A 499,793-nucleotide genomic window follows, 5' to 3' on the forward strand; every position below is an offset into this window, starting at 1 on the left:
GCTTCTACAGGAGAAAAAAGAGACTAAAATAAATATTAATGGTGTGGCACAACACTTATAGTTGTTCCATGTCTAATGAATATGTAGCAGTTCTATTTTCTACTTAAACACAAAAATTGTCAGAATAGAATTAGTGTTATTTTTTTAAAAATGTGTTTATCTAGGAAATTAATTTCTCTAGGGAGTGCTATTAAAGGCTGTGCTGAGTGGAGAAACTTATTTGAGTGTGTTGGTGATCTGTTTGTAGAGTTGGGAACATTTTTATTGAATTGTGTGCCATGTCCCTGCACCAGTTTTGCCTGTTTTTCTTTGCTGTGCCAGAGATGTCAATTACTGGAAAGAGCACAGTCATACAATCCATGCTGCCGTTCAGCCATCCCTTTCCATCAGTGGAAATAGGGAGTGCACATCCCCACTTTGCTCCCCTGCCTTAACAAATCCAAACTGGTCCTTCAGAATTTTATGGAAGTGACCCAGAACGAAGCCATCTTGCCACAGAGCAAGCAGTGATTAGGATTTCAGGAGATGAAATTTTGTGGAAGCAGAGCATGCTTCATGGGGGCAAAGAGAGAAAACTCAGCAGGATTGCCTATCCCCTGAATCAACATTTTGAGCCTGAACACACCATGCCAGAGAGATTTTCCAAGGAAGTGCATCTTGTGGAAGAGCATCAGGAGTACAGGATCACAAGAGTAAAGCTCCCACCATTTCTCTGTGGGATTATCAGAGCAATTGGGTGAGCTCTCACTTCTCCTTTGCTAAAGGAGCTCACTGGTTCTGTTTGACTCTCACATTCCAAGGCCAGTTTTCAAGCTCTTTGGTCAGCTCTCGAAATTCCTGCAGTTTTCTGTGATTCTCTGCACACCAGATGTGATTCAGAGAGCATCTCTTGATACTCCATTTTTTAAATTTTCACCTGTTTAGTTTAGGGGAAAAAAAAAAAATGGAATGTCTGGCAGCATCTCCTCTGTTTCAGGCACAGCCTTTTTGCTTTGTGCCTGTTGTGCCAGGTAAACCTGGCAGTAGGAGAAGGCATCCCATGGATCTCTCCCTGTGTTTGAAAAATGCACCTTTCTGGAACATGTGCATGCTTGGGTGGTTTTTTTTCAGAGTTGGACAGCTTTCCCAAGCCCTTCTGCTCCTTGGTACCTTGGAATCATTTGTCTCTCACTGCAACAATGAGCTAGTTTCATAACTGGCCCGAGGCTATAAAGCAAAGTTACAGTCTAGGGATGCTGCTGACTGTGGACTGGAAGGGAATAAAAAAAATTGGCCAGGAGCAAGTAATTGTTGAGTGGCAGAAACACCTGAGAGACCTTGGTAAATCAAGAAAAATAGCTGGTGTCTGAAAACACTGGTGTGGTACAAGGCTGCAAAAAAATGGGATTCGGCTTTCCAAGGTATTTTTACAGCACTTGGCTTTGTTCTTTCTCAGCAATGTAACAGCACTCTCAGAAAAGTGGGATTATTGATATCTAGTCACACTGTTGCAGGTTTTGGGAAGCTCAGTTGATGCAGCATTTGTTCATTTTCTGGCAGTCTTTTCTGTGTATGTAAAATCCTTCAGTAAAAGGCAATAGGTCATCAGCAAAGATGAAATTCTAACTTAGTTCCCAGTGAATTCCAGGGCACTACCCAAGGAGCAGCTCTGGAGGAGTGAGGGGTCCTGTGGCTCCATTCTGTGGGGTCATTGCTCATGAAGGTTCAGGCATTTTAAGGGAATTTTATTCAGCTGGGAAGAAAAAGAAATCTTCAGCCTCCACATTAGTGTATTTTATCCTTCAGTGAGAAAAATGTCTTTGGGTGTTTGTTTGGAGGTAAGGTCAACCCAGCGACTCGTCTGTTATATATAACCCAAGGCACAGGCTTCATCTTCCATTCTGGAGATTTATTTGACCCAGAGAGACCAGTGAGGAGCTGCAGCCAAGGGAAGAAAACACTTTATTTCTCAAAACTGATGAAATACCAGATGTGTGCCCACAATGGAAGAAATTTTAGGCTACGGTTACCTGAATTCATTTGCATAAAGGAATAAGAAACTTTCTGTTATGTCAGCTTATTTCATTTCCTGGGAAGTTCTCTCATTATGGGGGATTACTTTAATTCTGCAATAATTATAATTTAACCCCACTGCTGTGTGCATCCCAGTGTATACTGCAGAGAGAGATCTGATTCTTGCCTCTAAAATCTGCTGTGTGTAGACTCCAGTGTAAGCTGAGGAACTTCAACCAAGCACAGCTGATGTTGTTATTTCAATGAGTATGAAAATCTTTAAAAAGAGAGTGAGTATTAAGAATGATTCAAAAGAGGAAAAAATATTTGTATTTTGAAATATTTTCTTTGACAAATAAACCTGTCAGTAATCTCAGGGTTAGCAGGGAACTTTTCCAAAGCAGGGGTTACTGTCTGTTTAGAGAGGAGGATTCTTAGACAAGCTGTTGAATATTCTGGTCAGTGGGTTCAGTGAGCTGCTGGGGCCTGACTGCCAGCTCAGGGGTTGCTCCTCACAGGCTCCTGCTAAGTCAACAGGATTTAATTTGAGCTTGTGTTTCTGTCATGCCAACTTGGTCAGTTTGTTGGCTGCTCTGTCAAAGTTACAGCCTGGTGCATCAAAGCTTGAAAGTTTCCACACAGCTGGCTGAGTCCAAGTGATCAGAATTAACTCTGTAGGAAAAATGCAACCTATGAAGGAGCACAAGATGGAGTGGGCATCAGGTATGCAGGGAAAAATGTGAGGAGGAGGAAATTTTTTGGGGTTTCTTTGCTTTACAACTCTATTTTATTAGAATTTATTTGGATTTGGTTTACTCAAACTTACATTAGTCTGTGCAGTCTGTTGAAGGCTAAAGGTAGAATGAAAAAAAGCTGCAAATTCACAGAAGTTCTCCAGGTCAGAACTGTTACTGCTAATTGCAGAACTGTCAGTGTCATAAGGTTGTGTCATGTAAAGGCATTTTTGAGTATTACTTAATATTTACCTGCTTGTCTTGCACATCTGGAAGTTCTTAATCTGCCCAGCTATGCTTCACAGAGGATGAGTCCAGGAAATGTGGGTATTAATATGCTTTAATTTCATAAGCAAATGGTAGACTCAGGACTGTTGACTCATGGTCACAAGGGTGACAAGCAGGGCTTTAAGGCAATTATTGAGGATTTTAGCTCACTTAGAGTGGGATCTAGCTTGTGAATGAGGCAGCATTAATGTGAAACATTAGAGTTGCTTCCCAGACAGTGTGTGTATCACAGCAGATGATGTTTTACCTCTCCATATGCTTCCCAGTTGAAGTAGGGAGCCAGACAAATCATGAGGAGAGGAAATAAACATCCATGTTTATGGGTGTGAACTCTTAACAGCAATTAAGATCAACACATCTCTTAGTCAGTCTGAGATTAGCAGTTACCTGGATCATGGCTTGTTCTACCAAACTGAAATTCTGCTTGCCATATCATTTAGGATTCATGTACATATGGTTACTGGAAATATAAACTGGTACCCTAGGGCAGGAAATACAAAAAATGTATGAAACTATTTTTAAAAAAATATTTTGGGGAGTAGCTTTATGTACCTTAAGGCCTCCAGCTTGGATGTGATAAAGTCAAATTTAATCAAAACAACATGTGCAACCTGCTGTGCTCCCCTCACCCCTTAACTAATGGCAGAATGTCTGCTTGTCCCTCCTTCTAATTAGATCAGTCTTAACCAGTTCAGCTCAAATATGTCTGTGTAATGCCCAAATATTTCCTCTGACTTTAGTGACATTATTCCAGATTTATACTTGTGTGATGTAGAGCAGAAATCTGCCCTGGAGAATGTGGAACCCCAAAGGCATTCACAAAAGCCATTTTTTAATAATAACAACACAAAAAGAAGATGTTACAGTTGAATGTCATTTGTCATTGTCTCCCATTTGCTTGTACCTAGTTGTAAAGGAGGAATGCAGGAAAGCTCTGCCATTAGCTGCTAGCTCAAAGCTGGCTCAAAAAGAAAGCCCGGTGCCCCCAGGAATCTCCTGTGAGCAGTGGGCTGATCTCTGCAGGTCGCTGTTGGGAGTCCCTTTAAATCAGCCTGTCCTTTGGCTTTGCCTCAGCCTGTTATCTGCAGTCCTGTCTAACTGGCAACTTTCAAACCTAATCGAGGATGTTATGTTCAAAGCACAGAGCTTTCTGAGAGGGGCTTTGCACTTCAACGAGTCATCTTCTGATGCAGTGAACAATGACCTCTGTCCTGTTTTGGGGAGAGATAAAGCTAACATGGAAGGTTCTGGCATTCTTTAAATGTCCCAGCTAAATATGCTTTTATATTTCTGAGGTCAAAAATGCAGATGGCATTTCAAAGTCTGAGTTTTACTATTTTCTTTATTCTCTAAGTAATTCCTTTTACTCAGCACTACTAAAGGAGTTCAGGCATAAGGGCTGTTCTTTTATAATGCCACATATTTGTATTGCACCTCTTACCTGGGGATATGAAAATAATTTGCAAATGTTAATTAAGGGTTCCACCTTAGTCAAGTGGTAAGGCACTGACAGATTTTCTCTGTGAAAATAATGAGTTAGGAGAGGGTTGGTGAGCATGCAGGGTCCTGTGTACCATCTCACTGACCTTGACCTCTCCTGACTGCCCTGTCTTTGCCCTTCCTTTACCTGCTGCTTTGTTCTGAAGTGGTTTATGGCAAAAATACCTTCCCAATGTGAGCAAAAAAAAGCCCCTCTTTCATTCTGGGCTTTAGGAACACCATAACATAAATGGGTTTATGCTCGTGGGCTGGGTGTGGTATCTGCTGGTGGATCCATGAGGAGGAGCAGCTCGTGGGCCAGCAAAGCTGTGCCTGAGCTTTGTGTCACGTTTGCTGTGCAAGGAGCATGGGTGCCATGGAGCTGTGCCTCCCCTCCCTCTGCTCCATCCCCAGGTGTCTGCACAGCCTCCTTTCTCCTTGGGAAGGTGAGCTGCAGGTCAGGCAGGGGCTGGGGACACCTGGAGCAGCTGGGCTGAGGTGCCTGAGCTCTGCAGCTGCAGAATCCAGGCAGAGCTTTGAGCAGCTGGCAGCGCCTGCAGTCCCACCTGTGTTTGTGTCCTGGTGGGATGCTGGGCTCTCTGTGCCTAATGAGCACTGAAAAATGGTCCACTTACACTGCTGGCTTTTCCAGCAGACTAAGGAAAACCTCATAATCAGCTCGTGATTAGCAGGTAGTAAATTCTGCTGAGCAGAGAGGAAGGGTAGCGAAGGACTGTGTTATTTAAAAAATCTGTCTTGTACCTGCATGAAACAGCTCTGCTGTGGCACCACTGCAGCCTGGGCTACCTTGGCAGAGGCTGTAGGGAGATTTCTGGGCTGGCAGCTTCCCAGGGTGGGAGCACACTGAGCAATTCCCAGCTCTGAAGAGGAAACAGGGATGAACTATCACCCAGCCCTTGCTTGTGCTGCCCTCACTACCCTGACAGAGCAGCTCATCCACAGCCTTGCAGTCACCTGCACTTTGGGAAATGTTGAGCTATAGGAGCTGTGATGCCCTGGAGCATCAGGCTCTGTGAGAAAATGTGAAGAAATTATGGAAATGTGCTGGTGATGAAGGGTAAACTTCAGAGTTGTTCCATCTGTAGCTGCAGATTCCACTCATCAGAATATGGACCAGAAACTTCATGGCTGGAAATTTGTTCTTTGGTCCTTATCATCCTCATGGGTGGTTCCTGATGGGATCTGCTCTGAGGACCCTGAGGGTCTTCTCCTGCCTTCTCCCTACCACAGACAGATTTAAAGCCTGGAATAAGTTTGTCCATTATCCTGGGGGAAAAGCCAAAATTTCTTTTAGATTCACTGCCAAGGTTGCAGGATTGTGTCTTCTGTTAGGAAGATTTAGACTCTGCAGATTTAGACTCTGCAGATTTAGACTCTGCCACCTGCAAGCAGAATTAAAAGGTCAGTCTAGCTTAGATCTCCTTCAGTTCACGTCCTAACCTGTGGCTCCCTTAGCCCTGTCAGATGCTGTTGGAAGGTTTAGTTTGGTTTTAGGCCGGTGCAGGAGGAAGGAGAGAGACTTCCAATAATGTAGGAACTGCAGAAAGTAAAACTTTGATTTTTCATATGCCCGTGGGCATGCTTGTGGTGTTGCGTCCAAGGGAGTTGAATCCCATGAAGTTCAGGTGACGAGTCTAGATTTTCTGGAAGATAAATTGCCTGGTTTTCATTTTATGCAATATTGGAATGCAGCTAGACTGAGGGGGTTTGCGCCTCTTCACAGATATTTGGACAGTGGAGATGCTGACCCCTGAATTGTAGCTAACATTACCATTACAGGAAAATCTCTTCTGTCAGTAACTACTCTCTGCTGGCCTAGTTTCCCCCCAGCAGCTGCACAGCATGGCACCAGCAGTGTAATTCAAGTCTAAATTTATGGAAGTCTGTTAAAGTGCAAGTTGCACTCTCATGCACTGCTTGTTCTCAAACATGTTAAAGCAGTTAGAAAATAAAGGAGTGGAGGGAAAGAAGGCACGGTAATGTAATAATAAGAGTGGAAAGCACATTTTCACATCTAGTCATCTAAGAAAGAACATGTTAAAGGATTCTGAGGGAACGCTGAAAGCTTGGGGCTGTGGTACATGGCTCAGAGATTTAGAGGGGAAATGTTCATCCGTGAAGACATTGCCTGCTTCTCTCTCTGAAGGGCTGGTGAGCCCAGCCACAGCAGCAAGAGATTGTCAGTTCTGTGTTCCTTCTGCATTCGAATTGTGCTTGAAACCATCAGTAACCTGGGGTGCAAAGACAATGAGGGGCTTCAAGTGGTGGAGAACAAAAAGCTTTCTGAATACTTTCGAAAATCCCAGACATTAGCATCACAATCCTTTTACTGTCTGTTCCCATGCACTAATTATAGCTAACCTGCTTTGGCAGTAGCTATTTGTGACCCTTTCAGGGTGAATTCTGTCTCAGGGATGCCCCCTCGCTCCTCCTTTCCCTCTCCCAGCAGTTTCCTGGTGACCTCTGTGGTGGCAGTGTTAGTTCCCTACCTCAGCATTTTCTTTTTATAATAGGTTAGAGCTCTCTGGTGTCTACTTCACCCCACTCTACTGTTTCTGCACACATTCTTTATGTTTCTTTTGTTCCTTTTTTTTCCTCTGTCCTTGATTGGCATTGTGGTTCGACTCTGTTTCTGAGATTTCTTTTGTTTTGTTTTGTTTTTGCTGTAGTAAGGGCCCAAACAGCTGGATTTCTCCTTTCCTCTATCCCTTAGTATTGTCTATTTTTCTTTACACCTTAATGAGCACCACACTCACTAGGTTTCCTGTACAGTGCAGGTTAATCAACAGGGATTCTCCAGCATTTTCTTGAATTATCCTGCCCTTAGCTGTATTATTTACTGTTTTTTTCTTTCTCTTCATTGTCAGCTCCAAAATAAGAAACTGGACTTCATTTGTGAAAAGCAATGCACAAATAGAGGGAGAGATTCTATGTCAAAGAAACTGAAACTTGGGAGGTGAAGGATGGGAGGAAAGATGGGGCCCAGAGTGGTGAGTGGTGCCCCAGAAATCTCCTTTTAACACCGTGTGCTGAATCACAGCACTCCCTTCCCTGAGGATTTAAAACTAAAGTAATAGGATGTGTGAGGGGGAAAATATATACAGCTCAACACATTTCAGGTGTTCCTGTTGCCCTAAAAATGCTGCTCCTTCTACACTCCTCCCATCCCTTGTGTCTCTTACCAGCTCTCTCCAGCATCTACCTCTTTCCAGTCTCACTTTCCCCTCTTTGAATCACTTTCTGAGGGTTTTATCTGTGCCTTTTCCCTCTCCGCAGCCTGGGGAAGGTGGGGGCAGCTTTCTTTAAGTGAAAGGAATGTCTGTGGGCATGTACCTTAACTCTGTGAGCAGCAGAGGAAATTGAATTGTCGTTTGCAAGGTTCCTGAGCTGAACTGATGCGAGGCACTTTGCCATGTAAGGGTGCTACAGAGAGCTGTACTCTTAAATTTTGAGTTAGAGATGTCAGCAGTGGTTACCAGGGAAACTTCTAAAATTACTCTGGCAGTGTCTCTGCTCAAATACTGTATCAGATCTTGGGGAAATGGCACCGAGTGAGCAGGCAGAGATACACTGGGAAAGTGTCACTGTGTAACACTCAACGATGCTTTACCTACAAATAAAATAAAAATTTAAAGCTTTGTGCTGGTGCAGGGTCTTCAGCTCTGCAGTCCTAAGCCAGGAAAATAGCGTGAATGAAGTAAAAAGCAGTGGTTTTCTTAAAATGTCAATCAGACAATAGATATCACAGGTTTGTAGTTAACCTCCATTTTGGGTTTTGTTTTCAACAATAAAAACCAGAATTGCTTCTAAAGATAATTCATAAAAATGGAGGAAGACACCCTGCACTCTGCCACCCCCCAAGGCCCCCAAACAAAGCAAGTGTAGATGGATTCATGCATATTTAAATACATGCTAATTAGAAAGAACATTTGGGATTTAAGCAACTGTCAGAAACCCATAAAAGGCAAAGTAACAATTGCAGGTTCTTCACCTGAACATTGTTAAACCTTCTCTGGCTGAGCTGGTCTGAGCCACAAGCTGATGGAGGCTGGGACAGTACTTTAATCATTCCCTGTTTTCCCTGTGCTGGTTCTCTCTTTTGATTGCTTGTTGGAGGATGGCCAAAGGTCATGGATTGGGTTTGATGGTCGTGGGTCTGACTTGACTCAGCTGGGCTCATGTAGGGACAAACATCTGTCCTTCCTGGAGCTGCCAGTTCCCTGCTCCTTGGAAGGATGGGCCTCTTTGCCTCTGCACCTCTGGGCCTCATGGGAACTCTTCTACAGCTGAGCCTCAGGTACTAGCAGTGTGTCCCACATACTGCATGACTAAGTTGGACATAATTTTATTTTTCTCTTCACCCATACAGGCCTCTGCTCAATGACAAGAAATATTTTAATCTGAAATAGATATTTGTGTACATAAGAAAATTTTGCTTTCAAAATACATTGCCTGGCCACATATGTTTATTATTTATAACAAATGTTGTTGGATCAGCCTCTTGATTCAAGACACTGGTGAAAAGTTACAGTTATATTTTAAAAGTTGTTAAAAATATCTCTTGTTGAGTGGTGCTGACTGCAGAGTGCTGATGCTTTAATGGGATGACTTTTGCCTCTTCCATGCAAGTGCTCCAGGAGCAGAACCCAGGCACATGAGGAATGTGCAGAGGGATGTGGTCCCTGTAGAGCCAGTGACAGGCAAATCCCACCTTCAGAGCTCAGGGATGCTGCTGGGAGGAGCTGATTGCTATGCTGAATCCAAACCAGAAAGAGTGCAAGTAATTAATCACCATATGATTAATCAAAAGCTCATCACGCTCTGGATGAAACAAAAAGAGCCTTAAGTAGCAAACCCTCCAGGGGCTGCAAGGAAGGTGTTGTAGCTGCTGCTGCTGGGTGTGGGTGGCTGCCCTGGCTCTCAGAGCTGGGTGGGAGTGGATGGTGCCAGGGACACCCTGGCATAAGAGAGAGATTTATTTTTGACACTTGGTGATAACTGAAGAAAATATTAATTCAAAAATATTAATAAAAGATCGAGCTCTGTTTTGATTTCATCTGCACAAAATTGTTTAGGCTGTGGTGTGACAGGATCTGCAGGCAGAGGATGCTCATGGCAGTGTAATCCTGCAGAGCTGGTGGGAGGGTGGCTCTGAAGGGGAGTGCTGAGGTACAGTGAAAGTGGGTGGTGGTTGGAGCCACCTCAGGAGTATATGTTGACCTCCTGATGCCATTTCTTTATGTTCCTTATTGTTTCACCAGGAATACATTTTTTATTCTTGATGTGAAAAGCTGGTGTCCTGAAAACTTCAGCATTTTGAGTCATGTCTGCGCTGAAGGGGTGTTACAGTCTTTTTTTTTTCCTTTCTGTAGCAGAAAGCCACTAATGATGCAGCCTGCCTTTCCTGCGGAGCAGAGCTGACACACAGCTCAGCAGTTCTGGGAAGCTGGGAACACTTAATGAGATGTGCAGCAGCCGGGCACAGCTCTCAGGCTGCCAGCCCGTGGGGAAGGGGCAGCCCTGAGCCCCTCGGGGCTGGCCTCTGCTCTGCTGCCTGGGAGTGGGCAGAGCTGCCCAGCCCTGCCCTGCCTGGCTCCTGACCCACCCCTGCCCACCGCGTCCTTCCTTAGCTGTGGGGCAGAGGCACTGCAGGGGAAATGTTCCTTTTCCTCTGAAAAGCAAAGCTGCGCTTTAAAAAGGAAAAAAAATATTTTCCCAGCTCCCCAGAAAACCCATGTAGGGATTTTTAGCATCACAGGCAGTTTGTTTCTTTTTTTCTCACTCATAAATTATGTTTTAGGTATAATTATTTGCAGTACTCTAGTGTCGACAATAACCACATAAGGCTATTTCATGAAAACTTAGAGCTTTTAATTCAAATCCTACAAAAGTTCTTTAATCTTCACAGAGATGTGGAGAAAAGCTGTAAAAAATGTGTGAGAGTATATAAGATATTCCTGTTTCTTTAGGGTAATGTTTAATGATCAGTCAGTGACTGAGTTTACATACATTAAATATTTATTTGTCTTCTGTAGAGCTGAATGGGGGAATGTGCTCACTTTCCTGGCAGATCACTAATTGGGTAAGTGTGGCTGCTCAGGGTGTTTCTGAAGCAGCAGCTCTAGCTGTGGTACTTGTCTCATTAAGGATTTCACTGTTTGTATTCCAGAAGTCACGAATTCTCCAGCTGGGGTTGAGACTTTGATAAATTGTCATTTCTTGTGTTTGAAATAGAACTTTATTGCCCCTGAGTAATAAAAATTGTCAGTTTGCATTTATATATATATATTTTTATATTTTTACAGCACAAGTTTCTATTCATTCTCAGTGTTTGCAAAAGCATGATTTTACTGAAATCAGTGGGTTTCTACTGGTTGATCTGACTGCAGAAACAAGGCCACCCACACGTGGGATGTGTGACATTTCTCACTGCTCCTCTATGTCTTCAATCTCAGATTTCTGGTGGGAGGCTTTCCTCAGACCTCTTGCTGTCCTCAGAGCAGGTCCATTCTTCTGGCAGGCACGAAGCAGCCTTGGCTTTTCCTGAGGAGAGCAGCACTCAGCAGGGGCTGGCAGCCAGGGGAATGAATCCATGAATCCATGAATCCTTCTGCCTCCTGCTGTGGAGGTTCTGATGCCAGCAGCCATCTCCAGCTCCTGTCTCACCTGTCCCTGCTGTGTTTCTGGGTTCTCCTCGTCGTGCTGGGTTAAATCTGGCCCCAGACAGAGCCTCCTCCACCATGAGGGCAGCAGCATCAGCAGTAAAGGCCCTGCTCAGTGTTTGTTGGGGAAAACAGACTGAGCTGTAGGAGCTGACCCTGCTGAAATTGTATTTTAGGCCATCCCATGCTCTCTCTGGGCTTTTTTCCCCCTCCCACAGGACAAGGATTCCCTTCCACGCTGCTTCCTTAGCACCCCTGAGCCCAGCTGTGATGCTGGCAGCTTCATTTGTTTTGCAGTCCTCTGCTTTCCACACTCTGTTTTGTTTTTTATTTTTTGTTTTTTTCACCAGGAGAGGCGTTCTCAGGAGCTCTGTGCTTTGTCAGAGCTGAGCTGTGCCATTTCAGCCCAGCAGGAAGGAGCTGCGCTTGCACAAGGTGTGCAGGGCAGGATCCTCCTGCTCAGGAGCATCCAGGCTCAGCGAGCCAGTCACACCTTTCTTCTTCTCAGGAGAGCAATTCTATCCACTGTTTACTTCATGTTCTGCCCCAGCTTCATTTTGGGAGCCTAAGAAATACTTTTAAGTCTTCTATCAGCTTTTGGGTGGAAAATAACATTAAATAGAGTATGGGTGCTTAATCTCCCACTTGTTTGCAAAAAAGCCCTGGGATACTGAAATACTGCACTCTTCAGAGAAGGATATTTATTCACTCTCTTTCATCCTTTAATTGGGCACCATTTGCTGCACTGAATGTTATTGCATAGCCTAAGTATCACTTTAAAAATGAAATTTATGTTGAGTCTTTAAAAGATTTTTCCCTAATGGAGTTTTAAATACAGACAACTGGCCACATGGCATGTGAAGGCTTTTTCTGTTGCTTGTTGTTGTAGTTTGGTTATTCTTGATTGTTTGCTTAGTTATGACTGGCTCTTTTTCTTGGCACATTAAAGGTATTTATACATGGAGTGCTCTAAGGAGGCCTCATAGCCAAAATATTTGACATTACAAAGGGTCAGAGCTAAAATTCTTAGAGCTCAGCTTTGAGTTGCATTAATGCAATCCACATCTGATCATTCTAAGGTCACATTGTGCAGGTTTATTTATCTCTTTGTAGCCTGGGAGCAGTCTAGTCTACTGCTTTTATATGGAAGAGAAAAAAAAAAGAATTCCACACAGTTTCTTTGGAACTTTCATCTTTAAAAAATATTTAATATTTATGCTGTCAAAATGAAAACTTCCTTAAGGTAATGACAACTGAAACAATTCAAAATACTCCTGGAAGGAGTGAGCTGTCAGCCTGGCAGTATTGCTTCCTGCCCATCCCCTGCTCCTCTCTTGACTTATCTGCCTTGGAGCTTTTAGCTCATATGAGTCTCTCTCCTGCCTGTAAGGCTGTATATAACTCTTTATGAAACAAATGTTATTTGTAGAGTGGTTTTGGTGGGTTTTTTTGCTCAAAAAATATAATTTATCTGAACCATTCCACTGTTACCGTGTCAGCTTTAAAAGCAAGATTTTTTTCCTTTAGAACCACATCCACTTAGATACACAGTAATGTATGTCCTTTCATTATTGTAATTATTTATGAGATATTACAGTGTAGGAGGCTCAAACCTCGAGAAAAACCTAATTGTGTTTTTTGCTTTAATTAGTTTGTTACATCATTTCAGTGTGGTAAGATACATAATAAGGGAAACCCAATCTCAGTGTATTCTATTCCAGAATAATCTACAGAATCAATAGTTTCTATAAAAAAGTTTAAAGCTAAAGTAGATATTCATGCATGTACTGTCATTAACAGATGTTTTTAATGCCTAAGTTATGAAATGGGTGTCACCTAAAGTAGTTTTTTTAGTAGAGACTAATATCAGTGAAGGCACCTGCAGAAAAGGTGTGAACTCTTCCTGCAGATTCTTTTTTTCTCTTCAGATATTATATATATTCTCTGAGCTTGAGCAGTTGATTTATTTAGGTTGAATCTGGTGATTTTATGCTGATTTATGCATCTACACTTAGTGTTAACTGATGTAATGGACAGATTTATTATTGCTTTACACAAATAGATAAATAGATACAGATGCATACAATAAAATGAACCACTAATGGATTGACACAATGTTTCATAGTGAAAAATTTTACAGAAAACTCTGAATGTCCTGAAACAGAATATTTAAGGGCAGAGATCAAAATTGTCCCTGGCTGTGCCAGGGTGTCCAGATGCCAACAGGGCCAGCTTCACAAAACAGCCCTGCAAACCAAGGTACAACGTGATCATTTTTACTGTTTGAATGAACCAGAGAAACTCTAGTTGGGCCTTGATTTCTGAGTGCTTTTATCCTGTTTTTACATTTTTTCCCTTCTTTTTTTTTCTTTTGAATTTCAAACCTTTATTTGATAATGCCCACCCTCAGTGTGTGCTACAGAAACTGTTGACAAGACAGTGGAGTGAGCACAAAATGCAGCTTGCAGTGTGTTTATGAATTCTGGGCAGTAAGTGATGTTTCAGCTCCTGCAGCAGCGCTGCCAGTGGGGAGAGGTAGAGAGGTGTCATCTATTTAAGAGTTTAGACAAATAGAGAAACAGAGGAGATCTGAGGCCAGACAGCTTGCCAGTCCTCTTCCCTTCATCATCCTGCCTGTCCCTCATCTCTAAAATTTCACATTGAAGGAAAAGCAAAGACTCAAGAGCCTTGATATGTTTCCCAGCAGAGCACTGTGCATTCAGACACGTGTTCACAGGGGTTCCTGACAGTTTTTTCAGCCACAGGTGGGTGGTTCCATGCAGAAGGCTGCAAAGCTGAGAGCAGAATGAGACCTTATTTCTCCAGTAAGGTAGGTGTACCCATTAACTCATGATAAAGAAAAAGAAAGAAAAGCTGAACTGATTCTACTCTGCAAAGAGAAAATTAAATATATCTTATAAAATCTCTGAATCCTGCTGCTTCTGGGAAACCTAATATTTTGCCCAGTTCTACCATCATAACCTGCAACCTAAAGCAGGTACATTTCCCAAACAGAGAGTTTTCCTTTCTTTTTCACAGAAATACTCACCACTTAGGCCTCTTGTTGTTTTGGGGAAAAAGTGTTATTCTGTGTGGCCTTTGTAGAAGGTAGTACTTAAAGTAGATGGAATCCAAGTTTCCCTCTTTTTGTTATTTTAATGTCTTGTCAGGAAATGTTAATGCTCCTGTGCCATTGCTTAATGGTTTTGCCTGTTTCTACAGAGGTCAGAAAGAACTACATTTCCTTCCATTTTTAGAACTTGCTTTTGTATCCCCTGTGTATTATCTCAAATTATTGCATGTAATTTTCATTCCTTTTTTGGCTTGTGTTCTTCCTGAAAGCAATGTTCTGTATTGCACGTTGCTCTGTAATCTTCTTAAGTCATCATTTCACTTGCACTGTAAATAGAAATCCATTTGTGTAATTAATGATTTTGTTATTATAGGAACATTTTTTTTTCTTTAATTTAATTTCTCTTGTGCATAGCTGTCAAACATGCTATCTTTAGCCCAGAGCTATCCAGCAGTGTGTTAAGGGGCCTGTTTCTTGCTGGAGAGAAAGCTGAGATTTTCAGGTAAGAAGCTGAAAACTCATTTTTGACCTCATGATTGTGAGAAAGACCCTTCTCAAAGTGGAAATCCAACAGCTGAGCAGCAGCATTTGCCCAAGTCAACATCTCTGAGGGAGCATGAACTTCCCAGTCCCACTATTCCAGTTCAGGAGCTCATCCCCAAATCTCATGTATAGACCAGTAATCCGTTCAGTCTCTTACAAGTGTAGGGAAGTGCTAAGATGCAAAGCTCATGAGTGAGGGGAAGAAGTGCAGAGAGAATCAGTGACTGGCTCATGAAAGAAAAAGAGAAGACGTGGAAGAGACTGCAGAAAAGCAAAAGGTAATAATAGCAGATTAAAAAAAAATATGCTCAGTGAAAGAACACAAGAGTGGAAAACTCATGCCCTCAGGATGTGCTCAAGAGTATCTCTGTATTCAGAGTTTTTGTGTTTGACTTTCACTCTCCATGTCAGTCTTCTCCTGACAAGAGTGGGTTTTGCTGCTGGCAAAGGAGCCTGAAGAGCAGCAGCTCTCATCATGGCACATGGACCTCTCTCATCCCAAACGTGGGATCTTTGTCTTTGGAAGAATAACCCGGCTGTGCTGCTTAATAAGAAGAAACATGCACAGTCTGCTTCAAGCTTTTTTGTGCTTTAGCAATATCTAAAGCAATGGAATATCCCTAAACTGAGGTGGGAAAAGATGAAAGTCATTCCAGCTTTACTCTAAAACTCTCCACTGATAGGCTTCCATTTCCAGCAAGATGGAAAAACTCTCCTTACTCCATTTTAAACAGAAAACTGGTTTCAGGAAAGGCAATTTTGAATTCTCTGCTTGCTGTCAAGAAAATATATCTGTGGTTTTCTCTTGTGTTGGTCCCAGAACTGATTGAAATGCATGCATTTGTCAGTGCATTGATATTTAATTTCTTTAGAGTCCCCATATCTGAATTTGATATTTTGTATTAAAAAGGAATTACCCCCAACCCTTCATTATTATGAAAAACCAGAAACTGAGATGTCAGACACTGAGGAAACCATATTCTTTTATGACCCTGTCTTGCCCTTTATAAAAGCCAGCTTAAGTTGGTTAGAAATGCCTGTGATTGCTCATCTTTTCTAGTCATTACTTCCTGCATACACATAGCAGAAGAAAAGTCTTGTGCCAAAGAAGATTAATGAAAATCTACATTACACTTCATTCAAAGCATCTGCCTGCTTTGGAAGTCATGCACTGGCACACATACTAATTAGAGCAGAACAAAATGTGCCTTTTTAAAATTCTTTTGGGGAAGAAATTGAAAACCAAGAAGCTATTTTCTTCCTAATTTTTTTAAATGGTCACACCAGCTGTGCACGTTGAATATCTCATATGCAATGTGCATTTTGTAACTGAGACTGCTGCAGGGGTTAAATTAATAATTCTGCTTTCTCAGAAAAAGCACAACATAACAATCATCCTTGAAGAGGGAGAAATCTGCTTTTCTACAAATGAAAAAGTCAAAATGATCACTAAAAATATATCTGCACCTTGAAAGAATGGCCTGATGCTCTGTGCACAGTGCTGTGTACTGGCTGCTGACTGAAGGGGAAAACAGATGGTGCATGGTGACTAATTTTTTCAGTGGGAATAAAGCACAGGTAATAGTATGCCTGTTAGCAGAGAGAGCTGTTGAGGAATTTCCTGGAAGTGTGGAATGAAGTGTGCAGCAATACTTGCTCATGCTGAAGAGATTTTCCTGCCTCGTGGCTGTGAAGGAACGGGCGAGGAGGAAAATCAATCCATGAGAAAGTGAAGTTGTTCTCCCAGGGCAGGTGTTGCACTGGGACAAACATTGTCCTTTTGTGTGCCTGTTGGCTCATGGTTTCCTCAGTGACAGGCTGAATCCAGCATGTCCAGCCTGTTCCTGGGCATGGCCTTGCCCTGAGCCCTGGAAAATCCCTTTGCTGTAGGGACCAGGAGCCAGGAGGAGCAGGTGAGTGGCTGCCATGGAGCATCACAGAGGGGAAGTCAGCAGAGTTCCTTGGAATTTAGAAGATCACTCAGTTGTGCTACCAGTTATGAGTCATCAAGGAAAGGATTTCATATGGTAGAGAACAAGGGGTGATTCTAGTTCAACATTCAGGAAAAGATTTCAGGATTGACTACTGAATGTATATATTAAAAAAAAAACAAAACAAAAAAGAGAGCAACCAACCACTACCACCAACAAAATCACAAAAAAACCCCATCAAACCCCCACCAAACCAACAAAAAGCCACATAAATGCACTTCCAGGTATCTACATCTAAGATGGAAGTGCTTGGAAGAAAGAAAACTTTACACATCTCCTCATCTAGTTTGCTACATGACAGAATAACATCCTTCAGTCTGTCAAGTTTTTGCCATCAAAAGGCTATGAAATTCAAAGAAATGTGTTCTTTATACATTATTCAGTGTAGCTTTCCAGTTGCATACTTTGTAAATAGTATTTTTAGGGGCTTTGAAATGATGGGAAGACAGGGGACAGCCAGTTTTCATTAGATTACCTTACAATTTTCAGCAGAATAGAAAATAATTTTTTAGTGCTATAGAAAATGGTATAGTGCATGAAGAACACAATCACCCATTTTTCCTACAGAAAAAGACCCTTCTGTCAGTGAAATGTAGTTCAAGTGAAAAATCAGAGTACATTAGCTATGTGGCTCCAATTTTGTATGTAAATTGCCTTCCCACACCATCTCAGTATTAGTGCTTTAGTGACAAGCAAAGAATGTAATTCTGTTTTGAGCTTTTTATCTGATGATAAGTCTCTGTTCTCACTGCTCCCTAACTTGTCACCACTGTGGTGAGATCAATTGCATCCTAAGTGCTTCAAGTCATAAGATATTTAGCATATATTCATTAAAATTCTGTATTTTCTCCATTAATATTTTTAAAGGAACTCCCTAAGGTTTTGGGTTCCCCTTGGTGTTAAAGCTAATTTTCAAGGACTTGTTTCAATAAATTGTTAAGAATATTTGCTTAACATTAATTTCTTTTGTCAAGAGGTGATCGTTGCTTTTCTTCAATTCTATTGAGCTTGAGTGCTCAAGGAGGCATCCAGCAGACAGTGTTACACTTCAGTACATTGGCCTGCAATATTTTTACACTGAAAAACTGGGATTGATTCCACCTCAGAAATGCATGACATAGATATATGTCTTCAGCTTAGAAAACCTGGGCCCAGAAAGTAAAAAACCTGAGAGCTTGGATTGTGCATCTTAGTGAAGTCAAGTCAGAGAAATGTTGATATTGATGGCCATGAAGGAATTGTGGGGAAGAGGAGTAAATGCCAGGGAATGTCAGAAAACATTGGAGGCAGAACAGATCAAGCACTGGCTCGAGTGCTGATCTGCAGCCCCAGGTACAGCCAGGGTGCAAATGAGACATTTTTTAATGATTAGAAGACTTTGGCTTTGCAAATAGATTTATAATGGCAATAGAAAGAGGAAAGTGCCTGGTCAGATGGTGGTGGATGGACACTGGGGGTGTTAGGGCATTTCTCCTGCAGGTGCAGGCAGCCAGGCTGAGACTCAGCTGCCCTGTTCAGTTCTCAGTCTGCAGGAGCTTTGCATCTCATGTAGCTGTCAAAATCAAAGCCTTGTGCTGGGGAGGCAGGTCCTGAATTTTGGCAATGTGGTATTTGCAGAGTTCAGGTTCTGTCACAAACTGTCTGCTGCCTTGTGGAATAAAGGGGGAAAGAAGGAGAAAAAAAAATTAATGACTGCCAACACAAGGATTTTAAAATGATGCTGAAATAATTTATAGCTTCCTGCATCATATCTTCATTTCCTCAGCTGCCATTTCCCTCCAATACAAATAAGCTATCCCAGTAACCCTGCTGGTAACCAGCACCATGGTGATATGTGATTGAAATATATTTAAATCTGAGAAACACCTGACTGACACATGTTCAGGTGTAAGTTCAGTGTTTCGTTTAATGGTGCTCAAGCTTTGAAAAAAAGAAGATGCTGTGAAGGGGAGGCTTGACAACAGCATCTTTGACTGCTGCATTGGCTGGGCTTGCAGGCACCCATTCTTTTAGGATGAAAAATCAGATTTTATAGTGCATGGAGACACTTTAAAGGCTCTTTAGGGTACAGTGTGGAATTAGTCTCCCCCTCTGTTCCCCCAAATGTTGTCATGTCATGAGACACAATGAAGTTAATGAATAAACAGTTACAGCATCAAAATGAAAACCAGTGCATGGTGCCAAGAGATGGAACAAGGCAGGAGCTTCTTGATCAGGGCCAGGCAGGAGGAGTGTGAACGTGAGCAGGGGCTGCTTTGTCACTGTGATCTGCTTATAATGGCAACGAGTGAAGAAATCCAGGGAATGGGCTGACATAGAGTCTTCCTTCAGAGCTGGAAAGCAACATCCTATCATAGAGGTACACCCTCAGAGAGAGTAGCAGGGCTTTGAACACTGATATTATCTTCTATATTAAACTCTCACACTGCAGTGGGGAAAGGGACACAACCAATACCACAAAATGCCTGATAGTAAGAGAGCAGCAAAAGCATTTAGCAGAACTTTGGCATGGACTGTAGATAATGCTAATAATGTGTATTAGGTTCTGCTCTTATCTCTGTCCTCCTTTTATTTTGATTATTATAAACACATTCCTAAAAGTCTTATCACTTCATTGTCTCTTACACTGGGTGTGTTATTAAGATGATCTCATACACTATTCTTCCTGATGTATTGAGATGGTTTGTTATACTGTTGTGTTCCAGTTCTGAGATGCTGGAGATATCAAAAAAATTATTTTCTTTTTAAAAGTTGAGGAGGTTTTCTGTTGTGTTTTTGTTGTTGTTGTTGTTGATTTATTTGTTTGTTTACTTCTCCCTTTCACTTCCTTGTGGTTCTGGGAATGGGAACAGGCAGTGCCAAGTCCTAGGTACTACTGGAAATATTTCTCAGTTAATGTTTTAACTTGCATATCAAAAAACCTTTGGGCAGCTGAGGCTTGGACCCTAAAGATTCCTTAGCATTGCCCAGGATGGGCCACACGCTCATTTTAGAACGCCCTGAAGCTGCTGCAACAGCTCAGAAACAAATGTGTTGGCTGAAACCTGCTCCAATGTGTCAGGAAAAGACAGACTGGAATTAGGCAGATCTGAAGAACTTAGGCCTGTAAACCTGCAGGAGGCTGCTTAGGATAACAAGTAAATCCAGATTTAAATATTTAAACTTCTAAGTATCAGAAAATGAATGCATAAATTTGAAGCCCTGTAAATCTGTTTGTCAGTCTGTGTGTAAGGTCAGGTCAGGTAGGTTGTACCATCTGATTTACTCTGCACTTTAGCTTCAGTGTTTTACTTCTGTCAAAATCAATTGCTGAACTTTTGTAAAGTGTTTCTTTACATCATTTACTGATGCAAATTCATATAAAATAGCTCTCCTTGCTAGAAAGGCAATGTGGGAGAACACCAAGGGTGCTCTCAGTTTCTGCATATTTAAAAATGCTTGAAGAAGTCTGTAGGATTTATTAAAAAGATATGGTTTTATCTGTGAAATAACAGAAATATGTCAGGTTTGCTTGCTTAGGAGAGGCTGGGAACATAACTGTGAAGCATTACCAGAGATGTGTCTCTGTGTCCCATATAGAAATTATATTAGGAGACAAGAAGCTCTGATGGAGCTCTTCCCTGGAAACACCAGGTTTGGATGAATCTCTGTATTTTCTGCTGTCCTTTCTTGCATGCTGTGGACTTAAATAAAAATGAGCTGATCTGGGTTTGGCTAAGAGCAGAAGAGTGGTCAGAAATATAATTCTACTTCAGAGATGGACAGCAGCTTTTGGCTTCAAGTTTGGCCTCAAATTCTCACATTTCTTAGTGTGTAATGTGGAATTGGGCAGTACAGGCCTAATTTATTATTTATTGGTTAGTTATTGGGGGTTTTTGTTTTGTTTTGTTCTTAATACTGGTCTTAATTCTACTGTAATGCTTAAAACAGAGAGAGAATTTGTTACCACATGTGCAATCAAATAAATGCAATGACTGGGAAAGCCTGGTCCCTTCTGATTTAATAAAATGATGCTATATCTGGAACAAGGTGAAATTACTTCCTATTTATCCACACTCCTGCTGAGACTAAAATTAACCTAAAGAGGTGCTTAATGGCACCCACTAAGCCATCATATTAATTAAACAGCTTTATAACATTTACTTTCCAGGAAAGCACCTTTTCTTTTATTCTCATGATTTCTTTTATTTGACACTGTAGAAATCATATATTCTAATAACTCTTATGTCACTAGTGATTTGCAGCATTTTTTTGGGAAATAGCTCCCACACTGTTCTTGGCTATATATATGTGTGTGTATATATATATTTTTTCATTAAAGTGGTGCTGGCAAAGCATCCCCTGCCATCACAGGCACTGACAGCTGAGGTGGCCTGGAAATGCCAGTTAATTTGGACATTAGAAATGTTATACTAAATTTTATCTCCTTTTTAGGGGTGTGGCAGGGATAGAGTGCAAGAGGTGAAAGGCTGGATGATGGAGGACATGACAAGGGTCTGCTCATGGTAATTCAAACCTGGAAAAAGCATCCAACTAAACACAGTGATAAAATATACTGGAGATGGCTGGTGGCATTTAATATTGATTCAGTGCTTATATTTTAGTTTCTTTCAGTGTGCCATTGGCGGAAGATTTCACAGATACCAAGGAGTGCAGTCTTCCTGGAGCCTGAGGGGCAGAGAGGCACCAGAGGAACAGGGAATAATAACCAGGTCTCCTGCTTCACAGCCCCATATTTACATTAACATTTCTCTTCTTCTTCTCTGGTGTGTCATAGTGACATTGGTGCTGCTCTAAATGCATGAGAAAAAATGAGAATTGTGACAGGAAGGTAAAGCTCAGCAGAGGATTGTACCAACATGGATAGGATGGATAAGGATCTGCACAGGTACAGAAACATTTTCAGGGATCTGGTTCCCCTTTTTTTTCCGTCAGAATTTAAATGGAACAGGCAAAACCTGGTTGTGTAAAGGTTTCAATTTACTTTCTCCCTTTTTCTATAGAGACTTGAAAATTGCTGTTTTTCCTCCTGGGTAAAGATGATATACATACTCATGTTTCCAGACTTTTTGTAGTAGAAATCCCTTTGTGTTTCCTTTGAGCCACTTCAGCAATGCTCATGGCTGTGGATGTGCCTTTCACGGAAGCCTGAGGGGAGCACACACCTTTTCCTTGCATGGCCACATATTTCCTTACTTTTTTCTTTTCCTGCTTTTCTTCTTACTAGTAAGCAAAAAGTAATTTCCTTTTTAAATTTTTTTTTGTTGTTGTTTACAACTGGCCCATTATTTATTATGCTCAGTTCTTAAATCCATCAGAATTTTATCTGAAAGTCTAATTTGCCTAAAGGCTGGACCTATACTTTTATTCCCTCATGCAGTGCAAAGGCAGTGTACTCTGTCAAAGAGTGTGGTTGGACTGGATTCAGGAAGATTCCAGGTCAGGCTCAGGTCCCCAGGGCTGGGCAGTGAGAAGGAGCTGGCTGTCCATCCACCCGGGCACATCTTCACAAAGAGCCAGTAAATGACTGCAGACTTTATTCAAACCAGTAATGCTCAGGTGCTTGCAGGTGCCAGCACAAGGAATCCCTTTCAGAAACAATGCTCTGCTTTCCTAGAGCTAGCACAACCATCTGTGTATTCTTGGAATTCCATCCCTGGAGCGTGGCTGAAGCCTTCTGCATAAAGGAAATAAGTCTGGTTTAGGAGAGGAACCAGAAGAAACAGCTATTACTGATAAGAAGTTATTGCAAGCAGAGCCTGGGATCCCATGCCAGTTAGCAGGCTGAATTATTGACCAGACTTTCATCAAAAGGACTTGGATCATTTTGAAAAGTGATGCAGGAACATGCACTCGAGCTGAGATATCTAATGATTTAAAGCTTTGTATTAAATAACTATTCAGCTGCAGTTACTGAGTCAGTCCAGCCCACCTTAAACCCCTTTTCCTAGCTTGGAGCATTGTAAACTTGGTGAAAAATACCACCTTCCTTTGTGTACATTAAAAAAAAAAATTATTAGCCTTTTAGAAATGATGAACAGTTGAATTCACAGTAATTGTCTGTTACATCATAACTTGCATTAACGGATTCCCACTGTGATACAAAAGCTGGAAGTATTTTTCCTTCAGCTGGTTAATGTATTCAGAGTCTTTTAACTATGGCTGGAAGTGATGAAAACATGTCATTTTTCTGACATGTATTCTCAACCAGGAACTCTTTACTTGTCTTTTGCAAGTACAATAGACTGTCTATAATAATATCTTAGCTCAAGCTGGGGTATTTTTGAAGCAGATGCTCATGTTAGTCATCAGCTCTTGCACATATTGATGTGCCTCAGATACACCAATATCTCACTGAAGGCAGTGGGGGTTTCACTGCACAGGTATATTCTGACATGAATTGGGGCTGCATTACCCATTCCCTTGTATCCAGGTCTGTGCCCAAGGCAGAATGTGAAATATTCACAGAGAATGGAGCAAAAGGAAATTGAAAATTTTATCTAAAGCATATTTTTGGTGGTAATCGTGGTAAATTTGGGAATGGCTTCCATATGAACTCTGCTGTGAAATTTGTTCTGGGGAATTTAGATATTTTTGCCTTTTTATTTTTTTCTTAATAGACAGAAACAACAATAGAAGGACTTATCAGATTTTGTGAAGGATTTCAAACCCTTACATTACAATTTTATAGCTGTTCATAGGTCAGCTGGAACACATATTTTAGAAATTATTACTTGTCTGGGCCACTGAGAAAGCCAAATATAAAGACAAGTAGCAACAGAGGAATGTATGTACAGTAGCATACAAAATGTTCAATGCACAGAAAAAAAACACTTTTGTAATACCATGTCTCCTTGCTTCAGGGTCTGGCAGCCCATACTTGTGCTCTGGTGGGCTGCCCCATCCTTTACAGATTCTGCTGGGTTCCAGCTGCCCTGTGACCCTGTGCTTCCAGCCCTGCCCAGCAGCACCTTCAGAGCTGAGCTCCTGGGCCACAGCAGCACAATCCTTCATCCAGACCTGAAGCACAGCACCTGTGAGCCCCTTTGAAATGCCTGGGTGGGTGAATTCTGACATGCTGTTGGTGAAATGCTGGGAATTGCCTTAAAAAAGAAAGGATATTGTTGAGGCAGAGACAACAGCTTTTGAAGCAATTTTCTGGCGCACACAGCTTCAGGTCAGTTTTGGTTATGGGTAGTCAAAGCTTAGCCTGTGTGTTTTCAATTATTTGCTGGAAATATTTCTGTGTATGACATCCGTGGAAGGGAATTAGTTTGGTTGCTGGATGGTAAGATTATTATTTCAGCTATTGTCACTTTATCCTTCTCCTGTGAGCACAGATTTACATATCTACAGAAAGAGCAGTGGAGAATTATGATTTCTAGAAACGTTTGCCTTCTAGCTGAAGCCACAGTGAAATGATTAAGTTCATCTTAAAATAGGGTTTTTCAGAAATAAGCTGACAGAATGGAGAGGGTTCACTACAGGGCTACGAAAATGATTCAAGGTTTGGAAAACCTGCCACGTATTTAGAGGCTTAATTAGCTCACTCTTCTTTAAAAGAAAATTACCATGTGATCTGATCAGCCTACAAATACTTACTTTGTCATTCCTAGTGACAGCTCCTTTCTCTTTCCCACAAAAGCATAACAATATCCAGCCAAACCACTCATTGCTTGAAAATAAGAATATTTCTAATTGGATAGATAAACAGATAACTGTCCAAAAGCAGAACGGATCCTTGAAATCTTTGATTCAAGACCATTGACTTCCTAGAAGGATGAACTTAGCTCCAACACAGCCTGATGAGGGCTAAAGGACACTCACCAGCAAGGACATCCAAAAGATCAGTCTGAAGGAGGAGGTGAGATGACAACAATTACTTCTGCCCTTGTAATCCATGACTGTGTGTGAGGGAGATGGATAGGTAGCAGAGAACAGAGCTTATTTGGAATAGACACTATTTTACAGCCTACTAAAGACGTCAAGGCCAAAGTGAATACCATAATAATGGCAATTAAGGTAGAGCTGGCTATCTTTCCAGGTTAGGCTTTCCAGTTAATCATGCAAAGGTCACTGCTAATGCCACTCAAGCACAGCAGACGGGTAAAGCCACTCTAAACCACCTCTGATTAAAATGAGTTGCAAATCTTATCTTTCTAGCTAGTCAATTAAAAAATGTGTTATTTTGGCAGCTGTACAGTTGTTCTCATTTTTTTTTAAGGAATGTCTGCTTTAGAATATAAGGCCCATTCCTACAGATCTAAAATATTTTACTGGAATTTCAGGCATAGGAACAGAATTTACTTGAAATTGTGTCAGTTAAAAATATGGTATTTCCAAGTTTGTTTAACTTTTCTTTCAGAAAAGTAAATAAATACTGAAGTGAGATAAATAGATACTGCCTGAGTAGGCAAGAAGACAGAGAGAAAAAATCTTGGAAGTCTGTTGCATCGAATGGGTAAATTGAATATGAAGTATAGCATAAAATGTGATTGTTTAAAAAGGAGGCCAATTACGTTTCTGTTTTGAAATACAAATCTTGCAGCCTTATTCACAGATTTGCTCTCTACTATTCCATGCAGCTTGCAAAATTCTTGATGAAAAGAAATAATTTTTTTTCATCCCTTGTGGAGAAGCTGTTTCTATTGAGATGCACAGGGAATGTTCTAATTATTAAACCTTTCCTCTCTCAGAGTGTGCTCCCATTGCATAATGTTCTGTCCCTCAATGGCCTTTTCCCTTCATGTTTTCTCCATAATTAGGAAGAAGGCTCTGTTGGAGCCTGTGCTGGCAGAGCAGGACCCGCGTTGTCAGGGCTGGAGCCTTTTGCAGAGGATGAGTCTCTGCTGTGCCTCCACAAGGAACTCACTGCCAATTATTTGCAGGGAAGAGCCACCTCACAGTAAACATCTCTCTCTTAATGGTGACAGACTTAGTCAGGAGAGTGAAATAATAAATCCAACAGAAGCAGGGAGCTGGCCGAATCATTGGAGGAGAAATCACTCCTGCCAGGTGCTAAGAACTTTGGTGACAACAAAGAAGTCTCCAAGCCCTGGAGTAAAAGTATTTTGCATTTTTAAAGCATTTCATGTCTTCAAGATGCAGAACAGATGTTTCTTAATTCTTCTAATGGTTCTGTGAAGCAGGTCAGCATTATCTCAGCTTTACAGATGGGCATGGAGTACAGAGGGGTTGAATGATTTGTCTTGGTCCAGGGTATGAATCACTGTCAGAACCAGGAATAGGACTCAGCAGCTCTTGGGAGTACATGCACATGCTGAAACCACTCAACCACACTGTACCCATCACAAGAAATGGAAATTAATTTTTAATATTCCTGTTTCTAAAGCGAGATTTTGGATTTCAGAAAAATTAAATATTTATTTCATTATGTATGACTTCATAAGCCTATAATTTATACCAGATAGATTTATTGGCTTTATTTCCCCATGATAATTAGATAGTCCTTGTCGATCTAATGGGTTTGTGATTTTTAGTGATGTCTCCATCTGCCCAAAGAAATAGCATTACTTGCCTCTTAGGTACTTAGGAACAGACTTAAATGATATGCACATAAAATCTTATGGAGCTACAATATTAAAATGAAGGGGTTTTCCTTCTCCTAAATGCAGGTTAAATAGACTAAATTAATTTGCAACTACTTCAGTTTTCTAAGCAAATTTAATCCTCTGATATTTATCAGGCTGGCATTATGGCAGTCTATGTACTTAAAATATTGAGTATTTAAACTGCTGATATGTTGCAGTGATACCAGAGTTTGCAAACATTAGTTTGCCTTTAGCAGTAAAAAAGCCCCACACAGTGCCTCTGGCTGGATGGTGATTCAGCCCTGTGTGCAGGACAGTGACTGACACTGGGAGACAGAACATTCTGGACTGAAACAACTGCAAAGGAGAGATTTTCCCTTAATCCCAGTAATGTCCTTTTTCTTCAGCATCTCCTGAATTACTCCACTGCTGTTACTGTATGTTACTGAAGCCTCTGCAGCCATGGTATTACCATCAACATGAAATCTAAAATTCTAGTCCTTTTGCCTGGCCAGCCTCAATTTTTTTTTATTTTTTATTTTTTATTTTTTTATTTTTTTAAAATCAAAATATCATTCCCCAGAGCCACAGGGCTCCTTTTCCCTGTGCAGAAATTAATCTCAATTTCTTGCCCAACAAGTCAAGGACTCCTGTTTCACAGGCCAGTCTTGAATCCTCAACATTTTTTTCCTGGGTGAAAACCAGATCAAACTACATCTTCTTTGTATAACTAGTATACAGGAAACTGAAAACTGTGGCGCTGAACATAAAAAACCTAAAGAGTATCCTGACCTTTTCCACAAATGAACATTACATTTTCAGCTAAAATGTAAAAATAGATCAAGCATTATCATATTTTTCATTCCTGCATTATTATGTTCATGATAAATTTGGGGAATCCTGCAGATGTATTCAGCCAGAAAGTCAAAAGCAGGACCTTGATGAGTATTTTTGAATAAATGTGTCCTTTAAAGGTTAAGTATGAAGGAGAGGATGTAACATTTTTGTTCAATTACACTAATGTTTTAAAGGCAGCATTACTGTCAAGCCAAATAACATCTTAAGAAAAGACAAGGATGGAGGGAGGCTGAAAGAGTGACCCAGAGGAATCTCTATACAAATGTAGGGAAAAAAGACAACAGCAGAAAAAGTGAATGGGCTAAATTGTGAATGGGTATATTGGTTGTGATCCTGCTTTTGCTTCTTCTCTCTCTTTCAGTCCCAAATTAGACTTCATCCATCTGGGTGCACATGCCTTGCTCGCCAAATTTCTGCTTAGCCTTGCAAGGATCAGAACTAATTACCCAAGCAAGAGATTCTCATCTGTTCCCTGCCTTGACCTCCTGTTGGTGCTCTGCTCCTCTCCAGACAGCCTGTGCACACACTAGAGCCAGAATTTGGCCAGCGTGCTGGCAAAGGGAGAAGAATTTAAAAGGGAGAAAAGAAATGCAGATGGCTGAGGAGCACCTGTCAAGGATTCCCAGGGTGCAGACAGATTAGTGATGCTATTTTGGTTGCAGTGGATGCAACAATCTCTTCCCCACAGCACTTGATGGGGACAAGTTTCTACTCCAGGGTGAGAGGTGAGAAAGGTGGCTCCCCTTTTCCTCCACCTGGCACATAGGGGAGACACCTTTAAAGCCAAAATGGAGAAACCAAGCTGTTTATGAGAGTCAGTATTTTCCCCATTTCACATTAATTTTCTCCTATAATATGTTAGGTATAATTTTTTCCTTTGTCTTGTACTCTGAATTAAGGGCTGTCCTACTGTGGCTGGTTTGACAGCCATATCTTTCTTGTTTATAATACAATTTGACTGACAATAAGTCAGGGAGCTGTGATTTGAACTCCTCATTGTGACTGGCCTGACAATAATCTCTTTCTCATTTATAACCATTTGATTGACAATAACTCAGGGGATTGGCAGCTGGTTAGGTTTTTTTTTCCTCCTGAATGTATATTTCTAGCTAAGACACGACATCTATTCCTAAATAGTTTGACAGATAATTTGTACAAAATTCTAGAAGGAAGAAAATTTCTCACCATTCTTATTAAAATAATATTGTTCTTTGGCTTTGTACCAAATTCACTTTTAAGATGATGGTTTTCCTTCTTTCTCCTGTGCCAGTTTTGTCTCTATTTTTCATCACCATTATTAAAGCATTATAAAATTGCAGTTTATATGTTTGTAACTGTTACATGTGTTCTTGATAATTTTTCTTCTTAACAAGTATGAGAAAAGCTATTACCTGCTTTGCCAAATCCATATAGATGTGCTCTAACTGGGAGGTTTGGGGAACTCTTTGCAGTAGTTCTGCTTGTGTATTGTTAAATGTAGTCAGTCACTTCCAGGATATTTTCTCTATTTTTATAGAGAAGGAATTCTGGCACTCAATGAGCTGTTGATAAGTAGCATCTCTAAAGAAATCCACTTTCTCTGACACTTGGCACAACTCTGCCTTCCACCAGTGAGTGTCAAAGCCAAAACCAGCAGAGTTTGTGGTGATGGAATAGCAAACAGTAGTTTGCAGTGACCTTCTTCAAAACTTGGCCAGGAATCAATGCCAAAGTGGCCCATGAAACATACCCTGGGCAGTGGAATAACAACCTGTCAGGCTGCCCAATGCATCCCTGCAATGTCCACAGGCAGAGGAAAGTGAGAGTATGGATGGAAAACAGAAATCCTGAAGAGCATTTTGATTTAGAAAACAAAAAGAAGCCCCAAACCCACAAACAGAGATCTCTTCTGCTGAGAAGTTTCAGTCTGACCATGAGGGGCTCTCAATTGGATATCCTTCATGAGTGCAGCACTGTGGAGTGGGTTGAAGGGCAAGGGAGAAGGGGTCATGGGCAGGAAATCAATAATGGTGCAATTCCCAGGGTGAGGCAGCAGATTCTGCAGCCACTTGTAAGTCCATTTTTCACATCAGTTCCAGTGTCCATGGTTATAAAGAGCATATTTTTGATACTCCTCTAGCCCAAGATGGATTTAATACAGCTACAGAGAAGGACTAGTTTATATTTTTTGCAGAGCACCCATGGATTTTTTAACTGGAGGGATATGATCTCTGCATAGTTTAAATGTCCCACTTTCACATGCAAATATTTTCTATAAAAATACTGGGGAGATTTTCTCTAGTCACTGAGTAAATATTCTGCTCAGAAATACTTTCAAAATTCTTCATAAGGAGTCCAGTCAGCTACATCATTTAAATATGCTTGAGGGACTGAAGACTGAACAAGGAAAAGCATAAATTGCACTTGAGCTACTGAAGAACAAAAAGTAGAACAGGTATGTTTGTGTCTGTGCTTGTTACTAAAGGATGAAAGTGTGAAGAAAAGCTTTAAATTGGTACTGGAAAAACATTCGATTTTAGAATTCCAATGCAAAAGTATTCAGTAGAACAAGAAGCCTAAAATGAGAGCTAAAGGCACTAGGCCACAGAATCGAAATGTAGAGTTTGTTCGGTGGAGAGAAAAATATTTATTTCTTGTTTTCTATTCCAAATAAATTTCTTTCTCATGCTGTAATCTCATGCTGCTGTTTATCTCAACTTGTGACTTTGCTTATTCCCTCTTCTCTTCTAAAAATCATGAAGCTGGTGGTGCATTTAATCACCTTCTTTCCTAGATGATGCCAAACAAGGGAGCATATTCCCATGAAACACTTGAGCTGGTGAACTCCCCCAGTTAAATACCACCATTTTAAACAGGGAAGATTAACACAATAAAAAAAATCAAAGGGAACAGAATTATATTTCAAAGCTACTCCAGGCTAACGTAGCACAACGCTGAGCTCTGTGCTCTCACAGAGAGCTGCTGGCCTCAGGCAGGCTAAATAAAACGTGTTTTACATCTGGATCAGAGTTAGAAAAATCTTCATACTGCTTGTTTTTTTTTCCTTGAATAAATGGTGAGGAATATAGCAGCCACTGGTGCTGTAGCATGGCTTTCATAAAGCAGAATAGCTCTGTTTTCTCACTCCACTTATGCCAGTATTTGGCTATCAGATAGGGATATTCTCTATAATCTTTTTAATTAGCTGCTGGGGGGCTGTTTGGGGCACATCAGGCCCAGCTGTGGGGTAGAAGCAGACACAGTTATTCACATTTCCAGATCCACTTAAAGTGATTCCTACTCCATGAGTAGGAGTTGAAACAGCTTTTTCTATGAGGTGGAAAACAGAGACATAGATGAACTCTGTCCTTTTTTCATTCTGGGGGTGCCCTAAGCTATGCTTCCAGTAGTAGTTAAATTTTTAATATTTTTTAATTATGGATCCTCCCATTAAAAAGTGGGAAAATGGACCATTTTGTCCTCCAGTGAACTATAATGGAAGACTGTAGTGTAGGAAAGAAAGATACAGGACCAAAATTGGAAGCTCGTAATTTTTGAAATATGAACTCTTTCCCAGGTGACTGTATGGAAATGGAAAAAGAAAGAAACAGCTGTGGTTAGACAGCAGAAGAACATGGAAACCAGCTTCCCTGTTCAGGGGGCTATTCCTAGGGAATACTGCTAAAAGCAAATATGCAAAGACATCAGAAAAATACACTGTATTTATTGTCTTCTTTGTAAGAAACTGCCAAACATCTTCCTCTGATTTATTACAATTATTAACATTTAGCCATTAAAGAGTATCACAGGTAAGAGTTATTCTTGTTTTTTATTCAACACTTCCAATTAGCATGTTCAAGTTACATGTTCATAGTTTTAAATGACAAAGAAATTCTTATTTGTGTGAAAACCTTTTCCCTCATCCTTGTGTTACCTCAAATACAGATTCTTGCCTGCCTGTATTTTATCTCATATAATGCAACCCAGATAGTACAATGCTTGGAAGATAGGTTTGTGGGTTTTTTTAAATTGGTCACTACAATTTTTTGTATTAGTATTTCACTTTTAAGGAGGAAAAGAATGCAGTTAGGCAGAAGAGGCAATTTTCACTCCTTCCACCACTACTGTTAAAACATACAGTACATGATTGAGAGAATTGACTTTCAGCTCTGATAGGTTATAAATAGAAGGCATTGTCATTGTCTAGCAGTTCTCCTGCAAAGGAGAGCTAACTGAGTAGATTAATAAAATATTGTCATTAAAAAACCATTTTCAGTTAAATTTTAAAATAGCTGATGAAATATTTCTCTAGCAGCCCTGTCAGCTCATGCTCCAAGTCATAACCTGTCCTGCTTGGTTTTTTGTGTTTGGTTGGTTTGGGATTTTTTGAGTAAAAAAAGCCTTATACCAAACCTAAAATACCTGAGCCTGGGGGGAGTGAGAGTGTCCTGGGCTCAGAGTTCTGGATTTATAGAATGCTTTGGGTTGGAAGGGACCTTTTAAGAGACCCCATCAGACTCCAGCTGTCCTGGGGTTCAGCTCAGATGTGGTGTGGGGACAGTCAGAGAGATGGGCTTGGGAGATGGTTTGTCCAAAGTGCCTCTGTTGTGGCTGCTGCACTGCCCTGCTGTGCTGAAAGAGGTGAGCAGAATGTGAAAACAGGCTGGGAGTTTGTTAATACCCTTAATGAAGTAATGCCTTTATTTTATGTAAAGTACAGTGTGTGCCATATAAGGTCTGGTATTTCAGGGACAGACAATTAAAAATCTAAGAGTAATTTACCACTCTAACATCAGCCAAAACATCTCTGTTTGGCTTTTAGTTCTTCTCCAGCTAAGGGATGACAGCAATGAAGATGAAAGCTTTCTTTATTTCTCTTTATGATCTCAGCAAAGTGCAGATTTGAGACACAGAAAAAGGTTGACCTTCATATTAACCTGAATTTCTTTTCCTGTTTCTTCTTGAACATATTTTATTCTCTTTATGCACAGTGGGGCTCTTTTTTCATGTGCTCTGCTGTTGAACAAAATGCCAAAAAGATGGAGTGTGCACTTTTACATCAAAGAAATGATGAGACCGTGAAAACTCATTTCCCTTGTGACTTCTTAAATTGCTACTAAGGAATTGAATGTGTCTGTTTGAAACAATGTGTCCCTTTAAATTCTGTTTTCTTATTTTTCTTAAAGCAGAAAACCATGGTTTCATTTAGATCATGATCCAAAGGCCACTGAAGTTAAGAAAAGGTTCTTAGTTACTGCAGTGAGTGGTAGATCAGATTTTTCAAGTGTTTCACCATGTAAAACCCAGAACAGACAGTTTTAAAAAGAATTGCTTATCTATAGGAGAAAAAATTGCCTGGTGTGTTTTGTTTATTCAGCTAGTTAAAAGTCTCACCTTCAGCTGGGCAAGAACTAAGTGAATTCCCTTCTTACTGCACAGAACGGATTTGACAAGGACAAGAAAGGTCAAGCTGTAGTTAAATTCAGAAAGACAAACCAGGGAAAATATTGATTTACTGCAGTTTTTCTCATACACAAAGGTGATGTGAGGTAGAAGCAAACACAATAACGAAATCCACAACATAAACTCTGTTGGAGGAAAACCTTTTCCAGTGCTACACTACAGTTCTGGATAATCCCTCACTGCTGGGATGAATGATTTGTCAGTGCTACAGTCCAGGAAGCTGCTAGAAATGCTCTTGATTGGACTGAAAGGCATTGTAAAGCAATTAAGTTCTGACTATTAATAAAGCTCCCACAGGATTCATTAATTTTTAAAAGTAGACAAAGACTGCATTTAGTAGCTGTAGAACTGTGGCTATACTGAAATATGGAAAAATGCTACACTGTGTCCATGCTGTTGTAAATATTCCTTATCAGGTTCCAGAAAAAGGTTGTGAATTTCTAATTTAGAAAAGCATTTAAGCATATGATGAAATTTCATTTTGACTGGATATAAATTAAACAAACAGCTAAGCCCTTTGCTTAATAAGGAGCAATTTCAATATCTGCTTATAGCCCAGATTCAGATTACATTAAAGTTTCCATTCCTCTGAATTTGAGCCATAATCCCCTGAATTGTCATGGTATTTTCTGGGTCTAGAATACATAAGATTTCACTTTCCTCCCAGACACAAAGCAGCCTTCTTAAAGATACCCATAGTGCATATCCATGTTGCTTTCCAAAGTTCCAGTCTTGTGCTCTCTTTAATTTACAGTTTATTTCTCACTCCCAAGACATGTAGTAATTTCAGTAGGTGATTTTATAGCTCCTCCAAACAGTGATTGCTTACTCTAGCAGTTCAAAAGCAATCCAGTTCTGGAGAAGATATAAACCTTCTCTGTGCAGGTCTCTACCTCTGGAAGCACTGAACCACTCACATCCTCCCTCTTCCCCTTTCTGTGCTCCTGTCACACTCACACCCCATTTCTGGTTGGTCAGACTCTATTTTATGCCTAAAAAGAGTCACTCTCTGCTATGATCCCATGCTGGGATAGCACATGGAAAAACATTGCTACCAGGAAAATATATTTAACTGTTTTCAAAATTCTGGAGCGAGCCAGCAGTCCGTATCAAAGCCTTTGCAAAGGCATCGAGCCAGTTTCTCAGATTCCATTGTTTATAATCTCGCTTGGGCTAATTCCCAACAACTTGGAAAATGTGTGACTGGTTTTGTATCTGAAACGAGTTTGTCCAGTGCCAAAGTGAGAATATGGGTATTTACAAAACAAGGCTATCTAGCATGACTGGCAGTCTGCAGGGCTGATTAACTGAGCGGTTCTAGCAATTGTGTTACTGAAGATATGGCAACTGTACTCTGAATTACATGGGGGCACTGATCTGGGTTGTGTTTTGTTGGGTTTATTTTGTTCTTTTTCCTGGTAAAATGACTGACTTCCTAAGCCAAGTGGTTGAGCCAGGTTTTGTTCCACATTACTGGTTCTGAATCTGTTAATGCAGCAGATGCAGGAATATGGGTTCAGAGAATCATGAAGAGATAAGTGGGCAAATTTGCTCAATGCTGCTGATTGCAGAGCTCCTTGTGCTAAGCATTTATTATCTGGTAGGTAGACAGAAAAAGCCTAAATGTACAGGTAATTTGTTAAAAAGCCTTTCTTGTAAACTGCACTGAAAGTGGATATTTTATACTATTACTTAAAAGTCAGAATATCATAACTTTGGTTTGAAATCCAAAGAAAGGTACCCATTTCCAACAGTGTTAGATACAGTAGCCTTGATTCCAGAGGATGGAAGGTCGGTTCTGGGAAGAAGAAGTAATTCAGTTTGGAAGGAAAAAAAGAAACCATCAGAATATCCAGTGCTCATTTTTAAACTAGTAGGTTGCATTTTAAATCCTGCCTTTGTACTTTTGTCATCAGGAGCAAGTACATATAAACTTTCAATATATATATATAACCTTTCAAGTATATGTATAACCTTTCAATCTAAGAAAATTTGACAGCCCTCACATGTTGAAAACCTGCTATGCCAATAGATGAACTCTCCAAACTTCCAGGAGTAATTTCATTACAGAGGTTCTTCTGATATGCTTTTTTTCTTTTAAAATAATGGTGGTTTCCACCTGGTGCAATGTTTGGCATTTTTTGTAATGTGCAATAACATAAACACTGCCATTGGGTTTGCTACCCACTTTTCATCATTACTAATTTTTTTTGGGTAAACTATTTCAGTAAATATGAGGTGAGGTTTTATTTTTTAAGCTAAAAAATTGCTTTAAAGAAGAGGAAAAAATATCAAATTCCTGCAGTGAGGCTGGTAAAAAATTGTTCTGCTATTTACAAAGTGCTCCGATGCCTTTTGATTAAAACCAAAAGTGAAAAATCCAACTCTAGCTTGAGAGCCTTAGAGACAAAATTCCTTCAATGAGACAGAGAATGAAAGGAGAGTCAGGCAGCACCTGTGAACTTCTGCAGAGTCTCAAAAATGTGCTGCTCTGGAAGAGCTGTTTCTAGCAGTGTGAGGGCATTTATCTGCAAACATTCCTTCCACCCAGCTACTTAACTTAGCTGTTGTCTTTTGCTTCCACTTGGTCTAGTGGAAAGTGTTCCAGGGGGCTGGAACTTTTGGGATGATTTTTAAGGTCCCTCCCTGCCCTAACTAGTTCATGACTTCCTTTGGGACCTTCAGGAACATTTACTGCTTCCATATCTACTTAGCCATGCAGCTGAGAACAAGACCAATCCTTACTCTGAGTATGTTCACTAAAAAAAAAAGAATTCTATAGAGTCACTATGTCCTGAATATCTCTACAAGAGGAGTATTTTCAAGAACTTTCCAAGATAACATCCTAAAAAATGCAACATCAGAAAGAACTGCAAGGCATTTGCATAGAAATGATCACAGTATTCCATGGTGGCCTGATTTTTGCCTGTGTTTTAGGATGTTTATGAAAATTCCAGGCCTGATTACTATATTCATTTCATGGAAATAGTAGAAATGTACTGAGTCAGTACATTAATCTCTTCATCCAGTCATAAGAAAATATTTATCTTGGTTATCCAGTGGTAAAAATTATATTGCTCAATTTCTTAATCTTTAGTGCATGTAATAACACTTTGCAAAATGCTTTCTGTCAAGGAAATTCCAGTCCATAGTAAAGGAGTGCACTTTGAAATAATGAAAAATGTCTTTTGGGGCTATTCACAAAAGAAATACTTAGTGTGTTGATGAATGTTAAACTCTAAATAATGTTAGTTATGTGCTAGGAAATTATGCACACATATAAAAAGGGAGCATGCTCAGCAGCTGAGGAAGAAGTTGTTATGACACTCAGGACGTGTTATAACTGGAAAAGAATCTTCACCTGGGTTGCATTTACATGTGAAGAAATTCGAAAAAAAAAGAAAAGAAAAGAAAAGGACAAAGGAAAAAGGAAAAAGAAAGGTTTAGTAATAATTTAATTTTGCCTTAGAATCAGTTCCCTTTCAGAACAAAGGAATAACTGTCAAAGTGGGTTTTGGAACAGAGTTGTGAGAGATGTTAGAGACCAGTCAGAGGTCTAGAAAATATGATCTCTGAAGAAAGACTGTGAACTGGGACTCTTTTAGATTAAAAAAGAGAAACCAGAGCTAGGTGACCTCCCTTCCAGCTTTATATTTCTATGGAAATAAAAGGATCTGAAGGAGGGTCACTGCATCCAAAGACATAATCCTATCTTTCAGGAAATAAAAATTGCTTCTGTACAAAAGCTGAACTGCCACCTAACCTGCAGGCTTACATGAAGAAATAAGGGGAAATTAGTGTCCTTTTACTCCCAGAAAAAAGCAGGAAAGCAACGTGCATGGGATGGCAAGATTTTTTTATATGCAGGAGAGGGGGTTTCGATTAAATTCTGGCTAGAATGATCTTGGATGTTTTGTTGTTTTGTTAGTATTTATTATAAATATTTAGCTACCAGACCAGATGATACTTGGAAGTTTGTAGTATTAAAACAATAAATAAAGAACTGGTTTTTAACAGTTGGTGATAGATGTTTTTACACATATCACCACAAAGAGCACCTGGCCACCTCAGCAGCTCCTGACAACCCAACTTTGAGCAAGACTGCTCATCAATTATACACATGAAGTACATTCCAATGGGACATATACTTTGCACTGGGATAATGAATGGTGTTTTCCTTTATGGAAATCATCTTTATAATGGGAGAGGATTCTTACAAAGCATCAGATGAAAGGCAGAGGAAAGGGAGCTTATTCAAACCTGGTATAAACAAATTGGGAAATTCTCTGTTCAGTGTTCTCCAAACAGTCTGTGATAACATTTGGGGTCCTTTTTTTTTTATCTTTTTTTTTTTTTTCTTTGCTTATAGATGCCTTTTCTTTTTGGGTGGCAGAGTGTTTTTTCCATACATGGTGTTGTGAGAGCAGGTAGGCAGAAGAGGGGAGGATGAGTAGAAGAAAGGATGCATTGCAAAGGCTGTTGTAGGTTTGGAAATTAAATGCAGATAAATGGAATTCTCTGACTTGCCCCTGTAGAAAACCAGTGGTAGAATTGAGCCTAGTACTTAAATCTCTTGTTTAGTGTTTATTCTCTGCCATAGTTTCTCAAAATCAATCCTGTCCATCTTCCTTGATTATATATATATGTTTAGGTTTCTACTGTGCTTTCCTTCTGCCAAGTGCAATGAACAGTTAACAGTATAGTTGTAAATAGATGTTTTTTCAGATTGTGTTTGCTTTTAGCTTATTCTTTTGAATCAAGCAGGAAGAGTGAATATGTGAAATTATTATTATTTTCAGTTTTTTAGATGAAGAAACATTTCTGGGAGATTCTAGCAATGTACTTCATCCTCTGGACAGTTGCTGCAAAGAGGTGTATAAATCTGAGACATTTGTTCTTGTAATTTTTTTCCATTTTATTCTTGAGATTCTGTCTGGTGGGAAGGAGTTGTTTTAAAAATTCATTATTATTTGATTGCAAGTTGGATGTCAGCCAACTAAATTTTTGAATTTGAAAGAAAATGCAGCATCAGCTTCTTTGGAACTATAATGGAATGAAACCCTCCAAGCACTCATTAAAAGGGTTTCTGATGTCTAGCAAAATTAGATGAGGTGTAAATCACTGAACTACCATATGTGGTTTGAGATGGAATATTTAATTTTGTAGAATCCAAACCCAAGGCTAAAGGGAAATTTAACTGCACCAGCATAATATTTTGATGATGGAAGAAGTAATAGCATTTTAGATGTTTTATATTTAAAGTTTAATTTGAAAAAATGTTTATTAAGGGAATCTCCATTGATATCCACATTGTTATCTGGCATATAGGCGAATGCTTGAGGAATAACACTAAAGTACAGTAATGACTTTTCTCCACTGAAGAGGTTCTGAAGGCTGTAAAATATTACTGGAAAATTTTGATTGTAGAAGCATGATCATCATAATTATTTCTTCCTTTAGCTTCCTCCTGGTAATTCTGTGCCCTTTGATGTAGCTCATATCAGGGTAAGTTAGCTATTGCTCCTCAGCCACTGAAGAATGGAACTGGTTCCTTTGTGGAGGCAGAAGGAATCAGGAGCTATGAAGCAGTTTTACCTTCAGTCTTCAAAGAAGACTTGTATTTAAGAAGACTTAAGACAATACTTTGCTTGTATTCAAAGTGCAGTTGAACAGTGACAGCTTTTTCCCTATAAGTATTATTATAAAATAATATAAACAACTATTTCTATTAATGTTCTTTGTCTTTCTAGTAATCCTTGTTGGGATTGGGGTTCATTATGCTAATGCCATGCAAATTTCAAAGAAAAAGTACCTGGCCTGAAGTCTTTGTAAACAGACAGAAGGAAAGGGATGTGGGTGTATCACCTGAATAAATAAATAAACAGAGGAATGGGTCTCACTTTGTTACACTTGAAGCAAGTTTGATTTTGATTCTCATGGCTTTATTTGAACCATGGTTTTGTAAGATTATATAGGGATTTTATAAGTTTTTGCATTAATTTAGGTTGTCAGGCTGTGACTCAGCACTTTTGAGAATAAAGGTTAGATGATGGTTTCTTAAATAATTTTTATTCTCTAAATGCCTTTATGAAAGCAGACAAGAATTTATTTCACACGTGGCAAAAGTGTAACTGCCCCAACATGAAAATGAGTTTAAACAGAAAACCACATTTGTTTTCTTGTTTATACTGCACATAAGAATGGAATAAGTCTATACAGAACTGTACTTCCTTGTGATGAAATGGATGAACAGACTTTGGTTCCTCAAAGAGAACTATTTGTTTGTCTCTTCAAGCCAGACAAGGTGACACTTAAAAATTATATTTTAGGAGGAATCACTTTGAGGGCAAGGGAGAAATCATGGGAGAAAACTGTCATTTGAGGAAATCTTGTGCATAGTTTCAAATTTATTAAGAATAAAGACATTCTTCAGAAAAGGAACAAGCTTTGAAAGATTCAGAATGTTCAGTTCTGTGCTGAGAATAAGGGAGATTTGGTTCCTTCACATTGTTCTCTGGAGTGGGGAAGTGGAGCAGTGGGAGTGTGTTGGGATCAAAGGATGGTTGGTAATTTATTTTGTGTCCTTTTCTACAGCTACTTTGATATCCAGTATAAGCCGAAATGAATAATGTTCATTTCTTGAGGAAAATATGGTGCATTTCAGAACCAGTGTTCAAATGAGCAATAATCCAGTCTGGCTTCCTTTGTGTTATCCAAAGCAGCAGCGTCTTCAGCTTCAGAGATAAGGGTAGGAAGACTGCTTAATTTCAAAGGTTTTCACTTTTATCTTAGTCTGGGAAATCTGAATACTTTAATGGGTTTAGGCTTTTAATTTAATTCCAGGTTGCTCATCATTTCACCTTTCAGCTGGTCTATAGAGATAATTCAATCATATTTCCCTTGACAAACCATCTGAATTACACTTATATTTCTCTGCAGATGTGAAAATCAGCTGCCATAATAGAGAGTGTGACAGACTGTTGCCTTCCCTCCCTCTTTCTCCCTAATTTAGGGATTGTTCTGTTCTTGCTTCATAATGCAGATGTCCTCTGACACAGGCATGTGAGAGACAGCCCTTGTATGAAACACAATGGGGTGGTTTTTGCACAGACACGATGTCAAAAGTTTTGGAAGTAAGTCTAGAGAGCAGTCATTAGGCAAAGAAAAGCACCAAGTTTCCAAAACAAGGACGTTCTTGAGGTTTGGAGATTGTAGGCTCTATTTTTGCCCAGATTCAAGTAATGTACTCATTTGTTTACATACTTTTCCCCTTCTGTAATTCTTTTTCAAAAAGTTTCCTAACTTTTTTCCAGAGCTACCCCATTTCTCTCTACCACGTAATCAGATCTGATGAAAATACATGGAGATGGAGGAGGACTCTCTGCTTTGATTCTTGATCCCAAATGGGTGATCAAGAAAGGAAAAAAGGAAAAATTGATTTCTTAAATGCATGTTTATACTGTAAGCCTTTACAAATTAACTTTGTACGTGAAGTGTCTTGTCTTGGAGGAACCAAGAAAAAAAGCTCCATCTTTTCCCAGGTTTGGCTGAATGCTTGCTAAACACAATGTCACATTTCCCTGCTCAGATGAGATCTGTCTTTTCAATGCTCATCTTTTTTTTGAGGTCACTAAACATGAAGAATTTTTTATCTCCCGCATGGATTTCATCACCTCTGTTTTTATGCTACCTCTGGAGGTGGAAGCAGCACCAGCTGCTCAGCAGTTACACGGGGCTTTGCTGGATTTAGAATTCCTCAGGTGTGAATTGCTACCACCATTCCACAGAGAGGTTTCTGCATTCTTTCCTTCAGGAAGCTGACTGTACTGCCAGCATTTTCTTCTAGTTAAGAGGCAAGGAGCCATCGAAGGCACATAAAACAGTTTTCCCTCGAGGCCCTGGCTGAAATTCCTGAGTTTATTCTCTTTAATTCTAGACCATACAAGCTTGTGAAAGCTCAGGATCTAAACCTACACTTTACATGATGTGCTGTTGTTCTGCAGGTACAATTTTCTGACATTCTTCAGAGAAATATGAGCATTAATTTTTGCCCAAAATACTCACAGGAATACCATCAGTTATTTATAAAATTGCCAATTGTTCTATATTTGGCAGGTGTTCATGCCCAACCTTGGACATCAAACAGCCTTTTTATTTGAGGCATTATTGGTATTTGCTGAAGACAGTCCCTTTCAGCAAGGGAAGTAACACCTGGATATTTCTACTTCATAAGTGCAGAGTGTGGAATAAGATGTGTATGTAGGTGAGGTAAGGTAAACAAAACAAAAAGTCCTAGAACTATTAAAAAAATGTATAAGTCTGCTACTATGTGTGTGTTGTGTGCACATTCATGTTCATATGTTTGCACATGTATGTTAACCTTCTAATATTAGGATGAAACTTTATAATATGCCTTAAATTATAGTGGTTTTTCAGCCAGTAAATTTTACAGACAAAGTTTATTACAAAAAATATCTGTCAGTGTAATTAGACATTTGAATTAATTAAATGAATGGAAAGCAACTCAGACCAAATTAGGATTGTTCTCACTTTATTTTTGGGTAAATGACAAAGCAATCTTCCCGTAGGCTAGAAAACTGAGGGAAAGGAGGAAAATTACAGAAGCACAAAATACAGATATTTATATTGCAGTGTAAAAGAGCATTGTGAAGTAAGAATATTTTGCATCAATTTTTTTTCCCCACAAGATTTTATTAAACCTTCCTTTTCTCAGGCTTTTTTTACAGCCTGAAGCTGTTTGTCTTCATGGCATAACAACACTGTTTGTAGTTAGAGGAATAACCCATCTGCAGTATTACTTTTCAGTGTGTGGCTCTCTTGATACTGCTGCACAGGTAATAACTTTCTTTTAGCAGTGATGAAGCCAGAGATATTCTCTGTGAGACACAGTCGAAAATCATATTTCATAATCTTGTTTTGAACATCATTTTAATATTTAATATGACCACGTGTGTCTCTGACAGATGTAAACTGTGATACATGGGATTCATTTCAGTGGGCCAGGTTCATGTCTCATCCTGTGATGGCACTGGGCAGTTAAATTCAATGTGACTGGCAAAGGCACCTGAGAAAATGAAACTCCACCATCTGTCTTTGCTTCAAGTTGTGAAATTGATTTTAGAGGAATTCAAGAGCTACGGATTGGTATGAGATGGAGAATTTGGAGAGGCAAATGGGTCAAAAACAATTGACAAGGCATTGTAATGTGGTATAATCCTTGTAGAAAACAGTTGAAGTTACGATTATTTCCAGCACAGATCTGTCCCATTTGAACTGAATATGAATATCATCATGCCACTTGTGGCTTATTCTGTGCTTCAGCATTTTTTCATTTTATTCTGGCTTGCTTGTGCTATTTCTTTATATTTGCCATTATATATGTGTATTTTTTCTATATTTTATGGTTTTCTTTGAGATTTTCAGATTGTTAAAGAATTCTTGATGCAATCATCTTAATTTTTGATGTACTTCTAATCTTTCTTCCACTTTAGGATAATTTGCTGTCCTGTCTTTATCTCTTGTATTCTTTTTTGTTCCTTATCACTGCTAGATACTTGTATTTCCCTGAGCTATTTGAAGTCCATTAGCCTTATTTTGTTAGTTGCAATTTAAAGGAAGAATGGAAGACTTATCATTTTTATTATCTTTTTCTCTTGAATTAACTCCCACTTTAAGATTCTCAACCACTTCCTCCTAAATAATTAGAATCAAATCTAAAATAGCTACTTTCTGTGTAATTTCCTCCACTTCACCAAATAAAAAAGCAGTCCCTAGCACATCTGAAGAGCTGAATAGACAACTATGTCCTGCCTTAATGTTTTTCAAAGAGAGCCTCTGATAGTTGTATTCTCATCCTACCGTGGAATGTATTCCCATTCCCATGAGGTCCTGAGCTTTAGGTCTTTCTAGTTTCTGCCCCTTGGATATCTCCAGTAGCTTCTATATTGAAAGAGCCTTCTGATCAGAAAAATCTTTGGTTCAAACCTGTCATTACGTGCACTTTGTCTCTCCCCTTTTTCAGTGGTGTTTGCCAGATATTTCTGTCAGTGTCTGGAGTGCATGTTCTTTGAGCAGCAGTGAGGGAGCTGGGGATGTCTAACCTGGAGAAAAGGAGGCTCAGGGATGAACTTGTCACTCTGTACATCTCCCTGGCAGGAACTGGAGCCAGGTGGGCGTTCAGCCTCTTCTCACAAACAACCAGTGACAGGACAAGAGGACAAAGTCTTAAGCTGCACCAGGTTGGACATTAGGAAGAATTTCATTATGTAAAAGCTGATTGGATTTTGGAATGGGCTGCCCAGAGGGATGGAGTCACCATCCCTGGTGATGTTTAAGGAATGAATGGACATGGCCATGGTGTGGTTCACAAGGTGGTGTTGGGTCATAGGTTGGACTTGATGATCTCAGAGGTTTTTCCACCTGAATTGATTCTGTGTTTCTGCTCGTGAATCTGTACTGCGGGTGTTTGATGGCTCACTCTGCATTCTCCCTTTCTTAGAACCTTTTCAGTTCTCTCATTCTCTCCTGCCCTCTTTGGCTTTGATCACACAGATTCTAAATCTGTAACCTGAAAAGAGCAGGGAGAAAAGCCTGCAGATTTTTTTCTCAGGCAAGAAAAAACTCTTTTAAAACTGGCCCAAAGCCTTGCTCATGAGGAACAACTTGCCCAGCTGGTGAGAAGGAGTTTCCCTCAGCAGTCAGTCCCAGAGAGAACCATCCTGCATGTCCACCTGTGCAGCCAGACCTGCCCAGGGCACATCCTGAGCCTTTATCCCTGGCTGAGGCCATGGATAAGGTCAGCAGCTCAACTCACAGCCTCTTCAGCCTCCCCCTGCAGCACCACAGTGCCCAGGTACACAAACAGGAGGTGCCACACTCACTTTGTGCTCCTCTGGGGCAATAAACCTTGTTACTTCAGGGAAATTACGTAATTCTTAATAATTATTATTTCTACTGTTATCTGAAGCTATGGAAATTAATGTCTTCAGCTAATTAAATAACTGCTTGTGTGCTTGACAAAGTGTTGTATTTATGCAAGGGAGTTATTTCTTCAATTACTGAAAATAGTTGCATTGAATGAATACAATATGCCACTTAGATTCTTGGCATATAATGTCTGTTCCAACATTAATACTGAGGGAAAATTTAATCTACTCAATTCTTTTATGACATCTAGAAGACAAGACAGGGATCAATGCATGCATAGCCTCTCATTTTTGCCAATTTTATGCAAATCAAATGGCAAAAAATGAGCATAATTTTGTTCCATTATTCCATTATGCCTAGTACAATTATTGTTTCACTATCCTTGTAGCAGACTATTTGATGTACTTGTTTTTCCACTTTTTGCAAGTATCACTTTCCAGAGTCTAATAGTACAACTATTCAAGTATTGACTGAAAAAAGAAAGAAGTAATTTTTTAAATACACAAAAGGAAAAAACAGGAAAATTAAGTAGGCTCCAAAAGTAGCAACTGGAAAGCAAAAGGTAATTTCAGAAAAAGCAAATAATTTCACTGCAGTATTAAAAAACATACTGTAAAATTAAGTATTAAAGTATTAGATTACCAATGTAGCCATTATTAAAAGTTTTTAATAATGGGGTTTTTTTAGAAGAAGAGTAAGAAATCTACATGAGATTATTTTGAAGTACAATCACTAGGACTAGGCAGCATCACTCTAAAGGAGATGAACTGTGATATTAAGATGAAAATTGCATTAATCAAAATACTGATTACACTGCTGATTTAAGTTACCCAACATTTTACTTTTTTTTCTTTTTTATTTTTTATTTCCAAAGAGATTAAATTTGTCAGCCTGACAACATGAACAGAGAAGTCACGCTTAAATAGCCTTGGAAGAAATTGGTGTAGGGCTTACAAAGCTCCCGGGTAAAGTATAATGTGATGAGTAAGAACCAGTAAGCCACCAATAATAAATGCATTCTTCCTAAGCCTTGCAAAGAAAAAATAGTGGAAAGGAGAAAATTGGAGCAGACAGTTTTTTTTTTTATTTTCAAAATCTTTTAGTAAGGCTTTTTTTTTTTTTAATGTAATTCAGCAAACTAGCCAGAAAAATGTGGAAACCTCTGCTAAATTCTGAAGGAAGGGTGTAAATCCCAGTAAGGTCAATGGAATTTAATTATCTTCTAATAATGTTTTCAGTATTTTGTTGAATCTATGAATAAAAAGAACAAATACAGAAATAAAGGCAACAGTGGTTTGAATCCCAAAGATCATGTCCTAATTTAGAAAAGAATGAGAGAAAATAACTCAAAGTAAATGCTTTCTCAGCTAGAAAAAGTCTAATAGCAGTGTCCCTTTGGGATCATTAAAGGGTATTGGATAAATTCAGTACACCTACTAATGATGTGTAAGAAAGGTTGAATTGTGAAATGGAGCTTTGCTGACAAGGAAAAAATGCCCTAGCTTAGTCAAGATTAACCAGGATTGTGAAAAACTCCAGAAGGAATAGTAGGGAAAATAAAAGGCAGCAGAATGAATGCAGAAAAAACCTCAGCAGAAGCGACATTTCAGTGGGAAATGTCACTGCAAGATACATCAAGGTTTCAGCATGGCATACAATTACACATCTATTCAGTAGGAGGACTTCTAAAAACTTTGTATTTTAAAAAATAAGAGATTCATACCCAGAGTCAAGATCAATGTCGGCAGATTGGTTCTGTCATAGATGGGAATGGTATCAGATTGTCTATTTAATTTTTTTGTGCAGAAAGAATGTAGAAAAGAATATAGAAAAATAGAAGATGATTTTATTCCCTGGCTTGGTAGATTTTTATCTGAAAGCAGAGAGGTGTTTCAAGTAGCAATGATGTCATTATCAGTGCTGATGGAACTTGGTGCTGTCTGGTCTCTGTTTTTCTGAAGCATCATTCATCTTTAAATGGACCTGAAGCCAAATTGTAATGTATCCTGTTATTCTTCACCCATGGTCTACAATTTAAAAATAAGAGTGCAAAAAATATCATTACTTCTTTTTCTTCATGAAAAAATTCTGCAGAGGAATAAACATTTCAATAGAAGTCTGGCTCTTTCTTTGTAGGATAGATTTTACACCTCAGCTCATGCATATGCATAAAAATACAGATCTGACTCTAAATTTTTTTTCTCCACATAAAAAATTGAAAAAAAATTGAAAAAAATAACATAAGCATTAATTTCCACCTCCGTTGTTTTGTAGGTGTTTCTGAGTTTGGTAAACTTTTTACAGCGCTTAGTCTTTATTGTATGGCAGTTTTCTTCTTGGAGATGATGGTAACAAATGTGACTACTGTAGCAAAATACACACATGGGTGTTAAGAAAGGTAAGATTTTCCTTTCAAGGTTTCACTTTAGAAGTGTGCCAGTGAATTTTCTGTGAATTTTATTTATTTCTAAGTTTAGAAAAAAATAACTAGGCAAGGGAAGGCTTATATTTCTTTCTAAATATTGAAAAAATGAGTGGGTGAAGGGAGGCTTATACTTTTAATCTTACAAAATTGATACCTCCCAAGAGCTGACTTACCAGATAAGACAATAGGAACAGAAAATTGTAACATGCATTATTCTGTTAGCACTGGAATCCGATAAGTAGGGACAAGTTTCTTTTACCTCAGGAAAGAGACTGATGGTTTCCATTATACCAGAATTTTTTTTCTTGGAGTGGCTCAGGTGGCTCAGTCTTTCTCAATGAAAAATTAGTGTGGGATTTATGAAAAAAAAAAAAAAAAGCCTTTTGCTGTCCTCTATACGAAGTGTTGGGTGTGTATTGGGAAAGCAAAGGGGAAGGCTGTGCTCAGGTTCCCTGTCAGGCTCACTAGGAACCCTGGACCCTGTGCACTGCTCTGATGTGTTAGGCTAGAGCAGCTCTTGAAGCTGTCAAATCACTCTGTGCAGCCATTTCCTCCTGCCCACACGCCTGTTTCACCAATGTGTCAGAAGGCCAAGGCAGGTCTATATATCCCTGTCCAGAAGCAGTGCAGAGCTGGGCCCTTTCCACTTAATGAGCCCAGTAATATCTGTCCCAAGGAGAAAGGAAAGGGCAGAGGAAGCATTTGTTTCTCTTAATATCCTTGCAAAGAGGTCGAGCCCAATGGTATTCTTTTTTCTCCCTCTGCTCTTCAGCCACTTACATTGTTCTCAACAGAACTGCAAAACCACCGGGCTGGATGCTGTAAATAGTACCGAGCATCCTTAAGTGAGGGGGATGTCTGCAGCAAGGCTTCATTGATCTCAGCCTGCAGGAGAGGGCCAGCAGGGCAGGGAGGGTGCCCCTGTGTGTGCATGGGGGAGGGAGGAGAGGATGGTCTCTGCTTTATTCCTGTCCTCAGAGTTTTGCAGATATTCTGAGCAGCTGGAGAAGTCTGTGTTTGGGGGATGTTTTGCTTTATCTGTTCCACTCTCTCACAACAGCAACCACAGAGACCTTTAAATATACAGTTTTACCTAATGAATGTAAATGTATCAGCATTTTTCTCCTTATATACAGGGGCTTAAATTTTGATAGTAATAGCCTAGAAGCTTTATACTTTATAATATATTTTATTATAATACTTTATTCTATTTATTTTGCTTTCCTACTACAATGGATATATTTTTGGAAGGCTTTGTTCACAAAACCTTCTACATCACTAGCTTGTAATCTCATTATATTTTTATTCAGTAACTTGCAACTTCTCATAACTTACTCAAATGCTTTTAAGTTCTAAATCTACCCAAGATGGTTCAGTACATTAGTTCTTTAAAAGTGTAAATGATTTCTGTGTCAAGAACTGAAAGGATGAAAGGTGTAAAATGTTACACTTGCAAGAAAAGTGGAACTTACAGATATGCATGTAAAGATGAAAGGATTGACAGATCTGACTTCTCTCAGCCAGATTTGTTAACTTCATCTGACACCAAAAAAATCCCATCAAATCAGCACAGAAGAGAACCAATATTGGCATTTGTACATCACTCCTTTCCTAGAGTTATGAAATTTCTACTGCATTGCTGTGGCATACAGCAGCCAAAAGGTTTGCTTTCCTTCATTTTCATAGCATGTTAGTTCTTAGCCAGAAATCAGTGGTGCAATGTTTCTTCCTTGATGCTCTAAATCTAGAAACCTTTCTAGTTGTGTTTAGATTTTTATTTATGATTTTTTATGCAGTAAAAGTACTATCCTGCTATTCTCTGCACCTCTTACAACCACAATAGTCCTTTTCTGTTTGGGTTGTTTTGTTTTGTTTTGATATTGGTTTTATTCTTTTGAATAAATCTCTTGCCTGGTAAAGGATTGTTGAGGTCTTAGCTTTGCTGTGAATGGCAATTTGAAAAGTTCTGAATGTTAAATTCAAACATTTTCAAAAACTTGGCTGATTTCTGTAGATCCGAAACAAAATCTTCCTTCAGTCTGAGGACAAAATGGCTCAGATGGCTTTAGAACTTTTTTGGTTGGTTTAAAGGAATTGATAAAGTGGAGAAGGAATGTATCTCTGTCATGGTAAGCAAAACTATTTCTTAAAGTGTTTCTGTATTAAAGAGTATTCTTGAACTGACTTTGTGTCTTGGACTGTGATCTCCTTTTAACTGCACTTCTGGTCCCATAATAGTATTGAACAGAGGACAGTTGTTCAGCAGCCGTAATCACATGTGATATTGTACAATTAGCAGACTGTTCACAAAGGCTTCAGCCTCGGCTTTTTATCATAAAATATAAAGCAGTAACACAATCTCCCTTTCCTCTCTTTGCATGAACTCACCAATTCATTACCAAACACATACAAAGAGATGACTAATAGCTAAGAAATGTGTTTGATGCAGGACAATGAAAGAATCTATCTCAGCTCTGGTAGGAAGACAATGCACTCCTGGACTGACAGCAACTTGTGGACCACCTCAAACCCTCTGGATTAAACCAGGAAAATCACTTTTCATCTCTGTTTTCCCCACACACTTGATGAAGATATTCCCCCCATCAAGACTGTAGACTCCTTAACGCACAGACTCTTTCTCTGTGATGTTCGTACTTTGCGTTTGACTTTGACATCCTGATCTTGGTTGGACTTTTTTTTTTTCACACAAAGCTCAAATGGATGCTGCTGGATGTTACTGTGTCCCTTACAGGAGTATGGATAGACTTTTGAAAGTCAGATGAAGGTTTAATGGTGTGCTTGGGAAAACAGGTTAAACCAAAACCCAAACAAATTCCTATGGGCTTCAAGGGTAAAAATCTGGGAGGGGTCGATTTGGATACGATTCCAGACTAATGGAGTCACTTTGTACCTATTTGGAGAGGGTCTAATTGAATGAAATTAAATACCCTGTCTTCATCTGCTTGGAACAGAGACACCACATCATAAATTCCCAATTTCAGTGTTATGAAAAAGTTTCCAAGGGTTTGACTGATGGTAAATTGAAAACAAGTTACAGTAGAGTTGAAAAAGGCTGTAGAAGGAACACTTTTTAAAAAAGAACATTTTAGGGAACTTTAACACAAGGATTACTTTTGTATTGCTCCGTTTACAAAGGCAGCAACTTTGTGACTGCTCATCATGCTGTAAGCAGGAGGCAACGTCTTGATTTGAACCTTAAATTTGGAGGATAGAGTTGAGAGGGAAGGTGTGTACCAATGTCTTTACAAACAATTCCATAGGTGAAGGTATGGGTGTCAACGTCTTTGGAATGGGGCTTAATACATCTAACTTTGGGCAGCAGGTTTGTTGCAGAGCCCAGCTAGTTTGGCTCCTGGAGCAGACAAGTGTTACAAGCCTGAGTTTCTGAACTTTGGGGTAGAATAACCAAAAGGTTCAAGGGGTGATGTGGGTTAGGGGGTTCGGGAAGGCTGTACCTTCCTGGTACCTCAGCCGATGGGGAAAGCAAAAGGGCAACATGCGGCCGGGAGTTTGGGACAAAAGGAGGCTGCGCCCTCCGAAACCTCCAGAGAGAAAACCTCTCTTCCTTTATTCGAATAAAGTTGCAGGACTCCTCTGTCTCCTTTATGGACACTGGCTTTTCGTAGCGTGATCTTCTGCACAGAGCAAACCTTAGGAAGGCGAGGTACTCAAAACAAGCTGTACCATCTCTCCTGCCACCAGCCGGGAGGAGCTCAGTGCAAACCGCCTCTGAACTTTGCAGGACCTGAGGCGAGCAGAGGAACCAAGGCAGCAGAGCGGGGAACATCGGAGCCTTCGGCCGCTCTGCCGGGGGAGCGGGGCCGCTCCCGCAAGGAGCACGGGACGGGACGGGGCGGGCTTGTCTCGGGGCTCCGGGCCGCGGGGCTGCACTCCCGGTGCCGCTCCATTCCCGGTGCCGCTCCAGCTCCCCCCGACTCCCGTTCTGGAAGCGTGGGCGGCAGAGGCAGCCGCGGGAGCCTCGGAGGGGCGGTCGCCCCGCCGGACCCCCCTCCCAGCGAGGGACGGATCCACGCGGGCCGAGGGGCGGGAGGCGGCTCCGAGCGGCGGTGACAATTAGCCTTTAAAAATGGCTGCTTGGAAGCTGTCAGCTGGGACGCGGAGGGGCTGCTAACCCTCCTCTCGCTGCCTCCCGCCTCCCTTCCCCGCAGGGCTAATAACGGAGCGGGGATAAGAGCTCTCCAGCCTTTCCCCGCCCCGCCGGAGCGCGATGCCGTAGCGGCTCCGGGCCCGGCCGCCCTCACTTCCCAGCTGGCTGCCTGGCGAGAGGACGGCGGCCCCCGCCTCCCGCGCTCCTCCTCGCCGCCGCTGCGTGTGTGCCGCGGGCACCGGGATACAAAGGAGAAGGGGGAGCCGCGGGATACATGGTCCAGGGTGGCGTGTGCGCGGCCGTGGGGGCATATCTGGCGAGGAGAAAGCACAAGGTCAAGAGGCAGCTCTCCTCCTCCATGGAAGAAGACGGGAGCGATGAGCCCTGAGGAGGACGACGAGGAGAAGGGGCGGATGGCTAAGGGCTGCCGCTGCCGGGCTTCCCCTCGGGAGTGACGGGGCGCGGAGGGCTGAAGGGGCCGGAGGAGGCAGCGCTGGGGCCGGGAGGGAGGAGAGGAAGGCGAGGAGGAAGCGGGGGGTTTGAATCTCCCTGGCTGGATTAACTCCCCTCAGGGGAAGCTGCCATCGCCGGCCGCGCCTCGGCCCGCGGCCCCCGCGGCCAAGATGGACCTGGGCAGCGCCGGCCGGAGAGCGGGAGCTGCCCCCGCGGGCCCCGGCGCCTGGAGACCTTTCCCCTCCGCCTGCTGCTGCTGCTTCGCCTCGCTCCTGGATGTGAACAGCTGGCTGCTCTTCTACGGCTTCCTCTACCTGGCCCTCTACGCCCAGGTGTCCCAGTCCAAGTCCTGCGACAAAATTTCCTGCTTCTCGGGTCATTGTGTCAACTCCACCTGCGTCTGCGACCAGGGCTGGGTGGGAGACCAGTGCCAACACTGCCAGGGCAGGTTCAAGTAAGCTTCTGCTTATTGTGATTTTCTTCTTCTCATCCCTACATCCTTTCCCTGTCACTTTCACTTGCCCCTTTTTGTTTTGTTTTGCTTGTGTCTGCTATGATATTGTTCGTGTGTGGAGGAAGTATGTGGCAGAAGTTATGGATAAAATAGCCTCCTCCAGGTCTTAAGAGCACAGGGCACAGCTCCGGCTGACTTATCGCTGAAAATAGGCTGCTCCACTTCATGGGAACTGAGAGACCGGAGAAATCGGCCTAAAGCTGTGTCGCTGCTGTCCCTTCTGGAAATGTCATGGAAATGACATGTGCACTTCATGGAGCTGCCCAGGGAGCAAGCATTAGTAGTGGATTTTAATTACTTTTTCCTTTTGAAAAGTGAAGGGTTTAGCTCCTTCCAGCCTTCCTTTCTTTCAGTTGTTTGAGCTAAGTGGGCATTAGTCAGTTTCATTCAGGACAACACAAGTGCAACTGAGTGAAATGTACATCCCTGGTGACAAGGTTTGCAGGAGAGAGTGGGAAATACGAAACAGTAACATATTTTTGCAAAGGAAGGAGTACTCAGTCGAGGTCTAACTACCTTCTCATTCTTAAAAGTCACTGTGATACCGAGTCATTGATCAGTGAGAAGGAAGCGTACCCTGACACTTGCTTTTCTATATGGAGTGGGAAAGAAGACTTAATTTATAGGGCTGTCACTTTCATCCCGCCCCCTTTGGTATCAGTGTAAAGACTGGCTGTGAAGAATACTGTTTGCTGTTATTTCGCTATATAATCTTGGACAGGGCATCTCATTTCATTCCCTGTAAAACACCCCTTGTAAGCAGGAACTCCATTTATTAAGTATGTTGACATACATTGCTGGAAAGCGTTCTAATATCTAGCTAACAGCAATACATTGGTGACACTGTGTCTTAGAGAAGTCAAGTTCTTTCTGTCTTTGGGAAACTACTTTTAATTTAATTTAATTGCTTTTATAGATTAAATATCAATAACTGTCTGTTTAAAAATTGTATTTAAATTCAGTTTTTCTCTCTGGAGTACTGAAATTAAGCTGTACAATTTACATCTCTTTTAAACATTTAATACTAGGCCACTCATTCCTAAATAAACAAAAGGTAGAGCTGGTAACTTGTTAGCCTGGGAAGTTAAAGAGTAGTTGAAGTTAGACATATTGGCTGAAGTGATGTACACAGTGCAGAGAAAGAGCCAATTTACTGATATTTGGTGGATATTGCAGCAGTAAGATTATAACCTAGCTATGAAACTAAGACGAGGCAAATATAATGCTTTTTAAATTTTTTTTAAAATTTTTTTTAAAATTTTTTTTTCCTATGACCCTGATAATAAGGTTTTAAAGTTGGCCATTTGTTGCATGTGTTTTGGATGTTTGGGGCTTGTCCTTCTGTGGAACAATGGGCTAATTTGGGAGAGTGATGAGAGGAGGCCCAGGTGAATCTTTTTTGTGTATGTGGATCTGCAGAGCTCTTCTTTCCTGGCTATAAAGAGATCACTTGTATCGTTTGTCTTGGTGCCACTCATAACAGTCCCTAACAGTGCCAGGACCAAAGCAAATGGTAATTTCTTCAATTTCCAAGCTTGTTGTGAGTATATTCTCTGAGTTGTGACTGGGCTGTTATGCCGTCCTTACAGGTATTATCTTGCTCATCTTTTCAAACATCTAGGTTTCTTTACCTTGGTTGTGTTTGTCAAGTGAGGAAGCACAGTTGGTTACATTTTCCCTTCTGGTAGAAAGTTAATAATCCATCCCCACCTAGAGGAAGTTCTGTCTGAATGTTGGAAGGGCTCCTCTTCTGAGCTGAGCTAACACAGTGTTTAATTGAAGTGCTGTTAGGGGTTTCGGTGAAATCGGAAGAGATTTCTCATTAACTCCTCTGTGTTTTTTCATGCTTAGCTTTAGCTGTGACAGTGACGTTTGCATTATGATTTTTCTCACGGGAGTAAGCTGTTGGAGAGCTATTTTTTACTGAGGACACTTTTCATAGCAGTGTCTTTGACAGCTCATCTTTAATCTTTATTCTTGGAAGCAAAGTATACTCTGCACTAAAAATAAGCATTCTAAGATTTAAAGCTTTTCAAGCCCTGGGAGTTGGGGATGGAGTGAAATATGTTAAACGTGTCTTACACTGCCGCAAGCAGCAGCTCGGAGCGGTTGTATTTTGAATCCTGAAAATTCAGATGGGTGTGGAATGTGTGATGAGCTCCGTGTGTTTCCACCTGAAGAGTTGGAAAAAGAGCATTACTCTGCCTGATGGCTGGGTGATTGAAGACCTTCCCCATCTCTGTGGCAACTGATGCTTTTCCCTATTGCCGCGGAACATTTGCGTTTTGTTTCCGTTTGGCTGCCAGGTACCCTATGTGCTTTTACCCTTAAGTAGCTACGGCTGGACTTTTGCAGCAGTGGTTTGTCAGGTTCTGTCGGGTGTACATCACTTCTGTCATTAAGGGTTATCCTGAAGATCGTCTCAGAATGGCAAAGACTGAAAAGTGTTAGAGCTGCCTGAACAGAGCCAGTTCGGAGGTTGTAGATACGATCTGTAGAAATGTTAATAGAACCTCGTGTATTACTCTAAACATTTACGGGGTTTCCACGTCGCAGCTGTTTGAAGTCCCTGCCTGTGTCCCTGTTACCCAAGATGTAAATTGAACTTTTAATGACCTAAATTGGACATGTGTAAAACCTGTCACTACAGTATTTGAAAAAAACCAGATTTTCAAGGGTAGGCTTAAAACACTTGAAAATAGAAGATTCTTTTTTTTTTTTTTTTCATGTAAGTGAGGTATGGTTGTTTTTGCTCTCTGGGAATGAGTGACTTGCAATAGCAAGTATTAGGAACATTGTGGTAAGAGGAGAAATGCTCTGCCTGAGGGTGTCTTGGGACCATTAATTCTTTGGTGAGAGAAGAGTAGTATTTTTGGCTTTGTTTTATTTCTCTTCTAAACTGAGAAACAGCAACAAGCAGAGAGACTCAAAAGTAATTGATCAATCTTTGTAAGCAGGTGTCAAAATTAATTGACAATACTATGGTAACCTTGCCTTTTCCCTGTAGGAGAACTACTGAGTAAGTAAACTGCTTTGCAAATGTTGCTCTGCACTGGATATAAGAAAGGTCGGTGGGTGGTAGGGGGAAATAGGCCAAGAGACTGTGGCACCATTTTGCCATTTTGTTTCTCTTATTTACCAAGTTTTGAATTTACTCTTGTTATTGTGAAGCCTGTGGTAAATCATGTAAAAATGCAGATGTTGCTATTACTACAGGGCATTCACAATCCTGTCAGTCACTATTCAGAAAGATTTGGGCCTTGTGTCTGCCTGGTGATAAATTATTTTACTCTCTGTCCAGAGTGGATATCTGAATGCAGATTTGACTTTCTGACTTACTTTCATCTTTCAGCCTTTTTTTCCCTTCCATGCCTTCACCTCTAGTGCAAAATAATGCAAAACCTCTTTTTAGCCAAAATAAAAAAGGGACATTTAGTTATAAAAAGAGAGGGAAAGGGAATTTTGCCAGGTGAAAGATAGGAAAGCCAGTGACTGAGCAGGTTCTGTTTTTGTAGCAGGGAGCTACAAACTGCACAGTTCCCAAGATGTGAACTAAACCACAAGCCTTAAAGGGCAGTGTACGGTTTTGATTTGCAAGGTTGATTTATTAAAGTGATGCTTTTAATGCTACATCTGCCATTCTTTCTTCCCCTCCTCTGTGCTTTTGAATTTGTTGGTCAGTTGCACTTTTCATGATGGTAGAGTTTGGGCAGAAGGGAGAGGGAAGGGCTGCCTAAATCAGTTATGTTACAAGACTCCAGGGAATTCAGGGACACAAATATTATGAATGGCCCAACTGCAGTGAAAACTGCTGTCACAGCTTCTGTGTAGTTAGATGTCAAAGTCAATAGGCTTGAGATGCAACAGTGCAGGGAAACAGGTTTCATTAGTTTTGCTACTCACAGAATGATTTCTTAGAAGAAAAAAAAAAATCTTCCAGGTTAGAGCAAAAAGTTTCCCTATTTTGAAAAAGGGCTCTGCTTTGCACTGGTTTGTGGAAGAGCATTTGAGAAAACTTTGTACATGGAATTTATCTTCCTCTAAAGTTTTGAGGACTAGAAATGCCTACTTTAATATGCTGCCTTTGAAAAATTAGGTTATGTCTTCAGAGGTTTGTGGTTATTTATTTGATAGCCATGAGTGTGATGTGTAATGAAGCAGAAGAGGACAGGTGAGAACCTTTGAGGACCTACACTTCAGTTAATCTGCTTTACCTAGTCCTAGATATGCAGTTGTTATGGAGAGAGGAAGAGCAAATGGATCTGTTTGATTATTAAACCTTGCCTCCAGATGTTCTTATTGTACTTCTAAATTACCTCCTGCATGCTCTCCTTAATTTCTAGAGCTCCTATAAAAGATTCTGCATTCTTCAAGGACAGAAAAATTTCTATGTACAAGTACATTCACAACTGAAACGTTTGAAGGGTATCAAATTTTGTTATTCCAGGCAAAATCCTTATTTCTCTGTAAAACTCTGAATTCTGCTGTCTGCAGAATGACTCATGCAAAGAAAGTGTCCTTAAATTGCAGATTGTAAATGAGTGATAATGTTGTGTAAGAAGAGATCTTAAGAAAAGAAGTTAGCTTTAGCTGCAGCCAGCTGAAGTTCAGAGTGCTGTGAAAGGGGCTGACTTTATCCTTCACGCTTCTCTTTGATTACATCTTGCTGGTTCTTATGTAAGCATTAATATTCCTGCTGAGAGTTGAAAAGTATCAACAGGAACAGATCTCTCCACCTCCCAGCCAGTTTTTTTTAAGCTAGCTCAGTTTCCCTAAGTTACTTCACTTACGTAAGGCTCCTGCTGATCCAAAGGAGTTGGCAGCATCAGCAGGTGTAGATAGGGGAAAAAATGGTTACTTTTAGAATTGGTGCAGACTTAGTTTTCTAGAAGTTAAATGTAAAACAACATCACCATTAAAGTGCAACTCCGGCTTCGCAGGGTGAAATCCCTGAGTCATGCTAGAAGTTGCAGCACTGCCTTTGTCATCAGAGTGGCCTGTATCTGATCCAAGAAATAATTACTCTTATTGACATCAGTGCAATTGAGTGTGAGATTTTGCACCTGCAAATTGCCTTTTTACAACTCAGGATGTGAATGATAATAAAATTAAACCTCTGGAAAAGTACCATTGATTATGATTTTAGTCTTATCAAATTGTGTTTATTTAAGTTATTTTAGTTATAGTGCTCTGAAAAACTATTTAAATGTGATTTATTCTCTCTGTATTAAAATTTAAAATACAATTATAGCTTATATTATAAAAATATTTTTGATTTCTAACAACAATTTTTTTTGTAAATCTTGTTTTGAATGTAGAAACATGAGCCATAAAATCATATTAAATGCCTCCTGAGCTAAGCAATCTGCACTGAAAAGTGCTTTTTGAACAGAAAGCAGTCTTTTTACAAACTTAAAACCTTAATTTTATTGTATTTTTTGACTGCTAATACTTGCTACATGAAATCTTTTAGATTGGATAAGACCATTAAAATCACAGCCACTGTCCTAACACTACCAATTTCATCAGTTACCATTTCAGTGGTTTTTAAGAGTTTTATAGAGAAGACCAAAAATGAGCTCTGATTACTTATTACCTCTTGGCCTTTGCAGGCTTTAGGGTAACTCTGAATTACTTCCTGTGTGAGATGGACACATGCTTTAGGAAGCATCTGTACATGTCTGAAAACACTTCCACTGACTCAAAGCCCCTTACAGACTTTCAAACTCTTTTCATTGGTTAGTTATCCTCACTGTGTTCCATAACTAGAAAAACAAATGCAGGAATTGCTGCTTTTGCAATTACTACTTTATTTTTTGTCTCTTTTAGTTGTGCTGTTTTCTCATGTTTTGAGTCAGGTCTTCATTGTAGAACCTTTAGTAGGAGAGGTCTGTGTTCCCTGTGCAGGTGGAGATATGGCCACCTTTTCCTCACTGAGAATGGAAAGTTCCTTGAGTTGTGTCAACATAAAACAAACTTTTCCCTCCTTGTCTGCTCTCTTGGTTTACAGCCTCTCCTATTTTATCAGTGTTCTTGAGCCATGAGTGCAGAACTGGATGCTTTTAAAATGGTCCTGCTGGTGGAATGCAGATGCAGAGTAGCTTCTCCCCTGCTGCCTGGGGTCCTGCTGTGCAGCTGCAGCCAGTGCTTCTCAGCTTAGCACTCTGCTTTTCTACCTCCAAATCCTCTTGGAGCTGCTGCATCCTCCCTTCCCAGGCCCTGCTTTTCTTAAACCAGTCTGTGAACTGGGCACATCCTCCCCTGCTTGGAGTGACAGGTAGCTGTGGGGCTACAAACACGTTTGGGATGGAGCTATGCCCTTTTAAAAACACTCCTCTTCCCCCAAAGCAGTAGATAATTAAATATGAATAGTGTGCCTTCCTCTGTGTAAATCTGCAGCCATCCACAGGAGTGAAACCAAATACAAGATAGGCAAGGGCTGGTTTGTTTGCAGGGCTCCTGGATTCTGAAGCCTGGTTTGTTTGCAGGCTAAGCAGTTTGTTACTTAGGCAAAGAAGTGTAGGAACAGATGGTTGATGACCCTGCCAGCCCTTCAGACAGCATCGAAGGCTGGTTGCCATTGCTAGGGGTGGGTAAAAAACTCAGTTATATTCAATGCATGCTTAAATCTATCCCTAAATAAAACATAAAGCTGTACAGGTTATGGCTCTTAATACTCTTAGTATTAAATTTACTCTTAGTACTTAATGCTCTTAGTTTTACATTTAATTTGGCAAATAAATTTAGTCTCGCACTGTGTTTCTTAGTTCCTTTAATCAAGGGGAGGGCATGATGATCATATTTTGGAAGGCATTACCATAGTTCATGTCATCTTTTTAAAATGAGTATAAGTAGTTTTTGAGAACTCAGTCTATCACACTGCACTAGAAATTGATTTAATTGTATCAAAATGTAGGCAGAAAAGGTAGGAGGTAAATATGAGATATTACAGGAATACCCTTGGGATATTCCTACACATCCTAACAAATGCTGGTGAGAAAAGACTTTATTTTGAAGCGTTACTGCATAGACAACAAAAATGCATTGGAAAACTCCTGCAGTACTGAAGAATAATTATCTGTCAGTGTCCATGAAATTTGTTATTATCTGTACAGTTTAAGCCTGGAAAACATGCTACAAAGTTCATGTAAGGAGAAATAAATGATGATGATGATACCTGAAAACATGAGCACTCCAGTGAATTGCAGCTGCTAACAGCAATAAAAGTAAACTATAAGCAAAGTAGATGTTTTAATGTGAGGTGAGTGAGCAGTGGGAATTTTCATACCAGTTTTATATGTTGTCTTCTAAATCTTAAAAAAAAAGTGGAGAAAGTGTTGCCTTGATTCAAGAGCTCTGTGAGGATCAAGACCTTACTGAGAAACCATGCAACTAAGCTCAACACAGTTTGTTACTTAGTGTTCATTCCCAAAGTGCAAGACCTTCATTTGACTTTGAAGTTTGCTCCAGAGAGAAAAACTGAATTTTTTTAGACCTGAAAAATAATTTAGCCATCAGCTATAGACTATTCCAGGGTAAACATTGTAAACTCTGTTAATGCAACAGCATTAAAAAAATTAATTCCATGAGACAATCACAAAATTTAAAGCTTATGATGCTCATCTGTAAGGAATGCATTCTAGGATCTGTTGAATCAGTATTTTTATATTTCTTGGCTAAGGATGGAAAATGCTCCGCTATCATCTCTGATGATAAAATATCTACTCTGTTCTTGCTAGTGGTATTTAAAAACAACCTAGCTGTAGAATATTTCCGAGTTTTAAGCAGCATATATCTGATAACCTTGAATTGGGCAGGGAATTTTGAATCCAGGGTATTCTAGGATTACCTGGCAACAAAACAAGTACTGAATTACTTAAAGATTGGATGCAGACACATAAAATGACAGACACTCAATGTCTACATTTTCTTATGGATTTCTTCCATAATTTATGTGCTTCAGTATTTCATCTGTAAAAAGGAAGTAACACTTCCTGTAAGCTTAAAGACTTGAGGTGACCCATGAGACACAGCTAATAAACTAGATAAAATTTTAGAGATTGCATTTGCGCCTGGAATGTGATAAATATTAGGGCATGAAGTATTGTTGTCCAAACTATGATGTGTATCTCAAACAGATGAGTAAAATCACTTCCTCATTAGGTCAGATGGAGCAAAACCTTGCAGTCTGTGTTATTCCAGAATAATAGTCTCATATTATAGACTCACTGGAAAAAATTGTACATTGTCTGTCATTGATAAGATGTGGTTTTAGAAGTAAGACCCCAAAGACCTAACCCTGGATTAAATATTACAAACAAAATATTGCAAAATGCTGCAGTACTTAGTGGGTATTTTGAAGAGTTACTGCTTTACTTGTAGGGTTAAAGTGTTCTATATTAGTCATTGCATTCCTATGCCAGTATCAAAGAATCGCACATTTGTAGGGTGATGGCATTGATCTTATTACAGAATTGTGAATCTGAATTCAGCTTTAAATGTAGATTTTTATTACAGACATGTACTTTTATGCATAGTTTTTTGTTTGTTCCAATGTGTTTGAGTTTTCAGCCACTTCTCTGTTATCTTGAAGGTTGATAACCTGCCTTCTATGAAAAAAATGGTTCATGTTGACTATGTCATGTAACTACTGGGATGCAGGAGCTGGGACTGTAGAACAAACAGCAGTGCCACTAAAGGACTAGACTTACCTCATGTCTGTTACCAGGTGTGGCAGTATAATGTGAGCAGCAGTGATTTTGGTCAAAATCCTGGGAGGAGATCTGGGGTTAGAATGTCTTTTAAATATTCTGGTGAGCTTTGCAGGAACTTTGTTCAAGGTGCAAGCAAACCACGGAGCACTGTGGAACCAGAAGACAAATGGGCTTCTTTCATTGCCACCCACAATCCTGGGACAAAGATAAATTAGTCAGGAAAGTATCTTTCTAATCATGCTGCAGTTTAAAGTACTTTTCTTCTTGTAATAGATAGAAGTGACTAAAATATGGTAAGCCTAATTTTCCTGTTAATTAATCTCAGTTTTAGAAACTCAAGAAGACCTGGATGCATTCTGACTTCTATAAAGGAATATTTTGATAATTTCAGCTCTATTAGTGAAACTGAAATGCTGATTAATCCAAATGATAATTTGCATAGGATAATTTGCACCCTTAATTTTTTTTTTTTTAATCTATAGAGCGAGACTGTGTTTATGTAAAGGTATGTATCTCTCACAAGGAAAACTCAAACACACAGAGCTCACAGTCATGTTTGTGTGTGCAAGCCCAGTTGGTGAAGATACTTTGGAGGACTCTTGCTAATCAAATGTTGATGTGCTATATTGGGGTGTCCCAAAGCAGGCATGGGGAGAGGGAAATGAGCTTCATGGGAAGCTTCCCAGAGCTGCTGTAATGAAGCTGAGTGCATTTGTGCTTCTCTCATTATCAGCAGATCTGTTTTGTTTGTCTCATGAGTCTTCTCCAATAGGTAACTGAAACCAAAACATTGGAGAGAAGGTGGAAGGTGATCCTGAGAAATGAAAAATACTGAACAAACAAATGGCTGCTTTTGAAAACATACAGATTTGCACTTGTGTGCACAGCTGTACTATCATATTAAGACAATTTTTTTTTAGAAAATATTTTTGCAGATGTTTTCTAAACCCTAATGGTGATATAAGTATTAAAACTAGAATATGTGTATTTAAAATCTATGGCCTGTTCCCCCTCACCACCCTGATTGTTTTAGTACTGTAGCACCTTGTCGGAGCAAGCATCTATTTTAAACTAAAAATGGCACAATTTTTCTGGAGGTTTAACTTCTGAAGTGCTTTTACTATTTTAGCTTTCACAGGGCTAAAAACCCCAATCTGTATTCAAGGAAGGACTTACCTCCACCCATCTGTATCATATTCTACCTGGATATCTTATTTAAGCACTGGGTAGCTGCTTGTCACAATGGCCTTGGGAGACAGACACTTATTTTTTTGAGTTGTTTTGCATGTAGCAAACCTCAAGTTGTGTCCTTGTCTAAGGTAAAATAACAGATAAGTGGCTGAATTGAAATGGAAGCTTGGGAATAAATAAAGTTTTCTGTAAGTCTGTATCAGTCCTCAGTTTAGGAAGACTGAACTGCCTTCAGTTTGTATGGGTTTTTTTCCCTGCAAATATACAATATAGTTTAAAGTTCTTTGTTTTCTCAGAGACTTCTACTGTGTAGCATAAGAGAGAATATGAAGTTTATTATTCATATATATATAATATATTTATTAGTCATAGTGGAGGAGTTGTGATGGTATTTTACACTGACTCTTTCAAACACATACTCTATGTCATTCAGTAAGTATATAGGGGGCCTCTGTTAATGCAGGTATAAATGCCAATACAGGTTAGAGGTTGATGGGTACTTAGAGAATTGATCTTGAAGAGGTGGGCCCAGGACATGAAAGATGGAATGAGTTTGTAGCTGATCTCTGGTTTTCATTTTTTAAAGAGGGTGGAGACAGGGAACAAGCAAGCCACAGCTTAATATATTAACTTACAAAATATGTTCATAAACAACAATGTTGCTGGATAATTTTATTTTCAATTTTATATACATTTTTGAAGTCTACTTACTGTATTTGAGCTTTGTAGGCATTTGGAAATCTGTTCTCTAACATAAAATTCTGAAGTGACAGACAGCTGAATGTATGCAGAATATTCCTTTCAAGTTAGATGTGGGTTTTCCAATTTAGACTGGCTGCATTTCTAAGTAGCAATTGGACTGAAAAGCAGAGCCAGTGCATGTTAGCTTGTCTTAGTATGATGAAAACTTGCAATGCTACACTGAAATGGAATTTGAGAACATTTTCCTTTGAGTTGCTGTGAGAGTTTTGAGCTCATGCTCAATAAAGATCTTAAAAAGCCCTACCTGTTATTAATAAAACCCACTGTGGCTGATCAGCTTTTTTTCACACATCACCTGTAGCTCTTCAGTCACTATTTTTTAATCATCCTGAAAAATGTGTCCTTTTATTTCCATCTGCTAATGAAAACCAAAGCAGATGAAGAACACACTTAACCTTAGTCCTCACTATTAAGTACAGAAATTGAGCTTTAGTCTGGTTTTCTGATGATCACTGGATCACACGATGTGTGATATTCTAGTTTATGTTGTAACTTCGCAATCTACAACTTTCCTCATTGTCTTTATGTAAGTCACTGGATGTGCATAAAAATTATTGTGCTTCAAGGCTGGGAGAATGACAAAAATAAATATGCAAATTTTGGTGAGTATGAGCATAGTCACACATGATCTTTAGTGGAAGAAATATTCTTTTTTGTTCTCATAATTATGCTGTTGCTGTTGCAGGCCTAGACTTCAGTGTATCACGTCTCTTATTCTGGGGCTACTTGAAAGCATACTTTTAAAAATGAAACAATGTTGTTTGATTTTGAAGAAAATTTTCAGGCATCCTCTGTTTAGAAATCTACAGTTTTTAAAGTAGCAGCAACTTTTTGAGGTTTTCATCTCTATTAAGACTTTTTTTTTTTTTTAACAGACCAGAAGTACTGAGGAGGCTGGCTGAGTTGATGTCATAAGACAGGATTTTATGCAAATTGCTATAAGATAGGACTTTATGCAAATTCAGGAAGTATATGTATTCTGGTCATGTAGTTTAAATGGTAGGATGCCTTTATTTTGTGTGTTTCTGCTTTTAAGAGTTACTTTGATCACTTGTTGAATTCTCTGTTCTTTGCATTTTATGTTGTCAGTAGGATGTACTTGCTTTATAGTTAAGGTTTGTCTAGTTCAAAAGATCTTGTCATTGCATCCACAGGAAAGTGGAAAATGCTGGGAAAAATCTGTATGGAAATGCCTGGGAGCCTGTAAACCATGGCTCTGAAGGGAATTATGACCCGAGGTTTAGCAGGTTTGTGTGTGGGGCTGCTGCAGTGCAGGAGAAGCTGCCTTTACTGGTCAACACACACAGGCTTTTTCTGTGTGTGCTCAACAGCATAAGCTGGTAATGTAGTTGAGGGCATCTCTGCACTTGATTTCAGTGGTAACTTGGGTTACAGGCTGCATAAATCTGACCTGCTTCTTGCTATGGACCTTAAAGATCATCTCGTTCCAACCCCACTGCCATGGGCAGAGATGCTTCCCACTGGGCCAGGTTACTCAGAGCTCCTTCCAGCCTGGTCTTGAACACTGGGATGGAGAGTCCACAACTTTTCGCTGTGCTTAGGACTATCAGAAGGATTTTTGTTTTCCCTAATGTTGAATTATATTTAGTCTCAATTTGCCTGTGTTGTTCTTCAGGGTTTTGTGTGCATGTCTGATTTTTGACTGAAATTATTCGCTCAAGCAGCAAAGAGAAAGTGGCATAGCTGTGTGTATGTGCATGATGTCTGCAGATCAGAAATACTGTGTGTTTGCTCATCTAATTAATCATGTTGAGGTTTTGGGAGGGAGAAATAGACTTGTTCAGAAAGTAATTTTCAGGATCTGTGTGGATAATGAGCTCGGTTCAGAGGCTCCATGTACTTGCTAAAGAATTTGCTTGAGGCAGGATTTGAAAGAAACACTCGCTAAGGAGGTCAGTCTATGCAAAGTAAGGAGTGGTGTGGAAACAGGTGAGATTTGACGATGTCCACCAAATAAGATTTGGGGCTTGTAATTGATCCAGGATGGGAAACATCATCTGGTTTTGTAGAGAGGTTAACTTTTATGAAGGCATACACCGGCATGGACTTAGCAGTAGTTGTAGGATAAAAAATTAATATAAATATTTTATTCATTACTAAATAATTAATAAGATAGTTAATAATAATATATAAAGAACTAAAATTACATTACATTTATATTTTCTCCATTAAATTAATATTTATAGTATAAGAAGGAATAATGAGTCTGTTCATAATTTTGCACTTGAAAGTAGACTGCAGGTCTGACTTTCAATTGCCATAATCATAAATTTTTGTATTTAATCTGTTCAGGATTTGTTATTATGAAGGTAAAATTCAGGAAGCTCATAGAATGAAATGGATAATCAGACTCTTAAAGATCATGTGTATATGACAAAAGTGCTTTCCTCCTGTATAGGTGGTGAAATGGTTGTTATCCTGCAGATTTTTAAATATATAATGTGTGTGGGTGTACATATATATTGCATTATGTTTTAAAATACTGAGTTATTTTGCCTATTGTGTTTGATTTAATTTTCTTTTAAAATTACAGCAAACTGAATTGAAAAAAAATTGCCAGTGAATAGAATGTCAGGATAGCAGGGAAGAATGACATTGATAATCAGAGTTTGTCATACTTGGTGCCATATGCTTTTGGAGTTTGTGTGGCTGGATACAATCAATGCTTTAGAGAGCTTTTTAAATGATGTAAATAAGTTGATGAAATAATCTTGTCACCTAATGAACTGTTGGGGACAGTATTTTATGTCCCGGTACTTTTAGAATCAAGCTGTTAAGGTGTTGTCTCATACTAACAATGTCTTTATATTGCAAACAGTTCTCCTCTGAATGAATTTAATTATGTTAGTATGGAAGTCAGTAATTATTTTCCCTTCTATCTGTTTTTAGTTTGGGGTGTGGTTTCAAATATTTTGCTTGAGTTACACACGTCCAAGGGAATGTTCTCTTAAAACATGTTTTATCCATGTGAAGAAAGCAAAATGCTAGCTTTTTTTCAAGTAGAATTCCCTATGTGCTCTTAAAATATTTTTGGCTTATCCTTGTCAGAGGATTCTTGAGAAAAACAAGAAGAGATGCTCTTATGAAATCTTACTGTGTTCGGATGCAGAAGAGAAATCAGAATCTTACTTAAAGTGCAATAGGCACTTTAAAAGCAAAACAATAACTGGACTTCAGTGTATGATTAATATTTTGGAATAGTTCAATTTTGAATTTATGTTAAACAGCACAGAGAAAAATATTCAGAATTTTTTTTTGCTGTAGAGTTATATGCTGAGAGGTAGGAGGAAAAATTGAGTAAGTGTGGGGGTGTTTTTGTACAACTAGTAAAAAATCTGGGTATTTGGTTCTGTAGCTATTTAAACCTATTTATGTTGCTTCATTGAACTAATGCAGCATCTTAATAATTAGCTTTCTGTTTCCAATAAAAAACTCTGGTGTCTGCAGTACTAAGTAGTGGTGTATTTGTCAGGAATGTCTGAAGTTATTGGTGTCATGGGAGATACTTATTCCTCAACTAATATTTTCTGTTATTGGTACTAGACATACTTGATGTTGTAGGAATCGAGTGACAGTCTTTTGTAAGTGTTCAAAAATGTTATCAAAGTGCATTTTTTTCTGATTTAGGACCATGTCTGAAGCAGACTTTTGTTACTTGTGTTGTGTTTATGAGCAGACTTTTGTTGCTTGTGTTTTGTTGTACGAGTAGAAAGGCCTTTTGTATTCAGTAATTTGGCAAATGCATCAGACCAACCAGTATCAACAGTTAAAGCATGAAATCAGGAAGCTTTTAATTATAAGTAGAGGGGCATTTCTGATTGAAATATGTGGTCACTGAACATCTTCCAAGGGTATCAAGTTTTATGTGTTGTGGTGAAAAACAACAGCAATGACAAATCAAACAAAACCAAAGCAGGTAAAAAAGTGATGCTTATAAAGACCAATAGGTTTGTTCAGCATTCCTTTTTCATATTAATTTATGCTTTGAATTCTGCTCTCTGTGTTGTGGAACTGCCATCTTGGGCAGAAGGAGCCACCCAAGGGTTCTCATTCTGTTTGGAAGAACTCCACTGAGGGAGGTTTCTCTGTCCAGCTCAAAGGTTGAGGAAGGTCTTCACAGGAGTCCTGTGGCTCTACAGCAGCCAGCCTTTCAGAGCGATGGGCTTTCCCCATCTGTGCCTCAGAAGAAGCTGTAGTTTATTTTACTCTGGCTCAAAAGCCCCAGGCATGGTTTTCATGTGCTGCTTGTGTTTTGTTCCCATACACAACTGTGTTGTTCTTTAAGCACTGCACAGACCAAGTTGCAATGGCTAACACTCACTTGTGAGTCTGCATTAAATTCTGTTGCAAAATAATGATCATCAAATTGATTTTTTTTAAAAGCTTTGGCGTGAGTATTTAGTGATTGTCCCTATTTAAAAGCTGCCCTGTGATAGGGAGTTTGAGAATTTAATTTCCTCTGAAAAATGCTCTAGAGCTTTTCTTACTGCCTTTGCAATAAATTATATGCTCCCTTTTCCTATATCTTTTTACTGCTCTATAAATCAGCAGAGAGGTTATGAATTTGTTTCATATTGCTGTGTTGCACATTTGTTGATGAAACAGCTTATTAGATCATAAATAGATGTAATTGCATAATCTAATGTGAGAGGGGAGGTGGATTGAAGAAGGGGAGGAACATAAATAGCACTAGAAATTAACAGATAGGAGAAGACAAAGTTTTGTTACTAAGCTATAAAAGCAATTGAGTGCTTATGAAATGCAGAACCAAATAGTTATTTGTTTTCATTTTAACCTGAATAATAATGGTAAATAACAATTTATATATCAGGAAAAATCTGTATAAATGGCAGAAGTCTTGGTAGCACCCTTCCTAGCATAGCTTAAAACTTCATTGATCTTTAAGGTTCATTTTCTGTCTCAACAACTGCAGTTTTGTGTTTTGAGCTGTGTCCTCCCTGGTGTTTGTATGGGCAGAAATAAAATGCTTTGCTTTGTTTATGATTTAGATTTCTATAAATCACTTGTGAATTTCACATAAGGACTCCTGTTCACCTCAGCTCTCTCCTGAATGGGCGGAAAAGAAACTCTGCAGTCACATTTGAGCTCTATTGTAATTTCAGTTCCTCTCAGTTTAGGAGACTGACAGTATTCTTTAGATTATTCTTTAGATTATTTCTAACCTCTAATCCTGGAGCTATGACTTGTGTGTATGTGCTGTATTTTTTTTTTTTAATGAATGGAGTTCTGTGGTATTCTGTGGAATGTGCTCACTCTGGATATAAGATTGCAGGTATGAGTCACCATATTACTGATGATGGTCTTTCACTACCAGTGCACATTTTTTTGAACAAAATGATATATTTAATTAATGGCTGAACTATTATTAGTAACATAAAATTAATTATTTAAATTATTAATAGGAAAAATAGGATTTGTAAAATATGTTTCTAATTTATAATGCTCCAGTTATCATCAAAGTTCTGGTAATTTCATTTTAATATTTTTTTCTTCCCTAGATGCATGTTGATGTTTTCTGAAACTGCTAAAACATTACAACCTTGAACAATGAGGTAGAGAGGTCTGGGCCTTATGGCGGAGGGAGCAGGGAGTTCTATTTAACAAAAAGAAAAACAAAATTGCCAACACTGAGGATCAACATTAAATACTAGAACTATGAAATATGAATGAATATAAATGTTTTATGTTTCTTTTATTATTTCTGTTATGATTCAGCATTCCAGGACTTTATTTGGCCTTGCATTAGAAATTGCAAATAGCAATTATTGTTGCATTTCTTGTGAGATAAATGAAAATTGAGTCCCCTGGTCTGTTAATTTATAGTTGTCATTTCTAGAGTATTACAATTTCCTGTTATCTAAATGTGAGTTTTTAAAGTTGATATGAGCATTTGCCTCAACTTCTGAATTTCTTAGTTTAACATGAAATTTCCTGATTATATTCCTGAAGTATTGTAATTTATTTATTTATTTTTTTTTTTCTTTTCAAGTGCTTTGATTTTTTTTCTAATGGCTTGCCTGCCTCTTCAACATTCTGGCAAATTGGGATTAATTAAGAAGGCGGGCAAGTTGGGATTAATTAAAGGCATGCTTATAAAGCAGCAGGGATTTGTATGAGTTAAAGGTGAAGTCTTGCATATAAAAGCAACATTTTTCTAAACAAGATAGACCTGTATATACGTGAATGTATGTATCTACTTTTGTATCTATGTATATAAAAGTATATATAAAAGTATGCTTGAAAATAGAATTATCCAGAGTCTGAAATTAGAGGCTCCATGCTGTTGGTTCTTTGACTTGAAGCAGCCACAGGATTACTGCAGTGTGGGACTGGTGCCTCTAATCACTGTGCAGCTGAATGACAGTGGGAATGAGGAGGAGGAAGAGTTTCATCTTCTTATGGGCTCATATTTTAATATAAAATCACTGCCAGAGCATTCCTGTGAGCTGTGCTCCCAGATTGCCCATCAGGATCTCTGAGGAGTTAGCTAGGTAGATTCATATGTCTGTGGAGATGTGACATCCAGCTTCATCCAAGCAATTACAGCCTTTTATGGATGCCTGGGAGTGAGGCTGCTGAGGAGCTCACGAGCTGCAGTGTGGAATAAAATTCAGGTTTGTGTGAAGAATAGCTACCTCAGGACTGGACAGCAAAGCTGAGCATTTTGATTTGCAATTTAGGCTTGAATACTGCTTTTACCCTACTTCAGTCTACAAGTTACCATCATCTTCATTCCCCTCCAGATTTCTGTCTGATGTTACCAGACAGAGGGATTGAAATTGCTGGCTGCTGACATCTCTGCAGAGGGTTCATCTCTCTCCTATTTTTCCCTTTTCTATTGAAACCCTTGAAGGATTACTACCCTAGTCCATGTACACTATTTGAGAGGCAGAGGCATCAGTTGTTGATCTAAGAACTGTGTGAGAACATTGTATTCTTCTTCTGTTTTTTTAATTATTGTGTTCAAAGAAATTCTTGGCTACCTGTATGTGGCAAATATATGATTCCCCATCATTATACTCAGAGACATATTCGTATGGGGGTTATTTTTATCTTTGAAAAAATAAATAAAGGACAAAACACCAGCACAAACTCCTGCAATCAACCTCTGGCAGAACAATTTGAAGCTTGAGCTGATATTTCTTAGAAGCATGCCCTTGTATACATGATTTAAAGAATATTTATTGAAGTCTTTTTGCCATACTCCCAAACTCTGTGGAGAGAAATGGCAGTATTATGTAATGAAAAATGCTATAAATGCATTCAAGCTCCTTGACTCTCACATTTGGGCATTGAAATGGGCTGCCCAGGGAGGTGGTGGCGTCCTGGTCCCTGGAGGTGTTTGAGGGTGTGGCCCTCAGTGCCACGGTCTGGTTGACACGGTGGTGTTTGTCACAGGTTGGACTGGATGATTTCAGAGGTGTTTTCCAGCCTCTTTGGCACTAACATTCTGTGATTTCTGACTGCCTGAATTTGGACTGTCACTCTGGATTTGTTCATGCAATTTCCTTTATACATTTTCGTGTGCACAGCCACTTAGCCAGAAGAGCTGCTTTCTCCCCATTTGCTTTTCTTTTTGTCCTCTTTTTATGTATAGAGTCGTATTTTTACCTCAGATTTCATTATGCTGGGATAAGCAATTGTCTTCTTGTTAGGCTCTTATTTTTCTAGTCATTCAAATAGCATTCTCTGTTCCAGTTTAATCTTTCCTCTTCTGTTTCCTGGATATGGCTTTGCCTGGCTCCTGTGCTGTGATACTGTTGCTGCCTGCTTGCTTCTGGAAATCCCACATCTGGATGACTGCCTGATCTCTGGAAATCCCATACTGTAGGATCATTTTTCTTTTTCTGGAAGTGTTCCATTGGTGGCATAGTCATTCTCTTGCTATTTTAATTATCTCCCTTTTCCAATGAACTAGTTAAAATTATTTCCCTCATTTCTAAGTTACATGACTTTCCAGACTAAATTACTAAATTTGCTCTGTTCTTAGCATAGCATTACCATCACCTAGTCCTCTGCATGGGATATAATAATCTCTAATAATACGAACAATTTCATGCCATCAATAAATTGCACTAGCACATTTGTGCCATCATTGTTAGGTGTATTTTTAAGGCCAGTTTTTGACTGCCTTCATTATCCAGTATTAATTCTCATAGAGGGTTAAATTTTTTTCTTCTGCACAACCTGTTGGTCCCATTTCTATCCAACTTGTTACTTCCATTATGAGTCTCATATTAAATTGGTTTCCAACTTTAATTGCACAGATTATTATCAAGCCTCTTATAATGGTAATTTTCTTTATAGTTGCTTTATCAAAGATAGTGTGCGATATTAATAAATTTATGATGCATTTTATTCTTCTTTCCCCTCACATCCATATTTTTAGATTAAACTATGAATATAGAATAATGAAAAGCTAGACTAATAGGTTCTATTAATTCTCTCCTTTTTTGCATTAAATTTAGGTACAATATTTGCTAGAATATGACAAATGCTGTAATTTAATAGATATAATAAAGTGCCTGCTGCTTAACTTGTAAGTTAATGTATTGGTTCTTTTGTTTCCTGGGGCTCTTGCGTAGAGATTCTTGTCTCTGTTCTGGTAGGACAATAAGTTCTTGGATTTGTTTTCCTACTAAAAATGTGATATTATCCAACTCAAGACACTTTGTTCCATGGGCTGTCTTGCTTTTGCAAGGTAATGCTTTACATCATCGTCTTGAGTCAAAATCACTGAAAATTTTCTTTGTTTTCTGCTATCTGCTGTTTCTGTTGCCTCATACTTCCTGATCTTTTGTTGGACAAGTTTGTAGCCATATAAATATGTACTCATACAAGCACATGATCTAACAAATTTCCTTAGCTGAGAACACTGTTTTAAAAAAATTGAACTGGAACTTGTTGCTCTAGTGCAATTAATGTTATACATTACAGCTCAGATGTTTTTGTGTTATGGTTGTTTGCCTTGTCATGTACATATTTCTTACGAAGCCAAAGTGGAATTAGAACAGGAGGTAATACTGACCAATTTATGGATTATAGTGACATTAACTCAGTTTGCTTTTTAAGATATAATTAGATATCAAGTCTAGAATTCTTGGTCATTTTAACCTCACTTGGAGGTTGGGCAGTATTTTAATTCTGACTTGAATTTCCACCTCAAAGTAACTTTCATACTTCAAGGTAAAGAGCAGAAGATTCATCCCCATTTCTTCATAAATTTCCACTATGTAGAAAATAAACTCAATTCTGCTGAATACTACTAGAATGCATGTTTCATATTCCCTATTTACTTTCTATCATTATCTTAATTATTAATTGCATAAATGAAAGTATGAAATCCTTCAGTTTATGTGAAACTGACTGTCACTCAGAGCACATTCTAACTGGCAATAACAATGAAACAATATCTACTTCTAGCAAGTTTACAATCCCATGGCAAATATTTTACACAGTAATTTGTAGAGATGAATTATTTCTGTGCTTGTCTAGTTATTAAAGGTAACAATTTAATCAGTGACTGATCTCCATCTTAAATTAGATCTGGAATGATAATGAGTATATACAGCTGCTTTGACTTTTGTATTATGTCCATATGGATTTTCAAATTGATACCAGTACATAATGCTTGTATAGAATAGTCTTCCATCCTCTCTGTTCTCTTTTCCCTTCAGTAAAAAAGTAGTCACTGATGAAAAATTTAAATGGAAATATCCAAGACTTGAGGATCATACATCTTGGCTTAGGATGTGCTAATTAGTAACTCTTGGTACTCAGAGGAGTTATTCAATTTGCCCAGTATGAAAAGTTTTGGTGCTCTTCTATGTTCCAGTAATGGTCTTATTGTTAAATACGTAACACACCTGGTACATCTGATTTAGCATCTCTGGTTGATAGGGTGTCAAAATAAGTGTTTTTCCTGTAATTGTATGGTGGAGGAAAGATTTATAATGAATTAGATGACTTTCAGCAAATCCCTCCCTGAACACAGTAGTGTTAATACAGGAGAAGGCATTAAATCCTGTATGTATCCAACAGAACTCTTAACAGGTACCTGATTTTCATTAACATACCTCTCTTGAAAATATATGAGTGAAACAAAAATAAACTTGCATAATCCTTCCATACCCCGGGCTTTTTGTATGATAAATTAAAAGGTTTTTCAAGTGAGGTTCTTCTGTGTTTAGTCACAAGTAATTTAAAAAACAAAACAAACCAATATGCTCTGTAACCCAAAGAAAATGGAAGTTTTAAAATCACTGCAACAGCTAAAATACAACCTGATCACTTTTTTGTTTTTCTCTTGGTTGCAATCTTTATTTCTTGTCAAAAGCAAAGAGATACAACATTACTGCAGAAAGAACCCTTCATCCACACTTGTAAGGAGAAATGAAATCAGCTTTAGAGAGTTTTTAGAATTTGATGTTGATGTATTTTGCATGCTTATTAATTGTGATGTTAAAATCACTGGGTTAGTAGTATTATATGGCTAATTATTTTGTTTTTGTGAGACTAAGTAATGTGTCACTTAGAGCTGTGCCTAGCAGGCAGCATTCTGGGTGATGATGATGATGATTCTTGTGTTTGGTTCCACAGCAATGTCACTATGAGTCCTAAGATGTCTGTCGTTCTGATAGCTCATTTTAAAAGGGACAGCCCCAAATAATACAGAGAAGACTAGTTTGTCTCCTTGTGAAAGCTGACTGCTTCTGCTGGGTACTTGAGCCAGGGAAGAGCTTTTCCTGGTAAGTGTGTAATAAGTACAGCCGCTGGGCATCCACAGGGAACCTGACATTTTGAGCCTTGACAACTTTTTTAATAGAACCCAATCTGAAAGCAACTGGATTAATGCTCATCAAATCTCTAGATCGAGTATCATGATGAATTTATTGAAGTATTATCAGGAATGTTCATCTTTTTCCTGAGATGAGAGGGCTGAGGTGACTGTACCACATTGTTTATTGAAGCAGAGTGATTTCCCTTTCTGGATCCTTTTGGGGCCCATTTGTCTGAATATATAATTTTTGTCTGGTTGGTTGGTTTTTTTTTGCTTGCAACATGCTTTCCCTACAGAATTCCCTCTTGGAAATACCAGTGTTGTGTAGTGAATACACAGTATCCTGGTTAAAAATTGCCATATTAGTTTGGGATCAACAGCACCTGCAAAGCTTTGCAGCCTGCAGGTGATCTATGACATAATCTGCTTGTCCCAGCCCCAGACAGGCAATACTTGAAGATTTCTGTAACCTCATTATATAGTTGAGTTAAATTTATAATTATTTTAGTCTTTAACATTTTTTAAGGAAGGCTTTAGTTTTGCGATGAGAAAAGCAAATGCGGACATATGGTTGTGTGAGTCAACAGGTACTAGATGCTGTATTTGGCACCTCTTTCCATGTTGATTCCTGCAGATTTTGGAGGTGGGAACTTGTTGGCCCTTGTGCAACAGTGTTGCAACTGGGACATTCAGTGTTGACCTAAATTATAGCAATCATCTTCCATAAGATGGACATTTTACTTAATCTGTCTTTGATGTTGCTCTTTGAAAATAAATCTTCAGAGTGGTTTTTTGTTTTGTTTTTCTGCCTTAACTGTTGTGGGGTTTCCTTGAATATTTTTTCTCTCTTGACTTTCATGGTACTGTTTTTTTTTTAAGCTTGGGACTCTCAACGACTTTAACTGCTCCTCCAGTGTCTAGCTGATCTATTTTCCTTACTAAGGAGTAGAAAAACCTTTGAAACAACTATTTATCTTTTTTAGCTTTCATTCTCAACTTGATTGCTTGTCTGCAAACTGTCTCTTGCTGCTGGTTTTAAAATAAATTCTTCTAGCACAGCCTGTTTTATTTCTTTAAATAATCTTCTTCGTTCACCTCCTGAGATAATAAAATATTTTTAAAATGCTCTGTGACCCTAAATGTCCAACAGTTCAATAGGGTATTTAGCATTTCTTGTAACTCTCTTAGATGCCATTAAGATGGAGTCTTCATATACTGTTTCCCCTGTAAATTAATCCAACTCTTGCACCTTTCAAGCTAAAAAATTATTTTTTAAATTTTCATATTAGTACACAGTTCAAGAGGCACAAATATGCATAGGAAATAATAGGCATAGGAAAAACTAGTCATTCATATGTAAGTGATATTCTTTGTAAAAAAAGCCTTCGAGAGGCATCCTTTGTGGTGAATGCTGAAGAGAGGGCTCCCTGATGAGTGATTACCATACCTCACCAACTGACTCAATTCACGTACAAGTTCTATTTTAAAATCAATGAGTGGAATACAACTCTCTTCAACCTTATTCATAAGAGACATAGCTGTGCCTTCTGGTCTGGTCTATCACCAGGGACTGCTTAAAACTGTTAAATTCTTTTGTATGCAGACATTTATGCAAGGTAACCTTAGACCTAACAATATGTAGCCATCCTATTTTCTGATAGAATAGCAGGTGGCTACTTAGAGCTTCCATATGACTTATTCATATGTCCCAGTATTTGCTTGTGTCAAGACATTAGAGGGGGTTCTTTCCTGTTTTGAAGCAGGTGGATGTCACTGACCTCATTTGGGATGTTGCCTCATCTAGAGTATGCAGCAAATGTATCAATCTTTTATGCAGTGTGATGCTGAGGAAATCCAGAAAAATTACTTGGAAAGCTTACCAAAAGGCATGTTTCCTCCCCTCCCCAGGCGTATATTGTCTGCTTGGAAGCTTTAATTCACTTCTGGAGATTGATGTTTTCTCTCTTAAATACCTTTGTTTGCAATTTAGCTACCCACTCAAGAGACAAGTCATTCAGCTTAATTTTCTCCAGTTTCCCCAGTTCTTACCTAAAGGATCCTTCTTCACTCTCCTGGCATGTGCAAAGTTAGTTTTGTGTTTACACCACTCTTCTCTAATGGGTGCTAAAAACACTAATGGGAAGAATATGTGGAACTACAGCTTAAAAGTGTTGAAAGCCTTCCAACAGGTTTCTAAGCTGGGCTGTGCCCTGTCTTGCCTGTAATACCCAGTCCTGTATCCCTGTTATATGCAACAGGCAGCTCTTGCAGATTTACACCAAAGCAACTTGGACAAGGACTGTGTCCATTTTTAGTCAAACTTTTAGATCCCTTCAAGTTTCTGTGATAGTAGAGGGTATGTATTGAAATTCAAGAAATATGAGTAAATACTTTCTTAAAGCTCACTTTTCAACTGAAAGCTTTTTAAAGCAGCCCTGTCAGTTTAAATTCCTTAAAAGTATCATATGTAAAATGATTTACATGTGCTGTATAATCCTATCTTTAGTAAATGGATTTGCAGCCTAAGAACTTCTGTGAATTGGAACCTCAGATCCTTAGGCTTATTCAAGAAAAAGCATTTTAAAATGTAAAGGGATTTAAAAAAAATTGTATTCCTAGTGATTTTGTAAGCAAAGATTTAGCTTATTTTCTAACTAAATGCAAAAGCTGACATTAGGCTGGCAATCCCCAGTCTCAGGCTTGAGGAAGCCATCTCAGTCTTGTATATTCAGATAAATTTAAGAGTTGGTGTTTAAAAAGTAGCTATTTTATTCAGATAGATATTTCAGGGTGGGAAGGTGAGACAGAATCACCCTGAACTAGAGTCACTGTTGGCCAGGAGATGGATCCTGGTGATTGTCACTCCAGATGTGACTCCAGGCTCCCCCAGCTGGTGAGCGCTCGTTGATGGGAGGGTGCAGTCTCTGCTGTGCTGGCCACCCACAGCTGGCCAGGTCATTGTGTTCACATTACAGTCATGCCTGGCTTCCATTCTGGACAGAAAACTCAAGGGAGAAGGGGCTCTGCTTCATTTTTGGTTAGCTGGGTGTAGAGATGGTGCAAAATAACCTCTGTACGAGATTGTGCCTTGTTCTGCCTCTGTGGCTGTTGGTGGTTCATACAGCCTCATCTGTATCTGGCACCTGTTTGGAGAGGGAATACATATGGTAAAGTATAAATGCAGGTGTGGGTTTTATGAACAGCTGACAAAAATGAGCCAATTCACAGATCAAAGTAAAACTCTTTCCACAAGCATGCAGTTTATGTATTTTATTAGGCTTAATTTGTATAATCATGGAATCTCAGATACCACATGTGTTGATGAACATGTTTTTCCCTTTCAATACTTCCCCTAAATGATTTATCAAAATAGCTATATTTATAAATCCTAAATCTTAAACCTTTTTCACTTAAAGCCATGACTGAAGCTTCCTAATTGTCTAGTTTGAAATGGTATAAAATATATAATTCTCTTCTCTTTGGAATTTCTGTAATTTTTTTTTTCAATTTGAGAGTATACATCCATAGAGATGTGTTTTAGGTTTTTTTTTTACAATTTTAAATAAAAGTTTATTTTGGGGATTATTCAACAAGCCCTTTGGCTTGTTTTAGGCTGATGATAACCCTCAGCTTCCTTAGTGAAAAGCAAGCCCTGTCAGAATTAGTTTGAATTTTGCTTTAACTGTACTAGGTTCCAGTTTAATCACCTACTAAGAGTCCTGGGCACAATGCTGTCCTCAGAGAGCTGAGGTCAGGAGTGATTGAAGTTCAGATTAATGATTTAAGAGCACCTTCTGGTGACTAATCAGAGGCAAAAAAAAAAAAAAAAGTTTGACTGTGGGATGAACATTTAGAGATGTACCTAGAAGTATGTCCTCAAAACAGCTTTGATTCATTTTACAGCTGAATATACCTGAATATTAGCCTTCCTGCTCTTGAAGCTTCCCCCCCTCCTCCCTCAGCTCTTAATCTCTTTTTAAGCATTGCTGAACAGATGCTTTTGCAGGATAAGATCTAACAAAAGAGTAGCACCAACCAGAAACTCTGTTAGAAACTGGGGTTCAGCTGTGGTCTTAGGTAATGCGGATTTTCACTTGCCCTTGTTTTGATTTCTACCATCTTTGATTCTGGCAAGACCTCGGTGTAGAAATAGTCACATGTTGAAAGAAGACTATTTATTTATTGCAACAGTGCTGAAAGGAAATTTGTTTCCTTTTCTGTGACTTGTTGGTATTAAGCTGTTAATATTGCAGGAATTTATTTTTTGAAAGCATTTTCTTTACAAGAGAAATTGTTTTTTGTATTGATAAGCATAAAATCAGTTTTGATTGATGGAAACTTTAGAACCATGCGTTATCTGAAATCATAGCACAAATGCCAAATTTAAAGTCCACAAAGTGAGAACTGAGTAAAAGTAATATTAAGACTTTTAATATTGTGAGAGGTTTCTTTTGATCTGGATTCTAAACCAGCTTTGAAATCCTTGATGAATAGTGCTTTCAGACCATGTCAATAACAGAGTCTTTTAAGGAATATTTGATGAGTTTTTTCCAATAAAGATTAAGAATTTATTGCAGTTTCTTGGTTTTCTAGGATTTAGGAGGAGAATTGCTTTTGGTAGTTTTCATATCTACTTACTTACTTTTACCTGTAGTAAAACTTTCTGAAAAGCAAAATCAAGCATACAAAACATTTAAAAATAAAAATTAAAACAAATCTTTGTTCACAATTAAAAACAAACAAATTAATATATTTATGATTGAATTATAGATGATATAGAAGGCTCTGCTTATGTCAGTGCATGCCTGTTATTTGGAATAGTGGACTGGAAAGGTACTCATGGAACTGTCCAGTAGAGCAGGTAAGGTCATGTAGGCAAGGAAAGTAAATTTTATTTTTAAACAGGATTAGTTTTAATTGGCATCCTTGCAATAGTAATCTTCCTTCAGCTGAGTAATATCCTTTCAGATGTCTGTCTCTTCTGTATATGAACCAGTGCACTCCTTTCTGAATTTGCTATGTTTTCCAGTTTTGTTTAAGCCTATCAATAAAGCAATAATTACTCTATATTTGTTGTATCTTTCAAAGGTCTTTTTGTAAGAATTCCACCATTGCCAGGAAATTAACCCTACATTGACTGATGGATAGCTTGTGGAGTGAGATGACTGAGCCATTTAGATTTCTGGTTTGATACATTCCAAAAAAACAACTAAATTATAATTGAGGCAGTGAAATGCTGACAGGAATACTCGATGGCATGTTTGTAAACTGGCATATTAAATAACAGAAGTATCTGTTTGAATGCTTCTTTATCTGTCTATAGCTGCCAAGAGCTGGGAAGGCTTGTCCACAGCATGGCCCATGGAAGGTGTACTGCTTGTGCTACTTTGGCACATGATCCATGGAATCTGAGAAGGGGCAGCACAAATCAACCCATCCTTGTCATTCTCCCTGACTGTGCAGCTGTGTTGGAACAATTCCTGCTCTAGTGCATTTGGCTACCTTAATCATCACTTTTTCTCTAAGCCTTAGGGTCACTGCTTTTTCCTGACCCTATTCCAGAGTGATTGGTTGCCTTGTTTCTTTTCCTCTACTTGTTTCTTCCAACAGCCTAATTTACTGACTTCAGAATTCAGTGTATGGCTTTGTTGAATCCTGCTGGCTTTTGAGCACTAAGCTGTGTACTGGTGGAATTTCTGTTTATACTGGCTTGGTGAAGCGTGGGTCCTTGCTTCCAATCCATTCTGTTTGTGTTGGACCTGAGATGGAATAGATCAGCAGCAACTTTGAGAACTTCCCCTAAGTAAAGTTAGATCATCAGCCTGTTATCCTGGGAGCAGTCAGAAGAATTCCTGCTCATCAGTGATGGTCCTACACTTCCTGCACTTCTCACTGACAGGGCAGGCTGGCTGTGTGTCCCACATGCTTTGCTCTGTCCCTGTTCAGGGTTCTGGGTTTGTAGGTGTGTGGAGCTGTTTACTCTGTTAAAGTGGGGCATTCCAGGCAATGTTCCCATTACCTGTATTCTCCTGGGGGGCAACAGTCCTGTGATAAATTTTTGTATGTTCTGTTTCCCCATTCTTATATTTTGCTAAAATTGAGAAAAGCTTTGTTTGCCATTTTAAACATGACATCAGTATTTCTTTCATTCTGGTTTTGTATTTAAATACAGAACAAATTACAGGCCAGAGATATCCTCCCACTGCCCCCCAGAAACCCCAAAACCAAAAATCCCACCTGTGCAAACAGAAACATCCCCAAAGCCCTCTACCAATATATGAAATGATTGATTCTGGGAAACTTGGAGCTGTCATAGTTAAAACTGAAAATATCATAGTCTCTCTTTCTTATACCTCTACATCCACTTCTAGAGAGAGTGTTGGAAGTTGCTAACAGTGTTGTGACATATCCATAAATTATAAAGTCAAGCATAAAATATGAGTGAAATGACACCTGCCACATGAGTAAAATGTATTCTGAAATGATGCTATTTTATGACTAGGTAAGAATCTTTCATATCCCCAAACAAAAATGCTTTGTAATACCCTAGAGACATGAATGCCATTATTCCATTTCTTTACAGCAAACAGAGGGATGTGCTTTATAGTGTAATGTCCTGATAATTACTAAAGCCAGAGAAGTTGGAAGTAAGTGATTATCTATATAATTATCTGAAAGAGAGTACTTGAAATCTACTCAGTAACCAGCCTTTTGAATTTATTAATCAATTAAGTTTTAAAATAACTATTGTCTCTTCTTATCTCAACATTTGTAGTGAGGTTGTGTTCAGGGACTGGGAACCTCTTATGAAGGTGTATGTGTGCTGATGGGAAAGGGAAGAGAGGAAGGAGTTGCTGGTTTGATTTTTTTTTTTAATATATCTATATAAATGGATTTTAAAAAGTCTTGAAAAGTCTTAGGATGGGATGCTAAGAGAAAATGATACTTTTTTTCCTTTGGAAAGTGCCTGTGTGTCAAATTTTACTGCATTTTTATATTTTCAAAACTAATATAGGTTTTGGGAGCTGGTGCTTGCAGCCTTCTGATATGAGATAGTTTTCTGCCATGGGAATTCTGTCCTTAACAGACATGAAATCTGATGGTTAGATGTCAATCACTCTAAATGATTGATAGGTAGAAATAGGTGCCTCTTGCTGAGCATAGAAACTTGATTTAAATAGTCAAGGAGAAATTTAGGAGTTGGTGACACACTGGATTTAGAGCATTTGCCTGTTACCTCAGGAAGCTTAAGTTAAAACCCCTGAACTAGGTCACAAGTGAAAATGAGATTTATGGTGATGTACAGTGAAAAATTGGCACAGTGCATTACCTTGTTGCCAAGTGCCTCAGCCTGCCTTGCCCATATGTTTTTTGCTCCACATTTTAAGGTACTGTAGCATGTTTGATTAATTGTAGAAGTCTTATAAAGTACGTATATATATGGCTCAGTATATAAATGTATACATACATATGTTTAAAGTTTATACACAAATGGATAAAAAAATCATAAATAACTTTATCCTTCACTCATGTTAATCCTGTGATTAGATCAAAACCTGTAGCCAATATTACTTTAATGTAGGCACTACTGAGATTGAATTCTATTTAAAGGTATGGGAAGTAGGTGGAACAAGAGACCCCCTTGGCTTAAGTGTGAGCTTCTGACTCTGCTGAAATGAGAACTGTACCAGAGATGGAAAAGCAGAGAAATACCTGGTGAGGACTACAAGGGCATTGCCAGGCTGTGTAGAGATGCAGTCAGGAAAGCAGAAGCTCAGCTTAAATTGAAAGTGACCAGAGGTAGTGAAAACTACAACAAAAACGTTCTTCAGGTATGGGAGCAGGCAGAAACAGAGCACAACATTGCCTGTTGTTAAACAGCAGATGTGAGTTAGTCACCAGCAATATGAAAAGACAGAGATTCTCAGCACTTGGTTCACATCTCTCTTTGCTGCCACTGTTGAGCCCCAGGCCGTGGGAAAAAAAATCCAGGTTAATGCAAACACAGATCCACTGTCAGTGAAGGAGTTGGTATGGAAACTATTACAGGAATTTGACCCCTATAAATCAATGGGCCCTGACAAAATCCACCTGAGGCTGAGCAGAAAGCTGTTTTGTGTTGTGAGAGTGCTCTGTCATCTCTGAGAAGTCATGGAAATTGGGGGATGTTCCAGAAGACTGGAGGAAAGCTCATGACAACCCCATCTACAAAGAGGGCTGAAAGGAGGGTCCAGGAAATTATAGACCCATCACTCTTACTTTTCTTTTTTGGGAAAATTATGAAATTAGTTCTCCTGAGGCTATTACAAGTCAGATGAAGAACATGAGTGGGAAGAGTTAGCAGAGATTCACCAAGGTCAGAATGCACTTGACACATCTGATTGCTTTCTACAACAAAGTAACCTTCTTGTTGATGTGGGCTGAGACATTGTCTGCCTCAATTTCTCCAAGGCTTTGGATATGGGTTCCCGCACCCTGCTGGTACAGAAGTGGATTTGTTGGGGTCTAGATAACAGATCTGTGCAGTGGGTGGGGAGCTGGCTGCCTGGTCATGTGTAAAGAGCTCCTGCCACAAGTGGGATAGTGAGATCTCCCTGGGGTCCATATTGGTCCAACAAGTGGTGACCTGGAAGATGGGATGATGTGTACCCTGACAGAGTATAGAGATGTTAACAGAATAATGCCAGAACATACACTTAACCACTTCTGGAAATGGAAGCTGCCTTGTGGGAAATAAAGCCTAGAAAATAAAAATCTCTTGCTGTTAAAGAAACCTAAAGTATAACGTACTTTTGTTTGTTTTCAACAAGAGGAACAACATAAGGATAATGTGTTACTCCAAGTGATCTTAAAGTAACACAATCTATAAAGATACAGAACTTTTCTAAATGAAATAATAACATTGTTAATGTGGTAGGAAAAAGTAAGTAATAACAATTCAGTCTGCTGGAGTGTGTTCTTTTCCTTTTTTTTTTTTTTTTTTAAAATTAATTTCTTCATTATCTTGGCAACATTTGGCCATAAAAATAAATCTTGGCTGAAGCGAACATTGTAAAATGTTAGAGCAGTGGGGTGTCTCCTTGCTTCCTGGCAGATTCTTTTCTAATTCCTATTTTCTTCTAATAGTAACTATGTGCGTACATGAGAAACCTTTGGGATTAATGTGAATCAAGACTGAATTGTCAGAACTTTGCATATTTCAAACCTTGTTTTTTTTTGAGAAAATGAGTAACCATGACAGAAAATAGAGTGCAAGAAGTTCAGCCAGTGGATTGGGTAGATGGTCTGCCTCTTACTCAAAACAGGAATTATTTTTATACAGCTTTTTGACCTTTGGGATTTTATATCTGGAGTATATTTGCAGCCATACTGAGATGAGATAGAGATATAGGATATTATATAATGTTTTGGTTTTGTATCAAATGCCAACTTGATTTTCTATCAATTTTTAATTTTAAGCATGATGCTAGGCCTCTTTATAGGCAGAATTTTGGATGTCATCTATGAACTAGCCTGAGCATTTGTAATAGAATATATGCTTGTCTCATATGATTTTGTCCAACCATGATATTAAAATAGGAAATATGAAATGTCTGTAGTATTCCAAATAAGAGACATGAAGCTACATTTCTTTCACTTCATTTCTTTTCACTAAGTTTTTTCCAGGTCAGTGGAGGATATTGTGCTATTTGCAGTATCTTTTAAAAGGCACTGATCTCTAAGTTGAGATGGAGGACCACTGCCACCTGGAAAATATTGGCAAGATTTGAACTGTTAATTGGTGTAGTGGTTCTGTAGAAAACTTGGAGTTTGCTATTGAACTCTGTAGATTGACTCAACTCCACTCAATTTTATAAGAAGTTTTCGTAAATATTATGTATAAATCCATCTGTGTAAAACTAAGTAGCATAAAAAATTTTGTTGTTAACTTGTGGATGGTTAGGGGTGACACAGTGCTTAGCAGTGGTGTATTTCTTTGCATGGATTCAAGGCAATCAGCATTTGGATTTTTTTTTAGATAGTTATGGCTTATATTCACATATTTTAAGAAATATATATGCATGTAATCTGAAGGAAAATCTGAAGACAAAAGTCAGGATGGCTTTTTCAAGGTCCATTCTATGCAGATATACTTTCATTAGAATTATTTTCTCCCTTTCTTAATCAAGCTTTTAAATGAAAATACTCCAATCATTTGTGCAGGTGCCTGTTATTCACCTTATCTCTTGGACCTGATACATCTGTAATTCTGTGAATCATTATTGTCAAAAAAACTTGAAATGGATAATTCTGACGTGCTATTACTGGAAACTAAAGGGGAGCATTTCTTTATGTGAAGGAAAAGTAGAAGGCTCTTTATTCATTAGTACTTTGGACTTAATATTTAGAACCATGAGGAGGAAGAAAACTGCTTTAGTGCCTCTAATTCACAGTGCTGGTATTTGGCAACTGCTTAGTTTTAACCAACACAAAAAATTGTGCCATGTTGTAAATACTTGAATGACTTGCATTATAGTATACAAAATTAATGCAACTGTCATGATGGAGACCATGGGTGCACGGGAGTTTTTATTTTTGCTAGTACTGCCTTTATGCTAGTGGTGTGCTGTGCTTTGTAAGGTGAATGAATAATGAATATGAATTTTCAGAAGCTGTTGTGTAGTTGAGTAGTAGAAAAAGGGCTGATATGAAAGATGCAGGAGTTTTTTTGAAGACCTTTATCACAAATATACACAAATAGATTTTTTTCTGTTGTTGTGGAGTTCATTGCTGTTTAAGTAGGGTTCCTCACTATGCAGTGTGACCAGAAGTTACTGTCTTTTAAGTAAAAGCTCATATCAGAGAAAGAAAACTAGGCTTTCCTACTGAGGAAGTGATTATAAATGACGTTTTCCATGCAGCAATTTCCAGCTGATGTGAGCTGCATTGATCCCATATAATAGAGCCTGATACGGGCAGAATTGGATTTGAATTTCTACACTTGAGCGGGTGTGATGAACCTCAGAAAGGTGAGCTACAGTAATGCCATTTAGTTCTTCCTGTGGAGGAAGTTGGCAGTCTTGAGAATTACTGGTTGTACACAAATCAGCATAAAAGCTGTTCTACTACTACTTGCATTCAGGAGAACTGGCCACTTTATGTATATTAAATAATTCTCTGGTTGCCCTGCTGGTCACACTACAGCTGGAGAAGTAGGTGCCATTTTGAGGTGCAGATGACATGGAAGAGTTCTAGAAGAAGGAAGTCTAGAAAATGATTCATGAGGATTGCTAGATTAAATTGCTTTATTCAGAGAAGAAAAGGCTGCAGGTAGATGATTGTAAAAGATGAACAGAAAGAGGAAGAATTTTTTTTATTTCCAGGTCTACATTCAGGAAATATGTGTAAGTAAGAAAAAAAGGCGAATTAGACATTTAGAAATACTTTATAATAATAAGTCATTACTAAAATAGATTGCCTAGGAAGAATGTAGACTTGTGTAGTTGAAATTATTAAAATCAGATTAGACAAATAACTGAAAAATATTTCATTATAATCTGAATTATTAAAATATAATAATATAGTTGGGATAGGTTTTAGGGCATGTTGTAACTGAAATGGCAATTTATGGGGTTTTTGGTAAAAAAAAAAGTCAAGTACCACTTTGTGAGGAGGTAGAAGAAAATTCTTGAGTAGTTAATGCAGTATTTTCACATTTTATTTTAAATGAGAATAAATATTACATTTACTATTATAATGCTACTTTTATTTTCTGCATCTAATTTTTTTTACCAGGTCTTTGTAAAACTGTGCCTACATTTCAAGTCACTTTGTGGATTCCCTCTGAGTCACATATTCAGATATTCTATTCTAAACAACCTGTCCTGGTCTGTGTTCTGTGAGTTTATATAATGTTGTGCAGCCTAACCAAGGCAACAGAATACATTTATGTAAGTGAAAATGCATTGCATAAGTAAGATGCCATATAAGTTTAGACTTCGAAAGCAACATCTACTCCTATGCAGAGTCCTTTGTTGTTCTGGGGACTATTGCAAAAGTGCACTATTGAACAGCAACCCTTTTCAGAAACAGAACACCTGCCGGAGTAAACCTTAAATTAATGTTTTGCACCAATCAGAGTTTATATCCCAGCTAATTGAGTTTTGGTTTGTGGTTTTTTTTTTCATATAAGTGTTAAACTTCTTGAAATACAGGTTATCTCCTCATGGGGAAAATTGTTTGTGTTCTAATCTTGATTTTACTTTTCTGGGATTTTTGGATGGTTTTGGAGCATGGTTTTGTTTAAAATAATGTAGAAAGATGGACTCAGGATGAACTGAATTATTCTCTAGGGTTTTCACTTTGCAACAGAAACTGCTACTTTGTCAATGAATAAACTGAAACCTCTTTAAGAGCAGGCCTGTGAGAAGTTGTGAGTGTCCTTTGTGTTTCTAAATATAACTTCTATTACTGTAAAGCAGTATGTAACAAGTAGAGGAGTGTGATTGGCATATGCAAATATTTCCTTAATGTATTGTATATTTTTTCCTCTTGATAAGTCATTGAAGAAAAATTAGAGCAACAGTATGTTCAGTATATCCTTTTTTCATATGTGAAAAAAATATAACCAGCAGCAAGTTATACAATAAATGTAAAAATGCAGGAAAATCAAATGCAAATTCTTTGAATTTTTGTTAGGTGCTAGTCAATGCTTTATGCCTGGAAAAGAAAAATCAGCCTTTGTGGGTTTTTCAGAACATACTGTTTTTCAGATATTCCTTTGAAAAAATACTGGAAAATCTTCTTAGTCTGTCATTCAATATTGTGGTATGAGAAATGGCCTCTTGATCACTTCTGCATTTCTTTCTCACTGATTCAGGCTTGTACTGTCAGGTGGTCTGAATTTTTTTCCACTTCTTTATTAATATATTCAGCTGATCTCAGATCTGTGCAGTCTCTTCCCCTGCTGTAAATGTAGGCATGAGGTCTCAACTAGAAAGTTTGCCAGTACTTCTATTTATGAAGAACTTGATCTTTTAACTTTGAAGCACGGTTATTGATTTTTATTTCTTTTTAATAAAACATATTTTCATAAAAGATGAAAAGGAGATGGAGCAAAATTTTTCAGCAATGGAGAGAAGACCTTTTGACTGACACACCAGTACTGATATTGAGATGGATCTGTGAAACGAAATATGCTCTATATTGTATATTCAGATAGATCTGAAGTAGGAATTGCAGAGTAATTCAACATTTCTTAAAATTATCAGTACAAATGTGACACTAAATGATATAGACATAAATTAGTTTTTTTCTAGCTATTTAATAGTGAATATTTGTAATTTTATGAATGTAGCTTATGCTTTGTTTCTCCTAAAGCACGAATATTATAAATCAGACCTCTCCATCTACCAGCAGTTTTGTGGATCTTCATGTTCTGCTGGTGACAGAAAATAGCCAATGACTTTTCTGGTTTAAATTAGTGTCCCTCTCTAAAAGATTTGCTGGTATTATTTTCTGCAGGAAGATGCAGGAGATGACAAGACTGCGTTTTTCACAGCTCTATAAATATTACAGCAGGAAGGGCCATTTTAATAACCTGCTCTGACGTCTTATGTATTGCAGGCGTAGATTTCATCTGACTGCTCCTTCACTTTGGACCAATAATTTCTGACTGAACTAGAATGTACTTTTTTCCTTGAAATGCATCAGTCTTGGTTTAAAGTCTCTGCAGTGGTAAATATTGCCGCTGTACATTATGTATTTGCCATTATTTTATAGCAGTGGTAATATTCCAGGTGAATGTGGATATCCCTTTGGTTGTCCTGTGTTGGCTTTAGCCCTTGCATTTCTGGTGTGTCTGTCTGCTAGGTGAAACCCTGTAGTGCCACATACTTCATGGAATTGCTGACTGCTGACTGATCACCCTGGTGAGTGACTGATCTGTCACTGGTGCTTCTGAAGGCTTTTAAATGTGCAGCACCCTGACATCTTTCTGTTGTTTGGTAGATCTGTTTTACAGTATTTTGAGATGGGAAATGTTCTCTTGGCATGCACCCTCTAATTCTTTATAGGCTTTGATTATAACCCTGCCAACTAGGAAAAAATATTGTTGAGAATACTATGAAAGCTGATGTGCAATTTCAAATGACAATGCACAGCATCAGCTGCTCCCCTGTGTGTTCTGTTTAGGAGGTTGGAGTCTGGATGTAATAAACCTGTGGTGCCTGGGCAGGCCACACAAATTGTTCTGGCTTCCTCTCACCACTGAGGCTTTCTCAGTGGTGAGCAAGGAGTGGGGTGCAATGCAGGCACCTCTGTGACTCATGAGTGCATAGTCAGGGTGACTCATCTGGATTGTGGTTATTTGACAGAATCACTGGTGGCCACAAAGGAAAACTGCTGATGAATACCTGGCTTCATATGAAAGAGAATATTGCCCTTGACTGGGCCTGGGGTTACCTGAAAGTGGTACTGCTTATCTTTGTGAGTTATGGGATTTGGTATTTGATAACACTTGGAAAAAAAAAAATACAGAAAAATTCTTGGTGTGACTCAAGAAACTTATAGTAATTTCCATCTGTCTTGCTATGTATTTATTTTAAATAGAACAAGCCTTATCTTACCATTTTCTACAAACATTCTTGCGAAGCAATGCTGTGCTCCTATTTATTTACTTTCTTTTCCAACAAAGTGAAATGGCTGTTTCAAAGGCTATCTGCTCTTCCAAAAGAAACTACTTATCAAAAAATGACCATCCTAGGAGACAAGGGAAATTATTTGTACTTTACTGGTACCAAAGGGCTGATCTAATAAAAACAACTCTTTTAAGTCACCTCCATTGCACTGTACAACTACTAAGAAGGCAATGGTCATGACTGCAAATGAGTACTTGTAGTATTCCATGCTTCTTCCAGAAAATATATGTTCTGTGGATTGCTACATAAGACTTTACTTCTGTATATAAATCATATGACAGATCTGAAAAGATTTTGATTGGAATATTATGTATTATTGCCTTTTATTTAAAAAAAGGACAAAAAACAGATGAAAGCTTTTCTTATTTAGTGATACTTATTCTTAATGATTTTCTTTCTACAATATAGTGAAAGAAATGAGTGTTTCTGAGGATGTTTTTTTATATTTGTTGTTATTTTTTATTAAAGAGTTGGCTGGTCTGTTTCCTCAGTGGAGTAGGCCACTGGAGATGTGTGTTAAGGCCTAAACATAATCATAAAGGATGCAGAAAACAGAATGGGTTAGTGAAGATACAATGTGCTGAAGATACCAGGCTCTTTCAGAAACCTTTTATGTTAATAGATTATTGAATTTCATCTCCTGTTTTATCACTGCATAGATTAATACAAAGTAATATATATGAATGGCTGAAAAAGGTTCTCTTTCTATATAAAAGGAATTTCTATATATGATGAATATTGGGCTGTTATCACTCAGAAAAAAGTTACAGCAGATATTTCTGTTTCAAATGTCGGAATGGTAGTTGTTAGAAGAGCAAATAAAATCTTAAATAGGAATAGAGAATAAAATGGAAATAATATTGCTACTGTAATAATAGGCTACTGTACAGATTCATGGTTCACTTGCATCTTGAGTACAATATGCTGATCTCTGTTGCATCTCAGCAGGCTCTAGGAGAATACAAAAAATTATTAAAGACAGTGAGCAAGGAATTTTCAGGTTGGAAAAAGGGCCGAGGAGGGAAAGAAGGGAAATAAAACACAGATCATTACATTTTGAGTGGTATAGAGCATGAACCCAGAGGCACAGCTGTGGACTGAAAGTGTCCCTGAGCTGCAAGTCATTGAAGGTGGTGTGATGCTGTGTGGAGAATCTGCAGGGATTTATTCCTTCTGGATAATCACTGGGGAGCACTGTGCAGAGACAGGGCACTGAGAAGGAATAACAGAGCAGCAGGCTGACAGATGTGCTTATTCAAATTTATATCTTAATTTGTCTTGATCTAGGAGAGTTTTCGTATGGCTGGTGTTTAATTTCAGAAGTAAGTTGTAATGCAATGGCAAAGCAAATAAGCAAAGCAAACCAAAATGCTCTTAAACAAACCCCCCTTAGATTGGCTTGGATCCATTTCGGGTAAAGAATAATTTCAATTATTTGCTATTGAACTAGAAAAAATACAAGTGAATGCCTGGGGGAAGGAAAAAAAAATCAATGATATTAGAACAATCAGAATTCAAGTTTTTATGAACAGAAATAGTGTGATGAGAAATATGAAGAGAGGCTTGACTGTTTTCCCCATCCCAATTTCCTTTTCATCAAGAAAGCTTCTATTGGCATGTCGATGATTCATGTTCTGTTTTCTCTGGTTTATTTCAGCCCTGTTTTTCCTCTTGTAGGTTAACAGAACCTTCTGGATATTTAACAGATGGACCTATAAATTACAAATATAAAACTAAATGCACATGGTTAATTGAAGGATAGTAAGTATCTATTTTCATAGCCTACATTTTCTAAATAGTTTGCTACTATGTGTTGTAGGGATCAAAAGAACTCCTGGCATAGAGACTGCATGAGGGTATAATAAGAACAGTTTGGTGATTTGTTACTTTGCTTATGTTTTGTTTAAATATTACACAGAATTTTAAGAAAAAGGTATTAGGATTTTCAGGATTGCTTAGAGTTGGCCAAATTCCATTCCCATTCAAATTGCTGGCAAAAATTAGGCTGACATTGATATTTGGCTGGTGCTGCAGGCCCTCAAAACCCTGTGATAAATTTGTTGTATATTTGAGTACTTTTACATAAGTTCCAAAAGTATTTACAGAATCCCTCTATTTAACTCATTACCTGGCTTATCTTATTTAACTCACATCAGTGATAAATCAGCAATGGCCTCATGTACAGAATGCTTATTCAATTATGTGTTCCTCAAAAGTTAGTGGTTCTATAAAGTATTTTCTTTGCATTCTACAGTTCCTCATGTACTTAGTTTTGAAACAGTTTTGTGCCTACAGTTTAGGTTCCTCATGCCTGTTGCTAATTTTCCAGTTTATGCAGCACAGAAACAGGCATGCCTGAAGAAATAACGAGACACATAAATTAGTATGGCTAAGAGTTAATGGCACAAATTGGTTACATTTCAGGAGGATTCCACCCCCCAGGATATGGGTTGGGATTTTGCTGACTCTAGTTCACAATTCTAGAATAAAATTAACTCCTTCTGTATTTCCATGTTGTCATAATCTCAGTTACCTTGGCTATCTGCTCTGCTGCTGCAGTTCAGAAATGATGTGTCTGATCTCACTTTGGTCTGCTTATATGCAGACAGTAATTTAAACAAAGCAGCAGCGAGTGTTTGCAAAATCATTTAAATGGGATCTTTATTATCTAGAAGACCAAGCTATAGCTGAATATGTGTCTGACCTAGCTAGGCTTCTCTTTTTGCTCAGGAATATTTGCACTGCACTGCACTAAAATGGAAACACACCTCAGCACCTCAGGCAAACTGTGCTTTGAAGCTGTTCCCCACTCCATTCCTCCTGCTCTCAGGGGACGGCAGAGTGGGAAGCTGGAGGAATCAATGTGCTGCACAGTCTGGGGAGGAGTAAAGCAACCAAATGTCCAAATGTCAGTACACAAGGAAGTCACATGTGTACAATACTATGTCTTAACAAATGAACAAAGAGCTCTCTCTAAAGGATCTGTCACAAAACCCCACATGTTTTCCAAACTGACAAATTGCACTCAAGCCTGTCAGTAGCAAGGAGAACTACAAGAAAATAATAATTATGTTTCATGGAATATATATATATATATATGCCTGGTAATTCTGTGATATGTGAAAATTCCCCTTTCAAAAAGTTACAGATTGATTTGGACCTCAGCAAAAATCTGGTGATATTTCCCACATGTTAGCAGAGGGGAGGAAGCAGACACTTTCACTAATGCTGGTTGCAAATTTGGATTTGTGTTTTAAGATTTTTATTTTCAATAATTAGTGTAATACTGGGAAGAGGATGTGTAGGTGATTTTATCTTGAAAGATTCTTTAAAGTTCATACTCTTGACATTGTAAAGTAAATTTAATGTATTGAGATATTTTAGTTGCTCTAAATTTGTGGTTCTGAACAATAAATAAAATCTGGTGAACTTATGCCTCTTATTAACTTTAGGGATCATTAGCTGTGGACTGAATATGTTATTTTAAAATTTTCTAAGATAAAGGGTAATATTTGCTTGCCCTGGCTTTTGTTATTTAATACTTTGAAATATTTAATTACTACTCAAAGTGTTTTAATGGAGTTATGTTGGCATGATCAGTTCTACTGTGAGCTCTTGATCTTATGATCGCGATAATTCTTTAAATGTGTTACATCAGTGTTCTTTTTTTTTCAGCCCAAATGCAATACTAAGATTAAGATTTAATCACTTTGCCACAGAATGTAGCTGGGACCATATGTATGTATATGATGGAGATTCAATATATGCACCTTTAATAGCTGTATTTAGGTGAGTATATTTACTAATCTTTCTGTCCATGTAGTCATGTACGACATTTTCAATTATTGGAGGAAAAAGCAGGATTAGAGGCTTTAATATGTTAACTAGATTGCTTTCTTATCTTAATATTATGGGAACATGTGTGTAAAGTTGTATTAGAATGCATTCCAAAATGTTACAATTTTGGTTATATAATCATAGCAGAAATCCATTATTTAGATACTTACTGCTTGCATTGAATGGAGTATTAATGCTTATACACAGGAACTTTCCTGGAAACCCCTGACTTACCTTGCAGATACATGGACAAGTGTTTTATACCTTGTATACCTTTTATTAAAAAAAAGTTTTAAAATTATGAGTCATCTTGTTTATATTTAACCAGCAGAATACCACACTCCCGTTTCCCCCTAAATATACCGAAGATTGGTTAAAAACATTTTTGTCCTTCTCTTTTCCAGTGGTTTAATAGTCCCTGAAGTGCGTGGAAATGAAACTGTTCCTGAAGTGGTTACTACATCTGGCTATGCATTGCTACACTTCTTTAGTGATGCTGCTTATAACCTCACAGGATTTAATATTTTCTATTCGTAAGTATTTTTGTCCTAAGTAATTACCTTTGTTTTTTTTCAATAGCCTAAGTGTCACACTCATTGCTAAGTGTCTAAAACAAGTGTCTAATAGTCTAAAACTATTACAGGCTGGGCTTGTAATAAGTTCTTAAGGAATGAGTTAGGGAAAAATCTCCTACAGACAGAGTATGGTTTTTTTGAGTGAAGTCACATGGCCATTCCCAGAGCATGTTTCTCCTGTGCCATATGGAACTAGAATGTATCCCCTCCAGTGTTTATCCAACACATCTAGTTGTCATATGGACTAGAAGGGAGATTATATCTGCTGTCATATAAATTCCCTTCTCTTGAACTGGAATAATCTGTTGCTTGATTTTTCTTGCTGAATATACTGTGGCTTTTGAAACCTTCCAAGCAGTTCCACTTGGAATTTTGTGCCAGACACAAAGATTTTATTCCATTTCTTTTCCTCTTGGGTACTTCCCCTCCTGTTTTCCATCTCAGTGTGCAGTCTGCCTTTGTAGATCTTACCTGCACTGTGAGTCTTTTAGTTTCTGTGATGGCAAAATCTAATCTGATATGACCATGATTGCTTTTGTCCAGCCTCCTTTTCTGTGTCAGCAGCTCCAAAGATGCATCCAGCAGACCAGAGCTTTTTCCTTTTTATATGTACCAGTTGTTTACAAATTCTGTCTCATTTGGGATGTGCATGTGAGACAGTGCAACATCTCTTTATATTGCTTGCCTTGGTTCAAGAGGGAATTGCTTGGTCCTGTTGGACCTGTTTCTTCATGGGACAGTTTTTCCATGATTGAAGATATGCCTGTTCCTTTCTCTCAATCCCTTCAGATTCTGAAATAGCAGTTATTGGGATGTGGTGGCCAGCACTGCATTTCTTATGTTGAAGTGCATGCAATATTTCTTTCATATTCTTTATTAGTTTAAAATGCCTATTTGTGTTTCTGACCATAGATTTGCTCTTGGCACAATACTTGGTACATTGTCTGTGGGAAGATTATTGCTGTAATTTGAAGCACATTGCCCACCTTTGGCTAGATAATAAATAGCTATTCAAAGTTTTGGAAACCTCACTATATATATTGCATTGGAAATAACAGCCTAGAACACTGGGTATTTTTAATTTTTGTCAGTTGACATCAGTAAAATGCAATCACCTGGCAGATTTTCTATTGTAATTAGTTACATTTTTCAGTTATCCCTGAAGCTTTTATTATGCTTTTTTATTTGTCTTGGGAGCAAATGGCAGTTAGACTTGGCATTCTTAAGAAATGAGTGTATGTGCATTCTTTCATTACTTGGTAATGTGGTGCATGCTGCATATCATTACCTAATTTTTTTTTTTTTTGTAGCTTTAAAATGAATGAAAAAACTTGTTGGTTTTTAATTCCATTACATATACAACTCATGAAATTCTATGTACTCTGTTCTTCTGTGTCTTTTATTGCAATGGATACTTTTAAAACATTTTTTTAGTGAGCCAACAGTTACATTTTTATGATAAAGAAGTATCTACAATTACTTTTTATGGCTGCATTAACTTTGCTTCTGTCACTGGTCTATTGCACTCTGCTTCCTTACTTTTTCACTTCATCTTGATGGACCACTTGTATTCCTTAATATTGGGGAAGATAGAAACACAAAATCTGTGACCAAAGTGCCATTTCAGTAGCAAACTGTAATTACTTCAGAACAGTCTGAGTAAATTTTCTGTTCCTTGGAGTCAGGCAACTTTCTTCCAGTTCTGCTGATGCAGTTTTTCTCATTTTGTTTGAATCCTTAATGAACCAGTTGGTGTGGGAGATGGTCTGCTTTCCAACTAATATCTCCTGATGGAAAAACTTTACTATTCACCTGCCTGTAGAGCACTCCCTGTGAGGTTGGGGGAGAGGTTCCTCACAGCTGTAGCATACAGCTGTTCATGCCATCAATGGTTTTAATGCCATGTGTTACCAGGTAAAACCCTCAGGAGATTTGGAATGATGGTCAGATGTGAAATTTTCTATTTTAGCAGTGCAACAGAATCAGCCCTTTGAGAAGTGAGTCTCCAGAAAACAAAAATGTGTCTCTGTGTCCTACCACAACTACATCTTTTCAAAGGCCAACCTTGAACAATTCTTTGCTAACTTTTAACAGCTCTTTTTTCATTCAGTTAGAGCTTCATTCAGTAAGGAAGACTGTGAACAGTATCCATCTCACATCTGCAGGGAGTGGTCTGTATTATCATCAGAGGATTGTAGTAACACTTTATTCTGAGTTTGCTGTGAGTCATCGAAAAGAATTTCAAATCCTGTTTGGATTTCATCAGGCCCATACTGCCTGAGTTCATGGAAACTCTTGGACCCACATATTCCATGTTTCCCTCGTTTCAAGGAATTGCCTGAACCACTTTGCTTCATTTTGCACTCCAGTTGCCTGTGATCTCAGTGTTTGGTAGGGTGTATCACAGAAATGCTAACTCCCAGAACAGTCACAGACTTCTTTCAGGCTCTCCTGGTTTTGCATCTTGGACTGCAGAGTTAAGGTGGCTCTTTTATTAATGATTCAAAGCATAAGGTGCTACCTGTAAGTAGTTTCAGGATATTAGCCATCTTGTATTTTTCCTAAATTGTTCTTCCCTCTTTTATTCTCCCCAGATGTTAGGCACACTGATTATAGTTTGAACCGAAGCTGCTCGGGAAAACCCTTCAACTGTATACCTGTGTGGAAAATTTAAGCTCAATTACTTCCAGTGTGGCTGTTTCTAGAGATAACAAGCATTTGAAGGGACTGAGTGCTTATACTGCAATACAGGACAAAAATAGGGGGTGATCTGTCCAACCAGGGCCTGTCCTTCTGCTTAATGCCAATATTTGTTACAGTGCAAGGTGTTTGTGATCCTGAATACATCAAAGACTTGGTATGTAAGATTGGATCAACACCCTTGAGCTCATTTGCCTGTAAAATCATCATTAAACTTGTGTTTTATCAGTAAATAGTAATTTTTCATGGTAAAACGTACTTTATCTGACAAATACTGCTGGAGTACTGTCAGATATCTTACATATTTATTTTTTTCAGAATTAACTCTTGCCCTAATAACTGCTCAGAACATGGCAAGTGCACAACCAGTTTGTCTGTACCAAGCCGGGTGTACTGTGAGTGTGACAAGTACTGGAAAGGAGAGGCCTGTGACATTCCCTATTGCAAAGCCAACTGTGGGAGTCCAGATCATGGCTACTGTGACCTGACAGGAGAGAAGCTCTGTGTCTGCAATGACAGCTGGCAAGGTAAGCTTTGCTTAGTTTAGTGCCTAGGTAATTTGATTTTCTCCCTGCCCTCCTTTTAATATCATATCATTGCATCATATTTCTAGTGTCTCCTGAAGTAAAGTCAGGATAAAAAAAGCCACTGTCTGCTTTTTGTTGGGTATAATTTGTAGCAGCCTCCCAATGAAAAAGGAAGGTGAACTGCTTTGTTACAATGGTGCAAGACTGTCTGTGGGCTAATGGATGTACTGTAAGCATGTGGTGCAGTTTTACTCCCAGTACCATAGATCATTGTTTCTCATTACAGATAAATTATTTAGGATCCTAAATGTTTAATTCACTTACTATAATTATGCTAGATGCTTGTGGATTTTTGTTTTTATTGTTTACCACTTCTGTTGCAAGTCTCAATTGGCTTATCTGGCTATGCTTAGAAATTGCCATTCTCTTAACAGAAATATTAAAATCCCTCCAGATTACTTAGCTGATGTTCCCTCTTCCCATGACTTCCTGCTTCTGCTCTGTTTTATTGCTGTTTCTTTTGGCATGTCAAAGGAAATGTCTTTTTAACTCCTATTAGCTGTCACACCTATTACTCCACAGTCATGAGATCTAATACATTTCACTTCTTAATAATTAATGAGTTGATCATTCAAAGGCAGTCTGGCACCCACAGAAAGGAAGTGGTTTAGCAATATGGTCATTGAATGGAAATAGTGTAGACTTGTTACTGAGTCCTTTAAAACCTTCCAGGACCATAGGGCACAAAAAGATCCTGAAAGCTTAATCTCTGTCCAGAAGTTCTGAGTAGAATTTGCAGCAAGACTATCACCCTTTTAGTTTTGCATGGATTCCTTGCAATGTCAAATTGCTGAGTACAAAAGAGGGAAATGTCACAAATCTTTGGAAATGCTTTTTAGGCTATACTTTCAGATATACTGATATGAACTTAGAAGTTTTAAGCATAAAATAAAATTAGAAATCTTACTACCACTGCTAGTACCTTCCTTTCACCTGCAATTTCTGTACATACTACCTTTTCACTCTTTCCTGCAGATCATATAAAGAGAATTTGCTTCATAATTTCTTGGATTTTCATTGAATCTACATAGATTTCAATTATTTTTTTTGAAAAATTCTGTCACAGATGAGCTGGCTTGGGTATATAATTATTTTTCCTTACTAACTTTCCTTAAGCTCTGGGAGATGACTTTCTTCTCTTGATTTATTTTTACCTGTATATTCTGTACTTTCTATACTGAATGCTATCTTCTGTGCAGATTATTAGCAATGATGGAATCATAAATTTTTCTCTTGCTGTCTGACAAGTTTTTCTTGTGTTTGGTAATTCAAACTATGTGGCTGAAGGGGAGAATCTCATGTTTCATTTTTTATTACTATTTCCTTTTTATCTTATTTTGAGTAACTTCAGTGCCCGTATTAAAAAAAAAATAATTGAAGTGCATTGATTTGAATGTATAATAATTAGAATCCCTGATTCAGAATATAAATCCCAGAATTTCCTATTCTATTGCATGGAGTTTCTTTTACAATGGTGACATCTTGTGGGTGTTGTTGAAGGAGCAGCTCTGAAGAACACTGCACATTTAAAACAAGGATTCTGAGAAAAGAGAATACTTTAGGGTATTCTTGGGATGGAAGTTCAGCCTCCCTGAAGGAGTATTTCCTTTGAGTTCTGTACCATATTACACTGTCCCATTCCTGGCTGATCTGCCTTTATATTATCTAACAGAATGTGTTGTTGCCTGCAGATAAAAGGCTGTGGATGCAATTCAGGGAGGAAAAAAAGCCTTAAAACTACTGACTTGCTCTTTCTTTGCTAGGCTCATATAAAAGAGAAATCCCTCTTCAGCTGAGGCCAAAGTGGTGGCTCTTGCACAATTTGACCTATTTAAGAATTTTATAGAAAGATGCTTCTGCTGAATATATTTTCACAGCCAGAAGATTCTATTTGATACCAGGAACACCATGTCTTGGATTGTTTTAAGCTGTAAAGGAGCAGAGAGATTTCCAAACAGTTAAAATCTTCTGTGACAGGTGAAAAAATTCAGGATGACTGGAAGGATAGCAAACAGTTCCACATTTTAAAGAGGATTAAGTGGACTGTCTTTAAAATTGCTTAAAAAATTGCTGACTCCTGGGTGTAAACAGAGGAAAAAAAATATTTCAAGGCTCTTGAAATTAAGAGAAACTTTGATACTTCGAACATTGAACATCAGCACTGTAAGCAAAAGAGGAATCTATTAGAGAGGAATGACAGGGTGTGTTTAAATTAGTCTTTAAGAGGATGAGTAGGATACCTTCAAAGCAAATTTGATCTTTCAAATTTATTGTGTTCTGGATTGCATTGTGAGATGGTTTGGAGCACACCAGCCCCAAACAGACATTCAGCCCTAATGCAAAGTTAAAACACCAATGAAATTTCTGGAACATGTATAGTTAGTTGGTTCTCCCTACAGAGCTGCTCCTAGCAGATAGAGATGTAGCAGAAGACCAGATTCTGAAATTAAACTAATTAACTTTGAAATACGTCCATTAGCAATTCAGGCAGCTTGAATTTTATAACATCTCTCTAGGGAAAAATGAGTCTTTCTGTAAGGACAAGAGTAAACAACAAAAGAATAAAAGGAGCTATGACTACTGCAGTGTAAGTCAGTGTGTTGCTTGCTTGGTGCTATGGCATTTATTCTAACAGCATCTTGAGTGTGGCCTGAACAACTCTGCCAAAGTCTGTCTAACTCAGGTTATCATGAAAGAACTCACTGGATTTGGGTTTGTTCCCACTTTTCAGCACCAGAAGGCTTTGATGTCACACTTCTCTTGTTTGGCCTGCCTTATTCCCCAACACTGAGGTTTAGCAAAGCTGTGCTTTTGTGGTGCTGAGTTACTGAAACTGATGGGGAAGGTTTGAGATGGGGACTCAGGCAGCAGCAGTTGAAATGCAGCACTGGGAAGAGCTTGTGCCAAATGCCTGGAGAGCTGAAATCTGAGATCTTGGCCCATTGGGCCTGGATGTTCTTGAACAGAAAGCAAACAAGTCTGTGCCTTCAGAGATGAGGTCCTGTGGTGTAACAGGACAGGTTTGCTTGGGACAGACCTGTTTTTGGAAGGAAAAAGAAAATAGAAGCAGGTTTCTTATAACTCTTCTGCCCTGTGATAATGCCCTCTTTGTCTCAGTTGTACTTGTCTTGTAATGGATGGTTATTTCATATGTACTGGAAATATTCTTCAGATTTATCTTCAGGCAGAATTTAACAATTTGGTAAGAGTCCTTGGAAGACTGTGCAGTTTGTAAACAAAATATAGCTATTGTAATTAGAAATTTAATGTCTGAAAATTCTGTGAGAAAAGTCAAGTGTCCTTATTGCAAGAGAAAGAACATGACAGGTAAATGAAGAGCTAGTTCCAGTTTTAAATACCTTTATGGTGTCATTTGACAATTAGTGGAAGCAAATTTAGCAGAATTTATTTGATTTGTTTCACTAAATGACTGCATTAATGGGGTTGGTAATGCTCTCTGTGTCTAATTAGGATGATATTTAGGAAGGGAGTCCCCTGCCATTTGTGAGTTTTAATGAAAAATGTAATCCATTTAGAATAAATCTATGAACTAAATATTTATTTAAAAGGCATACACTTAAATGTATTAAAATAGAACTTGATTAAAATAATGATCCCAAGCAATACTTTGTCCTGAATACAGGAAGTAGATAGTGCTGATCTCCCTGATAAGGTAAGAAACAAAATTTACTTTATTATCTGCAGCACCTTCATTTAAGATTAGGAAGTGATTAATGCAGCTCAAAACCTGTTAGCTTAATTTCAGCACTGTGTTGAGTTCTAGACCATAACTTGAGGAAAGAAATAATGAAACATATATTGTGATTAATAACAAAACAGTTGAAATCTGAATTTATCAGTGTAGTTCATACAAAGATAGTCTGAAAGAAAATTGACATGAAAATGCAATATATTTTATCTGAACCTCAGTGTTTGATGACAGGAAATCATTGAAAATGAAGAGTGCATACACAAGGAAACAGTAAGGGGAACTCAGCTGCTTCATCATGAAATGTGAGTGGCTGTGCTGAACACATCTGGAAAGGTATCAGTGCTCCTTGAGGCTGATCTTGGGACTGATAATGTTATAAAATTTTTGTAATCTGCCTGTAAGGCTGCTAATGAAGTCTGGTAATACAGAGGTGGAAGGTACTTTAAATATGAAGGAGAACCAGAATATCCTGCAAAAAAGTCTGCAAATAATGTGTAGGACTTAATTACTTCAGCATAAATAGTAAATTAATACATTTAGAGACTAAGAGCATTAAGAATTTGTTTTATAGTCTTGAATTGAAATGTAGAAAGTGACATGGGAAAAAACTTGCTTGTCTATTTCAACTAGAACATGAACTAATTAACATTATTACTTTTATATGCTCTGCAAACTCCAAAGTGCCAAGTGCACTGGTAGGATGATCACTCATAGAAGTTCCAGTTGAATATATGACAGCATTACTAGTATGCTTCATGTTTTGTTACTACAGTTTTATGAATACAAATAGAAACAGACTCAGAGGGAGAAGCATTAGGATGGACAGGGCTATGGAAGGCAGTAACAGAGCATAGTTTGTTTAAACAATTCAGTTAAGGCTGGGAGGGAAGAGTGTTACTCTTCATAAACATTTGTGGGGTGTATACACAGGCCAGGTCTTCTAAGTAGAGTGATAGCAGCACTGGTGGATGAAAAATTGGGATAAACTGGTCATCAATACCTCATTTGGGAATTGGGAGGAGGCTTTTGTCTTAGAGCTGTGAAGTTTTCTAGAAGTTGTTAGCAGAGATACTGGAGCTTGGTACCTTGCTGCCATTAAGATGGAGTCCCAGAATCTCTAATCCAATGCTACAGCTGGTCTGGAAGTCCCTGCTTCTTTTAGAGCCTGAGGAGCAAAACCTGGTTTTGTTTAAGATGACAAATCTTGTGTGATGTCTGCCAGGGACTCTACTTGTTCTCAGTCATGGAAGACTAGGAGGGCTTTCCCTGCTTCTAGTCGACAATGCAGTGACATCTGGCCTTGTCTTCTGTGCCAGCCTAGTTGATCTTGAGTGTGGGATCTGGAGCTGAGCAGTTAAAGCTGGAGCTGTACCCATCCCTGTCAGGCCCTTCAGCTCTTCTGGCTCCCCTGCTCAGACTGAGCCTGGGCATCCTCCATGGCCAGGTTGCCCTTGGGTGATCCATTCTTCCTGAGGAGACAAACAGGGCTGAGGAACAGCACCCAGGAGCTGCATCAGCTCGTGTGCATTAGGATTTCTGTGCCATTTCCCAATGAGCACAGCTTGCTGCCCTGCTGCTTTAGCTGGACACCTCACCAGGATCTCTCTCCCTGCTATTGAGTCTCATTTTCAACAAGGCTATTTGCAGGATACAGAAATACTTACATCCAGTATGGGTATTGCCGGGGCAGTGTAGCGATGTGTGGGTACACCTACTGTAAAATGCCTAGAAGGAATTACTAAGCCATTGTAACACACCTGGTCTGACTGTAGGACTGGTATCAACCACTGAGTTGTGGTGGTTGAAAAATTATAATAATGTAATAATTCTCAATTCAAATTATCAGACAAACAAAACCAGAATAAACAACAAATACTTTTAAAATTGCTTTGATTAGATTGCATGAAGAACACTGTGAAATTTATATTCAACACATCAACACTTTTGCTTTTTTCTTCTGTGCTCCCAAAGGAAAAGATTTGGTTTGAAGACAGTAGATGATGTTTAGTCATTTAGGTGGAAATTGATCTTATGACTTAAAATACTGCAACAGATTGTTACTTCAGCTTTTCATGAAACTCCTCAATAAATAGAAATTAGATTATTTCTTTTGTGTGGTGGGGATAAATCGCTTTTTTAAACCTATAGAGTTTTATCCTACCTTAGAGGATAACATAATTGACTTCCAGTTCAGGTTTATAAAGTTGTTTGCTGTTTTTAAAGCATTCCACCCCCCTGCCCCCCAGTGGATTGACTGACACATTAGGAAGATAAGAAAGAAACTCACTTTTAAATGAATGGAGAAAAATCATATTTGCATAAAACATAACAAACCATATTTTTCATTATCTTTGTTCTGCAGCTGTAGTGCTCTTTGTTGCACAGAAAGCACGTATTTAGCGAATGTAATGTTTCTGAAGAGAATATGTATTTTTGCTGAAATAATGGTGTATGCATTCAAGTAGGAAAATCTATAAATGATATTCATAAGTCCTACATTTACCTTGTTTTTATAAAGCAATAGCTATACAAAAGAATTTGCTTTTTAAATGATGTTTTGATAGAGGCCGATTCTATTCTATTTTTGCAACTATATATTCCATTTTTGTCCCGATTAACAGATAACATGGTCAGCCCTTGCCTATGTCACAGGGGTTGGAGCTAGATGATCCTTCAGGCTCCCTCCAGCCCGAGGCTTTCTGTGACTGTGGCACAGTGGCGTTTCTGCTGTTCCTCTCACCTTTCCTGTCGTTCAGGTCTGACGGAGCACTGAGGCTGGAAGAGGGCTCTCTGTGACGTTCTTCCATCACTCATCTGGCTAAGATTTTTGCATTCTTAACTGAGTATGCGGCCGTTTTCTTGCTTTCACTTTATTGCAGTCGGTGCCAGGTATCCGTCAGGATGTGCCGCAGGAATTCTGGCTCTGCTCGCCACTCGCCACCAGGGGTCCCTGCTGGCCGCGACATCCCGGAGCCCGGTGACAACCGGCAGAGATCCGGCTTCCCTCCTGACCTGCAGGCACCGTTTCCATCATTTTAAGCTCTTTCCTGATCGAAGAATACTTAATCAATTGTTTATTTTAAAGCCCTTTTATATTTAAATTGTTTCCTCCAGTGATTTACCAAAATCACGATTTTGCTGAGGTTACAACTCTATTATAGTATCAATTATTAATGCTTAATAATTATATAATAAGAAATAATATGCTGAATTGTTCATGCTGTCATTAGACCTCATTCAGATACCATTAATCTTTTCTGAGGAGAAGGTATAATGAACTATGGGAACTGAGTGTCTCCATTGTTTAGTGAATGGAAGGTAATTTGGATACAAGTGGACATCATTCTTCCATAGTATGCTAGGAAAAGTTGACACCTGGTTATGTACACCTTGGATGCCTGGTTGTTGTATATATTACAAGTTGCCCCTAAAAGAACAATAAACATTGTAAAACCATGATCTCCCTGTGCTCCCATTCCCTCAAGCAATGTTTTAAAATTATTGTAAACTTGCTGTACATTACTTATTTAGCCTACTTAGTAAACTTCAGCAGCTCTCTTCTAAAATTCTCTGTTCTGTCCTTGACACATGTGAATCTTTGCATCTGGAGCACCCTTGGCCAGGGGAATATCCTTGCCAGAGAGATCTGATAGTTTTTACATGAAGAGCTGTCTCCTCTTGTTTGCTTTGAACATGGCTTCTTCAAGCTGCATTTCATAAAACTCAGCTCTTTATATTCAGAAAGACTGTGAGCTCTTCGTTTTCACCCTCTCTTTGTCACTTATTTTATAAACATTTATAATTCACTTCCAAATTTTTTTTCCAAGTGAAAAAGTCAGTAGTTCAAAGAAATTCAGTGGTTTCTGTAATTGGAACATCCTTATTACTCTTCTGTAAAGAGTCTCCAGCATTAATCTCTTCTTTTTAAATAGGACACAGTTTTCTAAGGTTACACAAGCCACAGATTTATGCAGTGGGGTAACAGGATTCTTGATTCTGACATGATTCTTTATTTTGACCATTGCTGAGTGGTGATGTAATATTTTCATGAGCTATCCCGAGATGATCCTAAAATGTACCTTACTTAATTTTCAATTTAACTATGTTGAATTTTGTTTATTGTTTTATTGTTCAGTCACGTGGTCAGACAGGAACTTGTTCTGTGGTTCTTCAAAGGCCCTGAAATAATAGCCTTTATCAGCAATATCTCTCTCTCTATATATACACACACATATACATATATATTCAGGTTTTAAATAAGATCTAGAGCATAAACTGATGATGAAGAGATCATATTTTTGTTATTTTGTTTTTGTGGAACAAATAAAAAAATTGATTTTGCTGTTCATGATTGTAATAGTCCTATAGCTAAAAAAATGGTGCATTTTTCTGACTTTTCTTACTTTGACAAAAATGATTGGCTGAAATACATTTCAAAATCATATGTCGTAGTTGTGGGTTTGGTGGCTTTGTATAATGGTCTATAAAATGTTACAAAACTTAATTATTCAAATAATTATTTTGATAAAGCACATTTTCCTCTTGAAAAAGGATGCAGAATGGCATTTGCAAAAGGCAAATTTTTACTTCTAAGATTTAATATAGTATAATGCATGTTATAACTTAATTTACTGTAATATTATTTGCTTTGATAAACACTTATTCTGGTTCAGATCCAGTGTAGTTTTTCTCCAAAGGTAACATGCAGTGCTAAAAGTTTTAGACCTATATGATAGGTCATTTAAAAATGTGACACTTTGTGCCTTTCTTTCAATTTGTGACTCACAGTCTCTTTTCTGAGAAGAATGTGGAAATGAATTGTTATTATTTGAGCTAATCTAATGCTTTCAATTAGATTGACATCCCATGTTGTCAATTTTTTCATTGAGCATCTGTTAAACATAAAAGTGTACACCATATTTTATCAGAATGAGCAATCCTGACATCTGTAATTAAGCCTCCCCTGTTTCTGCTTTATTGGCTTTAACATCCCCGTCTAACAGATTGCACAAATTGCACATTTGTTTACAAAACAGGCCCAGATTGTTCTCTGAACGTCCCCTCCACGGAGTCCTACTGGATCCTGCCCAACGTGAAGCCCTTCAGCCCCTCTGTGGGCCGTGCTTCCCACAAGGCTGTCCTGCACGGGAAGTTCATGTGGGTGATTGGTGGCTACACCTTCAACTACAGCTCCTTCCAAATGGTGTTGAAGTGAGTGATTTCTCCTTTCTGATGGGGCTTAGGGAAAACAGATCTTACCAGGGAGGGAGCTTCTATCTTCTCATTAAGCTGAAAGGTTTATGTCTCTTTTAGAGTCTTTATTAATATGCTAGTGATTTTGTTATGATTATAGAAAGTGAAAATATGGGCAACATCAAACTGTAGGTGATATTTATATGTACTTCAGTTTGAAAAACTGCAAAACATAAGGAGCTTTGTGGTGATAAAATAGTGAAGGAAATTCACTGCTGATATTTTCACACTGTACATTTTGAAAGCCATGTACATTATTAATGTTAATTTATGGTTACAGAACATTTGTATTTAGTGCTTGCACTTTGCCTGCTGGTGCCACGTCAGAAGGGTCAGGCAGGTCACCTGTATTCCACTTTTTTATACTTATGGCAGTTTGTGTATTTGACCACTAGTGAAAACAAAGTTGAAGCAGCTGTAAATAGGACTCAGGTGATGTGGATGGTAACTTCATATGTAGAGGCTCTAAATGTGGCAAACGCAAGTGTTAGGTTCTATTTATTAGCATATAATTAGCATGTTTACTTCTCCTGTTGTTGTCTAGCTGTTGCTTTCTTCCACACATTTGCAATCATCCAAAACAAATCCCATAATCTTTTGGATTTTTATTTTCTACCTTTGTAATTTATTTTTTTACCTCCCTTATCTAATGTTGTGCATTGATTAATTAGTTAAAATATAATGGGAATTAAAATCAACCATATATATAAGAAGGTTCCCAACAGTAAATCTTCAGAGTAGTGCAAAACATGGGGCATGAGCAGTTTGGTGGGGTGGGTTTTTTATGTGACTGATTGCAGAACAAACCTTGTGATTTTTGTTAGTTAATCCTGTTTTCTGAGGTTGTTGATGAGTCCCTTAAAGAGCTGCTCCTGTTCTGCTAGAGGAATATTTCATGCACTGTTATAATAGTTCAAAGGATCTTGTACCCTCACTAACAAATTACCATGTCAGAGTTAGAGTTAGTTTGAACATGCAAGCCCTTCTATTTCCTCTGCAGATTCAAAATGTTTCTTTTCCCATTTCTCTTCCAGCTACAATTTGGAAAGCAGTATTTGGAATGTAGTGCCTGTATCCAAAGGGCCACTTCAGAGATATGGACACACTCTTGCTTTGTATCAGGTTTGGACTCTTCATTGTTCTGTATCATAAATTTATATGTATGTGCTGTTAGTGATCTTAAAATGAGTTACCATGAACCGAGACTTTTGAGGATAATTTGATGTCTAAATATTTTGTATTAATGTTTTCTTTTTCAGTACTCAGGTGTATTGCATGGTTTTTGGAACAGAGATTGTGCAATACTTCTCAACCACTTTCCTGACTATAAACCTTCTGAGCTAAAGCTGCCAATAAGAGGCAGAGGTGTGTGTGTGAGATATAATTGGGGTTGTGGGCAGTGCTCTTGCTCACCAGGCACCATCCCCAGGGCTGAGCCCCACAGGGAGAGCCGATTGCTGGTGGCAGGGTCCTTTGGCAGAGCCATGGCAAGCGATGGCCCAGGTGTGGGGACTGCTCAGGGAATCCAGGAGCACAAGGAGACAGGACTGGAGAGAAGGCTCCAACTCATGCCTGAGGGGGCGATCAGGGAGACAAGCTACAGAGGGTGACAGGCTTGTTAACTGTGACAGAGAATTTGCTGTCACAAATTTTCCTTTGTTTGCATAAGGCACCGCCAGCAGGGCAGGACAAGCAGGATTGTATCAAGTCAGACCAGAGTGTTCATCTTGCCTGGTAACACCTCTTGAATAATGGGTAACAGTGAGTGCCTAGGGAAGAATATAAGACAAAATGACAGGAACTTACAGAAGCTTCCTCAGAATACTGTCCTACTTTGCAGCTGGGACTTCGTAACATATGGTAGTATTTTTATGGAAAAATTATGAATTTCTGTTGTTTACTGGTTGTTTGTTTTTTTTTCAATTTTTGTACCATGTATTTATCTTAGCATTGACATCATCCTGTGCCTAAGAATTCCAGAATATTTTTTTTTAAGAAATAAAGCCTTTTCAGGAACTGGTACTAGCTGGTTTAATTTTGATAATCCCTACTTCTTATTCTCCATTTATTTCCTCATACTACTCATGATTTTCTGTAAGGCCATCACACATGCCACCATTTCTTTTTCATACTGAAAATGCCTTGTGTTTTTAATAATCCTCTATAAGGAAGATATTTGATAGGTTGGGTAGGGTTGTACCTTTGCCTTTACCTCTTCTAATTCTGTTATTTCCCTTTTGAAATAGGAGGAACCACAGTCTTTAGTGTGTTCTTACCTCTGAGATTGAGGTCATAGGGAATTCAGGGTCTAATTTTTTTACTCTTAATTCTTTAGGGTACTTTAGCATTTTAAAAATCTGCTGTTGGCTTGGAACTGGTATTTTTGTAGAACTGTCAGTTACATCCTCAGGATATCATTCTGGGCAATTCAAAACCCATCCCTATATGTTTAGATTTTAAATTGTTTTTTCACATAGGCATCTTTTCATCCTTATGCATATGAGCGTTTATTTACTCTTGAGTTTTTTCTTGTGTTGCACATGCTGTATTAGGAGATTGCTCTGCAATTATTTGCCTTCAACCATTGTCTCAGCTATTTTAAATAACATAGTAGAGTCAAAAAGTATTTCTGTCTTTCCACTCATCCCCATGCCAGCTTGTTTTTTTAACACATTGAATAAACAAATCCCAGCTGCACATGTCTGTGGAACACCACTAATGATCTTTATTCATTTAAGAAGTGATTATTTTTTCCCCCAAACTTTATAGTCTTAATTAGCCTTGTGTTGTCTGCTTTCCTTGTTCCAGAACATCTTAGTTCCTTTAGGGCATGAGGAATATTATCAAGCACCTTGTTGAAATTTCGGATACATGTATCATCTGGACCTTTGATTTCTTCAGAAGAAGCCAACGCTTTATTTGCAAGATAAAACTTCCCTTTTCAAAACTTCATAGAATCTTTTTTCACCTGTTTGTCTGTTTCAGAAAGGAATTCTGTCCTTTCTGCCTCTCCCTTACCAGGCTTTTGGAATAGACACATTTTAAAGCAGGAATTTACGTACTACAGACAGGGGTTAGGTCTCTAATTTCTTCAGAACTGATTCCACAGACTTTCTCTGACAGGTTGTTTGTTTTTTTGGCTTTTTTCCCTACATTAACTTTGTTTTTAGTTTTTGCTATGGAAATACCTGTAAAGTCTACCATGAAGAGACAGTTAACCTCATTTTATTGCTATGGCTTTCACTTCTCAGAATACTCCTTCAGACATTCTGTTGGCACCACAAAGTATCTAGTTAGGTGTGTTGCTAATGCATTTGAACAGTGATGTCTTACTACTTCATATATAAATTCTGTAGGCATCTCGTTAAGGTGTTTCCTTCTTGCCTTGGTGTGAGTCTCTGTTTTAATCTGGTGGAATTTCTGAACTTTGTTTTGAACTCTGCTTTTTCTTCAAAGTTTCCATTATCCTTCTGTTAAGTTAAACTTTATTTTGTTATTTTTAATGGGAAGTTTAGTTTTCTTTTTCAAATAGAGAGTTCGTTCTTGTAATCTGAGCAAAAATGTCTTACAATGACTTACATTTAATTTTTTCACATTTTTTGTATTTTTCTTTTAAAGATTTTACCCTTTTAGCTGTGCATTTTAGTTTATTATTATGTTTGGGCTCCTTTTATATAGTGAGTTCTTCCTCCAAGTTAAGAGGAATTTGGGGCATGGGCTGATATTTTGTTTTGTCTTGTTTTCCTGGCATCTGTTCTTACAGAGATGTTGAATTTGTATGTGGCATGGTGGATATTGTAGAGGTGTTTCCAGTAGTAATATAAACTAGGCTTTGTGCGTGCCCTAACATCAGCTCCAAGCTTGCTTTTCTTCCTGTCAGTTCCCTGATTCATTACTAATGTATTATCTGTTCTTTGAAAGGTCAGATCTTTTTGACCAGTGACTTTGATCATTATTACAGTTCCTGTAGAATGTGGACTTTGTAGTCAAGAAACATTTGAGTAATGTATCAATTAGCACTTCAGAATAAAGACTTAAAATATAATTTAACCTTTTTATTTGATGGTGCTAATATTTTCTTGAGACATTGCAAACTAAAGGGTAACTGTGTTAGAAGTCCTTTCACCAGCAAATATTAAATGTGATCTGTGTTAATTCAGAAATCTCTTTGGATCTCAGTGAAGTGCAACTCATGTTAATAATAATGAAAGCTACAAGCAAAGTTATAGTGAAGAGGCTGGGGCTGTTGTTGAAGAAATATGTTAATTAGCAATTCGGATTCACTAATAATGAACCTATGTGAAATAATTAACTACTATGCTGCTTGTACTAGTGATTATGTCAAATGTCAGATGTTACATGGGCGAAAAGAAGCTGATCATGCAAGTCAAAGAAATTTCAAGGGGAAAAAGTATTCCTTTCTGAAGTAATTTCTTACATTAACTTGATAAGATAAAGTTCTGATTTTTTTTCTTTTAGATATACAGTCTCTTGAAAAAAAAACAGAAAAAGTAATTTAAAGTGAAGAGCAGTAGAACATAATACCTAGAGATGGCAGCTTTGAGCTGTGTTTTCAGCTCTGTACCAGTAATTGTGTAATGTTTCCTTTATGGTTGATAGGAAAAAAATATCCACAGAGAAGAAATTGGATTAAGTTTTTGACTTGAGCTTTTGAGATTTCAAAGCCTAGTGCTAGGCTGGAGTGAGAGTGCGGAGCCAGCGTTGCCCGATTGTGGTGCAAGATAAATTGCAGCTGTGTGATTGACTTTGTGGAGAATGAAGTAAGTTACTGTGCCCATTTCCCTCAGAAAGCTCCTTTGGTAAAATCTGAAGTACTGTTCTTCCTTATTCTGAAGAAAAAAAGATCTGAGGAGTCCCACTGATGTATAGTTATAACAAATCCTCACAACTTTTTATGCATTTATAGAGGAGAGAGCATAAAAGAGCTCTTGCTTTTAAACCAGCTAAACTGTTAAATAGTTTTCAAGCTGATTACTGGAAAGGTGCTGTTAGCAAGTGGTTCTGCTGCATCTGATAAATTGTATGTAGTTTCTGGCACCTTAAAACTGAAAATATCAATGTACTTTGAAATAATTTATATAAGAAATAGGTGTATAAAGAGACTGGAGGAAATGACTTGAGGTTTTTGGAGTAGGTACAAATAGCTTTGATAAACATGACTAGGTAGGGAGTTAGAGTAAATTCCAAAATACTAGATTCCAATAGTGTTCCAAAGTGTTCCTGGAATTAAGGAGAAAGGGAGTTGCCTGCAAGGTGTATATATGGTCACCTCTGGGACTTTACTCAGTTTTTGGTAGTACCACCAAAATTGTTTACATTTAGCCTTGTAATTGAGCTGTTGGTGCTGGTCCCAGGACATTGGAGCATGGCTGAGCTTGGAGGTTTGTTTTCTTTGAGACTGGCAATAGAGATGAAGCAAGCAAGCTGATGTAGTAGTAACCATAAAGTACACAGACCATTTTATATATAGTCAAATTTAATTTAGCTCATTTGAGTTTTATGAATGTTACTTCCACTTCCAAAACTTTCTTAATAAAGGGTAATTGTTTTGATTCTTTTTGCAAATTAATTAGGGTTGATGTTGAGTCTGTATATATCTTGTGGTATTTTTATTAGTCTTATTGCAAGCTAGTGTTAACAAAGCAAAAAAGAGTAAAAACTTTTATTATGAACTAGATAACATCTTTCACCAGTTGGTTTATTGTTATTCTTTTAATGCCTATTTTTGTTGGCTATTGTAATATAATTTGAATAGCTCTGGAAATATAAAAGTGCTTTCTAACTATTCTATTAAGTAGCTATAGGTAGGTTGTACCAGCAATTTTTGTTTTATTGTTCTGAGACTTTGAATTACTTCTTATGTACAACTTGCTCTCTTATTCTGATTTTCAGATCTCAGAAGTGTGAGAAGTAGGTGAGATGAGCTGCCCTACACTTTTAGCATGTAGTCTTGAGAAAAGCCTCTTCAGAGTTCCCTTCTATGAAGTGGCCCTAATTCATCAAGAGATTGGTTCTTTTTCTAGAAGTGTCATATTTTTCATTCCTCATTTCAATCTTATATTCCAGTTGGTTTGAAAGTGAAGTCCAAGTAAGGTCACCTTAATTAATACCTTTGACTAAACCCAGCAACCACTGGAAAGCTGCAAATAATGAAGAAATAAATTGACAGCACTCCTTGATTAGGTTGACCTCCTGACATACAATGTGCTCCAGTATTGCACCTTGAATTTGGTCCTGTTGGGAACATAAGTTAAAATGTTCCTCTCCAGTAACTTATTCAGGTTCTTTACAGAGAGGATATAGTCCCACAACAAAGTAAGAATTAATAAATGAGGCTTCAGGAGGAAGAGTTAAGTGAAGACTGCTTTCCAGTCTGTCAGACATGGTCTAATGGGAGGATTACTGGATCAAGTAGAAATGTAACTAATTTTTAATTTTGATATAACACATAGAATGTTCTTGCTACTGTTAACTATATTAAAGGAGATAACAGTTTGTGGAAGGGAAGAGGAGGTATTAGACAGTCCTACACCAGGTGGTGCATGTTGAATGAAAAAAACAGGCTTGTGGTGTTATTGCCAGATGACATTTTGTGAGACTTGTATTTTCCTTGGGGACAAAAAAAGGAGAATTTATTTAATGATGTACCAATTTGACTAAACTTTTAGAAATTTTGGGTAGAAGAACATAGAACAAAAAACCTAATAAATGCCAGAGTTCTGTTAGTTTACATAAAGTTAATTTAAATATCGAAGCATGGATACAGTCTAGGGGAGAAAAAAGATTGATCTTGTTTCAAGAAAATAGAGGATGACTGTTCATGTGGTTTGTGAGTAGCATTTCTTTGGCCAATTTTTCAGGAACAATTTAGATTTATATAGGGATTAAGGCAGAAAACTAATTTCTGAAAGAGAAACTTTTCTGTGTAGCCATGATATAGTACAGACATACAAAATGAAATTTATGTGGTTATTTTAATGTGATTAAATTCCTCCCAATTCTTTAGAAATGGATTATAAATTAGCCCTTTGTTGCATGGTTTTGTTTTTTTCCCCCCATTTTTTTAGTGGTATCTGCCAGATAAGATTCTTTTGGAATGCAGGCAGGATTTGCATAATGTGTCATTCCAAGGTACAGCCTGAGCAGCTAAGTATTGTTCCTTTAGGAAAAGAAAAATTGTGAAGTCTTAGGAATAACAAAAGATAAGTTTTAGAAGTCTTGAATTACTGAATTTATATGAAATATAAAATCAATATTAACACTGAGATAAGGCGTAGTGAATAGAACATGTCCAAGGTCAATCGAACAAATGATTTTTGGCTGTTTGTTCAGGATTCAGTGTGGAGAGTGTGCAAGTGTTACTCTGCTCTGGTGTACAGTCTGTTGATGGGGACTTAAAGGACAAGTGAATGCTCCTGGTTTTTTGGTGATCTTTTAAAATACCCTTCTTGATCTGTTTCATTTTTCCTCACTGTAGAATGCTCCTCTGTCAAGGATTTTTGCTCAAGACTGGAAGAGGTTGCTCATTCTCAATGAGAAAAGAGAAATGTTTATTCTTATACTCAAACTGAATTTGTTGTAATCCAAATTGTGTGCGTCACATCTTATTTATTTGCTGGATTACCTTGGGAAGAGTCTGGCTCCCTCTTTTTTAATCTCTCCCACCAGGCATTGAATTTGAATTATCTGGTTATTTAACAAAGATGATAATAATGATATCAATAGGACAAAAAAATAAAGAGGAATTTTATGGCTGTAAGTTGTATTGATTCTTCCAACATTCAAATTATGACACTTTACTTTTTCTCCTATATTTGAGTTATTCTCTTGATCTTATTTTGGTGATACTACCAAAAAATGTGCTTGTCGTTCATTACTCTATAAGAGAAATCCTAGATTAAACGAATTATTCCTTCTCTTGAGAAATGTGATTTAACTATTTTGTTCAAATCCTGGTTTGGTCTTATAATTTCTGCCTTCTGCTGTCATCTTCTCTGTCCAATATGCACACTCAACTATTTACAGATCATATGCCTTTTTTCATCTTTTTTATCATTATGGTTCATCAAAATTCTCCATTGAAGTAATTTCCTCAGGGGAAAAAAAGTGATTTGAGAAAATGGAAACATTTATTGGAAAGTTTTGGTTCCATTGAAGCAAACAGGAGCTGCACTGGCTGTTTTGTTGGCTTGAACCTGAACACCTGCCAAGAAACCAACTGATGGGATCTGTAGGTGGGAATGTCATGATTGAGTGAGCTGTCGACCTGCTCTGTTTACAGGAAAAAATTTCTCGCTTTTCCTGTAATTCCCTACTGAGCAGGAGCTCTGAAGTTCAATAAACAGTGTACTTTTCTATACTTGAATTTGCATAAAGTAGTAGTTATATGAAATTTTGGTTTAAAAACCACAAGGTCTTTCAAGGTTTCTGTAACTTCTCAGAGATTGTTACTCATATGATAAAATCTATCTAATATGGCCAAGGTTAATTTATTGAGTAAATGCTCAACTTTTCTATCTCATACTGTAATTGAAGGTGTTTGTTTTGATACCTGGTATCAGAACTTTAAAATATGAATGTGTTGGAGGCCTTCTATCTTCTTGGTGCTTATCTACCTGTTTTTTTATCTCTTCCATGGAAAAATCTGCTTCTTGTCCTACTCTCTCCTTTAGACTGAGGACAGTTTTTAAGATCCTTAATTTGGGCCAGATTCTTCACACATTTTTGCGCTAATTTCACAAAGACACTCAATTTTATATTTTTTTGTTGCCTTTTAAAAAAATATATTATTTTACTTTGCAGTCCTGCTTGGTGTGATAGCTTATAAACACATATCTACTATGGTTAATTCAGGTAAAGGTCAGCAGTGTTTGTGCACTAGCACAGTTTAAACTCTGTATTTTATGTGTTGTGTGTTCCAGAAAGCATCACCATTAGTGTATACCTTGACTTATATTTAGCATATAAGTAATTTATAAAGGTAGTATAACATTTATAAAGGGATTCCTTCTATTTTGTCACAAATTTTATGCTGCATAGGACCACTTGCAGTCGTACCATTCCTACAATCAATTCCTGTTAAGGCTTTCCAAATAAATGTCTATCTTCATGTGCTTAGGAGGTTGTTTTTTGCCATGTATAGGTATGCACGTAACATTTTTTAATTTCAGTTCTGTATTTCTCCCATAGACTTTGGACTCAGCTTGTTTTTCTCTGTGTTCAGCTGATCATCACTTATTTTAAAGCATTTTTCACCAGCGCTAGGAGCTTCTTAATCTCAGAAATAGCCCTTAGCAAAGCTTAGTTAAATCTGGTTTTGTGGCTGATAAAGCAGTTGTCATGACCTTCTTGTCTTTTTCTCTGTGAATATTCTTGTATACAGGATCTGCTGTGTCACCTAAAAGATTGCTCCTCACAGAAGTGTTGTTTTATCTGAACTTTGAATCATTTAAGCAGAACTGTAAGGAGGACTTTGCTATTGTCAGCTGTCTGAGAAATAATTTCAAAGTTCATGCAGCTCTTTAGGTCACCTTTTTTATTTTTTTAAAGTGTCTTTCCTCAGTGTCGGAAATATTTTTTTTTCAAATACTATTGTGCAGCCCCTGCAGCTCCCTAATTAGCTTTCTCTTTATGCTATAGTCTGTTATCAGCATTTGAAAATAAGTAGTTCACAATTTTAGTGATGCTGATTTGACTTTGGAGATCTATGTGGTATTGTAAGGAATGAGCCATATAGGATCTTTTCAAGAACAATACTTGCTCAAACCGTTCCTTTGGATCAGTGCTCATCCTTCTTCAGTTTTTGTGGGTCTTTACCAAGCTCCTTGAAATGTTTTATCTCCTAGGAAAAGAATGGGTTCAGATACATATCTCTCTAATCCTACCACAAATTCATTCTGTGAACATCTTTTGTTCAAACACCACCAGTAGCATAGGAAAGATTTAAATTCCAAATCGAGAAATGTTCACCTGCCTCAAATGAAAAAAAAAAAAAGTTGAAAATTTGCAGAAATTTCGAGTGTAAGTGCATCAGACAGTTTGATCTTTAAAAGACCAGTTTGGCTAGTCATCCAGCCCCTTTTTCTGAGTATTTTATGCCAAGTCAAACTTTGCCAAATGTGCTAAACCTGCAGCTTCTTTTTTTTTTTTTTTTTCCCCTTCTAATTTAAACCTGATAAGGCTAAGTTTAGGGTGAGCCCCAAACATTACATTGCAGAATGCAGAAGACAACTGCTAACTGTGCAGTATGCAAATGCAGAGTATATGGGGTGGTTATGTCCTAGCAAAGACTGAGTATCAATCTCAAACCAAAGGAAGTTTTTTCCACCCAGTATAAACTGTCCTTGAGCATGTTTGTGAAGCCAAAAATCTGGAATTTGTTTTGTGACTTCGCATACCTTGGTTTACAAATCCAGATGAAGTGAAATTCAGTATGATTTGCTTTCAGGCAACATTTAAATAAATCACTCATTACTTACCAGAACAGATGGCCCTGCTGTTTAAGGTGTGTGGTTCACGATGGCTGGAATCTCTGTTTTGCATTCCTTAAAAAGAGCTCAAAGTACTCCCCTATGGGATTTGATTTTAGTAAATGTGCTCGGGAGGAGCCAGCCACATCCTGGGCTGCATCAAAAGCAGCACAACAAGCAGGTTGAGGGGGGTGATTCTGTCCCCCTGCTCTGCTCTCATGGAGCCTTGTGTCCAGCTCTGGGACACCCAGCATAAGAAGCAGTGTTGGAGCAAGTCCTGAGGAGGGGCCACCGAGGTGATCAGATGTCTGAAGCACTACTCCAAGAGGACAGGCTGGAGGAATTGGGGTTGTTGAGCCTGGACAAGAGAAAGCTCTGGTGACACCTTATAGCACCTTAAAGGGGCTACAAGATAGGTGGAGGGTGATGTTTTACAAGGTCATAGAGTGGCAGGATGAGGGGAGATGGTTGCAAACTGTGTGAGGGCAGGTTTGGTTTAGGTTTTGGTTTGGTTTAGGTACTGGTAGTTGTTCAGAGTGAGGGTGGTGGGGCCCTTGCACAGGTTGACCAGAAAAATTGTGGCTGCCCCATCCTGGAAGTGTCCAACATGAGGTTGGACAACCTGGGATAGTGGAAGGTTTCCCTGCCCGTGGTGGTGGGAGTGGGAGAAGATGATCTTTAAGGCATCTTCCAACCCTTCTATGATTCTATATGTGCATTTTCCCTTTTCTTTGGCTTTTGGTGACTGGATTTTCTCAGAACTTAAATTACATTGCTAGTAGGAGAGAATGTGCTTTCTTGTGCATGTGGTGAGTGAAATCCCCCTAGACAGAGTGTGTGGAAAATTACATTTTAATTCTGTGAACTGTTCCTTAAGAAAACAATAGAATATCCTTTCTGTTTAGCTTTTTTAAAATAGAATGCTGCCATATAGATTAGAAGTGCCATGTAATTACAGGTTTTCTGGATGAAATAATCTCTTTGAGATTCATTTTGGTGTCATTTTCATGGCTAGGTTTATTTTTCAGAGAAATAGACTCCTTATCATTGTTGGTTTAGTTTAAGTATCATTGTCTGGGATTAGTATCTGATATTGAGCTGGTTAATGTAAGATTAAATGTGAAGATTTAAATCAGATTGCTCAGTTATGAAATACTACTCAGCAGAGGAGTATGCAGTTCAGATGTTATCTTTCTGTAATCCATTATTTGCTTTCTCCTCTCTCCATTCCCATTTTTACAGGAAGACATCTACATGTATGGGGGCAAAATTGAAACAAGTTCTGGCAATGTCACTGATGAGCTGTGGGTTTTCAACATACCCAGTCAAATGTGGAGTACCAGAATTCCTGCAGTCCTTGTCCATGGACAGCAATACGCTGTGGAAGGTCATTCAGCACACATAGTAGAGCTGGACAGCAGAGACGTGGTTATGATTGTCATTTTTGGATATTCTTCCATATACGGTTACACAAGCATTGTGCAAGAATACTACATCAGTAAGTCACTTTCAAATCATTTTGATCACAAACTGATACGAAAAATGCTGGGTTTTTTAAGTGAAAAAAATTTGATTTTTCTCTTTTCAGAACGAAAAATGTGTATTTTCCAATTTAAATAAAGCCTCACCTTTTTTCCTTCAGGTTATGTACATAAGATTTCTTGTCAAATAATAGCATGTCATGTGTGTTTGGAACACCATGACATTTTCCATTTTTGTAGGTGGTTGTGGTACCCTGAAGAGGATAAAAATTGAAACCAGAAATTTTTCACTGTGGTAATTGTGATGAAACATAGTTTTCCAACACAGACTTGCTGTTTTTACCACACAGTAGAAGAGCAAAACCAACAGTAATTTAGTTATTTTTAAGGTTCTTTAATGCTGATGTATTATTTTCCTTCTGTTGTATTGTTTTTAAATGTAATAACTTAGCTCATCATTATATATAGGGTTCTCTCTTAAAGATATATATGTTGCTGTTAGAGATAATAATTGAAAATGAGCTCTAATTTTCTCTAAAGAAGCTACCATATCTGTCTGGTTTTCCCCTTGTGAACTGCAAGCTGTTCCTGGGGTGATTTTTAATGCTGAAATTAAATAAACTAAGATAAATATTTTTATCATACACATGATACAGTTAAGATACCATTTCAATTGAATAATATTGAAAATCTACACCTGATAAATTCTTAGGTATATTTATATGCCTACTAATTAAATTTATAGTCTTCTACTTTTGTTTAATTCTCTTTTTATGTTGTGTTTATCTGAGTCTCTCAGTTATTTATGCAATTGCAGAAGGCATAATACAAAATTTCAAAGTAATACCTACATGCCAAGGGATGGTAATTGTTTTTAATTGTTCCATTTAATTTTTTTTCCATGTATGCATATTTATATAATCACTGTTTAAACAGATTTATAGGTTCAGGAAATCCCTTCGAAACTCAGATGGTTCTTATGCTCTCTGGCATTATCTCTGATGGCAGTGTCAAAATTATATAACAGTGTTGAAAAAGGATAAAAGTGAATGGCAGTAAGAGGAAGAACACCATAATGTTCTTTATTCACACTGAAAAATTCGAATTTAACTGCATAAAAGCTACCATGAAACTCTGGTCTTAAAATGATGTTTTACAACAGTATTCTAATATTTGCTAAGAATTAAAGGCCATTTTTTAGAAAAACTGACTTTCAGAAAGTTAGATTTTGACCTATTGGAGATGGGTTTTTTTATGTGAAGGAAATAATATGTTCTATCTTTCTGCATGCTCATTCACTGTAATGTTTATTGGAAAACTTTAAATTATTTGCTTCTCCTGTTGAAACTTTAAGTTATTTGCTTCTTCACATGCTGCTAATTTAATGTGGACTAGAAGTACCAATTTTATTCTCACCTATTATTGTTGTTACTTTAATTAGGAAGAAGGGAACATGATTTGTATTGTAAAATTTTCTGCCTGGCTGATTATTGATGGCCTTATGGTTGAAATGGACAGCTTGTTCCTATTTTTTTTTTTAATGTTAGAAGGAGCAACATAACACTGCTTTTGGCTTTTATTTCAGCTGTGTTTGTGGAGGATTAATAAAACAGTGTAGTTAAGCATATATAACACACAGAAACAAAGAAAAAAACCTCAAACCTTCCCTACCATGGGGATAAGCTTGGAGTAAGAGAAAGCAGTTCTCTGTCAAATGTCTGTCAATTATTCTCAATTTTTAATGTCTCCTTTTTGAGAGTATATTTTTGTTGTATTCTAGTGAAAGATTTAGTTTATTAGAGAAAATGTGCATCACTTGCATCAAACATAAAGGAAAGTTGTAACAGTCTAGGGTATTACTGTGGAAAGCCATTGCCTTCAGTGAGTCTCCTCATCTGATGAAGGATTGATTGCTGGGGCTCCCAGCACTGTACAGAGCATGGGGTACCTGAACCATTGCTGCCACAGAGTTCTCATGTTCCATTTCACCTCACTGCATCTCCCTCCTCTCCCTCCCCTCTAAGTTAAGTGAATTTTGTGGTAAATTTTCCTGAATTCTCTGTTGGCCGTGGCATTTATCTACAGTTTTGCAGCTGTAGGAATACATTTTTAACCATGAAATTCCAGCTGGTGGTTTAAATTAAGAATTGCTGTTCTTTGAGAGGGCTTTAGCAGTTCAGGATCCAAAGTTGAAAAACATAGGAAGTGAAAAGTATTCCTGTGAATTCACCTGAATGGAAAGGAAATTTCATAAAAATAAGGGCTTCTGATGTTATGGAAAGAAAAATAAGAACCTGATTTTTTCTTTCTGCTTGCTTTTAAAGCATATTACTGTAACACTTCAAATTGTACTGTTATTGTTTCTACATGTTATCAATTATGGTTTTTAGTCCTAATGAAGACTTTTTAAAGCATTTACCATATACGTACTGAAAGAAAGAGACAAAGAGGCAGTTTGTCCTTTGGTTCATATGTACTGAAACCTTTAGGATCCAGTACTTTGATGAACGTGGTACATGGATTTCTGGTGCTTATTTAGTTGCTGTGACCATGATTTCTGTGAGGTCTGGGTTAAGAAACACCTGAAGAGGTTTTAAATAATTGCGGAAATTGCTAGCTTTTCATGTAGGCATGTAGTTCTTGTTAATAAAGCATGCCAATCAAAGGTGTAGCCAATCTCAAAATGTCTCTGGCACTGTCGGGTTAGGGGAGAAAGTAATTTCTATGGGAGTAAAGTAAATTCTGGAATAATTGGACAGGGTTTGCAGGCAGATTTTCACCAAGCAAAGACACATGAATTTATTTCTACTCCAAAGGTGTGGTGGTTGCTGCAAGAAGAAAAGAGCTTCCTGTTGTCCTTTCTTGCTGCACCCAGACTTACGACTTCTGAGGAGCCAGTAAATCCTGATATGGGAATTATGTGAATGATTTTACTAACTTGAACCATAAAGCTTTTCTGGGTTACTCCCCAGGGAAATTTATTTCCCTTTAGGTTAGCAATACCTCATAAACCTTCTAAGAATCTCAATGTGAGTCTCAAGGTGAATATAATAATGTTGTTTTGTTTTAGCTGAGGTTTATAAAGGCTCCTTATATATTAAGAAACTTCTGAATAAGTCTTCTTTGCTTTTATTTTATTTCTTTTACAAGACAGAGATTTCTTTGGATTAACATAATATCACAGTATTTTAGGCCGATTTTTTAATGGCTTTAGAATTATGTTATAGATTGCTTTTGATTAAAAGTATTTATTTGAAATAATGTAAAAAAAAAAGTGGCCCCATGATGTAACATGCATCGTCTTTTTGTTAAAGTTAACATAAGCTTCCTGGTTGCTTGTAAAATTTTCAAGTTTTTCACTGTGATAAAATGGACGTGGCACACCAAGATGCTTCTTAAACATTTTGTTCTTTTTACCTTATCTGTCTGAAGGTTGTATTATGATAAGGACAGGTTGGACCCATGTATCTTCCTTATTTTTACATTGTGTGCTAGACTTGAAATTTAAATATGGAAAAAAAAAATTAAAAACCTCCTATTTCCATATTTCTAACATGTTTATTCATGAAATTTCCTCTGCATTTGACTTTTTAAGCGGTTGAGAATGCAATTTCAATGACTAGTTTGGTCAATCAGGTACTTCTTATTCTTATACATAGTTCTATATTCTTATGATATAATGATAGAAAGAGGGGGATGTCTGAGTATGAGAAGGGTTATGTAAACACCTCAATAAAAATTGAAATTTTGTTGAAAAAAAAAGTAGGTGAAGATTCATATCAATAAGCTGCTTAAAAAGTCAGATCATATGTATAGTAATGTCTTGAAATATAGACAGGATTGTATTTTTGTATGAATGATGCAATACTCAAGATACTGAAGCATGAATGATATCAAAACTGTATGTACATATTTCAGTATTTGAAATTCAGGCAACTCAGCTAATTTTTAGAATGGGAAGTAGAAGGAGCACCATAACACTGCTGTTGGCTTTTATTTCAGAAAAATGTTGCTGGTCCTCTTTCCTTGAATTTCTGTAGTTATTCACAGCACTTTTTTTTTAATTCAAGAAGGAACAGGTTTTCATATTTCTGCCCAAGTCATGTACGTGATACAATATGTAATGTTACTGTGACAGTGTTCTAAATGATACACAGAATAATAGAAACATTTAGTCTGGAAAAAACCTCAGAATCATCAAATACAGCATTGCTACCTAAACCATAATGCTTCATAAATGCTACATGAACCAGTCAGATAGAAATGCAAAATATTATATTATGGATTCTATTATGAACAACGTTGTGCCAATTTATGGGGAAAAGTAGTTCTTTTTCCTTGAAAAGCATATATGCCTATCTCTAGGACTGATCATTAAAGAAATAAATGAAGATATTGTTGGCAGTAGAAATGTGTATCTGCAGGCTGACTCCTCACCAGCCCTCTTACAGAAATTGTATCAAGTAAATCTATTAGTTATCAAAATGTACATACAAATATGTATGTAATGTACGGTATTATCAGTACAAATTTGATATTTGTGTTCACTTCTTCATAGCTTGATAATATCCAACATGGGGATTGAAATAAAATACTGCTTACATTACACTACACATAAATAATGTAAATATTCTGTGTCAGTTATAAATAGTGTATTACCACAAATACCATGATACACACAAAAATCATCACAATTCTACCTCAGAATCTATACTTTATAACTTGCCATAAGCACTTGTAACTGAAAAAAATGTAACTTACGGAGGCAATGCCTGGAAACTCTGTAAGGAAAGTATGCTAGCAAAACTAATAACTGAAAATCATGAGCCTCTTCATGAGAATCTAGAAGAAAAAGAGTTAATCTAATCTACCTACATAATATCAGATAAAAAATTAGAATGGGATTTAGCCTAACTTTCAGAGGAAGTGAGGTGTATGGTGCTGTGTGCTAGCCTTGGATAAATAACTATAATGGTAGCCAGTTGAGGTTAAGAACTGGGAGACTGCTCCACATGGGATGTCCTTGTCCAGGCTCTCTGTTCTGATAATCTCCACGAGGCTGGAAGTGCATTATTTCTGTTTCACATCTGTAGCACTGACTCCCAATCATCACAGGCCCTTCTGTATAGGCTGCCTTGTGCAGGAAATACCTTTTGGCTTGCTTTTTTTGTGACTTACATCATCATCTGGGAAGATGGAGGGGGGAAAGAAGACATTTTGGGGCTACAGCGTGCAGGAACTTAACAGGTGTCTTTTTTTTTTTTTTCTATGGTAAAATATTTTCCAGTTGTATTCTCTTCTTCAGTCATAACAGCTATTGTGGCTGGTTTTATTTGGTGTCTCTTTGCACTTATTAATCATGTGATGTAAAACATGGATTTAAATGCAAGTTGAATGAGCTGCTCTCAAATTATTCTTTTGTGGGTCTTCTGCAACTGACCGGGTATATTTGCAGTTAAGGAACTAAGAAACAGTGGTTGGAAATGGATTTTAGCTCAATAATTTTACAGTTACTCCCAAAGTGTCAGCCCATATCCATGCACAATGGAGCTGCCTTATGTTATGTGCTTCTCACGACTCACTGCAGCTCAGTCTCTGCCAGGCTCCTCAGACTCCCCGTGACTGAGCACAGGTGTTCCTAATGAATCTGAAGGAGCTGGAGCACTGAATTCTCATCAGCCATCTCTGGTGAGAATTAATCATAACTCCTAATTTCATATTTTCAAAAAGCTTTGGGCTCTTTGTTTGTTTGTGCGAGTGCTGAAGTCACATGTGGGAGAGGATGAGATACTGCCTGGCAGCTGTAACAATGATGTATTTTTGATTTCATTAAGAATAGCAGGTAGTAGTCTGACAACGTTATCTAATTGCAGATATTTTATACATCGGTGTAAAACTACTTCTTAAAATAAATCCTAATATTTATTGCTGTATTTGAAATTATATTGGAAATTACTTTCTATCCTTAGAACTCCTAGTATTGTGATTTAGCAGTAGTAAGCCTTTAAATTATGGGTTTTTTTAATGTCTCTTCAAGGGTCTAACTCTTGGCTCGTACCAGAAACAAAAGGAGCAATTGTTCAAGGTGGATATGGCCATACCAGTGTCTATGATGAACTGACAAAATCTATTTATGTCCATGGTGGATACAAAGCATTGCCTGGCAATAAATATGGACTGGTGGATGACCTTTACAGATACGAAGTTAATACTCGGACATGGTAAGTTTGATTTATTATGTAGGAAACCAAGTTGTAAGTTCCTGAAGAAAACAGAAGTGTAGAGTAAGGTTCTAGCAAAGTCATGCAGGTACGTCTATATCCTTTGCACATTTCAGAACAACACATTCTCTGCAACAAAATGGAAGAATTGTGGTGAGGGACTAGACTTGAGTCAATGGATTAGTGGATCTATTCATTGAAAGGATGGCAGGGAGGAAGCTTTGTGCATGTGCTACAAATTAGGAAAAGGTTCTCCTTTCCAGTCACAAGCACTGTGCAGAAATAGCACATGTGAACTGTTTCCTCAAGTGTGACTATACTGCTGGTGTACATTACACTGGCTGTTACTTCAAGATGGAAAAAACCCTAAGAACTGTGGAAGATTATTTTTCACAAAACTATCAGAAATAAGAGAGAAGACCTCTGGTATCATGTAGGAATCCTTAGTTATGACTGCTCTTGGTGTTTTTATTTCTATCAGTTTCTTGTTCCTCAAGTTTATTGTATTTTACGAAGGCTACTTGTATGTTATGTACAGAAAGTGACCTTGAATATTTTTTACTACTTAGAGATGATTTGAGATCAAGAACTATTTCTTTGAACATTTTATTCCTGTGATTTAATATTTGTTTAGAGCTCTAATGGCTTCACTTTGAGCACCCAAAACTTGCTCTCAGATGTTGGAAACACGGGTTTCATCTCACTGAGGTTCTTAATACCATTAACTCATGGCATTTGAAAATATTAATACAAGAATTTTTTTTCTTTTAATGTATTTATAAGTTCCTGCAATTTTAATGCTTTCTTATTCTATTTTTGGAACAAAGTGATATTTTTTCCTTTGATGGTCTGTTTGACAATAAAATAATAATAATAATTGCTGTAAAATTTTTATGCATTATTCATATAAAAACTAATAAAGAATTGACTCTATACTAATGTATAAGCATTCTCTGCAGCTTGTAGAGGGCTCAGGTTTGTTTTGTGAGATTTACACTGGGAGTGGATTTTACTATGGCACTGAAAATGGGCTCAGAGGATGGAGTAATGACTTGTAGAAATAAAATCTGAATCTTTGTTTACTGTATTTGTGACACCTTATGATTAGCATTCAAAGCACTTGGTGAGGTGAGAGGCTGAATGTGGCACTGGACAGGTGTGGTATGAGGAAGAGTTGGAATTTTGATGGCTCTCTCATGCCCATTTGCTGGTCCTCACTGTTTGTCTCTGGCACTCATTCCATTTCTGTGGCTGATCTGGCAGAGGCTCATAGGCTTCAGTTATTTGAGGTATACAAATCTGATTACCTGTTCAACTCAGTTCCACATAGGTTTTAATTTCTTAATATCAATTAAACAAACTTTATGTTTCTTGGAGTGTGAGAGGGCAATATTTTAATTCCTAGTGTGAACTGTATTCCTAATACACAATGTGATATTACAGTGCTGGCAATACCTGCATTGCTTTGCATTACTGCCGTGTGCTGCAGCTGGGGCACAACGTGGGGCTGGGCTTGGATAATGGCCTGAGGCAGTGGCAGCACCTGCTGGCTTCTGGGTGTTTCTGCTGCCATTCCAGAGTGGTACTGCTGCCTGCAGCATTTAGCACTGCCAGTTAACAAGGAGTAATGTTTGCAGATACACGAATATGTGCATAAATAATGGATTCAGGCGAAACCTGCTGAGACTCTCACAGAATTTGCATGGGGTTGATATGTGCTGGAGAGTTCTCTAGATTGCCCTCATTAGTGATGCTAATGAATAGTGAAAATCATGGCCAAATTAACAAACTTCCAGTTCTGCTGAATCTTGAGGAAAAGTTGCTGTTACTGGGAGGGATGAAACTCAGCAAACAATATGCAAAAATTACAGGAAAAAAATCCCCACACTATGGTAGGGACCAGGAGTGGGGCAACGCAGTTGGGTCACAAGTAGAAAAGTGAACAGCCCAAAAAAGAAACCTGTGGAGATTTTTTTTAATATCCGCTATGTAGAGGAGAATCCTTAGTTATCCCCAGAACAGTGTATGTCTCTTCAGGCCTTTAGTGATCAACACAACTATTTGTAGACAGCTGCGAGGCAGATCATCAAGGCAGAGCCTAGTGTATAGCAATTAGTGTAAATTAGGCAATAGGGGCTGTAGAAAACTGGAGAAGCAAAAGACAGAAAGGTCTCTGTAGTCCAAATGGACAAACATAACATGTTCTTAGGATATTATCATTCTTTCAAGTCATAGCAGCAGAATTCCTCCACTGCCAGTTGAAAACAACTTAAAAATAATGTCTTGTTCTACTTCCATGTAATTCTGATTTTCTGTGTTGCTAACTGATGAGTTGAACCCAAATACCACATTTATCTGGGGGGTACCATAAGTATCCTGTATCAAGCCAATTTGTGGTTAGAAAAACACACTTATGTGGTGCTCTGTTTTCAAAGTATGTTAATCAGAAATACACAAGAGAAAAGCAAGTCACTTAATAGGAAAGAAAAAAAAAGGGGTCAAAAGCAGAACCACGTGCATGGGTATGTAAGTGGATTGAAGGAATTGTCACATTTTTAAGCAATAAAAAAGCTCATTTATTTTCATTTAGTCTTTGATATTTCTTTTGATGTTACTTTCCAGGGCTGGGGGGAATTTGTTTCAGTAATAATATGAGAATTCAGGTGTGATGCTTTCCTTTCAACTTGTTTAAACATGCAATCTTTTATCACTTAAAATATTTCAAGTTTGTTCATTATGTTATTATGTAAGAAAAATGAGATATACTTTAAACCTTTTCCCTCAAACATGACGATGATGTAAAAATACTGAACTAATATGAGATTGGTTCAAGAGAGACAGTATTATTCAATCATAAGGAAAGATTGTTGAGTCAGTTTCTTACAGGAAACGAATGACTAACAGTTTAATTGTAGATTTGAGCAGTGTGTAGTAACATAAATGAAAATGAGAGTCTAAGCTTGTAAACTTAGATTACTGAAACAATGAAAGGTTATTAGGAGAATGTAAAAGGTATTTTGTACTGGTGATCTAATCAGCTCTTCACAAACATGTCTACAGCTGGTCTGCTTAACTAATTCATCTGGCAAAACCACAGATGGTTACTCTCTTCCTTGGTAAGATTTATTTGCTGGGATTGAATCAAGTTTGTATTCTGTTCTTTCTACTGGCCCCACATCTGCCCCTTTCAGACCGTGGCATTGATAGCTCTTGGCTACTGTTGGGGCTGTGCCATTGCTCTGGCACAAAGCAGACCACACACGCAGAGGCTGAACTGAATAAAGACAGAGATCAAAGCCCCAGTTGCCTGGACAGTTGTGTTTTTAGCACTGAAGTTTGCAGTGTTTGTTTACCAGTCTGAATAAGTTTATGAAGCAGTGCAAATGTTTAAAATGTACCTAGAATGCCTTCTACCGTTTGTTTTTGGGGCTGAGTGTTCAATTAATTAGGAAAAAAAATTATTTTCATTGTGCAATTTTAAGGATGGTGTAAAGATTACTGTAGCCTGCTAAGGAATTTTTATTGCATTTCTTGAGGAAAAAACTAACATTACTAAGGATATATAAGAATAGGAATTAATGGTATGAATGAGTTTTCATTCAATTTTGAGTAAAATTTACTATATCAGTAATAATTTTGAAGAATGCAAACATGTTAAAACTAATTTCAGCTATATTATTTGGCAAACTGTTTTATTTTAACTAAAAGTGTGATATTTTAAACAAATATGTATTTTTTTGTACCATGAGAAAAAAATCTGATTAAATGGCATTGTATTTACTGAGCTATAGTTTACTATTTTTCTTGCTTTCTGTTGCTTTCAGGTACAAATTTTCTTGATGCCCATATCCAGTTTCTCATGTGTTACTGTGTATTTGTTCTTATGTTTTGTAGGACTATTTTGAAAGAGAGTGGCTTTGCAAGATACCTTCATTCAGCTGTCTTAATCAATGGAGCTATGCTCATTTTTGGTGGAAACACTCATAATGATACTTCCCTGAGCAACGGTGCAAAGTGTTTTTCTGCTGACTTTCTTTCATATGATATAGGTATGTATTGTACTATTGTTTTTTTTTTTTTTTTTTCATTTTGGTTTTAAATACCACAATTTTGCTTTCTCAAGTCCAGCTACCATGTTTCTTTATAGTTTTGATCCCAAACACCTTCTAGTTCTTTATAAATTTTACAGATTTTTGTTCCATTTTGTCTAAAGATTTTAGTTTGTGGGGCAAGGCATAGCAGCATCCATGGATCTCGAGGCCCTGGATATTTTTGTTGCCAAAATACTACTATTTTTGTAGTATTTTGGAAATACACTTCTAAGAAGACAAACTGAAAAAATCCTCTACATGGCAAGTGGTATTAGGGCTGAGTGAAGCATGAGGAGCCTTTAGGAGATGATAAAAGGATGTGGTATATATAATTGTACAAGAGTGTGGCTGAGAGCAAAAAAGATTGTTGTTTGTAAACATATGATAAGAATGCAGTTGGAAGGAAAACTGTGTGATAAGACAAGACTAGGGGGGTGTCAGCTTTCATTCTGGTGAGTGGTTCCAACCCTTTGAGCTGTGCACTTATGGAAAAGCCTCCCTATAGGATTGTGGAGGCTATAAATAGAAGAGAATTTAATGAATCCATAATCTTTTTCCTATCTTGTGCCACTGCTGTTCTTACCATAAATAGTTTTTCCCTTCCCTGATGTTCATGTCCATATTTTATGCATAGGCTTTAAATATAAACATATAATTTGTATTTGGACTTTAAATATAATCATACAGCACACATTGGGGCCAAAAAGCACAGTCTCTTGTCCTGGGAGCCAAAAAAAGGGAAATATGTCAGAGCAGCCTGGGAAATGAACTCATGCATGCTCCTGGTGAGAATAGCCTGTGGATATTGCCTGGATCTACTTTTGGCAAGCATTTATCAGCTGCCTACAGTGGTAGATGAAGCTGAGACATGATCCTTCTTTCAGGACTAGTTAATGGTTTTTATGGCATTCACTGTAGATATCAATGCAATGTCTTTGCTTTAATACAAAAATAATGACTAATTTCAGTACATGGAATATATATGGGTTATTTCCTGCTAGTTTTAATGGGTGTGCAAATAATACCTTAGCTGAAAATAAAATAAATAAAACAGCTGGGTTTTTTTTACTGTAACCCTCTATTGCATATTCCATAACTTCTTATAGGCATCTGATGGTGTAAGCTATTGATTTTGTTTTCACTTCAGTTTACATGTGGATTTAATTTTTAATGAAACAAGGCTCCTTTCTCATTTTGGAGCATAGTGTTATTTATTGGTCTACATTTATTTGTAAATGTGCACTTACAGATCAATAGTGTGAGTCATATCTGAATTAATGTAACTTTCTGACTTTCACACATTGATAGTTTTTTATCATCTTTCATGAAAATGCTTTATAGTATTTTTTTCTTAAGTAGAACAATATTGTGGTTTGGCTAGTTGGTTATATTTAATTAGGTATTTGTATTCTCTTGCAAGTCACATTCTCCATGTATTATGAAGCTGATGAAGTACAAAAGAAGTGGATGTAGTAATCACTGTTTGGATGTAGTAATTAATCTGAAAAATGGACTATGTGAAGATTGATTTGATTCAGACTTACTCTTCTGTAATATTAATTTTACCAACTTAGAAACAAATCTCACAGCACACATTTGATAAAGACATATTTTTTCAGAAAACTTGAAATATTTTGTGAAGAATTAAATAATTATGCAATAGGTATATTTCAGAATCTTATTTACTTTGTATCATGAGTTTTTGAACAATGCTTGGAAGAAAAAAATATACGATGCTATCAGCATCACATTTCCTAGATACCTTGCAAGTGATGGAGTGTTAGCTTTGTCTTGTAAAAAATGGGTGCTGTCTGGAAACCAGCTGAACCCTGGAGATAGAGCCTATGCTATTTATGTTCAAGTTGGGCTACAGAGTACTTTTGATTATCTCTCTTATTATATGTGACATAGTCCTCTGGATAGATTGCTTTGGCTTTTTATTACCCATGAAAACTGTGCTTTTCATATTAATGTGGAATAACTGTTTGTGTGGCTTCATCTCAGCCAAGCTCAGCCTTCTGAAAGGTTGGTAATCCACACTCCTCCTCTAGTCCAGGCACAGAGAGAAATATCTCCAGAGAGTAATTCGTTTTACCAAGCTTAGGACAGAGTTACCTTTTCCTCCTCTGCTTTTCTGAGTCAGTCATTGCTCTCTAAGTTCTGAGCTTAGTCTGTAACAAGTTTTAGACATTTAAATGTGTCGTGAGTCAAGAGCTCAGTTCAGTAATTTGGAATACTTACTGTGTATTTGTTAAAGGTGAAGACACAGAGATGGGAAGACGTAATAAAAACTGCTATGGTGCCATAATTTTAATAGTTTAATGTTGCTTGATGTATTCACTTATATAGCAGTAAATACACAATGAGAAGACTGCTGCATTAAGAAAAAGAGCAGTAGAAATCTGGTCTTGGTATACTTCTGTTCTGCTTTGATTTTTTTTACCACCAGGTTGCTCCTGGGTTGCTCTGGAAGCCCCTTAAATATCCACAGAGGGTCATTCTTGTAGAGGTCAGGTATTTTCCAACTGTGCTGTTATTGCTTCATTAATCTGAAAGAGAAAGCTTGGCAGTGGGGACAATCTTGAATGCTGGGGTTGACCTGCAGTTTTCTGAATGATGTTGTTTATGGCTTTCTTTACAAGCTTAAAACTTACATTTCTGTTCCAATCACATCTTATAAAACTAATTTAGATTATATTTTATGAGTATTCACATGCAAAATTTGCAGCTAAAAATAGATTATTGGACATACATAATGAGAGTTTAAAACAGAGTCTAACTACTGATACAAGTATTAAAATACAATTAAATAAAAGCTCTTTTTAAAGACTAAGGATATTAATTTTAGTTTCTCACCAAAATGGTGCAGTTAGTAAATATACCTCTGCATGCCTAAGTTCCTTAAGTTTGAGTTTATGAAGTATTCAGTCTCAGTCCTTTTGTTCCAAATCTGACAGTTGCTAAGGTGTCTGGGTACCCTTGATATGTACAGAGAATTATGGTCAGGGAATCTCTAGAAAACCAAAACCTGAAATCCTGGGAACATGGCAATTGTTTCTGTCCTTTCTCTTAGTGGTAGTTGGAGTTCTGCATTGTTTGGATCTGTGGGAGAAGTGCAAGAACCCATATGTTTACACTAATAATATACTCCATAATATTTCTTTGTTACTATCTGGATTTCACTTTATTATTATGGATTAAATAGTATGCAAATTCAATTGCTTATGAAAGACAATATTGCATGTGAAGTATTAAGTTTCTTCTAGAGTATTCAAACAAAGCTTAGAAACATTCTCCTATTTTGAAAAAAAATTCGAAATTATTTCATGAGATTGACTTTAGTTCCACTTGTAATCAAACATATTGCTTGTATTTTGTAATAAAAATGAATTGTTTATTCATAAATTGTTTGTTTGTAAAGTAAATTGTTTCACCTCTAGTCTTTGCCATTAACAAAATGAAGTAGTTTAGATATCTATTGGGTTTTTTTCCCAATGTGAACACATGTATTTTTGCAGTTCTCCCTGTTTCTGGAGTTACAAATGGATATCAGTGTGCCATCACAAAGAAAATGTAAATCAGTGCCTGTGAAAGATTAAGTTTTATGTGTTCCTAAACACTTAAGTTATAAACGCAGTTTTGGTGCAGTCTGTAAGAGCAATTACCTCCATATTGCTGTGCTATTGGAAGAGCAAAGCCATAATAATATAATGCACTAATTGCTCCCTTTAATAGCAAAGAGTGAGGCTGTTGATTTCTTTTTACTGCTTGGGGAGTCACTGTTATGTGTGTAGACTCTGTTGTAGATGTTAGTTCTAGAGTTTAAATTCGATTCATGCTGTTTTGAACATACTTGCTATTGTGTTTTCCTGAGAGTAAGGAGATTTTTATTATCTGATTAAAGAAAAATATTTATGAAGTGTGGAAAGACTCAGAAAATAAGTTTTGTGCTAGTGCATAACTTTCACAATGTTTTAGCTATTTATGTTCAGTGTTTAGTCGTCCAGAGTCATAAATGAGAACCAGACAAAGGTATAATGGTGTCCATATGTTGTGAACCAGCATTACTACTTTTACAAAAGAAAAATGAACTTAGTAATTGTTAGAAATATGTAAAGAGAAAGTAGAAGCATAAGCTGGCATTGGATTCTGTGTAGCACATAAAGCTGAACTGCATTGTTGCAGAGTGTGATGGAGCAGAATAAATACACTGGCATTTCAAACCTATTTAAATAGTTTGAAATTTAGAAATGGTTTGATGAATGTAAGCATAAAGAAGTGGTTTCATATACCTTCTCTTAAAGCAGCGCTCCGAATGCAGTAAGAGGTTGTCACTAAATCAGTCTTCCAGTGCCAAAATAAAAATGTGATCCTGGAGGTGAAGTATGGAACATTGGTTGCCCCTTTTTCAAAGACTGTCCTAGCAACTTTTGCTTCCTATTTTTAACAATACTATTTTTTTCTATTTTTTCCCTCTGTTCAGTCACATTTTGGTAAGCCTAATTAGTTAAATTTTTGCAATCAAATTCTATCTTCAAATATTTTACTGATACTACAAGGTTGATTAGAAATTATTTGGTTGTTTTCTGGTTTTTGTTTTGTTGTTTTTTTTTTTTTTTTTTTTTTTTTTTTTTTTTTTTTTTTTTTTTTTTTTAAATAAAATCATACTGGGAAACTTTCTAGTAGTGTATGAATATTGTTGCAGCATTGACAACTTTCCTGTGAAATATCCAGGTCATCCTTTCTGATATCAGTAATGCAGTGTTGCCAGTAGGTTGTAGATGAGATGTGCTGAAGCCTGACCTGTTGGAGTGAGGGCTCTGGAGAGCAATACCCTGTGCAAAGTTCAAGTGGGGATTTTCTCTGCTGGATTGCTTCAAATCCAGTGCATTTCTGTGGTGTTTCATCACAGAAAGGTGTGTGACTGGCCATTCACTGTCAGAGCCACTTCTGTATCATCTGGTAAGCATTCAGTCTACACCAGGGAGGAGGATGAAGCTTATTATTTTAATGTTATAATGCGGTAGAGCTTATTCTTAAAGCAGAAGCCTTCGTAATAGAAAGGAAAAAACCCTTTATTTCTTCTTGTACTTTTCAGTGGCTAAAAATTCTGCTAATAAGTTTGGAATGAATAGTACTGTTTCTTTATCTGCTTAGTAAGTGGTGCAGAGTGTGCTTCCATGTGCTATACCTGGTTGCAGATATAACAGATGCAACTATCTTCCACTTTCTATCAGTAAAATGCCTTGAGGGCATAGCATTTTATGGAGGAAAAGATTTTATTCTTTGCTGCACAGTTTACCATCATTATTAGACTTAGCTCATACAACACACAGAATGCTGTAATATTGATAAATCATGTTGTAAATCATATTATATTTGCCATTTGTCGCTTTTTTCTTGGAATGGTACAGTGAAGTCTGGAAATTTGAGTGCTTGGAGTTGTTCAAAAGGAGTTTGAAGATGATGGGCAGGGATGAATTCTATTTGATTCTTTACTGAAAAACACCAGGAATCAGTTGGCTAGCTAACTGTATTTTGTGTTAATCAACTATACAGAGAAACTTGCATCAGGAATTGAAAGCTGAGCGAAAGTATTTTTTTGCATAGTGCTCTGTTTAGTGTTCAGTAGTCATTGAGAAGTCTAGGAGGAGATAAGAGGGGAGGCTATTTGTAATAAGCTTCCCTCCCTCTTTTTTTTCTTGTACTCTATTGAAAAGACCTGCCAGTTTGAAAAATACCATCAGTAAGAAAGGAATTATTATATCTCCAGCCCTCAGGGGTTCCTTTTCTGAAAATCAGCCTTTAATATGGTTTTATGGTCTTCCCTTGATGTTAAATCCCACTTCTTCTAAAATAAATTTCTAGGTACAGCAAAGACTATATATTTATGTTCATAATATATATGTTTGTAAAAATACAAAATTAATGTCAACACTTCCCTAAATTGTTTCCTTTACCATCACAGGAACACAAGCTCATGAGTGCTGTGTCTGTTAATGTGCAGTGACTTAAGACCAGCAAGAACTTGATTTTAAAGTGTAACAGTAAGATTTTGCCGGTCAATTGTTAAAATGCTTGTCTTTTGCTTGAAACTGTTTCAGAAATATCTCTCTGGCATTGTGCATATTTTCACCACTGTTTAAATAGAGAAAATAAAAAAGAACAACTGTGAAAGATGAAGTGTATTAGTAATTCCATAGTGTTATGATAATATAATGTTAACAATGGTAGTGATAGAAGGTAGGAGTTGAGAAAGAAGTAAGAATTTTGGGACGTATTGCTCCCATAAGACTGCATGAAACTTCCTATAATTCCTTCACATTGCTAATTCCATGGAGTCCACCACCTGATGTCAAAATTATTGCTGTTTGAGCCATCTGCATTACTCCGGTAATAATATGCTTTGAGTTTCAGTTTCCAGTCTATAAAGAGGTGCAATAATTTATTTATCACAGCCATGATCTCACATTGCCTCTCTTTATGGGCTCAGGCTGTGGTTGGTAGAAGCCCGAGCTGACTTAGGGGTGTTGCTGCCATAGCTGTGCCATGCCATCCCCTCCTGGGTGCCGAGTCCATCCTCATGTGACCTTGCACCAGGGTGTTCCAGCGGGCTTTGCTAACAGGATGCTGACTGCACAAGGTGCTGCTGTCAATAATTTTCTGCTGTGAATAATTTTCTGCATTAGAAGTGCCAGAATAGCAGCCCTGGTGGAGTTGAGCTGTTCTGACAATGGGAATGAGACCAGCTTGAATTCCTCCTGGTTTTATCCATTTCTGTTTTTTCATGCTGGGGAGTGAGATGTTATGATCTGACTACTGAGAGTTGCCTCTACCCAAATTAAGGTGCTAAAACCCTGTACTTTCCTTGAAGTTTCAATCTGTAGGTGCTCCCTATTTCTATTACTGTGGGATTTTAATGTATGAAGTCAGTAAAGTTTAAATAGGAAATAATGAAGAAAGGAGTAATTGTTCTAAAGAACTAAAACTCTCGTCAGGAAAGAAAAATTAAACCACACTGAAACCACATTTGTGTACAGCAGTTCCAAAAGAAATGTGCTTGGATAATTAATTTGACATCGAGATCCTGATTCAGCATTCCTCTCAAGTATGTGGAAAGTAATTAGTAGCATACTTAAATCAAGATACCAAAAGTAAAACAGTAATGAGATGGGTTGCACATCTGGAAGAGTGATAGTTTATCTTTAAACACTTAAGAAAAGAGCTAAGTTCACTGCGGTAGAAATTCCATGAAATACTTATAAATTGAAACCCTTTAGCTAATTTGAAAGAGTGTAAACATGAGAGCAATATTACTGATCCCTTGATAACAACAATGGCCAGGGCTTGTTCCTGTGGGTGTTGAAACTGGCTGTGAAGGCAGACAACTATATGTGACTCTTCGGTGAATGTCCTGTAGTCTTGATAAATGTTAGGATAGATTAGTGTTGCTGACAGGTCCTTGAAGCATCTACTCACAAATGCATTTTAAAGGAGTTGAGTTGATTTATCCTTGAGTGGTTAAAATATACTTCACGTGTATTTTGCTGAAAACTTTTCAAATTATTTGATATATGCTTGGTGTTTTATGTTTCAGCTTGTGATGAATGGAAGATTTTACCAAAACCTAATCTGCATCGAGATGTCAACAGATTTGGTCACACTGCTGTTGTCAGTAATGGGTAAATGAAATGTCTCTTAAATTTTCCTTGCCATTTTTCTGAAGGAAAAGACTGTAGCAGAAATCACACTTAAGTATGGTTCAATAACAGAACTGATGTAACCTATTAAAAAGGAAAGTAGTGCTCATCAGGTAGTCAGTACAGCTAATCCTCAGTCTGCTGGGGATCTGTTCAGTGACTTTTTAGGTGAACATTCCAGGGTACCGAGGTGTTTTCTCAGCATTGAGGGCTACACTGAATTTCATATTTGGTACCAACAATAACCCTCACTTAAGTGTGATGGGAGAAATCTTTTTCTCTTTGCAGTATACTATAATTCTTCATTCCTCTACAGTTATCAAATAACCATGTAACTAAAATTTGCTGGGAAAAAGGGAAGATTTTGATGATACTGATACAGTTATCATTCCTCCTGAAGGAGGAAAAGCCTGCCAGCAGCTAGATTATATTAAGTTGGAAAAGTTGTAGAAAACAATAGTCAGGTTTAAAGAAATGTGTATTGTTATCTTGTCTCAGCTTTTGTTTTGATGGTTGCCAGCTGGCCTAGTATCTGAAGTTGCAGTACTACAGATCATTGTACCTCTTCTACATTATTCATCACACTAATAAAGTCAGTACTGAAGTATTTGTGGGCAACTTATGGATCCTCTATATAAGGATCCTGTATAGGTCAGAAATGAGGTAATGAGTAATGCTACAAATAGGAGTGTGACTGCTTTTAACAAAAATAGCACTAAATTGTAAGTATGTACACAGAGCACTTGACATTAATCAATGAACAGATTTATTTATTAAGACAAAATTACTTGGAATTGGAATTAATGAATTCAGCAACTGATAGTTTTTCATTATGATTTGTGTGTTTTATGCCATCTAAGCCATGCCTTATACTTTGAGAACTGTCACTTTCTAGTAATTACATTAAAAATCCTTTTTTTTTTTTTTTTTTTTTTTTTTTAAGAACTAGTGGTATTTTTGGTAGGGTTTTTGGTACCAAAACAGTGCAACAAGACACTCGCCAGAATTCTGCTACTGGTAACTCTTGTGATTAATTCTGTTTTAGGAGTATATCATACAACAGATACAGAGGTTTTCTATGATTGTCTTTTACCTGAGACAGTTGGTTTTAATGAGAACGGTGAGGACTCAGGTTTAGTCTTTTGGTTCCTGTTTCAGCATGTACTACACCAGAAATGTTACCAAAAAGAAATACCCATCTTGCCAATTGCTGCTGCCTGTCTTGCAAAGAATATTCTTGTTTTCAGCAGACCAGCATTTCATGTTCTGTTCTCAATATCTAACTGCAAATATGAGTGCATCCTTCCAAAGCTTTTAATTCTTTTTTTCAGATATTTGGATATGCCACTCCATAATACATACAACAGAGGGAGCTTTCAGCAATTGTTATTTGTTACTCTCAACTTCCATGGAGAAATAAATTGAAAAAGTAATCAGTAGCGGAACCACTGATAGATTCTTTATTAGAGAAAGAACAAGATTTTTTAAAAATGATAATATGTGGGTTTTTAATGGTACATCAAGAGAGATAAGAAATGACGAAAAAGTGTCTACAGTAACAGTTAAATTTCCTTGCTTTTTCCCAATAGGTCCATGTATATATTTGGGGGTTTTTCAAGTGTTCTGTTGAATGACATCCTCGTGTACAAGCCTCCCAACTGTGAAGCATTCAGGGATGAAGAGTTGTGCAAAAATGCTCGTCCAGGAATAAGGTGTCTGTGGAACAAGAAACATTGTGAATCTTGGGAATCTGGACATGCTAATAATATCCTTAGAGCAAAATGTCCCAAGAAGACAGGTAAGTGAATTCTAGTCAGGTTTGTAATGCAATGTAGGAGATGGGGATGGGCAACCATCAAAGAAGTAACCACATGAAAGTGGTGACTGGAATGTTAAGACTGTTCCCCTGTGAGAATACCCAGTGCAAGAGATACAGAGACTATTTTTAAAAAAAAAATAATTCAGTTGTGGAATCCTTTTGTATTTTACATGCAGAGAAGTAGATTCAAAAGAGCATAAGTTTAAGGTGCTAAGGCAGAGCAGAACAGTGAGACCACAAATGGGCAATGCAAGTGATACCTGGTGTTATGGACATATGGCACTCCCATACCTGTGTGTGCCAGTAAGAGAGGAAAGAATCACTGCTTCAAGCAGATTATCTATGAAACAGAAGCATTTGTACAGAAGAAAATAGTGCAGGGACAGCTGGGAAAAAACCTGATGCAAACAAGCCCTTTGCAGTGTGTCAGATGAGTTCAAGTTGTCATATGAATTTCTCTGTGGCATTGTGATGGCTGTATTGTTTGAAACAGCAATTTACTGTTATGAATAACTGTTCCAACCTATTCCTAAGCATTTTGGCTTGTCACAAATAAATTGCTTGTGAAAGTGTTGTTCTTATATGTCACATGAACAGAATATTTATCCCTATGACACGCACCTACTATTTTTTCTGTGCATCGTTCCTTTCAGCACAGTGTAAAATTGCTTCCCAGACTTTGGCTGTGTGCTGTGTGTACAAACTGCTATACAATTAAACTGCCAGTCTGTGTTTAATGTTTGTTGAAAAGTTACTAGTACTGCTATTAATCAACACTTCAAGACATTTTATTTTTCTGATAGCTTTTACTTGTTTCTAGACTGGCTATAACATCTCAAACTCAGGAAAAAAAAAAAGGTATGTGATATAACATAAACATTATCCAGGTACAGTTTTCTGGAAAATGGCTTTTGTACAGTTTCAGAACTTTTAGAGGTCTACAGAACAGAAAGTTTCATCTATATAGAAAAAGAACCCTTGTGGCATTAAATTCAAAAGTAATACAGATAAAAAAGGATTTCATAAAAAGTTGATCATAGCAACAGGTGTTTATAAAAACCAAACAAAACAAAGCACAGATGGGCTGAAGGAAAATAAAAAAGTTAGAGCAGTTTCTCAAGTACAGGTGCTGCAGTGGAAATAAAGTACAACTCAACTTGGAAGAGATGAGGTCTGTATAATTCCAGTTCTGAACTTGTGCGAGCAGCACTGTTTCACTGCTGTCAAATTCTTCCAGTTTCAGGTGGTAATTTTTTGCCAAAAGCCAATTTTTCATATATTCTTTTACATTACTTGGCTCAGTTGTTACCTGGTTGAGAGTATCATCTGAGAAACTGCTGATGGTCAATATTAAAGGATAAGCAGAAATTTTAGTGGTTTTCAAAAGATCGATTCTTGGATGACAAGACTTCCCTGGCAAGAGAATCTTTTAAGCTTGCATGAACTTGAAAGTAAAGGAGCTAAACCAAACAGGAATTAAGGAATTAAAAACAGTAATCAGCATAGGAGATGATACAAAGTCTTCTATTTTGCATCATGGTGATTTTTAAAACCAACTATTTTTAAATAGAAGTAATATTTTGTGTCCTAAATAATTTTACATAACCTAAATTTTAGTCCAAGTCCCATTATTAAGAATATAACATTAAGTCTTTTTCAAATACTTTTTGTAGCTAAAGGACAGAACTTTAACTTACCAGTCATTATTAGGTTTATAAATTAATTGGCAAAGATTTAAAATGTCCATGTGGTGCTCATATCTGTGTTAGTTTGTTTTATTTACTACTTTGATCTCATCTTCTTGCATAGCCATCTAATATTTTTATAGAATCCTACATTTGAAGAAAATTTTTCTTCCATGTTAAATGAGTGAAGGAAAAATACTTGAAAGAAGTTTTTCATACTCTTAATTTTTGCATTGTGCTGAGAGCTTTCATGCTGTAAATCAGTGAATATTCCATTAGTTGATATAAGACTTACAAACCTTCAAATAAAGTAGTTACTGAAGGAATTTTTAAAGGAGTAAATCCTATTAACTGAATAGAATGAATTTCCTACAGTAACTTAAGCCCTTATGAATGGCTAGAGTTCAAATGAAGGCTGTAACAGAAAAAGCTCCGAGGAAGTGTCAGGAACGTGGCGTTATTCTGCTTCTGTGGGACGTTTGTGTTTGGTTTGTGTGGCAGCTGCTGCAGACGACAGATGTTACCGGTACGCGGATTGCGCCAGCTGCACCGCCAACACCAACGGCTGCCAGTGGTGCGACGACAAGAAGTGCATTTCAGCAAACAGCAACTGCAGCATGGTGAGTCCTCGCAAATCTGAGCATGCTAGCAGTGCTTCTCCTTTCCTAGCTCTAGTAGACTAGTAGTTGCTTGTTTTCAGCACAAACAATCTTGTTTTCCTGGCTTTTGAGCTAAAAATGTTGCAGAAGACACAGATGGACTGCAGCAAAAAAAATCTATTTCAGGGTCAAACAAGTATTCTTCAGGGTTGTGTTGCCTACTATATATTTCTTAAGACAAATACTTTTATTCCCTAATTAATGACATTCAAAAAGTCAGAGTCATTATTAACTTGCATTTTGTGCATATGTGATGTACAGTAGACAGGCAGAAACCATGGAATCCTATCAAGGGTGCTGTTTGGTTTTTTCCCTTCAAACAGGACCACGCTTGTCTCATTAGTCATGGTCTTCTGATCATTGATCATCATAGAAATGGTTTTCTTTGTCATGGAGTCACTTGTCATCTCATTAAAGGAATATGAGCTTCTGTAACCATGAGGTCCACTGGCTTGTGATAATTTAGTTCTGATATTTTAAATACAAGCCATCAGATCACATAGATTCATGCAAGTTTATAGCTTTCTCTTTTTAATATTGCCTAGTGCCAGGTTGTTGTTAACCAGCTGCTGCATCTCTTGCTTGTTCATTTGAATTTTGTCAAGCTTATAATAGTATTTTAGCATTATAAATTTTGCCTCCTTACACTTTTCAGCTATCCATAGACACCTGGCTGTACTTGAGTTCAAAATCCTTTCTTGACACACTTTCATTAGTAAAAGTATCTTGCTCTCTGGCTTGAACTTGATGCAAATCAATCTTGTTCTCCAGACAAATTAAGGTGTGAGTTGGATTGATTGTGACTCACATCTTTCCTGTTCAGAGTGAGCACAGCCAGCACTAATCACTGGCATTTGTAGGTAGTCACTACTAATAAAAGCAATGCAGACACAAATTCATCAGTAGTCAGGTTATAAGTCTGTCAGAGGGATTTCACATTCCAGGCACTAATGGTTAGTTTCCTTTGTGATCTTCAAGGGTCCTTCTTTTCCTGACACATTGTTCTCCATTAGGTGCTAATTTTCTAACCGTGGTTTTCAGCTCTTGAGCAAGGAATAGTTGCTAAGGAGCTGACCATCTTCATTCCTAATAAATGATCTCTAATAAATGTGGAGCACTAAGTGTTTTAGCACAAACTTCTTGGTTCAGTGTCCTTCTTTGACAACCTTTCATGAGTAAGATTGTCATCTTAATTAGCAAATGAGCACCAGTCTGCTCTGTATCATTTCCTGTCTTTTATTGAGGATTTGAAGTGAATAGCAAAGGCTGTTAGTGTAGTTACTGAGGAATGGGGTAGCAAAAATTCATCAAAATGATTTCTGGGAAGAGGTGCTGTCATAAATGGGAGGTGGCTGTTGTAAAATTAGTCTATTGGCCGTGAGATGATGGAGGCAGAATTTTGCAGCTTCGATAAAACCCACCAAAATAGCATCAACAGAATGGCACCATGTGGAAAACCAGAATGTATCAGGTTGATTATCCATTTTCATAGACTGCTACTTCTGGACAAGGCCCACAAATGTTGTGACAGAACTGTGACGGTAATATGGGATAACAAGCTTTAGGCTTAGGAACATCACAAGGAGCCTTTGCAGCTGTACAAAGGCCTTGATTTATGACTTAGATCATAGAGCTCTAGATGAGAATGACAATAATGTTTTATAATCTGCTGCTGTTGCCTCATGGAGACTGGCCAGTTTACTAAAGATGTGCTGTCAGCCAGTTTGGCATTGGCCTCATGGTCACAGATATCTGCAAAGCAGATACTGCAAAGTGTGGCTGCTCTGCTGATTGGAAGGCCTGTAAAATATGGGCATTTCCCTGGAATAACTCTAGCTGGACAGATGGACTTCATGAGTAGTGCTAATGCATTGATGCACTTTCACCTGCCTGTGCTCACCCTCTGATGTAAGGCAGCACATTAGCAGGACACTGTATTCCCCTGCTGTGCAGATTCATGCATCATCAAGGTATAGATCATACAGATCATGTGTATCACACTCATAGCTGATGTCATTGCAAGCAGAGGCTTGCAATGCCTAGTTGATCTGGATCTGCTTAATATGTTTATGAAACTGTATTCACCCTCTATGTCTGCACATAAAATGCTTTATCTTGCATCCTATGAAAATGATACTCCCTTGCTGCTGACCACGTTGTACAGAAAATCGACTGTGTTTTATAAAGGAAGCAAGTTTTTACCAAAAAAAAAAAAAAGATAAAAAAAGAAAAGGCTTTGTGGGAGAGATTAATTTCATTTTATATTGCTGCTCCTTTACAAGATGTCATTTTTCATGAAGTAGTACCATGGAAGAGTAAGTCCTTCCATGAAGGCAAAATCTTCTTGTACTTTACCAAATAAAATGGTAAATTGCTGGAGAGGGCTGACTGATTGCAATAAAATTCAGTTTTCTAAAATTCAGTTTTCTTTACTGTGGAAGACCAAAGAGAGATTGAATTTCAGAGTAAAACAATTTACTTTATCAATTTTGTTTAATTTCTGAAGAGAAAAAAAGAATTGCTTAAGTAGCCTTAAAGAGAGCCTTAGTATGTTGGGGCATAGCTGAATTATTTTATTTCTGCCCCCACCCAGTATTGCATTTTGGAAAATGTCATTGCCTTCAGAAGCTCCAAGGGAGCACATTACTACTAGGGGGACATGTTTCCTCTCTGACTGGAATTCTTGTGTGTTGGTTCATGTGGGGACATGTGCAATACAGTAAAGCCCCAGTTGGTGACAGTTACCTAAACACAGCCCAGAATGGTGTGTGATTTAAGAGTTCTTTATCTGAGTGTGGCAACGTAAAATAAACATTGTCAAATCCATAAAGGGGATGATAAAGAGCATTTTGCCAAGGAAATGCGATATTAGAGGAAGCTTCAAAGTGACCTATAGTCCTACATTGTTAAATATTTTTACACAGTGCCATAAAGACAAGAATCCTGGTTTTTGGTAATCGCTTCCAGAAAGCTCCTTTCACAATGGGAGTCTTTGAATGATACCCTAATACCAATAATAGTAATCATGGCAATCTGCCTACATTTGAGGAATTGAAAGAATAGTCAAGAGGAAATATATCAAGTAGTAGAAGGAAATAATGAATAAAACCCAATTTATCTTGGAGGAAACAAAGAAAATGTATGAGTAAGAAGTACCCAATAGCAAGTTTTGGGAGTAGCTTTAGGGAAATAATAGTGAATCTATAAGTTAATAATTTACATTTACACTATGCAAACTAGACAGGGTTATACTGTTAACCTGAAAAAATCCAGGAGGAGGGGAGAGGTACATAATTTAATAGTGATTTCTGAAATTCTAAGATAAACTACTGTAGTCTTTTCATTCTCCAGTAAATATTCAGAAAATCACTGCAGTTCATAAGTCTGTCTATATACTACCATATCAGGATGAGTACTTTAAAAAATCTAAGTAAATCAGACATGAGGGAGGCTTTATACATAACATGATTTACTCATGCTTTGGTGTGTAAACATTATAAATATCCTACAGCAATATAGAAGTTCTGTAACAGATGGACTGTCATCTTTCTGAATTTCATTGGGTTTGGTAGTTTAAGTTATAACCTTAATATTGTGTTAATATGAATTACCTATTGGATTCACATCTACATTGAACTAATGAGATTTTCAGGCAAGCAGTGTTTAAATTGGATTTAAGGGAAATAAATGCTGGGAATAAGGGAATACAACAAAGAATATTATTATAGAACAGTCACTAGTACTTTGAATTTTATTTTAAACATTAAATAACCAGTGCACAACAAGCTTCATGATTAGAAAGTAATAGAACAAATATCTCAGCTTAGGTGGAAAGTTGTAATCTGTATGTAATACCACTGAAGAGTATATAATTTAAAAAAGAAATCTGAATGCTTAAGGGTATGTCAAAATGAAATGTGAAAAGTGAGTATTAGTTGAGCTATTGTAAATGAGCAGATGGTGGTTACTTGTGCTCTAAAATTCATTTTAAAGCATCTCTCAGGAAGTTTTGTGAGTATGTTTCATGACTGAGGGAATCTAAATGTGGGTTTGTACCAAAGATTTTTTTTTGTGCGTTACTGTTGTGTGCATTTTTGGCCTAGATAGTAACAAATCTGTTACTTGCTGGCATTGCCTTTGTCTCTGTTTCGTGTTGTGGTGCAGATGCCTGCATCTAGACCTGCTTCTCTGGTCCTTTTTGCTTCACAGTAGCCTTTCCTATAGAACAGAAAAAGTTAGGACCTCTTAAAATAAACTTACTGGTAGGCATCTGATCAATTAAAGGCAAAAAATAAAAATAAAATAAAAAGCCTCAACCACAGTGTTGTTCAGCTGCAATGAAACTGATTCTCTGTGAGATTGAGAATTCACTTTCACAAATGCATTATTTCAGGACTTGAAAATAACAGAAATAAAAGGAGACAGCTTTTCTCTTCTTTGCCCTATCACTGCTATATTCCAGTACCAACCACTGTGTAACTTATTGTCATGCAGTCCCTTTATAAGTTGTTAAATCATACTCCTGGAGACTAGTAGAAAGGAAAGTTACCAACATTTTCAGTAAATCATGCATTTGCTATCCAAGTGCAATCCATTATTGCTGCCACGTATTATTTTAATCTTATGTTAAGAGAGACAAGAGTTGTTAGGGTTTGACAAGAGGGACTCCCAGAGGTCCCTTCCAATCTCAACTGTTCTGTGAGTGTAAAGCTGTCTTGCATTAGGACTTACTTTTAATTATTACCTTGAAATTAAGTTGGTAGAGAGAGCCTTATAGATGAGCTGATGAATTGGGTGAGGATTTAGGGCAGTTCATTAAATAAGGTATCAATACAATGTCTTAATTAAAAGTACTATTCAGAGGGAAGAAAGATTTGTATTCAAAATGTCTAACTTGGAAGATCTCAGTTTTCAGGAAAAAAAACTAAACACTGACCAAATCCAATAAAGGCCCCCAGCTAATAATTCCTTCAGTGTTTACTGCTTTTCTTGTGTACTAAGGTACCAAAGGAATAAAATTACTCCCAGTTTTATGTCATGTGTGGAGCATATTCTTGCACCTTCAGTCAGTTTTATGTAATTATTTTGTACCTTGTGCCATTTTTTATTATCTGTTTCACAATTTTTCTTGCTTTAACCTGCACAGGATGAAGTAATTTAGTAAAAGTATCACACTAAACTATCTAAGAAATAAATATTTAGTTTAGTTTTTAAAGCACTTCCTGCTCTCTGTACAGGGAATTGGCATCTTCAATTTGACACTTCTATTGTGTAGAACAAGTGGGTGATTTGTGCTCCAGTGTTGCATTCTGCATTTGGTAAAGGATTCTCGATAAGGAGTTAAGTTCTGCCTAGCTTTTAGGTGGCCACGACTTTCTGGGAGGAAGCTACCTGCTCTGTATTTCCATTTTGACTTCTGCTCTTTTAATAGATGTCTGCTTGAGATTCTGCTTTGTCTGTTTGTTTTTACAGTCGGTTAAAAACTACACGAAATGTCACGTGAGGAATGAGCAGATCTGCAATAAACTGACGAGCTGCAAGAGCTGCTCCCTGCACCTGAACTGCCAGTGGGACCAGCGGCAGCAGGAGTGCCAGGCACTGCCTGGTAAGGGGACACTGCTGCTCACAGCTGGCTTCAAACCTGAGAAAACCTCCTCTGTCCTTGCTAGAGAATGTTCATGAGCAGACATGGGTTTGTTTTATTCGTGCTCACTCCTCTTGCCTGCCTGTGCAGGTGGACCCAGATGTGATTTCAGCCCTGATTGGGATGTTAGTGCCACCTTTAATGGTGTTAGGGCAGATAATGGCGTTAGTGAAGGCACAATGACGTGTGTCTCTGCACAGGCCAGAGATGAGCTCTGGCCTGCAGGGAGCACTGAGCGCAGAGCTGAATGGCCATTGCAGGGCTTTTACTGCTCCATGGACACTGACATTGTTCCTTTTGCTAGCTGGGGTTTTACCTTAAAAATTATATTCAATTATACTTCAGTTTTCCTGTGCAGATATGGCCCAAGATCTGGTTTCTTGATTGTCTAATATTGGTACTACTATGAAAGCAGTGAATATTAAAATGCTAATATGAAATATTCTCAGAAGGTGACTGTTAACATCTGAAATAGTATTTATTTTGTATTCATAATTACATATATGGAGTTGGATGTCAGAACCTTTTCCATTTGATTCTTATGTCCAGATGAAGTTAATGAACACTTTTTTTTTTTACTGAGATGATTCATTAAATGACTAAATTTATTCTCTGCAGTTCAAAACTCTATTCATGTAATCTTTTTAGATTGGCTATAACAGTTGATCTTACTTATCTTTTAATAGTTATCTGAGTCTGAGTAATGCTGTAAAATATTGAAGAGAAATATTTTCTGAGATATTATCTGAATTTTCTATAATTTTGATTGCATTGGTATTAAGGCAAATATAAATGCAAAGGTATGATAAAACAAAGATAGTGTAAAGTTGTGATTTCATAATTCTAGGACAGCTATTAGATTTTGGAATTTACATAACACTTAAAAGGAGTGGTTAAAACGATTAATTATGTACATAATCTTATCTTAATATTTAGTTGTACTCAATTCTGAATACAGGGAAGAAATAGTGGCATAAAAATATGCTGAAATTTAGCATATCTCTTATAATTATTTTTTAAATTCTTAGAAGCTTCTTTCCGTAGCAATGCAGTATTCTGTGTGATGATACTTGGTATTTCAGAATTTATGTGATGTGAGAAGGGAAATTGAGTGTGGGATGCATTTTGATATACGATCTCAGGAAGATAAAATTCAGACTCCCTTGGGGTTTTTTTAAGTTTTTTTGAATCAGCTCTAATTGTATCTTTTTTGCACCAGCTCACCTGTGTGGAGAAAGATGGAATCACATTGGAGATGCCTGCCTCCACATAAATTCCAGTCGGGAAAGCTATGACAATGCCAAACTGTATTGCTACAATTTGAGTGGAAATCTCGCCTCATTAACAACCTCAAAAGAAGTGGAATTTGTTCTGGATGAAATACAGAAGTATACACTTCAGGTAACTTGAGGAACTGTAATTGGTGCTTATGTGAAACAAATTGGCTTTGAGAAATCTTTTCTAGGGTTTTGTCCAAACAGAGGGAAGTTTATGCCTTCAAAGAAATGTGCTAAAGACTGATATAAGTCATGTGTAGCATATTAAGGTTTAAAATAACCTTCAGATTTAAAACAAATCACACAGCAGCTCCCAAAGTTTCCCCTTACCAGATTTAAATGCTAAAAGTTACTATGTACTTGGAAGAGAGTGTTTGCTCAAGAGAACGGCTGGAACACTGATTTTGTGTCCTGGTTTCAGCTGTGATAGAATTAATCCATAAATTGAACACAGGCAAGGGCAGGATGCAACAATAGGGATGCATAACCCCCATGCACCAGTACAGGTGTAACTTGTCCAGAAAAGGCACTTTGCTCTGTAACTGGTTGGTGGGATCAAAGGGTCACAGAGAATCTGCACTCCTGTGTAAAACATGTAGTAATTCCCTGCACAGCAGCACTGGAATTAGCTGGAGCTAATTGGCTTTCTCTAATAATGGTGGGGAGAGAGAGGGAGCTGAAAACTCTTCCATGCCTCTGGCAAATACAGCAAGCTGCCACCAGAATATTCCTTAGAAAAGTGATCCATATTACTTTTTTTTTTACTGTGGAACAAGAGAAGGGAAGAAAAATCACCTGTCCCTGGGTGGTCAGGTTAAATTTTTTGGCAGTTAAATATTCAAATGCTTATTGCTGTGTTTAAACATCATTGATTAAAGTGTATGAAATGTAAGAATGCTCAGAAATATGAAACCCAGCAGTGCACAATCAGATGGGATGTCTTAGCAGAATATGATTCTGATTTTACAAGCAAATCAGTTGTTCTTAGCAAGGGGTATTTTTGGGAGTGTGTATTTAGTTTTGTAGAACATGCTGCACTTTGTTCATATAAAATCCTCAAAATTTTGAGTAGTTTAGGATTTTAAAGGAAAATGAAAGATAATTGTGGATAATAATTAAAGCTTATATCAAACTAGTATTCGATTTACAAAGTTGTTATGCTGCAGATGAATTGAGATCATTCAAAAGAAACAATCACTTAAGGATTGACTTTATGTTATTATTGAATCTGAGAGCAAGAGGTTAGGGACACATATTGTGGACAAAAATGGCCTATTATCCTTTTTAGCATTCCTCTGCAAAATGCAGATTCAAACATAGGTTATGTACTTGAGATTTTGTGGGTTTTTTCCCAAGTAAATACAGGAACTGGACAGAGAAAGTATTTTTTACTAGAACTACACTTTTTTCTATTTCTTTTGCTAATGAAGGAGAGAAATCATTCTGTGTCAGAAGTTCTTCCCTGTTGCTGTATTTAATGCAGCCTTGAGACACATTTTGTCTGTCCACTCTTTGATGAGTTAATGTTGAAAATATAATTGAAACAAAAACAACAACAGAATGATGCTGGCAACATGATTGCTGTGGTTATTTATTTTACCACCTTTTTTTCCTTTTTGCTTTCCTTTCCCCTGATTCCTATTAAAATACTGCATAGGATGCCTTCAAATCTAATAAAGTGTGATAGACTATTGATATGACTGATTTTGGCTGACTGGCTTGAGGTGTAGATGAGAAATAACTTTTTTTTAGTGTTTGGAAGCAAGATATTTCTTACATTTCAGAGCTTAGAACTTCTGCAAGGTGACATCCTACTGAGCATATCTTTATTTAAATGAAGTACCTCCTGAGCCAATGTGGTGATGTAAATTTGAGATACCTCAAATACAGTTTAAGCAATTGTAGACAAATTTATCCACTTTAGAAAACCTATCTTGGATTAAACAATCATTTAGCTGTCAGAACCTCTAATGAAATTCTGCCATGAATTATCCTGGTGTTTTCAGTGGCACTTGGAAAAGAAAAGATTTTTTTCATTCATATCTATCTGTCCAGCTGCATTTACTCAGTGTGATACATCCTAAATGTGTTATCAGGTGCGACAGAGGCTCTCTGAAACTTCTTGATTTTCTTTGCCTGCCTTTCCCTCTCAAACTGCAATCATAATGATTTAAAGAGTGAGATTTCATTTTAGATGGCTTTTTTCTGTAACAGGTGCTGGTGGGGAGTTCACAAATGGAGTCAGAGCTGCTGTAAGGTGAACACCGTGGTTTTAATCTCTATTATCTGCAGTAGAGTTTGACTTGGGTGGTTAAATGTTGAAGGCTTTAAAATCATCAGCCTGGGAAAGAAAAAGTTTCAGTTTCACCTGAAAACAAACAAAAAAAACCCCAGCCCATTTCAGGATTAATGAATGTGTCAGAGCAGCATTTGTAAATAAGAATATGATTCTGACTTTATCTCCTTGTTATTTGCTATTCTTATGTTGAGAAAAGGAAAGTAACTTAGGTAGCTGTTGTGTATTTTACAAACTGAAACAGTATCAGTAAATCTACAGCCTGGAAGGACTTCAGCATTCTTTATTGTTAACAGAAATATCATGTGATTTGGTAGATTGTTTCCTAATACACAAAATCCCTCTTCTGGGACAAATTTAGGACAATTACTTTATCATGTTTAGAATAGCACATTGATGTGTTGGGAAGATTCAGAGGGAGGGGACTGCCATTGTCTCCATACCCTCTCCAGACCTCATTGTGTATAAATAATTTCTCCTAATACCAATATTAAACTGGAAATCAATAGGTTGCCTCCTTTTAAACAATAAGGAGAATGTTCATTTGGTACTAAAGAAAGGGACAAAACAAATATCTGTGTGGTATGAACTCAAAAAACTGTTGAATTTGCAAACATATTTTAAAATTATCACCAGCAGTTTAAAGTGAAGTTTGTATTGTTCATGAAAAATAAATTAAATTCTGTCAAAGAATGCCAAAGCAAACACAATGGATAGGCTGCAGATTCCCACACTAAAGAAAAATGACACTTAATATTTTTTTCTTACATGCTTTTATTGACCTAGTAAGCAAAATATTATGAAAGGGAAGATTTGAATTTCGCTGAAAAATAGATTAAACAGCAATATGAGGTTAATTTATTGTTCCTGCTAATATTCAAATGTTGTATATTCATTTAAAAGTGCAATTAGCTCTCTTGGGAGTTGCTTGCTACTGTGGGATTTGACTAAAAATAATAATTTTCTTGTTAGCATGCCATAAATTCTGAGAAGATTTAGTTTTGGTGTAGTAAGCACAAAGGAAGAAGAGAACAGTTATACACAAAGCCTTTCATTATATAAACTATTTGCAACTTTTCCTTTGACTCACGGCTCACAAGGCTAAGCATCTTTTTTATAAATTACACTTGAGTGTAGGTTGCAGTTAATTAGTGAGCTTTGCATAGCAATGTTATTCCTTGTTAGCTCCAAGTATTCTCTGAGGGCTCTCTGTTTCTGTGGTTTTATAATGTGTGTGATTGTGGTGAAGTTGACATCTACTCTTGGTTTCTCAATTACTCCCTTTAGAACTGTTTCTACCAGTCCCACTTTCCTATTGTGGTTTTAGAAGTCTAATAAGTTATTTTAGGACTTTGGCTCCATTTTACAGTTGTTGCATTGACTGTCCATTAGCTCACCTCTAGTTTAACTGTCTTCCTACAGTCAGGATTAGGGGAGCTGAGCTTGCTTTGGATGCCTGAGAATGCAAATTTTGCCCCAAAATTGTCCCCTATAAAGGAGAAATTACAATAAGAAACCAAAGTCTCAGTGAAATACTAGCTAGAATCTCTGTAGATGGAAATTGGGGAATTTCTATTTTTTCAGTTTGCCAGATTGTACGTTTTTTTAAAACTAATTGGACTACAGAAAAGTTTAAAAAGAGTAGGAGAATTAGGTGTTCTCATGACCTGACACACGACTCCTACTGTTAATTGCATCCAGGTTGCATCATATGTGTCTAATAGATCCAGAGACGCATAAAACTCATAAATCTTGCTGCTGCTGCTTAAAATGTGTCAGTCACTGGGTAAATATTTACAAAACATGGAATATGCTGGTATCTGGCATAGTCAGAATTGCTGCAGTTAAGGAGTGGAAAACCCTGCATAGAACACATTGTTTCTTTTCACAGAGCTGCTTTTTGAGGAAGTAGGTTTTTTGTTCAGAATGGTGCAGAAAAGAGTCAAATTAACTGCAAGCAATTTCTCCAAATTGTGAATGTTGTGGAAATATGGGCACTGGGAGGCCACAGTATTTTCAAAGTTTAATTGTATGTTTCATCCTGGAGCAACAATCAAGGAGTTGAAACAATTCCTGAGAAGTTTGTTGAATTTTGTTCATAAGGTGTTGTGGTGCACGTAATAGAAAATGAGATGTTAGTGTGTTATGCACTTTCAGGACAATTTGAGATCCAAAATAAAAGGAATTTAAATAAAGGTGCAGATAAATTTTTTTGAAAGAGATATACACTTCCTCAGTAATTTGCATAATTAAGGAACAAAGGAGATTTTTGAGCCTCAGTGGTAGTTGGCTATTCAGTAAAGGTAATCTTGCTCACTTCACTCATCTGCAAATTATTCAGCCCTCATTAGTTTAGTGCTGATTCAGCAGTAGTACCTGAAAAAATGTGTCATCAGTAGAAATGATCGCTTTCACTTTAGATCTGAAAGCAACTTAATCTAATTTAAATTCTCTGAGTAAACAGTGGATTTAACATGAACTACCAGCTTTCTAGTTAAGGTTACACAGTTTTTCTTTCTAACATAGTTCCTTAAAAACAAATTAAAATTGTCTGATTTACAATAAGAGAAGAGCATATTTTTTAACTTACTAGTGATCAGCTTTTTATAGATTCCTGTTATGGCCAATTCCCATTAATTCTTAAGCCTGAAGAAGAAACTGGATTGGCATTTTCAGTCCACACGTTTGAAGTCCCTTGGTTACTTCAAGTACTTTGAGATTCCCAGCTATTCTGACTAAACCTTTCATCAGTTTGAGAGATAATTTATACTAGATTTATGCCTTTTTTTTTTTTTTTTTTTTTTTTTTTTTAAGAAATTAGTTTGCTAGCCACAGGGCCCTGGTGGCTACAGGTATTTCACGTGGAACTTCCTGAATGCTCTTGTTGTGATTTGATTTTTCCTGTTGGCTTCCATGCAGTGCAGCAACAATCATTTTTGGTGATAAACTTTCATGATATCCACACACACTCTCTGCTACTGCCAACAGTCTTCACCTGTGGCCCACCACATGATGGAACTGATGCCACATAATTGAATATGCATGTTAAGCACATCACTGGAACATTTGGGAGGCCTTGCTTGGATAATCTGTGTTTGGCATCCTAACAGCATGGCCTGAGTGGCTCTGCAAGGTCACAGCTTCCATGGTGTGCATTTGATAACGTGCTCATCAGCATTTGGGTCTGTGTTTTGGTGGTTTATCCTAGCAGAGAGCCAGAGATGGTACATATGGAATTTGAGATGCCTGACATGATGACTGTAAGCTGTCCAGATAGTCCAGCTATTAAGAATGATTATGACTGGGATATGTATTGCTTTTGCTGGAAGTCTTTTGTTTCAGGGATGTTGCTTACATTTCCTATGGCTGCTTTGGCTTTCATGAGTCTCCCTGAGACTTTGTCATCATTAAAGAGGCTTCCAAGACAGTCTCCTACTTAAATGGAAGAATTTATTTCCAAATATCACTGCTGCACTGTCAGTTTTCATTATTGGCTCACATACTTTTTCACCATAGCTGGAATATGATCCCTGTTTTTTTTTTAATATACTGATGCTGAAGCCAAATTATTTGGCAGTGCAATTGAAACAGTCAGTAATATGTTAAAGATTCTCTTGGCTGGAATCCTTCAATCCCAAAGTAGGCATGTAGGGTTGGTTTATGTGTGTGTTTGTCAGCAATTTATCCTGCCTAAGCCCTTGACATTATTTCATATGTGCTTGGTGTGCACACTCCATATCTACAGGGACCTCTGTAGATATATGTGCAGGTATCTAAGGTCTTCTGCTCCATGTGGACCACATAGTAAAATAGGAATCTAGGCAACTAAACAACAAATAAAACAACAGATGTATTATCTACCATTTTCCAGATGCCCAAGTTCCACTTTTACTGCTTGCATCATGTTCTTTCTGGTGTCCAGGACATGTGAGTCCTCACAGACACCGGAATGTTAGTCACCTGGGGTAGCAATGGAATTAGGAAGTAAATACAGAAGTAAGAGACAAAGTGGACAGTGGTAAATTTGCTGAATGTTCTTGTTGTTGTTCAGGAGTCTCCCAGAACACGTCTTATGGAATGGAACATTTCTTAGTCATTTTCTGTTTTATTTAAAATTGTGTCCCCAAGTGTTAGTAGGTAAAGCAATTTTTGTTTGGTCGTGATCTCAACTGAGAGTACAGAAGCAGAAGAGAGCATAGGGAGTGCATATTAGGGAGGTCAGGAATACTGACTATCTACCCATACTGACTATCTACCTACTGATTGTTTTAAAATATATTTACCACTGGTATTTTTGAAACAAAATTAATAATCCTTCATATTTCAATTTGCACTAACAAGACAGGGGAAAAAAGAAAGAATGCTCTGATTGTGTGCAGAATGAAGAGTACTGAAAGATTTTCTTTTCAGCCATGGGTTAAACCTGTGTGGCCAGAGAAAACATGAGATCAAAGGTGAAAGATCAGAGATAGAGAATGGCAGTAATTCTTGGTTCACTTGTGGAATACATAGCTTCTTAACAGTGGCAGGTTCCCTTTAGATGTATTATAGTGTTTTACTTACCTTATAAATTATCTTTACTTACCTTGTAAATCAGTTGTGAACCTAATTCACAATCAGATCAATATCTCTGCTTTGGAGCTGACAATGTGTATCCTCTGCCTGGGCAGGCAGCTGGGTTTGGTATTCTGGCATCCACCTGCCATCATGTACCTGTCACAGCCCAGTTGTCTCTCTGTATCTCTCTTCTGTGTGTTTAAACTGGGCTTAATGAAAACTGCCTGCACAGAAATTACGTGTGGAAATGTGTTTGCTTTAGATGTCGTGAGATTTTTACACCAATGGTAGCAAGTAATGCTTGTAGATTTATCCTGGAACAAGCAAATGCCTTTTTTTCTTAAAATCTGCTTTTTTGCTTGCTAAGTGTGTAAAGATGAAATGATAAAAATCAGTAGAATTTGTGATATAGTTTTACTGATATATCCTAAATATGTTTTAAAAATGTGTGGTTTTAGTTTTTTCTAGACTATGTTTTATAACTTACAAATCAATAATGAAAGTCTATTCAATGTGTATTTAACAGCATTGGAAATGTAAATGTGCCACTTTTATCTCTGTCTCTGAATTGCCTGAAGTTGATCAGTATCAGCACTATGGACTTTAGAGGATGGAGTATTGATCCTGCTTTTTCCTGAAATTTGATTTCTCTGAATTGCTGTTAACATATGTGTATTTCATTATCCACAGTGGCCTAGCAATTAGTAATCATACAGTACCACTGGGAAAAAACCAAACTATTTCATTATGACCAATAATTGAAATCAGAATTGTCTTTGAACAGAATGCAGGTTTTTAGTAGAAGAGAAATACTCCATATAAGGAGTGGAGTTTTTGTTGGGGTCTTTGGGGATGTTCAGGAAGGTAGAACAATTAAGATAAAAACTGTGTAGACAGTGATTGATGAGATGATAAAGTGAGATAGGAACATGGTGAATTTTGAGAATGTGAAGCTGTTGCTGTTGAACTATTTTTTTGAAATGTTTTATCAAGACAAAAAGCATTTTAAATGGTTCTCTTTCTTTTGTTTCATTTCCATCCACAGAAGATTTCCCCCTGGGTGGGTTTGCGCAAGATCAACATCTCCTACTGGGGCTGGGATGACATGTCCCCTTTCACAAACACCACCCTGCAGTGGCTCCCTGGAGAGCCCAACGACTCTGGCTTCTGTGCCTACCTGGAGAGAGCAGAGGTGGCAGGGCTGAAGGCAAATCCCTGCACTGCCATGGCAGATGGCCTTGTGTGTGAAAAACCTGTTGGTAAGGAGCCTCTTACTCCCAGGAACTGATGGCGTGGTGAATAACAAGCTCTTTGGGGTTTAGTTTGCCTAAGAGGGATTTGGGGACAATTTGGATTAAATAATTACAAAAATATATATATTTTTTAGGTGTTTTTGGAAATAGCTGTAATCTATTAATATTCCTTGTTATGGTTTGACCATAACAAAGCAGCAAATATTTATTTGAGAATTAGTTCACATGGCCTTTTGCATTACACCAGAAATCTTATAGTTTGCCTCTAAATCAGAAATAGTCAGTGGTAACAGTAGCTATAACGAAATGTGGAGATATTCAGCAATGCTGATGCGTTCTTTCTGAATCTTGCTGAACATTAGTGAATATCTTAAAGTTGTAAAAGAAGGACAAATCCAAAATTCTGGTTTCTGTCTTTTAGGTTTGTTTGTAAAGTTAACTTGTACAGTCAAGTGACTGTCACAGTAAACATCCACTAAAATGGACTCCGAACCATCATATGTTTTGCATATTAAATTTTTGCAGTTATTATTAAATTTCAGTTTTGCATATTAAATTTTGATTTTAAATATAAATAAAATAAATGATGATTTTTTTTTTGTATACAGAAATGTAAATTTGGACCAAAAATATTTGTAGCTAGTTTAGGAAGCAGCCACTTCAACAGAGATTTTTCTAATGGAAAAAATGGTGAAAGAAAATGGAGATTGAACTTGTGTTTGAAATGATAAAATATTTGTGATCTTTTTCCAGTCAGTCCCAACCAGAATGCCAGGCCCTGCAAAAAGCCCTGCTCCCTGAGGACAACCTGTTCCAACTGCACGAGCAATGGCATGGAATGCATGTGGTGCAGCAGCACCAAACGATGCGTGGACTCCAATGCCTACATCATCTCCTTCCCATATGGACAGTGTCTGGAGTGGCAAACTGCCACCTGCTCCCGTGAGTGTCTTAGTGAATGTTCACCTTACTAAATATATTCTTAGATTTATTTTCCACTCAAAAGGGCTGGAGGGATTCAGCGCATTCTCTAGAGATTAAAAGATTTTCAAGCGAGTGACCTCATATAGCTACTAACATAGCTACTAACATGAGAAAAAGGGCTGTGTGTACCAGGCCACTACATATCTATGTTAAAGGGAAATAAGGCATAGGAGAGCTTTTCCTTCAGGCTAAACTGGCCAAGAGCCCACATTCCTCTAATTGAGATTCCTTCTTCATCTTTCATAATCATAGAATGTAATGAACCAGGACCATGTTAAGTTTTCTGGTAAAATTTTTGGCTAAGTTAGTAAATTTCAGATATTAATCCAGGTTCTAGTGCCCAGGTTCAGTGTAACAGGTAATAGGAATGTTTAATCTCTTGTCAATATCTTTGGAATAATAATTCTGTCGTTACATAAAAGTTTCTCTCTTGTAACCATTCACAGAACTTTTTTTCCTCTCCTGTATAGAAATCAATTTTTTAACTTATAAAATATTGATAGCGAGTTGTGGCAGGACTTAAATAGATTGAAAATCTGGAGATAAAATTGACAGAATACCACATAAATGATGCTTATGTTTTTGAACTAGCAGATATCATGTCAGCCTGAACTTTCAGTTCAGTTTTTCTCTTCGTGTAGTGTTTGCATATCATGCTGATTCAATTTGTTTGGGGAACATAAGAAATGGTTTTTAATTTGATTGTCATTTTTGTCAGGTCTGTAAAATTTTATATTAAATAAGGCAAAAGGGATTTGCTCTGTACCAGTTCAACATTATATAAAGGTAATTTTGTATGAAAATGTACTTTATATTCAACAAATTAGAAAAAACAAGATTCTGTGGCTGTAAGCAGTTTTCCCAGAGTTTTATAGCATCAGATATTTTGCATTTAAACAAGAAAATGCATGTTCAAATGAAGCATGATTCAGATATTATGTTAGTCTAAAATGACTTGAAAATTTTATTAGGTAAATATATCATTATTGCTGCTGAAGTAATGAATTATTAAGTGGATTCCCTTATCAAGGGATAGTGTTTCTACTTGAAGAACAGTCTGGAACTATACCTTTAAAAAATCCTCCTTGTTTTTAAAATTTTATTTTTATTTTGAATGACTAATTTCTGAGCTTATGGGTGTTTTGCTCTGAATGAAAAAAAAAAAATTCAGACAAGCATTTATGATTTAAAATATATGTATAAAAAAACAACTGAGAATTTCACATTTATTTTCACAACTTGGAATTAAAAATGAAGAATGCTGTTTTATTGGTGACATATTGTCATTTTAATGCCTACTTGCCAAAAACTTGCATTTCCACTCTTCCCTACATCTTCCATCCATTATGATTTTTGATTGAATAGCTGACAGTTGAACAATCTTGGACCACCTCTAGAATTTCAAAGAAAACAAAATTGCTGCTTGAATATCCCCTTCTTCCATCAACAATTGCTTCTCAGCTCTCTTCAGTTTTTCAGCTGAATGCCACTACAGATAATAGCTGAGGATTTTCACTTTTGGTTCTGCTTTAGCCTCTGTAAAGATAGTGCAGCTGATACTTCAGAGCTTTATAAATAGCAGCATGAGTATAAATAGCAGCATGAGATTTATTTGGATTGTTTAGTGTGCATCTCTGAAAGGGCAAGCCAGCCAGTGCAGAATGATGGTCTTTATTTTTCTGCTGATCCTCTAATGTATTCAAAAGCCCAAATTTGTGTCATTCAGCTTCAGCTCTGATGGTTTAAAACTGATTTTTCACGTTTGACAATTTGCAACAACAGTTGTCCTTTTCCCATCCCTGCTATTTTCCATATTTGGGAAACTTGAAACATTTCCTCCTGTTTGGATTCTTTCAAGTCTATTGAAGAGCTCTTGCTTCAGCTTTCATGTGCTGTTAAAATCCTTTTGAGATTCTCTCAGACTCTTCACTGCCTGTTTTCCTGATATCTGCAGGTATCTTTAGACTGTGCAGTACTTTTTCTTTTTACAGCTTTCATTACTTTAAAACAATTTTAATAGTTGCTGAAGGCAGAGGAGCTAGCTTTATTCTGCTCTCATTTAATTTGGTTAGCAATGAAATCATTCTGTTTAGTATTCCTTTTGTGGACCAGAGGAGCCCAGGTAGCTCTGAGCATTATTTGGATGCAGTGTTCTGGCTGCAGCTGAGCCAAATTGAGAAATGTAGAAACCATTTGTGTCCTTCAAAATAACTCTGGGACTCTTTAAATTACTTTCTTCTTTTTAAAAAGAAACTTGGATAATTTTGGCTTCACAGCAGGAGCTTACCTTCATGTGTGCTTTTAAAATTTAATTTTGAAAGCCTATAAGGTTATTGTGAGGAGAGACAGCAACCCATAGTGATCAATGTTTGAATGAGTCTGATGTTAATTTGATCCAGTGTTACAGCAGTAATTAAAAAAACTAATATGTGTCAGAAAAAGCTTAAAGAAGCTTGGGAACTTTAATGGTGTTCATGAAGTTACTAAAATATTAATTTCTTATTAATAAAAAATAACAATAACTTCAGAATAAGAATTTTATTTGGTTCTAAACAGATTTGAAATATGAGGAAGACCGTTTAATAATTTTAAAGAATAGAGTCTAAAAGGTCTAAAGGGATATTTGGATTTTAGAATGCAATTTTAAAAATGAAACCTGACTAACTGATGAGAAACTTAAGATACAGTTAATTTAAATGGGTCTGAATCATGACTTGTTGCTTGAGATGTGTGGTTTGCTAGCTTGTTTCAAAAGCTGTATGTCAGGAGACTAAGCCATATCTGTAGGTGAATACTCAGGTGACATCCAGGGATACTTGTGCCCAAAATAATTTTTGATTTGAATTGGAATGATCCTGTGGCTTTTTCTATTTATAGGTATTATCAATCTTACTTGGTTTATTGACCTTGCATTGAATTCTAGTTTTCCTTTTGGAAGGGCTGTTTATCTCAGTAAAATTTGGGATAAATGCATTATATACTACTAATAAGGAAAGAATATATATTTTCTTCTGCGTGTAACGAAGATGTGCAATATTCTTGTTCTGCTTCATTTTCTTTGTTGATTTGAAGTTTTTATTGTTGCACTGTGATATAACAAACACCTGCTGCATGTTTTGTGGTCTTTAAGGATGTCCAGCTTTTAATGAAAACTGAGTTATTTTTACTAGTATAACTGATTTTTTTTTTTTAATTTGCACAAGGAAAATTTAATTCTCCGTCTTCTGTTGTAAAATTCAAGCATCTTATTTAAAAACAATACATTAATATTGTATTCCATGTACTAAAGCTCAAAACTGCTCTGGGCTGAGGACCTGTGGACAGTGTTTGGAGCAGCCAGGGTGTGGATGGTGCAATGATCCCAGTAACACTGGCAAAGGACAGTGCTTGGAAGGCTCCTCCAGAGGCCCAATGAAACCTGTCAGTGTCCACTCCAATGAAATGGTGCTTGATGCTACTCTTTGCCCAAAAGAAAAAAATTATGAGTGGTCTTTTATCCAGTGTCCAGGTAAGGTTTGCTTCCATTCTTTCTTATATATGAAATAAGACTTTAAGCACACCAAAATAATGTGATTGTTCTAAGTAATGCAAATAGCATTTTCATTAAAACCTGTTTTTTACAAAATATTTCCTAAATGTAGAGTTTGCTTGTGTACTGAAAAAAAGTGTAGGTTGACTTGTGAAATGCAGTGCAAGTAGTTTAGCCAAAATTGCCATTTATTTGTAAATAAGTTTTCACCTTTCACCCGCCCTATCCCTCCACATTTAGAAATCAATGTGAATTTTCTTCAGCTGTTGCTTTCTTCTGGCTTCTGTATCCATCAAGGAGTGGAACAGGGGAAAAATTATCCATAGAGGAAGACTGATGGACACAAAATTCCCTCCTGCTCTTGCCAAGTCCAGCTGACTGTCAGAATGGGGGGCTGCCAAAACCTGAGCTGTGCTTCCAGCTGACCTTTTAGACACAGCCTGAATAGAATATGTGCTTGTGTAGCCTTAAAGAGAATGCCTGAACTCTCAATTTAAGCCACACCAGTCTGATTAGAGTATTAATTTTTGAGTTCATTGGAAAAGTAAGGAAGATATCAGGTGCTGTAAGACAGTGAAAGCTGTGCTGGTGCAGCCTCCTGTGTGGAAATCCTCCAACCCTGACAGCCGAGTGTGGAAGCAGCTGTGGAGGACTGCAGGCAAATGAAAAGCACACTAGGGACTTTGACAGCCCTCCAGAAGTCATTTACAATAAATAATACAGTTTAAAAGACAGCTTGAAAACTTTGTGGTGATTTTTTTTTTTTTTAAAGAATAAATGGTGTAACTGTGCTAAAGTTATTTTTTCAGGAAATGTTCTAGTGCTGCTAATCCTGGAAGCTGGAGCTTCTGTAGGATCAATAATTTTATGGGTATATGCAGCTGTGTTTCCCTTCTTGTCTGTTTTTTTCCTCAGTTCATTCTCTCTGTTGTTGCATATATATATAGAGTGAGGGTTTTTTGAAGTCTTAGAAAAATGAAATTAGATATAAACCCCAGTGAACATTGTTGCATATTTTCGGTTAAAACCAAAGAAACCTTCCACATCATCTAAATACTACTTCCTGAATAAAGAAGCCTCTAGTATGTTTCTGGAGACAATAGAATGACATTCTGTTGTTGTATAGAAATTTCATTACTTAGTCTATATATTGATATTGAAGGATTGTTAACCCTTCACTGGAATGCATAAATTATGCCACTAGTGAAATTGTAACAGGTGAATATATTGCTTGTCTAAACAGCTGGGTTTAATATTTATTCTTGATGGACAAAATTCTGTGTATGTTCTGTATGAACATACAATGAACACAGAATTTTATCCATCAAGAATAAATATTAATATTTATAAATATATATATAAATATTCTCTTATAGAGAATTTACTAAAGTTCCTCTTCAGTTTAACATTCCCTAGCTTTATGAGTTTAAGGGACAAATAGTACAGAAGTCATAGAATTAAAACTTCAATTGATGTGAAATTTCTTTTTGATCTGTTTAGGCTGGAGGTTTTGTTCTTAAGATTTTTGTTTTCATTTTCATAGAATATTTTCTGTAGTGGATTATACTAACACAGTTTATTCTTAGCACAGCAATCATTTGATGCACTTGAAACAAAATAGAATTAGACTAAGTCTATGGAAGCCTACTGAACAGTTTGCAGTTAGGATGAAATATAAATAGTTTATACCATGCAATTTGGAGATTATTCTGCCACATTGATGAATAGTTGGCTGAACCATTTATGGTCATTCAGGCATGAACTTATTTTTCCTTGTAGTCCATATCCATCCTCCTTATAGCACTTCTGGGCAATTGTGCTGATGATAAAACTTTAAAATTCCTTCTCATTTTCTGTTTGTTCCAAACTTCAAGATTACTATTCATCAGGCAGTATAGAAGATGTTTATTTTTGTGATTGGTCACTTTCAAATTAATGGGCTTCAATTAAGCTGTCACAGTATTTCTTTTGATAGGAATACAATTTTATTTTCATTGAATTCTTAGTTTAACAGAACTGTTGTTATAAATTAATTTGCAAATAACATATATATATGAAGAAAAGAAAAATAGCTTTGACATTCACCTCATGAGAAGAAAGGTTTAGGTAGAATGTAAGCCCAAATTTTTCTTTTAAGTCTAAATTTCTCCTCTGAAAAGAAGTGTGAGTAGATTCTAACTAGTTTGTTTAAAACTAGATGAAGTATCTTTACACTAGATCCAGATTGCAATGAAGACACCCTGATCATAAATTTTCCTGGTTTCAACTATTTTCTTAAAACTATAATTACCAACAATTGTCAGCTTCATCAGCTATTTCAACACAGAGGTCCAAAGCAAATTAGACATAAAATTGCTTCTCTCCAGGGCAGTCTGACTGAGGATTCAGCTGAAGCACATTTTTGTCTGTGAGGAAAATGACTTTGTTGCTGCCAGTGATGTACATTAAAAGGACTTAAGGAAAAAAGAACTTTTACAAATTTAACTCCTAATTCTTACTTAATTGCTCATTACTGTGTCTCATTAATTTAATGGCTTTTTAAATTATTTAATACTGATGTCTCCAGTTTGATTGCACTGTACCGACTTTGAAATTTATTGAACTTTCACTTCTGACTTTTTCCAATGAGATGCATATTTTTAGGGAAATCAGCAAATACATAACGTAATTTTTCTATGGTGTGTCATGTCTTGTTGATGGCATTACTTCTTATTGTGTATATGTTTTTTGAATTTGTTTTAAAATCTCTTCCATTTACTTTGACCAACAAAATAAAAGAATTCAGAGGTGTCAGGTATGACCAGATAATATTATGACTTGCAGAAAACTAAACTTTACAATTAAGGATGCTTTCATCACCCTGTATAACACAAAAATTAAGAAATACAAAAGTAAGTATTAGCAAGAATAGAAAATCTATAAACCAATGGCCCACTAGTTAGAGAATATTAGTATTAAGCATTTGTCCTACACAATTATGTACTCTTAATTAGACAGACTTACTTTAATAGAACATCTCTTTAATGTACTCTCTGTTTTTACTTCAGGCTTATTGGGTCATTTTTTTTTTATGTTTGCTTTAAGTAATTTAAGGGTTAAAGTATGAATACAACCCCCAAAATGGATCTGCAGCTCATGGTACTTTTGTGTAGCTTTTCCTGAGAATGGCTACAAACTGCAAAAGAGGGAGACACCATAAAGGTGTCTGAAATTCAAGTGTTCTTGGGAAGAATAAGGCTTGTGATTTCTAGAGATGTAGTCAAGATAGTGAGAAAACCTAATGGTACAGAAATGTTTAATACTTGTTTGGAAGATTGTCTAGGCATAGTTACAGAAGAAAGAAGAGATTGTCAGCTTGGGAGGTTTTAATGGTTTATGAGCCAAGTCTGGAAATGGCTATAAATATATTAAGTTACTAAATTATAAAACAGCTCTAAAAACTTTTAAATCATGCAGTGGGAATCCCTTTTTTCCCCTAGCCAAGACACCAATCACTGTGACATTTAAATTAAAAATCCAAATTTTAAAAAAAATACAGTCTTACTGTGATAGCTGTCCTCTTCCAAGTCTTCCACCCACTTTGGCACTGAGGAATCGACAGGTCTGACATGGTTTGACATTTGACAAGCTGCTATAATTGACAGATTACTAATCTGCTGGACACCATGAGCTCTGAAAGCTCCACTCTATAGAGAGGTCATCCTTCAAAACCTGGCAGCAGGATCAATGATGCTGGCAGAATTCACATTGTGATTTTGCTGCAGGAGTGATCAGTGCTTTCTGAGTTTCCCCAAAATGTGAAGCTCTGGAGTGGAGCTCTGGTACAAGATCAGTGGCTTATAGTGATGTTATTTGACAAAAAGCAATTTTATGCTTTCAAGGTCAGGTGTGAAAAAAACATGTCAATAGGAATCCAGTTTTTTCAGTTTCACCAAAATCGACTGTAGTGAGGACAGACTGACGCTGTTTGATGTGGTCCTGTTGTCTTTAAAACTGCTTTGTATGCCAAAAGTAATGAGGGTCAGGACAATTAAAAATAAGGTAATATTTAGTTAATTTATTTTGGAATTCTCTCTGCCCACTAGATATGCTTAGCTGTGAGTTCATGTTCTCCATCACAGTAGGTTTTCAAATGCTTCACGTTTGCATGTAGGTATTGGGGTTTTCGTGGAGTCTCAGTTAGTGACTTGCTACCTCTTCAAAGCTTTCTGAAATGCCTAGACAGCATTTTAAAGCTGTAAGGATTAATTCCAATGGTAAAAAAAAACAAAACCTTTTCTCATAAAACCCTCCTTACAACTGGTGTGTCACAACACAGGCAATTTTTGTGTGAGTCCGTCTTGTATTGCAATGCTGTTTTGAAGAGGTTCTGTGTCAAAGTGCAAATATATTTATGCTGGTTATTAGTCAGGACTAAATTTCTCCGAATCACATTGTACTACAATTTCATAATCACATAGAGATGATTTTGTTCAAAGAGAAATTTAGTAATGAAGCTTTTAAAATGTTGTATTCCAGCTTGCCAGTGTAATGGCCACAGCACCTGCATCAACAGCAATGTCTGTGATCAGTGTAGAAACCTAACAACAGGAAAACAGTGTGAGACCTGCATGCCAGGATATTATGGGGATCCCACAAATGGAGGACAATGTACAGGTAAGTTCTTCTATTGGAAGGAAAAAGAAAAATAGCAAAATGACATTTTATGTAATATGAATTTAATGTTTTTAATGTATCGTGAAATTAACTTTTCTTTAAAGGTTAGAAGTTTATTTTATAGTACAGAGGAGCTGATCAGCTAAACTAATGATTCAAGATCAGATTAATGTATTTAAAGAGAAACTCATTCAGAGTAATTATTTTGCAATTGCTGCTCTCTCAGGAGGAGGAAGAAACTTCCTCGTTGGAGCAACACCTCAAATTATTTCAGAGATATGTCATTAAATTCCATGTGAACAATCCTGTTAGAGACAGTGAGAAGGTACTTATAAATAAACTTCACTATCTGCCAGAATACCTGGTAACACTGATTTGTATAAATACATGGTGCTAGTGGAGGAATTATGCATTTAACAGACTAACAGGTCTTACTCTTGTATAGATGAAACAAAAAGTCCTGGTGTGCTGAGGATGGCAAGGCACCCAGACCCATTCAAAGTTTAATTTTTAAACTGCTGCACTGGAGGATTCTTCTTGGAATGAACGAGAGAATGAAGTCAAATACTCCAAGTAGTTTTTGTATATTGCTGTAGGGCTACAGGAACTCCTTCCCTTAAAACTGAATAGTGGAAGGAGGAACATATTCAATATGGAACCTCAATAAGATTGGCTTTAAATCTAGGAGGGTGCTGGAAAGTTTTGTCCCATGACAAAACTTCATTTTTCTTCTCAATTACTGATGTTTCTTTAACCAGACCTTTGCTTCTCAAGGAGTATTGCTTCATTTAAAGGGTTTGTTGGTTCCTCAGCACTCTAATGTGCAGTAGGCAATGCATAAAGATTCACATCTGGTACACTCAAGCATGATATGTAAAAATTATGTTCAAGGGGATAGAAAGATTAATGTCTACCTTTATTGACAATTGAACATTTTGCTGAGGCTTTATGATGCTTTAAATAATTCTTAATAGTTCAGTTTTTCTCCTGAAGTTGACAAAATGTTCTTTTGCTGTCTGTATCACCTTTATGGCAAAATGATATATTCATACAGCTTTTATTCTTCAGGGATACATTAGCTATCAACCAAATAAGCATTCCATCACCTTTAGTGAAATATGCGTGGTGCAATAATGGCTGAAATCAATTTATAAGACCAGTAAAATTATAAATTTTACAACTTGTTTTTTCAAACCTAGTCTGTAAAAATGCATATTTTTATTGGTAGACGTGATTTTAACAGGAGCTATGTTGACTAGAGAATGCTTTAAAAAATAAAAATGATCATTATTTCAATGCTTTATCTGCTATGGTTTGTTGTATTTTTAGTATAGAGTGTATAATAAATGTTTACATCCTTAGGATATTTTGAAGGATGTAGTAATTGTGAACTGTTAGATTTTCTACAGTATCATGAGTACTGTGATAGAGGTGCCCAAAGTGTGGGCCAGGGATTTCTGCAGGAAAAAATACCAGTGATCCATAGATAAGTCAAATCAATGTTACTGGGAATTAAGAGGATCTTGGAACCATAGCTAGGATCAAGTACAGTGCAAACATAAAGAAAAAAAGTAATGGTTCTGTTTCTTTTCTCCTTCATTCTTCTAATGCTATTGGTAATGCAGAAAAAAATTAAAGTTGGCTGGAAATTAAAACCATAATTAAAATAGAAATATGCGGAGAAAAATATGAGTCGAAGAAAGGGAAACCTTCAAAGAAGCTGAGCTAAGTGTGATTGAAATAAGGAGCAAATAAGGCAGGAAATTCTATGAAAAAGCCAATCAAAGGACAAAAGAATCACAAGGAACTTAAAAATCAGTCATCTTTAGAATTGCATCTTGTGTCATTTTCTGGCTGGACCCCACCTGCCTTTTCTACCAAGACTCAACCTTTGGTTCCATGGCTGCCTGAGCACGTGGTGTGTTTTTCCCTTGGAGCTCCTGAATAATTGAGGATGCAGGTTGAAAACTTTTTAAAGGCATGACAAGATGATGACTGTAACTCTGAAAGTACCTCTGTAATACTGTAATATTCTTCATGGATCAAGTTGCTATAGTTACAAGGGCACAGCTTGCTTCGAATTGGAGAGCAGTCAAAGCTGGGGACAGAGGAAGTACTTGATCTCTGCAGTGCAGAGGTGAAGTTATGTGCTCTGGGACAAAATCTGCAGGTGATTTCCCTAGCACTCATGACATAAAATAACTTTTTTCCAGTGTCCTGGTGAAAGTACTTATGTGTTCAGTGCACACATTAGGTTTCCTGCTGTCATGATTTATGTACTTATAGGTAAAATCTGAGCTCTTAGTTTGACTGTTGGTGATACAGACTAAAATGATTTGCAAGAAAACCTTCCTTTTTTATATAGATTCCATTAGCCCTCAGGAAAGAGGAGGACTTGCATAGCAAGCTTTGAAGTCCTTGGAAAGCTTTTATCTTTTCTCCCTAACTATGCCAATAGTTTCCTAAACCCTTTCTGTTTATACTCCAAGGAGGTAATTCAGAAAGCTCTAAAAGAAATGACTGTCCACCTCTGAGTGATCAATTCTGTTCTGACCTTTGTCTAAGGATGGCAAATTCTGTTAAAATAAAATTATTTTTTTCCACTCTGGTACTAATGGTGGCTTTACAACTGTCATCAGATGACTGATACATTTATAGTGGTATTGCATATTGTTATGGTATTAAATTACTATGAAATGAGTAACAGTTGTTATAGAAGAAAGATATAATTCAGATTTCACAAGTTTTTGAATAGTTATGATTAAAGAATGGGTAAAAGAAGTGACTTTTTGGGATTTTCACTCACTATAATTGCTGACATTTCAATAGCTTTAAAACAGATCTGAGGACCTGTTTTGCATCCTGATATGATGCAGGCTTAGTAAATGTGACAAACCTTGCAGAAGGACAAAGAAAAGATGGAGGCATAATAGCAGGCTTCAGATGCATGAAGGGAAGCTGAGAAGAGAGGGAGATGATAAAGTGCCTTCCCCCATGTCTCCATTTTGGTTGAGGAGGAAGTAATGGGATTAGGTTGCAACAAGAAAGATTAAGGTGGAATACAAAGAAAAATTTCTACTGGTTAAACTGTGAAAGATTACCTAAATATGCTATGAAATCTGCATTACCACTTGTACTATCCCTTTTAAATTTTCAAACGTCTCAAGCTTTGGAAATGGGTAGGGAACTAGCTGATTCCACGCGTTTTTCTCCAGCCCTAATATTCTGTAGTGTCTTGGAGACTGAGATCTAGAAAGCAGGGAGGTATTGGGTGAGAATAAAGTATTCTGATTATATAGGAAAATGAGCTGTGTATAGCCCTATGGCTATGGATATGTACTATATTTTGGGTCCTTAATATTACTAAGATGTCACTAATTTGTATACTACTTATTTTTGAATCTGCAGCATTTTAGTTACTGTGCAGTTAAAAAGCTTTCCACCCTGTGCAGGTTTCCCCTGTAGCTGAGACTCTGGTTTAGTTGTGTCAGAAGTGTGGTATTTTGGCTGCTGATGGGCAATAGTTTGGCAATAGTCATATTTTTAAGAAGTCATTACTGTTCTTTTTCCTGAAATAACCATACCTAATACCAATTACTCATTTAAATTCTCTCACTCGAAGTCTCTTTTCAATACAGAGAATGAGAGTTAGAATTTGTACTCGTGGTGTAAAAATGAGCTTTATATTCAGTTGTCCTAAGATGTGGCTTGCAGTGAAGATATATGTGCTCCTTCAGTTCTTTTTGACATTTCATTGTACAAATATATAGTTTGAATTATTTTATATTTGATTCATTGCTGCATTCTGTACAAAAATCAGTAATAAATTGCAGGGGTCTTTTATGATAAGGGGAGTTCTGTGGCTGTAATCTATTAGTTATCTGTTCTTATACTAATTAAAATGGTTTCAGATAGTCTGTGGTGTCAAATAGGTAGCCACAATAGAAAATGAAATTGATTTCTTACCTTAAATGATGAAATATTTTAAGTTATACAAAAAGATCTGCATTCCTTCTTGGACATAAATGGTAGTGCACAAATTAGTAAATCCAGACCCCATGTGCACATGCTTAAGATTTGTCATCCAAACCCCCTGTCTAGCAAAGAAAGCATGAAGAGAGGGTACCACCCAAGTTACCAGGTGAAGTTACAGCATCCTTTTGAAGAGTTATCTCAACGTGTAATAAAATAAGAGGGAAGGCAGAGGTGAATTCTGAGCATGAGGGAATAGGGTGCTCTGGGAAGAGACAGGTTTGGGTTTCCAGGCTAAGCAAATCCATGGGAAGTCCTTGGAGTGCTAATTCAGTGGTGTCAGCCTGTGCCAGAAATATTTAAGTAATCTGTCTTGTGCAGATTACTTAAATATTTCTATATGACAGATAAGGCACATTCTTTTTTGTGGTAAAGATTAGATGAGAGAATCACAGCTCAGCCTTGTCTGTTCCTGGGACACCTGGGCAGCCTTTCAGTCTGAGGTGCTGAAGAGCTTGAAAGCAGATATTCCAAATCACTTTTTAAATTTTTTTCTAGATTTTGCTCAAGTCCCATTTGAGGGATGATTTTGAAGGTATGAATATTGAAATTTAGTAACAGAAAATTCGCCATTGAATATTATTGGATTTTCAAAATAAGCAGCTTTGACTGTAGGTGGGAAGAGGTCCTGGCTTGTTGTATTGGTGGTTTCTCTTTGTGTTTTGTATTCTTCTGAGTCTTGCTCTGTTATGTGCTGCATTTCTGGGAAATACGCAGTTTTTAAATAGAAATTCTAGAAAAAAATAGAATTGTATGTGTACTACAGACTTCACATAAAGTACCAAAAAAACCTCTCAGTAGGAGATTGCTTGGAACAATTTTGTTTCATCTTAGTGATTTTTTTTTAGTATTATTTTCAAACTTATTAATCATCTACTTAGTTGTCAGTGTTAAAAAAATTGCTCTAGCTGCTTATCACTTTGTCATTTTCCTTATGCGTGGTATTTTTAAAAATTATCATTACAATTTATGAGATGCCAGTAAAAAAATTCTTTACAGTAACTAATGACACACACAATGAATGTATAATACATTTAATAATAATAAGATAACATAAGCATTTTTCTGTATTGTCATTTTCTTTAATAACGGGATAACACTCCAAGCAGCATTCAGTTTTCCCAGAATTGTGCTGCCATTGTTGCTTTTGCAGGAGACGGAGAGTGTGAGTCACAGCACAGCAGGAGCAGTGTGTCTTAACTTGCACTGATTGTTCTCTAAGCAGCTCTTAAAGGCACCCGAGACACTGATGACCATCCTGTAAAAGCTTCCAACCACACAGGCTGTTGGGGTGATGTTTTTTAAGCAAGTTTGCAGAATTTCTGTTGCTTTTATAGATCTTTTCCTTTTCCTGTTATCACACATTGGACACTTGCAATACCAAAGGCATCAGCTTCCCCCCACGTTTGGTTTGTAATCATTCTGTTTGGAAAGGCAAAGTTCATCTTTTACTGGAAACACCTGATTTTTTATGAGATCTTCAAACCATTATCAAAAGTCAGTATGTTTTTAGCTAATGTACACCATGTGTGTTTCACCTGTATTTGTGCACCTATGTGTATACGTCTACACATGCTGCTGCTTGAATGCATTCCACATAAACTTTGGCATCTAGACATGAGCCACCCAACTGGCATGTAACTACAGGAAATGCCTCAAGACATTAAAAAAAGTAAATCAGACAGGTATCAATAAAAGACTAACTTGTCAGAGTTACTTTAAAGTACCTTAGGTTGAAGGACTTTGGTGAAATTTAACCCAGCAGTAGATTAGTTGTATAGAAACATATTTGTAATTATTAGTGTTGGTTAAAAGAATGAAAACTAAAACTTATTAGTGATGTGTTCTCAGCGAAGTTACATCTGAAGAATGCTCTTCCATGGAGTTCAAATCTTGTTCTTCAGAAAATGTGATTAGTCTGCTGAGTTACTGACAGCTGAGATGTGGGGTTTGGAGAGAAGAGGCCAAGGGTGCCACAAGCCATTACTATAAGTGTCTGTGAAAGAGAGACATGAGAAAGATGTTAAACTCATCCTGGCAGCAGACTGATAATGTTCTCCTTGGATTTTAAGTTCTATCTAACTTTTAAAGGTGCCTAATGGGTGACTTTACAAATTGTTTTCTCTGGCACTACTTCCGTCATTTTTACCTATTCAGCAGTGGCAACCTTCATAATGTGTTTTCATCATGACCTTCTGTGGAGGAGTTGATTCTGATTTCCTTCCTTCCTTCTCCAAAAGAAAGACTGTTAAAAGCTGCCATGGGCACCCTCAAGAACAGACAGAGCTCTGTTTCTGTAGAGCACAGAGGGTAATCAGTGTATTAGATATTTAGAAAAAGAATCCAGTTTGATTACCTTAAAATAATTGTGGAGCTCCTTAGATGGGATGCCTGCAGTAAAACCCACTCTAATACACATACTTTTAAGTAATATGCATTCTGATTTTTTAGCAACAAAACCATCAATTTTAATTAGGTTGTCTATGGAAAAATAGGAGAAATGTGATAAGGAAAACCAGTGGAAATAGATCCCAGGAAAATTAGCCCAGAGAGCCCAGGATGATGTCAACAGGATGCCTTTGTTTGCTCCCCAGCCATATTCTAAGAATATAGTTACACATGTATATATGAATATGTACACAGCATTTGTATATAAAATTTGATGGACAGCAGATTACATAATTTCAAGCATTACCAAAAGCAACCTGTCTTTCCTAAAGGAAAAAGTTGATAACATGACAAGGAAAACAGTTTTTATTCACTTCTTTTTTTTTTTTTAACAAATTGTTGTGTATGTAGTTCATAGAAAGGTACCTGCTAATTTACATTTAGACTTATTTTTCAAGGTTTCAAAAAATTATTTAAGCAATGAGTGAACAGAAGGCAGAAGTCTTATTTTTTCACTTTAACACTATTGCTATGTAGCTTTAGAATTACCTGTAGTTTGGGGTTGCATAGGGCAGGTAGAGAAGCATCAAATATAAAGCATCTGAATATAAGTTTGTATGACTTCATTTAAGACAGTAAACCTAAATATGGAATTGTTTCCTTACGAATAGTTTTATTTAGTAAATATCAAATATGCTACCTTTTTCTATGATTTTTGGTCTTAAAACACCTGGAGATTAACAGCTTTAGGAATTGATGGATGATGCTATTTCAACAGGAAAAGTTGGGCATGTGCTGTTGGCCTGAGAAGTGGTTTTTTGGAGTCCAAAAAGGAGAGAGAAAGTCTTGCATCAGGACACAGCTGTAAACTTGGATTTTTTCCTTCTACAACATGCAGTTCTGTTTCAAAAAGGTTTCTGGTCCAAAATTCTATATTCTAGGGCTATGAGTCCTGTTTAAGGTAGGACTAAGAATGAAGGCGATGAACTTTTAACTGACATCTGCTGGAAAAAAAACAGAAATGTAGGAAGCCTAAATATCCTCAATTAGTAGTATAAACACCAGCAAAGGCATTTACTTCTGCATCTTCCTAAAGTAGAACAAATATTCAAATGGGAATTTTGACTCTCTTGGAGTTTGAAATGGCAACTTGGGATACACAGGTTTTATATAGTTTTTCTGCTTAGCTGTTATAATGTCTAGCAAGTAGGGAGTTGTATTTGTGGAATTCACTGGTGCAAGATCATACATTTGGCATTCCATCATTAGCTCTCTAAAATTTACAGGAAACTTTGTATTAGGTTAAATATTGTATTCTAGAAGCTCTCTTTTCACAGTGACTAAGTATGAAATTGAAAAATCACAAGTTTCTTTTAGTCCAGGCACTTCAAGGTTAGTCACAGAAAAAAGGATTTTTAGTAGATTGGATGCTTATGACGCAAGACCACAGGAGCCTATGTGAATAAAGACATTTTATATAGAAACAGGTAAATGTTGGAAGTCAGTGGAAGAAAGAGTATAGTGTGCTCTGTACTGTCTTCAGGTACTAGAATATGGAACTAAATTAGAAAAACCTGTTTGCTTGTACCTTGATTTGTAAGAAACAGTATGTCACAAGTTCACAGCCAAACTCTGTGGTAAGAAGCTGTAATTTAAGATTATTGAGACAAAGAAAATCTTACATGCTAAGTTCCAGCAGATAACATGACTTTGTTCATGCTGTACAAACAAAATATCAGAAGGCTTTGATGGATGAGGGGACTGTCAAGAAATCCCATTTTGCAGTAGTAGTGGTGTTTTGTTTTGTTTTCCCTAATTTATTTTTTACCTTTCAGTATTGAATAGAGATGACACCAGTTCCTTGGTTTTTCAAAACAAAATACCTTATCATAGAATAAATGCATTTAATATTAACTAAAATGCTGGAATTTGGTTTTAGTAGAAGGAAAAGGGCTTCTTGGTTCATGTGAAACACAAAGAAAATGGATTCTAGCACAATAAGCTATTAAAAAAAAGCCTCATGTTGCTTTTTGAAGAGTTTGAATAGTCAGAATAAACACTCTTTTAAGAAGACCTTTTTCCCCAAAGGTGATTTGAAAATTTATTTTCCTTCCTTTTATGAATGCTGTTTATTGAACAGTATCCAAGATAGTCTGAACACTGAGTGAAACCTGTTTTGGGGCTTAGTTATGAATTTAAATTGCGTTCACTTCAATCAGAATGTATTCAAAATCAGTTCTGTGCTACTAAACAAGAAGTGGCTTGCCACAGGAAAAACTTTGTTGAGGAACTTGGAAAAAGACATCTTTAAAATTACTGTTCCAGTTTTTTTTTGACTGCCAAGCAAAATGTGCTAAGCAAACTTCTCAGTATGCAGCTAACTCTTGTGTACACAGAAAATTTTCTTTTTGATTTTTTTTTGTAGATTAGAGCTATATTATACAGTATGATTTCTAGCACAATTAATATTAAGTTCAAACAAAAACTCAAACTAAAATTAGGAAACTTTTTATAGATGCATTTGTATTCCATAACCTACTTAGAATAATGTTAAGTGAAGGACCTGGAGTTACACTTCAAGGAAAGTATCATTGTCAAGTATCAATAGACATTCAGGTGCTCATAATTTTATGAGAGAAAAAAAGAAGAAAACTGTTGAATGTATCATGATTATCTCCAGAGAGAGTTTATTTGTGTGGCTGTGGGATTTCAAAAGGTTTTGACAGGATGCCTGCTTAACATGTTTAACATTTTTAATGTATTTTCCTTGACTGCATGCAGAAGATTTTTATAAACTTTCTGCCAAGTACAACTGTTTTAAGCTACCTCTTGTTTCTCTAAATTTGCCTTTACTTCCTAAACCAGAATGCGTGTGCTCTCTGCAGAATGATGTGATTTTAGGAATAGTCAGCGTGGCAAAGAACTGGTTCAGGCATCACCTTAGAATTGCTGTTGGAGTGGTTGATTATGGAGAACCACTGACATTTTTTCTTACCTAAGAAAGTTTTATTTCCATTCCTGAACAATCACAGTGTAATTGTGGAGTTAAATCACTAGTAAGCAATTTTATCAACCACAGTTTTGTTCCTTAAGCCTGATCGCTGCACTAGGCTGCTTGGTGTAACTTTTCCATCCAGCAAAGTTGATTATAATTTACTCAAGTGGAGTTGGAACAAGGCAGCGTTTTTAAAAATAAAAATGAAAAAACCTTAATTTAAACTGTTTCTGAGGTCTACTGTGCAACAAAAATATCTGAAATAGTAAAAAGAATAACTTGTGCTATCTTAATCTGTGTAAGTAGCAGGCATGTTGTGCTTGTTCAGCATCTTATCCTGAGAACTTTGAATTCAGGCATCCTTTAATTGATCACCACTTATAGCTTTTACAGATATTGAAGAGATACAGAAGTTTGATTTATATTATATTCCTTTATCTCTGTGCTTATTTAATCTACTTGCAATGATTAATGACAATTCTCTTGCTCTCACTGATGTTAGTGATCAAGTCCTCCTGTATGCTCTTGTGGAGCATAGTTTCTGACAATGATGAACCAGTTTCTCTGCATTCTTATTTTTGTAGGTTTTTTCAGGTTTGCATGCTATAAATTTATTTTATGTGGTAAGGAATACTTAGAAAATGTATTTCTGATGTGCTGTCTGAGCTTTATATCAGTATGTTCACCTTCCTAATGAAATGTGTAAATCCATTGGTTTCCAAATGATGGTCCTAGAGGAGGTAGGCAGGACATGATTTAGAAACTTTCAGCTGTCTAGAAATGTACTGATTTTGTCAGCCTCTGATAAACAAACATATTTTACCCTGTATTGAAGGAGATGTCAAGAGCTCACGGAGATGCTGTGTCTGGCTCAGGGGGCACTGGGGGCAGGCAGCTGCAAGCTGAAGATGACATTTTCTTAAATCACTGTTACTTGATCCTCAAATAAGCCTTTGACTAAAGCCAGTCTTCTCATCCCAAATGCAATAAAAAAAGCAGGAATTTTTCTTGTTTCTAATTTCTGTATCTCCCCTTCTATGTGTGTTTTGGATTGAAATGGTTGCCCCTTTCCCTAGGGGGGCTTGGGAACCCCCCTGAGCTGGTGAGAAAATAGATTTTGAGGCATTGTGCAGCTCATTCCTCAACTGATCAAAGGAACATCCTCAGAAAAACTTGTAATGGCATTTCAGTTTGATTGCAGTTGATTCTGTCTTCATTTTCTGAGTGCTAAATGAAGTACATTGTAATGCCAAACCGCATTAGTTATTTAAGGAAAAAAAAAGCCTCCCTTGCAATGGAATACATTAAAAATCAGTTGTATTTTGTACGTCCTAATGGCCAAGGGAGGGAAATGATTTGCTGACTTCTTTACATTTCGTGGCATTTTTGCTTGATAAATTGTAGAAATAATTTCTTTTCTTTGGGCTTTTACTCTGAATGACCAAATACACGCAAATAGTTGCAATCACCAGTTGTTGACTTCAGATGTTTTTCACCTTAGATTGGAAATTTTTCTTACCTTTAAGGCTGCTATGAATAACTTTTGAATGCTTTTAAATAGTTTTGCATTTCATACTGCCTTATAATAATCTTTCTAATTTTATTTTTTTTTTGTTAGAACTTCCAAAGTGTTCTCTTTAGAGAGAATGGGGAGCAAACTAACAGCCTTTCGAAGAAAGGATCTTTTTGACCAAAATTTCCATAATAGTACAGAAGCTGCTGTCTTAAGAAAATTTAAAAAGACATAATAGCAACAACAACAACAATATTAATAGTAGGTACTAGGCCTTTCATTGTCTGAAAAAGTCTTAAAAACATTTCAGTATGAACATTGGGCCATTAAGGTATCCAAAATCTTCACTTTATATTTCTGCTTTGAAAACAACTACCAAGACTCACTGTTTTAGTTTTTACTAAATCTGGTAAAAGTTTGTCTGTCAGATCTGAAATTACTTATTTTTTAAAATAATCCTAGTTTTCTCCTGTGTTTTCATGTGAGAAATCTCTTCACAACTGAGAAAACTGAGTCATTTAAGGAATAATATTTTGAATCTTGTGAAAGGTCTCTTTAAATGCTTGGATGTGTAAAAAACTGTCCAATGCATCAGATACGGAGTTCAGTTTTTAATTGAACTCATAAAATCTGCAAGTTAACTCAGTCTAAAATGTGTAGGCAATTTGGTTTTTTGTAACTAATATTAATATTATGTTTAGAAATGAAATGTATAAGTGGAAGGAATGAAAAGGAAGCTGATAAGTATGGCATGTTAAACTTATCTCCAAATAAAGTTAATAATTTCAATTGGAATTTTTCAGTTTTCTATGTTCAAAGCTAGTGTAAAAGTTTTAGTTTTTCAAACAGATTAACATGGAAAACATGAAATTGCTGCTACTGTATTTTGTGAGTTCATGTGGCAATGTTTTGGTTCAGCATGTTTTTTGATAGAATATGCATATTATTCCAACAGCAAGCTATAAAAATGCTGTACTGTGGCTCAGTATTGGCATGAGAGATTCAGGCACAGCATTACTCTTGTTAATTGTTTAAGATTCTGCTCAGTTCCTAACAAGAAGAAAGATCCTGTCTTTCTTTCAGTGTTAATCTCGTGTGTTGCATTTTCATTATCTACTTGTATAAAGTAAAATTACGGTTTTCCAAGCTGTCTTTATACTGTTAGTTGCTGATGATTAAAGACAGCTTTACTGTGATTGCTTGAGAGGTATTTATTACAAATAAACAAAAGAAATCAATTCACTTTTCAGGATGAATGCTTTGAACAGAAGGAATAATGAAATAGAAGCTATTTTACCAGAGCAAAAATGGCTAAAGAAAAAAATACAAGCCTATAATTGATGAAGGTGGTTTTTAAGTTTAACCAAACTAAATTTTGATTTCTGCCACAGATAATCAGTCTGTTTGTTGTTTTTGGGTTTATTAGGATAAATATCCCTCTTCTGGAATGCATATTTAGTCCTGAAAGCTAAGGAGGTGACACCTGTGATTCCCAGATTGTTGACTGTTACTTTTCAGGAAAAAATAATTGCTTTGCCAGTGGTCACATGATCTCAGTAGTGTCAGTTCAAGCTTGAGTGAAGTTGTCTGTGTTTTAATATGACTTTAAGTTCCATATCTGAGTGACAGAAATCCAAAATATTTGTCTATTCTGTTTATTTTTTCTCTGTCTCACAGTCTTTAGCATTGTGTTAGTCCACCTGTGTCTTTTCTGTGCTATTAGGCTACTACAAAAATAAATTAATTTGAGACCAAAGAAATGTAAATCACAAGGTAAAACAAGAAACAGGAAAATGAAATTAGTTATGTGTGTGCTAATTATTCTATTAAGACTGATTTATTTTGGGGGATAATCATGTCACTGTAAAATGATAGTTCCATTACTGCATGTACAGTAGTATGTTCTAATAGCAGCTTTTTCCTTTTTATTTATTTTTTTTTCTTTGTACTCCTTTTATTGGTCATTGCTTCACAGAAGTTCTTTAGCTTAATTGTAGCGCTACTCAATTAATGATATTACAGCAATGTTATTGGGCACATCTTTTTGCTGTTACATTTCCTGTCTCAAAAGCTGAATGGATGTAATTCCTACAAAAGCAATTGTTGAGTGCTGAAAGGGTATCAGGGGCTTCTAGCTAAATACACATTTCTAGAGAATTAAATGACTAGACAGTTTGGCCATATTACTAGTGTAGAAAATAGTCTCTGTAGGGCAGTTGCCATGTGAGTAGACTAATAGATTACATAGGTGAACATTTACAGGGAAACTGGGCATTAAAATTTTAGATCTAATAGAAGTTTATACTTGCTATTTCTTACTTAGCCTAGTCTAAGTGAAACACTGTATCTCCTTTTGATTTAACTTATGCCTTGAATGTTAGCAAAATTAACAAAATAGCACTGCTCTATTTAAAGCATTGTCATAGCTTTCCTTTAAAAAACATCAGCAAGGTATCTTATAGTAATTATCCCTGTGCAGCTCTGGTTTAGCAACCTTTCATGTAAGCAAACATATTTACTTAAATCACCATCTGTAGTGAGCTCCATTTGAGAGAAAAATGCTCTTGCAGCTGTATGTTGGAGATGGGGGCTAAGCAATAAGTGTTTTTAAATTCAATTGTTTAAAATGCACACTGCATGGAAATAGTGATGGGTATTCTTTTGTTGTCAGCAAGAACATTTATATGCTGAGCTAGCAACTTGGAGTCAATCATACAGTGGATTTATTATTTAATAAATTCTATAGAGTTGTGATTTTGCAGCATGGATTTGCTCTACTGGATTATATTGTTTTCATCTAATCTTTCTGTTCCACTTAGAATCTGCATGTTGTACAAAAGAGTATTTTGAGCTGCTATTTCCCTAAAAATAGAGTAGATATTGCAAGGATGAGTTTTTTCCTTGTTGTTATTAAAGCTCTAATGTCATCATTTCGCTTAATATGTAAAAAATAACAAAACAAAAGTTTAAAGTCTATATTTTAAGTAGGTTTTTATTGTGAGCCATAGATATTTTATTTAAAATATTTAGTTATTGGTAAAAAACATGGTAATCAAGTATTTAAAATAGCTGTTTAAACAAAAGCAGGTGTGCATGATATAAACCCCAGTTGGAGATGAATGCACAGAGTTATTATGGGAAGACTTGAAGTTGGGCTGAACTCACTGTTTCTGTCCAAGGGTGCAGCACAAAGTACACAGAATCATGGAATCATTTAGTTTGGGAAAAACCTCTAAGCTCACCCACTCCAGCCATTACCCCAGGAGTTCCAAGCCCATCACAAACCCCCATCCCCTGGTGCCACATCCACACATCTTAAATCCCTCCAGGAACACTGAATTCACCACTTCCCTGGGCAGCCTGTTCCAGTTCTTGACATTCCTTTCAGGGAATGAACTCAAGTGTTGGACTCAAAGTCTGGAAAATATAAATTGAATCTCTTTTCCTGATTTCTGACCACTTACAATGATTGGTATTAAACATGATTTAAAAACTGATCTCAAGACTTCGTGAATTTCAAGGTAGCAAAACTAGTAGCATTAGGCTGGGAAAGATCCTACCTTAGCTGCAGTTTTAACTATTGGCTACATTATTATCCCAAGAGAAACCATTCACTGAGAGTGGTTAAGCAAAGAGAAACATATAGAAAATATTAAAGAAAATATGTATAGCAGAGTACAGAAATATTGGGGTAATGGAAGAATGTCAGTCTTCCAAATGTCCTACAATATTGTCCTGCTTCTGCTATTGCATTTCTTTTATCATATACACTCACATTTGCTTCAGTAACAGCAGAGATGGCTAAAATGAATTGTTTTTGGGTTACCCCTACATAGAGATCTACAGATTGGTAGGAATCCATTTTTCATCACACACTTGCAAGCCTGAGATAATTAACTGCATATAAAAAGCATATTAAAATATGCTTTCGTGGCTGTGAAACAGATTTTTTTCTAGATTTAAAAAGTGGAAATGTAAAGGTGTTGTCTTTTTCCATGGTATTATCCAGGAACAGTGAGGTTAATAGGAACTTGCTGAATGAGAGTAATAAATGTTCACTGAAGTGCTGCTACTATATAATCACTTACGTTTTCCACTTCCACATTTGTGATCTGCTTCCTATTAAATGAACAATAATTGTGGGAGCAATCAATTAAGGTTAGTTGGAAATAGCTTTTATATTTGTCAAAACACTGAGAGCTTTTGGAATGTGCTTCAGAATTATTTTAGCTCCTTTATAAGTTTTGTACTATCTTGTAATGGAGCATCACTGTTAAGAGCACTTAACTATGAACAGAATAAACTGCTAAGAATATATTTCTGTATTTTTCACTGAAAGCATTGCAAAGATTTACACAATTAAAATTAACTTTTGTGAAGAGGCTTTTCCAGCTTAAAGTGCCTAAATAATAATTCCATAAGTGTAAAGTGGAAAACATAAATGGATTTGGGAACACATAACTGATAATGTAGTGGCAACACTTCAATGAACATTTAATGTAGAGTGTCAAGAGGATAGCAGAATTACAACATGTAGGATTTTGTGGTAACTGCAGGTATTTTTCAGAAGTGCTGGGTTATGAAACAGAGAAAAACATTACACATCACTATGTGCAGCTTAGACATTTCTGGTGTTTCTCGCAGACAGATTGAATGCCTGGCACCTCCTTAGTAAGAATTCTTCTTTAAGTTCAGGTGGCTATTTAATGAGCCCTCTGAGGGCTGAACAAACCACTGAAGTCCTGAAATGGACATGTGATTTCAATAATATCTTACATTTAATTAGGTTTTTACATGTCTAGTAACTTTTTTTCTATTTGTCTCAGGCTGAGGCAGAGAGGTGAGAGTGTGTATGGGATGGGGCACTGTCAAAGAAGGATTTATTGTGTGTTATTCCTTATCAGTATAAGGGAAGTTTAAAACTCAGTCTGTGACAGGAATTCAATATGAGATTATAAAGTAGAGAATAAACTTTTATCTTATACAGGTCACCACTTTGTACCATATCTGTTCCCAAGCAGGACCTCATATATTAAATCCTTTATCTTACTCATAATTAAAACTTCAGTGAAAGCCTAATATGAACATCATGGTAGGTTCAGAGTTACTTTGGATGAAAGAAGGACTTCAAGTGTGGTGTGAATATTATATGTCAATATTGATATTATATATCAATATTGACATATATATTTCAATATATATATCAATTGATATTATAATATCAATTCCATTGATGCAGGAATGTATTGACACATTTACCAGGGAGAGATTAGTAAATTTGGTACACTTGGTTAGGAATAAAAAATGGCTGCCTAAATGAGGTAGTAACACAAATAAAGATGGAAAGGAAAAGAAAGAAGAGAGCTCAAGAACTGGGAATAGGAAAATGTTTTTGAGGTGAGAATCTAGCAGGCAGCAAGAGTGGCAGTGAGCAGACCACAGTGGAGAGGATTGCTTTGGCCTTAAAGTGGAGAGGAGGGTTGATGTTGTTCCTGTGATTCTCCTTCAGAATCCAGGAGCTTTTCAAGTTGCCTGTTTCCTGCTTCTAGAAAACTCTTCTTGTGGGCTATATCTGTAGTGTTTGCTCTGCCTTTGTTCAAATGGTTTCAGAGACTTACTTTTGTTCAATTTTGTCCATAGCAAGAATTCCAATTATATTAGATCTTTTACCAAACATCTGCAATAATACTTTAATTAGATTTCAAACTAAATGGATTTTGTCATTGGTCAGGATTTCACCTTGTGTAGCAAAGATGAATTATGAATAATTTTCTGTGTTGCACATTGAAATGGTAGGTTTTAATGGCTTTTCTCAAACTGCTGTTACTTAAGGTGTGGAGGACGGCCTCTAATGACACAGGAATAGTTTTTAACTGCAGAAAATAATATAAGTGATATGCTAGTGATTTTTTCTGAAAAAGATAATAATTGAAGTAGTAATAGATATATATTTCAATACAGCTTGTAGGAAATGTGTTTGGGATGAAGTATTAAAATCTATAAATATTCACTTAATTTTCAAATTAAGTATGAATGAGGAAATCTCATTTTTCCTTTTTGATTTTACAGCTTGCACATGCAGTGGACATGCAAATATCTGTCACATGCAAACAGGAAAATGTTTTTGCACAACCAAGGGAATCAAAGGAGATCAGTGTCAACTGTGAGTACAAGTCAATGTAGCCTAAAATTATTGCAATCCTTGATTAGTGAATAATCACTATTTTTCCCATTTCACATCCTTGTTTTGGTACTGGGTTTTGTGATTAATCTGCTAATGTTTTAGTGGTGGATATAGTCTTCCCTACATTTCTCAGGAAATTTCTCTATTACTTAGACTTTAGTTAAAGAATTACATCACAAATATTAGTAATGTTTTGAAGGCACAAAAGGCTTTTTAAAAATTCATTTTGTTTCCAGGAACAAACTGGAGAATTCTGTTAGTCTTCCTTTCTCTTAAGTTTTTAAAATACAATAGTGTAAGAAAAAAAATACGTATGAGTTAGTAATTACATTTGTCACTTATTTTGATGGGAATCTACAGTGATTCAATTTCTAGGGTTTTGGAATCTTATTAAGGTGTTTGAGACATTTTCCCACATCATAAAATTGAGACCATAGGAATGTGTAGACCTCTCATGGAAAGTACTCTTTTTTTGCACTGGAATAGCTTCTTGTGTTCAGAGGAAGAGTTTGCACCTTCACAACGAATGGAGTCCTAAGAACAATCAAGTGCTGAAGTGAAGTAACATATCAAATAGGATAAATAACACATGGAAGTTAATTGTGAATAGCCTTTTATTTAAAGATATTTCTTTCAGTCTATTCTAGCAGGTGCACCATGTTATTTAGTAGGAACTTTATTAATTTTGCAGTTATAATTATTTTAATAGTGTCTGGCAGCAAACTCATCTTAGCAGTGTTATTTGGAACTGGGGACAAGGTACATGAATCCAGCTGACTCCTCCCCAGCAGGGAGAGCTGCCAGGAGCTTCTGCTCTGCCTGCCACAGGACATCCACTTGCACTGGATTTGTGAATTTGTCTTTGACACACTCAATGAACTGGCTTGTATCCGACCTGTAACACTCTGCTTATAAATTGTAAAGAAACAAAAATTTCTGATGCAGAGGATCTGTGTATATCCGTGAGAAAGAGCTGTGCTGGCAGCTCTGCTGTTCCCCTGCTACCTCTGGGACTTTGTGTTCAGCTAATTGAAGACTCTCAGGATGAGATGGGAAATCAAGATTAGGACTAAGTGATGAAATTTTATCATGACAAAAGCCGAAATGATGATATCTTTAAGCTCTGAATTAAGTCTTCACTGAGAAGTCTTTTTCCCTCTTTTTGTGCCCATAGAATTAATCAGTTCTAGGTGTTAATGAGTGATCTGATTATCAGCTACCAGCTCTGGACTTGTATTGATGCCATTCTGACTATACAAAGAACAGGAAGAAAAAAACAACAATTTCTCCTCTGTCCTTTGTAACACCTGAACCACAGAAAACAGTTTCTGTGCTGAAATGCCAATTCTTTACTGACTGCCTTCCACACAGGGCACCCTCTTCAGGCCTTCACCCCAGCCTTTCCTATATCTCTGTGGTTGTTGGTGTCCTTTGTCCTGTGTCTGTTTCATCACTGTTTTTTCCACTCTGACATGGAACTTTTATTTCATGAGATTGGTTGTGCTGCTCAGCTGTATCAGTCTGCTGTCCTGAGTTTGTGTATCCTAAAAGGTTCTTTTACCCCACTTACTGAACTAGAAGGGAGAATGTTTTCCTAGTTGTGGACTTGCCTTGGCAGAAGTTACAGCAATTTCATAACACAGATGAAACAGAAATTTGAATTTTGACTTATCAAGAGTGAACTTAAAATTGCAGTTTCAGACTGAAAATCTCTTTTTTAGTCACATGTAACACATCCCCATTCTAGATTCATACACAAACCAAAGGCTTGTCCAGGGCAAGCTGTGGTGTTAAAACATTTGATATTTTTAAGTGTTGGTGAAGTTTTTTTTGGTGAATAAAACCAGCAGCCCTTTTAAATTTTTTTTTTGGCTGTGATGACATTTCAGATTGTGAGGTTAACATCTGTTGGGTTCATAGGCACTCAATCAAATAACCACACATTTTTAGTTGGAGGACGTATCATCAAATGCTACATTTAGAATTTGTCATTTTACTCTTGGGGTTGTTTTTAGAGAGTGATCCTCTCATGTATGGAAGTTTCAATCAAATGGTTTTTTTAAATATTTCCCTTAGAACATCAGGGGATGAAGAACATAAAAAAAATTCCAAAAATCAATCACTAATGAATGCAGTCCCATACTCATTCTAAAATTAGTATGAAGAATATGAACTTAATTTATTTTGTATTATGCTTTTAAAAAATTAGAAAATCTATTTCCTCTTTAAAAATGATTTGTACACTCACAACCACTCTTGAATGTATCATAAGATATATGCAGTCATTATCTAGAAGATAAGGAGAAATCAAAATCAGCTCAATGCTTTCCTTGTATTTATTACTTTATTATATTCTTTATAAATAATCTGAAACTTGATTCTAAGTGGGAATACTGTTCTCCATTGCTCTGGATGAACGTTTTGGGGTTATTTTGCTGATGACTAGTTAGGCTAAAAACCTACAACCTCAGCAGCAAACCTACAGCCTTGTGGTTTGCTAAAATAAGTATTTCAATGAAAATTCCAAACTCTGGCTGTTCAGTGAGAAAGTTAGATTGATATTTCTGTCAAGAATCCTATTGATTGAGAAGTCATAGCTGCAGGGCTCTGTTGTGTACACACCATGCCTTGTGGGCAGAGGTTTTATGAAATCTGGGAAAGTTTACAGCACTTTTATTTTTCTTTTATTTTTCCTTCCCTATTTTATCAACTCTGTGCTTTTATGGAAGATCCTATTTATTTTTTATTTATTTGTGTATTTTTTAGCATACCCATCTCTCAGTTGCATTCATTTCTTGATTGTGCTGTTGGATGGCATGAAGCACAGTGCCATTTGAAATTAAAATTAGTGTTGTAAAGCAGTTTGGAGCACACATTTGCATTCTGGTTTACAATGTTTCTTACATGGCCATATATGATCATGACCATATGGTCATATCACATGGTCACATGTTCATATATTTGTCAAATGTGAATATTTTTGTTTCTGTTAAATTGGTAGTTTCAGTTGGTAAAAACTTTTAGTAATCTCCTGATCTCAAGGGAATTATTGGAATGGTTTGATTATTCTAAGTAACTAGACTGTAAAGATTAAAAACAGATACAAATAAAAATACTTGATTTCTTGTTTTTCCCCTTAATTTTTTGAAAATGAAATATTCAATTGGTAGTAACAGGAAAATCATGGTGACTTAAACCATATTTTTAGAGGAAAACTATTGAGTCTAGGCACTTATTTTATTTAATTTTCGCTCACATTTGATTTACTAGCTGCTGATTTTATTTTCTCATAGAATTCTGTTGACAGAGATTTTCAAACTTCCATATGTTTTGGTGTATCCATATGCAGGATTGTGCACAGGGAACTTTTCAGGGAATAGGGATGTAGGAATGTGTAGAATATACAAAGGTGTTGTTTCAAAGTTCAAGTTTTGATATTAAATGAGAGAAATTTTGCTGGAGACAAGGAAGAAAAATATGAAAGTGATGGGATCAAGTGAGTAATTAAATAATTCTTTGAGAAGTTTCAGTAAGTCTGGGCTCTTGCAAATGAAAGCCTTCACTTAGCAAGGTGTCTGCAGCTTTTGTCATCACCATGGCTAAAACTGAGCTTCAAAACCTCTGTAATGAAGAACTACTTGTTGGAAGGAAAATACTGGGCAAAAGTATTATTTTAAATCTCATATTTCATAGTATATTTTATATAGTTGTAGGAAGGATAAATTCAAAATTATAAAATATATTGCTCTTTTTAGTTCTAATAAATGTCCAGACCATTAATTTCTTAGACATATCTCTCCTGTAAAAGTGGAAGAAATACTATTTTATTTATTTAAATATATGGTATTTATTTGGTAAAAATCTTTCCTGTATGTAAGTTTTAAATAGCTTTTTAATAATGTAAGGATCTGTGCCTAAAAATAAGAACTTATTGATAGTCTGCTGTACATAAGAACAAGATTTTAAAATATCCAGCCATACTATTCTGTATAATTTCCCTCCACAGAATGTACAATTCATCTTACAGGTAAAAAATATACTGGGTTAAGAGTCAAATTCACCATTCTGTTGATATCACTGCAGCTTTATTTGCAGATAGCAGAGTAAACATTTTCCCAATTATTTCCCCACAGAGCTTCTCTTGGTGCTTTCCAGTACGGGAAGAATTGGCAGCCATCATATAATAAATTCAGTTGATTTGAACTTTCTTTATCAGAGACACACACACAAATCCCAAAACCAAATAGATAAAAAGGAATTCTTATTGCTGGAAATTTAATAAAAACCCCCTTATTCTATTGAGAAAGTATCTTTTCTTGATTGAGGGTATAATTCATTTAATACTGGTTGCCATGACAGTTGGTTGTTTTCTAAAGTAACATTAGAAAGTTTAATATTTAGTGGTTTAAATTACTACAGGAACAGCATTTTGATTTTTTTTGGTTTTTTATTGTTCCTGATTTCAACACTTTCCCCCCCTTTTTCTGTCATCTGATAATATTTCACCATTAGTTTAACATATTTGATTGTGTTTGATAGGAGGTGTTTTGTACCTCTTCCTGCTGAGTCCAGTCCTTGATTTTTTCATTTAAGAGAAAACTTTGACATGCTAATGCATGTTACTCCATTACATATGACATTTGGAGGAGAATTACAGCAAAATCTGTCATGTAGCTGCTGGTGTTTAGCAATATTGGTGGGTTTAGCAACTGCCTCTCTTCTTATTTAACTGCCTGAAAATTTCAGCTTGCCTCTGTAAGGACAGGTTCATGCCCTCAGCTAGTTCTCACAGTGCTGGATCATTAGGTTTCTAAGGAGAACAATAAAATAAAACTCCTACTTCAACATTTATGAGTACATTTATGTTTTAAATGTACTCATTTTCTGCTCTACATGTAGTAATTATTGTCAGATCTTTCAAGGATTTGAGCTATTTTTTTTCTTTTAATTCATGTTTCTTGCATCAATCATTTTTTCTTAAATTGCAGCTTTCATTTAAAAAATGTGTCTAATATCAAAGCTTCAGAACATGACCCAAATGCACTCTAATGGCTCAAACCCTCAGAAGGCACTTGAAACATTTGAGATCTAAAATTTGAAGAAAAGGAAAATACAGGTTTTAGTAGTATTGTATGTCACTCTTGCCCTTTCTGTTGATTTTTTTTGGTCTGCAGTAGGGTCACTTTGTCTGCTTTGGTATATTAGTATATTATATGTAAAGTTCATGAGGCTCTCTGGGATCTTTCAGAGTTGCAGTCTCTCTGTAAGTGAAACTACACTTTGTTAAGCGTTGTTACATCCAAACATTACATTTTATTCAGGAAATTGTCCAGTTTTGCAGAAATAAAGAACGAGAGCTGGGATGTCGTGGATCATTCCTAGAAGACAGTTCTCTTAGAGCAGAAATGAGGATGAGGCAGTGGCCGAGGGAGAAGCTGCAAAGCACCTTGCAGAAGGCTTTGTACCTTGGGGCTTCATTATGTTCTGTCCCTATGAATTATGCCTTTTATCCTTCTGAGTTTAGTACTAACTGTCCGGAAAATGGGGAGCAGTCTGGGCATGAGAATTTCTCTTTCATGAGAATAAAGTAATTTTGCTTTGGCTTCTAAGTTCTTCCATAACTGACTATATGCACATATATAAAAATGTGCTTTGGTTTGGCAAGTTCAACAGAGGAGAATCCTCTCACCACTGGGCTTTAGTTGTTTTCTAAGATATTTCGTAGTCATTACTTCCTCTTCAGGCTACCTCTAAAAATGCTAAGTGCAGAGCAAAACAGGTATTTTTTTACAATTGTTCAAACACTCCTGGCTAAAGAAGGAATGCAAGCAGTGTCCTTGTCTCTTGTGCCCAATTGGTTTACATTTGTATGCAATGCTGGACAGAGATTTAATTAATATCTTTTTGGCTTCTTATTTGAAAAATATATGGTGCTGGATTTTCTTTCAAAAAAAGTGAATCTCTTTTTCTGAACAATTGTTCCTCCAATGCCATGGCCATGTCATTCAGTGACTGGCATGTGAATAGTCTGTTTTGCTCAGTGCAGGTTATGTCAGTGAAGCAGTGGAACAGGGCAGGCTGCCCAAGCCTTTCACAGATCCCATGCCAGTGAGATCTGTTTTGAATTCCAGTGCTCAGGGTGCATTTGTTGTAAGGCAAACCTCTTTATATAAAATACTAGTAATTTTTGGTGCCAAGTGTCAATTGTCTAGGGGTGTACAGTTAAGGCAATACTTCTGTGTGCTTTTTTTATTAAAATAGAATAGCACAGCTGAAAAGAACAGACAAGTTTGCATTTTTTAATGTCTGAAATAGACTCATAAAGATTTAAATCTAAATATAAGGTGAAGACATTTCTTCTGTCTTTAATTGGTTAGGTACTGAGTTCAGACAGAGATGAAATCAGGAGTGGGAGTGATGCTGATGTTTACTCATACAGGAAAAAGAGAAACAAGCGTAGACCGTGCCCCATGGAAGAGTTATTGGGAGCAGGAGAGAAAGGGAGGTTATGGCTGCCATAAAATTGCTTTATTATTGAGTCTGATGTTTTTCTTGCCCAGCAAAGTTGTAGCTTTAGTTTCTGTGCTTGTTTTTGGAAAGGAGGAGGTCAAAGGACTTTGTGGATTGGGCTGGCTTTACATCTTGCCTAGGGCTAACTTTAAAGCAGAATTGCACATATCTGCATAGCCAGTGCTTTTTCTTAGTCTCAGGGTCAGAGTAGGTTGCAAAGACTTACAATTTGAGGTTGTCTTTTTTAACCCCAGTTCAAGCAGTTGAAAATGATAGGGCTCTGCTGCATTGCATCTCTCAAGGTATGCACTGGAGGCACCTGGGAATGCTGCTCTGTGGCCAGGACTGGAACCCAGTTAAGAGTTAGGGATGCTGAGTAGCATCAGTCACATAAGCCAGAACTCAGTATGAGCAGCTCTTGTGAAATACCAGACCTGTGGGAGAGGTGTTTGCAGTTACAGCATCTCCTGACGTTGCTCCTTTGAGAACATGAAAAAGGAGACAGGAGAATTTCTTATAAGACAGCCAATAAAGTGTTTAGATTCCAGAAAACACTTGCAGGAGGCTGCTGACAGTGAAGACAATCTTCTTTTCAACATGTGGCTCCACCAGGAATTTGTCTTTCCTCACCCGCGTGAACAAAATACCCCCAACACTACAGTTGGTTCTTTCTGCCAGGTGTAGTGCTGGGGTCTCCACAAAACATAAAAATACATGCAGCTTGATTATCTTGGTTGCTACCTCTAGTAACCATTATTATGTTTTCATGTTGCTGGGGTGGGATTATAAACTCCCATTGTTCGTGGGAGCCATAATTAATCTCACAAATCTGAAATTGCCACGTGTAAGATAGGATAGGAATTACTCTGCAGGCAGGGGAGAGAAAGAGCAGATTTCCAGTAGAGTATGAGTTTGGTTTACCCTTCCTACTGCTTTGGTTAAAGACAAGTTGTTCACTTTAGAGAAGGAAAAGAAAATAACTGATGGCTTTTCTGGCTACTCATCCTGCTGTCATCAGAAAAAATCCATCAGCTGAGTTGTGACTGACAAAACCAGATAGTTCAGGGAGTTCTTTAAAAAAATTCTATTATATATTGCTTTGTTGTAACTGATTAAATTCAATGTGTGCTGTGTTATAGTAACAACCCTCTACATCACTATTATTATTGCTGGCTACTGCTACTGCAGTCAGCTTTGGACAATTAACTATGGAGCAGAAGGGAGGAAAGTGATATCTCCTTTGTGGAAGGCAAATGTTTAAAGAGATTTAAAAAAGAAAACCATTGAGAGTAAACAGTCCTACAAAACTTTATGGAGGACAAAACCTTTTCAAGGTGATCATCTTCCAGAAAACAAATGTTGCTAGTACAGTTTTTAATAGACTTGGTATCTAGAACTAAGAATTTGACATATTTTATTATTTTTGCCTTCATGGCACACCAACAGTGGTCAGTTTCAGTACATGTAAACATCTGAGAAATCAATGTTCTCAGAATTCTCAATGTTCTCTTAAATTTTTGGTGTTTTTTAGGGGATCTTGGCTACTATAGAAGATACAGATAATATTTAAAAATGGCTTATCAAAATGTTATGTATCATTATTGGTCCTTTATGTTGGAAAAGAGCTGAGGAGGAAAACCGAAGGATTCTGACATGCCCCCATCCATGCTGATCATTGTAGCATCACAGACAGAGGCAGTTTGTCAATTCTCTGGAAAGGAGAGAATGGAAATAACTGAAGACAAGGACTTAGAGCAATATTATTGTGCCCTTCATCAAACCCTTTTATAAAAAAATGGTTTTTCTATATAAAGCCATAAATTTTCAGTTGTTTCATAAGAAAGTAGGCTCTTTAATTAGTTTTCAGTTTAGGGTAAGATCAATCAATCTATACTGATTGACTATTGGATTGCTACATCGGGAGGTGTATTAATTGTTTGAGCTTCTTTTTACAGCTTCCACTTTCTCCTGTGGTTTCCACCAAGGATAAAATAGATATTTAACCTTCTCTGATAGAAGCACTTAAATATATTCTAGTACAATGAAATTCTTTCCAAGTCACTCATGGTAGCACTGCATTAAGTAAATAGTAACATTTTTCTACAGTATTTTATTGGAGAGAAAGGAGAATTGGTTCATTTTCCTTAACTGATTATCTGAACAAATGAGGTTTGGCTGGCTGAAGTTTAGAGAGAATGGAGTTATATTGTAAAGACAATTATGCTTTAGTTACAGACATTGATTTCAATACACAAAACTGGTGTTTCATTATGTGCTGCTAGACTTTAAGTACTCAGTAATGGAAACTCCACTTGTGAGAAAAAACAGTAAAAATTGTTGTGGGCCACAGATATATTGAGTTTTGAGACAGATAATATTGTTTCTTCTCATTTGAAAGTGGTCTGTACAATTTGGATTATTTCAAAGGAACTCCAGCTGTTTCTGAAAATAGTATATTTTGCATGTTCATGTAAATTCTGACCTTTTTTGAGATTTATGACAGGAAAGATTCTATGGTGAACTTATTAAATAGTATTGGCTGTCTCCCAAAACTCACCTTTCCCCTTTTTTTTTGGGTTTGCCTTTTTTTTTTTCCTATTTTTAAATGAAGTTGTATCTTCCTGAAATGACACCAATTAGTGGGGCACAAAGCATCAGTTCTTAGTAAATGATGAATAGTACTTATTAGAACTTATGCCTTTTAAATGACTGAAAAAATTTTTTTCTGTTTTAATTTAAGAAAAATCCTTTTAGAAAGAAATGAGTGATTATTTGATTTGATCTATACTTAATATGTTTGAATATTATTAATATCCATAATTTTCTGAGATACTTGATTGAATGTAGTCTGAACTTTATTAAAATGGATTTTTTTGAAAGCTATGAAATAACTGTAACTAAATCCAGTGGGAAGTATATGTAGAGGAATTATTTCAGAATAGTTTTCTCTTGTATTATCAGGACTCTATGCAAATAAAATACAGCATTAGGATATTGCCTGTCAAAATAATTATTTCCCTTACTATTTCACTGTATGGAAAATTCAAAATATATATGGAATGGGAGGTGATTTGGAATTTAACCAACTATTTCTTTCCTGAGTTGAACTGATATAACAAAGTCCTCTTGCACTCCAGGCTTTCATTTTTTTTCCTTTTCTAGCTGGGCAGAAAAAATGTGCAAGGAGAATTTACAATGAAAATAGATTTTCAATAGAATCAGTGTTAAGTTTGTAATTTAAAAAAAAAATCAGGTTGAATGATTAGAAGGTGATACTGATTTTATTGACAGTTAACTGAAAATATTGGCTATTGTAGAGTTGTTTCTGTTGAAATCCAGGTTTGCAATAGTACAGTGAGTGTTGAGTGGCTCTGAAATGGTTGTGCTGCTTTTGTTGTTTATTGCGGCCAATTGATGATGGGATTTTGATGAGGACTGAACGAAGGCTGAAGTCCTCTCTCTGTCTGCTGTCAGGGCTTGTGCTATCCAAGTCAATACATTGTGGAGGACATAGTTTCTGTTTGAAGGAAAAGCAGATTTCTAAGGTAGATCCATCCAAAATACTCATGTTGTCTTTACTGTCAATGCACAAGTTCAATGTATATAGTAATCCAAACATTTGATTTATTTTAAATTTTGAATTTAAAAAAAAAAACCCAGGTTTTTTGAATCTCAAATTCTTCTCAGTAGAACTACAATTTTTGTGATTTTTCAAACTGCTGAAAATATTTTCGTTATTCTTAATTCTTAATTCAGATAAAATAATACCCATTGTGCAGCATAGATCTGTGCTTATAATTCACATCTGATAGGCCATTAGTATGGTAATTAGTAATTGGTACAAGAGTTGTTAAAGTGGAAATAGACATCTGGTTTAATCAATTTGTCATTAAGGAATTGCAAGTGTAGAGGTAGTAATGGGAAAAGAAAATACCAATGTGAGAGCTCAGAGCTCTCTCTGAGCTGTCAACCCAAAGCTAAGTTTGAAATTGGAATAATACTTCTTTCTCTTGCTTGATATGGGTTGCTCAGTGCTCAACTTGCTCAAAATACCACACCCTGTTTTTATTTTAAAATCTATTTTCAAAACCTTACAAATAGCTGAAAGAAATGAAGCTAAATTGTGATGAAAACTCGTTGATAGATATATCCATCAACTTCACCTTCTGATATTCATATATTTTATTTACTGAGAAAGGGAAGAAAAGAATTTTTTATAGGGAAATAAGGAAAGGCTAGGTCAGGTGGATATTAAAGACACTATTTGACAAAAATCTCCTGGTGATGGAAAGATTGTTTTTCTTTTACTCTTATGGTCTCTAATAGATGAAATATGCATCTTCCTACTGCCATTTTCATTTTCTGTTTCTTCTTTTAGCCAATTGCATACCTTTACATATAGATGAAAATTTAGCTGGAATAGTTTTATTTCTGGTTTCAATTTTTGTTTAAAACTTAAAACATTTTTGCCAGTTATTAGTTTTAAATTGCTTCAGTAGTTGCCAAGAGTATTAGAAGAATGCACACAAAAGATTAAAGCTATGCACAGAGAGAGCTAAGAAATGTGTTTTGGTATTAAGACATGGGAGTGAGAAATGCATTAGTCCTCTTTTTTTTTTTCCATGAAGCTTCTGATAATTATGTAGACTGTGCACATCAATTACACAGTGCTAAATTGTGCTTAAGGAGTCCTCATCCTGAAGAGCCTGCCAACAAACTTGCATTCTGCTGCAGCTGCATGTGCAGACATCTGGCGGTCAAGCAGATTTCTTACACATTGAATCCTCTTCCCATCCCAACCCTGGCTGTGCCCTTGCTGCAGGAGAGCCCATGTTCTCATGCTTCCCCAGGGCCCAAGTGCCCTGGTCAAATACTGGAATCATCTGCACAGGGAGGTGGTGGAGTCACCATCCCTGGATGTGTTTAAAAAAAGACTGCATGTGGCATTTGGTGCCATGACCTAGTTGAGGTGTTAGAACATGGGTTGGACTCGATGATCTTAAAGGTCTCTTCCAACCTAGAAATTCTGTGATTCTGTGCTATAGAGGCTTTCTGTGCCACTCCTGCATTAAAGACGGGTACCTGAAATGAAATAAAAATTCCATTCTTGGAATGGTTGGGTAGATGAGGGGACTGTGTGCAACAGTGCTTAGAAAAGTGTAGGTATCTGAGTTGTACTTTAACAATTAACGTAATTAAAAGGCGGCTGTGAAAACTATGCTGGTTCAGAAATGTGATTGAAGTCCTGTCCTTCATTTGGTCACTGAAATCTATTGTGATTCCTTGTACTGATATTCTTCCTTGCTATAGCTTTGTCTGTTTAAGGGGAGTATTTTGTTCACTCCTGTTTAAAAATCGGGAGATGGGCTGTCTGGGATAATGAATTCTGCAGGCAGAACATATATAAGCACATATGCCTGCATAAACATCCTTTTTTCTTAGCCTGCATTATCATGTGAATGACATGAAATAATCTCAACTTGAAAAGACAGCAAGTTACAATAAACATTTCTAAAAAACATATGTAATATTTTACCTCTTGTAAGGTAAACTCACTATATTCGATACAAAAAGTAAATTCTCCATCACATGCAAGGTATTTACAGAGAATGATAACTGATAAGGCAAGAAGAAATAACAGGAGCAATTCTATCTGTATTCACCAGCTGAAAGATTAGAATGTCTTAATATTAGAAATACTCCCTTATTCTTTTCTTCTTCTGTACTGAATAATCACCACTAGAAAGTATAAAATATAAATTAAGCTGCACAACCTTTGCATGCTTTGAGCTTTCTATTTTTTTTTCTTGTGGACGTATTGAAAAATAAGTGGTATTTGTCAGCTGACTAGATAATGGGGCTGGGGAGCTTGATTACAAGGCCATAAATCAATCCAAGAACCTGATGATATTCTAAACTTCAACAGTGGAGCCTGAGTGGCTTAGATTATCACTTCAGAAGAATTGACTTAAAGATTTAGTTCTCCATCTCTATCTATTATTTCTATATTACAAAAAAGGATTTTTTCCAGCCATTTAAGAAAAGAACAAAGTACTAGAAGGCTGAGTAAAAACTTACCTAGGAAAGCTGTTTTAAATACTGTCAGGAGTCTGATTTAGAATCAAAGCAAACTTATAATCACATTTCAAAATTTGATCTGCCACAACACTTTTTTTCTCAGTGTTTCACAGAACAAAGATAAATTTAGGAATACTGGGTTACAGCAGGAGGCCAAAGGGAGAGCAGCAAGATTAGCAAACCAGAATACAGAATGTGTCAAAAAAGGCTCATTGTCCTGCAAGAAAAGATTTTGGGCTGCTCACAGAGAAGTGATAAGAATTAAAGGGTAAAGGAGCAGTCAGGCTGAAAGAGATTTAATAAATCAGATTTCATAAAGAAGACTTAAAATAAAATATTTGTCCTGGAAATGAGTTCTTACAAGATCCGTAAGGAGATAAGGGCAGCAATTACTTTCTAACAGCTGCTACAAAATCTAATCTTGTTCTCCTTTAGGTCATTTTATCCTCTCTTACGTAGAGTCTTGATTTAATCACTGATTTGGGCCCTGATTCAGATAAATATTTTAATACATGATAACACCTTGTTGTTTAGGTTTAAGAGGGGATTTTCCCTTGGTTTGGTGAGAATTGGGAACATATGATTTACTTTTTTCTCCCCTGCTCTTGGAAGGCTAATTGTAAGATGTCACTATGGAATAGCAGCTGGAGTTTCACAAAACAAGTCCACAAAGTTTTGTTTTGGTCCTAATACTTTGCTTCTCTTCATGCATTCATTTTCCTTCATTATGTTTTTAGGTGTTTTCTGTACTTGGTAAATAAAAGGGTTTTTTTAAGAGGAAAAGTGAAGTTGAAGGTTATAAATGATAATTGTAATAAATGAAAAATATATAAATCAATGCTTCATGTTGAACAGAAGGATTGCCTCCTCTATAGTTATGAATAAAAGAGGTAGTAGCACATCTAAACAGATGAACAGCTTCACTGCTGTTCAGTGCCAACCATGTGTAAGTTAAATAACTCTGGAATTCATAGGTGGGAATTACATAAACACATTATTTGTGAAAGATTTTTTTAAAGAAAATGCATTGTTGAATTGTACTGTAGGGTTTTTTTTCCCATTTTATTTTCTGTTTTATTTATACCACCCTGATGTGTATAAAATTATGCATTTTCCTCCCTGTTTTTAGGGTAGAAAAAAACCCATCAGGATGTTTTTGTTTTCTTAATTCTCTTTTCGTTTTGTCATTGCTTTCCTGAAACCTTTCTTGTACCATTACGTTTTTGCTCTTACATTTTTGGAAAACAGCTAAATATGTGACTTCATAAGTGGTTAGATATTTGCCCTTCAGAAGCTTTTGTTCGAGCTTTGTCTGTGCTCTGTTTTGTATTGTTGCATTGGCTTGTTTTGCATTGTCTACTCAATGCTCTTAGAATATTTCCATGTAGTTAAAGTTCTGCTCTTATTACAGGCTGGTTTTAGACTTAGTTATTATGCCAGAGGAGGTTGATTCTTTTAATTGAAATATTTGAACCCATGCATACTCCCTGTGTGTCCTCAGCCTTTGACAATTTCCTCAACCTAAGAATCTCTTGTGTCTTGTTTTAATTAAGTTTGTAACAAATGAAATTTTCTGCAACAGGTGTCTTTTAAGTACTGGCCTTAAAATAAGCTACAATGAATATTCAGCAAACAGTACTTATTTCATAGGGAAAATAAAGAATGGAAGAAATGGTGACCAATGTAGCCTTTTTATAAACATGGTAGAAGTTCTATTCCAGTTATATACAGGCCTAGAAATGGAAAAGAAGCATTCAATAGTACAGCCCAAAGATTATTCTAATACATCATCTTCCTTCATAGTGGTTTATTGACCTTTATTCCAGATATATCCAGCTTTCTGTGTTTCTAAATAGTGTATCATATTTGTTATTCTGCATGCTCATAATACAGTAAATTGTCATACATTCTGTTATCACACTGTAGTAAAAGGTGGCAGGTAACATTTTGTATGAACGTTGTTTTCTGCAGATTTAGCAGTCATTGCTAAATTTTGTGAATATTCCTTACAGAAAATTCTAGAATTCAAACCTATCAAAAATTTCTTCTCTATGGCAGGAGATCATATTGTGCACATGTTGTTTTTAAGACAGAACATTTCACTATAGTGCTTGTCTGTTTCTTAGGAGATGTTTGTTAATTTAATATTTTGTCTTTTGAATGTGTGCTCATTCTTACTAATAATGTGAATATTATGAATCAATGAATTCAAGATAGCTTATAAATATTCTGTGATTTCAAAACTGCTGTGGTGCTCAAAACACTTTTCTAGAGTCACTCCTGGAGTAGAACTTTGAAATCAGAGGGTCATTCCATTTTCTTTAAAAACAAAAATCCAGAAGAGAAATTTAGAATGATCAGAGAATAAATTAGTTGTATTTTTTTTCCACCCTGATAGTCCCAAAAGAGGATTCACCTCAGAGTGCCTCTCTCCACTGTGTTCTCAGTTAATTTCTTTCTCTTATTTATGGAATATCTGACAAGTACTTTGTTTTTCTGACATGATGGACCGTTTCAGTCACCACAATTCTTTTTCAATTGACATTAAAATATTTTGCATTTCTAAGTTATGGTTAATGTTGCAGATTATAGCATAACTTCTGCATAACTTAGAAACCCACTCAGAAAACACGTGAGAAAAAAGGCATTAGGGATGTGCAAACAACCAAGGAAAGGATAGTATTTTAAATATTTTAGAAATCACTCTCTATAATGCAAAATATATACACATAACTGATAAATATTGTAACTGAATCTTTCCTCTTAAATACTAATTTTGATACTATCTCTCAGTTTAAAAATATTTCATAATATAAAACCATTGGCTAAATTATTGGACTGAAGGAGTTTATTATTCTTTGACTTAAGCAAAATGACTGGGGACAGATTTTCATGCTGGCACGCAGAACAAATTTAATTCAAACTGAGATGAAAGGCGGTTAATGTAATTGTAGCCTATTATCCTATGCAGGCTTGAGTTAAGAAGCAAACCAACAGACAGTCAGAAAATGATGGATAGAAAATAGAAATGCTCAAGGCTGGTGAAATAGAGACTTGTGAAGGGATTATGCCATAACTGTTCCCACATAATCTCTGCATCAGTAATATCCCACCTCTACTGTATGTTTGGATTACTAAACAGGATTTTTATATGCCTTCTGCATTCTCTTTATTTCTCTCTGACGTCAAAAAAGGTCCTGGTTTAGTCAATTTCATTACTTTGTAATTAGGATTTTTTTTCCCCTTAATCTACCACCTTCATCAGTCCTGGGCATGCCGTAAAGCATTCAGTTTTCTTTTCTTTCTAAGCACCTTTTTTTTTGTTATCACACAGAGTGATTGGAAAGTAGTTGGCCACATAACTAGTTAATCTTTGATCGTAAGTCCATCTAAGGGCATAGCACAAACTGTTATTTTTATTAGTGTATTGAGTTAAAAAGTAATAAATAGTCAGCTCCCAGGTTTTTCAACAGTAAGAGTGTCTGCTTTTTTTGTATAGCCCTTTGAATGTAGTTTTTCATATTTTAGGTGATCAGATGGTGTTTTTTAGTACTGTGTTCTGGCAGATTACCTGGTTTTTATTATTCCATTTCATTGTTCAGTAAGAGGAATATTTTTTTAATACCTACATATTTTACACTACAATATTTTAAAAATTGAAAACACATGTCTTGATCTCCTCAGAATACATAGAGAAAGGTGCTAAATTGTAGTTGAAAGCATGTTAATTACAAAAATAATTCAATAGGTTTATCACCCTTGTAATAGCCCATAAAGCAAAGAAAGAACATGTTTTTCTCTAAAGAAACTGATTGTACCCAGTGTAATACATATGTCTGAGGTAATTCCAGCAATAACTAGTTCAAGCATTGAGTGTGATGGTTACAAAATGCAGGAGGTCGATTACTGATCAGAAGTCCCACTAAAGCTGCTGTCTTATGGCCTCTTTGCTGAGGAACTGAGTCTATGAGGTACCTGGGATGGAATGATGAAATAGCTTTTAGGGGAGTATTGGAGTTTGATTTCCCAGTCGCTCCCAGCTGGAATGCCAGATTTCTCTCATCCACTGCGAGTAGTTTCACCAGAGCTCTTACAGTAGCTAAAAAATTGATTTTCTTTTCTCTTTCTGACATTGTTTAGGATAAAACTTTGTGCATTTGAAAAATGCTGAATTCTGTGACTTGCCCTTTGAGAAGTCTTTGGGATTACTTAAAGACTCTGTTTGGTGCTGTACTCCCACAGGAGCAAGCGCTGCTTTCTGTGGCAATCCTGTGCAGCCTGCCCATCAAACTCTGTATAAACATAGTCTGAACGGATCAGGGCTGACAGAGCAAAACTCCAGTTATGAAATACTTCACAGTCCCCTGCCATGAGGCTGTGGACTCATCGTGGTCAGCTTTTTTTCCTTTTATAGCCATTCCTTTTAAGTTCTCTTCTTATGCATCCAGTAACTTCGAGGCGAGCTGGCCAAGACTGGAAGTGTTGACAGTTTCAGTATTGCTGCTGCACCACAGACAGAAACACTTATTTACACTTCTTTGGCACTTCATAAAGAACTATCAGTGTCATCTCTGCTCCAGGAAATTCATGAGGTTATGTGCTATAATGGGCTAATGGGAATTTGGGCTCTTCATAGGCAAGAGGCCAGGGAAAAGCAGATGTGTGTATCTCACTTGATCCTTTCTCCAACCACCCAGGCATTTTTCTGTGTTCTATTCTTAATAGATATTTCTCTATCCCTTGGATTGATATACTTTTTTTTAATAAAGTCAAATAAAAGATGGTGCAGGTTAGATGGAATGATATCCTAGATATTAAAAAGGACTTGATGAAAAAGCCCGGATATGCCCATAACGGAACAGTGATAGGCAGTAACACATGGATTTGATAGACTGCTGTAGAGGGGTAGGGTAAAGAAAATTCTTTTATGCAGGAGGAGAACTTACCAGAACAACATATTGAATAGATGTATAGATATTGGAATGATCTGATGGACAAAAAAATGGTGTTAAAGACCTGCAGGTCTTTAAGAAGGAAGCTACAAGTCTGGAAACTGTGATGCCTCCACATTTGCTTTCTAGTGATTCTCTGGGGTATTCTCTTGATGCCATGGGAAACACCTGTGGGAAGTAAAAGTTCTTAATATCTCATCAGAAACACCTAAGTCATCCAGGAGTAATGAAAGTTACTTGAAAATATAATGGCTAGAGTTTTGGCTTCCTAAAGGTAAGGATGACAGCTTGCCCATTGCAGTATGCATTGTACATAAATATCTGTGTTATTTGTACATTCACATTTATATTATAACTTGTCATTAACTGTAGAAGTTGTTGCAAGTAGAGCAATAATTCAGATAATATGACTGTTTTCTAAAATTCTCTTATACTGTGTAGCTGACAGCCTAGAGAAAGCCATGACATTCTGATTTATTCATACCTTTGTCTTCATTTTGCTTTTAGTATTCTTGAACATCCACATATAAACAGCATTTGGCCATTGCTGAGATGCAATGTCCACTCCAAAATATGTGATATGCTTTGCTTCCGAATTGTCATTTTTGTCTTGGCTTAGTCAAAATTTCCCATATTTTTGGAGATATTAATTGCCGTATTGTGCTAAATTGTTGTCTTAAATGACAAGAAAATTACCAAAGTTACCATACGTAATTTGAAATAGAAAGACAAAAAGTAACTTGCCTTTGTACCATTTTCTGGAAATTATAGTGTCTGTATGGCATCCTGAAATACGTATTTCTGAAATTGCCTTTTCCTTAAATTGCCTTGAAATTATAGTCTTATATAAATAGTGATTTTGTTAAAAATCCCCAGCACAACAAAAACAAACGAACAAAACCCATCCCAGAATCTTGAAAACAAAGTGAAATGAATGCAGGGAAGATCCAGTGCAAACAGCTGAGAACTCTATAGCACTCTGTAGTACCACAGCATTGAACTTTCTGCACTAGCAATAATTTCCCTCAGAGACTGACCATAGATTAAATTCAACAGTAATAAAATAGTCCTATTATAAATCATTGATTAAATTCAATAATAATAAAAGAATAAGGTTATAATGCACATTTTTTAAAAACAAGCCAGGAACTGTTTAATAGTTAAATATACTTACTACAAACACACTTAGTAATAGTAAAATTTTACAATTCAGTAATGACTAATGAAAATGCAGTAAACCACTTGGGATTTAGTGTGTGCATATTTATTTCTTTTTCATGTAGTCTACTTGATGAAGCCATTTACGATGCATTTACTCTGACTGTCAAGGCCTGTTAAAATATTTAATGTTCTGATGTGCTGCCTCTCCTGCTCTTTTTGAGAAATGGTTTCTAAACAAGAGCAATATACAAACACTCTTGGAAAGTGCCAGAACAGGCGGTGAATAGCTGATCACAAAATCACAGAATGGAGCCATCCCAGAGCACGTGGACAGGGTTGTGTCCAGATGGTTCTGGAATATCTCCAGTGAGGGAAAATCCACAACCTCTCTGGGCAGTGTATTCCAGTGCACAGTGACTTACATATATTTATTTCATATGCTCTTTAAAATCCTTTCCAAACCATTCTATGATCCTGTGAATATTCTATTGTTGATATTAAGTTAACATTTAACACATTTCATCAATATTTATCTTCTGAAAGGATTAAACATGTGGATTTTATGAACTGTTCACTGGTTTTTGAAAAGTAAACATTTAGGAGGGGCTGCCATTCAGTTTAAGCAGTAATAAGTTTTCACGGTTATTTTGCCATTGCTTCTTATCTTTCTAAAAGGAAAGAAGTAGTTGAGAAACCCATACTAATATTTCTCTGAGTTGTGGTTCAGTTCAGTGTAAACAGAGCCTCTTATTTTTGAGTTATGGGATATTCTAACATTTACTTTCTAAGGGCTGGATGAAGTGTCTGATCTAGGTCAAAATGTGAGAGAAGAAATGTGGGTATTGGGTATTTCTCTTCCATGACTTTGAAAGAACAGTGACTGATAAGAGGGAACTCTGCTTGTCCAAGTTCACCTTTTTGCATATATTCAATTTTGGGCATTACTGCCAAAAACATTGCCATTTGTGGAGAAAGGAGTGCCAGAGGTAAAGGGTAAGGCCATGGACATGAGATTTTTCTTGTTCAGAGTAAGCAGCATAAAATAATTTGCATATAAAATCCATTTAGTGCCTTATTCAATAAGATTAACAGGAATTTATCCAGCTATTCCAAATTTGGGCTGTAGGTCACTTTATTCATGTATAGAAGAACTAAATAGAATCCAGACTTTATTAGAAAACTCTTATTTTACATATTAACCTTTATTTTCTCTTAATTATATAATTACATGATAAGTGACACCTCATTGAAAACTTATTTTGTCCTGAGTGCAATGGGTTTTGTGATTTGAAATATTATTACTTCAAAGAGTATATAAGAACTCTATAATATTAATTATTCTTGATCTTGCAGGGAAGAAGGATTTGAATAGCATGAGGGGTCTGGATATGGAAAACTTTCTTATGGCATTTGAATGTTTTACTTTTTTCTTTTGGTGAGATCAGCCTAGATTAAAAAAAAAAAGTATTGCTGGCCTAGGCCTTTTTCATGAATTATGTGAGGAAGAGACAAATTGATCTACAGAAGAAACATTGTCTTGAGACATTGTTATGTGCACTTACAAGAAAAAAAAAAAACAACCAAATAAATCATTTCCCCACATTATTAAAAGTTCTAACTGGAAACATAAATCCCAGTACCTTTTACCCTTTTAGGTTATCATTATCTTAAGAGGTAGGCTGATAATTCTTTATATCTGAACTTACTCAGATAGACTGGAAGGATCTTGGCAGTGTGAGAAGTGAAAGTGTCCAATTTTTACATTAGAACCAAAGATCTGAGAGGTCTGTTCATCTGAATATATGCAGTATTAATGGATAGCTTTGGGACAATGTAGTAGAGAGTACAATGTCAATGCAGTCAAAAAGCAGACCTTTATCTGTAAGGTGGATAAATTTACATTTATGGATTATGAAGTTTGTCTATTTCACATATTTCACTTCAGCAAAATAAAAATTATATTGCAGGATAAAAAAATGCAATAATAATTAGCAAATGACCCCATTCTCTGAAAATCACAAAGCAGTCATTAACATTACTTACAATACCTCCTTTTTCATTAAATGTGTCATCTGACCTCAACTATTGCACCTAAATCTTAGCACTTCTGTAGAAGGATGCTGCTGTTTCTGGATCTTTTAAATGTACTTGAACTCCCAAAACATGACACTGGCTGCTGTATTGTAGGTGCTGGTTGTGAGGTTCCTCACTTTCCTTGCTGCTGACCATGTGGATGGTCAGAAGATGTGGTTGTTCTTGGGCATTTCTGTGTCAAAGGTATGGATGCCAGGCAGGCTTAAATCAAGACCTAAGTGTGAATTGGGCTTTCAGGAATCAGTCACTCACTGCTCTGGACTAGTTACAACCTCAGCTGTTCTTGGGTTATTGCTTTCAGCCACAAGTCACCACTCCTGAGCTGAAAATCAGCAGTTTCTGTGGAATCACTTCCAAAATGTTATGAATTACAGCCAGTTGCATCTATTGACTGTAGTTAAGCACATACCTCAGCTTATTTCCTCATTGCTGGAGATGTACTGTAAGAGTAGGATGACTTTCAAGAAGAGATAATCAACAGGCAGAATAAAAAACTTTGTGTGATCTGAACTAAATGTTCCTCAACTGCCCCGTAATTACCTGCAAAAGCTGCAGTCAACAGCATGGAGGTATTTTCAGTGCTGAGGATGTAGTAGTACATAGTAGTATGGAGTAATTCTTCATATCCACTTATGACGCCACAGGGCTTACCATGGGACTAGAGAAATCTTAGGTTTAGCCTTACAAACACTGTTTGAACTTCAGTTGCAAGGTGTCCAAATACCAGATTTTTGTTATGTGCATAGTATTTTATTATTCAAAACCCCCATAGCATCATACCACTGTGGAACCAGGAAAGTAGAATAAAACCAAGAGCCAGCTGGGCAAGATGAGGAGCTGGGTGCAAAGGGATCAGAAGCAGATAGTGATGAAGGACAGCAGCAGCAAGACCACAGGTAGAGAGGGACCAGCATGAGGAGTAAAGGCTAGGACACAGGTGAGCAGTAGTCCTGGAAGCTGTTCTGACTGAATCAAAAGCTGGGGTAAGTAATCAGCCTGGGACTAAGAATACTCTGCTAAAGCAGACGGTTAGTCTTAATTTCTTGTGAGCCTTCTGTAGGAACAGTTCTGGGAACCTGGGCAAAATCCCAAACCTGTTTATGACCAGCTATAGATCAGCCAGGTGACAGTTCTTCCCCAGGCACTGTGGAAGTGGTCTGTTAATTTGCAAGGACAAAATATGAGGTAAGGGTCATAAATATCTATATTCTATAATATGCTGTATCTGTATCATTGACAAGTCTTGGTCTGGGCCAGAAATAGATAAAACTGTGTCAGCCAGGAACCAGTTGAATAAAATAACTCCCTGTTGGAGTGGCCTTCCCTGAGAATTTGGTATTAAAAACACACTCAGCTAAAGGAAAGTCCAGCTGTACTTAGGTTTGTTTTCTCCTCTTATTTTCTTCCTCTTATTTTGCTTCACTTTTAATTGAAAGAAAAGATTTAACAATTAGTGGCAGCAGCAGTACTGCAGAAACTTCTGCCTTCACCATGAAAGGTTGAATGAACTGTTATAGGGAGGTTTTCATGTGATCAAATCTCTTGTCTAGAAAGCTGTCAATCTAGGTTGGTGTTATATTGATAGTTTTCCTCAAGTGAGAAGCTTGAAGGTTTGCCCTTCCTTAAGGGCCATACCAGTAAGAACAATAAAATTAGGCATATAAATTTATATATCCCTCTGCTGTCAGTTCTTTTGCTTTCTTAAGCCTGCAAGGTACAGAGCACAGGAACATACATATTGCTAAGCTTCAACAAAAGGTTGTTTGTAAACTCTCTCTTACAAAGAAGCTTTTCATTCATTAAAAAAAAAAAAAAAAAAAACAAACCCAAATCTGCCAGTCTTACTGTAAACATGTACTCGTTTACATACATTTATTGTATTTAAAGAGAAAGCAAGACATTATCTTGGTCAGAAACATGAGAACAATTATTTTTTAAATGCATTTGTCAGTAACTTCTATTTTGGACTTCTAGAAAACCCAGGGAGATAAAAGAAAGTGAAAGAAAGTGGTTCAGTTTTGAAAGGATAATTGAGGGAGAAGTTGGGAAATAAGTGCTAATGGCAGGCCATCCAAAGGTCAGTGAGCTTGATGAATTGAATACTTTTGTATTGGAACAAACCATAGAACTTGTACATAACCTAATAGGAGCCTTCCTCCATTTGTCCTTGTAAATGGGAGCTGTGTCTTTGGAGTCCTGCCAGAGTGGAACTGCTCATTCATTATGACCACTTAAAGCAAATGATCATGGCCCTATGGCACATAAAATAATGAGTGTAGCTCCCATTTCTCAGATATGAGGCATATATTATGCTTCACATATGGTCCAATATGTGCTGGCTTTTGGAAAAGGTACAAAAATTACTACAATGAGTAAAGCTCATAAGGAAACAATTCAGCAAATAGGAAATTTTGTAATTGGAACCATAATCAGTGACTAATGCAGAGCAATATGTATGCTAATAAAATAGGAGAGGATTAAAAGACAAAACTAAATTTAATCGAAACCCACCATACATGCTCGTGTGAATAATTTCAGATATATTCTTAATCCTATTAGTTTCATTTTTCCCCTCCACTGAAAACCAAGTGTTTAAGTAGTATCTTCCATTTAAATTAAAACAGGCTTCCCTAACTAGTAAAATCTCTACCTCATCTTATTCCTAATATACATTATGGAAGTGTTCTGCATGAAAGGCCTGGCTACAAATGGTGTAATAAACCAGCTGTTTTCATGAGAGGGCATAAAAAGAACACGGATAACAGGTAAATCTCATGCCCCTTCAGTTTCTGGGGTTCCTGTGTGCCTGCAGCACTGGATGAACCTGGATTTTCCCTCTGTGCTGTACACGGAGATGTTCCTTCTCCCTCACATCCCATGGTGCCTTCTATCCTGTGCCCAGGCAGAGCCGTGTGTCTGCTCCTGTCAGGCTGGGAACTTCTCTAGGATAGCAACCACCAGGGCTCTCTTCTGCCCAAAATCATTTCCTCCTTCAGAACTTCCATGAGGTTCCCAACACAGAGAGTACAATATCTATGATAATATATCAAAATACTCTGCTGTGGTGTAATTCACTGGTCTTTTTTTATTGTGCATATTTTATCATTCCATCGCACATGATGCTGAAACAACTGAAATGGCTGTAAAATTGCACTGCTTTTTTGTTTTGAAGGTCACTTCTGTAATTGTCAGGAAATTGGTAATTATTTGGATTTGAGTGAAAACCTAGTAATTTTTGTATTAACCATTCCATTGTATGTTCTTGTAAGTTGTGAATTCTGTCTTGTATTAGATGGAGTTTATAGATATTTTTATTTCATGTATTCATGTTTGGGTTTTTTTTCTGTGATATAAATAGAAATTAAAATGTAAGGAAGGTATATGTGATGCTGGAAACCCCTGGGTTCTGGCACTTATTGATCCACAGGAGATGGTTGCATCTGATTAGAAGGGCAGCTGAATGGAGAAGGGAAGCTGTATGGAAACAGCTGTCTTTTTTCATTAAGATTTTCAAGATTAAAAAAAACCCAAAACCCTGAACCTTTATTCTCAGGGTCAAAGCACCACAGGTGGGTGTTTTGACTGGGCAAGAGTTCAGAGAGGAATTTATTCTCTCCCCATGGAGAAGTTGTTGTTGTTGGGAGTTGGATATTGCTCTTCATGTCATACACAGATCAGTGCCATTAGCAGTGAGCAGCAGGGGAAGTTTCTGGTACAGAGGGTGGTTTTGTGGGTTTTTTTTTCCTTCAGGTATATATTTCTCCAGCATATTCTAAATACTGGCTACATTTAATCTACTTTGAGTTTGAAACAATTCAAGTGGAAAAATAGTCCTCTTACAATGTTATTATAATTTTCTACGTGATACACTGTCTCATTTATGTGGCAATCTTACATAAAGAAATGCGAATTCTTTTAAACCCTTGATACAAAAATGGTCTCTTTCCCATAGCTCTCTTTCAGAATTCTAAACCTAAAAGTCCTTTGAGACATGAATATATTTTTTATTGTTTCAGTAGCAAGCTGCTCTTTGTAGAATGTTTGTAATGTTTAGAAAAAAAACTGTTTCAGGCAGACCAATGTTACTACTTGAGAGATTTTCTCCTTTCCAAGTACATGCAAGAGAGTCAGGATTGGACTCTGTTCTAAATTCTGTGCAAAGGATTGTAGGGTGAGAGTGTCTTTGTCAACAAGATCACAAATTGTGTTCTGCAGTTAGACTTGAAGCATGGGGGGGTTTGTTTTCTTGGAGATGAATCATTAAAGTTATTCTATTTAAAAAGTGTTGAATTTCTGTATAATTGACCCTGCAAAGAGTTCTCATGCTAACGTGGGATCAGGAGTGCACAAGGGGCAGAGTCCAGAACATCTTTTTCCTGCTTTTTGATTTTATTGCTACTGCTGATTATTTTCTTTATGGTATTGTAACAAAGGGTCAAGGAGATTCTCTGCTAATTTTTTAATAAAACGGAGTATGTTAGGAATCACCAGTTAGAAACTATTGAGGAAACCAGCAGAAATACAAACATCAAAATATTTTCAAGTCTCAAACTTGTTAAATGATATGACATCCAAGTTAGAATGGATTTTTAATATCAATCACAAATAAAATAACAGCAAAAATATCTCCTTCCAAATTAAGTTTGTTAGGATAAAGTAATGAAAAGTTATTCCAAGATACTAAATGATTCAGATTACTTCTGGAAAAATATTTGTATGAAATTTAATAGACAGTGATTAGCTTTCTCTTTGTTTTGTGACTATTTCTGTATATTTAAGAGAAAACTGTAATCTTGCTGGAGACTTCCGTGAAATAGCCAAGGAAACCTAAAGCAGATTAATCATTTTCTATTAAGATATTTGGCATTTTTAGAGTAATGTTATATAACTGAATTTCTGTAGGATATTTCATGTCTCTGAAAATAGCTATATATCTTATCTTATTCAATAAGAAAGCTATTTCTCCAGCCCTTATCATGTGCACGTCTTGTCAGCAGCATCAGTACATCATACTCAGTTTTATTTTCACCTGGTGCCCTGGGTGGTCAGTGAAGAGGAGCAATTGCCACTGGAGTTCATGGAAGTGAAGCAGCTGAGATGCTGCTGTGCCAGATCAAAACCAGGGAGGGAATCAGCTGTGACTGGACAGGGATAAGGAGATGCAGTGTGTGGGGTGGCTGCCTGGCTCTCCTTTGCTCATTAGAGTGCAGAGAGCCCAGATTTCCTGCCCTGAGTCCCACAGCAGGCACTGACCTCAGGCAGGGGGCTGAAGCTCTTTATTCAAGAGCCTGCTCACTCTGGTTTTCTTATGGTACAGAGAGCTGCCTCCAGATAGTAACACACCCTCATTAAGAACTGTATTAAATACTTCTTATTTGCATGAATTTGTGTTGGTAGTACTGGAAGTCGTGCTATTTGAATAAATATTCTAGCTGCGTTTTTATTGAAGCTGTACTGTGTTTAATGGGAATGTTTGGTTTTGTCTTTTTTTTTCCCCCTGCAGCTGTGACTCTGAAAATAGGTATCTTGGAAATCCACTTAGGGGAACATGCTACTGTGAGTACTTGTATTTTTAATGCTACATACTGAAATGTTGATTACATATTATATGATAATTTCATTTCCTTGGAAAAACAAAATAAGTTTGTGGAGATTTTCCAAAATTGAGCACATTGATATTTTGACTGAAAAATAAAATGCCCTACTGATCTTCTCTTACTTTGTCCACAAGAACACAAATTAAAGTCCTTTAAAAGTTGATTCCTTACTTAGAGGGACTGACCAAGCCACAGGGTTATTCTCTGTATCTCATCATATATGAATGAAAGGAATAGTAATTGTGTCAATGCTTTAAAGACAGAATTTGTGGTGGAGAAATGCAAATAGTGCAAACGGCACTATTCCCTGGAACGTTCTGAGTGGTTTAGCCAGTCTGCCTCCCAGGGACATGAGACACAGCTGCTCTCCACAGTGTCATAAAAGGAGGCTGTGTGTTGTCTCCATGTTCTTAATGTCGTAGAAAAGTTGCCTCTGGCAAATTTACTCTGAAGCATTGCAGTTTTGATAGTCTTAGTGAAGGACCTGAAGGTATGAGAATGCCTATTACCCATGTGCAGAAATCCCTTAGTGAGCTGTGCCAATTTTACTATGCCAATATCAAGTTCAATAGTAATTTTAATCATCATAAAAACAGATGGGATGTTGGAGAACACTATTTTAACTTTTGTGACTTCTGCACGTACCTGCTCCATGTCAGACAATTGGATCCATTTGTCTGTTGTTTCTAACATCGTCCCTACTTCAAACTTGAATTTATACATAAAGACAGATGTCTGAACATACTTATAACCTCTCTTCTGATTTTTGGCCTTGTTTCTTAGCATTTTATTTTACAACATACACAAAAGCTTTATTTTAGAGTCTCTTTAAGGCATAATTTACCTAATAAAGGAATGTTTATTTTCTTTGCTAATCTGTCTTTTTTACCTTAAGTGGTTTGCATCTGCAAGGTATGTTTTACAGAACAAAATAGTACATTGCATACTGCATTACAGATGTTGATGTATCTCTAGGCCTAAAACATTTATTCTTCCTGCCAGCTATTAAAGAACATTCATGTGGGTTTTTTTTATTTTTTTTTCTCTCAGACAACATAAGTTTGAATGTAATAGTTTGAGCTGGAACATAAATTTTAAATGTTGTAGACCAAGTTGAAAATTCTCCCTAAATCTGTGTCTTTAAGATACTCTTGATCAATAAATTCGATTCCATTTGTTGGTTTTTGACATAAGAAAAGCATCTTACTTTAAAACAGAAATACAAGTATTTAGAAGAATAATTTTTTGTATCTATACAACAATTAAATATTTTTTTTTTAGGTTTAGACTGAGTATATGAGCAGTTCATACTTTGAACACAATTATATATAGGCTATTTTGGATATGTGTGTCAACGTTTTTGTCCTTTTAAAATAAATGTTATTAAATTTAAGAGATTGAAAAGAAATGACAGTAATGAGATTTGTAGACCTCAGGCACCTCCATGAAAAAACCTTATTTTTTTGCTATCATGTTTCAGGCTGGGTCTATAAATCATGTTGGAGACAAATTGTACTATATTCAAGATGCCCTTTCACCTTTAACTCACTACTGCTATTTGTCTTCTGTCAGATTTCAAAATATTTTAAGCATCTTGTTGTTTTGAAATTATACATTTTCTTTTAATACTTCTAGCCATTCAAGGTATCCCTTATAACCAATTCTCAGAGTTATTTCATTGTAGAAATAGGGAGACTGCACTGGGAAATAATAAGGAATTCTGCATTTGCTAGATGGTGCATCATAATGGGAAATAATAGTTAATTTGTGGATAACTGACTGGCCTAAGATTTCAGTGACAGTTTCTTAGCAGCACAGTCCATTTCCTGCTAAATCATGTATTAAAAATATATATACACACACACCATGAAGATATTATCTAATTTGTTATCTATATTCTAAAATATGGCCATACCATGTTTTGGTTTTATACAAGACAGGCATTTGGACGGTGTTTTTCCTATGCTTCATTTCACTCCTCATTAAGAAACTTTCTCTTTAGACCCTTGAAATGTCACTTTACTTTTCCTTGAAGTGTGTTTTTTACAACACATGAATGTTATTGCTCAAGAGGAGGGAAAAAGAAACTGTATGTATTTATGAGCAGCATAAGATTGTGAGAAATTAAAATTCCAGGCATATCTGTTTCTATTACTTAGAATCAAAATCAGTGAATGCAGATAATAATTTGCTGTGTGGTTAGGATCTTCATCAAGAAAACTTTTAGTCACATGCTTGAGTTTACCATCTTCAAAAATGACCAGTTTTAAGTATTTAAATTTTGCCCTTTTTTCACTTGTGGAAATACTGCCCTAAATTAGAATGCTCTTCTGAGCAAAACTTCAGGATTTAATCCCAAGTGTCTAGATAACTTTCTTGTGATACTGGATGACCTGGATTTCTCTTTAGCAGCAGGATGTGGATTGAGGAATGCTTGTTGCTTTAGAGAACTTTGTGCTGTGAATATTTGCTGCCCTGTAGAATCTTGCCTGGTTTCATCTCCTCCAGCTCTCTGCCCATCCTACCTGGTCCTTGCCTATTCCTCTGCTCCCTCATGCCTGTCATTGTCATCCTCGAGCCTAGGAAGGGGGAACAGGCTGGTGTTGGTGCAGGTGTTGACATCAATGGACTGATCAAGAGGGTAAATGAAAACAGAGTTTGCCACTGAGAGAGCACAGGTTGTTTTAGTCTCTTCATTATTTGTTTCCTTTTATAATGGTGTAGGAGAGTAAACAGAATTTTAATTCTGTGCATGGATGGTGTTGTGGTTGAAGAAGTGATCTGAGCATGGATAAAAATACAGGAAAATTATGGATGGGTCTGGCATGATTGAAAAGAATTGAATTTATGTAGGAGGTAACACACTGAAACACTGTAGGGACTTTATCTAAATACAGGTACTGTGCCAAAAGGATAAGCAAGAGAGATCAGCAAAGCCATCAAATCCTAGAGATCAGAGGAACAGTGCTTTAAACATCAGATTTCATTCTCATATAGCAATTCCAAACATGGCAGCCCTGGACAAGAGTAATTCTTCTGCTTTAAATTATGAAAACTTAATAGGAATGGAATAAGAAATGTGTAATGGGGTATGCAGTAGTGTATTGTCCATATTGTGTGAAAATCACTGTACATGGCTTTTTTAAAATTATTTCAATATCATTCTTTGTGATTGAATTGTGTTATTGAAAAAGCACAACTTCTTTGAGAGCAAGAGAGTGAGAACAAGCCTCACAGATATAGAAAGAAGAAAAGTACTGAGTGTATGAGAATGTGTGAGCAGCTGCATGATGATCTATCTATTCTAGCACCCTGTTGTTAGGAGTGGCTGAACACAAATGCCACGGGAAGAATATAGCAAATAGACAAACATACAGTGGTAATTCTCGTTTTTTATCCAACAATTTAAACCTTAGAATTTCATGAGAGGAAGGATTTTTTGAGCTGAAAATGTCCAGTGTGCCATGGCTTAGGAATATCAGAGGAGACCTTATCAAAGATTTCTTATACAAAATAAAAACGGTATTAAGGCAAAAGAAAGCTTTGTGATTTTAGAAGGTACAGTTTTGTTTGGCCATGTAAACATCCTTGTTAGCTGGGGACAGCTCTGCTTCTGGATTGTCTCTGTATTTCTGGTAGAGGCTCTGTATCCCTAGGCCTTTCTGTTGGGAGCCAGTCTTGCTGTGAATGATCAGAAGCTGATTCAATCCATAGAAATGAATCCTGAGTGGAGGCCAGAGCTGGTTGTGCAGCTGACTTATGCATGTACACAAACCATAAATACAACATTTTGTCGTGATACATTTGTATTGGCTGTTGTTTTTGCTCCGTGGTGCCTGGGCCAGCGTGATGGATGGCAGTGACACCTCGATAGCAAAGTGTGCATCCAAATGGCTGCATTAGTTCTTCACACATCAGCATTAGGAATGCATTGCTGTCAGAGTCAGAGCTCCTGGGTGCAAGGGAGCACGCAGCAAAACCAGATGGTTTTAGACAGATTGGGAGGAATCACTGGGACAAATGCCACTTCTGTGATCTTCACTTGGGTTGTGTACAGACACAAAGCTTTAAATCATAAATGGAGAAATGGTTAATCCAGTGTTCCAGAGAAAATGAAAGTTTACATTTACAATTCATGATGTGTTACAATGCAAGGTTTGAATTATAGGCATGCTAACAATCACTTGTTTTGAGAGGATGTGATACTTTCTACCATAAACCTCTCTTAGATAGCCATAATTCTAAGGTCAAAAACTTGCCAAAATGTATTGCTTATGTACATTATTTTGAGTTCCAATGCAACATATCAAACAAGAAGTACAACTGTTTCTAATACTGCTACATGCAGAAGCATAAAAGCTTACAACAAATCAGTCCTGCCAGTGTAAATCACATTGTTTGCCTGCATATAGTTAGAATTTTCATGAGCTGAGCATTCGAGATTTTCCTGTTCGTCCACTAAGAAAATTCCTGGCTAAGACAATGAAGTTGAAAAAATGCACATGGATTTAGATAGTTTAACTTTTTTCCCCTTTTATCCATTTAAAGAAAAGGTTGAGAAGCTTTTTTGGATTATTTCTGGGTACCACCATTGACAGTGAAGAGCTTTTCCATTTGCTCCTGCAGACTGGTTGCTGTTTTAAAACAGGCAGCAATAGTGAATTACAAGGCAGCACATTTGGAGTTGGAAACTTTCAGTCATTCCAGAAGATTTCCTCAGCAATGTATAGCCAGAGTGTTGTCACAGTGTAATAAAATGCAAAGAAAAATCAGGTGAAGCTTACCTTTGCATTATATATATATATCTATATATATATATATATATATATTTGTATGTATTATAGATGCAGTGTAACACTGTAGAGTTTCCCATGCTACAGAGCAGCCCTTCTTTTAGAGATTAGAACCTGACCTTTGGGAAGGATTAGAGAACTCAAAACTTAAGAGGTCATGAGGGATGGGTCATTTGCAGAGAATTAAACTGGGGAGGGACTGAACAACTTGCAGCTTTTTATGGAATTAAAACCTATTTATTGATCATATGCCCCAATCCAGATATTTGCTTGATTTCTAGCCTTTAAAAAAGATGAGGCCTTAATATCTATATATGAAAAGGTTAAATGAATGTACAAATTTTATTTTAACTGTTTTCTAGGTGTTTCTTTCTAGAGCTTTTCCTTTTTTCTCATACCATAGTGTTTTAGGAGATGCCATTTGTGGGTGGCTTCACACAGTGACTGACCACCACTGCCAGCTGTTCTTCTGGGATGAAACATGCAGGGAAGGAAGGTGCTGGGCCCATCTGCAGGAGCCTTAGGGGTCAGGTGTACACATTCCACTGGCTCCTCTGAGTTTTCCACTCAGTCTCTTGGACCTACAGGGAGAAAATAGAAAGCCAGAGAGCACACTGCAAAGTTTAGTTTATATATAAAAACCCCAAGATTATTACATGCAGGAAAACAGTAGTCAGTTTTTTGTTTGTTTGTTTGATTCTTAATGGCTCAATTTTATTTGCTGCTTTCTCTACCTAAAGTAAACCACAGAAAAGAATATGTGATCTACTAAACATTTTGCAATGACTTTTTTGGGATTGACCTGAATAATTGGTTTATGGCTTTGCTCTGCCATTCTAAATTCTGAGCCATAAAATCATTATAGCTTATAAGACTATTGCTTCTTTCCTTGGTATAAATACAGACAGGATAGCAATAAGCAATTCCCTCAGTATGTCAGCAGCTCACAAAGATGAAGAATGATACTTTCATGTGCAAAATTGGTGAGAAACTATGAAATGTACATTCAGTAAAAACTCTCAAGATAATATCTGGTGTCTGTGCAGGGAGCTGGGGACAAAAAAGCAAATTTTGCTTCTGGCTGAAGAGCCTCATAAGGATTCTAGTCCAGTCCTGAAGTTCTATTAGCCCCACTAGTGCTGACACACCAGGATTTCAAAAAGGGAAGAGTAAAGAAAAGTGCTAGTCCATGCCTATTCTCCATACAATTTCTATATAGTAAATTTGTATTTTAATTTAAAACTTTCAAACCACATTTTTATCCAGTGTATGTGGTGCCTGAACAGAAAAAAACTTCAAGCACTTATTTCTTTTATCTGCTTTATTAAAATTTGTCTTACTTGCTAAAAACTAAGAAGTCTAATTACTTTTTCATATCTGGTCTTTGGACTAAAGACTTTGTTAGTCTTGATTTTTTTTTTTTTTTTTTTTTTGCAATAGTAGCAGTAGCTAAAAAGATTGTTTAATTATTAAATGTAGATAATTTATGACAGCTTCCAGTGAATCATTAGAAATATCAGCTCAATATTGTCTCAGAACAAAAGGATAAGATAATGCACCCTTATTTCCGTTGTCAAAATGCAGTTTAAGCTTACTAGACCTATTGACATGGTCTGATAGTTCATCCCACTTGTTTTCCTTATTTTTAGAATGTGGGTTTTTTCTTTCTTTTCTGGGCTTAGTCATAGTCAAAGTTCTAATATAAGCCAATTTTTTTGTAACATTTATTATGTTACCAATGTTATAATTTAATAAGTAAGAGAATTAAAATTGTTGAAAGGAGTCTCTTTAAATACTAAAAACATGAATGTTGATGCATTTAGGGACCCTGAACATGACCTCTTTTAGCAATAAAATTGTAAAAAAAAAATTTTCAAATAAAATATATACTGGAGGTTCCATAAAGCACTAGGTGGCAGACTTGTTATACTTTGAGAAAAATTAAACTCAAGAACATTCCAAGGAGAGTGTTTTAGAAGATAAATAGCAGGTAGCACTATAAGTAAAACTGTTAGCAGGGATTTTCCAGATATTTAAAAATTATGTCGGAACTTAAAGGGCATAAACAATAAATTTTAGCTCTTGAAAACGTGTTTGCTTTAGCTGAGTTGGGAGATGTTTACTAGCAGCCAACAGCTTCACTACTGACTTGAACAATTCATGTTTCCTTTTGGGACAACATTAATTTCAACTAAATACATATTGTAATTGTAAAACTGTCATGCTTGACTTAAAATAATGAGTTCCACCAATTAGATCTAACATTGATTGACTTTGATACAGACTGAAAAAAATCTGTATTATTTATGAATACAGTCAAAGAAATGACTGACATTGTCTTTTGAATATATGGACTTATACAAAAAATTCTATTTAAAATGAAATCTTCTTAGTGTTTAAAGAGTCTAGTGGAACAGATTATAGTCTAAATCAGACAATTTTAGGATGGCTTGATAAAAGATTAGCCTCAGCAAGCCTACCAACTCAGAACTTATAAAGAGCAACAGACAAACACAGTCTTTGCCCTGAGCTAAAATAACTGCACAAACCAACTGTCGCCTTGCAGAGAATTAAAACAATAACCACATCTGAAGCTGAAGCTCCTAATAAAGTATTATGATCTCACCCCAGGCTCTGTGTACTCATTTGCCAAATGCTAGGTTGGCTTGCAGTTTTGTTAGGCAGGCTGAGGAAACGGATTGGCTGCCAATCATTTTCAGCTTTCACTTTGAGTTGGAGAATTTTTCCATGTATGTACTTATTTCTCATTTTTGTAATTAATGTTTTTTAACATTGTGGATTTTCTTTGCTTAACAAGCCATGTGTTATTTTTGAAATGAAGATTACTTGCTTTCTCTGGTAGCTTCTGCTTATACGCTAGTGAATTTACCAACTGGCATCCTCTTACAGTTACAATTTAATACCTTTTTTCAAAGCAAAGTAAATTTAGTGATTATTCATTAAAAATAGCAGATATGGTACCCTGTCTCAAAGAAGTAGGACAAACTAACACTGCTGAAACTAACTTTCTAACTGCTAAATAGAAGAAAAACCATACCTTATATTGCATACAGATAAAAGTCTGGATTAGAGGACTGTTCCACAGGTGCCACAATTAATTTCTGTATTATGTTGATAATATTTTTCTTGCTATGTAATATATAGTATTACAGTAAAATAGCTATAGGTATAAAATATGAGTATTTATAGAGCTTGATGAGGCAAGAGTGGGTGAGACCTCATTCAGAAGACATCCTTTGCTTTGTAGGGAACTTCAGCCCATGTGTGAAGCAGTGTTTTAAATGAGAAGGAAACCAGTGCAAGTATCTACAGATCCACAACATTTGATTTTGTTGATATATTGAGCTTGGGTTCATAGGGATGGATATTTCTGAATCCTTGCACTGTGTATTCGGTGTGCTGTGTGTATGGGAGATTCCTGAGCACTTCCCAAGGGACAGGAGCTGTCACTCCTCAGACACCTGGGAGGCCTTGGAGCTCCCTGATCCTGGAGCTGTAAGAAATAAATGCCATGGGAAATGATCCCTCAAGGTCCCTTGGCTTTACCTCTGACAGTCAAGGGAAAACACCTGTGGTGCTTTTGCAGTTGAATTGCTTCCCATGCTGACTGCCCCAGGAAAAGAGAATTCTTGATCAGTAGGGCTTCAAGGGAAGATCTATAGTGAAATCTTGAACCAGCTGAAAAAGGAAAAAAACACACCCTGACTTCAGTAAGTGGCTTGTGATGTGTGGGAGATTTTGAGTCGGTTCTTTTGGGAGTTCTTGGTCAAGCAAGTGCATTATTCCAAGTCAGCTGGGGTGTTTTTCTCTGCTGGCAAACATGGAGCCCTGGAGGACAGCTGAGCCTCTTCCATTAATGCAAATGTCCTGTAGTGTGAGTTGCACTGTTCAGGTGTGGGTCCTGAACCACCTAATCCTGAGCACGTGGCTGTAAAGTCCAGAGAGTAGTCAGAGATGTTTCCAGCTTTAGAATTAGTGCTGTGAAGCCTTTACAGAGTATTTGAGGGATTTTGTGTGATCATTTAAGTAACGTGGGGGTCATTTCTATCTCAAGATGATGGTAAAACCTTGGATTATATAAACTTCAGGAAAACATAAGCAAGGTTAAATGTGGACATTGTCAAATTCACCTTTCTGACTCGATAACTTAGCTTCATTTCAGCATGTTGTAAAGTAGCCTCTGAGTCCTTGATATTAATTTATTGTCACTTTTTCTTAGCTTGAATTGTGAATATTATTTTAAAATATGTTCCAGAAATGTAACTCATTGACAGCAAAGTGTAGTTTGGAAGTCACTTGATATAAAGGGTAATGCTGACATGAAATGGAAGAGCAAACTGTGTGAGGTCAAAAAGCAGCAGTGTACGCTAGGAAATAGATACAATAGCAAACTAGACATTAAAGGAAAGTTGAAAAATGTATCTGTCAAAGAGTATGAAGATACACTGGTAAAGAAGTAATATATATGTATTTGATTTGTCTTTTTATGTTATGGGGAAATAAATGTACTTTACTGTGTTAGCCCCTTAAGGAAATGCCACGGCCATCAGAATAATTTTATAAAAATGACAAGCTATGCAAAATGTGGGAAGAAAAGTCTTAAAAGGGCAACAATATCACGCTTGTTTTCATCAATGATATGAGAATTCTAGATTTCTACTTCTATTGAATAGAAATACATACTGCTTCTGTACTTGTTTTTGAAAATGTGGCCAGACAGATTTTAAAGTGCTAGAGCTTTTCTGATGCTGGGAATGGCTAATGAAAGAGAACATGGAGAGGTCATTGCTAGAATGAACAACAGAATACATGGTGGAAAGAAAAAAATGGAAACATTCTGAGGAAGGCAGTGTATGGCTACATCATGGAAATGTGTCACTTCATGTCTGTTGGCAAGGATTGCCTGCCACAGTCTCTGGTCTGTGAAGGTCAGTTGCAGTGATATGAACAATTACTGCTTTTCAAATACCAAGAACAAACAGACTGTCAGTATTTGCTACAGTTTGCTGTTCCTTTTTACATGCTAATTCAGTTCTCAGAGAATCTGTGTCAAAAAGTTTGTGCTTGATATGTATCAATGAGTAATGATGTCTCAATTGGTCTGTATTAAGTTAATAACTTGAAAAAAAAAACAACCAAATCATAACAATAAAAGAAGAGATTTATTCTATTTGCACATTTTGGTTCAGAGTATTTTCTTTCCATGGCCAAATAAAGAAAAAAAGTAATGAATAATGAAAGCACAGCTGTATTTAGTTCCTGGTTTATAGAAAAAAAATAACACCAGGAAAATATAATATTTCTTTTAATGGCTGGCAGCTGTTTCGGGTGGAAATTGAGTTTTCCAAGTCACTTTCAGAAAGCAGTCAGTGAGCCCTGCCATGGTGGCCAATGTTTCCTCTCTGAGGCAAAGAATAAATCTCCTCTGAAGGATGGGTGGCTGCACTGGGGTTGAGGAAAACAGCCTTTGGGGCTCCATTTTTCCTTCCTCCGTTATTTCAATTTGTTTATTTTAACCAAACTGTTTATTATTTTATGTACCTGACTGCTAGTCCTACAAATCAAACTTGTAGCAAGTGGGGGAATGTTTATTTTTTCTGGAGTTTTTCACTCTGTATTTTATTCCATACTAGGGTTGAGATATTTCCTCCTATCTGTCTTAAAGGCTGTGTAAAATGGATTAGGCAATATTACAGCTATATAATTTCATTTGTTAGTGTTTGGAATTTTAATATTCTATCAATATTTTTTGCTGAATTTGCAGTCAGTTCTTAGCATGAGCAATGTTATTATTGAGTGAGAATGTTATTAATGAAATCAACAGATTTTACTCTAAAAATACCTAATGGTTTTTTAAAGGAAAAAGTGCTTGTGTTCTTCTTTTCAAAGTTGCAATGCAATGGTGTTTCTACTGCATGGAGATGTAGCATTTTATATTTATTACAGTACAAGTATCTGTTGTAATTTGTGACTTTAAAAGAGAGGACACTGCTCAGGGAGGTATATGACAGAATTTCTATCTAGTATGAAGTGCAATTTTCCTGATCTGGATTTATTTGCTATGAGAGATTTTACTTCTCAGAACTAACAGTTGAACATGGTTTGAGAAATAGGATAGCATACAGCAAAGTGGAAACATCTCAACTTCAAGTTACATTGTGCAGTTTGTACAAGTCATGTGGAGTCAAGCAGCATGGGGTGTGTTCTGACATTTGGGTTGTGGATTTAGAATTTCTTAAGCAAAGTTCAACTAAATAATGAGAAAAGGGAAGGAAGAGAATTTTGAAAATGTTGGGATATTGCAGGAGCACCTATTTATCTGTGTATATTTAGTGACAATTTATAAAGTACACACTTTATAAATTGTCAGAGCCTTCTGTCTCCTTGGAAGGCCTGAGTAACAAGAGGTTGTTCTTTATTTGTTAAGATCTGTGTTTGTTATTTGAGAAGCAGGCTAAAAGCTCCGCTAATGAAAATGCAGAAGTAATTGTCTGATTAACTTCGGACTGTTCCCAGTTTATAGCAAAGCTTGAGCATCTACGTGTATAAGAGCATAAACAAGTTAAAAATTGCATTTCTACTTCTGCCATGCTCATATTTTCAGCATTGATCCATGTATAAATAGAAACTTCTCAAAAAATTATTTCTAAAAGGAGTTGTAGTAGACTTTTAGGGATTATACAATAAACTGAAAGTTATGAGAGCAAGATTTAAAATAGCATGAAAATCTGACTGCTTTCATTTACTGCTTTCCTAGACAAGAAACATCCCTCTTTGGCAATAATACATGAAGTCAAACAATAATTTAACGTTGTTGTTTCTTAGATGTGCCACTTCTGTTGTCAGAACAAGCAGATCAGAGATCGCCTCAGTGTGTAGAGAGTGTATAACAAAAGCAATAAATTAGAATCCGGTTAGTGGGTATTGATGCTGGTTTATTGAAAAATACATGCTAGAATTGTAATATTAATATGAGTGTTACAAAGGTGGTGATGCATTTAGATCAATATGAAAAAAATCGTGGAGAGAGAAATTTGAATTTCTTCGATAATAATTTTAATGATTTTTTTTCTTGTTTTTTTTATTTCCATTTTCTCTCCTCACTCTTCTAACACTTTATGAATACTGCAAGATTTAAGGAATTAAAAAGACTGTCCAGTGTGACATAACAAAAGTACATTTATTGTGTACTCCTTGCTGTCAGGTAATAACAGACTTCTGACAAGACTGTGCTGTGAGTTCTGAAATGTTCCATCATTGGAGACATCTAGACTTTTTCCTACAACTGACATTTGGATACCTGCTGATTGGTGCACTTATTTTTCTTCATTGCTGCTTCATTTGCTAATATTTTGCTCATAATTCCCTAGCCATTGCTTTCCACACTTTGTTTATAGACCATGTTCTTGAGCAGAGCTGGAAAAGTCTCTCCAGCTGTTCACAGTAAACCCATCAGTTGTTACGGCATTTTCAGGAAAGAGTTTAATTAAATATTTAGGAAAAATAATTGGCTGTGGTGTGGGGTTTAAAAATTTTAGGAACATCATCTTGAGATTGCACGGTTAAAAGGCTTCAGGTGACTCTATCTGTACCTCAGATTTTAGATCTGAGCCCCAAGTCCAGCCTTGTTTACCATGACATTTTCATACCTACACTTTTACTTCTGTGACAGCTATGGCGAGATACATCTCACCTGACTAGCCTTGTGAAACTTACATGTCCAGACTTAACGAACCTTCTCTTCTAGGTCTTTCTATTTTCAGTTATGAAAATCAAGTTACCCTTCTGAACATGATGCATTTCTATCATCCACTGAAAGTTTTAGTCAATACAGAGTGGCCTGAGACAATAAGCAAAATTTAGCTGAGTAAAATTCTAATACAGGTAGATTTTTCTGCCCTTCCCTTAGGATCAAAACTGACAGCTTATTAGACCTTTCCAAATAGCAGCTGAGAATTTAATAAGAGAAAAGATTTCTATTTAAAATAAAAATTAGTTACCCAATTTTCTGATTATGACACTAATCCCTCAGTATTTTTTGAGCTTTTTAGACCAGAACATTTTTGTAAAGTATAGTAAAAGGAACAATGAATTGCTGTATGTTTTTAAAGACTCTGAACTTTTAATGAAATCATTCTCCCATGCTCTTTCTTGAAATGGAAAAAGGCATATAAATAGTAAATGCTGGGGTTTTTGAAGCTCATTGCGCTCTGATTACATACAATAAAATGCAAGTTCTTAGTAAAGACTTCACAGTAAATGACTTTTTGTTTTATCACAATGGACAAGTAATGTCAGACACAAACATATTCAATATAAAAATGACAATGAGGCAGTGGATGACTGCTAGATACAGACGACAGAGGAATGAATCAGGCAGCTGCTCTGAAAGTTCAAAATAATTATCTTGACAGAAAATAGGTCTGGTGGTAACCCCCAACTTTGATGTAATACAAGGAGAATTTCATTTGGTCACAGATGAATATGATTTATAGCATTTGATAATGGTACTTGGTTTCAAAAGCAGCATTTGTACTGATAGAGAGGAATATTAATAGTTCTGTTCTCAACAAAGTCTTGCTGGAAATAGAGACCAATCACTAGAAAGAGGAGGAGAGAGACAAACTGCCTGTGCAATGAAGAGGTGAGAGTATGAATTTTAGAATCAGCATGAATAGACAGATCCTTAAATAGAAAAGTGTGGGAAGACTGTGATGAGTCTGAAGTTGCAATCATGATGGAGGTTCTTACAACTTTAAGTGATTTCAGGAAGTAGAAATAGAACAGCACTAGATTTTTGAGGGGTTTATTCACAAAATAGAAATTATTAATTATCAGAAAAAAAGTGAAAAAAACCCATTTTAGTCATTGATTGAGTAAAGATCATGTGATCCTTACCTAATATTTTTAAACTGGGATAATTAGATTGTAGCTGAGAATGAGATTATCTTGTGGGTGGGTGGGTCTAGTTCCATGCTCCTTTTGTAAACCTGGCTGATATACATTGCAGTACTTTTGGCTTAGAGCTTTTGCTAAACTTGAACTTTTGGACCTAAATGAATAGACATTTCTCAGAAATTCTGTATATGTATGAAACTGTTTTGCCATTTTGTTCAGCTTTTAAAATGTGTTAAGAAAAGCATGAGGGGAACCATGGGAGAATGGTCGAAGTTAGAGAAGCCGTGAATGTGTCCAGTTAGGAATGTTCTTGATCCCTTTTTGGGAACGTAGGTTCATTCTTCCCTCCTGCTGACAGATGCAGTGAACTGGGATACTCTCTTGGAATGATTTGTTTAAAGGTAAAGATAGCTCAGAAGTGGTTCTCTAGAATTCACTCCAGCCTGATTCTTAAATTACTTAATAACCCCCCTTTACTGAAATATGCTGCATAGGCAGTCGGTGCAGGATAGTGGAAGAATGAAGGTTGCTGTCACAGTAATTTTTTATTTGCTTCTTTATTAGAGCATGATTGCACCGTTTTTAATAATACTGCTATATACCAGTTCCCAAGGAACTTTCACTCCACAATGCACTGAATGAATTTGTAGGGAACAAATCAGTGATAATGTAATGGAAAGTTGAATGTGTGTTCCTCTCCTGTTTTGTTGAAAAACTGGAAAGAATTACAATGAATGATGGAAGGAGCTGCCAAATAACAATGTTCACATGTAGTGTTATATAATTCAAAGTATTATGAAAAATCAAAGTACAGGTATTTCAGATTGGCTGCTCGTTTTTAATAGATGGTTTTGTCCTTGGTCTCTTTGTTTCATTTCCTGTCTTATAAAATGGCACTCAAATGCCTTCTCATCTTCAGTAATGTTGTAACAAATTCATTAACTTTTGTGAAGAACTTAGAAAATTATAGTGATGAATACTATAGAAAGTCACAGTAGAAATTAATTCCATCTTGAGAAAAGGGCTTGTGTAGCACGTAGTAAATGAGGCATGGGCCCAACACTGAGTACTGAACATGGAACAAAGTGTTAAATAGCTGCCCATTAGGGGAGCACTCACCCAAAAATAATTTACAGGCTCCCTTGATTTGTAGTGGTTCATTTTACAGTCTTAATACTTCCCTGTAACATACCTTTTCAAATATAAATTTGTCACTAATTTATACTAAACATATTCAATCTAATTACTTTTTTTAAAAGTAATTACCATTGTAATTGTATATTCTCACAGAGTATAGAGGTGCTCTCGAAATACTGAAGAACTTCTGTCTGGCCTTTGTTCTTTTGGGAGTATTCTGTTGTTTTAAAAATCAGAGTTCTCTTCCAATACAGAAGTTTGAGTGTAGGAATTGCTCGGTTCCTTTTTGCATATGAGTACAAAACTTTCATATTAAACCATATGATCCTTATAAGAAGTTGTTGACCTTTATTAATGAAACAGAGAGGTTTCTTGAAAATTAACAGTGATACTAGGGTTAAAGGATTGCTTTAAGATTAATTTTCCTTATTTCATTGAATATCTTTCTTCACTTAATTATTGTTATGTTCTCGCACATGCTCATTACTGGCATTTTGAATTGATTTTAATGACTTCTTTTGACTGTGAAAGTAGTCAAGGGTTTTGAAAAAATCAAAATAGAGATGTGAAAAAAACTCAATAACTGTAAGTCTTTGTAATATTTGACCATTGATGATGTCAGGGTGGTATTGTGGTCCTATCTCTTCTTTTCTACTTTAATCAATGATTTCTAAGATAAAGTGAAACAAAATGCTTGGAAGCAGGTATTAGACTGTTCTGGGCTGACTCCTGGCTCAAAAAACCCAGCTTGTGAATTCCAAATACTGTGCTGTGTGTTGGGGAATTAAGATCGGAGCTGTGAGCTGGGCTCTGAGTTTGCAGAGAGGTTTCTATGTCCTCACAAACTTTTCCCATGGAACTTTAGATATAAAAGTTTGGGGAATTGTAGAAGTTCAGGAGATTATAGGCTAGAATGTGGTTCTTTAAATTCTGTCTGCCTACTGCTTGAGTCACCTGCTTGAGTAGATTTGTTGTGTTTCTGTCTTGGTAAACAGAAACAGGAAAAGTCTCATTTGTTTATGTAAAGGGTAAAATTACTTATGGTGGCTTCTTAAATATTTAAAGTAGAATGGAGTAGAATGTTAGGCTTCTTCAAATTCCTGATTATAAATATGCACAGCATATGTATCAACAGGATATATTGAATGTACTTTAAATAGCTATTTCTACATTTAGTTATTATATATTTGGCTACTTATACATTTAGCTATTCAGAACAGGTCGTAGTCTTAGAATGGACTTTTAGTTTAAATTTTGCACTGCTTTTGAGGCTAAGCTCTCTAGTTTGAATGGGACTATGAATTGGGAAATATGGTGTGATGCACTGTGTAACTGCTTAGTTTATGTGCACTTTGATGCATTGGCATATATTATGTTCAGGAAGAGGTTTGGCAGTAGGAAGGAAAGCTGTTCTGCCTGCTTCAGTCTGCAGAAGGTGGAGCTAGGGAGGTGATATTTTCCCTGGCAGCTGCTGAATACGTGTGGGGGAAGAGTCTCCTAAGTTACAGAATGAAGCAGATGGAGAGAGTGAGGAAGGATAGTGACACAGCAGCAGGGTGCAATGGGTAGAGTCTTCTTTATGATCCCTTTTAATTTCTACTCTGAATTTCTTCTTAAATTAGTTCTGCTAATTTATAGTATAATAAAATCTAACTTTAGAGACTTTCAAAGATTTGGAATCTTCACCTTAATAATAAGTCCAGACAAATCTTACTTGAAGTTTTGTGAACCTTTCTCCAACCTATGAAATTTCTTCAGCAAACTTCTGCAGTCCTCAGAAAGATGGCAAGGAGCATTTGCTCAGTGTCAGTTCTTTGATTTGCACCTGAGCTCATTTGTGTTGTTGAATCACCCACCTGCACTTAGGCCCTGCTGTCTCTTCATTCACATCACCCTGAACACCTTAGGTACCTTCCCTGAGTTGGAATTGTCTCTGAGTGTTTCTGCTTTACGGCATCCAGGCCAAGGCAGGGATTTAATGGTTTGTCCTGTGGCAGGTCTCTGTGGAATTGGAGTAATTTAGAGATCCTTTGGCAACCCTGAAAAATCCCAAGGCGAGTTCTTGTGTTGGCTCTCAGAGCTGCTCTTGAAGCTGTGTTGTTCAAGGCTTTTGAGTGCTACAGAGGGGAAAATGTGTGGGACTTCCTACTGAACTTTGCTGCTATTAATGAAGTATCAAATTGATCAACAATGAAATAATAGATTAATTAATAACACAACAAAAAACTTTGGGAATTTTGGGTAAAAAAGGAGAGCCTCTACACATAATTAACTCTGCTTTTCACAATTTACTCTCAACTGTATTGTATGTAAGAATGCAATAAGAAAAAGTGGAATTAATTTTATGGTTTGTTACAGATGGTAAATTTAAGAGGAACTGTGTAGTTTAACTTCTTTTTTAAGTGTCAGGATTTTTCTTGCATTCCTTAAAACATCAGTGCATACTTTGTTGGCTTTTAACAAGTAAAACATACATTTAAAAATTATTTAAAAGTTAACCAAGAACAAAGAACTGAACAACAACATGACCACCACCAGCAAACCCCAGGAAAAAAAAAAGTCATATTGTTTTAAAAGTAAATGACTTAAATTTTTTTTTAACTTGTAGGCAGAAGAGCTGTTCATTCATGACTGGGAGACAAGAGTCCTCTGCCTATTTCCAATGTTATTTTATGTTGGGATATTATTTATATATGACTTCTGGTTTTTTAGCCGATACTCTGTATTTCTGAGAGGACCCAATTTGTGCTTGGAAAAAGACTGTGACATTTTTAAGTGGTAATTTTCCATATCTTATGAGAAAATAAATGATATCCTGCCCAAGCTTGTCAGTGCTGCTTCTTGCATCTTGTAGCCTGAATTTCTGTAGGAGTGCTTTCTGTGGTGCTGATCTACCACACCTTTTACAATAAATCTGTTTGCAAAGATTGATGCTGAAGCAGTCATCTGTATTTTGATGAGCTCCAAGTTGACCAGATCAGGAGACTGACCGTATCTATACATTATTCCTAACCTTTTTGCCTTTCTACTCATGATTATTAAAGGGTTTATTAATTTAACAGGAGTCAAACTTTACTTGCCATCTTTTCCAGTCCTGTTACATTTAAAAATCTTCTGGTACCATGGTCATCTTATTGTGAAGCATGGAGATATGGCACAATAGTCAATGAGATTTATTAATTAGATTTGCATAACTATAGAAGCGTAGAGTACTATTAATAAATTAACGGGGCATTTTAATTTCATATTTATTCATCTTTTGCCTTCATAAACATGCAGAGACCTGGTCAAAATTTGTTAGCTAAGATATGTGGATCAGATTCTTATTTGAATAACAGAACTATGGTGGCTAATAATAGAGAAAGTGAACTTCTCATCTTTGAATGTCATGGTAATTCCTTTCATGTCACTCCTTTTTGCGTTCCTCCACACTCAGGATATTCTATGAACCTTTACTTTCTACTTTTCTTTCCACACTCACTTTTGTTCGATTAAAAAAAAAAATCCAAAAAACCCTGAACAAAACCAAACCAAAACAATTTTCTTTAACTGTTAAGACAATATAGTGGTCTTTTTTCTCTTTCTATGTCAGCCTTCCCATAGGATACAACAGAGTGTATTTTTTCAGATGATATGTTGCTGCAGAAAAGGTGATTGTCAGCAGTAAGCAAACTATTAAATCCAACAAAAGGCTGACAAAGCTTTTCTTCTGCTTTGACTTAATCTTTCACTCTCTTTGTATTTACTGATTTTGTTTTTATGATCACATATTTTTTATTTGTTACACAGTTTGTGTGGTGTTGGTGACTAGCAGAATGTCAGCAGACCAGGGATCAAAATAATGCTTTACAATTATTCACTTGGTTGTAGCACTAGAGATGACTTGCCATATTTTAACATGCATAAAATTATAATCAGAATGATGTATTCTTATATGTCACCTCCTTATTTTCTGTGAGAGAGGGAAAAATACAAGATTTTGATTCTTGTAGAACTGTAACGGTAAAAAATTTAGAAGATTTTTTTTCTGTTGGATCTGAAGATATCTGCCCATGTAACAGAGCATTCAAGATGCATCCACCACACCCACCTCTGGCTCACAGCTGTCTGTTGCACAGGGACTATTTATCTGCTATCACAATTTACATCTCTGAGGGCTGTTTTGATTCTTAACTCTCTGCACTGAACATTTCCTGCTGGGGTTGTAGATGAGTCCCTCTATAAATTTCAACAACAGTGACTCCTGCTGACCGTTTCTTTCTTACATTTTGGAGGTGCTGGAAAGCAGCTTTACCCTGATGAGTCTCCTTCTGCCCCTTCCCCTGTAGAAAAGTTCGTTTTCAGTCCTTCCTCAAGCTGTGACCCAAGTAAGGGTTAATCTCCTTCCTCTGGTTTTGGAAACACAACAGGATAGTTCAGATAACTTCTGTCTTCTGACTTGTCCCCATCATTTTCTGCTCCTGCCAGGAAGGGCTAGGCACGGGTTGGATGACCTGAAGGTGGCTGTGTCTCTCTTCTGCCCCTCTGCCAGCCCAGCAGATCGTTAGTGAGCAGCGTGTGGAGCTGCCTGGCCGGCTCTGCTCCCTTCACAGGGTGCAAGAAAAACGTGTAGAGCAAAAGCCAATGGGCAGTAAAATAGAATTTTTTTGAGCAATACTAAACAAGTCCTTTTTTCCTTTGTATGAAAATTTATATCACTCGCCACTTAACGGAATGTCTTAAAATTCTGTCAGTTTAGAAAGGAAACAATTGATGGTCACATAATTTCTCTTCAAAGTTCCGTTGTGCCATGTAGTTATTAGTAATTTTATTTACTACAATAAATAAGCCTTCATAATATATAATTTTAGTCTAGAAGCAACTTTTCCAGATTTTTTAAACTTAGTAATTAGTTATTTCCGAGTGAAATTAGGAAACTAATAATGCTCTAACAACACAATACATATTTTGGAATAATTATTTCACAAAGAATGGCTATTTCAGGTTATGTCTAATTGCTGTTTTGATCCCATTTTAGAATTTGTTTCTTAATTTAATTATTTTTTCTTAATTATTTTTTTTGTTTAACTTAATTTTAGTTTTAATAATTTCAAGACTTTATAATGTAAACACTTCAGCAGTGAAATGTGTGTGAATAATTCTGACTTGTAAATTTCTCCATGACTTAAAATCCACGTGAATTATAAACTTCCAGGTACTTGCATAATAGAGAACTAATATGTATGCATTTTATTTTATAATTTTAAATTTTTTGTTTTGCCCACAGACAGCCTTTTGATTGATTATCAGTTTACCTTCAGCTTATTACAAGAGGACGATCGTCATCACACTGCCATAAACTTTATAGCAAATCCAGAACAGGTAAGAAAATGTTAATAATTTTACTTAAGTTTTAGAGACTCAGAATTAAGATTTCCATTGTATTTGATGTTGATTAAAGGTTTTCAAAGTGTCTATAAGGTTTTAGAGATAGTTCACATTTTTTTGAGAGCTGCAAAATTAGTCCAGTGCCTTCATTGAGAACTTTTTCTAAATGGTAGATGTACTTCAGTTTAATCTGAGCAATTATCAGTTGGTTTATTTTAATGTTGCTGCCATGAATAACAAGTTTAATATCTTCCTGAGATGAATTGAAGGGGTATACCCTTCTGCTGAGAAAACATTTTTAGTTGCAGAAGGTAATTTTTGGCTTGTGATTAGAATGTAGGCATTTGCCATATATTTTCTTGTTTGAATTTATAAAGGCAAATATTTTGTTATGCTTAGGACAAACTACAAACATAACTTGTGTAGTTATATGTTAAATTGTACCCTGTTCTTACCAAAGCAAAAGAGAGAATTGCCTTTGGCAGTGAATCATTGCCATTTCTAGTTATGTTTAAAATGAAAACTGGAAGATAAATAAAAGGCTATATTCAGTTATGCGTAGTAGAGATACGTGCAATACATCCTGATATGTTTTGTTAACTTTCCTTTTTTTTTTTTTCCCTAGTCAAATAAAAATTTGGATATATCAATTAATGCATCAAACAACTTTAACCTCAATATTACGTGGTCTATTGGTTCTACAGGTGAGAGTGAATTTTGGTCAGATGAGTTTTTCCCCAAATAATTTCATGATCCTTTGAGTTATTTTAACCTGATTGTCTCTTTGTTGCTAATTTTGATAATAAAACTTTGCCAAATGTGTTCTTTTGCCATTATAATTATGCTGTTATTAATTATATTATTTAAACCTCAGATGATAATTTGCAATCTGAATAAAGCTTCATTAATATGTTGACTTTCTCTCCTATTCAATTAAAATTACATTGGTAGGAAAAGCTTGTAGCGTATTTAAATTTTTTAAATGACAGTGTTATGAAATGCTGTGATTTTAATTAAGATAAATTGCTTCCTTAACTACTGCAGAGACTGAGATTTTATTTCTTTGTTTCAGTGTTCAAGCTAAAAATTTAATTATTAACCTTTACATTGATATCAAACAATAAAGTTCTTCTGTGTATGCTGATAAAAAGAGCTGCTTATCTATTTTTTTCTCCAGCTTTGAACCCCATTACTCTTCTTTGTTTTAATTTAGACAGTTTTTCTGAATTGGTTCTATTGACTTTCTGAAAACACATCCAAGGAGAGGCATGATGCTTAAAATGATACAATTTAAAAAAATCTTTTGAAAGAAGGTTCAGAGTTTCTCTTAAACTCATGAATTTCTTCATCAGTGCATTTCTGAAGTCTTTACCATACCAGTTAGTAAACTCTATTTATTCCTTTGTTTTAACTTAGCTCAGTCACTTGTTTATTTGCAAAAACTAATAAATGTTTATTACTAGTTACGTTATTAACGCTTTCATGAACAATTAAAACTTGACAGCAAAAGTGCAAGATGGAGACAAATTCCCTTACAGATTTTACTGAGCTGTTTATTGAAATGAAACATAAATTATGAAGGAAAGCATATTATCTGTTAAGCTGACCATAATAACTATCTTGCAGAAATTCATGCTACTTCTGTCACTTTTCCAATTTGCATATAGTTTTTAAAACCAAGGTAAAAAATTCTGTGAATTCTCTATATGTATAATAAATATACCTAATGTGCCATGTAAACTATAATAAGAGGTTGTTTTAGAGGAAGACACCAAAAGCAATTAAGGATTTATGTTTCTTGTGCAAATTTACTTTGGCATCTTTAATGATGATTAATATTTTTCTCAAATACATATATTTACACCTGAGCTTTTAAAAATTTTTAGCTGGAACAATATCTGGAGAAGAGATTCCTGTTGTTTCCAAGGTTAATATTAAGGAATACAGAGACAGCTTTTCCTGTGAAAAATTTAACTTTCGAAGCAACCCAAACATCACTTTCTATGTGTATGTCAGCAATTTCTCCTGGCCAATCAAAATACAGGTTAGTGACTTCTTTGTGCTTTTAGAGACATTTTTATTTCAGCTTTACATTGAATTTCATGATTTCACTCATGCAGTAAGTATACAAATAGAGTTATTTGCACGTTGTATTTTCTGTCTATAATAATTATGTTATGATGGCAGTCCTAGTAAGTATGATTTTAAGGCTGGGCTGGATGGAGCTCTAAGCACCATGGCCTGGTGGGAGGTGGTGCTGCCCATGTCAGGGGAGTTGAAATGAGGTGGTATTTAAGGTTCCTTCCAGCCCAAACCACTCCAGGATTCTGCGCTTTAGCTTTCAGCAGTGAGTCAGACTTCAGGCTGTCGATTTTAAAATCTGAATTCAAATTGTTGAACATACGTGTTTAATTGTAATATAACTTCAGCATTTAGATGTAAACACAGAAAATGGTATACAAATCTGTATGTACCTGGGTATTTGAATGTTAATAATTGGCTTTTGGAGCCTCTGACTTTTTAAATGTTGAGTGACTGTATCAGATTGCAATATCACAGATTTCAGTTAAGACTAAGTATAGTTTATTAGAATTTATGTTCTTCTTTGACTTCATTGGAATCAATTTCATTCAGTATTTTCTGGAGCACTGAGATACTCTGCAGTAGCAAAGTCAAAAAAATCAATGCAATCATGATTCCTCCCTGGCCTGTGGTGTTCCAGCAATATTTATACTAATAATTACTATGGCTGCACTTGTGAACACAGCATCCCCTGCATCAATGAAGGAGATTCTTATGTGGATGAATGGCTTTTGACTGCACCCTTATAGAATTAAGCCTTAAAAATTAAGTTGTTAAAATGATAATTTCATAATTCCTGATGATTTTCTTCAGGAACAAGTACAAGCTCAAAATACTTTGCAGTTAACCATACAAATACCCTACAAAATTTCCATTTTAGTGGGAAAAATGTTCCATATTTTTCTAAAATACTAAACCTTAATTTATAATCTATGTATAAAAATATGCACACGCATATAGATATATATATAATAAAAAAATGCAAAAATGTATTCTGTATATCTGTCTAGATATATATGATAAAGTGTTCTGGATTAAAGCAGTCATCTTCTGACTAAAGTGTCAGAGAAATGTTTTTGTTGTGTTAAGTAAAGCTACAGTTGTCTACATGATACCTGAACAGTGACTGTAAATATGTGTTAACAGTATCAAAGGATGAATTTATGCAGCTTACTAACATTTATGACTCTACTAGTTTATTAAAAAATCCAAACAAACCCTTAAGACTAACTGCTTTCTTTTAGTCTTCCTATTAGGGGTGTTTTACACTCTCTCCCACTTCCTAAGGATAGAACAAGTTCAGCTGCCAAACAGACTCCTTAAACAAATCCATGGAGCAATTTCAGCTGTAAATGCATTACACTCTCCTCTCACCTTTACGACTGCAAGGTGGCTGTATCATCATTGTAAGACAAACATTATTAAGGTGATACATTCCTGAGACGTGCAGCTCTGTGGCAGATGTTGGCAGATCTCAGCTCCTCCTTGTGCTGTTTCCACTGCAGCATAACACCCTGATGAAAGGAATCCCTGGTCATTGGATACATCTTCTCTTTTTTTTTAAATCAAAATTTTCATTGTCCGCTGTGATTACACAGTTTTTTTTGGGGTTTTTTTTGTTTGTTTTTTTTTCTTCTTTTAGAGGCACATTGAAATTCAACAGTCTAGACAGTTCTGCCTCAGATGTGGTGGTGCTTGATTATTGCATTCCTGTCCTGTCCTTACTCCATCTAGAAATTAAGTTACTCAATTTTATGCACCAAGAAGGAATACTGAGGTCCAGCTGGGGAAGCTGTTTTGGGATTTTAATTTTGTCCTCTGTATTTGCCTTTCTAAATGAATGAGATTATTATTTAGCTCTCAGCCTTTTTTTTATGCTGTAATTTGTTCTTTTCTGAGAAAATATTTGAAGTCAACGTTACCAGTATATATTTCTTGTGTTTGGTGCACTAGCAGCAGATAAAATCTTCAAATGATAAATGGAGCAGGGAGCTTTCCAGATAAAACAGTTTTTCTTTTGTATGCTAACTTTATAATTCTGCATGTAATAGAAATTTTAAAAGTATATGAAACCTCCTATGACATTCAGTTAAGAGAAGGAAGTCATGGTTCATTCCCATCCAGCGGCTAAATTTCCAAGGCCAGTACTAAATCAGGTGTAATAGTTATGATCTTCTACATCTTCATCTCGTAGCATACCAGATTTAACCTTCATAACAGGCAAAAGTGGTTGGTATTTGTCTATTTGCACTGTAGTCCTTCTCACTGCAGTGGCCACACTGCATTGGTCGTACCATGCTGGGAAAAACCTGATATTTTGTGTTAACTTGGTACTGAAGGCTTTATTTAATCCTGTTAGACCTAAGGAAACTGTTGTGACTTCCTTGAGAGGTATTCTGTTCATTTAATAAGTAAGGTAGCAACATAAAATTTGACACATGCCTTTACACAATGCTTTTGTAGAGGACTAAGTACTCCAGCACACTGAGCATTTTTCAAGTACAGTCTGAGTACCAGCCTTCCTGTATTTCCATTATTCATCACAACTTGTCAAGAATACATTATATAAAACCTGATTTCCTAAGGAGGCAGAGCTAGTGACCTTACTTCCTTTTAAACTGGTGTTTGAAGTTGTGTTATTGATGTTATTACCACTGGTGTTATTGGTATGCATTTCACCTCTCTGCTCTTGTGTCTCCTGTTACGCTGGCATTGGAGCTAAGATTTCTGGGCTCTTTCATTGGGAGGATTTGGGTGTTGGAGTCACTGCTCTTTTCTTTTTCTGTAGGAAAAGAAACAGCTCTCCTCATTATACAAGACATTTAGGTTCACTTTCCGTTAAAGTCACCTATATTATCTCAGGTTTTGCATTAGTTTATCTCCAAGATTTTCATGACTATAAGGAAAATCTGTCCATCCCAGCAGGTGATTGTTTATTGGGATCAATGGCTCACAGCTGCTTCCTCAGATAGTGTTATTATTCATGTTACCTATTCAGCAAGCTGGGATTTTTTTTCCCAAAATGTTAATAAATCCCTGGAGGCTCTTAAACAAAATATCTTCTTAGGAAATATGATTTCTTGGCTTTGAAAAAATGGTATATTGGTGTCAATAAAAACAGTTCTTTGAGGTGTACTGGTCTGTGATAGGCAGTGACCCATTTCATTGTTATCACTGGTGATCCCAGTCACCTCAGAATACAAATTCTTCAGCACTGGATAGCAGTGAATTACTTTGAAAACATAGAAACTATGTAGGAAATTCTGAGTTTCTTTCAGCTGTACTGCTGCTCTCCTCTGAAATGTTCCTGTCCATAGGAACACAGCTGGGTGATCTCTGCAGCCCTCAGAGAGCCCTTTTGACGCTGCATTTAAATTTCCTGATGCTCAAGGCATTTTATTTAGCTGTAAAATCTTCCTTGAGGAAAGAAGCAGAAAAGTGACATAGTTGCATAAGGGGTCATTAGAAAGGTGGTGTTGTGGGATATCTTCAGCTTAGAGCTGTTTCCACAAATAGATCTACTGTCTATTGACCAGGCTGTGAAAGGGGCAGGTGCCAGTTTTTCCTCAGAAGTGTGTAATAGTTATACACTTGGCACAAGTGTGGAAATATCCCTGTTGAATTACTCTAACAGCTTATACCATACTTTTTCTCCATTTCTTTTAATTCAGAGTTGCTGGTGAGTAAGAATGGATAAAGACAAATTTAACCAGTGAGACTTTCATAAATAGTAGTTTCTACATCTTTTAAAAGGAAATCTCTATAAATTATCTTTGTTAGCAGATATTAAAAGAAGTGTCCAAGTAAGAGGATGTGATTAGCATCCACACTTATGCGTGACTGTCTTGGACAGTCCCAAACCTTTAGGTGCATTGTGTCTTATATATCAGTTAAAGAGCACTCCATGAGAAAATTCTCTTGCCTTAAAATAAGCTTGTTTTCTGAACAGAATATATGACAAAGCCCCATAACTTGTTTCTGCTCATTTTTATTTTATTTTGAGAGTCAGTGTAATTCAGACTCCACTGGTAATGGAATTTGAAGGCTGTAACATTTATTGAAAAGCTGTAACTCAGACTGTAGCCAGCACCTCAAATAGTGGTCAATGGTCCCTGAAGTAGTAAGCAGTCATAAAGCCTGGGCTTCTGACAGCTATGCAAATATTAATAACAGCAGTCACAACATGTTCTTCAGTCTCAGGAAACTAATTTTATGGCAAGGGATTTTGGTAATTTAAGCTGATGTATTTTCTTTTTTTCCATCATTTTCTCCTATATTCTGGAAAGCAGTGCCTGCATATGAAAAAGCAAATACTCTTAAAATGCTGTCCTGGCTATTGGTCTGATCTCTGTCCCTAAGGACAGCAGTGACCTTCCTGCTTTAGGATCAGCTGCATTCCTGCACCTATATCTCTTTATAACTGTCACACTTGTAAGTCTGATCTCAACTTGTGCCTGAGCAGCAAAATTTTCTACCAATTTTAAAGCTGAATCTGGAGATAATAATAACTGTTCTACTAGTTATTTCCTTTCTTCCCTGAAGTGTAAATGAAAGATTCACAAGTGTCTGAGTTTTAATTGGGAGGGTCAGTTTAAATTGTAAGGTTCAGCCTCAGCAGCAAAGCACTGTCTTGCAAAATTAGGTTTGTGTTTAATGAAAAAAAAAATCTTGTTATACATTTTTGAACATAGCCTAGTTAAACTAACATGTTTCCACAGCATAAAACAATTACTGTTGCAGCAAAGTTAGACAGGATGTTGGTGTACATGTAGAATACCCTGATGTGTTTGAAGAAGTTTAATATTTTTAAGCAAGCCTACTTGGAATTCCAGTTTTTTCTGCGCTGTGGTTTCTGATGAAAACTGTCTTTGGCACCCTATATTGGTTTGTATAGCAGAACAGAATAATGAATTATGGTAAAGATTTACATTTTATTTCTATGTAGCACAACAGATAATTAAAACTACTTCATATGTAAATCTTCAAGTGATCTTTTTTTTAAAGCTGAAACTTGTGTTCTTTCAGTTTACTTGCTCCTGTTTCAGAATTGATTTTTTTTCCCTTCTTAATAGCCTGAGTGTAGCAACTGGAGTGTAATGTAAATCAAGAAGCATATCTACCCTTGTAATAAAATTTACTGTGTAGTATAATTTATTTCAGCTATTTTGGTTTTGTTTTGAACTTCATTTGAATTTTTAACATTCATGAGTGACTTACATGTTATAAAAACTCCAAGAATTAAAATTTGTCAGTCACTGCCATTAGAAGTTACAACAGTGTCACAAACCTAATAACTAAATTAAAAAATAGGTCAGATCTTTTTGGGTTTTAAGGCCTTTCTGAAGCTTGCTAAGGTCATAATCGTGGACCCTTTGCTTGGAAGATGTGTATTTATCCACATGGTGCTGTGTTTGTAGCTGTGCCACCTGTGATTGCGTGCCTAAATTTAATCCGTATGATTTATGGTGAACAATTCAATTTCTAAGTGCCTTAATGGTTTTCATAGAGGCTGCTGAGTAACTGCATATAGCAATGTATGGAGACACTGTAATTCCTGAAACACTGAACAGGTATTGATAGTGAAGTGGATGCATTAACTTCCAAAACAACTTCGATATTTTCTTACAGTAAATGTAAAATCCCTCTATTAAAATAGGTTTGAAAGTAGTATACTAAGAACAAAAACCTGGGATATCCATTGAACCATCATATAGTGAAAATTCTGTCAGAACAGAAGAAATAACAGGAATAGAAGGCAACCTGTACTACAGGGTGGATTTTTTTAGAGATGACTGTTTAGTATTTTGTCAGCTTTTATGCATTGTATATAGGCATTAAATTATACAGGGAATTAGAATGAAAGAATGTATATCTAACATAAGAATCACAAGGCTGCTCATGATACGTTTGTGCTTCAATATTCTGTCAAAGTGGCTCATTTAATCACCTGTCTGCTCATGGCTTTTAGGCTGTTAGACAGCAAGAAGTCTGGAAATTCAGTTTTATACCTTCCATAGCATTGTTTTTTATATATGATTAAAATGTATTAAATGGAAGTTTTGCTCTATAGTTATTTTCAGAGGGAAAAACCCCCAAATGTAAGTGGAGAAATGTAAAATTATTTTCATATTGAAATCAGGACAGAAGCCTGAAGGTAAAGTTCCATTTGCTTCATTGCTAGTATCAAAAGCTAAACCCAATTCTGTTTTTCAACACATTAATACCATTGTTAAAATTCTCAGTCATAGTTACATTATTACAGGTATATCTGTTACATGTGCAATTATTGCATTTTAGAAAGTACTTGAAAATTACTACCCAAATGGGGACTGCTACAGTGATTATGGGTCCTTTTTTCTTTCTTAGACAATCAAATATAATGCCAGAAGCCTACCAGTTCTTGCCTTGGAAAGTGGTCTGTCTATAATATCTATAATTTATTTTCTTGGAATTGAAAAGTCAATTGTATGGAGAATAAATCCCAAGGCTGTATAATATTCCCCAATGGCTTGATGTGCCCAAATCCAATATAGCATTTTCCAAAATGCTTCCCATGAATCCTAAACTATTGCTAAAATGAGAAAGTATTTCCTGATTATTAGATTACACCTTTTTTATTTTAAATAATGCCAAAAGAGTTAACATTAGTCTTAAAATGTACCAGAACAAGGTTGCCATCCATATAATGCAAACTTCCACACCACTCCAATAAATGTAGATATTCATTATTCTTCCTGGTACATTTCTTTTTCCAATCACCTTAGAAAAGGCCTAATATGAGCCACCAGAATATCTGTAAATATTTAGCATAGCTGATGTATTTCTGAGAAAGCAGAAGCCCCGTTAATAGTTCAGCTGATGATTTAAGGGAACCAAAATATGTAATTAAGAGATAATTAGTCCTCAGTGATGCATAGTTTTAATTGGTGTATAATTTGAATGTCTGAGATAAGAACTCATGTAACTGATGTGCCAGTTGTGTAGGGCTTTCTTTTCCAGGCAGGCCAAGACATCATCTACTGGTGGTTGTATCACACAATAGAGATGTATAGTTACTGTATTTGCTAATAAAAATTATCTCCCTAATATGTTTAGCAAGTAGATATTGGTGGTTTTTTTTCCCTGTAATCTCCATTTCTCTTATATACTTACTGAAGTAAATTTTAGTTAGAAAATATAGAATGCAATAAGAAAAGTTTGCTTCCAGATAGTTTATGTTTTTTCAAGACTTTTGATTAGCTATAGAAAAAATAAATCAATTCTTCATCTTGGGATTTGGGGTGGGAACAAATGGTGGGATATAAAAACCTTTTGTTCAATAATAAGAAAAAACCACTTTGAAATATTAAGATTCTCCCTGAAGAAAACATCTATGCCTTGCTGAACTGCAGAAGCCTATAAAGGTCATACACAGTGGCTTCAGAATTATTTGAAAGTAAATGTTTGGCTCATAGGGGATCAGAATGGAGATAGGAAGCTGGTGGGAGAGAATAGGTATTTTCAAACTGTTTATCGTGACTGTCAGAAACTCCTTTGTCAGAAGGATTAATACAACCTTAGTTGCCCTCTGTGATCAGGATTGTATAGAAAAATGTGGGCAATGTACAGGATTTGTTTTTCTTATATCTTTGTTTAAATGTGGATTTCTGCCAAATCCAAATTTAATTCAGTTGTTTTTCAACTTTCCTTAGTAAACAAAATGTCAGTGGCCAGAAATCAGGTCAAAAACTTCGGTGTAGGGGCTTTGTCAGGAATACTTCTTGAGAGTCCCACATCTGCTGAGCAGTGATGATGATGAGCATCACTGACATCATGGTGGTCCTGACACGGACAGGAGTCCCAGGATTAGGAGGAGCAGCTCTTGTGTCTCCTAAGCTCCTCTGGCTCCAGGTGCTCATGTGCATCCTGGGATTGTTCTCCACCAACAGCATGTGGCACTCACCTGGAGGCTTGAGTCTGACCTCTGAGCACTGAGCCAACAAGGTGATGGTCACTCTCTCTGGGCCAGTGAAAGAAGGAAGTGATGCTTTCTGAACCTGGAAAAAGAACTTTCCAGTGCTAGGCAATCTTGACAACACTGGCTACAAATACAGTTCTGGGATTTTGCTTAAAGCTTCAGAGCTTAATTCCTCACGCCCTGGAAAAATAGCTAAAAACTGTAGGAATGCTTGCAGCTGAGTTTGCAGGGCTCTCTAGGTCCAAATTTTCCAAAAGCACTGAAGCTACAACAGTTGAGACTGTTTTAAGTGCAGAAGCATTCTCAGGAGTGAGCTCAGGTGTCATCAGCATCCTTAGTGCAGTTTTAAAAAAAAATATTATTAAGCAGACATTCACACTTAAGAATGGTTATTTTAGTGAACCAGTACTTTTGGTGGCACTCTAATGTGTAAGAGTTATTGCAGTCACAGATGCAAGGAGCTGAACTTCATATCTGCTGCTGGAAACAATCCTTGAGAATGGAAAATAGTTGCTCTATATTGACCTTTAGGAGCTCTCCAAGGTATTTTTCTTGTGGTGATATTTTATTTCTATTATTTTTTAAAGCTTGATATTAATCTCTGAACCATTTGGCCAGTGTAATAATTTCTGTGATGAAATAACAAAATGAAAATATTACTCAGTGAGACTCCAGGATTTAAAAAACCAAAGTCATTCTGTGGTTCCTCGTGGACTAAGTAATGCATAAATGGGTTGAGCTGAGCTAACCAATGTGAACATATGAGGAAGTCACAGTCAACAAATGCTTTTCTTGAGAAAAGCAGAAGGAGCAGCACAAAACTGAGTAGAGTCACAAGCTCTTTATTTATCGAGAAGACAAGCTCAGATCTCCAAACTTGGCTGATAATTGGGAAAATTCTGGGAGGTGCTGTGCTCCCTGTTAGATTATAGTGTGAGTGCTCTCTTCTTCAGACTGGGGAAAAGGATGATAGGGTCACAATTCTGTTCAGTTTCATTATGAAATGCTGATTATTTTATTTTGAAATGCTTTAAGGACCTTTAAATTGTGATAATGATGCCACTTAAAAAAATCTCTTGAATTCTTTATTATCAGAGAATAAAACAAAAAGAACACCCATAAGCTGCTTATTCTATGTTAGACAAACATATTTTGTGCCTTCAGGGAGACAGTACAATTATCAGACACAGATAGCCAGATAAACATATTAAGCAAGAGGGTAGAGAGCTTGCAGGCCATCTGCTTCTTTTAAAATCTGGCTTTAAGTACATTAGTTACTTGTCATTACTTTTTCATGTAAGCACTTGATTTCATTGCTTCCTAGGTGTTACATCTCATAGATGATAAATCCAGAAGGGGCTGCTTTGGCCATATAATTTGAAATGAGACATAAACTAAAGCACAGGCTTTCATAAATTAATTGCAGTTTGAAGTAGACCATATACTGGGAAAAAAAATCACTCTTGGCCTAAATGTTTCTAAAAAGGGGATGAGCACTTGACTTCTGCTACATAGTTCTGACTGTCAATTATTGCCACTGTTCAAAAATTTTGATTCCTGGTAAGTGCACCTTTCCAAGGGCTACTCTTGAAATATAATTTTGTGCTAGAAAGGAGAGCTTCCTTCTAGAAAGGATATGATGATGTTGCAAATACCATATTCTCTATCACCATTTTTTGGGCTTTTCTCTGAACCCTCCAATGTTTCAGTATCCCTTGGGAGCTGTGGGAGCCAGAATTGGGTGTGCTTTTCCAAGTGTGATTGGATCTGTTTTGGATGCAGAGTTAAGGATGTAGTTGAGGAGGCAGAAAATGGGGGTTTTCAGCAGCTCCCCCTGTAGACACACTGTGCTGCTGAGGGAAGGAGAGCAGCCTTAGCTCCATCTTTCCTACTCTTTCTTCTTGTGACTCCAATCACAATCCTTTTTGCTGCATTCAGTATTTTCCTCTATACACCCACGAGTACCATAGCCCCTCCATCACAGCATTGGGAATTTAATGATTATCTACCACAACCCCAAATGTTCTTTAGTGTCACTGAGTCCAGAATAACATCCTTGAGAATGATCTTCATTCTTTGATTCCACATTAATAATACCAAATCCAGTTTTATTACTCTTACTTTTCCATATCCTCCTATACATATGGCTTTGTGAATGACCTATTATTTTCATTTTCTTTCCTCAGCATGCCAAATAAAAACATATTAATTATGATATTGTTTTATTGCAATTATTGACAGAAGCTTTAAATAGCACTAGAAAACTAAGATCTAAAAATCATGCTGTGCCTTGCATTAGAAACAGATTTGTACAAATGTGAATCTCTATTTGCAATTACATTTTACATTAGCTAAAAGTTTAATAAGTGCCATGCTGAATTTTTATTCTAGTTCCTCAAAGTGGGGGTTTTGTCAGAAGCATTAATACAATCTCTCTCAGAAAATATCCAGAATTACTGTAAATTCTGTTACTAATATTTCTGTGGACGTGTTAGGAATGGGTTAGGAGATGTAGACACGAATTGGAGTGCAGCAATCTCCTGTGAAAACATGTAAGATCTGCTGATTGTAGAATCCTTGTTTGGAACACATATATTCTTAAAACTGATATAATGAATTTTTAGACCAGCATGCTCTACAGATTTTTCTATTCTACTACTACATTATTATTTATCTTATGTGATTTTTGTTCATTGCTCTCATCTTTCATTGCTAGCTTTTCATTAACATCCTTCACAAAAAGCCAGGAGAAGATTAATCTTGTGTCTTTCTTTCTTTCATTTTTTGTTTTTGTTTCATGATGTCCTCATTTTACTTTCTTGTCTTTTCTTTTTATTCTTATTCCTTACAGTGACAAGAAAAATACACAAGACTGACATTGTTACAGATTGCAGTCTTGTTAAAATTGCCATATTAACTATGAGGCCAGGTAGTGAAAACCCATTCAACCTGTCAGATATGCTCAAATGAGTGAAATAAAAGCTGTTTGTATGTGTGTAGAATCATCATTACTCCTTTGTCTCCTAATACCATCTTAGTGCAGGCTTTGAATTGTTTTCATTTAAGGTAATTTTAGTTTTGTTCTGTTCTCAGTGGTAGGGTCTGAGAAATTCTCCGCTGCGTACATATGAGAGGTTTTCAGAAATGATTTATTTTCATGGATAAAAGTTTTGTTTTAGTTATCTTAGTGGAAGTGTCAGAATTTCTGACTCTGGGAAACAGAACAGTTTATAGATGAACCTCTCAAGGTCTCGGGTCCAGCTCTCTTCTCAGATCAGGGCAAACTTCAAAGTAACTTCTGATTGCTCAGATCCTTGTCTAGTAATTTTCTTTCCTGCATCTGTTGGAGGTTCTGTTCATTGTGTGTAATCCTCTTTCTGTGCACCTCTGAGAAGACTGAGTCTATTTTCTCTGCAACTTACCCAACCTTTCTTTGCCCTCTCTTTAAAACATTCAAAGTTAATGACTTCTCTGTGTAGTAAGATGTGAATTCAATGAATTTGCAGAAGATGTTAAGATCCATACCAGGAATTCAGTGCAATTCATTGCATTCTCCTCGAGATTCCCTCCCACCCCCAGGCTTTAAAAATAATGAAAATAGTATGAAAATAGTTATAAATTTGAGGTAATTGTTTTAAATAATAAGTTGTGTAATATAAATGCAAGACAGCTTCTTTTGGTATTTATTCAGCTGTTGGGCATTTTGAGCCAAATATTTATATATGTCTTCAAAAAGAAAAAATATTACTTAAATGACATGTAGATAGTCTCCTTTTTTACCTCCTTTTTGGCATGATTTCTTAAATACACATTCTCAAATTGAAAATTTGACTGTGCTTGTGTCCAGACCAGAGACTGGAAAGAGCAAGGATGGACTACATCTCTTAATGGTTCAAATCAATTATATTAGAGGTGTTGTCCAACTTAAAACACTCTATGAATATTACTCAGTAGCAGCAAGGATAAAAAGGGGGGAAGAGTGTAAAACTGCACTTAAACTGAAATATAAGGGTAAAAATATACAATTTTTTATTGTTACTTTTAGACTTTGCAGCATAGGAGGTGAGATGTCAGTGGAGAAAGGATTCATAAAATGTTTATTCAGAGGTTTAAAAGGAACTTTTTGGCTTTTTCATTGGGGATGCATTATTGTTCCACTGCTGAGCACGAGCCTGGTGTGAATGTGTCACTGCATCCATGCCAAAAGGAAGGCATTCAGTGACATTCTAAAGTGCTTTTGTCAGCTCTTGGGTGAAGATTCAACAACAGACATGCCTAGGTCACAGATGTGTCAGCATTCTTGTGGTTAAGATACACGTGCACCAATAAGAATAGATATTTCCTTTTCTCTTGCCCTCTTTTTAGGCATTAGAAAAGGCAAAAAGCTATTTAATTCATATCATGCCTGTATTCACTACTATAAGCTGATAATGCTTTTTTTTAAAGTAATTACAATGGGTTTTTTCTGTTTTTGTTTTGTTTTGGGGTTTTTTGTTTTTGTTTTTTTTTTTTTTTTTTTTTTTTTGTTTTTGTTTTTTTTTAATTGATACTTCATTTCTATTCTGTGGGCATTAAACACAAAACTTGATTTGTTTTGAAAATCTTTTTTAGCTGTATTCATCTGTGGTAAGGCAAGCGGTGGGAAAGAAAAATCAATTGCAGCTGTATTATTTGCAATGTAATCAATTCACTTCTCCATTCTAACTAGAAGAGGCATCCTGAGGAGCTGGGAAAATTACACTAATCTGATATGTTTGGATCTTTGTTTCCTTGTGAAGACTGATACTCATCTCCTTACATCCACTTCCTTTGAATTTTGTTTAAAGTTCACATAGATAAGGGATACTTGAACACATCTTGAACATGGAAAGAATCACCCTGTTCTTTTTACAGTACTATGTCTTTTTTGGTCTTAATTTGGCTTCTTCTTGATTCATTTTCTGTAGTCATTATTTGTACCTGAACAATGTCTAAAATTATGTGTTTAAAATAATTTATGAAAGGGTAGGAAATAGTAACTTCTCAGTCATTGGTTTTCCTGAGTACTACCTATTGTTCTAGCCAATATTTGATTCCATTATTAATATTTTAATGAAAATAAATTTTACTTATTTTTACTAACTTCTGATGTACTTAGTAATTGACAAAAAAATGAAGGGCTGTAAGCTTTATCTGCTGAGCTTCAAGTCTTGCAAATACACATGGAACAATTAAATGTTTTTCTGACATAATACCTATCTAGGCTCAGAGCTGACAGTAATCTTTTCCATTATCAGGATATGTTAAGCCTGAAACTGTTCAAGCACATGTTTTCATAACCTCATATATCTGTTTAAAAAAACCCAAAACAACCAGATTTCCTTATGCTTTGAACTTAAAATAGTTTCACAATTCCTTTTTTTCCTTATGTAATCATTCTGTTTAGACATGTTTGTTACTGTGCAGCCATTGTCTATGACATCAGTAGCTCTTCATTCTTCCTGGTGTATATTCCCTTTTTTGTATTTATACATAGCAATCCTATTCCCTGTCAGCCTTTTAGCTGGCTAAGCAAGCTCTCTTCTTTGTGTTTAAAATTCATTTTCTGTCCCCTCCCAGCCACCCTAATGGTTCTTCACCTTCTGCTTGAGTCTTTCAGTAGAATGACAGTGCAGGGTACAGTTATTAATCTGTCAAAACATCCTTTTGCAGTTAGAAGATTAAATTGCACAGCATCATCATTACTGTTACAATTTTGGTTACTCCATTAAGAAACCTCACATTCCATTTGTATTTTTCTTCATGCTTGGCTTACGTGGTTCAAGGAAGTTTCTTTAGTGCTGTTTATTCTACACCTGTTGCAGCCACATGGAAAAGGAGCAGGATATCTTTTTAAAAATAGTAAAAAAATTAAAATAATAATAGTAAATAATAATAATACTTTAAAAATATCATAAAAATTTAACCTGAAATAAGAAACTGATTTTGGTTGAGGTGACAAATTCAAATTATATACAAGTATCATTGAATTTAATCAGTTATGGAAACCAGTGGAGTCTGAGTGCCTAATTGCAATGTGTAGATGCTTTGTCTAGCAGTACCAATGTGAATTTATACTCCTGAGTTTGCAAATACTCTATAAGATCATTAACTGATGTTTAATTTGTGGGAAGTTTTTGCATGGTTTATCATTCACAGTGATGAATTGCATGATATCATGGTATTGAAGCAGCAATTTCTGTTCACGTCCACTCACATGCTGTCTCCATTAGCACAAATACTTAGGTAATACAGTTGCATTTACTATGTGCAAAGTACTTTGTGAGTGGTTTTTTATTTTTCTGAACTAACCTATGCTTAAATTCTTGCTCATATTTTTAACTGTTTTTTGTGGTCTTTTTATGATATTTAAACATTCCTTTTGTTCAGTGTAGTGTAATGAAGCAAATTGTGGTGGAAGGGATTTTTTATTTTAGTATTTTTAGTTAAAACTAATGATTATGGAAGATACAGTAGTGGCAATTTGCTAACAGTATGATATTAGGTGTGCTAAGGTTAATTGTGTTTTTTATCAGAAAGGACTTAATGGGAAATGCTTCATCATTGCAATAACATTTTCAGGGTTTCTAAAGGGAAATATTCAGTTGTTATTGATTATATACAATGCTAATGCTATGGTTTTTAAAGGCTTTTAAAACCTACAACATAGCAAAAGCAAGTTATTTAAATGATCGTACTAAAGAATATTATACTTTAAAAATTCTACTGCTAAGCTGACACCTCTAATATTAATAGTGTTCGAAGAGGAACTTGGAATACAAAGAGAACAAAATGAAAAGGCATACAAAGACATAAACCAGGATTTGTTGTCATGAAGAACAGCGTTTTAAATAAAAATTTTTAAGCAGTCTTTTTGCTCTACTCAGCTCTTCCTGGTTTCAACTTGAGAGTTCAGAGGATAGTAAAAATTGCAAAGAGGTTTAGAAAAAATGACTTGAGACAATCTTGAAGTGAGTTCACTTGTTAAGAAGACTTAAAAGGGTGATACTGCAGCTCAGGTTGTTTGAGTGATGGTGGGGGAAGGAGATGGAGAATAGGAGGAAGAAGAACAAACAGGACTAAATATCAGTGGGAGATGGTTTAGACAAGCTAAAAGGAAAGGTGGCACTGGCAGTTTCTAAAATCTCTGAAAGCAGACATTTTAAGAAAGGAATTGTATAACCACCTCTCAGGACAGATTTGATTCTCCTTCGGGGAAGCAGATATGTCCCATCTGCTGTACTTGATGTGCTTTTGTTATGTTTTCTGTGATATTATTTTCTTCTTTCAATACTCTTTGGTTTTTGTTTTTTGTTGGGGTTTTTTTTTCCTTTTTGATGTGAACATATTTGATGTGAACAATTTCTAACAACAAAAGTAAAGTGAATCCACTGGTGACATCTTACTAAATAATTGTAATAATCCTTTTTATGATATGACATGTAGGTGTCCTACAAGCCACCCTGAGGGATTGTGGAGGGAGAACAGTAGTGGGCATGAGGAGTGTTTATAATTATCTCTGACATTGTTATGAAGGAGCAAGAATTGAGAATTTAAAAACAATTTCATAGAAGCAGTGATTACTACAAAGCAGTTAATGGGCTTCAGAAAGGGAGGATTAAACAGGTCCATTTTCAGCTTTGTAAGTTTCCTGTGAACAGTTTAAAAACAAATGAAATTGGTCTTTTACCAATTGACTCTTCTTTCACTGCCAGTTTGTTGACACTTAGAGCCCTTTGCTCCACAAGGAATGAGAATACAATTGGTCTAGTACATGGTCTTTAATTGAATTGACTATTTTGCCCTGCTGCTCAGGGAATTGATAAATTGCTACAACCTTCTGTTCTGAAAGTTATTGGGGGGGAGGGGTTGTCTTTTGTTTTAGGAATAGAAAGAAAGTATGAAAGAATAGTGTTCAGAAGTGGTAAGAGATCACTGAATTTGTTTTGACTAATTATATTATTGCAGTCTTAGTTCTGTGAAATATTTTAGAAATTAATCAGTGGTTACTGTCATTTCTTTTTTTGGTTTAATCATGCAGATAAAATAAACTTTCATATTCAATGTGCCACTTATGGTAAAATAAAACTGAGTGTTTTGAACTTTCAATAGCAAAGTTATTTCTTTGATCTGAAAATATTAAAATCTTGCTAAGGAGAATCTTTTTCTTGACCACTTAATGTGAGCATTAATACATTAACTTTTAAAAGGCTTTTAAAACCTACAACATAGCAAAAGCAAGTTATTTAAATGATCATCATTAGTGCATTAACTGTAAAAGGTGGTTGACCTGCAGACACAAAATGAATGACATTTTGTTATGAAACAGATTAAAGAAAATTCCTAAAGTTGTTATTTAATCAAGAAATTGACAGTAGTTTTTTTTTTCCCAACCAAATCGATATTCCTGTTGATAATTACTAATGCCCTGCCCTCTTCTTTTTCACAAATTTGTTTCCCACTTACCAGATTCTGTAAGTTCTAGATCACAGCTCTGTAGCATTTTTAAGTCATCTGAATGTTTGGGTGCTAATTTTCAGAAGAGGTTGGGGCATCTGGGTACTCTCAATGACTTTTGTGATCTCAACCATTATTTATATTTGATTTAATTTCATATCCTGTTATGAGTAAATTCTTTACAGCTATTATAAAGCAGTGGAGAAAATTCAAGGGGTTGCATTGCTTGAAGACATACACTGGGGAAGTGCAGAGGGACCACCCTCATTTACTTCATGGAATAATCATACAAGTTTCAAGGAGTTCTGTGGGTTTGTGTGTCCTCTGGTGCTGAATCCATGGCAGGTTGTACTGGGGGATTTAGTGCCACACTGCAAAATTTACATACGAACTTACCTTTATGATTTTTTCTTTATTTTAATATCAATATGTAAATAATTTCTTAGTTATTAGTCAAAACCTTATAGAAGTCGGCATAAAGAACATGATTTAGTAAGTGATGTAAAGGACCCTATTCTCAAAGAAGAGAAGCTATGTTATGCTGCTGAAAATGAAGGAATAGATTTAATTACTTCTCTCAGTTTCTTATGTTTTTTTCCCCATATTATGATGACTATGTAAGTAAACTTCCATCTGTCTTTGCATGAAATAAATATGTTTTCCAGCAAATTTTAAAAAGGGTATTTAATCTGAGGAAAACTGCCCTTGTGCTTTTCTAAGGCACCAGACATTTTGGGGAGTTAAGTGGCAAATAACAGCTGCTGCAAGTGGTAACATTTGATTAACCTCTGACCAGAAATAACTGTGTCCATCAGGATATACAAAAGCAGTGTTAAACTGTTTCATCGTGCCTTGAAAATCTTTGCTTCGCTGGGCTTCTGCTGTGCTCTGACAAGATAAGGATGTTGTTGAAGGAGAATCAGAATTGCACACTAGAACTCAAAAGAGAAACAAAAGCTGTCTGAGGTCAAAGCTAAGAGGTTTCAAGAGGAAAACTAGAGTGGAGACTCCTTCAGGTCTTATGCTGAGGTTGCTCTTGTTCTGAAACAACTAATGGAAGAAAAGGAAAGACATGGAAATATGCAGAAGAAATATTACGAGAGTTGATAAGAATTATTATAATTTTATTGACTGCAGTTTTTATAATTGAAATATCTTAAAAGTCAAATTAATTTCAACTATTAAACTTATATATTGGTGAAATTCAGTTTTGGAATTAGTAAAAGTGCAGCTATGAGGAAAATGCATGATAAGTGTTCCTTATCATGCTGTGTTTCTACCAAATGTGACTTTCAAACAGAACATTCTTTTTCTTATGTCCTTGTCTATTTTGGTTTTCATGTATGTTGACAGCTTTGCTGCCTAACAGTGTAAACTGTTGCTCTGTTTCATCCTTTTTCTGCAAAGATAGCTCATATGAAATGCATATAAAATACCTTGTGAAAAGCCTTGAACTGACCCAAAATTTGACATCAAAATCAGAAATAGTACTATTTTTATATACCTGAGTGTAGTATATTAAAACTGTATATTCAAATTTTAAATCCTGATTTAATGAGGTAATTTTATTTTTGTTTCAGTTTCAGAGGTTCCAAATGTAAGATATTTTTTGTACCATTGGGCTCCATCTTGCACAGTAGTCAGAGTGATCTATTGGCACCTCATAGTCATCAAGGAAATTTTCAAAGCAAAGCTTAAGCACTTAAAATTCCATGTTCTAATTCCAGGTTTCTGTAATAATGTGGTCCAATATTTGTGTTCACATTTATTCCCTCAGTGAAGCATTCCAATATTCAGGAACAGGAAGAACAAAGGAATTTTCTGTCTTCATCAGTCATCTTGCCTTCCAGAACAGAAGTCTCTTTAATCTTCTGGGCAGCAGTTGTAGATGTTTAGTGTAAAAAAAAATATCCTTTTTGATTATTTTGTTTCCCTTTGAATAATGCCTTGTCTGTACAAACAGAATATTTGTAGTGGCTCTGGTTTACACATCACTACTGTGTGTAGTTGTAGTTATACATCTACTTTTTCTAATCTGAAGTTACATGCTGAAATCTTCTCAAGAAAAAAAGTAGACTTTGTTATTGTCCTGCTGTCAAATAAGCCTTTTTCTCTTTCCATCCTATCAATAGTCACACTTACAGCCATTTTCTTTAGAGAGGTCCCCTTTCACACAAGCAAAGGCTGTTACACATGAACATTTTTTTTAGTATATTGTTCCATTGATAAGAACTGTGATGCCCTCTCTGTCCTGAATCAAAACTGCAAATAGTCAGGGAAAGGAAATGATTTCCTCTTTCTCAGCCCTATTCCCTGTTAGGAATCCAAGCTGCCTTTCAGCAGCTGCTGTTCTGGGTGGTGCCCACACGTCAGCAGCGCTGCTCTGCAGGGAGTGCCAGGTACACCATCCACAGCATCTGCTGCTTTGGCTTCAGCTCCAGCACCATTGGAATGCTGTTTTGGTTTTGGTTTTTTTCTGTTTCTCCCCCTTAACTTTTAAAGGGGTTTTAAAATAATATTATTTAAATTCGAGTAGAAATTTTTTTCACTTGGGAAATGTGTAATTCAAACCTTTTAACTCAGCTTTTAAAAGCATTATTGTATGTTTTTGTAGAAAATCTAGCTTTGGCATTAGAGATCTGTTAATTTAGGGTAATTTCTTCCTGTCTCTTGAGTATTTTGTTTTCAAACCCATGTTATTGACTTAGTATTCATGTCTCAATGTAACCAAATTCTTCCTGTGGTTGGGGGCTCTGATGAGTAGCCTGAATATTGCATATTGATTACTCACAGATCACTTTATATTGTGAACTCCTTATTTTTGCTTTGTGGTGCTACAGAAGGTCTATTATAAAGGGTTGAGTGCGGTTAATAGAAGAAAATGGTATATGGAATTAGTGTTCTTTTTATTCTCTCGAGAAAAAAGATAGTTGATATTTGTTCAGTTAGGAAAAATGAAACTTTATGGATTTATGAAGCTTACAGGACATTTTGAGGCATTCTCAGAAAATGCTTATCTACTGACCCTGTATGAGACATTTCTGCAGAAAAATTAGATTCATATGACACTAAAAGATAAAGATCTTAAAGTATTTTTCCTCATGACACAACCATAAAAATTGGCTGCAAAGTAGCATCAGTTTTCCACAATAGGAATTTACTAATCCTTCTTTCACCAGAACCAGATTTCATGTAGTTACAAAACAGATTTAGCTGTAAACCTGAACTAATTTTTTACAAGAACTGCATCAGTATTCAAATAAATTTGTTCAACAATATTAAATCTATATTATTTAATACCTTCCCCTTGCCTATTCTATTGTACTAGAAATAAAATATGTCAGGAAATTGGTGGTAGGCTTAGGAAGATAATGAACTGAGAAGAGATAAACTGAGTGGCAGATACAGATATCTCAATCTGAATGTGGCCTGGTGGTACATTTTCCTGATGGCATTTACTTTTCATTTATATATGTAAGTATATTTTAATGTAGAAATATATAAGGAATATGTTCCTTTGCATAATTATTTCCATACATTTCCATATCCAAGTCAGAATTCAGTGTCAGAGCAGTAGATTGTAACAGTTCTATTTATCCAAAGATAAAATTAGGTCTGTCCATTTGGGTTGTTCCTATGGAACACTTCGTTAGTGAAATCATCATCTGTGGAAAAGCATTATGGGGTTTAATGGACTCATCTGGATGATGGGACAGCGAGTTTTTTGTTGACACAAAACCAGGAGGAGGCTGAGCTGTGCCAAGGGGCTGTGCTGTCATCCAGGGGGACCTGGAGGGGCTGGAGAAATGGGCTGACAGGAACCTCATGGAGTTCAGCAAAGGGAACTGTGAGATCCTGCACCTGGGGAGGAAAAGCCATGAGCCAGCAAGGTGCTCTGAGAAGAGAAAGGTGACCTGGGCTGAGTTAGGCAGGGTGCTGCCTGCAGGTCAAGTAGGTGGCCCAGCGGCAAAATTTATAATGTAGCTTGACTGTTTCCATGGCAGTTTTTAATTTTTTAGTGAATATTGCAGCATAAAATTCTAACTAGGTTGCCAGATTAATTATTTTAATCAACCTTTATAGCTTTAGTGTACGTACAGCCATGTAATTAGCAAGTGACAGTTACTGATAGGTTTATCCTGTTTTTTATCATTCTTTTATTTGTGAAAATGTGTTAAGTACAGCTTTCTCATAGCTTAGTTTTTACTGTTCACCTGCCTTGAAGTTAAGAGCAGTAAGTACAATATAGCAAAAGTAGGGAATAAAATAGGTGACATTTGGTGTATGTTTGCATGGTTCTTTAGAGTGTGTCCTTTCATTGTGCTTTCACTCAGTACTGGAAGATCTCAAAAGCAAAAAGATCAGAGAACTCTGTAAGATCTCTGAGTGATAATCACATGATAAAAAAATGTAAATTTCAAACATAAGTGTCCATCACTTCTGAAGGGCAGCAGTTGTATCCTTTGACAAGGATAAGCCCAAGTCAGTGTGGCCTGGTGTATAAATTATGGAGTGCATTTCTAGTTCAGTTTATTTGCAAAGGGAGAAATATTTTGAATTCTAGAAAATTATGATGTAGAGTTAATTGGCATGGATAGCAGATTTAATTTTATTAACATTTGTTTGAATGGTTCATAATATTGTTCAGTTCTGCCTTTGGGAAAAAAAGCACTCCAAACCGCCCCCAAAAATACAGTAGCTTAAATATTAGTAACTTAAGAAACTTAAATACTTTGTATTCTTATGCAATAGTCTACTAATCAACATTTATATATCACAGCTAAAATTAAATTAAATTAGATTGAAACTAAATTACAAGGTCCTGAGTAAATTGGATTTGGTAATTTACTACTGAGTCAATCTGCAACTGATGTCATAATTTAGATTTGCCTCTTATGTGAGAACGATGCCAAGAATTATTCTTCCTTTTGCAGTTTCAATTTGTGAGTGTGAAGAATAATGATCATGCTTGAAGTACAAAACTAGTAACTGGCCAGATGTTAATAATGAATTTGTAAAGATGCCATTGCAGGTCTGTCAGCTCATCTTTTGAACTTGAGGGACAAAGCTGGAGCTCAGCGACTCTCAAAAATGCTCAAAGTAAGAGGTGTCTTATGGTTTGTGTACATAAATCAGACAGGACTCAAGATGAAAGAGAAGTGTTGCAGATGGCATATTTAGCTGTATTTATAATCACTGGGGATTTTATGCATTGAACACTGCCTTGAGAGCTTTAAGGAATTTTTAGTTTTTGACCACTGACCTGTTTATCATTTGTCACCCTAAATTCTGACAGCTGGCTTGCTTCCAGGATAATTTTTATAGCAGGTATTTGAGGATGAGGTCCATATCAACTTCTTTTTCCATTTTAGTTAGCTTTCAAAATGTATATTTCAATTTTTGAGTCTGAGAAAGGGATGGTTTGACATGATTTCCTACTCTCAGATATAAATCAGGAGACTGTTTTATTACATAAGAGTGTGGCTTGCATAAATGTATTCCATTTATGAAACCTCTTACATATTTAGGGAAATTTCATAATATGCCATATTACTATGAGTTGTTCTTCCCAGCTGGAACAACGGCCTTGGGCATGAAGCCACACAGTTGGGCAAAATAATGGCATCATTTTATGGCTTGATAATGGCACCATTAGCACAAGATATTATCATATCACCTTTTTATGGATACTTATACTTTAAACCAAGCTCGGTTATATGACATAAGTGCAGCATTGGAACAGACTTCAAAAAATAAAGGTGCAATTTTTCTTTCAACAAGTTAAATATTGTAACATTTATGTAGCTATTATCTTTACTCTTTATAAAACAGTGAGCTTCTCCTTTGGCTGTCTAATAGAAAAATATATATAAACCCAGCAATTTTGCATCTGAAATAGGTACTCAGGTGTAAGGTGTTTCTTGATCCATCAAGTGAGACTTTTACTCCCAAACAGATGGATGAGAGCTCTGCTCTTGGCCAAATTGATGCAGTTTCTCATTCTTCCAGTCTGATGGAGCTGCTAGTGCTTTGGAGATTATACAAAGTGCAAATTCAAAAAGTTAAAAATCTGAGTTCTGGAACGCTCAAAATTAACTGTAGTCTCAGTTTGTAATTGTTGATCTGCTTACATACTGAAGCCTCATCTTTGAACTCAGGTTTTGCTCCTCAAAGCACATCTCCAATTAAGATTAAAATGTGCAAGACCTACTGTCTCAGAAAATCAGCTTTTTATGACAGTCCAATCCACAGCAGTAAAGATGAGAAGTGAGATATTTTCTGTTCCTTAGTAGCTCATTTTTGCCTATGGATGAAATACAGGTACTTTGGCATAATAATATTTAGTAGGATAAAAATCTGAATCTGGGCATATCAGTTATCTATGGAAAACATATTAGGTTTTGAGTATTTTGAAAAGTGTATTGTGCAATTTAATCACAATTTATTAAAATATTTTTCTTATCTGTTCAAAGTTTGGGTCCCAAACAATATATTAATCGTCCTTAATTACTTGATCTTGGAATTTGTCAGGCAATTTAAGTTTTAAGTAGGAAACACATTTATGCTAAATTATGTTGAAAAAATTATGGAAAATTAAGATTTTTCCTCAATTTGAGAGCTTTAATTTCCTTTCACTTCCATTGGAATTCTTACATTTCATACCCAACATCTTTAAGAGGTGTTCAGATGAAATACTGGTATAATGACTTCGCCCATGAAACAGATCAAAACCTATCAACCTTCAATAAAGAAGAGGTTGACCTGAAATTGCCCTAGAGTTCTGCTGTCCTATCAGGCTTTTAAATGATGGCACAACAAATATTTGGTGACCTTGAAAAGTCACTAAAACCTGTGGATAGAATTTCAGTAGATAAGATGTAAAGGAAATTAAGGAGAATTTCTTCATAGGAAAAAGGCATTAGGAGTGTTTATGGTAGAGATTTGATTGAATATTGGCATTAAGATTTTTCATCACAGTAAAGGAAAAGTTAATAAATAGTCAAAAATAAACAAATTAAGAACATAAATACTATAGCAGACAGCAGTTTGTTTTTTATATAGTTCTTAGTGAAAAGGTTATGAAAACAGAGATTTTTTGGAGATACATTTGTTAAGTTTCAATTTCAGATCACTTAAAATCTCTCAGCTGGTTAATTTTGAAAGGATATTAAGCAGATTTGAACAATTGGTTTTGTTTTTTTTAAGATCAATATTGGAAATTTAGCAATTAAATTGAATAAAATATTTTTTGAAAGATCATTTAAAAATTTATTATTGTATTATCTCACAGTGGTTGAGGCTGGAAGGAGTCTCTGGAAGATGAAATGAATGGTATTGTCCAAAAATGGAATAACTGAGTAGATAACACTTCCCAGTGCAATTCTTCAGGCCAATAATGAAAAGGCAGAGAAATGCTCTTCACCAATGATGAACATTAGACTGGTGCTACTATGTAATAGTGTGTTGCAGTAAATATATAGATATTACACATAAATATATGGATATATTACATCAAAGTATTTGTCGTCATTACCAGAATCAGGGCATTTCTCTCAGGAACTTGTGGTGTAGCAAACTTTGAGTGTCTGTCAGTTGTTACCTTTTTTTCTTGTCTTGTGATATAAACAGACATTTTCAGGATGTATTTTATGCTTCAAAATGAATAAAATGTATAATACTCTCTGGTACAATACATTCAACTAGATAGCATTTGTTGTTTCAAGTAAGCACTTGTAGTGTGGATGTCTCTGCACTTGCCAGCCTTGGAACAATGGAGGGGAAATTAAATCTTTCAGAAATCCTTTTTCTGTCTTTTCTTCTGTTACTGACACAGAGGCCTAATAACCTGCACTAACACCCATGAGAAGGGAAATAATCATGCTTATTCTGGAATCACAGAATGACTGGAGTTGGAAAGGACCATCTGGAGATTGTCTGACCCCTCAAAGCAGGGTCAGCTAGAGCAAGTTGTCCAGGGCTTTGTTGAGTCAGGTTTTGAATATCTCCAAGGACTGAGGATCAATACTCAACCTGTCTGAGCAGCCTGCTGCAGTCTTCGATCCTCCTTGCAGTAAAAAATATTTCTTGTGTTTAAATGGAGTTTCCTGCCTTTCAGTTTGAATGGGTTTAGGTTGAAGTTTAAAAATTGGTACATAAACCACTTGTAACTTAGTGGTTTTTTTAAAAAAAAATGTTACTGAGAAGATTTGTATTGAAAGAGTTTTGCAATATAGAACACCTCATTCGTGGAAATCACTTCTAACCCTTGAATATGGTTGTGTGGTTTCGTTGTACTGTTTCCCACCAGGCTAAGTCAAGATTTCAGTAAACAACATAAATCAGCATTAAGCCCTCTACAGATGCATAAAATAATTGCAAAAACCCCTTACTTGCAGCTAGAAACCAATTAAGCATTCCTTCTCAGAAATAATAAATATACAAATCTATATTCTTTTATACATATGTTGTCTCAGGGAAAACCATGAGTGTGTTCTCATTTGGAAAAAGGGGTGTTGCAATGGTCTTGGGAATTTCTGTAATCATTGAGGAGAAAAAACAACCCTTCTGTTTCACTGTAGTCATTGCATTTAGTTGAAGACATCTTTCTGCTGTATTTTTATCCCAGAAAACGTACTGAAAATCTTTCCTGGAATACTCTGAGGATATTTCTTACAAATGACTGTTGGCAAAATAGATACCTTTAAAATCTTTATGTGAGAAATTCACCCTGCAGGGAGTAAAGAGTATGATTTTAATTTCTTAACTTCACTTTTTCAACACCTTCCTGCACTTGGAGCCAGATAGTCTGAATTGTCTTTTAAAGTATTTGTTCCTCTGTGCCCTGCTCACAGCTCTCAAAAAAGCCTGGTCAGGCTTATAGAGTGAAATAATTGGAGTTTGTCAAATATGATGATTTTGTGGGAAATTTTTAGAGAAAAATGTTTTCCTTTTTAAAACTTTGCAGAAAAAATATTTCAGGGTTAAACCAAGTTTTTGCTTAATTTTTTTGTTTTGTTTTTAAGCAGAACCTTTTGACTTTTTTTCAAATTTTAGGAAAGTAGTTTTTCCTTTAAAGGCTCATCAAAACTATTTTATGTTTTTTTGGGCCAGCTCAGCCAATTTTTGAAAACTGGTAGCTATGGGAAAAATAGAGACCTCAAATTTCCTAGCTCTCTGCAGAACCCCCCCATATTTTGTTCTGAAATTTTGTCTAAAATTACTGTGAATAATTAATGCTTTTATAAGTAATTTCTTCTGTTTCCTTCGGTGATGTCTGATAACATGGGCACGTTTTTATGTCTTTCCCTCAGCTGGACTATTTTGGTATCATCTCCCTTGTTCTCTTACTAAAAAATCTTTTGGACACTGTTTTTAACATCAATCTTTGAGCCCACAGCTGTCCATGCAGGTCATGCAGAGCTACATTCTACAGCTTTTTTTTTTTTTAAGAAACAAAGTTTTTGTTAGAGCATTCCTCAAATTTGCCAGATTGCACTTGGAAATATTTCCTTAGTTAAAAGAAGAAATCATTTTTCTGAGGCATAGAGGAAGGCTGGAAGATACCTGATCTTTAGTAGACTTTTCTAAATAAATTTCTTTCTTATTGCCTTACTCCCCTGCCATATAGATTCAGAACAGCAAATGAGGCATTTCAGAATTCCAAAGTAAACATCTGTGTAACAGAAACTGAGTTTATCTCTCTGAGTGTCAGTTTTTTGCAAGTAGGATCTTTGCTTTGACTCATACACTTGTTTTGCCAGAAGATGATATTCACTATTTTGAGATCAAATACATCTATACAGATACCCTCTCTCTTCCTACTCAAATCAAAAAAATCTTGATAGCTGAACAATCACTCCCAAAAGCAGATCTTAACATTTCTGCCCTTAGCTGGTATGAAGTATACAACTTGAGAAAGGAAAAGGCACAACCCATGTCTTGACAGAGTGCAGGCCAGCATCACAATTATGTAGGGCTCTTGAAAAGTATTTTCATTTTTCTCTCTGAAGGCATGAAGTACTCTAGCTGCAAAAGTGTTTATTTTCTTTGGATTTTGATTTTGTTAAAGCTGTTCAACAGACAAATGGTTATTGTGGATTTGCACAAGCCTGATTAAACAGTTAGAGCTTCTGGAAAATATACCGGGAAATCCAGTTTTTAAAAAATGAGAATAAAAAGTACACTCAGTGCTGACAACTTTAAATATTTGTTTTCTTTTCAACAATAGGGCCTGTATGAATTTAAATAAATCTGACTGAGGTTCCTTGCTCCTTGTCCATGAGGTCATTCTGAGCTTTGCAGGTAGCCTCCAGATCACAGTTCTAGGTGGTACATTCATCCATTTCTCTCTCATTTCTACAATTCAGTATCAAAACTTTTGGTACAAATGCTGCAGTTTCCTGGGAATGACTGTTGCCATTTTCTGTCAGTGTAGTCCAGCATGTCATTGCCAAAAAGGCAGCATGGGTTTGTTAATAGGAAAACAGTTTCAGCTGAGCAGGCCCTGCTCTTCAGTTTCACAGCATTCTGAGTCTTCCTGAAACCCAGTTACTCATCCACCTTTCCCAGCCTAATTCTTGCAAGTTGTTAAAAAGGTTTCTGCCATTTCCATTACACATTTCTCTGCACTTTTTTACAAATCCTCTTCTGACTGTGACAGCATATCCTCAGTGATATGTCAGTGATCCATCATCCTGACTCTACAGAATGTACTACAAGGGTGAGTGAAGTCTCAAGCTGACAGTTGTATCTGCTTTTTTTTTTTTTCAAATTTACTACAGCTTGAACTATAATAGCAGTTTCAAGTGATCAATAAAAGTTAAATGAAAGAGAGTAAAATTAACATAAAATTGAATCACAATTTATGCTGTTAATCCTCACAATTTAACATTTTGTAAAACTCTCAGTTCTCACTTTCTGCATTTTGATGACCTCTTCAAGGAGAAACATAGAACTCATTTTCTTGCTTATATGTTATATAGTTTCTTTCCTGGTATGCTGCATGTTTTTTAAGTTAGTCAACCACTTCCCCTTTATTTGAAGGAATTAATATTTTCACATATAGTGTGCTCTCTTGTTCTTTCAGCAGAAAATCTATTAGAATATTCTTGCCCCCTGTATACATAAGTAAACATCATCCCTTACATCTAAAACCCCACACTTCTCCTCCAGTGGAAGAAACATTCAATACAGAGAGCTTAATCTGTCTTGGTTTTTTTCCTCATACCTTTTTATGTTGGCTCTTCTAAATGATATCAGTTATTATGTGTCCTCTTCATTCTAATGCACTTGTAAACCCCACTTCCTTCCCCTTATTGCATACTTTGGTTTTCTTTTCTGTGAGATGTGGATCTTCACTAAAAGATCAAAATAGTAATGAAGCTGGAGACCATTTTCTCTGTAGAGTTTAATGAGATTTTGGTGTCTTCCATTGTCATAATTTCTCAATGATGATCAAAAATATTCACTTGGGTACACACAGTTTTGAAAATGCCTACCTGACTTCTCTTTTGGTTAGTCTTTCATGAGAGTCTGGACTAAGCATTTCAATTTCTTGTCTTAGTATTCTGCACTGAAATCCTGGTTTCTTTGAAGCCAAAAGGAAGTCAGTAGGTATTTACCTCTGACAGTAATGTAATCAGCACTCACCTGTGGAGAAAAAAGTGAGACTTAAAAAAATTTTGTCTGTGTTCTATCACAGTGCTGTTCATAGGATGAACAAAATTCAGGTATTTGTGCTGTGGGTAACTGCTGGAATGCAGATTCCTTCCTATTTTCAGAAGTAATTGCATTAAATATGCTCACAATGACTTCTACTCTCATTGTAGCAGTGCTGTGTACATCGAGGAATTAAAGCCTCTGTCTTTCATGGCCTTATCAAAAGGTGAGGAGGAGAACAAGGAAATACATCAATGAATTTCTCTGCTGACTGAGACTGCTGCTTTTTGGTTGTTTTAGACATTAGAGAGGGGAATCACCAAGCACCATGCAGAAGATCAGAAAGTGTAATTTCTACAAAGTGGCATTATATACATAAATCTTCTGAAAGACAGATACCTCTGGGACATCATAGGCCATGGACTCCTGTGTAATCCATTACCCATGCCGATATAAACCTTTGATTTGTGGGTTTAAACCTGAGGCTGAGTAACCTCATAAATATGCTAATCCACAGTAATCAAGAAAAGTGCCATTGCAAATACAAAATTTTTTATTCCACAGCTCCAACAGCTTTATAGCATGCTCTACATTTATAACAATAAACTTTGGGAAATTACTCTCTTCATGTTTAAGAAAATGCTTTGCCCTTTTCTTGTCATCTCACAATGGATTTTGCATACATTATTTTGAATGGCATGATCTTTATGCAAAATTCAGGGCATGTTTTGCCTTCTTTAACCAAGTATTTGATTTCTAAAATGAACAAAACATTGCGTAAGTTTTAACAGTTCAGCTTTTGTAGCCTTATAAAAATTTTATTATCATTTTTATTAGGCTGGAGACCAGCCAGTTGGTTAACTGGTAGATTGTCTAGCAAAACCAGCTCTACTGTAGATGTAAAAAATAAAAAAACTTAGAGAAATTTGAAAAAAAAAATCTTATCCTTTTAGCAGCACATTTTCCATCCCTGATACACATGTTCTACACATACACATAGGCATGAATGTTAAATGCCATGACCATCATATTAAGTTCTGGAGTCATTCAAATAGCTCCATATAAAGTTATGAATTTATTTATGAAAGGTGAAAAATATCTTGCATGCATCATTTTTCTGTTTATAAAGTTGATAATACAAGAAGTGGAATCTGCACCTTGGGAGATTCAGATTGAATCTTAGAAAAAATTCTTTGTGTTAGCAATGGAGTGTTGAAACAAATTTTCTGGACTGGCTGTGGAATGTTCACCCTTGGAGCTTTACAAAACTTGGAAAGGGCACTGCTGGCCTGATCTGGTGCTGGCAATAGCCTGGCTTTGAGTGGGAAGTTGAACAACCTCAGTTTGTGATGTTCCTCCCCATCCCCGTTTCTGTGACTCTGTGGTGATCAGAGCACATTCCGTAACAGGTGCAGCTTTCCTAATGGGAAACTCCTTAATTTATCAAGTCATAATAAGTTGTCAGAAGAAGGCATACCAAGAAGGCTGAAACCTGGGGTTGAAAGGAAAATTCAATTCAGGCAAGTGAGAAAAATGGCTTTTCCTTAATGTAGCTTGACAAACAAAACCATATTGTCATGCAATGCTTCTCTTTGTAGTAGAATTTAATCATTCAGCTCTGCCTGACAAATTCTCTCACCTCATTCCCTTCACTTCTGTTTCTAATTTTTCTTCCTGTCCATTTAATCTAGGCAGGCTTTTAAAAATCAGAGTTTTGAAAGATGTTGTCTAGAAATCTGCTGTTTCACACAGTTTGTAGGATAACTCAATCCTGCAAAGATTTATGTCTAAAATAACTTTTCAGTACTATAGGTCTTTGTGCCAATTATTATTATTTTTTAAATTTAATTTTAAAACATGGAATTTATCTCTTGTCTATGTCTTTTAATTTTCTTCCATTCTTTCATTTACTTTAAAATTCAATATTTCAATTTCTTAGTAATGTCCATATGAATCATTATGAAAATGCTTTGCATGCTGAATAAAACTGTAAGTTAAATAACAGTTCCCTCCCCCACATTCTCTCCTTCACTTCCTGGAGTTTATTAATGTTGGGTTATTCTGTGTGGTACATGTTTCTTTATATGTGTACACAAGCACAGAATTGAATAAAGAAGTGGAATATGCATATTGAATTTAATAGATAAAGTGCCTATTAGGTAGGAAAAAAGTTCAGCTGTTATAACCTTATTTAAGAGTGTCTTTCATCTTACTTGAATACAAAACTAGATTGTCTTTCAGCCTCTTATGACTCTGAATAGTGGATATAATATCCTGTAATTATTACATTTTTTGAGAAAGGAAGGGGAGTATATTTTGATAATGTAATGTGTGCCAGCATGAGAGACAGGGCTGCAGCATGCAGAGATAATCTGAGGAAGCTGTTTATCAAATCTTGATGTGAAGTCTGAATTTCTTTGTTATCTTTCATTTTCTGTTTATGTTATCAGTATGAAAGTTTTGTTATCACTAAATCTTGTCATCTGGGAGGACTGTTTGTCAACATCAGACTGAATTTTTTACAGGCATTAACACAGCAGAAGGAAGTAGAATTGTGCAACAGCCACTTAGCTTCATATTGCTTCTTAGATCTTTTAATCCCAGCAATAAACACTTCTTTTGCCTATTTTATCATTACACTGTTTTACAGAAATACCCAGTGAGTACTTACAAACCATGGGAGAAATTTATCTCACCTAAAATTATTTATATTCTAAGTTTGACATTAGGTCTATAATCTAAACTAATCACAGAATCCCAGTGTTGTTAGTGGAGAGAAATGGCAGCTCCATAGGGCAATTCCTTCCAATTTATGAGAGTTCCACATCTATTTTAGAGTCACTCACCTATGAAGTGCCTTCCTATCTCTGCTGATTATTGAAAGCTAGCTGACTAATTTAGATGAGGTTCACACATGGGACAAGATCAGTATACTCCACATGGGAAAATTCAGATACATTTCAAAATTTCTTTCTCATGTTCTAGGAAAGTCAGTATATGGAATAATGTGTGGCACTTTTAGCCAGCAAGAGTTTAATGATTCTCTTATTTAGACATAATTATTTAGATGTGATTTGTTGGTGATCTTGTCCTTTTCTTACTGTGTTCTTTTGGAATTTCTGTTTTCCAAGGAAAAGGAAAGCATATTTTGTGCTTTGCCTGTTAAATATTTCTATTGGGAAATGGACAATTTCCTACCATCCATCTCTCACTTTTGCAGGCCACTCTTCATAGCTGAAGTCCAAAGAGAAGGAAGAGTCAGAACCATTTTTACTCTCTCTAAAGATATCCCAGTATGTAATTGTCCTTATAATTGTATTTACATTTAAATGAAGAAATCAGAATATCCTTTCATTTGTAACTACTGGTTATTCAGTAGTCATGTATTCACTGAGTTTGGAGATATCCATAGGTACCTGCCATTCCCTGCCTCAAAATGATTATGTAATACATAGTAATGTCTTTAAAACAGTTTATACTTGGGTCTCTGCAGTCATGTTTCTGCAGAGCAGATGTTTAAACTTCACTTTGTACAATGAAATGTAAATGTAAGAATTTATGTGTTTAAATTATCTAGCATCCCCATTCCATATTATCACAGTGTTTAATCTTCCACATTTTCCTTATTAAAAATTTTTTTGTGTATACGCAAAAATGTAGCGATCTACACAAATATTTTCCTCAGCTGACTTTCATATTTTTTGTCTGAAGTTGTCTCTGTAAGAAAGTGTCCCTGAAGAAAGTATGAAAGACATTGGACACCAAAATGTCAGCCTTTATGTTCAGTCAGTATCCATTTCTTCTGCTTCAGTACATACCTAGCACCAGTGTAGGAGGGTATAATAGTTTTATCCAAGAAGAAATTAAATTATGGTTTTGATGATACTGAAGGAAGTAATAATTCTGCAGGGTTTAAGTCTACATAATCAACACAGTCCAGGCAGTTTAGTTTGGGTTATATCTGACCTTATTGCATTATGTTTCAAGGTTTAATAATTAGACCTTCTATCAGAGTTTTGCCATGTATTTATTTTAGTTTCTCTTATTTGTTCATTTTTAATTTGTTAACAGTGGAAGATGGAGAAATTGTATTAACGGAAGTATTTGTTCATGGTTTGAGAGCCTGAGCAGATAGGAGTTTGCTTTAGTGGGTAACGTCATGAAATGGAGCACAGATTGTAATTGCTTTTTGTGTACATTATTTGAATATATGAAACATTTCATGGATTGGGTTCCTGTTTTCTGCAAACGTGCAATTTGGATTTAGTACCTAGTTTTCCTTTTCCTTTTGCACAATTGGTGGTGTTAGAATTGTGGAGATGGCTTCTTGACACCTGTATCTTAAACTAAAATACAAAGTTCTAAGGGCAGACTTGCTATTTCCATATGAAAGTTATCCCTGATTTAAACTTTCCAGATTGTCTCATTTTTGTCGTGGAACAGATCTTGACCTATTGTTCTCTAGGACTCTATTGCTGCTAGATGTGATAGTCAAGGTAAAGATGAACTGGAGCAATGGGAAAAAATGAATCCATCCCTGCAGGCATTAACTTCTGAGGGCTGGAAAAATCTTTGTTCAGAATTTGTTCCTCTTTCAACAGACCTATTCCATCCGTCATTATTCAGTGTAAAGTGTATTGCCTATATCATGTGTGTCACCAAAACATGAAAAGTTAAGCAGTACCATGCGTTGAAATGTTGCATGCAGTGCATCCTTGTGTCAGTGCTCTCTGGCATATTCTGCTGCTTATCTGACTTTTGAATCCTTAATTGCTGTAAAGGATTTGCCAGCAGTCACAATGCCTTGTCTTCCAATTTGGCCATGTATTGTTAAAAAAGTTTGTTAGCTTGCTTTTTTAAAACCATATTTTTCACAAACTTTAATGTGGCAGAGAAAAAATATAGTTATGTCTTGTTTGTTGGAAGAATCCCCATAGTTCATTTATCAGTCATCAGCCTTTTCTTCACAGGCTTTTCTATCACTTAAGATGTTGAGCTGAATCACATGTATATATATATGTATTTGTAAACCTCACATTTGGCTTTAGAATCTTTTAATTCTGTTGCAAATTCTACATTTACTTTGTAGTATATTGGTATTACTTTGATCTGATGGAATACAATTGCAGTTCACAACAACAATAGCAGTAATGATAATAATAGCAATAACTCATCAAGGTTATCCTTTACTATAAAAAATTATGTTCTAACAGCACTTGGGTCTGTTCCATAGGAAATGACTGAAAGGATATTTATCTTCCTTATTTACAAGGGAAGGTAGAGTTAATATTTGTGGGATCTACAAGCTTTTTTAGATGTTTTGGAGAAACTGAAAACTTCTAAGTTATGATACAAATTAACAAAAAAGATATTTGTCTCCAGTATCTTTAAGTCCAAAGTGAAAGCCTTGGGTTGAAAGAACTTTTCTTGTCCCTTATCTTATAGGTGCAAGCAAAGAGACAATTGCATTCATGTGTATATAAAACCCCAAAGGAAATAAATCTTTTTAATTGTATTATGGTTCTTTGTATCAGTCCTAGGTTCATGACATTTACTCATTTACTTGCGTCTTTGTGGTCTCCTTATAATTAAAATATGTATTCTTTTTGTTAATATTCTGTGTTGAAATTAGTCAAAGATGCATGATACTGTTCAGAAAATACTGTAGTTCATCTTTTAAACATGAACTCTAATGTAATTATTAGAAGATGTTTGATTAAAATAGGAAATTACTTTTGGGATTAAACTTTCTATCTAACTGTGTTTCTGCTTTTAAGTATGAGTATGTTTAGGAAAATCCCATGCAACCAAACAAGACAGTGTCACAGGCAGAAATTCTTCCATAAATTTGCAAACATGGACATCAGCAGTAGAACTTTGCACTTTAGTAGATCATCAGATTAATATAAGTTGGAAAATGTGAAATCCTTCTTTTTGTGTCCATTTTTGTGCAAAAACTTTATTTCCTTGAGCTTTTTACTATGCAAATCATTTAACTATTGATAATGATATAAAATCACTGACATGTTGTAAATCTGCTTACTTCATTTTTGTTGTGTGTTGGAAAAGAGAATTAGAGGTGCTATAGTTTCTTAAAAAAAGGTTAAGGTGAAACTTTCCTGGTATGATTGTGATCAGATTGCAGAGTTTGATTGCAGACTGGAATTCTTTCTAGACTTGCAGAGGCCGTGAAGTAATTATGACACCTTGAAAGAAAATAATTGTACTAATGCAAAATCTAAATGTTCCTTCAACAAAGAACATTTCAACAGGTCACAAAATGTGAACTCTATCAAAACTGGCATGTTTTTTTCTCCTTGTGCTAGTTCATCACCTAAAGTATGGTCCTTGTAAAAGACATAATTGGCCTAAAATAAAAATAAAAAGAAATTTAAAAAGTAAATTCTAGAGTATCATGAATTATCATTTCAAAAGTTCACAAGTAAGCTATGAAAGGGATTCAGAGTAATTTGGTGTAATTACTAGTCAAGATAAGATCTTAAATGCACAAGTATTTCTAAACCCAACAATTATTTGAAAAGATTGTAAATATACTTAGATAAACACTTTGTACAATTCAAAGTAGCATATTCTCTGTATCTATAGTTTGATAATTACAGACTGAAAAACTGAGCAAGACAGGGACTCATGGATATTTGTAGATATAACATAAATATTAAATGCTGTTCTTAACATTAGCAAAAATTACTTACAAAAATAATTATAGCCTGTATTGCGTGCAAGTGTGAATGTCTCTATGCTCTCTTAGAGATAATTCTTAAATATTCACAGAAATTACAGCAAGGAGCTGAACTAATGCATGTTCTGGTGAGGCTGTAAAAATGTAGCCCAAAAGAATATTTATTACTTTGTCTTTAAAGTAATTTGCTTTGAAACTGTTTTATTATGCACCAGATTTATCTTTTATAAAAATTAAATTAACATATGCATTAATTTTAATATTATACAATTAAAATATTTTAAATGCATTAATTTTAAGCTCTATATGTTGGTTTTATTCTCTAAAGCCTTGTTTCAGTGGTGTTATTAAAATGCAAGATGGTGTTGGCCAAAACAGTTGACTATAAACAAGATAATTTATAATGATATGATTTCCTAATATTTTTCATATTATTTTTATCGTTCATAGTAAGTGGATAGTTCTATTAAGTTTGCTTCAGTAAAACTCTTATATTCCATTGTTTGTGTTTTGATACCAGTAAGGGTATGGGAATTAGTTGCTCATCTCACTTTATCATAAGTGCAGGTGTGTGCAGACTAGACTGAAATTACACTTGAAAGTAATCATCCATGGAGCCATAAAGCCCTCGCCTAAAACGAGTTGTTGAGTCTGAAAATGTTGTAATTTACTTCTCTTTTATTTGCAGATTGCCTTCTCACAGCACAATACTATCATGGATCTGGTGCAGTTCTTTGTCACCTTCTTCAGGTAAATTGCTTTTTTTTGTCTTCTGACTGAAATCCTGATGACTCTTTACCATCAAACCAGTATCTTAACCAGCTTCTGAATCTTGGGAAATGCCTGAAAGGAGGCATTCAAACTGTTTTCCCTAAGTTGCACCAGTGGAGGGTCCAGGCCAATTAAAGGCAGCTGCTGGAATCTTGCATTATATAATTGTATATTTCATATTCAGTGGTACAGTCCTCACACCTCATGAAGATTAGCTGAGTTTGTACAATATATTACAGTGATTAAGAAAAGCCAGGTAAACTCTAATTCTTGTGTGGTTTTTCTATAAATACTTTCGTGGAATTATTTGAAATGATGGCTCTGTTCAATAGCTTGTTATTTTTAATAAAGCACAGCACATCACTACTAATGCTTTCATGCGTCAGAGATTGATTGTGAAAGGCAGTAGCTGATGCCTGAGATTGGTTATGGCAGCAATGCAGGAATGGGCTTCAACTGCAAATGAACAACTATTCTAGAATGTGAACAAAACTCCCCTGAAATACTTGTAAAAAGTTCATCTGTCTTATAAAATGTCACAAACTTGAATATACACACATTAGTTACAGTGCTTTGAAATCTTGCTGTGAAGATATTTCCCAATAACCATGAAGTGTACACAAAATGCAAACAGTGACAGACAGGTCTGTTCATCAGACCTGCATTTTTCTGTATTTTTAGGCCATGACTTTACTTCACAAGTTAACAGAATGGCTTCTCTGTTGGCTTTAATCACTGTGCTCTGAGGATCTGTACCTAAAGAATCAGACTCTTAAATACTGTGAATGGTCCAAATTCTCTTTATTGCTGTTGCCAAAAAGGGCACAGAACTGAACAGAACCTGAAATTTTCTGTACCCAGGGCATTGGCTAATGGGGAGGAGTTTAGTAGGTGATATAAAATATCCCATTTCTCCTCTTTCACCACAAACAGAGGATTGCCTAAAGGTCGGTTACCTAAAGGTGTTATGGATGTTTGGGTTTTTTTTTTTTGGTTTTTTTTTTTTTGGTTGGTTTTTTTTGGGGTTTTTTTTTTTTGTGTGTTTTGGGGTTTAATTCTATTTTGTTCATGGGGAGACAGCAAGCTCTAAAACTTACAATGATTATGCAAATATTTAGATTACAAACTCATATAGAAGAAAAAAAAGTCTGTTCAAGTACAACAGACCAGAGGGATCCTGTCACAAATAGCAGAGGTAAACTAAGAGCAGTTTGTTGGTGCTGTGCCCTGGTGCACCCTTACAAAAGGTGAACTAAAGGCTCTTGGCTGGTGCAGCCATCTGTATGGGTACATGGAATTGTCTCTCCCAGTGTGATGGTTTGTCTCATGCAGTTTGTTCTGGGTAAATGCACAGGTAGGATGTCAACAGTTTGTAGCCTGAAAGAATAATTTTAATAAGGGTTTGTTTGTTTCTTGTCTTGTGTGGGTTTGGGTTTGATTGTGGGGTATGCTTTTGTTTACTGAATGGGAATGAGGTGTATTGTGACTGTGGGAAATCATGGTGTTAACAGCAATAATAACCCAGGCCATATTTACAAAGATTGTTGATGGAGAAAATAATTGTGTTTAAAGACAATTTGCATGTGCTTGATAACAAAACATATTTCAACATGCTTTGATAAACCTGCCTTTGCATTTCTCCCATCCAGTATTATATTTGTATTTCCGAGGTTGTGGCAAAATTCTGCCTGGCCAGAGCAGCAAATAGACCCGTTTGACAATACCAGCTATTCAACAACCAGGCAAAAGTATAGTTTAAAACTGTTCCTTTATAGGTTTCGTGTTTCAGACTGAAAGATGAAATGGATATTTTACAGCTTGAATCAGAAGCATCCAACCAGGCTTTCTTAGAACTGTCCTGTTGTATCAAAATGAACGGTTTTAAAATAATTATTGTGTAAGGAATTTATTTAAAAATATACCTAATAAAGCACAAAATGTATGATTAGCTCTGCAATTAATGCTTGATCTACCAAGATACTGATATTGTATATCCTAGAACAAAAAAGTTCTAAGATAAGATAAAGATACATAGAAGTTATATTGAAAAAATGAGCAGAAAAACTGTAGCGCTTCAGACCATGATATACATTGTTAAAAATCCCCACCCTATTTAATTTCATTCTTTTTCTACTGGAAGGTTTTATTGCAGCTACTGGTTCAGTGACCCTCTCTCTAAGAATAAAAATGCAGTATGAGTAGTAACAGATTCCAAACTGTCTTAGAGAGTGTTGCTGTGCTCAGTGCCTTGAAGACTTTTAGTCACCACACAAATTGAGAAGTCTGTGACTTTTTCTCTTTCCACCTTCTTTGAAGAAGTACAGATCTCATTGGAAAATTTCACAAGCAGGAGATGTAAATGATCTTTCTTACACTGAAGAAATACAGTATGCACAGTTAAAGAAAGTATATTTCTGTATTACCTGGACAGCTAAAATCCACAATTTCCTAAAGTATGGCACTTTGTTTCAAACTCTAAGAGATAAAGGAATTTGCAGTGTTTACAAGTCTTACATGAATATATGGATTTAGCTAAATAGGTGCCAGGACATTTTAAGCATTTCATAAGGGTATATGATGTAGCTTTATTTTCTGAAAACATTATTTACTTCTTTTGATCACACCTAACAGCCACAAATATTGATTGTTCAATAATTGTTTGTTTTTATTATCTTTCATTTGAGTTAATCCTAAATGGAGAGCTAAGAAACACTTGATTTTTATACCTGCTTTTAAATAAAATTATAACAGTGTAACAGAATTTATAACAGTACTCAAGCAATTTCCAGATAATTATTTGTATAAAGAATCCGAAGCATAAGTTCTGGTAAGAAATGTGGTTAAATCTCATAATCAAGAACCAGGCAAGCATGAAATTGGTAGATGATAAAGGTTAGCTGTTAATATACTCGTGATAGGAAGTGATAAGCATGTGCCAGAACTATGTTTTTTAAGCCTTTTTCAAATGCATTGTACCAACTACTAACTCATCAAGCATGTTCTCTGAGCTCCCAGAACTATTACTTCTCTTGCCTCTGGTACTTTGGGTGAAGCTGATTGACTGAATAGAATATTTTAGTCACTTTTATAACACATCTCCATACTTCATAAATTACAGAGTCTCCAAGTTTTTTTAAAGAGAGCGATATTAAACAATATGGACTCCTTGAAAGTTTGAAAATCCTTCTTTTGTGTGTGCTTTAAGAAAATCCATGAAAAATTACGGTTATTTAGGATCAGGGGTACAATTCTTACTGTTAAATCTTTCTGCAAGCAGCGTGAGAGAAAACAATATTCAAAATATACCCAGTGCTTATTGCAGAAGGAGAGGATCGGTATTTTGGTAAAGATGAGCATGAGCTACAACAGGAATTGCAGCAAATGCTGAAGAACCAGATTTATTAAGTCGACATGTAGGGGTGTGTGCTGCCTGCAGTGGGAGGGGGTGGCTGCATTTCAGCAGTGTCAGAACTCCTGGGAGCTGCAGTGCTTGAATCCACCACCCTGGGGGAAAGTTTGCAATGGGAGAACTCCTGCTCCTTACCAGCATCCTTTGGTCTGTGTCCCTGCCTTCATGTTTTATTTCTATTGGAATGAAGGATGGTAAATTAGTGCTGGATTTTGGAGTGTTTATCTTTATGAGATTGAATATTGATCTCTGTGAGAAAGGCAAAAACCAGTGTGTCAGGATCATATCACGTCCACCATGGCTGGAATCTCAGAAAATCCAGAGCTCATACAAATTAAAATTAGAATATGCTTTAGTAATATGAAAATCAAGTTATCGTAGCAAAATGGATTTTACTTTTGGGGCTAGAATAAAATTGATTTTTACTTAGTGATGCAGTAAAAGTTTTCACCTCACTTAGAAGCACAGAGCTTTTTGACTTCTACTGGGAAAAGCACATCTGAATGGTGGTGGGCAATTTGAGTTGGGTTTCCTTTCTTTAAATATTTATTTTGAATTGTTGAATGTAGTTTTGTGTCTTCTGCTCTCTGAATCACACAGAAACTGTCATCACTCTGAAGTTATTTGGTGTGCTCACATTTCCGGAGAAGGCAGCCACTTGTTATTGGCCTGCAGGCAAAGGAGATTCCCCAGTACCACTGGATCAGTTGCTCATCAAAACAAGGGATGAGTCACTTAATCTGTCAGTGAACAGAACTGTTTTCCATTATCTTCTCCCTGGTCTTCATCTTTCTGTTTGTCCTTTGAGTAATTTGGAAGTGTGTGTGAGTGCTCACCATACTGTGATTTCAACAGACACTGTTCCTCAAAACAAAAAGTACTCGCTCAGATATCTGAAGATGGCCTTTGTGCCTGTGTATAAAACAGGTATGGGCTTCTTCCTTCCATAAAGTCAGTGCAGTTAAAGTTTGGGAGTCTCAATTCCTTTGTGTAGCAAATACAGTGAGAGGTGTTCATTGTGCCTTCTGAAGGTCTGGCATTTTCTCCTTTCAGGGCTGTCTTTCTAGAGCTACATTGGATTTTGTATCCTGAGAAGCATCACAGATGATTCATACTGTATTTTTGTTTTGATTTCCTACATTTTGTGATGTATTTTCTTAAATCCAGTTAGTGAGTTATTTTCTTAAATTTCAACAGCGTCAGGGCTCACAGCAATTTTTCTTCTAGAGTGCTTAATCCTTCCTGGTCACTTTTTTATGAAACTCCAGTCCACTGTACTTTAAGCAAAAGAACTAGAACAGGTTTTCATCTGTGATAAATGGAGTTGAAATTTTGCTTTTGTCATTTTAATTCCAAAGAGAAGGAATTCAGTCTTCTTATGACTTGTACCAGTTGCAAAGTTAACTTCAGGAGTTTGCTCCCAGGTGTGAGGAATACGGTGAAGTGGAGTGAAAGTTGATGAAGGGAAACAATAACAAGAAATAAAGGAAGTAAAAACATTAGTGTTTTCCTTCAGGCAGTGGTGTCATTGTCCATTACAGTGGGTGACAAGCAGCTTTGTCAAGACCCTGTCTCTGCAGGCGGGTCGGTGTGATGGGCTGGGCACTGAGTGACAGCCAAGAAATGAGCAATCTCCTCATGGCAGGGCAGAAATATTCCAGGTCCCTGTGCTCAGCTGAAATAAATCACAGAGAGAGAGGAAAGACAGTTCTAGACCATGTGCTATGCTGTGAATTCCATACGTCCGAAAATATTAAATCTGATCATTCCTATTTAGAAGAGACATCCTAAATTAAAGGAGTTCATCTTCTGTATTGGAATATTAATACAAATATTCCAGTAAAATTTCTTGGTACTAAGAAAATTGGGTGGTTTTGTGGTCTTTCTAAATTATCTGTTGGATCCAAGGTAGGGATGGCTATGTTTTGCAAAAACAAGCAAAATTATAGAAATTCTACTGTGGACTCCAAAAGTCACACTAAGAATTACACAGCAAAACCTGGTTATATAATCTATTTAAATTTTTTAATCTGAATTTTTAAATCTGAATTTAATCTTCATATCTGGTCCAATCATCTTCTATATCATAGTTGGTTTTCTATGTTTTCAGTGATTTTTTGGTGATATTTTAGGAAAACACTAAACACTTGGAAAATTATATTTCTTTCCTAATATGTTTTCAGTCTTTATTAGCTGAAATTCTAATATTAAGTTGAGGGTAATCAGGGGCTTTTTATTCTTTACCCAGTACAATTACAGAATTTTTAGTGTTCTTGAATGATGCTTCTTTGGCCTGGAAATCTAAATATCCTTGCTCTGTCCTCAGGAAAATTGAATTTTGGCAGGAATTTTAATAAGGAAAGTTATGACAATTTACACCTACTCATTTCAGTGCATTTGCCTCTTTGGAAAAAGTATTGGAAAGGCTACAGATTGAAGGGAAAAGTTATTTGGAATGTGTTAAACTTCTTCATTATATTTCAGTCTATCATGCTAAACAATGCTGACATGGTATGGTGGCTTTCTAAGCATATTTTATATTTCTCTGATGCATTATTGAAGAATAATAGCTGTACTGGAGAGAGCAGTGAAAAATAGCAATGGGTGAAAATATTGAAAAAATATTGAAAAAATTTTCTTGAAATAATGTGAATCTCTTGGTTTAGAAGGCTGAAATTTAGCATTGGTGACAATTCTTCTTCCCTAAATTCACCAGCTGACAGTAATTAGAATAAATGACTGTTTCTCCCTCTCCCCCCACCTCCCTGCCCCTCAATTTTAAATCCTAAATTAGCATAAATCAGGAAGACCACTGTAAAACAGCAGAAGTGAAAGCACAACTATTTTGTAATAGAAACAATATATTCAATTTCTAATTATTCTGGAAAGCTACTGCAGGAAACACTAAATTCGGTATTTCATTATTTGTCCAGAATTTCAGTAGACAAGTATGTTTGGATTTTTTTTACATGCAAATCACTTATTGGGAGAAATGTGGACTATTTCACCCATGAAGGGCAAACACATAAAATTGTACAAAATATTAAAGAATATTCCATAACTAAAGAAACATAATCACGCTTAATGGGTGTGATATTCTATTTATTAGGTGGAGATTAATTTTATTTTATGTGAGATTAAATGGTTTTGATTGTAAATCTTTTTTATTTGTTGCCTCAAAGAGGTGAAAGGAAGAACTACAGAGGGTAAAAGTTCACATCTAGAGCTTTATTGTGTAATATATTTCAGAGTCCTTTTACATGGTTGACTTTAATCTGATATTGGATTGGCAGATGAAATGGCAATGTTGATCTCTCAATAGCATCTTGGTGTACACTGCATCCATTTTCCCTTTGAAGTTAAATATAAAGGCTGTTTGTATAATTGATCATTCATTCATACTTCTGTATAGCAGCTTGTGGTATATTTAACATAAACCCACAGCTTTGTGGATGTATGCATGAATTATGTATGTAGGAAAATAGAAATCTAAAAAATGTATGTGTGCTTTTTTTATAGTTACTTTTTAATAATTATTTTATTGAATAATGTTATTTAACGCTCCCGTCCATCCTCTATGACATTGTGGCACATGTACATAATGAAAAAAATGTCAATACTTTTTTTAAAAATAATTTCTCTGCTAATTACAAATTCCCTGTTCAAGCATTTCTTTCATCTTTACTTCCAAGAAGATTTTTGATGTTTCATTGCACAGGAAAGACCAATGAACCCAGGCTTTGCTGAGGCAGTTGTCAGAGATGATTTTAAACTGTTATAGGAGTTTATGCTTTGGGAGAGGAAGGATAAAGTTAGTTTTCTGTATTGAATATATATTAATAAATTATTTAGCACAAAAATAGTAGCTATTCTGACTTATAAATTAGTACATATCTTTATATTTCATTGCTACTGTTTACTTTCAAATATAATTAATATAAAATGTGACACCATTGATACTCCAATCTCCCTGTTTCCTATTATGCATTCAGAGCTTAAATTGTGAATCTTTATTTATACAATTATTGAAGTTTTAGTACTTAATTTTGCTCTTTTGACTCAATAAAGTTATTTTCATGATATTTCTAATAGTAATTTTTAATGTGCTGCTCTGGAGACTTGCAGACTTGCAGCATTGTTTTGGTAATATTGTGGTTTTAACCATGACAAAGTAAAATAAATCTAACGTGGATATTCTTTTCCATGAATTCTTACCAAATACAGTGTTGAGTCTAGAAGGGCCGGATTAGAAAGCAAATATATATTTCTTATTAACTCTTAATCTGTTTTGTATAAGTTTGGTAGTTGTGGACGTGTGAGATGAGGATTTTAAGGGAAGTTATATGACTTTCATGAGACACTTTATGCAAGAGTTATTTATGGGGATATATGGATTTTCAGGACTGCATCAAAAAATAACATTTTAATCAGTCATCTGGATAAGAAGAATTATCCGTGTAATTAGTTTCAAATGAACTTGAAACTTGTTGCTTAACTTGTGTGAATTCCATTTGAGACACAAATAAATACAAATTTGCATTTAAATGATTTTTGGTAATACTTTGAGTTTTAAATACCATCGTAGATACTTTACCTCATATTCAGGCATTTCTTTAACTTTGCAGTTTGGAAAGCAAGAACTGAGTGCCTGAGCCCTGTGTGGCTTTTGGATTACAGAGCTCACATTTTCCTTGGGTTCCTTTAATTCAGAACGAAGCTGTGGGGGACAAGAATGGAATATAGATCTAGGCTGATGGAAAAAGCCCTGTCATATTTAAGGCTGTGCAACAATGACATTTTGTAGCTGAAGAGAGAAAGATTGCAGCTCTTGGCTTATCAGTTCCAGAAAATGGAGTGTGGGAGCTGCTGGTGCTGGTGGTGTTGTCATGACAAGCAGGAATAGGAAAAGGACATTCCTGAATCACCTGGATGGTGATGCTGGTTTTGTTGGCAATGCCTTTCACTGGCTGTGCCTCTCCCTGAACAGGAATTCAGCACTCCTGGCTGAAATGTCTTGGCTCCACAGTGAGGGTTTATTTCCCTGACCCCACACACTGCGCTACCATGAACTGGAATTTGCATATCCTACTTCCTTGCTAGCCAAGACTACTTTTCCCTAAATCTTCACATATTTTAATTTGGAATTGAAACACTTAATTCCCAGAATCATTCTAAAGTGCTAATCACTGAAATAGTCCTACTTATAATGATGTTTATAAAACTTTCTGATTCATAGCAATTTAATTAATCATTAAAAAAATATACTGCTGTCATACACATCAGATTTCTAATATTATGTTTACAATGCTTTGTGCTTCAGATAATTCTGTTGAAATCTTTGGAGCTGCTTGTCATGTGTATACCAGTTAACACAAGGATGGCTGAACCCAGCACATCATAATCATAAACACAATGTTCTTGTCAAGTACAATGAAAGAAATCAATTGCTGTGACAATAATTGCTATTTGAAGTCATGGTGTTAGAAAAATAATTGTTCAATTATTTTTATTTTAGAATTGTGCTTGCTTTATAAAATATCAATTAAAATGGGCTCTATTTGCCAATAAAGAGATAGTAAATAATGTGTTGGGAAAGCAGTTCTTAGAAAAACAATTAATATGATCTGTTGGGAAACTTTTGCAGTGCTACCTTGAAAATATTGACTTAGGTATGAGACTTGTTTTCTTTGCATATATCCGCATAAAAAAGTTTCTTTGTCATCAGTTTGTTTTACTGAATATGTTAAATTTTAGCTCATGTTAGTACTAGATGAGAAACAAGAGTGTGGGGTCACTCTTTAGATTGCTAATTAGGGAACTGTACATTTTTGTGTCCTTGTCAAAGCCAGATCAACAGGCAGGAGGTTTGTGGATACAGAGGGATATTTAATTACTGTCTCAGCACAGCAAGACTCAAGTGATTGAGCAATAATTGATGGCCCAATTGATGGCCCAACTCCTATGTTGAAAAAAGACTTGGGAGAAGCCTTTAAAGTCTGTGCAAATATGGATGTATGTGGGCAGTAAATGAGCCTGCTATGCCCTTAACAAACTTGGTGAAAGGCATTTTGGGAGCTTCTGTCTCTGCTGGTGAGCAGTGTGAATAAACAGATCATCACTTGGGCAAGATGGTGCTGAGGACCTGACATCCACACCGAATGCATATTTTTTTTTTTTTGTCTTGGAAGTAGCTCAAGTTTAGTTCCATGGACTGACAGCCCCTTTGACTCTGGAGGGAACATTGCACATCTTCTAACTGAGCTCCAGGGCTGCTCCACGGGAGCACTCTGGGGTTGGTTCAAGAGCCCATTCCAGATCCACACTAAGCCAGCAGTGCAGGAGTTCCCCTTGGGACACAAGGATGGGTCTGTCACGTGTTGGAGCATGGGGACAGCATGATGGCAGTTGCTAGAGCAGTCTTGTCACCCTGTGCTGGCCCAGCTGTGCTGCTCCCAGGGTGAGCCCAGCCAGGGATGCTGCCCCACGCTCAGCTCTGGGCTGCTGCATCACCTTGTCCTTGTAAGAGTAAATGTGATGGGTGCTCAAAGTGCAATCTCACGTCATTTTTCATTTTAGTAGATTTAAAAGTATACTAGATGTTAAAGTTTTGTAAAAGTGTTTGCTTTCATTGGTTTGTGGATATTTTGAATTATTATGCAAATTACTGTCTAAGTAAAATCATAGAAACAATTATTCTCTTTGTATGTTGAACAATCAGAGAATGAAAAAAGAAACAACAAAGGATGGCACATTTTGTTTTGCTTACCTTCCATTTACCATATTGATTCTTAAAATATTTAGTTCATGAAACAGTTCATCCCTGCAAAAATAAGTAGATTATTTCACTTTAACTAAAGTATTACTTTGATACAATATGTAACTTATGGGCATTAATACATAATGAAAAAAAGGAATTCTGTAGTATATTTATAATGCATTCGTAGAGCTTAAGGCACAAATGTGTCTTTAATTCATCTAGCCTAAACATGCTGATCATTACATTTCACAGGTTTTCCCCTCTATTTATCCATGCAATTTAAATTTCTTTAAGGATACCTATACATTTTATTTCAGTTTGCCCATGCCAAGTAGCAACACATCCACTAATTCCCCGAACACTTTTTAGTTTGCCACCTAAAGAAACACAGAGAAACTAATTTCTGAGTTATGGAAAACACTTTCATTTCCTCAGCCAGGTCTGCACTAAATATGCCTGAATGTGACTTCTGGAAGCCAAAAATTTGCTCTGTAGCTTGCAAAAATAGTTATGCAGGCAGTAATTATTCCTTGCAATTTCCCTTCTCTTTGTTCTATTAAATCACTATTTCTTTTTTCATATTACCCAGAGCCCTTCTGAGCAGAGCATCTGTATGGCCCAGACCTCCCTGCTAGCCCTGGTGTTCTCTTTCCTTGACCCCTTTCCTCTGCTGTGCTGGACACAAACTGTTCAAAGCTTCTTCCTCTGCAGTTAATTGTTTCTCCAATTGTTTATTGTCTCCAAAATTATGCTAGGGCAATAACTTCCAACCAACCTGTAATCCAGGCAGCTGGTGATGGATTGCTCATTTTCAAGCATGCTTCTTTAGTGTTTCCTCGAGTTTTGTTCCACGTGGTTTGAAGGGAAAACTGTGCAAAGCTGTATTCTTGTCTTCTGGCACTTTATTTCTTTGCTCTAGAGAGTGCAAAATCTTGATAATGCTTGGGCTGCTGTGGTTTTAACAGTGTCTTAGTATGGCAATTGTCTGATTGGGAAGATTTACATTGTTAAGTGCAGAAAGTCACTCACTCTGTGCTTGGGGTTGTCATTTCATAACCCATGTGCTTTGCAAAGGCATTTATCCAAATATCTGTTGATTTGGATATCACTCAGTCTCAGCTGGAGAGGCAGAGATGGTGGACATAATGTATGATCATGTGGATAAACTGCAGGCAAATTGCCACTTGATCTTTTCCAAAAGTGAAATTATTTATTTGTAAAGTCACTGTCAGCAAAAGATTTTTGTCCAAATTTTGAATACTTTTTGTGATTTTTCTCTGCATTCTTTCCATGTTTTCCAGTCTCCTTTCAGAAAATGCCAATGGCAGAGCTTTATGAACAGTCTGATAGTATCTGTTTGGGCAGTACCTGGTAGAGTGATAAATTTATCTCTCAAGTGCTGCTTACTACTGTGTATCTGAGTATTTGAGGTTGTTTTAACTCCTTCTATTTCAGCATCCCAGCAGTAACTCATACTAAATTGTCATTCACACTGGTCTCTAAGCTGGTTTGGGAACTGCTTCATTCCAAGGGAAAAATAAATCCTTTGCAATGTAAATGATGTCTGACTTCCTTGTTCTCATAAATACAATTTAGCAATGATTGTATATATTAAAAAAAATCTGAAAGTTTACCATTGTACAATCTCTTTAACCTCTGTGTCATTAACCATTATTTACCACTTTTGTCTTCATGTCATGCATAGAGCTCTCAGCTATTATATATTTGTCCCAACAAAAATACAAATATTATATATTTGTAACCCATCTAGAAGTTCCCTTTTTTGATGTTGGTCCCCTGCTGAGAGTTTCTTTTTTATTTGCCTGATGGCCAATTTTTAATTCATTTAATTTGCACTGGACTTTCTGTTTTTATATCTCTGTCACAAGGAGAAGATAAGAAGTTTAATGGGGGACTGGAGAGCATCCACCTATACCTGTCCTGCTGGTTTTTTACATTTTTTTGCCTGTGATGTTAATGTCTTTATCATGGTTCCCTTCAAATCCCTAATGTTTCAAAGCCAAAGAGAACTTATTTCTTCTACCATTTCATTCCCCTGACCAAGCTGACTGCTTTCTTTTTTACCTTTTAAATTCAGCTTAGATTTTTAGAGATAAGGTGATGGTTGCTTCAAGGTACAGGCACATTATAGATTTATGCACTGACGTCCCAATGCTTTCTGGTTTGTTCTTTATTCTTTTTCTAATCTCTTTCAACATCCTATTTTCTGTTTTGACTGCTACTAAACATTCAGTTGATATGTTCAAAGAACTATCTGCAATGACTTCAAGATCATTCTCTTGAGTGGTAATTGCTAATTTAGAACCTATCATTGTGTATTTGTAGCTAGTTGTGGTTGTTTTTTTTTTTTTCTTGTGCACATTGCCTTCAGTTCATTGTCACTGAATTTCATTCTCTTATTTTATTGCCAAGTCAGTCTGTATTGTGAGATCCTTTGCAGTCAGCTTTAATTTTTATTGCCCTACATAAAGCAAGGATGTTATCTCACCACAGCTTGGAACTAGGTTAATTTCATAAAATCTATTTTCCATCTCTTTCTTCCTTCTCTTTCTATCTCTTTCTTTCATTCTTTAGCATGAATTTTGATTCACTCCCTAAGAAACCACCCTCTTAGAAAAAAACAAAGAGGAAAAAATAGAATATTTAATTGCCAAGATTATACAAAAGTCACATTTTCAGTGTTGTAACTTCCAATTATTTATAGTATTTTATGGGTGCACCTTCAAGACATTAATTTCTGATTTTAGCTTTGCAAGTAATTGATGTTTTGACTGATTACAAGAAAATTCAGTGTGACCCACTCCACTGATGTACAGAGCACAGAATCCATTTCTGGTCTTTCAGCCAGAACTCTGAATACTTTTTATTCTACTAACTTAAGAGAATGGTTTAAGAAATTAAAAAATGTGAAGGACAGAATTTTCTAAGAGTAGAGATTCTTTCCCTGGTCATAATAAATCAGTCACACAGTGCAAGGCTCTCTTAGTTTCTTATGTCCAGCTCCCTTGCATGTGTTAACTTTTTCTAAAATCCAGGAGCACTGAGCTAAAAATTGCAAACAGAGTTGCTGTTGTTTCTCTAATTTAGTGGATTTTGGAAGGACTGTAGAGGAGAAGAGTGAGATGGCTTTCCCTTACTTCATGCACAGCATCCCAGTCCCTAGCAGCACATCAGTTCCCTGATGCTGCCCTGAAGCATCACCTGGACAGTGCAGTGTAGAGGACGGGAAGCATTTCTAGGAAATATTATCTATAAGTCCTTCTTGACTTAAAAACCTTAAAGATGTTGCTGCAAAACTGAATTTATTCTGGTGGTCAGTGGGGTTTTTTTAGTCCTGCAATTCTCTAGACAACCAAAGATGAGTTTACAGTCACTTGTACTTACTTTTAAAGGAAAACATTGGTGTTACTTTGCACTTATACACAGTACTCCTCTGAACTATACTACTTCCAGAAATCTTGCTATTTCCTGTATTAAAGAATACATTTTGATGCTTTTTTGCAGAAAAGAAAAATTGTAGATGTCTAATAGTTAATTCAGTAGTTGGTATTAGATTAATTGAAACCACTTTGTATGGTAGAAGAGCTAACATGGTATGAAAGTTCTTCATAAAATTAGTAAATCCAGATACTTATATTAAAAAACTGTCTAAAAATTTGAAAGATCTTCTGAGTAATTGATGTTTTGACTGATGACAAGAAAATTCAGTGTGACCCACTCCACTGACGTACAGAGCATAGAATCCATTTGTCAAGTGCCAGCTTTAGAAGCCTTTTTTCAAATCCAGAAACTCACTAAAAGAGGTTGAGTTCAAAGATCTTTTTACTAAAATACTTTATGGATTAAATGTTACAATACAAAGATACTGAAGGTGTATGCTCTGATTGTGTGCTGCAGGTGTTTAATTTTCTTTTTCTTTTTTTTTTTTTTTCTGTTGTGTCTTTGGAACTGTAATGTGGTGATGTCCTTCGAGATGTTTTCCCTGGGCAATTACCCATGGAAATACTCAATAAGATAACAAAGGCCTATTGTCACTGTGCAAACCCAGCTCCTCAAACTAATTATACTCCTTGTGTAGTTACCCTGCCTGCATCCCAGGAAATTACTCAGAATTTACAAAGTGAAAGAAATATAAATTGCTATAATTTTTTTTTTTTCTATACTTCATCCTCTTTTTCCATCTACTGAACGTGGACCGGGCAGTGCATATTTCTTGAGACTGTTATGGGTATGTGGAGGGTTGTACTGAAGCTTATCCCATTCTAATAGAAACATCTCCAGGAGAAAACCAGAGCATGTGATGTGCATTTGCTTTTGACTTTGAATGTGGATGGTTGACTCTGTAATTCTGGTAGAGTTTAGTTTTCCCCAATTTCTGGGGTTTATTTTTCCATGCTAGAATGCCTTTTTGTTGCCTTTGATACCCTAAAGACATAAGCTTTTCACGAGTTACAATTCTTATTTTTTTTCTTTTGTAATTGCAGTTGTTTCTTATCCTTACTGCTGGTAGCTGCTGTCGTTTGGAAAATCAAACAAACCTGTTGGGCTTCTCGACGGAGAGAGGTATCAATAACTTTAAGATTATTGTAGTAGCTTTATCTTTCAGTGTAAGTTGAGAACTTTGATGTACAATCACTCCTTCCCTTTCTCCTGTATATGCAATTTAAATACCCATTTTATACCCTTGACTTTTTTATGCTGAAGAAGAAATAACTTATTTCTTTCTTCTGTCAAAAATTAATGGAATTACAGCACTAGGCTGCATAAAGGTAAAATTTCCTTATGGTGGCATATTTAGAATAGAATTGAATAGAATATTTCAGTTGAAAGGATACTACAAAGAATTATTCAGCCTGACCACTTCAGGGCTGACCAAAGGTTAAACCATATTATTAAGAGTATTGTCCAAATAAATAATAATTTCTTGCACACTGACTCCTTGCTAGGAAGTCTGTTCCACTGTTTGACCACCTTCTCTGTAAATAAATGTTTCCTAATATCCAACCTGAGCCTCCCCTCAAAGGAGGAAAATTCTCTCTCTATTAGAATCAGTAGTTTCATCATTAAACCTGTGGCACTCTTAAAATCTTCAGTAAATATTCATACATAGAATCACCTTATTCTTTTGTGGTCTGAATTCTTACAGCTATGTTGAGAAATGTGGGCTAAATCTTTGTTCTTACATGCTTAACAATTAATTACACTTAAATGAAGTTAAAGTTTATCTATGCTACTACATGTATATGATTGTATACTGATAGTTGTGATATTTCATTTTGCAATCATAGATGAGATCTAAAATTTGTAGACAGTGATGTTTTCCCTTCTCGAACCTTCTAATCTTGGTGATTTTTGGATAAAGCACTTTCTTAATGTACTATAATCTTGAGGGTTTATTATAAAGACAAGCTTTGGTCTACTTAATGATTTTTTTCTTCTGGCACTATGAATGTTTAAATAACATTTTTACTGTTGATCTACAGTGAATCCATATATGCTTTAAAAGTGCCAGGTAACTAGCACTCATAATTTTCCGTCACTGAAATTATTTAGGTTTAGCTTCAAGTGGTGCTACAAAGGAAAATGTATTGGTACTTGTTTCGTTTTGGTACCTATTTTTTTATTCATATGAACATTGTTAAAAATTTTCTGAAGGCAAATTCTCAGCTATTTTTTATTACTTGCAAAATATAGATGAAAGTTGCTGTAAATTACATTAACTTAATATTATTTCATTTAAATTTGTCTCAATACTTTGATAGTTCTGTGCAAAACTGTGTTGTGATAGAATGTAGTAGTTTGTTGATTTAATTTCTCATGTTAATGAAGTTGGTTTATTGATGTTTTTAAGAACAGATATGAATGTACCCATTTCCAGATCTAGAGGTTCTGGTCTGTGTTCTGTGATTGTTCTCCTAGATTTTTGAAATATAATATTTCTAATGTGGTCTTTAGGCATCATTTGATAATGAAAACATTCTCATACAAAAAGTTTCTGAAGTTTTCCAAGATTTATTTTCCTAATGTCATCAAAAGTACTTCTAAGACTGTTATGATAGCTACAATAAGCTCTTTGATAAATGCAACATAAACATCAACCAGCTTCTTCAGAAGAGCAGGAGAGAAGGACATACTGGGTAACCAGATTAGAACTCAGAGCATCATGGTTCGTTCTGAATCTTGGCTTTCCTTGAGTACAGCTAGAGAAACTTGGTTTTCACTTGTAGCCAGAGTTCAGTAGCATTATGAATTGTAAATGCTGAAAGAAATCTTTATTTTCAATCTTCTCTTGACCACAAGCTGCAGTCCATGTCAAGTACAAGTTTTTGATTACATTCTGTGCAATATTTTCCTTTAATCTAGCTAGAAAACTTCTTTTTATATGTAACATATAAGATTTTGCAATTAAGTGTTGCAAATAAATTGTATGAATAGCACACAGAGACAATCTACTGTTGAAAAGATTTCTGAAGTATCTACTTTAGAGCCCATTTGGCAGATGAGGTTTTCATCTCTTTCATCATTCTTTAAAGACAGGAATGTTTGACTCTTTAGAGTCCTTCAATATGGACCCAAACTACATTAATAGAAATAAAACAAGAACACAAACAAATACAGAAAAGCTTGCTGTTAAAAGCTGTGCATCCTTTTATTGTTCCTCCTGATTTTCATTCCTCTGAAGGAGGAGGAGGAACATTAACATCCAGTTCTTGTCATCTTTTAGTAATGCATTTTATCAGGCGCTTGAGGTAAGCCAATAATTTTTTTTAAGATTTGTAGAGCCCTATGTGTAGCTGAAAATTCAGAACCTTGTCCTGTTCTGCCCTCTGACTTCAATGCTGAGCTAAATTGGAACGTTATTGATTCCAAATTGAACATAGCATGGCCTCAATCCAGTACAAAGCAGGAGCAAGTTTGCATTGTGAAGAAGGAATGTCTCAGTTGTCCCACTAATTTAGAAATTTTCCCTCCATTTTTTTTCCTAACTCATTGCTCATTCAGCAAATACTTGCTTTGCACTGCTCAGAGCACTGCCCATATCTTGCTGAGTAGTTTAAATTTAGATTCTGTCATAGGTACGTGTAAAAAACTGTTACATTGTGTATATCTGAAAATGGATAAATAAGTATCTTCCAAAATACTTTTAACTGATGTTTTTCTACACTGAATTTAACTTCCTTTGCCCATATCTATTGGTCTTTCAGTTTATTTACTTGAAATAATTTTTCCCTAAGTTAAGACCTTGAGCTTTGGTAATTTTTTTTTTTTTTTGCTCATAACAAAATTTTGGTTCATATTTTTTTCTTACTTACACTGCTGTCTCTTAAGATATATTTTATCTCAGGGTTTTGAACTCTGTATTTATACTTTAGCTCCTGGATAAGCTTCTCTTCTTCTCTCCTGCCTTCTGAAAGGGCAAGGGACAGCAGACACTGTCTTACCTTGTACCATCAAAGTTATCCACGTTCTGCATTGAGGGAAGATGGAAAGTATCATTCTTTTATTTTATAGTTCCAAAAAGATCAGTGAAACTTTGAGCAGGAGAACATGAACAGCCTCCTGCCTGGCATCCCATCCCTCCCATGGATTTGTGACATTAAAAAAAAAAAAAAAATTTAAGAAGGGCTGAAGTAAGATAGTGGAATATTGCTCATCTCAGGGAGCTTGATTCTTGAAAAGAATAATACAGAATACAATGAGATGATTTCCAAAGCATAATTCTTATAGCAGTATCTTGATAAAAAAAGAAAAAACCCAAAGTCCTATGAAAACAAAAACAAAACAAGGATTTTGGAACATTCATGACAGATAACTTTTACAGGTGAGTATGGAAATTGATGCAGGATTAGAAAAAGGGAAAGATATGCTTGCATATCAAATAAAGGATTTCCTAAATATTGCAAGGTTTAGGAAAAACAAAGCATTTTTTAGAAGAGTCCTACAGCATGTTAAAGGATCAGATATGTATTCTAGATTCTAACCTCTCATCCTTCTTTTTACTCCAAAGGCTCACAAATCTTTCTACCAGCACCTTTCTCAGTAAAGTTTGACTTTCTAGTTCACTGGATGAAAAACCAAAAGCTGTCATTTTCTCCCAAATGATTTGTTGGCCCTCTTCCATTTTATACCCTGAATTCACACAAGAGCCCATCCATGAAGCTCCAATCTGACTGTTTTCCTCCTTTATACAAGAAAAGATCTATCACCCAGATTTGCCAAATAAGAAACATAAAGAGAATATTATTTGTTTTCTCTGCATGTTTCATATCTAAAATATTCATTGTCTTCTGCTCAGAATAGGTACAAGACAATCTGTTCATAGATCATTTTACTGAAAACTTGATAGGTTGCCTGCCAGATTTGTAGGGGCTCAGAGGTTTTGTCTCATGAACTTCTGATTGAAAGGCATCACACTGCAGATAGAATCTGCATCCAAATGATTTCTTTTTAATAGTGCATTGAAATTTTCTTTTTGTTGACAAGATTACACTGAGGTCACTAACAAACTCACACAGATGGGATTATAAACCAGAAAGATTCTAGTTGAGTTATTTTAGCAAGGCATTCGCCCTTCCTAAGGTAAACCAGTTGCTGCTCAGATTTCCTTTTGTGCACCTTTTGTACTCTTGGTCCCCTCAGACGTTTTAAAGAATTGTTACTTTTAATCCAAAAGCCTGTAATCACTGATGTACATAAAGTACCTTCTTGCTTTCACTCAGACACCCAAAAGACGTGTGACAGTGTGTCATGTGTTGCTATCTAGAATTGTAGAAACATAGAATTGTTTGAGTTGAGAAGAACCTTTAAAGGTCATCCAGTCTCACCCTCCTGAAATGAGCAATCAGAACAGGCTGCTCAGATCCTCATCCAGACTTGAATGTTCCCAGACCTGGAGGTTTCACCACCTTGATCATAAAAATATATTCTCTATATCTTTTCTGAAATATGCATTTGTGTATATTGAATCAATCAGTTAAAATAGATTTGTACTTTTTAAAAAAAATGTAAATAGCTTTTTTATGCATTATTTTAATTACACACTAGAAAGAGTACATATCTTTAAGATTACTTAGATTCTTATTTCCTCGTGTAATACACTGTGAAGCTCTTGAGCAGTGAGGAAGTAATGCGTGCTTGCACTTTTAGGTAAAAAAATGCTTGAAAGCATGGATTGTGTGTGTAAAGTGCTTGCCTAACTTTAAAGGTTAATATCATTTATATATAGCTTCTCATTATACAGTCAGCTGTTCACCGTTTGCCTGTCTTAAATAATAGCATATACAAACATAAAAACATAGAACTGTTGGAAATGCTTGCTACATACAGTGCGTGGGTGCCACTCAAGCTATTGCTTCTGTTTATTAAATATGCTTATATTTGTTTAAAAAACCCTGCACCTTTTTGCCTTGATTTTGTTACCAAGGTAGTTTTATTCTCTTAAATATTCAGAAACTCTTACAAATAGACAAATGAAACTGAAGTAGACTACTTCTTAATAGCAGTAACAATTCATGTAATAGCTTTAGGCTCATTTCTATGGTAACTCTAATAAGAACAAAGAAGTTCAGTTATGTCGATAGCACTAATGAATGTAGTGAATATGAGCATTTCAGCTCAAGCTCTTTGCTATCTATTGAAATGACAACACTTTAAAGTATTCATTTTAAAAAAGATAGGAATGGCTTTTGGTGTATATGATATTGCTTATGGGATGCAACACATTTACTTTAGCAAGTATATGAGAATATGGTGTATTCTTGAACAACAGCTTTTGAAGGAACAAAAACAATACTTTGTTTTTCAGGTTGAGCAAGGAAACAACAACAGCAGATGTAAGCAAACCAAGAAATATTGACATGCATAATTAATGTACCCCAGTGTGTAATAGTATTCATGTGTGTAGGTGTCTACAGGATTATATAGTTTATGTTTAAAAGTTGTTAAGCTCACAGATAATTTTTCTTTTTTTGCTATCTTCTTGTCCGTTGCTTAGCAAATATCTTGCACATCTGTATGTAGTTACTCATAGGCTGTGTGAGTAATCCTACTGAAGTCAAAGGAGCTATTCATAGGACCAGAATCTCAACTTGTTATATTGCTCAGGCTCCTCTGAAATCAATAGAGCTATGACTGCTTATTTCAACTGTGTGTCTAGTTTTACTGAGGATAACTGGGACATTTATTTTAGGTTGATGTTTTCTGCATTCTCTCCAATCTAAAATTTAGGTTCCTCTCTGAATGAACCTTTCAAGCAATATGCCTGGTTAGCTGACACTAGATCTTGTCTCAGGACTCCCTCTGCAGTCAGTATAAAAGGCACTTGCAAATGACAATTTATCCTGCCCAATTTTCACAGTGTTCACTCTTTATACTCTGATACTTGTGGGGACCTGACTCTTGTTAACAATACAAATAACCCATTGAGTCAAATCTCCCTCACTGAGAGTTATTCTTCACTTTCTTTGCTTTCATTTTGTAAAATTGAGGTTCTATTTATAATACTGTCATTTCATACAAGTAAGCATGTGATTAATTCTTATATTAGTAATGCTCACAACATGCTTGTTCTCTGTATAAAGAAGTATTAAATGGTGCCAGTAACAGACTCAATATTATATTGAAAAAATTTCTGTTGGGGAGTGAATTAAGCAAAGCTGATACAAAGTATTTGTGAAAGCTTGCCAACAGATCTGTTTCTTTATTCCACAAAATTCAGAAGGTAAAGACAACAGACAACAACCAATTGTAAAACTAAAATTGTGAGTTCTTTAATAAAAAAAATAAATCAGGGGAAAGAAACAAAGTAGGTGTTTTATTATTTGTACTTATGACCAGGAGAAGAAAATTGTTTGCTTTTCTTAACATAATAACCAAAGTTCTTTCTTACATTTGTGTAGTGGAGTTAGCCTGAAGATTCCCAAAAGGCAATAATCAAAATAAATTAGTTTCATTATATGTGGTTCCTGGGATATGCATAGAAAGGAAGCTTGAATGTAGTTTTTCCTGCTGATAACAGTACTTTAAAATTAATAGTTGTGATATTCTGTTCAGTAGAATTTATTATCAAAGTTGAGCTTTCTAAATATGAATATAAAATGCTTCTGGAGATAATGCTAATTTAATAATGGCGATATAGAGTCCTACTCTCTGGTTAACTCTTGCAAGTGTACTGGGGTAAGTTTTCAAGGCAACAAGAAGGTAAAATTAAGGTTATTTTCGAGAGAGAGAGGGAACTGGCCCAAATGGAAAAGACTGCCTGAGGCAAGTGGCCACTTGGCAGAGCCTGGGGGTGCTTTGAGCTACGTGGTCTGAGAGTTTTCCATGGGACTGGTTGTAAACATAGGAGCATTAGCAGAATTTGTAGCAAACTAGCTGTCAGCAAAAAGCAGCAGACAATGAGAAAGGCAGTCCTTAGTGGGACCCTGGGAAGAAGCCAGATAACTCCTTTAGAATTTATGACAAGAAAAGTAATTTGAATTGGTTTCCACAGTGCTAAAGGAGTGAGGATGGTGGATGTGTTCTTTGTAAATAAAGAGGATTGCACAAAAGTAGATGATTCATTTCTGTCTCCTAACAAGAAAGAAAGAGCAGGTGTTGAATATTGGCCCAAAGTGGTGAGACTCTTCTTTATGTTTGTATTTCCTCTGTCTTTGCAGCATAGCATCAATTTTTTTCCCCTATTAAAACACAAACAAACCTGTTTCTCAAAGCCCTGTAAGAAAAGAGTGAATTTAGCTGCAAACAACAGTGTTGCAAGAAGAGAATGAAATGAATATGAAGAGAGAATGAAAAGGTTTCACAATTTACAGTAAGAGGTCTTCAAGAGAAAAATGCAAATACTCCTCTGTAGATACTCCATTGTTTTTCTCAGAGTTCCAGAAATTTTAGTTGCACTGGGTGGGCAACTTTGGCCTAGGTGAGTCACCTGCAATGGGAGAAACATGAAAGAAACTGAGGCTGAACTGTCCTTCCTCCAAAGAGCAGGGAAATAACTCAAAGTCCAAGCCTAGAAGACATAGTTCCTCTCTATTACTCTGCTCTTCCTTTCTACCTAAAGTTTTGTTTATTTACAGTTGAATGCTAGTCATGTATTCGAAAAATTACATTAAATCATGCAAACAATAACTTTTATTGCTTGTAGTTTATGGAACATTTGCTGCTGCTTCTACAAACATCCATTTCCTTGCAAATACGTGATTTTTTTTTCAGAGCTGATTTTTAGGTACATTTACATATGTGTTCAATTGAGTAGCAGTAAGGTGGGATTCATATAATTCCTGAATCTCTTCCAAAGTGTTTGCATTCACTTTGCCCAGTATGGATAGTAGCTTCCTTCTAAAATAAACACATCCACCTTTTTATCTCTTAAAGTTAGTGTTGATAACATACAGACTAATGGTTTTTTTCTTCAAAAACATTTTGAAGGCACTGAAGTTTCTCCTATGTGGATGACCCCCTGCTAAAGTCAGAGCTTTAATAATCAATGCAAAGCAGATGCAAAGATCAATGCAGCTGGAAATTAAATAAGTTCACCAAGTGATTTTTTTCAGTGCCTGCACTATTAATTGGTTTACTCTGTCAGCAGATTGTGTTCACTGCTGTGAGTGTCAGTGTTGTTGCTATCAACAAATTCCATGGGGGGCTTCTCTGCTCTCTGTAGATGTTTGTACACACAAACATTCCTTGGGGTCACCCCTCTTGAACAAACACTGGCTGTGCAGTTCATCTGGGCACCTTCAAGGCTTCTTCCCCTTCTCTGGATAGAAGGCAAAATAATAGCAGGGTCATGGTGACAGGATTTGCATGGTATACTTATTTCTGGAGGAACTTGCCAACACCTGTGAAAGGTTAGGTTGGGGAAAAAAAAGCCAGCAATGCCCTCCACACCCCTGACAAAAAAATCCAAAAACCAAAAAAAAAACCTCCAAAAAACCAAAAACTACACAATCAAATAGAACTTTAAAGAAACCCAGGGGTATATGACACAGCCTACAAAAAGATAGAGTAGTTGTTCTTTTTCAAGAATATAATAACGCAATATTTATCCTTCCTGGAGCTATATTTTTTATTGCTCCAGCAGTTCACAAACAATAGTTGAGAGTTAGTGTGACCTGATATAAACCAAGCTCATTACACTATTTTCAACAGATAATTAATAATTAACATATAACCTTTGGCTTTCCTTTTATCTTCAAGTATTGACAGAAGTTGCATAAAAACATACTATGTGTGGAAAATATGCTTTGAAATGCAAAACTTAATTAAAATTAATGTAATGTTATTTTAGTACAGTTGTGTAGTAGCAAAAGTAATATAGGGAATTTGAATATCTGAACAGATGATTCTTTTTATCCATGCCAGTCAATTTTTACACAAGTAAATTTTGGAGAACAGAATATCATTTGATATTTTGTTTGGGTTTCATTGGATTGAGTGCACCACGGCAGTTAAATTGTGACATCAGTAAATTAGCCCAGACTGCTTTGGCAGTCAATTGACCCACATGCAATTAGCAAAACTGAAACCACAATGAATTCTGTAGCTTGAGCTTGTTATGTTTTTTTTCTGCTTCACATACATTTTGAAAATCCCAGTTAATTAAGACTTATCATAGACTTAAATAGCTGTAGCTTCTTAGACTTTTATATTTGTGCAGCCATGGTCAGAAGTACTGAGGGAGGCAGGGAAATACAAATTGCCCGCTGGAGAAGTTTGGCTTTGGAAGTCAGTCCTTTCCTTTCTGGTGTTGTAGGTGCCTTTTTGCCAATTCTTTCACTGCCTGGGCCATCAGTTCCTCACCTGTGGCACACAAACAGTTGTACAGGTTGTGGTGATACAGTTTTCATTAAAGATTCTGTTGGTATTAATTGGGGGACTTTGATGACTCTTTTCTTTATTCCGTAATGACCCTTTGTCCCTAGGCTACTTATTTAGGTTTCTGTTCATTTAGGCAGGAAAAAGGAATGAAATGGACACTAAATCATTCTCCTAATTTTTTTGGGGTGAAGAGATACAAACATGTGAAATACAGTCTGTTACTTTAATGTGTTAAATTTCATACATATTTCAATATTTGCTAAAATACATTATGAATGTATGAAATATCTTGTATGTGTTTGATTTTCATCTTAATTAAAATCAATCACCCATTTCTTAGGGTTTTATGCTTTCTGAATAAGTTAATGATGCACAATACTGATCCTACACTGCTTTTTGCCTACCATAATAATTTTATCTTCACAAAGTTAAGGAATAATATTTGCAGAAGAGTGGGAACATGCATGTTAGAAAAATACTGTATCCCAGCATATGTGACCCATGTGCAAGTATCAGGCACACCAGGTTTTGACTTAATACTTTAAAAGTGTCTAGTAATAATATTCAGTACACTATAATATATTATGAAATTGTGTATATTAAATATAATATAATGTATAATATTAAGTATAATATAATGAACTCGTCCCTTTCCACATTCACATGGAAAGCAAGTCCACGTTGTTAATGACTAAATCACCCATGCACAAAATGTCCACCTCTGATTAGAGCATCCAGTGTGCTGTCAGCTTACAGAAAACGATGGACATAAATCATCTCAGTGGAAAGGGAGGAAAAGAGGAGCCAGAGAATTAGTCAGTGAGTTCCCAGAAACATCCGTCAATAAAAACGAAGCTGTTTGTAAGCATCTATGAAAAAATAAAAAATGATTAAAAGCCTGGATGTTCTCTTCGTTAACCAAATCACACAAAAGGAGTATGCTTTTCTTCCAAGGTAGGATAAAAGTCCTTTTGAATGGAGGAGAAAACATCTGGTGCTTGTACAGTTGGCCATTATAAAGACTATAAAAAGTCTATCCCAGGATACTTTAATAGGGAAGGCAAGGAAGCATTGTCATGATTACATAGCTGTGGAGTAGGTGCAAAAGTGGTCAAAACCCCATAATCAGATGTTATTTATCAGTGAAATGAGGGATTAACTATGTGTGGACTGTAGTTATCTGCATTAGCCCCTTCAAAGCTTTGTCCTAGCTCCAAAACTCATCAGTGTTTTTTAATGACCTAAGTCCTGCAGTTGGAGATTACATCTCATCAATTTGCATAGGAGCAGCTGGGTCAGGAGTGTGTTGCCAGCAGGATCAGGCTTCAAAACAACCTTCAGAAACTGGAAGCAATATCCATACTGGTAAAAGCAAGTTTTAGAAATAATCTGGTACAAATAATCATCTTCACAGAAACAGCAGGAAGAAAAAGCTGACTGTGCTACAATTCCTCACAGCTGATCAATGGCTTAGAAAGGTTCACAAGCTGAATATAAGTCAACAGCAATCTAGTTACAAATAAAGGAATATATTTCTGGCTTGCATATATAACTCTAAGGCATGTAAAGAACTCTAATTCTTGTCCTTTCCTGACTATGGCTTTAAGTGGAGATCATGGCCAGCTTAGACAGAGCAGTTCAAAAAGTCTGGAATATTTGGAAATGTTCAGAGGAGAGAGGTGGGAAAGTGTGTCTGTTTATAGTTTCATAGCATTAAAGATCATGGAGAGGTGTGATAAAAACCTTGAAGGTGGGGAATGGAATAGTGCATTTATCAGAATCTGTTGTAGAAAGGATGAGAAACGAAGTGCCCATGTTGCAGCAAAGAACATTCAGGTGATACAATGAAAATTAATAAATTATAATGATATTAGTAGTGTAGTTCTGCAGTAGATAATCTCTGACATTCCAGAGCCTTTGTCAGTGTAAGCCTTTAGGAGTGGGGTGGGCAAATACAGGACAGAAATTAGAAGACCTGGATATGCCTTTGTAGGGTGGTGTGGAGTCCCTTGACAGTCTCTGTAGGTCTCTTTGAACCTTATGACCTTATGTTTTAAAAAACCCACTTGAGGCCAGAGTATTTTGTACATACCAGGAGCATTTTATTTGCTATAGAATCACAGAATCACATGGGTTAGTTTGGGGGGGGATCTCTAAAGATCATCTAGTTCAACTCCTCCTGCCATGGGCAGGGACAACTTCTGCTGGAGCAGGGTGCTCCAAGCCCTGTCCAACCTGGCCTTGAGCACTTCCAGGGATGAAGCATCCAGGATTTCTCTTAGACTAAGGCTACATGATATGATATTGCAGCACCAAAATTCCACAGTAGTGCTCTAATAGCACCTGCACTTCCTCATTAAAGACTATTTAAAAATCTACATTAATTTGATATTTATACTTTCATTGCAAAACTATGTCCCAAATGGCGATAAAGGCAAGTAATTATACAGATATTCCATCATATTTTTTGCATTAAAAAGGCTTTTAAGGAGCAGCTTTCTTCTTTACAAATCTCATTTGCATAAATGCAGCCTTTGAAGTTATTGATGTCATGTACCATGGTTAAACTTTTCAAAATTTCAGACACGAGAAAATCAGAGTCAAAAATAGCCCCTTGCCTTTTGTGCCATTTAAGTTCATGTCCATGATGTCCATCCAAGTGACTGAGTCACCCTGTGGAATGATTTTTTTTCATTTTTGACTTTTCATTTCATGATTTGGGCTGGATTATTTGTTTTGCACCTTACATCCCCTTCATTGTGTAATACTGGTTTTCCTGTATGAGTGGCAGGCAAGGCAAGAGAGTTTGAGTTTCAAAATGAAAACCACATATAGATGAGAAATTGAGCAAGTTTTGTGTTGTTTTGCTTGGGGTTTTGTTTGTTTTGGTGTTTTGTTTGATTTTTTTTTGGTCATACATAGTTTTGCAATTATTCTGATTTTCCTCTAACTGAACCTTTAACTGACTTTAAGTCTCAACAGTATTTTAAAATACACATTTTTGCAACAGCACTGTTTAGAACATATACAAAATTCTTATAAAAGGTAGCTGCTGCATGTTTGTGAGTCATTCTTCTTGCTTGCCTGTATCCTGTGACAGATGATATCTATCCTACAGATGGAAAATACTGTATTTTTTCAGTAGTTTCAGAATTGCTTGTTGTTTTCTGACATGCAACTAACATAATTTAAACATGCTTTCTTTCCTTATATAATGACCAATTTACATATAACCTTTGGCTTTCCTTTTATCTTGAATCATTGGTAGAAAACTGCATAAAATCATACAGTTTAAGCAAAGTATCTCTCACATGCAAATTCTAATTAAAATTAATATTGTGTTCCTCAAATATAATGCTTGGGATATCACAAATATTTGAATATGCTATTAATTTTTCCATGTTGTTTGTTCCTAAAAAATGGTTTAGGGTAAAATATTTGAATCAAGCCGAGTGTGATGCAAAGGCTAAATCCTAACTTTATTTAATTACTTTAAATTTTTTGTTCAACTGGAGTGCATGCAAATTGACAATGAATAAAACACAATTACCTTTATTTTCCTTTTTTTTTTTTGTATCTACTTACAAGGCTGCTATTAACTGGAAGTAATAGTATGGTATAAAAGCTATTACAAAACATTTTTTTTTACAAAGATATTTCTCTTCAGGCTGAAAAAAATCTCACTTTTGGTGGAACGTAAGCAGCTTCATTTAGATGAAACTTTTTTTTTGGTGGAAGAAGCAAGTAAATATATATTTCTAACATAAAGAAATAAGGTGATTTAGCTGGATTGCAAGAAAAATATGATATGAAAAAATACAGTCTATCATATCAGCAGTAAATAGGTTTTTGTAGTAGTTGATACAGTCAAAAATTCCCTGTCAACCCACATAAAATTCACATTCATAGCTAAGAGTTACAAAGGAAAGTTTATATCCCTCTATTTAGCTAGCATCCTGCTCAGGTCAGACTGACATTATTTTGAAAAGTTTCTGCTATCTTTGAGAGATCTTCCTCTAATCCATATATTTTGCAGATGCTATTTCTGCTACCAAGTTGAGCAGTGTATTCACTTTTTCATTGCATCCCAATCCTTACAGTCTGTAAGTGCCCAATTACTGCTCAATCCCACACCATCCCAGTACACAGATTCGTAGTTTATGGGTCTCCTTACTCCAAGAGAAGGGAAATATTATCTGTTTGGGGGGAGGGGGGGAGGTTAAATTCCTTTATTTTGCTGTTTGATTCTTTCCAACATGAGCTGCAGGATATATGTGCGCAAAACTCCTGGCTTTGTTTTTCTCCCCGTGGTGGAGGGAGGCCTCAGGCAGGCAGCTGTCATGCAGCACTTTCATTCTGCTTGCTCAGTGTCCTCCAGGTGGGAAGGTAGTGTAAGTGTTTACAAAATGTTTCTCTGATCACAGATTCAGCTTCTTGTAGGCTTCGTCCCCCAGTGGGACTTGGCCCTCTGTTATCAGCTTTGGAAGCACTGAATTTCAAAAGCAGCATTCTCTGGACTGCTCTGCACCAGTTGAAGTAGGTACTTGACACTGAAGTCTGTCAAAGATACGTTATTGGTGTTTCTAAGAAATCAATTGTTTTCTTTTCCATTTTATGTGAAAAACATTGATTTGTTCACACATTTGTTTCTGTATAAAAACTTTTGCCTGATTTACTCAGGGCAGTATTTTCCCCAGAGCTGATGTTAAGAGCTAGTTTTACCTACCCATCAGTGCCCTCACATTACTGTTAAAAAAAAAAAAAAGATGCAATAAATATTTTCGTAATATAGGTAAACAATCACTAAACAAAGCATTGTTGTTGTCAGTGAGTTCTGCCTTGTGGGATGAGCCTGGAACATCACAAACAGAAAGCATGTGCCTTTCTCTAGGTCACTGTAATACCATGGCCCAAATGGGTAACAGGGAAATGAGGAATATGCAGGTGTAACTGCCTACATTTAGTGCTTTTTCTGCATGTTCTAGGAGGCAGACTAAAATTTTAAATACATAAAATTGCAAGAAGGGGAATCCTATGGCAGCTGTTACTGGATTTACCATTGATTTAGTGGGGTTAAAACTTTGCCCTTTATTTGAGCTGCTCTGATCTGGTGTTATGCCCCATCAGTAAATTGTATATAAGACTTCCAGCATTTGAAAACACTGAGATACACAAGAGGCACAATACAGTTCAGTGTGCACTGTGACTTCATTTTGCAGCTGTTCTGTACCTGTCTCTGCTGTGCTTTGCATCAGGTGGGTGTGATTGCTTTGAAGAATCCAACACAGTTTGTAGTTCACACCATTCACAAATATTTAAGCAGGGAAAAAAAAACCCAAACCCACAATCTAAAAATAAAAATTTTATTTTTGGAGGGTAAAAAGCTATTTTTTTAATCATCTTTTGTTTATGATTGTCTTTGATTTTCACACCTCAAAGTGCCATAAAATCAGCTTTTGATCTTTATACATTCTTAAAGCAATCTAGCAATTAAGTGAACAAAGGGAAAAGGTAGGAAAGTAAAATTGTTTGTGAAAGATAGTGAATCAAATTATAAATAGGGCTTTTTTGTCTGATTAAATTAGAGTAATGTTTTAGCTCAACAAAATTACACAGTGACACCTCCCCCCGCCCCCATGTTCACATTAAAATTTGTCAAGTGGTGCTTATGTGCTTTTGATAATAAGGAACAAAGTTCTGAAGTTCTGGAGAGTTTCATTCCCATTTTAGCTGTTGAGCATATTTAATACCTCTCATTAACGTACTTTACAGTTTCTTCTTCAAGATAAATGTTTGTTGAATCCTAAGTGAAGGTGCCTTTGATGCTGAATGGCTGCTGTGTGTGATAACAAGGGAGTAACTCTGCAAATTCGAGTCCAATCGTGTTTTGCAGCAGGTCATTGTTCTCTGGGTGTGAGGCCAGCATACTTAGTGCCAGGCTCCGAAGAGATTGTGTGGCTTTATACACTGGGACCCACTGGTTAGATAAGGAAAAAATACATCTTCTTGATGTCTTAGGGAGTTTGTAATCATAATTCTCTTCAAAATGGAAACTCATCCTTAATTGAGTAGGGCTCTGTTTGATTTTTATCTCTTAATAGAAATAACATAATGCTAAAACCCCAGTTTTTTTGAGAATGGCACATGTGTATCTATGATACTGGTACGAAATGTCATTCTCCCAGAAGAAATATTTCTCTAAAAATACTGCTTTATTTGTATTATCATGCTGTAAGAACACTACTTTTGTGTTTAGCTGTAATTCAGTTCTCCTTACTATTTTTTACACAAGTATTCAAATGCACTCTCTATATGCCACTTATTCAGAAAGCTCCCAGAAGAAAGATTAGCTATGACAAAGCTTTTTCATGAGGAGCCTCTCCAAGTAAATGACAAACTTGTACAGCTGTACTCATTTTCTTATACTGTTAGTCTCTGCCAGAAATATGGGAAGATTCTAATAAGCATATTTAATTGATCTTATATCTTTCCTTGTCCTCCTGATTTTGATTGTATGGCTGTTATCTTTGATTTTTCCACTGTTCACATTCCCTCTCCCATCAGATACATCTGTTTCTCCTTTCTGTTACTCATCATTAGTTATCTTTTCTATTTTGTTAGTACTTGAATATGCTCTTATGAAACACATCTCAGCTGTGTTGTGTTTCTGTTAAAACTGGCACTTCTAAAAGGCCTCTGCCTTCTGGCTGTTATGCTTGAACTCAATTGTCAAAATGATTTCTCTAGATTGATGACTCTTTAGAGAAACACTGCCTTTGCCTGAGTGCATTGCTGGTATACAATAATAATGAAAGATTAGACTGTTTCTTGACTGTCAAAATCACCATACTAAAGGTTCAAGAGGATAAAAGGGACAGTGCAATGGTGTAATGAAGAAGGGAGGATGCAGCAGGACAATATTGTTGGCTTCTGCCAGGAGAGCACTTGCCTTACTACCCAGGATCAGTGCAGGAAGAACAGTGGGAAACTGAGGACTCTTGACCTCCTTAAATTTGGACCTGAAAACTTAGGGCTCTCCTTATTGACAGGGATCAAAATAAGGGTTGAATATGACCACAAGGAATGGTGGTCCATGTTTCGTTTATGCTACACAGCCATGGTTTATTATCCACTCAAAGGGAGGGAATAAATGGAAGTTCAGACAAGTTCCAAAAGAAAGAGATTTACATCATTTGGATGTGAAACTTTTATTTTCTTACTGGTATGAATGGCTTAAAAGCATATACTATCAAAAAAGGCACCAGCTATAAAGTATCTGTCAGTGCATTGGTAGAGGATTATACCTTTAATTCTCCAGAAACAGCTCTTTTGCTGGAAGCTTTTGGAATAAAAGAAATAACTATTCAGATCCCCAGATGCTTATTCACATCTGACTTTTTTTTTTTAATTTAAAAATATCTACAAGCTGCATTTTATTAATGCTTTTAATTTTAAAAGTTGTCTCCTCATTAGAGGTACACATACAGTGGAATGTGAAGCAAAGCAGAAATTGAAGAAGAAAACTGTAATACATGGCTTAAATAAGAAAACACCAAGTTGCAGCTTATTAAAATGAATTTCAGTAATAGCTAGCAAGATTGTTTCTTCCAAGTCACTGCATTTTCTGGAGGAGTACAGGTGAATGGGAAAATGCAGGAAACTCTCATCCCATCATTTTATTTGATGTTAGGGGGGGAATTTATAGTTTGTTACCTACATACTCTTACCACTATTATTTGCTTCTGCAGCTTAAGCCACTTGAATGTATAAATGCATCTGCCCCTGCGGTGTCTCAGTGTCTGTCCTACACACAGAAAGTGTCTGTTTGCAAAAGAAAGGGGCAGCTGGGGCTTGCAGGAGTCTTGCATTGCCCTCTGGAGGAGCAGGCCTTTGCAATGAGGTCTGAAATTTGATTTAGATACCTAAAATTCCCATAGGGATTCCCCTGTAATATAGAAAGTAGCATAGAGTGAGAGCAATATGCGATGGAAATTTCTCATTGTAACTGCTTATCCTTGTATCTCTGCATTTATAGCTGTGCCATAATCTAAAAAACACCCAATCAATCCCCCACCCACAACCCCTCACCCCAGAGAAAGACAGCACAAGAGTGGACTGAAGGACTGAAAAAAAATGCCAATAAACATTTGTGAACTTCAGCTTGTGTCCCTGTGGGAGAAGCTCCTGAAGTTTTCTTCTTGGGGAGTTCCCTGGGCTCTGTTAATTGACATGGTAAATGAACTGCAATGTTCACCCTTTCATACCCTCACCCTTAAAACTTTCCCTGTTCCATAGGTTCATTTGCTTTTCTTGGAAGAGATTATTAATATCCCAACCTAGGCTGCATCCTGAATTTAATATCGAGTTTGATTCCATTTCACTGCATATTGTATCCAATAAATGTTCAATAGCTTGGGAGAGAGTCAGCTCCCCTTTCAAATTAGATTTTAAACTTTCCATTTGCTACTTTAACTCTATTAATATTTTTTTCATCTTTTGTGTGTTTTCTTATCCTTTTAAAATGAATTTTGGGCGTGCAAGTCTGAAACCCAACTTGATGTCAGGGGAGTAAGCTCTGTGGCAAATACTGCCACTGCAGAGTAATTTTATTCAACAGTAGCACTAAAAATATCTGAGTAGTCTTCATAGGTAAATATTCATTTTACATCTGTGACCATATACACTCTCCATCTTTTATGTAATTGGCATGATTTATATGTTCAGTTTCATTTAGATTCCACAAAGAAATGAGCACTGATCCTGTTTTAAGTGGGGATTTTTTTTTCCGATCTTTGAGAACTTTTATCTGGCGATTCAGAGGTTCAGAACATTTCTACAATGCACCTTGGAAATCTGTTTTTGCTTTTTCATAGCATGGCTTTTTTTAAAAAGTGCAAATGAAAGTTACTAGTGCAGCAAGCATTTTAATACCTGAAGCAATATTTTGTGCTGTTCTGAATTGCTTTTGGCAGGGATTTGTTCTGATTTTAAAACATTAGAATGAAATTATGCATATTTATCAGATATTTTGAAACTTTGAGATGTTTTGAAGTTTTGAAGATTTTATGTTCAGTATTAATTGGTATTTTTCTTTCAGTACAGAGAAATAGACTTAACTAGCATCACATCAGATTTTGGATTTTGTCCTCTAAAAATCAATAGTTTTGGATACACAATCTTTAAGCCTTCAGAAATTGACATCACTGATAACTGAATAGTTGTTTACCCTTAAAATGGGATATATCAAAGGCAGCTAAGGTATTTAGCCACAGTTCCCAGTAAATTTCCTTTGCATGCAGTGCTCATGTCCCTTTATTCTGTTTTTTTATCAATTGCCTACAATTGTAGCAAGTTTATTTGAGGATTTATGCATAGTAATTTGGTCCAAAACTAATTACATTGAATTTATGAAGTCCTGGTAATTCCAGGGAGAGTTGAGTCTGCCCTTTTATCGGACTCATGTCCTCATCACCTTTCACATCCATACTAAACATGCTTTGGATGGCACCACTGTAAGAGCAGCCCACTGACATAATTGCCAATGATTGTGTTATTCATTGTTAGGCAGGATGGAACCTGCTGCAGTGCTCTGCATGCCTTCATTGGAGTGGAATGAAATGTCATCACCTGGGTTTCATAAAACATACCTTTGTAAGAGGGCTAGGAATAACAACAGTTCTTCCTGATATAAAAATAGCTCATAGATTTAGGGGTTTGGGGTGTGGTGGGTGGTTTTTTTTTCCTTTCAGGTGGGTAGAAAGGCACAAATGCTTGGTGCCCTTGGTACAAAGTTAACAAAGCATTATATTGCCACTTGGCCATCTGTTGGGATAAAATGGTTGTTGTTTTCAATGATGCTACTTTGATACTCTCCCCACCCCAACTTTTGATTTTCTCTTCAGGCATTATGCAAGGGGGCATTTTTTCCAGTGTACTATAGGTGAAAACTTGCTGAAATTTGTGTGCTTGTGGCTAAATACCCCTTTACCTGTTTGCTTACTGTGACAGATATATTTTATGTATTGTTGAATCCTCATAGAAGCATCTACATTTTTTGCTCAGTTTGATGTCAAGCAAACCCTTGCAGTTGTTTTTTCCATGAATCAGATTGTGTTCACTGGCAGCCAATTCTCTCAGGTGCTCTCTCACCTTTCCTCTGTCCTTCTCCACCTGCCATATGCTGATGTGGCTGTGCCTGTGCTGCTGCTGTTCTTTTAGTGGCCATAGCAGATACTCAGGTAACCTTACTTGCATCAGAATGACTCTGCAATTTGTTTAATTTTTAATTAGTATTGTCATAAACCAGAATAATTGCCTTCCATTTATGTATAGCACATTTCACATGTTTTGAGACAGAACAGCTTGAAGTACCTCTTGTTTTTAGAGACATACACAGGATAGAGACACAGTATGTCAGTTTATCCCTTAATATTGTTTCAGATCAGGAAAAAACAAGGATTAATATATCAATGGAAATCTGTATCTCTTGTGCTGGGTATATTGCTTTTGCTGTTTTCTATAGTTGTGGTAATCAAAAACATGCTTTAAACATGCAAAAAGTGCAAGATTATGATGAAGATTTTACCAAATATTATCAAAATTCTGTAAGCAAAGCCAGTGTTTCCTCCTGCTACCCACAAAGAAGAAATATTGCAAATGGTCTATGAATGAACTAAATTCAATTTGTTTGCAGTTCTGAGCTCCTTTGTTTTTTGAGGATTATACAAAGTGAACATATGTGGAATACTGCTACCAGCTTGCATTCTTTGATAAATCCAGACAGGCAGAAGAACACTGGTGGCAGAAACTGTAGTATAAGGGTGTTTCTTATGGTTAAAACAAAATCTGCAAATTCCAACCCTTTTCAGAAACCAATGTTTGCGAGATTAGAACACAAATTATTGGATGAATGTGTTAAATATCAAACGTTAATGCCAAATATACTTGGCAATAAATTAAGTTTCTGTTCTGTGATTTCCATCGATTTTCCATAGTATACAGATGTAGCAGAGAGAGAAGCTGAGAGATTTCCATTCATAATTAGGGTCAAAATGTGCTCTTTTACCAGCAAACATCTGATTTGCATTGAAAGGCTTTTCTTATGGCAGCAGACTGTTGCAGCTGTCCTGTAGCCTCCTGCAGCACGGCAGTGACAGGGGTCAGGCTCTGTCAGCTCGGACCTTTGCTGCTGTGCAGACGTGAGCTGGTGTCACTGCACAGCCTGTCAGTGCCACTCTCCTACTTCAGGGGCCTTCCTGTCACTCTGAGTGACCAGCTCTGGAGTGTCACTGCTGAGCTGAGAGAGGAACTATGAGCACTTCAAGGAATATTGACTATTGTGTGTTTTCAGAGAACCTTCTTGCAAATTTTTGATTAGGGAAAGAGGGTGATTTGTCTCTGTCCTCCATATCCTCCTAAAATTTTTTGTTGATAAATATCACAATTTCTGGACAAAAAAGAAAAAAAAAGGAGAAATAGCAAAGATAATAAGCTTTAACAAATGTGATAAAAATAACTGGCTGTTTAGAGGACTGAGACTCATCCTATTCCTCTCATTGAGGGAGAGACCAGAACACAACAACACGTGTTGTTTGGCAGTACCCAACAAACCACTCTGTGCAATAACCCATCCCTGACACATCAGGACTCACAAAGAGAACCCAAGGGAATCTGATATCCTTGAGTGAAGGAAAATGAAGTGTTAGGGGACAAAACCCACAAATCAAAACTTCATTAAATCTGCTTGAATGTAATTTATGTGTTAGGCATTTTATTCTGTCCAAGATCTTAATCATGGGGATATTGTGACTTTTGATAGAGTAGATATTCCTGAAAGTGGCAGAACAGGCCTTCTTTCCAGATTTTTAAAGTGTGTCTAACAACATGCATGGCAATGAGGAAAGTGCTTATAGGTTTTTCACTACCAATGGGTAGGACTTGGAATCAGACAGATGCTTTTGAGTTTTTTAACAGAGATATTTTTCATTTGTATGAACAAAAATACTTAATCTGTTTTTAATGGAAATGCATGCTAATAATTTCATTTTTTCACAATAGAGACATCATAATCTGGTTTCCTCTGAGGCTTCAGATGCTGTGGGTTGATCCTAGCCTGCATCTCCTTGGTGGTCTGGGTAGTCCTTTGCTGAAAGGCATTGTCAGCATCAAAGCCACTGCAGAGAGTTTATCTTGCTGCTGTGATTTCTTTGCATTCATCAAGGTTTTAGGACATCCTCTTGCTTATTCATCTGGGACATCCCTTATTTCTCTGAAAGATCAGAAGGAATCTGGAATTAAATCAAACTGCTGAGTAAACTGGCATAGTATATTTTGGAAACTTTTAAGTTGCTATGTAAATTCCACAAGATCTATTATAAAAATATTCTATAGAACTTGTCATTAATTTCACCTGTTCTTTTTTAATACTCATATGATTTGACAAATTTGTCTCTATGAAATATTTGGACTAAATGTTCTATTGAATTTTGCTTTCATAAAACCTTTTAACCATGACTCGATAGATTAATTTTCTTTTCTAGCTGAAACACATAACCTACACAAGAAAATATTTTAACAAGATATCTAAAACTATACACAAGCCTTGTAAATAATATATAATTTTGTAATAGGAAGTATGCAAACATAAAATTATGCCACCTTCAACTCAGTTTTACCTTCAGGAATGAGCACATGTGAGAAAACATCCAATTTTAACTTACCTAAATTTCTGTGTCACTAGCAAAGAACTACAGGAAAAAGCCAGTTTTCAGATTTGTGTTAGCAAATATTATTTACTAAAAAGAGAATAGTAACAACCTTCAGCCCAAAGCAGAGCTGAACATCAGAGTGGGAGTGTATTCCTACAGTTGTTATCTGATGTCTGAGGCTTAGTGTTGCTGACATCTGGAATATTTCTCAATGTGTTTCTATAATGTGTTTCTCTCCATCTCTCTGCTATTGATCATGCATCCATTTGCCATGCAGTCAGATTTCCCTGAATGTTTGGAGCCTCAGTTTTATTCTCTTCCTCACTCACTGCAGCTATTTTACATTTGTTAAAATTTTTCTCAAAAAACAGTGGAAAAGAGTCAAAAGTTCAAGAACAGACCAAAGACAACAACTGCCAAATGGAACTGTTGCACATGGAAAGTATATCTGCCATGGTTAATATGGATTTAAGGGAGATTAAGTCTGTCCTACTTCTCTCTTACCAGATCTTCAAGATAACTGTTGAGCAATATTGGCACAGGTTGACAGAGATGCTTCATATCTGCCTACACAAGTGATGTAGAGGATAAAGAAGCATATTTCAGTCCAGTGGGGGTAGAAAAAGGAAATTTTACTATTCAATGAACAATTCCTGTCTTTCTGTGTTGTTGGAATATTGACCTCTTTCACTGAGGAATCCTTTCATCGACTTCTGTGGATTTAGATTGTCTTGGGTTTCCTTTGAGGTCGATGTCATGAGAGACCCCCATCTGCCACTGTTTATTTTTTTCTAAAGAGATTGCATTACAGTTTAGAAATTTTAGCCCTTTGATACATCAGTGAAAATTTACATTATATTCACCTGCTCCTTTAAATTAGTAGCAGCATTAGCCTCCATATTGTAATTATCTGTATCTTAGTGAGTATACAAAAGAGTGCTTCTAACACTTGGAGTAATACAGTTTTCTATTTATAGTTTGGTTTATTCCTGTTAGGAAACATTCTCTGTTCTAATGGCCAGTATAGTTTACTCCATGTCTTGCAAGCATGCAAAGTAGCCTCGTTTGATGAAAAATTGCAAGGTTTTAGTTTGTTTCACTATGTTTAGTTTTAAATTTGTCTGAAAGTTTGGGGTAGGTTTTGCTTACTCTGCTACTTAGGGTTTTTTTGCCATCCCATTACTGAAATCTCATGGGCCAGATAATCTGCAAAAGCCCAGCAGCATAGCTGCTGTGGTAATAAAGACATAGATTCCCAAGTTGGATTTTATTTTAAGTTACTGTGACACACTCTGCTCTTGAATAAATGTTTTTATTTAAAACGTGTAATTTGTACCGAAGTGTTTTATAACTGAATCACTGAATAATCATAAGACAAGGCCCTGAACTAGCAATCGAAAGGTCAGGAGAACGTGGTCAGTAATTATGTGATCATGTTGGGACTTGGGGCAGGAGGCTTTCTCTGTTGCCACAGTTTATCAGGGTTTTTTCTGCGATGGGCAGGATTGCAGCTGGCACAGCCTGTGTGTTAGGCTCCTGTCAGGAAGCCTTAGCAGAGAAATGAACTCCAAGAATGTGAAACACAGCACACAGGGAGTCAAACCAAATGAGTTCAGCTTGACCATTGTTGGGTTGGAAGTGTGGGCTGCAGCACCCTCAAGAACAGCTCTGAATTGCAAAGAGTCCGATTGTTAAATGATTACAATCGTTTACTGCCAGAGGCCGTAAAAATTAAAAAGATCCAAGTGTTTCTTTCAGACAGAGATGCAGAGACTAATTTTACATGAATGCATGCCCTAACAAGATTAGCTGGCTTATTCAGGCGTATGAATTGCACTTCTGTTCCTCGTGTTAAACAAGCTTGTATCATCAGAGCCCCTTGGAGCTTGATCAAGGTCTCAAGCAGGCCTCTACTTTCACTCCTTTTGTTTCACTATTCTAACCTTAGATCTCTGAGGTTTTCCCTGTTTTCATGCTGACCTTTGCTGTTAGTGCTCAGCTTGAATTCTTCTTTTTCTATGCTTATTTTTCTTTATTTTTAGCACATTATTCTCCTAAAAACTCTGTGTGTGATGCAGAATGATGTCATAGTCTAGAAACATTGTGCCAATGAAGGAATGGAAATGATCCATTTTTTTTACCAGCATTTTTTGTGTTGCAGCACATGCTACGGTTCTACAACCTCAGTGGTGCCATTAGGGTAGCCACCATTTCTGCAGTAATGATGCAAACAACTAAGAATTTTTTTCCTTCCATGGAATGAAAGATTGATTTTATGCATTGGATGATCTATTGATGGTGAAACATTAAAAATTACTAGATTACTGCAAATAGATATTTTAAAAAGTCAATCCTTCTGAAATTTCTGTAGCTTCTAAGAGCAAACACAGTGTGCTTTATATTTTATTAAGCAGTCTGACTAAAAAAATCATATTGAAAGCAGTAGTACCTTTGTAATTTTAGGTGGATTAAAAATTCTGTAATATATTATGGATCAATTTTTTTAAGGGGCCAAAATAATTTGTTTTGAACAATTTTTTTTTTCCTTAATTTTAACTTTTTGCATTTCTAACACACCTTTGAATTCAGGACTAGTGTATATTATGCATCATCTCACAAGCATTGCAAAGTTAATGTTTTTTAATGTGTTTTGAAAACACCTGTTCGCTTAATAAATCAATTTTAAAAATCCTCCTACAGCAGTGAGTATATGGGTAACTAGTATTTTAACACTCTTTCCTTGTCACTTTGTATACTTACCAATTTGCACATACTTTTACCAGTAGCAATAGCAGTCATGAATGTGGATTTTTGTTTCCAGAACCTAAAACAGGCTTCTCTGTAACAGTTGCTTTACACAGGGCATATGAACCTTTACTTGTGTAAATCTGTGTATATGGGTGTGTGTGTGCTCATATGTGCTTTTTTTATTATTGTTGTGAAATTGTCTGGGTGCTAAATGATTTCTCATTTCCTTTACACTTTCTTTAGGAAAAATTACAAGTAATTTGCTTATATTATTTGAAACCTCATGAACTTTAGATACAAAGGAAAGAATAATAAAGCTTACCCCAATTTTACTTAAAAAAAAATTCATAGGAGAGAAGGTTTCTATGTTTCATGTTAATAACAGTTACTAATAATATTTATAATACATAATACAATATTATTTTTGCATTAGGTTCATTTGATTGCATTTAATTACATACCTTTGAATACAAGTTGAAATGTTGAATACCTTGGAAATTTCCTGATCTTTTGCCCTGTTTTTATTATTATTGTTGACACAGTTCCTCCTTTCTTACTTGGCCAGACTTCAAAAAAATTGAAATCTAGATCTTGTGCCTTAAAAGAAACCTAAAGGAAGAAGCAAGTTGGCAAAGTAGTGCAGGAAAACATATGGGGGGAAATAAGTAAGATTAAAAAAATATACAAGGGTATTGGAAACAGCATTAAAAATAGTGGTAAAATGGAGCCCAACAACATCAAGCCATGGAATCATTTAGGTTGGAAAAACCTCTGTTAACCTGCACTTCCAGGTCCACCACTGAACATCCCCCAACAGCCAGTGTAGATCCACCTCAGCAAAATCACTTGGTTTTGAAATGAGGTGCTGTCTCCATTGCAGGCAACAGGTGAGATGAAGTTCATGTCTTTGTGGGTTGCTTTGTGTTTGTTTTTTTTTTTTAATCCGTGAAATTGGCAAAGCAAAATTTTTATTGACTTTTACACTGAGGTTTTTATGTACGAGGATCAGCGTATCCAAGCAGTAAAACTTGTCTCTGATGAAGAGACAGCTGCTAAAACAGACTGTGAATAGTTCCAAATCCCTGTTAGCCATAGCAACACTCCAGTCCCAGGATCACACAGCCACATGCCAGGGCTGCTGATGTTTGCTCTGAGCTCAGGTATTCCAATTTTAGTCTAGGTAAGAATCCTGTAGTACTCTTGCCTTTGGAAAGGGAAGACATTTTGTGCACAGGAGAATGGGGTTTCAGATATGGCTTTAGGGACAAAGAATTGCAAAAATCTGTTCTTATCTTGACTAGAAATAAAGTGCTGTTTCTCCTTCAGCTGTGGGTGGAGGATTGGAAATTGTGGAATAGGACACAGTGCAAGCCAAATGCTGAGTGTATGAAGGAAAATAATGCAAGGGGAGGTTTAAAACCCTACTTTATTCACATTTCTCTATATTACAATGATTGAGTTTCTATATACTCTTTGTCTTGTGTAAAAGTGTATGGGCACATAAGTGACTGAAGATAGAACCTCCAAGGCTTGGAAGGCAGCCTGGATGGGGCAATAATGAGAGACACATCTTCCAAGTTTTGGCATAGCTGACATGGGTCTACAGATTTAATCCTGATTTATTTTCTTTTCACAAAGCTGCACTCTACTATTAACACATCTTGCAGAATAAAACATGTCTCTGAATCTTTTTTTACAGACTTTAGCAAATGCCTTATTACAGCATTTGAAAGAAATTAAGCATTTTGTTCCCTTATGTCGCCCGTTGTGTCACATTTAGATAGCCATCTGAAAGGCAGATTTTCAACAAATAAATATGCTAAAAGGGTACAGAAATATGTAGACATTTTATGAAAGAAGTATCATGAAGAGGGTCTGCTAAGGGGAGTGGTATCCAACTGTGTGGAAATAATTTCTGTTTAGTAGGACAATGGCATTTGCTAATTAACTGCTGTAAATTCCCTTTATGTTTGGCTGTCTATTTATTTGCTTGGTAACATAAAGGCAACCACATTGAAAATTCTGAATAGCCAGCTGGCTGCTTTTCAAATGTACAGCCTTTGAAATTGATTTGAAACTCCTTTGTGCAGTAAAACAAATATAAATTGTTGATGTACTGATGACACTGCACAAACTGCATTTTTGTGAAAGAGCAGAAACAATTATTTTTCCTTCCACAAAATGAATCACTGGGATGTAAACCTAAGCAGGATCTTTTCTGGCTGGACTAGAAACCTTAGATTAGCCAGTGTTTTTTCCAGGGGTGACATTTGTGATTCACATTTTTTGAGAGCTGATTCATCTTGTTTCTCATACATTCAATTATATCAACAATTTAGTGATGGGTTTCTAATTCTTATAATTAATGTAGAACACAGTTGTCTTGAAGTGTATTGCTTGTTTTGAGAGATGCTTGAGTGGATGAAGAAGTGTCTCAGTTTTGGAAGCTGGAAGCTGGAGTGTGTGCACTTCCAGGGGGCTCAGATGAGGAAGTGCAGTGATGTGATTAAGCACTGTTCTCTCTGGCCAGCTAAGGCCACATTTTCTTACTGTTACATGTAAAACAGTGTTAGCATGAGTTAGCCAGTAGCTCATGAAACTGTTGGACTTTTTATTATTATTATTCTGTACTGAGCTTATGTTGTTAGATATGGCTTACCATTTCTTTTAGTCCTGACACTCCAAGTAATTAATAAGTTAGCAAATGGGAGAGAAATCCTCCTTTGTGCAGAATGTATTCTTTTCCATGTCTTTTCCCTCCTCAAGTCCTGTGGAAGGTGGATTTTTGGCATGCTAAGTTAGATTTGTTAATCCATGTCTTCAAACCACAGAGTTGCTGCCTCGTGATGTTCATAAAGGAGAGCTACCAAAATATTTACCCAGATACCAGCCAGCTATTTCAACTCACCTGATTTCCATACTGCTGAAAATCAGTATTGTGAAAATCTTGGCTCTTAACTTCAAAGCTAACTGGGGCATGTCTGTATGACTTGGATGAGCTGTACCTTTGATTATTTCAAGCTGTTCTGTAGTGGTTGTACACATCTTCATTTCTAATCTATGTTTTATGACATCTTGACACTGTGAGGACACTTCCAGCTCTCCATCCCAGCACAGAGGCTATTTCCTTTTGTTTTAAAGACAGGGCAGCAAGAGACTAATTTGATGTTGACCTTGTCTTTAGAGTGACAAAATATATTTCTTCTTTGACACTGAGATAATGCAGACAATGATGTTTTACTTAAACTGAAGCCTGTAAAACGTCTGAGCATGCAGACGTTTAAATGTGAGGCATACTTTAAATGTGAGGCATCATTTTTAAGGTACCTCCAGCTGACATGTATTACAGCAGCCATACTGCATAATGCAAATGGTGATAGAGCAAATTCCCTCAAAGGTATAGTATATTAGGCAGCCAAACACACATCCTGGCTCTCTCACAATCATTGGACTCTCAGGGATATCCCTGCTGAACTTGCTTCAGCACTAATGCTTTGTGGCATGTGAAGGACAGGGATCATCTTTCTCGGTTACTCTGGTCCACACACAGCCTTTGTTAGACATGCAAATAAAAAGATAGGGATATGCTTTGCTGAACTGGGAGCACAGAAGAGGAGGAGAAGCTGTTTTAGCTCATTTTGTGTTCTCCTTCAGCTGATTGAAATGAGTTAAGAGAGCCTTGCAGTCCTGTGCAGTTTCCTGGCTGTCACTCAGGTGGGAAAAGGAGGAACGATTCACTAAGACTAAACTTCTCTGTGATTGCCTGCAATCAGGAGGAGACAGTGGAAAAGGGACCTTCTGAGAGATCTAATCCCTCAATGCTGTATGACTTCTTTTGTCTCACCTCAAGTAATTATGCACATCTGCATCCTAGGGAAAGATATACAGAGCTAAGGAAGCTGAAGTATTATTTATGATAACTTCCACTCATAAAAATAATGGCTAACTGGACCTCACTGGACTAGGCCTGATTGTCTCTTATCATGTGTAAACACATAATTGAGAAACAGTTTTTCTTTCCAAGTATGGTTAAGGTCAACTTGGAAGGGAAGGAAGATTGGGAGAGAGAAAATAGAAGTTTGTTTAGCCTAAGCCTCCTGCTATTTATTTACATACCATATGCTTCCTAATGCACATTTGCACCGGGTGATTTTATTTGGATAGACAACTGAAACATCAAAAAAGTAACAACAGTTTTTGCACAGTGAAAGGCTTATATAGCAGCAGCTTGCCATCCACTGCAAAGTTCACTTCTCAGCTGAGCAGTTTTGAATGCAGTACAAAGAGAGAAAGCTGGCACTTAGTTTCATTGTCACAATATTGAAAATCACCACAATTCATAACTGTGCTCATTTCCCTTCCTTTAAAACAGTTCCACAGCTTCCAATATCACATTTTAGCTTAGTGTCCTGAAAAATACATTTATGCAAGTACTCTGTCTGCTGGCTGTCAGTAATTGTTTCTGGGCCTGGCTGCCTACAGTAACTGCATTACTTAGATACCATGTCCAAAAATTCACTATTCCTACCAAGAGATTGTAACTTTTCCCCTCACAGAGGAGGGAAGCTCAGATTTGTGAGAGAAAAGCCAGCAGAGCTGGATATTTAGCTGTTCTGTCCCATAGCAGCCCCCTAGTCAGGGGACATGTCACCCAAACCTGGCTGCAGCATGTGCTGTTTGTCCAGCTGCACGGCAGGGAGCACAGCAGGGAGGAGAAGAGATTATCCAGGGGCTTTTTAGGGATATAGAGTGAAGCTGAGGGTTATGTGAGGGGCCTTAAAGGGTGAGTGGGTGTAGAGACTTTAGAAGACCTGTGGATTTGAGGAAGGCTTATGAGTGATGAAGCTGTAGGGTTAGGGAAGAATTGAGAAAAAAAATCTACTGGCTTATTTTTCCTCTCTCCTGCTTCCACTTGTCTTTCTCTGTGAGCTGCATGAGAGAGATGTTTCTGTGGCTGTACCTAAGAGTGGTGGGACTTTATGATAAAGGAATAAAGGTGTTTAAATCCCTAACATTTTCTTGTTTCCACAAGCATTCAGACTTTTATTGTATCTACAGATAATGATAGATTCATAGTTTCCAAATATGCTTTCCATTTCCTTGAAAACACTTGAAAGCAATGTTCACTTGAACATAACAATGTGTTTATTGAGAAGGAAGTATTTAAAAAGAACCATGAGTTGGTTGGTTTGGTTTTTTGTTGTAAAAAGGACAAGCTAGAGGGAGGCCCTGAAGTGACAGGGAAAGAAGCAAAGCCTTATACAGTAGCATAATTAAACATTAACAGATTTTGCTCAGTTCCAAATGGATCCATGATTAATTTCATTTTCCTGAAGTGGGGCTCAGCTCTTCAAAAGATGTCAAAGCAGAACTTTGATACCCATTAAACCTCCATAAAGAAATACTGCTTTGCAAAGTTTGCCACTCCACTTTCCAATGCTGCTTGTCAGCTGAAAATTAGCAGCACTCACAAAAGCAGTTGCTAACTCAGCATCTCTGGAGCTTCCTAAATTCCCATTCAAGTGAAGAACCTGATTTTTTTTTTTTCCTTTTCCATATACATTAATATATTTTTCCTTGCATCATGTAGGAAGACTCTGACTGGTACAAAAGAGAACCCTCTGTACTGCTATCTAAGTGCCTTAAGTACAATTTCATAAATGAGGAATGTTTGTTCTGAGTGGCTAAGTGAATAAAACTTGGAACTGCTGTGCTGGAAATTGAGTTTGTAATGCCAGCGTTGCCAGAAGTGAACAATGTGCAATCCAAACTTTCTGCTTTGTAGGGCAAGAGAAATGAGATCTCTTCAACGTGAAGGGCTGGATGTGGACAGAGCAATCAATAGCAGTCAGTGGCAATGCTGAGAGGAGAACTCCTGTCCTCCCACCGGAGGACTCCCGTCTTCCAAGCCACAGGGATGACTGTAATAGCTGCTGTTACTGTTTCCAGAGATGATGCTGTGTCTCTGATGAAAAACTATTTAGCAGAAGCTTGGAGCATTTTCAGGCTTCAGTTCAACAAAATATTGACAAATATATTTTAGACTCATCATTCTGCAACAAAGCACAACAAAGCAGTCCCCGTGTCCCACTGGAATGCACGTTCAGAGGAGCAGCCACTCTACCACCTTAGGGGGAAATACATTCTATCTGATTAAAATAAACATTCTTTGCAATAACATTGATAGTGGTGGATACATTAATTAGATTATTATATAGGTTCAATCCTATAAATTTCATTAATGTGTACACTTGCATTATGTGACTCAAAAAATCAGGATGTTTCATAAGTATTTCTTATTCAAACACATTAAAAATATTACCCTTTCCATCATGATTAAGAGGTTTGCAGTAATTTGACTCAAATTACCTGTTATATAACAATGTATTTTGGAGGAAGTCAGAATGCTTTTGAGAAATTTGCATCCATGGGGTAAAATTGGCAATCCAATAAATGGTTTATATATTGTTCCAATGGTGGCGTTAAAATTAAGGGATTTTAAAATATTTCTTGGGGAAGATGAACATATTTTTTTTCTTTTAGCCACAACAAGAAATGCAGATTTATTTCACTTTCATGTACAATACTACTGTGTACAGCTGTACAGTTTTTCCAGAAGACCAGTCTCAAGACATTTGCACACCCACTGGGATTGTGGGTGCACACAGAAGACAGAGTTCCTAGTGTGGTTTCCTCCAAAGATAAATTATTGTGCCATAACTTCTCTGTAGCCAAAGACAAGAGGGGACTGTAGGGGGTGAACTTCAAAACCAGGCTACTGTGTTTGACCAATGCAAATGGAATTTTATGTGCCCCCCTCTTTCTGCTTTGCCAATTCCCTTGTGTTCAGCTCCTATAGAAATTTGTGCAACACTTCCATCCAAGGTATTTATTTACAACTGCACCTACAGTGAAAAGCCTTGGGTTTAATATCTGGGCCCCTTTTGACCCAGATATTATTTATGAGATAAACTTCATTTTGGTTTTCTGGTTTTCACCACTCCTGTAACATTTAATTAAATAGTAATAAAAAAGATCAATACATACCAATTTCTTTGTAGCAAAATATTGGAGGGTTTGTATTCTACAGTGTCATTTTTCATATTCAGAATCATTTCACTGTGAAAAAATTGTTATAGGTAGGTGCCAACAAAATTCTTGTTAATCTTCCCTTTTAGATAAAAGCATAAAAAGAGATCTTTATTTTAAATCTGTTTTATAGGAGGTTTGAGTATATGCCTAATAAAATTCTTCCTGGATTGCTATCCTATATGCTTAGCTTCAGATTGGAAGGAATGTGTCCCGAAGTTATAAACCCTCTGAAACAGAGAAATAAAAGGATATCTAACAGATCATTAAGTAGAGGGGTACTATCAAGCATAGCGTTAATGTCACAGAGATCTCGCCTTTCACAAAGTTTCAGTGCACAGTGATATGAGTTTTAAGTGTGGTAGTCAAGTGGTTGTAACACATATGTGGTCAGACTTAAACAAAAGAAAAATCTTGGTTTTTTTTTTTTTCACCCCTACTTTGAGTGAAGTATAACCCTAAAATGCAAGAAATAGATCTTGAAAATCAGCATTGCATCTTTATTCAATGTAAAAGCAAAAAATTGAAATGAAGAATTTCTCAGAAAAATATTGTAAGTATTTAAATTAAGATGTTGAATTTATGAGAAATCTCAGAACAAAAAATATGGATTTTGTGACATAAAAAAGAGCTGAATTCATTTCTGATTCATAATCCTCTCTGAAGACCTCTTGAGTGGAAGAAGAACTCAGAAATGAAGACCAAGAACACACAATACTAACTGCGGCTTTCCAGTGAACCTCAGGTCACCTGTCATTTCTGTCAAACTCCATTTTCCACTGCACTGAAGTGAGTAAAACAAGTGGTCACCATAAAAATGCCTTTAATATGGCAGTTTCAAGTGTCATTAACCTCTGTTCCATCTGCTTAAGGAGAATGTGGCCATCTAATTGCTAAGAATGTTGTTACACTCAGAGCAGTCAAGCATGTAGATTTATTGTATAGAGTCTGAAAAAAACCCCAGCTCTATTGATGTTCTGCTGGTGTTTGTTGAATTTGTATGAATTCACTAAACAAGTCAATTGTATGTTCCTCATTTAGGGTTTAATTCATATGGAAAAGATGAATAAGCAATGGAAGATCAGGGGTTTATCAGTCTGCTTCTTTGGCTCTTGTTGACTCAGGGATCAATTTGTCTTTAGGAACTTTTAAGCCATAAGACTCAAAGCCCTTTAAGCATTAGTAGGTATAATTTTTTAACAGATGAAGACAGAGATGTGTCAATAATACGTCACCACATCCATTAAGTTGGAGTAAAGATCTGAGTGTTACCTGCTTGCTGTTTCCATATCTCGGTACAAACATTTTTACCTCTTATCCTCTTCCATTCTTTCACTGTTCTGCTCTTCACTTCTTTCCATTTTAATCTACCCCTGTTTGTTCAACTTCTTGGATCCTGAACACTTTTGAAAAGCCTGTGTTGAGAATTTTAAGTTTAGCATTAAGAATTTAAAGAAAAGGAAAGGTCTTGGAAAAGATTCAGGACTGACTTTGTCAGCTACCTCTAATGTACATTTGATTTATTTGTCTCTCTGTTACTTTATTATTAATTCTCTCCCAACTCAATTTGCTAAAGAATAAGGAAGTTTTAGTGAAAAATGGGAAAAGGAAGGAAAAACCCATGAAATTCTATGGATGTGCAGGGAACTTAAGATGAAGCATTCGTAATAAATATCCCTTTAGACATTGCTTTTGCTGAAGACATTAAATGAACCATCCCATTTCTTTTCCCTGCATCTAGATCAGAATTATAAATAGCTATAAGCTACCTCATGCCCCAAATAGTATGAAATGTGCTGTCAACATATTCTGGTCTGGTGGCTGGAAATATTCGTAAGTTAATAAAATTGAACTGATTTTCTTCAAAGGTGAGATGTTTTGACATTCTTGGCAAGGTCAGTAAGTCAGATTGGAGTTTCAAGTGTTTAACTTCAGCTTCTCTGAGTAGAGAGCCAAAAAGCAGAATTGCAATTTTCAGGAAATTAATCTCCTTTTAAATACCTAATAATCAAAGGAACAACCTAGGCAGTTAAATTTATTTTTTTTTTACTGCACACATTCATAAAGTATAAGAAAAGGTATCCCAGGAGAATTTTTTTGAGAAAGTTCTGAGTAAAATCTATGAAGCATCAAGTGTGATGATTTGGCAGAATGCTTAGTATAATGTAAATTATAAGAAAACATTTGAGGTAAGATGGAGAAGAAGTATTTCTGGTCATATACATACTCTCTAAGACTAAACTTTTTTAAAATCATAATATTCTAAAGCAATAAATCTAATAATATAATAGAATTAGCTGATACTATTAAACCAAGCTGTTCCTGATTCTGCAAAAATCAGTTACAGCAGAGACATACCCATAATTATTATAACTTCTGAATAATTTTTTTGTAACTGTATCTCCATGCTAACAAAAATGCATTTAGGAAAAAAAATAATTAAAAAGCATAAACAGAAGCCTTTGGAATGCTCATTTCTCACTTTGTAATGATTAAAAATTTGGGCTGTTCCAGCATGCTGGTTTATTGCATAGCTGCATTAAAAACTTATGTTTCTGGAATTAAACTACGGTTTAGTAATCATTTTTAGAAATAAATATTCTTTTTTATTAAGGAAAGTCTCTATATTTCATCATGCAAATAAAGCAGCAGCTTTTAAGAGAGCATTGAGTTCAACAGATGTGTGTAGCACATACCTGGTTGGCTGTGAGAGAAATTGTACTGTCAGATGTTAAAGTTATTTTGGAAAATATCAGAAGATTTTTTTGGGTGAAGTGTCCTTCTGTTGAACTACAAAAGAGTAGATGTCTGTACATCTCAGAACATTTATATTTGAACAGAGTGATTGAACTTACAGAACTGTAAGCTTTGAATTAAATGCACACTCATCAAAATAATTAAAGAGGAATTGTAAGCTGAAGTGAGCACTGGTGGGAAGATGCAGTTCTCCTTTGTGTACTTGTCATCTATATGAGATGCAGTACTTGAATGTAATTTTCTCATTTTGAAATGAATATTTAATTAAATTACTTTAGAGATACTTGTGGTTAATGAGAAAACTCAATTTGCCAAAAGTGTACTCTTGGAATACTTTTTGTGACATTCCAAGCTTGAGTCTTCATATGCAACTATTATGCAAACATCATTGCTTTGGCAAGTGACCTTTACCATGGTTTGTTTTTTAATAGAGCAAGGTTATTGAATTGTCTAGATTTTTAGGGGGTTGTTGGTTTTTTTAGCAGTGGTTTCTATGACGATGTTACACAGAAGACATGAAGACTAATTGCTGGCAGTAAAAGCATCTGCAATTGTTACTGGTGCTTTTCTGCATTTTAAAATGTCAGGAAATGAGACATTTAAATATTTTTTTTTAAAATTTATTCATTAGCGTTTCCTGAAATATGTTTGCTGTGGATGGCAGCTCATCTTTTCCAGTAAATGTGAGAACTGTGATTGTGTCCAGCTTTTCTTTTCCAGCTGTCACTAGCAGAGTGTCATAATATTTAGAGATACACTCTATACCTGTCAGAGTTTGTTACAGTTCAGTGATGCATGATGAAGTGTGAGGGACACAGTCTTCCTACACTACTCACAGTATAAATGCAGTGATGATACTTCACAATGACTCCTTGCTCAAGGTCAGGACAAAGAAACTCATCTGTGGTGCTCAACAACTCACTTATTAATTGCTGAGTTCTAGAACTCAGGGCCAATTTCTTAAATATGCCTCTAATTTGATGGAAAGATTGCTGGGTGTTTATGAGAAATGCAACAAACTTTTGTAACAAGTGCAATTTTTCCATGCAAATTCTTTCAAAATGAACTGATTTAATAATCTGAAATTATTTCCTTGCTCAAATCCTTTGAAATGAAATACGATAGCATTAAGCTTTTGCTATTTTACCTGAGGATTAGTCCTGCTGGTATTTGAAGATATAACTGAAAAGGTACCTCTGACTAATACTTATTCTGGTAATTTTTATAACACCTTGAAAAAAAATTAAAACTTGCTAGCTAAGGGATTATTATAAGCATATAAGAATAATATACACCTAACTCATTAGCCTTATTCTTCTGTTTTGCTAAAATACGCAATTTTAAAGCTTTAACACCTCAGGTGCTCTTGGCTTATTTTGTGAATGCCATTTAAATGCATGCTAGTGGGAGTTATTCCATTAGAATATTTGCATGTGCTACTTTTCCAGTTGCTAATTATCTAATAAAAAATACTTGGTAATTTACAGATGTTCTGTTGCTGCACTATTGTCCTGAACCTTTCTTTCTCCTACACTGTTCCCTTGAAATCATAGGGCCATAAAAGAGGTATGACTAATTGCATTACTAATGGCATGTTGGGATGTTTAGATCCTTCAAAAGGCTTCTTTTTAATTCTTTCATCCAAACAAATACATAAAACTATCTCAATTTTATGCTAAAGATCTACAACTCAGCAAACTTGAGTTTTCTTTTTTTAAAAAATGCTGTTCAAATCACACAATAGAAAAATTCCTTTACACAGAACAGTTTCATGTAGAAAGGGGTTTTGAAAATCTGAAAATTGTTACCAAAAAAACCCATTTAGATGACAATAAAAGTGAAAAAGTTTTGTACATTTTCTGAAGAGTACACGCCTTGGATGAGCTGTTCCACCAAGCTCCTGGGTACTATCTCTCCAAACGTGCAGATGAATCAGTGTGGGAGATGCCCTGGTGCAACTGGGCTGAGGTGGCTGAGATCCTCTGACTAGCCTCTCTACTATTGTGTATCCTACTCAATTCCAAGTGTTAAAATTCATGACATTTCTTGGGGGAATGAGGGGGTGTGACTCTCCTGATAGCTTTAGTCATCATCTGTCTCCTGTCTTGCATTGCAAGGTTTGAAAGGAAGACATCCTGTTTTTCTCACTGTTTTGGGGTAGAGCTTACTTGTTTGGTTTGGTTTATTTGTTTGGGGTTTTGGGGTTTGTTTGTTAGTGGGGTTTTGTTTGTTTGTTGATTTTTTTAACTATACTGAGTATAAAAGAGGGGAAGTGAGGCAGACTGAAACATGCTGTACAGTCTAGTACATCTGCTGGTTTAAAAAGAGCTTACCTGAGACTCATAAAGCCAGCAGCCAGTTAGGTCAGTTTGTTTTCTGGGCACTCACATAGGACAGGAACAGGGAAATGTGACCTTACTTGCTACAGGTTTTGACTCATATCACTTTAACCTCCAGGGCAATGATGTGTAGGAGACCAGAACTTCAGTTTCTAGCAAAGGCTCCCTTCACAGATTTGAGTGAAAACATAATATCTATTTCTTTCTTATGTAACAGAAAGAAGCCTGGATGCCATCGAAAGGCCTTGTGAAAAGGTCATTAAACAGGGTGATTTTGGTGTACTTTTGCTTTTGGCTGTAATGTAGGTTAGTTCACATACACATCAATTGATATAGCTATGAGAAGTTTCTGAATAACTTAAAAATATGCTACAGAAATTACAAAAATTGGTTTCAGGTGTACATTTTGCTGAAGAGCTAAAAACTGCTTTAAGCCTTTAAAACTTTATTCTTATCCTCAGAATTTGTCTTTGTTGAAAAGCAGCCCAATGTCCATTATTCATTTTGCTTTTGACATTAAGACAGAAAATCCTAAAGAGCTACAAAGGTGTGTAAAATTAGGTCTGAAACTTAAAGTCCTACAGTAAGGCATGCAATAATTTAGAGAATGCATCCATACCACACGTTCTTAAAAATTTTGTTACAGTCCAATAATCAAGTTATGATGTCTGCTCCTTTCCTTAAATATTTATCTGAAATATCTTTGGCTGGATAATTGTAAAGGGATCAAGAGAAGAGAGACAAGAATTTGTCTGAGGTTTGAAAAAGTGCTTATAACAGGCTGAAGATCTCAGTGTAGTTAACAGAATGAAGGTTAAGGTGAGCTGGTTGAAGTTTATCTCATCTTTAGAGAGAAAATTGCTAGCTCTACATTGAGTTCTTTAATGTAGCAGGAAATGGTACAGCAAGATCCTATAAAGAGAAATGGAATTTCTCAAAGGTTTCAGGGATTCTCTGTCACTAAATAAATGTTGTGTGGTTGATGCATAAACTACTGGGGGCAATTCTTTAAGGTATGTTACGGATCAAGTCAGACTGGATCATCCTAATGGCTCCTTGGTGGGCCATTGGTTTGGTTCTTCTCTAGGCATTGAAATGTCACCTCCTCCAAAAGTGTGCATCATTCTTCTTTTATGCACATACCCATCTATTCTTGCATTTTCTTAGTTTATGAGATCTGATGTGTCTGATCATGAGGTAGGACAGCAGCTGACAGGTCTCTATTACAGTTGTTACAGCTTACTTGAAAATAATTGCAAGTGCAAACTAAAATAAGTTTGTATAGCTTCTATTATGTTTCTAATCAGTATGGGCAAGTTTTTTTTCTGTTTTTCTGCCTTATTGTACCACATTATAACATATTTTTTTTCAAACATCACACACTTTTGCAGTCCCATAGCTAAGGAAAAAACTGAAATATATTTACAGTAAGTTGTCATTAGTTTGAGTCGGTGTCCTTCCATGAGTGAGCTATGTATTGGCTGCCAGGTTGTGTGAGGAGCAATTTCATTTTCATTGGTGTAGCAAAAACCCCATCATGCAATGACAATTACTGAGACCTCTATCCCATAAAATGTACTTCAATTTTTTTTCTCTTTCTGCACTGTTTAGGAACAACTTAGACCCCTTCAGCACTTGGAAATTTACACTGAAATTATTGCCACCAAATTATTCTTTTAAGTATAGATTGCAAATCCTTTAAAGCATTTATTTGAATTTGTGTCATATGCTGCAATTAACTTGCCATTACTTGCAGCTGCCCTTTCCAGTGAAAAGATTAGAAGATAGGAATTTATAATCACGGGACCTCAACACAGCTGTCAGAAAATACTTGGGATCAGTACAAGTAGTCTCAAGGGACAACTTGAAAGGCAGATTTGAACTGTGAACTTTTGTGTCAGAATTTTGATTGCCAAGGACCCTTCTAGGTCACACAACAAGGATAATGAGAACTACAGTCTTAAATGCTCTTGGACAAAAGTTTATTATAACTACACAGAGAAATAGCCCAAATATGTCACAGTAGATTCATGGTTATTACTGGAACAATGCATTAATGTTGGCAGTCACATGAAATATGGTATGTATATAATAGTTTCATTTAGTATCACTTAAAGGTCTCTATTGCAAAGAGGCATGACCTGTCACTGATGTATGCTGCTATAACAAAATATGAGAGTTATACCTTTCCTTTGACAAATTTCAGATCACTCATCTACTGCACAAAATAAGACTAATGTAGGAGAAGTTATAAAGAATTTAATTTGGCTTTGCCAACACTGTGTGTTCCTTATTTTAGAAATTTAGGTGATTTCTCCCAAAATAAAGAACATCAGTAGATTAGGTATTGTTCTTATCATAATTTAGAAAAACAACCCTTTGCCCATAATCGAAAGAGAAAGTAGCTTTAAAGTTCCTTGTGTTTTAACCTGTTCTTTTGTGATGGCTAAAGATACTTTATTTGAAATTACTTTCCCAGATGTAGTTCATTCTGAGATTCATCATTCAGAAATGTTGTACACCAAAATAAATATGTAACAAGAGAGTGTCTCTCTCTGCCATAGAAATGACAGAAGCTAAAAGAAATTATGGCTTTTCTGAAGGAAAGTAAAAGTTGTCTTCTCTAGTCTCTGTCTGCTGTCACCTTTGGAAAGAATCAATGTTTATGTTGCTGTCGAGGTGTTGTGACATGGTTTTCAAACTGACTTGCATGTCATGCCATGGTGGTTGGGAAGAGAGTGAGTGTCACCAGTTTTCAACAGGAATATGGAAAACAAGATTAGTACCTCCATATAGTGCAGTAAGTAACTTTGCTACAGCAGCTGATGCTAGGGAGATTGTGAGTTTGTGTTTTACCATAAACTCTGATACCTCTGAGGTGACAGCAAGTGATTTCAAGAATTCTATTTCTGTGACTTTTAAATCACTGCAGAAATGAAATAAGAAAAGACAGTGGAAGCTCTTGGAAAAAAAAATCCAAACAACTGAAAAATTGCTTTACACTTAAAAGAGCAGATGCAGTTTATTCTGATAGTGAAATCTGTCAAGTCTGAGATTTTATTTCTAAAATGTGTTCACAAGTGTAGCCCTGTTGAGGAGACCGTATTGACTGTGTAATTCAGGATGCAACAAAACAATGAAAGAAGAGTTTAATAAGGTGGAACTGATTGGGTTGGACATTCGTATACCTCTGTGAGTATTGTTTAATTGTCCATGAGATTGAGTTGTTAAATAAGCAGACTAATACAAACTGAGTAACACAAGAAAGAGAACTAATATAAGATCACAAAAATAATTTTGTTTCTAATATATAGTTCTTAATTATACTGTTCTACACTCAATGCTGTATGCTTGAAAGCTTACAGTTCACAGCTGTGTTGAAGGAAGGAAAATAAATGTTGTTTGTCAATACTTAAAATTTCACTTGGGTACGTATAATATGTGCTTGAATTTTAAGACATGGAATGGTTAAAAGATTGCTGGGATGATATTATAGGTGTGCCTGGAAGGTGTTATAGAGAAAAGTTTAGGATGAATTTTTGATTTTATTTTACAAATACGGAGTGAGTGGCTGACTGAGAATTGGATGACCACATCAGGAATGCACACAGCATTGATTCTTCATTTAAGAATGATTGCCTGTCTTTCAGATGTAAATGTATCTGTTCTTTCTGGTCCAGTTGTGCCAGTGGAAAGGTTATAATCTTGTTTCTAAGCCCAGCTGCTCCTCATTGCTGTCTGCTGGGGTTACCCTGCTCCCAGCTGTGCTGAGTGGGTTACCAGGGCTCATTTAGCCCATTTTAACCAGAATCAACTGGGCTTGCAAAGCACTGTTTAAGTGAGACTAAGGTGGGGCTGGTTGTTTTTGGCGAAGAGGGGTCAGTTGATCGAGTTGGCTTTCACCATGCCTGGCAAAAGTAAGTGGCTGCTACCTTTAACTTGTCATTACTTGTTTATTCCACCCAACTTAGTGACTTCTCTGGATGACCCTGGGCAGCAGCTGGTTGTTGTGCTGAAGGGAGATTTCCTTAAACTGTGTTGGCATTGACCAACCTCGCATATCCACATGAGAAGTTTGATAGCTACAAGGGTGTTCCACAAAGTGTTTGTGCAATGGTGTTTGCATGGTCTGGGAAGATGGTGGCATAGGGGTGGTTGTTCATCTGCAAGATTGGACAGTAAGTGGGGGAAAAAGAAATCATTCTTGGTTTGCTTCTGTCTGTTTACATGTCAATGATATGAATTGGAGAGATGGAAATGAAAAAATTTCATTTACCTTGTTTTCAAGGTGGCTTCTGTGCTTTCTGCAGTCAGTATTTTCTTAAAGACCCTTTTTTCCTAGAAGGTCTATGTAACTTTGTGAATTTTGTATTTTGTAATTTGAGCTGTATTAGGGGCAAACTGTTGGATGGTTGTGAGAAAAATGGCTAAAAAGTATTCACTTGGAAGCGTTTTTGTAATGTTTGGTTCTTCACTGAGTAATGAAGTGAAGCAAGCATAAAAGATAATGAACTTCAGCTGAATAGCACCTGAGCATTAAAGAAGTATTCCTCTAGGAACAGTGTTGACTAAATTTTAGAAACAGATTTCTAAATAGCTGATTTGATGAAATGTACTTCAGCATTTTCTGGTGAGCTGGGTATGATACTTGGAGGAGCTACACAGTATTCTGGATTTATGAGAATTGATGTGGGATGTCTGCTGTAAGAGCGACTTATTTAATGTAAATTAACACTCACAAATTTTTTCGCAAGTGTCCGTTTGTAGGCTAATATACAATAAAAGTAATCTAATTTGTTAATCATGAAAACAGCTGTTTTATCAAGTCACCGTATTTTGAATTCTACCAGCATTAACAAGCAATGAAAATGCCTTTTAAGTAGAAACTCTGCAGGATTCTAAGTTAACAGAAAGACATCTATGGTTTACATCAAGGAGGATCTGACTCATTGTCATTAGCATTTTACCAATGCACTGTACAAGATGAACAGATTCTTAGAGCTTCCAGAGAGCACTGAATGTGTTGGCACTGATATTTGTGGGAATGAAAAGTCAGAATGAGTTGGAGTTAAATATCTGTGGTGCACTAGTCAGATTAATCATGTGAGTTTACTTTGACAAACTATGAGGTGCTGGGGAAAAATTTTACTATGAGGAGTTTTTTCTCTCTGCCCTCTTTGGGACTGTTGGATGTGATGGGTTGTGCTGTAATCACTCTGAAACCTCAGGATACATTTGAATTTAATTACATTGCAAAGCTGTAAAATTCATAGCTTTAAAAATAATTATTTAAAATTCAGTAAATTCAGATGAAATGACAGCTGCTCTTCAGCTCTTAGAATGAGTTCATTAAGTTATCAAAATCAGGCATGTGTATTTTGCATAAATCAGGTAAAACTGTAAATTCAAAAATGTTAACATAATTTTTCTGACAGAAAAGTATTATAGAGTATAAGTAATGACATTCATAAAAAAATGTGGCATTTGGGAAGGCCTTTTATGGGACAGATTTTTTTCCCCAGCTTTCCATCCTTAGACACTATCACACATTTCCAGTTTTTCCCTACCTCTTTGTTGGAGTTGAGTCTGGCTGAGAGAAGGCAAGAAGGCACTCTCCTCTTGTAGCAGGAGAGTGAGTTACAAGCTGCACTGAATTTACTCTCCAAGAGAATGCTTCCCTCATACTTCTCTTGGCAACCATCAACAGCCACACTTTAAAATGCTGCCTGGGCTCCAGAGGATGCTTGATATCAGTCTTATCTAAGGGAAATGTCTGCTACCATGGTCTTGATCTTCCTCAAGTATTGTGCACTCCAAAAGTGCAAATTTTGTTCTGCCTAGTGACATGTAATTTTAATAGAAGCAAAGAAAATCAGAATCTCTTAGTAAAGGAATATTACAGCAATATAGTAATAAAGTCAAGAAGGATATGTATTAAGATTTCTGGAAGATTATGTATTATCTCCTGGATAGACATTTGAGAGTCTCTTGGCACACCTGTCTGGAAAGAAAGTTGTGTGAAAGAGAAAGGAAAGTAGAATTTGTAACAGACAAGTGAGCTGAGTGACCATTTTGTTTTGCAAAATAATCTACAATTAGAGAGGAGTCATCATGACATGAAGGACTTGTGGCACTCTGCCACTGTTGTACTGCTGAGCACAGGTGCTAAAGAGAGAGTTTAATGCACACCCATATGTTATAAGACCTCAAAAGACTCAAGGAACCTTGTTCCAAAGCTGAGAGCTCCTGAATGTAGGTTGCTCCTACATAATTCATGTCCTTTGTATTGGTGTTAAGACAGTCTTTTATTACCTGATCACAGATTTTAACTTTTTTCTCAGGAAAAAGCAGAAGTCATAATATCACTATCCCCCTTGCCAAATTTCTAGTTTATCTCCAAGGTATTAAAGTACAGGATCCTCTTTGACTAGAAAAATAGGTTGTTTCGAATGTACAGGTAAAATGTGCATTCATAATTCCTAGGAAAAAAGAATGCATTTTATCTGAAGTGTATGCACTCTTGGAAAAAATTCACTTTGAAGTGTTAAATGTGGAAAAAAAATCTACCTTAATTAAGATTTTATGAAATTATGGAAAATATAAAGCTTTCTTTCCTTGCAGTAAGAAAAATCAAATGATTATATATCATTTTACTTTGGAACAAGTAGTTAGAGACTGTAACTGACCCCTCAGAGCATACAAGATCAAGGCTTTTTACATTATGCAGGAAAATGGTTGAGTGCTACTTTTTAATATGATTTTTTAAACTTTCATTTGTGGAAGTAACTTACTAAAAATACTACCATTAACTAATTTTTTTAGATGCAGCATTACTTTTGCATACAGTGACTATCTATCACTTTTCTCAAGTACACATATCAGTTTTGGTAATTTTCCTGCAAAATTAATAAAATATCTCATATTTCCAGTTTCTGAAGGAATTGCTCTTATGGGTTATGAGAATAGAAAATATCAAATTCTCATGCAGACCAATAATATAAGAAAGCTGAATCAAATTTGCAAGTTGTGATATGATTTATCTATTTTAATCCTTGTGGACTCATCCACTTTTAAGCGGGCTGAACCCATTTCAGGCTGACACTTGAAAATCAAAATAAAGCATTAGAATAGATTATTAAATCCCAATAGGAAATGAGATGAGTCAGACAAGAATTTGGCTGCTGCTCTGCTCTGTAAAGTTCTACAGAGGGGACAATGTGAAGACTGAAGAATGAAATTTTGGGGTGGTTTATTGGCTTGCAGATTTCTGTCAGTACAGAATTCTTTGAAAGGTGTCACACCATCCGTGTGCCTTCATTAATGAGAGAGAGCCCATCAACTCTTCCAGCCAGAAGGAATATCTTGCCAAATTACCTTGCACAGGTCCTGCAGTGGGTTTCTGGTAATGTGCCAGATATTAATTTTCTTGCTGAGCAGTGATTTTCTTCCAGCAATTCTCAATACCATGTAAAATACTGTTATTCAAACTACTTCTTAAAGGCTTATAGAACATTTTAAGAAGTTTCTTTTGAACACAAAAATTCTCTTAGTACTCAGAATTAAAAGAGGGCTAAACCTAAGATATCCAAGATCTCAGGAAACTCTAACTTCATAAAGAATGGATTTCACTGGTTAGTGGACTGACAGATGACATTCCAGAGGGAGATTCACATCTTCTCACAATAGCCATGAAAGTGGTTTCTTTCTCTCTCTCTTGCTCCTGTTGACATCTATGGGTATCTGCAGTTTGGTCTCAGTGGCAACAGACAAAATTAGTGACCGTTTGTAAAATGTGTGAACGTGTAGTTAGGCCAGTATTGATGACAGTGTTTCCCAGGTTACATATTCATTTTTAAATGAATTCTGTATTGACTGCCCACCTCTAGCAGAAGAGTACAGTTCCCTGGTGCCCAGGAGGTCTGTTCCTCTTGGTTGTCTAAGCAGCTTAATTAATTCAGTGTCTGTGGGTGAGGAGCTCTTTCCTACTTTACTGGAACAGAGAACCAGAGCTTTTCTGGCAATCTGAAGAAATCTGCAGCTTTTGTGAAAACACAGGGCCATGAGGAGGAGCAGGTTCTTCCCTCTGGGATCAAACCCTGTTGTGCTGGACTGTGGGGCTGTATGAGGGGCCACCTGGAATCCCAGCTGACCTGGATTTGGCCATGCTATTTACTTGTTGAGAGCAATGTAGCTCTTGTGGTTCCTTGCTGTGGTAAATTATTTGGCCAGAAAACAAAAACCAAACCGAAACAAAAGTGGGGAAAAAATTATGGGAGAGAGGGAGAAGGTGGTGGAATACATAGAATAACCTTGGCTTTTGGTCCCAAGCTGGAGACCAGTGCTCCAGGCTCAGTAACACAAAGCATATGCTATTCTTCCTGCAGTAGGAATCCTTTACTTAATACTTTACTTTTTGGTCAAATTTTCTTTAGTGGTGACTGTTTGTTGTAGATGTAAAAAGGCAAAATAAAATTATACAACATTTAGGAATTGTACCTCAGCCAAAGTGGCTTAGATTCATTTGAAACATCATCTGTCTCAGTAATTAGAATACTTAGAGTTAACAGGGACCTGGCCCAAACTATTTGGTTTTGGACTGTGTTCTGTTTAAGCATCTGCCCTTGAGTTAATATTTTAAAATTTTTCAGTATGTTCTAGCTGTGGTCTGCATATTTAATTCCTCTTGGATATTTTGATAACATTATGGATGAGTGATGGTTTCATACTAAAAAAATCTTGATATTTTCTGTTTGGATAGAATATAGAACTGTAGTATTTTCTATTATGAGAAATCTTTCTTATTTTTATTTCTGCAAAACTTATATTTTAAAAAAAATGTAAAACCATTAGGATGTGGGTGAAAGAGTCCTATTTTTACCTCAGTGATTTTCTATGGTAAAAAAATGCATTATAAAAGTGGGAAATTCTGTGACAGGAGGAGCAATAAATATTAAGCTAGAGTAGTAGGAAATTATATAAATTTTGGTTTTTTTAAAGTACAACCATTGTAGTTCACTTACAGTATTTTAAGGGCACATGTTGGGACTAGTTTGATATATTAGCCTAACATTATTTTGTGAATTATTTTACTGATACATCCATTTGTAAGAAGAGATGCAGAAATTTTAGTTTAGAATATTCAAATTATTTAAGAACATCGATATAACTGTCACTTGGGGAACTTTTCTGGACATCAGTCTCTCACAATCAAAGTAATATGGAAATATTTATGGAATTTTATGTCCAGAAGTTGAAAAAAATCAACATTTTAAATAATAAGTAATAAATAGAGGGAAAATTTCTGGTAGTTTTTGGATTCATTTTGTATTTCCTCACATTCTTCATGGATAAGAAGGAAAAGAAAAAAATCTTTAAAGATGTCAGTGGAGGAACTGACAGAAAATTGACATAAGACACTTGACCTTGTACCATATATAACTGTAATATCACTATAGTTTGTGCCTGTATCTACATCTGTGTGTATGTGTTTGTCATACACAAAAGGACCTTTTTTTTTCCTCCAAGAGAGTCACAATATTGTATAGAAATTAAGAAAAGTAAGAATTTTGTATGTGTCACTTTCCAATCAAATATCTCAAAATTCTACACAAAAATGAGAGCTGCCATTCCAGTTAGAGCTGGAGAAAACAGGGTCTGGGGTGTTCATACCACACTGCAGTTCTCAGCTTCAGTCTGGGCAGAGAGAGGGGTAAAAACTCTGCTTGCTTTATTTCCACTCTACTGTCATCTCTGACAAATGCCATTTAGTGTTTTCCTGTTACGAGGTCACTGCTAATGACACCTGAAATGTAGATGTGAAGTGAAAGTGTGAAAAATGCTTAATAGCTGTTTTGTCAGGAAAAAGTTATACATAAAACCGCTTTGTACTTTTTATTGGAACAATTCAGCTATTAAAGCATATTTAACAATTCCAATTTTTTGATGCATGGTATGCCGTAATTACCATCAATTTTTATTATTTTTGGCAAATGATCATTGCTGTGCTCAGAGGACTTCACCTAGACAGATTTTCCCATTTCATGCAGCACAAAGGCACTTTTTTAGCTCTTCTAGCAGTGCTTTGCTCAATCCACCATATTAAGCAGTGACCTATTAACTGGATGGTTCAAAGGCTTAGCAATACATGTGTTTGGATTTAGATTGGCTTCCACTGTCCTAGAAGTTAAGCTCAGTCATTTAGAGCTCCTAGAAATCACCCTGGAACAGTGAATTTAATTTACTGCTTAGTAAGAAAATAGTATGTAGAAAATCTTACAGCTGAGTTACCCTTAAACCCAGTGGAGCTACTGTGCCATACTAAGAAATCCTTAGCCATATAACATTTTAGATTCAGTCATCAAGTTTTGGCTTGCTAGTTCATATTCTTCTGACAGAACTGAGTGACTGGTGTGAAATATTTAGCATTTTCCTGAACCATTATCTTTTGCATAAAAAAATTATGTTTTAATTTTATTGGTATCACATTCAACCACTGCATTGCTTTTGCCTTCCTTATGTAGTCATGACAGCAGAGAAAGGCATTTAGAGTAAATGAAGGCACTTCTAGGCTACTTAAAACTGTTATTGTTCTTTCTGATCTTGGTGCTCTTTGTTACCCAGTGGTGTACCAACATGTTGTGTTAGGCACAGCTCAGTAGTGGAAACAACAATCTATCAGCAGAAATTCATTCAGCTTCCCTTGGCCTTGGGTGGCACTGGGGACTCCCGTGGTTCTTTTGTCAGTAATGGGTCTTTCTAAGCGGATCTGGTCTTCAGATTCCCAAGGGATGATTTTGTCCCCTGTGCCTGCTTATCCAGATGATGTCTGAGACTTCCAGGAGCTCTGTCATTGTCTGGCTTGTGGCTAAAGGATGTGCTCTTGGCTGTGCTCCAAGATAATCCATTCAGCTGCTTGATGTCCTGTAGCCTGGGGATGAGGAGAAGGTGACTCCACCAAGTAATGAAGGCTCTATTCTTATTGGCTGGATGGCAGTTCTGTACAATAATAAAATAAAGTAATTAATGTGTCTTAATTATAGTCCTCTTTAAAAACCCATTGCCTTAGCATATTTTTCCAATAATGTGCAACTAAAAAACCAAATCCAGAAAATATACAGATGCAACTTTGTTAATAATTCATACACACATTTTAAGTGCAGTTTGGATAAGGTACAAAAACAGAGAAAGTACTGAGCACTTTTTTCTCCTATTCAATGACTTGATTATATTTTTTTCAAAGATTCTTTTTCACATTGTGTTGTTTTGAGGATCATGAAGACCACCATTGCCTATCTGCAAATTACACTGGAAAATGCTGATTTCTTTTAATTGCAACTAACTTGTCATCAGTAAAAGTAGCAAAGATTTTTTGAAAGGTGTGAGCCTTATCTTCCCTAAGTTGGTGATAACCAATCTTTCTGTCTAGAAGAGATTTTAAGAAGCCTTAGTATTTGGCATGTCATTTAATTTCATAGATCAGAAAGCAAGTAATTGTAGACTTCCATTCTTTTTCTTCCAAAATTGCGGGGGGAAAAAATATGTAAATGATTTAGAAGCAATTAGCTACATGCATATTGTCCTGGCAAGCCATTCTATCCCTTTGCTGTGTAAATTTTAGGCAAGGTTGATTTATCTGTCTCGTTGATATGAAACAGGGGAAAACCAAGGCTGCCCTTCTAAACTGATGTAGGTTGCTTTCCATTCTAATTTTATTGTTATAGAAAAATAAGACAATTGCAAAATCAGTTTTAGTCAATAACAGAGTAATCGCATCCTAAAATGATATTATTATTTATTCATGCTTAGTTAAATATAACTGTAACATGAAATAAATGATTATCTGTTTTGGATATAATTTCATCATAAGGCCTTTGAAGGTCATTTGGACTACACAACTAATTAATGTTTTATTTCCAGCCTTCCTTAATTATTCTTGCCAGATGGTCCTTTATTTGTGTTATTGCTTGGAGTTTCCAGCTGAGGTTGTTTGATTGTTGAAGAAAAATATGTGATGGCACCATAAGATAACTGTAATTGAATTGTTAGGTATGTTAGAACATTCAAGCCTTCTGTCCCTGCTTTAGCCACATCTGGGAAATAAGTTTGTTAACAAAGTGCTTTGGCACCTCATAGAATACTTGATGTGATATATGAAAATGTTTAGAGCAAGCTCAATTAGCATAAAAGCCTGTAGAAATAGAACTCTGGTAGCTTCTCATTCATTTATGAATTACAAAATCTTCTGGGAAAAATGCACAAATGGGTAAATTACCAGGTGGTTGCTTTTGTTTAGGCTTTTGTTTGGTGGAATTTGTTAGCATCTGACTTTCTTTTCACACATCTGGACAATATTGCTTTTGTGTTTATAACAAAACGGTAAATAACAAAAACCAGAATAATGTGATGAAAGCAGAGTTATAATATTTGTCTGTTAGGTTGACTTTGGTAAATAACCTCTCAGGATTCTCAGGAGTGCTCATTTCTAAGGGGGTTAGATACAACACTGCCAGATTCCAGATTTGGGACCAGGAATGTAAATGCAGCATTTACAGTCAACTGTTTTGTTTTAATCAGTCATCAACCTTGTTGGCATTGTACTAGTAAATAAGTATCACACTTGTTCTTTGAAAGCCCCATGGTGCCAGGTTCTATATAGCAATAAATAAAAATGCATATTTTTAAAAAGCAGAGGAAATCAGAGGAAAAATGGTGCATGATAATACACAAATGTACTATTTTGTTCCAAATACTTGTTTCATCTCTTTTCCAGCCATTCTTTTCACCATTTTTCCATAATCATTGCAGGAAGGAGTTTAGGGAAATGGAGATGAGTTTACAGAAGATACTGAATATTTTTTTATAGATATGTGTGTCAGGGGTAGCTGGGAAGAAAGAATTGAGGTATTTGTATGGGAAATTGATTAATGAGATAAGAAACTTACTGACACAAAGGTTCAAGATCAGAAGGAAAAATTGGCTCATCTAGAAAGTGAAAAGTGAGGTGCATCTTTGTTTCATTCATAGCTGTGTCCTTCAAGACACTTGGGTAAAATGTACTGTTAAAAAAAAAAAGTTGACTACAAATCAGAAATTGCAAGAAAAAGCTTACCATAACAGTGGATAAGAGTTTGTTGAATAATAGTTTGGAGATGACTTTCCTCTGTTGTTTTGTTTTGTGTCAACTATCATATTAGAAAACACTCTGGAAGAAAACTATTATTCTGGTTGTGGAAATTAGTGCCCAGTGTTGAAAATATGGATGTGCTATACCAAGTTTCACCAATCTAGCACAGCATTTTGAAACATTGGTAAATTTTTGTGCTGCCTCTTGCTACTGGACTATATGTTTAGCAACCCGGTGTATCTCCTTAGCAAATCCTCCCTCATTTGAGGAGTAGTTTAGCCAAGCAGAGAAATCTTCTCCCCATCAGCCAGCATCAGAGATGTGTGTTCTTGGCTTGTGAGTGCTCTGAACGTAAAACTCTCTTCGGGTGTTGGGGGAGATGGGAAGCAGCTGCTGCCTTTCAGAGCACAAATGTAGGGCTTTCAGGATGGAGCCCACAACACAATACAGATGCATCGAATTAGGGCTCTGCCCACTGGTGTCTGCTGCTTCCTCTGCAATTCCAGCGTTTTGTGCTTTAACTCGTTTGGTTGTTAAAATGTTATAAATATGCATTTTCTGAATTGCTGCTCTGAAAAGTGAGGCCCTAGAGCTGGTGGTAACATCTCTACAGCAGTAGTGGAGTGAGTGGGCACTTCTGTCAGCTGCGGGAGATCTGCCCATTCATATTTAAATCCAGTCCTTGTGCCAGAACTGAACAGCAAACTGTTCACAAGCTCATCTTCTCCAGTGCTTAGCATGCAAGTCTCTGAGCCACCAACAAAAGAGACACGTGAATTTCTGTAACAACCATTTAAACCCACCAGAAAACTGCTTTTAGCCACTGGTTACCAAATAAACACAATAGGTAAAAGAAGAGTACCGGGGGATTTCATCTTTGTAATTTTAAAACTCTTTTCCGTTTTAGCTTTCTTCTTTTTATTAGTTCATCATTTCTCTGCTTTCCACTTCACTCTCTTAACTATACATATCAAATTACCCAAACAATATTGCATGGTATTTTTAGGACTCTATATGTACTTTCACTCCCGTTCCCTCTTTTTTTCTGGTGTTGCGAAATAATAAATTGAGGCTGATGCCCCCAAGTTCCATAAGCTGCCTTGTCATCCATAAGCTGCCTTGTACTGAACTCTGCAGCTTTACAGACAGTCTTTTCCAAAGTCTCCCAAGAGGTTCTGTGTTTTGCACTCAGTGCAGCAGGAAGGAGGGTGGCCAGCTGGGAAGAGAGACAAACCATAACAGAAGTGAGCTGACCTCTGACTGCAGGATCTGTGTGAATGGGAGGTTGGTCCCGGACGGTCTCTTACCACAGCAGGATATCCCAGTGTGAAATGCCAGCATGAAATTACTAATTATCCTGCTTTTTAACTTCAGGATATGCTGCTGACTGTGTATTTTTGTAATGTCACCACAGTACTACAGAAATATTTGCAGGAAGAGGTATTATCTTGCCATTGTGACATTAAATTGTATCAGACCAATTTAGCAATCTTTTGTAACGCTTATTTTAATACCTCTGCCTTTTATAGGGATTTATAAAAATGCTGTGCAGGAAAAAAAAAAGTCTCCAAGCAATAGATTAAGTGGGTTTTTTAACCTTATTGTGTAAACCTCTAAATGCTTCGACATTACATATGGTTTCTCATAGTGTAGAAGATCAATATTAGTGTTTCTTTGTGCCCACAATGCAAGATGTATTACTCAAGGTACATGACATAGTACCTCACCAAAGTACCCGCTGAGATTTGTAGGTGGTGTTGGGTTACAACTGTTTTTTTCCTGGAGGCTAAAATTGCCTAAATCTTGGCTCTCACTGTTCTGTTTTTTCCCTCATTATATATTTAAGAGAGTCAAATCATTCATCATTCTCAATTACTGGGATGTAATTCACTGCATGCAATGTGAGCTACAGACCAGATGCCTGGAAATTCCTGCACTGACCAATAATCTTAGGTCCCAGTACACATTCTGGTTTCAATACAACAGTAACATGTTTGTTTCCTATTGAATTATTTGCAGAAGATGCATCCCTGATCAAAGCTTTGTCAGGCAGGTGGTTATCAGAATGGGACACAATCAGGGAGACTCAGAGCAATATAAACATTTGGAGCTCTGCTCCTTTTAACAGCCCATAAAATGCCAATAACATTTAAAAGGAATAACTTGATTTTGTTAAAGGGCAGGATCTGCCATGGGAACTTGAAGCTGCAAGGTGTTTAAATGAATGTCTCATAGTGGACTGGAAGTCCTGCCCTCACTGCTACGGTACTAGGGTAAAAGGTGCTTTGATTTCACAAGTGCTTCAGTTTGTCTCTGTTCCCTCTGCTGTTGCATAAAATAATGTATGTTTCATGGTTTAATGAAGTAAATTCATTAGAGCTAAGAGAGAGTCATCACACAAAATTCAAAACAATCTCTGTGTGAACAACCTTGTTGTAGTTTTGAATTTTTTTATTTGCTGTACCTTCACATATTTTGTGCCAATTCTTGAATAATGGAAACAAATGCAAGGCACTAAAGGAGTTTAAAGGCTGGGAGTTTCTTCAGACAATGAAGTCTCAATATCTGGTGGAATGATACAATGAAGTATCAATATCAAGAGGTCAATATTCACAACATTTTTGCTTTTTAAATATGAATCTCTAGCATAACTCAGTTTGTGTCCAGCAGAGCATTTAAATGGAATAGTTTTTGAAGAGCTAAGAGGGAAGGTGTTCTGTTGAGTAAGGCCCCACATTGAGTGCTATGCTCAGTTTTGGGCCCCACATTTCTTAAAATACACTGAGGTGCTGGAACATGTCCAGAGAAGGGCAATGGAGCTGGGGAAGGGCCTGGAGCTCAAATCTGAGGAGTGGTTGAGTGAGCTGGGGTTGTTTAGCCTGGAGAACAGGATGCTCAGGAGGAACTTTATTGTTCTCTGCAACTGCCAGACAGGAGGGTGGAGTGAGGTGGGTGTTGGTCTCTTTGGCCGTGTCTCAAGTGAAAGGATGAGAGGAAATGGCCTGAAGTTGCAGCAGGGAAGCTTCAGATTAGATATTATGAATTTTTTTCTTGCTGAATGAGAAGTCAGACACTGAGATAAGTTGCCCAGGGCAGGGGTACTGTCACTGGGAGTGTTCAAGAGGTGTCTTGGGGGTGTGGTTTAGGGATAATTAGGCAGTGCTGGGTTCATATTGGTATGAAATGATCTTGGTCTCGTCCAACCTTGGTGATAAGGTCGTGGTGGTGTGGGAATCAATACTGCTCATTCAGCTCAGCACACCAGTGACCTTGTTATCCCAGTTTTCTGGGAAAGTATTGTCAGAGATGAATTTTAAGGATTGATGGGAAGGTTTCAGTGGGTGAAGTTTTTTTGGGTAGCCTAAGGGATAGTGTAGGGGAAGGTGCAAATGGTCTTATTTCAGAAAGCAGCATTAATGATTCAGTACCCATAATGATAACATATGAAAAGTGCTAGATGGGAGAGAAGAAATTTCAAGTGGTTTTGAAACTGAAGGCAAGTAAAAGGTACTCGAAATGGTAGGGAAACCAAGGAACCAGGTGTTAAGTAAAAGATGATATGATCAAAGTGATGACAAGATAATGATCTCTCCAGAAATGCCTTGAATAGATGTAAGTGGGCCAGGATTGCATTTGTTAAGGCAGGTGAGAGAGCTGCAGTGGTGGAGTTAAAAGCTGCTGACCACATTAGTGAGAAACAGAATTGTGAGAGTTATTAAATATGCTCACACAGTTTGGTAGTTGTGTTTTAATCTGTCTTGCTGGTATTTGCAAAGCTAGAACTCAGCTCAACTAATTGTTCCAGTCTTGTTTAATTACTGTTCTGTGAAATACTGAAATTGTCAATTTTGTTGTTGTTCATTGACACTCCTAGAAATGGAGAAGAAATTTATTCGGGTCAGCCCAAGTGATTTTTTTTCTCTTGGATTCTCACTTTTATAAGCTATCAGGGGAAATTAAATGCAAAGTTTAACATGACATGTATTTTTAATAAAGGCAAAGAAAACTTGAAAATGAAAAATTAGAATCTTACACTTCAGTGCAATTCACTGTCTAGAAGATGATTTTTTATTAAGTCATGTGCCTTTTTTAATTTTTAAGACTGATGCATGAGTAAGATAGATAGAAAACCACAAATGGAATTATTCCTCTGTCTTATCTGGAGCAGCATGCCCTGATTACTAAGTTAGTACTTTCTGGAGCATCACACCCTCTGAGCCTGTCTTGTTAATGGTTCTCACTGGGGGTAAATATTATCTGGATCAAATAGCAGCAAATGAGGACTACTGCTTTCAGCAGCAGGCAGTCATGCGAAGTTCCTTTTATTTTTTGTGCCAAAGAATAATTTAATTATAGATATGAATTGGAATGGCTTAAAGAGGAGAGAGCATAAAATCTCAAGCTAGCCAAACTAGAAAAAAAATTATTTTAAAAATAACTGGGAAAATTATGAGGCGATTGTACTAGCAGGTTTCTTTGTGCTTTGTTGTGTTTTTAAATCTAAAATTGGTGATGGATGAGAGGCACCTCTAGAAGTTCATATGGAACAGGAGCTGGATTCAGGTGTTTTGACTTGCCCTGTGGAGAAATTTGCCTTTTTATGGAAAATACAAAGGAAATACATATGTTCTTTAAAAGAAGGTTCTATGGCCAAGTTCATGAACATGAAGGAGCCTGATGTTTCCATATATGAGGAAAATATGATTAAACAGAAATGGAAGAACTTGAGTTACTTTTGAACAGGACATTTTGGCTTAATATATAGTTTCCAGTTTTTCCACAAAGGTGATGATTTGCAGACAGCCCTTGTTCCCTCTGGCCTGTATCATTTCTGTCGTATGAGTGTGGTGCTTTGACTTTATTTAGTTTAAGTGAAGAATGTATGGAACAGCACAGCCCTTCCCTGTCGTCCTGCTGCAGACTCTGCACGTTTTTCTGTCTCAGCTACTCTAGAAGTTTAAGTATTTCCAAGTATCTATAGGAAATTTCATCTAAATGCTATCAGGACTGAATAGTGATGATACAGGAAAAATGAAGTCTCATTCAATTCATATAGTGAAGTGAGATATCAAAAAGCCCAAACCCTCAGTTTTCACTTGCTTAGTCAATGCCTTTCCCAACAGTCATTCTATCTTTTCTCCCCCTTTAGTGGAAGGTCATGTGCTTTATAACAAAACAGAAAATCTTTTCTAGCATTTGCTTGTGTTCAAAAAGAAATCAAATGCCTGAGACTGCAGTGGGCTTCACTGGGAGGTGTGTAAGAGTGAGGATTAATCAAATTAAAGAAGGTCTTCAGGTTTTCTTTGGGAAAGCTGTGATGAGTTCACCTGTGGTTGTTTTTCCTAGATAGTGTATAATGAAAATCAAACTTGTTTATATTAATATCTGTAATACTGAAATTAACTTTGACTATTACCCTGATCTAATGTCACATTTAGCTGTTATATTTAACCTGAGATCTGATGGTGAAAATAAGTGTTAAAGTAATGTAAATTCAATTTCCAGACCTTTGTTAGTCTTCAGTTATCAGGGGTTCCTGATTATTCTTAAATACCAATGGAAGTGCTTAAAGTAATTTCATATCATATATAAAATACTTCTGAATGATTACTTCAAAGGTTTGGCAGCATGTATTAAGTATACATGTAAAAATAATTTCCTTTATAAGAGAATAGTATAAGTTTTCCACTTAAACCAAAATGAGAAATTATACAATTATATTTGCAATGAATAATAAGTTTTGCTTCTCAATTTTAAAATTAATTATGTGCATTTCAATGTTACTTATATTTTTTAAGACTTATGAGGAAATTTATGATGATGACTATAGTAATGAATAACCACTTTATATAAACACACATAAAATTCCTTTAAGTATTATAATTAAACATTTAAAGGCACACACTTCCTGCTCAATCTTTTGCATATCGCATGGATAGATATGCATATATATAATTAATGAATAAGGAAGTTGATCATTGAATCATATATCTGAAGCTTTCTAAGTTGTAGCCTCAGGTACTAGATACCTCAAACATTCTCTTCCTAAAGCAATGATGTTTATACCGTTGTGTTGTGAGCAAGCCTTATCATGAATTTTCTGAAATCTGGAAAGCCTGAGGTCCTTAAAATTGTTCAGCAACTCACCTCCTTCTAGAGGAGGGAGGTAATTCCTACTGCACCAGTGATTGGATTTAACTTTTCACCTTCTGTAACAAATACAGAGATATTGTGGCTATGGAAGAAGTAGATATGGAATGCATTTTCTTCAGGAAACGGTCAAGGAAAGCTGGAGGAGTCAGCAGCTGCATTGCAAAAGAGGATCATAGTCTTGGAAAATTGAGGAAATATGTATTGATGGCAAAGTGTAGTGAATATTAAACTGATTAAAAGTGAAGATGGGGGGGGCAGGAAGCAGGATCTTGATCTGTTGATAAACAAGACCTGTAGAAGACTTGAAGTATCTCTTCCACTCTGCTTGATTTCAGCCATGTTTCATGAGACCCCTATGTAACTTCTGAGCTCTGCAATTCAAAGTGCAATCTGGTTTTAGGAAATCTAGAGAACAATATTACATGAAATATCGTCCGTGGTGTTTTTTATAATCCATGACTGTATATCAAATGTCCTTAGAAAAACAGGGTCACGAATCCAGATCATGCTGTTCTGAAGCAGTGACCTATTCAGGAGACATAACCATAATATTTTTTCTTTGTATTATTTAGCCGTGGTCCAGACTGGTTTACACTGTTTTCTTTAAATGAACATCCTTAGTTTCTCTTTGAAATTTTAAGGGTAATTTTGAAAGGATTTTCTTCCCTTCCCCATCAAGGGTTTAGTGGAACCGATCTTATACAAAATATGATGTCACCAGGAAAGAGAGCATACAGTGTGGGCTCTGCTTTCATCAGTGTGCTGATGACCTGGGGCTCTGGGATTTATTTTCATTAAACTTTATCAGTAGAAAGTCTCTTTTGTCTCTGCCTTCACAGAGTGTCTGTGAAATTGGATTTGGATGACAATGAGCTGGTTAATGCTCTGTCTAGGAAAAGCAGGCATTGCTTGTTTGGGAACTTGAGATCCATCCTTATCTGTAAGGATCTTCATGGAGGATTCAGTTTGTTCTCTGATTAGAGCTCAAATATGCTTGGTGGAGTTTTGACATGCTTTTGGGTGGATATCCAAAGATTTAACACTGGAATTTGTACTTTGCCACACCAATATAAATTTGTGTAGCTGCTCTTGGTTACTACAGGGATCTTACCTGTTGTTTTCCCTAAGGCCAGAGGGATCACTCAGTTATTGCTGCACAGGCAGAGTGCAACCATGTGGCTGTCACACAGGTTAAGGTGGTGTTTGACACTGAGTCTTCCTGCAGCCTCTGGGCTTCTCAGGTGTTTTTATCAGTTGTTGGGTTTGGTTTTTTTTTGGTAGAAGTACAGGGTCTGCAGTGGATCCTTAAGTCTTATATGATTTTGGTCCTGTTATCTCCACAGATCTTTTTGTAGCCTGTTGTTCCTCCTAGCTCTACTTTAAATGTCTTTGTTGAGGCAAGGGAAGGTTCTCAGTGGAAGAGTGATGATTGTTTAAGACATAAATCATAATCTGTCTCTCCTCTTTTTATGACAGGCTGCTCTTTCCTGTTAACTCCTACATAAAAGGCTGTTTTTTTCCTTTAATATTTTGTGTGTATTTCCCCCAGGAAAACAGTTTGTAGTAGACCTGGATGTTGTAGGATTTTTGTTTTCTAAATGGTCTTTGTCTCATATTTTACCACAACAATTTTTAATAAAGCTTTAAGATACATTTTACTTGCTTTGCTCTGTCAGCACAATACCTGGGAGGCATCCAGATTTACACCCTGTGATTCTAAGCTCACACAAAGTAAAAAGCATCCAAAACTATACAGGTAATCAGTGCTATGATTTTTAGTGATTTGGTGTTCTGAAGTGACATGAAATCAACATTTCCTAACTGGACATCACAACCTTCTTTTTTTTTTCTCTAGAACCAATTATATTTCAATGAGCAGAATATCTGCAAATACACACTTCAGTTGCAGTAGCACCAAGCCCAAATCTGCTTACACTGTAAAACGAGATGAGTAATTTGGCCTTAACTATGTCAGCCATGAGAACAAATTACTGGGTCATATTGTGTTATATTTTTTCTTTCATGCAGTGCCTTGGGCTCTCCCTTTCCATAATCCTCCAATGCCACAGGTGGCTGTTGCTTCTATTAAGAATAGATTTAAAAAAAAAAAAATTTAAAACTTATTTTACTTTTAAAGTACAGATCCCAGCTCAAGATGAAGATACTATCAAGCACAGGAGATTAAGTTTCAGACTTAACAGTGCATATAATTTAAACTTGCATGGACTTAAGGACTTCAGTACAAGTTCTTTATTGCACTGAGGATGCTCTCTGCAGCCTGGAAAGGAGTTTCGTGAGGATAACAATTTGCATTCCCAGTTTCTGCAAACCTGTGGCTGCGTCATGCACATATGGAGCAAATAGGAAGCAAGAAGATGATAGATGACCCACTTATTGTAGCAGCTGCCACCCAGTTCCTACTTGCTTTTTGTAATATTTAGATATTTGAAGAAATATTGGAAGTACAGGTATACTGTGTTTTGTTGTAAGGTAGAATCTTCAGCTACTGGAATTTATCAGAAAAGGAGATCTCTTTTGTTCCAGTCCATGTATTTTGGAAGGGATAGGCATGCTCAGGAATGTATAAAAAATAAGGATTGATCTGTAGACAAATAATTGTCTTTTACCACAATGAAAGCGACAGCTTTCAGGTAGAGAGAAATAAGAGCAAGATGTGTGAGTGAGCTATCATCCTGTAATTTAATTTAGTGTGGTCAAATATTAACTGTTGAATGAAAACTGACACAGCATAGATTTATCAGGTGAGGCTGCAAAGTACATTTCAGATTATGTTTTTGAAGCTAATGGAATTTTCTTTATGTATACCTTTGTATTAAAATATTTAATTTTAAATCAAATATTTATTTCTTCTTGCTGTTCCACCATGTAGTTTGCAAGATGTCAACATTTTCTTTAGAATCAGTCAACAATTTGTTTTATCAAAGTAAATATTTACAAAATATTTACTTTTTTAAATTACTAAACTTTATTTTCAAATAAACATGAAGGATTTGAATGTTTATTTTAACACTTGGTCTTGTAACTAATTTGTAAACATCTAACAATACTATTTGATAAAAATACATGCTAACACCTAATTTCAGTACAACACATCTGTGTGGTCTGGCAATCTGTGAGGTAATATACTTATAGAAATAACTTAGCACTTGTGTTCAAGTTAATTACAACTATTTTATTTTCTGTTTGAGTCCTAGAATTTTTAGTTTTGATTGCAATTAGCTCAAGGCCAGCCCTGTATTACCTTGGCTTCTGACTAAATCAGGCATCACAAATCATGTACCAACCTTGACATGCTCCTCATTTTTTGAAGTTAGGCATCAAAACTCCTCATGCAGCTAATCTGAGTGATAAACGTGTGCCCCCATGCACAGATGAGTGGGGAGTAAGGTTTAACTGAGATTAGAGATAGTCAAAAAGAAGTGCTGTGCAGAGTTTAATCCTATTACTGCCACACCTGTTTACCAGATAATTTTAGAAGAGTTAGAAAGTGCAAGCCCCAGTATTTTTTAAATACTGTACAAATAATTTTTTTAATAAACAGAATCACTATAATCTAAAATAATTCCTCTCTTGGCATAGCAATCATTAATTACAGAAATCTTTGTGGTCTTATACAAATACCAGGAATAGCTTAAAATTAGTCCTTAAAATATCAGATCTAAAAAGTTTCTTTTGTCATTAAAATGACTTCCATTTAAACCATGCCTTTGGGAAATGCCTCTACAAGGTTTCTAGCTTAATAAAATAGCTGAGAAAATACCTGTCTGTTGACTTTGGAAGCTGGAATGTACATTTTTATTTAATCTCTCTGCAACTAGGAATGAAGTTATCCAGACAAGATAAGTTTCTGGAATATTTGCAAGCACACTACCTACTGATACAAAGTGTGCTGAAAGGGAAGTTTCTGTCAGCTTTCACAACCTGATTTTAAACAAAATCCTACATTTATTTTTTGCCCTACAGTGAGGGGCTTCTTGGTCAGGCAGTGAAGCTAAGATCCTAATATTATACATTTATCCATGAAAATGAAATTTAACACACATTTGCCTAATACACAACATGGCATAGAAAGAGGAAAAAATGTAGACAGGTGTTTTTCTACTGTGTTATGTATAGCCATGCACATTGTAGTGGTATTAGTGGTAGTGAGGCTTGCTGGTTTAAATTGTTTATTCTGTGTATATTAGTCTGGGGACTGATCAGTGGCACTCATGTTCAAGAAAAGAGGAAATTTTAAGTATAGTAAGAATTCCCAAATGTGTACATTTGTTATGTTTTCATAGTCTCTACAATTATTCTGCTGTAAGAAAAAGCAGAAGGAGTTTCTTCTGAGCAGTCCTTAGGCACAATGTATGTTAAGTTTACTTTTTTAGCCACGGTGTACTTTGATGCTTTTGTGACTCAGTTCTGGTAACTGCCAGCCTGTTGTCCATTTACTAACAGTGATGCTTAATCCTGTGATATTCACCTGTTTTCTAGGATTTATACTGGGAGCTCCTTCAGGCAGGACTTTTTACTTCTATGTGTGTAAGACACTTGGTGCTGAGGACATTAAATTGGGCAGTTTAAGTGGTACTTAAGGATGCTGCCATTACAATGCTGTGCCTCACTAGGGGTGTTTAATTTGTGGACATTTGATATTCAGAGTTGCACTTCAGCTGGTGTTTCCATTATTTTCACTTATAAAAGCTTGGGTTGCTAATCAGACAGAAATGATTTTATAATAATGGTTTTGTAATAATTGCCCTTAAAATGAGGTCTCCTTGATTTTTATTTTATTTTTTTAATTATTGAAATTTTGTTCTTGACTATGAAATGTGAATGCATTTTTCTATTTTAGTTGAAAATAAGGTATGATGAACTACTTGAAATAAGTCATCTGCCCTTGCAAAGATGTTTGACAGCTGTATATAACCAGACACAGGTTTGCATTGTGAGTGCAACAGTCAGATGTTCTGCAGGAGTGCTGAATAAGGGGCTATTTCAGCCTTTCTTTTTAGCGCTGCTCACATGCAGCAGTGTCATTGGCAGGCATAACATTTTTGTAATTCCATGAACTCAGTGTCTTGAGTGTGTGAGTAAGCCCTAGAACACAGAACTAGTTTGTGTTCTTTGTCGTAAATTTACCCAGTGATCTGACCAGTGAGCTGATGATCAACTGAGACAGGAAAAGATTTGGGGTTTTTGTGTGATCAGTGTGTGTATTTGAAGGGAAAACACGTGGCCCACCATCTCCTGCTAGCTCATTCAAGTGAGGAATGCTTCTGCATCTGATTCTTAGTAACTGAGGATAGCACAATGCTGCTTTGTTCAGGGTGGGAGCACACACCCCGTGTAAATGTGGGGAACAAACCATGCCGATTGTTTAGCAAGACTTAAACATGCAAAAATTGCTATATGACTCCAAAATGCATCACAGGGATTCACCCACATAGTCTTTTGTCACCTTTGTTCACAATTATCAAATATACATAAAATTGTTTCTTGCTTTCAAAATAGTTCAATTTGCTTTGTAAAGAAATGTAGTGGGCTGCTGTCCTGCTGGTGGGTGGAAGTGCATCCTGGAGCTGCTTCTGAACCTGAGGATGGATTTCCTTAAAAGCAGCTTATTACAACAAGGTGTTAGAAAGCTGTCAGGTACATACAATTGTATGATAGTCCAGATGGTAAACAAAACCAAAACACAAGATAGAAAAGGAAATTACTATTTGTTGAAAAGCCTTTTTTTCTTTCACTTTTTATATCCAGGTAAAAACTTAAGTGACAATCAGTTCAGAAGCCCATGGAATATTTTCACCAGAGGTCATAGGTTACCTCTGATATGTCCCTAAACTGTTCTTCTCAACTCATAAATATCTCTTATTTAGCAGAGTGGCAAGAGTTACTGATTTCCAGTACATTCTTTTAGAACTAGAACTTTTAAACTGTGTCTAGTGTTGGTTTCCATTAGAAGATCTGAAGCAAGTGACAAAGGTTGCTTTTGTGCCTGCGTTTGACCTGTTGGTACTTTACATTTTAAAGCTGGGGTTCTTTTTAATAATTAGTTTGTAAAATCTATTGCATAGATTAGGTGGAAAACATAACTTCTCTTTCTGTTTAGGTAGCTTATGGCTTCATGTTACTATTAGTCTTCAAATAAGATCACGTAATTTTTTTTTTAAATCTGGGAGTTTATAGGAGTGCAAATGTGATTTTAAAAGTCTCCATGCTAGGGAATATACTGTTTCATATCAGAATATCCAATTGTTATTATCAGAATATTATTTCATTTAATCTCACTTGTTCCATTAAAATACTAGAAATCCCTTAAAACTTACATCAATGTGGAACTCTTCAGAATTTGTACATGATAATGAAGAGTCATGACATACCTTTGCAGAGATGTTTTGGTTGTTTTTTTTTTTTTTTTTAAAATAAATTGTATCATCCCTTATTTTCAGAATTTCAGGTAATAATTCAACAGATAAGTCTAAATAAGTTGAGTTGGCAGAGACCCACAAGGATCATTGAGTCCAGCTCCTGGCCCTGCACAGCACCATCCCCAAGAATCACCACTTGCCTGTGACAGATATATGTACATATATATGGAAATAATGTCTGCCACTTATGATGTTCCATGTATCATAAAGTAAATCCTATTCATAGCTGTGTTGCATTCTTCTGATGGTTCTTTATGGTTCATGAATTCATCAAGACTAACATTTTCCTCAGAGCTGGTTGCTGGAGCACTATTTATATAGTCCTATAGTGTAATTTTAGCTCACTAAATAACTTTCCCTCAGGAAGCATGATCAAAGTGCTTTGTGCCTTTAGTTATTGTCAGTAACCAGGACAGTTTCTAGTGGAGTCTTTGGGAAGGGATGATTTATGATGTTTTGCTGGAGGCCACACAGGGTATCTTTGTCTCTTGAGACTTGGGGAACTCCCTCTTTGCTTAAGAAAATTTCTGAGTCTCATACTTTATTAACATCTGCAAGTATTCACTCTCTATCAGTATCTGGTGTTAAGTAACATGGCAAAAGCTCTTTGTGTTTTTCTATTTTCTCCTAATTGTTTGTTCTAATAAACTAACTTTTGGTATAAAAAATTATCAAGAAGATTCAGAAGTTAATGAGTCTAAAGAAACATCTGTTAGAAGGACTTTGATTACCATGCATTTCCAGGGAAATCAGAACATAAGGCAGGACAGCTGATGAAGGGTCTGTTTGGCTTAAGCAAATGAATAATGTGGCCCAGGACAGAGGATCAGCTTTTCAGTCAGATCCTAATAAGCAATGCATTGTTTTTGGCAGTTAACCCCAGATGCTAAGCTGGTGTCAACTGCATTGTTCTGTCCTTTTTCTCATGTCAATGTAATATGTTCATCCTGGCAGGATCCACTTTCCCTGTTATTTTTTCAAGGCACCGTACCCAGAACATTTTATCCAATAGGCTTAAAAAATACCTGTCCCTTGTCTAGAATCTAAATGATTTCCAGTCTAAAATGAAAGCTCTTAAATCAACTTTATGCCATGCTGTAAAAGAAAAGGGTGGTGTCTTCTATATTTAAAAAAAAAATCTCAGGTTTTTTTGTGTAATGTATCTTTTTATTTCTCCCTCTCTCCCTTTATGAAACTATTAAAAAGTTAAAACTGCTTTTTCTACAAGGGTTATAGACATACAAAATAAGCTTTTATACAGCAGGCACTCAGGCGAAAAAAATAAAGGCAACAATACTTCTTACACAGTGAAACTTAAAGCACATTTATTAATCATTCAGGCCCAGATTTACTGTTCTGCAGCCAGTACTTGTATTCTGACATGACAAACAACATATAATGAAATGGACATATGTAATTATAACAAAGGGGCAAGAGTCACTCCTGAAGTTCTCATTGATGCTCATCCTCCTTTACAGCACTGATTGCTTTAAACATCTCTTTATTAACACAGAGGTGCTGAGTTGATGAAAATTGGTCAAATACTTTTTAAATCAGACTAGACATGGCATGAGGCATTTGATAGAACCAATACAAACAAGTTTACAACCTGAGCACTTTGAAGGGAGGTTGTGGTGTGGTTTTAAATCAGTCTGATCCGGGGGAGGTGGGGAGGAATGGTGTCTATAAAATAACTTTTCTCCAGAATTTGGAATAAGGGGATACTTAAAGTGATATCTTGGAATGTTCATGGGATATTTTTGCAAACATAAAGCCTGTGTGTATGTAAATTGACTTTACATCTTTTGCCTGTAGCTGGTTCTGTAAGGTGAAAAGTTGATGGGAGTTGGAGAAAAATGTGCCCAAGAAGGGGATAGTTGAAAAATCTCTGTGTATGGCAGCCCAGTGTTATCTGTAATGATGCCTGTGGTGTGGAAAGCAGCAGAATGTGGATCCTTTTCTGTATAAACTGAAAGCTGTGGTGTGTTCCAGTATTCCTCACTGCCTGATGCCTCCCCCAGCTCTTATGGCTCTCCTGATCCACTCCAGCCTCAAGTTCCAACCTTGAACAACTTCCCCCTGCCTTGCTCCTGAGCATAAATATTCTTTTAGTGCTAAACATGTGTTTCTTTCTTTGTCATTGGATAGAGTAAAATTGTTCCCATTTGTTCTGAAGTTGCTTTAGTATAACCTGGCTCAGTGCTTATAATTCCTTTTTGATCAACCTGATCCATTTTGCATCAATTCAGCAGAATTGAATTTGGTCCTTAATATTAGGGACATCAAACTCTGTTTCCAGGGTTGTGCAGAGCAATTAAAATGGGAGTTTTCAGGACAATTTTTTCTTGATAGTTTTCTGCTCTGCTGAATAACAGATGATATCACCCAGCACTTGGCATATTCATTTTAACTTACATATAATTATTAAATCTTAAAATAATTTTAAATATTAATCTCAAAACTATTGTATTCTCATTCTGAAAAAAATGGTTGGTTATTAAAATAATATTTTTTGTATTAGATCCAATTCTATCTTCCATAGTTTTAAAAGTTGCTATTACTTTTTTAGTTCCTGAATTTCTGTTTTCCCTCTTTTGTTCAAAAGATTGCTTAATGGGAATAGTGACCATGTAGTCAATTTACTCCCTCTTAAAATTAATATTGAGGATATATGTCAATGAGTTTAAAGGAATGTTGGTATTCATCATGAGTGAGTAGAAGCAGACCATTAATATTTTCTTTTAAGAGCAGAGTTATTTTTGAGACTGAATCTGTCAAAATTTCAAATTTTGATGAAAGACTTTTAAAATTCAGTCTTCTGAATTGCAAGGTTTCTGTAGTTGCATTTTCCTTCTGCAGTAGTTTTTAATTTGGGAATCTGGTTATTGGCTTATAACAGAGTCCAAATTCAGTATTATATTTAAAATTCAATATTGATGAATACTTATTTAGCTCTATTGGTACAATAAATAGATTTGGGTAATTGCTACCCGCACACTTTATTTTAAAATAACATCTACCTTATGTTTTCAATGTTTTCAAGAAATTATATAAATGTAGTGTCAGTATATGGAACTTTTGATGATGTATTTTACCTGAGTACCTTCTTAGTAACTTAGCAAATTGCTGATACAGGGATAGTTCATTGTGTTTTGAATTCCAAATTGTCCTTTAAACGCAGCAAATAAAGATCTTGGGAAGGCAGAGGGAAATTAATCAATACTTCTACTCTTGGAAAAGCACAGAGACAACACCAGATTTCTTTTTTACCAACCCAGAACCTTCAGGGAGACTCTGGGTCCAGAAAATTGCAGTTGAGCAGTAATGGTAATTACTACTTCTGTTTTAGTTTGGAGTAAAATTAGTTCTGCAGTTATAGGAAAAAGCATTTAATGGATGTTAGTAATGGATGTTAGTAATTTACAGTCTGTTGTCTGTGTATGGGGGTTTTGTTTGGCTGCACTTTTTTTTTATCCTGATACCACCTTTTTTTGGCAGTAAATTGGAATTCATTGATAAACAGACATTATTCCTTTGAGGTTAGTACTTCAGGCACTTACACCTAAAGAGATTTTCATCCTCTTTACTCTCACTTTATGGCAACGTTCAGTATAGCTGGTAATGCTATTTTCTGAAGGCTGACTGAGAATTGTAACAGGAGCTGCATTATATAGCTAAATGCTTCTTTTTAAATTTTTTTAAATGCTTGAATGCCTCATTCAGATTATCTTTTACTCTTCATCAAAAATTAAAAATTATAATATAAACTCTCTGGACCATAAACCCCTCTTTTCTTTCCTCTGTTTGCACAGCAGCTAATGCAGAGAAGTCCTGGCTCATGGCTTGTAGGCAATAAACTGAGTATAAAAATAATAATACAATTAAATTCAACTTTCCAGCAAATGGATGATGTGCAGTCAACATCCGTGAGGAGGGGCTTTGTTAACAGACACGTTAGGTGAAATGGAAATTACTTTCATTTTATTAGAACTGTGTTTCTCTTGCCTTCACACTTTACTTCCCATTTTGCTACTGCTGTTGAGGCAGAGCTAATGAAAAAGAACAAATGATAATATACAGTGGAGATCAGCAGAAATTGAAATCATTAGGCTTTGCCAAAATAAAAAGCACTGACCTATTATTGGAGACTTAGTCTATTCCTTTTTGTGATGCCTTTGTGTTAGTTCTCCAGTTTTTGAAAAGTAGGAGGGCACTGCATCTACTTTTACAAATATTAACTTTTTTATGCTACTTTTACAAATATTCACTTTTTTAAAATTTGCAAATATGTGAGTGAGGAAGGCCTCTGTGGATTGTTAGTTGTCCTTTATTGCTCTGAATTCTTTTGAATTACTACATTTCATACAAATTACTCTGGAGTCTGTGTAAATAAATACTGATTGTCCCACAAAATGGATGGTACAAGGGCATGCCTTCCATGTTACTGTTATTAAAATTCTTCACACAACACCATAATGTGAATATAATTCCAGTATTTCTCCCTTTTCAACTTGTTCCTCAACAACTTGGGGGCATCTGCAACTTCTTCATGGTAGAGTTTACACCCATTTCCAAAGTTAAGGCAGATGCAAATCAATCTTTTTCTTAGAGTTAGTGTTTGAGCCAGTCCCCTGCTTTTGTGTCACATGTCCTAAAATAAGGAGGCCTTCAATTTGATTGCATCTCTTTGGCCTGCTGATGCAGCACTGTGCCTGGATAGGCACATGTGCACTGTGCTTAGTTCAGTGTCTAAAAGCAATGTTGGGTATCAGAAGAATCTTATTTCTCAGTTGCATATAAAAACTGTCATTTTTTCCCTGCAAGCAATAAATTCTGACATATAAGCCTTTATTTGTTGTTTTGCTGTAGCTAGGACGCTGAGGGATCATCCACTGAGACCTCTCTCCATTAGGAATTTGCTGGTGGTAATACACAGGATGGAAAAACTCCGATTCTGAACCACTGGCTCAGAGATAATCAGCAGGCAGATCAAAAACTTGCAGAATAAATTGGAGAAGAGCAGCAGTATGCTGAGCTGTTATCAAAAGCCACGGACCCTGAGTAAATGTTTCACAGGATAATGTCAGAGGCAAGGCTCGTGTCACGTTTAAGAACATGTCCCAGTTGGCTTCTCTGGCCCGTGAGTGCCGGATTTTAAATGCTTGTAGTTTTTTAAAGCGTTCGCTATAAAAATTGGTGAGGAGTTTTTTACTCATCCCATGATATTATGTTTGCCTTTTATATGCAGGGAAAGTAGGACTAGCTTGTCTTCCCTATTTGCATAGGAATTCTTCTGTGCTTGTGCTAGTAGTAGGTTCATATCTGTGGCAGTACATTAATACCTGAGATCCTTGTTCTTCAGCTAAATTGCTTTTTAGCCCCCTTTTTGGCTTTACTCTTTGTGCTACTTTAATATAGAGACATCTACCTGTACATGTACATTATCTTATCTTATCTTAGCATTCCATTAAAATCCACATAGGTTTTGCCCCACACCTAGGAAGAAACTAGATTAAATTTCCTAAAATCTTATTTTCTTTAGAGAGTTTGTGCTCTGTGTGTATATGTCTTTGCATCGAGGAATATTTACTGCTCTGGTATGGCCTGCATATAGATCCTGGAAAAATCTTGCAATTTTAGAATTCCTCTGTATATTTTCAGTGTTTTTATTTTGCATTTGACAATTATCTATAAAGAAGAAAATATTATGATTTTTTATAACATATATTTATTTTCTCACAGTAGTTGAAGGAAAAGAGTGGGAAATTTTAGCTTTTGTATTTTTGCTTATTAATCTTATGAAGATGACTAAATCTCCTATGTTTTTGTTCTGGCTTGTTCACCACCAGCATGGTCGATCAGGCAGCTCCCAAGTGGGGTCAAATGCAGGATGCTCTTTTTGTCTCTACTCCAAAACTGAGGGAATATTTGCTGAACCAAAACAAGGAGTGTGCCACCACTGAGTGCACAGCTTGTACCATCCATAATGGCCTGCAGCTGTGTCAGGGAATGTTTGGGTTGGATATTAGGAAAAGCTCCTTCACCCAAAATGTGGCTGAGCACTGGAACACCTCCCCAGGGAAGTGGCCACAGCCCCAGGGCTGCCAGAGTTCAAGGACAGTTTGGAAAACAGGCACGTGGTGGATTCTTGGGGCTGTCCTCTGCAGGACAGTCAGGAGTCAGAATCAATGATCTTTGTTGGTCTCTTCCAACTTGGGATATTCTGTGATTCCATGGTTTTACCCCTGCTGCCTCTGCATTGTGGCTGTGAGGGCACTGTCGGGAGGTGAAGGTGGGAAGGAGTGCAGGAAGGGCTGTTCCTACACAATTTCTGAAGAAAAGAGCAAAACCATCCCAAATCTGCCCCTTCTGAGGGAGAAGAGACAGGAAGGAGACATCATGGCAGAAGCCCAGCTTGCTCTGGTATCTGCATGGAAGGGAGGGCAGGAGGGACAGCTCGAGGGACAGAGGGAAGAGCTCCTGCCCCTCGAGTTCCCCGTGGCTGCAGAGCTCTGCTTGGGCTCCTTCCTGCAGTCTGCTCCATCAGGGCTTTAGCTGAGGTCTTTCTACCCATGGATTCTGTTACAATATTAAATATGTCTTAAATCAGCTGTTACAGTACTGGGCAGCTGAGAAATAACCTTGTAAACATTTTCCATTCATTTTGTATTTGTTATTGCTTTTGTTTTGCAGAAACATTCTCGTGGTTATAATATTTCTTGTTGTGTTGGGGTTTTTTTATTAATTTTTCTATTATTTCTCTTCTTCATAGCATTCCCCAATGATTGTATTCACAGTAGTGTGTTGTAATAAAAATGTGCAATATTGTAGAGATCAGTATGTGCAATTTTCATTGATAATAATAATAATGAATTAATAATTTTTCTATTTCTCTAGCTCTCTAGATTTGAAATATTTTTAAATATTTTAAGTGTGCTCTTTGGATAGATTGTAAATATTTTTTTAATGTAGCATCAAATACTTCCATAACATATAAGCAGAAACGTTTTCTAGTTTAATATTAAAATGGAGGTAAAAATAAGCCTCACAGAACGATACAACAGAACTGAATTAAATCCCCAAAGTGAAAACGATCAGACAGAAGGGTGAAATGTCAGACCTGGTGTAACCCACTTCATTATGCCTCGTTTTCACAGTGCTCACACAACAGTGGATGATCTTAAACATGGTAATTGAATAATTATGACTCAGGATGTTCTGCCTTAGGGCATAGTTTCTGCTTTTCCTGATGTGGCAAATAATGTACCGTGTCATTTTGCATTAGCAAACACAGCAGCCAAGCTCTCTGCACTGGTACAATTGTCTGAGGCACCAAGCTAAAGCACAGCCCTCCAAAACCACCTCCGTGGAAATCCAGATATTTAAGGAGGCTTTCACGTATCCTAAGTCTGGCTGATGTCTGCAAAGTTTTGCATCATATAGCCTTGGGGTTTTTTTAGCAGAAATAGCAAAATGCCCAGTTACTTGAGGAGTATGTGGCAACTTGGTGTGCAGGTTGGTTTGTTAAAGTGGCTAAAAATTGGACCTTTTATTCGAAATTGCATGAAACTGTTGAAAAAGCATGCTGTATTGAGCCACGTGTGTGTGTGTATATATATTAGTATCATTGGTGACATTTCTCTTATATAAATTTTCTTTGAGAAATGCAGCTGAAATGGATGGCCCACATTAGGGTGGTAGATAGAGGTTTACTCTTTGAAAGGTAAATATAATTTATGTCCAGGTGAAGTGGTGTTAGAGGTCCTTTTTGCCTATTGTAAACTGCAGGTCCAGCCTCTATTTTTGCTTCATCACAGATTGATTCTTCTGCACTGCTGGTGAGTTTGCCAGTGGCAGCTGAGGTGGTGTGAAATGAGTTTGCTTCTGGACAAGGAGTGCCCCAGGAGAGAAAAACCAAAGAGCTGCTTTGTGCAGCTGGGTCACAACTACCAATCTTCATTTTATATGTTGAAGGGCCAAAATGTTGTCTGGAAATACAAGATTAGCAAAAAAATCCCAGAGTAAATTCAGTAAACTGTGTGTCATCTCTCACCATGGCTGTGTTTTACTTCACACAATTCAGTTTTGTTTATTCTCTGTTTAAAAATTTATGTAATTCTTTGATGTACAGTAGGATCAGAAACATTTCTGAATGACTTCAAGCTATGTCTAGAATTAGCAAAATCCTTGAAATTATGGCAATGATCCCTACCCTAAATGTTTCTCATTATTTGTTACTAAAGCTAAATAGCATATTCTTCAAAAATACTACTTTATCTAAATGTCAGCTTTGTATGAGAAATGAGATATTTCAGGGAAGCTTTCCAATGAGTGAGTGAGAAATGGAATTATTTTGCTTTGGGCCAGGTGAGCATTGATCTCTGAAATGTTCAGAAGATGCTGCAATTCCAGGTAGCTCTCTGTTGTGTATTTTGACACTTTTTTCATTAGAGTAAACTGGCTTACAGGTCTCAGCTTGTCCAGCAGCCTGTGGCCAGCATGATTCTTCAGTTCACTTTCCAACTGTATTAGAAAGTCCTCTTCACTCAGCTGTGAAAGCCTAACATGCATTGGAATTAAATAGAATACATGAAATTTGGGACACCTATATGTATGTAAATTATTTGCATTTAACTTGCTAAAGAAAATCATGTTTTGTATGTTTGAACTAGCTCAGTATCTGAAACAACCCACTGTACACTGTGGGGAAAAAAATGCCAATATCCTGCCATCCTTTCCTACTTGTAGTTGCAGTGAATGCTGGTATAATTATTACATGGGCTGGTGTATCTGCTTAAATAACTGTATTCATATATACATTTTATATTAGGCTGAATACAGAGAATTTTAAAATATTTTAGTTACTCCAAATCAAGCTATTTATATTGCAATACAGGTAGTAGATGAAAATGTAAAGAAAGCGTTTCTATTCTATGAGATTCAACTGTTTTATCCACTCCTAAATACTGCAGAGTGTTCCTTTATGCAAATCCCTCTAACTAGTTAAATATTTTGTTGTGTTAATGCTCGAGAGAGGGAATCAAACTGTAGAATAAAATCCACTTGTCTCCACTTTGTCTATGCATGACTGAAGGCAAAAATATTTTCAGACACAGAAAGTTAAATGTATCAGAAAAACAAAGCAGAATTTCTCATTAAAGGAGAAGTAAATAAGGGGGATTTTTCATTGACAAGGTATGGATGCCATCCTGGTTTAGCATAACTGGGACCTTGTCAGTCTGAGTGGTGTCAGCTCTCATTCTCAGCATGGGTCACGCTGTGATTCCTGTTTTCTGAAAACTCTGAAGGACCTGATTAGGGAAGGACCTGATCTCTGCTGGGTATGTAAGTGGTTTAGAATGCAGGGACTTAATAATAATAATTGAGATACTCAGCTGCAGTAAGCCTTGATTTATTGAATATAAGTGAAGAAAAGAGAAGTAGCTCAAGCTGTGTTTCAACATCTGTGAATTCCAATGACTTTTCTCTCTTTTCTCTGGACTAATTCAGGTACAAACCATTCATTTCTGAGCACCAAACCATATAACCTGTACTTTTGTAATCAAGCCAGAATTTTTAAAATAAAACCATATTTTTAAAACCATGCTGGAGCATGTGTAAACTGATGGTCAGAAACAGTGGGTTTTCAAAAAGGGACCTATTTTATTTTCAGCATAGAAAGAGATATGACAGACAAGAAGACAATTTAGAGTGTATATTTTAGAAATTTGGACTCTGAAACCAACTGATGTAACAGAGAAAAACATAAATAATCACAAATTGTTTTAATCGGTATATTCACACTATATCTAAAATTTTGGTACAGCCTAAGGGAGGATTTTTGGATGTGACTGGTGGCAATTGCAAAGAAAATAATTTGATCAACCATAATTTTCATATATTGATTTCTATTGAAGCGCCTTTTATTGCACTAGCATTTAAATAACCATGTTTAAGAACTGTTGACATCTTTTCCCTTTCAAGTTTCAGAAAATTAGGTCAAAATTTCCCTCCATCAAAAACTGAGAAACTCAGAAATGACTTTTGCCTGTAGGACAGGAATGAAAGCACGTTATTTTAAAGGCCAGTGAAATATAACTGCAAGCAAACTTTTACTGTTGAAATCATAACACTCATTCATCAGAATTCAAATAGAAGGGAATCAAAATGCTGATAAATTAGAAAACAAGGCAAATATTCAAATCCTCTTTAAAAATTTAATAACTTTCTAATAAGGCTGTATTTTTACAATCAATAATTTGTAAGTGCAAGGGTATCCCTGTATGAAACCAAATTTATTAGTACTGTTTGCCCACCTTTTGTGTTTGAGCACAGACAAAGCAGCAAATGTCAAACAGCCACTTAGGAGTTCATATATAGAGTGGATTTTTGTATTTGTATCATGGATGTTGGCAATGGTAACTTCATGCTAAAACTATAAATTGTCATAAAACAAAAATATTAGAACTTTTTCTAATTCCTCTGATTATTCATAAAATGAACAAATTACCTGTGGGGATAATAGGATTCTTTGAATCTTGAACCAGGTAGAATTTTGGAAAAATTAATCAATCACCAAAAACATCCAAATTATTTGTAGGGACCTGTTTGGAGCTACTTACCCAGGTAAAAGTAGCTCCTGTGTACTGACCCTCAAAAATGGCCATACAGGACATGAAGGACAAGATGTGGTTGCAGTAACCTGTGTCTGTTTTTAATTTGGTAGCACAGTTTAATAATCCACTGAGTGGGGCTGTTCAGTCTCCCTTTGCCTCTCATGAAGGTGTCTTTGCTGCGGGATTTTCATGTTGCCTTCTCCTAATACAAATGTTAGGGTTGCACATAAGAAAAATCACAGCTGATGCTTGGTCTTTCAGCCCTGTACCCCAGCACTGCCAAGCTGCCTGCTGCTATATAAACTGGATTTTCCACACTAGTATAAACTGTGGGCATAGAATGGCTCTATTGAGCCATCAAAGCAAGATTTCCTCCTCCATGAGAAGCTCCAAACCCCCTCCTAATCTGGTGAGGAAAAACATCCTTCTCTTCTCCTGATGGCCTTAGCTGAGGGTTTGGGACCTCTTAGCAGTGCACAAGATCCCCAGTGCCAAATCTGAATAGTTTGTCTTAAGCATTGAGCACTGGTGGAGAAACTTCTGCACAGGTGCAGAGAAACTGCAATGGGGGCATTGTCCAGAAATTTCTCCTGTAGTACCTTCAATGGCTTCTGCAGCCACCTCATTTATGTGTGGCAGGGAAGGATCAGACAATCCTTTCAGGTTATCACATCCCAGCACTGCTCTTGTACTTCACACCTTTGTGGTCTTTCAGCTCACTTTCACTGACAGGAGTCTGAACTTTGCTTCACAGAAAGGAGCTGCCTCCTCTGCAGTGTCCCAGGCTTCCCTGCTGCCATTTGGCATTTTGAGCCTGTGCTAGAGCTAATATTGAGTGTGATCCTTACCCAGATGAACAATAGAGAAGGTTTGCTGGTCCTCAGTTAAATAGGAGAGAGCATATAAATGTTTCCCTGCAGAAGTGAATATCATCTTGAATTCATATTTGTTGGTTAAAATATATCTATTTAAATGAGAAAGTTCACATAATCAAGAAATATCTTCTTCCATGTTAATAATCAACCAACCACCACAGCCCCAAGTAAGAAAGTCAAAACTCATGTTGAAGGGTTTGAGCATTACATTTTAGACTACTTCCCTAAATTCCAAATAAGTAGAGAAAATTAATTAGCCAAATCATCATTGTCATGCTCTTTTTAAGGAGCTCCTGAGGGCAAGTCCTTGCTTTGCATGCACTGTGATAAATATAGGTCCGCTGAGAAAAATCATTGAGATGTGTGGCACCTTTAACTCATAGATAATATCTTTGTTTCCTTTTGTTTCACAGTTAAGGATGTTACCGGCTATTTTTCTTGGTAAATAAATTTCAATTAATGAAATTCCAGCTGTCTCACATATTATGGTGGTGTAGATTTGAAAACATTTAGCAGATGCCCATATAAAAAAAACTATTAACGCTTAGCAGGTTCCCTGACATTTTAAACCAATCCAGCTGGAAACAATAGCAGAAAACAAGTCCACATTGTTGAAAAATTTAGAGCTCTCTCTAATGCAGGTAAAGAGTCCCTATGCAGAAAGTGACTTACTGTTGCAGAATATAAAAATGCCTGATATTTTCAGTTTTGTAAGAGGACCATCATATTTTGTTGTATGTATTTACTCTTTATACAAACTGTACAAGATGGTATATAAGAAATGAGCCAATTAAGATTCCAGGTAAGAGATAATTGTCTCAAGTTTTTGCTCCAACTAATCACTCCTAATATCATGTGAGAGTTTCTAAAAAGTAGCACTCAGAAATTCTGATAATTTATTTGTCCCTAGGCATTTTAATCTGATACAATTATTTAAAAAACCCTTTAAGACTGCCATAAAAATCCTATTAGTAGTTCACTACTTAAAATCCTACCAGTAAAGTCAAGCTTGGGGAGGAAGTAAAGGAATGGGAAAGATGACCTTGACTTGCCTAAAGCTTGCAGTATTTAATTTGGAAATGGGCCATATTAGAGGAAAGCAGGTAAAAGCGACATGCACGTAATTCCAATGTGCACAGAGACTGTGTGGAAATATACTTTGGGAAGTCCCTGCTCATTCTGGTGAAGTAATCTTTGCAATATATGCATTTTAAAATTCCTACATTAATTTTCCTGTGTTTAAAAAAAAAAAAAAGAGAAGAGGGAAACTGAATGCTATGTGGAAAAGCGTCTTCTTTTTGTTTCTTTCTTAGGATTTACTGTGGGTAGAAACAGTAAAGCTGACTTTTCATCCTTGTTGTGCAAATTCCCCACTATGCAGTGCTAACACGAGACCCATTTTCTGTTTGAATCCGTCTAAACCTCTAAACCACAATTTAAATGATGCACAGTGCTTGTGATCGCATCCATAACGAAGGGATGAATTCTTAATATAAAATGGTTTGTGATGTTACATCTGTGTAAGGTCCTTCAGTGCTTTCCTATGCTTCACTGTGATTTAAGTTATTGCATTGTCAGTATCTCTGAATAACCATGGCAAATTCAAATTTAAAGTCTGTCAGTTGGAAGGTAAATTCTAACAATTTACTGATAGTGATTTTACTTTAAGGTAGCTAGCCTCTGTCCTACCACATACAGTTACGATAGCATTCCATGAGTCCACTCATCTATTTTAAGGATTTAACTGCAAAGGTAAATCACTGTGTAAGATGGATGTATACAGAACAGATTCTGTAGGACAGTGACTGCAGAACTGCTAAAAATATGTTGAGTACATTGCTTCCTTCAATGAGGATGAGGGCTGTTGGATCAAAGCAATGAGAGAAACTAAACGTGGCTGGAGTGTTTGGCCCAGCTGAAGTGGCTGCTCAGACAAGCCTTCCATTCCTGTGACACAGAAGTGCTGTGCTTCCCTCTGACTGTGTCATTGCCACAATCCTGTACTTGGCTGTCCTCTCTGTTGTAAATTAAAATAGATGAAAGCTGTCGAGCCAAGCCTGTGATAGAGGCTAATTTGATGTGATATAATTGATGAACTCTAAATCGTCCCACTTCTCTCTCTTGAAACATTCTGACTGGAGCTCAAAATGCCAGGGTGCTTTGATTTACACTCTGTCACTTTTATATTGAAAGTCTGAGTGTAGCAGCAGTGAGGGATTAACTTCTTCACAGTATTTCTTTCTAATCTGTAGAGTATGCACACACACAGGCTGCAATCCTTGTAAGAACAGTACTGGGAAAGTCAGATTTCCTTGTTTGCAGCTGGTTTGTGCACAAAATTATTAAGATTAATAGAATAGCAACCTGACTTCTGCTGCTATAGATATTGCCAAGGTAGTCTCTCGGAATTAGTGTTGCGCTTCTTATTTCAGAACTGAATTTTAAACTTTTTGGTATAGTTAATGCTTGAAAACCCTCTATTTCTGAAATTCTGATATAGCTGAAATATTTTAGGAGATTAGACAGGTTCTCGTCCCTTTAGCTTTCTAGGTAGCAGCTTAACTCTTAAAATAATTATCCACAGAAATGTTATACCTTTCAGACTTTCTGCTGTCACCAGTTTCTTGATTTTTGTACTTTCCTGTTCAAGACATTTGAACGTAGAGCAAACTCTCTTGGTTCCTTGGTTTCTTTCAAAGGTAAGGGATGCTCAGTGCCCTTGATTTCTTAGCTGTCTGGGAGTGGAAAGCTTTTCCATCAACTTTTAATGTTCAAGTATTCTTGAGCAACCCCCATTAGAAGTGTAGCATCTCACATCTGTTAAATCAGTTGTTTCAAACAGAAGCAACAGGAACAAAGGAGAGCTGCTTTAATTCACAGTATTACTCTGATCCAACAGCAGAACTGCATCAGTTTCAGAGCCTCTTGATCCCCTGCACAACAGGAGCTGGCTCTGCCCACATGCCATTCCCCCCAGCAGTGCGTGCCAAATTCTTGCTGACCTGGGCACTCACATATGGTGAGCAAAGCTGTGAAGTTTGAAATACTTCTTTGGCTAGCACCCAGATTTTAGATGGGCATCCTAGTTTCAAACACCTTCTCACTGAAAATGCCAAGTGGGTGGGATTTGTTATAAGGAATTTCTGTACATTTGCAGCGACCAGACTTTTTTTTCTGATCTTGGCTATAACTTAAAACTATGTCTTTGCTAATGATTTATAATTGAATGGCTGATGTGAAAAATACTGGTATTAAAACTTCTGCTGGATGCAGTGGTTGAGCTAAAAATGAGGGTCGTTTTTAATGAAAAGGGAGTTAACAACCTTGTAACACAGGGTTAAAATTTGTAATGCTTTTATAGAAGGCCTTTACTCACCCAGGACAGTAGCACCAGGTACTGTAGCTTAGCCATTCAGCTCTTGACAGTGGGGATTTATGTGAGTCAGGGCATTTCCATCCTGACACAGGCAGGAACACTGGTCAAGGTTCCTCTTTTTGGTCCCCTTTGCAAAGCAGTGACAATGATGGTTATTCAGCTAAATACTCTAAAGATTAAAGCTTGAAAGCATTTAAAGGCATCAGTCAGTCATGGTACATCACCAGTTTAACTTTCTTAATGGTGATATCATTTATGCTTTAAGGAGCTTCTAAAGGATCACTTTAGGAAAGTTATATGATTGTCAGTGGTGCTGCACCTAAAAGTTTAATTTACATTGTCACTTTATCAGTGTACCAGTAATCTCAAATAATAGGTGGTTTTAAAGAATTAGAGGTAATAATCAAGGCAAACTTCACCTTTGCTGGAGTACAGCCCGGTTTTCCCACTCAGGATTATTATTTCTCTTCTTTTATACGTTTTGTACTGTTTCAATTTCATTAAAAATTAAGAAAAATAAATATAACCCTTGAATTCAATGTCATCTGGAAAGAAAATCTGAATATTTTGATCACCTGAAGTGACTGTGGGGTCTGGCATCCAGGTACCTTTCAGACATTTCAGCTTTTTATAAATTGGCCTAGCTCCAATTCAGTCATTATAATTTGGACTGCAACTTTTCACATCACTTCACAAAAGAAACAAATCCAGTGTCTACTGGTTTTTTGTCATGCAGGTTAAAAAATGCATTGACATTGTTTGCAAATTAAGATATACATGTCCTGCACTTTACCTTCTCTTTAAATTAATACTATGTACACTGCTTTTTTCTGACTTTCTCTGTGCTAGGGAATAGTCTCTTTTTTAAAATGCTTTAGTTAGGGCCTCCTTAGAAAGGTTCTTTAGTACCTACAGTAAAAATGGGGTACAATATCAAGCAGTAAAGCAGAAAAATGTGCAGGAGAATGCTTGCTAAATATTTTCAGATATCAAAACCTGGTTAAATTTATTTCAGAATATGTAGAGAATTGGCTAAGCACATATGTGATTCCAGAGCCTCTCAGGGTTCCAAGATTTCAAGTATGACCAGAGATAATTCCCATCTAAGTAAAGAAGAGGGCAAAGGAAGGGCTGGGCAATTAGGCACCAGCCAATTTATCATGAATTCTTGGGAAAGTATTGGGATAAAAATTTTTTTACATGATGTGTAGGAATGTAGAAAAAACAACAAAACAAAGAAGTGAGGCATTTAATGTTCTTTTTTTCAAGCACAAGTTGTGTCAAGCCAAACCCAGTTTCTTGATACAACAGATTAACAGACCTTTTACAAAAAGAGGAAGTGAATGTCAAAGTGTGTTCTTGAGTTGTTGGATACAAGCTGTTCCATGTAAGGGAAAGGTGCATCAGGTGGGCTTCTGCTGGAGTCTGATTCTGGTATTGATTTAACAGAAAGGAGCACTGAAGATGGGAGCAGGAGTGGTGAGATAACATTTACATACCCACGTTTGTTTACAGTTGAGAATGTTGAAGGGAAACTTCAGATTTATAAAGAACTCCTGTAAAGCACACAAGAGTTTTGGGGGAGATTTCTCCTCACTTGTGGACAGAGAATGGTCTCCACTGCAGACAGTACAAGAAAAAATTGGCTTAAATTTCAGCATGGAGATTTAATTTAAATGTTCTGGACTTCTGGAGGGACTGTGGAACCACTGTGGCCTTTTTAAAAAACATAATCTGCCAGGAGAATCATGATCACACTGCCCTTGTGTAGGAGCAAGGCACAGGGGTGGACCAAGTGATCTCATGGGCACAACTTAAACCCCATTTCCTTTATCAGAACATGATTGCTATCTTTAAAGCAATTTGAATTATTTAGGAAAGAGCTGTGAATTACCAGCTTCTTGTTTGTTGTTTAAGATAAGGAACTAAAGCTGTTTTTTAACAGTTATGATAATGATGGGTAATATTCATGGTACCTCGTGTCAAAAGGCTGTAGCTTAACAAAGCATATCAACTATGTTGATAGGAAGGACTGAGATTTTGTTATTTTAAGGAAGTTTCACACTGTGGCTATTTCACTCATAAAAATGGTAGCTGTGTTTTCTAGTTCTTTGGAAAACATTTTGAAAGCAGTATTTATGTGGCACCATTGTAGATGACAGAGTTCCAAGGGGTAGTTTGCACCATACAATACTTGACTCTTTCATACTCTGAAATAATTTTAAGATATTTTCATATATTCACTTATAAACAACTGTCCTTAGGCAAATACAGAATATTTTCTATGGAAACATTTCAACATCTACAATTAGTTGACCTGGCTCTTTTCTCTGCACACAGAATTACTTTGCAAAACAAGCATTTTTAGAAATTTTCTGTCAACTAAAAATGGCTCTGATAGCTAACAGTAAAATATTCAACAATTTGCTGAAGGCATTTTTTTAAACCTGCTTGATTAGGGGTAAGAGGAAATTTCTGGGATTAGCAAGGCCTACTGAAAGACTTAAGTATGTCTTTAGAAACCTTTAAATGTTCATGGTTACAGATCTGTATAACTGTGCACATGGATTCAGTGTGACCCAAATGAAAGTGATAATAGGATTAGGTCTTGTTTAGCATTTCTTAAATTTTAAAGCAGGGAATTGAATTTAGAGTTTATTATTGATTCTTAGCACCCAAAAAATCTACCCATGCCAAAATGTTCTTTAGGGAAAAAATAAAAAGGATCAAACACAACCTTGTTGATGCCCCATAAATTACTGGCAAATGAGCATCACCCAGGGTGCCCCTTTCAGTCTTCTAGAGATGGGAATTTTATTCCAGTATCACAAAGTTCCAGAACCTGAAGTCACAGCAGATTCACATTTTGCTCTTTGCTTGCTAATGTGCAATACATTAAATATCTGTTCCTTGGATCTAGCAAAAAAATGACCTTTTCAGGGCTCATCTTTTTTTCTCATTTTTGATTTGTTCAGGGGAAATTGCAGACGACTGGTATTTGGTTTCCAAAAGGGATACATAAAAACTTGACCTTTTGGAACTGTTATTTTTTGGGGATGTGTACACTGTATTTTAAGTATGTCTTAGCTGTTGTTTGCTGGACTATGTCTAGTTTAAATAGCCCTTCATTTTATTCAGTATAAAGCTAGGACAAAAAGTATAACTTCTCTCATTTTTTTCCCATGACAGATCTTTGCACACGCCTGAGAGCACCTTTTCTTCAGGCAATTTTACAAGAAAGTGATATGGAATTGGCCCTGGAATCTCAGGAAGTTTCCACAGACTCTATTTTGCAGTGCAAATAGCACGTTATACTATGCCCATCATTGTAATATCTCATTGCCTACCTGAATGCACTCTTGTGTCAGGGAACTTTCCACTCAGCACGGTGGGAAATGAGGCAGAGGGAAGTGATTGTTTAGGAAGTTCATGATGGAGGGAATGACCGAATTCAGATTGTCAGATTCTGTCAGAACCATGGCTATTCCTGCTGCTTGGTTTCCTGTGCCAGCTTTTATCCATCTCTTAAAATCACTGTACCTCATGCAGTCATGGAATAGTGAGCTTATTTCACTTAAAACCCAACAAAGTTTAATGACTGCGATCTGCCTTTCCAGTGAAAGCAGCTGATTTGGAATTTAACCAAGTCAAATAGTTTATTCAACATGTAAATGAGAAATTGCTCTCCTTTCCAGCCATATAAATAGCCAATTTAATCTGAAGAGATTTTCAACACCAAGAGTTACAATGAGAAAATTTACAGAGAAGGCAAGCTTTGTCTTGTGCAAATTAAAGTGAATATCAGGACTTCATTAAAATATCACTATGTATAATTCAGTCTGAAAATGAGATTTGGTAAGAGAATTAAATTGTGTTTCTACCTAAAATATTGGTGATCCACGCAGATGTGTGTAAGTCCATGTAAGTTACTTCTGCTGATAGGATGTGGCAGTAAGAACCTTCAAGAATATTCAATGAATGGGTGAATTGTGTTGTTTAGAGAGGCTCTGGTTTTGCAGGGCTGTCTATTTACATACAGTCTTAATTTTTTTTAAGCCTTGGAGCTTGTCAAATGCAGTGTGATCAGAAATTCGTCAGTGCAACTCTCTGTGAGGGTTTGACATTTTTTCCTCCTTGCAAATATTTTTCCTATAAAGCTCAGATTTAATGCATGGCATTGTTAATGCTTCTGTTGGATGTTACTCACATCAGCAGTTGACAGTACAGAAGCAGCAAAGGAGGTGACCAAGTTGTAACTGCAGACAAGTCAGAGCTGCAGGATGAATAAGCAGAACAGGAATTTCAAATTAGACATTTGAAAAATCCTTGTTGCTGGGAGGGTTGTGCAGCACTGAGCTAGACAGCAGTTTTCAGAGAGTTGCAGATTTACCATTTTCCTGGTTTTCAATACTCACCTTGACAAAGTCATACATGTCCAGGTACCACTTTGATAGTGATGTCATCTAGGAAGAAAACCAAACCCGTCTAAGATGTGAAGGAAGAAAAACTAGAGAACCTAGGCATTTGTTGCTGTTAAAATGATAGACCCTTTTCCAGCTGCCAAACCTTTATTTCTGGAACAGTGTACTGAGACTTCCTGGCTCTGTTTGGCAGTCAGAAATCTCCTGAACATTTTTCTGGTGTTAGCCACCTCCTACTGCTACCCCAGTGTGCAGCTGCCCCGTGACCCTGGGCATGCACAGTGGTCAGTGCACCCTTCATGGCTCACTCTGGGTACCTTTGGTTGCCCATGGGCTACGAGAGCTCGTTAGAGGTGCCCAACAGCAACAGAAAGATCTTTGAGAGGATTGCTCTGTTCGTCCTGTTATGGCACTAAAATGGCCTCATTCTTTTCAGCTCTCCTAATCTCAGTCTCTATAGAATGTCTGCTACTGTATAACAAAGAGGAAGCACACCTCTCCTAGTTCCTAACAACTCATGCACTTTATTAGATTTTTTCCAATTAAGGCTTTTCCAGGGCAGTTATGCTGGAAGGTGAACAAACTAGAAAAGCAGTGCTAGTCAGAAGAGCAGTATCCAATTCCACATGAGAGAGCAAGTCTTAAAAGGAAAAAAGAAACAAAAAAGAAGCAAAATGGTAACCTTTCCTAAAATATAAGGCTTGAAAGATGTCAGCCTGAGTTTGCTGAAATATTGTATTCTGTTAATGTTAACTCACTGTAATATGTATTTGGCATTGAGTGTTTTATTGTACATGAATACAATGTAGGCATTAAAATATTTTGAAAGTGATGTTATCAACCAAGAGAAAAATATATCAAAACATTTCTACTTAAATAAGAACTGTGCAAGGAATACATTTCCTTTTTATAGCACATACGAGATGCCGTGGAACATTTCAGTTTACTCCAAACTGCATTGATCAGAGGAGTGGTATCCCCCCACGAAAATTTTTTTTGATCAATGGTAAAATTGAATTGTATTCTCAGGCAACTGCTTTCTTGAGATAAAATTCTAGATGGGAAAGCAGGTCCCATTTCAAAATCCTTATTTCACTAGGACACCAAAACTCAAAATTATCATAATCTGCAGGCTAAGGTGTCTACATGTTCATGCAGAATCAGGTTAAATGCATATCCCCATGATAGGGAAATAATTATGCCAAAATGGTTGGATTTAGAAGAAATGTTTTTAAATTATATGGGTGTTGAGTGAGAAATTGACCTAATTTGTAGTGTCCCAACATCTTACTGTTCTTCACTGAAGACAGCTATAATTCTATACTTTATAAGAAAAACTCTTCAATAGGATATAAATTAATACCTTGGAATTGCTGCAAAAGAATGGAGATGCCTAAGAAAATTAATCTTGTCAATAATCTTGTACTTAATGAGATTTAAAATTATGGTAGAGAAGTTGGTTGTCTGTCAGTGGAATAAATGCTCATTGAATTTCTCAGCCCTATGCTGAGAAAATATTTTTAATTTCCCATACTTTAAAGTGAATATTTAGAGATGTGCCTGTATTCCAAATGCTATAGATTAAATTTGTCTGATGTCTCCAAGTGAATATCCCTAATTACTGGAGAAGTATGGGTTTGGGGTTTTTTCCTGTGATTCTTTAAATTCAGTATATTTTTTGGAATAAAAAGTAACAGCATTATAGTTTCATTTTCCATATCGCCTGTTTATTCTGCCTCAGTTGTGATGAAATCTGTGGAGGGATTTTGTTTGTTTTTTTATCTCTTTGCTGAGAGGGTAAGGAAGAGGTTTTTTTCACTCTTCTCATGAAATGCCTGTTCAGAGTTTCCATGTTCCTTGCCTTATGGGTGAGGTAGGAATTCCCCATAACTGGAAGCTCTAGAACTTTGTCCCAATATTGGTACAGGGACAGTTGCCAGTGGTGGGAGGCAGTGACCTTTTCCAGCCAGAAAACTGATTTTAAACATCATGATATCTTCCTGTATTTCTCCTCATTGCATCTTTTTTTCTGTTCCTGCACCTTGCAGAGAGCTTTAAAATGATGAAGGGAGAGCAGCAGTGTTTTGAATAAAACACTTTGATGTGCAAGTGCTCAGCTGCCACAATCAGCAGCGCTTTATGGGCAACCAAACATTTTAAAGTTTTCATTCTTGCTTACAGAGCTAATTAAGCATCTTTGTAGCATTCTTTTCAAATGGCAGACTATCAAAATTACAGTGACTATCTTGTGAATGAAAAGGTTCTGCTGAATGCCTGACCAGAAGAAGAGGGGGAGAAACCTACTGACCTTAAAAACCAAAGAACATATCAAGTATACTTTTTCTTTATAGTCTGCATTAGGTAAATCTTTTAAATAGTAGTATGTGCATTTGGAGCTTAGGTTTTAAGTATTTTCCCCAAGCAATTCTATTTGTTTAAAACAGTGTTTGGTTTCCCATTAAAAAGTAAGCACTTGCCAATAGCTCTGCAGACTTAGAATACTGTAATGAGTTCCATGTGGTAGGACTGTTCCAATTACACTGTTTTCTTCAATTTTTGCTATTTTAAGAGGAAAAGGAGGTACCTATAGTAATTTTAGGATGTAGTAACTCAGTATTTTAAACTTTAAGATTTTGTGGTCTTTCATAAGTTGTTGGTAGGACTGGAGGGTCATAGTAGTTCTTTCCAGCTGTAAAATCTTATTAGTAAATTGTATTGATGCAAATCAATGCTGATGTAAATCCTAGACAGAGACCAGCAGTTTCATGCTGAAGTAAAGGGTTAAAAACATAATTCTTAACCATCTAGATATTCATACTTGGTTTTTATTTATTCTCAGTATAAAACATGCAGTTTTGCCCACAGACATATTGATTGCCCTCTTGGTGTGATATACTGGGAGCCCATTTGTGCAGGTGCTTGCTGACAAACACACTGCTTGGCTATAAAATGCAGGCCTTGGAATGTACTGGCTCTGCACTGAGAGGTTCTGGTCTGATTTTAGTGTTACAAGTGCGTCTTTAAATTTCTATAAACAATCTTAAAATGCAAGTTGAGGCAAAATGCATAAGAAGCACTACAAAATGAGTTTGTTGCTTTGTAGCAGATCTTAAATCAACAGTGTTTATTAGTAAGCTGCCAGCAAATATTTGCTTGCATACCTTTTATTATTTCAAAGGCTTTTATTAGCCGTATGTCAAGGTGCTAGTGTCATTTACATTCAGACACCACTTTCTAATGTTTTAAGCTTTCCAGAGATAACAGGGAGAAAAACGTTAAGAAAATGAAACAGATCTTTTCTAATAAATCATTTTTGCAAGCGTTTTGTCTCTTCAAGATCCTGTGACATCCTGTTCAGCTGAAGGAACACACCACTTGAATTGCACGACTCATTCACCTTAAATATTTAATAATGCTTTCATTAGTTGCACTGAACCAGTGGAGTAAGATCTGTAATATCTACTATTGGTCATCATTTTTATTCATTGTGGTTTAATAAGCATTATAATTACAGACTGAGGAAGAAATATGAGTTAACTTTGTGGTTTTGCTTGGGACTTCTGTGCACACTGGTATGATTGGAAGGGATTATACAAGCTCTGTGAGCATAGCTGAGTGTATTCTGATATACTGGTGCAGAGTTCCCAATCCTGGCACATAATTCTTCATATGAAAGTAACTGCAGAAAAGATCCTGCATAAAATTGAGTCCTGACACTATTAACTCCATCTGGCTTAGTTGTGAAATATGAAAATTTGAAAGCCAAGTGGACTTGTTTTTGGCAGGTGTTCTAATGCATGCATTATCAGCGGAATTAGACTTCAACTATTTTTACCAACCAGTTCCTGTATTTGCTTGTAACTTACACAAATAGCAGTTATTTAGAGAGAACAGTCAGTTAGGGAGGCTTTCATTTGGAGAGTTTGTCAGAGTTCAAGCTAAAAGGCCATTTGTAGGCATCATAACCTTCTGTGCTTGTTTCTCGAGTAAATATAGATGGTGATGATTATGATTTAGTATAACTTTCTCACTTTGATATCACAAAAGTGGCTGTGTGCATGCTGTTTGCATTCTTATGTTTTAATGGGAGGTATTGTAGGGCAGACTGATATCTGGTGCATTTTTTAATGTTTTGTTAAAACATCATTTTTTCCTCATCAGCAACTTATGCGGGAGCGACAGCAGATGGCCAGCCGCCCCTTTGCTTCTGTCGATGTAGCACTGGAAGTAGGAGCTGAGCAAACAGACTTTCTACGAGGGCCATTAGAGGTAGGAACAGTGGTGCTGACAAGGGACCATTGTGATTTGCATATTTATATTGCCAGTCTCATCTGCATCTGCTTCTGAAACCAAGCAGCATCTGATTACCTGGAGCTGACAAGCCTCAGCTATGTGTGTTGTGTCATTTCCAAGGCGCAGAGTTTTAATCTCATGACATAAGCTGTACCTAAAACCACTGGAGAATCCATTAGCCTGGGCTGGGGTGACAGGCAGCTCACCTGGCAGTCCTGTTGTGATGGATGTGAGCTGAAGGAATGCAGGACTCTGGCAGGAGTCAGCAGCAAATGTCATGCTAAGTCCTTCAAGTACACAGTGCCATCTAGTTAACATCTATCTTAATTAACAGAGATTACAACAAACAACCTAACTAAAGCACCTTGGAGTAAAAATTCAGTGTTGTTTTATACACAGAGGTTTAAAGCATACAAACTGTACTGCATGGTTTTGTTTGTAGGAGATGGCTACATTTCTGCATTCTTCTATTGCAATTGCAGTACACTGGAAAAGAAATAGTAATATGTAAAGCAATATAATATTGGAATGGTGTAATAATGCATGAAATGGATTCTGAAATTTCACCTGAAAATGGAGGGAAAATTACAATATGTGGATAATAATGAATATCTAATCTAGGTTTAGATTTTGGGAGATGATCTTCTACTTCTCTACTCTAACTTTATTTACAATATTGTGTTTACAGTTATTACTACAGCCTATTTATGGTGGGGCCTGGGAACAAGGTGTGCTAGCTCTGAAATCTTTCAAGATTGTACTCTTCTTTGCTGCCAATTCTTCTTAAATTCAAAGCTTCTCTTACTTTCCTCAATAACCAATCTCAGTGGAAGGTTAAATACAATCTGTCAAAGCTCCAAGGTTCATGGGGACTGAGTGCTGTGAAAAACAAAAACATAGAAGAAAGAAAAAGATTCAGCTCTTGAGTATTTATCAAAGTGAGATGCTCTGTCCTGCAATTGAACAGGAAGTCATCCCAATTGTTCTTACAGTCACAATTTAAATATTTGGAATAGGTGGTGAATAAAAATTATGTATCTCTTTGAAGAAGCTCTGTTATTTTCTGACCTAATACTAAACCCCTGGCATTCTTCACCAAAACCACCTTACTACTGTCTCCTCTTATCTTGGAACAGAAGATCTCTCCAGCTCCCCAAGCTGAGGATACATTATAATGCCATTAAAAGTTAATTTTTTTGCAATGTATTTTCATTGTCTTTGCACTGTATCTGAGAAGATTTTTTTCTGTTTTCTTTTCAAATAGAGGCAGTGAAGGGACAATGAGGCATCCATGCTCTAATTTTGTACATACTGATTATTTAATTAAACTTTAGAAGTAAACTTCTAAAGTTTAATCACAACTTAATTGCTACATTTTTTCTCGTGTTTTTTATTTAGCACTAAAAGAGGTAGATCCTAAAATATCTTAATTATATTTTATAGTTTTTATTACCTTCTTTTTTTCCTAGCCAAGCATTTTCTAGCAATTGTTTAGAATTCAGCATCCATAGTGGTTTTTTTCTTAATTAATACATACTTATACACAGAATGAAGTCCATTCAAAATTTCCTTGGAATTATACTGATCTATATCTAAAAAAGTATTGTGCTGAGGATTAAATGAATGTGATTCAAGCATTGTTTGTCCTTTGGTATATATTCTGTAAAAATAAAGGGGCTGTATCCAGCTTCTTTGTGCAAGTATAGTAAAAGTTTAAGTTGCCATTATGTTTTTCATATTCTGCTCTTTTGGACTGAGGGCAATCCAGCTCACACATTTCCAGGATGCAATGCTTAAGAAAAGAATAATATGAAATAGCTGTAAACCTCATTTTGCTGTATTAATTTAGAATCATTAACCTACATTAATAATTTTGTCATATCTGAAGCCAATTGGGAGGCTGAAAGCCAGAGATCTTTTGTGAAAAAATGAGAATATATAGTAACTTCGAAATGTTCTGCTGGCATTGCAGAGATCTTGCACTGATATACCAGGGGCTCCAGTTTTGATGATGGTGCACTGCATTCCCTCTCCTCACTTTTATTGGCATCGTGTGTTACTCGCTGATACTTTGGACATTGTTGTTACACTTCTATTGACATTGGAATAACTCTGACACCTCCAGTGACACCACATTGATCCGTGGGCCCTTTGGGCACTGGCTGATGTCACTGAACTCTTCCAGACATTGCTGCAAGTCTCCCACTCAGCTGCACAGTAAAGCTGCTGTTCATTAAGGTCACCTGCCTCACGTGGTGGTGGTTTTGTACAATCAATGCTGATGCTCTGGTACATGGCAGTGTTCATGTGGCTGCACATGGTAATGCCAGGATACTGTTTGGTTAACAGATATATTTTACATTTATTTGTAAATATCCATAGCAGCCGTATCACTGGAGAGGCTTACTTTGCAATAGTAAGGCACTTTTTGCCCAGTGTTCAGAAAAGATAAAAACTCCAAGAGTAAAAATACTGTACATAAAATGGTTGCCTAGTTTAGATACTTACAATACAACTGTTACTGTTTGGGTCTATTTTCAGTTAGCAGCAATTTGCAACAGATTAAAATAAAATCCTGGAAACACTACAGAGGAGAGTTGAACCTTGTTTTTGAAATATCCATCAATCAGTCTATCTTTCTTAATGTTTTGACAACAAAATGACAGTATCTCTGTATTAACTCCTTCAAAAAACTTTAATTTGCATTATATTTCTCCTCTTCCCTGTCTGAGTGGGTTTTTAGGCATTGGCAATAGCCTTTGTTCTTACCCATTTAAACAACATTATTTATCAGTTTTTACCTCCTCAGGCCACCTTTTACATGAACAAGCCTCATCTTGTTTTCTCCTCTGTTATGTTGGCTTTACTATAACTCTTTAATGTTTTATTGTCAGTTTAAACTTACCACAAAAGAAAGCAGACTTCATTTTTCCCTTGCCGTCCTTCTTTCCTGTATGACACCAACCACTGCCTTCCTAATGCTACTGATAGGATGTTAACTGGGATGTTATCCCAATTCTAAATGTACCAAGCAACACCCTCCTGTTGTGCCATGGTATTAATGATATTTAACCCATGCTAGTCCTGATCTGCATCTTCATCTGATTGTCACTGCACTGCTTGGAGGTGATGAGCTCCGGGTGAGCCCTTGCAGGGAAGGTGAGGCTGCAGGCAGGAACATCCCTCACTCCCTCCTGGGCAGAGCAAGAGCAATCTAAAGTTACTGTGGTGGAGGAGGGGAAGGGAAGTCTGGAAGTCAGTGCCCCTCTGGATCCCAAGAGGGGAAGAGTCCAGTGCAGCTCTGCTGAAGTCACTGGTGAGCCAAGGGAGGGGAAAAGGAGAGAGAGAATTCCCAAGGGCCCCTTGCCAGCAGTAGCACATAGCAGAGACTGTTAAGAGCAGAGCCAGAAAACAGCAAAAGCACCCTGTTCAGAGAGTTTGAGAATATTAGCTGTTTTGTGATAGCACCATAATTTTTTTCAGTACCACAATCATAAAAAAAAATCAAAGTAGCATCATAGATCAATAGATGCTCATTGCTGAGCTTCTTGGCACTCAGTGCCCTCAGTGTTACAATGTTTTTTATTCCTTTCATTTCTTTTTTCCAGACATCTGAGCTATTTCCAGACTTGGTTGGTTTTTTCTTCCCAGTATGTACCAAAAGCTAAATCATTTAGGCTATCTTCATATCCTAAACCTCCATTAGGCAAATTTTTTTTTCCCTAAAACGTAAATCACTTTTCAAAAGTTTCTTCTACTGTGCTGCTGGCAGTCATTTCAGTTAATCTATGTATTAATTGAGAAGTAAAACTTTTTTTTTTTCTTCTTTGCCTAATTTCTGGGTATTTTTCTTTCGGAAATGGGGATGGATTATTTCTTTAGGTAAGATAAGGTAGACACTGCTGTAAACAAACACTTCATGTCTGATCATGCTAAGACTCTGAGCAGCAGCATCTCACTGTGCTGCATCTGCTGCAGTAAAGACAGGCATGCTATTGCCTGCAGAAGGACCAAGTGTAGATTTACTGCTGTGATGATCATCCATTTGATATATTTGTGGTATTATTTAAATTTTTTTTTTTTCAAATCAATGTTATTCATAATTATTTCTGCAGAAAAGCACACAGTAGATTTTTCAGTCATTTTGCCATTAATTACTGCATTTTCCCTAGAGTTGTCATAGATATTAGACCATCCTCTGCTTTTGACAGGGTAGGACAATGTCAAAAATTTTGAATTTCTGATAAAATCTGTGTTTGTTTCTCTAGCAAATAATGTTTTCTAGTAAGTGATATGAATGATACATTCGATAAGTTTTGAATTTCAGGCACCTTTGATAAGTATGGAGAAAATATTGGCCATTATTTGTCATTTATTTGAGTAAATAATTGGAAGGTGTGACACAAGCAGCTGTCATTTTATACAAAGAATGGCTGCTGAAAAATAGAATGACTTATCAAAACACATCAAAATTCTGTAGTAGAGACTTGTGGACTTTTAAGAAATTGTAGTATGTATTAATAAGTTGTGCTGCTGGCTTTTCTTGCCAATAAGGAGACTTTTTAGCTTGGTTTAGAAATAAATCTAATTAAGGTACATTCAGTTTCTTATATGATTTGACTAATCAGAGTAATTTTTGAAAATGCAGCCTACCTTATTTTGAACAAAATTCACCTAGTTGCATGCTTCATCAGCATTGCACATGCATTGTGTTGATGACATAATGTCTAAAGCCAAGGAACAGGCTCTTCCCAACTCCTTGGTACAGAGCATCTGCTTTCCTCTTGATATGCTCAGTTCCTAATATTAGTCTCAGTATCAGAGGACAGTTTCACTGCCCTTGTGAAAAAGTGATAATTTATTTTAGAGAATGGTGAAATTTTCCCTCGAGTGGTCACCTTGTTTCCAGTGGCCATAAAGGCAACATGTATTTGGCAACAGGAACTATCAAAGTTATAGTTGCACTTCTTGCCTACTGAAAAGTCATGTCACAGTCTTGAGCTGCTCTCTGAGGCTCAAGAGGAGAGAAAATCTAGATGAGAACAATGTGAGCAATCAGAGACATAAAAGTTATAACTACAGTGAAAAGTCAAGGAAATTGGAGTAGGCTATTTAAAGGAGTCTAAGTAATAACTTGGAGATATGCAAAAGACAAACAGCAATCAGGAGGGCAAAATCTTCCTTGGTTGCTGCAGGTGGCAGAGGTGTAATGGACTTAAATTGTTGTAGGGAAGGTTTAAGAAGATATCAGGCAAAGCTTCTCATAATAAAGCTGAATCATTGAAAGCAATTGCCTGGGGAGGTGATGGAATTGCTTTTATTGGAAGCTTTTTAGAGCAGGATGGACAAATATTTCTCAGGTACCATGTATCATAGGTGCATTAGATACCTCCTTTCAGCTCTGTCTTTATTATTATTCTGATTGCTCCCTAGCTCTTCCTTCTTCAGACTCTCTCAAAATGTTCCATTTCTGTTGTTTGAACACCTTAATTACCTTCACTGCAATGTTAGTTTTCTCTTACTGAATATTTATGACCCTTCTTTTCACTTTTGCTGTTTTTTTCATTGACTTACATCCTCCATTTTATCTCAAGATCAGAAACTGTTAAGTCATCTCTGACCCCAGCTATAGGGGCTGCCTGACCTGACCCTGGCTGTAGGTCTGCCAAACATGATCTCCATCCTGTTTGGAATAGCTTCAATATTCTCCTTGAAGTCTGTATTGATGATGTAATTCTTTTTTTTTTCCTTAACAAGTGCATTGCCATTTTTATAGCCTTTCAAAATCCATGCACCTTAGACTACTAGATCTCAGAGAAATGTAGTCAGATGTCACACCTGACACTGAAGAGGAGAATCAGTTTTGGATCACATTTTCTGCTTTTCTGTATTGCTTAAAGATCATGTTAAATTTGCTGTCCACTTTCTCAAGAACTCCATTATTTTGTGCTACACTTTGACGGCTCACTGCCTTCTCTGCCCCCTCCCTTAGTACTGTTCATCCAGAAAACTTTCTCCTGAGCTATGTTAAACCCTACTTTCCAGCATTTTTCCTTCTTTGTAAAAGATTGCTTCACATTGTGTGGTTTTTTTGTGATATTAAGTGCAAGGGATGTTATATCACCAAAATTCACATCTGGTGGTTCTGCACTAGAGAAAAGCATTTACCCCAAGCAGCATTGTTTGGTTTGCACCACCTCCTTCCTTATATGATATTTGTAATGAAATAAGATGTTTAGATTTCACTCTATTTTGCTCCTCATGCAGTGGTTACACACAACAGGGTTGCTCTGCCAGGTTAGGTATCTTTATAATTGTGTAAGATTTTTGTTGCTTCACCTAAAAGTGTGTCTAGAAATGTGTGAGTGTTCTGAGCCTAAGATTCAGAACAAATACCTCACCTAGCTGCTCATGCATACTGGTCACAGCTATAATTCTTGTGTGTATTGTGTATACTAAATCAATGTAAAAGGTATAGATGTTCAATTTGTTGCACAGAATTATATTAGCAATATTTTAAGATTTCTGAGTAGCATTTTTCTTCTCTGGCATATGGGAAAGCTAAAAATAACCTGAGAAATGCTGCCTGGAGTAAGCCAATTTTTTTTTTTTTTCATACAGACCATATTTGTGTGTGTGTGTTTATTCCTAAAATATACACTAACACCTCAAAACCTGTTGATGTTTTGCTTGAGTCCTTAACTTCAAGTTTTAAAAAATTCTATATCAGTTCAAAAGTGTACCCAGTCTCTAAATGTGCAAAAATATTTTTTTTAAATCCCTATGTTCTTTTCTTTGCTTCTTTATTTCTCTCCTCGTGGGCAAACAGGTGTTGTGAGAAAACCTTAGACATGATGTAGAGGAGGTTTGTCTAGAATGGAGGTTGATTTCCTAATATTTCACCCTAACAGGAGAGCAAAGCCTTTGCTTATTACCTCATGAACTGTAGGATCTGTAAATTCACAATTAGTTCTGAGAACCTGATTTTGTGTAGATTTTTTTTTATAGAAATATATCTTTCCACTTCACAAAGTGTATTTGGCACATGTACTGCATAATCAGATGATTACAGAAATTGTTTGGATAAAAATATGTGATTTGTGTTGAACAAAATTGCAAAGAAATTTCATGCTCAATTAGAGGAATTTTGGCTTACAGGCAAAGTGTAGGTGTTTCAGTGGTATTGGCATGCTATGAATAGAACTCTTAAATCAATGTATTATGTATAATTGCAAATCCAGAGTATCAGAGTAATTGTTCTGATTGTTTTAAAGCAGAAGTGTTTATATGTTTCTGTAAATCTTATGAATAATGACACTCTACCTTTTAATAAATTCAATTTTTGCAACATCTTATTTCATAAGTAGACAGGTACAAAATTCAGCAAATGAAAAGCAATTTTATATACTTATATTTTTAAGTACCTTTAGGATTCTCCTTGAATAAGGCTTGGTCACGGAAATCTTACCTTTGGATATGAAATCCATGAGAATGAGATATTTCCAGAATTGTTTAAACTGAACATACCAAAGCATGGAAGGAGTTATGCTATCAGAATAACTAAAAAACACATAGATGGGAATGTTTCTCTGTTTACTGGAACTTTCTGTACACCTGATTTGCACATGCCATTCTCTCACTTTGTAGCTATGTGTATTTTCTTAGTACCTCTTTTGGTTTTAGATCAGAAGCTATTTCTTATCTTTAAGTGAGCATTTCTGTCTTAAAGAAAAGAGGAGAAGAAATAGGTGCAGAAACTATAGCCTTTCATCAGCCATTTCCCATGTTTCCAGGTAGAACTGGGTACTGGAGGGTGATTTTTGATGTTTGGCAACTTGCAGTCCTTAGCTCTAATTCAGAGAGTTTACCTTCATGCTTGTTTCCAGCTGTCCACTCGAGGTTCAGTTCTACCTTCCAACAACACCATTGAAGCTGCAGCAGACACAAGACAAGAGCACTGCCTGGGCTTTTCTTCACAAAACTTGGCAACCTGTATGTCAGGCAATATTTAAGTTATGGCAATTTTCACTAAAGTTTTATCGTTCTGTACCATCTATCAAACTGGATTTGTGCCTGAAGTGAATATGATATATGTGCATAGAAGGCCCGTGCCCTGGATGACACAAACCCCACCCAAACTTCAGAGAGCCATCCCCATGTGCCATCCAACACATCCAATGTGTTTCCCATGGCAATTCAACCCAGCAGGCGCTTTACTACCTGGTTCTGTCTGCTGTGCATTGGACATCATAACTTTTCAATTTCTGGTTGTGTGGTGGCTCAATTTCAAGAAAAATGTTGAAGCTTGTTAGTTTTTAGGTAGGCTATGAGCTGCCACTGTTCTGCTGTCACTCACTATGTGCCCTGTTAAAAAGTTTGTCCCCATGTTTCTTATCAGCCCCCTTATCAGCTTTTGTCCACAGAGCCTTCTCTTCTCCAGACTGAACAACCAGAACTCTCACAGCCTTTCCTCACAGGAGGGGTGCTCCTTTTTTCTGGTAATTTTGGTGTCCCTCCTCTGGATCCACTCTTAACAGGTCCATGTCCTCCTTGTTCTGTAGAAAAGTCACCTCATCTTTTCCCCCTGCATATTGTGAGAGGCAGTTTCTAGTTTTCCACTGATTGTTCAGGAAGGTGTGAGTGCTTACAGACAGACTGGAGAACTTTGATGTGAGTAACTGAAATTTTCAAATAAACCATGAGCCAGTGGATTCCATTCACTGGCTTTAGCAAAGCAGAGATAGGATCATTGTGTAAGGTGTTAATTTCAGTAATAATCTGAAGATTTTTTTCATAACAGAAAAAACAGCAAAATACTGGAATTTGAAAAATGAGTGGGTTCAATCAGGATTTACAGCCCAATGGCAGGATTCTTTAATGATACTGAAGGAACCTTCTCCTTGGACCATTTCTTCTGAAAATCAGAAGATTATGAATGGTACACTGCAATAAAGTAAACACTGCAGTAAAGTAGAAGTTTCAAAGGCAGTTAGACTGCAGTGAAATTGGGAAGAACAGTGAGTCTGTATCAGGGTTATCTCCTTCAAAAAATCAGCAGTATTTGTGATATGTGATCACTTCCAGATATAGCAAATCTGTTAGAGCTTCCTATAACAAAGACTGTAAAATATTATTGTTCATTAGTGTGAAGCAGTAAAGTTTTTAACAGATACATAAGAAATAAAATTTTCCCTTTTTTCATCTTTGGTATATATTAATCTTACTAGATTTTTATTTAAAGTAGAATTTTGCCTTTCTCAGTGCCATTCCTTGTGCTATATCCTTGGCAAAATGACCTTTTTCTTATCTTTATTATCCAGCTTTCAGTAAGAGACTAGGAAGTTTATAGAGGTACTTGCTGTCACCTTCTTGTCTCAACTGTTTAGGCCTTTAAAAATGATGTACAAATATTGAAACAGCTGCAGTTAATAAATAGTTATTCTTTTCTACAAACAGCTTATTGGTTATTAAAGGAAAAGTCACTGGGCTGTTGGAAAATAGGCAAGCAATTTATTTTATATTGAGAAAAATTTCAAGTTGTAGGAATCAGAAGGAACAAAACATACCCTTCTGAAGGTGTTTAAATGACACTTTATGTGCAGAAAAGAGCATTATCCAATGACTCACAAATAGAATTTATGTTTTGCAGCACTGAGCACACAAATGCAGGATGTTCTTTAAGATCACCACTAAATACACCAAGAGTCACTGACGTGACTTTGGCAGTGAGATCCAGTGAGATCATTTCCCTCTGGGCATATGGATGCTGTAAAGTGTGTCTTTCTTGGTCATTTATTTTTCATGAAGGGAATTTTGAATTTACACATCTATATCTCTCTATATATATATTACCACCTTCTTATAAATTAAGTCAGACAAACAAAAAATAATCTCCAAAGCCAACTGTCATGTACTTCTGTGTACCTTCAGGCATTGATCATGAATGGTGTTTGAATTGCATTCTCTTATCACTCACTTGTTGAACTCAAGGTAGAGTTGCACCAGGTACTAATGCAGCACAATATAGATTTTCTAGTGCACCATTAAAAGGAAAGTAGTGAAATACTCTACTTACTCTGATGGTTTATTGAGGAATAGTGGATTTGTGTGTATGGTTAAATACAGAGTAATTGCAGAAATATACTTTTGTAAATTCCCATTTCCTGCTATAATTAAATGGTAGAAGAGCAGCTACAATCTGAATATTTGATTTTTTTTTTCTCCAGAATAGTTAGAGCATCTCTTTTCATTCTATTAGGATACTCATGAGCAATATTCATTGAAATGGCAGCAATGTGCAGCATATTTTGATCTAGCAGCAGTTTATAACTAGTTTGCTACTACTTTGCAAAATAAATAGCTGAAGAAGTATTCAAATAAAGTAACACAGATGACTGTCTCATTAGTGACTTTTAATTCTGTGAAGATGTAATAACTCAAGGTGAAAAGGAAGTAAGAGAATGGAAAAGAGTTCTCAGACAATGCAGGTACACATGCACTACCCAGAGCTGGAAATGGCAGAAATCCAGTGCATTTAGTGTGTGATGTCATGCTTTGGGTTTGGCTTTTTTTTTTTACACATACATTTGGGCTTGAATTTATGTGAGAGGGCAAAGTCAGAGAAACTTGTCTAGGATTTGGGATAAATGATAGGGGAGTTTGTGAAAGTCTGCCAACCAACTAATATTTCAGTAACATTATTGATCTAATCCAAAAAACTTATATATCTTGTAATACTTGGAATTGGCTTTGTTCCAAAAAGTTCTACTGTGCAAGATGAGGGGGAAGAAAATAGATAAAGGTTTGATTACAGACTTTAGGCAGGGTTTTAGATATGCCATCTTAGCCACTGAGGATCTTGAGGGATAACATCTAAAACATTGAATTTATATTTTTTAGAAAGCCAGCACAGAAAGCAAAGGGTAGAGCTGATGTTTTTGCAGCAATCTCTGTAATAGCCCTTGCTGCTGAGGTGTGCTCTATTACTCTGTTTCAGATAGTTTTTCAAAGGACTTAAAATGTCCAAGCGTATCATAGAACTGAAGCTGCTATTAAGAGGTGAAAGTAGTGCAATCAACTCATTATGTGGGGCAACAATTTTAAATCAGCTGGGAAAGTCAGAAAGCATTATTCAGAAGTGCTTAAGGAGAAAGCATTATTCGGAAGTGGTTAATGAGAGCTAGGACTGAAGGAGAAATTCAAAAGCTCTTCTGTACAATGGGTTATAATTGATCATTGCGTGGTACATCTGTGTAATTGTAGGGTCTTCCACATGCTTCCCCCTGCTCACCTGTCTGTCCATCTTGAACTAACCAGCTTTTCTCTACTAGGCAGATCTTCTCTGAGCACCATTCTGTTCTAACATCATGATCATTGAGGTTGTTGCAAGGTGAGCACTTCTGACAGACAAATGCAGCTATTTGTTAGCTGTGTATTTATGGCACTAGAGATCATCTTCTCATCAGTTGTTTTAGAGACTTCACATTAATAGGACCAGGGAACTGATCCTTGTTAGGAGAGCTCATGTTAAGCTGAAATTCAATATTTTCACTTACTGAATTTGAATTAGGCAGTAAATCTAATCTTTAGAAAATAGCATTCATCATGCACAATAGAATCATAGATAATTTAGGTTGGAAGGAACCTTCTGTAGTCATACATCAGTCAAAGAGACTGGGGAGGAGCCAAACCCTTGAGCAGAGTTAAACCCCCCTATGGCGAGATTGTTTAGGCCCCTGTTTGACGGGGTTATGAATATTGTTAAGGAAGCTGGTTCTGCAAACTCACGGGGTCCTGTTCAAATGTTTAGCTACTCTCACTGTGACAAGCCTTTACTAATATCTCACCAGAATCTCCCTTCTTGAAATTTCTTTCTACTGCCTATTTTCTCATCCTTGTGAGAAAAGGATGGAATTACCAGAGTAGCAAAAGATCCCAATTTGGGTTTCTCCTTTTAAGAATGAGCAAATCCTGCCAGACTTTTCTTCTAACACTTAGGCCACCTCTGTCTCACTGTTTTGTTTGCAAAGATAGAATGGAAGATTTTTTTGAGAGTCTTGCTGAAGTCAAAGTTAACACCATCCAGCCTTGTCTTCCTCTGAGTCTGTCATACCATTACCAAAATTTACCAGGTCTGTGGAGCAAACTTTGTCTTTCACAAATCTGTGCTGGCTATTCTTTGTCAAATGCTTGTCCTTCACATGCCTGAACAGGGCTTTTAGGGGGATTTCCTTCATAGTCTTTCTTCCCAGGCATGGTGGGGAGCAGGTTGACTGTAAAGTTCTTGCAAGAGCTGGGGAAGTTTTGATGTTAATTTAATCAAAGAACTGCTATAAAGGCACTTCCTTCAGTAGCATCATGTAAGAGTGCTCTGCGTCTGTTTTTCTGCTGATATTGGTAAGAAATATTTCCCAAGTTTTTCTCTTATGCCAGCCCCTAAATTCCTTTCCTTTTTTCCTGGACTTTATATTTTGGTAGTTGCAATGTGTACCTTTGTGTACTATACAGTATTTTTTAAAAAACGTGTTTAGATTTTGGAAGTGCATGTGCAGTTACAAAACACAGTTGGGAGTTATGAGCTATTTGTATAGTGAGATAAGTTTGGGGTGGGGTTTTTTGATGTTTTTTGTTTAGTTTTGCAAGTTTTGTGGTAAATTAGGCACAGTTCAAAATTATACCAACCCAGAAAAGTTTACTGAAACACAGAGTACAATAAACATGACATTAGCAGAAAAACTTTGTGTGTGGAGGAATAATTGAGCATAGAAAGCATCCCCAATATGGGTAGGGAAGGAAAAGTTTCTTTCTTTCTTTTTTTTTGGTGTTTTTTTTTTTTTTTTTAATGCAACATGCCTTGGCTGGAGTTCAATTTAAAGATAAGGGGGGACTATACTAAAGCTGCTTTCTATACTGTACAGATTGGTAATGCTCTTTTAGTTCTTCAAAGACACTAAAGAGAAAGTAGATTTCAGGTGCCTATTACAAAGAGTAAATAAGAATTTTCTACACCTGATTTTATTTGATTTTTCTTTTCTTATTATTATTTTCTTGGTATGATGTCAATTATAGTCTTCGTATTTGTGTTTGACAGCTTCATTTTAAGAGACCAGTGTTAAAAATCATCTCTTTTAAGGTCATCCTAGTATTTCTTTGCTACTATCTTCTCTGAAATACCCTGACGCCTCTTCTTAATTATAATAAAATTTTATTTAAATAGATGGCACCTTCTTTTTGGAATAGATGCATTCATTTGACTAATTAAGAAGTCTCCATTCCATCATAAAGGCATCATCTTCTTTCAGTAATTTTTTGATACATTTCAGTCTGTGAGAGTCTAGGCTGTTTTTTAGGTCAACAGGTGTGTAACAGATGTAATTGATGCATCTTATATTATTCAGATGTGTGTATGAATCTTAGTAATGGCTCTGGTTTTCCAAAAGAGGTGATGGAATTGTGGGCTCCCAGGTGTTGTAGAGTCAATCGTCCCAAATCCTTTCTCCTAAGCATATTAGATTACTAAAGCACATGAACAGAAGAGTCAGTGTGATAAAAATATGCTTTAACTGCTTTCACAGCAGATGTGGTTATGCAGTCTGAGCTCTACTTTAGTGATATCCTTGTAATCAACATCTCTTCATTTCAACTCCTCCAACAGATAAACCATGTTCAATGACAATCTTTGTGATATGCTAACTTGTAGTTGTAAATAATGTAATGCATGTCCTAAACTTTCAAGCATGTTCATATTGCAGTCCTGTCCTTGGGAGTAAAATTCAGAACAAACAATTTTATAGTTGGTTGCGCTATGACAGAATTTACAAACAGACCCACTTGTGTGATTGTTGTATCTGTTTTCTGGGAGAAAACCCTTGACTATGTGATGTAAAACAGCTTTTGAAATTGGAGGAGTGGCTGTCTTGGAAAGTGAATCCACAGTGTTGTATACAAATACTTGAACCTGCAAACTGAGAAACTATCGTCTGTCTGTGATGTGATGTTCCTAATGCAGATACTGATCCACTTCTACAGATATTTTAATCCACAATGAATGTGACACTGAAGTTATAAAGTGTTGGTATTGGTACCCTGTTCCCTAGCTGGAAATGTCAGTTAAAACAGTGCATTAATAATTATGAGGTACATACTGAATCTTCTAAAATTTGTATTCAGAAATTCCCTGTCACTAGTTTAATGAAATCATAAGCAACTTGAAGTCAATGTGACACAAGAAATGATACTCAAATGTCTCATCTCTAATGAATGACAGTAATTAGCCATATTTCAAGGAAAAGATAATATATCACAGATAAGGAAGTTCATATTTCATAAAGTGCCCATTATGGGAGATGTAGGGCCAAATGAACTCTTATGTTACACTCTTATATAAGCTCTTCTGTCACAGAATATATTAAAATGATAATTCTAAAGTAAGTTTTAAGATGGAGAAAACTTTTGAGAATTGATGGCTTTACTGAACAGTCAATAGTATATATATTTATATATATTTATTTTTATAAGGACTAATGGAATACTCATGGGAATTAAAGAAAGGCAGTTTGGTTTGCTTCTGGTCATTTCCACAGTGACTCAAACAGTGCCACTTTGTCTTTTTAAGAAGGCTAAAAATAAAACAATTATTCTCAAGTATCTAAAAGTCTTTTGCTGCTTATAAAGCCTAGCATGCATCAATGACCCTGTGATATGGGGGCCTTGGAAATGACCTATGGAAAGGGAATGAGGCTTCCCACATTGAGTGGAGATCCAGATCTTCCTCTTCCATGTTACAGTGGTCTGAGGTTCAACAGGATATAGCTGATTGGTACCAGAATTTGAATCATCCCAATATCTATAACTGGGAGTATCAGGTAAATAAAAATGTTTCAATTTACCCACCATAAGTAAAAGGGTGGGAAATGGTGATCAATGGATTGGGTAAAAGCTGTGACTTAATCCAAACCCTGCCCATTGCAGGAGCTGCAGTAACATATAGAGACAGCTGTTGGAAAGCAGCAGAAAGGGGAACCTCGCTGTACCTGCCCTTTGTGCAAAGTGTTCCCACCTATGACCACAAAATGTGTGTGTGAGTGAGAAAAGTGGTGCATTTTGGAGGGCATGGATCCCAAGAAGGCTGTGCAGCAGCTTTTGTTCCAGTGCTGGGAACCTGCACGCAGGTGAGGTGTAATGTGGATGAAGTCTCTGGCTACAGAGGGCTGACAGCTTGAAGAAGTGGCCGCAAACCAGGTTGTGCTGCTTTGTGCAGGGGTGAAGCATCCTCTCACCTTAAAGCACACAATGAAGGCTCATTCATAGGAAAAACAATATTGCAACCCTCTTTAATTTCTCATGTGGAAATGTAACTCTCAGTTTATGATTTTGTGTTCAAACTCTCGATTAAAAAGCAGAATTGGAAACATTCAGTCAAGCCTGTGATTTCTGCATGTGGTGCTTTAGCAATTGTCTGCTAGGAATCTCACACTTAAATGGAACAAAGGAGGAAGAATATCAATACTTCTAGCATTCTACTGAAATCTCTTGAAGTTCATAAGACTTCGTTACTGACTCTGAGGAGCAAACGCAACTTTTTTTTTAAAGTATTTTTCAATCTGTTTCCATAAAGATGATCTGTAAAGTCTTCTATAGAAATATAGGTTTCTTATAAAAATTAATGCATGAAATTTAGTTTTTCCTCATGAATTGCAATACTGTTTAAACAGACGTATTTGAAAAGACACGTAACTTCAGCAGTACTTGAAATGGAGTCATAGGTATTTCTACAGGTGACAGATTCAGAGAAGCAATTTGGAAGGAATAAAAGATGTACTGTGGACTGGAACAAATATTCCTGTTGTATGAGTACTATCTCAAGCATCCCATTGATGTGTTTGCATGTTCAGAGAAAATTAACACCGTTACAGTTCATTTTCCTCCCTTTGAATGTGAAGCTGAGTTATCACTGTTCCAAGGGTGTGGCTTCAAAAGTGCTTGAAATGCTTGCAATGCTCCAGATTGTCTAAAGTGTCATAATTAACAAACTGAGGTTATCCCAGTATTATCTAAGAGTAATTTTTATAAACTGAGAAGTATCTGTGGGGAGTCAGGCTCCCTGAAGTGTGAATGTGCTTTTGCTGATTGATAGCTTTGCATAACTTAAGTAGTAAAATCTTTACAATGCAGATTAGAACCTTTGAGGGAAAGCAAATATTGTAGTATTTCAGTAGCCTTGTAGCTATTTAAAACATTCCATAGTAAATTATGTTTATTTCATGTTTAGGTTTAGAAATGCTTCTTATGTATTAGTAGATATCCCTCCCACTTTACACACAGAAAAACTGACAGAAAAATTGGAAGCAAGCCCAGGTTTTTTTGCTCCTTATCCAGTGACCTACTCATAAGTGACAGTATTTATATTGGTCCTTCCCATCTAGATATGGCTTTCAGCATAAGAGGGGCAGTAAAATATAGCCCAGTAATTACTGCAGCTTCTCCTAAAGATACAAGGCTTAACTAGAACTCATTCAGAAATATGTTGTCAATTTAAAAACACAAAATAACGTGTTGAGATAAATTTCTCCCAGAAGATTTTGCTATTGTAATGCCTATTGCTGTAGTAATCCATTTTTAGATGCCTGACTCAGAACTGAATCCAGAGCCATGTGTGGAGCAGAGCCAAGAGGGAATACTGAAAAGGGATGTCTCTTCAAAAGTACCTCAAACACAGCAGAAAGCTGATTCTGTCAAATTAGGATTTACATCTGAAAATTATCTCCTGGAGTTGTGCTTGTGCTTCTGCTCTCAAAAATCAGAGAGGGCTGCTGCATTTCTCCTTTGTGCTGTGCCTCAGACAGTCCCTGGAAAGAAGAGATGGGTGTGCCAGGCCGTCATCAGCCAGCAGGGAGAGAATCATTTTTGTGACCTGAATGTGAGGCTATAGGGTGCTCTTGTCATTTTCTGCCATAACAGTGACTCTGCTATTGCAGAGAAAAGGGTTCTTGAACTCAACAAATTTGGTGGAAAAATGACGTGTGACCTCAGCTGCTGTCCTGGGAGACAGAAGATGGGGATGGCTTTTGTAATCTCTGCACTGAGTGATGTCCAAGCCTTTAATCCAGTTATACTGAAGTAATGTGTAGTTCATGAATTGCCCTTCAACTCAGAATCAAAAATTTTGTCTCTCTCTCAATGTAATGGAAATAGGTTACAAAACCGTACTTTGACCAGGTTTAATTAATCCTGAATTTTTCATTGTTCCATAGGAAGGTTGAGCAGAAGTGTTTACTTTTTTTTTTCCTGCATGTACTTCTGTAAGAGATAAACACTGAAGTCATTAACTATTTTTAGACTGCAGTAAATTCTGAATGTGTGAAAATTTCTTTGTGTACCAACAGGAATTTATTTGGTTTTCGACTTAGGTACCAGTAAAATAGCAGTTGTTTGCTTTTTGGTTTTTGTTGTTGCTGGGGCTTTTTGGTTTGTGTATTTTGTGAGGTTTTTTGGAGGGGAGGGGAAGACGGGTAGAGGAACAGGCACCAGAGTTATTTCAGTTCTATCCTTCTTCAGTCAGACTGACCTTTTTGGATGTAGATCTAGTCTTCCAATGGTTAATACTTTTCACCTGTTTTTTATGCTCTGTTTAAAATCATGCCTTAACTTGAGCTGTGATAAATTTAAGAGCCACTTAAAATTGTCTTGCCTTCATCCATTATGTCTCAGAGTCTTCAGCTTTTACTGGTACTTGTAGATTTTGATTTAATAGTCTTTTAAAAGTTGTTCAGTAAAGCAAATAGAGTTCTTGACACTTCAAAACATATTTCCAGTTTGCTCTGGAGCTCTTCTCTGAATGCACTGCAATTCCCCATTTTCTGTCTACTTTGTGGACTGGTACTGGTACCAAAGGATGAAATCTGAGAGTTGATCATAAACTGCTGTGGTTTTTTTAAGGTTTCATTCTTGGTAAGGTTCTGATCAAAAATAAGCATAACTTTACAAATCTGTGTAAAAGCATCGCTGCACTTGTCTGCTGCTGTTTCCCAGCTCCCCCTTAGGAATGAATGCATTCAGTGTTCAGGTAGGAGCTTGCTTTCAGCTGTGTCATGATGCATACATCTTCCTTAACATTGTCTTTACAGAGTGTCCATCAATGGTAAATAACAATTTCATACAGAACAATGTTATTTATAATCTGAAAGATTTATTAGAAAGACTTTATTCCCATGTAATGATTTAAGTGATGGGTTGTATGTGCTCAAGTATCAGTTGTTATAGGATGGCAATAGAAGTAGTAGCTTTTACTTCATCACAAACACAATTTGTTATAACCTGTCTGTATTTTGATGTATACTCCTACTTGGATAGTCAGTTCTGGTGCTGAACTGAAAGATCCACTCATAGGTTTCTAGTCATGTGCAAATGCCTTGCAACCTTGGAATATGACCTTTTTTGTTCTGTTGCTGTAGCAGTTTAACTAATGAAGTATGAACATATTTCTTTACAGAAAATATCTTCAAAACATTTTCAAAACTGAAGCAGTAAGTAGTTTTTTATAAGTAAGTTCCCAACATACTGAGGGGGTGGGGAGTATATTTTAAATCTATTCAACTATTGTCTTGATTTACTGAATATAGATAATTTTCTTTTGACCTCTTTTGTGTGTTTATAGTAAATTTATAAACTCTTAACTGAGCCTCCTGCTAGAAGGAAAATGTCAAATACCATATTTCCCCCGCCTTTCAGCTATCAAACCCTTGCTGACAGGTGGGAATAACCATTTGATTCATGTCAGTGCAGATTTGTGAGGTGTTAGCTTGGGTAATGATCCTAAATTAAATCTCTGATTACCTCCTCATTTGTATCACTGTAGCTGTGAATCTGGAAAATCCATTTAATGTTCTTGGGGATGGAAATATCAGACTTACAGAAGAGTTCTGAATTGAAGTAAAATGTCATGTCTGACTTGAAGCTAGAGTTAAAATACTTCCTCACTAAGGAAGAGGTTTTGGGTGATTTCTGATAAACAGTGGTGCTGCTGTAGTGCTGCTTATGTGCTGTTCAATTTTTAACTAGGTTGGTCAACATCTGTGTTGAGCCTGCAGCATCTTCCCAGTGGAAGCTCAGTCTGTAGCTCTAGGACAGGCTTAGTCCATGGATTACTTTTTGCTAACAGAAATGATTTATGGGAGCTCCCATAAGGAGAGGAGTCATGAGGCAAAGCACAGACAGCTTTTCATGCTGTAAGGGAGGCGATAGGAAATAAGAGTCTGACCTATTTTTGAGATGGCATTTCAAAGCTTTTGCTGTTGGACTTTTTATTTTATTAAAATAATTTATGTTAGTAAAGGAAAGTTGAAAGGGATTTTGAAATATTTTAGTTTGTTGCTGTTTGTTTGCAAGTGGGGTTGATCTTCCTTGAAGTCACAGATTACAGGAGAGTGTTAATACACTAGTTATGTTGAAATGTGATCTGCCTTGCCTAACAAGCACACTGATGTGAGGTACCTGCAGTAAGTTCCTGAAGCTGGGAGGAACTTTTACACTCGGTAGTGTTTGACAGCTGTGAGTACAAGGTGCTGGGCTCTGTCAGATATCTATTGCAGATGTGCTGGAGCATTGATTTGTTTGCAAACATTTGCCTTGTTTGCAAAATAAAGAAGGAAAGGCTGATAGTATTTGAAGGAATGTATATTTACAGTGGTAGGCAGGGACTGACATGGTTCCTGGATGTAAAGCTTTATGCAGATTCATAAACTTTTACAGTATTATGCCATCTCACTTTTTCATTGTAGTGTAACTGCATGTTTTTATTCAGGCATTGCAACTGAAATTCAGTGACTGTTGAAAATCTGGAAGGGAAGGTATTTCCATAAGAGTATTAAATTATTTCTAGCTGGCAGCTTCCTCAGAGCCTTTAAGAAATTGATGTTTTGCATAATTGTTCAAAGGCTCCAAATAGATTGCTTTTTGCTTAACTTTCCATGTTCCCAGTTGCCGTCAAATACCATAGAACACTACAGAGAGAGGATGGAGAAAGCACAGGATGGACTAAACCCATCCCATGGCCCAAACCAGAGGACTTTTGTGTCCTTTCAGTCTGCTGTGAGCCTTCTCTGCATTTTCCTCTTCAGCACCTGGACATCAAACTGTCCAGATGTGCTGGAGTGTGCTAAGTGCTTTCACAGAGTGTTTTAGCTGAATCAGCCAGAAGCAACAGAGGACACTGCATCCATCCCAGTGTTATTAAAAGCACAGACTCAAGTCTAATACTGCAGCAGTAGGCAGCCATTTGTAATGAAACATGCTGCCAGTGGGAAGAATAGGGGTGTCTGGATGGTAAATAAAATTGCTAAATATTTTCCAAGTAGTCAATGGCAAAATTGAGTTACAGTCTGCTTTAAATTATTTACAGAAGAATTTAAATTTGCAAACTTATTACAGCAAGCTGCTTCTTTTAACAACACTCAAGTTCTTGAAAATTCAATGCTAAAATGAGTTATTACAAGTGAGTTAGCTGTCTGAAATTAAATTAGGTGATAAACAATCCATTTCTCTGCAGTAAATTGGCATTCATGACAACTAGTTCTAGTATGCACCTGAACCTATTATTCTTGGCACTTCATAAAGTTGCAATTGATAGCAATTTGTATTGACAGACTCTTATTGAATATAATTCTCAACAGAAACTAGCTAATCAATTAATTAATCCTAGTGTTACTCAAGTTTGTTTTTATGTTGCTCCATCATTCAGAAAATTAACTGTTAACATTGTTTACAATTAATATAACTTAAACACTTTAGTTTTCATTGGCTGAATAACCAAGCTTAGACTAATTAAGTAAGCATTAAAGCCTTCTGAATTACTAGCAAAACTGAAAATTATGCATGCTAAATTGAAAAATACACAACAAAACCTGATTCTATAATACATATCATTATGCAGGATTTCCAAACAGAATGTTTAGTCTTGCATTTCCTCTTGAAAGCTGCTTGGCTGCATGTGAAAAGTCCTAGCCTCTTCTGAAGAGACTTGAGGGAGTAATCATCAGCAATATTATGATGAAAAGCACCATCAAATCATGTTCTTCTAAGGCTATCTAATAACTACTTGCATCTTCCCTCACATTTAAATAAGGCTTTCTTAGAATTCAGTGTTGCAAAGGAGCAAATCCATCCCACGGCCAGATGATTGTGGGCAGATGCTCTAAGAAAGTGACTGCAGGGACAGTGCAGAGAATGCCAGGATTGATCAGCTTGGAGCCCCCTTGGAGTCAAAGGGGCTTCCCTGGAGAGTGAGGGCCTTCTCACCTGCCTCTGGCTGCAGAAACAGAACCTACATTAACTATTTTGATTTGTGTTGACAAAAAGTTAATTACATAATATTAAACCCTTAAATTCCATTAGATGTACTCTTGTCTTATTGAACATGAGTCCTGGCCCAGAGCCCTACTTTGCCCATGTAAACACAGCATTCCTCTTGCAAATTAGGAGAATGGCCCTGACCACCTTTATATGAATAATAGCCTTTCTTTCATGGTAAGAAGTAGAACTTTCTGCTTCTGAGACAGCTCTAGATTTAAAAACTAATATTAGTCTTGTCTTGGTGGCAATCAGGAGGGCTATATGTTTTATTTAGGTCCATTAGTCACATTTGTGTATGGTTCTGTTTACCTCTGGTTTTCTTCAGCAGTTTGTACTGAGTGTCCTGGTTTTGAAAGCTTTTTCAAATATCTTAATGATGTATGGTGTGTGGTGGGTACCTCTTTACTTGGTCACTGAATACAGCACAATAATTTTAATAGTGTAATAAGGTCATTTTCTTCTTATGAGTCATGGTTTCAGGGAGGTGGAAGCACACAAGTCATCCAAATGCCTGCTTGCTTCTTGTGGGACTGGCTGCAGGAGAAGCTGGAAGGAAACCTGGGCTTTGTATCTGAGCAAGAGGTGCTGTGGTAGTTGAGCTGCCTCGGAAGTAATACCCCAAATGTCTTTTTCTTTGTTGCTTCCTTACCTCAGAAACAATCAGGGATTCTCTCAAAATCACTCCCATTGTCTCCTAATTACTGTCTACTAGATTGAGCCTGAGAGATGTGGGACACATCTCTTTGATATACTAATATTATATTAAGGTAGAGGATTTTTTATTTTTCTGGTAGATAATTTAATCTAAATCAGAATCTGACCTGTGGGGATGAAGGAAGCCTAACATGAAATGCCACAAAATTTCTGGTGCATACTTTTTTCAGACCTCTTTTAACACAGGAGGGCTAGGATGTGATAAATCAGTTTAGATACCGAAGAACTTGATTGGGATACTCAATTTTACTATAATAGCCTAATCTAAAATACTCAGTCCTTTTCAGCTCCTCTATACTCTTTCAAAATTGCTCCTAACAAGGACAATCTCTAAAAATGGGGCATTTGAGACAAGATAATGGTGCTATAGTTACTCAGGATAACCATTACCTAAGAGTAGCATTCCCTGCCTAAGCACAAGGCTGGATTCAGTGAATAGTATCAAAGGTGTTCTCCAGCAACTTAGAGAGGATTGAAAAGAAAGAGATATTTACCATTTGAGATGTTCATTTAGACAAAACCACAGGTTTAAAATAGCTCACAACTTCAATGTAGAAAGAAATGCAAAGTGAAAGACAGGTTAACCTAGTTTTCAAGTTCTCTTCTGCTTAGATTTTGCATCAAGCTAAACTCCAGGAATTGGGATTTACTTTATTCTGACTTAATTTCACTTTCAACGTCAATTCTTTGATATTTTTATCAATGCTTATTCCACTTAAATTTGTTCAAAGACAATCTCATTACACTGATTCCCTGACCTTCTCTCAAAAATTTTCATGCAATTAAATGCTTGCCTTTAAGTTACCAAGTGTGATGGTATAGTGCTGCATTGAAATGTGTATCCTGCATAACTTAACTTGCTGTGGAAGTTTGACTTGACTTATTGATAAGTTAAAGTCCTCAGCCTGACCATTAGCAATTTCTCTGTAATTATGTGAAAAGTTAAAATAACATGAGGAAAGAACACAGAATCAGGCTTTTTAGTGTGTCAAGGGAAATGGAAGTGCTGAAAATAAGATTTCTCTACTAAACTGGGAAGAAAAATGAAAATATTTTTTAATTCAGTCCATTTCTGTTCTTTGTCAGTCTAATCACTTCAATATTTAACTGTTGTTATTTTTGGAAAGGAAGGACAACGTATCTGAGTATGGATTGATAGAGGTAAACTGGCTGGGGTTTTGTTGGGGTTGTTGCTTGGTTTTGCTTTTTGTTATTATTTTTACAGAACACCACTGCCATCCCTGCTAAGACCCCAGACTCTAGCCTTGAGAAACTTGAGCAATCAAAGGCTGTTGCTCAGATCACCTAACCCAACTCCAGCCTGCCAAGGAGAAGGCACGTCCCTGAGATGTTCTTTGGCACAATTTTGCCCATCTTCACCTGTTGCCAAGTCTCAATTCCACTTTGGGAGAGGAAGCAGCAGTATTGGAATATCTTTGCAAGTCTCTTTCATCCTGGCAAAGAGACACAGTTGACTCCATTAGTGATAAACATTAGAACACTGTGTGCCTTTTACTTCATAAGCTTTTGGCCTTCAAGGTTGCATATTTATTTCTAATCAATTAAGAAATATTAAAAGAATCAGGAAAAGCCATATATATTGCATGCAGAGATGATATCATAAGTTATTGTGTCTTTTATTTACTAGAGTGTTTGGAATATATGTACAAAGACACAATACTTACTGTCATTTTTCATTCACTGCTAAATTAGTCTCTGCAAATAAAGCAACTGGGGGAAAGCAACTTGATGGACAGGGAAGAATCCAGCTAAAAGTGACTTCTCTTGGGAAAAAAAATTATTTACTGCTAACAGATTTTTTTTTTGTTCTTTTTCTTAATTGTGACTCAAGTTTTGTGATGCACAGCATCACAAATGGCAAATCTGTTTCCTGAGATGTTGGCACTGGGAGCAATCAGACTGGTGACTGGGAGAAGGCATGGAATAAAAATAACATTGAGAGCAGTATATTATCTTAATAAAAGCATATGCAGTCATAAGGAAAGTTAGGTCTTCTGCTTTGAATTAAATTAGTGCTTCCAAGGTTACTGCCCCCCTACTAAGTGATAATGTTCTGCCTTCTGTCTGATGTCCCCATTCCTGAGCAGACCTGCCACTGCAGGATGAAAGGATAGGTGGGTACCTTAAAGTGTGCAACACCTTACTTAGTTCCATCACCTTATTTTGTTTTATGTTCTTGTATTTGAGCCAGACATGAATCTGACTCCAAATTTTCACCTTATTTAAATGAAGAATGGTTTCCTCCCACTCCAAGAGTGCCAAATAAGCAGGAACATTTTCAAGCAATAACATCTCAAAGTACAGAACTACTTTCTTCCTCATGTTGTGTTAGCTGACCTTTCATTGGCATGCCAGTTTAATTAATGGTGCATAATTGCATCCCACTGCTGACAAAAAGCTGCAATGTTGTTTGCTTTTGTTAGTCAGGGCCAATTATCTGTAAAGTCACCCTTTTGAATTTTCTACAATCAATCATCACCAGTGTATGTAAAAAAAAGAAAGCTATTTCATCAAAAGGTGGATTTCTCTCACCCCACAGTTGTGTACATAAATACAGCAGTGTCCTTTCTGTCATCTTTTTTTTACCTCAAGTAAGTGATGACTGACAAAGACTCACTGGAGTAGGGTATTGAGTCTTCCTAGAGAAACTGTTCTCACTAAGTTTGAAATTTGAAACTACCACTAGGCAAGTTTCTTCTTTTAATTAAGGTATTTCTCAATGGAAAAAAAAGTGTTGTGTTGCTATGAAAACTTAGACTTTAGGAGGGACCCCCTGAAGGTCCCAGGTTCTCCCTGGACCACAGAACTGCTGTGACTTTTTGTCCCTCTCTGCATATATCCACTCTCATTTTTTGATGGAAACCTAAATTTCTTCTGGATGTCAGGAGTTATCTTTAATACTCATCAAGCCTTTTTACTTAAGAAACAATGAGCACTTTCTAGTCTAAAAAGCTTAATGCAAGATAAGGAAAAAGTATTTCTTCTATCACATAGTTTACTTGTAAACTGTTATTCTTAACAGATTATTTTGACTTACTGGACTGGTTTGATTTGCATTCAAATTGAAAAAAACACCAGAATTTTATTAAGGTGGGTAGATAATTGTCACTGTAATATTGCTGAGATCATTATTAGCTGTACATGTGTATAAGATTTGGCAGCTTTTTCCCTTTAAAAACAGCATTTCTCTTTGTTCGTTTCAGTGTCATCTGTTTAAAGATAAAGAGCTGAAAAGAAAAGGCTGCAGATAAAGAAAAACTTGGACTTTAGAAAAGTTGAACATTGTTAGAAGTGGATGATGTGTCAGAAGTGGTCTTTTAAAAATAAGTCTGTATCTGTATTTTGTGCAGGGCAAAATACGGAATGCCTCAAAGTACAGCTGCAGAAATGTTAGATCTTAATGAAAGTGTTGGAAAGACTTCTACAGTCACTGTCAGTCAGTCTGTGACCTGCTCAGATTCTAAGCAGAGCAATGATCACAATTGATCATCTCTCCTTGAAATGAATACAGTAAATTCAGGCGTGGGATGTGATCTAGTGAGGGAATGTGGTACTTTTGTTCTTCTCAAATAAAAGTGAGCAATATAATCTGACTGCAAGTAAGATCTATACCTTTCAGCAGAAGAACACATCAAAGCTTTTTATGGCTAGTACAGTTAATTGGACTATTCTAAAAATCTGTATATCAGTCAACAGGCAAGTCTGTCCTTTAGCAACATTATACGTGGTGAAAAGTGTAAGTTGGGGTATTTGATCCTCTGTAAAACATTTTTAGGCTCCTTAACTACTGGAAAAAAAATCCTTAATGGAAATTCATCTAAGCAGCAGGGCACTGAAGTGTTTAAATTACCCATCACATGGGAGCAGTAAGAGGACTCCCATTATCAGCCTGCTTGCAAAACTGCTTGCATGCTTTCCTTCATTTCCTCTTCCTGCGCTTTTCTGACACTTGGGTGGATGTTGCATGTGCCCTTGTGAGCCATGAGGTGAGGGCAGAAGGGTGTCTGGCAGCTCAGTAACACAAGCTGTGCAAAAAAGGTTGCTCTGTGGTGCTGTGACATCTTGTGAAAGAGTTATCAAAGCCTCTGCTGCTCTTAACCAAACATGACAACAGGCAAATGTCCCAATGCTGAAAATGCTGGAGTCAAAGCAGGGCCTTAGAGCAGGTCAATTATTTCAATTATCTGGAATTCATGATGAAAAACAGGAGCAGCCTTCAGGAAATATGCGAGAGTCTGGCAACTGCTTGATCAGTTATGACAGTCGCTGCCAAATATCACATCCCATCAGGTTTTTGCAAAGGGAGAGCTTGGAGCAGGTGGAATATTTTAGTTACCTTTGCTCCATCACAGCACAGTTCTCAGGAGATCCAACAGGCAGGCCACCAAGTGCTCAGGTATGACATCACTGGCAAAAATCACATGGCAATAAGCAATCACAGGGTAGGCAGAGGGGGAGTGCATGGAGCAGATGGATTGCTTCAATTATTTGGGCCCCTTGATGAATAAGAACTTCAACTGCCATCAGCAGATCCTGTGGCAGGCAAATAATAACTGCACTGCTATGACATAATTTAAAAATCTGGTGTGGTTTAAGCATTTCAACAGCTGTAAAGCTCAGATTTGTCTTAGCACTGGCTTGACCCACAGCCACCTCCAGTGCTGAAGGGGGAACACTGAGAAAATTGTTTGTGAGTGCTTCCAAGTACTTCATGGCATCTCACAATTTGTTTTCACACTGCAGAGAGAACACTGACCCAGCACCAAGCTTGTTCTTGGCACCTTTCGATTTTATTGTTTTTCAGAAGTCAGCTGGGGAAAACTAAGGACTGTTTAATGTCAGTGCCAGGACAGAAACCAACAGCTTAGATCTGGTTATGAATAAATTTAGGAAGGCCTTAGCATCCAAAAAATGATCCTTACTTGTATGTTGTACTAGGCTCAATATCTGATAGACCTCAAATTTGTTGTGAAAAAAATTATTTAAGAGCATGCTCTCTTATTTTGCCTTCAGTCTTCTTTCAGCCTGTTGCTAACACAGTCTACTTTAATTGCTCTTTTTAAATTTTGCTGTTAAAACAAGTTTATGATTTTTGCTATTACAGTAAGGTACATGGTACCTTATATCACTATCCCCTTTCAGCTAGAAGTTTTTTATTGACCCTGGTACACAGAAATCTAGCTTACACATTAAAAGCTAAACAACAAAGAACACTAAAGATTTAATAAACTTTAAAAACCAAATCCCATTTGAGTTTTATCAGATTTAAAATCTGATATCTGTTTTGGTTGAGCCTTGAAGGCAGAATAGAGTCAATAGGAAGCTTCTGTTTGAGCTAACATGACTTGTTAACATCTTTCAAGAAGTTAATGTTACAAAAGATTTGATTTCTAAACCCTTCAGTGCCTTTAAATTCACCTCAGCACCTTTTTCCTCCCCATCATCTTGCGTTAACATAATGAGGGATATTGATTACATTCCATCCAAAGAAAAAGCAATCATCATAAATATCCTTTATCTGACATATTTCCCAGTACAGGGGAAATGGCTTCTAATTTGAGATCAAGAAATTACTTTTGATAGGAAAAAATATCACAAACTGATGCAGAATTTTGTAATTTTTCTCAATTTCCTACTGATTTGAAATATGTAAAGTACCAAACACTTGTCACTGCTGGTCATTCCCACCCAAAATGTCTAGAAGTCTAGAAGTTACTGAGATAACTTTCCTGCCTGCTTTTACATCTTTAGTGTAATGAGTGGAATTTTCATGGGATTCAAGTGGTCCCTTCTTGAGATCAGCTTTCCTTTTTTTTTTCTTCCTTCCTTTAATATTCTGACCAAACACTGTTAACTCAGAATAGTTCAAAATCAGGTATAGATTTAAGCTCTACTGTTCAGATCAGGTTCATGTCTGCCCCTGTGAGTCAGAATGCTAATAGTTACACAGCTGCCTTGAAAATTGAAGACTTTAAAATATTAGGGTTGAATTATACTTTTTCTCACTTGTGATTCAGTTAGCTAAGGCAGGAGCATGTTTCATGCTTTTCTTCTAACTATCAAACCTTGAAATTTGCTTTGGAGTGAATTTTTTTAATGGAAGTCTTTAGAAGCTACAGATACAGTAGTAATAAAATTAATTATTTCAAGTCTTATAAAAATGGTGAAAATTGACAGCATTGCTTGTAAGGAAAAGGTTTTGTGGTGTTTTGTTTATTTTTTTTAATGCTGAAGATTTACTCTTTTCATGCTGTTAGAACAAGAAACAATTGTCCCTTTATTCTAGAAACAGTTTGACCATGTCTGGCAGGGTGGTGCAATAGCAGAAGCTTGGTAACATCCAAAAAAGAAGAAATAAAACTGAAGTTAAAATGGCTTTAGGTGAAAGGTGGATGGGAAGAGAAGTGAAGAATAAAAAATAATAAAGCAAGCAACTGGAGGTGATTGTGGGGAATTAGGCTGAAAAGGGTCAGGAGATCCCAAATGGCAGAGAGACTCTGGAGACCAAAACAGAGTTGTGAGTGATGCTGAGAGGAAGGCCAAGACTAAAATCTTAAAGGGTGTCATGGAATTGAGAAGAAGAGTAGCAGGAACAGGCTACCTGAAGAGAAAAACAACCGAAAGAAGAAAGGAAGAGGTGAATAGATGACTCTGGGAAAATATTTTTTAAAAAAGGACAGAAAGGATTGGAAAACATACATATATATATATATATATATACACAAGAAAGGAATTTGGAGGAAATGTGAGCTAGATTATGTGGAATAACAGCAGACAGGTGAAAGAATGATATTTGTTTGAAACCAAGATTAGCTTGCACCTTTTTTATTTTAGACAATCACAAGGTCCAATTGCAGGTTTTTGCTTCGTGTTCTATGACATTATCATGCCCCATTAAATAACTGGCTTGTTTCCTCCCAGAGGGAGCTTTGCTTCTTCCTACTCCAGTAAAGCAATTTAAGTGGATACAGAGCTTCGTCATATTTTAGAGTTGTATATTCAAAGTACTTTGTACTTGTGTAATATACTGATAGGATCTTAGATCACAATTCTTATCCCCTTAGAAATATTGTCCCTGGAAAGCTAACAGGTAGTATTTTTAAACAGCTGTCAGCACAGGGGAAAATATTGTGTTTATATGTGTGGTTTTCCAGAAAGCCTATTTCACCTTGGGAACACTTAACTAGAGAGTTGACCAAAACTAAACCTCCAAAAACCATAGAAAAATGTTTCAGTGTGCTGTGGTTTTAATTGAAATACCTCTGCATCCATTTTTCACCTTGGACACAATGCTCTCATACAGTGGTCCTAGAGATAAAGCCATTGAAGGTTGTATTTGAAGGAATGAAGATAGTTTTTATTGGTGTTCTTTTAGGATCGGCCACAAGGACTGAATAATGCTCCCAAAGAAATACGTTTGGATGAAGATGACTGAACATGCAGATCCAAAGGCCTTTTAGGATATGGTGAACCTTTGGCCTTGGATGAAGAATGTTCTTGGATGAAAGAACTCCAGCTGAAAGACTTTGTCTTTGCCTTTTGCCTTGCAAAGATATGAAAGACAGAAAGGAAGCAAAGATTTGCAGCTGAATTCTTGCAGGGTGCAGTTAAGTGGCTGACACTGGCACGCAGCCAGCCTCCCTCAGTACTGTGGAATGTCACGTGCTTGTACCCCTTTCCTGTCTCCTGAGACCTCCCAAAAGCCTCACACACATTTTTATGGTTTTTTTGCTTTCTGTTTGGAAGTTATGTTAGTAAATTTTAATTACATAGTTTCTGCAATGATGTTAGCACCTGTGGGGTTTCTGTATGTCATGTATAGCTCTAAAATGCAGAAAATATTTATGCTTGGTTGATCAGATTGTACCATGCTTGTACCTGAAACTGAACAAGGCAGTTAACTAATAATCTTAGCTTTTCTTCATGGCTAATGACTTGCCTAAGTTTAAAATGGCAAGAGTTCAGTACCTCAGTCAATGAGCTGACATTCACAGTGTGGTCAGCCACGGCTGCCTGGGCATTCAAACAGATTTCTTCCTTGAACCTCTGTGTTAAGTCAATTGGAGGATATCTTTGTACATTTCCTGACTAAATATTCAATACTTGAAACTTGATTATACATTTAATTATTTCACCTCTTGAAGTGTCCTTATTTTCACTTTATAATAAATTGCAGCTCTGTTAGACCAGTTATGTTTAATATCTTAGAATGACTTGAACCACAGTGTTTGCTAAGGTTGACCTTCAAAGTGTGTCTGTATAAAGACACGTTGCCTAACCACGTTGGTTACCTAAGTAATTCTGCTAATGTGTAAAAAAAAAACCATTACTGCATACAGAAAAATACTGTACCAAAGTTAAAGGGCTCACTTTGCCTTTGTCTTTCCTTGAATCAGTCCATGTGGAGAGAGGTTTAGTGATTTTCACTGTCCTGGGTAGTTGTGTAATTCTCCTGTTGTCATACCAAACCCCACATCACAGTGCCTTTTGTGCCGTCTGGGCTTGTTCAGTAGGTCTGCAAGAATTTACAGTATCTCTGTTCTAAATGTGACCCCAAGCCCATGTAGTCACCACAATTGTCAAAGGACAGACCTGAACAGAAACTCTTTCATCAAAAAGTGCATCCTCCTCCAGGGTAGCCTAGGTGAGCCTAGACTTCCCGGATCAGGACATGTTAATTCTCCTGAATATGCTCTGCCACTTAGAGTTTTTCTTTATCAGCTTTTTTTTTTTTTTCCTTTCCCTCCCAGCTGGTTTAGATTTACAAAATTCAGTCCTAGAAGGTATTTTTAGCCAAGGAGACTTTTTTATATGATGATATGGACAACTGCCTCTTAACAGCCATTAGCTTTTTACTTGAAGAACTGGGAGACAACAGCCTGTCCTCAACTTGTGGCTTTGCTTGCTTTTCTCCTTGTGTCTCCCTGTGTCTCTTCCTCTCTCCCTCTTATCTGACCTTATCTGTTCATACAACTTGTGCATGGCTGCTGGAAATGCCAGTTACTGCAGGTTTTCTTTGCTTGGCTGAATAATACAAAATAATTCCTGCTGAGATACATGTGTGTGCGTTTGTGTGTGCAAATTGTTAACATAAGCTGCTAGCAACTTGTAAAACTGCATTGAGACTACTGGAATGTGTGTAGACATAAAGAAAGCTAAAACATGAGATATCTAGGTGCTGGACAGTTAAACTGCATTGTTTGTCATTGGTTATTAATGTACTGATGCTGTTTTCTTACTGACCAAATAAACGAAACACTTACCAATGATTTGCTATTGAGTAGTGTGTGTGTGGCAAAGAGGATCAGGGTGTTTCTCAGACAAAATACCTGGAGATATGTCTGGCTTGACCAAAGCAATGTGATTTTACAGTGATCATGCCCAAAACCAAGTCAGTCAGCAGCATTTCTGATTTTGAAAATTTCCTCCATGTCAGATAAGATTTTTGTGTGCCTTTGCAGCTTTTCCTGAGACTGGGGCTTCCCCTGTTTCTGGGCCATCAGGGGAGTATTTGCTCTTTTTACAGAGTTATTTCTGTGTGGTTTTAGTGAACACTTTGCTGAAGATATGAAGTGGAGAAGTTTGCTGGTCAGGTATGTGGCTTTCAGTCCAGCTTAGTGCTTTGTTCCTCTGATGCTGGAGCTACCATCCTCTATTAAAGATATGTTGCTGCTCCCAAGAGGTGAATAACGGTTAGAATTAGACCACAAGATATTTTCTTTTTCACTTGTTTTCTAGATATTCCTCATATCCCCCTTTTTTAAGCATCAGTAGTACTGTTATGTTGGTAAAATGGTGTTGTGTGTTTACCTCCTTGGTCACTTATGTAGCTTATTAGACTTGGATAGAAATTCCCATGCTTATTTACTACTGCTCTATTTAATCAAGAGTACTGTAAATCCATGATATAATTCTGAAGGAAGATTAGGAGAATTGCTAGATAATCTTGCATGTGAGGATTTCTACTTGTATTTCCTGTTTGGTGGATGTGCCCAGAAGTTCTTTACTTCAATCAGCTCTGACAGGTCTATCTTCATATAGAAAGGACATGATAAAAAGGTCTTCTATTACATCCTTTTTTTTTTGTTTGTTTGTTTGGTTTTGGTTTAGTTGGGGTTTTCTTGTGTTTTTTTTTTTTTTTTTTCAGCGTGGAGTGGGTATGTAAACAGTCTCCCTTTTGACTTCCTTTAAATCTGAACTTCTGTGCTTGACTCATGGTTAGGAGATGATGCAAGATTGCAAGATGAGATTCATTTTTTTGTCTAAAAACATTGAGCCAACCTTTAACAAATTTATATGGGGGCTTTCTTTTTGCTTCTGTTTTCTTCTGTTTGCTTTTGTTTCTCAAAGAAAAGTGCAAGGGGTGACTTATCTACTCCACACAGAGTAGATGCTTAGTATTGGGGATTCATTTATCATGAAGACAAAACATAACAAGATCCTGAGGCTGAGCCTGAAAGTCAGAGAATTTGATCAGGAAAGATGATGCACATTTTCAGAAGCCAAAGTATTTTATTATTGGAATGCATCATTCAGGGAATATGATAGATTTTCCATTAGTGGAAGTCTTTGATCAAAACTGCATCTCTTTCTAAAAGAGGAGCTGCCTCAAGAGCAAGCAGCTAAGCTTGATGCAGAAATTATTGAATGAGGGAGATTTGCCCTTTTCTTTATGCAGGATGAGTCAGATATGAGTGCCATAATACCACAAGTAGTAGTAGTTATTGTATAAAAGATTACAGTTTTTTCTACAGAGATGGCACTTGGAAAAAATTGTTAAAATAGAGCCTAAAGCAACTGCACCTTGTGCTGCTGGCATCAGAGGATGTGTATGACAAATGGCAAAGTTAATTTTGAGGGTAACCTTGTGTGCATGTGATCTCAGTAATGTCTGATGAAGCAGACGGATGCCTTCATGAAGGCCGAAGACTTGGAAAAAAATTTGCAACAGCTTTTGTCTTCACAGGTCAGAACTATGTGTTCACAGGGTGATGCTACTGTGGAATTGCTTCTTTGGTGGCTGAAACAGTTACCCAGAAAGACTTGGGGGCTCTAGGTCATTTTCAGGCTGAAGGGTTTAACTGTAAGTGTCAGGAGAGAGACACAGTTATCGTGACAATGTCTGTGTTGTGGGTATGACACAGTCCCTTATTGGTGCTGGGGCACTGCAGCTGCCAGTGCTCAGAAGTGCAGCAAGAGAACAAATCCTGGCAGACTGGAAATTAGGGCACCAACCTCTGCTGGCAAGCAGAGAGTAAGAGATTTTGCTTCTGGAACTATTTTTTTTTTTAAGGGAGGCTTCTTTAGGGTTTTTTCTTTTCTTTCAGTGTTTGGTGTGGAGGAAGTTGCTCCCCAGACTTGGGCCATGCTTTTTCTGAAGTGACAGCTGAGACCTACAGCTGTGCTGTGGCACCCATGCTCCAGGAAAAGACTGAATTGCCTGGGTTTCAGCTGGATGTGTTCACTGGATTCCCACTAAGTAAAGCTCTGGTATCACATGATGCCTGTTGCAGGATTTAGTCACAGCATCATCTCCACCACTGCTGAATTATAAACATGTTATAGCCCTGGACCCTGCTTCAGCTTAATGCTGGACAGAACAACTCCCTTTGGCAATTATGGTTTTAAATTAGCCAAACTACAGAATTGATCTTGCAAACTGAGATGTTTTTGTGTACAATCACAGCCTTTCCATTGTAGCATCTTATTCTTCATAGGTTTTTTTACTGGACATAGTTAATGAGAATCTTTCTACAATCTACAGAGTCTACTTCAAAAATTAAGCTATTTTCAAATTGTTGTGTTTTTTACAGTCATCTTAATGTAATTTCCAGTTGTTTTTCACAATTTCAGAGATGGTCTAAAGGTGTTTTTCTGCTCTGGGTAGTAATTATTTTTCATTCCTGGAGGTATATAGTGGTCACTGATCCCCCCCAGATCTTACTTATCTTGTTTTCTTTGTTTTTCTTTTTTTTTTTTCTTTTTTTTTTTTTTCTTTTTTTTTCTCCAGTGTGTTTTTATGTCTGGCCTGTGCAGAGACAACTGAAACTGGAAAAGTTTTGCAATAATCTTTTGTCTTTCTGGAACAGAAAGCCTTTTTAGGCTTCAGAGATGAAATTAGTGTGTTATAGGCCTTTCTCTTAACCCTCTCACATGATTTTGACCTCATTTAATTAATATCTTCAGGTTGATCTTTTAAGCAGTACTGTTACTTACCCTGCATCTCTTTAGCTTCACTTTTCCAGCATCAGTTTTCTGAGAAGAGATATCAGAGAAATCACCAGTTTATAACTTTGTTTAATAATCTCTTGTCCTACTAGATCTCTTTTCCTTCCTGGGGAAGTTAGAACCTGCCTTTACTATGTGTATTTTTATTCTGGAAGTCTGTTACTGTGAATGTGGTTACATTGTGAACTTTTATTGGTAAATGTCCAATACTCCTCCTTCTGATAGAAGCAACCACTATGCTTTATGAGCTGCTATTGCTACGTGATGTGGGAGGAAGGGGAGAGAGGGAAAGAGCAAGAGGATCTGCAGGGGATAATTTTCCTTTGGGACTGAGGGAAAGATTTTCCTTCATCTCATTAACAGGTGTGTTTTGAGAGCCTGAGAGAGGCAATTTGCTCCTAGAGAGTTGCTGCAGGCAAAGCATGACCTGTGAAAGGCTCTTAACACCAGGACCAAACACGGCAGCTCTGCCAGTCTCGTTGTCCCTTTCTTTTGTCCCACGTGGTCCTGGCATGTCACAGCCAGCTTTGAAGGCAAATCCTTTTTGGGTGTATGAGACCAGGCTGCAGTTCTGGAATTGGTCTGTAATTCTCCTCCTTTGTGTGTTGAGCTTGGTAACAAGCCATGCTCCCTCCTCGTTATTGAAATGTCACATTTTGACACTTCTCCTTTGTATGAACTTTTGTATTCTGTTGCTCTTCAACAATGCTTCAAAAATCTTTAAGCTCCCTTCCAACCCCTTAACATTGTATGAGAAGTTCTTAGCTATGGTAAAATAGGGATGTGCTTCAGAGCCTTAGAGCTGACTTACTTTGTCTTGCTCCTTCCTAGCAAGAAGGGTTAAGTGTAGCTTTTAAAAGACAGAAGTCAAACTTGAATATTGTGGGGCTTTTCCCCCCAGGTACAGTTAAGTGTTTAGTGTTACCTGGAAGCTTTGCATGGGGCCATGGAGGGCACTATGAAGTTATTATGAAAATTTGGGGAAAGCATATGTCCACATAAATGCTATCCCAACTTTTGGAAGTTTTTACCCATTTTTCTGGAATTGCTATAGCAATTTAAGCATTACTTTTGAATTTTCTGAGGTGAGATGCCAGAGGAAGACCTTGTGTTATTTTATGTCTTATAAGTTATCTTAGTTCTTGCATAGCAGGATTTTTATAGACATGAGTATGAAAACAAGATGTGAAGTGCTTTAATGACCATGACTTAGCAGATGTTGCTTTTCTCCCCTCAAGAAAATCACCTTCAAAATTCATTGTTTAGACTGAAATGCAAACATTTTTGTGATCCTTTTTTCCCCCATTTTTCTCTTTCATCCCCTCACCCTTGGGTAAAAACTTCCCCCAAGATTTCATTGCCTTCTCACAAGAATATTTACTTTGTGCAAGAATCCACAAGAAGAGAGGCTAGAAGTGGTAGTCAAGAGATTGGCTTCATTTTGTACCAAGTCATACACAATTTAGTTTTCAGATAACACAAGAAAAACCGCCAACAAGCCCAAAATGCAATATAAGTTGTCAAAAAGCTGACACTCTAAATACCAGAAAATATTAACATCTATTGTCAAGAAAAATACAAAGTATGAATCACTCCATCTCCGTGACACATTTCAAAACTGCTACACACAGCACAAACTATAGTGTTTGATGCTATCAGGGATAATAGTACTTGAGAGTTCCTCCCTGAGCACCCAGCCTTGCTACTAAAATGGTTCAATTGTCTTGGTTTATACTCTAGAGCTGCAGAAAAAAATTACAAAGATTTTCTGAGGTCATCTTTGCTAAAAATGAAAGCTGATAAAGAATCATTGTTAATAACGCAAATCAAAGTGGGGGATAGTTTAGTTTTTTGGTATTACATTATTTTTGTAAAACAAAAGATATATCTACATTTAAAATTTTGAATCATTTTCTTGCTACCTTGCAGAATATTTCTTACCTGGTGTGCCCTTTTGTTATCAGTTCAGTTATATCCTACACAATTTAATTTTAATTCCTTCTGTTGTCAGGTTCCTGATAGGGACATCAGGAATGATTCCTGTGCTCAGCAGCCATGTCAGTCCCAAACAGAGGAGTCAGAAATATCTCAAGGAAGGCTAAAATATAAAAACTTGCCTGTCTGAAAAGCTTATGAGGAATTGTCCTCCTTTAGCAAAGTCACCACCTTTGATTTTTCTTGCATTGCCCCGAGCTGGGGGTCTGCTGTGCTTTGAGCAGGGGCAGACACAGCTTCAGGGAGAACTGGAGGAGAGGAAGGTCTTTCTCTAAGTGGCCCCTTGCAGTCAGCACCTTGTTTCTGTTCCAGGGAGGGCAGTGAGAGATGAGCATCCAGAGCGGTTCCTCCTGTATATTCTGGAACAGCACAGTTCAATTTGGCAATATTGAAGGGAAACAAAATCAGTTGTAAAGATTTGTGTGGGGAAACCACTGTTATCTCCAGAGAACACTGTTCAAAAGAAAAATAAGCACAACACTGGAAGATTTTAAAGTATATAGGGGGGTGGTGGGAGGAGATTTGCTTTATTTTCTTGAACTCTGTCAGGCTCAGTGCTGTGACCATTTCCCTGGGATTTAACTTGTTAAATAAATCCTCACTTTGGTGGGTGTTTGGTGGTTTTTTACATGGTGTTTGTGGTTAGGTTTTTGGGGATTTTGTAGGAAATTTTTGATGGAGCTTTTGTGTTTTGGTTTTTTTCAAGGGGGATGTGTTCTTTGGCTTGTTTTGTTAAAGGAAAAAAAACCCCACAATTCATTTTGCCTCTGGGGAAATTCAGACATAGTAGTAGGGAAAGCACTGTGACATTAATCCTGTATTTATTCTATTTATTATTCATATAGAAGAAAGAAATGTAATTTCTGCTTTTAGTGCTTTTTCCCTACTCCAGGTGTACAGTTCCTGCCTCTGTAATGAAAAGTTAGACAGAAGAATCTCTGGGAAGGGTGGTTGCAAAATCCCTGTGGTTACTGAATGTTGAAATGCAAGAGGGAGGAGAACATCATAAGGCCTGTTATAAATATATCATCCTACCTGAAAATAAGACAAATTAATTGTAAATCAAAAGAGAGAACATAGATCCTTGCCTAGGTTGCCTGGCATACAGAATATACCTTTGAGGATGGAAAGGTCATTGTAAAAGCACTTTCAAAACAGAAGGGCATGGTTTCTGTGTCTCTGGTGTTAACTCCACTATTAAAAAACACAAACAAAAAAGTTCTTTTAAATTATGTTCTGTTTAGGTTGTTTTCATTATTACAGTGTCCCAATTGCCTCCAGCTGTTCATTAAGGAATGCAAATAGTGTGCAACTTGTTGTTTGTTCTTTTGACCCTGCTCATATAAAGCCTCTGAAAAAGGATGGCAAGGAACTGATTCTGTTCAGTTTTGCATTTTCACCAACAGGATTGCATCCCTTTCATCCAGTCTCTGATGCCTGTACAGAATTCTAGGAGTCAAGGGACCTCCAAGGGCCATTAGAGACAGAATTACAAAGAGCCCAGCTGAGTGTGCAATTACTACAAAGCCTTTTTTCTTAAACTGGTTAACTTGAAGACATTTGGTGTGGGTATAATTAAAGTAGAATGGGAGGCAATACAATTATTTTTTCCTGGTTTTAGAAAGAGAGGTCTGATGAGAGATTGCTTTTGTCCAGTAAGATCTACTTTAGTTCCTTTCTTTAGTGAAGGAGCAGAGGATGGTGCTACAATTAAATCAAAGACATTAAAAGGGCAAATCCCACCTTTTTTTTAAGGAGGAAAAATGCATATTGGATATGATGGTGCAATACAGTAGAATAATTTTCAAAGACAATTAATGTAAGTACTGTTGTTGGAGAGAGGTGAATGATGAAGGTTGAAAATTATGGTTGAGAATATGCAATCTGGAGCAAGGCAGTGCTGAAAGAACATTAAAGTGGCCTGTCGATATGGCCTGATTTCTACCATGACTTTATGTTATTTCTGTAACTTCTTTTTGGCAGAAAGTAAGATTGTGCAAAGTGGTGATGATACAAGCAGCATGTTGGATGATATATGAAAATGAATACACTAAGAAATCTTCAAATCAAATGCAGTTGTGTCCAGGAGGAAACAATTTGCATCAGAAGTGTTCTGTAGCTTGCTGCACAGGCTTGGCAGCCCACACTCCCTCTGCTCTGTGTTATCTCATTAACATCGTTATTTGGGAGCCAGAGTCAAACACTTATATTGGGTAATAGTTATGACTACTTGACACAATGTCAGTAAATGCATTTTTTTAATGTAATTAGAATTTTGACAGGAAAGAGAGGAAGAGGCAGAAAATGAGAAATTAGTTATTTCCTGTACCTCTGTCATTGCACACATTAAGCTTCACTGTTGCATTTTGCATGATCTCATGGCAGCCCCTTCACAGAAGCCTGATCACTGTCAGATTTAAAGACAGGATGAACCAAACAAGGGATGATGAGTTAGAAATGTTGTTGGTTAGACCTTTTACATTTTCTAAATCACAAGAGGTCTGAGACAGAATGCTGTATTTCTGATCTTGCTGGAGATTTGGGTTTGTAAAAATAGAAATTTTAAATAAAACTTCCCTAAATTTTCAGGAACAAATTTGCACTCATTAGCCTGGACTCTCTATAGAATAACAGTGAAACTTTATTATCAAAGACAAATGAGTGGAAGTTAATTCTTATACAGGTTTGGGGTCATAATAAAATAAAGTTTGTGTTCTCGTGGGTTTTTCCTTCATCTTTCATAAAAAAGAGGTTATTTTCTCCTTTAAAAGAAAGATTCATTATTAAAGTCTTTAATATGGAGCTCAGATTTCATAGGTCAATGATCCCTGCATACAGGCAGACATCTGCTACCAGACCTCCATCTGGGACAGATACTGGTGAGGCTAATGTCACTAGGATAAAAATAAAAGAAAAAAAATCTAGTTTTTCCTGTGTCATCTTGGAAGGAGCCATTCATTTAGAAGTTGCATGTCTGCTTATAAGAATCAAATAATAAATAAGGTTTTCAGCTAAGTACATTTATTCAGCAGTACTCATGGCACTATCTAAATCTTCTCATAGGGTTTTTAAAAAATCAGATAAATTTATTAATTTTTCTCTTGTTGGTCTTTCATATCTTAATCTTTGCATAATTCGATGAATTGTTATGCTCAATTTAGATTATTATACAATTGTAATTCCAAGTGAAATCAGAATTCCCAAGGGAGAAGTGTAAGTGTGTGGGAAGAAGAGTCCTTACCCTGACGTGTTTATTTTATAGTTGATCAGAAGTGGGCAAGGAAATGGAAACACACAGAGGTGATGTTACTGAACAAGGGTCACAGAACAATTAAGTGGCACTGCAGAGATTTTCTCAGCAAGATTTCCTGCGATGATCCGTTCATGTGAGGCTGAACTCAGCAGTCTGGGATCTCTCCCTCTGCTTTAGGTAGAGATCTGATAAAACAAAATACTGACTCAGATTCAGTAACAGTGAATTCTCTCTCTTGGTTTCTCTATTCCTCCATTTTTCTTTTTCTTTGTAAGAGTCACATATTGCTTCCAGATATAAAATTGCTCCAATCATCTTTTAAGGTCCAAAGTAATTACGACAGGTTACTTCTAATTCTTGATTGGCATCTCTTAAGATTTGAATTAATAATTGCCTTGTGATACCACTGCCACCTTAGTTTTCTACTAAGATCACTGAAATTGTTATAAAAGCCTCCCCTGTTCTTTCCTCCCAGGCTTTTGGCAAAGGTTATACCAAATCACAAGAAATATTATGATACACTTTTTTGTGTGGTCCTTCCCCAAGATTGAATTAAAAAAAAAAAAATCTGCTTAATTTGTGTACTTCATTGAAAGTTAAACCTGAATTTTGATAGCAAGTACTTAGGTCAATATTGCATCTTGCTAATGATCTCTGTGCTCAAGTGTGTGTTTTGTTCTTTGGGCTAATGCTGCAATCAATATGTGTGAACTTGTCCATTATCTATTTGTACTTTGTTAGTCAAACTTAAATGCTGGGTTCTCTCCGATAATCTAAACAGAACTCAGTAACCCTGCACTGTTCAGTAATCTCCTTTCCCTAACTCATGTCACTCTCTTTTAATCAGATAGTCTGATTCACCCTCTTCCTCTGACATTTCAAATCCCTGGCAGCATGTTATGTTTAGACAGTGTCATGGCATTTTCTGCAGATGACGATAGAAACGTGTGGGTTTTTTGGTGTCTCACGTTAACAGATGTGTATGGCTAGATAGTAATCAGGTTAATTAGAATGAAGTGAAATAAATCTCAGCTTGAAAGGATCATATTCCACTGGAGCTGCTGTTGTGGCAGATACGGCAGGTGAAGCTTGGGTTGAAAAGTCCCTGAAACGTGGGTTGTGCCGACCTAAAGCACAGCATTTCATCTCCCAGCTGACAGCAGCCCAGGCTTCAATCTACAAAACCAAGCTGCTTTTCTGGTTAGTCATAGCTCTTCGTACACTGGGGAAAAAAATCATGCTTAAGACTGCACTGACTCAATGCAGAAAGTTTTGTTTGGAATTGCCCCTTCATGTAGTGATTTCTCCAAACATATTGATCTAAATCCATCAAACCTTAACAGTATGGATGCAACTAATCAGGTGATGAGTACAGATTTCTCCTACTTAAGAAAGTAATGCGATATTGGAATGCATTATTCCCTGAATTCTCACAGCCTGTTCTCCCAAAATAATGTTTACCAAAAAATGAGGGGAAAATTTCAGTAGGTGTAGTGTCTCTTTCTAAAGACTAAAAATTGCCCATATCAAAGTCACTTGTTCAAAGATTAAGCCTGTACTGATGAAAAAGACTTGAGGGAAAAAAATCAATTTTATTTTTTCAACGTTCTTGCAAGATTTGCCAGTAAAATTTTTGTGGTTGATAATATTAATGGTATGAAATATATGGGGAAAAGAATAAAATTAAGAAATGTACACATTTTGAAGGAATGTACACATTTTGAAAAAGTGTACAAGTATATAAAATGAGCCAGGTTGGATGTTTGATGAAACATCAAGCATATGGTGACAATTTCTGCCACTAGTTATTTTATAAAACAGGGAACTGCAGAGAAGCATCTGTTACCACAGTTTTCAAACAGAGGGACTGTGAATATCTTTTGATGTATCCTGTATTAGAACAGCCCTCTCCAAAGGGTCACTCTGGTACTCCCAAAAGTACTCTGTGGAACTTTTTGTGTAGATTTCACTTTGCACACCATGAATCGTGCTTTTTAAATAAGTAGTCTCTCCTCTGGGCATGGAGGTTATGGAACAATTCTGTGTAACTGCTGTAAGATGTAATATATGTATATTTATATATATATAGTCAGTGTTTGGTTGAGACTGCTCTGTGAAAGAAACAGTAGCTACTGCATGCTCAAATCAATGGCAACTTATTTTTACAGATGTTGCCAGAGGTGTTTATATGTGTGTGTGTGCATGGTAAAGGAAAATATATGTTGTGACTGGAAATGGCTATCTACTGCACCACTGTTATCAAGGCATCAGAAAGCCTCTCTGATTTCTCTTACAAAGCTCCATCTTTTTGTCTCTTCATTATGTGCCTAAGCATTACCTATTTTTTTTTAATTCATTGCTTTCAGTTAGAAAGTGAAGCAAATTAGCAGGTATTTGCACCATAGGTTGAACAAAGCATCTGCACAGCTCTATGGAAACCCCTCAACAAAAATACTGAACCTTCCTAGCATTGCACTAACATAAGTGCACCATCCAACAGACATAACTGACAGCTCTATAATTTTACTTTCCAGCATAATGTTCTTGGAACCTCATAAAATCTTAAAAATGAATTTTTGCTAACAAATCTACAATGCTATATGTAGTTCTGTTCTCCTCATTTGCCAGTGAAAATTTCCTTTTGAGGTCTATTTAAAAGTAGATGGAAAGAGGGTCAAATATAATCTAATCTTGATAAATGTCACCAAAAAAATAGGAAACATGTAATTATAAATGAAATACATATATTTCATGCTGTACTTTGAAAGTCTTGTTGTCTCAGGATCAGTGATGTGAAAGTCACTGGAAAATGTGTTGGGGAGTGATTCTTATACTGATAGAAGTGTATGAAAACCCACTAATCTTTCATAATAGTGGCATAAGGGGGGAATAATTGTCTGTGTCTTGTCATATGGGAATACCTTATAATCTAACCAGAAATCAAACATAATCATATTAATCTATAGGAGATGTTTATAAGCTGTCAGGAATTAAGTCAGAGGAGAATAATACTACTTCATAAATCAGTAAATGAGATCAGTTAAATAAAGTGCTGAGATTTTCTTAAGGGCACATGGACTGTACTGTGCTCTTTCTTGGCTTGCACCTTCTCTTTTTTTAATCCTCCTTTTAGGATTTTTCTTCTGCTGGTTGAATGTTTAGAAGGAGGAATATATAAAGTGTAGAATTTATGAGAGCTTCTGACATTTATCGTATTTTTGATTAACACTTTTATTAGTCTTGTCAGAAAAATAATTCATTATTTCAGCTTTTCTTTGTAGTTCTCTAAAAAGCTGCCATGATCATCAAATAGATCAGGGCATGCAATAAAAGCCATACTGCCAGTAGTAGAACATACTGTCATATAACCATTAAGACTGTTCTAAGAGCCAAAATGTTGGAACTAAAAGTATTTTTAATGACTTCAAATTGCTTGAAGTGCTTTCTCAGAGCTGAAGGGTGCTGATTTATTTATCTAGTGTACTTACCTAAATTAATTTGGAGAGAACAACTTCGGTTTTAATCCTCTTACAAGTGTAATTTATGGTAATATTTTTCTGTGGCATATTATATAATGTCTGAAGGAAAGAGTTAAATAGGACTGGGCTGAGCATTGTCATTAAATAAGAAAATGTGAACACACTGTCCAAAAAAGCATTAAGCAGTGCATCTTACCTGGATTACAGTAATAATTTTCAGATGTGACCTTGCAGGAAATGCAAATGTCAGTGCTATCTTCTCTCAATCTACTTTTAATTAGTGTTTTAGCACAGCAAGCCAGTAACTCAAGTACACAAGCAGCTGTTTCAAGTAGTTGTGTATCATATCCAGGTGAATTAATTTATTGTTACAACTTCCTTTTTCTTTAGCACACTTACTGAGAGGAAGATTTTCTGATTTTGGAAAGAGATCTCTTTTAATTTCTCCACTTTCTGTTCTAACATGTCCCAGGCCAATGAAACCTTCCAGTTCTTGTGTCACTCACAACTGAAGGTTATTATGGCAGGCTGTGCCTGATTTATTTCCCTACTTAAATGTGTCAGCATTATGCAATCTCTGCCAAAACAGCAGGACCTGAGAACCTGGTTCTGACTGCAGAAACCTGAGCAATGCCACGGAACTCTGGAAGCACGTGGAGCTTTTTCCTTTCTGTGAGCAAGTTGTGACAGGAGTTACTTCGGCCTCCTGGTTTTCTTTATTGGTAAAGTTGAGGGTTTTTTAGATCAAGGAGGATAAAGGGCTGATATATTAAAAAGCCTCTCCCTAGTAGGGAAGTAGTGGTCATTTTTCCTGCAACAGACCTAGTCTCCCAGAGAAATCTGAGACAAGATGCTTAAGAGGTTGGAGATATATATCCTGTTTACATAAAATTTAGCTTGCCAGCATGTTAATCACATACTCTGTAGAAATAGAGATTTCCCAGAAAAGCCATATATTTTACTAAACTAACCAATGTATTTCTGAAATAAAACACCAGGCCAGCTTTCAGGGAAAAAAGACCTCTCAAAGTCTGAAAAAAGAAATTACAGTTTCCTGGTTTAAATGCAGGTTGTAAACAAGTTTGATTAGTATAACATAAATGGTTAGTTTTGGTGAAATTGGCTCCTATGAGCAGAAATGAAGACTAGGTAAGGAATGAGCAGTTTGATGTTCTTGGCTGGTTAGCAGCACCACTGCCTCTCAATATTTTCAGTCCCCTGCATCAGGCTCTATCATTTACACCTTTTACCTCTGCACTTTTACTGGTGCCCCCCAACTGCTTGAAGAATGACTCTGGGAAATGAATTGAGGAAGTATTGTACTCTAAAAAATACATCCATTTGCTTTTTTCTTTTCTTTTTCTGGGTTATTTTTGAGGTCAATCATTGCAGCAGTGCAGCTTTCAGGGTGAATGGCTGTGCTGGGAAATCTAGCAGGGCTGTGTGCTGTGATACAGAGATGACAAAGGAAGAACCAATCCCCAGCCCTAGAGGTGACCAGTCAGTGCACAGGGAGTTTTAAAGGAGGTGCTGTGCTCTAAAGCTGATATCTTAACACCATCTTTCCTTCCATATGAAATAATTTCAGTGATTTTTACACTAAAGTACCACCAGCAGAAATGGGGTGCCATAGCACATGCTGCAGAGAGGAATAGATCCTTTAGCCTCCAATCTAGAATTCAACACTGTCATTAAAATAGATTTTCAAAAGTATCCAAGGCCCTTAGGGCCTGAATATGTTTGGCAGGGAAGAAAGGAACTGGAACTCAGGTGCAATAGAGCAAAAGTGTCTGTTGGAAAAAATTGAATTAGTTTGAGTTAATGGCCTTTCTCCCATACTATTTGAAGTATTCAGTGTATCTGCAGCTCAGTATAAGAGCTTTTTCATTGAAGACAATAAGCTAAAAGGCACTATAAATTATGAGAAGTTTTACTGATGCACAACATGATTGTTTGTATCCACTTGAGGAGAAGAAAATAAAAGGAAGGTAATTGTCCTAATACATGGAAAGCAACAGCAAATCTGGAAAGCAGTCCTTCAGCACTCAGCCCTTTTTATAGTAACTCATATTATGTGTAGGCAATATGATGGAATAGATGTTAAACCTCTACAAGAAAACTTGTTCTTAAGACAATTCTATTTGTTGCTTTGGGTTTCTAGTCAGTGATTTAGAGGTTGTTGTTTTTTTCTGATTTAAGGTCATAGTTAACAAAACTTGGATGGTGGCTAGCCCAAACCTTTGTTCTTTGTTGTGATCTCTATGAGTGATCTTTAATTCCCCCTTTTCTTCCTTGTTTCTGTGAACTCTGCTCTGGTGGCTGCCTGGAAGGGTGGCAGTCCCTAGGCTGAGTTTCCACAGGAGTTCAGCACAGACCCTTTGCTGTTGCAGGAATCAGCAGATGGAGGTGCCAACACCAGGGTTGGGGATAGGCTTCTGTTTCCTTGGGACAAAAAAACCCCAAGCCCCTGGAGCTGAAGAACAGGAACACAAGCTGGCAGCTTTTTCTGGGCAGGAGAAGTGCTCAGAAGCCAGCGCTGCTTCAGTGGCAAGTGCAGGGGGTTTGCCTCGCACCTCCCTCACTGTCCCTTGCCAGTAATTTTGCTCCTCAGAGGAAATGAGGAGCAAAATGCTCCTCGGAGGAAATGAGGAGCAAAATGCTCCTCGGAGGAAATGAGGAGTGCTTTCTCTGCAGCACCTCAGCTTTCCCCTTCCCAGGGTGTGAGATGTGACACTGAGGGCACAGTTCAGCCTCTGAAGGCAGAGCACAGCAAACATCTCTTGCTGTGTAACTTTGAACTCCTCTCATGACACAAGTGTCTTGTTTGGAGTATAGAAGCAGGTATGAGAGCAAAGCAACCTAAATATTTACTGTTTAATCAAAGGGAATGTTATCTGTAATAAACAATTTAATCTATCATAAAATTCTATCTTTTATGGCATTTCTTTTACCTTGGCATTGCTTTTCAGTTAGAGGCTCCCATCCATTAATTTGCCTGAGGGAAGAAGGGACTCAATTCCTTCAAAGGATACAAACTGATATGTTTGCAAGTATTCTCTGTAATGTACATATTCATAGATGAAATTCATCAATATTTCTTAACTTTCTCCTGCATTTATAGCAATACTTGTTCCCAACTTTTAACGTTGCCATAAGCTTTTTATATATTTAATTCCATTCAGAATTTAAAAAATATTTGACACAGCTGTTGAACCCATTATTGTCCTCATTTCCAAAAAAATCACTTTAATAATAGCCTGCTCACTTTTAAGAAAAGGCCCACTTTAAAGGAATAGGCTTGTTATAACCTAGGTTTATGTGCATTTTTCCCAGCACGCTACCTACTGACTTAACATTCAATACCAACTGCAACTATAATTATCTTGTAAGATCTTCAGATACCAGGAACACTTAAAAGTTTCTCACACGAGTGAATTTTGAGCTTTACTAATTACTGTACCTTGTCAACAAAATCAGTAGTGCACCTTCTTGTTTTATTAATTGCAGGGAAATAATTTGCAATAGGGGTAAAGGAGAATAAAAGAGAATTACCAAGCTAGTGGCTCTTGCACAACAGTAACATAACTTTGGTATGTTTTGGAGTTCACTCCTTCAAAAGAAATGGTCAAGAGCTGTTTTGGTTTTTTATTTTTATTTTTTTTTTTAAATTCTGAGATTTTGTGAAAAAATTCTTAAAGGAAAGATATGTCTTAATGCATAAATTTTGTAGAATGATTGACGAAGTTGAAACTTCATTTCAAAAATCACTAGGGTTTGTTTAACTCTGTATTTTTAGTATCCAGAGTTACTGAACCAGACTTTACTTAATTAATAACTATAGGATGTGAGGCAGTTCCAGTGCTGCTTTTTCTATTAACTTGCAATTTCCTCTAGGAAATGAATAAACTGGGGGTTGTGGGGGAGGGGGGAGGCATGGCTGCTGAGAATAAATGTGGCACCACCGTGCATTGCCAAATTCATTTGAACGAGTTAAAACCCAGGGTTATAAATTGAGTAAGTTCAATTCTGTAGCTCATGGAACACATTTTGTAGGAAGAACAAAAGCAGAATTTCCAAGATGAATAAGGACTGAGATTAGAAAAGCCAAGAGATCATTTGTAAATGTTCATTAAAAGAGTACTCCCATATTAAAATTCACTTGGTAGTTTATCACTTTCAAAGCCACATGTACATACAATGTTGAGACATGTTTCAAATATAATTTACTTTTTTCCAATGTAAATCCTATTGTTTTTATTGAATTTGTATTTTGTCACTGAAAGCAGCATCTGGAATGCTCCAGCTGATAACAACTTTGTAAGGCTTGGGCTAGGCAAGAGTTACCTTTGTTTGGAACTGAAAATCTACCAGGGAAGTGTAAAACTGCTGAAGCCTGTGGCTATTTCCTGAAAGTTGTGTTAGATCTGGAAGGACTGACCCTTTCCAAACATTTTCCACATGGCTGAAGAAGGACAGTACTAATACTTGGTGGTGTTTAATGAATAACTTAGTTATAGTTTTATCCATTAAATTCAGGATACTGATTTTTTATTCTGTGTTTTAAATGCTCTGATTTCAGTAGGCTATAACTTATTTATAGGGAGGTTTTGTAGTTAAGTTGTTCAATTGATTGTAGGGACTCTTAATTGAAATATCTTGTTTTCAATTGTTATCCATTAAGAAAATCACTGAACCAGCAATGTTATGTATTTAAACACCTCAAACACTGTAAAATTTTCTGGTGTTTTCCAATTAAATATTTCAGGGCATACATATCTTCCTAATGTTGGTAATTTTCAGTATATTTGAATAGAAAAGAACCATACTTCTGTTCCTGTATAAACACCTATTGAATGTGTACAGTGAGTTTTTCACAAGTACTCTGTATTGTCTGTATTTATAGTGCACATTCAGTAAATATGATTGTTGAAACCAAAGGAATTAGGCAGCTATCAGAAATAAGACTTTATACTAATCTCATGTTTGCTGCAGTAGTTAATTGAATGCTAGTGCAGTTCTGTTCTGAAAACTTCTACCTACAAAATAAGAGTTTTTATTATCTACATGTAAACACAGGGCAATAAGAACCTTCCATGGTATAATCCACATGTCAGTCTCAGTTTAGTTTCTCATTTAACTTGTGCTCTTTGAGGAATTATCCCTGCTCCCCATTTTTTGTTATTAGACACTTATGGCCAGTGCCTGGGTTTGTAACATTATAGTTTCATCAGTATGTGGTACCACTTTAACACATTTATCTTTTGTGTAATTTAAGCTATGTATAAGTATCTAGTCATGCACCTGAAATCATTCCTTGTTCTTGATTAACATGTGCTCGTGAGTTCATCTGAGTGTGTCTTGTTATTAAGCTTCTTTATTAAACTCACCTTTTAATTTCCTGAGTTAATTAAAGATTTCTGTTATTTTTACAGTCTCCCTGGTTGTGTGATGGCAAGTGTAGTATGTTTTACTCATTTGGTTTCTTGTAATTTATCATGCTGTCAACGGAGCTGTTGAACTTTTACTTTGTGTTTAGGTATTAGTAATGAGTGAATGAAACAAATGATGTTATAATAGCTAACATGTATTTGTAAATGATAATAAAGTGCTATCTTTATTTCAAGCTGACATAGACATTGAAAGAAAAGTGACATTCCATCATTTTGCTCTTTGTCAAGAATATGGTATAATAGTGTTGGTTTAAATTTAATTTTCCTTAGTTCTAAAGACCTAACTTCATTTTTTTTTACATCTGTTCTTCTTGTAATAGGTAATTACATCTATTTTCTTTTTCATCATATTCCTGTGTTCTGCTTTTCTTATGGACTAGTGGAAGAACACCCCTTATTCCCACATTTTTGAGCTGTGTGATGCAGCTTCTAAAAATTTTGGATATTTCGAATTTTTAGAGAAATCGTTGTAACCAAATACAGAGAAAAAAACATATAATATGTTAGCCTTAATTCTTCAAAATAAAAAAAATATTTAAGCATGTAAAAAATCTTTCCCTAATAATTATGTGCTGCAGAGATGTTGATGGTGAAGGCATTGGATGCCTGTGTGCACTGTAAATTATAGAACCTTTGTACAAAAACCCAAGGTACTAAAAATGCATGCTGAAATCCCTCTTATTTATCAAATGAAACCCAGACAGGAAAAATGTGAATTTTTGATGCAAATTATAAAATCTGAGAATTTTACTAATTTCTGGTTTTCAGCATAATCTTGTGCCATGTGCTCTGGGATGACCCTGCTTGAGCAGGACCTCACTGTGGTCCCTTCCAACCTGGCCCAATCTGTGATTATGCAGTTCAATTAACAGAAAGTGGCTTTATATTCAAAGATTTAAAAAAGAACACACAAACTTTTCTGAGGGGAAGAATTTCATGTTTCTAAATTACTTCTTAAATGTATAATGCATTTAGAGTGGGTAATATTGTGATGTCAGTTCTATGCCTTCTTCAGCAGGACTTGCATAATCTGTGACATTCAGGAATAATGTGGCCTTCCTAAAGTGATATTCATTGAATGTTTTCATCTTTTCTATCTGTGTGAGCAGGAGTTTGGGAGGACTTGCATTACTCACAAATGAGCAATATATGAGTTATAGATCACACCAAACAATCATCAATAAGATCACGTTGCCATATATTTTGCATATAGTATGTGTTTAACAGCAGAAAAAAAGGAAATTGGAGATTGTGGTATGGGTTTACTTCTTGTATTCTTAGGTTGTAAAGCTAATACCTACATTTGTTTCAGCCTAAATATAAAGGCCCAAAGCAAGTGTTCTGTATCTTAGTGGAATGCTGTGAATTTCCCAAGTTAATTTATCCAACCTTTTAATTTCCAGCTCCTAGGACCATTAGGAAGGAGGCCCAAAAGTGCTCACTGGTGCTAAGTGAAATAACAAGTGTATATACCATGAGCTTTTAGATAGGCTCCAGATCTTTAAAACTGAGATGTGTCTTGACATTTAGAGCTGGGAAAAAACTGTTACAAAACATATTTAGATATTAAAATTAGTCTATGTCTCCCAAAGAGAAGGTGTTTTTTGTCCTGCAAGTGTGGAACAGGTGAACAGAGGTGCAATGGATTATATCTGACACAACAGCTGTGATGATGGTCTGTGTGGGATACAGGGGAGTGTTAATTTAATCATCTGCATGCACATGGTAATGGGAAGGAAAGACATGATAGATGCAATATTGAAGAGCTCTGGTAACATGTTTTTAGATGATTTGATGAGTTTACTTTCAGAAGAATCTGGAAAATTGCAAAGACAAGATGTCTCGTGTTACACAATCTGTTGCTATCAATGTGAAATGGATGTGCTATAACAAATCTCGATCTTGAGGGAGATCACTGAGAGAAACAGAACTGCAGAAAAAGGTTAGATCTCTGATTTGTGCCTCTGCTTTCTCCCTTCATAAATTTTTGTTTTCAACCTTTGGTGATTAGCAAGTTCATTTTATGTCTTTATTTTCTTTTCAACTCCTAATGATCCTTCTGAGCTCCTAAACACTACATAATAGGGACCTAATTACATACAAGTGCTGTTCAGAAAACAGCTCTATCAATTGGAGAATTAAAGATAAAATAAAGTTCTTTGAACATGAGAGTCACAATGATCCCTTGCTGAAATGTTGGTGGAAAGCACAAAACAGTACCATTGAAATATTAGTACTAAGTCAAAATGAGTATCTGCCTCTAAAGTCACGTGTGCCAAGTGATGTGGATTCTGTCATGCTTCCTGCTCTTAGGACATGCTGTGGAAAAGCAGAGACTTCCCTGTGTTTTGTGCAAATGGTTCAGTATTTGTGGTCATCACACAAAAATCTTTTTAGGTGTGGATTAGCAGCAATGTAGGTAATACCTGTAATTTATAGTAAGGTACTGGAGAGAAGAGGGAAGGATGAGAAATAGATATGATGGCAGGACTGGAAGTGCCTCAGAGTAGCTGTAATCCCTTCCATGTGATTGAGTGGCACCCTTGATGTGCTTCTGTGTGGTAAAAATGAATAATGCCTCCTGACACACGTCTGTGAGTTATCTGCTTGTAAGAACAGAGAAGATGGTTTCCTTTTGTACTAGAAATTGCTCCTAAGCATGGACAATAACAGTGTCTGTCTCTGTCACAGCTGTGAGCAGCCCATAAGAAAAGAGCTACAGGGTGTGCATCAAGTCTTTGTGAGCAGATGTGGTCCTTAGGAGCATGCTGGGAATGGGATAGATATAAATATAGAGTGCTTTAGGTGTGTAATACCAAATATGTTATAAGAAAAAAAGACACCCTTATTGCACATGAAGTATCCACGTGCTCCCTAGGAGGTTGTGAGAGACCAGATTTATTAGGGTGCTTAGTTACCCTTCCTGAAGCTGTTGAGAAGCTCCTGTGATCACTGCAGAGTGTGCCAAGTGCTACAGTGTAAAGTCAGGGAGATGTGAGCTTTGAAAACACTCTTAAAGGAGACTAATATTGATTAAAAAATAAAAAAATATGAAAGGATTTTCTATTGACAATTGGTGTTCTGGAAGACCAGGATCTTGGGAAATGCATAGAATAATGTGCCTTTCTTTCTGGAGGGAAAAAAAAAAAACCCTATTTTTTATCTGCAGAAGTAATTTTATTTTTAAAGACTGGCTCTCCTGACTTTCATCATAGGAAATGTACAGTCTTCTCTGTCCTGGCTTCTTACAGCTCTGGAATACACAACTCTTAGTGCTGCTAAAACACCTGACACCTCCTGGGAGCAACAGACACCTGCAATTTTTAAAGCTTTCTCATAATAACAGTGACTCAATTAGAGAGAATCCAGTGATCTGCAATCTAGACTGTGAGTCACTTGTCTTTTTCCAATTACTTTCTGTATACTGAGAGGAGTCAAATATTTACAGCAGAGCTGAGAGGTAGCAGGAGGCCTTCACCAGCTTTTGCTACCTCACAAGAAATGCCTGAGCCCTGTTATTGAGCAAGGGTTTGTTTACAGATGGTTAATTAGGGACCTAACTGAATCTTTTAGAAGGACAGATGCAAGTTGATTAACATCTATATAATCTACATGAGTAGCCTTTAATAAGAAGGCTCTTGCAAGAAAAAAATAAAGTGATATATCCAATTAAAATCTTCAGCTTGCTCAGCAGTTCACAGAAAATTAGGAAACTCTAATGAACAAAACCAGGCAAGCTGGAGAAAAATTATAACTGTACAAAGAGGCCTTTCATGTGAACATTAAAAAAATGTTTTAAATATATAAAGAGAATATAAAAATAAACCTCAGTATTAGAAAGATTGAATGGGTGAAATGTTAATGGTCCAAATTAAGTCTGTCATTATGTGTATGTTCAGATACTTCTCATCACTAAAGATTGCCCAAAGATAATTTTTTCTCAAATGTAGAAAAATATTAATCTATGTTTTAAATTACATTACTTATGGTAAATTCATAGATGTTTGAATAAGGACAAAACCAATTGGAATGTGAAGGGCAAAGATTGCTTGAGCAAAGACTGTTAGCTGATAAACAGACCAAAAAAGATAGTGTTTGGAATTGCAAATTTCTACACTAGGTGATTCTGCAAAAACAAGGACTTTACAACAATCAGAACTGGAAGTCATCCAGAAATGTCACAGCAGAAAATCAGGGACGAGGAAACTGGAGGGAGTAGAAACCATTCTGGCAATTTATGATCAAAGAGGACTAAAAGACATCTATTAAATTCTTAAATATATTGATGGTTCTAGAACCTTTTAGTGCAACTCATTTCAATAGACATTTGGGGAATTATGAGAAATTGCTCTGTCTGGGACTGAGGAGGTTTTCAAGAAGATTTTTCATTCAAGGTCTTTGACGTAGCTTTTATTATGCTTAAATTTTTCCTCCAACATCATATTCCAGAGATTTCTGATAGCACAGTAAGAAATAATGACAGGTTTTTGTGAAGGTAGCCTACTGCATGTATGTATAATTCCATGTGCTTGGGGAAGGTCATCTTAAGTCCATGTGGCCTTAAATTGAGCTTACTCAGGCTGGGAAGTAGGGGGCAGTTGGATTTCTTGCATGGCTGTTGTGATCCCTTGAGTGCCCCATCCAGAGGATTTGGCTTTGGCCACGTTAGGTCCAGGCATCCATAATTCCTCCTCTATGGAGAAAGCACACCCTACTTCACAGACATGAAATCTTTGAAGATGTTTTGGGTATCCATAGAGAGCTGCCAGGGAAAAGACAGCTTGTGTGTTCTCACCTTCCTGTAACCACAGCACTCAGCTACAGCACTCCCCTCTCTGGGCATTGGTCCACCAGGACATGTGCCATGACTTTATTGCATTCTCTGTATTCTGTCCCACACAGTCACTTCCAAATTGTAGCTCTATCTTCATAAAACATGCCTGCTTTGTCTGTGACCTTTTTCCAGAGTGTCTTATGCCACACATCTCTCACGCTTAAAATCTTTTATAAATATCTTTAATTTTATTATTATCTTCAGCACACCATTGCAAGAGAACAAATCACCACAACTAAAACTCTTTAGCTGGCTCTTTAGTTGTGCTCTTTTGCTTAATGCTTTCCTGCTCTGGTGTGTTATAATAGATGCCAGTGGCACACAAAGTCCCATACTTCTGTATATTCTTATGGAAATCTAATTGTGCTCTGATTGCATCGCTGTATTTTAAAACAGATTTGTTTTACAATAATGAAAAGCAGGAATCCTTAATGTTACCTGAGTCAAGGCCAAGTTTTAAATTAAATTGTAAGCTCTGGATGGAACTGGTATTAGGGGAAAAATGCAATTGTCACACATCTCAAAGATAACTGAGAAGTTTCTGAAAGATTTGGGTAAAATTGTCCTATTTGAACAGAAAAACAGAATGAAAAGTTAAAGGAGACTATGAGCACATGGCAGTAAGTTGAGGATGAAAATGGCTTTGTAATTTTACTTGTAATAATCAGAAGTTGTGACCACACCTGTCTTGAACATACCTATATTTTGAGATATTAGTATCATTTTATCCTTTATAAAGACTTCTCTGTAAAAAGAGACAGAAAGACCTCAGACAAAGAATATTCACAGTGTCCACATGGTACATTCTGTAATAAAATTCCTTCTAATTTCCTTGCTTGTCCTTAAGTACAGTTTTCCTTTCCCTGTGTTATAAGAAGCCAGCTGCCACTCCTGAACCTCTGCTTGCAGTTTGCCCTGTTCCCCGTCTCTGGGAGCTGGATTGTAGCAAGGAGAGAGGTGGTTAAAATACCAAGCCAGGTGTGGGACTCCACCTGCCCCTTCCCACTGGCACAGGCCATGGTGCTTCCAGGCCACCCAGCAGTGACATCTGTGTCCTCTCCCTGGGGATGCACTGGGAGCCAGGGGTCCTGCAGTGCTGAAGCCCCACTGTCCTCACTGGAACTGGCATCCAGACTTTCACTCCTCCAGTAGATTGACAAAGAGAGCAGCAGGTCTGGGACTCGTGGTTATGACATGACAGGCCACTGAGAGATGCCTTCTGGCTGACTCACGGGCCTCACAAAGTCTACTAAGAATGAAGAATGGTTTAATTGCTAAAGAGGCTGGGGCTGGCATTTAGTAACCACTGCTGGTTTTGTGCTGCTGATCTAACCACAGGAATTAGCAGTGGGTTCCTGTTTTTCACTGTTGCTGAACAGGGAAACACTGATTTGAGTGGCTGCCCACAGGAGGGGGGAAATGAAAGAGACAGGAGTTTAGTGCTGAATGGGTACAGTGTGTGTCATTTTATGGATGGCTGGTACTGTCATACAGTCTCTTCTTAGACCTACAGAAACCCTGTCTTGTGGTTACTACTGAAAGCAAATAACCAGAAAGAAAATGTGCACAGTTGAAAAGTTACCGTGGGATGCAGCCTTAATGCAGAGCGCTGTAGTTACAGCCCAGGGTAATAAAGAAGGGTTTGTTTGGAATATTTTACAAAGCTTGGTTTCCATAGTAACAATCATCATGAAAACTTTCAGCTTCAGAAATAACATCTGCTTGGTGACTGATCTCAAATCTCAACCCTTGCTGAAGTAAATAAGTTCCTGATCCTTCTGCTTATTGTTAGCCAGTGGCATTTGATACAGAGGATTTATTTTCATAGGACTGGGAAAGGTGTTGGGAAGGGGGAAGAGGAATCAGAAAATAATGGTAAAATGTGTTATCTGCCTTTTTATCCTTTAGTCACTACTAAAATAAATCAGAGTTTACATAGAGACCCAAAGTAAACGTGTTATACTGTTCTGTTGACTGATATACAGGACAAACATTTCTCTGCTTTAGTCTTGTCAATGATTTAAGGTTTATGCATAAACTTAGGGGAAGAGAAATCATTTGGTTAGATATGAAAAATGTATGGGCAGAGTACAAATCTTAACAGAATGCAGGGCTCTAAGGGAAACTTCAATGAAAAATTCACAAATTTGTGAATTTTCAAGGAAACTTTCAAAAAAGTGGTCAGTCTGCTGTGAAAATGGTATTTCTTTTGAAGATAAGATGCTAAAATTTTGCAATGTCAAATTTAAACTGAGAACAGTTTCTGAAGAAAAATAAATACTTTCCTGCAATAAGTATTGGGACTATAGAATTTAATGTGAATCATGATTTTTGGTGGTGGTGACTGAGTACCGCCTTAATGAAAAGAATAATAAATATATGACATAACTGGAAGTTCTGCTGTGCCATAGGAAATATGACTGGAGCAGGAGGGTGAGTTTAGCTGGGCTGTATTTCCATAGCTCTCATTTTCAGTTAGCAATGCTCAAGAGTGTAAGCAAGCTTGGAATATGGTAACAAAAAAAACCCCAAACAAACAACAACAAAATAAAAAAAAAAAAACCCCAAAAAACCAAACCAACCAACAAAACAACCCCTACAAAAGCCCCCCCAAAAGACCCACTTACTTCCCATGTAAGTGGGATTCAGCAAATACTTTATACTGTAGATATGTACTGAATTAGTAAAAATTATACAGGTTTTGTAATATTTTAAAGGAGTATTTTTTTCTTTTTTTAATAGTAAAAAAAATCTGTCTCTTTAAAAAAAAATATTCCATCAGATATGTTGAGCTAAAGTGAGTAACAAGAATAAGTAGTTTCATTCATGCAAGTAATCATGTTTGCTTTAGCGCAAAGTTTATCCAAGCACTAATTCTCATGTGTCTAATTATTTGTCAGATTAGATCTTGTAGCTTCCATTTTTTGGTGCACTTTTAGTGATATTCTGAATATGAGCACAGTGAGTACTAACAATCTTGATGGGGAGCATCTTAGAAAGCAACATTAAGTGGTAATACTTGAGCTTGAGTTTATTTACAGGATTTTTCAAGGACAGTATTAATAAATTAATAACATAGTGTCAGATTTGCAGCTGGTGTAAATCAAAATAGTTCTGCTGGTACTCGTGCTGTGCTGATTTAAGCAGCTGATATTTAGGATTTGAATTAATTCATAAGATTAGAATGAAAAACTACTCAGTTATGTTTTCAAATTGGTGAATGGTCAGAGCAGGTGATGGAGGTCCTCAAGAGAGGAAAGTGAGACACATCTTGCAACACCTTAGACAAGGTCTGGTTTGAGCTTTCACACTCCTGCCAACCTTCCCTCTCCCTTTTCCCCTGCTGGCAGCAGCCACTGCCAAAGCAGTTTAACACATGCTGCTGCTACCACCATATCACACAGCAAAATCAGGCTGCCTTTTGCTGCCTTCTCGTTCCCTTTCCTTGGATAACAGAAATCTTTTATTTCTCATTGCTCTTCCAGCTGCTGGAGCAGCTACAATTGGATCCACAATGTCCACGTGCAGTAACTGGGATGAAAACTTCTACAGACTTCCAAATCTTAAACAGGGATCATTTGTTTCAGAATGGTTTTGGCTCTGGTGTACACACTTTACAGCTGTCCTTGGGCCATGGCAAGGACACTGAAAATAAAAGCTATGTCATGTTTTCAGACATTTGTTCATGTCCTCCCTACATTCCCTCGTCTGTGATCTGTGTAAGTTAAGTCATGATAGAAAGTAATTTGTTATTCTGGTGCCATTAAGATTTTTTTCTGGCATTAAGAATATTGCCAGGTCTGCACTTCAATCCCTTCTGCTGACAGCTAGTTTTCACAATGTCTTGATTTAGTTCTCTTTTTTATTATTACAATTCCAGGTAGAAATGTTTTAATTTATCATTCACTAGGCATCCTGCATGTGGCCAGGAGGTTAAAAAAGAACTTGAAAAGGCATTGCTGAGGAAAAGTTCACTAACACTGTATTTTGGATGACATACAGGGTACTATATTTTCTTTCCAATTTTGCAAGAAATGCAAAATACAGCATAATCCTTTTAGGACATTTGCCTTGCCTAACCCTCACGTCTGGCATTGATCTCCTAAATGATGATCAAACCTTATCTTTTATGACTCTGGGGTGATGCAGAGCTGCAGGAATAAGATCTGTGCAGTCACAAAAGGTAACTGTTGGCCAGAGCTTCTGCCTTCTGTCTGAGTTTCATCACAATGACAGATTGAAACTTTATGAACCCCCCTGAGCAAAGGGCTGCCCTTCTGGGCTCCTCATGGACATTTCAAAAGCCTGCAGCTGGTTTGGTTTGCTTGTTCCCAGTGAAAGAAACCTGTACTGTGCTCACACTTAGCCCTGCCTATTACCACAGCCACGCTGTCAGCCTGCAAGTGAGGCAGAGTTTAAATTGTGCCTTGTACTTTATCTTTCCCAACCCTGGAAAGTTAGTAGTGGCTCTGGGGGGACCGTGTCCTCTTCTGCAGGCAGTCTAGGGTAAGATTAACCCATTGTGACACATGGGAGAGACTCTCTGCTCTGAAGTGATCAGCCCAAGCTCAAACAGTGATGGACTGTCAGTTATTCGTCCCCAGGGAAATGAGTTTTCATAGATAAGTCTTTAAGGCTGAATTGTAAAGGAATAATAGAATTCTCCACTTCTCATTTCTAATCCTTGGAGATCCAGCAGATATGCCCATCTGGGAAACAAATGCCCATTAGCATCACTTCACTGCACAGCACCACTTTGACTTACAGGATGGCAGTCAGAAGAATTTACAGGAAGGTACCTGGGGATACATGATTCCTGGTATATGCCACAGACACAGAGTCTCAGGTGCATTTCCCAACAGGATCTACCTGGATGCTGCCAAGATAAATTTCTTTTCACAAACTGGACGCTGTCACTGCCAGCCTTTAATCAGACTCATAGGCTTAATAGGGGAATATTCTGGAAGCTCTAGGGGATATCTCTGGCAGTAATCCAGTCCAACTACTGCACACACCATCCGCTCTAAGTTATGTTCAATATTTTCCATATTAACCTGGAATTACCCTCATTAATGGGCAAGATGTAATAGTAAAGTAAAACCAAGTTTATTTAACAGTAGGAAGACACAGGGAACTGCATACATGGGCACACACATAATGAAATGCAATCAATGTTCCTTGCAGCCACCTGATGTTTTAACTTGTCATGTTTAACAATGTCTTGTGCTTTGTTCAGCCTCTCTTGACAATCAAGAAAATTCCAGGGTGGTGCACACTGATATCACAGTTCAGGAAAAGCAACCTCTAGGCAGTAGGACAAAAACTGAATAGCAAACCTGGTAAGGAGCTCTTTCTGGAAACCCCATTGAAAACAAATGCATCTTGCAGGTGTTTCTCATAGCTTGGTCTTAGTAAATCAGTTTTTATCAGAATGTCAATTCATAATTCTCTTGCTAATGAAATGCCACATGACATAATATTAGGTTTTGAAATGAAGTCCTTTACTAGATTAACTGAGAGTAACTTTGCTGTAAATAAACATAGTTTTTATATTAAAAATATGACTCTTCTGAGCATAAACACTTTAAGACTAATATATAAATTTCAGATCAGTACAGAACTAACAACCATATTCTACTCAGGAAAGACTGCATGAAAGAATGCAGTCTATCATTGTTAGAGCTGAGATAGAGAAGCAAGACAATAAATCGAAGGATAACAATGCAGTTTGTGCACTGGGGCCATAATAACAGCTTGGTAATCATAATGTATTCTATTTATTGTTCATTTCCACTGCTTTTCTTATGGAAAATAATGTTCCAGTATAGTCTGAGATTTCCATTTCCATTTTGAAACAAGGAAATTAATGATTTGTGTTCTGCAAAAACAGTGGGGCAGAATTACAATGGAAAGATAATTTGCTGTTAAAAAAGTAATGAGAAATGTTAGTGTGATTTTGGTTGGGTTGTATTTAATTATCAATAAAAATTAGACATGCTAGAAGTTTTCAGGTAAAACTTGTTCATTCTGAAGGGCCAGTAGGGTTGGTAGAGTCCTCCCAGTGAATTGGTGAAGCTGGATGACTCAGTCACTCGGTCACAGAAGCAAGGTGGTTGCCTCAAGTCTCTTCCAGTTTAGGTAGAAGAATTATGAGATACAGCAAAAAGTTCACCAGCTTTTGCTGCTGTTGGTAATGTGGTTATGTACCTCCAATAGGTTAGTGAGACCTCATTAGCCAAAACTAGAAATCACTTAGAAAACCTCAGGCAACAGAAGGTGCAGTGCAGAAACTCAAAGTGCTGAGGACACTTGGGCTCTGGGCCATTCTTGCAGGTTGAAATGAGGTGAAGCTTTGCACTCACTAATTGCAAGAGAGGAACTTTATGTGATGTATTAAATGAAAGTCTTCAGTAAATGCTCAGGATTTCTGTAAAACCCTGGAGTCTTATGAAGAACTGGTGTTTCCTCTACCAGCCACAAGCAATGTTCAGTACCCCAGTCCTGTTTATTTATTTATTCTGTCTCTGTGTTTCCTGAAGTATATTTCTCCCTTACACAAATGATGTTTTATGAAAGCTTTTTTTTTTTTTTTGGTTGCGCTATCATTAAAGCTCATTACTCATTGAATAAATCTGTGGAGAAAATTGTGAAAACTTGTGGGTGGGTGGGAAGCTCATACTCTAAAGTTTGTTAATGAGCATTAGTTCATTAGTTCACCCAACACTTGGAATAGTAATGTGGTGTAGAACTGACAGTCTACAGAACCAGCAGTGCTGACAGCAGGCTTTGTTCCTGGCCTTGCCTCAGCTCCAGCACTCTGGAAGTGTCAGGTTCTCCTTGGGGCAGCAGCAGGTGCTGTGAAAGTGGTGGGATTTTGCTGGGAGGAGCAGACAGTGCTGCTTCTTTCCTCTGACATTACTGCTGGGTTTGATTCTCTTGGTAAATGACCGTGGAAACAATCAGGTGGAGGCAGGATGGAGGTTGTCTGCCATGGGAGTCTGCCATCTCCTTCTCCTGGAAGGATGGCTGCACAAGGGACAGTTGGAGTTTCTTCAGGAAAATGGCCCAGAAAGCCCCAGCCAAATGACATTAGTGGAATTCTGTGATTTTGAGAGGGCGAATTTTCCTTTTTTTTTTTTTTCTTAGCATGCTGAGAAGTCTGCCTTTACTGCCCTGAAAATGGTCAAAACAAACACTTCATCTTTAATTATAGGTCAGAGAGTTTCACCTCAAAGCTGCATTTAGTAAAAGCAGAACAGGGTAACCAGGGTTCATCCTCTTACCATAAAAAACAGAGTTAATCTCTGCTTTCAACTCTGTTTTAAAAGAAAGTGGCCGCAACTGCAATGTAAAACCTAATTTGATAGGGATGTTTTGGGAACAGCTATTTTGATTGAGCTCTACATCCAGGGCAGCTGCAGGAGTGCCAGAGCAGGCATTGAAGAGACCAAAATGTGCCTGGTAGGTAGACAACTTTCAAATCTTGAGAAAGTTTTGATACTAATAGTAAGACTAACAGATTCTTGAGGCTTTTGAATTTGCACGTAGGCAACTTAATTTGACCAAAATCCAAATGCATTTTGGAATTTGAGACTTGTGTATCCCAAATAAATCATGCAACTCAGAAAATAACAAAAGAATTTAGAAAAAGCATCAGAAGTTGAGAGCAAATGAATACTTGTAATTTAACAGTCTGAATGTTTTGTTTCCTCCTTTTCTGCATCTCTTACCTCTTCAGAGGACACAGTCTTTTTTTTATGTTTTTCTTTTTTTTTTTCCTCTCTCAAGTCTTGCACATTAAAAATCCAGAAAAGTGGCTGTTTACATTCTGAGTCTGGTCCTAATCCTCTTGCAACAACAGATTTGATTGTTTATTTGCCAAGGTATCTAGCTTAGTTTGTGTGGAATTCACCAGATTAATGCTGTTTTAATAATATGATTAAAAACTAAGTTTAAATTGGCATAATTAATTAATACAATAAGAAGTATAAGAAGATGGTTTTTAAGAACTGAAGTTTTATTTATAATGAATTCTTGTAAGTACTACCAAGACCATTTTAGTTAGGAAACATTACAGTGATTAATGCATAGCTGTTTGCATTTTAATACTTGATTTATATGTCAGATCTGTATTTGTGCACACTGTCAAACTTTATTCTGTTCTTGTCAAAATACTTATTGCTTCTGACAGGTGTAACATGCTCACATTAATCCTTAATTCCTTGATTCAATTTTCTAATTGCTTTTTTGGCATGAGTTTGCAGCCATTTAGTCTTATGTGAAGTATTTGTCTTATGGTATAATAATGCACTTTTAAAAATTGGATGCATCTAACTTAGACTGCTGAAGAAAATATATAGAGGGATATTACTTGTACTGAAAATCAAAAGTTTTATAGCACTTCTGAGAGGTACAACTTCTTGGAATACAGATAGACCAAAACTCTATACTTTTCATCTTCCCATATTCACAATATTAAATATTTTCATTGGTTCAAATTGGTAATGAAGTGTAAGTGTATTTTGCCCAATGAGATGCTGAATACTTAGAGCGATCCATGAACATACCCTTAGTCACTGTTCTCCTGCTCTTCTCACCTCTTCAGGTTCTTCTTCTCTCATATCACTGCTTGCCACTTCTGAAATTGATTAGAATTTGAGATTGGACACTGGACAAGTTCACACAGCACCATTAAAATCCTACTGCTCTCTTGCCCATCCCACCCACCAAGGGGGACAAAATCCACTGCCCAGCTTCTCCTAGCTCTGTACTCCTAAAGCTGATCAGCTCTTTTATTCCCAAATGGACAAATACAATAATGCAAGATTTGCAGGGGTTTTCAATACTTAAATAAACATCCTTCACCTCTTTTGCTGCTTTCTTTTCTAAAGCATGAATATGGCATACACTGCCATATGTTTTTCTGCCAGCAGTGGTAATATTGTCATCTGTCCTGTGAAGGAAAAGAAATTATTCGGCCCAAATCTATTTCTTACTGAAACAGATCCAAAAGACTCTTCCCAAAGCTTGGTATTTTCTCATAAACTCACCAGGCAGCTGAACTTTGGCTTTTTAGGACTTCCAGGAAAATACTGTGAGAATGTAAAATATTTTCTCTAATAAAAATTTAGGAACATGTGAAGATGACTCCTGATACTTCCTTTCTGTGAATAAATGCATGAATATATACTTAAATTGTGCATAAAGCTTTATCTATTTTTTTATTACCTGATTTAATCTCTATCCTCTCCACTTATTTCTTCTTTCTATATCCTCTGGGTTACTCTTTTTTCTCTATCAATATTAATTATATATGCTCTTTAATCCTTTTGTTCCTTCATACTTCTTTGACACTTTCTTTTTCCCCTTCCCAGCTGACACACCTCTTTCTGTCATAGTGTGTGTAAAAAAGGGAGTATAGGAGTAAAAGTTTATCAAAGAAGTGTTTGTTTATTATGTCTTCCACTGATAAAGTTTTATTAATCTGTGATTGTCATGTGAGGTTTTGACAAAAAATGTAAGTCACTTTCTTTACAAGGGGAAAAGAAAAAAAGATAATTCTAGCAAGTAAATCATGGCAGCTTACTGCTTTGGGCAAACAAACTTGTACCTTATCTCTTCCAAAAAACCCGTGGAAAATGCATGATAAATGGCACATTTCAGAGAACATGTTATGTCCCTGTGAAATAACTTTGATTCATGGTTATGTATTTATCTTTAAACAACTGACAAACCTTAGGCTATCTAAATTATTATCATTTGCTCTATGCTACTGTGTTATTTTTGCTAGGGAACCTGAATGATGTGAGGTTAAGATAAGACATCTTGCTTCTGCAGTCATAATTTTTTTATAAAGAAAAAAAAAAGCACTAAATTCTTACTGTATTTTATTTTTGGATGAAGTCCTTTGAAAGAGTATTTATCAGAAATCATTTCCTCCAATTGTGTTTTGAAGAGCATTAGTATAAACTTCAAACAGAGAAGGATGGGGCCTGTTGATCAAAGGGTTCATATTACACAGCAAAAGAAAATATCATCATGTGGATTTAAAAGAAAGTAATCACCAAATTAAAAGTCATTGCAGTGAATTTGTTCCTTTCAGTTGTGTGTCTGCATAAAGTGTTCTGAATTACATTTTACAATGAAGATTTCATTTTCTTTGTGTTTTCAAATAGTTGTTTGATTTGCCGTTGTGACAAGTCAGGAATATTGACTTAAATGCTCTATTGCTTGCATTAGTAACACCAGCTGGAGCTTTTGGAGTTTTAGTTTTCTGTTTTATCACTTGGTAAAGCTTTTGGTGAATGTAAGTTGTCATTACCTATGGCATGGAATTTTTTAATTAGATGTCATTGTTTACCCAAGTTCTTTAATGCTGTCACTTTAAAAGAATTTACAGAAATGCCTTTTAAATATGACCATGAAATAAAAAAAAAAAAATGTTTATCTATTTTTCACTGAGCAGTAATAAATGTTGGTGACTTGGAGGTAGAAAAATAGAAAATGATTATTGCTTTACATGATGGAAGTGCCTTTGTTTTCCTTATATCAAGTACTTTGCAGTGCATTTAACTTGACTAAACTAGCATTTTTTTCTTAGAATACTGGAATCAGTTGACATTTTTGTATACATTGCATTTTTTATGTAAATATAAAGTTTTCTGGCTTTGAATTTTGAATCAAAATGTCGAAATCATATTTTGCCTTGGAACATGACAGACATTTAGAAAATTTACAAACAGAAAAAGAAAGAAATGCTTATGCTGATTTTGACCTAATGTTTTTAGAAATATCTTTAGTGCTTGACTAAATGTTTAAGCTCTCAGAAGTGAAATGCCTATCTCTGAGTGAACACAAAGCTCAGAAACATGGAAATGTGGATACATTGTAAATTTTCATCTTAAAAACTTATTATTCTCTGCCTTTGTGGACTGCTTTGCTTTTTTTTCCCAACTCCTACTGTCCTTGGTAAATCAAGAACAATACAGTAGCAACCATTTAGTTGAAAGCTAGCTGCAAATTAAATTATCTATATAATTAATGAGAGTTTGGTAACCGCACAAACCCCCCACCATCAACACCACTGCTATCTTAGCTTTATAGAAGATAAAGCAAGGTGATTATCATACAGGCAACATTTTCAGAGAGTTTCTAAGTATGTATAAATATAGTAGCACTGCACCTATCTTTTGCGTATGCAATAAGAATCAGAAAGTTCCTGCCTTGAAGAAATCATTTCCTTAGCAAGAGAGAAGGCGGAATTCCTGGTATGGGGCTCTCACGTGGGGTTGACAATCCTTAGCTATTGGTATATAATGTAGATTTGCACTCATTTTATAGTTTTGGCATTAGGCAGGCTAGGTGATGGATACTGTTGAAGCAGAATTCTTTCACATGGATACTTCTTAACAGAGATGGGGAAGTTGGCTACTCTCAGATAGCAATGTGTATATCAAAAGGTGTTGGTGTTTTCTAAGCTTTAATTTGATATTACTACATTTAGCAAGCTATAAAATTCAGTAATATTTTGTTGTCCTTATGATAATTTACTTTTTGTTTGGTTAGATCTGCAGAGTGGGCTGTCAGCGTCCATTTTTAAGTCGGTTAGCATGGTTCGGACAATCTGTTTGAATTCAACGGAAAAAATATCTTCACACTTTTACACCATGCCTCAAAAAACCCAAAAAGTGCACAAGTAGAAATGGAATGCAAATGTCAAAGGTTAACCTGGGTGTTTTCCCTCTCCAGGGTGCTCCTAAGCCGATCGCCATCGAGCCGTGCTCAGGAAACAGAGCCGCCGTGCTGACGGTGTTTTTGTGCCTGCCCAGGGGAGCGTCAGGAGTTCCACCTCCCGGGCAGTCAGGTAAGGCTGCTGGGCTGCCTCTTGGGTCTGTCTCCTCCTACACTCTCTGCCTGGGCAAACTCACCCTCACAGACCAAAATAATGGCACAGCAGATGGACACGAGGAGCTGCTTGGTCAAGCTGATATTAAGTTTAGCCCCAACTTCATTTTTCATGGGAATTTGGTGTTGTGTCCACATAAAAAGCACAGTGATTAAGCCAGCCACTTTTCATTAGGACTTCCTGAAGCAGTACTTGTGCATGTCAATATGCTCCAACATTGTCTCTCAGGGGAAAAAAAAAATTCATATGCAGCCACTTCTACGGTTTCAGTTCAAGCTGCTGCAAATGAGGCTGTACAGGGAATACCAGTGAGTATTTTCACTTCAGGCTAAAATTTAGTGCAGTCTAGTTTGCACCGTAAATCCCAACCTTTTGCTGGCTGGGACTCAATTAAAATACTAGTATTTCCCAGAATGCCTGTCAGATAAAACCTGGAATTGTGTGAGTGAATGCTTCTGTAGGGAGGTGTTCACTTTGGAAGTGATCCCAGCTCATTTTAAAGTAGCACTTGCATTATCTGGAAGCACTTCTTGTGGTGACCTACCTTCTCTGCTAGGTCATTGTGCAAAAACATTCTCATAAAATACTTCCCAAACAGGAGATACCTTCCTGCACCTTTAAAATCCTTTAAATAACTGCCTACAAAAGAGCCATGACAAGAAAGTGTGGCCAGTAATGTGACACTGCACACGTGACCAGTTTACTCATCCAGACTTCACTGGAGCTGGGGCCAAGATGAACGCCTTTGTAAGAAATAGTAGACTGCATGGTATGTGCCCAAAATGCAGGAATAAACCAGAAAATATGCTTTCAGGCTAACTTTTATCATTAAGAGCCAAAAAAAGATATCCTTTTAACCTTCAAAAATCCATTTAAGAGATTAAAAAGTATTGAGTAATGATGAGGGCAAACTCAGTTGACTTATGTTGGAAGTAAGCTCGGCTGGGTGTTCTTCTTTTGGCCTGATCACTATCTGTTATTTATTTGGGAGTTTTAGTTCATTTTTTGAGGGTGAGGGGTGTTATATTTTTTTCCCTCTGAGTTCTGAGATGAGGACTTAGTTCTTTAAATGCTGTTTATGGCTTAGAATATAATTTTTGGAAGTGCTATGAAAATAAAAGTGTTACTGATGCTTTGTCAAATCCATTTCCTGGAAGAAATATATAAATGTAAGTGCTCTGAAGAGAGCAATGAGAGAGTAAGGATGTTTTGCTTATTCCCTGTTCATGTTTCAAGGAAATGAAAAAGAAATGAAGGTGTTTATAATCTTGCAACAAGCAAAAACATTATGAAAGGAAATTAAAAGTAATTGTTGAAATTGAAGCTTAAAATGTTTTTGGAGGGACTATTTTTGTTGTTTTCAAATTTACCTATGATGTTCATCTTGACAGTAAAAATGTATTCATTTAGTTTTTTTCATAATTAGCTTCTATTTACCATATAAAGGAGTCTTTGAAAAGTAATTGCTGGTCTTTGCTGTGCGTAAATCATGGAAAGTATGGGTATTTAGAAAGAGGACTTGGGTTCAATAACATGTCTGCTGTGTCATTCTGCAGGTTTTTCAACCTGTGAAAGAATTCACGTCTTTTTTAAACATGTTTTGTCCTCCTATTATGTTCTGTCTTCTCATTGCTTTACCTTCCACCAGCTTTATAGGCACATATTTGGAATTCTATTCTTCCATTTGTTATTATGGCACCTGTCAGCCACTTAGTGTTTCAAAATATATAAATTATTTAGTCCTACAACTTTCACTTTGTTCAGGGTCAAAAGCAAATAGAAATGCTTGAGTTGTTCAGCCATACTGGTTCAACCATTAGAGTGTATTAGATTACATGGCTGTAATAATTTTTTTCTTGTGCACGATGAGTTTTGGAGCTCATGGATTGCTCTATGTAACCATGCCTAGGCTGGCCAGGAGCTGTTGTGCAAGTTTGTTGGCACAGCTGTAGCTCTGCTAACTCACTCCATTCCTGTCCTGCAGCACCCTGGGCTGCCTGGGAGCAGATGCTGTGAGCACTGCCAAGATTTTGGAAATGACGTGGAAACTTTGGGCAGCACACATGTTCTCTACGCAGTCGGCTTCCCTTATGACCTAAGTTAGACAAAACCAGTGATATTGGGGTGGAAGTCGTGTGTTCAGTAATTATGTCTTGCCAAGTAATATTAGAATCCTCTATTACTTGTACACGGCCATTTTCCAGCTCGTTGGGATCATTCTAGGATAGAACTGACAGTGTGTCAAACATCTTTGTTTAAATCATACCTCAAGGATGCTCATTCCCAGTTCACACTGGGAGAGTGTGGCATTTCTTCCTTCTATGCATACATCCCAAACATAAGAAGGGAATGCCTGTATTTTTATTGTCCTGCATTTTCTCCAAAACTGAGGAAGCAAATTCTTTACATAAATAACTAATCTATGCCCCACTGGAGCTCTTAGTTGTGTACATAATTTTTTAAGGTATCTGAATTTGAGTTTTCTTGAGTTTTACATTAACGAATATTTTGTTGAAAAATCTCTGAATGTTCAAAACAACAACAAAACAAAAAAAACCCAACAAAAACAAAGCAAAAAGACCAAACCAACAAATAAACTAAACCCTAATGTAAAGGTTACTCTTTGTGCAGCATATGTTCTGTACTTCACCTTTACCAGCAGCTGGAAGGAAAGTTGAAGCTACAGATGGTGGGCTTTGGCCAAAGGCTATGCATTGCAAAAAACTTCTCTAGGAGACACCATATGTCCCAGTGCAGGTCTGTGTGTTCTCTGCTTCCTGCAGAAAATACTCACAACTTTAAAGACTTTCAACAGCATTGTTTAGCACTCAGGGCTAATTCTGTGAGTTAAATAGTTAAACCATGTAAAATTAATCTGTGATTTAAAATAGATTTTATAAAGATTGATCATATAGATTCAGTCAAAATATTGATAAAATTGAATTTATTGCAAAAGAAAATAAATAGTCATTGTGATTCGTGTTCTAAAAAGAGATTTTTTTCAATGATGCAGCTATTTGTAGAATTAAATATTCGGAAAATCTGAAAAGTCACAAAATGTTGCCATCATGGTGGGTTAGATGTTTCACAGCAGACCTTACATTTTCTTTTGGGTGTAAGCTAACAATTCAATTATACTTCTCTGAGGTAACTGAAGTAACTGTTTTTAAGTGAAAGAAATTAGAGACAAAGTATAAATTAAAATGATCAGTGCAAAACATTAAGTTAAATTTCTCAGTTTGGATTGACTGATAGAACATATTCTTTCTTCATTCTTCAATTATCTCATTCACTGCATTGTACCTGTGTAATCAGAACAAAATTAGAGGGTCCGAAAAATAGCAATTGTCTGTGGGGTTCACGTGTCTATCAGTACGAATGCATCAGTGTAGTTCATATGTCACTTAAAAGTTTTATGATACACTGGAAGCTTGACATCATCTTTTGTTGCTGTAGTGTCTGACCCCACGATTTAAATAGCTTAAACTCTTCTTAATATCAAAGCAGATCTAATAATGAGAGCAGCTGCTTTAGTTCTCTAGAAAGAACTAAATTATACATTGTAAAGGGAATTGAACAAAACAAGTTACACCAGGAAAAAAGAGAATAATATACGACTTAATGCAGAAAAAGGTGCCTATGAATTATCAGCAGCGGAAGGCCCAAAAATAACTCCTTCAAGGTCTTCATACAGCTCTGGTGATATATTGGGCAATACAGAAAGAATAGCTTGGTAATGTGATAAATTCTGTTAAAAGAACTGTGACCATGTCATCATTACTACTAAAGCCAACTAAATCCCATGCTTTGAGGTATTGAGTTATTGTACAATAAGTTTATAAAACAATGTTTGCATCATTCTGGGATAAGGCCACTTTGTGCTGTAAAGCACAAAGAAAAATGAGAATATTAAACCGTTTCAAAATAATTCAGAATCAAGGGGTGTAATTTCTGAATTATTTACAGGTTATTTTACTTTCACACAGCAGCACTTGCCTATCTACCAAGAGGGTAGAAGTGATAGAGCACCCAGTAGAGGAAATTCCCTATTGAGGCAGTGAGCTGAATGGTCTCTGCAGATGTGCACAAATGAGTCTCTGTTAAACCTTAGTAGATCTTTAACACCTCCATCACTATGAGTGGATGAGTTGAATCCAACTTAACCCATAAAATAACACTGGAAATGGAAAGGAAGCTGAATGGAAGACTGCGTGCAATATTCTGTTGTTACAAGTACAAATTAGGATGGCAGGCCTCCAAATAGTGATATCTGAAAGTTCCTGTCTGATACCCTTGACTCAAAACAGAATTTTGTGTAATTCTGGCCACACTGACTGTGGTGTTCAATCCTACTTAATCAGCAAGCTACAGTAGGATCACAGAATCAATAAAACTACCATGCCATCTGCCTTCCCTGTCCTCACCATCATAATGAATAATGACTCATTAAGTGTTCTACAAGACAATTAGCTCTGGTTGAAAACAGTAACAAGGCTTTCCTGATTGTATTTATAATTTTCTCTGATTAAAATACAAAAAACCTAATGCATATCATAAGAGGCACATTAACATAAATATGAATTAACTAATAGTTTTTATAGAGTATTATATTTAATTATATTGCTCAATTTTTCTGACCCTTGGAAACAAAACCATAGCTTATGGCTTTTCATTTGTAGAATGGCTTCATATGTGTGCCTATCTCAGTATGCAGAACTGGTTGCAGACATACACCGGGGCATGTAATTCACATGAATTTCTACCTGCTACAAACACATTCCTTTGCACAGTCCTTTCACACTTGCAAAATAACCCTATAAAGTCAGTAGTGCTGCAAGGATGAGTATAGATTTTCCTGTAGAAAAATACAATTAAAAGATGTAGCAGAAAATCCACTGTCATTAAGACACACAGAGGAGGGTTGAATCTCTGCTTTAGTGAAGAAAAACTGTGAATACTGAAAGGAAGGAGAAGAAAAGTGAAGGTAGGCATAGAAACAAAGAAATTCATAGCAATAATTCATATTCAATTCATAGGAAGAAATTCACAACTGATTATTTGATTCCTAAACATCTGAAAAAAACCCTAAAATTGATATTGCAAAAGGAAAAAGGAACTCTGAAAAATGATAGATGTCTAGATCAGAACAAACATATTTCTGCATTCTCTTTTTCCCAGCTGACTTATCAGGCCCTACAAAGTAAGGTCCTATTTTTTATTTAAGCAAACTGATTTCTGTGCATCATCCTGTTGTTTGTTCCGTAGCAATCCACTTCTCTAGATTGAATGTTGTCTCTTCTTTGTAATTTTGGAGACAGAATTTGGCTTCCTTTCATTATTTGCTCTTTTATGGACATTGAGTCACCAAAGTATATTTTATATTTTTAATCTAACAATACTGTTTAGGTAGGATAAAATGGCATGTAAACAGAGAAAAATATTATAAAAACATGAGCAAAAGTAACTATACAACACCCCTAGAACAGACGCTTCTCATCATTAATCGCAAGACTTTTCAAATAATGAAATATCAAAACAAAAAAATCTCAGTTCTCTTATTTCCTCTGAAGTCCCACATGCAACTGGAAATAAGTGAAACTATGTAATACACAAAAATGGTGCAAATGTCTAGAACTTGTGTTAAAATACAAGGGTGAGTCAGACATTTTATTTATTATGCAAAATTGCACAGTCATGTTCATTTGACCAGAAGCTCTACAGATAAGTTGGAATATTATAAAAGACTCAGTGGGGAACAGAAATATTTGAATTTCCTTTTACTGTTTAGACTGTGTGAAGACTGAATTTAATCTTTCTCTTTAATCTAAGGCATACCCAGAGCACTTTGTGTAGAAATGTAATTTTGGTAATTTGTTGAGGGATACTCCATATTAGTTACTGACATCATGCCAGTAAAATGCTCCAAAAAATTAGAAAACATTAACATTGTGGGAGAAAACAAAAATAGTCTTTGTAAGAGTTTTAATGACTACAACTAAAACTAAACTCCTAATTAGTATATTAAGGAGTATCTTCCACTTACTGACACTGAGAAACTGTAAAATGCAGGGTTCTTTTCAGTTAGCTGGAGATGCTTAATGAAATAGCTCTAAGACTTGATGTAAACTAAAATAATCTCTTCCCAAGATCATTTTACTGAAGGAGTTACTTCCTTTTGAGCAGTAAGGCCTATTTTTGGAATGACTATTTTCTGCCTAATTCCATTCTTCTGCACTGCATCAAATGAGGGAGCAGACTGTGTTTATAGTATTGACACTGTGAAAAGAACACAGTGGAAAGTGGCAGATGGTGCCGATGATTACTTAAAAAATATTGATGGCAATAGCAAAAACAAAGTAGATAATAAGACCTGCTAGCCACCACCACCCCTACTCCAGCCCAAACCCAGAGCAGTTACTTCTGCTACGTGCAGGAATAATTCTACTTGAAAAGTACAGAGGTTCTTAGCACAGAAGGCTTTGTAAGTGATAAAGAATGAGGTATTGATTTTGTGTGCTCTTTTACAGAATTTTAGGTGGTTCTGTAATGATATAGCTTTTGCATCATTCTACCCATAGAAACTTCATTTCTTTAAATTCTGAAGAACATACTTGGAAAGGACATAAACATTTTAATATGAAGAACATGTAGTATAATGCTAGCAATGTGTCTTCCACACATCTTGGCAAAAGTAACTTATTGATTGGACAGTAAAACCAGCATGCTGTGGAGACATCAGCTCAAAAAAGGTAAAAAGATAAGAAAAAAAAAGAGAGAATAGGAGAATAGAGGAGGTGGAGATGGTTGTTTTACAACTTTATCACTGGATTTGCTGCCCTAGAGGGACTCAATAAAATGAGACATATTAATAAAAACTGTTAAGTACTGTGAACATTTCTTTGACAACCAGTTATTCATTTTTCAATCCAAAACTGTCACTGTTTCTCAGAGTATTAGAAATACTTTTTTCTTTTGGGGTTTTTGCAGTTTTAGTTGCATAAAGGGAACTTAAAGAGGATGTAAAATTCTGAACACTGTGAAGTGTAATTGCAGCCATGTCCATCTCTTCCCCTCTGTGGGGAGATTGTTTGAGCTGTTGTCAGGTTGCATCCAGGTAACAATTTAGTGGTTTCCTCACTCCTATTGTCATGGGAATGGAGAAGCAATGATGAATGCTCATGATCCAAAGCTTCTGGCCACAAACAAATGCATTAGGTTGCAAACCTTCAGATGGAAGGCTCTAACCTGGAAAGGAACACCATCCTCAGCCGCACCTGCCTGCTCACCTTCAGCTGCAGTACCTGGGGCTCTGCTATTTTCATCCATCCCCCACAGTGTTTCAACACAGCAATCAGGTCTTGTCTCCACCTTCATTTTGCCAAGGCAAATGAGGTCTGCTCTAAACATGCTCTTCAGTCTTTTGAACACCTTTGTAGTGCTTTGTCCCAGTTTTAGCCTCAGTTCATCTCTTTTTACCTTGCATGACCAGGTTTGTACTCAAAGTACCATGTGAAGGACCATCTGGCATTGCCCAGTGGCATTATTCCTTTTAACATTTACATTTTAAAAACATTTTTCCCCCCTTTTCAACTTGTTACATCTGCAGCCAACTTACTTTCTTCCTTGAACTGTAAACTTTTGGAGTATAAGTTTCTGCTTTTTTCCAAAATAATGGCTTTGAATTTTGCTGTTCAATCTGAGTACATGTATATTCCCCAAGTTCTTGGGGTCATGCATCTCTTTCTGGGTTATATTCTAAGCCTTCTCTGTATTGATGATGGATAATGATGTTTGCCATGATCGGATTTAATTAAGTTAATGCCAAGCTCTTTAATGAAAACAAAAATGAACAGTAAAAAGTATGACTTGTTTCCATGTTGCACCTTCATCAGCCTTCTTTCTCTTCAAAACTATTCTTTGTTTTCTCTGTCATGCCATTATTCACTCTCCATAACTCCTCTATCTTCTCTTTTGATAATTTATCTGTTGATAAATTCTCACATTATAAGATTTCAGAAATCTAGAAAATATTCTGCATACTCTTTCCCAGAAAATCATCTAACTTATTGTAGAAACCTATCAGGGGCTCCTGGCACAATCTTTGATGAAATGTTGTTGCATTTTGACCTGTTTTCCATTTACCTGCCTTTAATTATTCCTTCTAGCAAAGTACCTCATAGCAGAGTCTGATTAATAGATCAGTAAATAAATGAATATATTTTCCCTTGAATCTAGACAATATTTAGTTTGAAAGAAACAGCAGTTACTGTTCTCAATTTGTATGCATCTGACATGACATATTATTAAATTTCCCTGTTACCAGCCTTTGTTTTCTGGTATTCTTACAGAATTAGTGTTCTGATTACCCTAATGTCATTTCATAAAACTTCTGTTTCTTCTGTTTCCATATCCTCATTCCATTATCCATATTGATGCTACCCTCTTTGATAAACATTATCTCCCTCCCTCTTTGAAAACCTTCAAATTCACTCCTGGGACAATATCTAGAAAACACCTGATCTCTGCTTTATTCTTTCTACATAATGACTCTGTCCTGTTTTGGTCTCTCAGTTATATACAGTGAAAATCCTTGGAAATCCTTGGATGTTTGTTCTACTAAACCTTTGCAAGGTGGAACTCATCTTGACTTTTGACAATTCTTATTTGGCTCTTACATGTCTTTGCCTGCACACGACAGCCTACTTTGTTGGTTGATGCTTTTTAGCCATTTTCATAGGCTTTCTGAATTTAAAAAGCTGTAAATTTAGGTTGTTTCAAAATTTTATTGTCTCCCAGGCAGAGCCTTAGGCCCTTTGCAAGGCTAAGCTTTCCCTGGTTGAAAGAAATCATAGTGTGCTTTTCTTCTTTTGATATGAATGATACAGATGTCAACAAAGGAAAGGAAAAGAAAAGAGATTATAAAGGCAACTAACAAACATGGGAAGTTCTCACTGCAGAATTTTGCTGAGAGAGGTTATGCAAGACTTATGTAGTTTTTAATAGAAATCTCATGGGAAAAAATATTTTAATATTTTAAACAAGTGGAAACATTGATGTATAATGCTGTAAAGCAGCATGTTGTTCTCCTTCTCCTGGCACAAAGACACAGAGTTTCTTACATGGAAAATGGACAGCAGTAGGGCCCATGTGAATGTGCACCTCCACCTAACAACACCTTTTTAAATTTTGTGCTCTTATACTTTGAGAATTAAACAGATGTCTAGTTAGAGGTGCAGAATTAGGTAAAGTGAACAAATCCCCGTGCAAGTGGTGCACTGGATGATAAGTGTCCTTCCTATGTGAAATTGGTGGTCTGGTTTTATATTCGGTCAACACATACTATGTGGAGCAGATGGCTTACAGCTAAATTAGAACCATAAACCTTTCAAAGTTAAAGTTGTGTATGAATTAAATCTTTCAGCAGGGGTCCCATCACCTATTTCTCCTTACTCTAACATTGAATCCCTGGAAAAGCCGATTTTTTTTTTTTCTTTAATCAACAGAAATCAATCTTCAACTAAAAATAATTACATTGAGACCTGTCCTGGCATCATGGAAAGTTTCATTCATTACTGGGACAAAGCAATCTACCTTCCCATGTTTATTTTATCACACTCTTGGAGTAAGATGCTTCTACTGCCTATTTTTGCGATAAAGCTGTCCAAAATTATACAGAGACCAATCAGATTTATCATTCTTTGGCGTTTGATGGCATCCATCTGTTTATTTACAAAACTGCTAAAGACTTATTGAGTTACTAGACTACAGAGAAAATAAATTGAGTTATCATATGTAGTTAAATTCAGTCCTTGCATCTGCTGTCTTTACAGCCTGTATGGTGTTTTCTGAAATTACACTGGCTTGCAGACCCAGGCTTCAGGAACACATTTACTTCACAGCCTTTTTATGCCATTTCAAGTGAATTTCTAATGCATGAGCAATTTGTGGTTCAGGAAAATGTTGACAGAAGAATGTCAGGGCTTTCTGTTGTTAGCAGTTTAAAAGCATGATAGGGACAGTTCTTACTCAAAAGTAGCTCTTAAAAGTTTGGAGCTGCTCAGTTTCTGGAATAATTTGATCTAACCCCTTTCAATCAATATTGCACAACTATTGTAGAAGGCTTTAGAGCTTATGGGCACAAATGAACTAATATTATTAGTAAGTATAAAACATTTTTAAGATGAGGGATGGGGAATGAACTCCTCTCATGCTCTATGTATTCAATTACTGTTGTAAGTACAAATGAAAAGAAAAAAGGTTTAAAGTTCAGATCTTTCTGAATAGCAAAATGAGGATATACATCTTAAAGTGATACTTTAGGGATATTATACATCTTAAAGGGATACTTTAGTCCCTGCAGTCCCATGAGTTTGCAGCAGTAAACTCTATTATTCCCCACATCCTTTCTGTTTGTGGATAAATTAATCTGTCACAGTGAAATCACTGGAAATGTCCTTTTGGAGGAACTGGTCTGAACCCAGCAAAGATCTTAACTTAGGGCACCCACAGGTAGCTGAGAGCCCTGGCTTTGTGTTAATTAGGTCACGACTGTTAGAGAAGGGTTGATGCTGGTTATGAGAATCTCTTACTCTGATAAATTCTCAGCTTCTCTTGTTTGTATGCCTTGCACAGCTCTGCAAACTGAGAGGTACAGGGGATATATTCCAGAGAGATCCATGTGTCAGCTCCTGTCCTGTAGGGATACAGCAGATCCAGGTCAGTGCTGCCTGTGCAAGCCCAGGGCTGAGTTCTGCTTCTCCCTGCACCATCCTTTGGCATCTAAGAATGGCACTGTGCCCACACACAGCACCAGCTAAATGGTGCATCCAGATGACTAAGTCTTTGTGGGACATAAATGGGGAACAGTGTGGAAACCACCAAATGCTGCTTAGGGGATGATTTGGAGCCTAGCAAGGCTGTCAGAGCTTGTACAGCCTGGTGAATCATGCCTGAGTGCAGAGATACTTCAAAGATTTCTGCAGGATGCACTACTCTATACTAGCACTAGATGGGTGGGTTTCTCTCATATCACATCTGCAATTCCTTAGGTTAAATAATAATAATAATAATAGTAATAGTAATAATAATAATAATAATAATAAACAGAAAGATTGGAAGTTGATTTTTCTTCTGCTCTTTCTTAAAAATACAGTAAATATACAGTAAATATGAAGTGCTGCAGAAACAATGAGAAGGAATAGGTTTGGGCATACAAAATTAGCAGGTTCATAAAATAAAACCAGGCTGTTGAAAAGAATTATTTAAAAATAATTCTAAACTAAAAATCCAAGGATCAGTTAAATCTATTTTAAAAATGAAAATAAGTCAAATATAACATGAGATGAAATTAGGCTTCTGTGAATGTTGTTGGACCTGGCAAGTGAGTCACACACTAAACTGCATACATCTTTCATACTGGAAAAAATGAGCTTGAAAATGACTGATAGCTTGTTAATATGGGAAAAGGACAGACAAAATCATCTATCCAAAGGAAGGATATTTTAAACTAGTACCTGTTTGTGAATCACTTCTAAAAGAATCCTTCTTTATAAAATGTTTGGGTCTGAAAAACATTAGTATTAAGTGAATCCTCCAAATTCCTAAGCAGGAAGTATGGATCTGAACAGTGGTTGAAAAAGACTCTTGTCACTTTAAGTCTTTAATTTCAGGAAGGTTGTCTTGAGCTCAAAACATGCTAGGGTGTAAGAGAAAAATTAAGAGAAAATTACAATGGCAGACTATATTTAGGGCTGAGAGTGACTCAACATGAAATGATCAAGGAAAGTTTAGAATGACAATGTAGCTATCTATCTTAATTTGTACTATTTTTATATATATTTATTACTTATAATTCACGATCCAGTGATACACAGTCTGAAGTGTCTTCTATCAAGTACTCAGTGTCCTCAGCTTCTTCTGAGTGCATCTGACTATAAGTGGGACATGGAATATCTGGTGCCTTGCCACAGGGCAAACCCTGGAAGGCAGAATAGTTGGATTGCAGGGATCAAAGGGTAACCTTCCTTATCCTCGCCCTCTGACAGTGATGTAGCAGCATCAAACCCATAACCGCACTTCAAGGCTTTCAGACTTATCCCTGGGAGCATCATTCAGGGCACTTTTCTAGGCACAAAACTGCTTCAGGCTTGTGCTGTCCATTCCCCTGCAACACTTCCTCTTCCTGAGTGTTTGCAGCTGTATCTGCCTCCTTAGGCTCAAATTCACACAACAGTGGAATTTGAGTAAATTCAGCAGAATTTAGTTTGTAGTGAAACAGTTTCACTGACTGGAGGTGGAAGTTTTAGGTGGCTGATTGTAGTTAATCATATCAAAAAGTGAGAAAATTCTTGTGGGGACTTGCATTTATTGGAATTTGCACCCAGAGTAGATTTTAGCCCTTGTTCTGCTAACCAGATCCCCGTGCGTTTGTGGATACATGGTCTTTATGCTCTCTGTAAAATAGGAATGCTACTTTGTGGGGATATTGTGGGAATAAATGAACAATGTTTGAGTTGCTCTCAGATTCATTGCTGTAAGTGTAATAGAAAACACTCCAAGCAATAGTTCATAGCATGGTTTAGTGCATAATACCATTCATTAATTTCCATATCCCTGCATTGCCTCAGCAGAAATGTTTGAGACAAAGATAAGGAGTCTTCTTCACTATTTGTTGATGAAATTTCAGATCAGTATCTGAATATATAAGATATTCTGTTGTTCTGTTTTGTTTTTGGATTTTGTTTTGGTTTTTTGTTTGTTTGGTTGTTTTTTTTTTCTCAGGGAAGAGAAGATTAATCTGTTATTCTTTCTGCAGATAAATGATTCCTGTCAAATATACTTATGCAGGAATCTCTGTCCACAATGCAGAAATACTGATTAGTCATCATGATGGAATAGATAAAGAATCTTTGATAGCACATTGCAGCTGGGAGTACACAGTGAAGTTTTTGTAGAGATATTTTGGTTACCTTAAAATGTATCAATATGCAAAAGGTGTTACAAGTTACACTACAAACTATTACAGCATAACACATTAAATTCAAGAATAGGCTGCATCTTTTCCTGGGAAGCAACAAAAGAATAAAGTAAAAAATTATCTAAGTATAAATAGAACTTCAGATGAAATTTTCTTCACAATTTCTGAAAATTGTAATTATTAAATTTCAAATTTGAATGCTGAAGAAATAGTCTTTGAATAAATTCTATTTGTATATGTAAAGGATGAAAATAATGGGGGGGTTGTTCTTTAGAAAACAGCAAACCATGGCTAGCAGCACAGGGGGCCACATCCTGAGCTGTGTCAGAGCATTGTACTCACTGATATGGGAGAAGAATTATGCGTAGCTTTAAATGGTGCCTTAGATTAAAGTTAAAATCTGTCATTTAATTTACTGTTTTCTGATGATTTAAGAATATATGCTCGGAATAATATTCAGAGTAGAGAAAGCTCTAATTTATGTGAAACAGTGCATTAAAAGCAGTTACTCATCCACCTAAGAAACATTATCAGCTACTCATCAGCTTCAGTTCAGAACAGAATCTGAAGAATGGCCTGAAAGAGGCATCACATTTCTTCTGCTTTTTAAAGACCTTGGCAATGCAAGATACTGAGTGTGACAAATGCAGTTGGGTATAAATTACCACCCTTCTTGCAGCTACTGGAGCTCGAGGTCTCACTTCCCTCCACTGAAATGCATACAGTTCCACCTTGGTCTGTACTGGAGGAAATCTGTAATGCCACTACAGAACACTCCACAATCTCCCATTATTTTCAACAGGAGTGATGCCAAGCTCCTTTCAAAGTTGATTACAGAATCATAAAAAAAATAAGGCTGGAAAGGACTTTTAGAGATCATTTACTCCCGTCTCCCCTGTTCGTGGCAGTATCAGCTGCATGTAAACTATTTCTGGCAGATGTTTGTCTAACCTGTTCATAAAAGCCTACAAAAATGGACTTTCTGCTTCTTACCTAGGAATTTTTTTGCCCCATGCATTCCTGTTAGAAAAGCTTTCCTAATGGTTAACATAAATTTCCTCTGCTATGGTTTAAGCCCATTACTTTTTATCATGCCCGAAATGAGCATGGAAAAAAAGATTATTTCCTTCCTTCCTCTTCTCTGCAGACATTTATATTTTTCTGCTTACACTCTATCACCTTTCTCTATATCAAAATAATCCCAGTTCATCCAAACTGGTGAAGGTCATGTTTTGTAGACCTGACTGCTTTGTATTAGTCCTCTAGACTATGCCTGTTCAAAGACAGGTACAGCAGGAGGGTGAAATACTGAGGGATGGAGGGGGAAACTGAGTATTTTACAGGAAAATGTTACTGAAATTATAGCAATCATTCAGCAGTTTTTGGGTTTGTTTTTTTTTGAGTACCACTTCAGCCTCTTCTTCAATTTGCCCTTTATATATGCACAATATCCTTCCTTCCTACACTGTTAATTACTGCTCTCTGCTACAGTCAAAGGCTGGCATGCCTAAAATGAGAGGTGTGTGATATGGGACACTGCAATTCTGAACCTGGGTGATATGCAGGATCTGTAGAATAACAGAAAAATCAAAGCTGTGGTTGATTCAGATCTTCTCCTTCCCAAATCTTAATTTTACTAAGTGACTTGACACTGAAACCAGAAAGCTTACTCCATGCTTCTTCTAAGTTTGGCTATTTTTAGGCTTTCCTGCAGAGATCTTGGCGCTGAGCTTTAATTCCTTCTTCCCACACACATGCCCATCTCTTTCCATCCACAGTGGAGTCAATGATTCACGTCTGGTATGCTCAGCCAGCAGGGATCAGTTATTTCTTCCTGTAGGGTTGTGGCACTTTCTAGCAAGGTGCAATGGAAATTCCTTTTAATAAAGAGAAATTTTTTTTAGGAAGCAAGTGTGGCTTTCATCCCAGAAGTGGTGTATGGCAATTTAGGGTGTGTGATGTACATTTTGCTTACAAGGATGCATAATTCATTCATCAGGGAATTTGTAAATTATTCAAGTAATCCTTACCTGTGGGATAAATATTGTCCCCTAAGAAGCTCATATAACTTTATAATCTGATAATTTATTCTCTCTGATAATACTAAGAAATTCTGTAATAAACTTTCACTACCTCTATTGGGCAACTAGAGCTTTATTCAAATGCTGTTTCCCTGATATGCTTCAGTGATGCTTTTTGTGATTTTTCTCCCTTGATCAATAGTGTTATGAAAACAGATTTTTAGAAACCACCACTCTCCTGCATCTTCTCATCATAAATTATTGGGTTTTGCATTTGATGGTAGGTACATGAAAATATTCCAGATACTCAAATAAACAATCAGAAACCCTGTCAAGCATTTAAGATTCAGTTTTTTTCACTGGATACAGAATTTTGTTTTACCATCCTTAGCATAGGTAATTCTTCTACACTTACGGCAGGCCACTTTGCACTTCTGGCCCATGACAGACCCTATGAAAAATTCAAGACATGCAGGATTTTATATCCCAAATGAGACAAATTGCCACAGCAGGAATAGAGTGGTCGTGGTTGTGACAATCAACAACCACGACTGTGGTCACAGCCTGTCCCACTCAGAATGTGTAGCCCAGCTCCCAGGGAGAGTTTCCATCAGCTGATAGCACAGGGCATCCTGACACAAAGCTCAAGGAAGAGGCAGCTCCGTGCTTTGTAGCAATTACAGTCAAATCCACTCAGCAGCTCTGAGGGGTGCTGGGCAGCAATTCCCTCATTAGATCCTGCCCAAAATGTCCAAACTTGGACATGCTAGCAAATGCTAGTTTGGAAGCATGGAAATGCTAATCTGGAGTGTCTGACTGATTGCCGCACAAGCCTGTAGCGGTCACTTACCCATCAAACTGGACATGATACAAGGACAGTAAATTTCTAATAGGCACAGTCAACATTAAATCTTTCATTTCAGCAAGTGCCCTGCTCCCTGTTATTACATTCCATGTGTTCTATGCTTTTATATCCTCAAATGTTTCAAGTGCATTTATTTGTATAGATACATAAAGGTGTTACTAGAACACCCCAGTGCAGCAGAGTGAACTTACAATCCACAAAGGACAGAAATTCCCAGCTACCAATAAAATAATACATGTTACAAATTCTAGTTCTCAGTCCTGAATTAAGTCAATGTGAGTTTATTCAAATGAAAAGGGGAGCTCTCAGGTTAAATCAGTGATTTCAGTAGATGAAAGATGTCTAGACACCTGAAAATTATAAAATTAGTTCCCAAGCTCATCTTCTAAACACACTTTATAGGTGTACTTGTGAGTGGTTTTTTAGCCTATTTCAGGTGTCCTAGTTGAAAGCTGATGTCCCTTCAGTCATAACTTTTGTAGCTGACTAAGAGATGGAACATAGTTATAAGAAAATTATTGTTCATTTTCACACTCACCAATGACACAAAAATAGTGTAAATGAAAGCTGAGGATGGACGCTGTCAGTAAATCAACAAAGCAATTATGATTCAAAACATTAATTCAAATCGAAAGATCTTTGCTCACCAGTCACAGTGCAGCCTGTATGAATGGTTAAATGAATTTGCAGTTAAAGTGTGCAAATGCACCATATGCTGAGAAAAATTATTAGCTTTCTTTTTCAGAAGTAAAATATTGTACTATGGCCACACTTAAAGCTGTGGATACACCTCCAGATCCTATTCCAGGTGAGGAATTGCATCACTACAGTGACACCAGTGCCATTAAGACAGAAAGGTCTTAGAGAAAGAAGTCTCAAGAAACTTCATAAAACAAATTATTTCTGTCTGTTCCTCCTGGTGTTTGTTCCATGTTTTCAATACATCCTTTTTATCCCTGTACCTGTCTGGGTTACCTTGTGCTGTATTGCTTGTGTACTTTTGATAAAAATAGCTTTTACCTTCTCCTCTTCAAATTTCCCTAACTTCAGTAGCCACTGTATGCATTTTCTTCTACATTTTGAAAAGCAGAAGTTGAGACACTTTGCATCCCAAATTATTTTCCTTTTGATATCAAATTGCATGCTTGAATTTTAATGCTGCATTTTTTTTTGCTGTGGGAGCTGCAACTTTGCTCAGCTGAGCACTGCAGGACTGGTGCAGTTTTCCCAGCAGGGCTCACTGAAGTGCCTGCACCCTTACTTTGAAGGGAGCTGTCTCCACTTGTTCCTTAATGCTCCTAGAGAAAATACTAGCAAATATGGAAGTTGGTGAGGGCTGTTGTGGTTCTTGTAATGTATTTTCTATTAGAATGAAATGGAAAAAATGCCACATCCATATCAGGGAGCACCAAGCTCATAATCAGATGGTAATGATCTGTGGATGAAGAGGAGATCTGTGTCCAAGCACGTAATCTGCTTCGTACTTGTGAGATTGAACTGAGTATGACTTCAAGTTATGAGCTCTTAACTATTGGTTGGCTTTGTTTTCCTTTTGTTATTATTTATATCTTTTGGATTGCAATACAAAGGGCTCATTGAAAAATCAGTAGTGAATAAAAGCCTCAACTTCAAATCAGTAGTTGCAATCACTCTCCAAAGTATAGGGAAGAGAAGGGAATATTGATTTCTCAGGAAATCAACTATTAGGAAATGAAACAACTTTAAAAAGGTGGGGATGTTACCTTATTGGCAATGCTTCATAAAGTACATTCTGATCCTGGCTCTTGGATGCCACTTATACCATCTTCCTACAGACTGGAATGCTGTTCTGCCAGAGCTAGAAAAGGAAGCATTTTTTCCTGTTCAAAACATTTTCAGCATTTCAAGCCAAACAATTTGTGTAGAGAAATAGATCTCTATGAAAGAAATAAGAGCAGACTATTCATTATCTGGAATCCTACTTTAGCATGTTCTTTGTTTTGGAAGCAAGGCTGTGAATTGTTCTCATTTTATGACCTGACCAGCCATGAATGAAAGAGCTGGCTGGTTTTGTCTCCATAGTTATGTGCCTTTCTTGTAAACTCTTACTGAGCATGCTGTAATATCATTTTCTTGTTCCAGACTGGTGAGGTTGAAATGGAAAGAAACAAACGTGATTGAAGTTGCAGGTCTGCTTGTAGCTTGTTTCATTCTAGATACAGTTGGAGCCAATTTTATTTCCTATTAGTCAAGATTAAAAAAAGCCTCCAGTCTCACATACACCGACTGCACAAAGGAAGACAGATATGCTACAGTTTGATTTCCTGGATCTCTCCTTGATTCAGTGAGAGGGGGTTGTTAGATGAGGCTGGAAAGACAAATACCCCATTTAAAGGTTGCAATGCTGAAATGGGATCAAACTGTTACAGCAGACAGCTTTTTTAACTGTGAGGTTGCCCATGAGTGTAGCAGTGCAGTCAAAAGCAGTAGGTTGTTATGGTTTGGTTTTTTTTCCAAATTCAATGTGATGGTTGTATTGAGAAATATTTAATTGGAGACAAACTTCTGATGCTGTCCTGCACTTACAAATATTTTTCAAGCTAATGCCTCTCCTATTTCTTAACAACAAAACCAGAAGCTTAAATGGAAAGTGAAGTCAACCTTACAGTATGTACCATTCCTTTATGAGCAGATTTAATTCTTCATTGTCTGCATATAGATTGGTGTGCTGATATGACAGCACAGAATATTCTGACTTCTCACAGACTTTTAGGACACTTCAAGGTGTGATTATGGAAAATAACATTCAAGAGATTGTGCAAGTTCTGTGTGACATATTACTTGAAAATGACAAGAAAATGACTGCTCCTCTGAGGAGGTAGAAGCTGCTGCACGTAAACACATGGGAAAATGTAATTTACTACATTTTGCTTGTGGAAGCAGTTATTTTTATTATTTAAATGGAAAGACAAAATTCTTATGGTGTTACTTGGTATTAGTGAGTTAGCTGTTCTTCCCACATATACAGCTTTCTTTTGCATATGAAAAAAATGCATGTACATTTTTTTTGAGAACATGATAGAAAATGCAGCTTTAAAAAATAAGTTAGGAAGTTTTAAGAGCTCTTAAGCAAATGCTTTAGAAGTTATTTCCATATCATTGTGCCATTCCTTCTATACTTTTTGCTACTGCCCAAAATAACTTATGTTTTAGAAATGTTGTGCCATTTAAGTGTATTTTAAATCTGTTTCTATGTGCATGTGTGAGCACAAAATTTCATGTTTTTTTGTCAGCTGAATATAATGTGCTTGGGAACCCTTTCTTTAGAAAGTTCAAATATGTAGAAATGGTGTAGTTTAAGAAAATCTGTGTTTTTTTCAAATTTATCAATTGGTCAATACCCTCTCTCTGTACAAATCCTACCCCAATATCATTCAGTGATGTGTCACTGTGATGCATCATTAAATATTTAGCATTGATTATGTAAGTGCTGCAGGATTTAGTTTTGTTCACTGTACATAAAGACTTGTGAAACTTGGCCAATAAGTTTCCACAGTGGGAAGAAGGGATAGAAATGCTTTGTGATGCTGGTATTTTAAATAGGAGTTAGGTGGAAATGAAGAAATTTGAGCTATGCAACAATACAATTTAGAGACTTGAGAGAAATGCTCAGAATAAGTGGTCAGAAACACCTTGGCTGTGAACTTTGCTGATCTGAACCTGCTGTGGGAATTATCCCTGTTATTTAAAATATAAGATCTAGTTTATTTATACCTATATTCTGATTCCTTAGATACCAAGCAGACATTTATTTTCTAATACTATTAATGATCCAGTCAGGCTGTGTATCAGGCATTACTACCTATACATAAGGTTGTCTGTGTCTGTAGCTATTTCAAGCAATTAACAATTTTAAATGCAACTGCTGTCAAATGGGTGGCCATTTGTCCTATTTATAACTTTGGTTTTGAAGTGTTTCTGTAGTTAGATATGAAACATATATTCAGTCAAACTTAGGTATATGTGCTAAGTTTCCCAGCACAGTGGAATGAAAGGTTTTTGCAGAAAAATATGTTTACGTTCAAAGGCAATTTCTAACACTTCTGTTGTTTACAGCACAGTTTTAAATCTGGTAAAGTTAAAAAAAAAAAAAAAGACAAAAAACTCAAAACCCCAACCATGAACTGAAGAAATGCCATTTGTTTGTTCCCTGAATTCAGCCCAGTTTGGTGGACTCATAAACTGTAGAACATCACCATTTTCTTTCTTTTAGTTGCATTTCATAGGAAAAATTGGTGGCAGGCCAAAATAATAGCTGAACCCAAACAATTTTATGGATTCAGGTGCAGGTTGCTAGCCAGAGCAGCTGCACTGTGGAGTGTTGGTGCTGCTGGAGCAGTGGGGAGAGAGGAGGACCAGCCAAGGTTCTGCTCCTCAGCCACACCCTCCAGACCTGTCAGGGAGCATTATCCCTTTGCCACATCTGGGAGGCCATAGAAAAGATAATTTTCACCCATGGGATTACTGCTGACATATATATTGTCCTGAACATAAAGTTGAAGGGTTGTGTGATGCAGCTGATTGGTCCAATATCGAGCAGCAGGGCAATGGGGAGAGCATTGCAGCTGAGCTAGCAAACCTTTAAAGTCTATTCATTAAAGGAAACAAACAGAAAAATGGGAGAAGGGTGAGGGGGATTGCTTCAAGGGTTATTTATTTTATTTTAAGAGGAAATAAATGAAACCAGAAAGTTTTTGCAAGTAATGGTTTGCAAGTTTTGTCATTCCCTTCCCCTGGGTGACTGCATTGTGATGCAGCCTTCAGTAGTGTGATATTGTTGTGTGTTTCTGCAGAACACCTGCCATGTTCATTGCACGGGCTGGACCATAAGAAAGCACAAAATTACGTTTGAACAAACAGCTGCAATGTTTGAAGGTTTGCTCTTGCCACTCACATGTATTGTAAGGTTTTCTTCTGAATGCGAATGCTGTTGGATGCACATTTAAGGGTGGGGGATGTGTGTGTGCAAAGACATGCATGCACAACTGGAATTGAGAAAATGAGGGGCTTTCTGTTGCTGCACAAAAAAGAACTATCAATTTCCCAGGAGAAGAATGCTGTAGGGCCAGTTTAAACGTTTTAGTGCTGTAGATGTATGCCTTTAAGCCCTGGGTAAAAGCTGGCTGAATATGTCATAGACATGATTTGTCTTTGGATGATAGCAGCATCTCTCATAAAGCACTCCACTCAATCTGTGGAATGATATTAGTAGTGAATGTGGAGAATGCTCTTTTTCAGTAGCTTGAGGTATACTTATATGAGTCTAGCTGGTGAGTGACATGGTAAATAAAATCCAGAGGAAAAATGATACACAGTTAAAGATGTATTTTAGTGACAGGCAATGCAGCAGCAAAGGCAAACAGAGACAGAGTCCTGCAGTTAGTACATGAAAATAAGAGGAAACAAATGCCTTCAAGAACTAATGATCCCTTGAATCTTTTATCTCTTATCCCAAATTAGACTGGGAAAGATCTATTTAAAGGAAAAAAACTCTATTCTGCTCCATCTTTTACTAAATCTTGTCTATTCCCCTCCTCAGCACTCTACACATACAAAAATGCATATTAGGAATAGAATAATTCCATTTGGAAAAGAGTGTATCAGTGCACATATTGACAGTGTGGGGGTCTGTGTAGGTACATTATTTTACCATCTACATAGTTTAAAGCACACTTTCTCTTATCTCTCTGATACTAATTCTAGCACCAGAATTACATTAGTCCCCATAGTTGATCTTCATTCCTGACAATAGATTTCTGAGCAAATGAAAAATCATCTAGTCATTTTTCTCTAATTAGTTATGTCTCTAAATACCTAATTATCACTGGGAACAAATTGCATGCTACAAAGATAATGTTATGGAGAGCTGTTAATCTCTTAAGATGCTGCTTTTGAGTTTTGTACAGTTGATGCAGCTGTTAAAACAGAATTTTGCCACCTGGATATATCATTACCATTTTATCGTAAAATTCAGAAATAACTGATGGGAAACCAGAGTATTCGAGTTGGCTTCTTTAAACATGGTGCTTGTCAGATAAAGAAATGTATCCTTATGTCCTTCACAATCTACTCTTTTCCATACTTTAAGCTACTTTGGCATTCTTAAAAGGTGAGTCTGTGGCAGCTATAAAAATTAACTGTCCTTTCAGAGTTATTTGGTTTGTTAATAGCTTGGTTTGCATTGTCCACATATAGATGGCAAGATAGAATAACACAGTATATTCATGGAGTTTTCAGCCAAATGCAATCTGCATGGAAATTGCACATTTCTCTAGAATACTTGACAATTATGCTTAGGTGGCTTAACTGTAATTAACGTGTAATGTGTGCTTTGGCTAGAAAAGAGAAATTACCAGGTACTTACCTCATGATTATTTCAGCATGCTCTGCACAGCTATGCTTTGTGGTCATAGTAGTGCAGAGGACTGGCTATTCTCAGCATATTCTGAAGTCCATTGGTGCTGAGTATGTCCAGAACCTCCTAGATGAAGTCCTGAATCCGTGGGAAATATACAGTGACTGTGTGTAAAGCATAATTTATAGCTGATGTCTTCATAGAAGTAATGCCACTGCTTGTTAATGATATCATCAAAAAATTCCCAGCTCAAGGACATTCCTGATCACTAGAGTTATAAAACTTTATTTGTAGTAAAACCTCCCCTTAGAGCTGAAGTTTCTTTTATTCCTTTTTCCTTTTTTCATAGCAATACTTCAGGCTAGAAGATTTTAAAGGTGACATGTGTGAACTAGAGTGATTTCAGTTTTAGAGTTAAATGCAGCTGTTAAATGCAGACATTATGTTTTTGTATTGATCTGCTGATATGAAACCTATAAAAATGTGGACTGATAATAAGTTGAGAGTTCTAATTAGCAGTCATCATGCTGCCACCTCTTCTGTGTAATCAAATCAGCAAAAATCCTGAAAATATGAAAGAGAGGTGCTTGAAGAAGTCTGTCAGTAATCTCATAAGAATACAAGTAAAATTTATGCCCTATTTTACTTTCATGAAAAAGTTAATTAAACTAATCAGCACTTCAAGAGCCACAAGAGAATTCCTGTCCCAAATTCTGTACACAGACAGCCTTGAAATGGGAATGAGGACATAACCACGCTGTGTCCCTTGCCAGAATCTGCAGGGACCTGTGAGGGTGCTCTGAGCATTGTGACCTTCTCCTGTGGTGCTGGTCAGTCCCAGTGGACTCAGATTCTGCATTTGTGGAGCCTTGGAGATGATGTAGGATTCATCATTTGCTGTATCCAGAGACATGTGTGGTGATTTGTTTTCCTCTGGGCTCTGCCCACGTTGGTTCTGTAGTCCTTAGTCCTATCTCACATAGCAGAGAGCTGGCTGGGTCATCACGAGCATTCTTTGCACTGGTGTGGGGATGTAGACAGAGGAACCTGAGGAGCTTGGAATCCAAGCTGGCCAGAGGTGGACAAAATCCAGTGCATGAGCTGGAGCAGAGAGAGCAGGACCCCAGGCAGGACCCCCTGAGGCTGCTCCTTCCTAAGGAGCTTCTTATCCCACAGGGTGGTTGGGCTCTGGAGCAGTCTCCCTGGGGAGAGGGGTCACAGCACCAAGCCTGACAGAGCTCAGAGAGCATTTGGACAATGCTCATGGGCACATGGTGTGACTCTTGGGGGTGAGCAGGGCCACCCTTGAGATCTTGAGTTGGACTCAATGATCCTTGTGGCTCCCTTCCAGCTCGGCATATTCTGTGATTCTTGAATGAGCTATGGACCACAGCACAGTAAAACACACCGGGAGCCTATGATGCCTTAAATCACAGGGAAGCTGTGGGTGAGTATCTCCTTGCACCCAGGTTGGCTTCAAGGAAACTGGTTTCAAACTCCAGCTTTTTCTGGTAAAAGAGAGAAACAGAGGTTCTCAGCCTGCTTACCTTGAGGAGCCATGACAAAGCAAGCAGAGTCCTGGTACCTAAAGCACACAATGCAATGGTTTGACAAGATTTATTTTATGTGAGCTAGATTGAAAAGCAAGAGAAACATGAAGGCTATTTTTCAATGGTGATCAAATGGACCAGTATTGCTGAGTAATTCAGTTTTGGTAGAATTTGATTCCTCTGTGTTGTGATGTCTGCAAGGCAGCGTCTGTTTCCGGCGCTCCAGCTGGGTTATTTGTTAGAATGTTTGCTATTTTGTGGTTTTTTTCCGTAGTGCTGGGAAGCCTTAATCATGGGTCAAGCCTGCATTGTTTTAGGCACTAAATGAACTCAGAAAAAAGAAGCAGCTCTGCTGCCATAGAGTTTATAATCTAAGTATAAAACAAGAGACAACAGATGGGTCTAGACAGACGGGAGAGCATAAGGAAACAATGTGACAGTACTGGGCAGCCAAAAAGTCAGTGTTCAAGGGAGAGCAGCAGGCCAGCTATGAGTTTTCTATAAGCAACATATCAAAGAAATGATCTGAAATGAGATAATTAAGACAGCTTTGCAGATGGCTGTAGGGAACTCCTCCTAAGAATGAGGCACTTTGGTGGGGAAGGGCTTTGGAAGTAAAGACAAACATTTTGTGGTTTAGGGCATAGAAAGTGGGAAATAAAGCAGAAAACACACACATAGTGGTGATATCACCAAAAATATTAGATAAGTACAGGAGGTTTTTTGCAGCAGCATTCTGTATAGGTAGGAGTGAGCTAAAGCTTGGTGCCTTTGATCTACTTTGTAAGTGAGGACGAATGTGAAGAATGCTCCTTCCTCTCATCCTCCCTGAAGGATTTCTCCCCCATTGTATCAGCAGACACTTCTTGGCCACAGAGAATTTGATGAGATTCACTTTTCAGCACATAAAATACTTTGTTTGGGCATAGAGGCTATGGAACACTTCTGAACTCCCAGAATTCAAAAGCTTGGATTTGGAAGTAAAATAATATTTTTTTCCTCAAACAGAACAGAAAAATAATCACAAGACCGTGTTTGATTGTTCTGGACAGTTGGTAAACAACTTGACAGCAGTTTCATCTTATGGTTACATTAGCTATTATTTTATATGGCAGTTGTATTTGGCAAATTACAATTTCCCTTTGAAAATGATCCTTGGAAAATAATACATGACATTTTAAAGTGCCATGGTCCATATATGCAAATGAATAAATGCAAGATAACTACATACAGCTAGATGGTGTTAGCTGAGTTAAAAGATCCTTTACTCTCAGAACTCTCATTTTAGTATTTCAGTATCCCATTGCTTTATTAATAAAGTTTTCTGTATTTAAAATGAAAATTGCTTGCAAAAAAATATAAGCATTGTTTGCTTTCAATTTCTGTGCAGTACATAAAGAAGATAAGAGCACTGAGTATCTCTTAACAAAATGAAATCCCTCCATATGGCACCCTTCTCCCATTAAGATGTATAATATGAACCCAAAAAGCATCTTTTAAAATAGTTTTATAGCTGAAATGGGATTTTAGTTTAGCTTAATTTGTGAATTGCCAGAAGCAAGAATTATCCTTAATGCTGTCTGTATAAGGGTGCTCCCACAGCTGCTCTTAAGCAATTCTATATCAAAATAACCAGGAGCTGTCTCACATTCATCCAGAAGTTAGGTTTCTTATCTGAATTAATCTAAGTTTCCTTGTGAGTCAACAAAAGCACTTGGACAGGACATCTTGTCCTGTTGTATTACATGAGTTTGAAATAAAATTATCTGTTAAACCTGACTCTTGAGGTGTCTCTGTTCCTCTTCTACAGAGGGAGCCTAGATGATTAGCTTAGTCTTCTCACCTCACTCTAGGCAGCTGGAGTTGGAGGAGATTAAAAACAACCTCAGAAACTGAGCTGAACTGCCTTTTATTTCAGGCTGTCAAATGTTTCATGGTGCTGCAGTTCACAGACATATCTCTGCTCAGCAAGCCTGGGGAGAAAGAGTCTGTACAGAGCCAGGACAGAATAGCTGCATCAGTTAACCTGGCAGGCTCACAGCTCCAAGGCTGTCCAGGTTAGCAGTGACCACGAGCTGGATCAGGGAATCCTTGAGAAGCTCTGTTTGGTGTGAGGTAACCCCAATGCCATTTATTGAGTGCTGTGTAAATAATTAATAGTCTCACAGGCAGTGATTCTGACATAAAGAAGAGGCTTTATTTAAAAGAGCAGTATTTTTTTGCATGACTGGACTGTTCTTACATCAACCTCTTTGCTTCATCCGTGAGGTCCTCACCTGAGTACCCACAGCATCTTCTGTGCTTGAAGTTACTGCTGACTCTGTAGCATCTGTTGTGCTGCAAAGATTGGATCTGGGGAATGCAAAGTGAGAAGATGCAGGAGTCTTTCTTCAGCTGTAACATATTTAATTCTTAGAGCTACTTGCCAGATGCATTTGATTGAGTGCAGCGACCATGATTCTGTCTCACCTGCTCTCATCCATAATCTGCTTTATAACTTTCTCTGTTAAAAGTTCTGGTAGCCCTGCTGTTTGAAAGACTTTTTATAGAGTTCTTAGAGCCTGTAAAAGAATACTTTTTCATAAATCATATTTTTTAAAGTGCTGCTCCGAGTGATTTGACATTTTTTCAAAAGTAAGATAAAAGTTTATGTACTTGGAAATTATGTCCCTAAGAAGTATGCACTTTATATTTTATTTATTTTGATGGCTTATGTTATGATACATTTGATGGATCCTGAAAGACACTGTCAGTTTTAAAGATACAGCCAATAAACTTTCGTTAGTGGGGAAAATGTGCCCCATAATGATCAGATGCCTTTGTCTATGCAAAGGCATTGTATCAGCCTTATGACACTTTTCTTTTTCAAAATTTTTGTTGTGTGTTTTTGACCAGTGTTACATAATTCAAGAAAAGGAATATTTGAGGTCCATTTGAAAATATTTGACAATATTTGAAAGGTCAAAAAGCTTTGGGGCACAAATTCTCTGGAATTATAATCCCTAAAGGAAATAGGTGAAAGACAGTAATGATACATTTTCTTATCAAAGTTTAGTCCATATATGTGTGTATATAAAATTCTAATACCAACCTACTGTAAGTAATGTCAGTTGGACTTGCATAATTTGCTAGTCAGACAGAAAGAGAACCAGAACCCAAGAAAACCCAATTTTTTATTAATCCATTGCACGTGGAAGAAACTCTTCATTAACACTAGCTGAAGGAATGACACACAACTCTTTTGAAGACTTCAACATTATCTTTCAAAATAAAATATATTTCCTCATAATGGAACAAATTTGGAGAGCAGTGTGAAAATTCCTTGAGTTGAAAATACGACTTAATCAGTAATGATATTTAAAATAGTATCAATGCAATGAATCTTTTAGCTAGAAAAAAAAATTGAATTGTAATTACCAGGTGGAAAAGTTTAAACAGATGTGTTAAGTTTCTGGCAGCCTTCAACCGGTTTGATTGGTGGATTACAAGGTGAGAGCAAGACCAACACAAAAGTCTTGTGCATGTAGTGAGGAGCAGTACAAGCAGAACTGCAGCGCAGAGATAAGAGACTACTTAAACTCCTGCCAAGCAGTTCTGCTGGGTTTGTTCTATTTACACTGATCCCGCAGTCAGTGCACGCAAAGATTTTTCTTTGTCTTGTGAAGGACCAATAATTCTGAAATTTCATAAGGGTAATACTGTGATTTTTACTGGAGCAGGAACCCCTTCACTTCAGGCAGAGTACACGCAGTTGTTACTGTCATTGTTTCACAGAATGATATAAAGTACTTGTTTACAGGCATATTTTTAAACTGAGGAGAGATTTGAGTGTTTTATAGCTGTAAAAATCTTTGCAATTCTGTCAGAGCATGTCTGCATGTGCAGTGCCTCACTAACATCTCCTTTCTTCATCCATTCCGTATCACAAATCTCTCTCCTCCCCTTACTACCAAATGTCAGAACACATTTGCTCTGTCTGTATCCCCTTCCCCTTGTAGCAAACTTGAGGGTTTTGTCTGAGGATATAACTTAATTACCTTTAATAATAATGTTTTTGAATAATTTTTCCCTACAACAGTATTTGATTTTTAACACCTTTTCTAGGCATCTTACTCTCAAAAAAAGCTTTAATACTGACTCAGAAAATTGCTGCCATGTAGATAAGAATTATTGAATTTTTTCCTGGAGATGGTGGATAATGTACCATGGTGAATTTATGGTCTGCCACAGCATGCAGTCAAGAAGTATCTCCTTTTGGTTATGAAAGGAACCCTCTATGAATGTGTAAGTTTAAGGCAGGCAGCCATGGGAACCTTGTCCTTTGCGAAGACTTCCACTTGGAAAATGCCCTGGCAGAAGAGCTGCCTTGGTGCAGTACTACAATGAGAGGGATATTGCTGAGCTCTGCTCAGAGCCCTCCTTGGGCAGAGAGAATTTCTGAATGACCTAAGGTTTGGTCTCCCCTGATACAAAGGTTTCTTCTGGGCAATTAATGAATTGACTATTTGCATTTAGCTATAGCCTTTAACAATGTATTATGGTAGATGTCTGTTATTTGTGGAGAAATCACCCTTTTTCCTTCTGTTTGGATGTATTTTTACAGTGATTTCTGTTTCTAGTTTATTCATGCTCTGAAAAAAAGTGTGGCAAAAAGTATACCTGGAATTATCCTAAGGCTAATTGCTGAAGTGTTTATAGTTGGTAAACCTAAGTATAATTAAACAATTATTTAATCAAAAGATGCTTTCTTAAACTGCTTTGCAATTAGTGCTATTGAAATAGTTCTATTATTTTCCATGCATTTAATTTCTGTTTTGGTCTCTCCAAAGCACTTTTTTTTTTGTGGAAGGCAAAACAACTTTACATCTATAATTATAGTTTAAACAATTTGGGGTATGCATGATCAGATTAAAAGACTAAAGTAAACCTTACCATAATGGGACCAAGGCACAGGAGAATATACTGTGGTGGATAACTCTGTTTAAGGGTATGAGCCTATGGGTTTGTTTACAATATTTCCTAGTTCCAGGGATATTGTGTCACTGTATATTCCCAGAGAGTTGAAAAAAGGATTTCCCACTGCTGACACATACTTTGCAAGTGTTTGCTGAATAGCACAGAGCTGGTTTATATGTTGTAGCAGTAATGGATCCCTGGTTATGGGTTTGTTTGTAATATTGATTTCCCGTCAGTCAGATTTTATAAAGAGCTTCACATCCTTGTCGTGTATCTCTGGTCTAGATGCTGCAGGTATTAGCCTCAGATTGTGGAAGAGATTTGCAAAGAGAATGTTTGTGTGCGTGGTTACACTAAGGCTAATGGAAAATTGCTTTGTAGCAATGCCTGCTCTGTTTGAGAGCCTTTTCTGCAGTTCTGGTGTTAAGTGTCCTGAAACCTGTGGCTATGTCTTTTCTTTCCACAAATATTTTTGTGGAAGACAGCCATGGGAAAAGAAAAAAAAAATCACATGAAGCTCCTAAGAGTGTTACTAGATTTTTCTATTAGGGGGTAGACCCTTCCCTATTGACAAGATGAGTCTCTGTCAAGTTCTAGTCTGGACACCTGAGTAGAAACTGAAGGTTGCAGTGGGGGATGTGAGGTAAGGCATGTGTGGATACCTTAGGAAATGCTTAGCAGTGAGGAATAAGCAAATATGAGGAATATTTTGGAAATTAAGAGGCAAAAATCTGAGAGATGGGAAATCTGCAGAGACCTGTCCTTTCCCTCAGTGCTGAAAACCCAATTTGTTTGGTCTGGGAGGGTGGGGGTGATGTTAGCCTGGGACAGCACCAGATCCCCTCAAAGCTCCCTGTTCAAGAGTGGAAATGGAGCTCACCTGGGGAGGGCTCCACAGGGCACTGAGCCCAGTGTGGAGGTTCTCTGGATCTATTATGTCCTTCCCAGGGAAGAGTAGGACTGATCTAACAGTGCTGAGTGGAGACAGCAGAAGTTGTGCACCAAAGTCCAGTGGTCCTTCTGTACCACAGGCAGCAGAACCACAAAAAGGAGGCCTTGTGCATCCATAATTCACAATTCGCTGCAAAGCTTCAAAATATAATCAAGGGAGATTAGTCATGCAGAAAATGTCTAAAGCATAATTTCATTAAGGCAGTAAGAACCACAGTGCCCAACTGTATGTTCATGTCTGGTTCCTGTGCAGGGTTTGTACACTCCTGCCATGAGGAGAGCAGAACTCTGCTTTTTTCTCAGCAGAACACTCAGTAAGGTAAGGGAGCTCAGAAGGGCTGCAGTCCTGAGGGTTTTTTTTTCTTTTAAATAATAATTACAACTTTTTTTTACATCTTTTGATGTAAGAAAGCTATTTAAGCTTTTCTCCATAATTCTGAGTCTAGGGACCCTGTTGTAGGCAATACATTTTCTGCTTCCTTTTGCCCTGTCTTTTGTTCATACTTAAGTTTCAGACATTGGGTTTGTCCCTATTAAGGCACAAGGTTCATCAGGCCTAATTACACACAGATTTCAGCACATCACTAGGAGTATTAGTGAGAACTCAGTGGGAACACACAACTGAATTTCTTCAAGATTTTGTTACTGAAATTCAAGTAGATGATGTTCTGAAAAAATATTATATTTACAGCTTAATTTCAGATAGGATTTTTGTTGGTGATTTCAGTTTTGTTTTTCTCAGCTAGATGCTTGTTCCATTTGCTAAAATTACTTTATTTACTAGACAGTGAAGAAATCTATATTTTCAGATAATTTGTTTTTGTAATTACTCACACCTATATGTGTTCCTTGCAGTGCCTTTCTGTCATATTGGTTTTTCTGACAAACTGACTCCAACTTTGTTGTCTTTCCAGACTGTGTGCTTAATTCCTTATTTTCACAGAGTTTAAGATGTGAATTGTTAATTTACCTACTCTGATGATCTGTTTATCACATTTCCTTTAAGCTCCTGTCCTTTAGGTTTTCTGAGTTCAAGCTTTAGACCTGTCTTACTGAAAGGGTGAAAGAGCCTTTTTAGCACATGATCTTTCCTTCCTCAGAACTTCTAAAATGTGATCAAATCCTTTCCTCTTCCCTGAGTATGAAATGGAGAGCCTCTCTGAAGCCATTGCTTTGATTTTGGTATATCCCACATTGTTGTCCCAGACATGTGATTTCATATTATGTTCCAGTGGCAAAGCACATGGTAAGAAAATGAAAATTTAAGAGATTTTTTTTCTATGGGTGCCATCCTCACCACTGCTGACTGTTCTGTTTTGCCCACCCTGTCACTGCCACATTTTCCCATAAATGGCAAGGTTGAAAAATATGGGACCTGTAAAAAACCTGTTCAATAACAATTTCTGTGACAGCTGTTTATTTTGTCCTTCTTTAATCTCTTTTATATAGCCCCATCAAATCCAAACATTTCATGTATCTGTGCATATTATTTTAAATGTGTTATTATTGTGATCACTCCTATCCTTTAACATTTCTGTCAGAGGGCAGCTGAGCCCACTTGGAGCCTTGATTCCTCTTTGGAGAGGCCTCTGCTGATTTCTGAAATCATGACAGGAACCCTTCCAGATTCAGAAGTCTCAGCTAAGTGTCCAAAGTCAGGTGGGATGAATTTGAGATCTTCATCCCCATCAAAAACCCCAATCTACCTTGATCTGATGGATTTCTCTAATTTAAGCAATCTGTTCCCGCACTGTAATGTACTTCTCTCAATCATCACTTCTTAATGTTCTCTTCCCACCTTTCCCACTTCCATTGCTGCAATTTTCTCATCTCAGACTATTCCCCTGCTGCCCCATGCACAGCTTAGCTCCACCACTGCCCCTTTCTTCCCTGCACTATTTGCTTCATCTGTCCCTGCTATGCCCATTTCATCTCTTGTTCCCTTGAATATTTTGTTTTTCCATTGGGATAAAAGCATATTCTCATGTTTTTAGAGCCCTGTAGAAATTGATATAGCTGTATTTTTTTTCTTAATTATCACACTGCAGTTTCAAATAATATTATGTCTAATTCTACTATGGTGTTGTTCAGTTTATTTCTGTTTAAGTAATGCTGTAAAGCAGCATGTTGGGCAGAAAGCTTTGTACTATAATTAGGTAAAAATTATTATTTTCTTCTGGTGTTCAGTGAACTGGTTTTGCAGATCTTTCAGCTCAATTCATTATGATCAAATGGAAAAGCATTTGTTTCAATAAGATTTTAATCTCTAGGACTATCTTTTGCATCAGTGACTTTTCATTGTTAATTGCTTTCTTGTCCCCTATTAAGGTGTTCTTGCAAATGCTTCATCCAAACTAAGCTCCCTTTCCACACACACACAATTTGAAAAGACTCTTTTCAACTTTTTTAGGTGAAATAACTGTTGTTGCTTTCTTAATCCATTACTATGGCTTTTGTGTATTATCCTCCCTTGATAATGACAAAAACACTACAAAATCACCACTGCAAGGAATTTCAGAAATGTCCCGAATTTCTTCTCACATGCATCAGAATGTAAGAAATCATTTTATTATTTCATAGCACCAATTAAGATCACCAGGGCACCAAGTATGTGCTGGCTGTTTGTGAGTGAATTATCATTAATATTAATGATTTGAGAGGATATGCACTGACTGGAGTACATCCCTGATGTCTCAGAGTCATTGTACTGAGAAGGTTTTTTTATTTCAAGTTCTCTGAACCTGTTGCTACTTTAAACCCTGTAAAGGGATAGAAAAGAAAAACTTCAAACTACAATTTTAAATATGTAAAGAAAAAAATTACATGCTGAAATAACAAAATCAGGAGATGAGTTCAATTGGTTCTCTCCCTTTTCAAAAATCAATTGCTTGTGAATTTATTATTTTAACACAGCTGACAGAACATACAGAAGGAATTCAGTAATGAAAAGCATTTGGGGTTTGACAGGTCTTGGCTGAAATGAAGTCCTTTGAGACCAGCACATGGAGGCAGAGGTGAAAGTAAAAATTGGTTTACCTGAAGATCTGTGTATATGGAATCTAAATTTTCAAGGGAGACTGCCTGCCAGCATCAGGACTTATCTTTTGACACATCCAACCTGAAATCTATCAAAATCTCTAAAATTCCTGACTTTTCAATGTAACGCCTGTACATTTTCTACACAAGACTTTGCACATGTGTTAAAAGTTCTCTGAAAAAATTTGTACTAATTCAAGCAATTAAATTTTGCATCTTACTCATGTATTAGTTTTCAAAATAATTTAGCTCAGTTCTCTCTATTAAAAAAAACCCCCAAACAGTCCAAACCAGTTGATTAGTGCAGTCTTATTGCTCCATAGATCTATGAAGCTTTTACATTGACAGTTTTTAAGATCAAGCTGTACCTTTTTTTACTTGTGTTAGAACTGCCATTGTAGATAGGAGTAAAGTAGGTGGTGTCCTTTCTCACACACCATTAATGTAGCCATTCACAAAGGGCTGCTTGGTGATAGCTGTGCAACAGGGTGTCAGAAATCTCACCTGAAGCCTCTGAAGTACACAGTGTAACTGAGGGCTGGTACTCATTTGCAGAATTTTCATTGCTTAGTCCATTATTGCATGAAAGAAAAGTCCAGTTAAATTTGCATGTTTGGCCTGAATTTAAAAGTCTGTGGGTTAAGGAGGTGTGAGAGTATGTTTCTATTCCCATGGACATTTGAGTGCAGTGCAGAGGTGTTTGCTGTGAGCTCTCTGGTGCAGTGCTCACACATCAGGCACAAGGCAGTGAAGCTGAGTCTCTGATGGAGGTTGCAGGGAGGTGGCTGAGCAACAGGAACAGCAATTACACCCAAAAAGAAAATGAAAACCGTCATGCTCTTCTGAAGAGCCATTCTATCCGTGCTTGCTGTAATATCTAACAGACATAGAGCACATTTCTCTGCAATTTTAAATATTATTCTGAAGTGCATCTAACCTAGCAATTGAAATCTGTGCAGGAAAATTGGCTGTGCTCTAGGAACTTTTGCCCAGCACTCAGAGCATGCACGGAATTATACCATTCAAAAGTAATCCTTTCTTGGAGTCATGCTCATATGTATCTTTGGAGACCAGATTACTAGTTATATATTTATTTACATTTTATTTACCGTCTAAAAAATTCAGCCCTGTGTTCTCAGTGCACTGAAGGCAGAGCCAAGCCCTGAAGCTCTCAGAGCTGAGTCACTTTAGATGGCACAGTGATGCACCATATTCATCCTGAACTGTGCAAACCAGGAGATACTGCTTGCATTTGAAATTATTGGCAACAAAGTGTGTTAACTCTCATGTGCTCACTGAAATGCTCTGTGCTAGCCTTTGAAAATATAAAATGTAAGAAAAATATGATAATATGAAAAAATCCATAATGTCCTGTCAGATATTGCAATTGCTTGAGAGTTCAGTAGGAGTTAAAGATGGATAAAAAGTACAAGGTATAAGGCACAGCAATGAGTAGCAGATGAGCTGCATCCAGCACTAATAGATTCTTCATGAAAATGCTGTGACATTTATTTTCTATATTAAAAATTCAAATGCAAGTGTTTAGTATGTCTCATACATATCATCTCTTTCTGTAATTCTGGGACTGGCGCAGTTTTGCCTTTAGTCATTTGGGTATTGCTTTTCCATCCACTTTGATCACATTGTGCTTCTGGAATATTCCCACCAGTTATCCTCAGAGCTGTGATAACTGAATCTTGTTTCATCTGTCCTAGAAACTAAAATATCATGAAGGAGAGTCTCAAATAAAACTGCAGATGAGGAAACCACCACCTCCACTCCCCAAATGTTTATTAGCACCTTTAATATAAATATTTGTATTAATGAGAATCTAACCTACCATCTCAAAAATGATGGCATAAATAAATGTATAAACAACATGCAGTATCCTTTCTTTCCTACACAAAGGAAAACATTTATCATTCTGGTAACACAAGGGACAGAAAACAATGCCAATTCACAAGCAAAACCTTTCATGATTTAATATTGTTGTTTTGTCCCCTTAGATCCTAGAATGATAAATATTGTTCCTTCTTTTGTCAGCATCAGAAGCACTTTCATATGTGGAATAAAGGCTCATTCATTATAATCATACTGGTTTTTTCCAGGTTGCTTTTTCCAATCTGGTTCAGAATACATCATGCCAGTGATACTGTGCCAGCTTTCTTGTCATTATTCCAGAGCTCCATGGGTACCTGTGATGGTACCACTTTAATTTCTGTTTATGGCTGGGTTTTTTTATCATTCCTCAAGATTTTAGAGTTCTCACTGTGTCTGGTACTTCATTACACTGAGAGGTGTACAAACATGTACCTAATCTGGCCTGGACATGCAAGTCAGGTGTCCATGGAGTGTGATCCTCTGGGAAGCCACAGGTGAAGCCTGTTTGGTCTCATGGTTTTCCACAAGGCAGGAGGGAGCCTGTGGACAGCCCTGTGGAGGGCATGGCCCTTCTCTCTAACACTTTCAAGTATTTTCTGTGCTATTTGCTGCTGAGAAGAAGCTGTGAGAGGTCATTGCTTGTGATATTTGTGCAGAACACAGGAGTCATTCCAGGTGAATTGTCTGTAGCTCCATCCTCATCCCAGCCTACAGCCCATTCTGGTTTTCTCTCTTGTATTGCAGTTTTTCAATAACTCAAAACATACCTTGATTTCAAAATGTGTTTTTTGCAAATCCTGTCAGTACTCTAAATAGACTTACATTATTTTCAGATAGAAATACACAAAGATTAAAACACATTATGTTTTAAGGAGAGCTGTTGGCTATGCCAGCTTTCATTCAATGGTGGTTTTAGGAAATAGTCATTGCAAACTAGGCACGCTATCTAATTACTATATTAGCATGTATTAGTTAATTTGTGTGTAGCACTTTGGAGATAACAAGCTCGATATATTAATACAGTTTCTCTTCCTTGAACACATATCTTGTCTTCATTTTTAAACCACTATGAAAAGGTCACTAAACATTGATTTTGTAAATGAAAGCTCTAAAACAGGACTTGAAAGAGCTAATGTTTGGGGGGAGAAAAAAAAAGTGTGAAAATTCAACTTAAGTCAGACCATGGATTTTGGGGCTCAGATTTCTCCTACCAATCTTTAGATCTCTTAACAGTCTCAGAAATTATAAACCTCACTCTGAAGCCTGTTTGTTTATGGTTTATTATGTTATTATGGTGTAGAAGGCACTTCATAGGCTCCTGGCCCTACTTCCCTCCCCTTGAAACCCATCCCAGTGGATCTGGAGAGGATTTAAACCCCACTGCTTCAGTTCTGTGGATATTTAGCAGCTTACACTGGCACAAAGGATAGCTGTATCCTTGAGGCCACTCCAGTGAGGAAAACACATTTTTGTCCCTTTTGCAGTGTGAGTGAAATTTGCACGAGAAATGTGCACTAGTTAGCATACAGTTTTAAAAATCTTGAAGGTAAATATTCCTCTTAAAACACAAGTGGAACTCAAATAATGAAATAAGGCTTGGTGCATTTAGATTGTTCACAATCTGCTTCATGGCTCTTAAAGGAATAATTAGGTCATAGTTCAAATGTGAACTATGTATTTTTATCTCTCTTTGCAAATGATGGGTGTGTGTATCTTAGAAAGGAATTGCCCACTAAAATGAGAAGTCATGAGAAGGAAAAATAATATACATGATTTTGAGGATGTTTGCAACTTTTTAAACTACCATACCACTTTCTTACACTAGTACAATGCAAAGAGATGAAAGAAAGTAGAAAGGAATTAGAGTAATCTTAGTAGCTAACATCAGATTCACAAAGAAAATCCCTGATTATTGGAAGTCTATATACTAAATGCTTTGTAAAGGCAGTTAAATGGTGCTGACTGAAGCTCAACAGGAAAAAAAAAGCAGCAAAAATAAGAATGGAAAATGAAGGACTATTTGGAAGGAAGACATTGGAAAGTAGTGTGGGAAAAAGCCAGAAATCCTATATATGCCTCTTGTTGTATTGTCCAGACCAGACTGAACAAACAAAAATCAACTCACAGGGTCACACATCTGGACACAAACCTTACAGAGGTTTATATAAATCCCTCTTGAGTCTGGCTCTTCCTCTTTTGGGGGATAATACCTTATAATTCTGAACTTCACTCATTTTCAAGTCCCATTCCCACCCCAGCTTTTGTTTTCCTCTCACCTTTTAAGAGAGATGTCATAAAATGTGGTGTCCCACCTTTTAGAAAAAAAGTAGTTTGCCAGTGATTACCTGCTATTTTCATTTTTTGCATCCAAAATTGCAGCAAGCTTTTAGTGAACTAATCCTAAGCATGAACCATGATTTTCACTGTCACCTTTTTTCCTATTCTTTATGAAAATCAATGTTTTCTTATGGCTTCTTCAGAGTCTCAAGTGTATGGTGTCTAATGGTATTGCTTTATAGTTTTACATTACCTCTTTATAACTCAGGATAATTATTTATAGTGGCAAATCATACTGCAGCAGACTGTAGGAAAAAGAATGGTGTATTGCACAGCAAAGGGAGAGCAGATCCATGGTTTATTATGTTATTATGTTGTAGAAGGCACTTCAGGGGCTTCAGAAAAAAAGTTTCTCAAATTGTGTCAGCTCTCAGAAGCTGGGAAATACAAAACAGATTTCATTCAAAACACTCTTGGATCATTATCACTGTATATATAGCCATTAAAGTCTAATTGAAATATAGAAAATCAGGAAATAAGAGAACCAAAGCTAAGTTTTTCACATGTGATCAAAAAACATATGGGAAAAAACAGAGTGGGAAAAAGGTCAGCAGTTAAATAGCAAATAGAGGCCTCAATGCAATTTCTGCTTTTAAAAAAACAGATGGGAGATTTAGCACAATTGCAGCGAGGGAGTTCTAATGTCCTGCTGAAGGTTCGTTTCTCCTTCATCACATAGTAAAAGCTTTTTTGAAAATGCTTAAATGAAAACTAGCTCCTAATCACATCCTGGAAACACAAAGACAGCATGATGCTCTGTACAGCACAGCTATTTTTGATGAAAATTTTGGGAACAATGCACAGAATTGCTCTGAATTTTGCCTGTTGTCTAAAAGAACCATCCTGACATTGGAAAACTCCAAGCTCTATGTATCTCTTACCACATCTGCTTGTCCATGGTTTCATTTCAGCCATTTTTTGCTCATGTGAATATTGATGAGAATGGGCTGCTGCAGTAACTCTTTAGTGTCAGAAAGTGTATTTTCATTGAGGGCATCTTCAGGGAAATTACATTGATGAGAAATGGACTTTGTGAGATTTTCTTGACTGTATCTTTCACTTGGTTTCTGCCTTTTTTAGTAGCAAGTCCTGTTCAATAGACCATGAGTCAGAGATCTTATTTTGTTGTATTAAAAGGAGGTGTGCAAATCAGGCTGAGATTTATGCCAAATGAGATCCCAAGAGGAATATTTCATTGCTCCTGTATTTCTGAAGGATGTCGATCCTAAACAGGAGAAATGTGGAATCTCAAATTGGTGTGCCAGCAGAACCTTTCTCATTTTTTTTTCCACAGGCATTTAGAGAAATGTTTTAAATGGCAGAAGTTATAGTTTGGTAATCTTTTTTTACAAGAATTCAAGAATTTTGGGTGTTGTGGGTTCATTTTTTCAAAAATTTTATTGATTTAATGGGGGAATGAGACAATGAGTGCTACTTTTTGGATTGGAATACACATAGAGGTAGGTGGCAAGCTGTGACTGTGGACTATCAGTTTTCCAGTGCTTCCTCTCCAAACTAGGACACATGCTAGGACATATAATATAATAATTTACAGTGATATGCAGCCATTGTATTACTATCTCTCAGTTTCAGGCATTTGCTATATCTGAATGTGTCACACAAGCAGGAACAGCGCTCTTCTACTATCATTTTACTGATATTTATCTATATTGACTGCTCAGGACCAAGTAAGTGTATGTAATGAAGTGTATAAAATGGAAACCTATTTCCATACAATTTGACAGGTCTAAGTGTGTAATTTTGCCTGTTATAGTCAGAACATGGTGTTTTCAATGTAAAATAGAAGATTCAGTAAAGAATAAATGAGTAGCTGTGTAGCTTACTTGTCTATACTGGAATCCCATCCAGAAATATTCTCTTTCAGTGCAGACCATAATTGTGATAGGATATTTGTACAAAATGTTTTGGGGTTAAAATGTTTATTTTATGGTATGAGCTTTCCAGCCTTTTACCAAAAATCAATTTTCTATGCATGCTGATGCTAGATTTGCTGATGGAGCCACCCTAATACTGACAGCAAGGCATTTGTGACTTTATCTTTCTTTTTTTATTTTCTTTTCTTTTTCATTGTTCTCAAACATTAATATTACTGAAACTACAAATAACCTTGTTAGAGATCCTGAGGACCCTGAAGTTGTTGCTTTAATGATATTCAAAATATAGTTCAAAATTCTCAGCACACTTTCTGTCCCATTGACTTAATTCTGTGTTTCCTGCCCAAGATCATTTGTTTTGTCAGAGTGACTCCTGGCTATGTAGCCGGGGATGTTCTAAATGTCTAATTGGACATCAGCAGAATACTGAAAAACTGGCATTGCTATTTGGGCAGAAACAAATTTCTATCAGAACAGTGGTTAGAGTGATACATTGCACCAGAATGTTGGAAATAGAAAACAAGCCCAGTACTTCATAAACCTTCGAAAGCAAAACTTTAAAATGAGAATTCTCTATGGAAAAGCACTGCAGGTATCATTGCCTACTGCTGATTAAGCTGTAATCCCATTGAATTTCTGGGGAACTACAATAATTTCTTTGCATGAACATATTCAGTACTTTCTGGTTTAAATAAAATTTTTGACATGGGAAAAAAAGCTTGGCACCTGCAACATAAAGGGTGCAAGAGAGAGAAGAAGAACCTTAGAGGATTATTGTTCTAATCTTCTTCCTTAAAAGTAAATGGTAATGTAAGTAGTATTGTTTTATCTCCAGCGTGGGCAGAATTGGCCCCTTTTGGGCCTTTAAACCTATTGTCTTTAAGGTGATGTGTTTTGTCTTGAGGAGGAGAGTAGTAAAGCTGCAAATCTGACAGTGTATGTTATCACCCAGATGGAACATTAGGGAGGTATTCATAAAAACTGAATTTCACCTGGTGAGGTTTATCACCCCAGATTTCCTCTACAGACAGAAAGAGATCTGCTTTAAATCACCCCCTGCCAGAGGCCCCTCTGGAGGGAAGCAAACCCCAGTGACTACTGCTGCCTTTTCTCCTTCTGAGTGTTCTCCTGATTGCTCAGTTTTGTTCCAAGCTGCTCTGTTTCCCAGATACTCACACACAGATATTCACACACACACAGATATTCTGATTACTGAATTGCATGAAATATAATTCAGCCTTGCAATAATGGCCAATCACACTCTGTTTATATGGATGATAAATCTCTGTCCCACAGGTATTCATCCCTCTCATGATGTATAGTAAGGCTTTAACTTTCATCACAGTGGTTAAAGCATGCAATTGCATGAATGGATTTAGGTAAAGAGCTTTTAAAATGTTGTAACTCAAGCTCACAATTTTTTACAGCTTTCATATCTTCATTTTGCTCTGATTTGCATCCATGGTCCAAGTAAAAAGAATTTGCTGAAGATAAAGAGTAAAATGATGCTGTACAGGCAACCTCGAGTGTGCCAGGCTGGAGGAGACTTTTGCAATCCAGACATGTCTAATTACTACAGAAGGGTTCATAAACTAAGCCCACCTGGGCCATAACTGTGATACTGCCTTCTAAAAAAAACAATTATGATTTTGTTTGTATTAAACCAGGTATTGCTAAAAGTAAGTGAAAATAGAGCTTCTTCAGTACTCTGAGTAGACTTTTTTCTCTTCTGCAGAAATAGGTTTACAAGACCAAATTAGATTCTGGCATGATTAATGCCTCTCACCAAATTCTTGCAGAGTAGCAAATTAGTTTATACTGATTTTCTTGAAAACAAATTAAACGGCTGCACAACATCACAAGAATAGAGATGTTTTTCATAGCATATGGATAAATGATTCAATGGAAGTGAGATGTAATCAAACTGAAAATGTAATCCAAATGTTTCAAATATTACTGTCCATTGTAGAAAGATGTGTAATTACTTGCATTTTAATGCATGATGTAACATACAGTGGCAGAGCAGCAAGGAATTAATCTGCATGAGATTTGCACATATTCTAAGTAGATTATTCCCTTTTCAGTGTTTTTATTATCATTCTGTTAAAAACAATGTGACAAGAAGATTTGACCTCAGGCTGCACCAGGGGAGGTTTAGATTGGCTATTAGGAAATACTTCTTCACCAAAAGGGTTGGAACAGCCTGCCCAGGGAAGTGATGAAAGCACCATCGCTGGAGGTGTTTAAAGACAGGTGAAAGTGGCACTCAGGGACATGTTTTGTTGGTGGGCTTTGCAGTGTTAAATGGTTGGACCCCCATGATCAGGAGGGTCTTGTCCAACCTAAACAATTTAATGGTTCTATGGTTCTTGTGTTCCAGGAGGGCTTGAGTTGAGAGAAGAGGGTGGGAGAAAGAAGCTCCAGTGAGTCAATGTTAGGTTGCCCCATTCCATTTCTGCAGTCTCCAGCTCCCCATTGGGTCTCCACTTCACCAAGACACTGAAACATCCCAGAGTGCATTGTCACCTTCCCTTTGTCCGTATCCAGAGAGACCAAACAACCCATGCTGGCTCTCAGTCACGGGCAGGCTGGATAGTTGAAAGGCACCAGATGTTGTACAGACCTGGATTTCAGACCAAACTACGGATATCTCACTCTGAAAGGGAAGGAGAACTGCCTGACTGCATAAAAAAAAAGAAAAAAACAGAAAAAAAAATCCCTACTGCCCCTGTGGAATACAAATATTTCACACAAATATGTAGGGCCATTTCCTTTTCACAATGAGAAAATTTGGGAAAGGATGAACATTTCTTCTAAGAGCCTTTATTGTATAGTCTGCATTTCCCACAAACTGACAGCAGGTAATTTATAAGTCTATTCTGGGAATAAGAATTTCTTAGTCCCTTATAGATAGCCTTTATTACTAAATAGCAAAGGTGTAATAAAAAGGAGCATGACATCTTCTCTCTACTAGTGTGTGGCTATTTAATTCCACACTATCATTATTTAGTTTATTATTGTTATGGTTTAAGCTCTGTCTCATATTTTACTTATTTAATTAAGTCATATGCAAAAGAAAAGGAAAACATACCTCCTGGCCTCTTGGCTGTCTTCCCATCTTGCAAAAATTATCACTGAAAAAAAAAAAAAATGATGGGGTTACTTGCCCAAAGTAATTTCCTAGTTTGTTTAGATTGTTTAATATATCTTTTGGAAAGTAAGAGCGGTGTCAACGTAAAATACACATTCATGCACCAAACAGGAAGAGAAACCCATAAAAAGACTGTGAATTTGAGGTGCTGTCAGCTTGTTCTTTTAAAAATAATCTAATTCAAATAAAAAAAAACATTCAATATGACAGGGTATGAAGATACTTATTGTTCTTGGCAGATGCTTATGATTATTTTTCTCTGTGACTAAGTCTGCGATCTCTGGATACTGTCTAGGCACACCTGCCAGATCAGGAAACTCAGATACACATGAAGGATTTGTCTATTTTCTGACTTTGAAATGAACTTAGGTCTGTTGTGTTCTTCTAGCCATATACAGTCTTGAACTTCAGATGACTCTTAATTTTTCTCCTGGAAAGTACTCGAGTATCAGGTTTGTACCTGCTTAGGAGGGGGCTTTGTGCACCACGTTTTTAAATACCAAATTTTGTTCTGGTTCTGTTCTATGTGCATTCTGGATATCTCCCAGCATCACTTGATCCATAGCAGAGGAGTATGCAGCACAAAGAACAGGCTGCCCTTTTCAGTCATGAAAATGAAGCCTGAGTTGGTCTGCTTGGAGGCAGTTTGGTTGAGAACACAGGAACAACCAGAAAATCGTGAAACTATTGCTAAACAACTAAATTGAATATGACTATTTCTAGCACAGTATCTCACAGAAAGTGAGAGAATTTCTTCCATGGGTACTCAGAAACACTGCCTAGTAACAATCTTCTAGAGTGTTATGCTCCTTCTAAAATGCTATGTTCCCCCACTATTACAGACGTTATGATGAACATATTTTTTCCATGAAGAATAAATATGTGCATCCATAAACATGATGGTCAATGTGATCTTTTTCTTCAAATTAAGAAGTAGGTAATACAAAACTTCATTATTAACTGGGGGTATTGTATATAATTTGTATATGTGTGCGTATATATATATATATATAAAATTGTTACATAATTGCATATTTATGTTACATAATTACATAATTTTGGTATATATATATGCATATACCATTAATTCACATATGATATACATAGTGTATTTTTCAGACAGTATTTTTATAGACTTGAAATATTGATAAATGGCAAAATTCATTAAAATTCCCTACATTATAAATGATAGTTTTATTGATGAACATGAAATTGCCTCCATTGGCTTCACTGTGTGCTATGCTGACTTTCATGAAGCACCACAGTCTGTGATTCTCATCATTTAGTGCATCTTCAAACAGCTCATATCCATTTCTACAGACTTCCATGGGCAATAAGTCTTCCAGAATGACAATATTTTCAGTAAGAGATCCTTTATGATGAAAGGAGTCTGTCCATTATGGGGTGGGCATGTAGAGTGATGCCACTTTTTAAAGAATTAACAGATGGAAGGAACACAAAGACTTGTGGGCACTGAAGGGTGCAGCTGTGACTTTAATAATATAGTATTTACCCAGTCTTTTCTGTTTAAGTCTCTCTGTATGGCAGCTGGCATTTTATTTTCGTTGCTTAAAGTCACCTTAAACAATGACTATAATTTTGGTTGAAATGTCAAACAAATCTAATTGGTCTTCCTGACTTGAAGTTGTTTTATTGTGTTCAGGTTTCTGAATGTTCTGATTCTGCATAACAATGATGTGTAGAAATTTAATCAAATGAAGACATCTATCCAAATGTTATGTCTGAATAATGCATATTCAAATTGAAAGGAAACATTTCCAGTTACCTGCCTAATCTGAGGTCATTCTTTGTTCCCTTACTTTTAACAAAAGAGATAGTAAGAATTCCATGCATTTCTCATTAAAATGAACAATAGAGGAGGAAAAAATGTTTTAAATATGCACACCATTATGTAAGACTAATTTTTTCAATGTAGGGGTTTTTTTTCTACTTTTAGAGATAGTGTAGCCTTACATCAGTTCAAATGTAGTTGTATACAATCAGAGGAAAAATGTTTAAACATCCCAGCATGGGTATTTCCATTTAAATCTGATTACAGTGAAATAAAACTGTAGCTATTAAAGGTTTAGAAGAACTACAAATACAAGCAGTAAAAGAAGACAGTTAGTAAATGAGGTAGTAAAACATTTCAGCAGGGCAAACAGTTTATAGCACTCAGCCTTCCTGTAGCAGACTGTGCTATTCACCACAGACCCGTGCACTGTTCCCCGAACTGCTCTTAAACCTGCAATTAACCTTTCACGCCTAATGAAGCTGTTTTGCTGCAAAATTAAAATATATAGTACTGCCTGTTTTTACAGAGGCTGGGAGGAGAGCATCTCAGAATGAATGACTTTTTCGGATGCTCTTGTTTGAGTGCAGGATTGCAGGGCTGTTTGTATATAAACCGTGAATGTGCTTTTCAAGGTAATCTCATTTGATTTGCTGTATTTTATCCCTCTACATATTAATAGTTTTGCACTATTGTAAAAAAAAAAAAAAAAAGAGGAAAAAAGTCACACCCCAGTAATTTTATGATTAGAGACTTCCTGAGAATAAACTGTTACCATTTAACTTCCATTAGGAAAGACAATAGTTCTGCTAAAGATAACCAAGTTCATATTGCTTCCTCTGGTGTTTTCCTCATTGTGGATGCAATTATCTCTTACAAAAATATACTTTCCACTTGCAATTTGACTGGGCTTACTTCTTAATGACTTGTACATGCATATCCTTAAAACAAGCTAGAGGTTGTTTGAGCTGCATAAAACTAGGTCAGGTTATTTCTGTAACATTTTGTAGAAAAACAAACTAAATTTAAAAATAGGGCTGGTTCTGCAACTAAGATTGAATTTAGAGAAATTAGAAGTGACCTGTTGAGTCTCCATGTGGGATCCTTACTGATTCCACTGTTCCTTTCTGCCATGCTGCTCAAGAGTCAGAAGCAACCAGAGACCATGTACTGATTTGGAAAATACCAGTTTGGATGTTAGGTAGGATACTTAAACAGCAGCATTCAGAGACAGCGGGTAAATGTAATAACTTAGGAGTTGAGGTAACACATCTAGAGCGCTGTACAATTTACAGTTCCAACTTCAATGACTGTAAATGTATTCACATTTATTATTTAGATAAAAAACCTGTAACATCAAGGGAATGTTTTGGTTTTGGTAGGGTTTTTTTAATGAATATTTAAGCCACAGCATTTCTTCTGGTTTATTTTGATGTAAATTCTCCTTGCTCAAAGTGTCTGTGCACAAGCTTGACTTGGTAAATGAAATTCCTTTAGACTGCCAGTCTGAAATAATGAATTGTTCCCCTAGTTAATTGTATTGCTTTGATAACAAGGAACTATGCTGGGCGTAGAGAACATAATAAATGAATTTCATCAGATGATTTGTGTGATGTTTTGAAAAATGATCTTCTGTAGTGACCTGATTTTAATGGAATTCTATCAACATGCCAGTACATCCCAGTATGCAGTGTTAGACCTAAGGATTCCTTTTTGTTAGTTGTTGTATTAAGTGAGGTTAGCTTAATACATCCAAATATATTTTAAAATAGCTTATTCAATTAAAAAATCTCTTTACTAATAATACTCCTGTTTAGCATAGTCCCTAAGCCTAGCTGTTGAAGATGGGATGAGATGTAAGCAATCATCAAAATGTTATTTAGGTTTTATCCCTGAATTTGCTAATACCTAAGTTTATTGCTTAAACTTTAAAGGTGCCTCAAAGATTTCAGCAATTTAATTTGTCAAAGTCCAATTTTAAGCATCACTGGCTCATGCCACGAAATATTTGTGTATGTGAGAAAAAACAACTTGATTAATCTTGGCTCTTACATATCCTGAAATGTATCAATGATAATTGTACTTAGTGTTTTACAGTATCATGCATTTTTAAAATCTGGATGCATATTAATTACTTCCTGCAACTTTTTTGAAACTCAAGAAAGGTACTGTTACCAGTGTGCAATAGCATAGATTTTTCAGGATACTGGAAACCTGAATTCAATCTATATATGATGTAACTTATATTATGAAAGAAGGCTGTAGCAACACTTGTTAGTGAAAAACAATTTTTGCAGTTTCTTAGTAGCTAAGACCTGTAATGAGGGATTGCATGAAAAGTATTGCAAAATTGGAATCTGTGTAATAGATAAATTGAGTTTGATATTGGCTTGAGATAAGAAATAGAGACTGCCTGTTAAACATGGTGAAAGTGTTTTCAGAGGTTTCCTTGGAGAGTGGTTGGAGAATGAAAGGTTTTGGGCTGCATGGAAAACCAGCACCATCCTTACCTACATTTTGGATATCTGTAGATGTGGTTTTTGTGATTTGTTTGCAGTAAAAAGTATAAATTATGTGAATACTCCTAATCCATTTGATTGCAATATCACCTGTGTGAATTAAAAAGCCTAGAACTACCCTGTATTAAGTGTATTGTTAATCTCAGCATTTTAGAAGTCGTTAATTTCTAGAAATGATGCAGTAGCAAGGAAATGGAAGAGTAAATTCTTAAAATATTAGCTTCTTAGGTGTGGAAGGGAAGCTGAATGAGGAGTGGCTGAGGTCACTTGGTCTGTTCAGCCTGGAGGAGACTGAGGCGAGACCTCAGTGCAGCTCCAGCTTTCTCATGAGGGGAAGAGCAGGGTTAGACACTGATCTCTTCACTGTAGTGATCAGTGACAGGATCCGAGGCACCAGCCTGCAGTTGTGTCAGGAGAAATTTGGGTTGGATATTAGAAAAAAAAACACTTCATCTAGAGGATGGTTGGCATTGCAACAGGCTCCCCAGGGCAGTGGTCACAGCACTGACAGAGTTCAAGAAGGACATGAACAATGCATGTGGTGGGGTTCTTGCTACTGTCCTGTTCAGGGCCAGAAGCAGGACTTGATGGTCCTTGTGGGTCCTTTCCAACTCAGAATATTCTGTGTTTCTATGATCCCTAAGCATGTTGGTCTGTGCCCTTGGCTATACCCTGTTAAGATTACAACATGTCATGAAATATCAACAAATTAACCAGAATCTAAACCAGAAGAGTCTTGGTGAGTTGAAGACTTAGAATTTATCCAGGCCATCGTGGTTCACTACTTCTTTACAGATCTGTGCTTTCTAGAAAGATATTTTTGTGTCAAATCTTAACCTCTGGATATTCTGATATTCCTCAATTAAAGAGGCATATATATATATATATATATGTATATATATTTGCAAAGGCAAATATTCAGGGGTACAGTGTTATCCTAGATGCAGTTTCTGTTTTTCCCTTATTTTCTGATTTGATGATTTTATCAATTTCTAAATGCATGCTCATACATTTAATATGAGAAAATTCATGTCTGAAATCTTCTGGTCCACTTAACCAGGAAAATGGTCATAAAGAGAAGGCATGCTAAGATCACACAGCAAATCAGTAAGAGACACAAATTGAGCTCAGTTCTCCTTATTTCCAGTCTGGTGTCTTTACTGGATTTTTTCCTTCCTGTTACCAAGTAGCGTTTAAGAAAGTGAGAACTTGTTATCTGACTTTGAAATGAAACTGATCCCTTCTGGGAAAGTACATAAACTTCCCTTGAAAGAAACCATCACGCTGCTCTGGAATTCTTCTCAGGAAAGCTGAGCATTAAATTTTGTTTTTCTTTTATTTATCTTACAGGTCTTGCAATTGCAAGTGCACTGATAGACATTTCACAACAGAAGCCTGCGGACTGTAAAGATAAGAGTTCAGGAGTCCGAAATCGAAAACATCACCTTTCAACACGTCAAGGAACTTGTGTCTGAGAGTCAAAAACTACAATTGTATATTCTGTAATGTTTTCTTTTTAAATGGCTTCCATTGAAAGCTATACTACAGCCTCAGTTTTTATGGAGGCAAATCTATGGGTGAACACATGAGGTACTGTGCTCTGTTATAGTCACACAGCCTGCTATCCCCCAAAGCTGAACTAATTGTGCTACGTATGAGTATGCTTGGTGAGCTTTAAAAAAGAGTGGGTCCTGGTATCAACAAAATACAAAATCAAATACCGAGTATTCTTAATCCTGAACATATCAGAGCAGGGAAAATCCTTGGACAGAACTAGGAGAAAATTCACAATTTTTTTGTAACAAAGAAACAAATTGTATAATTAAAAACTGAGCAAATTCCAAGAATCTAAAGGAAATTTTTTTATAGCTTAATGTAACAATGGGAATTGTACAGTTCTTTCCTTGTAATTGGCATTAAGATTTCTTTCCAGCAAGCAGGAACTGAAGAGAATTATTTGGATTTAGGTGTTTTTTATCATTGTCCACAAGACTTAGGCAGCTTTTGAATTTAGCAAAGGTGTATCCCAAGAACACCACATGTAATATTTGAAAGATAATTCTATTAAATAGTATGACTTGAGCATTTAATTATTTTTTTTTCACATCGGAAGAAAACCTCATAAACGTAATTTGGGCTGCAGAAGAGTGATGGGTGGGCTTTCTTTTCTGTACCTCAGAGTTTGTCCTGAATTAGGGATATTTTACAAAGAGGGTCCTCTATGCCAAGTAAATGATCAGCAAAATTAATTGAGCATGGAAAAGCTGCTTTACAATATTTTTTCCCAAGAGAGTCTCCAAGACTGCAAATCTAAGGAAACTTGAACATGCTGTTATTCAACCTGCTCCCTTTTCAATATTGAAATTTGCTAGTATCTATATATTGTCCTGACCTGTAAGCAGAAGAGATTAATCCCATCAGCACATTGGCTCTTGTTTTTATAATAAAGTATGGATATTTTCTTTCCCCACAACTGCAGAATTTCATCTCATTGTCACTTTAGCACCTGTTAAGGAATTACTCTATATAAATAAATAAATGTTTAAAAATCCATCTTGCTTCTACCATCAGCTGTCAAATCCCACAACCTCACACAATCAGTGCTCAACAACAAAAAGCAGATAAAAGAATTTCCTTTGTGAAGGACTTTAGTCCTTGGGGGGCTCAGTAGCCACAGGATGACCTGGCAACCAGCTTTAATGGCCCTTGGTCTTTTTATTTGCTCAAAATTCATGAACATAGAAAAGAGTAAGGGAATGCTAAGGGGCAGGCAGCAGATGTATCATATTCTCATTTATGCATTGCACACTGACAGAGTGTAATATGAAACCAGTAGTTTTGTACAAGCTTGTTGAAAGTATAGTTTCTCAACTCCAAATTTGCCACCATCCTAGTACAGGAGAGTGATACAGAGGTATAAATGTCTCATGTAATGATAGACTTTTGGTAAATATGAAAGATATAAAAAGATAATTGATGTTTACTACTTTATCTGTATTTTTTATGTTCTTTTTATTTCAGAAAGATGATGACATTTTACTGTTTATAGTTGACTACATAGTTACTTGCATGCCATGGTGGTGCAGTAGCAGTAATAAAGCCCTGTTGTGAGTTGTGTTTATTTCCTAAAGCCATTCATACATAGAAGTACTCAGCTTAATTTGGATGAGGACTAAATGTAAAAATAATTATTAAAAAGGAACAATTGTACAGTATGTAGTTATATCTTATACAGGAGTATTAGGTTGCATCTAACCATGACTGCTCTATTGTTTTGATAAATTATGCACTTATGAATTATGGTATAATTATTTCTTATACTGGCATGATTGTTTCAGTATTTTCATATCTTAAAATAAGATTATTATCTTAAAATAATACCATCTTGTGACTTTTATTGCCTATTCTGACCTCATATAACCCAAAACTTTAAAAATTCATTTTTAAAGGTTCTGTTGGGAACTTTGAACCAGTGCTACTTAGCCTAGTGAAAAAATTGTCCTTTGAAAACAGCCCTTTCTGCCAGTTTTAAAGTTAATCTGTTCAAGTGAATATAAACTGATGGGACTGGTTTACATGATGCATACACTTAGGAAAAAGAAAGAGCCACTTGTCGGCAATATATTCCAAACTCTGTGTTATCCTCAATCTAAGCATTTCACATGAGAAATATACAGTGTGTTTTGTGAATGTACTGGAAACCCCATCCACAGAAAGATCATCCAGTCCTGTAGGAGAGCTCTGGCTGTGCTCACTCATACAGGATTGTATTCTTCTGTATTTCAACCAGAGTTTGAAAAATACTTGAAAATCGGGTGTGAGTTTTAAAGGGATTAAAATATTTTGTTGCGACACTGAAGATAGGCAAATAGCGGTCAGCCATTTTCCTCTGTTTTCAGGTAAAAATGTTGTTTTACTGTACAAGAAAAGCATGTTTGTCATGGGATCATTCAGCATTTCCCTTCACTCTGAGAATATTTTTTCTGAAATGTCTTTCTACTCCCAGGATCCCTGATTGCATGCAAATTAGTAAATTCATATAATAATGAAGTAAATAAAAAATACTTATATAATGGCCACACTTAAAACCAAGAAGTCTGCAAACACATACCAAAGCTTTCTTTTTGGAAGGTATAAATAGCATAAATGTCTGATAACTACATTTTGCTAGTTGTTGACAAGTGCAAACTTTTTGGTAATGACCACTGTACATCAGATGAGATGTTTTATGAACGGTCCCATTATGATTGTATCAAGAAAAGGCCATATTTTTTTTAAACCCTGTTGTCCAATTTAACTTTGGAATCCTTTCTTAGAGTCAGAAAATGTTGAATGGCCTGTTTTACTCTTAATGTGATTTATATTGGATAAAAAATAAATAAATGCTGTTTTGGTAAGTAAGACCCAGTGAAGTTCTGATTGTCAGGATTCAACCTCCCCCTCCTCAGTCTGTGGATTCTGCTGAGGGAAATCCAGCAGCCAAAATTACTGTTCCATGAGATAGCCTGTCCATGGTAACATGGGTTTAGTACTTCAGTTCTTCTTTGTATTTCTATATTTATATAAAATCCTGAAAATACTTCAGTCGAATTTGCACACTTCAGAATATTTGCTTCCATTCATTACATTCCTATGAAATGTAATGAAATGTTTGTTCACCTGTACAAAAAAAAATTTAGAAAGGTTATCAGTATGCTGCCACTATTAAAATTATTTAATAAAAAGGTCAAATTTTTGACATGTTGAGGCATGAATATACCATTAAGGAACATTCGAATTCATCTGATTTGAGAATTTTTGTAGCTGACTGCTCTTTTTATACATAGAGTTTTCTTTCATCTTCCCAAATTAAAAACATTTTGACAATTTCAGATTGGGGCGTGGAATTTGTTATGTGTAAAATCTGCAGCAATAATTATTTTCTAAATAATTTAATGTAGAGGCTGGAATCCTGATGGTAAGAATTTTAGTTTGGGATCACTTTAACAGATGTTCAATCTTCATGCATAATAACTTTCCTGGTATTCATATAAATTATAAAATCATCATGTATCTAATTTCATTACCAATTTTTTAAAAATCATCTGAAAAGTTTCTTGACAATAAAGAAAAATTCTCTGTTAAAGGTGATTTACAATCCCGTTTTTTTATAAGCAAAGTTTTTCCTGTTCAGAATGTTCATCATTACTGGGGAAAATTAAATAAATTAACTGTATTTTTTCCACTCTCTGAGGTGCAGAATTACCTGAAAAACTGTAGTTTGCTGATACTTATTTCAGATCTAGAATAAAGTATGGAATATCCAAGGCTATTTTAGGGGCTTACAACAAATAACAACAAGCCCAGAGATGTCTGCAGGTGGCCAGAACTTCCCACGCTCTCTTCAGTTGTACTTCCTCATTAAATACTAACAACAGAGAAAAAAGATGGCAACAAAAGTCCTTGCACAGTCTGGGCTTGGATAGCTCAGGGCCATACATTGGTGTTTCAGCTTTTCCTTATTTAATGCAATTTTACTTTCATAAGGATTGTTTATATTTCTATATGTCTGTCTATATGGATGGCCACATGTGGCCATTTCCATGGCTGCAGGTATTTCTGATTTGGAAAATCATCATCTTGTACATATAGCTGGAATTCTAGTGGCTCTCTGAAATTTATTGTGAGCTGAAAAGGGACTAATATCACCCCAGGCTTGGTCATGTATGCTGAAACTTTTTTTTTTCCTTGAAAAAACATTTCTGTGCCCTTACTGATATGTTAAAAACTGCCTTTTTCTAAAATGAGAAAGCAAGAGTAGAACTGATGGGCAAGCCAAACAATTATTTTTAAAGCATATGTGTATGTGCCTATATATATATTTTATATATATATATAAAATGGATTATGTGGTTGGTTTCACAGCTGATCTAAATCAGAGCATTCTGTTTCCTCACATATTCTCACATATTATATTGAATTATATAAAGGTTAACTTAGTGATTGTTTATGTACATAATAACAGCCCTTTCTACAGAAATAAAATCTTAAGTGTGTTTGTCCTTCTGAGGGAGATATAGAAGTGTGTTGAAACACTGTATAGAAAATGTTATCTATTATTATCAATTGTGTATCAGTATTTTCAGCATGTCCAAGACTGAGTGCAGAAGGTGAGGCAACTCCTGTCCTTTTGTATCCTTTGTTTTCTGCTTTATTTTCCTGTAGTAGTTCTTACATGCTAACATCAGAGTCAATAATGCAGAAAGAATATTAATTCTGACAGAATTGCTACGCACTTAATGACAGCTGTTTGTCTTTTTATGATATTATCAAAACAATGCTTAGCTATGCTATTTTCCAATTTTAGTAAATGCCTTTTTCTAAAAGACCTTTCATTGGACAAGAAGCAAGAAAAAAGTAAGATGGAGCCCTTCAAATACACTTCAAGACCTAAGAGATATCAGACACATTCTGCTGAGGGTTTGTGTCTTTTTAACAATTATTCTAAGGTCAGTATTTATAAAAAGTCATTTTTACTTTATGATTTTTAGGGATTAACATGAAGCAAAATTTATTTTTTCATGTGAAGTCCTGATGGTCTCTTAAGACCTTCAGTTATGAAATGTAATTGAGAAAAAATAAACATAGTTTTGGAACACAATGTTTAGGCTAAATCAGCATGGATGTTTTCCTGAAAGAACTCTACACAAATTGTCTGTTTCCTAAAGCTTCCTCTCAGACAAGAAATTTGTCAATCCTCCTGCAAGTCTCCTCTTCCCCATCCCTTCCCAAAGCACTAAGAGCCAAATTGTCAGGTATGAAAATCTTTCAAATATATGAATACAGGTAATTTTGTTTCTGCTTCTAAATAGATGGTGGAAATATGGCCAGGAAAGGTTTCCTAACTGAATACTTAAGCATGATAAAATTAACCTTAGAAATAACATAGGAATATTTAAGATTAATTAATTAATGTATTGAAAGTACTCAGAGCTCTTTATTGATCTAAAAATAACATTCACTGGAAGAGTGCTGCATGTATTTTAGTTATTAAGTTATTTAGTACAAGGTTCATTTCATAGTGCAAGGTGTTAGTGTTTTATACCACAACTCGAGACAAAATTTTAAAAAGCAACAACCAAACCAAATTATTTGCTGGCAGATATTCAAACTCTGTGACTTTTCATATAACGATGGTCACAGAATTTGTTCTTGATTCTGCTAATTTATGTCATTTTCCTTTTCTTGGTAAATGTTTTACTAGTCTATTCAATTTATTGGTATTTTTTATTATTTGGGCTTATTAGATTTCTGATTTTAGATTATTTCTTCTTTTTCTTCTTCAAGTAGCCATTTTTCATTCAGCACCTTCTGCTTCGTTCAGTTGCCCAGACCATGGGATCCCAAAGGTGCTCCACTATTTTGTCCACTGTAGTCTGAAAATGTCAGTGAATGTAACATTTTAACCATATTGAAGAATATCTGGGATAATGCATTTCCATGCCTTAATCCCTCATTTTTTTTATATTGGGCCAGAGATTTTACACCTTCTTTGTGCTCCATCTTCTTTGCAAATTTTGACTATGCCTGTTAAAAAATGTCTTATGGGGTTTGAAGTGCCTCCAATGTGGCTCAAAGGCCACAATATAGCATCATAAGATTTCTTAAAATCTTGAAGTGTGTGTATTCGTTCTGACTATAGTGTTAGTCATGTCTTCAAATACATCATGATTATTTAATACTTGGAAGAATTCTTTTTCCAGAATCCAAATTGGTGTTGCTGAAATGCTCCTGCTTTATTAAAACACAAACAAATAAAATCCCCATAAAAACAGCCCCCCAAAAATGTAAACCCTTCTGAGAAAGCTTTTTAGGCTTTCAGAAATACACAGGCACTCTCTCCACATTGCATTTCTGAAAACCACTTTCCATTGCTCTGAAATTTTTTCAGCTATCTGAAATCAACAGAATTATTCCATACAGCCTTTGGCTTTGTTTACCTCCTTCTGCTTTTAATAATTTAATGGCAACCATGTCAACACACAGTGCCAAGTTCTTCCCAAAGGCTTGTAATTGCCTCTTGGATCATCCCTTCAGAGCTGAGCTCCACAAACAGCTCAGACCCACCCCTTTGTAACTTTCTTCTTTGAAAAGAAAGGATTTTCATTGTTCATCAGATTGGCAAAAGAATTATGTTCTTTCCTCCAGGCGAAGATTCTGCTCTCTTCTCAGGCATTCATGTTCTTTCTCTGCCACATCCTCTCCACCATGCCCTCAAATGTTCTGAAGTGGCTTTGTCTCTTGGCATTTTATTTTGATTCAATCTCATAATGAACCTGATCCAGGTTCTGAAGACATGCAGTCCTTTCCACATTCTTATCCTCATTCCTTTCCAAAATCATTGGTCTTGCCTCTTGGGAGTATACTGTTGGTTTCTTCAGCAGTTCTCCTAAAGCATCTCCAGTCATCTTACACTTCATCTGTACACTTCAAATAGAAATATTCCAAAGCTTCAAACCTGTCCTTAGTTGCTACTCAATTTCTCTAATTGCTCACAATGTGTAAGCTTTACTTGCAGCATTTATGTTTGTCTCTGCTGGGACAAGGCTGTGTCCTGTAGAGACATTTAGTTTTAATATCCAGCCAGCTTCTCCCATTTTTGGGGCTTTTCTTGTACCATATGCACTCAAAGTGTTCCATGACCTCAGGGTCCACCCTTTTCTTAGACCTCTCTTTTACCTGCCTTCCCAAGATTTAGTCAAGAGTTTTCTAAGAATTTGTTCTTCTTTAGAAGAAAAGACCTTGAATTCCAAGTAATGCTTTAATATGACCCCACTCCTTTAGCCTGCCCAGGTTTTTACAGTCAGCAGAGCTTTAAGAGTCAAATGTGTGTCCCAGGTATTATTTTATGCCACGGTCCAAGCAATTCTGGCTAGAGCTGGTGTGCTGTCATTGCCTAATTTCTGTGGTGCAATAGATCTGGGGGCAGTTTTCCGCAATATTTGGAGGGTTAGAGGGGAATGTTTGAGAAATCAAAATATTTTAAGCCAATGATTCATATTACTGTAAAGGTGTTCTTTTATTACTTAACCAGATTGGCATTTCATAGGGTTTGCCTCTCACAGTCCCATAAAAAGGAAAACATGCAACTGTATGGTCTCTTCATGACTAAGACACTGAAATTGCTAATGTTAGGCTATGTTATCATTTAGTTTATTTCATAAACTAATCCATTTTTCAAAAGAGGCCTTTAAAATTGTGCAGCTTAATGTTACCTCAAAATTGAAGCACTCAGAACTTGCCATTTACCTTGTTCAACCTTCTGGTACAACAAACTGCATTTTTAATAAGAATTACCAACCCACAAGGAGTGCTTCGAGGCCTGGGTGGCTTTCACCTGCTTTGCAAAATCTTGTTTTGATGGCAAACAACATAGGACTGCAAAGTTTCTTTATTTGTGTTCCTGTGACAGTGCAATGTGCAAACAATAGTTCTGCTGTCTGAGAATATCAGCTTGTTCATTTTATAGTCTCTAAAAATGAAGGCCAACAGGAAGGGCATCAGTAGATGTACCCATTAAGATTATAACTTCAACAACAAAACCAGCATCACTAAATTCTAAATAAGTAAAATTCTAAATAAGTAACAGCATATTCAGGTTTCTGATTTCTCAGAATCAGAAGGCTCTTAGGATGTGATAGACAGGTGAAGGTCTTTTTCACAGCAGAAGAGACAAAATGAAGTGCTTATCTAACTCATATTTACTCCAAATGGTACATTTGTGCTCACACACACACACTCACACATAAATATATATATTGATCTCATCTACAGAAGTATTAGTTTGGCTTAAGGTCAGTGGTCTTGCTTGCAAATATGTAAAATGTCTCTCTGCATAAAGCGTGGTGTCTTCTAGAGGCTTCAGGAGTTTTCCAACTTTCCTTTCTAGTTTTACATCAAATAGCTAAAAGGAGGTTGTTCTTTATGGATGGATACTATCCTTATCAGGGAGAAGAATGAGCCCCAGTGAAATCTCTGAGACTTTCAGGCTTCCAGCTGAACAGAATTTTCATGGCTATGAACTGAAAAAGGTAAGGTGGTTTTAGTGTAAGTGCTACCCCTGCCCCTCAGGTTCTAGACTACTAACAGCAGGATGTGATACTGAGATCAAGTTCTCTACTCAGTCTTAAAATTGCCCTTCTGAGCTATCCATATCAGCAAAAAGCCATCGTGAAATCCAGAGTAATGGCACAAATTTATAGAAACTGGGAGCAAGCCCAAATATTTCCTGGGGTGTAGGGACTAAATTTTTTAATTTATTACTATGGTGTTTGTATTTGCTGGGATCATCTTGTTATGTCAGCTGCAAATATATTCCATTGCATCAGGGTTTTTTTTCCCTTTGCTTTTGGTTTTCCCTTTGACTGTGAGGATACCTTTGGACAGCATCAGCAGTATAGTGCAAACCTCTCCAGCTGATTCTAGGTGAGTTAGTCTGGGTACCAGAAGGGTGTAGCTGCATCAGCACTGGCCTGCACCCCTGCTAATTGCTTGCTGCTCTGCAGAGCTAATTAGCTCCATGAGAGAGCACAGGAGCCTGGCACTGGGACAAGCCAGCTTGTTCCCAGTGAGCTCAGGTAGCCCTGCATGGTATTTAATTTTCCTGTCCAGTTTTGAGGTTAGTAGCACTTGCTCAATTAGCTTTAGTGCCAAAGCAATGTAAATAACAGCCCCACTCCAAGAGTACACTCAGTGCCATTGAGTGACATTTTCCTGAAGGATTTCTTTTGTGAGCCAGTGAAGCAAAACAAACGTTAAGATATTCATATTAATAAGTATATTGTGTCCTTAAAAAAGTCAGTTACTCCTTCTCCTGGGAAGGATGGCACTAACTGGCCTGAGTCATAGCTTAAAAAAACAACAATCAGAAGAACTATGTCACAAAGAACAAGTGACCAAGGCATAGCAAATAATCCTTAGATTCCTTTTGAGACAGCTTCCATTAATTTTTTTTGCCTTTTTTTCCCTGCTGTTTCAAAGTACATGGTTACCCTCTGCACCTCCATGTCTGACATTTTGTTAGGTGCTTCTGAGTAAAGCACTGCTGCTCCAGCTCCAGCTTATTGATACTAATTTGTATCAATAAGGAACAGCCTTCCTTCTTTCCCAGTCAATGCTGGAATATGCAAAGCAAATCAAAAGCTATGGTCAACATAATAAATGGAAACATCTATCTCTTCCAGTCAGCCACTGCCTCACTGTGTTTTTTCTCCACTTTAGATAAACAATCTACAATGTGTTTACTGAGGCTTGCACTGATATCCCTCAGTGGTATAGGCAAGTCTACTTTTATTCCAGCAGACACAGAGAATAAGCCCATGGTGCACAGTGCGTGCAAACCCCTTTGAAACCCGAGATTATTTGTTCTCTGACTGTTCTAAGGTAATTAAGGAGCATTGCATGTTTCTCAATTAATGATTCCTCATTCAGCTGGGGATCTTTGATGCTAATTTGTTTTAATCAGGACAGAGACTGCTAAAAAACTAAACAATTCAGTGAAGAGGAACTAGGAATTTTTAATCAAGTGGAAAAGATCTAAATGCTATGAGGGACACATCCATCATAAGTTTTCACTTCTTGTTCATTTAACTTTGTTCTTTCAGGTCTCATAAAATGTTGCGTTAATCAATGCAAGAAAGTTTGTGAATATGAAGAATACATGGTGGTTTTTTCTTCATCTGACGTGAGCATTTGTGCAAAAATGAGGAGCTGAAATAAGAACCATGATGTTAAAACACATTCATCATGGTTTTTTAGTTATGCACTGAAGTACAGTTTTCTGTTTTGTCAAACATTATACAGGAAGTTGTCAATCATTGTGGTCTTAATATGCAGGGGAGTCGCTGGAAAAAAATACTGGTTTTGTGTGGGATTTGGATGTTCTCCATTTAAATGTTAATTTTTAAATTATTTTGGTATCGTACTACATGCATACATTGGGTGAAATAACCTACTGTAAACTTCTACCCACGGAATTAGTATTTCAAATGCTGCAGCCTATGCTACAGGAAATCACATGGTTTCTGAGGAGACCATGTATATGCTTGATAAAATAATGTTTTATTCCTAAGTACATTTATTTATAGCTTTGAGGCAAAAGCATTTTACAGTTCTGTCTCCTCCAGCTGTTTTACCATGATAGACTTTGCATCTTCCATAATGGAAATTCCAAAGTGTATATTCTACTCCTATGGCTTCAACAGAGTGGAAGTGCTCCCAAGCCTGGACTTCCAGGGATCTTTAGCCATGTGATGGAGTTAAAGCCATGAAGGACACTTAAATCGAAATAGTGAATCTTCCTGAACAAGCAGTATTTTAGCAACAGTACAATTAAAAGTAAATTGTAGGTGCTAAGAAATTTTCAGATGTGGAGAAGCATTTAATGGTTTTGAGGTTTTTAGTGCTGGGGAATATTTTTAGATTACTCATTCTTATGTGACCTCCAGCATCTTCCCTATCACTGCATTTAATGCATAAAACCTGTTTTGGACTGGTCCCTACCTTTTTTGTACCTGTCCACTAAGCTCTGAACAGTGCCAAAAACAGGGAGAGAGACAAGAAATCTAACTGGTTTCCTTGCCCTCCTTTCTTTATGGCTGTGAAAAGTGTGTTTATTTTGTAGCTGAGAAATTGAAATGAACAGAACATCTTTCTAACAAATTCCTAATGACCTATCTTAAGGGTGAACTTTAAGTAGTTTAATAACAGCAGGGGTTTGTTTGTTTGTGGTTTTTCTTGCAAGCAAGCTTAAATATATAACAGTTTAAGGTAGAATTCTATATGTTAAATGATCCCCATACAAATGGAAGCACAGCCACTGAAGAGTTTCCTTACAGAAGATGGCTTTTTTCACCAAAAGCTGTCTGTACACTGTGAAACACAGTTCAGATGTTTGAACTTATGCTAATTGAAAGATCAACATTTTTCTTTCCTCAGTGAATACCCTGCTCTTTTCCTCTTCAAGAAGGCTCTCCCATGTGCAAAAAATGAGCTGTAATTATGCCCAGCTCAAGGCAATCTCAGGATCTAAAATATCCTGCCAACCAGTGTGTTCTCAATCTGCCTTGTTAGTTCACAAAATTGTGCATGTGCCTTTGCTACAGTCTCAAACCTGATAATGTCACATCATTGGGACAGGAAATGTTCTCTGATCTTATCTGAAGTGACACTTGCAATTTCAAGTTCTAGCTTGATGAGATCACGTTGTCAGGGCTCCACATAAGTGTGATCTTTCCTGATTTGCAATTGTATCTGTTTTGAACGGTCTTTACACTGTTCAAGCAAAAGCATATGATAATGCATTTTGTCAGATGCAAGGATAATGAAAGAGTGATTTTATGTTTCCCCTTTTAGAAAATCCAATTCATGTGACTAAATTCAGTCAGTTTTCTTAACAGTTCCACCCCATCTGTCTAATGCTATTTGCACCTGGAAACCCTAGTACCTGCAAAATGTGAGCGTGTCAAGGTAGTTCTCCCCTTTCATAAAATAGATGAGACTTATTACCTTAAAACCTTTATTACTTCCGTGAAGCTCTGGGCTATAAAATGGTTCTCTGCACATGTTGGAGTTGTTAAAACATATATTATGTCTTAAGCAAAAATATTTAACATAGTAAAAGCTTGTAAAGTTGAAGAATACTTAAATACCTACGTTGTGTTATTGGCAATAAGAAAGTCTGTGATATTTAAGTGCAGGAGACTCTCAGGTCATATTTCAAATATTTTTATTCATGATCATAATTTTCTTTAGATGTACATTATATGGGAAGGAAAGAGCTGTTACAAATGCTGTATTTCCCCTTTTAGCATATAGATTACTGGCTGAATCCTGTAACACCAAGTAAAACTGGAAGAGGGAAGAAATATTGCATATATCTAACCTGTTAAGACTTCAGGAGTGTGTGAACAAAACTATGGTGTTAAGGTACAAAGTCTTAGGTCTTCAATCCCTGTTTAAAATACTTTATGACAGGTCCTACATCAATGCAGAGGACTAAGACACAGAGCAAGTTGTGACCTCTCTTGTAACAGTACCACGGGAGCAGATTGATTTGTCTGCATTGTAGCATGTGGATCACAGTAACAAACAAGACAGACCACAGCTATTTGACTAAATTGCTGCAAAGCAAAAAAGGGAAATAATATTTATTTGTCCATTTAAAGTGACGAAAATAGAAGGCAGTAAGAATCCAGGGTATTTGACTTTCTTGGATAATAAGATAAGACTCGGCCTGAAAGGCTGGAGGAGTGGAAATAGAGGAGTTTCTTGGCAAGCAGTTCTGAAATCCATACAAAACCTCTGGCAATTATTTTCTTCAACTGATTTTTCTTCCTAAATAGTTGTGTCTGAGCCAGAGGAAACACAGTTTCTAAGAGTTATTCTGATATCATGATAATTTTATCCCTCCTACTACAAGATTAGATAAATATGCAGTTCTGTTGTATATCACATTAAGATATATGACCCAGATATATCACTAAAAATTAAACCTAAAGTGTTGCATTTGGACTGACTAATCCTGGACAAATGCTGTTTCTTTAATAATGAACCCAAGCCCCAAATGCATTGTATTGTAAGGGAAGTGACAGTTCTGCCAAACCCCTGCACAAGTTGCAAGATGCAGGCTCATGTGAGATTACTGTGTGCTGTGCTGACTAAGAAAAAGAAAGGACAGAATTAGGTTATTGTGATGCTACCATATACATTAGGCCATTCCTGAGATGAGAGATGCATACGTGGTGCTGCCTCCGTTCATCCCTTCCAGACTGAAAACGCTCTCCAAGTTTTGCTTGTATTTTGGGCTCAGAGTAGGCAGATGCCTCTCTCTACCCAATAAATAGGATTTTAAAAGTTTTTAAACTGAATGTTACCATGTCACATTAATCACAGCTGCTCAGATTAATGCATTTGAAGGAGAAAGCTGTCTTGCATTATTTCTAAGGGACTGGATTTCTTCTAACTGCACAATGTGTTTTTGTCTTTATTCCCATGATGATATTCAAACTTTATGACTGGGTAGTCTAAAATGTTATTAGATGGCAACAATAGCTTGCAATCTATTGCCTGGTCAGCTGGATTTTTATTGTTTAAAACAGCTTAACCTTTCCCTACCATTTTATGGAGTATATTGAGCTCATTCCAAACCATTTTATGCTTCGGCTGAAAGATGTATTTAGTAGATGGATTTCAAAAGTACTCTGGTTGAAAATCTGCATCCTATTGCAGTAATCTGTTCTTGGCCTAATGCTAGTTATTCTTTAGCACTAATCTGGAAGAAAATGCAAAATATCTGCTAGTAAATATTGCAGGTGTCATAAAAATTAGTGGAGTGGTAAATAATGACAGAAGAGATCGTTTCTGTGTTCTGGATTTGCATCATTTCATAAGGTGAGCTCATCTGAACAATATGCATTTTAATACAGACAAATACTAAGTCATATGCCTGGGAACAAAAAATTCCAGTCACATGTACAGAACAGCAGAAAAGTACCCTTGAAATACAGTGATAGTGATGAAGATTTAGAGTTTGTGATAGGTGGTGTCTGAATTGAGCTCCCTGTGTAATATAATGGCTGAGAGAAAAACATTAGCTCTGAATGGGTAAGCAGTGAATGTCAAGCAGGAGGGAGATGAGTTCATGGCATGACTGAGATAATTGCTAGCATTCTCTGTCCAGATCTTGTTGTCTCACATGAAGAAAAAAACTGAAGGGAAAAAAAAAAAAAAACAAAGATAAAAGGTTCAGAGAGGAACAAAGGAATGATTCTAAGCCTGTGGAAAAGAAATTCCAATAACCTGTGATTTAAGAAAATTAATCTATCCAATTTATCTAAGAGTGGGTTAATAGGTGAATTGATACCAGTCTTCAATATCTGCATAAAATACCTGTTTCACAATTCTGAATATGTCTAAACACATCACTAAAAGGATTAACAGGATCTTGTGGGTGGAAGCTGGAGCTAAACAAACACAGACTTTAAAGAACCTCAGTGTTTTAAAAGGCAGGGTAATTGATTACCAGAACAATTTATCTAGTATCAGAATGCATTTTCCCCCTCTGAATATCTTTTTGAAAAATGTACTATTGTTTAAACAGAAGTTAATTTAAAATAGATTATCGTAATGATCCCTTTGGTTTTACAATCCATTAAAGAGACATTACAAATCTCCAAATATGACCCAGAATGCAGATTTTTGTTTGAAGAAGAAAATGTTTACAAAATGAAAGACCTATAGGAATATGTGCTTCATTCAATTTTAAATCTCCAAGAGAAGTGTTTAAAAGAACCAAGAAATCTCTAGTGAGAGCTGCAACACAAATAATATGTATCAGAATTTAAAAGGGAAAACAGAGGAGCAGTGACATGAGTTTCTGCTAACTGTCTAAGCTGTCCCAAAATGCTGAAGGAAACAAACAGGGAAGGCATGGCATTAAAAACTGAATGCAGTAATAGCATAATTATTGGCATATTGCTTATAATAAGTCTTGTTTATGGTCTTTTTTAACTTGCCGCTGACTTTCTCTTTTCACTGAAATGTAGCCTAGATTGTGAAATAAAACCATAGCCATTAGATAAAAGACTTTTTTGAAATATTGGAATAACTGCTCTATATTTCTGTGGCCTGTCATGGGAAAGAAATGAAGAAAAATATTAGTGAGCCATTAGAATATGTTTGACTCTCTAGCACTGCTCTGTACTAAGTCATGCGAAAGAACAGAAGACACACAAGGTAAAAGATATTAGTATGGTAATGACACCAGGAAGGGTCAAAGGATGAAGGAGTAATGAGAACAGACATGTCAGAAGGATGAATAGGTGTGGTCATTAATTTTAGTTGAAGAGCAAAATGCAGATTCTGGCAAGATTTAGAGGGCAAGTCGAGGCTGAATATGATGCAATAGCTATAGGACAGTCGAGAGTAGGACACATTTGGGTAAGGCAAGAGAGAAGAGAAACTCTCTTCCTGCATGCAGCATTTATTCTTTTTTACAGGGTAACACCTCATTCTGCTTCAGGGTGAGCTCAGGGACAGGAAAGGAAAGAGAGCTGCCAAAAGGCAGAATGCTTTTGTCTGCCAGGTGTAGCTTTTCAAAAACTGCTCACCTCAGTTGATTCAGGGTAGTGTTGGTTTCAGAGAAGGCGATGCTAAATGCAATGACTGAACTACTCGTGAAAGATAAATTTCCTGAGCTCAAGAACAGAAGCATCAATGAGAGGGTGTTCATCATTTCATACCTCTCCTTTGCTTTAGTGCCACGATTAGCACTGCTCAGTAACGAGAGTGTACATAAATCAGGGGCAAGGATCTCAGCAGGGTGCCTTCACAGCAGCCCTGGAATCCTGGTGAGTGCATGCGCTGGGTTTATGGCATTCTGATGTGTGATACTCACTCAATCACCTTTCTGGCTGAATACCTACAGGAATGGAGTAATCCTAGAAATGCAGTGAATGAGAAAGGATGTGCTTATATGTTTTAATGGCAAGGTCATGAGCACTGATGTAATGGCAGTAAGTATCCAAGCATCTTTGACATTCTGATCAAAGACACCCAAAAGCAAAGAGTTCAGTACTCAGTTTAAGCTCCCACATTTCAATTAACGTTCAAAGAAATCTTTCCTTCTAGGCTGAACTGAAATGAGTTATTGATGTAATTATACCACTCAGGAGAAAAAAACTTTAAATACTAGTTTTACCAACTGATACTAGGAAACTTTTCAATATCCCATTAAATACTTTTTCTTGTTCTGTTTGCCAGGGCCTCAGTTCAGCAAAAACATTAAAGTGTTTGAGGTAAGTTAGTCTATTCAATGATACACACAGTTTCATACTTACCCATATGTCCCATTGACATTAAGCACATACTTAAAGTTAAGCACACAATTAAAGGCTTAGCTGAACTGGAGACTAAGCTCTTTATAAAAGAAGTTAGTTGCAAAGAGAAAATGAGAGAGGGTTCATTTCTACTTAGTTGCGCTTTACAGCTAGATCTGTGTTTAAAGAGAATAGTGTCTAGAAAGAAAAATTTAATCCTAATTCCTCTCTCAGGAGTCTCTAGACAGAGCCAGCTGCAAAGGAAGAGTGATTGGAAAATCAGGATTTTAGGACTAGCACATCAAGGACTCTCTATTCCAGTCATCCAGTTACTGTAGACAGCAATGCTGCCCAGCCCTTGTTCACTCTTCTTGGGCTACAGTGGCCACACGGATACAGAGCTGAGGTACCACTCACTGGCTACCTGGGCCAAAACAATGTCCTTGGGGGCATTCTATAGAAGCTTGTGTTTCTGGAAAAAATGTCACAGTATTGTGAAATCAGGAAGGCGAAACTATGTAATATGCACACATTTAGATTGTGAAACCTTTAATCTTGTATGGCTCTCTCACTTCTCAGGGTTCTTACTCAGATTTAGATGTGCTACAGACCCATCACCATGCTATGACAGCAAAGTTCATAATTTAGAGCATTAAACTCTGGTTGCCATTCTTGAAGTGTTTGAAAGATATGATAATTTTCCTTTTTTGAACTGTCAGGCACTTTTCTCCTAAATTCCCTAAATCACAGATTGATATCTGAGTGCATGCCAGTGTTATCTTTAGACCTCACACCATTCTCATAACCATTTATGATTACTGTTATTAATTTTTGTCACATATCACAGTTTCAGTTTCATATCACCTACATGTCCTTTTTTTTGCAATAAATGGCATTACTTACATATGCTTATCTCATTCAATAAACAAAAGATTCCAAGAGAATCTTTATGCTACAGTTGGATTCAGATAAATAGTCTTTTCAGCACTGCTGTGAGTACAAGTGACATTTTTGAACCAAAACTTAATAGAGAGTGACTGGAATAGCTGACTCCTGATTTTTTGTGGAGATAAAATGAAACTTCAGTCTTCAGACAGTCCTATCATTGATTTTAGTCTTTTATCTCCCATGAAAACATCCCCCTCAAAAATCATTTAGCTGTGGATTTAGCAAAAACAGAAAGCAGATTTTGTCTGTTTTCAAGCTACCCCATAATACAGTTATCTGACTTTATAATGGCATACAGATGCTGGTTGGAGAATGAACCTACTTCTAAGCTCACTTAACCCATTTCTTACCCTTGCAGGAAGAAATATATTTAGAATGTATCCTTGGCAAGTCACATAGAAAGAACTCAGTGCTGGGAACAAAACAGATGACAAAAAAAATTGCAAATGGAATAATAAGTGGAATGAGGTGCCTGCCAGCCCATAGCTCGATATTCTGGATTCCCAGCAGCTTCCTGTGTGTTTCTGTACCCTTGCTGCTGGCCACGTAGCACATTCTTCCCTTTCTCCTGCCACCCATCCTCCTCAACTTCCACGTTCACTTGAGCAGATCTGGTATTGCTGCATTGAAGCATTTTGATTCCCCATTTTCCACAGGACTCATCACCTCCTGGAACAGGCCAGTGTGTTTGGTCTGTGGGGGACCCCACACTACAGGTTTGTGCTTTGACTGTGCAGCCCTTATCCATCAGCCTTGTCCATGCATGACGATTTCATGTATGACATGAAATCCTTGGAGTGTGGAACATGCAGATTTCCCATGCAATTATCTTGGCCATGTCTTCTTCTCCACCAGGGTCATACAGGCCAGAGCACTTTGCAGAAAAGCTTAAGAGTAGTGTTGGAAAAGAGTGTGGGAAGCCAGAGATCTGAGCAGCACAAGTGGGAGCACTAGAGCAGGATGATATGGACAGTGCCAGGTAGCCTCTGCTTGAGCTTGTAGGTCTGAAGCTTGTAGGCTCCTGAATGGCTCCACCTGCAGCAGTGGAGCTTCAACATGCAGACTCTGCAGGAGCCTAGTGTCAGGAATGTAAGGAGAGTCAAGCCATGGAATGAATTTATGGATCTTGGCATGATAATGGGAACAGGATAGAACGTCTCTGTTGTTCAAGATGAACACAGAAGAGAAGGAGGGACAAAACCAGATGTGCTCACCAATGCATACTGAAGCCTGAAGTAAGTGTACTGGGTGAAGGAGGGAATCTATTTGCATTGCTTAGCTGTGTGTGGTTATGTTTGTCTAGAAATTGGGCAATTGGGATGTCTTTCCTTAAGAGCAAATTAAATGAAAGGCAGCAGCTACAGAAAGAATGTGTGCAGGGACTTGAAGAGGAGGATGAGGTGGGTAGAGTTTGGGTTTACCAGTGCTCTGTGAAACGAGGTGAGGAACTGCTGCTCTTTGCTTAAATGTCGGATCCCACTGTTGGAAATTCTTACTGCCATTAAAAATGCAGTAGGGGCTGGGTTTAATTTCCTAGTTACTGAAGGAGAGAACATCACGACTCCATTGGAAACAATGGTAATAAGAGTGATAGCTCAGGGTACTGCTTCTCTATGGTAAGGTCTTGGTCCTCAAAGCTGCTGAGTGCTATGGCAATTTGTACAGTAGGATCCATATGGAAACAGATTGGAAGAGGTCAAATATTCCATGGTGACCTTTGCTGTAACCACAAATTAGGTGGTGCCTTTGAGTATTGCCCAGCACATCCCAGTGTGTACAACTCACTGTTTTCCCAGAGCTGCATTAGTGCATATTTGCCTGTTTGTTGAAGGTAAAATGTTGAAGAAGCCAACTTCTGCTTTCATTTTGATAGAAGTTTGATTGTACACCCTGTGCTAATTGTAGCACTGTTCTTTTGCTGTTTGTCTCCACGCACACATCTCTTGCTGCAGATCTCATCACATTGCCCAGCAGCTGGTGCTGGGAACAAAGAGGCTCTTTGAGCCCTGCTTGGTGCTCAGCACTGCTCTGGGAGCTGGAGCTCAGGGAACCACAGGATGATTCAGTGTTTGTTGATCCCCCACACGCAAGTGCTTGATGCTCTGTCCTGAGCATGAACCCCAGCCTTCAGAGCTGCAGCCCAGATACCCCACACAAAGCACCAGGACAGCTGCTGGCTGTAGCTTTGCTACAGCACCATGGGTTCATGGTATTGCTTTAAATAACCTGTGAATGATCCTCGTGCCCCCATGACATATATCCATATTACTTGTCTATCCCCTGTGCCTGCAGAGTGTGAGGACCAGGACCAGTGAGAGCTCAGAGCACAGCTCCTCCTTTTCCCTTTGCTGAGCACAGGTTGCTTCTGGCTTCCATTTTGTGTCATTTAGGGCTTTTCCCCCCTCCTCTAACCCCCAACAAAAGAAGTAACTGAAGAGCTCTAAATCCTGGGGGCAAGGCGTCCTGCTCAGGGTTTTGCTGCAGCCCATGTTTGCAGAAAAGCCTGCATGCAGCCTGAGCTGTGTATGGTACATGACAAATTCAGAGCTGCACAGTGCTGAGAGCATCCTGGAGATGCCAAAGTAACAGGCAGGCAGTGAGGATCTCTGACAGCCAATACAAAACACCAAAAGTGGTAGAGGGAGACTGTACGTAAAAGAAAATAATATGTAAAATTTAATATGTTTGGTTGTTTGGGGTTTTTTTTAAAGATAGATATGCAGTTTCCATGGACACCCAGTTTTATCTTAATGTGTTTCCTTTTATCAAATATGCATAACCAGGCTTGCTCAGGATGTGAAGTCTGGTGTTGGATTTTCTTTATGTTTTCTCTAGGGAATTACTAATAGGCAAGCAGATTTCTGGAGACATGTAGGACAGTTTTACCTTCCTGCTATCAGATATTTCAATCCTTAGGAAGCCAGCCAGATACAGGAAAAGGACAAAAAATATAGAGAAGGTAAACTGCTGTATGCAGTGTGAAGCCTCATCTTCCCATAACACAGCCCATTTTTCTGCTGGATCAGATTTTCTTTCAACAGACTTTCCCACCATTTAGTTCTCTTCTTGTTTTGCCTTTTATCTTAGCCTTGGTAGCTTATTGCTGATAAAATCTGATTGGCATGGAAGGTGTTGGCCATTTGACTTGAGGCTCAGTCATGGGGAAGAGGAATGTTAAGCAGAAAAGCCCCAGTGTTTAAGAGGTGAGGAATTGGGAGTTTGTTTTGGTTGCTCTATTTTGGATATATCTTGCTTTAGAAGAACCTCTCAACAGAGATCTGCTTTTTTGGATGGCCTGGGAGGCATGGTAGTGTCTCACTGAAGTGTCATATTTCAGGAAGCCTGAGCAGTGAGTTACCCTGACCTTAAACAATGAGAAAAGGTAGTTGATTAGGAGGGATGAGGTGGAGTCTATTTTTGAGTTTTCTCTTAAATTTTAAGGCAGAACTCTTTCTTTTGCTTTGCTGATGGAATGAGAAGGAATTACAGATGGCCCTTGGCTGAAGTTTTCCTCCTGTTTCCCAGTTAGGACACAAGATCAGAGTTCATGGGTGTGTTACCTTTTTTAAGAAGCAAAAGCAAAAGGAAAAAAAAAAAGCAGCAGATAACTTATCTAAATTAATTTCTTTTTTGATTTTCAGGAGCAAGAACTGGTACCAAATTCAGCAAGTGTATCAAAAATTGTTGCCACATTGTTCTGTGTCCAGGTCTCTATCTGGTCATCTGGCTCAGATTCACACCACTTCTTACATTATTGCAGCCTTCTGGAATCAGAGAACACACATTTCTCTGTCTGGTTTAATGGTGACATTGTCACTGTCTCACTGATGTACCATTTAGAAGAGAGGTGAAAATTTCAGAATTATTCTATCAACATCACTTTTTCCATTGAAAAGGAAGAGTATAGGGCAGGTTCCCCACAAATGTCATCACTTATATCTGCTTAGAGTGCAGTCTTCCACCTGAGAGCTCTCATGGTGTTTTTATCCATTAGCTCCTTCTTTATCAGGGCCATTTTATATTATGTTGGACACTGTATTGAGGAGCAAACTATGACAGCTAAGAGGCAGAGCAAAGGACAGGTGGCACAGAGGCTGCTGCAGGAGGTGACTCATTTGGCATTTCATTCTGATCAGATTACTACATTTAATTTGGGCATTGGAATCTGATGTTTTCTGTCACTTCTCATGGCAGACAGGAGGAGAGGTGGAGGGGAGGAACTTTTGTTCAAAGCTCTGAAGTGCAGCAGGGCACAAAAGATTTGTTGCCATTCTTTTGTATTGTTATACACTGGAAAATATCAATTAATTGCTTTCTAACACAGTCAAGGGCTTCTTGAGTAGGAAGCAGGTTACACCGAGCTTGGTGCAGGTTCTTTCTGGCAGCAGAGATCAGGCCTGGAACACATCCACAGATTGTGCAGCTGTCCTCATGAGAGGCATGGACAGTGGCTGAGTTATATGAGGCCCTGGTGAACCTCAGCTCTTTCTCTCTCATACAGCAAGCCTTTAATCTGACCTGGTGTGCAGCCACATGCCCTAAAGTCCTGCTACTTATCATTTTCTGCACAGCCTGAATGCGAGTCAGGCAGTTCTTCAACAAGGCAGAAATGGATTCTGTGTGGTGGAACCTTGGATTCCTCATCCCAGTGCTACTGATGAGAGTGTGAAAGGAACTTGGATATGTTTTATGTCTTTATCTACATCTAGATAAATACACACCCCTGCTGCTCACCTGCCTCAGGGAGCTCACTTCATGCATCCTCCCCTCACCGTCACTCTCCCTCTGTCTCATAAGAGGCAGGGAATCACAATCAGCAATTAACATCATTGCACTGAAGTGCCTTTAGGAGGGATTTT

At 36.7% G+C, this 499,793-nt stretch overlaps 1 protein-coding gene and 3 long non-coding RNA genes across 11 annotated transcripts; all 4 read left to right on the plus strand.

Moving 5' to 3' along the window:
• Positions 1 to 23,846: 23,846 nt before the first annotated feature.
• Positions 23,847 to 25,245, plus strand: LOC135305890 (uncharacterized). Its single transcript, XR_010366879.1, has 3 exons — positions 23,847 to 23,960; positions 24,490 to 24,647; positions 25,149 to 25,245. It is a non-coding gene; the product is annotated as an uncharacterized LOC135305890 (long non-coding RNA).
• Positions 25,246 to 50,031: 24,786 nt separating this feature from the next.
• ATRNL1 (attractin like 1) lies at positions 50,032 to 481,256 on the plus strand. Of its 8 annotated transcripts, XR_010367589.1 has the most exons (30): positions 50,032 to 51,042; positions 88,947 to 89,030; positions 90,945 to 91,058; positions 91,511 to 91,639; positions 94,700 to 94,908; positions 103,717 to 103,891; positions 104,968 to 105,055; positions 115,666 to 115,921; positions 121,942 to 122,125; positions 126,020 to 126,174; positions 133,814 to 133,898; positions 135,506 to 135,714; positions 137,922 to 138,040; positions 143,552 to 143,684; positions 144,943 to 145,124; positions 152,899 to 153,112; positions 153,860 to 154,048; positions 157,380 to 157,598; positions 162,138 to 162,275; positions 179,273 to 179,366; positions 205,686 to 205,738; positions 225,895 to 225,989; positions 226,621 to 226,699; positions 227,882 to 228,039; positions 263,556 to 263,617; positions 278,310 to 278,388; positions 364,449 to 364,556; positions 389,686 to 389,753; positions 392,950 to 393,300; positions 394,039 to 395,932. XR_010367589.1 is itself a non-coding variant. In XM_064431407.1 (29 exons), the coding sequence occupies exons 1-29, from the start codon at positions 50,759 to 50,761 to the stop codon at positions 389,892 to 389,894; spliced, it is 3,990 nt and encodes a 1,329-aa protein (XP_064287477.1). In that variant the 5' UTR covers positions 50,032 to 50,758; the 3' UTR covers positions 389,895 to 389,909. The 8 variants fall into 8 exon arrangements, 7 of the variants coding, with proteins under 7 accessions (XP_064287477.1, XP_064287478.1, XP_064287480.1 ...); XM_064431407.1 differs by lacking the exons at positions 392,950 to 393,300; positions 394,039 to 395,932 and adding an exon at positions 389,867 to 389,909; XM_064431408.1 differs by lacking the exon at positions 392,950 to 393,300 and having other exon boundaries at positions 50,033 to 51,042.
• Positions 422,148 to 426,880, plus strand: LOC135305891 (uncharacterized). The gene is made up of 3 exons (XR_010366880.1): positions 422,148 to 422,408; positions 423,139 to 423,241; positions 425,270 to 426,880. It is a non-coding gene; the product is annotated as an uncharacterized LOC135305891 (long non-coding RNA).
• LOC135305928 (uncharacterized) lies at positions 452,928 to 455,665 on the plus strand. The gene is made up of 3 exons (XR_010366930.1): positions 452,928 to 452,981; positions 453,415 to 453,510; positions 455,532 to 455,665. It is a non-coding gene; the product is annotated as an uncharacterized LOC135305928 (long non-coding RNA).
• Positions 481,257 to 499,793: the final 18,537 nt, after the last annotated feature.

The sequence above is a fragment of the Passer domesticus genome, chromosome 8, assembly GCF_036417665.1.
Source record: "Passer domesticus isolate bPasDom1 chromosome 8, bPasDom1.hap1, whole genome shotgun sequence".
Taxonomy (NCBI): Eukaryota; Metazoa; Chordata; class Aves; order Passeriformes; family Passeridae; genus Passer; species Passer domesticus.

What these genes read in the sequence shown, in the direction of transcription:
- ATRNL1 (XM_064431405.1), top strand. Translation starts at nt 50,759, where the DNA reads ATGGACCTGGGCAGCGCCGGCCGGAGAGCGGGAGCTGCCCCCGCGGGC. An exon ending in TGTGCAAGAATACTACATCA is followed by an intron (nt 115,922 to 121,941) that starts GTAAGTCACTTT and finishes TGTCTCTTCAAG; the next exon opens with GGTCTAACTCTTGGCTCGTA. An exon ending in TTCTTTGTCACCTTCTTCAG is followed by an intron (nt 263,618 to 278,309) that starts GTAAATTGCTTT and finishes TTGTAATTGCAG; the next exon opens with TTGTTTCTTATCCTTACTGC.